Consider the following 500,742-nt stretch of genomic DNA (forward strand, 5'->3'; position numbering starts at 1 on the left):
GGGATCTCTTTTAAAAATAAACAATTTTTTTGCTTTTGGAAAATCCAATTAATGTGGGGGGGTTGAAAAGGGGGTGAATTTTTAAAATGAGTGTATCTATATCTCAAGACTTTTAAAGTTTATAGATGTAAAAATTGGTATTTAGAAACTTGTATATTTTTTGTTTTCGGAAAATCCTAATGGGAAGGGTGGAAAAGGGGGAAAAAGGGGTTGAATGCCTTTAATGAGGCTACTTATATTTCAGAACCTGAAGATATTACAGACCTGAAAATTGATATTTGGGATCAACTTTAAAATAAAGAAGCAGGAATTTTTTCGTTTTTGGAAAATCCAAATAATGGGGGTTGAAAAGGGGGGTGAACTTTTAAAATGAGTGTGTCTACATCTTAAAACTTTGAAAGTTTACACATGTAAAAATTGGTATTTAGAATCTCCTTTAAAAATAAAGGAAAACGTATTTTTTGTTTTCTGTAAATCCCCATAGGATGGGTGTAAAAGGGTTGAATCCCTTTATGAGGATACATATATCTCAGAAACTGAAGATATTACAGAACTGAAAATTTGTATATGGGATCTCCTTTAAAAATAAAGAAACACGTATTATTTGTTTTTGGAAAATCCAATTAATGGCGGTAAAACTGGAGTGACAAATTGGGGTGAATTTTTTGAAAGACTATATCTACAGAATATCTGATAAAGGTAAAATGTTACAGACGTAAAAAGTGGGTATTTGTAATTTCCTGTAAATGTAAAGAAACATAAGTGATTTGTTTTTGGAAGCTCTCCTTAAGGGGAAATAAAAAGGAGTGAAATTTTAAAATGAGAATTTCTGCAGTATATATAAAAAAACTTAACATGTTACAGAAGTGAAAATGGTATTTTTATCTCTATTAAAAACAAAGAAACGTGTATTTTTAGTTTTCGGTAATACCACTTGGGTGGAAGGGGGGTGTGTGTAAAAGTAACTGAAAATGGTGTCGATTTCTTTTAATTAGGCTACTGATATCTCAAAAATGAAGATGTTACAGACGTGAAATTTGATATTTGAAATCTGCTTTAAAAGTAAAGAAACACGTATTTTCGGAAAATCCAATGAAGGGGGGGGGGGGAAGAATTAAAAAATGTATTGACTTAATTGCATGAGAATACATACATCTAATAAAAACTAAAGTTGTTACAGACGGGAAAACTGGTATTTGGCTCTCCTTTAAAAACAAAGAAAAACGCGTTTTGAAGGGGAATCCATCTTGGGCGGCGGGAGTGAAAAGGAGTTGAATTCCTTTCATGAGGACACACAAATCAAAAACTGAAGAATTTAAGAGTCGTGATAATTGGTATTTAGAAGATCATTTACTATTAAAGAAACAAGTATTTTTTGCCGGAAAATTCACCTGTGGGGGGTGGGGGGTGAAAGGAAGTGACAAATGGTGAATTATTTCTATGGGGATAGTTATATCTCAAAACTGAAAGTAATAGACGTGAACATTGGTGTTTGGAATCTTCTTTAAACATAAAGAAACACGTTTTCTTTTAATTTTTCTTTGGGGGTGGGGGTGGGGGTAAATACACTTAACGGCGGTGGTGTGTAAAAGGAGGTGAGACCAATTGATTTTACTGTTCATAATGTACGTATAAGGAGCCTCCGTTCCTCACTAGGCAGCGCGCCGGTCTCTCACAGCTGGGTTCCGTGGTTCAAATCCCGATCACTCCATGTGATATTCGTGCTGGACAAATCAGAGGCGGGACAGGTTTTTCTCCGGATACTCCGGTTTTCCCTGTCATCATTCATTCCAGCAACACTGTCCAATATTTAATTTCATTTGTCATTCATCGCTCATTGCCCCAGAGGAGTGCTTCGGCAGCCGGCACAATTCCTATTGTCGCCGCTAGATGGGGCTTTATTCATTCCATTCCTGACCCTGTCAAATAATTGGAAACAGGCTGTAGATTTTCGATGTACTTATTCTGATCATAAACCGATCATTTTTAATCTTTCCTGGGTTCGATTTCAACAGCCATCTTTTCCTTCGGAGAACATTCTTAGATTACAGTAGACTCTCCTGGCATATAAATAAAAATGTAAACACATTTGAAATAAACGATAGGAATGAGATTGACCTCAAATTATTCACCTCTATAATAAGGTCAATAATGCACGGAAGTATGTTATTCGTATCGCCAGAAATCCCGCACACTTGCGTACGCGCGACAATGGTGCTGGTCACATTGTCGACAATGACAATGGTAGCAGATGTAATTTACCGCCAAGTAGTGGTCTGGCATCTTGCTGTGGGGTCCAGAACATCTAATAATAATAATAATAATAATAATAATAATAATAATAATAATAATAATAATAATAATAATAATAATAATAATAATAATAATAATAATAATAATGTTCTTGACCGTCGTCAAATTGTGCGGACCGCGCTGGAAACGGGTAATGACTACGAATACAGTCAAGCCGCGGGTTCTGTACCGCCAAGGCACCCAGGACGACACCACGCCGGATCTCCTTCAGGATTTGATCCATATTACAGTAAAAATGCTTATAGGAAAAGATGGCAAAGATTTAGGGACCGAACTGACAGCGTGGAATACCTGGACCTACCTCGGGAAGTGAGAAATTGATTGCTGGAAAGAAAGATTGAAAAATGTGAGGAACTTTGCCGTAATCTCTCAGAAAACGAGTCAGATCGCGAATTTTGGCGGATTCTCTCAGAAAACGAGTCAAATCGCGAATTTCGGAGGATTATATATAAAACGTTAAGCATTCAATTATAATTTTCAGTATAATACCGTAGCGAAGCACGGGTATCTTGCTAGTCTATCTATATAAATAAAGTTGTAGGGGGTCCGCTGTCTGTAATTTCTTTTGTTTTGCCAACTTTTCAGATATTTATCAGTTTTAGGTCAACTCAAGACCGAATCGGTGGTTTTTACTTTTCGTGTCTGTTTGTCTGTTTGTTTGTTTGTTTGTTTGTTTGTTTGTTTGTTTGTTTGTTTGTTTGTTTGTTTGTTTGTTTGTTTGTCTGTTCCACCATCACGTCGAAACGGCTGGATAGATCTCAACCAAACTTCATATTTAGAGTATACTCATCCCGGTGAAGGTTTAGACATGCATGTCATTTTAAAATCTTTGATAAGACGGGGGGTTTATAGGAAAACCAGAACGGTTTTCCTCCTTTTTCTCTTATACTATTGATTTTCTGTAAACTTCGTCGACCGTACGCGAAACGTCTCTTCATTATAAACAAGTTTCGTTAAGTTCATAATTTACCTTGCTCTTTACATGACGGAGAAATTTACTATTTTCTGCGGGTATCATGCTCTGCATTGAGTGACCGACAGACCGACAACGAACCTACAGGTTACCATGGCAACGTCTCTGGCTGCTTGCCAGCAGGGAAGTAACATATTGCCATTTTCCTCATCATGCTTTTAAATTCGTGGTTGTTCCTTGGGTAGAAGGCAAGAGAGGCGTCAATCGGCCTATCTGCGGGATATTGGCGGGTTATCGTTGGAGGTTATAACCGTCCTCGAATAGCTGAAGTAATAACACCATTAGTCATCTTCTTATCTGTTTACCTAAGAATCACTGCGCCTAAATTTCTCCTCTGTTACCGCTTTATTATATCACACCAGCATAATTTATTGAGGGGCATTTGATTTTCCAATACATTCACTTGGCATTTACATATTTGTCGTTATGCGGCTGTCCTCAGTTATAATCCATTTTCTATTAATTTCAACTTTCTTACCTGTATTATTTTCTTCCTTAATTACACCGTTTGTACGCGAGTGCTAGAATCTACTGGATATATTTCCACCAAACTTCATATTTAGAATCCACCTGTCTTTTTTTTTTTTTTTTTTTTTTCTATTTGCTTTACGTCGCACCGACACAGATATGTCATATGGCGACGATGGTATAGGAAAGGCCTAGGAAATGGAAGGAAGCGGCCGTGGCCTTAATTAAGGTACAACCTCGGTATTTGCCTGGTGTGAAAATGGGAAAACACGGAAAACCATCTTCAGGGTTGCCGACAGTGGGGCTCGAACCCACTATCTCCCGATTACTGGATACTGGCCACACTTAAGCGACTGCAGCAATCGAGAGGTAGGTTTTAGGGCAAATATTGTTTCTAAATCCCTGAACTGACTGGGGGTTTATACGAAATCGAAACGGTGATTTTGCACTCCCACAAAATATACACAACCAAACTTAATGGAAATCTACCTGCCTTAATGGAAATTAATTTCTAAACCTTTTTTTCTCATGTGCATCGTTTCGATACGAGGATTAATAAGGGAGATATCATTAACGGACCGTTTTTTCGGACTTAACTCAAGAGCGGGTGCGTGTAAAGCGTATTTCTTACAACTTGAAAACTACTGAAGATATTCGAACCAAACTTTATATTTAGCATCCACCTGTCCAAAGGTAGGCTTTAAAGATCAATAACTTTCCATGTTTCCGGAATGGACTGGTGGTTTATAGGGAACCGAAATGGTGATTTTACTCTTTCACAATATATACAGTACAAGACCAACATGACGGGAAATCGAGAAAAAGTGATGGAATTCGATTTCTAAAACTATTTTTCATGTGCATTTTTTCGTCAGAAGGATTAATAATGGAGATATCATGAATTGTCAGTTTTGCAGGTTAAGTCCAGCGGACATAGTCCAAAAGGTGTTGTACGTGGAGCAGATTCCTTATCTATCTATAAATAAAATCCTAACGACTGTGTGCCTCTACATTGACTATTTTGGCGAAAGTTTCGCACGGCTAACCGTTTAAGGGGTAATAATGACCATCTGCATATTTGTTTTGGTTTAGTTTCCTGAAAGTCCTAATTTTTACCCTCCTCGACCAAAATCCATATTGCGGTATAATCTGCCAGACGAAAAAGAAAATCGAAATTTGAAAAAATTATTCGTTTAGGCTGTAACGGACGGAAAACTTCAAAGATCTTTAAATTTTTCACTTTTTATCCCCGAAAATTATAAAAATATGGAGGCAATTTTAATGATGGTGCAGATCATCCCGAAGTCCTATCACATAACGGATTGTATAATCTCCGTTCAATTTGGTCTTATGACTTTTTGTCGTATCTGTATCCCTTTTACGTTTTATTTTTCTCTATCAATCGATGTTAAGTAAATTTGGACTTTTCACATGCATAATTCATACTTTCAATCACTTATACGAAATATACAATCATCAAACTCTTCACGAAAATTGGCCCACCCAGTAACCATATGTGAGCCAAATGCTATGTATGTAGCTATCACATAATTATCCGAAATGTATTGCAATGTGAGATTATCTTGCAAAAACTTTACCCTGTTCAACGTTTCTATCTCAATCTGACCCAAGAATAGATGAGATATCATAGGACCAGCCATATAGGCCACTAAATCCGGCGTCTTATGGTACAATCCTTTGTCGATATGACGTACGTTTAGCAGCAGTTAATCTTTAAATGAGGGTCTGCAATATTGTAAACACGCATATACTTTCGTATGTCGATCTATATATATTCACTGATGTCGATTTGTAGTGATCGAGAAAGGGTGTGTCTGCTATTGTAATCAGTTCTCCTCACACCGAATTTGACTGGCAGTATGAATGGGGTCCTTCTCCAACTCCTGTGTAACTGGCATTAGTAAGGAAGGCTTACCATTGTAATGAAGAGTTCACTTTTCGATTTGACTTGCAGAAGGCAAGGGAGCATGCAGTTTTGTTTAAAACTCCCCTGCCCGATTGCGTTTCGCTGTAGGCCAGGGTGCCCGCCATTATAAACAAATACACCCATCTAAAATGTGACTGGCATTAGGCATAGTGGCCTGCTATTTTGATGGAAACTCACCAACTTGGTGTGACTGGCAGTAAGCTGGCTGGCAGTAGGAAAAGGGGTCTGACATTATAATGATAGCTGCACAATTCAATGTCGACTGATAGTAGGGTAGTTGCCTGCCATTGTAATAGAAACTCCTCAACTGTTATCTGTCTGGAAGTCGATTGTGACCGCGCAGTAGGCAATGGGGCCTGCAATTATAATGTAAACTTCCCAACTCGATTGTGAATGGCAGTAGGCAAGTGAGCCTGCTGTTACCATCACAAATACGTAACAAACTCTTTACATTGGAAACAACGTACGGGGACCTCTCCATGCTCTTTCTCGGATAACGCTAAGAGACATGCAATTTTAAAACAATCTTATTTACTGCATGTACAGTATTTACTTCGACATTCGAATACAGTGCAGAATACCGTAGCGAAGCACGGGTACATTTGCTAGTATAGAATAATATCAATAGTGTATAATAATTAGTTAAATATTCGTTCGTTCGTAATCTGTTTACCCTCCAGGGTCGGTTTTTCCCACGGACTCAGCGAGGGATCCCACCTCTACCGCCTCAAGGGCAGTGTCCTGGAGATTCAGACTTTGGGTAGGGGGATACAACCGGGGAGAATGACCAGTAACTCGCCCAGGCGGCCTCACCTGCTATGCTGAACAGGGGCCTAGTGGAGGGATGGGAAGATGGGATGGGACAGGCAAGGAAGAGGGAAGGAAGCGGCCGTGGCCTTAAGTTAGGTACCATCCCGGCATTTGCCTGTAGGAGAAGTGGGAAACCACGGAAAACCACTTCCAGGATGGCTGAGGTGGGAATCGAACCCACCTCTACTCAGTTGACCTCCCGAGGCTGAGTGGACCCCGTTCCAGCCCTCGTACCACTTTTCAAATTTCGTGGCAGAGTCGGGGATCGAACCCGGACCTCCGGGGGTGGCAGCTAATCATGCTAACCACTACACCACAGAGGCGAACTAGTTAAATATTACTATATTTAATTTACTTAGCATCTAAGTACAATATTTTATCCTTATTGATATTCGTTTTGTTAATTTGTGAGATCTATTTTTTACAGTTTTAAGTACCACATTAAACATTTCCTTTTAAATAACCTCGGATTGCCTGTCTCTTCTGACCCATCATGACCGGGCGAGTTGGCTCTGCGCGTAGAGGCGCGCGGCTGTGAGCTTGCATCCGGGAGATAGTAGGTTCGAATCCCACTATCGGCAGCCCTGAAGATGGTTTTCCGTGGTTTCCCATTTTCACACCAGGCGAACGCTGGGGCTGTACCTTAATTAAGGCCGCGGCCGCTTCCTTCCAACTCCTAGGCCTTTCCTATCCCATCGTCGCCATAAGACCTATCTGTGTCGGTGCGACGTAAAGCCCCTAGCAAAAAAATGACCCATCATGGAAATTGAGCTGAATCCCCTGACGAATGGGGAAAAATTTTATTTCTTCCGTACGGTCGTGATGCTCCCACGCAGAATAATCAGCACATCGTATCCAAATATAAGACAAGGAAATAACAAGTGTACGTAAAAATCAAGAGTCTGATAAAGCAGTGAATTTATACGTATTTCTCAAGGAAGCAGTAAAAATTTTTAAAGGTATCTAACATACGTCAGTAAAATAAATGAAGACCAGGAAAAATTATCCTGATGGACTAACTTGCAAAAAGATTTTAAAATCCTGGACAGGCTAGTAAAAGAAATGACGAACGAAGAAATACTTGGAGCCTGCGCAGTTTCAATATCAATATAATCGAAGAGATTATGTCTTCCTCACTTTTAGTAGACTTGAAACTGAGTCTTTCGACTCTTTCTGAGTATTATCTGTTTTGTTCTAGCAGCAGACATATGCTTGGTAAATACGATGAGGTGTGCAAAAGCAAAACTTCGAAACTGAGCAAGTTGTCATAACTCAGGAGATATTTTTAATGCATGTCAAGGGATCCAAATTATTTGTAAAATTTGTAAAATGTGGAGTACGGTTAAAAGTAATTACAAAACCTCAATTCATACAAAAACCACTTCTTTCAATACCACTTACTTGCTCCAGGAAAACTATGGCGGAGATGGTTAGATTCAGTTTTTAATGGTAACTGAATTCCACTATCCTTCTATTAATAGACGTGACTATCAGCGTAATCAAAATGTGTGCGTGCGTGGGCTACATCACAGTCGTTCATCTTCCTTAAGACATTATTCACTCGCAGCCTGGCGCCACAATGACAATGTATTTCCTCTAACATGACATTTACTATTACTATCATTGAATTGCTAACTTGGTCGTTATGTCCAACAGGATAAATTGACCGATGTCCCGTATTAACTTATACATTATATCCCATACCTCAGGAGAAACTTTTGTCCTGTGTGAAGGTTTCATGGGACCTCAATGGTTATCATTCTAGCCCTTGATCCAAGGGATGCCGAGTTCGATTTTAATCTTCATTGGTTAATTCCGACGGCTCAGGGGCTGAGTATTGTTTGCGTCGACTAGTACATTATAAATCATCCTAGGTAGGGCACCATCCTTGCGCCTATAGGCGTCAACTCGAGAAGCCTGCACCAGGCCTCTCCGGCGGCTACACGACATTATTATATCTCTTCCTTCTCAGTTTTTCGTATACTTCCTGCTCTTAGTTTTTAATATAACATGAGATGTAATGAGTAGCAATATTTCTTTCTTAAGATTCGGAACTGACAAACTTTTCCATGCAAACAATCTGAGATGGATCAAGCCTTTATTGTGATGCTCAAGAAGGTATTCCTATTATGATTTGATGAGTGAGTTTGCCGTGCGGTTAGGTTCGCATAGTTGTGATTTGCATTTGCGAGATAGTGGGTTCGAACCCCACTGTCGGCAGCCCTGAAGGTGGTTTTCCGTGGTTTCCCGTTTTCACGCCAGGGAAATGCTGGGGGTGTGCCTTAATTAAGGATACGGTGGCTTCCTTCCCACTCTTAGCCCTTTCCTCTCCCAACACGCAAGAAGACCTATCTGTGTCGGTGCTACGAAAAATGATTTTAGTCCTATATCTGGCAAACTTCCGACATCTGTCACTTGGCAGAGACCAAAGCAAACTATAGCTTCCACCGAAGTCTCAGTCATTTATAGCTATGCCGGTATGGAAGCTGTTGAGGTTTGGATGGTGATTGGTGCTGACTAATGACATTTGGAGCACGACTTTTGCGTCTGGATGGTTATCGAAGGTGTTACTTACCGGGCCAGTAGAGCTTCAATAGCATTTTCTGGTCCAGTGAGGAAAGACATGGCAAACTACCTCACTCTTCATCTTGCCAAATAGTCTCATTTTAACCCTACCGTTAGATCTTGTGGTTTCCCTAAAATCATATAAACTTCCGTCCGACTTGTTGGCTGAACGGTCAGCGTACTGGCCTTCGGTTCAGAGGGTCCCGGGTTCGATTCCCGGCCGGGTCGAGGATTTTAACCTTAATTGGTTAATTCCAATGGTACGGGAGCTGGGTGTACGTGTTGTCTTCATCATCATTTCATCCTCATCACGACGCGCAGGTCACCTACGGGTGTCAAATAGAAAGACCTGCACCTGGCGAGCCGAACCCGTCCTGGGATATCCCGGCACTAAAAGCCATACGACATTTCATTTCATATCAACTTCCAATGTTGCTATTTGGGGATCCAACTAGCTTTAGGGCTGATGACCTAACAGAGACAGATATTTGTCATACAACTGTCACAAAGCGTTCTTATATAGAATAGCTCAGGGGTGCAGAAATCCCGGGCGGCAGGTCGCCGTGGCGACGGTGTTTTCGCTACTGGCGCCTAAGTTTCGGTTCCCGAAAATATATTCTTTCCGTTTTATCATACTTTCTTCTCCTACCCATCAATCTGCAACAAGAGCCCCGTGACATATGATGTGATGTCACTGACCAAGCTTTAAACCACTCCACAATCTCCTAGAAAATGAATAACTCAGAGACCAAGCAGAATATATAGTCTATATTTCTCCGCACAGGACAGCCCATGAACGAGAGAAAAAACTTTAGTGGATAGTCGACGTGGCCCTTATCTGTTACAGCCTTCAGTGGAAAAATTGAGAACTAATCACTTCATAGCCACATGCAGTCAAAAGTACAATGAACATGTGGTACTGTGTTACATTTTAGTGGTTCTACGCGTATCTTTTCTGCCGGGCTGAGTGGCTCAGACGGTTAAGGCGCTGGCCTTCTAACCCCAATTTGGCAGGTTCTATCCTGGCTCAGTCCGGTGGTATTTGAAGGTGCTCAAATACGACAGCCCCGTGTCGGTAGATTTACTGGCACGTAAAAGAACTCCTGCGGGACTAAATTCCGGCACCTCGGCGTCTCCGAAGACCTTAAAAAGTAGTTAGTGGGACGTAAAGCAAATAACATTATTATTACGTATCTTTTCTTCTTCTTCTTCTTCTTCTTCTTATTATTATTATTATTATTATTATTATTATTATTATTATTATTATTATTATTATTATTATTATTATTATTATTCAAGTTTTAATAAATTCGGGTGAGGTCAACGCTAAGTAGTGCCACTCGATTATTTATGGATGTCATAGATATCAGTCTGGTGGGATTCTTGCTGCCTCGTCAACTTTTGGGCTGACTCTTCAATTCAGAGAAATTTTCTGTACCTCTCACCTGGTGATTCAAGTAGTTATAGCACGGGTCATTGTGTATGTGAACCACTGACTACATCCAGGAGAAATATAGTAAAAGTCCCTTTTCTTCTTATACCGGTACGCTCTTTCCCACACATTGATGTGGTACGCGGGTGTGAACAATTTCTCATATGTGGAGCTAAATGCCCTTCCTGACGCCAATCCTATGTGGAGGAATGTTCTGACTATTGCATATTGTGCATTATGAACAGGTGTGCATTGAGATAACCACCCGGTTCGAAATAAGACACTGTTCACACTGTACACAGCACTTTGCAGTGTTCATTATTTCAGTCGCCATCAATGCTACTTCACTTGACACTAACTCAGTGACCATTTCTTTTTCTTAGATTGTTTGAGTGAGTTGGCTTTTTCTAGTGCTGCACAGAACTGGAGGAGCGCACTTACGGGAAGTAGAGGAATATTGCTACTTGGGTATTAAAATAACTAACGATGGCAGAAATAAGGAGAACATAAAATGCTGACTAGCAAAAGCAACGAAGGGCTTTATTTCTTCTTCTTAAGACAACGTCTCCATACGGAGGTGATCTTTGCACTGTACTGAGCCATTATTATGTCAATTTATAGGAATATCCTTGAGGATCTAGAATGCAGTGGTTTCCCGTTGCCTTCTGCATTCTAAAGCCGTTGACCAAAATTTGGTTCCTCCGCCTTTAGGGACAATTTCTTGCCCCCAGGACAATAGAGTGCCCTAATCTATACCTGCTCATCCACTCTCAGGGAGAGTGTTGGCACTTGGTACAGAGGATCTCCTTATACCGGAAGATATTCGATCCCTATGCAGTTTGCACTCCCTAAAGATTGCTGACTAAGTTAGGGCAGAATGTGTAGATAAAAAATGCATATTATGTGGCCTAAGCAACGCAGAACATCAAGAGTAGATTCCCCATCTGTCTCATGGTTTCCATGGTTATGGTTTTGAAACATGCAAAATGGCCGACACTTAGGGCAGTATGATCGACAAAAATAATAAATTGTCCTTCTAACTGGTGTTACCTGTGGATTGATTGTAAAACATCAAGATGTCGAACAATCACGGCACAAAAATATAGCTCGACCGATTTATTACTCAGCACGTCTAAACATGATCTTATTCAAGGTCTGCTGAAAAAAATTTCTCCCATCGAACATTAATGATGGAGGAATCAGAAAGATGTTTTTGAAGTCTTTCGGCTGGGCGTGGCATTGTATGGAAGTGAAAGATGAACAATAACTAGCGCATAAAAGAAGAAAATGGAAGCTTTTGAAATGTGGTGTTACAGAAGAATGCTGAAGGCGAGATGGATAGATCGGATCACGAATGAAGAGATACTGAATCGAATTGGTGAGACGAGAACGATTTGGCTAAAATGGACCAGAAGAGATGAATAAGTTAGCACAGGACAGGGTGGCATGGATGGGTGCATCAAACCAGTCTATGGACTGATGACCCAAACAGCAATAATAAAAGCAACAACACCACCGTACAGAAATAATGGCATTTTAACTGGGTAGTAACTGTGCGCATTAACATCTAAGTGGAGAGTGTTAGCTGCAGACTTCTTTTCGGGAGAAGATTTCATCGCCACTGTCGGCGGCTCCGAAGATGGTTTTCCGTTGCTGTTTTCACAGCTGGCAATTGTCGGAGGTGTACCATAATTAAGATCACTGTCACTCTCTTTTCAGTCATAGTCCTTTCCTGTCCCAGCTTCAACGTTAGTGTGACGTTAAGCCACTGGAAAAATAACTCAAACTTACACTAGCATAAGCACGGAAAACGTTCCTTAAGAGGAGAAGTATGCTCACTTCGAACAGAGATTTTCCTAGTAGTGAGATGTTTTGAAAACGTTCGTATGCAGCATGGCATCGTAGAAGTGGAAGATGGCCAACTGGTTCAATGGGAAAGGGGATACAAGTCTTTAAAATGTGGTGTTACAGAAGAATATTGAAAATGAAATGGGTAGATCAGATCACAAAATAAGAGGTACCGAATCATGTTTGTTAGAGAGCAACAATTTGCAAAAATTGGCCTGGAGAAAGACTTACAGGACACATTCTGATATAAAATGGACACTTTCTCGAAGGAAAAGAAGTGATAATGGTAGGTGGGCGGTCAACTTAGAATATGCTAAACAGATTAGGGTCGATAAAAATTTAGCACACGTCGCCATAAGACCTATCTGTGTCGGTGCGACGTAAAGCCACTAGCGAACAAACAAAAAATTAGCACAAGCAATGATCCAAATACCACCACCAACAACAACAACAACAACAACAACAACTACTACTACTACTACTACTACTACTACTACTACTACAGCAAAATCTAGCATCTAGCAGTTTTATTACTTCATTGCCATCTTGCTGCGTTTTATGCAACGTTGGCAGAATACTCAGGCCCAGTTATCATCTTGGCCGAGGGTTTAAGACCGGATGTCTTTTCTGTCACCACGTGCTAATTCTATTGAAAATCCCTCTCGAAATCACCTGGATTTGAATCCGTTGCACCTCGACTGGAAGCTGAGTAGCTGAATCACTGCGCCAACGCGCTCTCCTTTACTTTTCTCTCCCTAATTATGCTTAATAATGTTTAAGTTTTAATAATTCTATCTGTCATTAATTTTAGTTACAAAATGAAACTAATATGGATAAATGCACAATTCATTAAAAATGTACACTGTCTCATCAAAAGACTTCGATTCCGCTGTTTAATAGAAAGATAAAAACGACTGTAGATGTCACTTCGACTTCTCTTACAGGAATTAACCCAGAGAATTGATTTATTTTTTGCTCAAGCGTGTAGTATTTCTCATGCAGAGGACGGGACAGACTAATGACTGTTACATTGTTGAAACAACCGACTTTTTAGGTTTAAACATGAAATGCTGTCAGAAAACGGAATGTATGTCCCAAAATATTTAAGGAATATTTATTTTAATGTCCTTTTAGAAGGACCATATGATAATCTGGTTTCAGAGCGGCAAAGTGTTGAGTGTTGTGAATTGAAAAGAAACAGAGTGGATAGGCCAGGGAAGCTCATTGACTTCGAATGTCAACTACAGTAGTTATTTTATGGGCATCAATTATAAATATCTGGTGTTATAAATATCTGAGGGATATTTAACTCCTTTTCATGATGTCAAGGTCAACTATTGACACGAGAGTGTTGATTGGAAATAACTGAGAATGACCACAACAAAACCATTGTCGGACAGGTTGTATTTGATGACATGCAGTCAAGATTATCTTTCTCCAAAACATCGAACTAACACAATGCAGATTTTCCGTGCCATTGACGTCGGCCCAGAAATTTGTTTGATGTGAAATGGACTCCTATCTAAGCTGATTTACATTCAGTTCGACTTCGACCCGTCAGCGAACATAATGCGACAATAATTGTACTCGGTCAAACATTTCATAGCCGGCCGATAGCTTCACAAACAACACAGCACAACTAACAGAATACGTCCAAATCGATATCGCGTAACTAAAATGGAAAAATAAGTACGGAAATTATATATTTTCCTTTCCCTGTGAGTAGGGGCGTTAGAATATATCCAATGTATCCCCTGCCTGTGGTGTGAGGCGACTGAAAGGGGTCCACGGTCTCTGAACGTTGGAGCGTGGATTGGCGACCACGACCTTATTTTCATGCCCTTCGTGACACTTGTATTTCTTTTACCTTCATTTTTGAAAGTGTCTGATCTCTTTTAATGTACCCTCTGATTAGTGTTAATAGAGGATAGTTGTCCAGATGTACTTCTTAAAACAGCCGGCCTCAATGGCTCAGACGGTTAAGACGCTGGCCTTCTCACCCCAACTTGGCAGGTTCGATCCTGGCTCAGTCCGGTGGTATTTGAAGATGCTCAAATACGTCAGCCTCATGTTGGTAGATTTAATGGCACGTAAAAGAACTCCTGCGGAACTAAATTACGGCACCTCGGCATCTCCGGAAACCGTAAAAGTAGTTAGTGGGACGTAAATTACATGATTATTATTTCTTTAAAACAATGATTACCACCACCATGAGGTCTTTTCTCTTACAAAGTTGCGTTATTTCATTATAAGAGACCCATTTCTAGTATTTATGGACTATATTTACAGTTTCCTTCCGTCTGGTTTAAAATTAGACTTTTGTCTCCTTACGTGATAACTTCTGTTCATTAAGTGATAATATAGATTGTGTCCATAGGGTTTGCCGTTCCTAACTCGTTACTTTAAGAATGATCGTGTAATCGGAGGGGAGGGAGTGTCTTCTTGTTTAAATGGTTTAAATAATCCACTTCTAGTATTCTCACTGTGTTAACAAAAAATAATTAAATTGATTCATGACAAGTGCGGAGTAATTGAAGCAAAATAATTTTCTTACTAATAATACGAATTAAAACTGCCACACTGTATGACTGTTTGACTATGTTGGTGTTGTTTTAATTACCCTAAGGGCTATATTTGACAAGCTGAAAGGGCAATCATTAAAAGACTCAGCCGGATGTTTCACACCCTGAGCCGATGACCTTAGGTGTTAGGCCCTTTTAAACAACAAGCATCATCATCAAGCAACAACGAGCAAGTTTCATACCCTTCACAGGAACGCAAGAATTTTCGGTGGTTTGCCGGTATAGCCGGGCATTAGACTAATCAGTCATCCAGATCTCTAGAATGATGAACAATCGTCAGGATTGTGGGTCGAACGGACCTTCTCGCAAATGTGAGCCTAGCGCAGCATGACTCCCATCGCCTACCCAACTTGATTTATGCAATGACACGAGAGGCAGCGGACCCGGTCCTGAAAATTATGTAATACTCCTGAAGAGTCATCACACTGACCACGTCTGCAGGACATGTGGCTGAGCTGCAGTCGCCCATGGCCATCCATGGGCTGCATGTGCCTAGAGAACGATACCTTCCAGCAAGCTATAGTGCCAGAGGAGGTCGCACCGTAGTGTGTGTGGGGGGGAGGGGGATTTTTAATGGCATGAACTTGGTTCTCCTGTAAGGCCTGATACCGCAAGAAATGAAACTGTCAGCAAATAGTCATCTTGAGACAAAGCCGTTGGGGTCGAAATCTTTTGCTTCAGACTGCCTTTGACAGTCTGTGGCATGCATAGCTTTTATCTGGCATTGTGAGTCGACTGTGGTGTAGTGGTTAGCGTGATTAGCTGCCACCCCCGGAGGCCCGGGTTCGATTCCCGGCTCTGCCACGAAATTTGAAAAGTGGTACGAGGGCTGGAACGGGGTCCACTCAGCCTCGGGAGGTCAACTGAGTAGAGGTGGGTTCGATTCCCACCTCAGCCATCCTGGAAGTGGTTTTCCGTGGTTTTCCACTTCTCCTCCAGGCGAATGCCGGGATGGTACCTACCTTAAGGCCACGGCCGCTTCCTTCCCTCTTCCTTGCCTATCCCTTCCAATCTTCCCATCCCTCCACAAGGCCCCTGTTCAGCATAGCAGGTGAGGCCGCCTGGGCGAGGTACTGGTCATACTCCCCAGTTGTATCCCCGACCAAGAGTCTGAAGCTCCAGGACACTGCCCTTGAGGCGGTAGAGGTGGGATCCCTCGCTCAGTCCGAGGGAAAAACCGAACCTGGAGGGTAAACAGATGATGATGATGATGATTGTGAGTCGATATGGCGTGCGATAAAAAACTGGCAGTTATATTTTATTACTATCTCCTGTGCTTTGAGGAGAAAAGGATAGTTTGTTGAAAGTTTTGGGTGCATAAAACGGAACATTACAATGTTTTTGGATGAATTACAAGAGGACGATAAGAAATTCACTTCACTGATACAAAGTACTTTCGCCAAACAATTCAGATATGATGGTCATCATTAAATATTGTTTTTGAAATCCATATCTCGTGCCAAGTCTTCTATACAGATTATGTATTGCAACAATCGAAATGCCTTCGTCGCGCATGCGTTAAGCGGAATGTCCCGAGCTCCGATAGGGGAGGTAATTCCACGGTCTCTGACTGCTAGAGACGATCGTTTCGGCCAGGGTACGGCTGATCCATAACAAACCTTGTAAACATCCTCGAGTCAGTCTTTCACAAAAATGACTTGTCTGAAACTGTCCCGTCCTATCCGGTGAGTAGCTAGCCTAAGATGCACGTACACCTGAATATGAATAAGTACGAAGGCATTTTGATCAATCAGAGGATCTACGGTTCGGTCATATATTCTTCAAATGAATAGATTGATAGATTTTTTTTAAATATAGTTTGTTTTACGTCGCACCAACACAGATAGGTCTTATGGGGAAGACGGGATAGGAAAAGCCTAGGAGTGGGAAGGAAGCGGTCGTGACCTTAATTAAGCTATAGCCCCAGCATTTGCCTGGTATGAAAATGGGAAACCAGGGAAAGCCATCTTGGGGGCCGTCGGCAGTGGGGCTCGAACCCACTATCTCCCGGGTGCAAACTCACAATTGCGCACCCCTAACCGCACGGCCAACTCGCCCGGTGATTAATAGATTGATAAATACATTAACCCTGGAACCTCCCTCAGTCTTGTTTGTTTGCTCTGTGCAATGACTTCAAGCTACTCAGCTGCAGGCAGCTGTTGCGATAATATCGGAATATGCTCTATTGTACTAACTACATAAGTCGAGTTGTCCGCTGGACCTCACAACGCCGGTTATGTAAATTTGCGGTCTGGTGCGACTTTGTTTATTGTTGTACGAAAATAGTTTTGAAGTTATAACTATGGCTAAGCCCGGATCATTGGAGATGTGTATTGGCAGTACTTCTTTTGAAGATGTGTTAGCGATATTGGATGAATGTACCAGTGGCGTAGAGGATTCTGGCAGTGAGGATACTGCTTATATAAAAAGTGACCACATCTCAAATTCAGACTTGCAGATGATCTTCAAGTTAAACGATATTTTATCTTTCGATTGAGGTGAAAAGGGAAAGAACACATTGACACATTTCATATTTGTGTTGTGAGTATGAATATGTGAAATATGTTTCGGAAGTACCTAAAATGTAATATCTGCTGGTTTCCATATAACTTTGTTTACGAATGAATCGTTTAAAAATGTCCGGCTGTATGGTTAAATGGTTAGCGTGCTGGTCTTTGGTTACAGGGGTCCCGGGTTCGATTCCCGACAGGATCAGGAATTTTAACCATAATGGTTAATTCCGCTGGCACTGGGGCTGGGTGCATATGTCGTCTTCATCATCATTTCAACTTCATCACGACGCGCAGGTCGCTTACGGGAGTCAAATCAAAAGACCTGTATCTGGCGAGCCGAACTTGTCCTCGAACACTCCCGACACTAAACACCATACGCAATTTCATTTTTATTTTAAAATGTTTTTGTTGGGACCTGTACTGATATTGCGAATACACAATTAGAAATGTTTTATATTTCTTTAAGCAGTTTGTTCCAATATTTTTGATTGAAGTAGACATTAGCTATACGATATTTCTATTTTTCTTTTTGCTAGTTGCTTTAAGTCGCACCGACACAGATATGTCTTATGGCACGATGGGATAGGAAAGGCCTAGGAATTGGAAGGAAGCGGCCGTGGCCTTAATTAAGGTACAGCCATGGCATTTGCCTGGTGTGAAAATGGGAAACCACGGAAAACCATCTTCAGGGCTGCCGACAGTGGGGTTCGAACCCACTATCTCCCGATTACCGGATACTGGCCGCACTTAAGCGACTGCAGCTCTCGAGCTCGGTACATGATATTACAAAAAATCTATTAATAACTGTCTTTCAGAGTTATTTCTTAATGAGATTAGGACAAAGAATAAGAATTAATTATAAATAAACACAGCATTGTTGATAAAATGACATTTTTCAGAAATTGTAAACCTTATTCAGGCTTATACATGTACTGTTCCCCGAACCTCACAACACAGGTGTCACGACGCTTGCTGAGGGTTAAATGGAGTATTAGTGCTTTCCTTGACGTAACGGTATACGACAACACTGGACAAAGTTAGGATGTCCGCAAAGTTAGATCACCTTTGCATGAACTATCCGCAAGCTGTTTTAAAAAGTCACGACTTCATTTATCAATTCAGGTAGTCGGCTTTCTTGAAAATGCATGTCTAGTGACGAACGGGGGTGACAACTGACTGGTTGTAGCTGTAAAATGTTAGTTACTAAATTCTTGGTGTGAGTGAATGTTGCAGTTCTTTCCGTCGAGACCATTGGTGGAAGTTCTTGTTTTTTCGGAGACTTAAGTTTAGTTTACAGTGCACCGGGCGAGTTCGCCGTGCGGTTAGGGGCGTGCAGCTGTGAGCTTGCATCTGGGAGATAGTGGGTTCGAATCCCACTGTGGGCAGCCCTGAAGATGGTTTTCCGTGGTTTCCCATTTTCACACCAGGCAAATGCTGGGGCTGTACCTTAATTAAGGCCACGGCCGCTTCCTTTCGACTCCTAGACCTTTCCTGTCCCATCTTCGCCATAAGACCTATCTATGTCGGTGCGACATAAAACCAATTGTAAAAAGAAAAGTTTACAGTGCAGAAATATGCAGTAGCGGCGATTGGGAATTACAAGTGCGGGGAGAAAAAAAATATACAAAGACAACAAAACAGTACTCGGGTTTGTGGGATATAGCGTAGGGGAGGAGGGGGTATATATAGGCCTATCAAAACTAAAAAAAAAGGGCCACAAAATGGTACGGTTTTTTATGCTCTCTCAGCGAATTTCGACAGAGAGGTAAAGATTGACAGTTTGCGAACTTGGTTATGTAGACCAAAGGTACCCACGAAATGTCACTGTAATATTTGTCCCAAATGAAACATAATAATTGCTTTTACGCCAATAAAGTGAAAAATCCGCGGTAAATTAAGAAATACCGTCGTTACTAGAGAAATATCTAGATAAATGTGTATACGTACTTACGGGCTGTCGACAGGAGTCCTTTACGTTGTATTCCGCTGCTCGTGCCGTCTTTTGCTTTTTTCTTGAGGTCCAGAGCAAGCTAGCACCAACGAATCGGAGTGCTATGTCTGTGAACTGTCATTATCTTTGTCCATATGACTAGCGCGGGCAGTTCAAATGCAAAATAGCATGATCCCTGGACCAATAAATGTATTACTTGTTTGTTGAAAGGAAAATAGCATGAACCCTGGACTAATAAATATATCATTTAATGAATGAGTTAGGGCAAAAAACGAATGAGCAACATGAAGAAAACGACATCTAATTAATTCAAACAACTTCAGTGAGCAAAGACATCACACACGAAAGTGTTAGACAAACAAAACACATACGGAAGCCCAGCGACGTAGCAAAAAAAATAGTTGTAAGGTAGTAAAGTATGTACCCATATTATTCTCTGCAAGTAAAATATTTCGTACTATTTCTTAATTTACCGCAGATTTTACACTTTATTTGAGTAAAATTAATTATTATATTTCATTTAGGACAAATATTACACTGACATTTCGTGGATACCTTTCGTCTACATAACCTGCGAACTTAAATGCGATAATAATAGTTTTTTTGAGATTTTGATTCAATACTATACAAACTTTCAAAAAAGAAACAATATTACACATTCATTATAATTAAAAAGGAATACGGTGTGATTATACCATTAAAATTATTTAGTATTTGACTATACACTAAAAACCTAACAGGCACTAGCGAGACTGCCAGACTGGCGAATGCACGCGATAAGGTGGTGAATCATACCTCAGTTTGTTTAGTTAATAATTTTGTGTGGCTATTTCTAGCCGAGTGCAGCCCTTGCAAGGCAGACCCTCCGATGAGGGTGGACGGCATCTGCTATGTGTAGGTAACTGCATGTTTTTGTGGTGGAGGATAGTGTTATGTGTGGTGTGTGCTTTGCAGGGATGTTGGGGACAGCACAAACACCCAGCCCCCGGACCATTGGATTTAACCAATGAAGGTTAAAATCCCCGACCCGGCCGGAAATCGAACCCGGGACCCTCTGAACCGAAGGCCAGTACGGTGACCATTCAGCCAACGAGTCGGACATCATACCTCAGTGTCTATGACCTTAGCAAAAAAATATATCCCTGGTACCCATCCTCATAGCACAGGCAAAGTTTGCACTATTTGTTGTGGCGCTATACAAATCGGTTAGCCAGGACGAAGGACATTTTGTGCGTATTTCCGCTGGTAATGTTGGTAATGATTAAATAAAATAAAGAAAAGAATTATCTGATAAGACAACAGGGCTTGTACAAATGGCTTTCTTGAAATAATTCCTACAATTCCTAATTTCGGCTGGTTAAAATGGAATAAAAATGTAATATTTTCTCCTTAAAAGTTGTTGTTGATGATGATGATGATGATGATGATGATGCTTGGTATTTAAAGGGGCCTAACATCTACTGTCATCGGCCCTATCCAAAAAGCTACTGACCATATATTTATCCTCTCAGGTTTACAACGTGTTTTAATTTATAAATTTCTCCATTGTTCAACGCACATTCTACTTCAGGTACTTTGACTAAGAATTCAGTTTTTAATAATTTATTAGGAGCATGCTGTTCTCATGTGTTAAACTATTTGAAGGTGAAATTTATATAACTGTCCATTTAATTACTCGAAAAATACATGCAGTTTATAAAAGTATTGTATAATTTTGAACTCATCACTATCCATGTCAATTAACATCGAAGACTTATCATCGATGTTAAATCGTGATATTCACGAAATATAAATGCGTAGGCTAATTTATAATTTGGTTCATTTAAGCATCCATGAATCTTTTTTCAAGTCCCTAAAGGTCCGTGACCAGGACGTTTCGGACCTACTGCTACTGAGCGTCCTTTTAGAGGAATTAGAGGTGACTTCAATACAGAGGCCAACAACCCACATCACACAGTACGTTATAGCTACAGCTCTTCTGATTAGAAAGGTTTGTCATTCTTCCAGACACCCTCAGATACCCGCTAGAAAGTCTTTCAAACAGAGTCGAGAAGTCATAAAGACACCCCTTATCACTCTCCATCGCAGAGAAGTGTGTCAAGAGGACAGTCTGATCGTGCTATAGAGTTCTAAGATATGTACTTTAATGGCAACTCTCCTGGCGCCTCGAAACTGGGAGAGTCACACTGGTCTAGTAACATTAATAACAGAGCGACAAGGACAAGGAATCGTGTTCGGCGCACAGATAATTTTACAAATAACAGGTTAAAGGAATTACGTTATTTACCTAGGATGACGGATAATTATGCTCTTTCAAACTCTAGCAGTTTTGCTTCTTGTCTCATGTACTGAAAAGAGGTTTCAAAATCATTCTTAAGCCGAATTTTGTGGTGGTCATTCATGTTGAGTCGACCCATTGGTATAGGAGTAGCGAGCCAGCCTCGTACATGGAGGCCCCGAATTCGATTCCAAGCCAGATGAGGGAGTTTTACCTGAATCTAGAGCTGGTTTGAAGTTCATTCAATCTACGTGATAATTATTGAGGTGTTGTCCGACGGTGAGATAGCGATCCCAGACTGCAAATCCAAGAATAATCGACGAAACGATCCATCGGCCTTCGGGGTAAGTAACGGTTCTTCGGTAGGCCAAGGGTCATTAGGAATGATTGGCGGCGGGGGAGGGGGGGGGATTTTGTGTCTCGATGTTGAACTTATTGGATAAGATATTACTTAATTACATATCAAGCACCATTGCAGGTGTCAATAAATATAGAGTAATTTCGTCGTTTTAGGTTATTAAAAAAAGCGTGTTTCGTCCAATTTTATCTTCTTTATTTGACTACCTGACGCTCCCGTACCCATTGTATGTGATAGTTGCGCAAACTGCACGTGTCACCACACTTGTGTAAGAACAGCTGACCGCGAATGAAGGGTGTGAGAAAAGTGGGGGCTGTGTGGCTCGAGGTAACTCTTAGGGCCACTCTGGCTCTTGTCTTTGGCCTTTGAGCGGTCGTGGGTTGAAACTGTAATTTATTTCACGAATAGCAAGTGTAGCCTAGCCTTCACTACCGTTATGTAGAGAATAATCATTTTATTGCCTTCAAGCCCCACTAACTACTTTTACGATTTTCGAAGACGCCGAGGTGCTCAAATTTAGCCCCGCATGAGCTCTTTTACGTGCCAGTAGATCTACCGACACGAGGCTGACGTATTTGAGCACCTTCAAATACCACCGGACTGAGCCAGGATGGAACCTGCCAATTTACTGTCAGAAGGCCAGCACCTTAACCGGCCGAACCACTCAGCTCGGCAGATGTAGACAGAGAGGTGCATACTTTGTAAGGATTCTAATGTTCATGTAAATCTCATTGCAGATCCTTCGTGTGCGACAGAAGATATTCACCAAAAAAGTTTGCACTTTAAGTTGTTGCTGCTTACTGCCTGCTGTCGTTTCTTGATGGATACAGTACTTTTGTATCCATCTCTTGGCACAGGCTAGAGTAAAGTGTAGCTTCCACCGAAGTCCCAGTCTCATCCATGGTTGTGACAATATGGAAGCTGCTGGGGTATGGGTGGTGCTGAGTAATGACATTCAGAGCACGACTAGTGCATCTGAGTGTTATGAAGGGTGCTGCTCATAGGGTCAGTCGTGCTGCAATAGCACTTTCTGACCCAGTGAGGAAAACAATGGCAAACTACCTCACTCCTCATCTTGCCTAGTACGCCTCATTTTGGTGCTGCCATTGGTTTTTGTGGTTTCCTTATAACCGCATAACCTTTGGTGGTGCTATTTGAGGATCCAACCAGCCTCTGGGCTGTTGACCTAATAGACAGGCTGCATAAGTACTCGGGCTCTGCTTATTGCAGTTTCAAGTAGGTGTCCAAGTACTTCTGCTCATATAGTGAATAATGTCGCTCCATTCCTGAGAAGGCTGGTCAGAGAAAATACAACACACATCATCGCACTGAGTTCACAGTTTTGATGACTTCAGATGGCTTTATCCTTATTAGGTTACATTAACAACAGCGGCAAGGTAACCACTGTACACCTCAGCATTGTCAAGTAAAATCATCTCTGCAAGCTGTGGATAAGTCACGACTTGTGCTGACTGTAGGGCAGAGTCTATGTCCACTGCTGTACCAAGCAGGTGTGCCGAGCGATAAGAGGAACTATTGGCGCCGGCCGTGCGGCTACCTCTTGATGCGGGCCCATGTCACTCATTTGCATCAAATTATAATTAACCGGAAAGTGTCCTGCAGCGATCCAACATGAATTTAAAAAAATAGTCTTATTTTTATCACTTTCTGTAAAGAGCTTACACTATCGTGTTCATGAGTCTCTTGTCCTTCAGCGCAGATAAATCGCATGGTTCTTCTGTGCGATTGTTAAAGTAATTAGGGTTAAAACTGGGAAGAGAGTGACCGTAAATTCCATGTCTCAAAATTGGACTAGAAAAGCGATGGGTTAAACGACGGAAAGCTACTCCTCTTCAAGTTCATACGCCTGAAATCAGGAACATCAAATTATATTTTGAAGACTAGCTCGTAATTCTTCTCTCTCCGAACTTGCAAATGCCCACAAATGAGAAAGTGAACATCATCCACTGTTATCCTCTGAAAAAGGAAATGGTTCCCTTGGTGGAAGTTTTAAAACATGTTAATTCCATATTGTAGACAGTGAATTTATTCGGGTAGTTACAGATAAACTGACGCCAATCCCATGCTGCCATAATAGAGACTTCCTCTCCCTTTCAGTTAAGCCATAAATTGTATCAGCTTCTAAATGGATGTGGCCTTTCGTTAGTAACTTGTGATTATTTGTTTAATTTGACGCCAAGTGTGCAATGTAAAGAGAAATACTTAAACTCAAATGGCGAGTAAAAACGACAGTTATTTAAGTTGTTTGTTCGTTATTTCTCTACCGGTCAGAAGCGGTCCATTTAATACCAATGGTACGTGTCTCATAGCGTAACACCTTAATGATGAGCCAGTCTTCTTTCTCTTCAGTTTTTCTGAGAAAATGGATTGTTCCGTTGTACAGAATTAAAGTGTACCATCAAGAAGCCTTTTATGGAGGTTGCTACCTCGAACCGTGCACACAAGATTTATTTTTCTTTTTTTTTTTTTTGCTAGTTGCTTTACGTCGCACCGACACAGATAGGTCTTATGGCAACGATGGGACAATGAAGGGCTAGGAGTGGGAAGGAAGCGGCCGTGGCCTTAATTAAGGTACACCCCCAGCATTTGACTGGTGTGAAAATGGGAAACCACGGAAAACCATTTTCAGTGCTGCCGACAGTGCTACTATCTCCCGAATACTGGATACTGGCCGCACTTAAGCGACTGCAGCTATCGAGCTCGGTCACAAGATTTTTGCCTCTGGTTATTTACTAGTTAGTGATAAAATATAAAGGTATGCGATTTATTTAGGGGCTACCTGGCCAAGGCGGTAAAGGCGTGCTCGGTTCACCCGGCAAGACGTGGGTTCGATATTCCCCGTCAGGAAGTCAAAAAATTTAAGAAACGTAGTTTCCACTTCTGGACGCGCACATGGTCCTGAGGTTCACTCAGCCTAAACCAAAAAAGAAAAGGAGTACCAGGTTAATTTCTGGGGTCAAAGGCGGCCGGGCGTAGAACTAACCACTGTATCCCATCAAGTGCCCAGGTTACGCATAGTGGAAGCCTTTTCCTTCCACCTCTCCTTAATGGCTTGTACGCAGATGAATTCGCTAAATTTTTAATGTGATTTATTTATATACTTCTTTCCTAACTCAGGTTAGACACACACAAGTCAAAAATTGGATCCATTGTGTTTTTGTAAGTTTGTTTCTCTGGTCATTACAACATAACGCGAAAGTGACTCCCTCCACTTGAGGGAAGGATACGCTAGGCCATGAAAACGTGCTTAGAACACTGTTGTGTGGTAGTTTTAAGGAAGGCCTATAATATAGTTACCGAGCGAGTTGACCATGCTGTTAGGGGCGAGCGCTGTGAGCTTGCATTCGGGAGATAGAGGGTTCGAGACTCTTCCGTCGGCAGCCCTTAAGATGGTTTTCCGTGGTTTCCTGTTTTCATACCAGGCAAATGCTGGGGCTGTACCTGAATTAAGGACATGGACGCTTCTTTCCCACTCCTTGCCCTTTCCTATCCAATCGTCGTCAGAAAACCTATGTGTGTCGGTGCGTCGTAAAGCGACTTGAAATATGTATAATTGATTATATCTGATTATATTACAAAAAGACCCATGGTGGTACAGTCCTAATGGTGTTTTGTTCTATCAAGCGGCGAATGCTCAGATCGATGGCCTTCGGATTATGAGGTGACCGTTAATTCTTGGCTTTCTAGATAGTTTTTTTTTTCTATTTGTTTTACGTCGCACTGACACAGATAGGTCTTTTGGCGACGATGGATAGGAAAAGCCTAGGAAGTGGAAGGAAACGGCCGTGGCCTTAATTAAGGTACAGCCCCGGCATTTGCCTGGTGTGAAAATGGGAAACCACGGAAAACCATCTTCAGGGCTGCCGACAGTGGGGCTCGAACCCACTATCTCCCGATTACTGGATACTGGCTTTCTAGATCGAGACCGCTATCTCACGTCAGATACCTTCTCATGTATTCTCACGTAGGCTGAGTGCATCTCGTACTAGCCCCCAGATACTGGTAAAGTTCCCTGAGTAGTCCAGGAATCGAGCCTAGGCCTCGAGGTAAGAGGCAGACTCACTATTCCTAGACCGCGGTTGCGAAGAGTGAGTCATAACTACGGCAGAGGGAACAGTATTTTTTTTTTAACTTTTCGATGTTTTTTCGTACGAAGAACTATAACAATGACATTTCTTCTTAATTTGCCTGAAATTACAGGTGACTACAAAGATTCAGAATACTACAAAATATTTATGAATGAATAGTCATGAACAAAGGTAGAGTAAGTATAATAAAATATAAATACAAAAAATGTGATTCGCAGCCCAGTGAGTGCGTTTGAATGTAAAGGATAACAACACATGACACGTTATTCATTAGAAATGTACACACTAAAGACTCCGCCCACTCTTCAAGGAGGGTCTGCCTGAAAATGGATGCACCCAGACTGCAATAACCATACGAAGTTCCACATGGAAGTATGACTTACGCTTATAATAAAGCTGCACGTAATAGAGGAAGGAATTTCAAAGTGAAATCCCTGCGCCCTGTGATAAGTATGCATGAATAGAACGAACCTAAGTTACCCTAATGAAGACATCAGGCTCGTGGAATGACTTACTGGAATGCTGCTCCAGTCGTGATGTACTTCACCATTTATAGCGTATTAATTACGCTCCGAGAGTTACATTCCAATTATTGTGACTGAGTTAAATGCGACATGAAAACATAAGTAACTATAATAACAATTCTTCAGCGGATAACAGAGCAGTGACCTTAACATCCGGTGTAGTCTGGAGCAAACGAAACAATGTAATACCTCCGAGTACTGTCATCCTACCTGACTGTAGGACCTACCCTACTTCTGTAGGTATTTCTTATTCCTCTTATTCTTGCAAAAATTTTCCCCACACTCGGTGTGGTTCTGGGGTGCGAACTGCGTCGTACATATTCTTAGCTCTGTTTTACGGCCAGTTGCCCCTCCTGACGTCATCCCTATGTCGAGGGATGTGTTCACTATTGCGTGTTTCGTAGTGGTTGGCAGTGGGATGTGTTGTGTCTATACATAGAGAAGTGTATTGGGACAAACCTAAACACAAGGAATTAACCAGACGCGGTTGAAATTTCCCGGAATGGAACCCTCTGAAACGAAAGCCTGTAGTCTACTCTGACCATTCAGCCATACAGCCGTATAATATTTTCAGATATATATATATATTGTTTCAAAATCCAGAAAGGACATGGTTCGAACTTGACTTTGCATCACACTTAGTCTCATACCATTGTCTGGTGTCCATCTCCGAGTGTTGTCGAGGCTTTTATGTAGTCGCTCACAACCCTGCAACGTATTTACTCCTCTATACAGTATAACAACATCCTCATATAGCCTTATTTGTGATTGCAGTTAATTACCTACATGATATATATACTGTACATTAGAAAACATAAAGCTCCAATAATATAGCCCCCTCTTAATCAATACAGGATCCGCTAAAGCTTCACCTACTTTAATACTCTGAGTTCTGTTTTGTTGACTTTTTGCCATTCGTTCAAACATTCTTTTGTTAGTTCAATAACCCTCACTTTCACCAGTAATCTCTCACGATCTTCTTCTTCTTAATCTGTTTACCCTCCAGGGTTGGTTTTTTCCCTCGGTCCCAGCGACGGATCCCACCTCTACCGCCTCGAGGGCAGTGTCCTGGAGCGTGAGACATTGGGTCGGGGATACAACTGGGGAGAATGACCAGTATCTCGCTCAGGTGGCCTCATCTACTATGCTGAAGGGGCCTTGGTAGAGGATGGGAAGATAGGAATGCATAGACAAGGAAGAGGGAAGGAAGTGGCCGTGGCCGTAAGTTAAGTACCATCCCGGGATTTTTGTGGAGGAGAAGTGGGAAACCACGGAAAATCACTTCCAGGATGGCTGAAGTGGGAATCGAACCCACCTCTACTCCGTTGATCTCCCGAGACAGAGTGGATTCCGTTCCAGCCCTCGTACCACTTTTCAAATTTCGTGTAGAGCCGAGAATCGAACCCGAGTCTCCGGGAGTAGCAGCTAATCACACTAACCACTACACCACAGAGGCGGACCTCTCACGATCTACTCAATCAAAAGTCTTGGATAGGTCAATAGCGACAAAGTCCACTTGACCTACTGAATCTAAAATATCTGCTATAACTACTAGCTGAGCATCACAGGAATAATGTTTCCTAAACCGAACGGTGTGTAGTGTATGAGATGCAGGGATGTCCAGCTTGGGGACAGCACAAACACTCAGTCCCCGAACCACGAGAATTAACTATTTGAGATTTTAAAATATCGCCCCGACCATGAATCGTACCCAGGGCCCTCTAAACCGAAGACCCCTCGACGAATACTCTCGGCCGTTATTCTTGGCTTTCCAGATAGGAGTCGCTACCTCACCGTCAGATAACTCCACAATTTACCTCATGTAGGCTGAGTGGACCTCGAAACAGCTATCAAATCCAGGTAAAAATCCCTAAACTAGTCGGGAATCGAACCTGCGGCCTACAGACAAAAGGCAGGCTCGCTACACCTAGACCGTGGGTGTCGATATGTTATTTTAATTGCATGACGTGACGTAACGTAACGTAACGGTTGAAATGTATTGGAAGCTGTCCTCCACTATTTCCTGAATAAACAAAATGCTCGTCCTGATGAATTAGCATGCCATGTTTCGAATTCAATTTATGGCAACTTTGTCTCCATGTGACGTACTTACTTAATCCTTTTACTCTTCATGGTTGGTTTTCCCCCTGGACTCAGCGGGCGACACCACGTCTACCGCCTTCAGGGCGGTGTCCTGGAGTGTGACACTTTGGGTCGATAATACAACTGCTAAGGAGGACCAGTACCTCGCTCAGGCAGCCTCACCTGCTATGCTGAACAGGGGCCTTGGGTTGAATGCGAAGACTGGAAGGAATACGTAAGGAAGAGGGAAGGAAGCGGCCGTGGCAATAAGTTGTGTGCCTGGAGGAGAAGCGAGAAACTACAGAAAACCACTCCGAGGATGATTGAGGTGGGAATCGAAACTTCTCTACTCAGATGACATTCCGAGGTTGAGAGGACCTCTTTCTAGTCCTCGCACTATTTTTCAAATTTCTTGGCAGAGCCGGCAATCGAACCCGGGCCTCCGGGGGCGACAGGTAACCTCACTAACCACTACATGACAGAGGCGGACCTCCATGTGACGTATGAGGTATAAATCATTGCCATTTGTTGGATCCTGTGTACTTACCCGGAAGAACACCGAGTTATCTCCCCTCGAGGTGGAGACAATGCCATGCTGGTGGCGACAAGTCTGGGCGGCAGCTGAAGTAATTACTCGCCACCTGGCCTCCTTCCCCCACTCCGTGTGAACCCACCTTGCCTAAGCAGCGGATATCCGCTCTTTGCTTCATATTCAAATTTATTACCTGATGAACGGCGGTGATAAACCTAGGAGAAACCAGGTCGTAAGTTTACGTGATATACGGTGGAAACTAATGAGCAATTTTAGTTACTAAATACGGGAGTATCATCAACACATTGTTGTCCACAGTCCTTTTTTAATTAAATGCCACATCCAGCTCCCGAGCTTGGGAGGTCGTAATCTATTACCACGTCTCCGTCACACTCCGCACCCAAACACCACAGTAGTATCATTTAATTGAAATGTTAGATTATATTTGTCATACAAACATGTGCTATGTACAGGAGTGGTATAATAATAATAATAATAATAATAATAATAATAATAATAATAATAATAATAATAATAATAATAATAATAATAATAATAATAATAATAATAATCAGGAGGTTTCAGCCTGTTCCCCTATCGGGCGCGTCCCAGGTGGCGGATCGGGAGGCTCGCCGGACTTGTCCGGAGGGTTTGAGGGAAATAAAATACCTCTCGCGGACCAAAACAGGCACAGCTCGCCAACATCTTCAGCAACCTCTGAAGCTCACTACTTCAGTTGTAACCATGACACCGACATAGATCGATGTCCCCAATACTTTTAACTTGATAGCATGGTGGAATCAACCTACAATATAATTACCCCAGGCCCTAGTAGACATACTAGTTTTTCTCGGTCATCGGATTCTGGGGGACCGAGAACATCATGCGGGAATGTATCGGAGCTTCCCAAATCTCTTCGCCCAAAATGCAAAACGTTCTTTGGTACTCTAAACATCAACACATTTCGGAAAACTGGGAAGTTAAAACAATTAACAGACATGTTAGATAACTTAAACATCCAAATTTTAGCACTCCAGGAAACCAGATACACGGATGAAAATCATTTTGACTCAGGAAATTATAGAATTTACAAAGGTAAGCCAGCAATCTCCCTTCATAAGAGACCATTAAAATTTGGCACATGATTTGCTGTAAGAAGAAACATTGTAAACTCAGTACTTAACTTTTCTTCGCCTTCTGAAAGAATTTCAACACTATCCATTAAATCAGGAAACAAAGCTTATACATTACTTAATGCGCATGCACCCACCAATAACTACAATAAAAAGATCCACAAATGGTGGAAGACTTCTGGGAATTGCTAGAAGAAACTACAGCCACAATTCCAAATCATTACATAACAATTCTATTAGGAGATTTCAATGCCCAAATTGGTAGAGAAAAGAAGTTCAGGACCATTGTAGGACTATACCAGCGCACAATAGAACTAATAAAAATGGAGAAAGATTAATTGGTTTTTGCAAAAATTTTGATCTCAAATTAATGTCAACACATTTCCGGGCACTTACACACAAGAAAACAACCTGGAGATCCCAAAATTTTCACTTGTGAGAATTTCAACTAGATCATATGGCTATTTCTCAGAAAAATCAAAAAGAAATTATGAATGTTAAAGTTAGAAAAGGGATCATTGACTCTGACCACCATCTATCCTTAATCAAGGTCAAATTTCAATCAAACAGGTCCAAACCCAGAATAACAAAAAACCTGCGTGTCGATCCGGAATTTCTTAAACGGAACACTAGTACTTTCCTTGAAAGTATTCCTACTCACAATCTTTCGAACTGGTTAGAACTCAAAGACATACTTTTGAAGGCTGCTCGAAATGTTGGCACACCACCCAGGAAACGCAAACATAGGTGGTGGAATGAAACCTGCGACAAGGCCATGAACTTTAGAACTAAAGCCTGGCAGAATTGGAATTCTCATAAAACTGAACAAACCTGACAGGAATTCACCAAAATACAGAAACAAACATAAAAATTTATCAGGTCTGAAAAACGCAAATACGATCACTACAGATTGGCAGAAATTGAACAAGATTTCACAAAAAACAATACACGAAACTTCTACAAAACTTTCAGAGAAGAATTATCAAATTATCAGGCACCTGGTCTTTGCTTCAAACGCCCAGATGGGACATTGGAAACGAATAATCAAGAGAACTGCAAACTTCTAGCAGTTTACTTCCAGGATATTTTAAACTGTGAATCCCCTAAAGAACAATTCACCTTTGAAAAACCCTTATCTAATCAAGATTCAGAACCCCCCAACACTGGAAGAAATAAAAGAAATAATCCATGGACTAAAAAATAACAAAGCCCCGGGAGAAGATGGTATAATTGCCGAAATGCTGAAGATAGGAGGTGACAGCGTAGCTCGGAAAATCCACTCGATTCTTGAGAACATCTGGATCACTGAAGAAATCCCGAAATATTAGAAATGTGCGCTAATCCATCCACTACACAAGAAAGGAGATAAAACGAACATCAATAATTATAGAGGAATTAGCTTGATACCAGTTGCTTACAAATTTTTTTCTAAAGCTTTGCTCACTAGACTTGAGAAACAAACAGACCATCTAATTGGTGAATACCAGGCAGGTTTCCGAAAAGTAAGATCTTGTACAGAACAAATCCTTGATCTCAAAACTATCCTCCAAATGCGCAAAACCAGACAAACAGTCATTACTTTGTTAGATTTCAGAAAAACATATGACTCTATAGACCGTCAAACACTTTTCAATACTCTAGAAGAATTTCATGTGGATAAAAAAAAAGAGAACTAATCAAACAAACATTAACTGGCACTACTTCAAAAGTTAAATTCCTAGGCGAAATATCTGAGCCTTTTCCTGTTAACACCGGGGTCGGTCAAGGGGATGGTTTATCGCCGTTACTATTTAACTTGGTACTTGAGAAAGTAATCAGCACATGGGAAAAGGAAACTAAAGAAATAACCTTTGGAAGACTACATAAAGACAGAATTCACGTGCAATGTCTGGTCTTTGCTGATGACATAGCAATCCTTTCCAATAATAGGCATGAAGCAATTCATTCCATTGAAAAACTACATGAAATTGCCATCAAAGCGGGACTTCAAATTTCGTATGAGAAAACTCAATACATGGAAGGAGCCTCACGATACTTAGATGCACAACCTATGATAACTAAATTCGGCAAAATTATTCAAGTTAACCAATTTAAATATTTGGGAGAAATTATCCAGCCCTCTAGTTTAAACCGCGAAGCAAATAAAGAAAGAATTTCCAAATTACAGAAAGCATACAGGATCACTTGGAACAGGTATAATAAAAAATCAATATCTCGGAATGCAAAACTTAGACACTATAATACAGTGATCAAACCTGAAGCGTTATATGCCTCAGAAACCTTAATCATTGGTGGCGGATCTTTAACCAAGGACATTAAGAAACAAGAAAGGTAAACTTTACGAAAATTTTTTGGCCCAGTTTGTATAGGTGGAATACGGAGAAAAAATCATCCCAGGAGATATATTGTCATTCTGAAAAGATTTCTCACACTTATCGGAAAAGACGATTGAAATTTTATGGACATATTATCAGAATGAACATTAACAGGCTAACTAAAAGAATTCTCAACCTGGCCCTTTCATTAAAAACCAAGAAGAACAGCTGGCTTCGTGAAAGTGAAACAGATCTCCAGGAAATCAACATCTCAGAAGACATTGTACAGGACAGATGTAAATTCAGAACAAAAATCGACAATCACCACTTTGAAGACAACCCAACACCAGAGCTTCTATAACCTGGACAGAAGAACGAATGAAGAAGCTCAGCGAGAGGATGAATAGGTTTTGGGAGGAAAAGAAGGCCAACACATCAGCTAAGCAAGTTCAACCGTGCTCCTGAGTAGGGCATAACGGTGTAAACAACAACAACAACAACAACAACAACAATAATAATAATAATAATAATAATAATAATAATAATAATAATAATAATAATCAGAAGTTAGTAGGCCTACAGAAAAGAAATTTAGGAGAACAGTGGGACTTCATCCAACACATAAAAGGACAAACCAAAATGGTGAGAGATTAATTGAGTTTTGCCAAACATTTGATTTAAAAATAATATCAACACACGTTCTGGCACTACCCAGCAAGAAAAGAACTTGGATATCCCCCAATCACCAACAAGGTCAATTTCATATTGATCACCTAGTGGGCCCATGACCTAGATGTTAGGCCCCTTTAAACAACAATTGCCATCATCAACATCATGTAGCAGTCACCAGGCAGAATCAGAGGGAAGTAATGAACGTTAAAGTCAAAAAAGGAATTATAAATTCAGACCATCACTTGCCACTTGTAAAAATAATGTTTCAACCAAAATAAAGCCAAAATGAGAACTATTAGAACATCAAAATTGATACTGAAATCCTTAAATTAAATTTAGATATCTTTCTTGAAAATGTACCCTCACATATACCACCTAATTGGAATGACTTCAAATATTCAATGAACCAGACATCGCAACAGATTGGCACGCCACCAAGAAAAAGAAGAAAGCATAGATGGTGGAATGACACCTGTGACAAAGCAATTGATCAAAGACTCAGACATGGCAACGATGGAACTCTCACAAATCAGAAATCAATTGGCAGACATTTCTTAAAATTCAAGAACAAACGTCCAAAACCATTTGTGCCATTTCACAGTTCTATATATGCACTAGTCGGAACAAAAATGGAGTTCAAGTTACTAAAATGTCAATGTGAAAACAGCTAACGTCAATATGAACTAAAATGATGATCTTTTCATCAGGTAGTTACCAAAAGAACCGTACATAGAAGGCGGTGAAAAAAGAATGACAAATGAAGATTATTTAAACCAATTATTAGAAAGAAGATTTTTTTCTTAGGACATTCATTCTTTAATCTGAACTTCAGCAAGCAAGACATAGACGAGTACAAGTAAAGAAACCTGTTTATTGTAATCAAACATCTAATATTGACGGAGAGTATAATTCGCGGCACCACGCACGACATCAGCTGCAGAAATTAAATTGCTGCACGAAATTAAACGACGAGCGAAAAGAATGATCAAGATTGATACAACGATACGTCACGACTTGACTTAGAAGAACTATATTTGTCCGATACTGCTTATTACAGACAGCAGAGACTGACCAGCTGTCAAGTGCATTTATAATAAAGAGAACATAGAGAAATCACATTCGCTTTCCAAGCAAGATAGATAGTTATTACCTATCTCACCTTATTTGAAACTACTATATTGAGATTAATCGTCCCAAAGCAGAACTTACATATCATAAGCATTCCGAAACAGATATTAATTGTAAGATGACGACACTAAGTAACATATTTTATTATTCTGTTCCAAACGCACGAGATTCTACTATGATGCTGTAAAAGGACGAAGGTGATACTACTCGGACTATGGCAGCGCGATCCGATGTTGATACTCCAGGATGATTAGAGATCAGCTGGGAGGAGCTGAGATGTACCCATACAGCTAAAAGAGAACCACGGAACGAGGTCTACCTTTCCGATGACCAGATGCGAGATGGCAACAGGATTCAATAAGTAAAGTCCTCTATGAGTCGTTTTCGTAAGTAAAAATCTTTCTTTATTTGGCTATGTGATAATATGTTTTGTGACAGTGTGAGTGTGTGCGTACATATACAACGAAATGAGGTTATAGGATGTAGGTATTCATCTGCTATTAATGTCAAATCCACATGTAGGCATAGTCAACCAGTGATAACCGTTCGTAACATTATCAATGTGGTGTGAGAGAAGGTAACTCGTATTTTTATCATTATCAGTGAAGTGTATTAAGTGCGAGATAGATGTTAATACACATGTGCGATGATTTCATCAGGCTAGTGAGTTAAGAGATCGTATTTAGGAAATGTCTACTGTGAAATATGAAGTAGTACAGCTTAGAGTTATGATACATTTCTCTTTGACACTATGACGGTAGGAATAATGTTATAATATGAGAAGATTGTGGCACATATGCATCGTGTTTAATGAAATGATGTGCTTATAATGTATTGAGATGTTTATTACGTGAAGTATGGAATTATAATTGATGAATAAGAATGATGATATAGGCTGATGATGATTAGTGATAGTAATATTTGTTTTTCTTCGAGAGATTGGTCATAGTAGTCTTATGTGAGATGATGTTATTTCCAAGTTATGCATTCTGAGATATATATAAAAAACGTACTACTTTCAATTGCTAATTCTAATCCTAGGTACACTCAAGGTAGCTTAGGATACGATCTCAATACCATCAGTGCAATGTTATTTTGAGTATTAAGGGTCATCAAACAAGCCATGAGGCTAACGATGATAATAATTTGTCCTTCATTGAATTATTTATGACAATTTTAGAAAACTCTCACACATGATAACCTAATTTCTGATTTTGTTTAAGCAAGTTGACATATCATTGGAGATCTAGTTACTCATATAAGGATTTTTTTGTTGAAGATAGAGTCTTCTAACATGCCAGATTTTCTACCTGTGGTATGATTTGTTAGAAAATTATCAAAATACACTTGATAATGCTACTTTTAGCCAAATACGCACTTAAATTAATTCTTAACCTTTGATTAAGGTAATAATTTCTAGGATTTACCACATAAGCCATATGACTATATTATTTTCAGATCAATTACGACTTAGAGCGGACATGACTTTGCTTATGCTGAGGTCAAATACTAAGAAACAGGATGATGCAAATACCACTTAAGCATATATTAATGAAGTGAAGTTATTAGAAGATTGCAAATGATTTTCCATGTGATTTTCAGTTGTGTATGGACACAAAATATTAAGTACAGCACAGAATGACATTCATTTGCTAGTCATGTATGAGTTAAATATTAATTGATAGAATTTTTAAATTATTTTGAGGAGCAATTTGGCTCAAGAAGAAGAGATTCCAACTCTTAATGAAATATTTATTAGACATTTCAAACTGCGTTCTACATTCTTTTGAACAACTGTGATCTGGAATAATGTACATATTAATTAATGTAACTTTCTTTCCATTTTCATCTAGCTAGATGCATCTAATATTTTCAATGTTATTTAGTATATTTTGCTTAACCAATACTTTTAATTTTTCAACTGATTTTCTGGACATTATCTTACATTTAACTTTATTATTTTCAAAGGCCAAAGTGTTAATGGATTGATAATTATGGCCTAGGTTTTAGTTACCTGCTACTAGCTTTCCAAACTTAATTTTTTTTACTTCAATTTAGCAGTGACAGACCACTGCATACTGAATTAATGGATCAACGGAGATCGAATAACTTTAATTCCAAGCATCTTAGTTTGACAAACAAGAATTCTTAGAGTACTACGAGATTATTTACTCAATATGAGATATTTCAATGAGGTCGTAGGTGAACCTTTTTCCCAATATTTGAATTGAGCAGTCAATAAATGATGAATGGTAAAACTTCACAATTCTTTTAATGTCTACTTAGGATAAGAATTAGTTGTAAGACTATAATAACTTATTCTACCTGCGATATCTTTGGCGACATATATGCATTAGTTGTAAGACCATATTAACTTATTTTATCTGCAATTAATTTGGCGACACGTGTATATGGTATCTGACTGATAGCGTGTAGGAGACGTCCTTCGACGTAGGTTGAGATTTACCATAAGTTCACCGGTGTACTTTCTCAAGCGGAACTCATAGCCCACAAACGTTAATCAGCGAGAATTACTTATAGTAAGAGCTAGTCTGGATCTCATACGTCCTCACCTGGACGCAGGAACGGTGCACATTAGAAAAGAAAAGCGTAAATACGAACTTGTTGGACTGGTAGAAATTGATCAAGACTTCAAGAAAAATAATTCCAGAAACTAGTATGAGAAATTTAAAGAATAAATTCACAATTATAGTGCCACCAGCTTATGCTTCAAACGTCCAGATGGAACAATAGCAACAAATAACAAGGACAACTTCAAACTTCTTGCAAACTACTTTCAGAAGTTACTGAACTGTGAAAGTCCCAATGACCAACTTGCTTTTGAGAAACTCACACCAAATTCTGACTCAGCGCCCCTCCCCACTCCAACATTGAAAGAGGTTAAAGTAATAATTCGGAACTTAAAAGACAACAAAGCACCAGGCGAAGATGGAATAAACGCAGAAATGTTGAAATTAGGTGGCGTCAAATTGGCCGTGATCCTCCACGAAATATTACAGGACATCTGGCATAATGAGAAAATTCCCAAAGAATGGAAGTGTGCATTAATTCACCCACTTCATAAGAAAGAGGACAACTCAGTTATGGACAGCTACAGAGAAATTTATCTACTGTCTATCATCTATAAAATCCTCTCTAAAGCCCTGCTTAATTGGTTGAAAGAACAAACTGAGCACGTAATTGGTGAATATCAGGCAGGGTTTCGAAAAGGGAGATCGTGGGTAGAGCAAATTTTCAACATTAAAACCATTCTCCAAATTCAAAAACCAAACATTAATCACATTTATTGATTTCAAAAAGGCACGCGACTCCGTAGACCGACAGACAGTGTTTAACGTGCTAGAGGAATTCCAAATTGATAAGAAAACAAGATAATTGATCAAGAAAACATCGACTGGCACAACATCGAAAGTAACATTTTTAGGAGAAATTCTTAACCATTTGAAATCAAAACAGGAGTCAGACAAGGGGATGGATTATTTACCTTACTATTTAATTCAGTTCTCAAAAAAGTGATTAGGATATGGAAAAGTGAAACTAAAGGTATACATATTGGTAGATGAATCCAAAACAAAATACACCTTACTTGCCTAGTATTTGTTGATGACATTGTTATTCTAACAACAGGCAGGAAGCAATTCAGTCCGTAGAAAACCTCCATGAAACACAGTAGCAGCCAAAACAGGACTCCAAATTTCTTATAAAGGGACTAGATCAGGTGTCAACAACCAACCATTAATTATCAAATATGGAAATATAAATAAAATAGACAAATTTAAGTATCTAATTGAAATTACTGAACAAACAGGGTTAAATGAGCAAGCTAACAAAGAAAGAATTGTAAAACTTCAAACAGCATACAAAATTACTTGGTAGAGATACAATAAAAGAATTATATCAAAAACTGCAAAATTACGACATTATAACACAGTAGTGAAAATAGAACCACTTTATGCATCTGAAACTATTATAAATGGTGGCAAATCTGGAATAAAGATGATCGAAAAACAAGAAAGAAAAATCATCAGGAAAATCTTAGGACCAAAGTGCAAAAATGGAATTTGGGATGAAGAAGAAATCACATGAAATCTCAGATATAATCCGGAAACGACGATTACAATTTTATGGTTATTTATAAAGAATGGATAAAAACAGGCTCAAAAGAAAATTTTAACCTTATCAATGAAAAAATCACAATAATTGGCTAAAAGAAATCAGTGATGACCTAAATGAAATTGGCATTAAAGAAGAAACCATTCTTCTTCTTTATCTGTTTACCGTCCAGGGTCGGTTTTCCCTCGGACTCAGCGAGGGATCCCACCTCTACCGCCTCAAGGGCAGTGTCCTGGAGCTTCAGACTCTGGGTCGGGGATACAACTGGGGAGGATGACCAGTACCTCGCCCAGGCGGCCTCACCTGCTATGTTAAACAGGGGCCGTGGTGGGGGATGGGACGATTGGAAGGGATAGACAAGGAGGAGGAAAGGAAGCGGCCGTGACCGTAAGTTAGGTACCATCCCGGCATTTGCCTGGAGGAGAAGTGGGAAACCACGGAAAACCACTTCCAGGATGGCTGAGGTGGGAATCGAACCTACCTCTACTCAGTTGACCTCCCGAGGCTGAGTGGACCCCGTTCCAGCCCTCGTACCACTTTTCAAATTTCGTGGCAGAGCCGGGAGTCGAATACGGGCCTCCGGGGTTGACAGCTAATCACACTAACCACTACACCACAGAGGCGGACAATTACCAAATTCTTTGAAACCATTTAAGAAAAGACTGACTCCAGGACGACTGCCCTAAATGCAGATCAGTGGTAAATGAATGTAAGAAATGTCTTCTTTCAATGTAACTTTTGTGACCTAAGTTTCCATGTAGCCTACTGTCTACGTTAAAAACTAAACAGTATTAGGAGTGGGTTTTAGTGTTTATCACACAAGATATAAATATGTCCGGAAGGGAGGAAAATTTTTTACAGGTTTCAAAAATAGTTGCACAAATAGGCATATTATTAGTTTTAACTAGACTGAGCGAGTTGGCAGTGAGGTTACGGTTGCGCAGCTGTGAGCTTGCATTCAAGAGATGGTGGGTTCTTATCCCACCATCGGCAATCCTGAAGATATTTTTCCTTGGTTTCCTATTTTCGCACCAGGCAAATGCTGGAGCTGTATCTTAATTAAGGCCACGCCCACTATCTCCACAATCCTAGCCCTTTCCCATCCTTCCGTGGCCGAAATCGCCTTTGATATGTCAGTGCTACGTTAAATAAGTAGTAAAAAAAAACCAGACAGCTAACTGCTGGCAAAAGAATGTATACCAAACGTCATTTTTCAGTCACAAAATGTTCAATATTTTCATTACAGACAAATTTTAAAATTTTCCAGGCATTCTCTGATACATCTTGTCAAGAGGAATCAAGTGATACCACACTCGTATCTGTGTGACATCTACACGCCAAGTTACGCCGCGCGGTAATTGACTTTTGACCGCCAAAATCACACCTCAATTGCGCAGCCCTCTTGTGATGACGCGTTCACCCTTGTACTTTCAAATGCCCTTTCGATATATTTAATAGAGTTTTAACACTTCTTGAGTCAGATGAAAAGCGTCACATCGATTGTTTCGCCAAAGAAATACGTCCTCGATTTGAGTAACGTTTCACGTCAAAGGCACTATCGAAATTAGCTACACACACTGTGTATCCAATACAAAATGAAAATTTGATGAGGATTAGTCTAGCCAACACTGGTATACTTTCCTCGTAGTTTCCTGACTCTGTCCGTTTATGTGGTGTAGTGGTTAGTGTGATAAGCTGCCGCCCTCGGAGGCACGGTTTCGATTCCTCCTCTACCACGGAATTTGAACAGCGGTAAGAGGGCTGAAAAGGGGTCCACTCAGCATCGGTAGGCCAGCTGAGTAGAGGGGGGCTCTATTCTCACCCTGGAAATGGTTTTCTGTGGTTTCCCACTTCTCCAGGCAAATTCCTGTAGGGTACCTAACTTAAGGCTGCTTCCTTCACTCTTCCTTCTTTATCCCTTCCAATCTTCCGATCACCTCACAAGGCCCCTGTTCAGCATAGCATGTGAGGCATCCTGGGCGAGGTACTGGTCCTCCTCCCAGTTGTATTCCCCGATCCAAAGTCACACGCTCCAGGAAACTGCCCTTGAGTGGTAGAGATGGGATCCCTCGCTCTAAGTCCGAGGGAAAACCAATCCTGGACGGTAAACGTATTAAGAAAGAAAGAAAGAAAGAAAGAAAGAAAGAAAGAAAGAAAGAAAGAAAGAAAGAAAAGAAGGAAGTTACCTGACTCTTAGGAGCTACCTGGCTGAGGCGGTAAATGCCCGTTCAGTTCAGACGGAAAGACGTAGCTTCTATTCCTCGTCAGGAAGTCGAAAAATTTTAGGAACGAGATTTCCACTAAAAATGAGTGCCACGTTAATTTCTGGGGGCAAATGTGACCGGGCGTAGAGCTAACTATTCTACCCCAAGGGCGGAGGTTACGGTTACATTCCTCCCCTCGTAGGGACTCCATGGCCGGTTCGGAGATGTATTTACTTTCAGATACCTCATTCTTACCTGGAGGATGTAGACCGCAAGCCTAAGTGCCAAAGACTTACACTTTCCGGAATGTTATCTACAGTATAGTTACCATCCAGTTTACGAGTAAGGGGCCGCGGTGGTAAAGGCGTGCTTGGTTCACCCGGAAGGACATCGGTTCGATTCCCCGTCAGGAAGTCGAAAAGTTCAAGAAACGAGATTTCCACTTCCGGAGGTACACATATTCCTGAGGTTCACTTAGCCTACACCAAAATGAGTACAAGGTTAATTTCTTGGGGTAAAGGCGCCGGGCGTAGAGGTAACCACTCTACCCTATCAAGTGCCGAGGTTACGGATAGTGGAAGCCTTTGCCTTCCACCCCCCTCCTGGGCCTACATGGCCTGTACGGAGATTGCTTTGCAGTTTATCAGTAGAGCGTATAAATGCCGCTCAGTCAATTACAATATATCATTTACTGAACTCATGATCGTGAAAGACTCCTCGTATCTGTGGACAACCATCCCGAGTGCTCTAATAGAATATCATTGTAATAAGTGGAACTAAACACGAACGAACAGAGAAGCAGTTGAAGTACTGTCTGCTCTAATTATAGATGCACTTGATTTACGTTGTGATGATGTACAGCTATAAGAGTATCAAGAATAGACATGATTAATCTCTACAGTACATCATCTCGAACTAGTGTCCGTGTCACGGAGCAGAGGGCACTCAAGGTCACTCGTGCAGCCCAGTAATGATACCAAGTGTATAATGTACAACATCAGAATATCCTGTTGATTCTAGAGACTTTCGATACTCATCGCAAGTATACATATTATACAAGTGAAACAGTTTTGCTACCTAGGAAGCCAGATCACGAGTGATAATCGGAGCACATCAGAAGTCACGAAGAGGATAGCAGTGGCAAAGAGAGCATTGTAAGATTTTTATTTATTTTTTGCTATTTTGCTTTACGTCGCACCGACACAGATAGGTCTTATGGGACGATGGGATAGAGAAGGCCTAGGAATGGGAAGGAAGCGGCCATTGTCTTAATTAAGGTACAGCCCCAGCATTTGCCTGGTGTGAAAATGGGAAACCACGGAAAACCATCTTCTGGGCTGCCAACAGTGGGATTCGAACCCACTATCTCCCCGATGCAAACTCACAGCTGCGCGCTCCTAACCGCACGGCAGACTCGCCCGGTCATTCCAATATAAAAAATGCATCTGTTAGCCAACAAACATATTCAAACTCGGAAGGCCTTTGCAAAATCCTTTGTATGGAGCGTGCTTCTGTATGGTTGCGAAAGCTGGACATTAGGAACGCAAGAAAAGAAACTAGAGGCAGTTGAAATGTGGACCTGGAGTAGAATGCAGAGGATAAGTTGGACTGAGGTTCAATACGGAAGTCCTTAGAGAGGTAGGAGAAGAACGGAATCTGATAACTGAAATAAAATAAAATTTATTGGCCACATTCTTCGATATGAGGAGTTCTTTTGCAACATCACTGAAGGAAGATTTGCTGGAAAAAGAGGAAGAGGACGACCCAGAGTGTCTTGTTTCAAGAACCTGCTTCTGAGGATGAAGTGCAAGACCTACACTGAATAGAAAAGTCTGGTTCAAGATAGACAACTGTGGCTGCAGCGACAAGGCTTAGCCTTTAGAATATGATGATGACACGATTAAATTTTCATGATTCAGTTATCGCCTAGCCGACGTGGCAAGGGCTTGTTCGATTTACCCGCAAGTACATGGGTTCGATTTGCTGTCAGGAAGTTGAACAATTTACAAAAACAGGCAGGTGGCTCTAAGGTTCACGCAGCCTACACCAAAAATGAAAACCAGTTCATTTCCTGCGGGTAAACGTGGCCGGGCATAGAGCTAGCCACTCCAACACACTTGGAAATTTTACGTTCCACTCCACTTCATGACATGTACGGAGATGGCTTTGCTCTTTGACGTAAGACGTCATTCAAATGGGGGTCGGGATGATCTCTGCGAAATATTGATGTGCCGCTTTTCACGTAACGAAAAAGTAAATACTGGAATGCTTTTTATATTATTTTCAGATAGAAAGATGAAGGCATCAGATGTGACCGCGGTAATGTGAATGGCGTCATAACAAGATGGTCGCCCATTTAACGCATGTTTTGGCGGACGAAAGTCAGTTACCGCGCGGTGTACCGTCAGGTGTAGATGTCGCGTGGTGGGGCGCTGACCTTAGATGTTAAGCCCCTTTAAACAAGAAGCAACAACAAACAAGAAGTCGCGCAGATACGAATGAAGTGTAATTTGACTTGTCTTGAGAAGTTCTGTCAGAAAACATCAGATATATCTATTAAAATATGACAGCAAATTTAAAAAGGTTTCGTGACTGATTATTGACGAGTTTTCGCATATATTACAAAAATACAAATATATGAGTTATAAGAGGGTGAATGCCTATAGAAACCGTAGAGGGGAGGAAACTGGACTCAATAACGAACCGACTAAGATCAAAAGTACATCTTCAGAAACAATAAGAGAACTAGGAGTGCATCCAAAACATGAGCGTACACACTGGTCTCCTCCAAAAACAAACGAGAAGAAAAGACAGGTAAGCCCTGCAACTGGAGATCAGCGATTCGTGTGAGTGGTTGGTTCAGCTGTATGTTCAGTAGTACGTTTATCGTACTGTGTAGACGTTTTACTCCAGCAGCTATACCTATTTAGTCTATCACATCTATTTTTAAAAAATCTTGTCATCACCGCGGTCTCGGGTTTAGGAGTATAACCTCCAGGGTGCACTTGGCCTGGGGAATGCTGTTTCCTACCCTTGGCCATTGTAGGAATGTCTTCCTCAATTTTATGAAGTAGGAACTCCAAAAATGAACTTTCACGAAAAGGATTTTGGTGGCTTCTGGACCACTTGAGAGCTGCACTAGATGGATGGACTGTACAGTATCCAATTAGTAGAAAAAATATTTCATCCCTGATATGTGGAAGACACTTTTATCATTGCTGTGGATGAAGCAAAGGTGATAGAACCTCTGGATCAAGTAAAAGAATAAGAGTATCAGTTTGCATTTGCAGACCAATATGCAAAAGCAAAAAATACTGATAGTTGACAGGCTCGGAAAACTGAAGGTATCCATTGCCTTCGAACAGGTTGTACCTTGGAGCTGTTATAACAAGCAACAACAACTGTACAATGGCGATACGGGGGGAGAATAGACGTGGCCAAGAATATATAAATCAACTACCTTGTATTTGGAAGGATCGCTGTTTTTCACTAAAACTGAAGATGAAATTAGTCCTGACTCTAGTATTTTCTGCTTTCCCCTAAGTGGACCTTCATAGCTCCAGATTCGAGCGCGAGATCAACTAATTTGGGATTTTTTTTTTGTACAAGTTGTTTTACGTCGCACCGACACAGATAGGTCTTACGGCACGATGGGATAGGAAAGGGCTAGGAGTGGGAAGGAAGCGGCCGTGCCTTGTGTGAAAATGGGGAAACCACGGAAAACCAACTTCAGGGCTGCCGACAGTGGGGTTCGAACCCACTATCTCCCGAATACTAATTTGAGTTGCAGTGATGGAGAGGAATAAAATATTCGACAATAGTGTCGAATCTATTCTTTTCGTGGTCGCTGAGATGAATACTGACGTAAACTAAATTAGAAGAAACAAATCGTATGCTGAAAAGTAATACATTCTTTACTAACGACTACGTAAGTAATCAGTAATCAGTAATATATATTATCATTTTAAAAAGTAAGTAGATTAGATACAATAAATAGTAATACTAACGAGATACCTGAGTTTGCAGTTTATTTATTCCAGGCTGAATTTTGCTCGGCATCAACGTTAGGGTCCGCCTCTGTGGTGCAGTGGTTAGTGTGATTAGCTGCCAACCCCGCAGGGCCGAGTTCGATTCCCGGCTCTGGCACGGAATTTGAAAATTGGTACGAGAGCTGGAACGGGGTCCACTCAGCCTCGGGAGGTCAACAGAGTAGAGGGGGGTTCGATTCCCACCTCAGCCATCCTCGAAGTGGTTTTCCGTGGTTTCCCACTTCTCCCCCAGGCAAATGCCGGGATGGTACCTAACTTAACGCCACGGCCGCTTTATTCCCTCTTCCTGGTCTATCCCTTCCAAAATTTCCATCCTCCCCACAAGGCCCCTGTTCAGCATAGCAGGTGAGGCCACCTGGGCGAGGTACCGGTCATCCTCCTCAGTTGTATCCCCGACCCAGAGTCTGAAGCTCCAGGACACTGCCCTTGAGGCGGTAGAGGTGGGATCTCTCTCGCTGATTTCGAGTGAAAAACTGACCCTGGAGGGTAAACAGATGAAGGAGAAGAAGAAGATCAACGTTAGGTTGCCTCTACACGCAGTCTGTTGCAATATTCGTCTTTGATGAACACCGAACACGTCTTAAAAATCCTTGCTCATATATTGTTTAAAAGACCACCAAAAAATTGCATGCCCTCTCGGTGAGCTCGGGGTAGTTACATTGTGCTCGAAGTCAAACGTCAGAAAGAGGATATTTGGAAAATACGGTTTTAAGTGTAGTATCCCAGGAAAATGCAATTATCTATTACTTTTTCTTGATATTTTAACACTGCTGGCAAAGCGTCCCAATCAGAAAATGGATTCCTGACCCAGTCTTGAGAGTCATGTTTTCAGAAAAGAAAGTAGTGAGGGTCAAAAGGGTTGTTACAGCAGTTGGTTTCCCATTAGATATTAGAGGCCATGCACCAGTTTATTTTTTATTGTAGAAGGAGCTCTTTCCAGGATTACTTAAAGATTTTATTCGCCTTTAAAAATTTTACCTAGTGACCTCGTTGCATACCACCCGACAACACCTCTAGTACCACCAATGGTACGCGTACCATCGGTTTGAAAAATGTTAATCTCGAAAATTTCGAAGTGATGAAAGTAAAGAAAAGAGGCTGGTAAGAGAGTCACAAAGTTCCCACGTACACAATACAAGTTTCTTCGATTTATGTACATTGATTACTACATGTTTCGTCCAATAATATTGGACATCATCAGCTAACACTTGAATAAGATTTTTAAGACTAAAAACAAAAGTTATCGTAGATAAAAACGTTAAGCTGAAACTATGTTGAGGATAAAATTACAAGTTCATGTCAGTTGAAAGGTCTTCTGAACATCATATGATGTGGTGTTTACGTAAGTTCTTCTTGAAGTGAACACGATTTGTTGTTCACATTAAAATGCAGCCTTTGGTATTTGAAGATTAAATATTGTCTTGGCTTATGTTATGCCAAAGGATGCATTTTAATGTGAACAACAAATCTTGTTCTCTTCAAGAAGAACTTACGTCAATTCCGAATCATATGACCTTCAGAGACATTTTCAACTGACATGAACTTGTCATTTTAGCCTGAACATAGTTTTAGCTCAACGTTTTGCTCTATGATACCCTTCGTTTTTAGTCTTAAATCTTTTTTAACTGATGATGTCCAATATTCTAAGACGAAACACGTACCGGTAGCAATAAATGGTTTATATTATGTAATAGTAAAGAAAACAGTGTTGTGTTAGCAACAGGTTCCTCGTAGAGTATACATTAATTTTTTTTTAATAGAAAATCAGTGCTGGTTGTGGGCATGGGTTTTTAAAACGCAGGGTGTCTCCAAACATGTGGGAAGTAATCGGTGGATGGACAGTGCACCCGCAAACAACAAATATTTCCTATGAACATACACCCTACTGTTGCTCCTTTACGAGCTACGCCTGTCTGGCTGTAGTTACTGGCTGGAATGGGGAGATTGGTATTTGGGATTAAGTTTGGAGTCAGGCATTCCGTTACGGATATCGCGGTACTTAGCCAACGTGTGGAACAAGTTTGCAATGCCTGGAATGTTCGAACGTGTCCAACAGTCAGTGAAGCAGCGTGTTCAGGCGTGGATTCAGGCACACGGTGGACATTTTGAGCATTGCATGCTGGAACACCAATATGGCGACAGCTATTCAGTGTCGGATTTGACAAGTAAGGTTATAACTAATACATCCTGCACGAAGTTGGTAAGTCTGTGACTCGTAAACAATCCACCGTGGGGCGTTTATTTATAGGAATTTTTGTGTTGTTTTCGGCTAGTGGCGACGTTTATTAAATTCTCAGGGGCTTGCAAGACTGAACGCTGAAAGGCAAAACGGTGTATAATTATGAAATATGTTTCGGGCATACTGTCCACCGCCCCCCCCCCCTCCTCCCCCGGACTTTCCACATATTTGGGAAAATCCTCTATATGCATGTTACGGACATGCTGTAAATCGCACGGAAAATTAAACATTTACATTCAAACAAATGTGTCTTTGTTTCAATAAATAATAGGCTAAATAATGTTCACAACAGTCTGAGGTTGGGCTCACTGTAAAGAACTACTGTCCCTTCTGCATCGCGAATCACTACAGAACAAACTGAAGAGATTAATGAGCTTATGCAACTTTCAGTGGTGTTTGTTAACACAACAATCATCTCCCCGACAAAGAACAGACTGTGCCATCAGTGTGGGTGATTCAGCACTTTGAGCAGGGCTCCGCAACGGGGAAAGCAGGTGAAGCGAGCGAAATCATACGTCATTCTTCCCTGCTGACCCACAGCCCTGCCTATGAGAGAGCTCGCCTGCTATGAGGAGAAATTCTTCGCGCTGACTCACTCCTAATATAAATGGAGATATGGTTATTTTTGAGGGACGAACCCACTGATGCCTTTCAGCAGTACTATGGTATATACTGGACATCTCCCATGCATTAAAGACTATTTACTTAATAACTCACCACTAAGACCTTTAAACATCACTGGAGCACAGCGACCTTTCGAGTGCTTCAATCGCAAATTATTTGTAACCGAGTGTTTAGAATCAAGCCCAATTCAAAGAGGTGTTTTAAGCAGCTTGGGCAAACTCCGCAACCCAAAACCTTACCTGGGAAATATAAACGCAATGATTATGAACCCGCAAACGTAAACCCTTGTCACAAAATATGCAGAACATTTCAAGATTTTTCATTTCAAGTTCTCCACTTATATTGACCGGGATTTGAACTGCGACCGCCTTTGAAATAATCAAGTCATGTCCCTGTCGTTCAAATTGCACGCAAAAATGGAAGCCCCGAGGATAGGAACATGTTTGCTAGTTGCTTTACGTCGCACCGACACAGATAGGTCTTATGGCGACAATGTGACAGGGAAGGCCTAGGAATGGGAAGGAAGCGGCCGTGGCCTTAATTAAGGTACAACCCCAGCATTTGCGTGGTGTGAAAATGGGAAACCACGGAAAACCATATTCAGGTCTGCCGACAGTGGGGTTCGAACCAACTATCTCCTGAATGTGAGCTCACAGCTGCGCGCTCCTAATCGCACGGCTAACTCGCCCGGTAGGAACATGTTACAAAATGGTCAAGTAAAGATACAAGCTTCTACGTTTCAAGATATCAAACTTTATTCTATGCTGTTCCCTACTGAATGCTCACACGGGAACATTTACGTAGTATCTTGACTTGTAAAAGTTAATCAGAGCAATGATGTTCTGACAACATTTAACACAAACGGACCAGTTTTCCTTGCTTTGCGACAATCATCCCCATGAAAACACATAAAATTACTATTACTACTTGCTACTACTGCTACTTCGACCTATCTATGTCGGTGCGATATAAAGCTACTTGTAAAAACAAACCACCACCACTACTACTACCCTCTGCTCATTTTACTCTCCACAACAGAGTTCATTCTTTGCCTATGTAACGTGTTTCCTCCAATCACATCACATGACCTCATTATCGAAGCTGGTGCATACGCACATTCTCATCCATCGAGTTCACTTCTATCACCTTATTGGGGGTCATCGTAGCTTTACGTCCGTAGGTATAACCTTAAAGTGCCCTACACGTGTCCCCCGGGTGGTGCTAAGTAAGCAACATCGCTGCTGGACCATAAGAAATTTTCTTGCGGATATCTCAGAAAATAGAGGATACATCACAACAGTGATCATGAGTACAAACAGTTCTTCTCACAACCAAACAACAACAAAGGACCTAGGACATTCACTGACAATATTGATCCATTGTCCGATTGTTGTTCTATCTACTTTAAGTGTATATAGTTTTAAATGTATATTATATATATGTAGTTCTCTGTACCCTCTATACGCCATAGGAAATAAATAAACCTTATTACGAGTATCCTCCTGTTATTGTACCCACATGTTGATACCAGCAACCATTCTCACTAATTTCATGTCCGTTAAAATTGATGCTCTCACGGGCAGTACTTGTCGACATCGTATGGGCTTTTGGGCTTATGTCGTGTCAAGAAAACTAGGTGAAACTCATTATGTTTCGCAGAGAACATTGCTTCGCGTCTTCAGAAGATATTTTTACCGTTGGGGCTGTAATGGTACGCTCGTTCATCACCAGGCGGCTCGCTGTATGCTGGCACAGCGCTCCAAGCGGGACTGGACGACAACATTAAGCTCCAATCACGGCCGACTTGATGCGCAGTGGGGGATCCAGTCGGCCGTGCTCCAATTAAGATGTTCTATTCCGCCGTGTGTGCGTGAAAAGTCCCAACGGTAAAGCATTCTTAAATTCAGACCCTCATTATTGTAGAAGAGTCCTCGGGAACAGTCGAGATTGTCTTCTGAAGACGCTGAGCAAAGTTCTCTGAGAAACGTGAAGAGTTTCACCTTGTTTACTTGACACGGCATAAACTTATATCACGTCTTCATATCCGTAACTTACAATTTATGAATAAGAAATTCTGAGCCCATACAATACCCACTTCCATATAGCAAAGTGGTGTATCGCGCTGAAGCTCATTTCATTCTTATAGTATATCTTTAGTCGTAGAAGGTATAGTTCTTTCCGAAGGAATAAGACAGAAAATGAGTGCCTGGCAGTTTTATCGCCATTATTCACCGTGGTATTCTCGTCACTCCCGATCACGCCTCGACGCAAGAACCCAAACTTGTTACTGGCTTTATTTAAAGCAAGAAATACGTTTATACTTTTCTCTTCTTCACAAAAGCACTAGTATCCTGTCAATTGCTATTCTTAATTTGGGGACTATACCACATAGTAAAGTGTATTCTTTATCTTAAGGAAATATCGTGGAACAGAGAGGTGTAAGACGGTGCCGGGGTGAATGGGCGGACAAGGAAATGACCAGAGCATAAGTTAAAGCACTAAATTTTGAAATTTTGTTTTTTCCTTCTTTTTTATTTTAAAATTTGATTGAGAGAAGATTTTGAACAAATAACAGTTAAATAGAATAATAAATGAGCTTGTCAGCTCGGATAACAACAGCGGACTATAGGTCCAAAAATCAGGTACAATAAATGGAGAGAGTTATGAACAAGATAATATATAAGGTATGAGCATTATAGCTCTGAACGGCTACAGCAGGGCCTCTCAGGGTGCATGCGCGTGGTGCATGCACTGTACACGGTGCAAAAGACGACTTGGCTTGGTTGACCAGAGTGCGGACCCCCCACTCCTCGATTTGGAGCAATAGCGCTTACTCTCTCTTTCCTCACGCCTGTCTCGCTCGCTCCGCCTGTCTCCCTCTGCCCCACTTGCGCCGTAGCGCTCCAAATCCGGGCTGACTTGAGCCGGGTATAGGCGAGTTGAGCCGAGCTTAGCCGAGTAGCCCAGAGACGAGGCGTTGATCCGAGCCATGCCGAGCGGCAGCGATGCACAGTGCACGGAGCTCTTGCGCCTCTATCTGCACGCGTGAGATTTTGGGCGTTTGAGAGGCCCTGGGCTACACTATTATAAGAGCATGTTTGCTCGACTAATTTACATCCTAGGAGACTGAGCTTCAGAAGTTACTACAGTCCAGTCTCTCAGAAGCACAAGCTTCTCACAAAATTATGCCTGATAAAAGTCAAATACTATGTTTACAATCACTTCTGCTCAACAGTTCTTTACACACTCGTCTATCAATAATTACGTTTTAGACGGGGGCAATGAATGCCCATGCTAAATGGACTTAATATAAAAGTAAAAGGTTTCACACGATCGGCCATGAACAAAGGCTAGAAGGCGAAACACTTGCACTCCTTTTAGAAAAACTCTTAAAACCCTAAATGGGTTTATGGCCCGAAGTTGCAGAGGCTAAGCCTATACTACAAAGGGGTGACTAAACTAGAAATATTAAATGCCAAAATGAGTTCAGAATTGAGAAGTTTAGAACATTTTAGTCACCTCATACCAAGTTGAATGGCAATCAACAGAGGGTTATCACTCTTTATTCCCTTAATGTACATGTTTCCCAGCAGGGATTTGAACAGAGACCTCAGCATTGCCGAAAATCTACATTTAAATCCTTAAATTAGGACTTTATATAAAATTAAAAAGTTTGAAACCTTCCCCTCAAGCTATCTGCCTGTAGCTATCATTTCTGCCATTACCTTGAGTTGTTAGGCCTTCCGAACGCCGCCCTGAAGCCCCTGCCACCAAATATCACGTCGCACTCACTAGACCGGAGCGATGAAGATGGCCATACGGCCCTAAAGCGTCCAGCTTTTATAGTATTTTCGAGGGAAATTTTCCAGAACTATTTTCAGATATGCAGGATGCGTGTACACAACCACAAATTTAATTGGCTAGAGAAAATATACAAAATTCTTGATTGGTTAATAACTAAGGAAGAAGGTAGCGTAGGAGTGTTGACAATTTTGACACATGAACAAAACAATCTTCTCAAACTTAAGGTTTGCCACCTTCAAAAAATTGAAATTCCCTTAAGAATTAATTGTCCTTAATCCCGCCAAAGAGAGCACCTAGGCCGATGGTAGAGGCCTCTAACAGTTGAAAATCGACGTATCTTGCCGTACACTAGCTCCAGTTTCATGACACAGATGGCCTTATAAGAAGGCGCCCAGTTTAACAGAATGGAGAAGGAGAACTGCCGGTACACTTTAAATGCCCTTTTTCTATCTTGGAACCCTGCAATTAAAATTCTTGTTTAGAACAAATTAATATTGTACACCGTGTGACAGAAACTCTACATATTGAAGGACTACCAGTGAAAGAATAATAAGGAAACTCTTAGGCTCCTTCCGGACGGTTAGACATCGATTTTTAATTACAGCATCCGCCATTCAAATCTCGACAGAACCATGTGATTTTTTCTGGACGCAATAGAATCGGAGTAGGGTTTTATTTTATTTTTTCATTTTATTCCAATGAAGCTCCATAATTACATTCGTTTAGAATTGTATAACTCGCATCATAATTGGGTGCATTACCCTACCCTTCATAATCACTAAGATGAAGATTCATTTGACGACCATTTAAAGACTGAGCCCTTCCCTGTGATTCATTCACCTGGTGCAAGGGAGCCTCTAATGCAGGGCCTCTCAAACGCCCAAATTCTCACGCGTGCATATCGAGGCGCAAGAGCTCCGTACACTGTGCATCGGTCCCGCTCGGTTCAGCTCGGACCAACGCTTTGTCTCTAGGCTACTCGGCTAAGCTCGGCTATACTCGGCTCAAGTCAGCTCGGATTTAGAGCGCTACGGAGCAAGTGTGATAGAGGGAGACAAGGGGAGCGAGCGAGACAGGCGTGCGGAAAGAGAGAGACAGCGCTATTGCTCCAAATCGAGGAGTGCGGGGACTGCACTCTGGTCAACCAAGGGAAGTCGTCTTTTGCACCGAGCACAGTGCATGCACCAAGCGCATGCACCCTGAGAGGCCCTGCGTCTAATGAATGAAAAAATGGTCAGAATACTTGAATTCCCGTTTCGGAAAGACTAATCCAGGGTGGACGAAAGAATTGATTAGTATCACAAATACCTTACGTCCATCAAACATTGCTATTTGCTTTACGTCGCACCGATACAGATAAGTCTTATGGAGACGATGGGATAGGGAAGGCCTAGGAGTGGGAAGGAAGTAGCCGTGGCCTTAATTAAGGTACAGCCCCAGCATTTTCCCGGTGTGAAAATGGAAAACCACGGAAAACCATCTTTAGGGCTGTCGACTTGGGGATTCGAACCCACTCTCTCCCGAATGCAAGCTCACAGCTGCGCACCCCTAACTGCACGGCCAACTCGCCCGGAAACATTCTTTTGTAACACCACATTTAGAAACCTTCCCTTTCCTTCGGAGCTAGTTATTTCCCATGTTTCACGTCTATACATTGCCACGCTCCAGACGAAAACCATTCAAAATATCTTTCTAATTCCAATATCAGTGTTCGAAGCGACAAATTTGTTTTCCTTTCTTAAGAAAGGCCTTCCTTGCTTGTGCTAGCCAGCATCTTTATGTCATCCTTACTTCTGCCATCGTTAGCTATCCCCATGTTACAACATTCACCTACTTCCTTTAAGGCTTCATTTCCTAATCTAATTATTTCCTGCTTCACCTTACTTCGTTCGACTGCACTCCATTACCTTTGTCTTAGATATTGGCATATTTATGTTCATATTGTACTCCTCCAAGACTGTGTGTCCATGGCATTCAGCAATTTCTCCAGATCTTCAGACTCAGATAAAATATCAATATCATCGGCAAATCTCAGAGTTTTGATTCCCTCTCCTTGGATTTTGATTCCCTTTCCAAATTTCCCTTTGATTTTCTTTACCGCTTGTTCTCTATAAGTATTGAAAAGGAGAGGGACAAACTGCAGCCTTGCCTCGCTCTTTTCTGGATTACTACTTCTTACCTTCTATCCACGTAATATGCCCCAACTTGGCAGGTTCGATCCTGGCTCAGTCCGTTGGTATTTGAAGGTGCTCAAATACGTCAGCCTCGTATCGGTTGATTTACTGGCACGTAAAATAACTCTCCTGCAGGACGAAATTCCGGCACATCGGCGTCTCAGAAAACCATTTTTTGCTAGTTGCTTTACGTCGCACCGACACAGGTCTTATGGCAACGATGGGGCAGGAAAGGGCTAGGAGTGGGAAGGAAGCGGCCGTGGCCTTAATTAAGGTACAGCCCCAGCATTTGCCTGGTGTGAAAATGGGAAACCACAGAAAACCATTTTCAGGGCTGCCAACAGTGGGGTTCGAACCTACTATCTCCCGAATACTGGATACTGGCCGCACTTAAGCGACTGCAGCTATCGAGCTCGGTCAGAAAACCTTAACAGCAGTCAATTACATTGTTATTATTACTACTACCTAGACTAATATGCAGTGCTTGATGCTGCTGGTGTTATTCGTATTCAGGGTCCATAACATTAGGAATGCAATGGATTATGTTATGGTACACGAACTAAGGTACAATTCCAAAGTATCCCTGGAGCCTCTACTGGTGGGGGGGGGGGGGGGGGTAGTGGTGGTGGGTGTGGAGTGGCGACCACGGAGCCCCTGGCTGGCTGTTTTTACTTCCAGTTATTTGTTCTACCACCCATCCACTAACTGGGGTCATGTTTTTCTCTTTCCCAGTTCTACTTTCCTTTTTCAATAAATTCTTGTTGCCTTTCGATCGTGACAGCATTAGGTTAGCAAGACATAAGGAGCAATCTATGACCCTTCTCTTACCTTTGCCGATAATTTCATTTCATTTCATTTCTAGAAAGGTTAGACATCTTCTTGTGGTCATGATTGAAGTTAATAGGAAATTATCATTCCATTGCAGTAGTGATCTCTACCACCACCACGACCACCACTATTCCAGGAGTGAAACGGTTAAATCCGAAACTGTCAATTCTTCACGGTCATTCTGCCATCATCGTACATGCTAATGCTTTGCCTAGAAAGCCCAAAGTAACAAATCTTCTACCTTACGTTTCCCAGTATCTTGTAATAGCCATTACATATCGATTTGGCCCACTCTTAAGGCCGCAAGTCCTTCCTACTGTATGCCAATCCTATGTGGAGGGCTATGGCAGGGGGGCTGGTATGTTGTTAAAATGGTACATACTGCTTACCACCATTGGGGGTGTGCCTGGAAAGAGCTGCAAACCTCACACGCACTACTACCTCCATATAAGTTTTAATACTATTATTTTCATTAGAATGATATTCTAATTCTATTAGAATGATGATAGAATGATATTCTAATAAAAGGGTGAACTTTATATGTAGAGCTTAAATCTACCGCACTATTCTACCATATTAGAAGTTAGTTAATATAGGCAATTCGAAATAGGAGTGTTTGGCCGGAGGTTCAGACTGGTATCATTCTAATGAAGTTAATAATGTTATTGAAACTTCTATGGGGCTAGTAGTGCGGTGTGAGGTGTGCAGCTCTTTTCAGGCACACCCCCAATGGAGGAAGCTGCATGTACCATTTTAACCACATACCAGTCATCCAGCCATTCTTAAATTTCTGGCAGTACCGGGAATCAAACCCGCGTCCCCGAGGACGGCAGCTAATATCACTAACCGTTACACTACGGAGGCGGACTTTAAGTAGATGAAGGGCTGTTTATTAAGACTAACACGAACACCCGGTATCTGAGCCCAAGGAATTAACCATACATCGATAAAAAACCGACCCAGTCAGGAATCAAACCCCTGGCCTTCTGAATCGAATCCCGCTACGGAGATCATTCAGCCTGCGAGCCGGACTAAGACAAATTCGTAATTTTAAGTTACTGTTGATATCATGATCGAAGCCATAGGACTTCCAGTTTCACATGGAATGTCAAAACCAAGGGCGTACATTTTTATTTCAAAAATCCCACATGCATTGTATCCGGGTTCAAACCCGGGTCAACTTGATGGAAAGCCACTCGGTTATCACGGCCCTAAACCACACAGCAACAAATATATTTCCTAAAGCTAGTTACAACACTCCCTGGTGTGTGAGTGTGTATACGGACATCGGCTGGTTATCATCAAAAGCGCCGTGATTGACATCACAGACTAAATAAGTTTACCAGTTGACGAAACGACATGGTCTGTCAACAATGAACTTTATCAAAAAAAACTGTCAGATCTCACTATTAATAGATCTCTTATATTTAGTCGCTAATAGGCTACCAAGTCCATGGTTCAATGAATTCTTCAAAACAATACGATAATGTCTCTTAAAGTGATTTATCTTCACCATGATTTCAGTGTTTTTCTATGATAAATTCCCTTCACTTCTTTCATGGTGGCGATACTAATTTTATGGTTCCTCTGCCACATTGTTTCCGCGATCTAGTGGGATGCAATGTGGTCAAAAGACTTAATAGTATATAAGGATCTTCGATTAAATAACGCTGTCCAGAAGGTTGAATTACTTCCCTAAGACAAATTATATTGAATCCGTTTTCAATGCCAAATTCCGACTATTTTAAGCTATACTTTCGGATCCCGTGAGGGCCTTTATCAAATGTGGTGCATTCCAGTACTAACTACAGGACAGTTTAATCAACCACAGTTAACATCCGCTGACTACTGAAATTTAAATCCTCTATGACCTAATTCACGTGCCACAGAACATTTTAACAATTCGTTAACTGGTGTGTCGTCAGACTTCCATTCCGTTAACGATCAAGTAAGCAGTGCACAACATTACCAGTAGTTCAGTCTTCTGAACAGTGTCAAGCAGAATATTATTCACTGTCGTATTTCACCTATATTCTTGTTTGCGAGAAATGAAAGTAACCATTTGACATTGTATTTGGCAACTGAAGTAGACTCTCTAAAAACGAAAGAAACTTAAATTGGAAAACAAATCGAAGGTGACTGAAAAAAAGCGTGTTTGGGGCAGTAACTTGACATCACTGGAGAAATAAATTATTTTAAATGTTTTTGTGACCACGTTATCAGTTAACCAAATTAATTATGTCTGCGACAAATTAAAAGGCATACTAAGAAGAATTGCTCGATGTACAAGTTGAAGCGTTACAAGACCAGAGGTGGTATATTTGTTCTGTCGTCCACTTAGACAAATGCTAAGATAATTGCATTAATCGAAAAGCTTCTTAGGAATGAAGATGAGAATAGTTAGAGAATTTCTGCTAGATGCAGTATGTAATTAATTCAGCGTCGGATATCTTGTTCTCCAGCATTATCAACACAATCTAAAATACAGAAATTCAGCACGGAACACAAGGCGTAGATCAATGTTATTCAATAATAATAAGAACAAGACACGCTTGTGAAAAGTGATCCATATTGTAATGATGATTTTATTAAAATAACAAGCACTTGGACCAAAACAGTTTGCAAACAGTATCCAAAAACTGTGAAGTGTTGTTCGTTGTACATCTATCACTAGTAAACTTAAATATTACATGCAGCTATTAAATACAAACCGGTATTTAAAGATTTGAAAAATGATTTGTATGAACTCCGTAGCAAAATTTACCACATGTAAAATCAAAATTTTAATTTCTATCGATTCATTACAACTAAGCTCATGAAACATACTGTGAATATAGAACGAAAATAATACAAAATTTCAATACCGGTACTAACAGTTATTCTACAACACGTTTTTCTAAAATCTACAAATTATACTGTCGGTAGGTTTTGCCACGGAGCCTCTCAAATATTGCTTTGGACTTGCTTGTTTTTAAATGACTGCATGAAACATTTGTGTAGCCAGTTTTTTCATTAGACTTTTCACTTACTAGACATTTATACATAACAGAACTCTACTGAACTGGAAGCTACCGAACATGTCAGGCCACATTGCTGGGCCTTGCTGTTAGACAAATCACCAGTCGATGTTGTAGAATTCGACTTGAGCCTACACAAGTTGGAAGTTAGTGGTTTACTTATAGTCACTGTAACATATTGGCTACGCTTGTCTGGGTCGTATATTGAGAATAGGCGGGAGTTTGTTTGTAGACTTCAAGAAGAGATTCGCATAGCAAAACTGAAATGGTTTGGAAAAGACAACTACCAGCTCCATATGATGGCTACCATATGGTCATTTTAACACATCGTAAACTACTTAACGGAATGAGAATCTATCAATGATCTGTATTTAGGAATATCGCCCAAGGAGCATATTCCCTACCAATTGTTTACCTACCTTTATCTGAAACGTTTTCAAAGAACTTTGAAGGCAATTTCTGGACATTTCCCTTGTTAATGTATTCAATCCTCACTCCTCGTCCTATAAATGAATATTTGCTCCAATTTGTCCTCCTGAAGTTCAAATTTATCTGCATATTGTGATCTTATTCGTCTTCTAATATCATTCCACGCCATATCATTGACAGCTCGAAACATCCCACATAGTCGAGCATCTCGTCTCCTTCCTCCCAAGTCTTCCCAGCCCAAAGTTTGTAATATTTTCGTAACACTACACTACACCCAGAACAAATCGTTCTGCTTTCCATTGAATTGTTTCCAGGTCTCGTATCAAGTAGTCCTGATGTGAGCCCCATATACTGGAACCATACTCTAATTGGGGTCTTACTAGAGACTTATAAGCCCTCTTCTTTACATCCTTACTACGGCCCTTAAAAAACTCTCCTAATCATATGAAGAGATCTGCAACCTTTATTAACTACCTCGTTAATATGATTACCCCAATGAATATCATGATGTACTATCACCCATGAAGACGTCCAACAAAAAAATATCAGTTGGAAATAGTTTTTTTTATACACAATCGAAAATCTACTACTTTAGGGGCAACATGTGGAATCGCTCAAAAAAGAACGAGCTTATGGCTTTGTCATGTTCCTCACTGTTGAAGGTCCCCATTCAGTCGCAGTTAAACTGCGCAGTTAAATCCCAGAGAAAAACTGGGCAGTTTAACTGAACTGAACTGAACGGACCCAGCATTTGCACAGTTTTCACTTCATTGCGCTCAGTTATTTTGTCAGCTCGGAGACTGCTTTGGTGAAATCAGGTGTCCAAACATAGACGCCCGTGAAAAAGCGGTAGTTTATTGTTTACTACCGCATCAACGTTGGCATTAGCCGAAAAAAAGGAATGAAAACGTTGGGTATGGTGTGAAATGTGGTACTTGGGAAGGAATATATCGTGTGGCGGTACGCTGTTAAACGAACTACTCCTGGAAAATGAAGTAGGCGATTGTCAACTATTTGAGAATGACTGAAGGAACATTCAATGAGTTGTTAGCGGCAGTGTCACAGTACATTCAGAAACAGGATACGCGTCTAAGGTAGGCAATACCACCGAACTGGAGGCTCATTGCTGCGCTGAGATTCTTGCCAACCGGCAGAATGGACAAGGATATGAAGTTTTCTATGAGAATAAAAAAAACCCACGGCACTTAACGCCCCTGAAAGGGCCTTGGCCTACCCAGCGACCGCTGCTCAGCCCGAAGGCCTGCAGATTACGAGGGGACGTGTGGTCAGCACGACGCATCCTCTCGGACGTTATTCTGGGCTTTAGAGACCAGGGCCGCCATCTCACCGTCAGATAGTTCCTCAATTCTAATCACGTAGCCTGAGTGGACCTCGAACCAGCCCTCAGGTCGAGAGAAAAAATCTTTGAATTGGCCGGGAATCGAACCCGGGGCCTCCGGGTGAGAGGCAGGCACGCTGCCCCTACACCTCCGCAATTCTGGAATGGATCGTAGTGAACACAAGCGAAGCGATAATAAAGGCTCTGAAACAGTACGTTCAAGTAAGTAAACGTATGATTTATTAGTTGTTATTATTATTATTATTTTGAAAAAGCCAAAACGTTGGAAGCCTTATAGAACAAATAATAGTAATATTAATACCACGACCGGGCGAGTTGGCGGTGGGCGTAGAAGCGCGGGGCTGTGAGCTTGCATCCGGGAGATAGTAGGTTCGAATCCCACTGTCGGCAGCCCTGAAGATGGTTTTCCGTGGTTTCCCATTTTCACACCAGGCAAATGCTGGGGCTGTACCTTAATTAAGGCCACGGCCGCTTCCTTCCCACTCCTAGCCCTTCCCTATCCCATCGTCGCCATAAGACCTATCTGTGTCGGTGCGACGTAAAGTCAGTAGCAAATAATAATAATAATAATAATAATAATAATAATAATAATACCCCCATAAGCCTCAATGAACGCAAGGGTCGCGACTGACTGTGAACTGCGCAGTTAACTGTGGAAAAGTGGACCTATTCACGCAAATCCAAAGACTACGTACTGTGCTAACTGCACAGTTAATACCGTTTGTCGGTCGGACATGACGTCATACATTAAAATCACGCAGTTCAACTAATTATTATCAGAGTTAATTTTGATTATTATCAACATATAATTCACTTCCCATGTGCATATAAAACCTGTGGATATACACAACAAACATGTACTGTACCATGCGCTCATTCTCTCCCCCCCCCCCCCCCCTCTCTCTCTCTCTCTCCCACTCTCTCTCTCTCTCTTCCTTTTTTGATACGAAATCGCTCACTTTCTCTATACTTACTGGGTGCTTAGAAAGACGAGAACTCACTGCCCGAATATTTTAATTCTCTGCCCTTTACTTTTTGTCGTTGGGTGAAAGCCGGTAATTTAGCGTGGCGCCAGTTCGTTCCGCGCATGAGTGCACCACGCGGCCAGCAGATGTTAACGGGGTAAGGGGAACTTATTACTATGTCACAGCATGACTGTGTAGCGTCATTGAGTTTAATTATTATGATGTTTCTGGTCTACAGCACAGGTGCTCTTGGGATGAAAGCATTCCTGCCAGAATAATGACGTCTCTACAACATCATGATGACCTTTCATTTCAACTTCCTCAGCGTAGATCAATATTAGTCAATAATAATAAGACACGCGTGTGGAAAGTGATCAATAGGGCAATGTTGATTTTATTAAAATAACACGCACTTGGACTAAAACAGTTTGCAAACAGTATCCAAAAACTGTGAAGTGTTTTTCGTTGTTCATCTATCACTAGTAAACTTGAAATGTTATATGCAGATATTAAATACAAACCGGTATTGAAATAGTTGAAAAACGATTTGTATGAAGTCCATAGCAAAATCTGCTAAATGTAAAATCAAAATTTAAATGTCTATCGATTCATTACAACTAACTTCAGGAAACATACTGTGAATATAGAACGAAAATAATACAAAATTTCAATATTAATAGTTATTCTACAATCCGTTTTCCTCATTTTCCCTAAAACTATAAATAATACTGTTGGTAGGTTTTGTCACGGAGCCCCTTATACATTGCTTTGGACTAGCTTTTTTTTAAATTACTGCATGAAACATTTGTGTTGCCAGGTTTTCGTTAGACTTTTCGCTTACTAGACATTTATACAGAACAGAACTCTACTGAACTAGAAGCTACCGAACATGTCAGGCCACATTGCTGGGCCTTGCTGTTAGATAAACCATCAGTTGGTGTTGTAGAATTCAACTTGAGCCTACAAAAGTTGGAAGATTAGTGTTTTACTTAGAGTCACTCTAACATTTTGGCTATGCTTGTCTGGGCCATATATTGAGAATAGGTGGGAGTTCGTTGACTTCAAGAAGAGATTCGCATAGCAAAGCTGAAATGGTTTGGACACATGATGGCATCACATAGTGAGGTAACGCTATTTCGTCAATAAACACGCATTCAAAAGTGAATTCCTGTAAACAGATCATGAATGTGCGGGGCAACCGTAGCTCAGTCTGGAGAGTATCCGACATGAAATCAGAAGGCTGAATGTTGGTCCTCATTATTTGATCATTTCTATACTTAACACATCATCAGCATTTACAATATAGTATATACTCAACATGCCCTAATAATCTAAAAGTATATTTAATATTTCAAATACACATTCTATTGACATATTTAAGTAATGGATTTCACATATTTTGCAGCATCAAACAAGCAATCTTTCATTTTTCAATCTACCTAGTACAGAGTGTAAAAAGAAGAGTTTCCTACTGCTCGAAAACAAATTGGTCTGCTTCCAAAACACATAGTGAACCCTTGAACTTACCATTCCATCGTTGATCGGCCACGGCTGCTACAGCAGAACAATCTCGAACTCTTAAATCATGGGTCGTTGCGGGAATAAATTCGGTCACGATCTTAACCAAACGATGGGGTTCAGAAGAGAGCCTAACTACTTGAAATGAGGAGCAAATGTGCTTACTAACTTTTATTTAATCGAAATAGCACGATAACATCATTAAATTAATATGCATTCTTGAAATAAAAAAATTATGAATTATTGATTTTTGAATGTCTCAAACACAGTCACATTACATAGCGTTGATTTGTTTCTTACAATATTGAAGAGTTGCTTCGGAGAAGTTAATATATTAGTGGACAGCGAAACTGAAAAACTGAAAAAGGGAAGACCTGAAAACCGGGCACCTATTATTCCAAACGAGAACTGAGAGTTAATCCACACGATCCGTGGAAAATCTGACTTTCAACAAGTAGAACGCCTGATTTTCTCTCAATTAAGGTTATCCACCAGTCGAATACCCTTTACGGATACGGAACACCCGCCGAATGGACCCTTAATCGAACCAAACTGACTATCAGTTTCTTTGGATAGGTTGCGAAATATTATGGGAAAGCATGGTGTTCACTACGAGTTAACAGCCTCATTCACAATTGAAATAAAATCCCACCATGTATTTGTCATTCATGACACCCTTAAGTGATAAGGTAATCCCGATGCTAAATGTGCATCACCTAAACAGCTGTTCGGAAGGAACCAACAACAACATGATCCGTGAGGATCCTACGTTATGTCGTTCTAAAGGAACAAAACTGCGAAATGCAGACAACACTTATCCATCATGCATTTAGAAGAAATGCCAAACACTGAAGTTAATTAAAAAGTGGAAAGTCACTTGAAAAGTATTATTATCGAACCGATTTTCAGGTTAGAAATGGTTTTGTTACGCTAAATAAAATTACCAGTCCACGTTAAAAATTACTACAACTTTAAGGAATTCTTTCCCTTGAAAAACAATGCTACCAGTACAGATCTATCTATTTACTGTCTGTCCCAACACACTACTTATAAAGTGATTACTTAATTACTTTCAACTATGAATAAAATGAAAGTACGACAAGATTGAAAATAAAATATTGTCACTGGCTGACGAATCGAAATCGCATTCGCAACTCAAGTCTCACACTAATACACTGAGTGTCAATATGCACACTATCAAACGAAACGGACGTCAAACGATAAAACAATTAAGTCCGTAAAATAAATTAACATATCGAAGTTATTAAAGCTCAACACGCGCGGAGAATTACAGTAAAATATTTAATATATATCGGGCCGATATCCAACATTTGGGCAACCCTCACTCACTAGTGGTCCCGTTATCTCAAGGAGAGCTACACACAGACCCTCTTCATAAATCATATCATACTGTAGATGCTACCTTCGTCCAGGCCACTTCAACAAAAAAACAAAAGAAACATCTAATCTGAGACTTGAGTATGTATAGCTGCCATCCCAGACCTATCGTCGGGCTCACTTGAAATCTGTACATCCTAACACTAATCACTATGTACATGATACCTTCCAAATTCTATCGTCGGGCGTGAACTAGGACGTCTCATCATCAATGACTCCAAGGATAACATGTGACGTCCTAAATCTATCGTCGGGCGTCAAAGTGGGTCGTACTACGCCTCCCTTAACATATCAGGCGAACTAGCAATTTCAAACAACTCCGACATTTAATACTAAACCTGGTCAGACAAATAACGCACGACGGAACCACGTCTCTTACTATCAAACGAATGCAAGTCGAAAAATACAGTAAGTCTCTACCTCGTTACAATACGTGAACTCAAAAATAAATATACGTGACGAACAAATCTCCACCTCAAACACAATCTCAGCCTGTGCACTGAAGTTTTAGGGAAGCAATGATAATTCCCAACGCACGTTTACCATTGTGGATGCCTTCAAAATAATAATCATCACTACCGCATTCGAAACTCTCAAATCGCCTATCGTCAATTCCAACTATTTATATCAATGACCTATCCAGTGAACAAATTCAATACACCCCAACCGTGTGTCCAAAGTGCTCTTTTATCCTTGAGGTCGCATTATCTTAATATTCATACGGGCTTTAAGTAACATATCGCTGGACGTTTACTACCAAGATTTTAACCTTTTACTAGAGTCGTTTTCATTTGGGATCTTACTAGAAATCTACGGTGCTTCACACAGTAGTCGTCTCAAATTCGGATTGGTAGCGGAAAACAATACAGCCTGCCTCAACACAGCCTGTTTCCTAAATACTTCCTCTGCAAAAATATAGCCTGTCTCAAACTCATTCTCCTCGCTTTATTCCAGCGGTATCACTTAAAATCCAGGCTTCATTTCATCCATCTCTCTCAACTCCACATACATATAAATTCGTCGCTCTCAATCCCTTTTTCTTATATTTCCAAGACCCTTTTTCATAATTCAATCCCCTGGTGAAAACAACAATCACTGTAAAACACATCTCTCACTTTACTGTTATTACGACTTTCGGACCTAGAGAATCCAAGAACACACCGCGACTTTTCGTATCATTGATATACACGATGTCTCAAAATTTTACATCCCATGAATAAATGTAACTCTACCGAATTTTACTGAAATTATCTAAATATGCCTGCGATCCTTGTAAAAATATACTGGTTAAATGCACTTTTAACATGAAAAAATTTCTTTATCCCGCGGTAGACATTATTATTATTATTATTATTATTATTATTATTATTATTATTATTATCGACAAACATTTCCGAATTCAACTGATATTTGAAATTTAGATATTCGCCACGACTAATTTACACTTATAACTTTCCAAAAATCCACGCTTTGGACAATATCTCATCGAACATTAACACCAAATTTTAAACGTCGCATTTTACCGTTTCTTGACCTGAAATTTACACACTGAAATTTTCACACGCTGACCAAAAATTACAACGCCTACACTTTCATAGTTCGTCGGCAAACGTTCAGAACTTTTCCAATCACCTTCTCTTCTTAACCGAGTATGTGGACCTTAGCCACGGACATGTATTTAGTTATTTGTCGATTAATCTGGCGCGAATTTCCAATGACGACGGGCACAAGCTCCCGCGGCTTCAAGTTCCAGATCGACACTGAAAAATATACGGTGGGGGGTTTCTTTTATAATCTCAGGAGGGACGCTATCCCCACTATTAAGCTTGATTGTGTAATCTGCCAATTTTGCGTCCTATAGACCGATTTTGATGAGACTTGTCCCAGACCTCCGGACAGGCTTGCACTTATTTTAGATGTTAATCTTATAATTTTGCCACACTCACAACAGGGGAAATAAATTATTTCTGCCCGTGCGTTTCGCGCGTTTTCTTCATCCCCTGACCTTGGCACGTGTAGCTAGTTCACTGATCTGACGCTAACATGTACTTAGGCTTAACTGCATTTATGTTTTTCCCTGGGGGCTCTGTCTTCACGTAGGGTTTACGAATAATTTAACTTATTTATTTCTTTATTTACTGTATTGCCAAAATCCCTCGTTGTATAGAATTCCATTAATTTAAAGAATTGTCGGGCACTCGAGTTCCGCCGAGGTGTCACGGTATTTCACGAGCTTGCCGTGAGTGAGATCCTTCCCACGCGACATCGGGGCTCTTAGGAGTGCAACATGGCTGCCCTCAAACATAAAAGTAGTTTCTTGATACCAAATAAATATTGAGAAAAAAATATTTTTCTCACCGTAGAATTATGGGTTCAATAAAAAGCCACGGAAAAAGATATGAATGCTACCAAGCGACATAAAAATTAAATTCATAGCAGCCTGCTATCTATCGTTCCGTAATATCACCATATTTCACGCGATTCTACCCCGTAATGTTTAGTCTTAGTGGTTGAAATAAAAAAAAGGTTCTTAGTAGCTGCTGATGGCCTGAAAGAATTCGGTCAAGCTTCCCTCTCATCGAATTTTTGGCTTCTGAGATATCTTGGTAAGGAAGTGACTGACATCACACACACACACACACACACACACACACACACACACACACGCGCGCGCGCGCGCGCGCGCGCATATGCATATATAAAAGGTGATTCAAAATTTGTGCAGTAACTGAAGTGGATCGTAGAACGTTAGAGTGCAACTTTTGAATTGGAACGTATGATCTAGGACGAAAGTCTGCTTCAGATCAAGCCTGGCAATGTCAGGAGTGACATAATGGTAAATTTACTTTATTTTTTCCAAACTTTCTGAACTATACAGAATTGACAATGGACGAAATGCTTATGATGAAAGGTGCAACTAGGGGCATATCTAATACTTGTAAGACCACAACTGGAGTATTGAGCCGTATCCTGCCGGTCCATAATAATAATTAGAATATTATTTGACCCAATATGTAAAATTTATTCATAAAAGTTACAGTCTAACATGTTAAAAGCATCGTATCCCAAGATAGTTGATACCGGATGTTGAGCAAGACAGTGAGTCGCTGGACATTGCTTCATATTTCCGTATGACCGTGAGAAAGGATGGCGTAACCAAGCGCTGGCAAGGATCGACACGTGTAGTAGATGCTGACTAAGCAATATATTTCAGCCAATGGGAAATTAAGGACTTGGGAAACATGGAGGCTACACCGCGCCAAATCTTAATTCCAGAATGACCGACGTGCTCAGTTGCTAAAGTCAGTTTCTGTAGGTAATCGGTTTTCCACAGTTTCAGAAGTCAGATATATTTGGAATAGTAATATAAATATTGGTGGAAGCGATTTGCTAGTGTTTGAGCTGTGTTTTGTGAATATATCACAAATAATATTGTGTCATCATATACGACGAATTTTCTGATTGGTGGTTGGTTCAGACACCCGGGAACCCCAGTATTAATATGGCGTCACCGAAGCCTCCTCAGTAACCTTAGATCTGGAGAGCGTCACTCTGTGTTAAATGCTTGGATAGTGTGGAAGCACAAACTCTGAATTGGTGATCGTGATTCCAGTAACAGTATCTGGTTCTAAATGATATTTTAAATTGTGCAGTTGGAAGATTTTACTGTTCTTGAGTAAATGGAATAGTATATTTTGGCAGAGTTTACTTTCAATATATAAAGACGGTGCTTAGTGACCGATGTGTAGCAAGTGTAGTGGAGACGTGCTATTGTTTCACTACTTCGAAACGGGCGCGATTCGCGGGGAACTTCCGTAGCGAACCGTGTGCTGCTTTTAAAACTGTATTCTCACCCTTTAAGTGAAGTGTATTATAATTATATCAGTGTGTTTAGCTGATCTTGTAAAGAGAAAGGGTATTTCGGCTCGTAGCATTAAGCAGCGAAGATATTGACAACCATAGTCTTCTGTGTTCCAGTGGAGTATTTTCCAGCAAGATGATGGCGATGCATGCAGAAGAAAGAAGTGCATTCTCACATGTTAATGCTGTGATTAACATGGAGTAAATCTCTCAATCAGCGGGGATGTAAGCTGCTATCCTGGTATCTCGAGAGTCGTCGGATGGAATTCAGTTAAGATGCATGTGTTATTTATGGCATGATATGTAAATTATGTTAAGGTACTAGGGCAGTGTAGATAGAATTTTTAATTTTCATGTAAAGTAAGCCTCGTCAGGCTACGGGATTCGAGAATAATGCATGTTTATTTTATTTTAATTTTGCTTTATGATTAGATGATTGGGAAAATGAGGGATTGATAGGATTAGTTGTTGTTTATTTACGCATGTTACTTAGTATAGCATATTCCGAGTTTTCCTTATATTAATATGCTAGAAGGGCTAGATTGACAGGTTCATCTTTATACAACGTTCCGTACGTATTAGTTCATTTCATTTCGGTTATTCAGAGAGACAGGTATAGATTTCTGCATGATGCATGATTTTACGGAAGCTGACTGAAGGAGCTGCAGAACATCGTTGTTAAAATAGGATCTTTGAGTTAAGTTGGATTCTGTTTTACCTGATGGTTTGTAAAGGACACGAACTGAGTCTCATAATGTGGAAGACCAATGGGATTTATGAGAAATAATGAGATAAAAATTGCATGCCGAATTATAATGTATTGATGCAGGATGATTGTATGCCTGACAAGAGAAAGAATATTGTGCAGATGTGTGTGCCTGCTAAGTGTCTTCTGAGTGTATATTGTGATCAGAATGGACAGTATTAATTCCAGACTATTGAGTCTGATGATATACAATGGTAAAAGCATGCTAGGAAGGTATGAATATACGTGAGTTTCCGTGTAGCCGGCGAAAGGCGTTATCTCATGGCAAGCTGATTTCTGGCCTGTGTTTATCTGTAGGCGTGAAGGAGACGAGACTTCCCTGTAACAGCCGCGGGAGACGGAATCAAAACTTCAGCATAGTGTTGAGTTCAACATTTCTTTTCAGCTCGTAATCTACCCGGAAATACATCACGGATGACCGCGCTGTTGAGCGCTCAAATGCAGCAGAAGGAGGCAATGTTGCCCATTGCTTTCTTCGTGATATCAAGGGTTATTTATATGTCTTTTCCCCTACAGGATGATGTTTTATATTGTTATTTGTGATTGTATACTTGTCTCGTTGTTTTAAAAAGGGAACAGCCCGAGTGCTGAAGTATTGATGGTTTATCTAGTTCTGTCTAGATCTTTTGCAGTGAATCGGGTTTCACATTAGAATCTGTGTAGCATTTAAGATTTTACTCGATATCCGATGAATAGATGTGTTTAGTTTGATTATTTGAATTGTTGTAAATATAGTGTAGGATATCCCCTAGAATTTTGCATAACTTGCATAGCGTCCATTGCGTCTTAATTATTTTCCTTTTCGTCGTAACTTTTCTTTATTATGTAATTTCTATTTAACAGTTGTATTTCGGCGACTCTCGGATTTAACTTAAACTTGGAAACCGTATCGTTGTGATGCGATATTGTGTAACTCCATACGGAAATACCACATGTCAGTGTTTGCGTACACTTGTTGCCAGACAATATAAACAATGGACTATAAGATGCAGCTCAGTCTTGATGTATATAATGTTCTTTGTTGAACTTGATTTTTGATTTCAAATTTTGTCTTATCATTCAAGTAACGTTTTGATTTCCATTTATTTTCTACATTTTTGAGTTCATTTTGACATTCATTTTTTCTTGATTTAATTGTTTTCTCGTAATATGATCGGGGATATTTATCAATAAATCCATCTTACCCCCTATGATTGTTTCTCATTCGTGTTATACCTCCATTTCCTGTCATTGATTGAGATTTTAGAGTAGAACTTCGACTTTTTATCCTGACCCAACCGACAACCTACCCACACTCTGCCCAACCCTGAGTTAGTCGGATGTTCTTACAGGAATGGAGGCATCGTCCTAGAGGGTATTTACCCCTGGGTACGGTACAGTATGTTTCAGGGTATGGGAACCATGTGAAGATGTTTGATAAAAGAATTAGAGTGAGTATAGAGGAAAGTAGTTATGCATGTGATGGGGGGGACCACAGAACGACTAGCGGTGTTAGTATTATGCTAAGGAAACATTAACCAATGAAGGTTAAAAACCCCGACCCGGCCGGGAATCGAACCCGAGACCCTCTGAACCGAAGGCCAGTACGCTGACCATTCAGCCAACGAGTCGGACAGGAAACTCGGATGAGGAAGCTTAACAGAAAGGAGGTTGAGAGATAAGAGGGGGGTGTATGTAAGTGGCGTATACAGCTTTAGCCAATGGCACAATAACTAGGAGAAATATTCACGTGTAGGAAGTGGGAAAGAGAATGGAACAGTTTCCCAAAGATTTTCAACTCTTTCCCAAAACATGTGCATTCGTTTAATGTAGGATGATGTCATGCCAGGAGAAATGAATAAAGCAGAAGACAATATTATAAGTAGTACAGTATGTGTAAATATGTATTTTGCATGTATTATGATTTTGCCACCGGGAAAAATACCCCACGTGCAAAAGAAATGTTCTGATTCTGATAAAGTGATAGGTTTGTGTATACAGTGAAGTTAGCCACGGTGCACTGAATGTTGTTTACAAAAACTGTTCCAAATGTCACCCACCATTATAACCTGGTATAGTACATAGAGTCCGCCTCTGTGGTGTAGTGGTTAGTGTGATTAGCTGCCACCCCCGGAGGCCCGGATTTGATTCCCGGCTCTGCCACGAAATTTGAAAAGTGGTACGAGGGCTGGAACGGGGTCCACTCAGCCTCGGGAGGTCAACTGAGTAGAGGTGGGTTCGATTCCCACCTCAGTGATCCTGAAGGTGGTCTTCCGTGGTTTCCAACTTCTCCTCTAGGCATATGCCGGGATGGTACCTAACTTAAGGCCACAGCCGCTTCCTTCCCTCTTCCTTCTCTATCCCTTCCAATCTTCCCATTCCCCCGCAAGTCCCCTGTTCAGCATAGCAGGTGAGGCCGCCTGGGAGAGGTATTGGTCATCCTCCCCAGTTGTATCCCCCGACCCAGAGTCTGAAGCTCCAGGACACTGCCCTTGAGACGGTAGAGGTGGGATCCCTCGCTGAGTCCGAGGGAAAAACCAACCCTGGAGGGTAAGCAGATTAAGAAAGAAAGATATTACATAGATTTCTATCTAACGAGTGTTTTTACATTGTTGAAAATGACTCCCCGCCCAATTTAACTTGAAAATGTATAACATTTATTTATTACTCAAGTCCAACTGGATCAACTTTAGGCGCGATCACATGCATTCGAAGCTTGTTTTCGTGGAGCAGTGACCCCATGGACAGAAGAATTTGTTTACCGGGAAGTTACGTTTCCTGTGTCTCGGTCAGCTGTGTGGGCACCGGTCACCCCACTGTGAACTCTGGCGCCGCTCTTCCTGTGGCGCTGGTGATAATATTCACGTATGATATTTAACGTTCATTATTTACGCGTCGGTGAGCTTCACTGCAGTTTCCAGGCATTAAAAAAGTGAAGCCAGCAGGCGGATTACCTGTCAAGTAACTCAGGTTCTCTGTCTTTGTCTGGCCCCTGTCCGCCCACACAAACAGGTCCGCTTACACCAAAGACAATAATTCTCTCACTATACACAGAAATTCTCATTCTTCGCAAGTTATATTTAGATGGAATGAGAATTAATGTGAAAAAAATATAGAATGGAAATAACCACAAGTGGCTTGCTGGCAGCTTATGCAGCAGAAACTCAGATATGTTTCGGTAACGTTTGGAAAGGAAAGGGCTCGGCTTGGGAAGAAAGCGACCGTAGCTACAATCAATGTACAGTCCCGCATTTCTCTAGTGTGAAAATGAGAGAACTACAGGAAACCGTTTCAGGGCTGCTGATGGTGGGGTTCGAACTCACCACCTCCCAAATACAAGTTTTCAGTTTCATGGCAACGCCGCGTAGCCAACTCGCTCCATGAGAAAAAGAGAAAATAGGTCAGGAATAAATTGAATAAATGGGAAGCACCGTGGCAGTAGATTTGGAATGTAACTGAGAGGTGGTTAACTCGCACTGGTACGAGCAAGAAAGTTTTAACCAGGAAGAGGAGACCCCCACATCTGGAAAATAGTCTGAGAAATAGTGAAGAGTTTTGTTAAGAATGTGACGATGAATGGAATTTAGACCGGAACGCAAAACAAGGAGGACGAAACGAGACTGTAAGCATTTGAGATGTAACTGCGGAGAAGAATGGGAAGAATAAACCGGGTAGGAAGAATCAGTAATAACTTTATAATCGTATATTTAAACATCCTGTCCTGTCCGACTCGCTGACCAGAGCGTACTGGCCTTCGGTTCAGAGGGTCCCGGGTTCGATTCGCGGCCGGGTCGGGGATTTTAACCTTCAATGGTTAATTCCAATGGCTCGGAGGCTGGGTGTTTGTGCTGTCCCCAACATCCCTGCAACTCACACACCACACTTAACACTATCCTCCTCCACAATAAGACGCAGTTACCTACACATGGCAGATGCCGCCCACCCTCGTCGGAGGGTCTTCCTTACAAGGACTGCACCCGGCTAGAAATAGCCACACGAAATTATTATTACCTACATATGGCAGATGCCGCCCACCCTCATCCGAGGCTGCACTCGGCTAGAAATAGCCACACGAAATTATTATTAATTATTATTACATACTGACCTGAAAGCAACCGATAATAATTTCGTGTGGCTATTTATAGCCGAGTGCAGCCCTTGTAAGGCAGACCCTCCGATGAGGGTGGGCGGCTTCTGCCATGTGTAGGTAACTGCGTCTTATTGTAGTGGAGGATAGTGTTCTGTGTGGTGTGTGAGTTGCAGGGATGTTGGGGACAGCACAAACACCCAGCCTCCGAGCCATTGGAATTAACCAATGAAGGTTAAAATCCCCGACCCGGCCGGAAATCGAACCCGGTACCCTCTGAACCGAAGGCCAGTACGCTGACTATTCAGCCAACGAGTCGGACAGCAACCGATAACTACTGTACTTTTACGGTTTGTGAAGACGCCGGCGTGCCAGAAATTGTGTCCCACTGTTGTTTCGTTACGTGACAGTAAATCTATCGACACGAAGCGGCGTATTCGAGCATCTTCAAATGTCATCAGACTGAGATGAGACCGAATTCGCCAACTTGAGCAGAGAAAGCCGGCTCTCTATCGTCCGAGCCACTCAGCCTGGAATGAGAATGAGGAGAAGGACGGTTTGCAGAGCTGTCATATGAAGAGCCGCATTATGATTATATCGGCGTGACAACAGCAGAATAGCAAATGTTAAAAGTGACATTTTTCACTTTCGACAGGTTACACCGAGCTCGATAGCTGCAGTCGCTTAAGTGCGGCCAGTATCCAGTATTCGGGAGATAGTAGGTTCGAACCCCACTGTTGGCAGCCCTGAAAATGGTTTTCCGTGGTTTCCCATTTTCACATCAGGCAAATGCTGGGGCTGTACCTTAATTAAGGCCACGGCCGCTTCCTTCCAACTCCTAGCCCTTCCCTGTCCCATCGTCGCCATAAGACCTATCTGTGTCGGTGCGACGTAAAGCAACTAGAAAAAAATCGACAGGTTACAGTTGCCTCAGGTGTGATGCATGCAGTGGCAAAGTGTCGAACCCTTGGTCAGTCTAGAAATCCCTCGTTGGCAGTTGTTTAGTATTGAATATGCTACCTCTAGCAATGGTAAAGTGCATCATCAGAAGGCACTTTTGGACCATCTGGTGTTGAGGAAGGCTGTAGTAGTTGTTAGTAGAAAGGTACACAGTTTTATAGAACGTACACAGCCCGCCTAGTGCTTGATCCTTGAGGCGTCAAGTCTGTATTGTCCGACACCATGACTAGTTGGTTTGACTCCCGTTGGTAGAAAAAGATCACCATTACGATGTTGGTCTGCAGGTTAGGAGAGGTGGTGGTGTACAATTTTTAATCACTAGATTGCGTGCGAAAAGCAAACCTCTCCGCAGTGTTCATACGGAGTGAGGGCGTTGATGTTGGTTCGTCCGTCGGATATTGACGGTGAAGGCTTAGTGTGTTAATCGACAGGACTTGGCTTCAGCTTCTCCCTACATCAAACCCAGACTTAGATCAGCGTGTCCTCCTAGTCCGAAAGGACCGGGCAACCCTTTGAACCTCCTTCGTGCTAGGGGTTGGGGCTTGATTGTTCCCCATGAACGAGGAATTCCCAGTAAGCGCGAGCCGTAAGCTCGCGTTGATTACGTTCCTGCCTTTTATACACACCGCCCGTCGCTCCTACCGATTGAATGATTTAGTGAGGTCTTCGGACCGATGCGCGGGATCTGCTTCGTGCTGTGTGTGCAGCGACCGAACATTTTGTGCGATACGCACAAACCAAACACGACCTCAGAGCAGGCGAGACTACCCGTTGAATTTAAGCATATTATTAAGCGGAGGAAGTCCGCCTCTGTGGTGTAGTGGTTAGCGTGATTAGCTGCCACCCCCGGAGGTCCGGGTTCGATTCCCGGCTCTGCCACGAAATTTGAAAAGTGGTACGAGGGCTGGAACGGGGTCCACACAGCCTCGGGAGGTCAACTGAGTAGAGGTGGGTTCGATTCCCACCTCAGCCATCCTGGAAGTGGTTTTCCGTGGTTTCCCACTTCTCCTCCAGGCAAATGCCGGGATGGTACCTAACTTAAGGCCACGGCCACTTCCTTCCCTCTTCCTTGTCTATCCCTTCCACTTTTCCCCATCCCCCGCAAGGCCCCTGTTCAGCATAGCAGGTGAGGCCGCCTGGGCGAGGTACTGGTCATTCTCCCCAATTGTATCCCCCGACCAAGAGTCTGAAGCTCCAGGACACTGCCCTTGAGGCGGTAGAGGTGGGATCCCTCACTGAGTCCGAGGGAAAAACCGAACCTGGAGGGTAAACAGATGATGATGATGATGATGATTAAGCGGAGGAAAAGAAACTAACAAGGATTCCCTTAGAAGCGGCGAGCGAACAGGGAAGAGGCCAGCACCGAATCTCACACGTTTACCCTACCGAGAAATGTGGTGTTAGGGAGAGTCCACTTATCCAGGGAACCTGCGGCGAGTTCAAGTCCTTCCCGAATGGGGCCACGCTCCACAGAGGGTGCCAGGCCCGTAGAGTCCGCTGCACTAGGAGAGCCGAACATGTCCTCATTAACGTACATTGCACTTTGTTGTTGTCTTAATAAATTTCAGATATGATTTGTTTTTATTTTGATTTAAAGTTGTGTTATTTATAAATAAATGTGATCGATACTTTTGAAATTGATAAATAATTGAAGACGTCCCCGGAATAAGGATTTAACCAACAAATCAGTAATTTTCCAGGAGAGAGGAAAATTACTTTTGGGGTTTATTTCATGGTGTACCTAAGTGTACAAACGAGTTCATCTATTAAAACAGTATTTTATTGTTATAAATTAAGGTTTCGATTCCCACCTCAGCCATCCTCGAAGTGGTTTTCCGTGATGTCCCACTTCTTCTCCAGACAAATGCCGAGATGGTACCTAACTTGAGACCATGGTCGCTTCCTTCCCTCTTCCTTGCCTGTCCCTTCCACTCTTCCCATCCCCCAACAAGGCCCCTGTTCAGCATAGCAGGTGAGGCCGCCTGGGCGAGGTACTGGTCATTTTCCCCAGTTGTATCCCAAACCCAGAATCTGAAGCTCCAGGACGCTGCCCTTGAGGCGGCAGAGGTGGGATTCCTCGCTGAGTCCGAGGGAAAACCGATCCTGGAGGGTAAGTAGATAAAGAAGAAGAAAAAAAATGTAAAATAATCTGCAAGCATGCCTTACATCTGTATATAACAGTTGAGAAATCTTGTACATGCATTTCGAACAGAAATTATAGGCAATATTTTAGTGCAATAATAAAAATAACAACAATAATAATAAAAATGACGCCGGGCTGAGTGGCTCAGACGGTTGAGACGCTGGCCTCCTGGCCTCAACTTGCCAGGTTTGATCCTGGCTCAGTCCGGTGGTATTTGAAGATGCTCAAATACGTCAGCCTCGTGCCGGTAGATTTACTGGCACGTAAAAGGACTAAATTACGGCACCATGGTGTCTCGGAAAACCATAAAAGTAGTTAGTGGGACGTATCATTATAAAGGTAAGGTAAGGGTTATTCTGCCCGAAGGCAGGTCCGAACCTCCGCAGAGGTGAGCCAGAGTTTACGTGCGGTAGGGTGGCCAATTCCTTTCCGCTCCTCCATTCCCTTATTCCCCACCAACAGCGCGTGGCAACCCATCTAACTCCTAACCACGCCCAATGTTGCTTAACTTCGGAGATCTCACGGGATCCGGTGTTTCAACACGGCTACGGCCGTTGGCTATCATTATAAAAATGTCAAAAAAGCATTCCAAAATATATATGTGATTTGGTCTATGGCCTTTATTTAAATGATCTATTACACCTGATGATGAACCGACACAAGCACCGTCCACAATCTTTACATCACAGAGGACGAAGTCTTGCTGGCTGTAAACCAGCCTGGAGTTCATACATAAGACATAAGATGATACATCCGTTTCCCAATGAAATCTCACTTTTCACAAATTTGTTGGTTATATTCTTATTCCAGGGAGTTCTTCAATTTCAGCTATTTCAAAATTTCACAAAAATTTAAAAGTACAGGAATACAGATTTACATATTTTTAATGTATGTAGAAAGCACCATAAGGTAACTAACATATTCAGTGTTTTTATATACTCATCTTTTGCTTACGTTCGTTAAATAAATTTGTTACAAATTTTTGATTGTTTTCTTCTTTCGACTTAATTGCTTATTGGATTTGAGTTGTATTCACTATTGTGAATTACATAACACTAACTAAACAAAGTATTTTGCATACTCGATAATTTATTTCCAAGTATTGTGAAAATGACGTATGCTACTTCAAATGAAAAGTATCGAAAGTGCGTTTTGTAATTAACAATAAACATGTCGTAAAATGTCATTCTATTTATTTGTGACAGCAGCAATAAATATTTTATATCCTACAGTGTTTTAAAGTCAAAAGAAAGATTCTTGAACAAGTCACTGAGAGGTGGAGACATGAACGAGACTGGCGTGGTAAAAACTCTCTGGTGGAGTCGGTGGATTAAATGCACTGTTCAGAGTAGTAGTTCTTACATTTGTTACTTTATTGTCTTGTGCACTTTGTATCAAGTCAGCCAAATAACCTAACACCAATCTAATAGGAAGAAATCATCGTCCATATTGACCGCACCTTGGTGGTGACAAATGATTGGCCTAAGTGTTACGTTATTATTATTATTATTATTATTATTATTATTATTATTATTATTATTATTATTATTATTATTATTATTATTATTATTATTATTATTATTATTTAGAAGAGGCATATTAGAAGGGAATTTGGTTTACGTCGTATCGGCACAGATAGGTTTTATGGCGACAATAGGATAGGAAAGGGTTAGGAGAGGGGAGCAAGCGGCCATGGCCTTAATTAAGTTCCAACCTCAGAATTTGCCTGATGTGAAAATCAGAAACCATGGAACATAATCTTCAGGACTGCCGAAAATGAGTTCGAACACATTATCTCCCGAATGCAAGCTGATAGCTACGTGACCCAAACCGCATAAAGTACACTGAGATACGCACTAGGGGTGCTTATCTGTCATACCCAATACTACCTTGTGTTTGCGTGATTTTCCTTGTGCAAAAATGCAATCGATATGTCGCCTTTCACCAAGTAACCCTATAGCAATAATAGAACCCTCATTTTTACCTTAACAGAAGTGCGACTCATCTGTCGAGGTAACTTTCTTCCATTCCTTCTGGCAATCAGCATTATAACTTTGGAAAGAGTGACCATCACGCAAGCCAAATTTCAATTAACGCCAGTGAAATGCTGCAGAAGGCATTTGACAACGTGTTAAAATTCACCAATGCAGCATTACAGTAGCTGATAGAAATGTTCTGGAGATCTTGAATTGAATTGAGAATTGAAATATTGTTGTTCCTAAGGAGAATAAGTGTTAAAAAAAGTGCACGTGTATTTTGTTTGGCCGACTGTTCTCAGAACTCACTGATAACGTAGACACCCATAATTATAATTATTTACGACTGCTTGATGTACAAATGACACAGGTTTTCAAACACTGGAAAGTTATTGGAGTTGACAAACAAAGGTTGTCTAGAGCCCCAACCAAACTGTGACATTTTTACTAGTACACTTTAGAGCTAGTTTCGTTGTAAGTTGTACTTCCAACATGCAAAGTTTGTTTGCAGATGAAATGGATATTCTTGCTTCATGCAATGAGCTTGAGGCATCTGTATATCAGCTACATAAACTGAGTTAGTGTGACTAAGGGTCTGCACATAAGAATATATCAATAAGAATAGATATGAAGCTGCCGTGGCCGGTATATCTGGTACCATATTTATCTGAAATGGGAAACAACATATAAGATGCCTAAGAGTGGAATTTCAACCCACTTTTATACTGAATTCTGTTACTTAATGTTGAGTGCAGAGAGCGGAACTTAAAGCCCCTTTCCTATTGAATTCCATTACCTAATGTTGTTCTTACTGAATTGTATTACTTGATTTTGAGTGCTGACAGTAAAATGTTTTCACCTCATGTTGATCATAGAGACTGGAATTTCAACCCTCATATCCACTGAATTCTCTTAACTAATATTGAGCGCATGAAGTAAATTCTAACCCTCCTTTGTACTGAATAATGTTAATTGATGCTAAATTCGTCCCCTTTCAGTCCCTTTAAACTAGAACTGAACTCACAGCAAGAAGAGTACCGTATCGTAACAGTCAAACTTAAGATCAGAGTGGAGGAAACTTCTTTAATTTACCTGAGCAATATCGCGCTCTAAATAAAGAACCTTCCCTTATGACAAATCAAATACATGTATTTTATCAATACTACAATAATAATAATAATAATAATAATAATAATAATAATAATAATAATAATAATAATAATAATAATAATAATAATAATAATAATAATAATAATAATGGCGTGGGGATTTACCGGTTACCTCCATCGGGGGCGTCCCACTGGAATTGGGAAGCTCCCTGGCTTTGCTGCCAGCAGACTCAGAGGGTAGTAGGGAAATAAAATACCACCGTGAAAAAAAAACTGGTCCCTTGCCAGGGTTACGGCGAAGACTGGTAAATGACCAGAAGCCAGAAAACATCTTGAGGCAACCTATAGGGCTAACAACCCTAATTGTAAAAGGATGGGTACCCGTCAAAAGCAAAGTCAAGTCAAAAAGCATGATGGCACATTTCAAGAAACATACCCCAGGGGGTAAATCTTCGGATAAATCCCTCGTCGTGAACGCCACGGCGCACGAGTCTCGTTCGAATTCTGGGGGAGATTCGACATCATGCAAGAGACGAGTCGGAGCGTTTCGGTGTACCCCGAAGAGTCAAAAACTCAGGCCAAAATCTAAAACATTTCTAGCAACTTTCAACATAAATTCACTTACACAAACTGGCAAGCTGAAAACCCTCACCAAAGCTCTTCACGAAAATCAGATATCCATAATGGCACTACAGGAAACAAGGTACCCAGATGAAGAGATTTTTGAATCCGAAAGCTACTGATTTTTCAAGAGCAAAGCGCAAAGAGGAATCCTCAATGGAGCAGTGATGCTTGGAACCGCGTTTGCTGTTAGAACCAAGATCCTTAAATCGGTTGTAAATTTCGAAACTGTGAATGACAGATTGTCTATACTCACAATTAAATGCGCGAACAAAACCTACGCCCTAGTTAACGCACATGCTCCTACAAACGTTAAGAAAAAGTCTGATCCAGACGAAGTTGATAATTTCTGGGACCTACTGGATGAAAAATTAAACAAAATCCCCAAACACCATGTCAAGCTTCTTTTGGGTGACTTCAATGCCCAACTAGGTCGTGAACAGAAGTACAAGAAAGTTATAGGAAGTTACCCTGCTCACGAAAGAACCAATCCCAACGGCAAAAGACTGGTGTCCATTTGCGAAAATCACAACCTGCAGGTCATGTCGACCCACTTTCGTCATCTACCCAGAAAGCAAATGACTTGGCGTTCTCCCGTCCAAGCTCTCGGAGAGTTCCAAATTGATCATGTTGCAATCTCCAGGTGAAACAGCCCTGAGATTATGAATGTCAAGGTAAAGAAAGGCATCAATGTTGCCTCAGATCATTATATGTCTCTTATCAAATTCAAACCAATTCCCGCAAACACAAGGAAGACAACCAAACAGATCACACGCTTCGACAATGATAAACTTCGGCAAAGGGTCGAGGAGTTCCAGGAGAAGGCTAGACCAAATGACTGTGACTTTAACAACGCCAAAAGTCTCCTTGTTGAGGCCGCCAAAGACGTTGCAGAAATCAAGAAAAGCAAAAAGCATGCCTGGTGGAATGGTACCTGCGAATCTGTCCTCCAAGAAAGACTCAATGCGTGGAAACAGTACTACTCTACGAAATCAGAAAATGATTGGGAAACCTACAAAACCAAACGTGCCCAAGCAGCTAGGGTGTTCAGAACTGAGAAACGTAAATACGAAAAATCTCTCATTGAAAAGATAGAACAAAACTTTAGGAAGAATGAAAGCAGAGAGTACTACAGAGCCTTCAAACGCAAACTCACTGGCTATAAACCACCATCTCTATGCTTTGAGCGAAAGGACGGCAAACTGGCGACGTCAAATGAAGAAAATTGCAGCATTCTGGCAGATTACTTCAAAATTTACTTAATTGCTCCAAACCGCAAAAATAACAAAGCGCCGGGGGAAGACTCAGTAGTAGCAGAACTATGGAAATATGCCCCAGAGGAATCGCTTGATATCTTGCTAAAGCAAATAGAAGAAATTTGGAACAAGGGGACCCTACTCGAAGATTGGAAAATAGATTTGATCCATCCATTACACAAAAAAGGCAGCATGAAGAACATCAACAACTACAGAGGAATATCTTTGCTACCCGTGACTTACAAAATTCTATCACTTGCCATCCTGGAGCGTTTGGAAGCACAAGTCGAACATCAAATAGGTGAATACCAATTAGGGTTAAGAAAAGGTCGCTCAACAGCTGAACAGATCCAATATCTCAAAACGATCATCAGATATTGTACACTAAGGTCCAAGCAGTATGTGTCTGTCTTTGTGGACTTTAAGAAAGCGTACGACTCCACTGACCGGGAAGTCCTGCTAAACATCTTAAATGAATTTGGAGTTGATTTGAAACTGCTGGCATTAATTAGAGCCACCCTGACTGATACAAAATCCAAGGTGAAGTTCCACGGATGTCTTCTCGCATTCCTTTGACATCAAAACAGGAGTCCGACAAGGTGATGGGCTATCCCCGATACTCTTCAACTGTGTTCTTGAAAAGATCATCAGAACCTGGCGGGTGAGATTACAGGAAACCAACTACAGTCCATTGAGAATAGGAACCAAATCCAAGGGGATCGCAACAGACTGCTTAGTATTTGCTGATGATATTGCTGTTCTCTCAAACGACATAGAAACCGCTAGAGCTCAAGTTGAAATTTTAAAGGAAATTGCCGAACAAACTGGTTTGCAGATATCGTTTGAGAAAACAGAAGTAATGACTAACATCAAAGAGGCTCCACCAAAACTTCATACAAAATACGGGGACATCACCCGAGTAGACAAATTCAAATACCTGGGTGAGATCATCATGAAAAATGGACTGGACAAAGAAGCACTTCAGGAGCGAGTACGCAAACTGAAAGTAGCCTACCAAACATCCCGCACAATCTACAACAAAAAATGCCTTTCCCAAACACCAAGATACGTCACTATGAAACAGTTCTGAAGCCAGTAGTTCTATATGCAGCCGAAACCCTGTCTCTAAATGCCAACAAAGGACTCCTTGAAGAACTGGAGAAAAGAGAACGCAAAATTGTGAGAAGAATCTTGGGATCAAAGTACAGAAATGGAATCCATCAAAAGAGATCCAACAAGGAAGTCTACAGCAAAATAGAGAAAATTACCGACTCAATCAGAAAAAGACGGGCACGATTTTACGGCCATCTGAAAAGAATGGACGGAAGAAAGTTAACTAAAGAAATCTTTCACTTTGATTGATTCAAACCCCAAAACCACAATTCCCTGGTTTAGAAATACCAAAGAAAACCTGCAAATGCTACATATCTCAGCTGAAGACGCCCTTAACAGAGATCTCTTCCGCAAGAAAATATTGACGAACGGCCTAAACCGAGACGAGCAACCGAAGAGAAGACACGGTGCCCCTTGGACAGAGGAGCGTAAGCAGGCCCACTCACAAAGAATGAGGGAAATTTGGGCTCTAAAGAAGGCCAAGTTCAGTGTCAAATGCAACAAGACTTAACGTGGTCCTTGATGGCCCCAGCGAATTATATATACATATATAATAATGGCGTATGGCCTCCGGTGAGGCCTGGTGCAGGTCTGTTTTTAGAAGACGGCCTATTAGGCAACCTGCATGTCTGTGAAAATGAGGGCACTACCTAGGATGATTTCTAATGTTGAATACGCCACACACACCTCCAGCCCCCGATCTATTGGAATTAACCAATTAAGGTAATATCCCCGACCCGGCCGTGAATCGAACCCTGGGCCCTCTGAACCGAAGGCAAGTACGCTGACCATTCAGCCAACGAGTCGGACTATAATAATAATAACACAAGGAGACGAAATCATAACTCTGAGGTTTGTAGATGATATTTTTGTTCTATCTGAGTCTACAGAAGATCTGGGGAAACTGCTAAATGGTATGGACCAAGGAGGATGGTATGGGCAGTGGACACGGTCTTGGTGAAGTACAAGTTGAAAATAAATATGTCCAAAAAAAAGCAATGGAGTGCAGTCTAATGAAGTCTGGTGATGCAGGAAATATTAGATTAGGAAATGAAGTCTTAAAGGAAGTGGATAAATATTGTTACTTGGGCAGTAGAATAACTAATTATGGCAGAAATAAGGAGGACATAAAATGAAGACTAGCACAAGAAAGGAAGGCCTTCCTTAAGAAAAGGAATTCGTTCAGTTCGAACACTGATATAGGAATTTAAAAAAAATGTTTTTGAAGACTTTCATATGGAGCGTGGCATTGTATGGAAGTGAAACCTAGACGATAACGTATGCAGAAAGAAAGAGAATAGAAGCTCTTGAAATGTGGTGTTACAAAATAATGCTGAAGGAGAGATGGGTAGATCGAATGACGAATGAAGAGATACTGTATCGAATTTGTAAGAGGAGAAAGATTTGGCGAAATTTGACCACAAGAAGAGACAGAACGATAGGACACATCTTAAGACACCCATGTCTTGTTCAGTTAGTTTTTGAGAGAAGTGTAGAATCGCCGGGGAAAACTGCAGGTGTAGACCAAGTTATGAATGTGACAAGCAGATTAGTGTAGATGTAGTAGTTACGTAGAAATGAAAAGGTTAGCACAGCATAGGGTGTCATGGAGAGCTGCATTGAACTCGTCTATGGATTGATGACATAATCACATTATTATTATTATTATTATTATTATTATTATTATTATTATTATTATTATTATTATTATTATAACAAAAACAATACAACCCTCTTTGAGTGAGAGCTGTAGAGTAGGCCTACATCAACGGTATTCTCTGCATATTATAAGAGGCGAGATTAAAAGGTAAATCTCCCCAGTGATCCTCATCTTGAACACTGGGATTAACTACCTGACTCTGGTATGGTTTATGGTGTCAAGTTCCTCACTTTCAGTTTTCCTGACCGACCTATCTTGGTTAGTACTTATTCTCTTCAGATCCCGTTGGCATTGTGTTTGTGAGGCATGGAGAGTCTTTCACTTTTACGCCCTTAACGACCTTTGTCTTTCTTTTACCGATCTCTTCATTGTTCGAAGGATTGGACTTCTTCCTTTACCATTTCGAAGTAGAGTAAAGAGAGGATGGTTGCCGAGTTGTACTTCCCATTAAAACAATAATAACCACCACCACCATTAATAATAATAATAATAATAATAATTATTATTATATTAGCGCTCAGTGCTTAACGTTTTTTCAATTAATACTGATATTCACAGATTTACGAATTCGGCCAACAACACGTCTCTCAAAGGACATTTAACGACCAGTTTCCTGGATGAAGACAATAGCAGGCATTTGTCAATGAAGGATTCCTTAACATACTATGTTGACTACATCATCTCATTTTGTACAAGCCACTTTAAAAACAAACAGTAGTGTCTTTTCCTTGTAAGCATATTCCTTATTTTTCGCAGCATTAAAGATAAGTAGACTAACTCTTCCTTGTTAATCATCACCGTAGTTCCTTATTGCAAAAACCAACTGAAATGTTTTTAACACTTCAGATTAAACACTGTATACTGTGCCCGTCTAAATGGTGCCTCAGTTAATTTGGGAAAGATGGAAAATTTTTATTACGGAATATTGGTTTACGAGAGCGCGTGTATCAGCTGTTACCGTGCCGTGCCGATGGGAGCCAGCCGAAATTAGGTCAACAGCTGTTGAAGGCCGCCAGCGCACGCAGTTACGTCACCTGACACACCGGCAGACGAGAGGGGAGTAGTATTCTCGAAAAATCCACTCGCAGCGGTGAAGGATGAATCACGGCGCATGATGGCCAACAGCCAATGGAAATAGAGGAAGGTGCTAGAAAATCTTAGGATCTTTCTAGAACAAAGTTGAGGAAGAGTCTCTTGTGAAACACTGAACAGTAGAGAAGAGTACCTTACGAAACGACGAACAGAACAATTTTGAAGAATGTCGTACAGCCGTATTCTTACGGAGAAGATGAACAGTGCATTCTCTATGGAAAGGAAGAGTATTCGCAGACGACGTTAATACCTGTATAATTCTCGTATGGCACAACCATTGCTTTATTTGAGTGCCAGTGCAACTTGTCGTTAGCTCAATGCAGTATCCAGCGAGTTTATTACAGCCGCACATTTTCCCGTGTGGAACTTGCTGAACCGCAGACAGTTCGTGTGTTTATTGAAGCCGAGTCTTATAATAGAAACTCATGGAATGTTCCATTGGACATTATAAAGGAAAGGCGCGATCTTAAGGGAATATTCGAGAAGTAATCTGGCCTTTAAGCATCGTAGTAACCAGTAATATTATTTGTCAGCTTTAAGACATATCGTAACTAGGTGAATGTGTTTGGAAGTCGAAGCTGGTAGTAAACCTGGACCTGAAAATACATCGTTGCACCAGTTAAGTGTTGTGAATGATTTAGTGAGTTACAACTAGTGTGGATCCTATTGTTAATGCAGAATTTCAGTTTCAGCTATCTCCGTGAAACCTAGCAGCCAACATGCAACGAATACGAGGAAAAGCTTGGAATTTTCCGGAACTTTGCTGGAGTAATACGACGATGCTGGACGTAGCCATAGTCATGATGGATTAAACTCCAGTGTGCACGCCAACACGATGACCTTGTACACCTGTAAACCACCATAGCTGAAGAAGAGGACGCCGACGCCCATAGCAGCATCCCGACGCCACGAATTCTCATCGGAACTATAAGTACCGTTGTAAAATTTCTTCTCTTTTAGTAGATGCCTAGTAGATTGTATCTTGCTTAGAGGAATGTAGTTTCTTTAGTAATGTTGTACTTAATGGTGATGGTAGAGTATTCATTCCTTCGTTGATTTGTGATTTCAATATTGTTCTATCTTTGCATTTTCTTGGAATAATGGTTTCCTTTTTCCGAATTCGGTGATGAGTAATCCCTGTTGCCAGTGAGTTGACAAGGTCTTAGGTAATTACGATCTTCAAAAGAAATTATAAGGGATTAAGACCTAGTAATAATGAGAATAATAATAAAAATAAAATAAGGTTATAATAATCATGACGAAGAGGATGTGATTAAAAATAGGAGTAAACTATGATTAAATCGTAATCCTATAAAAGCTGTTAGGCAAGTATGATGACTGATACTAGATGGGAAGGTAATCGACGAGTAATAGGAACAGCTCATCGGGAGAACGTTCTAGGAGCCATTGTAGGAAATACAAGTAATGTTAATAATAATAATGAAGGTCGGAAAATTTTAACGAGTTGCTGAGAAAAATTGAGCGATCATTGTGATAGTAAATTTTGATGAATGGACGATATGGGACCACTAGGGTGCATATCAGTCATAAGGATTATAATGAATCACAGTGATTATATTGAGTGACGGTGGTGATAGTGATTTATGATGGTATGAAAAGATTTAGGGACTAATAATAGTTCTTGTTCTTCGCTCAACAACTGATATGAATAATGCGCGACTTAATCATTATTTGATTTTCTCGAGGCTCTCAAACGCATATTTCTAATGATGGTGATGATTATTCATCGAGATAAAAATTTTGTCATCCTATTTCAACTTACAACTACAGTCATGAGGAGTTCTCATTATGGTCAGGTAATGTTGTAAGGATCTTCAACTGAATTCAAGAGGAAGAGAAGGTTACAATAAATGAATAATAATAATAATAATAATAATAATAATAATAATAATAATAATAATAATAATAATAATAATAATAAAATATTGTAGTTCTATTGTGCGATAAATCTACTTATAAACAGTTGTTACAGTTATGTTATTTCGTGACATTTACCCACATCATTCCAGGAATGCTTATCTTTTGTGTATTTGAGGTGATTGATGATGCATTGATATTGTTGTTGTTGATTCCACATAGTGTTGCGTGATACTCTATCCATCCATAGAATACTAGTTAGTTAGGAAACGTTATCAAGAATTCTAAAGGAATACAGTCGAGCGAAGTCTACGAGAGAGGGGAAGTTCGCCAAAGGATTTTTCAAAATTTTCAAACATTGTAAGGAAGTTTCTCGAAGTGGTAAAGAGTTTTCCAAATTATAACGACGATCTCAAACATTGTAAGGAGTTTTCCGAAAGTGATTTGTACAGAACTTATTGAGAATAAGCTAAAGAATTTCATGGTGGTGATAAACGATTTAGAAAGGATTTTTCACAAGTGTGGTAAAGTAAATCTTTAACAAAAATTTTTAAATAAGTAAATGGAATTTCGATAGTGAATTTTCTCAAAGAGGTATTAAAGTAATTTACCTGAGAATTTTCTAAACCTGTGTTGCAATTGAAAATGATAGCATTGCTAATCACATGATTAATTCAATGTTGCAGAGTAAAATGTTGGAGGGAGTTTCATTGAAGAAGTAATGGAAACAAATGAAACCGAGAAGCGTGAAAGGACTCACAGTCGTTTTATTTGTTCACAAGCAATAATGAATTGAATTATTTGGTGAAATATTGTATTATGTTCTTTTTTTTGCATTTGTCCAGGCTGAGTTTTCATTATATTTTAATAAACATTGTGTTACTTTGTCCTGCTTTTCATTCAACATTATGTCTCCTATCCAGTCACCAATGGCCCTATAAAAATAAATGTTCTGTCGGTCGGTCCCGTAAAAGCAAGTTGGCCCTGCGAACAGTCCACCCTTTGGGACTCTCGCTCCGCCGACTGAGCGACCCCGGAAAAGGGGACATTACAGTATTATTTTTATGAAGTATATGTTACAATGTTCAAGTTTGTCTTCAGATGTAATTTAATTAATTGTATTAAGTTAGTATATAATTTAATATTTTAGTTTCTCCATAAATTTTTCTATAATAATTGAATGTTATTTTCAATGTAGACGCTACATGAATGGGCTCATCGGCGTCAGTGGCAAATTATGATCAATAGATTTTTTAAAAATTCTTATGTTCAATTTTTGTCATATACTGAATGATTCTCTGCCAGGACAGGGTTCGAAGTCCACTCAGCCTACGTGATTAGAATTGAGGAGCTATCTGACGGTGACATAGCGGCCCCGGTCTAGAAAACCAAGAATAACAGCCGAGAGGATTCGTCGTGCTGACCACACGACACCTCGTAATTTGCAGGCCTTCGGGCTGAGCAGCGGTCGCTTGGTAGGCCAAGGCCCTTCAAGGGCTGTAGTGCCATGAATGTCAAAGGTTTTCCATCACAAATGTTTCTTTTGCCGGCTGGTAAATCTACTTGCATAGATTTCTTGCACTTAGCTTCTTTTTCAGTCAAGAACACTGGGATTTGATCCGCAGTCTTGAATATTGAAGAACTAATCGAACTAATCTCTTCAAGTCATTTTAATATAACGCATCAACATATCCATCGAATTCAGCTTGCTGTTGAATTATATTTCGGATCCCGTAACGCCTTTGGTCATCAGCCACGTGTATTTATGAGTGTATAAAGCCGATATTTTCCTGGAGGGAGTGTTAGAGACTTTGGAGAACAACCATGTAGGATCACTGTTAGCAACAAGTCCTATCATACCAGCCTGCAGTGACCGAGAGACATTGAGAACCTGGCCAAAACCATAAAAACACAAACTAATCATAACGGATCACTAGGTTAATAATTCTAGGATTTAATGCCCTGAGGTGTCCGACTCCTAGGCTGAATGGTCAGCGTCCCGAGTTCGATTCCCGGCTGGGTCAAGGATTTTAATCGCGTGTGATTAAATCCTCTGGCTCGGGGACTGGTTATTTGTGTTTGTCCCAACACTCTTCTCTTCATATTCAAACAACGCACCACACTACTAACCACCACAGAAACACGCAATAGTTACTACATCCCTCCATGCAGGGTTGGCGTCAGGAAGGACATCCGGCCGTAACACAGGACCAAATCCATATGTGCGACACAGTTCGTACCCGCGATCCCACAAGTTGGGGGGGGGGGACTGTAGGAGAAGAAGAAGAAGAAGAAGACCCTGAGGTATTCCAGTCTACCGAGAAGTCGTAGTCGTTAGTCTGACAGAGACTTCGAGATAGGTTTCTCCAGTGTCGCAATCGTCCGTGTTCATCAAGTTGGCGATAGCGAAGTTGCAATTCTCTAGAACAAGTACATACGTTTTAAACATTGTTTTACATAACCAGAATTGTCTTGATTAAAACTTAATGTCATGTAAATGATTATACAAATAGGATGTGGTAAAAAAAAGTCAGTATCCAGTAATCGGGAGATAGTGGGTTCGAACCCCACTGTCGGCAGCCCTGAAGATGGTTTTCCGTAGTTTCCCATTTTCACACCAGGCAAATGCTGGGGCAGTACCTTAATTAAGGCCACGGCTGCTTCCTTCCCATTCCTAGGCCTTTCCTATCCCATCGTCGCCATAAGACCTATCCGTGTCGGTGCGACGTAAAGCAAATAGCAAAAAATAGAAAAAACGTCAATGTAATTTTTATCGCCATTGGAGTTTTAATTTGACTGCCACCTTCTTTCGCTCAGATTTCTCTCTGCAAGGTATTCCCATTTCTCTTCTATCGACCTATTTGGCTACGTTGTTCGCGTCAGCGGAGCTTTTAGCGTGCATTCTGGAAATGATGGGTTTGAACCCCACTGTGGCAGCCCTGAAGATGGTTTTCAGAAGTTCTCCATTTTCACACGAGAAAAATGCTAGTGCCGTACCATAATTAAGGCCAGGGTCTCTTCCTTCCTGTCCTAACCCAATGTCGCCGTAAGACCTGTCAATGTCGATGCAATTTTCATATTCCATACAGTGTTCCTTCTCTTTTGCAGATTGTATAACAAGACAGCAAGAAGAGAACTGCTACATATTTTCTGCGAGACAAAAGGAGACAGAAAAATCCAAATAAAAAATAACCCCCCTCCACGAAACCGAAGGATTTAATTGTAAGCATCAGAAAGAGGTTTAGACCAGGTTTTCAGGGTCCCTGCACCACTATGCAGCCTTAAGATGGAGAGTGAGTAAATGCGCACGGCTATGAAGGTGTGTCCAAAGAGGAAATATGTTGTATTTTCGTACATATTTTTTTCTTCGGCTCGCTTCACGTGACAGCTAAATGACTTCACTCTTTGACAATGGAACGAATTGTTAATCGATGTGAATTACGTCATCGGAATCCTGTTATATACGTGGTGTGGTGTCGGAGAAAAATAAATGTAGCCCTACCAGTCTAGCATGGTTATTCCGTCAGCACGGCCCACTCAAGAACAAATTGAGTCATACATCGTGCCTAAGAAACCCTCACCTCCAAAACAAATCTGCAGTTGAAAAAAGGAGCAATTCCTTTCTTACTTTTTAATAATACGTTTGAGCCCAGGTTCACTTCATAGGGTATAGGATACACTTCACAATTGTATTCTAACGCGTAAGCAACAAAACTATCTTACCGAAAACCAATTTGACGTGGCATACTCAAGACCCAACGTGCAAATGATTATGCATAGCAAGTTTCAGGCGCATAAATACGATACTAAATTAGACACTGTAAATGATAAATAAGCTCGAAAATATCACTATATAGATTACAATAGGATAAAAATCATAATATTATTCATAAAAGCAAGAAATGATGTGAGGAAATGAGTTAAACTCACTTTTTCTATATGAAGAGTTTAGCATCATAAATAGTGGTCGTGAATAATTTAGCATCACATGGATTATCATCATCATCATCTGTTTACCCTCCAGGGTCGGCTTTTCCCTCGGACACAGCGAGGGATCCCACCTCTACCGCCTCCAGGGCAGTATCCTGGAGCTTCAGACTCTTGGTCGGGGATACAACTGGGGAGAATGGCCAGTACCTCGCCCAGGCGGCCTCACCTGCTATGCTGAACAGGGGCCTTGTGGAGGGATGGGAAGATTGGAAGGGATAGGCAAGGAAGAGGGAAGGAAGCGGCCGTGGCTTTATGTTAGGTACCATCCCGGCATTCGCTTGGAGGAGAAGTGGGAAACCACGGATAACCACTTCCAGGATGGCTGAGGTGGGAATCGAACCCACCCGAGGCTGAGTGGACCCCGTTCCAGCCCTCATACCACTTTTCAAATTTCGTGGCAGAGCCGGGAATCGAACCCGGGCCTCCGGGGGTGGCAGCTAATCACGCTAACCACTACACCACAGAGGCGGAAACATGGATTATGATTAGTCAAAAGTTCCAAAGAATACTGTAGATAGTGAGCATGTCCAGGATATAGCTAGAAAGACAACTGTTGAATTTTTTTACAGTGCAAGTGCAGTTTAAGGAGCACCCGCAAATTCTACAGAACGACAATTCAAATCAAATTACACACAACAGTAGTCTAGGATATACTGAGGTTTAGTGTTACCGCGTGTCTGTGCGTGGTGTTGAGTACAAACGTGATCGTTTACATCGGATTGTATTTTTATGAGAAGGACTAGCTGTAACATCCGGTCTTGCCCGGATAAGTTTTAATGTTTACCTTTAAGATTTTTATTACCGGGTAGTTATGTGTGAAGTGTATTTTTATAGAATTCCTTCTGGAGATGTTGATTGATATTTTATGATCTATTATGTAGATTTAGTGTTATTTAGATGTGTTTAATTTCAAGTTCGTTCGTTCGTAATCTGTTTTCCCTCCAGGGTCGGTTTTTCCCTCGGACTCAGCGAGGGATCCCACCTCTACCGCCTCAAGGGCAGTGTCCTGGAGCTTCAGACTCTGGGTTGAGGGATACAACTGGGGAGGATGACCAGTACCTCGCCCAGGCGGCCGCACCTGCTATGCTGAACAGGGGCCTTGTGGGGGGATGGGAAGTTTGGAAGGGATAGACAAGGAAGAGGGAAGGAAGCGGCCGTGGCCCTAAGTTAGGTTCCATCCCGGCATTTGCCTGGAGGAGAAGTGGGAAACCACTTCCAGGATGGCTGAGGACGGAATCGACCCCCCCCCCCCCCCCTCTACTCAGTTGACCTCCCGAGGCTGAGTGGACCCCGTTCCAGCCCTCGTACCACTTTTCAAATTTCGTGGCAGAGCCGGGAATCGAACCCGGGCCTCTGGGGGTGGCAGTTAATCACACTAACCACTACACCACAGAGGCGGACGATTTCAAGTTTTAGATTAATTAATTTTCAAATAAAACTTTGTCCCTGTGGAAGCTTGAATTGACTGGGAAGTATTTGATTTTTTCAAATAATAATAATAATAATAATAATAATAATAATAAGAAGAAGAAGAAGAAGAAGAAATAAAAAAGCAAGAGAGGAAGATCATCAGGAAAATCCTAGGAGCAAGATATACCCAAGATGGTTACAGGCTACAATCAATCAAAACAACAGAAAAAGTTTCAAACATTGAAATTGACATTAAGAAAAGACGAATGAAATTCTTTGGACACCTCACAAGATTACCAGAAAATCGACTGTCAAAAAGAATATTAAATTATGTTAGCTCACTTAAGAATTCAACACCTTGGCTGGATGAACTTCGAAAGGACCTCAAAAACGCAAACATATGTGCAACAGACATTTTAGAAAGAGACACCTTCAGACACAAAGTCAACAAGTGGGAAGTTACATCAGAGCAACCAAAGCAAAAACAGTGCAGACCGAAATGGTCGGAAGAACGTAAACAAGCCTTCTCAGAGAGAATGAAAGCCTATTGGAAGAACAAGAAGAACCCAAAGAAAGCTTGATTGAGTTGTTTGCTTAACGTCTTCCATTATTGGGAGAATACGCTAATAATAATAATAATAATAATAATAATAATAATAATAATAATAATAATAATAATAATAATAATAATAATAATAATAATAGCTATAAGTAGGCCTCTTTACGCGCCGCGTTATTGATATGATGTACATGATTTCAACTGTCATTGAGACTGTCACCAATTAGCCTTGTAACCCCAAAAGCAATGACTTTAACATTAATCTTGGTCATTTTAGACTATAGACTTTTAAGCCCCTCTCAGCCTCCCGTCTCAATGGAGGCTGAACGTGGACTTAAACGGTATCCATAGCGTCACAATTCATCTCAGGGACACATAAACAATGCATTAGACATTGTATGTGTATGCTGGGTATTCAGCCCGAAGGCTGGTTTGATCCTCTGCAGCTCCGCCAACAGCTGTCATAAATAGCCTAGGCGTCACTGAAGAGGCGTACTAGGGAAATGAGGAGTGAGGTAGTTTCCCGTTGCTTTTCTCACTGAGCCAATGTCGTTTATTATCCATTATATTCACACGTCATCCCCTCCCATTCCTCACCCCGAGCGGTGGTTGGGATGTTTCATCTCCATAGTATTCTTTTTTCCAGATGGGAGGTCCTAAGTCATATGTGTACCTAGTTTCGCTGAGAGCTATTCGGGAACATACCCACATACATCCATATTCTTGGTTATTTCTACATTAATTCTCACCCCTTCTCAACTTCCATACTGATTGCGCCTGAAGTATGACTTAACCATCCAGAGTGCCACAGTTCAACTCAGTGACCTCGTAAACAATGTATTCGGCATTAATATAAGTTTTCTCGTTTATTTTTATATTTCACCACCTTCCCTAGGAGTGCTAGGGGTGTTGTCCTCCAACAGTATTTTTTTTCAGATCGAAAGTCATATGCGTATCAATTTTGTATGAGGGATATGCTGGAATGAACACACATACATCCGTAATTTCGGTCATTTCTGACATTTTATTTTCCACCCCTTCTTATCTCCATGCCAATGGGGGATGAACGTGGACTTCAACGATATCCGGAGTGTCATTATTCACCTCAACGACCCCGAAAACTATGGATTCGACACTATTTTCGATAAATTTTATATCTCAATCCCCCTCGCCCCCCATCCGTAAGGAATAAAAAATTCGGAGAGTTACTATTAATCTCAATGACCCCAAAAACTATGGATTCGACACTATTTTAGATTATTCTTATACCTCACCCCCCCCCACAAAGGGGCTGAACTTGAAATTATAAAAAATCTGGAGGGCCACTATTCATCTCAGTGACCCCCAAAACTATGGATTCGAGACAATTTTTGATTATTTTTATATCTGAATCCCCCGTCGCCCCCACACTAAAGGGGGCTGAAGTTTGACTTTAAGAATTCCGGAGTGTCACTATTCATCTTAGCGACCCCGAAAAGTATGGATTCGAAACTAATTTGATTATATTTATATCTCACGCCGCACGCCCCTTATTGTGCTTGGCGTGTCGTACCGCCACGCGGTTTGTCTCCTGATACTAAGCCAGAAGCCAGAAGTGTACCAAGTTTGGTGTAGGAGGATATGTGGTACAAACACGCCCGGAAGGACGTGGGTTCGAATCCCCGTCAGGAAGTCGTAAAATTTAAGAAACGAGATTTCTACTCCCGTAGGTGCATATGGCCCTGAGGTTCACTCAGCCTATACCAAAAATGAGTACCAGGTTAATTCCTGGGAGCAAAGGCGGCCGGGCGTAGAGCTAACCACTATACCCCATTACGTGCCACGGTTAACAATGGTGGAAGCCTTTACCTTCCACTCCTCCAAGGGGCCTTCATGGCCTGTACGGAGGTGTCTTTGTTTTTTTTATAGAGAGAGAGAGAGAGATTTTTTAGGTATAGACTCGCCTTTGCTCGTTGGGAATCCTGAGTTGCTCTTCGTCCGGCGTGGGTGATAACTCGTTTCATTCCACTGTTGATATTCTACATCTATTACACAGCTACATTCTGCAAACTGCGCAGACCTATCAAAGTTGTTCCTATGAGATAAAAGTACATCTTAATCACGGCACGTTGGACTGCTATTTCCAAATAACAGGTGGTCATGAACCTGTTAACAAGAAAGGTACTTTATAAAACATGGCTGCATGTTCCCATCTATATATATTGAATCCATGACCTTTGTGCCCTAAGATTTTTAAGTATGAAAAGTTACTATATTTCTGAAAATTTCTTGATATCGCGGGAGTGACACATGGCAAGGGGGTAGCTACTTTCCGTCCCACTCTCTGGGATACGTGACGTCATCCGCACGTGCCGTACGTGGAAGGATACCGAAGAAAGTTTGAGACTGCTAAGCCATTTTGGTGGGTTATTTCAGAAGAGCGCGTGTGTATGGCGTCTCCACGCGAAGTCGACAGAAAAGTAGTGCCTATCAAATGAGATCATTTAACCGGCTAAACTAATAAATATAAATTTTAAATGTTCAGGATCACTACTGCTAGTGAATTAACAAATACATGGTTACATCCAAAACTCTTTTAAATACGATTCCTTTAAGTTAGAATGATTACGCAAATTTCTTGGCGCCAAAGGAAAAATGCCTGGAGAGAGGGGGTAATAGCTATAAATATAGGAGGGGCGCCATGATGAAACCCCTGCATTGTGTTATTGAATCTTGAGCGAGAGAGTTAGACTGTTCTGTAAATCAAGCGATAAAGTAGACTAAGTCCGACGAACAGGTTTTGGCCGATGTGGCTGGGTTCTTGAATCCAAAATGGATTTGTTTGAGCAAAGGTAGTCTTATAAAAAGGAGGTCAGGATATCGCAGAAGAAGTATAAAGCTGCAAAATATTTTGTGTTGTAAAAGTAATTCGTGTGCGGGCAGTAACTACCATCAGTCGAGTGCGATCAACGGAGACACGTGTGAAGGGTATTTCTTTTTTTTTTTATGTGTTTCATTTCCAGGAAAATAAAAGGATGTTATGATGTACAGCCAGAAATGTAAAATGGCTAGATAAAGTGACGGAAGGTCACAGGTGAGCCTAAGGATGGAAGCCGGCGTCGATTTAAGGTAGGTGCCTTACCATCTTACCACCTACTATATCTTGTTTTGTGATGTCAAACTCATGTGCATTTGAAATGGGTTTTTATGACGCAGTTGTTCACCCCTATGTTTTTTGGTGAATGTCAAATATGATGAAAGTTCATTTGTTTTAATTTCTGCTTGGATAAATTTAAAAATATTGTGAGCGCCGCGTGACATGTAAAAGTTATTAATGAGGGCTTCGAAGTGATATCACATCCAGAATAGATCGTCAATTTCCGTGAATATATTGCCTATACTTTTGTGATGTTAAATGAGATAATTTTATCTGACGTAAAATTTTTCTGTTAGAATTTTGACGTAAATAATGTAAGAAATCCATGGTTACCCATTTTCAATCGAGTGGAAGCGCTCTGTCGGGTGAGAGTGTAGAGTGGTGAATTTTGTCACGGAGTGAAACGTTATTCTATGTCCATTTAAACTGTGTCTGACTGACAATAAAAAAATTAGTAGAATTTTTACAGTCATTTTGTGAAATCCAGTTTTGGGAAAATACGAGATAATTCTGCGAAGTGTTCATTATTAATGTATTTGTACGTGTTAGGCGTCGTGGATTCCAAGTATTTTTATTCCAGTCTTGTTTGTCAGTGAGAGCCGTCCAGTGGAGACGAGAGTTCAGAGTTGTCGTATGAGAAGAGATAGGATTTGTGAATCAGGTGATTGGAAGCCTATAAATGTTCCGGGATGTGTATAAGCCCAAGGAAGATTTTGTGTAATGTTTGGGATGGAAAGTAGAACTAGAGAATCCATGCCGGTATTAATTTGCGACGTGTACAATTAGTGTGGGCATTTTGAAGTATAATCTATGTGCATTTTGTTGATTAGAAATATCGTGTTTGTTTAATTATGTCGGCAAAGTTTAAAGGTTGCATTCTGAGAAGCCAGTCAGGTCGGACGAACAGATGTCTCATATCACTGCAAAGAGAGGGTTGGGGCTAAATGCCGTCAGCTGATAGGAGTTCGCCGCTCGAATAACGGAACGTGCAGAGTGCGTTACGCATTGAATTGAGATCACATTTCCTGGCAGTGGATATCAATAATTACGAAACATAGTTGAAATTTTCATCCGGGAATTACGTGTATGTTATTAGATACTATAAATTGAGATTGAATGTACATTTGAGACCACGAACATAGAATATAATGAGTAAGGTTAGCCAATTTCAGGGTTATCCACAATATAGAGCGATGGTAATGATGATTGTTTTGTTTGTGAGGGGCGCACAAAGCTTCACGGAAATTTTACGACAAGATATGACATCGTAAGCGGTTTACATAGTACGGCGATTTACTTATGGTTTTGCACTTAATTATCAGGGTTATTATCCATGTAGTAATAATGGTTAGTATTAAATTAAATTAAAGTGCGATATCACGACACAAGATAAATACTGGAAATAAGTGATGTAAATTTTTTCCACTTACCAACGATAGACATCCGACATGATTAAATTGAATTATGTCAAGACTTGTGTAGGGACATGTGAAAGAAACCATTCGTCCGCGGAGATAGAATTTGTTGTTCATTAAGATTTCATTAAATCATTTAAATTTATTTAATTATTAAATTAAGTGGAAACGTATTTAGAAATAACTTTAAATCAAGCGAATGACTTGAAGATGCATTCTGGAAATCTTAGTTTGTTTTCTGGGGAATATGTAAATGGTAGCGTAACGATTAAGGGGACATATCCGAAGGTAATGGATTTTACTGCCACAACGTATTGTGAGCATTATTGTTGTCGCATTATTTAACTTTGATTGATTGAGCAGTAAATGTGCTGGGGTTAGTAAAGTGGAAACTTTGGTCATCAATCGATGTAACTTAATTGTGTTTAGCTTTCAGCTTAGAAACTTGGATGGTCATGGGGTCATCAACTTCAGTGTCTTACGGTAGGGCCATATGCCACCGTAGCATCATTTTCCTTGCGGTCATCATCCACAATGACTTTAAAGTAACTTAGAAGTTTAGATGTCGGTCCATGACATAGTCGCAGGTCACATCGATTCAATTAAAGGTCCATGCCGTATACCCGTTGTGTGGCACACACCGATTGGACTGCCTTAATTATACCCAGAGTTCAGAGTTCGTGTTACGAGAACTGGACCATAAAGAATCACTATGATGGTACATGTAGTCTCACATGGAAGCCGAATCTAAGGATTTCCAGACTTTCCTTTCTTTAATTAACAATTGAGACAATGGTTTCTAGTAAGGATGCCCATCAGGCAGTTATGTCAAAGGCTCACACCAGTGTTCTGACCTTCTGTGTAAATGATTGTGGTGTCCAGTGGACACGATTGGATTCTAATCATACCGATGATAAAAATGATTAACACTTCAGAGATTACTTGAATAAATAGGAATATTTTAAAAAAGACCTTTCATTTGAGTAGATAGATTAGAATTACTGAACCCTACCTTTACCTCAGCAAGTGACGAAGAACCCGATACGACCCAAGAGACAGATCTCATGAACTTTTGCTGATAGGTAAGGAAGGTAGGTATCCTTCAGTATGGGCCAAAGGGTTCAACATATATAAAATAACATGTCCTGACTGACTGACTGACTGACTGACTGACTGACTGACTGACTGACTGACTGACTGACTGACTGACTGACTGACTGACTGACTGACTGACTGACTGATTCAATATCGCCGAGCCAAAACTATTGGACATAAAGAAATACAATTTTGGAATACAGTTATATTTATATTATATTCATATTACGGAATGGTTCATGGTGTTGGTTGCAGTAGTCACGTCCTAGTTCGTGAACCATGGGCAATGGTTGACTGGCCTAGTAAGTGGTCCTGAGAGTCGGGACACCAGTTGCTATGGAATGAGAGTGGGCATCTCGGACATACTCTGAGTCATGGCTCTCTTTGTGCTCAGACGGCTAGGACTATACAATCCACCGGTGGTCCCTAACCCGTTAGAGGAGAGATGCTCACTTGGACTATGTGCATGTAGGGTAGCATCCTGCCTTATAAATTTACCGATCTCAGAACATTTTAAGCAAGCCTCGGACCTATGGGAGTAACGGAGTCCGACTCCCATTTGTCAGGTGAGGGACACCTTGGAAACAACCTGGCGAACGAAATGGAATTCGATGCGGAGCTATCAATATTAATGGGGCTTATGGAAGAAAGAAAGGAGAGCTGGCTGAGTCAGCAAAGAGGATGCATCTGGATGTGCTAGGAGTAAGTGATATTCGGGTAAGGGGAGATAACGAGGAAGAGAGAGGAGATTATAAAGTGTACTTGACGGGTGTTAGAAAGGGAAGGGCAGAGTATGGGGTAGGGCTGTTTATCAGAAGTACCATTGCACGCAACATAGTTTCTGTTAGGCACGTAAATTAGCGAATGATGTGGGTAGATTTGGAAGTTGGAGGAATTAGGACTAGAATTGTCTCCGTGTATTCACCATGTGAGGGTGCAGATGAGGACGAAGTTGACAAGTTTTATGAAGCATTGAGTGACATCGTGGTCAGGGTCAACAGCAAGGATAGAATAGTGCTAATGGGCGATTTCAGTGCGAGAGTTGGAAACAGAACTGAAGGATACGAAAGGGTGATTGGTAAATGTGGAAAGATATGGAAGCTAATGGGAATGGGAAGCGTTGACTGGACTTCTGTGCTAGTATGGGTTCAGCAGTTACGAATACATTCTTCAAGCATAAGGCCATTCACCGCTACACTTGGGAGGCTAAGGGCAACATATCCTAAACTATATATGTATGTATACATATATATATATATATATATATATGTGTGTGTGTGTTTTTTTTCTATTTGCTTTACGTCGCACCGACACAGATAGGACTTATGGCGACGATGGGATAGGAAAGAGATATGTGTGGGAAGGAAGCGGCCGTGGCCTTAATTAAGGTACAGCCCCAGCATTTGCCTGGTGTGAAAATGGGAAACCACGGAAAACCATCTTCAGGGCTGCCGGCAGTGGGATTCGAACCCACTATCTCCCGCATACTGGATACTGGCCGCACTTAAGCGACTGCAGCTATCGAGCTCGGTAAACTATATCTTAACCGACTTCGAATTCAGGAAGTCTGTTAGGAATGTACGAGTTTTCCGAGGATTTCTCGATGATACGGACCACTATCTGATCTGTACTGAACTAAGTATCTCCAGGCCTAGGATAGAGAAAGTGAAATCTGTCTGCAAACGAATAAGAGTAGAAAATCTCCAGGACGAGGAAATTAGACAGAAGTACATGGATATGATTTGTAAGAAGTTCCGAACAGAATAAAGAGGTAAATGTATTGTAAAGAAATTGAGCCATAGGGATATAATACTCACAGTACCAGCTGACTTATTGATATTAGTGAGAGATAAAATTCTCGTATTATAAATAAATTATACAACTAATATCAAAGGAGGAATGTAGGGTTAAAATGCGACATAAAATGACGATAGGATTAAACGTCGCCTATAATTAGTTGAGAAGTAGAAATGGTAACTTATGAATATGACATAAAGGGAACTTAACTGAGAAACGTAAAATAAACTTTGGTAACGAAATAATTTCTAAAATTGGGTGTAAAAGATAGGAAGGTTAATGTAGGCTACTAAACTTTATAAAATAAAGCCTAAATCAATTAAATCATTACAAGTTTTTTTTTTTTTTGCTAGGGGCTTTACGTCGCACCGAATTACAAGTTTAAATCGAATCTTTGCGTATAAAATATTCAGTAGTATAGATTAGAATTAGGGCATAGAAATAAAAATAAAAATTCTTATAAGATGTAAACATAATAATGAGAAGGTAGATATATTGAACTCCACATGGTTTAATGAATTATTTTGCTAGTTACTTTACGTCGCACCGACACAGATAGGTCTTATGGCGACGATGGAACAGGAAAGGGCTAGGAGTGGGAAGGAAGCGGCCGTGGCCTTAATTAAGGTACAGCCCCAGCATTTGCCTGGTGTGAAAATGGGAAACCACGGAAAACCATTTTCAGGGCTGCCGATAGTGGGGTTCGAACCTACTATCTCCCGAATACTGGATACTGGCCGCACTTAAGCGACTGCAGCTATCGAGCTCGGTGGTTTAATGAATTACTGAGTGAACGGGATGTTCAATTTCTCAGGAAATAAAGTGTCAATTAAAACAAGTTGTATTGAGAAGTAACATTGTTAATTTAGAAATGGTAAGAATTTTCATTAATGTTGAAAATTTTGAGTAATTTACAATCATTATGATTCGCCTTCGGTTCCTGGACGAAGAGTATGCATATAATAATGATTATTTATATATAAATCCCAGGGAGTTCAAGAAGTTGAAAGTACTTGTAATTGTTTTCTCTTCACATTCAAGGATACAAATTTCAAATTTTAATTCATGAGAATGATGTCAAATTTTCTTTCCGTTCAATAAATGTCCACTTTGTTTATGGGTGAATTTCTTGTGCTAGCCGTCGCCTATCCTGCCACCTTTGCCCCCGCGAATTAAAATGTTATTAAATGTCCCAATACAGTAAATTTTCGGCATCTACGAGCGTTCCACCCTTGGAACTCTCGTGTAGCCAGCTGACCGACACCGGAAAAGGGGAGAATACAAAGTACCGGTAACAATAAAAGAGTTATAACATGTTAAATGTCTTCAATTTACACAGGTGGTTACCTCGTAATATATGAAGAAAATATAAAAGATGGCAGGCAGTTAATTCAGGAGAAACATGTGAAAAATGAGCATCCATTATTATAACTCTTATTACTTGAGCCTATTACCTTAAGCTCCCAGAGTTAACCGTGTGTACAAGAATAGCTCACACTAATATTTTCTTGAATGTTAATATGGACTTCAGTCTTCGATGCATCCATTGCTCGCTCGTTTGTGTTCAATGAACAGACAAATATCCTTTTCAATTTTCGATCACGACAGAAGAAGGTGAGTAGAAGAAAGATTACAAATATAGAGTAGTTGAGTCCCATATCATTCATGATCATGATGATGATTATTATTATGATCGCTGTTTTACGCTATTTGCTTTTCGTCGCACCGACACAGATAGGTCTTATGGCGTCGATGGGACAGGAAGGGGCTAGGAATCGGAAGGAAGCGGCCGTGGCCTTTATTAAGGTACAGCCCCAGCACTTGCCTAATGTGAAAATGGGAAACCACTAAAAACCATCTTCAGGGCTGCCGACGGTGGGATTCGAACGATTGCTGTTTTACGGATCAAACAACTTGTACACCGATCCCTGCCATTGTATTCATCCTTCAAAGGGTTTTCCTTAGCCTCCCCAATCGAACTTAAAATGCTGAAAGGACACATTTTACAATGTGGAAAATTATTCCTTCTCAGTCATATCCCCAATGAATTACAATAAAAAACAAGTACCAAAAGATACCGACTTCCATTTATGTGACGGAAGGTTTGAACCCTACAACCGGTAGGTCTGAGGATTACTTTTAATAGTTTCCCGTTTCTACATCACGAAAAATCCGTTTCCCCTGTGGCATTACATCACTGATGAGCCTTGGCCTAAGAAGCGACCACCACTCAGTCCAAAGGGCTGTAGATTACGAGGTGACACGTGGTCAATGTGACGTTATTTCGCTTTCTAAACTAGAACCGCTATCTCGCCGTTACATAGCTCCTCAATTGTTCTCACGTAGGCTGAATGGACGTCGAATCAGCCCTCAGATCCATGAACTGACCGGAATAGAATCCGGATCCTTCAGATAAGAGGTAACATCGATGCCCCTAGAACACGAAGCCAGCGCAAAACTTCATGCTGTACTTTAATTAGGGCCATTGTCGTAACTTTCTCAGTCCTATCTCAATTCTACCTTATCGTCGCCGAATTCCTAACAAAAGAATTATCCAACTGATTTAACAGGCAAATCAAGTATACAGAAACAATAACCGCCTAGCTCTAAACAGTCTTTAAACATCGCAGCAATCACACAAGTCGCAAGTTAACCCTTGAATAGGCACGCTTATTTAAACAGTTTGCGAGGTTGTGGACATTTCTTCGTTGCTACTTCTACAAGAATTGTGAGAAGGTATGGAATACACAGCCAAGATATATTTTTATAACCACCGTGCAGTCCAGCTCAATGGCTAAATAGTTAGCATGCTGGCCTTTGGTCTAATATTGGTCCCGTGTTCGATTTCCGGTGGGGGCGTTAGTTAATTCCTCTGATTCGGGGGCTGGGTGTTCGTGCCGTCTTCAACATTAGAATTCATCTTAGGTAGAGTCCCATTCTCAGAGACGCGTAGGTCGCCCATAGGGTGTCAGCTCTAGAGACCTGCTCCAGGCATCTCCGAAGGCCATTGTTGTTTTACTGCCCTGCACATTTGAGGTCGACAGCACTTCACGTGTTGTGAGCTGCCGGTGTGTGCGATAGGTCATTTACACACATCACTGGTTGCCATCGTAGGTAATAGGGGTGATTTATCCGAGTTACAAAGAGGGATGGTTACGTGTCCCAACTGTGAAAAAGTACACTATGTGAACCGTTCGCGTGTGCTCTTTTAGAGACTGTATGGCCTCATTGAACCACATTTGTCTCAGTTTCCAGATATATCCTTCACTGTCTTGATATGAGCGCTTTCTTTGTCCCTTTCACCGTGGTTGATATTCCTCAGGCTTGACGTCATCCTCGGCTGCCCTCCCCGGACCTTGATTTTATGTTTAACGATGTTTCTGTACCGTGCATCTTGTTCTGTACTCCCATTCAACCTTAAGTTTTCCTCCACTTCTTTATGCCATCTAGGTTTGCATTAGAACAAAACAAATTAGAACTCCTAAACATATTTCATGATCTTCTTTGTCAGCCTGTTGCTAATCATGTAGCGCACTTGGCCAAACAAAATTTCTTTTCCTTTCCTGGCAGCATCCATTATCTTCCCCACGTCATTGTTCTTCCTGACTTGTTTTTTTTTTTTGCAAGTTGCTTTACGTCGCACCGACACAGGCAGGTCTTATGGCGACGATGATCTTCCCGACTTGCATGCTCCTTCTACAAATAGCGAATATTTAAGATGAACTTAAATATTATATTTAAGTGGTCCGCCTATTCAATACATATATAATTGATTATATTTAGTACATGTTTCGTCCCCTAAGGGACATCGTCAGCTATAATAAACTACAATAATATACCAGAATACCAAAATTACATTATTAAATTGGAAATACGCATTAAAAATATTATTGTATGATAGGACGTTTAAAATAAAATATTGGCAAACTTTGTTAAAGTTGCAAGTCATATATTCTGATTCTGATAGCGTAAACATTTTGGTCAGCATCATATATTTATTTAAAAAAAATTTCTTTTGAGACTAGTTTTGTACTGTTTTCATTTTTTCTTCAAGTTCGTCTTACACTTTCGTTATTTCTGACTGCAGTCAATCTTTTTTATTTGCAATTTGCTTTACGTCACACCGACACAGATAGGTCTTATGGCGACGATGGGAGAGGAAAGGGCTAGGAGTGGGAAGGAAGCAGCCGTGGCCTTAATTAAGGTACAGCCCCAGCATTTGCCTGGTGTGAAAATGGGAAACAACGGAAAACCATCTTCAGGGCTGCCGACAGTGGGGTTCGAACCCACGATCTCCCGAATACTGGATACTGGCCGCACTTAAGCAACTGTAGCCTTCGAGCTCGGTCTGCAGTCAATCTCAACACTTAATGACACTACTCGATCTTTCTCTGTCCGTCTTTTATCTTTTTCATCCTTCTTCCACATTCTTCATCATATTCTGTTCTTCTTCTTCATAACCTTCTGCTTTTCTTCCATCTTCTACATCTCCTTCTGGCCTTCTTCCATCTTCTTTTTCATCACCAAGAGCGCATTTAACTGACCCTTAATTTATGCGTGGCTTCTGGTCTCCATTGCCATGCAGTGTTTTACCTCAAGAAAATATATTAAGATTGATATGTGTGTCTACCAAATATACGCAATGCTCGAGACTGCAGTTGAAACCTGCAGTATCCAATCCGCTGTTTCAGGCCGGTTACAATCATGCATCACACGTGGGATATATTCTTTTGACTAAAATTTTCTTACGAATAATACACTGACTGTTTTATTGAACTGCCAATTTAAGCGAGAATGACCTAATCAGTACACACATACACACAATTATACTCGAGTATGAATGATAACATTGCCCTCATAGCAGGTCTTCGAGTGGCAGTCTTTAACTGGGACGGTAATCCTTCTTAATCGCGATTGACAGATCTCAGCTTCTACTCTCTCTTCACCTCGCACGCACCACAGTCACTCACTTTACGCAGCAGTTCCATGAAATCGAGTTCGAACTCACGTTTCTTCGCTATGACAACGTACGACGGTAGTAAAAATCGTTCGACTGCAGTCGAGGCCGATAACTGGCACAATCAGTTCACGCGATTGCAGTTCGAACTTTCAGCTTATGACTCGTAACTGACTACTCAACACCCATAACAATAACACAGCACAGCAACAAAACAACCCCAACTACCAACTCATCGAGGCAAGCCAGCTTTTATAAACCTGGTGAGGAAATTCTAGTATTTCTGGGGTACTGCCAGAATTCGAGTGTTCTAGTCTCATCTTCCATAAAATTCACGGGGACGCCAGACGAAGGAGACAATAGAAGTCAGATATGTCCGCAGGCTGGCCGGTAGCTCTCAGCCTAACTCACTCACCCTTTCTAGGAAAGTAGTAGTAGCAGTACCGGGCGAGTTGGTCGTGCGGTTAGGAGCGCGCAGCTGTGAGCTTGCATCCGGGAGATCGTGGGTTCGAACTCCACTGTCAGCAGCCCTGAAGATGGTTTTCCGTGGTTTCCTATTTTCACACCAGGCAAATGCTGGGGCTGTACATTAAATAAGGCCACGGCCGCTTCCTTCCCACTCCTAGCCCTTCCCTATCCCATCGTCGCCATAAGACCTATCTGTGTCAGTGTGACGTAAAGCAACTAGCAAAAAAAAAAAAAAAAAGTAGTAGCAGCACCGAACAAGTGGCCTGCGGTTTGGGTCACGTAGCTACCAGCTTCCATTCGGGAGACAGTGCGTTCGAACCCGACTGTCGGCAGCCCTGAAGGTTTTCGAGGTTTTCAATTTTCACACTAGGCAAATGCCGCGGCTGTACATAATTAAGACCAAGGTTGCTTCCTTCCCACTGCTAACTCTTTCCTATCCCATCGTCACCATAAGACCTTTCTGTGTCGGTGCGACGTTAAGCAAATTGCAAAAAAGGAAGATAGTATTAGTATTTGCTAGTGGTTTAACGTCACTAATATATAGAAGGTTGTGTTTGACGAAAGAATGAAAAAGGGATAGGGTTGTGATTGCAGTTCAAGAATTTGGTTGGAATGAAAATAAGAAACCACCGAGCGAGTTGTCCGTGCGGTTAGGGGCGCCCAGCTGTGAGCTTGCATTTGGGAGATTGTGGGTTCGAACCCCACTGTCTGCAGTCCTGAAGATTGTATTCCGTGATTTCCCATTTTCACACCAGGCAAATGTTGGGGCTGTACCTTAATTAAGGCCACGGTCACTTCCCTCCAATTCCTAACCCTTTTCAGTCGTCGCCTTAAGATCTATGTGTGTAGGTGCGACGTAAAACCAATTGTAGAAAAAAAAAAGAAATATTTGAAAATCCACCTGCAAGATTTTCTACAGTGGGATTCGAATCCACTGACTCGCAAATATAAGCTATGCGACCTAAAACGCACTGCAATATTACTTTCTGGTTCAGTGAGGAAAGTAATGGCGAACTATCTTATTTATTTTGACGATTACTCCCCTTTATGACACCACCACCGGTTTTTGCGGCGTTCCTATAACTGCGTGATAATCAGTGGTGCTAATTAAGGATGCAACCAGTCTCCAGGCTGATAACTTTACAGACAATATTGTTAAGCGAGAATGTTGCCTAGTTGTACGTCCTCTTGTATGTCACCACCACCACCACCACCACAAGCTGCGCCCATCCCTCGACCAATGAGAGGTTAAGGATGGTTGATAATATTGTGGCTTTGGCCCTCAGAATACAATCACCACCACGAGAGAAAAGAACGGCTGTTGAGCTCTTCGAAATGTCAATCGCAGAAATCTGATTAAGCACAGAGAGGGAGGAATAACTGTTGAAGTGTGAGAGAAATCCCCTGAAACCAACAGAAAGTTATCGACCGGATCCCCTTGTTGTAGACCAGTTGACTAATGACCACTCAGCAGGTCATCTCACCCCAAGGGCAGGCAGCGACAGACCACATCAATTTTATACGGATTTTCGGTCCAAAGAACTCTCGTTTTCTCAAATGTAAAGTTAATGGAGTAAACTAACGCGCAGTGTGCCTGTCTCCCCCGCGACAGTGCAGGCAGTGAAGTGTCTGGGGTGGGACACTCCATTGTACATCAAAGGTCGCATGGAGCACGACTGGAACAAACGTGCTACCAAGACGTTCATATTTTTATAACATACAGCTAATTACTTAAGCCTCCGAATCCGAATATCGCTGGTTCAATGGTTCAAACCATGCAGAGGTGGTCCGATTTTTTAAGGGTGGATGTCGGCATGTGAAAGATCTTTGGTGACAAATTTGGTGCCTACCTGACGAAATTAAATATAATAATTCGGCCACATATTGCCCAAAAATCAGTCTTTCTCTCATCCAGTAGAGTAAAGTAGGATGCCAAAATTGACACAGAAGCAGTATAAACGGCGTTACATCAAAATAGCTGCACACCTTATCTGAGGATATACGATTATTATTATTATTATTATTATTATTATTATTATTATTATTATTATTATTATTATTATTATTATTAATATTAGCCGACTCCTTGGCTAAATGGTCAGCGTTTAGGCCTTCGGTTCAGAGGGTCCCGGATTCGATTCCTGGCCGGGTCGGGTATTTTAATCACGTCTTATTAGTTCTTCTGGCTCGGGAAAATGGTGTTTGTGTTTGTCCCAACACTATCACATTCATATTTAGAGAACACACGACACTACCAAACACCACAGAAACACGCAACAGTGATTACATCCATCCACATAGGGTTGGCTCCAGGAAGGGCCTCCAGCGTTAAAAAATAGGGCAAAATCCACATGTGCGTCACAGTTCGCACCCGCAACGCCGCAGGTGTGGGAAAAGCGGTATTATTATTATTATTATTATTATTATTATTATTATTATTATTATTATTATTATTATTATTATTATTATTATTATTATTATTATTATTATTATTATTTCCGGCTTCATGGCTACATAGTTAGCGCGGTGGCCTTTGGTCCAGAGGGTCCCGTGTTCGATTCCCGGCTGGGTCGGGGATTTTAACCCGCATTGGTTAATTTTGATGGCTCGGGGGCTGGGTGTGCGTGCCGTCTTCATCATTAGAATTCATGGTAGTTAAGGCCCCATCCACATAGACGAGCAGATTACCTATATGGCGTCAACACGAAAGACCTGCACTAGGCCTCTTCGGAGGTCATACACCATTATTATTATTATTATTATTATTATTATTATTATTATTATTATTATTATTATTATTTATGATTTGCCGGGATGAGTGGCTCAGACGGTTGAGGCGCCGGCCTTCTGACCCCAACTTGGCAGGTTCGATTCTGGCTCAGACCGGTGGTATTTGAAGGTGCTCAAATACGTCAACCTCGTGTGAGTAGATTTACAGGCACGTAAAAGAATCCTGCGGGACAAAATTCTGGCACCTCGGCGTCTCCAAAAACCGTACAAAGTAGTTAGTGGGACGTAATAACCATAACATTATTATTGTTATTATTACTTACTTAGATTAATTCCGTCTTGCGCTTTAATAAACAATGGTGCGTTTAATTACGGTTAATTTTATTTTATTGGACTTAACATTTACACAACAGTATGATTGTATGTGTTGAATCCTCAGTCCGAATGCTGGCTTTTAAAAGTTAGTAATTACTACAAAGTATTGAATGTTCTTGAATTAATACTATACACAAATATTAACACTTCGAGCCATTATTTAAGTCATTTGATCGTTGGATATGACTTTAATTGGCCGAGAAATAAACGTAGTTGAGTGTTTCACATTGAACTATTTAAACTCTGGTGCAGGGCCGGATTAACAGGGGGGCTAAAGGGGCTGCAGACCCGGGCCCCGCGTGCCAAGGGGCCCCAGCTCTTGGTCGAACCTAAAATTGTATAAAAAGGCCTGCTGCTCCACCTCCGTGCATGTATATGAATATTTAGGCTCACGAAATATCGAACACGCACTCTTCCTTCCTTCTTATCAGTTGTCCGCGTTAGTATTTCATCACTGCTAGAATCAATTACCGTCCGGAGACACGAATCCTCGCTACTTACGCACTGTAATTATTGTAAAAATTATATTTGACGAAAGTTTAAATCTGGCAGCTTGCGAGTACGGGCAGAGTGGGAAGGGGGGAAGAGGTCTAGGAAGTGAGCGGGAGGGGACAGGGGAAGCACGGTGGAATGCGCATGCTACACTATAATTGCGTCAGGAAGAGAACTTCCAGTTCACCTCTGATTATTGAACCATTCTTAAGTTACAACTGTAATGTTTTTGTAAAATGGATACAAAATATCCTAGTGGTGCCTAAAAACGTAAGTTCTGTTTTGTATGTCGATTTGATAGTGATGATGAGACAAATGTAAAATATGTTTTGGCATTATGAAATATTAACATGAAAAATAGAGAAAAATTATAGTCTATTTCAATACTTCCCTATTCATTAATTTAAGTGCAAGTAGTTCTACATTATAACGACTTCAGTATGCTAGTCTTACGTGATGTTACGAAGAAGGGGCCCCACATTTTTAAATAGCCCAGGGCCCCCAAACACCTTTATCCAGCACTGCTCTGGTGGCTCAATCTTGTTTGTATCTTTCTGACTATGTCTCGACAGGAGCAATGTAGTGACAATGATACAACATGCAAATAATTTCAAAACAATTGAAACACAAACGTGTACTCAGTTTTCACCAGTTTCTTTGTGGGGCATTCAAATTTTTAAACTTGGTATCCTTTTGAAAGGAAACTAGAGTTCAGGTGTTTACCACACCTATATTGAGAATAAGCCACCATTTCCTGAAATTTGAAGGAAGATTATTCAAAATCACTTTAGAATGGCTGTCTTACTATCTCCTGGATACTTTCTTCACTGGCTAGAACTCAGATGCATTGAACTACCTGGAATGACCCAATACCAATGGGATATAGTACCATATTGTCATATTTCACAGTAAAACCTGACTACTTTATGAATATTCTTTTATGCTGGAAATTTCTTGACAGAAAACCAAAATCCATAATTTAATATCTTACAGATATTTCTAACTGCTGTATTACGCAGTCTTCGTGGAGAAGGATGTCAGAGGACTGGACGCATAGTAGAGACGCCCACTGATGTTTATCTAGTCCGTCACTGCTTGTTGTCTGGAGACAGGTATCAAGAATCTCGTCTTGCCGTCTACTCTGAGATAGACAGTACATTTCAGTGTCTGGAGCTTCCAACCGTACATAAATTGTAACTCATGTTGTGCAGCGATCGGTGGCGATTAGGCCTTAATTACATCCTCCTGCTCTCATCAACTATCATTCACAGGTCTCATCCAACAAAGAGAGGAAACACACTTCTATCTCCCACACTGGCGGATCATAAATAGTCTGCTCGTATTACATCTCATTACCGTGTACATGCCCGCTTCCGATCGCATATCACCAGTCTTGTACCTCTCATCTTATAGATCACGCCTTCGAATCCTGCGCAGTTATACTCCCTGTGCAATAAGTGCATCCACCATGCTAATAGTAGCAGAAGTAAATACATTAAACTCATGGTTATTCGGGCTAATGAAGGGCGAGAACACTCCCGAAAATCGAGGAGAAAAAAAGTGCTGACGGATAATCCAGTTCAGAGAAGATTCATAGAACAACTTGGCTTTCTCTCTAGACATTATACATCTGATATTGTCTGTCGCACCCCGTCCCTTTTATTATTTTCCAGAACCACTGTAGAAGGGCAACATCTCATTCTTGATATGTACACCTTTAAACTTTCAGTGTTTGAAGGTTCACCACTTGCACAGCAATTGCTGTTGTTTGCTCACTGCTTGTGAAATTTGATGATAATCTTCGTGACAAATGTGTCTATACCTGGGTGTACTTTTAGTTAATTCGGACAAGAATTGGGAATGTAGCGGCCGGAAACAATTTCTAAGATATTTCCTAATGTGGAATTTTAACCCACATGTCAAGTTCACTTATCGAGGTGAATAGATTGTTCAAGACATCAAACCAGTCTCAAATTCCTGATATAGTCGGAAATCAAACCCGGCTTAGCCAGGCTGGAAGTGACTACATTAATCCCCGTACCATGAGGACAAACAATGTCGTCTTTTGTCGTTCAAGGATAATAAGATAATGATATTAAGAATACGGAAACGTATAATAAAAATATTTATCGTTATTCGCCCTTTGGATATGGCCGAATTCCCCTGGAATACCTCCGCCAGGTAGTGTGCGGAATATATACCCGTTCTATGTGGCTGTAACTGCGAAGGAGGGATTGGGCCTGAGGCAAGGTAGCCACGCCCTGTAAATTGAATAGGGATATTTTGGAGGTAAGGAGCAGGTGAGGATGGTCTAGAACGAAAGAGATAAGGATGACCGAGGATTGCGACTTCAACCCTCCTATACTTAATTGTCCTCGAGAGTATCCCGTCCCAGCCCTCAGTACCAGATGATAAACCTCTTGCAGAACTGGAAATCGAATATGGAGCCTTCGAGATACGGACACCAGATGACATAACGATGGGAGGCATTCATTAAGACTCAGAAATTGACAGCTAGGATAATTCGCAGGGAAAAGCGCGCATACGACAGGAACAAACCCATAGACATAGAACAAGATTTCATCAAAAACAATGTAGGAATTTCTACAAGACGTTCCGTGAGAGTCTATCCAGTTATCAGCCTCCAAGCATATGCATCCGTAGATCAAATGGCACACTAGAAACAAACACCAAAGAAAACTGCAAGATCCTAGCAAATTACTTCCAATACCTACTCAATTGTGACCCACCAAAGGAGAAATTGCACTTAAAAAAGCCCACGCCAAACCCAGATTCACATTTACTGACATTGGAAGAAATGGCAGAGATCATTCGATCTCTTAAAAATAACGAAGCACCGGGAGAAGATGGCATTTCCTCAGAGATGTTGAAATTTGGAGGAGAAGTGCTTACTAGAAGAATTCATGCAATCCTTACAGAAATCTGGAAAACAGAAGCGATCACGCAGGACTGGAAGTGCGCGTTGATTCATCATTTGCATAAAATAGGTGACAAAACAGATCCGAATAATTACAGGGGTCTATCCCTACTACCTGTTGATTATAAAGTCCTATCTAAAGTCCTCCTAAAACGACTATATACCGAGCTCGATAGCTGCAGTCGCTTAAGTGCGGCCAGTATCCAGTAATCGGGAGATCGTGGGTTCGAGCCCCACTGTCGGCAGCCCTGAAGATGGTTTTCCGTGGTTTCCCATTTTCACACCAGGCAAATGCCGGGGCTGTACCTTAATTAAGGCCACGGCCGCTTCCTTCCACTTCCTAGGCCTTTCCCATCCCATCGTCGCCATAAGACATATCTGTGTCGGTGCGACGTAAAGCAAATAGTAAAAAAAAAAAAAAAAAAAAAAAAAACGACTATAGAAACAAACAGATCATTTGATTGGGAAATTTCAAGCGGGTTTTAGGAAAGGACGTTCGTATGCTGAAAAAATATGGAATCTGAAGATGATTCTGAAGATATGCAGAAGCAACAACACGATAGTCTCCTTTGTGGACCTGACTCTGTGGACAGACAGACCCTGTTCGACACGGTAGAAAAACTTCGAGTGGATAAGAAGACCAGTGAACTAATACGTCAGACACTCACAAACACAACATCTAAGATGAAATTTTTGGGGGAAATTTCTGACCGTTCTTCTGTTTAACTTAGTTATGGATAAAGTTATCTGAGAGTGGGAAAAGGATAGGATTGGTGGGAACAAAATCAAAGTAAAATGTTTGGCTTTCGCAGATGACCTAGTTATCACTACTAAGAACAAGGAGGAAACTAGGTATGCTATCGAGGCATTACACAGAATAGCATCACAGACAGGCCTTCGGATATCATTCGAGGAAACCAAGTATATACAGAATCTTCAGCAAAAGTGCAAGAAAGATCAAATTGAAACGGCATATGGGACGATTTCACAGGTATGTTTGCTAAAATGCCTTGGAAAAATAATTCTTCCTTCGGGATTAGACAGAAATACAATACAGACAACACAGAAAGGCTTCAAAACTTCAGAGGTCATTTAGACTTACATGGGTTCACTACACTAAACGAGTAATGTCACGTAATGCTACACTGAAACTTTAGAAAACAGTTACTCTACCGGAAGCTCTATGTGCATCAGAAACCTTAACTTTAGGAGGTCACTCTAAAATTTCAGACATTGAAAAACAAGAACGAAAAATTTTCGGCCGCATACAAAAAATGGAATTTGGATCTAAAGGCAGACCTCTATAGTTACACAGATACTTTCATCAATGCGGAGGAGACGTTTGGAAGTTTTTTGACACAATTTTGGGATGGATAATAATAGACTAACAAAAAGGTTATTCAATGCAATAAATACCCAAAACAGGAGAATAAAATGGCTGGAAGAAACAAGAGTGAATGAAATGAACATCGGGGAAGACATCATGAAAAATCGCAAAGTCTTCAGGACGTCAGTAAATAAACACACATTTGTGGTCAAAACTAGCAGCAGGACTGGTACAAAGTGGTCAGAAGAACGGAAGAGGCAACACAGTGAGTTCAAGGAAGAATAGGAAGGCAAAAGTCATGAAGCTAATGAACAAGTTCCAACGCATAATAATAATAATAATAATAATAATAATAATAATAATAATAATAATAATAATAATAATAATAATAATAATAATAATAATAATAATAATAAGACAAAGAAACTCGCTGCTGCAGCCTTAATATTCTAAGACGCCTGCTGCTCAGTCAGATGGAATGCAGATATTGAAGCAGTACGTGGTCAGCGTAACGACATACAGTACTCAGTGGCATTGTTTGCCGAGTGCGCAGCGTCTAGCACCAGGCAGCCCTTATTTGGTCTTACCAGGCTGACCGAATATTGCTGCAACACCTTTTTCACTACCTTTCTACGTATAATGCCTTTCTTATTTGTGTGCATGCCTCACAAATGTCTTTGAACTGTGCTCCTCACGACATTTTGCAATATCTTAGTATAATCATATCGTGTGGCAACACTTGTAAGGCAGACTCTCTGACGAGGGTGGGTGGTATCTGTCGTATGTAGGAAGCTGAGTGTTATTGTAGTGGAGGATAGTGCCCGAGCCCTCTGAACAGAAAAGCACTACGCTGACCATTCAGCCAAGGAGCCGGACAATATCTGAGTGTATGTTGGTCGTACCTCCGGTTTATACTTCCTATGATATTCCCTTTCACATCCTGCTATTTTTTCTCGGTTCATTCCGACCACCCTGAAACGATTATGTCCGAACCATAACACTCGTACATGTCGAACATCTCCCGCTGTTAACGCCTAGCGCAGTGTAACTAAACGGTCACGATCAAATATCACTATTCTCCTTGCCATCACTGGCTTTCACCACGGTACACTTTTCAGAACTCCACTCAGCACTATTGGTGCTACAACTTCAACTGACGTGCTACCTACCTTTGAGTTTGACGTTCTATTTGTAAGCAGGCCTAACACATACAATTAACCGTACGCTGACACGCAAATTAAGGTTATCAGAGAGTTAGTTTTCTTTTGGAAACTAATTTCATAGATTGTGGTTATTAAATTATTCAACCTCTTTAGGCTTTTTCAATAGTGAAAACGAGCGTGAATAACTTAGGGGTTACCTTCCTGGTCTGCATATTAACATTTCAGATTGACATTACTTACAGAGGAGACAAGACATATTTTTGAGTAAAAAAACTTTCTCGGCTTATCTCAGTTACTTATGGCGTCCTTGGAACCACCCTGGCGGTGTTCTAAAGATTATACGTCTTTTCTGATATTACGTGATTTCTAAGGTGTAAATTCCAACGAGGGATCGACCGGGCTTTAACTCTCAGCGTCCAGGCAGAAAGCCAGCAGCTAAGGCACTACGTTAATTACGTCCCGACAGTCTGGTGAGTATATTATTATTCCCACATCAATCCCAGGTTAGACGCAGTGTTTACTGTGCGCAGTGTCTCTTCGTATGGATTAGATGAAGGTTTGTGTTTGTTTTCCTCTTTTAATGACATGTCTCAGTCTTATCCTCGGCTTTGACGATATGAAAGTGACCGAGGTATGATGTTTACTAGTAACATAATTCCCTATACAGTCAGTCACTCTTATGAATGGTGTGGAAGTGTTGTTCATGTATTTCAAGAGGCTCGTGAGACCGATATGTAACAGCACCTTCTGGCCCAATGAGGAAAGCAGTGGGAAACTGTTTCAGTCCTCATTTCTCTAATACGCCTATTCATCGGATTTCATAGGCTTTCTATGAGAGTTGACTGTAGATCTGTTGAGGACCCAGCCATCCTTTGGACTGACGGTCTCCTATTCGCCTTGTTAGTGGACTCTCTAGCCGTGGCATTAGTAGTGTCCTCAGTGAGTGCGATTCTCCTTGAAGGAGTTGAAAAATTCTTTTTCTGGAGGGGTGCATGCCTCTGGAGTACACCAGAAATGATCTTCAGATTACGTCTGGACCAAGACGGCCGTGTACAAAGCTAACCATCTTACTCCACAGCAGGTCTGAGGATGGTCTTAACCGCTAGTTCGAATCCGAGCGGAACCTGGATTATTCTATAACTGTTAGGTTCATTAGTCTGTCGGAACTAAGTTATGATTAAATAAAATGTATAAAATACATTTAAAATATTCAACATAACTACACTTGAAACAGAATTCAATTAAAAATAATAATAATAATTTCGTGTGGCTATTTCTAGCCGAGTGCAACCCTTGTAAGGCAGACCCTCCGATTAGGGTGGGCAGCATCTGCCATGTGTAGGTAACTGCGTGTTATTGTGGTGGAGAATAGTGTTATGTGTTGTGTGTGAGTTGCAGGGATGTTGGGGATAGCACGAACACCCAGCCCCCGGGCCACTGGAATTAACCAATCAAGATTAAAATCCCCGACCCGGCCGGGAATCGAACCCGGGACCCTTTGAACCGAAGGCCAGTAAGCTGACTATTCAGCCAACGAGTCGGACAATTAAAAATGAAGTGATATGTTTCGTCCTTGAAGGAACATTATCAGATTCTATCAAATCACACGCACTCCTTGGTGGACAAGTGAAGAGAGAAGAACTACATGAGGAATACTTCATTGTAAGTTATAACTTCTCAACAATTATTAGAAGAGTGGACACGGATTTCAACAAAAATGGCTTTACACTCAAAAAGATTGATCAATTCATTAAAAGAATTAAGATGTTTCATTCTATGTTTTTATTAAATTGTTTCTTTTCGGGTATAATCTGTTGTTAAATATTTCCTTTTTCAGGTATTTTCTAAGTTTTATTTCATCATAAATTAGTTTCGGCAGACTGGAGAACATGACAGTTATAGATTATCCAAGTCGAAGCTGAAAGGAAATGGCTATAAGAAAGAGATAAAAAATCCTGGATTTAAAACACCTGAAAAGGTTAAATTAAACGACCTAAACATCTTCCAAAGTTAGCTAAGTAAGCGACCCCAGAAGTATAATCGCTATTAAAAAAAAAAAAATCAGAACATGGTATTGTAAAGTTCCTCGCAGGTAGACTTTCATCACAAACAATGAACATAGGCTATAATGTTTGTGGTGGGTATCAACAGTGATAATATAACTGCATGGGAGGGGAATAATAATAATAATAATAATAATAATAATAATAATAACATTAAATTGCACCAAGTATTAAATGCAAGGGATGCACAAAATCACAATATGCACACCCCACTATCCGGGAGAGAGTGGGTTCGAACCCCACTGTCGACAACCTTGAAGATGATTTTCCGTGGTTTCCAATTTTCACACCAGGCAAAGGCTGGGGCTGTACCTTTATTAAGGCCACGGCTGCTTCCTTCCTACTCCTAGCCCTTTCCTATTCCATCATCGCCATAAAATCTCTCTCTACAGTATGTCGGTGAGACGTAAAACAAATTCTAAAAAAAACAAAAGGAAACAATAAGCTTCAGAATTATCAGTAAATTTAAAATGAAAAATGGACACTTGTAGCCGTTATTACTCTCTACTTTCCAGTTCCATGGCTGATTGGTCAGTGTCTCGGCCTCCGAACCTCTGGGAACCCCGTTCGATTCACGACATAGTTGTGGAATTTTAATCGTGAACGGTTAATTCATTTGGCTCTGGGACTGGGTATGTGTCCTGTCCCCAGTGTTTCCTACGATTCATACACCCCACACAACACTATCCACCACAATAACACGTTCCTGTATGCAGCAGACAACACCCACCCTCATAGGTGCGTCTGACTGTACACGAAATTATAGCCTATGTACTCGCTCCTGCCTTCTGAATGCGATCAGGCTGCGTGCGGTCACTTGGTATACAAAACGCGATTGAAAACCAATAAAGGTCTCTGGTATGCTCAATGGTGTGTTGCAGTCTTATGAATGGGCAAGTCAAACTGGTTGGTCGAGCGGGCGCCAGAATTGGATTACGACGTTTGAATAGCGAGTGAGGTGGAAAGGATGTTCATTATACGTGGCATGAATTTTGTAACAGTTAAGTAGAGCTCTGCTGGAGACGATTACAGCAGACTAGTTTCAGCTAAGAGCACTTTCTGATTGCTAACAAGTCCTGGTTCCTCTACATAAAGATAGAAGTGGAACTCTCTTATACTGAACATTCATGAATTTAAAGTCATGAATAAGTAAATTTGTTCAAAAATTGCTTGGTAGTCATTTTCTGGATTTTCCATGCAGGAACTGAGATTAGCGTACTTTGCAGTCGGTTACAGGAAGCCCTGACGCTGGAGTACACAACTGGATTCATACATAAACACTAGCAGAAAATCAGGAAAAGAAAATAAAGTACAGAGGAAGCCCGGTCAAACGCAGTGCGATTCGCCGCGGAACGGGGCATAAATCATGTCTCGTAAAGAATCAATGAAAATGAAAATCGAGAGCCTATTTCCAGTCGTTCGACCTTGTCAGGAATGGGATGAATGAAGCCCCCATCTAGCGGCGAGGATGGGAATTGTGCCGGCTGCCGAAGCCTGTCGCACTCCTCTGGGGCAATGATTAATGTCTGACAGATGAAATGAAATGATATTGGAGAGTGTTGCTGGAAGGAAATATGACAAGGAAAACCGGAGTACCCGGAGAAAAACCTGTCCCGCCTCAGCTTTGTCCAGCGCGAATCTCACATGGAGTGACCGGGATTTTAACCACGGAACCCAGCGGTAAGAGGCCGGTGCGCTGCCTTCTGAGCTACGGAGGCTAGAAAAGAATCAATAAAATTGTTATTTTTAAATGTACGAGGGCTGCAAATATATTAATGGCAATATTGCTGGAGCGCAATATTTAATGAACTGACAAGTACAATTGCATTACAATACGTCAGTTTAATCACACCCACTTTTCCCAAAAGTCGAGAAGCCATTGAAGACCGACTGCAGGACGTTCTTTGTTGATGACAGCGACGGAGCGCCCTACTGCGCGGAGTAGTCTACAGACGCCACATCAAGAAATCGGTGGCCTCGGAAGGGTTCCTTCAACTTCGGAAACTGGTCGAAGTCACAAAGACTGGTGAGTATTCTGTCTGGGAGTACGGGGAATGTTCCAAGACCTCCCAATGCCACCGTTGCAATAAGAGCTTCACGCTGTTTGCGACATGACGAAGTGCGTTTTCATGCAACACGATATGGCGATCGTCTGGCAATAAACATGACCTTTGCGCCGCATAGTCGGACGCAGATGTCGCTCCAAAAATCGCCAATAGTAGTCACTGTTGACGCTTTGTCCCCCAGGCACAGTATGCATAAGAATAATGCCATCATACTCGTATGCCACAATCAGCATCAGCTTCACCCGACTGGTCTTCTGTAGAAATTTCTGTGGACGTGCCAAACCTGGGTGACGCCATTCATTCGATTGACGCTTTAATTCAGGATCGTAGGCTCGAGCCCATGTCTCATCTATGGTGACAACACGCTGCAAAAGTGCGTCTCCTTTGTTGCGCTATCCGTCCAGGTGTATGCCAGCCAGTGGCATTTCTGTGCGTCGGTGAGTTGATGTGGAACCCAAGGGACATTTCGTCGATATGTGTCACACCGTTTGATGACTGATACCAACCTCTACGGATAATTCCTTGACAGTCCATCCATGGTCTACGGAAACGAGACCACTCACAATGCCAATCTAATCTTGAGGAATAGACGACCGACCTGTGAGGTGAAAATCTTGACCCATCGCGCGATCGACGCATAGAGCCTACGGTCATGTCATCCTTCACGTAATCCTTGATAACATTCTGATACATTTTTGTCACGGGTAACCTCAATTTTAATCCCAGAACGGTGATCACCTTTTGAAAACGTGCTTTAAAGCGGCCAATTCGACACTCTTCACTTCAACGGCACACAGCTACAATACTCCCAACTAGATGCCCGTCAAATGCACAGTATACATCAACAACAGCACCACCTAACCACTGCCATATCGTATTTGCGCATGCCCGATCTCCTGCGAGTGTTTAGACTGCGTTGCCACTATTTTATTCTCTAGGGTAATGAGCAGCTTCTTCACTATCGACTGCTGTGTATACTGAGTAATATACCTGAACCTCGGCAGTGAATTTGGAGAAAGATGACCTCCTTGATCTTTGTGAAGTCATTCTTTCTCTGTCCTGTGATATCTGAGAATCCCTTCGTTGGCCAGTTCCATTGTTACGCGATAAAATATTTTCGAAAACATTGTACTACGACCTGTGTTGGCTTTCCGTTTCGGCAGGATGGGTTATCATAGATTTTATACAGATAACGAAAAATCGATGGAAAGCTACTCATTATTGTATCGTAGCATGTTCAACAAACGCGCGCTTGTTCGCAATCTACTCGGAAGCTCTAAAGCTGGTCATTTGTATTTCCATATTTCAGAACAGAAATTGAGTGAAATAAATGAAAACAACGATATCCCCGAAAGTATAGATGAACATAACATTCTGCGAATTACATTTTTTCCAAACAGGATGGGCGTCAGAAAGGGCATTCGGCCGAAGAACTGCGCCAAGTTCACGAAAGCGACCCCCATTGCACCCTGGTGTATGAGAGGTGAGTCAAGATGAAAGATCTACTTTAAGACCCAAGTTTTGAGATCAACTTGAATTAGGCACCACAGAGTATCATAGTTTCTAAATAAACTAACCGAACGATTTGGCTGCGCAGAACGAGGAGTGTACCTGTAAGCTCGTATTCAGAAGATGGTGTAGCCTATTCGAATTCCGCAACCAGCAACCCTGAATGTCGTATTCCGTTGCCCATTTTTTCTATATTAATTACTTGAGGAGAAAAACAATTTATTTTTCATAACGATTATTAATTTAAAACGTTGTTTTTCAATTTGACATTTTGTTCACAGTAAACTGAAACATTAAACCAGTTATAGTGGGTGATGTGTTAAAGGTAGATATAGGCTGTCCTGAACTTCCCCAGAATTCATTATGCTAAACAATTCCTACCCTCATAGTATATCCTTGATGGTTTAGCCGGCGCAAGTTAAAAAGGCGCTCGGAAGGCAGGTTTTTCTTCGACTTGCTTCATTTAAATCGTACCTGTAACATAAAAACTCATATTGTGTGCCATGTATTAAAGATATTAGATATACTATGCTGTTGTGGACTTTCGCAGAATTGTTTATGCTGAACAATTCTTACCCCCAATAATACAGACGTCTCTTTAGCGATTTGATGATGATGATGATGGTGATGCTTGTTGTTTAAAGGGCCTAACATCGAAGTCATCGGCCCCTAATGGTACGAAATGAAATAACAAACAGTTCAAATTCATCCACTGACCAAAATAAAATAAAAAATGGCATAAATAATGAATGGATGGACATGAACCCGACAAAAAAACAAAAAAACAAACAAACAAACAAAAACAGTGGATCGGACTCAAAAAAGATCGTAAATAATAGTATTACTGACTAAGGGACCACTTATAAAGCACAATGATGCTTGATGTCTGAAGGGGCGCAAAATCCACATCTAAGGCCCCACAGAATGGTACATGTCGCGAGTAAAGTAGAACCATGGTATTTGTCATGTTGGGGTACTAATCAAAAGTAGCGAGGACTCACGGTGTTCCACACAAGATGGTACTACTCACAAGTACTCGTATTGCACTTCGTACAGGGAACGCAGACCTATGGCGTTTCTCACACAATGGCGCCACTCATAGCCAACGCAAACCGATAAGGTTCCTCATCTAGGTGTACTAACCACAGGGACGCGCTCTATCCCGTGGTGTTCCTCACATAGTGGGTACTAATCACAGGCAACGCAGACCCACGGTGCCGCTCATACAGCGGTACAACTCACAGGCTACGCCCAGACCCGCGGTGTTGCTCACATGGGTACGACGCACGGGTACTGGAAACCCCCAGGCCAGCCTCTTTACTGCTACTAATCACAAACCTATTTCGTACCTAATTTAGTGGTACTACTCGCAAGTACAGGCATGATGGTACGAATCAAAAGTAGTTTCATGGTTCTAATTCAATCATCCCTTGGTCGCCCCTTTTAGTCGCCTCTCACGGCAGGCAGGGGATACCGTGGGTGTATTATTCGTCTGCACCCCCACCCACAGGGGGTAAAGAGAGAGAAAAATAAGAAAGAAGGGATCCGTCACTTCGAATTTGAAGTAACGGACGAAGAAAGGCAAGTGCTACGAAGGGCGTGAAAATGAAAGACTCTCTAGGCCTCGAATGCTCTAATACCGTCGGGGTCGGAAAAGAACAAGAGTTGACCAAGGGAGGTCGGACAGGATAGACGAAAAATGGGGAGCCTGGCACAAGTAAGTGGAAGCAATGCCAAGACTCAGCTAAGGGCCCCGTGGTCGCCAATCCACACTCCCAAGTTGAGAGCCCTTGGGCCCCTGTTAGTCGCTTCTTACGACAGGCAGGGGATACCGCGGGTGTATTCTACATGTGCGTCCCCCACCCGCAGGGGGTCTTTAGCGATTTAGCCAGCATAAGCTGAACAGGCGCACGAACGGGCATTTTTCTTCCACTTGCTTCACTGAAATCGTTACTGTTCTTCCTTCCGGTCATAGATGAATATTCCTAAACATAAACCTTTCTCGGGAAATGCTTCACGCCAGATAAACGCAGGAACTGTACCTTAATTAATGCCACGGCCGCTTCCTTCCCATTCGTAGCACTAATCTTTCGGAAGGGAGGGTGCGATCTATGGTTCTGAGTAAGTTGGATGAAAAGTACTGTGATTTTAGAACACAAAGGAGCTATCAGGATGATATTTTGAGTACGCACCAGGTAACTGAAAAATGCTACGAGAAAAATTGACAGTTATGTGTGTGTTTCGTAGATCTAGAGAAGGAATATCACAGAGTACCGAGGAAAAATATTTTAGCCGTAGTGAGGATTATGGGAGTTTGGGTAGGTTATTACAGGCAATCAAAGGCATTTATGTTGACAATTGGGCCGCAGTGAGATTCAATGGTAGAATTAACTCTTGGTTCAAGGTACTTACAGAGGTTATACAAGGCTGTAATCGTTCACCTTTGTTGCTTATAGTTACATGGAACTTTTACTGAAAGTTACAAAGTGTCAGGGAGGGGCCCAGTTAGACGGAAATGTGGTAAGCAGTTTCGTCCATGCCAATGACTTGGCCTGAATGAAAGACTGTGCTGGAAGCCTGTGATCTAATATCTCGGAATTTGAAAGTAGGGGCTGTGATTATGATAATAAAATTAGCATTTCCAAGACTAAAGTGATGTCAGTAGGCATGAAACCTAAGAGGAATGAGCTTTAGGTTGAGAAGACAAAGCTGGAACAGGAAGATCATCTCAAGTATTTAGGATGTGTCTTCTCCTAGGATGGTAGTATAGTAAGCAAAATTGAATCAGGGTGCCGCAAAGCTAATGCAGTGAGGTCGCAGCTGTGAGCAACACGATTCTGTAAGAAGGAGAGCAGCTCCACCGGTCTGTCTTCAGACCAACAATGCTGTACGGGAGTAAACTCTGAGTGGACTCAGGATAGGCCTATCTAATTCATAAGTTAGAAGCAACAGACATGAAGGTAGAGAGAATGAATGCTGGTACAAAGAGGTGGGAAAATGGCAGGTGGATACTCGGAATTACGAGATACCTAAAGGGTAAATAAGGAATGAACTCGATTGAAAAAAACTGTAGGCATAAACCGATTCGGTGGTGACCGGGCGAGTTGGCGTGCGGTCGCGCAGCTGTGAATCTGCATCCGGGAGATAGTGGGTTCGAATCCCACTGTCGGCAGCCCTGTAGATGGTTTTCCGTGGTTTTCCATTTTCACACCAGGCAAATGCTGGGGCTTTACCTTAATTAAGGCCACGGCCGCTTCCTTCCAACTCCTAGGCCTTTCCTATACCATCGTCGCCATAAGACCTATCTGTGTCGGTGCGATGTAAAGCCACTAGCAAAGCAAAACCTCTATAATGAAGGTATATAATAATAATAATAATAATAATAATAATAATAATAATAATAATAATAATCGCATGACCTCAGCTACCACCTGCAGGAATTCTTATTCAACGCCATTTAGACTGCCTGAGTGCCCATTTCTACGTTGGTCGATTAATGTCAGAGCATTTAATTAATTTAGTAGGGTGAACAGTAAATGTCCTAGCAGTGTTCTTTTACTGTACATTCCGGCACTTTATACCATAGAGGTTCGTATGGACTCTATTTTATCCTTCCAAAATCTGACTACCTCTGATGGTTTTGAATCCGCGATCTTGGTGTTCTGAGGCCGGCATGCTACCACTGATTCACAGAGAGGCCTTCTGTCCAAAGAGATGGTGGTGCATTACGGGTGATACTGAGATGCGATCCAATGGCCGTTAAGGAAACTAGCGGTGTATATCTGCTTTGATTTTTTTGGGACACTGGAATGAAATAGGGGACACATGTGGTGTTACCATATTTACCTTACTCCCGGTCACACCATCACCTTACTTATTGAACAACCTTCGTAGTACTCAGAGCTAGACAGTCTTGTTGATTCAACTGTTGTCTTTTGAATGTTGTCGTCTGTACACACTATCAAGCACCGGGCGCGCAGTTCCCACAGTACAAGTGCTGCTGATGGCGTTCTCTCGTCCGTAGGAGGATGTCCTCGATAAGAAGGCGCTTCGCAACATTCATAGTCTCATTCCTGTCCACTAAACGTTATTGGCTTTCGTCTTCAACGAACAGTGTTATCGAGCCAGCGGGCAATTAGCTGAAGGTTGAAGACCACATCAGAGAAAGATGTATACGAAGTGGGGAGTGAATCATATCACGATATGTTTACTTATTTATTTGTTTTCAGTCCAATTCAGACATCCACTCTTGGATCGAGCATAATGATCTCATTTTGACTGTTGCCATTTCTTGACGGGTCAGTATTTTTGAATCTGTCTTTTGGCACAGACCAGAGCAAAATGTAGCTTCCACCGAAGTCTCAGACTAATTATGGAAGTAAGCTTCTGAGATATGGATGGTTCTGATTAATGACTAGACCTCGAGCTTTTAGGTGATAAAAATGTTATTTTATGTGCCTAAAATAGGCTCTTAAATATAACAAACCGAGCTCGACAGCTGCAGTCGCTTAAGTGCGGCCAGTATACAGTATTCGGGAGATAGTGGGTTGAAACCCCACTGTCGGCAGCTCTGAAGATGGTTTTCCGTGGTTTCCTATTTTAACACCAGGCAAATGCTGGGGCTGTACCTTAATTAAGGCCACGGACGCTTCCTTCCCACTCCTAGCGCTTTCCTGTCCCATCGTCGCCATAAGACCTATCTTGTCGGTACGACGTAGAGCAACATGCAAAAATAATAATAATAATAATAATAATAATAATAATAATAATAATAATAATAATAATAATAATAATAATAATAATAATAATAATAATAATAATCTGCAGAAACTCTATCTATAACTATGCATGGTCCAATGGAAAAGTTAGAGATAAAGGAAAGGAAAATTCTACGATATATTCTAGGCCCCAAATTTCATAATTACGAACTTTCACACATCCGCAATGAAACTCTGTATAGGAAATCAGAAAGGATTTCCGACACAATAAGGAAAAGGAGAATTGACTTCTATGGCCACATCCTAAGAATGGATCCGAAAAGGATAACTAAAAGAATCTTCGACTATTTCCGTAATAAGAAAACCAAGCCGAACTGGTTTAAGGAAACTGAGAAGGACCTACGAAAATTCCAAATTACAGAAGAGATGCTTGTAGATGGATCTGCAAAGAAAATAACCAAAGATAAAATGAGGTTTCAGGACAGGGTGAAGCCCAAGCGACTATACAGAATTTCTGAAGAAGAGAGGAAGGCAAGATCTGAAAGAATGAAAAAGTATTGAGAGGACAGGAAAACACGACTCACTAACCATTGATTGATCTATCGTACCCCAAAGAGGGTGAAACGGACAATAATAATAATAATAATAATAATAATAATAATAATAATAATAATAATAATAATAATAATAATAATAATAATAATAATAATTGTACCGGGCGGTACACCTCCACGCCGCTAATTCAAAATGTGCGCCAGTAGAAACTCCTCTGCTGGAGGAAGTCTGAACTTTATCGACGGTATTAATTTTCAAGTTTCTCAGAAGATGTCACTACATGGAAATTTTGGAGTTTTTGAACTGTGTCATTTTCGACGTATTTTGTTTTGCTTGTAGTAAGGAGTGTGAACTTTCTCTTCTAGAGGACACTACTGAAGATCAACAATAGTGCACCCTAGTGCGGAGTGAAAGAACTGTTTTTTTTTTTTGGAGAAAATTCAATTTCAAAAGTTTGTTCTTTGCTAAATTTCTTTCAGTCATTGTTTAAGTTGGCAATATTAACCCTTTCTTTCCCCTTGTTTTGTATCTAGCCAATCCCGAATTTCTTTAATTAATTTTCAACCAATAATATGTTTCTTCTTCGTATTGTGTAGGGGGTTTCTTGATGAACCAATAAAATCCTTTTGGGAGGGTGTTCTCATTCCCCTAACGCCTCGAACCTTCCGCGAGAGTATATAAACAGCTGATTTTTGGGTCTCTGGGCCACTTCTGTTCCATCTTTCAGTGCGTAAAGTACATAGCAGGGGGCGGGAAGCGCCTCTTCCTTCGGCGGCGGTCAACAACAAGGTAATGGCCAATTAATAACTTCTTTCTCTGCTAGCTCAGCAGTTTAACTCTCGGGGCGGGTCCGAAGTTTTTCCATTATGTAACCTTCCTTAAATGTAAAGGAACTTGTATCTATTCTATCTTTTAAACTACATATTGGGATAGAGAGTGCTTAACCCTCTCGAGCTCCCACTCATATTGTTTTGAGGTGAACTTATTTTCTCAACCTATTCTTCCTTAACATTATGTAAATTTGTCAATTTCTAAAGTCACCTCTTTAGTATGGGATTAGCCCTTGCATCAGTGGCCTAGAGCCAAATTAGGTTTTGAAACAAATACATTAGGAGTGCAAATCGCCTCCTCTCAAATTGTTGTTTTAGAGGTCATGTAATTAACCTTCTTCTCATTTAACAGACCTCAGTAGGTTGGGTATTTTACCCCTGTGTATATGTCCTGAGAGGACAGCTTGAAAGTGGAATTAGGTGTGGCCTTTGACAGGCCTGAATTTTGAGAGCAAGTTGCTCTTTTCCCGAAAATTTTGTTTTCTGCGCGCCTCAAGGAGGCCTTACTGTGTATTTTGGAGCAAGTGCTCCTAGGCATGAATGGGGTTCTCTACCCCTCTGTTGACACTTGTGTTTGGGGTAAAACTGAGCTGATTGCTCAAGGATTGTGATCGCGGGGCTCGAAGCCCAAATCCTGTAAATACTGTAATTGTACTTTTGTTGCCTTGCTACTCTGTACCTGCCATGTTTGTTATTTCTTGATTTTGAAAAGAAAATATAACCTTGTTAAATTTTAAATTCACTTTAATTTCGTAGCCTGAGACCTATTCACCACCCCGCACCTTCTTTCACCTCTAACTACCACGGAAAACTCCGTAACAATAATAATAATAATAATAATAATAATAATAATAATAATAATAATAATAATAATAATAATATAACAAAATAAGTTATAAATATATTTTAAGCATCTTCAATTTTACGTAGACCCTATTTCAATAACCATTTATCAATTAGCCCGCCTCTGTGGTGCAGTAGTTATCATGATTAGCTGCCACCCCCGGAGGCCCGGGTTGGATTCCCGGCTCTGTCACGAAATTTGAAAAGTGGCACGAGGACTGGAACAGGGTCCACTCAGCCTCGGGAGGTCAGCAGAAGGGGGTTCGATTCCCACTTCAGTCATCCTAGAAGTGGTATTCCGTGGTTTCCCATTTCTCCTCCAGGCAAATGCCGGTATGATACCTAACTTAACCACGGCCTCTTCCTTCCCTCTTCCTTGTATATCCATTCCGATCTTCTCATCCCTCCCACAAGACCCTTGTTTTGCATACCAGGTGAAGCCTCCCTGGTCGAGGTACTGATCCCCCTTCCCAGTTGTATCCCTGACGCCAAGTTTTACACCCCAGTACACTGCCCTTGAGGCGGTAGAGGTGGGATCCCTCGCTGGGTACGAGGAAAAAGACATTCCTGGAGGGTGAACGGATTACGAAAGAAGAAGGAAAGAATTTGTCAATTAAAATACTATTTGTATCGTGTTAAATTGAAATACTTTTTAAAAACGAATCTTAAAAGTGAAAAGGTGTAAATTACGCTCCCCAGAGGTCCTTTTGTGGGAGTCTGGAATGAAATCGGGAGCACAGGTGGTGTTACTTTACTTTTCCTGTCAAACCAACAACTTACTTGTTGATTCAACTGTTGTCCTGCGATATAAAATATACTGTATTTCATTCACCTTTTTTGCTACAAATCCCACAGAATATAATTTTACTATTCGATATGAAATGGGGAAACTCTGTAAACACTGGTATATTAAAGACGACATTGAAGGCGACACTTTCAGCGTAATGTATACACTTAACAAACGGACACACTGAAATGTTCTCACAGAATGAAATTAAGATTTTTGTTTCCAGCAGGTCAATGGACGCTCTCTCTCGCCTCGTGACACGCAGGCTAAGGGCGTGTTTACTAAGGGAGGTCCTTAAGGACTTCCGGGAATGTGATTGACACCTTTTCGCTTTTAAGATCGTTTTGTTTTTAAAAGTATTTCAAGAATATATCGTTCAAAATAGTGAAACCAATCCTGCAGATATTTTAGTTTCTCGGAATAAATTAAAGTTCTAATTGGTTTAGGGAATAGGAATTATAGGAATATAAACATATATGGGTTCTAACGTCAATTTAGGCATTTTAGGCACGATAGAACCACCTATTTAACCGTATAAATACATGAAACATGTAAATACAACCTCATTTTAAGTTAACTCTTGAGGAACAAAATAGATTTTTGCCTAAAATCCGAGGCCTAGAAATGACATTCGGAGCACGACGTGTGTAACTAACTCATGGAATCGGTCGTGCTGCACTTACCTCCCACACACTTTCCTCCGTGAGACCACATTAAAGACGTGGGTTATGAACCGCCAGCTGAGAGTGAGGAACGTTGAGGCTGGACATCGTGTCAGAGAAGTGCCGGAAATTCTCCAAATAATACACGAATCAATGTTGCAGGGATGTGAACTGCGCCGCCAAGCTGGCGGGAGACATTTCGAATATCTGTTCTAAGGTACCGCACGTTTGTCCCTTTTCATTGCCTGCAGCTAAAATGTAAGCAAAAAAGCAAGCAGTATGGCGTTTTTAAGTTCGAGCGCCTGTGGCAGCCGATCATAAATATTTGTGCGCGTTTAGCGCCGAAACTAATCACCGTAGACCTATGCTTTCTATGTTCACATTACATGTATTTGTACCATCTAACACTCATTTAATATACGAAACAAACATTTTCTGCATTCTCTATTCGAGTCTTGTATGGCACAGCATAATCGAAGAATTCTATTATTCTTCCCGCCAGGCTAGCATTGGTTCGATTCTGGCACGTACTTAAGGTTGGTTTGAAACTCTGGAACAGGATGCAATCAGTCTCTAACAAGAAGAAAAGTTGGTTAATATCCCACTTTCAGCCATCGTAAGAGTATCTAATAGATTATTTTTTTGTAATTCTAGCTCCTAACACTCACTCGGCACACACTGGTACAGTGCACTTGCAACGTTTGATGATGACGGAAGTGATTATTGTATTACGGAGGATTTTAAGAAAATCGCCCCTTATAACACCAATCATAGGAGGAAGGATAATTCACTTTTCGAAGAATGAAGGTATTTGGAAAAGAAAGGAAGACTCTTGGTAGACGTAATCACGATTGCTGAGCAGTAAGCCCTCGTGGGGCCGAAACAAAAAAAAAAAAAAAAGAAGATTGGCCAGTTCCTCGTAGCCCTCATAATGCGAGCCGGACAGATGGCAGGTGTTTTTCTGTACGTTCAAATAGTCTCATCTCCCCTGAAACTCCGCGGGTATATCGTTACACTTTGTCAACACCTCATTTCAATTACTCCACTCTCCTAAAATACTTAAAAATAGGGCAACTAGTCGCAATGACGTCTATATTGAACCCATACTTCTACGATGAAAAATAATTCCAGATATTTATTTCAGCTACAAACAACATTTTTGAGAGTAGCCATGTTTTTATTTCAAGAACCTCGCTATCTCGTGGGAACGAACTCACCGTGACAAGCGAGCCGCGAGCTCGTGAAATGCCGGGATACTTCGGTTGACCTCGAGTAATGAATAATTTATCAATTTCGAAAAATCCTTCATAACGAGAGATTTAGGCGACATAGTAAATCCAGGAATAAAGAATCTAAATTATTAATAAACCTTACGTGAAGATAGAATCCCCAGGGTAAATATAAATGCAGTTAAGCCTGGAGGAAAGTTGCCGTCCTACTCGCGGATTTGCGACACGTGCCGAGGTCATTTTCCTGAAGAAAGACCGCGAAATTACATGTCAGAAATAAATTCACACGCCCGTTGCAAGTATGGGAAAAATATAAAATTAACACCATAATGAATTAAAAGTCTGCCTGAATTTATGGAATAAATTTCAAGAAAATTGATCCAGTGGATGTGGAATTAGCAGATTGCACAGCCGAGCTTCGTGGAGAGGGTAGCGTCCTCCCAGAAGGTATAAAAGAAACCCCCTCCACCTACTTTTTTTCAGTGCTATCTGAAGGTCTGGACGGTGAAACCCACGTCGCTCGTCTGCAAGAAAGTGCAGGGTTTAGTTCTCAAAATAACTTGTCATATATATTCGTATCAATGGTTCAAGTAGGATATTAAATGGAAGGTGATAGAAATTTTCCTGAGCTTCCGCCGATGAAAACTGTGAAGGCTTAGATAATATGTTTAAAATACGTAGCTGAGTTTCTGTCCGTATTACAATTGTGTGTGTTTCATTTTTGTCAAAGGGAGTCTGGAGGCTAGCCGGTGAGGGCTGATTTTTTGTTATCTATTTGAAACACCTGGACAGCATTAGAGTTATGAAAGCAGAGTCCTAGAAAAACAGTGGCAGTCACAGGTTGAAAAGGGTGCTCGTCGCATGTTAAACGCGAAGAAAGTGCGGTATTTGCGGTGTTAATCGATACCAAGTGTAAAATCTGTGTAGTTGAAGTTATATATAAGAAGATGATATCTATTGTAGCCATGAACGGCTAAATAAGAGGGCAGCTGGCTAAATGTGGCCGGAATCTCCAGGAAAACTACGATTACAGGTCTGTGACTATATTTTCATTAATGCTGTAGTATAGAATTTGTTTGTCCCAATAAATTTTTCAATGCGTGTGTCAAATTAATATTTAATAATGATCAGGCGAATGTGTTACATTTCTGGTCGTCGTGTGAAACACTTCAGGGCAGTAAAATTCACGTCGAGAAACTATAAAATGCGAAGTTTAAGTAATGTGTTAACATTCTTTGAGATAGTGTTCAAACTGAGTAAAGTCAGGAAGGTGACAACGATAATGTAGTAGTGGTGAATGCCTTAATTTCGAATATCGTATGAGTTCAGAAATTTTTTGTCGAAATAATAATAATAATAATAATAATAATAATAATAATAATAATAATAATAATATTTACGGCAGGATAAAATTTTTCTATGTTAAAAGTGTATTTAACAGACAGGTTCAGTAAGATTTGCGTTCGTCTCGAAATCCATAGAAGTCTGATAAAGTTCTATTTATTCGTGGGAAGTTAATTTTTGTGACATCGTGTATGTCGGTGATATAGGAAATCGCGGTGTGTTATTGTATTTTTGAGGTCCGAAAGTGGTAGTAATAGTGAATGAAAAGGATTCTTATAAAGTTGTTCGTCACGGGAGCATTGAGGTGAAAAGTTGTGAAACAGGAAGAAATGGATTGTGTCGGAATGATATGTTGAGAAAATAGTTGTGTAGATGTTGAAGGCAGAGGAAGCCTGTATTTAACGAGTAATGCCGCCGTGATAGGCGATGAAGATGAATTTTTGAGACAGGCTATATTTTTGTTGATTGCGAAGAATTTTGAGACAGGCTATATGTTAAATGTAATATTTCTGAGGCAGACTCTAGTGAAATTCCGCTAACAATCCGGAACAGCTGACCGGGTGAAGGTTGGTTCGAAATGAGTACTTTGTGATGCACATTAAGATTTCAAGTCAAGATCTCCCAGTGAAAAACAATTCTGTAGAAGATTTTAGCTCTTGGCAGTTAAGTCCAAGTGACGATTTATGTAAAGTCAGCATAATGAATATTATAGTAGGTGACCTCAAGGGTAGAAGAGCATTTTGAATACACGGTTGGTGTTATTTGACTGTTATAACAAATTTCCACTCAGTAAATTTCATATAAGACAATAATTTATCATTAAATCGGAAACATTGTGGGACGAGATATTGGACGTTATTAAAGCGATAGTTTGGCCGTGTAGATTCATTGAATTTCGCTTCACTGGATAGTTAAGGATACGATTGTTTGGAATAGTGAGATGGTAGGCGAAGTTTGGGCCTCACTCTAGAAATACAGTGTGGATTTTTGCGGTGGTGATGATTACTGTTTTTTCGATATTCACGTAATGTTAGATGTGTGCTGAAATTCATTATTATTTTTACTAACTTCATTGCGCATGTCGAGATCGTGTTTGAGTCGTGGATAGCTTGCCGCGCGTTATTTATTTTCAGTTTCACGTGTTATTGATAAGATAGGGACTTAGTTGCATTTCCCGACTTGCGTTCAATCAGTGGAAAGATTTGTTTCATTGTGTGCTACAGTTTCGGTAAGGTTTCCGGCTAAAATATCAAAGAGTGTGTTTGAAGTTACGATTCCGCCTGACATTCTAGATCAAGCGTAGACAACCCAGTTTCCGCTCGACAATAGATTTAGGACGTCACACGTTATCATAGGAGTATACTGATGATAAGGCGTCCCAGTTTACGCTCAACGATAGGTTTAGGAAGGTGTGTGTGTACATAGAGGTTAGTGTTAGGGCGTAGACACTAGGTAGGCCCGACGATAGGTTTTTTTTTTTTTGCTAGGGGCTTTACGTCGCACCGAACGATAGGTTTAGGGTGTCGTCTGTATATACTCAAGTCTTAGATTCGGTGTTTTTGCGAAGTGGCTTGAGCGATGATAATGTCTGCAGTAGTGTATGCAATGCGAAGAGTGTTAGCTAAGTAATATTGGAGCCATGTTTCGACAGCCCTTACCAGCTGGAAGGTGTTTACCTAAGATTATGGAACCACTAGTGGCATGAACGTGAGGGTTGTCCAATATTGGGTACTGAGCTAACGGTGATTGAGTATTTACTGCGGTTTGCCATGCGCGTTTGAGTTCATTGAACTTCAGTATTTTATTTTAGTTACGGACTTAATTGTTTTGTCGTTCAGACGTCTGATTGCTTTGCTAGTGTGCAATGTGAGATCTGAGTTACGAATGCGGGTTCGATTCGTCAGCCGGGAATAAATTTTCTTTTAAATTTTTGTCGTTCTTTCATTTTTGTAATAGTTGATTGTGGTCGATCAATAACTTTGTAGTTAGTTTCTTGGGACAAACAATTAGATTGATCTGTAATGGTAGTCGTTGTTGTAAATGAAAGAATTCTCTAGATTGTTTTGGTATTTTGATTTTATTTTACCATGTGGACTTGTAATTTTATTAAACGTAACCGTTTATAACCTGAAAGTTGGTTTTATAAGAATATTTTCCAAGTGATTTACCACTTTTTATTTAACTTCAGTGTTTGGCATTTCTTCTAAATGCCTGATGAATAAGTGTTTCCTGCATTTCGCAGTTTTGTTCCTTCATAACGACGTAACGCAAAATCCTCTCGGATAGAGTTGTTGTTGGTTCCTTCTGAACAGCTGTTTGGGTGATGCACGTTTCAGCATCGGGATTATTCTATAATTTAAGGGTCTCACGAGATGACAATACATGGTGGAATTTTATTTTTAATTATGACTGCTGCTGTTAACTTGTAGTGAACACCATGCTTTTCGGTAGTATCTCACAACCTAACCAAAGCAACTGATAGTCAATTTGGTTCGATTAAGGGTCCATTCGGCGAGTGTTCCCATATCCGACAGGGTATTTGACTTAAATTAAAAGTAAATCTGGAATTCTACTTGTTGAAGGTCAGATTTTCCACGGATCGTGTGGATTAATTCTCAGTTATCGTTTGGATCAATAGGTGCCCGATTTTCAGGTTTTCTTTTCATTTTTCTAGTTTTCGCTGTCCTCTATTCTGTGATATTTCTACTTTTCTCCGAAGAAAGTTGTTCGATACTGTAACTAACAAAACTCACGCCATGCAATGTGACTGCGTTTGAAATATTAAATAATTAATTTTTTCTTGATCAATGATTTTATATAAATACATTTTTGCATTTAACTGATTCAATAAAAGTTAATAATAATAATAATGCTATTTGCTTTACGTCCCACTAACTACTTTTACGGTTTTCGGAGACGCCGAGGTGCCCGAATTTAGTCCCGCAGGAGTTCTTTTACGTGCCAGTAAATCTACCGACACGGGGCTGTCGTATTTGAGCATCTTCAAATACCACCGGACTGAGCCAGGATCGAACCTGCCAAGTTGGGGTTAGAAGGCCAGCGCCTTAACCGTCTGAGCCACTCAGCCCGGCAGCAATAAAAGTTAGTAAGCACATATTTGCTCCTCATTTCAAGTAGTTAGGCTCTCTTCTGAACCCCATCGTTTGGTTAAGATCGTGACCGAAATATTCCCGCTACGACCCCAAGATTTAATGGTTCGATATTGCTCTACTGCAGCAGCTGTGGCCGACCAACGATGGAATGATAAATTCAAGGGTTCAATATCACGTCTTATACTCCTGCAAGTTAACAAAAGGCCTGAGCAAGCAATAATCAAATCAAAAGTCAAGGGAAATAGGACCTAACGATCTATGGTCCCACCATTTATCCTCATGTGTGCCCCGTTGGGAGTCACAGACACGAGTTCACTTCATTCATTCTGCAGCCGAGGTCTATTATTATTATTATTATTATTATTATTATTATTATTATTATTATTATTATTATTATTATTATTATTATTATTATTATTATTATTATTATTATTATTATTATTATTATCATCTGGCTCCTTGGCTGAAAGGTCAGCGTACTGACCTCCGGTTCAAAGAGCTCCGGGGTCGATTTCCAGCGTGATTTGGGATTTTAACTTCTTATTAACCTGTTTACCCTCCAGGTTTGGTTTTTACCTCGGACTCAGCGAGGGATCCCACCTCTACCGCCTCAAGGGCAGTGTCCTGGGGGATAAAACTGGGGATAATGACGAGTACCTCGCCCAGGCGGCCTCACCTGCAATGCTGAACAGGGGCCTGTTAGGGGGATGGGAAGTTTGGAAGGAATAGACAAGGAAGAGGGAAAGAAGCGACCGTGGCCTTAAGTTAGGAAAACCACTTCCAGGATAGCTGAGGTGGGAATCGAATCCACCTCTGCTCATTTGACCTCCCGAGGCTGAGTGGACCCCGTTCCAGCTCTCGTACCATTATTAAATTTCGTGGCAGAGCCAGGAAACGAACGAGGGCCTCCGGAGGAGGCAGCTAATCACACTAGCCATACACGACAGAGGTGGAATGGGATTTTAATTCATCATCATCATCATCATCATCATCTGTTTACCCTCCAGGTTCGGTTTCTCCCTCGGACTTAGTGAGGGATCCCACCTCTACCGCCTCAAGGGCAGTGTCCTGGAGCTTCAGACTCTTGGTCGGGGGATACAACTGGGGAGTATGACCAGTAACTCGCCCAGGCGGCCTCACCTGCTATGCTGAACAGGGGCCTTGTGGAGGGATGGGAAGATTGGAAGGGGTAGGCAAGGAAGAGGGAAGGAAGCGGCCGTGGCCTTAAGTTAGGTACCATTCCGGCATTCGCCTGGAGGTGAAGTGGGAAACCACGGAAAACCACTTCGAGGATGGCTGAGGTGGGAATCGAACCCACCTCTACTCAGTTGACCTCCCGAGGCTGAGTGGACCCCGTTCCAGCCCTCGTACCACTTTTCAAATTTCGTGGCAGAGCCGGGAATCGAATCCGGGCCTCCGGGGGGGGGGGGGCAGCTAATCACGCTAACCACGACACCACAGAGGCGGACGGGATTTTAATTACGTTTGGTTAATTCACAGCTCACTGCTCTTCATATACACAGGACAAAATCGTACTACCAACCACTGCAGATGAATGCAATGGGGAATACATCCCCCCACACAGCCATGGCGTCAGAAAGGGCATCCTGACGTCAAGTGTGATGGAGTTCGCACCAACGATTCTTCAGAATGTGGAGAAAATGGTGTAAAATTATTATTATTATTATTATTATTATTATTATTATTATTATTAATATTAATATTAATATTATTATTATTATTATTATTATTATTATTATTATTATTATTATTATTATTATTATTATTATTATCGCAGCTTTTTGACATATTTATATATTATTTTAATAGAAAATTAACTTGTAGTTATACACGACTTTTACAAGTTCTGATAGAGACAAGATCTCCTGATTTACATGAAATCCGAACCACGGGGAGGTGACTTATACATTCACGTATCTGACATAACAGGAGCTTTGGTGAGAAGCCGGAGACGATGTGACCGGACTATTATGCACCCTTCAGCACTTCAATATTTGATCAGTTCTTTAAGAATGCCACTGATAGACTTCTCTTTATAGTCCTCCTCATACGACCGGCTGGGTCGTGTAGTTGATTAGATGTCTATCTCCCTGTTCAAAGCCGCAAGATCAAATTTTAGCGCAATTACGTTGCATTTATGGGTTCTTAAACGGAGAAGACAGTGTGAGTAGATTTAATTTCACATTTAACAACGCCTTTTCAGGGCTAAATTCTTGCATTTGAGCATTTCTTAAGATCTACAGGCCTACATGAACTTTACTATTATTATTATTATTATTATTATTATTATTATTATTATTATTATTATTATTATTATTATTATTATTTAGACACTTACTAATACTGGGATGTTTACCGCGAATTCCTGTGTAAAAATAAGACAACACTTTTACCAGTTTTCTTTTAGAAATATGCTGCATTTTCTTAAATGATGTGAATTTACTTTATAATAAGAAGCTTTAAAAAATATATATTTCGAATGAAGAAATTTCTCTCTTTTTTTCTTTTTTCTGTTTAGGCGATGCAGTTTACAAACATTATTATGAGTTGGCAATAGAAAAGGCGCACTGTGATCTAACAGCCAACTGATGTCGGCTTGCGGGCAAGCGATGCGCAGCGAAACGATGATGACAGGTTGAGCTGTAGAGCGACATAGCATTACTCTTGTCGCCCCATGTCATTGTCTGCCCGCACAATTGTTAGCAGTGCTATTAAATTTATGCTGACATAATTGAGTATAATTTGCTTTTCTGTTTGTTCACACACTCAGACATGTAATTTCAACTAATGATCAACGTATTCAAATGTCTGAACGTCTATGTTTTTCCGACGTGTACAGTTCGTAGAACATACGTAGTTCGTTACATTCGTGAAATATACCTTCTTGTTCTCCGCCTAGTTATTTTGTAACCCAGTATTAGTTGCTTACTTATTGAAGGGCTATAAACTAAGGGTCAACCAGTATTCGCTTGATTTTCTCATCCAACTATGCTTCTGTACTATTGTAAACAAAACAATCTTTTGAGTAATTTTTACCAAGTTTGTGCAATGCTGATAAAACATAGATGATGGAGGTGATATTGATTTGTTTCAATGTTGAGTTGTTCATTACTCATGGCTAAATCATTACTAATTCATTATGGTCAGTCTTTCGTGCATATTTGCTTATTTTTGTTCCGAATTTCACTTTCTTAGTGGAAGTTTCTTTTTATCTGCAGTAACATAACGAGAGGTCAAGAATTTATCTAGAGAAGATCTGGAGCTCGATTTGTATTTATTTTGGCTATATAGCGAATGCATATAACATTAAATAAGTAATGATAATAGGAATGTAAGAGCCTCCGTGGCTCAGACGGCAGCGCGTCGGCGTCTCACCGCAGGTTACCGTGGTTCAAATCCAGGTCACTCCATGTGAGATTTGTGCTGGACAAAGCGGAGGTGGGACAGGTTTTTCTCCGGGTACTCCGGTTTTACCTGTCATCTTTCATTCCAGCAACATTCTCTGTTCTCATTTCATAGCATTTATCAGTCATTACTAAATAATTTTGGGAGTGGCGATCCCATCGTACTAATAGCATATATCTGCTTCATTCATTACATCCCTGACCCGGTCAATGACAGGAAAACAGATTGTAGGTTTTCATTTTCATTCATTTTCAATAAAAATGTATAAATAGAAAAAACAATCGAATACTTGAGTATTCATAAGCTAAATCTTTCAGCACGAAACTTCTTACGAAGTTTTGCAATTAATATTTTCGACCTAGAAGGAATTGCCACTAATATTCTCAGGGACTCTTTCCAAATTGTCAATCACTATTTGCATAGCGCGAAAAATTTCCATTCGGGGATAACTGCCACTTCATGGCGACGAAAGGATAGGAAAGGCCTAGGAAGCGGCCGCGGCCTATATTATTATTTAATAGAAAGGTAACTTGTACTTATACGTGATTTTTAATTCATACTTAAATATCGTTTGAAAAACCTAATTATGAGGCTATACCTTCACGGCAACCCTTACTCAAAGGCATACATACTTTTTTTATTTTCTCCCTCCCCCTCTCTCTCTGTCTCTTCTTTTGCATATACGCACTTTGGGTTGCAATCTCCCAATTCTGCTGTCAACTTTATTTGTTTCTTCTTTTTTTTTTTCACAATTTGCTTTGGGTCGCACCGACACAGATAAGTCTTATGGCGACGAAAGGATAGGAAAGGCGTAGGAAGCAGCCGCGGCCTATATCTTTATTTTAATAGAAAGGTGACTTGTAGTTACACATGATTTTTAAACTTCAAGGCTGCCGACAGAGGGGTTCAAACGCAGTATCTCCAGAATGCAAGCTGATAACTACGTGACCCAAACCGCGCAGCAACTTGCATGGTGTCGAGGTGTCGGAAGTTGTCCTACAGTTATTTTACGTGCATTAAATCCACCGCCATGGGACTGACGCCTTTGAGTACCTTCAAATACCACCGCACTGCGCTAGGATCGAAGCTGCCAACTTGGGCTCAGAAAGCCAGCGCCTTAGCCGTCTGAGCCACTCAATCCAGCTGATAGATGTTGGTTGATTAGTTCTTGATTGCTATATGGGATCCCTGAGCTAAATAGCCATTTAACTATCACGTCTGAACGATTTGGTACATTCAGATTAAATTTCACATGGCATCAGAGAAGGACATGGGATAACACACAGGCTACTTACTACGACGCAGTCACTGAAGGGAGCCTATCAGCGGAAAATAAAACGAAGCAAGTCAGATAATAACTTACGCCTGAGGCCATTAATATAAATACACAGCCTAAACGATCAGTCCTATTAAAAATGAAGCCTATCAGGTGTAGCGATTAGCATTCGACTTCCTACAAAAGTAATCATATTCATTTTCTTCTTTGCTCTAACAGTTTACCAAGGAAATATGTTGTGATGTATTTTGGCACGTGTTTAACCCGTATAAACAAAAATAACGAGTAAATTATAAACCGAGCGGAGTGGCCGCGCGTGTTAATGCGCTACGGCTATAGAGCCAAGCTCTGCATTCGGAAGACGCTTGGCTTTGATCTCCACCGTTGGCTGTCCTGAGCATTGTTTTCTGTGGTTTCCTATATTCACATCCAGGTAAGTGCCGGGACAGTTCCCATTCCTAGGCCACAGACGATTCCTTCCCCCTCATTACCTAGTTTCATTCACCATCACTCATTTCATCTCAGTCCGGCTCCATGGCTGGCCTTTGGTTCAGAGCGTCCCGGATTCGATTCCCGGCCGGGTTGGAGATTTTAACCTTAAATGGTTCATTCTCTTGGCTCGGGGACTGGGTGTTTGTGCTGTCCCCAACATCCCTGCAACTCACACACCACACACAACACTATCCTCCACCACAATAACACGCAGTTACCTATACATGGCAGATGCCCCCGACCTCATCGGAGGGTTTGCCTTACAAGGCTAGAAGTAGCCACACGAAATTATAAATTATTTCATGTCAGCTGAAATTGGCGTCAGGAAGGGCATCAGGTCGTAGAAACATGCCATATAAATTTATCTAATTTTATTCCCGGCCTTGTATCAAGAAATGGAACCATGCGTTAGACAAACAACAATGGGTAAATTATAAAACCTTTGAGAAAAGGAGAATAGGTGCAGGATTTAGAAGTACATTTCCTGTAACCTTTTCCGATGCATTTTCTTCGTAACTCTAAACAGTTCACAACGAAATTGAACATGAAGACGGATATGTTGCATCTCTTTGTGGCGGTCTTCAAATGTTCTGCTTACCAATAATTCCTGAGGAAAAACGTTGCTAGGGAGGTGGGAATTCTTAAAGGACCTACCGTGTCCCATGATCCTAGGGCTGTGTATTGTTATAGGACACTCAATTCCACTCTACAGGATGATTCAAAACAACATTAACAATACTCAGGATGTTGTGTAGAAAAGCAAACTGATCATTTTTCAAGCGGGAACCCATGGGCGATGTGAGGGATCAAAGTTTGGCGATGCCTCGGATGTAGAGAACGGAGTGTGTTCAACAGTTTGTCGGGAAATCTCCACCAACCCAACAAGAGTATCACCGAGAAAGTGGCCGCGCGGCTGTGAGGATGTGAGCTTGCAATCGGGAGATAGTGGGTTAAGACGAACAAAAAGGAAAAGATAAAGGTGAGGCATGAAGGCATTTGCACAGGGAGCACTTCTTCCCTATCGTAGACAGGCTTACAGCTAATGTTAATATAGATATGCAAGCCCCTTATCTAGGGGTAGCGTGTCTGCCTCTTACTTGGAGGCCTTGAGTTCGATTCGCGGTCAGTCCGGGGATTAATATCTGGGTACAGGGCTCTACTTGATTGCCGAGCCTACATCGACAGGACAGATTTGGCTTACATTTTCAAATAACGCACAGTGCTTTACGTGCAGGCTCTGTAATCAAGTGGGAGGAGATAATTCGAGCCCCTTTTGTAATGTAGTGCACGAAATATGTTGTGGGACATATACACTTCAACCATTCCCCGTGATGAATTATGTCTACAACCAATGAAGGAAACCGTTAAAAATAATTGTATTCATTGTATGCCGGAACTATGGACGTTTGAGGAAGATATCGTATATAGTTTCGAGAAACGTGCAACACGTACATTATTATTATTATTATTATTATTATTATTATTATTATTATTATTATTATTTACAAGTTGTTTTACGTCTCACCGACATAGATAGGTCGTACGGCAACGATAGGATAGGAAAGGGCTAGGAGTGGGAAGGAAGCGGCCGTGGCCTTAATTAAGGTACAGCCCCCAGCATTTGCCTGGTGTGCAATTGGGAAACCACGGTAAATCAACTTCACGTATGTCGACAGCGGGGTTCGAACCCTCTATCTCCTGAATGCAAAGTCACAGCTTCTCGTCCCTAACCGCACGGCCAACTCGCTCGGTACGTTTATTAGAACCTATCAAGAGATAATTTAACGCAGCACCTAGTCAGAATAAAACCGGGCGAGTTGGCCGTGCGGTTAGGGGCGCGCAGCTGTGAGCTCGCATCCGAAAGATACTGGGTTCGAACCCCACTGTCGGCAGCCCTGAAGATGGTTTTCTATGGTTTCCCATTTTCACACCAGGCAAACGTGAGGCTGTACCTTAATTAAGGCCACGGCCACTTCCTTCCCATTACTAGGCCTTTTCTGTCTGTCCCATCGTCGCCATAAGACCTATCTGTTTCGGTGCGACGTAAAGCAAATAGCAAAAAAGGTCAGAATAAAGACCAGAAGTCGCTGCAATCTACTAGAGAAACAGACCTTGGTTTGACTACAAAATAACATGAGACAGGTGTTATTTAGATCCCGTAGGTAAGATGATGCTGAAGTCCAATAATAATACTGTTATGGAGTACACATCCTACAAAGAAGAAAGGTGGCTTCGGATTTCCATCGCCAACTAGGCCAGAACTGTAAATTATAAATGGTTTAATCTGTTATTGTTATTCAGCCATTTTTGTAAATCAGAAGTAATACCGATAATGTTGAATTAAGTGAATTTCAAATAACACATATTGAGCGAGTTTCGCGAAATGTAACTTTCGGAAAATGTATATCTGGGGAAACCTTGACTTCTGACAAAGTGGCCTCTCGGGAAATTCCATTCGGAAAGTTCACCTGCAACCTCCAAAAATATGTAATATGTGTATGTTTCTGTTATAACTGTGCACCGAACCAGTTGGCCACGCGATTAGGGTCGCGTAGCTATGAGCTTGCATTTGGGAGATGGTGGGTCTGAAACCCACTATCGGCGGCCCTAAAGATGGTTTTCCGTGGTTCCCTATTTTCACACCAGGCAAATGGTGGAGCTTTACCTTAATTAAGGCCACGATCGTTTCTTTCCAACTCCGAGACCATTCCTATCTCATCGTCGCTATAAGAACTATTTGTGTCGGTGTGTCGGTGCGACGTAAAGCAAAATTGTACATACATGCATACATACATACATACATACATACATACATACATACATACATACATACATACATACATACATACATACATACATACATACTGCATCCATAATCGAATGAGCCTAATGGCAGTGATAATTAAATTATTGAAATTCGCATATGTGAATACTGCAGAGGCAGGGAAAAGCTAGCAGTCTCACAAAGCGCCACCCAGGAGCCGCGATGGCTGGAAGTACATCCGTCAAATATGCTTTAAGTCACGAACAGGAAATAGCTAACTAAAAGCCTCCCTCAAATAAAGTTTTATGGCAGCGAAAAATGCAGACTTTCTAAGTGGTTTCTCACGGGAAATCGGCAATATGGAATGTGCCCAACCCTAGTGTGCGACAAGGAAAGAGAAAATACCTGTCACCCCTCGGCAGAAAATGGTTGCACGCGAGCTACAATGCGCGGCAAGATTCTAACCAATCACAATTTACAAAATTAAATTGTCATGTCCTAGCGGGAGCCTTTATCCAGTGTTTGGTGATTTGGTGTCGAAAGTAATAGTGAAATACTGTGTCCTAACCTGAAAATAATATTTAACGAATATTTCACGCAAATACGTGGTTAATTATTTCTCAAATATAAGTTTTCAACATTGTGTGGAAGAGTGGATGCGCCCAAGGAGCGGAGTGTCATGGCGGCAAGGCGCCGTGCTCCGAGTGTAAATAGGCCCTATGACGCTTTTCAATTTATAAATTAAGCCACGATCATTTCTGATAACGCAGTGCAACATACAAATTAAACCAAATTTTGGAATATTTAGAGTGCATTTCCGAACATTTTAACCTACGGACAAGTGGAAAAACGATCCAAGGTACCATATTACTACGCCGCATCCCCTCCAATCGAACTATTTTTGAAGTAGGGGTGTGAGAATTTACAAAAGCAGTAGCCGCAGTGTGGTGATATCTCAGTCCTACTTGAAATTTCAGTGCAGACAGGCGATTCTACAGAGAGTGCAGCGCTAAGAGACGACTTAACATTTGTGTGAGTAGAGTCTTAGGCAAGCAACAAACACTTAGGGAGAACTCTAAAATAATATCAGATCATAGGAAACAATCAGATAATTATCATAGCAGAAATGACAATGGTAGTTATTTTACAAACTTTTCACAAATGAACATTTAACGTAGTGAAACAGGCTGTCAACGGAGATGGACAATAGGAGTTTGCATAACATATAATTATACAACATTCCTTAGCTCACAGTTAGCTTGCACGTTAGTATTCTTGTGGAGAAGTATTGTTTTGGAGGACTGTATTTTCATAAACATTTCTTCATGTCTTACATGGAAACGTCACAATTAAACGTGCGCAGTCTATAAAGTGGTTATTTCATCTGAGACATTTGGGAGCAAACATTAGGTGAGCTAATTGCAGGGAGAGACTTTTGTTTACTAGTGGAGCTTAACAGTACAAGGAGTGGTGGACACTTTCATTTGTCAGAGTGAGGTCGATGGCTGCTAAATCCCTTGTGTAAACAGGCGGTAAAGGGGGAAGGTGGACAGAGACGACCAAGAGGAGTCCGCGCCAGGTAGATGTTTTTCCTGACAGTAAACGTCAACTCATCGAGAGCTATTGCGGTGTAATTTATGTTTTTCTTCATATGATTGTTGAAAGGCGTGTGTGGAAATAATCTTACGTGTGCTACGCAAGTATGAGAATGGATCCAATTCGTGTGTATAAAGTGTTGAATAGCCTCCGCAAGATGAAGAAATGGAGTAAAATTTTGTAGCGGGGACTGTGAAGCATCAAACCCGCCTTCCAGCACAAAGGTAAAGTGAGCATTTTGTAATCATGTAACAATATACTTGAGGGCTATGAACAATCAGTGGTCAAATTTAGGGTAACGATTTATGTAGGCTTAATAATAATAAAATTTCACGTACCGGATGGTGTAATTATATTGTAGATGTCATTTGCAGTTAGAGTTAGAAGTGAGACTAGGACAATCACATCTGACGATTCGGGATGTGAATGCCATGGTGTCATAATAATAATAATAAATGTAATAATCAGAAATAATCGTATTTTTCTTAACTGAGCTTCTCTCACATATTTCTGGACAAATTTTGATATGAGTTACTATTTAATAGACGTAAATCTAAAATCTCTGTAGATATTTTATGTCCAGTGCAATTTCAGACTTTAACATAATATGAATAAGATAATGTTAGTGTTTTGGTGATATTTGATTTTGTGGACGCTGCCGAGTTGTTTTTGATTTTAACTAGCTGTAATTATAGCGCATCCAATTTTATTATGTTTTACGATGATCATTTTCGTTGGATATCATAGCCTATATTTTACGATATGTGTTTTAATACGTTTTTTTTTTCTTTCTCTGTGTGTACGTGGATTCATATTTTCTATAGCTGTGGATTTGACAGGCAAATCTTGTTCTTACAGTCAATAACTAAGGATAGGGAAACCATTGCAGGTCAATTCTGATAATTCATGGCAAGTGAATGAATATAATCAAATAGATGAACAAAGAGATAGTAATACCCCTGATGATAGCAATTGAAAAATGGAAAATATGAAGTTTGAGGACCATGTTGTAGTATGGTGTCGTAAAATAATGAATGCGTAAGACACAGTGCATCATTAAAGATTGGCCCGTATTCAAATGAGTGAGGCTACATTGGCAAGTAAATGCCACTCTGAGAATAATGAGATGAATGTGAATTGAGAAGTAAATAATTTAACTAGCATAGTTAAGTCTTCGACGATATATGTGACATTGTAGAAGGCTTACATATTTATAAATTTTCCAGCGACGAACATATCACTCGGAAATATGCAAATCAAAGGCCAAGTTGAGACATGGAACAGACTGACCAAGCAATGTGTATAATTTGCAAGTTAATTGTAATCATGAATACGTGTGATATTCTTAGAATTCTTGAAAGTTGTGAGAGGTCATGCCCAGACATTTATGTCTGATGTCACAAGATTGCCGTCAAGTTCACCCTGTTTGTATTTTAAAATCTGGTTGATCACGATTTTTGCTGCATCTTTATTTGTGCGTATTTTATTTAAATTTTGATAGGCAGTGATCACGTCCATTGTTGGGATTTTTCTTTAACGCTTTCTTTTTCTTTTTGTGGATATTTTTGTCACCGTGTTTTAATATATTTTTTATAGTGACAGAAGGTACGTGAAAGATGGTTCATGATTTAAATGATGTAAATAAGATAGGAGTAGTTAGGTTATTTTAAATTTATTTTGTTTTCTTTTGGAGCATTATGGTTACTCCATTGTCATGTACATTTTTGTAAATAATCATGTGTTAGGTTAGCAAGACAACAGATCGTTCATATCCAGAATCAAAGTAAACATTTATGCTCTAGGACATCGTAAATCACAAAACCGTTGAACCCCACTATAAAAGTTTAATTAGATAAATGATTCGACCTTTGATAAAAAGCTATGTCATAAGTGCCGTAAAATAAGTAGACAAGATGGAATCTGCCTCCATCAATGGTGATGCCATATAATTTTAATCATTCTCTGTGCAAATACAGACAGCGGCAAGGTAAATAAAATTACTATTGTAAAAAGGGTCGAAATTCATTTAATAAGGTAAAACTAAGGCACTTGGCCTAACTTCTTGTATTTCATTTGTAAAGTGTCCAGGCTATCACAGCTAGTAATGTGTAAATTAATTAAATAAGTGAATGTTTGATTTGATAACTCTTCTTGGTTCAGCCAATGTTTATTTAAGTTTGTGGCTAAGAAATAATATGGTAATGAGATACCGTGTTCATGGATTTTCCTTTATTAACTATGGTTATTGGACACAATAATATTTTTACAGTTGGGTAATATTCAACTTAATTTGAACTTGGTGTCAACAAGCTTAGGACATCCACATTTTGAAATCAGTGTGATTAATTAAATTAATTATTTAATGTTATGCGAGTCCAGTTATTTGCGATTCGATTTAAATGCATTTCATGGTGTTTTATTCAAAGGCTGTATATTGTGGACCAGTGGTCTGTTGTGGTTGTGTCTCGGACATAAGAGGCACCAGTTCGATGGTGATGTGTGTTATTCAAATTTTATTGACCTTCAGTCGAATTCATTCAAGGCAGATGTTTTATTTTTGTTGAGGATATTTGAATTGTAATATTTTCCAGTAACCTTATTGAATTTAATTTAATTTCATTTCATTTATTCACATAATTTGCGCACTTTGTTAATAAACCATTTTAATTATTCAAATCTAATTCAGTCTCTTGGTACCGTCATTTTAGTAGTTAGTTGACCCCTCGTCTTTCATTTCCTCACCCCCGATCGTGTGTGGCCTGTCAACCCCGAGGAAAGCCGATGGGCGTGACTATCCCTGAGAAGATAAGAGTCTACAATGAGCGGTAGGTATCATGTGATGTCATTTTTTTTACAGGAGCAGCCGGCGCAACAATCCAACAAGAAGAATACCGCATCGCATGCCTTGAAAAGGGCACAATACATACATACATCATTATAGACCGTTATGCCTTTCAGCGTTCAGTCTGCAAGCCTTGGTGAACTTACTAAATATCGCCACAATCCTCTATTTGCAACTAGTGCTGTGGCCTCATTTAGTTCTATATCTCTTTATCTTTAAATCGTTAGAAACTGAGTCTAACCATCGTCGTCTTGGTCTCCCTCTGCTTATCTTATCCTCCATAACAGAGTCCATTATTCTCATAGGTAACCTATCCTGCTCCATTTGGCTGCCATGACCCCACCACCGAAACCGGTTTATGCGTACAGCTTCACGCATCGAGTTCATTCCTAACTTAGCCTTTATCTCCTCATTCCGACTACCCTTCTGCCATTTTCCCACCTGTTTGTACCAGTAATCATTCTCGCTGCTTCATGTCTGTTACTTCTAACTTATGAATAAGATAACCTGAGTCCACCCAGCTTTCACTCCCGTAAAGCAGAGACCGATGTAAGGATAGTTTCGTCCGGGAGCTGACTTCCTTCTTACAGAATACTCTTGATCGCAACTGCGAGCTCACTGCATTAGCTTTACTGCACCTTGATTCAATCTCACTTACCATTTTACCATCCTGGGAGAACACACATCCTAAATGCTTGAAACTCTCTACCTGTTCCAGCAGTAGGCAGGATGGCGCTAGCAAACTCCAAATCTTTAAGCAAAATGGTATAATAATAATAATAATAATAATAATAATAATAATAATAATAATAATAATAATAATAATAATAATAATAATAATAATTTCGTGTGGCTATTCCTAGCCGAGTGCAGCCCTTGTAAGGCAGACCCTCCGATGAGGGTGGGCGGCATCTGCCATATGTAGGTAACTGCGTGTTATTGTGGTGGAGGATAGTGTTATGTGTGGTGTGTGAGTTGCAGGGATGTTGGGGACAGCACAAACACCCTGCCCCCGGGCTACTGGAATTAACCAATGAAGGTTAAAATCCCCGACCCGGCCGGGAATCGAACCCGGGACCCTCTGAACCGAAGGCCAGTACGCTGACCATTCAGCCAACGAGTCGGACATAATAATAATAATAATAATAATAATAATAATAATAATAATAATAATAATAATAATAATAATAATAATAATAATAATAATAATAATAATAATAGTTCATTCTGAATAGTTATTTAAATACGCCGACGCAAGTGATACTCCTCCTAAGCTGACATCTAACATTCTGGAAGTGCCATATTTTAATCATTAGTTGCACTAATCATTAGATGACCTTCGATGTTACGCCCCTTAAAACAACAAGCAAGGTACACTTGTCTTAGAAACCATAAAAGCTAGAGCAATCAAAATAGACTTCTTTTCCTGTTTAACAGGTATAATCAAAACTTACAAAAATACTTTTGGCACAAATATAAGTAGGCAGGATGGCACTACCAAACTCCAAATCTTCCTTTCTTTGACAGTCCATTTCAATGGGGCGAAATACATATTTGCTATAGTTGACTTAATAGCAGGTACAGCTATTATTACTTTGCAGAAAAATATTATAACTCATAAACTAATGTCTACCGCGAAAATTGTACCTGAAGTTACCAAAGAAATTTGAATTTTAAAAATTGTGTTGTCCGCGTCTGTGGTGTAGTGGTTAGTGTGATTAGCTGCCACCCCCGGAGGCCCGGGTTCGATTCCCGCCTCTGCCACGAAATTTGAAAAGTGGTACGAGGGCTGGAACGGGGCTCACTCAGCCTCGGACGGTCAACTGAGTAGAGGTGGGTTCGATTCCCACCTCAGCCACTCTGGAAGTGGTTTTCCGTGGTTTCCCACTTCTCCTCCAGGAAAATGCTGGGATGGTACCTAACTTAAGACCACAGGCGCTTCCTTCCCCTTTTCTTGTCTATCCCTTCCAATCTTCCCATCCCCCAGCAAGGCCCCTGTTCAGCATAGCAGGTGTGGCCGCCTGGGCGAGGTACTGGTTATCCTCTCCAGTTGTATCCCCAACCCAATGTCTCACGCTCCAGGACACTGCCCTTGAGGCGGTAGTGGTGGGATTCCTGGCTGAGTCCGAGGAAAAAATCACCCCTGGAGGGTAGGAGGGTAAACAGATTAAGGAAGAAAGATAGGAAAAATGTGTTGCTATTTACATCCCTGTTCATGATGAACTAACGGAAGACAGATAAATTTATATTATGTTTGCATCTTTCCGTAGTATATGATAAAAGATGAGAAAATATATGAGAAAATATCAGAATTCTTGTTTGACTGTTTCTCAGATTGGAACCTATGAAATGGGTCATAACCTTTTCACTCCCACTCCCGAGTTAACACGGAAATCTGCGTGCCTTCCGCTGTCCCAACCACGCGTTAATTCGTATTTCAAATTTCGCTCTCTCCGCCAGTCCCGTGTTTAGTCGTATGGTCCATTTCCCTTGTTCTTGCCCTATTCTTTGACAGCTTTCTTCAGTCGCACAAGATGGCTGCGTCCACTAGTGAGCAAACCTTGACGCAAGTGACATTTTAGATGATTTAGGTATTGATGATGAGTCTGACTATATCGAGGATAGTGAGGATGATAACTTTCCGAACGAAATGGCCGTGCGGTTAGGGGCGCGCATCTTTGAGCTTTAATTCGGGAGGTAGTAGTGGGTTCGAACCCCACTGCCGGGAGCCCTGAAAGATTTTCTGTGGTTTTCTATTTTCACACCAGGTCCCAACCACTCGTAGGCCTTTTCCATTCCGTAGTCGTCATAAAACGTAAAGCGACTTGTAAAAAAAAAAAAAAAAAAAAGAAAGATAATATCTTAGTGAACGATTTCTTTATTTATCTGGAGGTGGGGAGGAGGAAGCAGAAAATCAGCCTGCTCATATGATGTACATCAGTGCATGGAAATTTATCCTACAGTCGTGAAATTCCGATGAAAATGTGAAGAGACAATGTTTTAGTTTCATGTTTGTCCCAAAACTTTGTAATTTGTTGTAAATGTGCAATAAATATTAGCCTATTTTAGCTAGCCTATATCCAAAATAACCTGAGATGGGACGTGCATCAGCAGAGATGATATCTGGGAATGAAAAGGTTAAAACGTACAGTTTATATTCCAGGAGCTCTTAAGCACAACAGCTGATGTAAAACAAATTAAAAAGAATAAAAACTCTATGAATTTACTCTACGCCAAGTTCTACTCCGATCAAAGGTGAACAGAGAGCAAGGGAGTAGTTTTCTTCCCTACATGTAACACAATGAATGAGAGTTTCAGACATGTAACGGAAATTGAGAACATGCTAATAATTACTGTGAAAGGCATCATTACAATCTAGAAGCGCCATTATAAATGTGTCTATCGTTGAGAGTAGTTCACTGGTGGTCTTGTTATTATCGCTCATCAATCACAGGAAATTCTGTTAAATACTGAACTGCACATGAAGAAGCCTGTGTTTTGCATAGATTATCCCCGTACGGAAAGTGAAGCCATGAAGTAAAACGTGCACGCATTACTCTACAAGGAAACGTGTTTATATACAAGACTGAATGGGTTTGATTAACCGGACAACGTGTCAGACTCTTCAGGTATCAACAGCATGTAATTTAATACCGAGGTCAACTTGAAACTGAATGAGATCACTAAATTAGAATGAAGATAATTCCAGCAATATTTTTGTATGGCCAATAGGTGACAAACTGCATTGGCTATCATTAACATACTGACATATCACGGTATGTGTAAATATACACCAATTTCAATTTGATATTATTTGTAAAATAGCTGCCGGTTGCTTGGGTGAATGGTCAGAGTACTGGAGGGCCCCCGGTTTGAATCCCAGCTGTCCGGGGATTTTAAGCGCGCTTGGTTAATTCCTCCAATAATAATGTTATTTGTTTTACGTCCCACTAACTACTTTTACGGTTTTCAGAGACGCCGAGATGCCGGAATTTAGTCCTGCAGGAGTTCTTCTAATTAGCAGTAAATCTTCCGACAGATTAAGAATATGATGATGATGATGATGACGCTAATAATAGTAATGATGAGGAATGAACCCATAACGATATGGGTGACGCAGGAAGATAAATTATATTGAAGGTATCCATAAATGATTATTTGCCTGGAGAAAAGCGACAGAAAAATGAAATAAAAATTACGTCTGGGAGAAGATACTCATTTTAAAAATTCACCCGTTTTTTTTATTCTTTTCACCCCCTTAAGTGGCTTTTGCAAGAAAGTGTGTTCATTTTTAAATGAGATTCCATATACCAATTTTAAAGTCTGTAATTCATTTTTGAGATATATGTATCCTAACGTAAATAATTCAACTCCTTCCTCACTTCTTTTAGCACCCTTCCCCCTTAAGTGGATTTTCTGAAAACGAATATTTGTGTTCTTTTATTTTTAAAGGGGATTCCAAATATCAATTTTCATGTCTGTAACATGTTAGGTTTTTTTTATTTATTGTAGATAATTTCGCTGCTGTAGAATCCTAGAGCTGACGTTGCCATGGTTACGGCAGTTCATTGCTTAAAACATGGTTTTCGGGCCCGTAGGGCTTACCGAGTTTTGTTCCTTGCGTCAAGAGGATTAAATTGAGCTTTGTCTCGTCTTTATACGACAAATTCGATATTTTGCCTATATTAGCCTATTATTTTTATATCCCCCCCCCACCGTGCCCCCCACCTCGAATTGTTTTGAAAATAGAATACAGCCAATGTTGCTGACTTGCAATGTAGCTTTCTATAGGTGAAGTAATTTTTAAAATCGGTTCAGTAGTTTTTGAGTCTATTCGTTACAGACAAACACATTTTTACTATTTATAATATTAGTATAGACAAACAACGGCATGATTTTCATGACTGGGAAAATGTGCGAAAATGTATTTTATGAAATATCCTAATACTACGATTTGTCAAGCATATTGTTTTTCTCACGGGAATGCCATCTTTTTATTTTTGTATAATTTACGTGTTGATAGGTATTAAAATAGCGGACACCTGCGGGTACCGATATTAGAGAACGGGACAGAGACCTATTGATTGATGCTTGCAAGATATATGTGCCCAGTGTTAATAAGCTGATCTGCGAATGCCAAAATGATATTCAGAAGTGATAAAGACTGATAATACATTTGACGGCATTTCCCATATAACTGATTTTTTTTTGTGTTTAATAATATGGCATTTTGTCGTGTGTATCGATTTTTCATGGAGACTCTATCAGTTTATTAAAATTATGTGTTGGATTGAGAACAAACCATTTTTCTTACTCAGATATAGTGGGTTCCTTTTGTATTATCGAGCACCTTACTTGCGAACAGACCATTGACCCGTATGCTCTTGAGCGTAGCCGTTTTGCCAGTGAAAGTAGGGAGGATGGGACTTCGATGCCCGGGACCGATTTCCGAAGTTCCTCATCCGGAAGATTTCCATCCAAATATTTATTTTTGAAATTAAATTTTATACTCTGCCGACCTCGGGACAGGTGTAATACATAAATACATACTTCATTATAAACTGTTATACCTTTTATCATTAAGTCTGCAACCTTTTTGTCAAAACTATGGGCCTGAACAATTCTCAATTTGCAACTACCACAGTGGCCTCATTGAGTTCTAAATCTTTTATCTTAAAACGGAGTCTAATCATCGTCACATTGGCTTCCTTCTACTTCTCTCACCCTCCATGGACAAGTCCAGTATGTTTCTGCGGTTACTCCATTGCTGAATTGTCTACATACTGACCTTTGGTTCAGAGAGCCCCCGGTTCGAATTTCGGGTATGGATTACCATACCCATTCTCCTTCATTCGCCTTATATGACACCACCTCCAAAATTGGTTTAAAGCACACATTTTTCCATCCAGTCATTCCTAACGTAGTCTTTATCTCCTCATTACCAGTACCCTCCTGCCATTTTTACCATGTTTGAACCAGGAATCATTCCTGCTAAATGCATGTCTGTTATGACAAACTTACGGATAAGATATCCCGAGCACATCCAGCTTTCAGTCACGCAGAGAAAAATATGTCTTAAGAAAGATGTATTTCTTACAGAATACTCTTGATCGCAACTGTGAGCCTTTTGATTCAGTTTCACCTAATATACTACCATCCTCAATCACTACTGATCTGCATTTAGGGCAGTCGCCCAGGTGGCAGATTCCCTATCTGTTGTTTTTCTAGCCTTTTCTTAAATGATCGCAAATAAATTGGAAAATTATTGAATATTTCCCTTGGTAAGTTATTCCAATCCCTAACTCCCCTTCCTATAAACGAATATTTGCCCAATTTGTCTTGAATTCCAAGGAAGACTACACGAGTTACACTTTATTATCCCCAACGTGACATTCAGTCCTCTTAGGTTTCTTTTATACTGTCATCACTCGAGTCTTCGAAATGCTCATTTTCATATTGTGTTAGACTGCCGGGCAGAGTGGCTCAGAAGGTTGAGGCGCTGGCCTTCTTACCCCAACTCAGCAGGTTCGATCCCGGCTCAGTTCGGTGGTATTTGAAGATGCTCAAATACGTCAGGCTCGTGTCAGTAGATTTACTGGCACGTAGAAGAATTCCTGCGGAACTAAATCCCGACACCACGGCGTCTCTGAAAACCGTAAAAGTAGTTAGTGCAACATAAAGCAAATAACATTAACATTATTGCAATAAATTGCGGACTTTCAATACAGTCTGCCAGTAAAACCAAGTAGTCGGCAAGGCCTAACTTGTTTATTACATTTCCACTGAACTGAATCCATCACTGATATTTTATACTCTGCAGTAAATGACACATGTGTACTATCAACAAAGAAGATGAAAGATTACAAACTTCTCTAAGTACAGAAAGTACCGTACATCGAACCAAGGACTCATTCTACCATCAGTTCTTACGGTGGCCCGATTTTCAACACAAATGTCTTTGGTTTTCTGTAATAACCTTTCTCTGATCCTGCAATCCCTCAATACAGCCAACATATGTTCTGTTGGTAATCTGTGTTCCTTTCAACAGTATGAAATTTAACATCGAGGTCAACCTGAAATTGAATGAGATCACTACATTGGAACGAATATTTTTATAAAAGCAAAAGGCATCGAACACGAGCTGTGTAGTTTGGGTCACGTAGCTATCAGCTTGCATTCCTGAAGTAATAGGTTCGAACCCAACTGTCGTCAGCCCTAAATATGGTCTTTCGTTGGTTCCCGTTTTCACACCAGGCAAATGCTGGGGATGTACCTTAATTAAGACCGGGGTCATTTCCTTCTCATTCCTAGCCCTTTCATATGCCATCGTCGCCTAAGACCTACCTCTGTCGATTCGACCTAAACATATTTGGATACAAAAAGAAGAAAGCGAAGTATGAAGGGCGCATAAACTTACCGGTATGTTGCAGTGTGTGTGTTTAAAAATAGCATGTTTTGACTTGTCTGAAATGCTAATAAGTTAGGACTTTTCTAAACAATCAGTCTGTTCCTCGCAAGCCCACCACGATATTCTTATCAAAGTCTTTTAACTGTGATAGCATCGTGATTCTGTCTCTGAGGCATGGTACATTGCTCATAGTGATGTTTTTTTGAATGATGTCATGGTCCGGGATCGAATGAGAGCTATTAAATTGCCTGTCTCATCAGGACAGTATGTAAAGCATGCCTCACAAACAACTGTTCAGTCAAATATTCGCTGTACATTCACTCCTATATTGACTTTTACAATCGCTTAAATCTGCAGTTTCAACTGAAAAACTTGTAAACAGACTTCGTCGGTGAAGTCCCTCGAATGAAATAACTTGCCAGTGATTTAACGTCGCACTAACACATCAAAGGATTTTGGGGACGCAAGGATGGGAAAGGGCTACGTTTGGCAAGGTAGCAGCCGTGGCGTTAATTAAGGCACAGTCCCTGCATTTGCCTGCTATAAAAATGGGAAAACACGGAAAAACATCTTCAAGTAAGATTCGATACAACGATATCCCGATTGCAAACTGACAGTTACGCGACCCTAACCACGCGTCCAACTCGTTCGGAAAATGAAATAAGATAGCGAATAGTACAAACATTTACAAAGCTCAAATTACAACCAAAATGTGAACTAATTCAATTTTAGTGACACAGAGGGGGTATGCTGTTGCGTAAATGTTTCTCTTCTCCGCGCAACTTAGGCCTAAGTGCTTATAAGAAGGAATCGTGTAATAGGAAAAGAACATGCAAAGAAGGTCTTTATTTGCTTTATAATTCTGAAAAGTTTATTAAAATAATAATAACAATCATATATAATTAATAATTAGAGATATGATTAATCAATTCAATTAGTTTGTTGATAGCCTACTCGTTGAAGATCTTATCTCTTTAAACACACTCACTCACAGATTCCCATCCATTTCTTCTTTCAGTCAATATTTCTTCCTGAAAAATCGTGCACTGTGGACAATGTACACGCGAAATATCTCGCAGGTACTGATTCTTCTCGAAATCTTAATGAACTATGTTCCTTTAACACCAGCTCGTGAAGAGTCCATTAACAAGGAAATTATAAAATCGTCAATTCGTGGCTGGTAATTATTAAATAACCCGCCTTTAAAGGCATAAGCGAGCACCGTAATACTTATGTGTACTCAGTAACAAAAGACAGGCAGATGGAACTATTTCTGTTTTCGGAAACCCACGTGGCCAGATCATCCATTTGGTGCATAACCTGTGTTATAAATTTTCCAGGAAAGTGTTAATACTTGTAGCTTAATTTGTTGCTACAAGTTGATTTGTGTTTTTAAGTCGCGGTGTATGTCTCTTCTCTGTTTGATTTCAAAATTTAGTTCCCTGACATTCTGTAAGGACAGCTCGAGGGTGTCTTTGTACGTCAATGATTAATTATTACCTCTTGGTTCTGAATGCAGGAAAGGATGCAAGAGTAAACTACTATTCCAAAGTTAAACTATGAATAATAATTTTAAAAGACCATGGCTCAAAAGCTCCGAAGGGCCATGGCCTACCAAGCTGCCACTACTCAGTCCGAAGGCCTGCACATCGAATCCTCTCGGCCGTTATGCTTGGCTTCCTAGACCGGGGCCGCTATCTAACCGTCAGATAGCTCAATTCTAATCACGTAGGCTGAGTAGACCTCGAACCAGCCCTCATATCCAGGTAAAAATACTTGATCTGGCTGGGAATCGGACCTGGAGCCTCCGGGTAAGAGGTGGGCATGCCACCCCTACACCGCCGAGCTGGCAAACTGGAAATAATAGCTACTGAAATTGTTGATGCTGTTTTAATGGATCGCGGCGTGTGGGCTTCAGGTCATTTCAAGGTAGCTTTCTTGTAGGCAGAGAATAATATTGATTGTAAACTCAATATCTTACGTTCTATAGCGACAATTCCGGAACATTTCAAACATACTTAGGATATCTTTATGTAAAGATGTCTCGCATTGCATCATCAAGATGCTAGCCTCTGGTAAAAAGGATAAATATGCTCACTGGAGAAATGGTAACCATTATTATGTTTATATAAATATAAATTATCGGGTCTTAAAAATCGCAATTTGGATCGGATATCACAGCGATCCTCTGGTGGATTAAGCCAATTCAAACGAGGGACATCAGCACTTGCTGCAGCTGGTGGTGTTACTGCTCGTCTTGTTGCGAGACCCCGAAGATGAAGACGGTCCCACCATTCCCTCCAAGGAGTCGAGGGTCACAGCGGTACCGACAAGGGCTGATGACATCTCATCCCGAGCGCGCTGGTAAGCACCTCGTAAACATGCCCGCTTCAGGTAGCGACTGCAAACATAACACGAGACAACAATGAAAATATAGCACACGTTCAATCTGCTCATGTAACAGAAATCATGCACACTTCCCCCTTCTTTTTATTATTCTTCTTGGCCTTTCCCTCAATTTATTGAGGTTAGCAATGATATGGATTTGGCCCAGTTTTACGACCGAATTCCTTTCCCTACGCCAACCCTATATGGACGAATGCATTCACTGTTGTGTGTTCCTGTGGTGGTTAGTAGTGTTGTGTGTAAATGTAGAGTAGTGTGTTAAGATGAACACAAACACTCAGTCCCCGAGTCAAAGCAATGAACCATACTTAGTTAAATTCTTCGACCGGACTGGGAATCGAACCTGGGAACCTCTGAACTGATGACCGGTATGCTAATTACTCAGCTAATGTGTTGAACAAAAGCCGTCGATACTATTTTTTATTTTACGTCCCACTAACTACTTTTATGGTTTTCGGAGACGCCGACATGCCAGAATTTAGTACCGCAGGAGTTATTTTACGTGTCAGTAAATCTACCGACACGAGGCTGACGTATTTGAACACCTTCAAATACAACCGGACTGAGTCAGAATCGAACCTGCCAAGTTGTGGTCAGAAGGCCACAACCACCTGAGCTACTCAGCCCGGCAGGACAAAACCATGCACACCATCTCTCGGAAATTAAATGAGTATCTCTTTGCTGTTCTTCTGGTGGTGTACAGTATTGTTCATACGACCAGATAACTACTTTATGCTTTGTTCTAAAGAATAGTAACCAATCTCAGGTTTTCAGTTTTCACATACATGAATAATCAGCTACTGACTAGATTACACTTGTACTTTGTACTTTCCACTATCTTCGACTACTTCTTCTCGACTATGTGAAGTGACTTTTCTGGCAAGCATTTTGCATTTCTCTCATCTGTTCTCTTCCGTCTCGTGCACCATTCCTGGCCTCTTGTTTGTGCCCCAAGTACTCTCGTATACAGTCGTTCCATCGTCTCCTCGACCTCGCTCTTCTTCATGAACTTCCACGTCTATCACCACCTTTCATACATTCTCACGACGTGGCCATACCATGCTAATATTCTTTTTTGAGTTATCTTCCACAAAATACTCCTCCCCGAGTGCGAACCGAGCACATACGAGAACAAGTATGTTATAGTAGAACGAGTCATGCACAAATCACTGTTTATTTCTACCTTATGTGCGAGTCCTCGACCTCTCCAGCTGAGTGATTAGCGTAGTCGCATTCGGTTCCAAGAGTATCTGGCTCCATTTCCATTCACTTATAGGTAATTCCTCTATTTCTATAGCTTAGGGATTAGTTGTACGTGTTTTCCTCAATGGTACATATCTTCATTCACACACAACCCACCACACTACCAACCACCATACAATTACGTAATATATGGATACGTCTCTCCCCATAGGGTTAGTTCAGGAATTGCATCCGGCTGTAAAGCTAGACCAAGCCCATATATGGGACACACATCGCGGTGGAATAAGAAAAAGAAATCGTATGAGTCTTCAGGCCAAATCCTTTTTGTATCCCCAGTAGACCCCGTATTAGCTCTCTGATAGGCTAGGCATCACTGAAGAAGGTCACAAGGGAAATGGGGAGAAGAATATTGTCACGTTGCTTTCCTCGCCAAGTCAAAATGCTGTTACACATCGGCCTGCCAAGGACACTGAAATGCAAGGACTAACAAACTCTACACATGGAACCTTTGCATCATTCACCACAGAGGATAGTTGTATAATGAATGGTGCTTCTAGCATCAACTTTACATCATTTACGTTCATGTTGAGAAAACTACGAACGAAACGGAGATTGATAGATGGATCAGTGAAAGTAACAATTTTGATGAAGCCTACGCCATAAGATTTGGCGGATTTACCGTGTATTTACTGAACTTGTGACTTGCATATGCCAATTATAAACATACCACCAGACTTTTTTACTCATGGTGCAACTTTCTTCTATTACTAAGAAGAGTCCATTTTTACAAACAACAACGAATTTCACAGCTGACTTACGGGATTCATGAACCGACAGTATGCTGACAAACATCACAGCACACTCAACAGTGTCACGATAATTTAACACTAGTACTAGAGGTACCACATAAAGTCATTAGCGACACCAACCAACCAACCAACCAACCAACCAACCAACCAACCAACCAACCAACCAACCAACCAACCAACCAACCAACCAACCAACCAACCAACCAACCAACCAACCAACCAACCAACCAACCAACCAACCAACCAACCAACCAACCAACCAACCAACCAACCAACCAACCAACCAACCAACCAACCAACCAACCAACCAACCAACCAACCAACCAACCAACCAACCAACCAACCAACCAACCAACCAACCAACCAGATGGCTTTGAGATCTTTTAATATTCGCGTAACAACTCCCCGTTTAGGTTGCTAGGCCGTGTTCGCTGACTATCATGCCAGGCATAATAATATTATATTACTGTTTATTTACGTCCCACTAACTACTTTTAGAATTTAGAAGACACCATGTTGCCAGAATTTTTTCCTTGAGGATTTTTTCTCAAGTAGCAGTAAATCTGCCGACACGAGGCTGGCGTATTTGAGCACCTTAAAATACCATCGAGATGAGCTGGGATCGAACTCACCAAGTTGGGCTCAGAAGACCAATGATCTACCGTCAGAGCCACCAGCTTGGCTCATATCAGACAGCCCTCCAACTGATATCAAGAGGCTGGGTACACACACTGTTCCTGATCACGGCCCCGTTGTCATAAACAGGTTAATATTAATCGTAGTAGGAACAGCCACGACTCCTCAGGAGATTGATATCAGAAAGAAAGCACTCACCTGAAAGTAATACTTAATTATTTTCCAACATAATTTTAAGTATGCCCCGGAAATAAATTATACTGTATTATGCTTATTTTCCGTGATTGTTTGAATTATTCTATGTTCATTTCCCATGCTTATTTTATTTATTTTTCTTGGCTGAAGATCTTGAGGGTATGGTTCAGTACAAGCTCGGAGGAAACTTTTACGATGTGTTGCCATGCTGATCGCCAACATCGGAAGCGGATAAGCATACCAAGTAGAAGAATAAGAAAAGAAAAATTTTACTAGAAAAATCATCTGGATGATGAGTAAGGAATGAACTTGATGAATGAAGCTATACGTGAGAATCAGGTTTGGTGTTGGCACGTCATGTGAAGTGAATGGGGGAGAGCCCAGGAGAATAATGAACTCGGCCATAGAGGATAAGAGAAGCAGAAGAAGATCAACACAACTATGGATAGACTCAGGTTTTAATGAATTAAAAATAAGAGGCTTCGTACTAAACTGGACCATAGAGTTAGTTGCAAACAGAGTATTGTGGAACCATTTAGTTAATTCACTACGCCTTGCAAACTGAACAATAATTTACCTAAGGAGATGTTCGATAAATTTCCAACTCCTTAGAAATCATTTAAGAAAAGAGTAGGTAAAAAGAAAAATAGGGAAACTGTCATCTGACCGACAGCCCTGCGGTATCTGATTTATTGATTGACTGAAAGGCATGAATGTCTATAATGACGATGCATGTAAGAATGATGACCGAGCTGGGTGGTCTTGAACACAACAGCGGCTGGTTCCCACTGTCGGCTGTCCTGAGAATGGTTTTCCGTGGTTTCACATTCTCTTGCACTAAGGTAAATGTCGGGACAGAGCCTTTTATAGGCCATGGCCACCACCCCTCTCACCATCTCCGCACCTCAAATCACCGCTTCAAATCTCCTTGGCGTGATTTTTATTTTATATTTTATTTTGTTTTACGTCGCACCGATACAGATAGGTCTTACGGTGACAATGCGATAGGAAAGGGCTAGGAGTGGGAAGGAAGCGACCGTGTCCTTAATTAACAGCCCCAGCCTTTGCCTATTGCGAAAATGGAGATCCACGGGAAACCATCTTCAGGGCTGCCGACAGTGGGGTTCGAACCCACTATCTCCCGAATGCAAGCACAAGCTGCGTGCCACTAACCTCACGGCCAACTCGCTAGGTTCTTCGGCCTGAGGGGGAGCGTACCCCTCTAGGAGGCACACCGTATCCCTTTAGGGTACGGAGAGAAAACATGTTAATAATAGTAGTAAGTATAATGTATTTATTCACGGGATCAAGTGAAAAGAAATTTAAGGTCGTTTTTCGACGTATTCAGAGTCCAATGACTACCGACGTTACTGTTTCACTATTTCTCCCACAGTATCCCCATCATATCCAAATCTTCTTCGTCTCAATGGGAGATCGGTAAAATGTATTATAACACCAACGCCATTCATGGTTATAACTTAATATTCATCTTATTGTAAGCGAGGGTTGTCATATCGACATAAATGTGTGACTAGAGGGTTGCATCTGCACTCTGTGTCCAGGCGCAATATTTATAACAAAATTCGACACGCTATTAATTGCGATCCAGAAGAAAATTGTCCGCCTCCATTGCTAAATCGTTAGCGTGCTGACCTTTAGTCACAGGGGTCCCGGGTTCGATTCCCGGCAGGGTCGGGAATTTTAACCTTAATTGGTTAATTGCGTTGGCACGGGGGCTGGGTGTATGTGTCGTCTTCGTCATCATTTCATCCTCATCACGACGCGCGGGTCGCCTATGGAAGTCCAGTCAAAAGACCTGCATCTGGCGAGCCGAACTTGTCCTCGGACACTGCCGGGCACGGAAAGCCATACGACCGAACTCGATAGCTGCAGTCGCATAAGTGCTGACAGTATTCAGTATTCGGGAGATAGTGGGTTCGAGACACACTGTCGGCAGTCCTGAAGATGGTTTTCCGTGGTTTCCCATTTTCACACCAGGGAAATGCTGGGGCTGTGCCTTAAATAAGGCCACGGCTGCTTCCTTTCCACTTCTGGTCCTTTTCTGTCCCATCGTCACCATGAGACCTAACTGTATCGGTGCGACGTAAATCAACTTGCAAAAAAAAAAAAAAAAAAAAAAAAAAAAAAAAAAAAAAAAAAAACAAGCCATACCCATTTCAGAAGAAAATTAAGAAATGGAATATTACACGTGAGTTCAGTTCAGCTCGTGAACACTGCATTATAACAGTTTCACGCTAGTCTCAGACAGTTCTCTCGAAAGACAGCGTGTAATAGACGGTAATTATGGCGGCGCAAGGGTGAAGACAAACATGGAGGGTCTGTTTAAAGACCAGACGTAATGAGATGACGTTAATTATTGCAATGCGTTTTTCAGGAAGTCTCGACTCTTACGATGAATGAAGAGCGGCACCCGAGCGCCGTGGGAGCGCAAGAAGCAGCCGAGCCAGTCTGGCAGCTGTTGTTGTGAAGAATGTAGTCGCGCCCGGCAAGACCGGCGCCAGTCACTCTCAAGTCCAAGAAAAGTGTTCTTAACACTACCTCAACTCATAAAAGAGGCCAAGGAACAGTGTGAATCACAATAAGGCAGAAGATATGGGTGGAAAGTACGCTAATGTCCTCTAAAATTGAGGTCGTGTCTATGAGCAAAAGAGGTCTGCGAAAATTTCGCATAAATAACCAGTATAAAAGCAACTTTTGAGCCATTAGTAACCAAGTGTTTTATCTCCCTTAACGTCAGTCGATTTCTATTCTTCCACGCCATTTCGCGATTACCTCGGCTCAGCACTTTTTATGGTATGTATTTAGCCCAGTTTAGCGGTCGGATGCCCTTCGAAACGCCGAAACTGTGTATTCACTCTTGCGTGTTTCTACTGTGGTTTGTAGTGTGATGTGCTCTATGTAAAGATGTTTATTAAGACGAACACAAACACCCAGACTCCGAGTTAGAGGAATTAACCAGAGGTGATTAAAATCCTCGGTCCGGCCGGGAATTGAATCAGAGCTTGTCTGATCCTAAGCACATTACACTTCAGTCAAGGAGCCAGACTACGTTCATAGACTATTTTCAGATAAATATGAAAGTTATACTCTCGACCTCCTAAGACCTATTAAACCTAATGTAAAATGGCAGCACAATAGTTTACCAGTCTTCTTCTTCTTCTTCTATTATTATTATTATTATTATTCTCCTTCTTCTCTTCTTCTTCTTCTTCTTCTTGTACCATATCCTCATTGGATGTCGGTTGTCATCACGGCGATCTGGTTCTTGTTCTCAGCAACTCGGAAAAGAGTGGGGGGGGGGTACTGAGCCCATACGATTCTCGTAGATTCGGTAGCCAAGATATTCTCCTTCTTCCCCTACTTCTCCTTCCTTCACTTTTACCTTGTAAGATAAGCTGAAGGAGTCTATATTTATCATCTCGATTGGAATGGCCAAAGTACTCAAATTTCTACTTTTTAAAGGTGTGTATGACCTCTAGCTCTTTGTTCAGGCGTTGGAGTAATTCAGTGTTATTTATTATGCCAACCCATAATATTCTGAGCAGACATCGGTAGCGAAGATTGATCTTAAAATCCGTGTTACAGAGACGTTTGCTCTTTCTCTTGAATGCAGTCTTTATCTGTTCAATCTGGGAGCTAATTTCAACAGTATTGTTCGAGATCTGATCAAGTACGCTGCCGAGATATTTAAAGTGTTGGAATTGCTCTAGTAATGTGCCAGCTGTTATCAAGTTGAATGACATGTTTGCTTATGACCATTACTTTGGTATTTTTATGTGTGTTTAAACGCAGAGCAGCACTGTTTTCAGCCACACACTATATCAGTAGGGCTCGGAATTCTAAGACCTAAAATCTCTGGAAATATGAATTCACGTTTGCCCGAAAAATAATATAAAATCTCGGAAATATGAAGCAAATGAAATGAAATATTGTTGAAAGGTTTCCTTAAAAGACCAGCAGCAAACAAATCACATTCCATATTATATCCCTTCTATTTTGACAACTTTCTTCTCACGAGATCCGTTACCTTCAAACTTCACTTAACCTCAAAGTATTTCTAAGGAAGAAGCTCACTAAAGGAATACAAACAGGATAAGTAGAAGCTGAATTAGGAGATCAGTTTGGCTTCAGGGAAAATGAAGGAATACGTGAAACAATATTGACTTTAGATCTGATCTTACAGAATCTAATTAAGATGGATAAACCCACGTACATGGCATCTGTAGATAGAAAAGGCTTTCGATAACGTTGACTACACCAAGCTATTTGAGAGTTTGCAGTTAATCGGGATTAAATACCGTGAAAGGAAAATATCTACAATCCGTACAATAATCAGTCTACAGTAATGAGAATCGAAAGCTATGAAAAGGAAGCAGCAATCCAGAAAGGAGAGAGGCAGGGCTGCATTTCGACCCCTCTCCCTTCCAGTGTTTCTATACAACATGCGGTAAAGAAAGTCAAATAAGAAATTGGAAAATGGATCACAACACAAAGAGAGGAAATCAAAACTCTGAGGTTTTCTGATGATAATGTTATTTTATCTGAGTGTGAAGAAGATCTGGAGAAATTGCTGAATGGTATGGATACAGTCTTGGAGAAGAAGTACAAGGTGATGATAAATAAATCATCATCATCATCTGTTTACCCTCCCGGTTCGGCTTTTCCCTCGGACTCAACGAGGGATCCCACCTCTACCGCCTCAAGGGCAGTGTCCTGGAGCTTCAGACTCTTGGTCGGGGGATACAACTGGGGAGTATGACCAGTACCTCGCCCAGGCGGCCTCACCTGCTATGGTGAACAGGGGCCTAGTAGGGGGATGGGAAGATTGAAAGGGATAGGCAAGGATGAGGGAAGGAAGCGGCCGTGGCCTTAAGTTAGGTACCATCCCGGCATTCGCCTGGAGGTGAAGTGGTAAACCACGGAAAACCACTTCGAGGATGGCTGAGGTGGGAATCGAACCCACCCCTACTCAGTTGACCTCCCGAGGCTGAGTGGACCCCGTTTCAGCCCTCGTACCACTTTTCAAATTTCGTGGCAGAGCCGGGAATCGAACCCGGACCTCCGGGGGTGGCAGCTAATCACGCTAACTACTACACCACAGAGGCGGCGTGATGATAAATAAATACAAAACAAAATTAATGAAATGCAGTCGAAGAAAGTTAGGTGACACAGGAAATATTACATCGGGAAATGAAGTTTTAAAGGAAATTTAAAAAATATTTGGTAGAAGAATAATTAATGATGACAGAAGTAACGAAAGTATAAAATGGTGACTAGCAGAAGCTAGAAGGGAAATTTTGTCACTTCAAAGACTAATATATAGATTAGAAAAAAGATTTTGAAGACATTTTGTCTGGAGCTTGGCATTGTATGGAAGAGAAACATGGACAATGTCTAGGTCAGAACGAAGGAGAATAAAAGCTTTTGAAATGTGGTGTTCCAGAAGAGCACTGAAAGTAAAATGGGTACGTAGAATCAAGAATGCGGTGACACTAAATTGGGTTTGTTGAGAGGAGAACGATTTCATAACATTTGACCAGTCATTTTACTAGTAATAATACCAGTTGGAGTCCGGTAACATGGTTGAATAGTCAACGTACTGATTTATGGTTCATAAGGCCCCAGGCTCGATTCCCAACCTGGCCGGAGATTTTAACTGCGTATGATTAATTCCTGTAACTTAGCAATGAGTGTTTGTGTTAACCTTTAGGAGGGCATCTGACCGTAAAACTAGGTCAAATGCCCAACAAGCGCCGACTCCAAGAAGTTGGTGAAGTGACCAGGAAGGAGAAGATGAAGAAGAAACTAAATATCGGTGAGATTACAAATAAGGAATCTCAGGAATGTTCAAAATCTTGGTTAACATAACAACCCTTAGATATAACTAAAATTCATAGGAGCCGTGCATGCATAACTAAAGGTCGCCCTGTTTTAAACACTAGTGGAATAAATCACCAGGGACTTACTGTGTTAGAATGAAAATAGGAATTACCTCTGCTGGTAAAGCAGGTAGAATCCGAAGGCCATGATTGCCAGCATGAGGAACAATCCGATGAGAAGTACAGATACTACCAGCGGTTGGTTCAGTGGGTAGGAGCGGCGCATCTCCACTGCATTCTGTGTTATCGCAGGTCGTTCTGTCCTGTTGGAGTTGGATGGGCTCCTTCCACTACCTGGAGACAAGAAGATGTTTGCTGCATCAACTAAACTATCATTGTTTTCATAGGGCAATGAATCTCAAACATTTTACCTTTGGGTTTCCTACTGAAAAGACAAAATACTGTCATTCCCCTTTACCCAGTCTATTTTCTTTATCAAAACAGTGGCATTGTCACTGACGTCTCACCAAGATGGCTGAGGTTCGAATCCCAGCCACTCCATATGAGATTTCTTTTATTTTTTCATTTTTTACAATTTGTTTTACGTCACACCGACACAGACAGGTCTTACGGTGACGATGAGATGGGAAAGGCCTGGGAATGGGAAGGAAGCTGCCGTGGTATGAAAATAGGAAACCACGGAAAATCATCTTCAGGGCTGCCGACAGTGGGGTTCGAACTCACTAGCTCCCGGATGCACGGTCAACCCACCCTGTGTGAGATTTTAAAAACGGAAAAGCCATGTCCCTATTGTTCCACGTAAAACTGAAGATCCCGTCGCCATTATCACGTTTTCAACATAAAAACACTCGTACTGGTTATCTTTTTATCAAAATAATTGCAGTTTCTAAATGGATTCCTTTTCTTTCTGATTTTGTTTACACAACCAAGATAGAAGTACACAATATTAGACCTACAGTAAAAATATAGTTTCAGAACATGTAGTTGATAAATATATTTTCAAATGGAACGCCACTCAAACAACATTTAAATATTTTTCCTCGGTAAAGAAAATCAAAAATTTAAATTTCAATTTTTAGTGTTACGGATGTGTGTGCGTTTGAAAACGAAGTTTATGAGAATTGCGGACTTAAGTACGGGACCTGGCATTTGTGAACCTCATTTTTCAACTAAAGGAAGAACAACTTGTCGCATTGAATGGAAACAATTTATAAATTAATTCCATTCTAAGTAGATGAGCACAATAGAAAGGGATAAAAAAGAACTACACATATAATATTATATCAACGGATCAGGTGGAAAACCTTTAAAATGGATTAAGAGCATTTGAGATGTGGTATTGGTGACGTTTGTTGCGAATATCTGGGACAGAAGGGAAAAATAATGAAGAAGCACTTCTTCTAATACAAGAGAGGTTCAGCCTCGTTGACATCACTGAGGAAAGGGTAACTTAACTTAATCGATCATCTGATAAGACACTTCAGTTGGTGCACCGCGCTACTGGAAGGATGTGTTGAAGGTGGAATATCCAGAGGAAAACCTAGAGCAGCATTTCTTGATATCATCAGACAAAGACGAACTCTTCATGAAATCAAACACTAGGCTCAAAGAAGATAGCCAGTATACTACTTCCATATTGCCCTGCGTGTTGAGGACACAATGATGATGAAGTTGATTATACAAGTAGATAAAGTAGAAGGTATTTTCTACTAAATACATTGTAAATAACTTCCAAAGAATTCTGAAGTACTCGTACCTCACATGTCATCATTCTTCATATCAGTATGATTACAAAATAGTTCTGTGAGGCATATTAGAGCTGCTGATGTCTGACAACATTACAGAAAGAAGAACGAAAAACGTTATCAAACGATTTTAAATAATCATCATATAGCCCTCAATGAACGTATTTCTTAAGATCGCTGTTAAGAAATACAGTACCTACCTTCGGTACTCGGTACTGGGAGTCGCAACCGAGCCATCTGTGGCGGACCGATGAACCTTCCTGTGTTACAGTAGTCACTGTAGTCGCAGCACTGGATATATGGCCAGTCAGCAATGGCTTTGGTGGGAGGGCGGTTCTCGCAGAGTAGTGGTGAGCTGCCCCTGTGTGCATAATATGATACTGTACAGTTTAACACTACAAAAGTGGTGTGAAATACGAGATCACTCAATGATTCTCTGTTTAAGAAAAAGTGCCATTTCAGATCAATGAAATGAAACCACTAAAATTATAATAATAGAAGCTCTAGGGTACAATATATTTTTTTTAAAGTTGACATACTGAATCAATGTTTCTCATATTCGCGACGTATTCAAATTGAAGCAGCGACGTCGGACAACTAGCTTGTTTGTCAACGAAGTTCTTTACTTTTCCTGGAATGAGTGAAATTCCCAGGGGAATTTGGGTCAGGGCCAGGAGAAATTAACCGAAGTTGCTACCTGCAAAACCAGCCAACAATACGAACGGGAACACATTACATTCAAAGAATAATGGTGTTTCTGTGGTGAATGGTGATGTCATTTCAACATATCACCACCTGACGATGGAGCCTACTGTAGCATCTGAAACGCATTGTGGAGTAAAACTGGTAACAGTTTTCATTATTCATAAACCGTGCGGTTAGGGGTGCACGGCTGTGAGCTTGCATCCGGGAGACAGTGGGTTCGAACCCCACTGTCGGTGCCCTGAAGATGGTTTTCCGTGGTTCTCATGTTCATACCAGGCAAATGCTGGGGCTGTACTGCACCCAGGCCGCTTCATTTTCACTCTTAACCCTTTCCTATCCCATCGTCGCCATAAGACCTAACTGTGCCGATGCGACGTAAATCAAATTGTAAAAGATAAAAAAAAATCATAAAACAATGTTCGCTTATATTTGTTGTCAATAATATGATGACGTATTTTGTTTAAGAGTCCTCTAAAGTGTTATTGCGATTTCAACCCCTTCAGAACACAGGTACACAAATGTACATCTCCAATTACTTGCTCAGTGACTGTTTGTGTTGTGACCATAGTAACACACTGCGAACCCTTGAGTTAGTAAAATGTACAGCAGAGCAATACCATTCCAAAGTGAAATGTTCAGTAATATTAAGATTGACAGACAGACACTCCGTATCATTTAAATATTTTTCCTCGGTAAAGAAAATCAAAAATTTAAATTTCAATTTTTAGTGTTACGGATGTGTGTGCGTTTGAAAACGAAGTTTATGAGAATTGCGGACTTAAGTACGGGACCTGGCATTTGTGACCTGGTTTTTGTGACATACGGCAAAAAATTGATGAATCACTGTTCATGAAACATACAAAAAGGTGATTATATCTGTATACTATATTAAAGGAGAAGAATGATTGCACACGACATGATAACAGAAGCTCATCCAATACGCATGACGACATCACAATATGATCGTCAAAAGTATGTTTTCGGCAGTCGAAAGTTATTTACCGCGCGGTGTAGCTTGGCGTGTAGATATCATGCAGAGGCAAGGGAGATTTAATTTGATGTTTGTCGACAGTATATATCAGAAAACACCATAAAAATTAAAATGTGACCGTACATTTAAAATTTGAATGTTTTAAGAATAAAAAATGACGAATATGTGTATACTTGACAAAACGATCCATATGACTAATAACCGGGTGAAAGCCTATAGAAAATATTGGGTGGATACTAGACTCAAAAAGGGATCGAAAAGGACCTAGTACATCTGCGAAATGAATTAGACGCTACGGGAGCGTCACAAACTTGAGTCTGCAGTACTGGCCCCTTACAAAAGCAAAAGACAAATCAAACGATATTGTAAAGCATAGAGCTCTTACTTTGCACATCAAGCATTCACCATTGTTCAATAAAATGTTGAACATTAATAAAAATTATGAAAATGAACATTTAAAAGAAAAAAAAACGATTTTATTTATTTATTTATTTATTTATTTATTTATTTATTTATTTATTTGTTTATTTATTTATTTATTTATTTATTTATTTATTTATTTATTTATTTATTTATTTATTTATTTGTGTAATCTGTTTTATCTTCCAGGGTTTTTTTTATCCCTCGGACTCAGTGAGGATCCCACCTCTACACCCGGAGATACAACTGGGGAGGAGGGACAGTTGTTTTACGTCCCTCTAAATACTTTTACGGTTTTCGTGACCCCGAGGTGTCGAAACTTTGTCCCCCAGGAATTTTTTTAACGTGCCAGCAAAGAGGTTGACGTACTGTATATTTGAGCACTTTCAAATACCACCGGACTGAGCCAGGATCGAACCTGCTCAGACTGGCAGCGCTCTACCGTCTGAGTTACTCAGCCCGGTATGTTAAGGAAGAAGGTGAAATAATGTTTGTTTCACTTTGCCTGGTGGGTCTGAAAAGATTAAAGTTCAGTCTTTTGGAATGTTATCAATCCGAAAGGCAGCAGTTTGAAAGATGTACAAAATAAAATATTCATGCGTGATATTAGTGAAAGTGAAACGCAACTATTCACAAAACATCAATGAAACTTCCAAATGGAAAGGTGTTACTACAAAACAATATCAACAGTAATAATAGTCTGGCTCCTTGGCTGAATAGTCGGCCTACTGGTCTTCTCTTTAGAGGGCCCGGGTTTGATTTTCTTCTACTTCGGTGATTGGGTGTTTGTGCGTGTTTTAAAACACTTGTCTTCATAAGCATTCACAACGCACCACACTTCAAATTATAAAAGAAGCAAAAGCGAAAAACATTCCTCCACAGAGGGTTGGGTTAATGAAGGGCATCCGTCTGTAAAATTGAGCGAAATCCATATCAAGAGTCAGCCGAAGACAAGAAGTACCGTAGAAGAAGAACAAGACTAGAGGATAACAGTAAAATCCCATTGGCTGTTTTTATTTTCCTGCTAATGAACTAACTGTGCTCTTATCTACAACTTCAGTATGTAGGACTGGAATTAGTCTCTCTAACTCCTATGAGGGGAGCTTCAACCGGATCAGTTAGGACAGCTTAAACTAAACTAGTAGTCTAGTTTCTAAATTCTCTATCTGGCAATGAATCAAACCGTTGCCTTTCAGTAAAACTCTAGAATGTATTTATCACTTCGGCTAATAAGCTATCATACTTAAAATATCAACTCTGCCTGTACATAAGACTATTTACAAAATACATTTACATTCAACGGAAGCTGTCATATTTGGTTACCGCAATATGTATGCCTGTAACGTGACCTCTACTGGTCTGCAACCTCATCGTCTTCACACAGTCTTCTTGTCTTCCAGTACCAAATTGAAAAAGAAATATTAAGAGTCTTCAATAACACAATAAGTTCAGCGAACAACAACAATTCAATCAACTAAAGAACATGATTTCTTTTGAGAGGGGAACATCATTATATCATTAACATTCAAATCGTATGACAAAAGGAAACTTTCACACGTCCTTCACGAACTCCACTAAGTCTATAGAAGTTTGTAAGAATGACTTATTAAGTGATTCCCCTTGAAAGTCCAGTGACACTCACGCTGTGCAGCCGAAGGAGACAGGGTTTGAGCCATCGCCCTTGTTGAGGTACTGGGTATAGCACTTGAACTCTGTCGAGCAGGTGTCACTTTTGTTCTCCAAGCAGTCCCGTGTGGAACACGCGCATCGTAGAGGTCTACCTGGAAGTAAAACGAAATACATGAGTCAGAAGAACATTGACTGATAAACGACTAAATAAAAGGAGCGTGATTGTAGAAATAATGTCCCCCTGTTAGTTGGTCCCATGTACTGTGTACTAGTATGTGCTTCTAACCAGTTTGAACGTAAAATACAATAAAGTCGTTAGATAACATTTCCTATAAATTTTATGCACCAGGGGTACACCTTTCCCGGTTATTTAAACCGTGCGCCTTCTCCACTATGACCATCTCTGACAGTTATTAAGAACTTGTAATACTTTCTAGAAATTTCTTCTCCGATGGTTAGATGGCTCTGGCATCAATTTTCTAGCGATCTCTGATGGGCTAAGTCCCAGTTAATCGCCAGAGAAATTTAATTTGTTATAGTTGGTAAACCTTTTTACTGGTTTTTTTATGAGCCGAAGTTGTCTGCACTTCACCTGGTTCCTCCTCTAATGTAATCTGCCTATCGCATGCCTGTAACTAAGTTCTCTAACCAATCAGAACTCATGTTAGTGAATGGAAATTTAGCCTTTCAGCTCTCTGGGTTCTAATATAGTCTAGAACTTTCCCCTGTGGGTCTACTTAAGGAGAGCAATTTTAGGTCTTCTTGTCTGAATTGCTCCGGTGATTGTGTACGCGACTTGACGGAGGTTAGACGGGCCGGGAGGCAGAGGGTGGCCGGCTTGAAGACGATGTAGCGCTAACAGGTAATGGCAGAATTAACCTAAATATGTGACTGTGCCGGCGTGTGTTTTGAGGGGAAGATTTCAGCGGTTATCCTTAAAATACAATATGTAATCTTTTATTTTTCGCTACAATGTAGAACCTACATTGAGTCTTCGGACTCAATTTATATTCCGTACTGGGAAAATATTTAATATATGGGAGCACGAGTGGTTACCCCCCGAACTCTCCCTTCTACTTTTGAGCTAGACTAAAGTTTTCAACCTCTAAATTTGGACATATGTCTGAGCCTTTAAAAGTTCCCATTTTAGCCACCCTTCTTAGCATGGGGTTAGCCTCTGTGTCATTGGGCCTTAAGCCCACTTAGGTTCTTGACTTTTCCCGAATGTACTTTAAGGAGTGCTCGTGTTTCGCTTCCTTCCCTTTTGTTGATGGCCTGTTTTGTTGTAACCTTTTTATTTTCCTTCTTAAGGCCTAGTAGGATGGGCAACATGCCCCTGTATATTCATTAGGGCTTCGCGGGTAACCGTGTATACATTTAGGTTCCGTTGGTGAACAGTACTTCACCAGTTTGTGAAATGTTGTAATTGATAAGCCCATCATGGGGCAACTTGTGTATGAACACTATGAAATGGGGTCACCCAATAGGTTACTGGTGAAATTGAAAATGTGGCATATGGCTTTATTGAGTATTACAGTATGTTATCGGAGTTCAGACTCTATAATACTGTACCTGTTTGGAGCAATTATGCTCTTTCATATGTAAGTTAACGACTGGGAGTTCTCCCAATTAAACTGGTACCTGATTAAGGACTTCTAAGTCTAATGTATTGTTGGCGCTGACGAGCTCTTTGTTAAATGTCACTACTCCCGAGTAATTGTTCAACTGTTTCTTGTTTCATTAAATTATTCTATTTGGATTTTAAGAGAGAGAAGAAATACAATCTCCAAGTTTTGTTAGGGTAGTTTTTATTCTAAGTGTTCCCCTGTCTAGCCATTCAATCCACGCGCTTCCTCGCATCTGAGTTCCACGACGAATCCCTGTAATACTTTACACGAAATCTTCCTTCAATCTGTACTTTATGAATATTAACCTAATAAGAACTGTAGTAGTAATAATTTCCTGTGGATTTGTTAGCATAGTGCAGCACTTGCAAGGCAGACCCCCCGGTGAAGTCTGGCATGTACCGTGTATGAGGAACTGCAATATTAATATGTTAATTATTAATATGTTACTTGTTTTCTTTTACCGAACAGGACGAAAGAATGCAATATGTCGGGCTGTTTGATTTTTGTCTGTTTTCCTCTTCCACACATCACTGGAAAATGGATGGATGGATTTTCATGAAACTTGATGCGTAAGTTTAGGGAAAGTTGAGGAGATTCATAGCCATATGTTGTTCGAAATTATCAAATTATCAACAGGAATGGGGCTTCAGAGGGACCCTAAAATATAAAACCCTATGTATCTCTCTTACGGTTGGTTCTAAACGATATTTATTCAGGATATTACTTAAAACGTTTTCGTTCTATGTCTTTTTCCGAGACAGTGAAATATAAGAGAAATATCAGTGGAGGTCGTGTGAAAGTTTAAGTTGAAGAGCCGATATTTTTCTGGGGAAAATTGCTATGGAGTTTATTCCAGCCAATATTTAAAGCATAGTACATCTACTACTACTAAAATTTTCATTTTAGGTCTCTTAGAGGGTAACGCCCTATCTTAGGCGAGGGAAATTTGTAATAGTGATTTGTGCTGCGGAGAAGGTGAAGTGGGTGGCAGCCGTGTCCTATACAAGGATCTGTTCCGGCATTCACCTTAGTGTAGGAGAATGAAAAACCACAGAAAACCATTCTAAGGAGAGCGGATGGTGAGGATCAGCCCCGCTGCCTCCCGAATGAAGAGCTGAAAGGCTACCCAAAGTCAGCCACTGTTAAGCCGGAGCGTACTCTACTCGGTCCTTGTACTTTTTAAGTATTAAATATTAATCTGATACTTGGTTCGTAAACCACAATTTATGATCCGTATGAAGGAGAAGGAAGACAGAGAGGAACACCAGATCACAAATATAGCAAAGCAAAGTCATCTCTGTACAGGCCATGTAGGCCCGTGGAGAGGGGAGGCAAAGGCTTCCATTATCCGTGACCTCCGCACTTGGTGGGGTAGAGTGGTTAACTCTACGCCCGGTCGCCTTTCCCCCCAGAAATTAACCTGGTACTCATTTTTTGTTCAGGCTGAGTTAACCCTAGGGCCGCGTGCACCTCCGGAAGTGGAAATCTCGTTTCTAATATTTTTCGGCTTCCTGATGGGGAATCGAACCCACGTCTTTCCAGACGAACCGAGCACGCTTTTACCGTCTCGGCCAGGCAGACCCTTCTCCGTTCATAATATCACTATATTATGTCCGTCTCGGTAACGTAACGTTTAGCGCTATTAGCTGCCGTACTCAGAGATCCGGGTTAGAACCCCGGTGTGGCCAGAGGTTGAAAAATGGAAGGAGTGCTGTTATGTGGTTGAAATGGTGCATGCACATCATTTACATTAGGTGCGTACCTAAAATAAACTTCACAACCTCGGTACAAAGACACTAGTTTACTATCGCTTTCTATCGCTATGTTATGTCTGATGCTGAATCACCGAATAATTGGTGAAGTACACATTAATGAAATAGTTTTGACACAGTAGATTTAATTTCGAGAAGCGTTTTGTGGTCATCATATGAAAATATTACCAGGCCTTGGAAAACATCACGAGCTAACTAGTACGACCATTATAACTATGCAAGTATCATATAAGGCCCACACTATTTTATCTGAATATGATTTAACCGCCTATGAAATTTATGAAGAGTGTATTGGGAACCAGTGGTAGGTTACTATCCCGTCAATGAAGGATACAACAGCCAGTAGAATATAAACAAGAAGTTAACACATAAAAGCTGAAACAAGGAACTTACGAAACACCTAATGGCATGTTCCGCTGATTTAAGTTGACATTGTTAGTTCCAGAAAATCAAAAGTGTGAATCTTCCAATAGATCCTTCTTTTTTTCCTTCAATCTGTTTTACATCACACCAACACATATGGGTCTTAAGATGACGATGGGAGAGGAAAGGGTTAGGAGTGAAAAGGAAGCGACCATAGCTTCAAATAAGGCACAACCCCAGCATTTGCCTGGTGGGAAAATGGGAAACCACAGAAAACCATCTTCAGGACTTTGTACAGTGGGGCTCGAACCCACTAGGTCCAGAATGCAAATAGATAGCTACGTGACACAAACCGCACAGCCACTTGTTCAATTGTCTCACTAGCCAGTGTGAATAATAGACAGATGGTCGGAACATTCAGTTTGCGTTTAATATTAATCAGTCACAAAAGTTTGAATTTTTGAATAGTAATTAATTGACTAATGCCGTGTGGCATTCGTAGAGGCTCATGGGCGAACATTCTGATGGTGAAATATTTTTCCACCAATGGGACTCGAACCGACTAACCACGGTATCAGACCCTTAATGAACACGGGACCTATCAATCACAGCACAAATCTCTGACTCTAGTGATCGTCAAAACAGTTTCAGGTTACCTGGAGCAGCTGCCGGCTGAAGACGTGGGAGAGTCCATTGCTTGGGGTTGAAGTCTTCATTGTTACAGTAGCTGCGATCGTTGCAGCACTGGACATGTGTGAGTCCAACCTTCGTATGTGAGGGCCCTCTGTTGTCACACAGCAGTTGAGCATCACTCCTGGAACATTAACAACTTTTGTTTGTTCGTGCACGAGTAACGAAGTTTCTGCTTCTATTTTAGTTCGACATTCAGTGGTGAGCAATAGTCATACACATTTAAATGTTAACTGAAATCATTTTAACGTGCAAGAGTTATATTTCTCTACATGAGCACGACAATTACAATCTAAGGGAATAAGTAAGAACTCGTAAGATTTCCTGTGATCCTTCACGGAATAAAACATTTTGTATAACCAGTAGCGGCTGCTCGCCATTTCACTCGGAAGGTTGAAAATCTGGTTAACAGAGAACAGTGTTGGAACTAAATACATTAGCAGATATTACGTCCTATATGTTTCCGTTGTATAGTATCGCAGGGATCTGCACCCAGGACTCCCAGGCCCATTTGGACCGCTCTCCACAAATATAAGATTTCTAAAATATTTCACAATGTTTATAATGGTTGGTTCTAATAAGGAAACAAACTAAGGTAATGGACAGATAAAATTATAATGCTTTCAATAAAGAACGAATATCTAAAGGACGAAAAGTGAAACCAATCTTTTCTTTACGAAAATCAAATGATCATAAATTTGTCTCCAGGTCATGGCCATCCATGAACGGCTGCTAATTTCAGATTGCAACCAGCCATAAGACATAGCCTGCACGGTTGCTAGGTAACATTGTCCGACCATTCATCCATACCTTACATCACTGCCTGCACGGTTGCTAGGTAACATTGTCCGACCATTCATCCATACCTTACATCACTGCCTGCACGGTTGCTAGGTAACATTGTCCGACCATTCATCCATACCTTACATCACTGCCTGCACGGTTGCTAGGTAACATTGTCCGACCATTCATCCATACCTTACATCACTGCCTGCACGGTGGCTAGGTAACATTGTCCGACCATTCATCCATACCTTACATCACAGCCTGCACGTTTGATACGGTTATACTTCCGTCACACATCTTGCCGCTTCACGTTACACAAATTCTTGGGTGACCCCCAGCCATAAAACATATTTATGTCAAAAAAGAACGAAATGAAATAACCTCATCATCCCATTCTGAACGGAGTAATAAGTTCTAGTCCGTCTGTGTGGTGTGGTGGCTAGTGTGATTAGCTGCCACCACCGGAGCCACCTGACTCTGCACGAAATTTGTAAAGTGGTACGTGGACTGGGACGGGGTCCACTCAGCCTCGGGAGGTCAACTGAATAGACGGGGTTCGATTCCCGTCTCAGCCAACCTCGAAGTGTTTTTCCATGGTTTCCCACTTCTCCAGACAAATGCCGGGATGGTACCTAACTTAAGGCCACGGCCCCTTCCATCCTTCCTTCCTTCCTTCCTTCTTCCTTGCCCATTCCTTCCAACCTTCCCAACACCCACAAAGCCCCTGTTCAGCACAGCAGGTGAGGCCGCTTGGGCGAGTTACTGGGCCTTCTCCTCAGTTGTATCCCCGACCAAATATCTCATGCTCCAGGACACTGGGCTCGAAGGGGTAGAGTTGGGATCCCTCGCTGAGTCCGGGGAGAATACCAACCCTAGAGGATAAACGGATTAAATAAATAAATAAATAAATAAATAAATAAATAAATAAATAAATAAATAAATAAATAAATAAATAAATAAATAAATAAATAATACGTTCTGTGAGATAGAGAAAGTCTATTTTATAGTTGACCCATCCGTTCTAAATGTTGTCGAAAGTTGTTGATGGCAAAAAGAACAAGTGTTACAGTTTAATAAGGGTGTGAGCGTTTACTCCTTTACTCTCACTGTTCATAGTCTATATCGAACATTTACTGGGAGGAATAACCCATACAGGCCCACTATCCATAATAATTTGCAATTACTTTGTACATAATGTTTATGCAAAGGGACAGACAGGTGTCAAATCTATTCATTTGGAAAGAGGTAGAAACGTGAAGAGGAACGCATAATAGGGATAATAATAAAATGGTGTATGGTTTCTTTTGTTTACAAGTTTCGCCTTCTATTGCTCCGTGTTCCCAAAATAACCTGCCATTGTGTTTTTCCTCTTACGTGTTCCTTTTGAAGTCCCTACTTCTCTCTGTATCACTTAATTTGATACTTGTTATCCAGCTTTCACCCAGTTCTAAACTTCTCTGTCAAAGCGACCGCTCAAGTGGTGTTCAAGCCCACCGTCTTAATGTAGCTGGGATGTAGAAACGAGCTTGACGGATGCTGAGAGGGAATGGGTGCAGAAGAACTGGGATTGTTGAGGAGAGAGGTCATCTATTCGTAGACAGTAGTGTACCAGTGTGTGGGAATTATATTTTCATATTTTTCCTTGACTCCCCGTCGTATTGCTCCCTCATCCCATACTGATCTCTCATTGTGTTTATCTTATTAGGCCTATGTGTACCTCTTCACGTTCCAGAATTTGCACTCTCATCTCAGTTCACATCATCCGAAATTGTTCTTTATTTTCTCCTGCTTTTGGTTACATAGTGCCACGTATCAAGATATCGTGGGGGTAAAAGAATAAATGAATACGAATTAATTACATGGAACAGAAGAGAGAATTTATATTATGTACAACCTATAGACGTCGCAAGTTAAGAAATAGGCAATGACACATGGCAGTGCCACTTCTACAATGTCAATACGAAATTTATTAATATATTTTCGCAGAACGGTACTTACTTTGCATCCTTTCAGAAAACCATATTTTTAGAATGGTATTTTTCAGCCTATGGAAATTATTTTAGGTGTGAATGGGACGAAATGTCTGAATATGATTCATTTAGATATATTTAATGTAATTTGTCGGGTACATTTCCGAGAAAAATAAATCCTTCTCCACGAACTAAAAGACACAGGACAAATCATAAAACTTTATCAAGTATATTTTTTTTCCTTTTTACATTTTGACTTACATCGCACCGACACAGATAGGTCTTATAAGACGATGGGAAAGAAAGGGATAGGAGTGAAAAGGAATCGGCCGTACCCTTAATTAAGGTACAGGCCCAGCATTTGCCTGGTGTGAACATTGGAAACGACGGAAAATCATCTTCGGGGCTTCCGACAGTGGGGTTCAAACTCAGTATCTCCCGAATGCAAGCTCACAGTCGTGCGACGTTAACCACATGGTCAACTCTCTCGGAATCAAGTGATATTCCCTGTCAGTCAGTATTATCCCTTGTAACTACTTTGCTTTTATGTTCTATAAGACGTTATTCATACTCTTCTGCGACTTGATTCCTGAAGTGGAACAGTCATCTCTGAAGCCGGGTAAATTGTTGGATTATTTTGTATGTTTTGAATTAAACTGTTTGCAAACCTTTTTCTTAAAGCCATGATTTTTCAGTATCTATCCAGTTAAAATCACTTGTAAGTTTTTCAGTCTTTCGATCACAGATATAAATGTATAGAAGGCTAACACATACCTGAAGAAAGTTGATAGAATGACAGAATGATATGTGTCGTTCTAGTGTGATACATCCTCACATTCTTTTAGCCCATCATTATATTCACAATTTTATATGCTTACACGAATATTTACATTGTGTAAACTTGTCACTGATTATGAATGGATGACATTATACATTTTTGAAGAAGTCATCTGAATGTTAGGGGCTGCCTGGCCGAGGCGGTAAAGGCGTGCTCGGTTCGCTCAGAATGACCTAGGTTTGAATCCCTGTCAGGAAGTCCAGGAAGTCGTAAAATTTAAGAAATTAGATTTCCACTTCCGGAGGTGCATATGGCCCGGAGGTTCACTCAGCCTACACCAGAAATGAGTATCACGTTAATTCCTGGGGGCAAAGGCGGTCGGGCATAGAGCTAACCACTCTACCCCATCGAGTGCCGAGGTTACGGATAGTGGAAGCCTTTACCTTCCACCCCTCCAAGGGCCTTCATGGCCTGTATGGAGATGACTTTGCTTTGCTTTTTTTTAATTTTTTTTGCATCTGAATGTTAAAATTCTGTGCCGACAACCTATACAAGCTACCAAAGCATTTTCTATCCCCTCTGCTTCTGAAGCGTTGTGTGCCCTCTTTAGCCCAGTCACAGAAGAACTTCGCCAGCGCCTAATGGATCATACATGCGAATCTGATTCGTGATAAGCTGTGACTTTTTATTGTCTACATGTTAATAGTGAAAATATCAACAAGCCACCTTAGGCTCAGAAATCCATCACTCCTACTGCCAAAGACATTCACAAGGAAACTGTTTAGATTGAACCAAACAAATTTAATTACAATTGTTTTGGTGTGAATTTAATCGTAGAGTTATAATTATTTGTTGAAACATATCTGGGAGGCTCGGATCTGTTAGCTGATTATGGCGTAGAATGATAGTACACATACACCGTAGAAATATACCTATAGTTCTATTTTAAAGTTACATAAAACGCGTTATACCAAAATACTTTGGCAACACCAAAAGAATGTTTTATTCCACAATCCTAGTTTACTCACACGTACGGTATATGTTAATGCCAACATATTAAAGTTTTAATACCTTCTGCATCATTTATATTGGAAGCTAAACTGCTATATAGCATGAAAACTTGGCTATCTGTTTATAAACGTTCATGATATTACTATCATTTGTTACTAGCACGAGCGAGAAAACTGCGTGAGTCCTAAGCTCATGAAAGAATTAACTCGTAGAAGTCCACCCTTGACTTCTAATAAATCACAAATTGCATTGAAAAAGTGGACTTCTACGAGTAGTTCAATACGGATCTCAATATGAAATTTCTAAGTTGCAATGCGTGAGTTCTGCTCAGAATCACTCATTTTGTCCTGTTGTGGATAGCCTATCTAACAGCCGTAACTACTACTAAAACGCTTTCATTCTGTACCCCAAAGAGGTACGGCGGGCTTCCTAGAGGGTTACGCCCTCTCCCAGGCCAGGGAAACTTGACGCGGCGATTTGAGTGGCTGGAAAGGTGAGGGGGTGGCGTCCGTGGCCTATAACAGTATCTGTTTTGGCATTCGCCTTAGTGCAGGAGAATGGAAAAGCACGGAAAACCAATCTCACGACAGCTGGCAGTGGGGACCTGCCCCTCCTTCTCCCGAATACAGAGCTGTCCGGCTGTTAACTCTAGCCGCTTTTAAGCTCAGTCGTAGCAGCCGCAGGGCTGCAGCAATGTTCTGATGTGTTAATTGGTCATGTAAAAAAATTTCATTGCAACTTCTGGCTTCAGTAAATTTTGTTCCATTTAAAACTGCAGTAACATTTACTACGTAAGTATGTAAATAATGTTTACGGCAGAATGGCTACTTGTGTTTTAAATGATCTTCCTACCAAGCTTCATTGCAAACGGTCTCGTCTTATCCAAAGAGTTATATTGTCAGGCCGTCCCATGAACTGCTTTTTGGATTGCATAGTGCCATCTATCGCAGTTTGGTGATAGTAGAAATATTATCCACCAGTTTACCAGCATGGTAAGAAGATTCTCGATTCTAGGAGAAAAATAAACATTATATTGCCTACGACACACACATATCTCAGATAAAAATTTGTCATTGGCACCATGTACAAAGTGTAGTTAAACAGTTGTAACAAACGTCCAGCATGATTCCTGGGATCAAAGCAAGGAAAATGTCCCCATTTAACACATGACCTACAATGCATTAGTACTGAGCTACAGGCTTTTCACATGATCACTACTATACTGTCACTTTTTGTCGTCCATTTTGTTCACCGATGGGGCCTTACTTGGAAGAAATGACATCAAAACTTATAAAACACACACAGACGCACACATAACGTGGGCAGTTGAAAATCCCCATGATACGTTTGTTACTCATCATCAGCGCTTTGGATGCAATGTGGCTGCAACACACTTCAGTTCGCACGCACGCCGGTTTCCGGACAAAAACCTTCCAACGACGGTGGATCGAGCCTCGAGGTCTACACATTAGCCTTCCCGGTCTCCTGACATTAATCCACTGGACTTTTGTCTGTGAGGACACATGCAAAGTGTGGAGTAACCTGGAACAGCGTATCAATACCACCTGTGCAGCTGTTGGATAAGACCCAGGCATCTTCGAGTGGCTTTGCCAGTCGAAGTTGAGGCTGCTTATGACGAACACTTTGAGCATCTCCTGTGATGTGATCAATGTACATCCAGAAACTCCATTGCATGTAACTCAGTAATAACGCGTTGCAGGACGTATGTTCATAGGGACATTTCTTATTGTTTTGATCCCAACCTCCGATCTTTGCTACAATATTTAGATACACCCTATAGATTGCCATAAGTGGTTAACAGTAACCCATAACATCTTTCAGTTCAACTTGTACATAAACATTATCTTTTCTAGGAATGGGATACAATTTGATAGTCAATGCATTAATCCACCTTCGGGAAAAGCAAGAAATTCATCCAAATAGAGTTTTTATCAGTTCTTACGTCTAACTTATCGTTTTTGTTATAAAATGCGTTCGATCGACGGAAAACTTCTCGCATTCTAGTAGTAAATCAGTGGATGCTTAAAAAAGAAGTAGATCTACAGACTAATGTACCTTTCTGACTACACTACGGATAGAAGAGAATGTTGTGCTGTATTGTGTTGTATACAAAGGTTCATTGACCTTATGAACGCGTCACCTCTTAGAGTGCGAAAATAGATTGAACTCGTACTAAACTCATCTATCTTCTTGGTGATCCAACGATTTGAGAATCCTTTCTACAAATAAGGGGTCAGGTATCAAAAACGGCGTCAGCGGAGTTTTACGAGGCCAATCATTCTCATTAGCATATGTTGTAAAAGTGCTCCCAAGCGTAGTGTCTCTCCCCTCGTCCCGTCGGAGCGGCGCGGCGCCAGGAGAACGTTTCCCGTGACTCACTGGGCCAACAGGTGATCCGTGCAGCGCCCCACCATCGCCCTATCGCCTTATCTCAGCACTGGGTGGGGGAGGGACCCCTCAATGACATTTTCCACACTTGTACCCGGTCATTAAAATTAGAACACAAGATAAGACGTGATTTGGTAAATTAACAGAAAACGCGCCTGCTAAACTGGCTATAAAACTTATAAACTTGTCAACTGAACATTTGTCTCGATATTCCCATAGAGAGAAGTCAATTATTTTTACTTCCCTCTCTCTTCTACGTCCTTTAAAGGTTCAAATTATGCCACCTATTTGCCCTCATTCTCATTCCTTCACTGGTCAACTGAAATCTCTCTTCTCATTTGATTTGTACTAATCCTAAACCATTTCAATAATTCTTCCTTGAATCCTTTGACGGTGTTCTTTTCTGCTTTAGGTGACGTGAAGGACGAATGTTTTCGCCAATGCGGCCGTACTTCGGAGCATATCAATAAATTTCACATATTACCCGAAGAATATGCTCGTGCAAAGAAACTTGCTCATAATAAATACAGCAACACCAAATTCCTTAGAGGAGAATTTTTGCTAGTGGTTTAACGTCGCACTAACACATCGAAGGTTTTCGGTGACGCAGAGATGGAAAAAGAGCTAGGATTGGGAAGGTAGGGCTGCACCTTAATTAAGGCAGCATTTGCCTGGTGTAAAAATGGGAAACCACCGAAGATCATCTCCAGGGTGGTGGAATTCGAACCCACCATTTCCCGAATGCAAACTTACAGTTATGCGACCCTCACCACATGGCTAACTCGCTCGGTATAGAATAATATCCAAGGCTACGTCAAAGGAAGGCGGAAATACTCAATCACTTCAATATATATATAATATGAACGTGTAACGCAATATTGTGAGAAAAGCGCAATACTAACACCTATGTATTATACTTCAAAGGAAAGGTTTCCATTTCAGGATTAGTAGAAAAATATTATTTATTTCATTAAATATTTTATTGGCGTAAAATAGTCATTTATTCGGATTTTATTGCATTTAACTGTATCCACCAGTAGATGGCTCAGTGAATGTTGTCTCCACTGGTCTTACTACGCCATCCGACAGAGGGCGCTGTAAAAGTTGTCTATGAAGATCTTTCTGTTAGTCAAATACATGGGTATATTACAAAAAGTACTTTATTATGAAACTTATATTGAATTATTCAGTGTAAGATTATTGAATGAAATCTGTAAAATGGTAAATGAACATACTAACACCTTCTAAATGCTTCGCTGCGGAATTCCACATTGTATACAGAATTCCAGGTTAAGTAGTGTACACGTTGTGAGTAAGATTATATTAAATTGCACAGCCCTTAACGTTACCTCAAAACGCGACGGGAAAGTCACCATATGTCTTTTCTCATATGAAGACTGGGTTAAAGAATGTTCATTGTAATGGCAGGCCCTCCTGCCTATCAGTCACAATCAAATTGGGGAGTTTTCATTATGATGGTAGGCCCACTTGCCTACTGCCAGTCAATCATGTTAGGTAGTTTTCATTATAATAGCAGACACTCACTCTCCACCTGACATTTTACATCCTCAGAAAGACTGTCTTTGTGGTTTTTCCAACTGAAATCAACATAGGTCACTACAATGAAGTCAGTAGGAACGTCGAGGTTAAAAGCAATGCCATCATATGAAATACTCGCTCAAATGAAAAAAAACGCACGTTTTCTCACTTTTAACGAACAGTACTACGCTGCCGACCATACAGTCCAAAGTTCCCGAGCTGGAATGAGGCTGCAGAAGCCGTGAACACTCCTCTGCCGTTATTCCTTTAAGTGTGCACACTGCTCATTCCAACCAGCGCCAATAGCTCGAATACTATGATGCACCAGTGTGTTACGTAGCAGTAGTATCAGAAAATGTATGAACAAGAGGAATAGCATGCTAAAGAAGGAAGTTATCTAACTCCCAGCAACTTCCCGCCAATATTCAGGCAGGCTGTTATACTGCGTACGCATCAGTAATCCCATCCATTGGAGAAGAGTGGCAACAGAAGAGACAAAGAATATCACAAAAACAATGCTCAATGTTGTGTTATTGTTGATCAGTGTTATGAGCTTTCGATATTTATTTATTTATTTATTTATTTATTTATTTATTTATTTATTTATTTATTTATTTTATTTTATTTATTTATTTATTTATTTATTTATTTATTTATTTATTTATTTATTTATTTATTTATTTATTTATTTATTTATTTATTTATTTATTTATTTATGCCTATGAGACAACATGAAGTCCATGAGCCATGTCGGAGCTTGTTCAAAAGTTAATACGGTGATGTTGGGGCCGATGACCTTCGATGTTAGGCCCGTTAAAACAACAAGCATCATCATCATCATCATCATCATGATCATCAATACGGTGATGAACAGAGGCATGTATACAGTCAGGAAGATAGGCATTTTGAATATCAGATTTAAAGAACGGTAAGAGAGTGTATCATAATTCCATTTTTTTTTTTGCTATTTTGTTTTACGTCGCACCGACACAGATATGTCTTATGGCGCCGATTGGAGAGGAAAGGCCTAGGAAGTGGAAGGAAGCGGCCGTGGCCTTAATTAAGGTACAGCCCCGGCATTTGCCTGGTGTGAAAACGGGAAACCACGGAAAACCATCTTCAGGGCTGCCGACAGTGGGGCTCGAACCCACTATCTCCCGATTTCATAATTCCAGAAAATATCCATATTTAAATGCAATACGATCATACTAAAAAGTCATAAAACGCCAAAAAATGACATTTCCTGACCCACGTTGATGTAACCCATTTTTATCATCTACACGTAAATAATTCACTCTAGAAAATTTTCCCTGTATCTTTCTATACAACACCACAAATCGACGACAAATAATCCTTCTACACCTAACATGTACGTCGGCGATCTTTGGTTCCTGTCTATATTCGAGAATGTAGTTATTTCTTCCAGTTACATTCAATGGCTTACGAACAAAAAAGAGTGAAGCTGCTGGTAAATGCTGATGAATAAAGTAAGGAATCTGGAAGTTTATAAATACAAGAGAAATATCAACTGCGCTATTCAGTTACTGAATGCCTTATTATATAAGTCTTGCTGAGATTCATTGCTGAAATAGGAATCATTCAGATACTAAAAATAGTGATTCAACATTACATTCAGGGCCGAATTTTACTGCAACGCCTCTGGACTCAAATAATTTTGCGCCCCCTTTCCTTCAACTTAATAAGAGAAAATTCCAATGACTGTTATTTTTTATAATGAACAAAGTAATACAGTAGAAGGCCAGCATGTTAAAATATCAAACATTAATACCATTGAATAATAATAATAATAATAATAATTCCAACTGAGAGAACAGCCGGCTGTCGACTATGAAGAATTCACTACCCCGTCTGTTAAACATTGCCACGTAATCACGATGAGAGTGGAAATTCTCATGTTCCATTAACCCTTGATTTCCATGCTTCTATTCATTGAAGCCAGTTGTTGCAAATTGGTATGTTCCTCCTCCAAGCGACACAAAAACAGATCGGTGAGTGCAGGAATAAAGCCGATAGTCATGTTTCATTATGTCTCTTTGTTTCAAACAGCAATCACTAATTGTCTGGTACGTGCGCATAGAATTACAGAAATTGTTCCGAATCTGTTTCACTCCCCTTTCAGCGTAGTAGTCTCGAGTAACATTGTTCATTAGCCAAAAATCGTTTGGTTTAAAAATACAATTTTCACTTTCAGTTCCAACAGCAGACCAATGGAAACCCAACTAAAAGTGGGCGTACAAAGTTTCCTGTGCCGGTATTTTCGTTTTTATTTTCGTCATTACATGAGAAGTTGTTTGAGTTATGGTTTGGATCCTGTAGAAAACAAGTCTAATTTTGGTGTTTGAGAGAACAATTCACTTTCCCTGATCTTCTTTTCCGCTAATCTGCGATAATTTGATCACTTGTCACTTCGTTTTCCACCATCCATGTTGTGTACGTAACACAATGAACGCTTAATAAAACTCTAAAAAATGAATACAATTGCTTTACAGACTTCTCCGGAACTCTTGGTGTTATAGGTTGTCTCTAGGTGGCGTTGATTCACCGCACGGTTGACTAAGTTGCAGCCACCGAGCTCGATAGCTGCAGTCGCTTAAGTGCGGGCAGTATCCAGTATTCGGAAGATAGTGGCCCCACTGTCGACAGCCCTGAAGATGGTTTTCCGTGGTTTCCCATTTTCACACCAGGCAAATGTTGGGGCAGCACCTTAATTAAGGCCACGGCCGCTTCCTTCCTTTTCCTAGGCCTTTCCTATCCCATCGTCGCCATAATACCTATCTGTGTCGGTGCGACGTAAAGCAACTAGCTAAGGTGCAGCCCAAAGTGATCTTCATACCCGTACGCAGAATATTGACTGGTATTTATATTTTTTTACCGACAGCTTTCACATACGCGGAACGAAAATTCCGTTGCTCATGTCGGGAGCTTCGCTTTTCAATACTGCGAAAGTGCGCGTAATCTAAAAATTCGTCTTCAAACTATTAGACCTCTTCATTTCTGCCGCCCCATAAAGTTGCTGCCCTGGTCCCGGGCCCATCAGACTCATGCCTAAATACGACTCTCATGACATTAGCACAGCTCTGAAACCGACTGAAAGGTAACACTGAAATCTCCCATGAAAGAGAACGGCCAAATCCTAGCAAATACCCTTCTTTTTTTAATCATATGGCCTCAGCTACCGTGTGCAGACATTTCAATTTGACGCCATCTGGCTGTCTGCTCGTCAATTTCGAGGTTCCGTTTTACTCTAGGCCCACTAGATGGCAGACCGAGTAAACCGAAATTCTCTTGGGCGTCTATGGCTGAGATTTAATTAATTTTGTCGGGTGAACACCAAATGTGTCACCAGAGGTCTTTTACATGCCGACATCGTACGACATGGAGTGTCGAATGGACTTTTTTTCGCCCTTCAAAAATCCGACAACCTCTGCCGGGTTTGAACCCGCTAACTTGGGATCGGGAGGCCGACACTCTACCACTGATCCACAGAGGCAGCTAATACCCCTATGAAAACGTATACTTACATTTTACTAGATCCAACTGCATATTCAGCTCTAATCATAATTTCCTATGACAATATTTTATCTGAGTGGTATCGACAGAGACTAGGAGAAGGATTATAAGAGAAAAATAAGTCGAAAACAAACGGAATGAAATGTTGTCGAAGTCGGATGAATAAGGAAATATTGAGTTAGGAAATAAATCCTTGAAGGAAGTAGATATATATATTGTTGCTTTGGTATTAGCACAACTGAAATGGCAAAAATAAGAACGACATATTGTAAAATACAAAATAACACAAAAGGCTTAAGAAAACAAATTTGTTGATTTGAAATGTCAATATTCAGATTAAAGAGACTTATGAAGACTTTTCTCTGAAGTGCCTGGAGTGTCTGAAGTCAGTTCAGAAAGATAGAAAATACCAGCCTTTGAAATGTAATAATAATAATAATGTTATTTGCTTTACGTCCCACTAACTACTTTTACGGTTTTCGGAGACGCCGAGGTGCCGGAATTTAGTCCCGCGGGAGTTCTTTTACGTGCCAGTAAATCTACCGACACGAGGCTGTCGTATTTGAGCACCTTCAAATACCACCGGACTGAGCCAGGATCGAACCTGCCAAGTTGGGGTTAGAAGGCCAGCGCCTTAACCGTCTGAGCCACTCAGCCCGGCCCTTTGAAATGTAGTGTTACACAAAAAATACTAAAGGTGAGATGAGCAGACTGAATCATGAATGAGGAAATACCAAACCAAACCCCATGGCACTACAGCCCTTGAAGGGCCTTGGCCTACCAAGCGACCGCTGCTCATCCCGAAGGCCTGCAGATTACGAGGTGTCGTGTGGTCAGCACGACGAATCCTCTTGGCCGTTATTCTTGGCTTTCTAGACCGGGGCCGCCATCTCACCGTCAGATAGCTCCTCAATTCTGATCACGTAGGCTGAGTGGACCTCGAACCAGCCCTCAGGTCCAGGTAAAAATCCCTTACCTAGCCGGGAATCGGTCCCGGGACCTCCGGGTAAGAGGCAGGCACGCTACCCCTACACCACGGGGCCGGATAAAAGGGAATTGAGCCAACGGCACGTGGTGTTCCCAAGCGCTCACCCATCCAAGTACTGGTGAATGAGGAAATACTGAATTGAATATGTGTAAAGATAACGATTTGGTGAATTTGGCAAGAAGAGAGAGAATGGTACTGCACATCTTTAACCCTCAAACACACGCGTATGGGGTGTAATCCACCCCAGGTCATTTTATTTCCTAGTGAAATGTACAAATAACTTGACTGTGCTCTCCCCGCTCTTGTACCTTTCTGGCTGGATCCCCGCAGAAAGAGTTATTCTTACATAATCTATCGTAAAATCTTCAAATAATACAGTAATTAATATTTTACAATACAATGATATGTGGGGTGGAAAGCACCCCCACGCGTGTGCCTGCGTCCTATGATCTGGCGCGTGTGCTAGAGGATTAAGACACCGAGGAGTTATTCACTTAATTTTTGAGGGAAGTATAGGAAGTAAGAATGGTAGGGGCAGACCAAGACTTGCACACGATAAACACATTAAATTAGATGGAAGATGCAGTGGTTATAAAGAAAGGAAAAGGTAGCATGGAGGGCTGCATGAAAGAAGTCTATGAACTGATAATCCATACAAACACAATTGACCGTTTGGGATTATTTTAGCATAATAAGAACATCATTCATTTAACAAATCATGTTTAATTTAACGCTTACGTACTCTATTTGGCTTAGAATAAGGAAATATACAAGCAAAATCCTTTCACGACTGCAAAAAGACTGATTTTGAGTCCCTTCCAATATCGTTCGCTGCAGCCCAGCTAACGTGCACATTGTTATAGGGGTGCTATTCCCCTGCAGGCGTACTGTATGGTACTAATGTTCAGTGAGCACATTTTGCACACGATTCTGAACACCAGCGAAATGTTATATCATCCATTCGCAAAACATGACACCTTGAAATCATGTAGCAACGTCCTTTTAGCATGTAACTATGATAATGTGTCGTGCCTCGTGATAGGGTGTAACAAAGAGGGGAATCAATGCATAAGACTAGATAAAAGTGCAGTAATTAATGTCTTAAACACCGAACCGGATGGCGTATGTACTCTGCTCTCATCGTACTACCAGGAAATTCACAGCAGTGTAGAGTAGCGGTTGTGGTTAGAAGTTCGCCTAGCAATTGACGGAATGTGCCAGCGGCGGTTGGCATCCTGCATCGTTCAAATATTTTTGCATCGGTATGATGTTTGAATACATAAACACATGCCCACATTTGCCACATTCAAACAGTAGAATGACGCTGCTATTCATCTTGTACTCTACGCATACTACGCTGGTTAGGGGCTGAATGTACTGTAATCTCTGCTGTTATTCGGCATGTTTTCCACGGAAGAATACGTTGACATGCTCCTCATTTATGGGGAAGCGGGACAAAACGCGTGCGAGGCACTACGTCTGTACCAGGAACAGTATCCCGACAGGCAACACCCGGCTGCTACGACATTCCACCGTGTTGAAAGACCCCTAAGGACAATAAGCGTGATTTCCAACCAGCCACTAGTTCGTGATAGGCCCGTTACATCGGGTGAAACAGAAGGGGCCACTCGTAATAATCCACACATCAGCACACGGTCGATTGCACGACAGGTGCACACCAGCCAGCCGTCCGTCTAACAAATACTGCAGGAACATACATTTCACCCATACCGTTTTGAACTACTTCAAGAGTTCCATGGGTGGAATTTTGAAGCTCGAATAGTGTTCTGTCGGTGGCTATTAGGCAGGCTGGACAATGATGCAGCATTCGTATCGCATACCTTGTTCTCGTACGAATCGCGCTTCCACAATATTGGGAACATCAATCGCCACAACATGCACTATTGGAGTACGGGCAGTCTTCACTGGGTGCGACATCAAGTAATTTGGAAGTGAGTGTTTCGTGTGAAATCTTGGAGGATCGCCTGATTGGACCTTATTTCTTTGAGAGCCATAGGACGGGCCCACGCTACCTGCACATTCTGCGTCAGGAACTCCCACTGCTGCTGGAGGATGTGCCCTTGCACGATCGTTGGACAATGTGGTTGTCACACGATGGAGCTCCTCCGCATTCGACTTTGCCCGTTCGTAACCATCTGAACGAGGAACGTCCAGGGAAATGGATAGGACGAGGAGGTCTTGTTTCTTGACCCGCCAGATCATCGGATTTAACGCCGTTAGACTTCTTCTTGTGGGGACATTTGAAGAACGTCTTCTACACTCAAGCGCCGGAAAACCCCGACCAGCTCTGGTAACTCATCACGGACGCCTACCGAGCAATTACACTTGGAATGCTTCAGCGCGGAAGGCGATCTATTGAACACAGGGCCCGAACGTGCATAAACCAAAACGGTCATCACATCGAGCATTTGCTGTGATAAAACTTTGTCAGAGCAGTTGTGTTCCTGTTTTTTCCGGTCTGTATGGGTCTAACCTGCTAACTATTCGGCCATTCTAAGGGCCACAAACGCATTCATTCCCACACATTTTGCATGAAAGCGGGTATTGAACTTACATTGCGTGCGGTACGTATTAAATAAATATTTCAATAATCTGTGTAATCTTCGCCCCGGACTCAAACCTCGCACCTGGCATACAAGCCCGCTCCGCCACACCTTTACCAACTACAATACGGTTCCGCTCGGCCCACTGGGCAACTTATAGCAAGTATTAGGTTTACTGCGGTCACAATATCAACTGAGTGTTTCGCCGGCATGTCAGGTTCATATGATCTAGAAGGCACACGCATGTCTTCCAGGGTTTAATACGAGTATAACATTACGGCGTCCTACCACGGTGAGGCGGTAAATACCAAAATATCCGGTTGTGATGTCTGAGCATACCGGCAGGGCAGACGTTTTCAGGACGGAATGAATATTGTGGGTTGAATAAAACTACATTGGAAGGGGCGACAGAATCACGCTGTATATAATTAATTGATTATATTTTCTGGCACGCTGAACGGCACTTCTGCAGGGTACTTCACTATACTTACATTTCGTTTCTCTTAAAACAGAAAATAACTTTAGCAACTTCGACTTTTTAATTTGATTTTGGTGAACTATGGACCACGCAAATAACTATTTATAATTTCACTTTTCTTTGCCGTCGGTATTCCTTCTTTTCCTACTTGCAGTTCTTTTTGTTTTTATCATTCATCCAGTGTTGTTTCTTCTTGGTTACTGTTTCTGGCTCTTCGAATTCCTCAAATATTTGTCCTTTTTCTCTGAATGTGGTCCTGTCGTGGATGACCTGCTCCATGATGTTCATTTTTACGGGTATTTCTTGGTGTTAATACACCATTTGTCATAGGAGTTTCCTTCTCTATTGGAATCGTTCAAACGGCTGAAAATACTTTTAGTGAGCTTGGCGACAATCACTCTCGAAATATCTCGGAAGAATTTAATCCTTCGTTTTCATATAGCGTCTGATAGCCTGCAACATGTTTTGTACAATTTTTTGTTGCGGCGTAATCGGTAAGTCATTTCACATTTTCTTGGTCCGAGGATTTATCTTAAGAGTGTTTTTCTTATAGGTTTCTTCGATGCCTTTTCTGGTTGTTAATCCTAGGTATTCTTGTTCTTCTTCTTCTTATTATTATTATTATTATTATTAGTAGTAGTAGTAGTAGTAGTGGTAGTAGTAGTAACAATTTAAAAATGTATTCAGTTGACTAATCTTTGATTTGATTGGTCCCCCTTCAGGGTGCAATGACCTCAGTATCACGCAGATTTTTATCTTCATTTTTGACGTTAATACATCATTTCTTTCGGTCCTGCACGAGGTAACATAATATTCACATCCGCTGATGACGTCATTACAATGAAGGGAGGAGAAACATAATTGGGCCAATTGTATCACCGCTTTCTTTTAGTATCGGCTATAACTTCGGACTGAGAGGATTGTCCAGGTGTCGTTTGATATGCAATGAAGAATTCTGTAAGTTACACTCTACAGTGACAACTGACAACAAATTAATGGTGCGCGTATAAAGTGAAATTTGACGAATATGGTCGCTCAAATAACCACGAAGAAATTGATGAAAGTACTTCACAATTGTAGAGGCTATCGAAACGAATCGATTGGTGTCCTTGAAAGCAATGCTCAACGTTGTTAGAGAGTAGGCTATATGACACGTTTTTAAAGCCAGGCGTAAGAGCAGAGAAAAAGCTCAATAGCTGCAATCGCTTAAGTGTGGCCAGTATCCAGTATTCGGGAGATAGTTGGTTCGAACCCCACTGTCGGCAGCCCTGAAGATGGTTTCCGTGGTTTCCCATTTTCACACCAGACAAATGCTGGGGCTGTACCTTAATTAAGGCCACGGACGGCTTCCTTCCTACTCCTAGACCTTTCCTGCCCAATCGTCGCCGTAAGATCTATCGGCGTCGGCGCGACGTAAAGCAACATGCAAAAGAAAAAAGAAAAGAAAAGAAAGAAAGAGCAGAGAAGACGGCGCATGAATGAGCTAACGCCGTGTTTCTGTTCCTGTTGTGCCTGATATCGACATTAGAAAGCGCTGTGAAGTACAACAGCACCCTTTCGATTCGATTCGTGAGCCTAAAGGTAACGCACAACGTTGTAGAAAGTACAGAGTATGTTGGAAAACTAAGTGTCAGAGTGAGTGCACTCTTACGCTCGGAGTCAGTGAGAGTACTTCTATATCTACAGCAGTGACTGTCACCGACTTTGTAACCGGTTTTAAGAGAGTGTCTGAATAAATGGAGCTCAAAATGAAAAGTATAACTATATTTCGCCAGAACAAATAAAGGCATCGATGCCTAAAATAAATGAAACCCAGAATAAAACGTAAGACTGAATAATTTCCAAGAGATCGGTGTACACACGATAACTATTTTGGACTGCTCACATTTCCCCATGACAGCAGAACACCAAGAGATAACTACAGTAACCCCTCATACAGCCGAGGTCACCTGCTTGTGACGTGGACAATCACCGACGCACAAAATATGCGAATTAAGAATATATCTGAACGTCAGAGGTAAATGCAAAACCGGAAATGTTGAGGTTTTTATCGCATGTGACTTGTTTTGTTCGTGTCTTCTTCTTCTTTTCCTTCTTCTACTTAATACGCTTACCCTCCAGGGTTGGTTTTTCCCTCGGACTCAGCAAGGGATTCCACCTCTACCGCCTCAAGGGCAGTGTCCTGGAGCTTCAGACTCTGGGCCGGTGGATACAACTGGGGAGGATGACCAGTACCTCGCCCAGGCGGCCTCACCTGCTATGCTGAACAGGGGCCTTGGTGGGGGATGGGGTGATTGGAAGGGTTAGACAAGGAAGAGGGAAGGCAGCGGCCGTGGCCTTAGGTACCATCCCGGCATTTGCCTGGAGGAGAAGTGGGAAACCACGGAAAACCACTTCCAGGATGGCTGAGGTGGGAATCGAACCCACCTCTACTCATTTGACCTCCCGAGGCTGAGTGAACCCCGTTCCAGGCCTCGTACCACTTTTCAAATTTCGTGCCAGAGCCGGGAATCGAACCTGGGCCTCCGGGGGTGGCAGCTAATCACACTAACCACTACACCACAGAGGCAGATCGTGTCTTCTTATGGGTATATTATTGTATGTGTATATTTCGCAAGAATGAAGGTAAACTATGTGAAACTACAGGACATGCAAGGAGAACCCAGCGGTAAACAATGGAAAGTGATCATACAACAGTTTAACTTTATGTCGTCCGTCGCACTCTTTATCGTATTGGACCTCACGATAGTTCACCATAGTCACAACTGTCGACTCGACTTGTCTTACAGGTAGAAAAATACCCGCCTCAGCTGCTTCTTTCTGCTCTTCTGTGAAGATAGTGAAATTTCACGTCCAGAAATATTCGTCCAGGACGTAAGGACTATTTTCAACCTTTAAGAAGCCTGTGTTCCGGTTAAGTATACCTCTCGGAACACAGAAAGATGGCTTGTGAATTACTAAGGAAGTGGGTTACGGCTCCGTGACTTTCAAGCGCCGAGGTTCCAATTTCAATTCTTAGATGTGTCGTGGAACTTTAATCACGAATGATTAATTTCCTTGCTCGTGGACTGGGTGTTTGTGCTGTCCTTACCATTTTTGAGACTCACCACGAGACACCATTACCTACAAACACACTAACACGCAGTTCCCTATACACGGGAGATGTTACCCGCCCTTGTATGAGGGTCTCACTTGCAAGGGATATCTACACCAGCCTGGTAATTATTATTATTATTATTATTATTATTATTATTATTATTATTATTATTATTATTATTATTATTATTATTATTATTGTACCGGGCGGTACACCTCCACGCCGCTAATTCAAACTTTGCGCCAGTTGAAACTCCTCTGCTGGAGGAAGTCTGAACTTTATCTACTGTATTAATTTTCAAGTTTCTCAGAAGATGTCACTACTTGGAAATTTTGAAGTTTCTGAACTGGGTCGTTTTCGATGTATTTTTGTTTTGCCTGTAGTAAGAAGTGTGAACATTCTCTTCCAGAGGACACTACTGAAGAACTACAATGGTGCACCCTAGTGCGAAGTGAAAGAACTGTTTTTTGGAGAAATTTTTATTTCAAAAGTTTGTTCCTTGTTAAATTTCTTTCTGTTATTGTTTAAGTTGGCTGTATAACCCTTTCTTTCCCCTTGTTTTGAATTTAGCCAATCCCGAATTTCTTTAATTAATTTATGACCAATCCGGTGTATCTTCTCCAAAGGGGATATGTTGCTTAACCCTAGCCAATAAAGTTTTTGTGGGAGGGTGTTCTCATTCCTGAAACGCCTCGAACTTTCCGCGAGAGTATATAAACTGCTGATTTTCGGGTCTCCGCGCCACTTCAGTAACATCTTTCAGTGTGTAAAGTACGTAGCAGGGGGCGGGAAGCACCTCTTTCTTCGGGCAGCAGTTCATCCACAAGGTAATGGCCTTTTAATAACTTCTTTTCTTGCTAGCTCAGCAGTTTAACTCTCGGGGCAGGTCCGAAGCCTTTTCCATGTAACTTTCCTTTAATAATGTAAAGACACTCGGTGTCAATTCTTTCTGTTTTAACTACATATTGGGATAGAGAGTGCTTAACCCTTTCGAGCTCCCACTCATATTGTATTGAGGTGAACTTATTTTCTCAACCGGTTCTTCCCTAACGTAATGTAAATTGTTTCCTTCTAAAAGTCACCTCTTTAGTATGGGATTAGCCCTTGCATAAACGGCCTAGTGCCAAGTAGGTTTTAAACAAAATGTATTAGGAGTGCAGATCGCCTCCTCTCAAATTGGTATTTTAGAGGCCATGTAATTAACCTTTTCTCACTAGGCCTCAGTAGGTTGGGTATTTTACCCCTGTGTTTATGTCCTTAGAGAACAGCTTGAAGGTGGAATTTGGTGTGGCCTTTGATAGGCTTGAACGTTGAGAGCGGTTTGCTCTTTTTGAAATTTGGTTCTGTGTGCCTCGAGGAGGCTTTACTGTGTAATTGGGAGCAAGTGCTCCTGGGCATGATTGGGGTCTTCTGCCCCTTTGTTGAATTCTGTATATCGTAAAGTTGGGCTAATTGCTCAAGAATTGTGTGTCTGGCTCTCGGAGCCCAAATCCTGTAACTCTGTAATTGTACATTCTCGAATAGTGGCTTTGCTACTCTGTACCTGCCATTCTTGTTATTTCTTGATTTTGCAAAGAAAATATAACCTTGTTAAATTTTAAATTAACTTTAATTTCGTAGCCTGAGACCTGTTCACCCCCGCACCTTCTTTCACCTCTGCTGTTCCACAGATACCTCGGAACAATTATTATTATTATTATTATTATTATTATTATTATTATTATTATTATTATTAAAGTATGAGAACGGAGGTGTGATAGTAGACTGAAAGTATGTTCCTTTGATGGTGGTGTGGTGGTGGTGATTATTGTTTTAAGAGGAAGTACACTGAGCAACCATCCTCTATTGTTCCTTTGATTCATATTTCACGTAAAGAATATAGGTCTATATGCGTGGTATAAAAACTCGAACTTGCTTGCTTTTTATTAAAGTAGTGGAAAACCATGTGAGGTTATTACTAAGTAAGATTAGCGGGTTTTGTATCCTCGTTAAACGAAAAACTGAGCTCTTATAGAACCCAAGCCGTCGGTTGGTTCTTTAATATTCCTAAAGTATTTCGGGATAACCTATGACATACAGTACAATCACTACCAGAAGTGATAACAATGTTGCGTTACTCACGTGACGCAGCCGAAAACAACTGATGGTTTGGAGCCATCTCGTTTGTCTGTGAGATGTGTGAAGCATTTGTAATCCGTGGAACAGGAGCGCACCTTCATGTCCTTACATTCTTGAGACGTACATGCACAACGGATCTGCTTCCCTGAAATGGAGAAAGAACACGAACTGAAACCTGTGAAGAAATTATTGCAAAATAATAATACAGAATTATCGCTTTAAAAATGAGACTCACTGTTGGAGAAAATCGCATTAACAGAGTGTTCGGAAATTCCCATTAGAAACCATTAGCTCTTAAAGGGTCGACTGCGTAGGTAGCATTTTGAATAGTATGTCCAGAAATGCACAGTCTCCGTGCTACATCATGTGTTCAAATTTCCCACTTCTGGTGGGTGAAGGAGTGATTGAGCCAGTATAGCAGAACATGACTTGTAGGCTCGATGTTTGCATTGAAGTTAGTAGGCGCCAAATCATAGTGTTATTTTAGTGGATCTAGATGCCAAACATTATTGAAGTGACAGATTATTATGTTTACGTAGTAAAAATTTCTTAGTGTGATAAAATGAATAAATGTCCCTTTACTCTTTACTTGACACGGAACATAAGTGAATGTTGCTTTGTTATAAATGTTACAAGTAATATAATTACCGTCACTCCTTCACCCCGCAGTAGCGGGAGATTTAAACACTATTAGAAATTGTAATTGGTCCGCCTCTGTAGTCTAGTGGTTAACGTGATCAACTGCTACCCCAGGAGGCCCGGGTTCGATTCCCGGCTTTGCCACGAAATTTGAAAAGTGGTACGAGGGCTGGAACGGGGCCCACTCAGCCTCGGGAGGTCAAATGAGTAGAGGTGGGTTCGATTCCCACCTCAGTCATCCTGGAAGTGTTTTTTCCGTTGTTTCCCACTTCTCCTCCAGGCAAATGCCGGGATGGTACCTAAGTAAAGGGCACGGCCGCTTCCTTCCCACTTCCTTGCCTATCCCTTCCAATCTTCCCATACCTCCACAAGGCCTCTGTTCACCACAGCAGGCGAAGCCGCCTGGGCGAGGTACTGGTCATCCTCTCCGGTTGAATCCCCTGACCCAGAGTCTGAAGCTCCAGAACACTGCCCTTGAGGCGATAGCGTTGGGATCCCTGGCTGAATCCGAGGGAAAAACCGACCCTGGAGGGTAAACAGATGAAGAAGCGGGAGAAGAAATTGTACGCTCCTCGAAATGGCTTCCTTTTCAATACGTCATCTACCCAGTCCACTCTGCAAGGCCTAGGAGTTTATAACGGGAATTTTATTATATCTTCTACATACAAATCATATATACTTCCAGTTTAGAAATAATAATAATAATAATAATAATAATAATAATAATAATAATAATAACAATAATAATAATAATAATAATAAAAATGGCGTGTGGCATCCGGAGAGGTCAGGTGCATGTCTTTCCATTTGACGCCGTATAGGTGACCTAAGCGTGTGTGAGGATGGGGCCCAGTCTAAGATGAAATTAATGCTGCAACCCTCGAGCCCTACGAATTAACTAATGAAACTTAAAATCCCCGACCCAACCGGGAATCTAACCCGGGACCTCATGAAACAAAGGCGAGTATGTTAACCATTTAGCCTAGATCCGTGCAGTTTATAAATGAGGAACATACTATATGGGTTTACCAAATGAAACAAAGACATTCGTACGAACTTCATTACTCGGAGAAAGTGAATACAGCGCAGTATCGGTGAGTGGGTACGAATATCAGGAATATCGTCTGATAGTGTTTGTGCACTGTTTGTGCGAGTGGAAACAAATTACTTAGGTACGGTTCTGCCATGAATGCGTCCATAATTTCCCAGCATCGGTTATTCAGTGAATGGTGCCAGATGGTGTATGGGAGTGAGTGTTACCACGCTTTACAGGTTTAGATGGTGTTGAGAACTTCATGATGGACGAGTAAGGACGTGCCAAATCCAAGTCAGGCACAGTAGACAGCCTGGTATAAAATGAAGAATAGACCAGTGATCAAGGTATGCTGGTTCGCAAGCAACGGTGAGTCCAAGAAGCCGCCAACCACGGATGTTATTCGCTTGGGGTATCCGTCATAAAGTGGACCACTGGGACACTACTTGGACCAATATATATCACTCATACACCACCTTTTACTTCCTGTATGTTCATGTAATCTAACAAATATTTAATTGCGTAAACCAATTTCATTTGGGAAACCATTATTCGCCATTGTAGGCCATCACTCTTTACGCGACAAGTATCACTTTTACATTTTTTTTTTTTTTTTTTTGCTATTTGTTTCAAGTCGCACCGACACAGATGAGTCTTATGGGGACGATGAGATAGGAAAGGCATAGGAAGTGGAAGGAAGCAGCCGTGGCCTTAATTAATGTACAGCCCCGGCATTTGCCTGGTCTGAAAATGGGAATCCACAGAAAACCATCTTCAGGGCTGCCGACAGTGGGGCTCTAATCCACTATCTCCCGATTACTGGATACCGGTCGCACTTAAGGGAATGCAGCTATCGAGCTCGGTATCAACACTCTTACTGAAAAGCTGCATGTGGCTTACGTCCGGAACAGGGACGCAAGTTTAATTAAGGCTCACTGTGGTGTGCCTGTTAATGTAATAAGAAGTCACACCACAGTGATAAGAACATGGTTCATTCGTACAATTATTATACCCGTTTTAGAGGAATCGTTGGCTGAACGGTCAGCGTACTGGCCTTCGGTTCAGAGGGTCCCGGGTTCGATTCCCGGCCGGGTCGGGGATTTTAACCTTAATTGGCTAATTCCAGTGGCACGGGGGCTGGGTGTATGCGCTGTCTTCATCATCATTTCATCCTCATCACGACGCGCAGCTCGCCTACAGACGTCAAATAGAAAGACCTGCACCTGGCGAGCCGAACCCGCCCTGGGATATCCCGGCACTAAAAGCCATACGACATTTAATTTTTTCATGGGTTTTCGAAAGGCTGGATAATCCAATCGAAAAGTGGCTGCATGTGTTGGGTGTTAAGAGTATAAGTGATGCTTTGCTGTTGGTAACAATGGCTAATTGAAGATCCCCCATTCTCGTAGACCAGGATCTGGTCGATCACGTAGGACAGACGTGTGTCACAATGGGCGCACTGTGGCAGACAGCACAGAGCCAATGGGACGTTCAAGATAACAATGCGAACCATAGTGTACTCGCAGCAAGACAACGGATACACATACAGCAGAACGGACTACCAGATACCTCACGACACCCTTCTTCATTTCTACAATGATGTCATTAGATGAATACCTAGGGAACTCAATGGCGTCTTTTAGGATTTCACTGTATGAACAGGTCCTGCACTCACCGGGAGTGGGATCGTCCACTCAAAAAACAAATACTGTATAACTTCTCGAATCATGACGTTGGAAACTATAAGTTACGATACTCAGCCATCTTCGGGGTTTCTCGGAACAACAGTGATCAGCACCAGCTGCGACAGAAAAATCGCTCAAACTCAGGGTAATATCTGCCTATATATTCTGACTGTGCCATTCAGTGTGTTCTTCCAGATGTTCACGATGTATCCCGGTTAGCACAATCACCCGACCTTATTCAAATTCAACAATATGTGATATCTGACGTGTTCGATCACGCCCCGAAGAAGACTTACAGAATGACGTGGAAAGAAAAAGTTAGAAAATGCATTTCATAGTTTATTTTAAAGTGGTCATTTATTTTTGCAGATCTATGGCCCTGCCATTTCTTACCTCACCCTCGGCTAACCGAAACAATTATTATTATTATTATTATTATTATTATTATTATTATTATTATTATTATTATTATTATCATTATTATTATTATGTGCGTATAGACCCAATGGATCACGCAAAGCTCTAACAATTCTGTTTTCTGAGTTGCCAAACAGCTCTCATCATTTTTCCGTGGATCCTTTTTCGTTCTTCTGTCCACTTTGCTCCAGTCTTATTTTTTCACTTCGTTCTCTGGTTGCACTTTCCATCCATTAATTTTTTTCCTATAGAGGTTTCTATCCGCGGTGTCAGATGAGTTCATCGGGGATTTTTCCAGATCGTTCTTCACTTCCAGTACCCATGAAATATTTTTTAGGTGTTCCATGTAGGTGAGAATCTTGTGTGTCAGTCTACTTGCCGACAGTCTGCGGACGTGTCCATAACATTTCAGACGTCTTTTGCGGATGTCTGCTGCAATGTTGGAAAGCTCTTCTGTCACTTTGCGTGACCTCAGTCTATAACCATCTTCTGTTTTTCGCGGGCCGAGAATTTTCCTCTGGATTCTTCTTTCTTCTTTTAAAATGTTTTCTAGGTCACCTTTCCCGTTTAGTGTAAGGGTCTCGCTGGCATATAAGACTTCAGGTTTGATTACTGTATTATAGTGTTTGATCTTTGCATGGCGGGTCAAGCACTTTTTATTGTATACAGTATGTTGTGAACCCTACCCTAGGCTTGCCGATTTGTGTAGGCAAATTTTCTGGGCAGCCTTCTCGCCTCCCGTTGGTTCAAGTATTTTTCCCAAGTACTTGAAGATTCTTATTCTTATTCTTTTTTTTTGCTAGTGGCTTTACGTCGCACCGACACAGATAGGTCTTATGGCGACGATGGGATAGGAAAGGCATAGGAGTTGGAAGGAAGCGGCCGTGGCCTTAATTAAGGTACAGCCCCAGCATTTGCCTGGTGTGAAAATGGGAAACCACGGAAAACCATTTTCAGGGCTGCCGATAGTGGGATTCGAACCTACTATCTCCCGGATGCAAGCTCACAGCCGCGCGCCTCTACGCGCACGGCCAACTCGCCCGGTATTCTTATTCTTATTCTTATTCTTATTCTTATTCTTATTCTTATTCTTATTCTTATTCTTATTCTTATTCTTATTCTTATTCTTATTCTTATTCTTATTCTTATTCTTATTCTTATTCTTATTCTTATTCTTATTCTTATTCTTAATATCTACTCCCTGACCTAAAGGAAGATGATTAAACTGAAGAGTATGAAGGTGCATAAAATATGCTTAATGTTCTTTAACGTACCAGTTAATGTAATTACACGAGTCTTTCACAAATTTACCAATTTTTGGGACTCTATCCACCGTGCTGGGTTTCGATCCTGCAACCTTGAGCATAGGAGGCGAAAATCCAATTAAAGTACATGTTGGAGTTTAACAGCCTTTAGGCCAGTTAAAAGCAGCTCCTCATTCCACTCATTTCTCTGATTTCCTTTTCAGTCCGTTGCATGAAGTGTCGTGCAAGTCGTTCAAGATCTATTGCATTTCACGCAGTTGAAAATATTCTATGATTTATACCTTTTACATTTCTTTATGGATGTAAGATTTTTAAAATGAAAAGTCCTCTAGGGTCGTGGCTGTAAAAATGCTAGCATAATTGCCTTTATTTTCCTTTCTGTTACTGTCTTCTCTAGACCATTATATTGGAATATGTGACTCTGTATGTTAAAAATCCTAACAAGATTTTGCACTCCTGAGTCGTCCAAGTACTGAAAATCAGATTAGTATTACCTTTGAAGATACCAACATATAGTAATTTGAAACCCTAGTGAAATCGAATATAACAGACTACACACGTAGGAATGTAACCATAATGCGAAAAATAGTTTTCGTACTTGCCATGAAGGTCTCTGGAGGAATGGAAGATAAAAGCCGTAACCTCAGCACTAAGTAGGATAGATTAACTAGCTCTATCCTAGTGCCCAGGAATGAGCCTGGTACTCATTTCTTTGGCAGTCTGAGTGAATCTCAGGCCTATGTCCCTCTCCAGAAATGGAAGTCTGAAATTTTCAACTTTATGACGGGGAAGCAACCCATGTCCTTCTAAATGCATGGGGCTCGTTTTTATCTTTCATCTAATCAGATTTCTAAAACGTCCAGTTGTCTAAATCCTTCCTATAGGAGTTGCTTTAGAGTTCCTTTACAGTTCCATCAAATACCACCGGATAGGGCCGGAATCGAACCCGCCAACTTGGACTCAGAAGGCCAGCGCTTCTACATTCTGAGCCAGTCAGCTCGCCAGATTAATTTGACGTTCCAATTTTTCTCGAAGTAATTCCGTAGGTATTTTTTAGTCTAGTAATTCACTGCCGTCAGGAGATGAAGTTCCCAACATCGCAACCTTTCACTTGGCTGATGGGGCAAATACACCAGCTAGTGTCGGGCGCTGGCGTCTGCTCTTTAGCGGCGGACGTAGCAGATAATAAGTCTGGCGTCAGACGTGAAGAAGAGTCAGAAGCTGAGGTTTCTAGTTCGAATCAGGTCGCAAAATGTGGATGACATCATTACGGTCCATTCATCAGAACCCATAGCATGTTAAGTGTTATTAGGGTAGCGCGCCGTATTGGCGTCTCCCCGATGCTAATATGTATGATGTGGGGGAGTAAGAGGGTGTTGTCAAGTGTTATTTTCGCCTCGTCTACCCTCTTCCTCCCCTTGCCAGTCATAAACAACCCTCGGCTGGCAGCAGATGAGACGCAGAGGACGTCTTGAAGAGTGGACGCCAGTCAGGCGGGCGCGCGATGCGATGACGGTAGGCGTCGCCTGCCCGCCGGGGTGTTTGTTGTTGACTAATACACAATACTTGGCCGATCAGTTGGCGTCGTCACGACAAGGGCTGCCTGCTTTTTGTCTGGCCAGAACGCCACGGACAAGTATAAATCTGAAACGCTCCATAGAACCAACAATAGCAGCCAAAATTTCAGCAAGACAATGCGTCTCTGATTTGGGTTACAATATGAACCTAGCAAGTGTCTTGACTGATTACCCCGCCAGCTACTCTGCACTCAGCCTTCTGTCGTGACGGTAAGAAACAAGCAGAGAAGAGCAAGCACCATTAGTCAACACCACACAACGGCAAGCGAAAGTTAACACAACACATTGTCTGCCGGTGTGTCATCTACCAAAGAAGAGAAGTCACCATCCAATAAAAGACACTACCATAATGTTCATCTCAGCGTCTTTCTGATGGGTTCGTCAACTCTTTGCTTGGGATTAATACAGTTTGTCTTAAATTCTTGTATATTTTCTGATAGTACAGTTGAATGTTGTATCTGATATTTTGCATATGAACTTGCTACAAGGTGTCCATTCTCTTGCAGAATTTGTAAGGTGGGTTACGATATTATTTCTTCAGCAATTCCCTTGAAAGTATGAGTCACACATACTGTAGCTCCTACTGCAGATCACTGGTACAGTGTCGGCATTCAAATCCAAAAATTGCGAGCTCGAAATGGCAGAGAGATTCGGACTTTTGAAGTGTAGAAAAAGTCCATCCACGGTATTGGCAGGTAAAAGACTTCTGGTGAAACGTTTGGATTTTACCCGACAAAATTAATAATAGATTTATAGAAGCTAATATCTATTAACCATGAAAACCAATTATAGTGATAATGAAAGGTTATTCATTACGTAAGTCCTTAAGAGTCCCCATCACCAATTACACCACTCACCATGATATCGTTTACATTTCTGTCCACATTGTTCACAGATGCACTCTAAGGCTGGCTCGTGGAAGGCTTTGTTTTTTCACAGTTGAAAGTGAAATCCGTACATTTAGAAACGAGTTATCATATGTCGAAGATCATAGTCGGGTGCTTAATTAATTCAGTATCCTTTCATTCGTGATTTGGTCTACACACCTCACCTTCACCACCTTTCTGTAAAACCACATTTCAGAAACTCTATTCCCTTTCTGTCTCTGCTAGTTTTTGTCCATGTTTCATTCCCTACAATGCCACACCCCAGACGAAAGTTTTCAAAAGATAAGCAAAATTAATTAAACTCAGTCATAGAACACCCAAGAAAGACATGTTCCTCTGTCACCTGTAAATAAAATGGAACGTCAAAATTGACATGTAGGCAACCCAAACTGCGTCAAATTCAAATGGATGCTGTAGCTCATATCATTCGATTATTATTATTATTATTATTATTATTATTATTATTATTATTATTATTATTATTATTATTATTATTATTATTATTATTATTATTATTAATACATATGTGTACTTTAAACCTCTAAATCTAGAGATCAGACATATTACCCTCCCTTTCAAGGCCTCTCAAATTCCGAGTATGAATTAACTATTTTACTAATCCGAATAAGATACAAACAGTTACTTTCTATTTCCTATCAAGAGCTCTCAGGAACCTTGCATCAGAGTTCAGTAGTAAGCGGGGAGATTCAGCCTATATTTGCATTCAGGCAAGTACTAGACTGATGCACATGAACAAGTTGGTAATCATATGTTCCCAATACTTTCCTTCCGGAAACGTTTTCACATGATCAGTAATCTACACACCATGATACAGCCGCCCTTTCCAATGTAGTTTTATGCAACTCACAATATTCATTCCGCCCTGAAAACATCTGCCCTGCCGGTATGCTCAGACAACACAACCGGATATCTTGGTATTCACCACCTCACCATGATAGGATGCTGTAATGTTATACTCGTGTTAAAAACTCGAAGACATGCGTGTGTGCCTTCTAGATTATTTGAACCTGATACGCCGGCGAAACACTAAATTGATATTGTGACGGCAGTAAACCTAATACTTGCTACAAGCTGCCCATTGCGCCGCACGGAACTGCAATGTAGTTGGTAAAGGCGTGGCAGATCGGGCTTGCATTTGAGGTGGGAGGTTCGAGTCCGGGGCGAAGGTTACAATTTTTTTAATTATTTGTTGAATACGTCCCGCACGCAATGTAAGTTCAATACCTACTTTCATGAAAAGTGTGTGTAAATGAATGCGTTTGTGGCCCTAATAATGGCCGATTAGTTAGGAGGCCGGACACATAGAGACCGGACATAATAGGAGCACAACTGCCTTGACAACGCAGCAAATGCTCGATGTGGTGACCGTTTTGGTTTATGCACATTCGAACCTGGTGTCCAATAAGATCGTGTTGCGCCCTGAATCATTCCAGGTGTAATTGCTCGGCAGGCGTCCGTGATGAGTTACCGGAGCTGGTCGGGGTTTTCCGGCACTTGAGTGTAAACGACGTTCTTCAAATGTCCCCCCAAGAAGAAGTCTAACGGCGTTAAATCCAGTGATCTGGCGAGCTAAGTAACAGGGCCTCCTCGTCCTATCCATTTCCCTGGCATTTCCCTGTTCAGATGGTTACGAACGGGCAAAGTCGAATGTGGTAGAGCTCCATCCTGTTGCAACCACGTCGTCAAATGATCGTGCAAGGGCACATCCTCCAGCAGCAGTGGGAATTCCTGACGCAGAGAGTGTAGGTAGCGTGGGCCCGTCCAATGGTCCTCAAACAAATAAGGTCCAGTCAGGCGACCCCCAAGATTCCACATGAATATTCGCTCCCCATCGCACTTGATGAGCCCCCTGTCGCACCCAGTGATGATTTCCCGGACTTCAATAGTGCATGTTGCTGCGATTGACGTTCCCATTATTGTGAAAGTGCGATTCGTCCGAGAACAAGATAAACGATACGAATGCTGCATCATTGTCCAGCCTGCCTAGTAGCCACCGACAGAACTCCATTCGAGCATCGAAATCCCGCCCGTGGAGCTCTTGGTGTAGCTTAAGATGGTATGGGTGAAAAGTATGTTCATGCAGTATTCGTTAGGTGAACGGCTGGCTGGTGTTCACCTGTCGTGCAATCGCCCTTGTACTGATGAGTGGAATATTACAAGCTGCAGTCAGAACGACCACTTCTGTTTCACCCGATGTAATGGGCCTATCGCGGACTAGTCGCTGGTTGGAAATCACGCCTGTTGTCATTAGGCGTCTTTCAACACGGCGGAATGTCGTAACAGCCGGGTGTCGCCTGTCGGGATACCGTTCCTGGTACAGGCGTAGTGTCCGGCACGCGTTTTGTCTCGCTTCCCCATAAACGAGGAGCATGTCAACGTATTCTTCTGTGGAAAACATGCCGAATGACAGCAGAGATTACAGTAGCCTACATTCAGCCCCTAACCAGCGGAATATTCGCAGGCCACAAGATGAATAACAGCGTCATTCTGCTGTTTGAATGTGGCGAACGTGGGTCTGTCTTTACATATTCAAACAACATACCGATGCAAATATATTTCAACGATTCAGGATTCGAACCGCCGCTGGCACATTCCGTCACTTGCTAGGCGAACGCTTAACCACATCCGCTACTCTACACTGCTGGGAATATCCTGGTAGTACGACGTGAGCAGAGTACATACGCCATCCGGTTCGGAGTTTAAGACACTAATTACTGCACTGTTATCTATTTTGTGCATTGACCCACCTCTTCGTTACAGTCGGTCACGAGGCACGACACATCATAGTTACATGGTAAACGGACGTTGCTACATGATTTCATGGTGTCATGTTTTGCGAATGGATGATATAACATTTCGCTAGGGTTCAGAATCGTGTGCAAAATGTGCTCACTGAACATTAGTGCCATAGCCTGCAGGGTAAAAGCATCCCTATAACCATGTGCAGGTGTCCGACTCGTTGACTGAACGGCCAGCGTACTGGCCTTCGGTTCAGAGGGTCCCGGGTTCGATTCCCGGCCGGGTCGGGGATTTTAACCTTAATTGGTTAATTTCAATGGCACGGGGTCTGGGTGTATGTGTTGTCTTCATCATCATTTCATCCTCATCACGACGCGCAGGTCGCCTACGGGTGTCAAATAGAAAGACCTGCACCTGGCGAGCCTAACCCGTCCTGGGATATCCCGGCACTAAAAGCCATACGACATTTCATTTCACCATGTGCAGGTTACTTGGGCTGCAGAGAACGATATTGGAAGGTTCTGCTATCACGCTGTATATAGGAGAGCTCCACTATCATTCGGATGTTTGGGAGGTATAAGTGTCCGTTGAAGGGTACGAATGTCCATTTCTAAGGGTCTGCGAAAGATGGTCTCTGTGTAGTGTTTAGAGGTCATGGCTGATCGTGCAGAGCGAGATTGGCAACTGGGGAAGCAGTTGTTGAATGAAGCCACTCGTTCAGTACACTGCTTCAACAAAGCTTCTCTCAGAGGTACGTTGTCAGAAATCTAGGGGTTGCCCATGATACGATTTGGCATGTGTGTAAACGCAGGAATCCGGAAGTGTTGATAGTCACCCTGGCACGGTCTGCCAAAGGAAAACAAACCCAGGCCAGAATAGACTATTTCCGTTTGCTTGCTCTCTGTAACCACCACATTACAGCACGAGCAATACAGGCGGACCGGCAGAAGGTTTATAGAGTATGAGTTAGTGACCAATCAGTCAGAAACATTCGAAGAAAAGTTTCGAGAGGCAAATTTAAGATCCCCACGACCCTTTCGAACACCTGCACTGGACAGATGACATCGTGGGAGGAGACTACAGTGCAGTAGAAATCACTTGCATTGACAGCTAAAACACTGGCGTCTTGCGCTGTTCTAGAATGGATCCCATTTCGCATTATGTCATTCATGTGTACGCTTGTAATTCTGAAGAAGGCGTGGGGAACTAATTCATCCAACAACAGTACAGTCCTCCGTTGTTTATGGAGCTGGACCTGTTATGGCGTTGGCAGGTATAAGTCTTGACACAATAACTGATCGCCTGATCATTCACAATTAATCCTTAACTACTCGACGGTACATTGACGAAATCTTTGGCCATATGGGCTTCCTCATGTGAAGTAACTTCGAGGAAACGCAGTATTCATGCATGATAATGCAGCATCAGGTGATATTGAGCATAACTGCACAAATAAAACAGAATCGAATAGAACAGGTATGTATAGTGACACTGATAGGTACTGGTGACGTAACCCGATAATCATTAGTGTTTCAGATTCTTTAAATTAGTATAGTTTAGTCTCTTTAGGCAAAGTTCTCACTGGTATCTTGGAATGGAGGGTGCGATCAGTGGTTGAGATGAAGTTGGATGATAACCAGTGTGGCTTCACAGCACAGAGGAGCTGTCAGGGTCAGATTTTCAATACACGCCAGGTAATTGAAACATACTACGAAATTAGTAGGCAGTTACGTTTATGTTTCGTAGATCTAGAGAAAGCATATGGCAGAGTATAATGAAAATCCACAGCCTGTTTGTAGTCATTCGACAGGGTAAGGGATAGAATGAATGAAGCCCCCATTTAGCGGCGAGAATAGTAAATGTGCCGGCTGCCGAACCCTGTCGCACTCCTCTGGGGCAATGATAAATGACTGATAGATGAAATGAAATGTTAACGGAAAGTGTTGCTGGAATGAAATATGACAGGGAAATCCGCAGTACCCGGAGAAAAACCTGTCCAGCCTCCGCTTTGTCCAGCACAAATCTCACATGGAGTGCAGAGACAAAATATGTCCGCCATACTGAGGGACTATGGGATTAAGGCTATATTATTAAAATCAATCACAGCCATGTAGGTTGACAATTGGGATGCAGAGAGAATTGATGGTAGAATGAGTTCTTGGTTCAATGTACTTACAGGGATTAGACAATCTTTCACCTTTGTTGTTCATAGATTACATGGATCATCTGCTGAAAGGTTATTAAGTGGCAGGGAGGGATTCAGTTAGGGGGAAATGTAGTAAGCAGTTTGGTCTATGCTGACGACTTGGTTTTTATGGCGGATTGTGCCGAAAGCCTGCAGTCTAATATCTTGGAAATTAAAATATCTACTATGAAAATGGTACGAAAATTAGCCTTTCTAACACTAAATTTATGTCAGTAGGTAAGAAATCCTAGAGAACTAAACATCAGATTGGGGATAAAATGTTTGAACAGGTAGATAATTCCAAATATATAGGATTTGTGTTCTCCCAGGGTGGTAGCATAGTAAATGAGATTGAATCAAGATGCAGTAAAGCTGATACAGTGAGCTCGCAGTTGCAGTCAACAATATTCTGTAAGAAGGAAGTCAGCTCCCAGACGAAACTATCTTTACATCGGTCTGTTTTCAGACCAACTTTGCTTTACAGGAGTGAACATTGGGTGGACTCAGGATATCTTATTCAACTATATATATAAAATAAGTGTTTTGTCTGTACATTGCTGAGAATTTGAAAAGAATAGTATTTCTGTATCAGTCATGTCCACAGTAACAAGGAAATGCACTTTCTACTTTTCCGTAATGTCTGTCTGTCTGTCTGTCTGTCTGTCTGTCTGTCTGTCTGTCTGTCTGTCTGTCTGTCTGTCTGTCTGTCTGTCTGTCTGTCTGTCTGTCTGTCTGTCTGTCTGTCTGTCTGTCTGTCTGTCTGTCTGTCTGTCTGTCTGTCTGTCTGTCTGTACACGCATCACGAGAAAACGTCCGAAGAGAATTTAAAATTCGAAATGTAGAGTCAGGGGATGAACCTATACAATCTAGGCTATAAATAATTTTATTCACGCTGAGTGAAGTGGTACTTTAGGGGAAGGCCTAACATTTGATTATCAAATATTTATATTATTTGCAGTCCTATCGATAAATATTGCATACCTAAAGTTATATAGTATTATGTTTTATACATTTTTACCGTACCGGCTGTGATAACACAGATATTCATAAATTTGTATTTTTGTTGCTAAGTCCATATCAACACCGAGCCACGAGAAAATGGGTTAACATAATTTAATAAAAATCGGTATATAGAGTCGGCGAACAAGAAACAACAGTCTAAGCTATAAACATTTTTATTCACCCTGGTTGAAATTGTAGTTTAGGGGAAGGCGCCTAAAATTTAATTTTGAAATACCTATGTTATTGGTCCTACAGAGAAGTACTACATAACAAATGTTATAGAGAAGACAATTTCCAATCATTTATGTTTTATTCAGTTTTACCGTACCGACTATGATATGACTGGTACTTCAGAGTCCGAAGAAAACTGAATGTGAAGGCCTACAATATCGAAAGCGCATAACATTGATCAACAATAACATTACATTCATCATTGTTTGTTGTGATGTTCTTTGTCTCTTATGTTGTTATTCAACTCCGATAAATGAGATTACGCAGCATACCTGACTGAATATTGGCGGGAAATAGCTGGGGAGTTAGGAAGCTTCCTTCTTTAGCATGTTATTCCTCTGGTTCACACATTTTCTAATACTGCTGGAACGTAACACACTGGTTCATCGTAGTATTCCAGCTATTCGATTCCTACTCTGATGCGCGGTTTTGATTGAGCAGTGTGCGCACTTAAGGCAGAAGCTCACTTAGTAGTAGTAGTAGTAGTAGTAGTAGTAGTAGTAGTAGTAGTAGTAGCAGCAGTAGTAGTAGTAGTAGTATGACCTGGTCTAGAATTTAGGCCTATTCCAAATTACAGCACCACAATTCACTAAATAATCCGAAATTCAACCCTAAAACGAGCCGTTCCTTAAGACTTCTTCCTCTTAACTTTTATTCAATTCTACATTCATTTTATTCCAAATTAGCATTGAAGAGGGGGTTTCTCCTCTGGCTTGGAGGAAAACTTCGCCTCCAAGTCAGGTGGATTTTTCCGCCGCCAGTGCAGTGAATTGATATTTTCCGACTCGTCGGGAACTCCTAGGAAATAGATTAGTAAAAGGACATAGTTTTAGCTCTGCGACTTCCTACTATTTAATCCCTCCTCCCGTAAAAAGACTAAGAGTGTTCGCGGATCACGGCTGTCTACGGCTTGGTCATTCTAGCTCTGGAATTTCAGAGTGTTAGATCATCAGCGTAGTACTGTTCGTTAAAAGTGAAAAAATGTGTGGTTTTTCATTTGAACGAGTATTTCATATGAAAGCATTGCTTTCAATCGCGCCATGCCTACTGACGTCATTGTAATAACCTATTTTCATTTTAGTTGGGAAAACCACTACGACAGTCTTCCTGAGGATGTAAAAAAGCAGGTGGAGATTGAGTGTCTGTCATTATAATGAAAACTCCCCAACCTGATTGTGACTGAAGGAGGCAAGTGGGCCTACCATTTCAATGGATATTTCCTAACTCTATATGAGAAAATACGTTTGGTGACTTCCCCGTCGCGTTTCTAGGGTAACGTTGTGAGCTATGTAATTTAATACATTCTTGCTCACAACGTGTACACTACCTAACCTAGAATTATGTATACAATGTAGAATTCCGTAGCGAAGCACGGGTACATCAGCTAGTAAGTTATAAGTAACAGACATGAAAGTAGCGAGAATGATTGTTGGTACAAATGGGTGGGAACAATGGAAGGAGGGTAGCAATGAGGTGCTGAAGGCTAAGTTTGGAATGAACTCGATCGATGAAACTGTTTTCAGTGGTGGGGTAATGTGAGGCGAATGGAGAATAGTTACCTAGGAGAATAGTGGATGCGGTTATAGAGGGGAAGAGAAGGAGAGGGAGACCAAGACCACGATGGTTAGACTCACATTCTACCGATTTAAAGATAAGAGTTATAGAACTAAACAAGGCCACAGAACTAGTTACAAATAGAGGATTGTGGCGGCGTTTAGTAAATTCACAAAGGCTTGCAGACTGGACGCTAAAAAGCAGAACGGTCTATAAAGGATGTATGTATGTATGTAGTCTGTTTGTACATGATTATACTTCTTTATTTTCTTGTTTAATTATCAGATAAGCATTCACTATAATTGTTATTATTTTGTATTATTACTATTATGCCTATATTCGTACATCTGTTCACTTTCTGAAAATAATCATGGTCAAATACTGGTACTGAATGAATATAGTTCTATATACAATTGATAAAATTGTAGCCTTTGTTGGAATATCGCGCAGTTTAAATTCTCTTTGGAACGTCCGTTGTGTTATAACTGATGTTTCTCCCTTCCAATATGTTTTCACAATAAAAACTCGCTCTCTCTTTGTGTACTGTATATTTCCGTTACGACTGCCAGATAAAGACTGTGAAGGAGTTATTAATTTGCTAACAGTGCTCGTTATTGTCACGACATTTAACAAAATTGTCAACAATGGGCAGCGGTACTGATTATCTAAGAGCCACTGAGATCATTGAAACAAATTTCAATTAAGGCCACGGTCGCTTTCTTCCAATTCCTAGGCCTTTCTTATCCCATCGTCGCCATAAGACCTATCTGTGTCGGTGCGACGTAAAGCCACTAGCAAAAAAAGAAATAATAATTCCAGTTTCTGCGGGCTTTCAAAGGGAAATTAGGACCTTTTAAAATAGCTCGGGTTTATATGGATCGCTCTGTATGTTTATAGTGTTTAGGAATTTATTCTTATAATAGTTTGTGCTATTATCATTAATATCACTGTTAATATTTCCGTAAATGAAATTATTCGGTCACCGTCCATTTTAATCAATCAATCAATCAATCAATCAATCAATCAATTACTACTGATCTACATTTAGGGCAGTCACCCAGGTGGCAGATTCCCAATCTGTTGTTTTCCTAGCCTGTTCTTAAATGATTGCAAAGGAATTTGGAAATTTATTGAACATCTCCCTTGGTAAGTTATTCCAGTCCCTAACTCCCCTTCCTATGAACTGATATTTGCCCCAATTTTTCCTCTTGAATTCCAGCTTTATCTTCATATTGTGATCTTTCCTACTTTTAAAGACACCACACAAGCTTATTCGTCTACTGATGTAATTCCACGCCATCTCTCCACTGACAGCTAGCAACATACCACTTAGGCCAGCAGCTCTTCTCCTTTCTCCCAGGTCTTCCCAACCCAAACATTGCAATATTTTTGTAACTCTACTCTTTTGTCGGAAATCACCCAGAACAAATCGAGCTGTTTTCTTAGGATTTTTTCCAGTTCTTGAATAATCCTGGTGAAGGTCCCATACACTGGAATCATACTCTAGTTGGGGTCTTACCAGAGACTTATATGCTCTCTCCTTTACATCCTTACAACAACCCGTACATACCTTCATAATCATGTGCAGAGATCTGAAGCCTTTATATGCAATAATATTTATGTGATTACCCCAAAGAAGATCTTCCTTATACTAACACCTAGGTACTTACAATGATCTCCAAAAGGAACTTTCACCCCATTAACGCAGTAATTAAAACTGAGTAGACTTTTCCTACTTGCTAAACTCACAACCTGACTTTAAACTCCGTTTATCATCATACCACTGCCTAATGTCCATCTCACAACATTATCGAGGTCATTTTGCAGTTGCTCAGAATCTTGTAACTGATTTAATACTCTGTACAGAATAACATCACTTGCAAAAAGCCCTGTCTCTGATTCCACTTCTTTACACACATCATTGATATATATATATAAGAAAACATAAAGGTCCAATAATAATGCCTTGAGGAATTCCCCTCTTAATTATTATAGAGTCAGATAAAGCTTCGTCTACTCTAATTCAGCCACCCATTCAGTCACTCTTTTTTCTAGCCCAATCGCACTCATCTTCGCCAGTAGTCTCCCATGATCTACTCTATCAAATGCCTTAGATAGGTCAATCGCGATACAGTCCATTTGACCTCCTGACTGCAGGATATCTGCTATATCTTGCTGGAATCCCACAAGTTGAGCTTCAGTGGAATAACATTTCCGAGACCCAAACTGCCTTCTATCAAACCAGTTATTAATTTCGCAAACATGTCTAATATAATCAGGAAGAATGTTTTCCCAAAGCTTAATGCAATGCATGTAAAACTGACTGGCCTGTAAGCTTTATGTCTATCACCCTTTCCTTCATTCAAAAGTGCTACTATAGCAACTCTCCATTCATTTAGTATAGCTCCTTCATGCAGACAATAAACAGATAAGTACTTCAGATATGGTACTATATCTCAACCCATTTGTCTTTAGTATATCCTCCGAACCCGCATAAATTCCAGCTGCTTTCCTAGTTTGCAACGTTTGTATCTTACTGTAAATATCATTGTTATCATAGGTAAATTTTAATACTTCTTTGGTATTAGTCACCTCCTCTATCTGGACATTATCCTTGTAACCAACAATCTTTACATACTGCTCACTGAATACTTCTGCCTTTTGAAGATCCTCGCATACACACTCTCCTTGTTCATTAATAATTCCTGGAATGTTCTTCTTGGAACCGATTTCTGGCTTAAAGTACCTATACAGACTCTTCGATTTTTCACTAAAATTTGTATAACCGCCAATTATGCTTGCCATCATGTTATCCTTAGCTGACATCTTTTCTAGATTCAATTTCCTAGTAAGTTCTTTCAATTTCTCCTTAGTTCTACAGCCATTTCAAACCCTATTTCTTTCCAACCTGCTCCTCCTTCTTAGTCTCTTTACTTCTCTGTTATAAGGTAGTGGATCTTTACCATTCCTTACAACTTTAAAGGTACAAACCTATTTTCACATTCCTCAGCAATACCTTTAAACCCTTCCCAGAGTCTGTTTACATTTTTTTTAAACTATTTTCCACCGGTCATAGTTTTTTAAACTCCCTCATGCCCGTTTTATCAGCCGTATGGTACTGCCTAATAGTCCTAATTTTAATACCTTCCTTTCTTTCACATTTCATTTTAACTACGACAAGAACACTTCGTGATCACTAATACCATCAATAACTTCGGTTTCTATATAGAGTTCATCTGGTTTTACCAGCACCACATCCAGAATATTCTTCCCCCTGGTTGGTTCTATCACTTTATGAATCAGCTGCCCTTCCCACATCAACTTATTTGCCATGTGTTGGCCAAGCTTCCTGTCGTTCGCATTACCTTCTCAATTGGCATTTGGTAAATTGAGATTAGCTGCTAATACGAAGGTCGGAACTTAAAAATGGCAACCATTTATTTACAACAGATACAAAAGTGTTATGTTAGCAACCTTTACTGTCCTTCAATGTAGTCACCAGCGTTGTGTATAACTCGTTGCCAGCGATGTGGAAGTCTTAGTATACCTTTAGCAGAGCCTTGTTCTGTTGATGGTGCGAATGGAGCGGTCTACTGCCTGTCGAATCTCTGCAACAGTTCTGAAGCGAATGCCACGAACTGGCTCGTCTGGTTTCGATCACTGTTCAGTAACGCGGCAAGAGCATGCGCTTCTTCTTCACTGACGTTCGTAGGACGACCTGCGCGATGAATGTCCGCCACAGTTTGCCGACCATCGTTGAAGGCTTTTACCCAACATGCCACTGATCTGTAAGGCAATGCAGATTCCCCGCAAGCCTTTTGAAGACCTTGATGAAACTGTCGTGCTGTATGACCTCTGGCACATTCAATCTTGATCCAACTCCGTTGTTCCTGTTAGGGAAACATAGTGACAACGTTACGTTAGACCGCTAGCTCACTCGCTTGTGCGCACGCAGGTGATGTGAGAAGGGCGAGTCCATTTGCTCTGAGGTAAGGTAGGCATGTAATAAAGTGTGTTATCAGCGATAATATTAGATTCCTTTGCATAGCGTCTCCACAGCAGTGTTTTCACTATTTAAGTTCCAACCCTCGTATCACGTTCCTTTCCATATCGCTTCCCACATAGCTGTTTATGTTATCAAATAATTCTGAATCAACGTCAACGGTACCTCTTCCCGGTCTGTATACTCCAAAGACCTCAAGTTGCCTATTATCTTTAGAGATGAGCCTTACTCCTAAAATTTAATGTTTGTCATCTTTAACTTTTTCGTAGGTTACAAATTCTTCCTTCGCCAGAATGAATACTCCCCCTCCTACCATTTCTATTCTATCTCTACGATACACACTCCAGTTTCGTGAGAATATTTCTGCATCTATTATATCATTTCTCAGCTAAGATTCAACTCCTATTACAATATCTGGTAAGTACAGTATATATCTATTAAATTAATTATATTCCTTTCTTTACAATGCTTCTACAGTTGAGCACTAACATTTTTGTGTCATCCCTAATTGACTTCCAGTTGGGGAAGTATCCCTCGTATGGACTAAATAAGTACATGCATGCATGCATAAATAAATAAATAAATAAATAAATAAATAAATAAATAAATAAATAAATAAATAAATAGATAGATAAAATGAATGAATAAATGCATATATAAATAAGTAATGAGTTCAAGATGCCAACATCGTTCGAAGATTCCTTCAAGAGCACCAGGTGCAACAATTGAAGTAGTCATCCAGAAGTCCCGACATGAATCCGATCGAATAATTGGACCAACTGGGGGAACGTATCCAAGGGAGAAATCCACCGCCTCGAACATCATGGGCCCTTGAAGATGCCCTTTGGAAGAGTGGCGGCGTCTGCCTCAACTGAACGAGCGGCGCCTTGTCAGGAGCATGGGAAGGCGTTGTGAAGCTGTTATCCATGTAAGGGGTGGCAGTACTCCTTATTAAGAAGCTGAACCACCTCGTAGCCGTTTTTATGGATGAAGAGAAGTCACTTTGTTTATGACACGTTGTGTAATAACGTCATGTAGTGAGTGTACAAAGAACGCTTTTCATTTCAAGGTTTGTTTTCATTGCGTGTCTGATTTAATTTCAATTTCTGTGTGTTTAATGCATTTATAAACATATAAAACACTGACCAAGTTTCTTTTTGAACAGTGTATAACCATAAAATTAAAAAATTAAATTTTAATAATAATAATAATAATAATAATAATAATAATAATAATAATAATAATAATAATAATAATAATAATATTTAAAATTAATATGTATAACCGGGGTGAAAGTTCGAAATGATCTTTCTTTGAGAGGCACTTAGGGCAAAAATTAGGCATATTTATCTACTGTAGCTGAATGTCCTCATCTACAAAACGCAGACAGTTTGCTTTGACATCATTTAGGCCGTCTACCATCTGAGAATAAAACAGAACGTCCAACATGCATCTCATCAATCCCATCAACAAAGGGTGCGACAGCAAGTAAATAATAAGCTAGGGCCTATAATAACGCAATGAAAGAAAAATTAAACTACAAATCTAAATATCAACGAAACCAACGCAGAGTTCAAGTTGAAAATAAAGATGGTATTTTTGAGTACAGTTACAAAAACGCTTGCTCGAAGTTCACAGTATCGAATTTTTTTAGTACCATGCGTATCATTCCATGTAACACATTTGCTCTTATCGCACTTTCTTACTTCAACTTATCAAAATAATAGAAAACGGAGTAAGATTGTCATATCTTTCTGAAGATAATACATAATAACAACTCAGTGGTGGAATACACCTCTACGGCCTTGGTCTGCCAAGACAACCGCTCCCAGCGAGATGGCCTGCAGATAATGGGGAAGCACGTCAACAACATGACGTCACAGCCGTATTGCTTGGCTTTCACGACCGGGTCTGCTGTTTCTCGTATCAGACAGCTCTTCGTTGATCTCGCTAGGATAAGTGAGCCCCATTCCAATCCATAGTACAGAATTCAAATCCCTGGACCGGTGGGGAATGAAACCGAGCGACTCCGGGTGAGAGGCAGGTACACAACCACTACACTACGGATGTTAATTTATTATAATGGATATTATGGATATCTGACTGAGAGTGGATATTAAAATTATTGTGGATTGGCTACGCAATGTAGTAGGGTTCGGTGTTTATCCTCTACGATCAGTGTGTTTAGAGAACTCGACTGAGTTAGTTGGAATTTAATGGTTCCTCAATGCGAAAACCCGTGTCAGTAGATTTACTGGCATGTCAAGGAGCCAAATGTTCAGGCGTGCTCCGAAATCTATAACAAACGAATGGGCTATAAGCATACAAGCATCGCTTTTAAAACATTTGTCCTATACGTAAGTTAGACAATTTTATATAACAATGATTTCCCCAATTAACTCGGCGTTATACATAGGCCTAACACCGTGAACAATTTTATAAGTTGTAAAAAACTTCTTGTAGTAACTTAATTCTTTCAAACTTTTGATAGCCGGCCTGAGTGGCTCAGACGGTTAAGGCGCTGGCCTTCTGACCCCAACTTGGCAGGTTCGATCCCGGCTCAGTCCTCGTGTCGGTAGATTTACTGGCACGTAAAAGAACTCCTGCGGGACTAAATTCCGGCACCTCGGCGTCTCCGAAAACCGTAAAAGAATAGTTAGTGGGATGTAAAACAAATAACATTATTATTATTATTATTATTATTATTATTATTATTATTATTATTATTATTATTATTATTATTATTATTATTATTATTAAACTTTTGATAATTTAGACATTAATATTTTCGAATGTTAGAAGTGTATCTTTATTACTGCTCACTATTATTATACCATATACAATAAATGATCTTCTTCTTCTTCTTCTTCTACTTCGGGAATGGTCGCTTAGGACCACACGAAATCAACATTTTCTAGCCTTCCTGTTGGCCCAGTATTCCTTCACGCGCAACGATTCGATCTGTTTTCGTTGCTCTGACCATGTATGTTGTGTAGTCTTCTCTTCTTCCTCAAAACCTTGTGTGTGAGTGATTTTCCTGATTTCATTCCGGTTAAGTAGATTTGGGGATCCTAATGCCTTCATATCGTTTTCTGTAAGCTTGTACCAATTCGGTCTGGTAGCCTTGTTCTTTATGAATGTTAGTATTTTGTGCGTTAGTCTGTTTGTTTTATGACATTTATTTTCATTTTTACAGGTTGTGTGCTGTGGGCAAAACAGAATAAGTGATAAACATTTCTTTGCTATAAGTGTCCAATTCTTCGTGATAGCCATTAAGTGATGTGGTGAGTTTTAGCAACTATCACTTCCTCTACGCATGGAGACATTGAATGAAATAATGTTATAATAGCGCCCAGTGATATAGCCTGTTTACCTGTATCCAAAGCTCATCAAGACTGATGGAAGTTCAAATCGCTGCTTCCATCCCTTGAACATGGCCTAGACATTTTAAATACATGAAAATTGAGCAATCGTACATGCCAGAGCTGTAGGAGAACGTTGCTTTCTTGAAAAATGAACGAGTTTGTGCTCCAGTTTGCAGTTCTGTGGAAATATGACTCCGAGGATGCCTTGAACACTTGAAAGAACGACGGACCCCGGTCTGATGTTGACGGAACTCGCACTGGAGGCGATCTGTTATCGTATGCGACGATATTCCATACCTTAACACCGCAAACTGTATCATTCCTGAAGCGAATACAGTCTCCTAGATGCACCTCTCGCTTTGTCTGCGGACTTAGAGCTCGCCATCATTTTCGCCTAAACAGAAGCAAGATACGACCAAAAAATCAATATTGAGGTATTCGTCAAGCAAATTACATCTGTCTTATGCTGGAGGCTCAATAATATTCTGCGGAGAGGTTGATATGGTTGTAGTCCAGATTGTAATAAATAGTGACGTTCCGTAACAGCTGAAATGCCGGGACAAAACCTCCCATGTGATAATATTTTTGGAGATATACTGACCCGCAGCACATACATTATGAAGAGCGAGAATGCCTTGACAATGTTCACACAATATTGCACCTTAGATGACAGAACCTTACCGGCCAAAGTTCTAAGCTAAAATATTTCACATAGGAGGTTTTGTCCCGGCAGCGACGATATTTAATAGTGTGGCACGGCTCCGTTAACACAGTTGATGGCGCAACCCGCTCGACTAAAGGCATTCTCCAAAGATGACGATCTTCTCTTGGGAAGATCTATTTCTGACTTCTCATGTGTTATGCCCTTCCTTTTACCAATCCCTATTCATTCTGTCTACGATGGAAAAGTTGCGTCGTACACAACGAGCAATGTCTTTGTTGCCATCTTTCATACCGATAATTAGACACCGGCCGAAATCACACTGGTTGTCTTACACGGATACATGCCATTCTCCCCGCCTGTTGGCCATCACCTGTCCTTCCCACTGAGCCACACGACCTTTATCGTAGAATGATGAATAATGACAAGTTCGTGAATTCGCTTATCTTATTAGCCGGGATTTGAACAATACATGGACAAATCACACTAAACTGCAAATCAGTTCTTCACCCTGTAAAAATAAATTTCATAGAACAACTTCTGTAAAGGATAATGATGCATATGAACCAGAGTAAGACGAAGGTCATGAAGTTCTGGAAAGGAGGGAAACTGTCATCAACGGATATATTTACCTGCTTAAACTAAACAATTGAAATAGCCAAATCTTTCAAATATTTAGAGGTGACTCTACAAGTCAGTGGATTCACTTTCACAAGGCACATTGAAGATAGAAAAGCGGCTGCGATAAAGGCCGCAATGGAGATTCGCCATCTCAAATCCCTTTCCCTAAGAACATCAATGTCATTATTCAAGTTACCCGATGACAACTTATAACCTGACACTAACTCCAGCTACGAAAAGGTTCCTTTACGAACGACTCCAAAAAACTGCAGAATTCTTTAATACTCCCGCCATGAACAATGATGAGCTACGTCACCTCTATAAGTTACGAGAGGAGCAATTCACGGCTTTCATCACCGTATTTGTAATAAGAAAGGTTTTCACCAGGTATCCAGTGACTGTCTTCATGAAATCTGCAGCTTGCATTGTTCGCCATACCACCTATTCGACTTCTCGCAAAAAACACTTCCTCTTTCTCATGATGCAAAGTATGAAACCTTGTATTGACAGTACATTTCTGTATTTTTAAAATCATATGTACACAATGTGTTTAATATTAAATATTTCATTGGACAATTGAGCATGTGTTAAAATAATAAAGTACTTCTTGACGACCGATAATCAGGCATTCAAATTACATAAGCACACTGAGATTTACTTCACCATAATGAAATGAACAGTGTAACTAACACATTAATGTCTTTCAGTTCATTAGATTATTATGTATTTTTTAAACCTAATAATTAAGCATCAGTTGTTGCTTTGATGCCTGTTTCGCTTATATCAATAGCGAATCGACTAGATTCTAGATTTATTTATTTATTTATTTATTTATTTATTTATTTATTTATTTATTTATTTATTTATTTATTTATTTATTTATTTATTTATTTATTTATTTATTATTGATGTTCTCGTGTTGGAAGTGTCTGTGATCTGTATGCTAGGTACAATTCGGACATTTCTTGGAAATGAAATAGGAACTAACTGAAATCTACCTCAAGGATGCCTGAAATAGGAATCTTAATCGATTTCTTTCGACTGTTTTGCCTGAGACAGTCTTTATTTTATACTAGTCCCTTAAATCGGGCTTGGATTTCAAGCAAAGTCGGGAATCCAATTCGTACACACCGAGTGGTAAATTACAGTGCTAGCTCCTAGACTACGACGGCAGATGTGCACTTCTATCCTGGCGCTGAAATCTATCATCAGCACTCTCATTGTCGTTAGTATTCACTACTTCATTGCTCGAAGTCTCACAGAGCTTGCACCAAGTTGTGAGCTGTTGTTTATTCAAATTGCTCATTAATTTACATTACTAACAAAAAATGTTTGTGCCTTAGCTTGCCGCTGAACAATAATATCCTCCAGCTTACTAAGACAGTTCAGAAATTCCATATAATTTCGTCGTAATAACCTCTCTCTCCTCCACTTTCATTTTTTTCACTATTGTTCCTCACATTCAATCCTATACTTTTTAAGAGATATATAACAATCCGCTCTGTGTGATATGGAAGTGAAATCTCGTCGGTCCTATAAGGAGGAAGCTTTCCTGAGCTTATGAGGAAGAGAAGCAGATTCCTAGTTTTCCTCATGGTTCAGTTAAAAACAAGGACTGAGATGGGAATGTCATATAAGTAGAATGACAGTCCAAAACAGTGATGAAAGGTAGAATGCGCAGAAGACCAGCAGATTTTCTGCAATCAAGGAAATCAGAGAAGAACCTAGAAAAGAAATCACAATCCAAGGAGAGGAAATCAAAACTTTGAGATTTGCCGATGATATTGTTATTGTATCTGAGTCTTCAGACGATCTGGAGAAATTCCTGAATGGTGTGGACACACAGTCATGGAGAAGAAGTATAAAATTAAAGTAAATACATCCAAAACAAAGGCCCGCTCTGTATACTTACATTCTTGGGATATGATGGATTCCAATCCCACCATCCTCCCCCTGGGTGGGGGCGATAGACTAACACCCACTGTAGCCTCTGACTGTCGTAAGAGGCTACTAAAAGGGTCCCCAAGGGATCTCAACTTAGAAACATGGGTTAATAATCACCACTACTACCATCAATCCCACCACTGACACCCCCTGAAAATCATTTTCTTGTGGTTTTCCAGTTTCACGCCAGGCAAATGTCAGGCTATATCTAAATTAAGGCCACGGTCACTTCCTTCCTTTTCGGAAGATAGTGGGTTCGAACTCCACTTTCGACAGTCCTGAAGATGGTTTTCCGTGGTTTCCCATTTTCACACCAGGCAAATGCTGGGGATGTACCTTAATTAAGGCCACGGCCGCTTCCTTCCCATTCCTAGCCCTTTCCTGTCCCATCGTCACCATAAGACCTATCTGTGTCGGTGCGACGTAAAGCAACTTGCAAAAACAAATTGCACTTCCTTCCTTGTTCTGGACGTTTCCAATTCCACCTTTCCAGAAACCCTGTCTTTTGGGGACGTCAAAGAACTAGAATAAGTAAAAATAATAGTCGGTCTTACAAAGAGATCGAGTTCTTACTTGAATTTCCTGATATTTACATTTGCATCTGTAACTGGACGATGCTGTAAAACAATCTTCTTCTTCTTTGCTGCTTTTCCCATACGCTGGTGGGCCATGGGTGTGAATTATTTAACATTTGTAGGGTTGCCACAGTTTTATGACCAGTTGCCCTTCTTGACGACAACTCTATGCGGAGGGATGTTAACACTAATGCATGTATCTGTGGCGTGTTATGTGAATGTGATAAGGTGCGTATTGTCCCCTAGCCTAGAGGAATTAACTAGGTGCAGCTAAAATCCGCTACCCAGCCGGAATCAAACTTGAGACTCTGAAGTGAAGGTCAAGATACTGATCATTCAGCAAAGGAGTGACTGCATACAATAATCATCAGTAATGTATTACATGAGACAGATTTCTAACAAGCGTCCCGCAATAGCTCATCGTCCGAAGACGCCAGATTGTCTACTTCCTGAAAACTCTAAGGGAATGGAATGAGAAAATCAACTCGTTCCAGACATTTGTTGTGCCACTTAATGTTCTGGTGGTGCCATCACTCAGGATCTGACGCGTTTAAATAACATGTCATAAATATTTCCATAATGTTGCCGCATAGATCATAAGAGAGTATTAGCTCTGGGGCCACAAAACTGCTACGCGCGAACCAAATAGCATGGCAAATGTTTGGATCAAAGGGGAAAAAAACATGTTTTTCTCTCCAACGGCGTCGCGGTGTCTTGCGTCAGGATGGCGACTGCGTTTTTATTCATCCTAATACAGATTAAGTTTAGAAACCTCTCTCCCTCTACTCTCTATTCTCCACCCCTGCGCTTCCCTAACCACGCCTTATGTATGTCATGCCTCTTTTCGAACCTCTAAGTACCGAACTTCTAATCGTTCTTATTTATTTATTTATTTATTTATTTATTTATTTATTTATTTATTTATTTATTTATTTATTTATTTATTTATTTATTTATTTATTTATTTTTGATAACTCTAAAACGAGTAGTTCCAGCATCAATATCCCCCTACTGGATTCTTATCCAAATTTCTCATTCTTCACCAAATTAGTTCCAAAGGATGCCTGGCCTATCGAACGAAAGTGGAACTCCGTAACTCCCATGGGTTCGAGGTATGCCAAACACGTGAAGGTTAAATATCTGTGAAGAAAGATGCTGGTCTTACGACTGCTATCAGTGAATATCTTTTCACACTCAAATGGTTTACAGAGCACATTGGGTAGGTTAGTCCTGCCTTCTCTGCATTGGGAGGATCATCACTTTAGAATATATATGGATGCCCAATTATGTATGACAAGTGACATACCGAATCTTCTTTTTTAACAGTTTGCTTTACCTCGCACCGACACAGATAGGTCTTATGGCGACGATGGGATAGGTAAAGCCTAGGAGTGGGAAAGAAGCGCTCGTGGCCTTAATTAACGTACAGCCCCAGCATTTGCCTGTTGTGAAAATTGAAAACCAGGAAAACCATCTTCAGAGCTGCCGACAGTGGAGTTCGAACTCACTATCTCCGGGATGCAAGCGAGCAGTGGGTTCGAACTCCACCATCAGCACGGCTTTCCGTGGTTTCCGAAGTACATACCAAGCAAATGCTAAGGTTGTATATTAATTAAGAACACGGCCCCTTCGTTCTCAGTCCTAGCTCTTTCTTATCTCAATCGTCGCCAAAAACTATCTGAGTTGGTGCGACGTTATAACACTAGCAAGAAAGAAATCAAACTCATACTTTCCACAAACGGCCTCTATATGTCAAGATACCTGCTGCCCAGCAGTTGGCGTGCAGATATTGTAGAGGTACATGGTCAACGCGACGACTTTACAAGCATATTATTTGGCTTCCTTGTCCGAGTTCCCCGCTTATCAAACTGAGACAGCTAGTCAGTTGGCCCACATGTCAGGATAAAGAAAAATCCCTGCATGAACCAAATATCTGACCCACGGCTTTCACGTAAAAGTTCGAGACGATATACCCTCCCATACTTCTTCTTCTTTAGTTTTTCCCACACCCTGGTGGAGTCGCAGGTGCGAAATGTGTGTCGTATGAGAACTCGGTCCTGTGTTAAAGCGGGATGTCCTTCCTGACGCTAACCCTATGTGGACGGATGTATTCACTACTGCGTGTTTCTGTGATAGATAGTGTTGTATGAATATGAAGAGGTGTCTATTGAGAAAAACAAGGCAAAACAAGCTGACCGTGCAGCCATTTCTCCGAGTAGGAAGAATTAGCACGACTCGGCTAAATCCCAACCTGGCCGGCAATCGAACCCTCTATACCGTAGGCTGCAGTGCTGACCATTCAGCTATGGATTCGTAGGTGTAAAACCAAATAACCATTATCTCACGAGCAAGATTCTTCAGAATTTTTGGCAGTTCATTGGAAGTGATCAAATTGAACATGGGTACACGAAGGCCTCATCCGCTGTAAGTAGATCAAAGTCAGTCTCCATTAACATAGACTGGTTTGTCTGCGATGTTAAATTGTTCGTTTGTTCATCCCGAAAACCTAAATGTCAGAACAAATTAAGTTTAGATCGACACGTGCTTCTGAATAAAACATGAACGACCGCGGCGTCATATTTCCTAATGGGTAGCTCCTCCTGGACAGTGATAGATTGCACTAGAAGTGAGGAGGATCGGGAAATTTAACGCTCGTTTTGTGAACATTTTGGCAAGAATATCATTAACCTCTCAGAATTACCAGAACAGTTTCTTCAGAAACAGAACCTTGTGAAGTCTTGGTCCTAGGTTCTGTCTGAAAACTACTCACTGCAGAAAAAGTTTCGTCCCCGCAGCCAAACACTTAACCCTCGCAATATGTATAACTTAAAATTATATAATCCATAGATCAGGTTATTTTTTAATCTAGCTGTGTTCTTATTGGTCTTGTCTAAATGTTGGAGTAACCATCAATGTTAATTTTTACTTTGACCTCCGTGTGACTCATTAACTGGCCCCGGGATGTAGGATTCATGGAAAGGTCCCGAAATGTTTACCTGGATCCCGATCTGAGGACTGGTTTGATGTCCACTCAGCCTATGTGAGAACAATTGAGGAGCTAGCTGTCGGTGATATAGAAGCACTGGTTTAGAAAGAGCGGCTGAGTGGATTCGTTGAGTTGACCACGAGTCATCTCGTAATCTACAGGAACTTCGCGTTGAACAGTGGTCGCTTGATAGGCCAAGCCCCATCAGGGCTCTTATATCACAAAGAGATGGGATGGCTTCTTTTTTATTGAATAGTGTAACTTTCTACCTGACTATTATTACAACTTTGATTATACACGGTTATACATATATGAACATATCAATACTTTGAATGCATGATCTAACACCGACGATATGGCTTTAAAATTCCAATTTAACTTTCTATTAATGGAGTCAAATAAAACAGCAGGTACGCCGTGAGGGTTTCAGGACTTCAAGTGAATTATTTAAGAACATAATCAATTTGTGTTGGTTTTATATTTACAGGTCAAATATAGAAAGTGATATTCAAAAATTGCAGACATGTATCAAAAGAAAAAAATATTATTTAATCAATTGATGGATAATTTGGTACGTGAATGAATAATTATTTTTACTTTTTAAAACATATCCTTCCAATTCGTTGAAACCGCATGCAGCAATCAATCAGTTCTAACAACTGTTGGTCCTCATTTAATTTCCGACCTTATCTCTAACTTGGCAAGAGTTTCCGACCCAGATCACTTACTAAGACTTCAGTTGTTGATGTAAGGCTGATCGCTAACTTCAAGCTTAAACATCGATTAGTGTTCGGAGAATAGACGTTTTCGGGTTGCACTACATGCAATATCTCCTCCATACGCGTCGTCTTGAGGCACAGAATATAAGAATTGAAATCCATATGTATGTTTTCTGCGTATAATGCATTGATAGTTGTTCGAAAAATTCAACTAATTTTTTAACTTCCTTTGAAGATAAATGCATCTTTGGGATGAGTATCAGCGTTTTAAAGTGAAATACGCCAACATTAATTTATTACTAGAAAGGTCTCAACAAGATAAGGATTCTGTGTAGAGGCATTCATTTAACACACTTATGTACGAATGGATACACTAAATAACTTACAGCATTAGATTAAAAGTTACCGGGCGAGTTGGCCGTGCGGTTAAGAATGCGCAGCTGTGAGCTTGCATCCGAAAGATAGTGGGTTCGAGTTCCACTGCCCTGAAGATGGTTTTCCGTGGTTTCCATTTTCACACCAGGAAAATGTTGGGGCTGTACCGTAATTAAGACCACGACCGCTTCCTTCCTACTCCTAAGCCTTTCCTATTCCATCGTCGCCTATCTGTCTCGGTGCGACGTAAAACAAATTGTAAAATAATAATAATAATAATTCAAAGTTAAGAACATAAAGTACTTAATGAAGTAGGAATATAGAAGAAAGTGTCCTGACACCAGGAAAGGTATTCGTTAAAATATTTCACAACTGAGATAAATTTTAACAAAGATTATGGCTATATATGTTCACCACAAAAGAAATTTTATGGAATTTTGAACATTTGGATATATTAGTTATTTATTTCATATCAGCAGGTAGGTTGTTATGTGCATTGATACCAGAGGATAATAGAGTCTTGAGATCGTATTTTAAGGGTAAATTGAATGGTAGGCCAAAGAGAGAACATCTAAGAGATTTAAATTTTCTTTAGTGCAAAACTCTCCATAATGTTACGTAATTTAAATAATAAATTGATTTTCTTAGGCTCAGACTGGATTTTAAACAGTCTGATTAAACTACCAGTTTAAGGTTTGTTGGGGGAGAGAAACTGTGTTTCTTCCAGTTACTTGAAGCTCTCAACTTAAATCGGTGAATGATATAACGTCAGACACTACTGCGTTCAGACAGCCCGTTAAACATTTCAAGACAGGTCATTTACGTATTCAGACATGGTGACTCCTTCTTTAATTGATATCCAAAACCGGAAACTGAGAGTGGCAAGATGGATGAGCGGTGTCGCTGGTTCGTTCCAAGACCTACTTAATATGCATGACTGAAGGATCAGTCTCTTCCTGGATCACATGCTGGCAGTGTATTCATTCTAATGTTCTGGAGTCGTCTATTTCCTTCAAATTAGTTCTGCTCTATCTGAGTGCGGAGGAGAATTGATCCGCGCCTCGTCCCCCGCTTTCTTCTTGTTTCAGGATAAAAAGACCTCAATGTAGTGAAGTTGCTTTAGGAAATAAGGGTATATTTGTCAATGACGGTATTTTAAAGAAAAACAAGCCAGTATTTCTTCGATATAAAAGTCAATACATTGGGTAAGAGAATTCATCCCCTGCCAGGGCGGAGTGGACTGGCTGGCAACAGTTGCCAACACAAACAAACACCCCCGCCATGGCTGCAGACTCGACGTCCACCCGCCGCAGGCGTCGCGCGGCAAGACGGCGTCTATATGGCAGCCGCCCTGGGGCGCCAGAATCTCCCCCGGCGGTGCTGCAGCGTCGCTAGCACTGCAGGTGGCGGCCGGTGCGGTGGTACGGCGCATCCTCCTGCTGTCCTCCACACCAATGAGGCGTCCCTCAACTCAGGTGATGAATTTGTAGACATAATGAAACCAGTTCCACCTACTGACCATGAAGGAACAACTGTTATCAGCACCACAGCTACCAGAAGTCAACCAAGAAATATCTAAATCTCGTTCCATAAGGGAGGGAAGCAATCCTTTAATGGAAGGTTAACCTACAAACAAAGAAAGGTAGAGCAAATCTATATCACAAATTGTATTGTTACGATCGAATATTAGGCCATATTATACCTAACATCCTCAATATTATACATATAGCAAAAGCAAAGGAAAGTCACCTCCGTACAGGCCATGAAGGCCCTTGGAGGAGTGGAAGGTAAAGGCTTCCACCATTGTTAATCTCGGCACGTGATGGGGTAGAGTGGTTAGCTTTACGCCCGGCCGGCTTTGCCCCCAGGAATTAACCTGGTACTCACTTTTGGCGTAAGCTGAGTGAACCTCAGGGCCATACGCACCTCCGGAAGTGGAAATCTCGTTTCTTAAACTTTACGACTTCCTGACGGGGATTCCAACTCACGTCCTTCCGAGCGAACCCAACACGCCTTTACCTCCTCGGCCACGCAGCCCCTATTATACATATACATCTTGCTTTATTATACGGCATGATCATTTATCGGAGCGTGAAAGTGTGTGCAGAAAAATAATTTTTATTGAACTAATTATTTCACAAGAGCCTCCGTGGCTCAGACGGCAGTGCGTCGGCCTCTCACCGCTGGATACCGTGGTTCAAATCCCGGTCACTCCATGCGAGATTTGTGCTGGACAAAGCGGAGGCGAGACAGATTTTTCTCCGGTAATCCGCTTTTCCCTGTCAGCCTTCATTCCAACAACACTCTCCATTATCGTTTCACAGCATTTATCAGTCATTAATATCACTGTGGTCCGCCTCTGTGGTGTAGTGGTTAGCGTGATTAGCTGCCACCCCCGGAGGCCCGGGTTCGATTCCCGGCTCTGCCACGAAATTTGAAAAGTGGCACGAGGGCTGGAACGGGGTCCACTCAGCCTCGGGAGGTCAACTGAGTAGAGGTGAGTTCGATTCCCACCTCAGCCATCCTCGAAGTGGTTTTCCGTGGTTTCCCACTTCTCCTCCAGGCGAATGCCGGGATGGTACCTAACTTAAGGCCACGGCCGCTTCCTTCTCTCTTCCTTGCCTATCCCTTCCAATCTTCCCATCCCTCCACAAGGCCCCTGTTCAGCATAGCAGGTGAGGCCGCCTGGGCGACGTACTGGTCATACTCCCCAGTTGTATCCCCCGACCCAGAGTCTGAAGCTCCAGGACACTGCCCTTGAGGCGGTAGAGGTGGGATCCCTCGCTAAGTCCGAGGGAAAAACCGAACCTGGAGGGTAAACAGATGATGATGATATCACTGTGGGAGTGGTGACCCCATTGTAATAATAGCCTATATCTGATTCATTCATTACATCCCTGACCCGGTCAAGGACTGGAAAACAGGTTGTAGGTTTTAATTTTCAATTATTTCACACAGTTCAGCATCAAAACTGATTTACCAGATGAGAACAGGCGAAAATTATGACGTTTTATTATTATTATTATTATTATTATTATTATTATTATTATTATTATTATTATTATTATTATTATTATTATTATTATTATTATTAATTCATAACCTTTTCATTTGGTTCATTAGCATACTTTCACGGATAAATAAATATTAAGCACAATGTACTTATTTATAACAATAAGCTATTTTGTAATTATCATTGAACTTTCATTTAGAGACTCTGACTGAGCAAGTTGGCTTCACGATTTTGGCCCTGTACTTATTAGCCTGCATTCGGGATATGATGGATTCGAATCTCACCATTGGCAGACCTGAAGATGATTTACCGTGTTTTTCCATTTTCACACCGAGCAGTACATTTATTAAAGCTATAGCGGCTTCCTTCCGAGTCCTATCCCATTCTTATTCCACCGTCGCCAAAATCTTGCCCCTGTGTCAGTAGAATTAACCAATTTTGGTTAAAATTTCCGACCCTGCCGGGAATCAAACCTGGAACTCCTGTGACCAAAGGCCAGCACGCTAACCATCTCGCTATGGAACCGGACGCTACCGTAATCAACCTTGTATACGGATTTCTATGTAAATTACTGTACACGAACTGAGTAATATATTAAATTGCATGTTTCTTAGCCCTATCCGAGAAACGAAACGGAGAGGACCCCATACGTTGTTTCCGATGCAAATAACGCATTGCGGAATTTTTTATGATAATGGCAGGCCACATTACCTACTGCCATTCACAACCGATTTACATTCAATTCTCTTCAGCCGTTTTCTCTTGATGCGCGTACATACATAAGGCAGACAGACAGACAGACAGACAGACAGACAAAAGTGACGGAAAAGTAAAAAATGCATTTCCCTGTTATTGTGAACACGTCCGATACAGAAATACCCTTTCCTTAAATTCTGAGCAATGTACAGACAGAACACTTATTTTATGCTAGCACATGTACCCGTGCTTCGCTACGGTAATGAAATGAAATGGCGTATGGCTCTTAGTGCCGGGAGTGTCCGAGGACAAGTTCGACTCGCCAAATGCAGGACTTTTGACTTGACACCCGTAGGCGACCTGCGCGTCGTGATGAGGATGGGCACGCTTATAAGTGCAGACCTTCATTTCGAGTTTTACTGCTTTTAAACGGTACGTCATATTACACGCTTCCGGGCCTCGAATGGATGACCCACGCATAAGAATGCCTCCACGTAACGGGGTAACCACCTACGGATGAGATTGGATTGAAGAGCGGGTCGAATTGCTTAACGAGCTTCGAACCGCTCCCCTTTCTACTTTCTGTGCTGGCCCGGCAGCATGAGCACTTGGGGAGTGGTACGTTCGAAAGAAAGAAAAAAAAGAAACAAATACTTAAGATGGAGCCTTATGCATATAATATAGGATCTCTGGGTTCAAATGCCTACTGGATACTGCTTAGCACTGCTACAAATGACAAGAATCATAAAATAGGGGTTACGAATACTAATTTATTCAAATATGACATATTAAAGAAATTGATACAACTCTATACAATGAACTCTCCGCATATGGGAGGACAAGAAAATAATGATCACTTTAAAATATGAATCGCCCATGGGCGTCGTCTGCATAACGGTGTAATTGAGGTTTTGCAATTGCTATCGTTCACCTTTCCTCATTAGTTCATACCGTTCATGACATTTTTATATTATTCTGTCGATCACACCGAGAGATGATCTGATGTCCTTACTCACATATTACTTCCTGTTCTTAGCACGAAAATAACCGGGGCCTACGCTACATAATTACCATATTAAAAGAAACATTTGCATAATACACAGACAAACACACATACCATTTAGCTAAACCCCGGACTTCCTCATCTATCACCAAGACCACACAACGTTGTACAAAGGTTCTGTTTGAACTCAAAAATGTATGCACATTAATTACTAAACATACACAGATATATATATACACTTCATGCATACAGGAGAGCCATTCCTAGAAAGAAACAGCATGGTTATCACTGTCTCCGGCCCAAGGCGCAAGCTTGGAGCAGCTCACTCCCGGGGGCCATCCTGATCCACAGCCGAACTGGCCGACTCCCGACCGAGAGGTACTGTGGATTCCTGAAAATCCCTAGACTAGCTACAGTCTCATATTACCGGATATTTGGGGGAGATCCCTACTCGTTTATTAATTACCTTCTACATCACCGTGAGATTATCATTGACGGCAGTGTTTTAGTTGAACCATTTACACAACAGTAATTTACGGGGGAAGCCCATAGCCTCAAACCTTAACTATAATAGCACAGCGGGACCAGCTCTGTCGTGAGGGGCGAGGAGCAAACACTCACAAAAAAAGGGGAAGGCCATTCGCTACTACATCCATCACTCATTCATTAGCCACGGCAGATTCTTGACCCCTCTCAATTACCATGGCCAGCCGGGGCACATATCCTTGGCCCATTTCATTTGTTTATATCATCTTACCGCTGAGTTCCCAAGAAATACACTTTTATTCTCTCCCTTCTCATTATTACCGCTGAGCGCCGACTGTGGGCACAATCACTTCTAACTCATCTCATCGTAAATTCCTCGGGCATTCGGCCCTCTCATTACGTCTTATACCGCGTATCTTCTTTCCTTGGGCATAGGGCTCTCATGACTCCTCAGTCAACCTTTCCCATACTCCTCGCTCCTCGCACAGGAAATATACATATATTTAAATCTTTTGACCAAAGATTAGAGACTCCTGCCTCTGTGTCTCACCCCGGCTATAGATTAAAAACAAAATACTCCAGACATTCTGGCCAATTAATCAAAAATCAAGGGAGACTCGCACATGGTCCCTCACAACTACCTAAATAACACAGCATATACCTCTCCCGGCCGGGATTTCTTCTCTCTTGCTGTACATGCACTGATTATATGTGTGAGCTAGGCATGCATTGTCTGACTGGCCCATGAGTTTCCCCGGCATATACGATAGCCACGTGGGACAGTAACTAACAACATTTTGACATGGTTTTCCCTGCTCGCCAGCATTATTGTTCCAGCCACCCCTAAGGGGAACTCAAAGATTCTCCTAACCTTGTTCCCATATTTGCTAGGACATTCTACATATTACTAAAAATATAACCCTCACGATAAGCTAATCATTAAGACAAAAATGGGTCGTCCGGGAATTCAGCTCCCTTGAATTTACTTCAACATTATAAAGATAAATAAAATTTCCATATTAGGACATGCATTATCTTACAACATTTTGATATTTACAAAAGAAAGCTAATCCTATCCCCGGTTACATTATCATGCTTAAGAAATTAGATTTGGACATCACTCATCTGTTTGGTGGCCGTTGTTTTTCCTTCCACGGGAGACCCATGGTGGAGTTTAGTGCTGCATGACCCCGGGGCTGGCGGCGGGCGTGCAGTCCTTCATCCCTGGTCCATACAAGTCCGACATCCTGGGAAACTCGTTCACAGCTGAAATCTTACAGTAATCCAAAATGGGCAACACTTCACCACTCGTCACACGGCCTCTATTTCCAGAGTTTACACCACGAATAAGCAGGTCTTTCAAATCACGGCGGGCGCGTTCACGGCAGGGATCGGGTGGCTCACGAGACTCGAGCACCCTGATTCAGAGTAACACTGTGGGTGATACCAATTTATTAATATCACTGACTCATTTAAGCCGGCACTGTCCCAGCCGACTTCCGCTACTCGTTTGTGAATTATGCTCGCGGATTGACTAGTTTGACACGCGGCACAGAGACAATTCACCTAGGCTCGTTTGGCCTCCCGTTTACACTTCACAAAGGCTTTGTACTTCACGGCCGCGACGGACACAATAACACTCTTAGTAAGCGGTCAATAGGTTCGGACTGTAAAACTGGAGCACCACGGGACACACTGTCCCTTCTCAACGACCCGCAAAGAACTGTCTTCTACGATGGCCAGCCCGGCCTATATTATTTTCCCCGCCGGAAGCCTGGGGGCGTAAACGTTCACTGTTCATTAAGGACAAGAGCTCCCTTCATACCAAGAATTGAAGATATTTAAATAGTGCATCTTGTAGCCCTCCTTTTCCTCTTCTTATTGACCCAGGTGCGCTTAACCAACGATCGGCAATTATCCCGTAATTCGACTCCCGCCTTTAATTATTTCATTAGCGTCCCTCGGGGGTGGAGTCATCTTTTGAGCGCGACTCTTAGCTTGGGTGACGCTGTTGTATTCACATGTGTTAGCAATATGTTAAATCTGGACAGCTGGTGACCTCATTTCTTCCCCTGAATAAATTATTACATATGTTTAGTCTGGGAAACGCAGAAAATTCAGCTCTATTCATTGGTGTGTCTCACATTATTTTCCTATGTCTGGATCAAAATATTATCCCATTTTTACGCGCCAAAATCCGACGTTGGCACCCGTAACACGTGCATAAAAAACCGGAAGTTCCTTATGTTAGTCTGGAACTCTGGAAAGCTAAGCCACACCTCGGGGCGTATCTGACTACTCCAGCATCGCGTCCTCTTCTAGCTCTCTCTGCAAGTTGAGAGGGTCTCTTCGCGGGGGCTTGGCTCCTGCTCTGTCTTCCCTTTGTTTTCCAGGCGCTCTTTCGCGGGTTCCATTCTGGCCGGACGCCGCTCGACCCCCATCGCCCATACTGCTACCAATGACGCGACCTTTAGGAGTGATTTCAATGAAGTAGAAAGGCACCTATAATTCCAATGAGCTGTACAGGACACTGTACGGTTTCAATATCCACATACGGATTCCGCCATCAGACGTTCCTTTTAGTATACTAGATGGTTGCTACTGTGATATTTTCTCGAATCTCCTATATTTATGGATTAGACTGAGTTACAAACATTGAATAGGTTGAAATTTGGGTACAGTTTTCACACATTACTTTATTTTTCGGATACTTATTTTGCAGCTGGAATCATAAAATTTGGCTAACATATGACCACCGGTCGTGTCAATGTGCGAACTGAATTCGATAATGTCATAGGACCAAAGCTGTATATCTCTCCAAATTGAATGGCGATTCTGCTATCTCTTTTGTGATAGGAATTACAGTCTGGCCACCAATTACCCCGAAACGAAAGTCAGCGTCCTCATTGAAATGGCCTCCATATTTCGATATGTTCCTAGGCCACAAAAGTTATATATTTGAACAGCTTGGAATTTGTCTTCAAAGGAAAGAGTGTCGAGGTTTCTGGTTTAGCAGTCGCATACATACGGAGTAATTAAGGAAGAAGGTATTACAGTTAAGAAAGTTAAAATTAATAGAAAATATGATTTTAAGTTAAGACAGACTGATAGGGCAAATATGTAAATACCAAGTGGATGTATTGGAAAATGAAATGCCCCTCACATTGTGATTATGTGAGGTACGGATAAAAGAAGGCGGTGACAGAGGAGAAATTTAGGCGCAGTTAAATAGATAAGATGATTTATGGTGTTATTACTTAAGCCTAAAGAGGCAAGGAAGAGGCAAGAAATTGAAGTGGAAAACAAAAGTAAGAGAAATACAGTACAAATTATAGCAAACGCCAGAAAACAACTTACGGTGTGTAATAATTAGCTGCACTCCGCGGTACTGTTCAAATATTAACAGCCCCCCTCAGTGCTATTCGAAGACGATTGTAACCTGCAACGGTAATCCGCAAATATCCTGCAGAATGGCAGCTTGACGTCTCTCATACTTACTACGCAAGGAACAACCACAAATTTACAGGAATGTTGACGAAAACGGCATTGCGTTACTTCGCTGCTAACAAGCAGCTTTGGACATTGCCATGGTAAGCGGTAGATTCTTTGTCGGTCGGTCGCCCCATTCAATGCAGAGCATGAAAACGGCAGAAATTAGTAATTTTCTCCGTTGTTTGAAGAATAAGCGAAATTATGTTCATAACTAAGGTTGATTAAATGAAGGGACTTTTCACATTCAGTCCACGGATTTCAACAGAAAAGCAATTATATAAGAGAAAAATGGAAGGAAACTGCTGTGGTTTTCCCATAAACTCCCTGCCTATTCAGTGATTTTTAAATAATATGCATATCTAAACCTTCTCCTGGGTGAGTGTACTGGTAATATGAAGTTTGGTCGAGATCCATCAAGCTGTTTCGTCGTGATTGTGGAACAGACGGACAAACAGATACGAAGGCTAAAAACCACCGATATGGTCTATGGTTGACGTAAATCGGATAAATATCTGAAAAATTTCCAAAACAAACAAAATTACAGACAGCGGACCCTGTACAATTTTATGTATACCGGGTGAGTCAGCCGCGCCTGACGTTTCTGCTTTTAGGCAACCCAACGAACGCCAGTGGGGTGATGGTCGGTTTTCCAATGCCGTATACCAAACAACAGTCGCCTTTAAATCACTTACTGCGTCATCACTGCACGACGTTTGCAAAAACATGTATGCGAAAGCTATTTACACAATGCATCAAACTGTCATACGGTTACGTAAAATGTACTTGCCAGTTATAAGCTTCCGATTGGTTATGAAATTATCGCTGAAAGCGATAGAAAACGTGTGTGAGTTTGTGAAGTGGGACGTAGTTTTACACCCAGTAAGCTTTCTGATAAACTGAAGGCAACAGTCACCGTTGTGTATTGGACTAACCACAGACGTGTAGACGCGTGTTGCGTTGGTATGTGGGTTCGAATCCCACGAGCGATAAATATTTTTATTGACATTTTAAAATGAGGATCAAATAAGAGGTTATTCGTGCCACATTCGACCGATAGCACGCATGTTGAATGTCTAGCCTAGCAGTCGTAGTCATTTCTTCGCTATGTATTCAGCAGATGAGTATGTTGACATGTTCCTCATCTACGGCGAAGAAAGACAGAACGCACAGGAAGCACAGCGCCTGTACCAGGAAAGATTTCCACACAGACATCATCATCATCATCATCTGTTTACCCTCCAGGTTCGGCTTTTCCCTCGGACTCAGCGATGGATCCCACCTCTACCGCCTCAAGTGCAGTGTCCTGGAGCTTCAAGACTCTTGGTCGGGGGATACAACTGGGGAGTATGACCAGTACCTCGCCCAGGCGGCCTCACCTGCTATGGTGAACAGGGGCCTTGTAGGGGGATGGGCAGATTGGAAGGGATAGACAAGGAAGAGAGAAGGAAGCGGCCGTAGCCTTAAGTTAGGTACCATCCCGGCATTCGCCTGGAGGTGAAGTGGGAAACCACGGAAAACCACTTCGAGGATGGCTGAGGTGGGAATCGAACCCACCTCTACTCAGTTGACCTCCCTAGGCTGAGTGGACCCCGTTCCAGCCCTCGTACCACTTTTCAAACTTCGTGGCAGAGCCGGGAATCGAACCCGAACCTCCGGGGGTGGCAGCTAATCACGCTAACCACTACACCACAGAGGCGGACCACACAGACAACAACCAAATGCAAATACGTTTAGTAGGGTGGATTGACGTTTGCGTATAACTTCGTCACTTTCCCGAACAGGTCCTGTTAGAGAAGCACTAGTTATGTCCGGTGAAGTTGCTGAGATGGTTTTGGACACTTTCCGGGAGAATTGGAGAATTCTCACACGAGTACCCTGGCAGTAGCACAACAGGCCAACATCAGCCAGTCGTCTATTGTAAGGATATTGTATTCCAGTTTGTTTCGTCCGTATCACTCGCAACTGCATCAAGAACTCCACGGACGAGATTTCGAAACTCGTGCTGATTTCTGTGCGTGGATACTGACGCAAGTGGCAAATGATCCAGCGTTTGTATCTCACATTTTATTTTCAGACGAAGCACAGTTTCATAATAATGGCTCTGTGAATTGTTATAATTTGCATTACTAGAGTGTTGAAAATCCCTCCTGGGTAAGGCAGGCAGCATTTCAGGCACGATCGGGAGTAAATGTCTGGTGTGGTATACTGGGTGATCACCTAATGGTACCATATTTCTTTGAGGATCGTTTGACAGGAGCCTGGTACCTACAGTTTCTTCAAGACCAACTACCATTGCTGCTAGAGGATGTGTCCCTGGGTGAGCGTGTAACTATGTGGTATCAACACGACGGATCTCCACCCCCAACACATGTCGGCAGATGTTCACAACTACTTGAATGTTACACATCCCGGCCGATGGATAGGAAGGGGAGGACCTGTCACCTGACCTGCTAGATCGCCCGATTTGACGCCACTGGACTTCTTTCTATGGGGCTATTTGAGGATGTAATGTATGCTCAGCAGCCGAAAAATCCTGAAAGCCTTCAAAACCTCGTTACGGAAGCTGGGAATCCGTATCACCTACATTGCTACAAAGAGCCCGAATTGCAGTTCAACGGCGTGCTGAAACGTGTATTACTGCAGAAGGTCATCTATTCGAACATTTGCTGCGCTAACAGGCTGTTGCTCGGTCAAGCGGATTCAAACCCACAACCATTCTATCTTAGTCTAGCCCTACTTACAAAATATCCACATAAGCATCCCTAATGCTCTAGAAAAGAATCAAAATAAATAAATAAATAAATAAATAAAATAAATAAATAAATAAATAAATAGATTACTTAATTAAATAACTCATGACGTGAGGGCATTCGGATACATTGGCTCTGTGGATGATTCCGAAGTACAAAATGCGAATAAAATTTACAGGCTCAAGTGGGATTCGAACCCACTTACCAAACGCAGCTGCACTGACAGAACCACACTAAGTATATGACACCTCGGCGACTCCAGCGAGTAGGTTTCCAGAATGCCTACTAGATGGACTACTACTTTCGCTTCACAAATGCACACACGTTTTCTATCAGTATGCCATCGCTTTTAGGGTTCATTTCATGCCCTCCTGAAAATTTAGAGTTGGCACGTACTTTTGACATAACTGAATGACAGTTTGATGCATTGTGTAAATGCCTGTCGCATACGGTACATGTTTTTGCAAAGGTAATGGTGCAGTGAGTGATTAAAGGCAATTGTTGCTTGGTATACGGCAAAGGAGAATAGACCATAACGACACCAGAAACGTTCGGTGGGATGCCTAACATCATACAACGTCAGGCGCAGCTGACTCACCCGGTATAGATAAGCATGGGCACGTTTATAAGTGCAGACCTTCATTTCCAGATTTACTCCTTTTAAACGGTACGTCGTAACAAGAAACGGATTCCGCCATCAGATGCCTCTTTCAGTGTTCTGCAAGACTGGCCCTATGACATATCCTCGTATCTCCCAAATTTATGGGTTGGATTGTGTTAGAAACATTGAATATAACCGGTACTTTATTTTTCAGATACTGCTTGCTTTTCCTCAAAGGAAAGAGTGTCCAGGTTTCTGGGTTAGCACTCGCATGCATACGCAGTAAATAAGGAAGGAAGTAATATATTTAAGAAAGTTGAAATTAAACCCCCCATGGCACTAAAGCCCTTGAAGGGCCTTAGCCTACCAAGCGACCGCTGCTCAGCCCTAAGGCCTGCAGATTACGAGGTGTCGTGTGGTTAGCACGACGAATCCCCTCGGCCGCTTGGCTTTTTAGATCGGCGCCGCTATCTCACCGCCAGATAGCCCCTCACTTCTAATCACGTAGGCTGAGTGGACCTCGAACCAGCCCTCAGGTCCAGGTAAAAATCCCTGACCTGGCCGGGAATCGAACCCTGGGCCTCCGGGAAAGAGGCAAGCACGCTACCCCTACACCACGGGGCCAGCAAGAAAGTTGAAATTAATAGAAAATGGGATTATAACTGAGAACTGTCCCATAGGACAAATAATATGTAAATACCAAATGGATGTACTGGAAAATGAAATGTCCTTTACTAAATTGTGTGATATGGGTCACTAATATAAGAAGGTGGTAACAGAGGAGGAATATGCGCGCAGGAATCCTTAGGTAAGCAGAAAGGAAGATGACTTATGGTGTTACTGATGATGATGTTATCCGTTCAGTGGAATCCGACCATCGGCGTTTCTATGAATTAGCGCTCTCCAAGTTGTCCAGTTACACACAGCCTCTTTTAGCTGTACGGTGTTATTATTTAAGCCTAAAGAGGCAAGGCAAAGGCAAAAATTATAGCGGAAAACAGAACTAGAAGAGAAATACAGTACAAATTATATCAAATGCCAGAAAACACCCTACGATGTGAAATAATTGGCTACACTCCGCGGTACTTACAGCCCCCTTCTTGCTACTTGAGGAAAATTAATTGTAGCCTCCAACGGTTTTCGCAAATATCCCGCAGAATGGCAGCTGGACATTTCTCTCACCTTCTACGCAAGCACCAACTCCGAGTTTACAGGAATGTTGATGAAAATGGCATTACGTTTCTTCCCTGCTGGAAAGCAGGCAGCGACGTTGCCATGGTAACCGGTAGGTTCGTTGTCAGTCTGTCGGTCACTCAATGCAGAACATGAAACCCGCAGAAAATAGCAATTTTCTCCGCCATTTTAAGAGTAAGGTAAATCATGTACATAACAAAAGTTGTTTAAAATGAAAGGACGTTTCACATATAGTCCAGGCATTTTACAAAAATCAATAGTGTAAAAGATAACGGAAGTAAACTCTTGTGGTTTTCCTATAACTCCCAGTCTGTTCAGTGATTCTTGAGTCATATGCATAGCTAAACCTTACGCTGGATGAGTATACTCTAAACATGAAATTTGGTAGAGATCTATCTAGCCTTTTCGCCGTGATGGTGGAACAGATGGACAAACAGACATGAAAGCTAAAAAGAAAACACTTAACAAGGTCTTGAGTTGACCTAAATCGGATAAATATCTGGAAAATAGGCGAATCAAACGAAATTACAGACAGCGTGCCCCCTACAAGTTTATTGTATAGATTATTATTATTATTATTATTATTATTATTATTATTATTATTATTTCGCTAGCTCACAGATTTCTCATCTCATACATTATCATAATAGCAGGATAAATAATTATCAAGTAAAGTCACACTTAAAATACCAATGATAATAACAGGCTATTTTCTAAAAAATTGTCCTCGAACTTCCATAAAGTGTTTCTGGAAGCGCTGAGAATTGCAGTTTTCTGGATGAAGTCGGATACATCGCCTAACAAAAGTTTTAAACGACACTGTATTTTGTGATATTTTTTATGAAAGGTTACATTTTTGGGATGTAGATACGAGATATAAACACTTTCTCACGTCCTCGGTTATTGCTCTCATGGCGAAGCACTACGAAATGCAAGGCATCATAAAATGCGATCTGATTTTGTTCAAACGTTAAGTATTTCGTGTTTTACAGGCTTCGAAGAGGGTCATGGTCTCTCTGTTACAGGCGGCACCCGTCAAATTGACATGACAGACTTCAAAGACCATCGAAAGGGCTTTATAATAGATCCGACGATCAGATTCAAAACATCCGAAACAGAACCCAATGAGGTTCATGAGAAAAAGAAAGCAACTTATGAACCAACCACCCTATTATACCAACAAGAGTACTAGTTGGATGATGAAGTTATCGACTTAATGGTTGGTGCTAGAGGAAACATTATTCTCTTTTTCATCAAATTATGCAAATTTTGTAACCTCAATCGGGCATTAATAAGGTCAGTTGCCTTGAAATATGCAATCCAAATCTTGACGAACCTTACCTCCCAAACTTTTTAAAGAAACCGTCTGTTATGTAATCAACTCCTCACGATCTTTTCTTTAACGCACCAGTTTCATTTACATAGTCGCATTGTTTGTTATTGGGGCCGAAGAAGAAGAATTGAAGATTTTTGAATTTATCTTCGGAAAACTAAGAAGGCAATGGCCGGAAACTTGTGGACCATCAGCCTGTAAAACAAAGAAATACCGACGTAGGAGATTCTCGTTGAACATTTTATTAGAATTTAAAAAATCTACGAAATGGATGAAGGATTCGAGACTGCAAGAAAACATTTCTGAACAAGCTAGATCTTTGAGAGTGGAGTATTCAGAACTGGGTCACACTCTGGGATTAGAGGTAAGGAATTTTCAACAAGAAAATATGTTATTAAGTTTTCGGAACACTGACGAAACTTGAAACTCATTGTTTCAGATATATATCAACAAATCCTTACCTTGAAGAAATTTGGCAAACCAAGGTAGCCCTTTATCACGAGTACCTTGCTCATTTCCAGTCATTGAAGGAAGAACAAACCTCTTGGTATTACACATTTTACAAATTTTTGTTCAATATTTGATGAAGAAAATCTTGGCCTAATTTCTCCAAGGAGGGACCAGTGTGTTACATACATAAAATGGGAAACCTAAGCTTAGAAGAATTTCAAGATCATCGGGCATGGACGAAAGCACTGAGATAGGGAAAGAGTAAATACTGGCAAAGTCATGGCTGTGTTCACAATGGACTAGAAAGCTCTGTTGCTATGGCCTTCATTGAAAGCATCAGCTTTTATATTATGCAAGACGAAGCTTAAAATATATGACTTAACAGTTTAAAACCTCAAAGCAGAAGATAACTTTTGCGATCTATGAGATGAAAATGAAGGAAGCGTGACAGCTGACGGATTTTGTTGTATCATCTGTAACTTTACCATAACTGAAGTCGATTACACAGCCATCAAAAAATGACCATCTACAATGATGACTGTACGTATCCAAACAGAAATGCCTATTGTTGACAGCCCAAAAACTGGACTGAACACCACTCAGAAATTTCTAAAAAATGGGCACACCCACGTGGAGTGTGATTCCATGAGTGGATCCTTAGACAGGAAAGTAAGAAAGATAAATTAACACACTATCCGGATATGGTGAAGCATTTCGGATTGCGCGGACGGTTCCACACAAAGTCCAGACTCTACAACATGACTATTTCAAGAAATATAGTAATGTCATGTGTCTGCCACCCCTTCGTCCAGGACACAAAGCCGGGGATCCTTTGGTAACTGACATCCGGCGTAATAACTACGAAACCTGTCGGGAGCAGGAAGTTAAATTGGAACTCTCAGGCGAGCTTTCAAGGAGAGTGAATGAGAAAAACTCGTGGATAAAGTGGACTAACTTTTTCAGAGTAGGCTGAAGATTCCAGCAACTAAATTTGAACGACTTCAAGATTCTACCAAGGTATATCCAGAGTTTCTATGACATCGCATGTATGATACGGAGGAGGCAGTTTTAAATGTGTGGAGCCAGTATAAAGAGCGGACGACACTGTGTTCTCATCAATTACATGTAGACACCATTATCTATATTGCTTTGACATTTGTGTAAGGATAGTAATTTAATTCATTTTAAATTATTCTTAGTTGTATTAAAACTCTACAAAAATTACGAATTACTTTTATTTTATTACAGTACGTAGAATTAAAAACAATAAACTTGATTATAGAATGCAAAATTTATACATTTTTAAAAAATGATGAAATACCCCGCCCACTATACGTCACCTGGATTATAGATCCCACTTATAAACAGTCGTGTTAGCTGTACTTGAATAGATTTTAAGAATTAATTTTCAGGAAATTAACAGTAGAATGCATTATCACTTCATTTCTTGAAATAAAATTATAAACTCGCATGTCATAAATAATTATCTATGAAGACGTCGTAAGTCTACTTAGAAGTGTATCAAAAATAAAATGGCTTCAAGAAACACACACACACACATATTTACGTAGGAATGATGTTGTTAACATCACTCAAGTTCATGGAGAGCAGAACAATCGATGGTTAAAAAAATGTTTAGTCCTTCCCGTAAAGTTTTAAAACCTGATTTACGAGGTTTTCATTCTAAGCCATCGATATAAAACCCATTTCACGTTATATTAAAATAATGAAAGTCTTCAACACGTAGAGGCCGAAAGAAAATATAAAACCCTATTAAACAATTTGTTAAAAGAATAATAAAACAACTTACACGCACAAGCAATTTCCAGTCAATTATTATTGTCCGTCCATCTTCTAGGACATTTGGAATTTTATTTACACCTTCCTCTTTATCCAGTCTCTTTAACGCACCAGTTTCATTTCCCTAGTCACATCGTTTGTTATTGGGGCGATGACCTAAATGTTAGGTCCATTTAAACAATAAGCATCATCATCACATTTCTTCTTCTCCTCAATCGATATTTTTACTGGTAAAATAGCATAGCACTCAACTTTTAAAACGTCCCGCCCAATGAATCACTCAGAAATGGCAAGTCCAACAGAAATAAATTCGCGCAGATATTGCATGCCATTAAGACGATTATCCACGGTTGCCTATTTTCAACCAGGCAGTATCTTTATTAAGGCTATAGCCGCTTCCTTTCCAGTCCTAGCCCATTCCAATACCATCGTTGCCAAAAACCTATCTGAGTTGGTGCGATTTTAAAACACTGCCAAAGGAAAAGAAACTTTGGCGTAATTGTGCAGATATTTACAGATTTCTGGATGTCTTCAACCAGTTGAAATACCTCATCTTACGCCATGGCAACTATTTTTTTCCTGCTACCATACAATGGTCGTATGTCCTGGAAAGCAAGAGCACGGCCGACTGGATCCCTCGCTGCGCTCCTTGCTAGAGCGACACATCAAGTCGGCCGTGGCATGAGACAGCACGAGATGGCGGGGCGTTGGATAGATGTCACGCATACGGCGATGGGACTGCAGTAGTGAGCGAGTCTCCGTGCAAAAGTGGGAAGTGGTATGGGAAGTATTGGAAATACTTCACAGTTCATTTTTCGGTGGAATGTCCTCCCTGTAAAACGACCGGGAAAAAAATAGAAAGGAATGCAATGAATGATAACAGGACTGGTCCCACCTTTAAACGCTTGACTTTCACTACCTAAATCTTCAGAGATCCACAAAATGTATGTGAAGATGCAGAGTGGGTCTCGGCCAGTAAGTGACCATGGCTGGTCCGTGGTCCAACAGCTCTGCATTCTGACTGGCCAATCGAGCAGAAGAGGAGTGGCCACGGCTCTACCGTGGCTCTACGCCTGTGCATTCGGGAGACGGGACAGAGCTGGACCTCAAGGCTGGCCCAAACTGTCGGCTGTCCTGAGAATGGTGTTCCGTGGTTTTCCATTTTTCTACAGTAAGGTGAATGCCGGGACAGTTCCTAGTATAGGATACGGCCGCTAACCCCTTCGCCTTCTCCGAGCATCTCCTTCACAGTAAAAAATCTCCCATCCTGAGAGACGGCGTCACCGTCTAAGAGGCCAGCCTCCCACTTCAAGGGAGGAATAAAAACATTTTAGTAGTGGCAGTATGTATGTATGCGCAGTAATTGTAGAGGATAAACCGTACTCATTCGGTTCATAACATTCACCATACACAACGAGTGATTTTCTACCATTCGGTACCAAGAAATTAATTGTTCAAGAACTAATATTCCAAATGTTTGACCGTACTGATGAAGTTTTTCAGTAATTAAGTATGCAGTTGGCTCTAAACTTCAACGGGTGCATAATGCTTAACGTTCCAGTATGTTGCACTCCATTCCCATCCACCAGCTACCTTATGTGATAGATGTAAGTACTATGCTGTCTTCCTTCTTCATAAAATACTACAAACCGGTAAACAAGACCTTCTCAGAGAAGATTTCAACTACCTCTCCCCTTTAAGTAGAGCATCCTCAAGGTCATCAGCACGATCCTTGCTATCCATCCTTCCTTATCACAGTAGTATGTACAACAAATCACTTGTAACGGGGAGCATACGACCCTGGAATTCTATCCTGCTAAAATTAGAGACGTAAATAATCAAAAGCTATTCAAACGAAAATGCTGGAAGTTGTACGAAAACTGACCTTAAATAAGCTGCAACACCTACTCATATTTATAGGTGGTATGTAAGTATCAGGTTCAATAATAAAACAGTATAAAATTATATAGAATTAGCTTTCTAGTAATAATATAGTTTAATAATTTCAGTTTTGTTTTTCACGTTAATTTAAATGTCAATCAAATTGAATTTTCATATCATGTTAATTTAAACATACTAAATTTTAGATACTTATATTTCACAGTATGTTCTTATTATGACGGTGTGTAATTATACGGTTTGGCAAAATAGCAGGATTCATAGCCGAAGCAAACCTGAAGCACATAGTCGCGAGGGAAGGCGCTTTACTGAGTGCTACGTAAATCACAGTAAAGGGAATAGGTGGAGTGTCATGACTATATTAGCATACAATAGGATAATTATGTGGACCAAGTTGTGAAAATGAGATAATTGGAAGTATTTTCACACGGCAAATGGTGGGTCACTACTTGAATCACTCCAGCGAAAGTTAGGGTGATCAGTGATAGGATTTAAGGAGCTTAACATCCAATAATTATTGGTTATGTGTTAGTCCTTCAAGACTAGCGTAATGTAATAAAGCTGTGAGCAAAGTTTCTGGAACTACAGTATCTATATTAATCTAGGGAAGTCTAAGTGCAGGGATATACCATAAACGGTACGTATATAGATTAAGGAGGCACTACCGGGATCCTACAAACTTAAAACTTCGTACCAGAGTACTTTTTACCCCCCTACGGTTCCTATCAACAATTCCCAAATCTCCCCAGGGCCACCGAGGTGGGGGTGGGGCTCGATATTGTAGCTGAGAAGAAAAACAGCGTATGTACCCAAGCCTAAGTAATTCAGCACTCATCTTGAAGCAACAATATGACACTTTACAATATATGTTATTCTGTACGCATATACAACAATTAAACCGCCTAGCTTCGCGTCGAGAATTAAACTGATGCAGTTCGCGGAAATTTCCAACTGCTTTTCACCAGGTGTTCCACAAATGTGCATGACCATGAGACAAAACTTATCTCTGCCAAACTACCACAGTCCTTCCTTACCGATTGTCAAAATAACCTTGTTCTCAATCATTCAAAAAGTTATCTATGAATCTGCTGTCTCCCTATGCAGAAGTTCAGGAATCCTACATTTATTTATTTGTGATTTTTTCCCGACCAGGATAGATGTCATAAATACAATGTTGCAATGTCTAGGTTGTCTTCGCTCACCATTACCACTTGGTAAAATACTCATCACGCAAGCCAACTGGTTTTAACTGGCTTCAAGTCTACTTCGCCCACTTTAAGTCTTCTTCCTAATGTCGCCTGATGAAGGTTCACCCTCTTGGACAATTGAATGACGACTGACTCCCTTGGTTGAGGAGGGGGTATTTATGCCTTCTCTAGGGACGTTCTGCTTGGCGTTATCTACTGTTGTGCAATCATTTAATTTGATGACATCTGGACCGTTTTCTTTGAGAATCTCCCAAATATTCCACATATTTTCCAGTCACGATAGTGTTGTTCGCTGATTTTTCCTGTTTCCTTAACGGGCATAATTAATTAATTTCGTGCACGAGGGTTCTCGCGCATTTTGTCAGTATGTCCGCGATACGTGTTTCCCTCTCGGTCAAGACAGACCTCTCCAAGCCTAACTAAATACATTTCATCAAATACTTCCCAAATTCTTAATTACTTATTCCATTGTTAATGAGAGTGCCGACATATCTCACAATGAGGGTTATTAGCCAGAATCTCATTATTAATTACCCGAGGTCATCCGAAATGTTTCAATCTCGTTCGATGTTTGGTGGGTCGCCTCCCGGTGTGAGTTGTCATGTCACGGAGCGCGAGATGAGCTTGCAATAAAATTATGGATGCACTCCATCTTGTGCTTTAAATTTCAGCGAGGTAGGATTATGGGCTCAATACAATATCAGCGACAAAACAGAATGTAGAGCACGAACTCGAGCCAAAACATCGATGATAAATAAAAATTAAAGGTTTCCAACCAAACATAGCAAGCAAACCCGCCACGCATGGACAATCGGGCCGATGCCACCTTTTGCTCTTAGCCCAAAAGAGCAGACATAAGCAGACATGTAAAGGAAGGGAGGTAACGGAAAATAAGACTGCAATAAGATATAAAAGAAATAACACACAAACGAGAGACCTCCTTATAAACAGGCTAACATGACTATGGCAAACCGAGAATGATAGGATCAAACATTTCGTCGAGAAGAAGGAGTCATAGTTCCGACTCCGAACTCTGAGAGTCGTACAGGAGAATGTTTTGAAACGTTTATAATACCTTCAGAAATAGACGAAGGTCAGATCATAAAACACCGTCTCCATCTAATTTTTCTTTCTCTCCGTCAGACTGTCAAAGATCACACAACATGCAGATAAGATAGAAAGAAATGCCTTGGCGATCCTGATACATTGAGCTGCTATATGTCTAAATAGAGGCAAATTACACATCGGACACGGCATACATGATGCCTAGCCGCCAGGACACACTGACATAAGATACCGAACGAAATGAGGTATCTGAGGAATATGAAAACAAGACAAATAGGTTACGAGGTGTGGTTCAACAGTGAGAACGAATTCCACCGTCGACAGCCCTGAAGATGGTTTTTCATGGTTTACAACATTCATATCTCGTAAATATTCGCGCAATAGCTTTAATTAAGGGACACGAGGAATGAAGTTTTGAAAACTCGGTTAAAAATCCTAATTTGCTTTATTTCTTAGGAGGACCACGTGCTCCAAGATCAAATAAAATGCTCCTGAGAAAAAGGTTTGATGGGGACACTAACAAATCAGGAGCATTTTAATACTTCGGATGAGGCAGTAGATAAAAGTACAGTTCTCTCAAAATGTTCCACATGCGTAAAATTTTGTCTAAACGCAATGACATTTTCCATGAAGATTCAAACTTAAATCAAAAATAAAATTCGTGAGAAATGATTCCGGTATTATTGTTCTGTGGCAAGGAAAATGTTCCTGGTAATGTTGCACAATGCTGTGTTAAAATCACTATAAATGTCCTGAATGTGGTCTGGGGTACGTATTGTAAAAGATACCTTTCGGAATTTAATTTCTTGCGCATGTTAGAGGTTTTGATTACAGGGTATTATTAATAATCAGATTAATAGGAACAAACTACGAGGGCTGATCAAGAAATACTGACACTAATTTCCTTTCTCAAATGTTTATTATTCTGCTTCATGTTCCCAAGGCCTTTTTTACAGTAGTCCCCTTCTACTTCAATGCACTTCTTATAGTGTTTATGGCAGTCCTTAAACACATGATGCAGGCTATTCTTTGTCAGGTCCTTGAGAATCGCCTCACATTTCTTGAGCACTGCTTCGAAGGTCTAAAATCGAATACCCAAGAGCTAGTGACAGGAATTTAAAAAATCACAGGGAACGACATCGGAACTATAACGCAAATGTGCTATACAGGTTATGTTGAATTTAGACAAAAATTGCATGACTTGATTCGCGACATAAGGTATCCGTTGACACGATGAACTCTCCAACCATCGCTATGGACCTGTGGTCGTTTCCTTGAAATTGACCTTCTCAGCGTCGCCCATAGTGACGTGTAGTATGGCTCTAACGGCACGGATCCTTTTGTGGTTCGGGAAATGCAAGCAAGGCCTACAACACAGAGCATTACTACCAAGCGACCGATACTACAGCGCTGCCAAATACAAACACAATATATAAAACTCCGCTCTTGTTAAATATTCAAGGTACAGACATGTAACTATCAATTGACCAATTGGGATAATAATAATTGTGTGGCCTTTTCTACAGTATGCAGACATTTTAATTTGAGCCATGTAGCTGTCTGCTCGTCAGTTTCGACGTTCCGTTTTACTCTAGGCCTGCTAAATCTCCCTTCGGCGTCTATGGCTGAGTCTTAATGAATTTTGTCAGGAAACGCCAAATATGTCACCAGAGATCCTTTACGTGCCGGCATCGCACGACATAAAGTGTCGAATGGACTTTTGTCCACCATCCAAAAATCCGTATTTTGGGATCCGGAGGCCGACACTCTACCACTAATCAACATAGGCAGCACCTTTTAGAATGACTTGATTCACAACGTAAGGTCTTGCTTTGTCATAATAAAATGTGTTAAACAATATATTGTTCAAAAGTTCAGTTAGCAGTAAACATATCAAAAATAAGGAAGTTTCAAAGTTCACTCCCATCTCCCTTAAGGTCGAGGTCACTTCCATCCCAGTCCTAGCTCTCCCCTATATCGGCGTCACTGAAAACCTGTCTGAAGACTTGGGAGAAAGGAGACGAGCTACTTGACTAAGTGGTATGTTCCGAGCTGTCAGTGGAGAGATGGCGTGGAATGACATTAGTAGACGAAATTGAGCTGTGTTTTTAAAAGTAAGAGCATAACATGAAGAAAAAGTGGGAATTCGAGAGGACAAATTGGTGCAAATATCCGTTAAAAGGAAAGGGAGTTAGGAGTTGGAATAATTCACCAATTTGCAGTTATTTAACAAAAGACTGCGTACACAACAGATAGGGATTTCACCACACGGGCGACAGCCCTAAATGCAAATCAGTGGTGATTGATTGGAGTTGATGCTACATGAAATGGCTAGCTAAAAGGAAAGGGTAGGCTAGGCTATAATGAAAAAAGTCTACCCTATGCCAAAATTTACTTGGAATGCACAATGAGAAAACTGACTTGCAATTATTATTATTATTATTATTATTATTATTATTATTATTATTATTATTATTATTATTATTATTATTATTATTATTATTATTATTATTATTATTATTATTATTATTATTATTATTATACACAAATTGAGACCAGAGCAAGATTTGTACAAAGCATCAGAAAAAAGTGTCATATTTTCAGAAAAAGAAGATTACGGTAATATTGTTTGTTCTCCTGTACACAAAGGACAAAGACAGATCAACAAAACAAATTGTTGAACATCATGCAAATGTAAAAGGACCCAGCATTTTTCAAAGAAGCCGAAGAAGATTTGGAACTACTCAACATTAAAAAGAGAATAAAGTGCAAATAGAAAATAATTTAGAAAAGCAATATTCGACGGTAAATTTTCAGAGGTCTGACTCTATGGTGTAGGTCTACTGGTTAGTGTGATTAGCTGCCATCCATGGGGGCCCCGGGTCGTTTTCCGGCCCTGTCACGAAATTTGAAAAGTGGTACGAGGGCTGAAACGGGGTCCACTCAGTCTCGGGAGGTCAATTGAGTAGAGGAGGTTTCGGTTCCCTCCTCAGCCATCCTCGAAGTGGTTTTCCATGGTTTTCCACTTCTCCTCCTAACTTAAGGCTACGGCCGCTTCCTTCCCCCTTTCTTGTCTATGCCTTCCAAACTACCCACCCTCCCACAAGGCCCCTGTTCAGCATGGCAGCTGAGGCTGCCTTGGGAGGAACTGACCCTGCTTCCCATTTATATCCCCCGACCCAAAGTCTCACGTTCCGGGACACTGCCCTTGAGGCGGTAGAGGTGGGAGGGCTGAGTCCGAGGGAGAACCAACCCTGGAGGGTAAACGGATTAAGAAAGAAAGAAATTTTCAGAGAAAGCCAAGACGAAATCAGGCAGTAAATGGACGGAAGAAAGAAAACAACGAAACCGAGAAAGGATTAAGATGTTTTAAAAAGATAAAAAGAAGGAAACTGTTTCATGAGGTCCTAAGATGGCGTAATTCTTATTTATTTATTTAAATTAATTATCTAATAATATAATATCTAATAATTATTAGATACAGACTATGGAGGGCCATTTTACACTAATAATAATAATTTTAAATACGTATAAAAGATAACAAAGGTATAAACAACGATTAAGTAACAACAATAAATTAACAATTTTAACAGTAACAATATAACAACAATGACAACAGTAACTAGCAAGTGTCGGTTACTGAAATTAGGAAGAAGAAAGGTCGAGGGTTGGAGGGACGGAAGAAAGTGAAAACCTGGGGAGGACTTAGAGGAATCTTCTAATTTTTTGTTTGAAGGATGCGAAAGGTGTGAATATGTCAATATCGGGTAGTGAGTTACCAAGAGTAGGGAGACAGTGGAAGATAGAGCGTTGTTGTAAAGTTAGGCGCGGATGGGACACATGATGAGTGCGCCGGTTGCGTGTAGGGCGGGGAGGAACGTGTATAGGGAAGTACGCCGGAAGAGTATTACATTTGGTGTAGCCATTGATTATTTTGTGAAGGTAACATAGATCAGAGAACTGTAAACGGCTTCTCAGGTCAAGTATACCCAGATAGTTCATAATGTCAGATTTAGTTTTGTTCTTAAAAACAGGATTGCGAGTCTTAACAATGCAAGTGAAAAAGTTAAAAATACTGTTTAGTTGAGATATGTTTGTGATAGCAGATGAGGACCAAATAGGGGAACAAAAGTCAATAATGGGGAGAACATACGAGACAAAGTATAATTTTAAGGCGTTAATATCATTAATTTCAGTAAACATGTAAAGAATGCTTAGAGTACGCATAGCACGGGATTTTATAGAGTGAATGTTAGCAGAGAAGGTTAGTTTACAGTCTATTATAACACCTAGGTCTCTTACCCGAGAAGCCGATTCCAACTTCTTAACATTGGGAGAAAGATTCCATTTTTTAAACCAGTCACAATAATAATAATAATAATAATAATAATAATAATAATAATAATAGTAATAATAATAATAATAATAATAATACGACTCTTTGGCTGAATGGCCTTCAGTTCAGAGGGCCTGGGCTCCATTCCCGACCGAGACAAGGATTTTAACTTCGTACGGTTAGTTCTGACTCGGGGCTGGATGTTTTTGTTCATCTTAATACAGTTCTCTTCATCTACATACAGCTCATCAAACTACCAACCATCCCAGGAACATGCAATAGTGAATACAATCGGCACAAAATTCCACCCCTAATAAATAGGCACAAAGGTCAGGAATAACAATAATAATAATAATAATAATAATAATAATAATAATAATAATAATAATAATAATAATAGTCCGCCTCTGTAGTGTAGTGGTTAGCGTGATTAGCTGCCACCCCCGGAGGTCCGGGTTCGATTCCCGGCTCTGCCACGAAATTTGAAAAGTGGTACGAGGGCTGGAACGGGGTCCACTCAGCCTCGGGAGGTCAACTGAGTAGAGGTGGGTTCGATTCCCACCTCAGTCATCCTGGAAGTGGTTTTCCGTGGTTTCCCACTTCTCCTCCAGGCAAATGCCGGGATGGTACCTAACTTAAGGCCACGGCCGCTTCCTTCCCTCTTCCTTGTCGATCCCTTCCAGACTTCCCATCCCTCCACCAGGCCCCTGTTCAGCATAGCAGGTGAGGCCACCTGGACGAGGTACTGGTCATTCTCCCCAGTTGTATCCCCGACCAAGAGTCTGAAACTCCAGGACACTGCACTTGAGGCGGTAGAGGTGGTATCCCTCGCTGAGTCCGAGGGAAAAACCGAACCTGGATGGTAAACAGATGATGATGGTGATAATAATGATAATAAATACTTAACGCCAGTTCAATTGTTATACATTTCAAAAGATGACGGGGTGAAGGAAGTTGTTCCCATACAAGTCCTTTAATGTGACAGAAGCCGGCTACGTGAAGATGTCACATTCAATGTCACATTCAAATACCTTCAAATGCCAACGACCTCTGAGAGAACTGAACCCGCTATCTTAAGAACAGGAGAGCTACGACTACAGTAGTGAATTGCATCTCTAAAGTCAGTGCAAGGATTTGAATTTCTGAATGCACTAGCTTTCCAGTTTTATCGCTCAGTGTAACGAGATGAAGATGGTTGTGAACTAATGCATTCGCTGTTAACTCGTAGTAATTGGATTTAGCGGTACCCGACAGTAACGGCCAGCAGCTGACAGGAGTGTAATAGCCTGTCCGGAACGCCAGGTGGCGCCAGGGAGCAGCTGTCACTTGCAGTCCTCCGCCTCATCGGCTTAAAGCTGAGGTCACTTTCAGGAACAGGTTTCAAATAAATATTGTCAGTAAATGTAGGTGGAATAACTTGCCATAGTGGCCAATTATTACTAAATTTAGGTGCTCCATCGATTAAAAGGAATGTTCATGTTGGCGCTCCGTCGCGGGCTCAAAGATGACGTGACGTAGGCAAACACTTGTTCTCCTCTGCAGGGGTATGATAGACGAGTGGCATTGTTACTGGCTCCTCACCAAGGTAATGTGGTCCGAATATCGGTCGATTTATGAAGGATTTATGAAAAAAACATTTTTATGTCGTTCGGATTACACGTAAAACTGGGGTCCCGTCACTAAGATCACGATGTCAACAGTCATGTTAAGATATAACCCTCCTTCCCTGCAAACAATTCCTTGGATGAGAATGATGGCGTTTCCACTTCTGTGTTTAACCTACTGCATACCGCTCTAAAACCTCATTCGAAGCAAGTCTTTGATACACAGGTATTATTTTACATAGTACCTTTGGAGATAGTATAGTGTCACGTTTTGGTGAATCTATGAATACAAAACTAAAGATATTTTGAGAATAGTGACAATGTAAGGCAACGCCCACTTGCATAGGGTCATTTTAATGGCCGCTAAGGGCTTTAAATGGCTGATATTTAAATAAAACAAAGCGCAAAAGGAAAGTAAAGGTATGAACATTGTATACACGTAAAAAACCAAAAATGGTGTTTTTGCATCATTTTCACCAAATTTTACCGATACATTGCCATTTAACCGAGCTCTATAGCTGCAGTCGCTTAAATGCGCCCAGTATCCAGTATTCGGGAGATAGTAGGTTCGAACCGCACTGTCCGCAGCCCTGAAAATTGTTTTCCGTGGTTTCCCATTTTCACACCAGGCAAATGCTGGGGCTGTACCTTAATTAAGGCCACGGCCGCTTCCTTCCCACTCCTAGCCCTTCCCTGTCCCATCGTCGCCATAAGACCTATCTGTATCGGTGCGACGTAAAGCAACTAGCATTGCCATTTAAGAAATGCTATAATCGCAAGAAAACCGATCTTTATATTCCTGTTTGATTTATACTGCGCTGGATGCGAACAGCCAGTTTTATATTTATACAGTCAAAGAAAACTAACACGTTATAATTGTTGTTTTACAATTTACAATGGTACAGGTTTTAAGCGTACAAGCTACGATTTAGAATTTCCTTGGATGAGAATGACAGTATTATTATTTCTTAAAAGGTAAAATTTACCGAGCTCGGTAGCTGCAGTCGCTTAAGTGCGACCAGTATCCAGTGTTCGGGAGATAGTGGCTTCGAACCCCACTGTCGCCAGCGCTGAAGATGGTTTTCCGTGGTTTCCCATTTTCACACCACGCAAATGCTGGGGCTGTACTTTACTTAAGGCCACGGTCGCTTCCTTCCCAACCCTAGCCCTTTCCTGTCCCATCGTCGCCATAAGACCTAGTCTATATGTGTCGGTGAGACGTAAAGCAACTTGTAAAAAAAAAAAAAAAAAAGTAAAATTCATGTTATTCATTCAGCAAAAAGTAATATATTTACATAATTCAACAAGTTTACTGCTTGATTTTGCACAGTGTTGTTGCGTTGTTTGAATTTCCATGTTCAATGAATTTGAAAATAGTATTTAAAACTTATCAGGCGTCCGATGATAATAGCTAGCATCTAAATGGCGAGGAAGTTTCATATCGAGTGGGGCTTAGATATTTACTATCCATTTTTTTTTTTTTTTTTTTTTTTTGCTTTACGTCGCACCGGCTCAGATAGGTTTTATGGCGACGATGGGACAGGATAGGGCTAGGAGTGGGAAGGAATCGGCCGTGGCCTTAAGTAAGGTACAGCCCCAGCATTTGCCTGGTGTGAAAATGGGAAACCACGGAAGACCATTTTCAGGGCTGCCGATAGTGGGGTTCGAACCTACTATCTCCCGAATACTGGATACTGGCCGCAATTAAGCGACTGCAGCTATCGAGCTCGGTACTATCCAATATTAAAGTACAGCAACAATGTAAATGTATCTAACAAATAGATGCATAGTATGTCTTCAAATAAATAACATAACTGATGTTATTAACAATACCTTTGTATTTCATCATCATCTCTCTCTCTCTCTCTCTCTCTCTCTCTCTCTCTCTCTGTGTGTGTGTGTGTGTGTGTGTGTGTGTGTGTGTGTGTGTGTGTGTGTGTGTGTGTGCATGAAAGAGAGAGGGGGGAGATAGAGAGACAGAGAGAGAAAGTCACTGTCCAGATAATCACTTCTCAATCACCTAATACAGTTCCTGACTGGTTAAAAGTAGGGCCCGAATTTTTATGTACTATCAAAGTGAGAGATACGTACATAACAATGTAATAAATATCAATGGAATGAGTAATATTCAGTCCGCCTCTATGATGTAGTGGTTAATGTGATAAGCTGCCACCCTCGGAGGCCCGGGTTCGATTCCAGGCTCTGCCACGAAATTTTAAAAGTGGTACGACGGCTGGAACCGGGTCCACTCAGCCTCGGGAGGTCAGCTGAGTAGACCTGGGCTCGATTCCCACCTCAGCTATCCTGGAAGTGGTTTTCCGTGGTTTTCCACTTCTCCTCCAGGCAAATGACGGGGTGGTACCTAACTTAAGGCGACGGCCGCTTCCTTCCCTCTTCCTTGCCTATCCCTTCCAAACTCCCCCCTCACCCCCTTTTAAGGCCCGTGTTCAGCATAGCGGGTGAGGCCGCCTGGGCGAGGCACTGGTCATCCTCCCCACTTATATCCCCCGACCCGGAGTCTGAAGCTCCAGAACACTATCCTTGAGGCGGTAGAGGTGGGATCCCTCGCTGAGTCCGAGGAAAAAACCAACCCTGGAGGGCAAACAGATTAAGAAGAAGATATGTATTATTCATAAAACATGTAATGGTATACATTCAATTTATAAAAATGTTCATGTAAGTTTTTCCTTTTACAATGACTTATAGTTAAGATATGAGACAATAAAGTTGTTTTAGACTAAATACCTCCATGTTTTACGACGAATTTATCGTTGTTGCTTTAGATAACTGACATAGTGTACTGTTTTCTACTTGTGACAGTAAGTATAGTACGCGCACTTTTTAGTGATAGATTTTTGTACTCGGTTGAGTAAGAAGGGAGCACTGTCGGTTCCGGTAGTACCGCCAACTGAATGGAAATGAAACCTGAATTGAATCGATAATATGATCGATCGATATGAATTTTCTAAACCTTTGTTATCTTACGCCAACAACTGTGTCACACACACAATATATAATACTATATAACATTCCCCGATGCGAAACGTGTTCCTAGCATGAATTCTATAGTTTGGCTGTGCTGTGTAAACAACAACAGTACGAGTACTTAAAGTGTACGCCAGATGTCGCACAGCGATGATAAGCGATTCTTAGTTAGTGTTTCAAAGGTTGCCAATACGAATCTCGAAGGTAACCGAAGTCGACCGATTCAGCACTAGGGTTTACATCTATCGCTAAAAAAGTGCGCAGATAATATAGTTACTTATTCAATAAAATAACGAAAATCAGTGTCTACTCTGTGGAGAAGAAATGAAAGAAGAGCATCTATTAAGAGTTTGTAGGGTAACCGAAGCAGGGAGAGTAAAATATCTGGGAAGTAAATATAAAATAAAAATAGAAAGAGAGATAGAATTCTATACAATTGCTAAGCTATTAAAGAGTGGATTACACAGGGAAGAATACCAAAAACTTTTGTATATTTAAAAGTATGTGCAAAAAGCAAATTTTAAAACAGCAAAAACAAATACAAACTAGAATAATGAAGGATAAAGGTAAGATGGATAAGAGGTCTGTGTGTGCTAGAATAATGAATATAATTACTAGTAGCTTAAATATAATATCAAATGTAGTAATATATAAAAAGGTTTATTGTCGTGTCGTTATCTTACTTTATCTGCTTTCCGTCCAGGGTTGGTTTTTCCCTCGGACTCAGCGAGGGATCCCACCCCTACCACCACAAGTGCAGTGTTCTGGAGCGTGAGACCTTGGGTCGGGGGATACAACTCGGGTGGATATCTCCCTCTGTGGATCAGTGGTAGAGTGTCGGACTCCGAATCCCACGATAGCGCGTTCAAACCCGGCAGCGGTAGTCGGATTTTTGAAGGGCTGAAAAATTACATTCAACACACCATGCAGTAGGATGTCGGCATATAAAAGATTTCTGGTGACACATTTCGTGTTTACACGACAAAATTAATTAAATCTCACCCATAGACGGCCAAGAGAGTTTCGGTTTACTCAGTCTGCCATCTAGTAGGCCTAGAGTAAAACGGAACGTCGAAATTGACGAGCAGATGGCCAGATGGCGTCAAATTGAAATGTCTGCACATGGTAGCTGAGGCATACGATTATTATTATTATTATTATTATTATTATTATTATTGTACTAGAGCGTATGACTAGTACATTGCCCAGGCGGCCTCACCTGCTATGCTGAACAGGGGCTTTGCGGGGTGATGGAACGACTGGAAGCAATAGACAAAGAAGACGTAAGGAAGCGGCCGTGGCCGTAAGTTAGGTACCATCCCGGCATTTGCCTGGAGGAGGAGTGCGAAACCACGGAAAACGACTTGTAGGATGGCTGAGGTGGGAATCGAACCCACCTCTACTCAGTTGACCTCCCGAGGCTGAATGGACCCCGTCCCAGCCCTCGTACCATTCTTCAAATTTCGTGGCAGAGCCGGGAATCGAACCCGAGCGTTCGGGGGTGACAGCAAATCACACTAATCACTACACCACAGAGGCGGACGTGTCATTAACTTCCATTTATAATTCAGCCGATAAGTAAGGCATGTTGTGAATGGTAGGATACACCAAAAGTGTTGTGACATAAAATTAAGCATTCATTATGCTAAGAAAAGGGAAGATTCATGTTGTCCGAGACAATAAAGCATTACAAAATAAATTATATTTAGTGTAGCAATAGTCCAATAATTATAAGAGGAAAATGTAATGCATGTATCACACTTCAACGAACTGCAATAAAAGAGTGCTCTGTCCCAAGTATCAGGCGATCCGGAACTAGGGGATGGGAGTACTCTATTCTACTCTATTCTATTCTACTTACTCAATAATAAAAATTAGGGCCTAATCGAAATACTTTGGATACATGAAAATAATATTATGCACTGTAAATCGCGGAGTGTAGACCCTATGCCAACCCTTGACCCGTTTCTCAACGGGGACGGGTATGAAGTGAGATGAGTCAACGTAGCCAGTTTTAACGACCGAATGCCCTTCCTGACGTCAACTTCATCAGAGGAGTTAATGAGATGAAATGAAAAACGTGATATATGATAGTGTAAGGGAACAGCGTAAAACCCCATACCGACACATAGCCTACTCCTGTAGAATAGCAGCAAGGGGTATGCTCAATACTTAACGTCTCTATCCGACGAACAAATCACCATAAACTGCGTCATATGCCCTCACTCCGTAGAACACTGCGGAGAGGTTTGGAATTGAATCCAGGATTTTGACACGCAATGTAGTGATTAAGTAATTGTATATCACAGCCTCTCCTGCCAGCCAACATTCTGATAGTGAAACATTTTTCGACCAACCGAACTCGAAACGGCTAACCACTGTGTCAGTCCATACACTTCACGTCTTAACGATCATAGTCACCAGGCGGGCTTCACTGTAAATCGCGGAGTCTACACAATTTATGTTTGTAGTTAATTTTCCTATGCCCTCGTGTCCTGAAAATGAAAAAAAGAACGGTACTAAATAAATCTAATAGTGTCTATTATACAGCGCGGTTCAGCAACCCCTTCCAGTGTAGTTTTATGCAACCTACAATGTTCATTCCGCCCTGAAAACATCTGTCCTGCCGGTATGCTCAGACAACACAACCGGATATCTTGGTATTTACTGCCTCACCATGATAGGACGCCGTAATGTTATACTCGTGTTAAAAACTGGAAGACATGCGTCTGTCTTCTAGATCATATCAACCTGACACGCCGGCGAAACACTAAATTGATATTGTGACCTCTTTAAACCTAATACTTGCTCTAAGCTGCCAAGTGTGCCGTACGGGACCTTGGTGTAGCTCGTAAAGGCGTGGCGGTGAGGGCTTCTATGTCAGGTGGAAGGTTCGAGTCCGGGGCGAAGATTACAATTCTTCAAAATATTTGTTTAATACGTACCGCACGCATATCCGCTTTCATGCAAATTGTGTGTGAATGAATGTGTTTGCGTCCCTAAGAAGGGCCGGACACATACAGACCGGAAATAATAGGAACACAACTGCTCTGACAATGTTTTATCGCTGCAAATGCTCGATGTGATGGCCGTTTTGGTTTATGCACTTTCGGGCCCGGTGTCCAATAGATCGTCTTGCGCGCTGAAGCATTCCAGGTGTAATTACTAGCAAGGCGTCTGTGATGAGTTACCGGAGTTGGTCAGGGTTTTCCGGCGCTTGAGTGTAAATGACGTTCCTCAAATATTCCCACAAGAAGAAGTCTAACGGCGTTAAATCCAGTGATCTGGTGGGCCAAGAAACAAGGCCTCCTCGTCCTATCCATTTACCTGGCAGTTCTCTGTTCAGGTGGTTACAAACGGGCAAAGTCGATTGTGGTGGAGCTCCATCCTGTTACAACCACTTCGTCAAAAGATCATGCAAGGGCACATCCTCCAGCAGCAGTGGGAGTTCCTGACGCAGAAAGTGCAGGTAGCGTGGGCCCATCCATGGCTCTCAAAGAAATAAAATCCAATCAGACGAACCCCAAGATTCCACTCCTCAAATTACTTGATGGGCCGCCTGTCGCACCCAGTGAAGATTGACCGTACTCCAATAGTGCATGTTGTGGCGATTGAAGTTCCCATTGTTGCGGAAGCACGATTCTTCCGAGAACAAGATATGTGATACGAATGCTGCACCACTGTCCAACCTGCCTAACAGCCACTGACAGAACTCCACTCGAGCTTCGAAATCCCGCCCATGGGTGAAATGTATGTTCGTGCAGAATTCGTTAGACGGACGGCTGGCTGGTGTTCACCTGCCATGCAATCGGCATTGTAATAATAATAATAATAATAATAATAATAATAATAATAATAATAATAATAATAATAATAATAATAATAATAATAATAATAATAATAATAATAATAATAATAATAATAATTCGTATGGCTATTTCTAGCCGGGTGCAGCCCTTGTAAGGCATAACACCCGCTGAGGGTGGGCGGCATCTGCCTTGTGTAGGTAACTGCGTGTTATTGTGGTGGAGGATAGTGTTATGTGTGGTTTGTGAGTTACAGGGATGTTGAGGACAGCACAAACACCCAGCCCCCGAGCCAATGGTATTAACCAATGAAGGTTAAAATCCCCGAGCCTGAACCGAAGACCAGTACGCTAACCATTCAGCCAAAGAGTCGTACAACCTTGTAATGATGTGTGGATTATTACGAGCTGCCTCCAGAACGACCTCTTTTGTTTCACCCGATGTAACGGGCCTATCGCAGACTGGTGGTGTCTTTCTTCTTTTTTAGAATTGCCTTCACGTCGCACCAAAACAGATAGGTCTTATGACAACAATGGAAGAGGAAAGGCTTAGGAATGGGAAGGAAGCGGCCGTGGACTTAATTAAGGTACAGCCCCAGCATTTGTCTGGTGTGAAAATGAGAAACCACGCGAAACCATCTCAGGGCTGCCGACAGTGTGGCTCGAACCCACTATCTCCCGGATGCAAGCTCACAGCTGCGCGCCACTAACCGCACACCCACCCGCCCGGTGGTGGCTGGTTGGAAATCACGCCCGTTGTCCTTAGGCGTCTTTGAACACGGCGGAATGTCGTAGCAGCCGGGTGTCGCCTGTCGGGATACCGTTCCTGGTACAGGCGTAGTGCCTCGCAGCGTTTTGTCTTTCTTCCCCATAAATGAGGAGCTCGTCAACGTATTCCTCTGTGGAAAATATGCCGCATGACAGAAGAGATTACAGTACATTCAGCCCCTAACCAGCGGAGTATGCGCAGGACACAAGATGAATAGCAGCGTCATTCTACTGTTTGAATGTGGCAAGCGTGAGCCTCTGTTTATGTATTCAGACATCATACCGATGAAAAATATCCGAACGACGCAGGATTCGAACCACCGCTGACGCTGCTTAACCACATCCGCTACACTACAGAGTTGGAAATATGCTGGTAGTACGACGGGAGCAGAGTACATACGACATCCGGTTCAGTGTTTAAGACATTAATTACTGCACTGTTACCTAGTTTTATGCATTGATTCCCCTCTTCGTTACACCCGGTCACGTGGCACGATACATTAACATAGTTACATGGTAAAAGGACGTTGATACATGGTTTCAAGGTGTCATATTTTGCGAACGGATGATATAACATTTCGCTATGATTCAGAATCGTGTGCAAAATGTGCTCACGAAACATTAGTACCATACAGTACGCCTGCAGGGGAATAACACCCCTATAACCATAGGCACGTTAGTTGGCCCGCAGCAAACGATATTGGAAGGGACTGCTGAATCACACTGTATTAAAATGTTACATTCATAGCATAATAGAAGTGTAGAAGTGGTTTTTCATGGGTTCTGCCACAGCCGGTATCCGGTGTCCCGTGGACGAGGCCTGATCCGGTGGGTGACGCCACAACCTGGTGCGGGCTGCTAGCTAACCTTATTTGACTAAGAGCGCGCTCTTAACCTCACGTGACCTTACGCTGGCTACGTGCCCAGCCTTAACCTTACAGACCTCGGGTTTGACCCTATACTTACGGGTGTTAACCTTACAGACACAAGTTCGATGCTAAAAATTTCAAGCTTACCCTAACAGCCAACGTGATTATGGCTAAGAGGGCAACCATAACCTAAAAGGCATGACGTGTCTAGACTTAACCTCGTAGATCCCGGGTTCGAACCCAGGCGTAAGGGCGTTAACCTTAAAGATCCAAGTTCGATGCCGAGGCTAACCGCATAACAGTGTAGGGTTAAACTTACATGATGTTAATGGCTAAGAGTGTAGGCTGACCAGGCGTTAACCTAACCGGTTGCCCTTCCCTACACCCTGGCAAAAAGTTTAGGCTTAACCTTATGCTGACCAGGCGTTAACCTAACCGGTTGCTCTTCCCTACACCCTGGCTTAAAGTGCAGGCATAATCTTCCGCTGACTACTCTTTAACCTAACCTAACCTCACCTCCCCGGACTTGGAGCCGAACTTGGAACAACATGGCGTCTATAAGGCTTAATACGTATGATTTATTGACGTCAGAAAAGTTGGATGGCGCAGCCACGCGGTAGAATGTTGAAGCTGCAACATAGTGACTGGTGAGATTTATTTACATGGCGAAGCATTGACGTCGTGATGGAAACAGAAAGAAAATTCTCAAATTTGAGGAGGTACTGCTCTGTATACGGTTGCAAATCGTATTAAACGGATGCGAAATCTCTTCACTACTTTCCTGTACAAAAAGTTCAGAGAGAAAGATGGGCTTCCGCGCTGTTAATTGGAAAACTGTTACGCGATACATGACAGTGTGCAGTCTGCAATCTCGTGAAGACGACTTCTTTCCACAGCGTAGGTACCGGTACTGTTCATTGTACTCATTGATAGTTATTGTCTCTAATTTGTATTCACAAAGATTTAGCTACATCAAAAATACTAATAAACTTGTAGCCTAATACTCCTGTGCCGCACATAGAATGTAATCCGCTCTTTGTAAACTTCTTCATATGTGTAACAGCAGACAGTAAATTAACTATCTACATGTGAGTAATATCTTTAACTGGTAGTAATTAAGCGCTGCATTAAAAATGCCTATAAAATACTTCTAACAATGAAAGAAAATGTATAGTATTTTTCCATCATAAATTAACTTTTCTTGCTATTTGTTTTACGTCACACCGACACAGATAGGTCTTATGGCGACGATGGGAAAGGAAAGGTCTAGGAATGGGAAGGAAGCGGCCGTGGCCTTAATTAAGGTACAGCCCCAGCATTCGCCTGGTGTGAAAATGGGAAACCACGGAAAACCACCTTCAGGGCTGCCGACAGTGGGGTTCGAACCCACTATCTCCCGGATGCGAGCTCACAGCTTCACGATCCTAACCGCACGGCCAACTCGCCCGGTCATCTTAAATTAGAAGCCATAACCTAATTATTTGGTAGAATTGGACAAACCAAGTATTCTTCAACCCCAAACAGCTGTGACTGTAGAGGTTATAGTACTCTTAAATTATAATTTTCCAACTTTGGTCTGCATATTCTGTAGGTAGTTATAATTTTTATACTTATTATTGTCGGTTCTAAGTTCTAAATTTTGTGCTGATGGTAAAAATGGACGAACATTAAGTTTATGTGGGCTGTTCCAACACAAGCCTGTATAAAGCCTAGGATTTATTTGCTTTACAACATTTACTTAGTAGAATTATTATTTTCTTTCTTCCCCAAGATTACAGTTTACAAAACAGGTAACTCCCCCGTCACCTGGCTAAGGCTTTGGCATGGACCAAATCAAGAAGAAATTACTCCATAACCTCTAATAGTGGAAAATTACAGTAGCTTAACTGTTAAGGTGAATCAGCGTGTCAACGGTAACATTTCTCTGACAAACCCGCTTTACATATACAGTTGCACTTCACATTTTCACCCCCTTGTTCAAGACAACATTAACTTTGTGCGGTTTTGAATCGATGTGGGATGATTGTAAACACAACGCTACAACACCAGTTTCATCTTCGGTTTCAAACTTTTTACCTACACATATCAAGTAATTACGCTTGAATATTTCTTCCCCTTCCACCAATGGACGCGTGAAATCTCCGACAACTCTCAACAGTTGCGTATACGACACCAAAGACATTTTGAATACTTAATAAATCCTACAGATGCATACCCGATCACTGTCATGTTTACTTTCCGTCACTATCTCGCCGCCATATTGGAAACAGCTGACCGTAAGCTCCTCCCCCGTTTCGGACGTCAATATATAGGGGCGTAATGTCGAAATGTGACTTCGGGGGCTCAGGCTCAGAGCTGAACTAGGAACAAGATGGCTGCATAGGGGACTAGGGAGATGGTGTAAGGTTTAATACATGGATTTTACTCATAGGGAGCGTAACATTTGGGAGACATCTTTGGAGCTCGAAGCCGAACCTAACTTCCTAGGCTAACCGCAAAAGGGTGTAAGTTTAACTGAACACAATTTACGTTCGATACCCGGACTAACCTCATAAAAGTGCAGGCTTAACTTTAAGCTGACCAGGCGTAAACCTAACTGGTTGCCCTTCGCTACTCCAGATCGAATATAACTGCACACCCTAGCTAATAGTGCAGACTTAACCTCACGCTGACCAGGTATTAACCTAACCGGGAGCCCTTCACTACACTAGCTTAGCGACTACACGTTGAACTAATAGGATTAAGGGAGATGGAATAAGACTTAACACATATGCTTTATTCCTTGGGGGTCTTAATGTTGAAAGGCACCCTCAGAGGCTTGGAGCTGAACTCGGAACAAGATGGCTCAACACTGATCTAGGGAGCTGGTGTTATTCTTATTCCTCCACTTCCTCTTCCTCCTTCTCCTACTGAGTGCAAGCTTAACCTGACAAGCACGGATTCGACTCCAAGCTTAACCTTACAGAACATGGATTCTACCCTAGGCTTAACCTTACAGCTCACGCTGGGCTGAGCATATAACATAATGAGACCACACATTTTTTGACATGCAGTGATGGATATGAATGTTTAGACTTTTGCGCTATCAGGTTCTCTCCCTTGTAAATTCAAATCCTTATATATGGCATAAGTAGGCATTCCACAATAACACGCAGTTACCTTCAAATGGTAGATGCCGCCCACCCTCATCGGAGGGTCTGCCTTACAAGGGCTACGCTCGGCTAGAAATACCCACACGAAATTATAGTAGGCATTTTTTACTTCGTTGACGAGATACTGTGACAGAGAGTTGCTCGCTTCGTAGTTCATCATGACAAGGACATTGATAGTTGACGTTAAAGGCTTTAAAGTGAACGGAAACAAATTTGTGTTCAAAGATGTAGCTGTGTTGGATTGCACTGTTGTGGGCACCAAAAGTCGTGAGTTTAGTGTTTAGCCCACCTTACCCTTACTGGTTGCAAACGTTTCATATCAGTGTCTAGTCTTGTATTTCAATTTACACTGTAAACTGTTCGAACGTTCAGCATTCTCATTGAAGATGGTTTCATACATATCATGAACTCCTGATACATTTGATCTCGATATCGACGGTGCAGAATTTCACTTAAATATTTACTTTGAACTTGGTATCGGCGACGTCTAAAATCTATTAATTGATTTTATGTTACTGATGTTTATTTTAGCGAACTAACTCACCTGGCTGAGCACGGATGGCTAACTGTATAAACTGGGCATGCGTGAGTCGTACTACTCTGTGTCAGTCAGCTCATACGTTTCTGTGTGGTTAAAATTTATTAAGTAAAAAATGTTATGATAGCACATTTAAATCCTACTCGAATTCCTATGTTGAATGATACCAACACGGTAATATTTCAAATCATTTGGTAATTGTTGGAATATCGTACATTATGTAAATTTTGTCCTAATTTGTCGTACGTATACCGCACCGGCACTATTATTTCGCACGTAAGATTCTCTATTTTATAAATAGGTCTACATTATGAGGTAGAAATAATAATAAGAAGAAGAATAAAAATAGTAATTTCGTGTGGGCATTCCTAGCCTGATGCAGCCCTTGTAAGGCAGACCTTCCAACGAGGATGGATAGCACCCGCAGTGTATGGAAACTACATGTTTTTATAATGGATGATAGTCTTATGTTAGGTTTGAGAGGTTTTTGGTTTTTTTGGTACTACAATTCGCACCGACACAGATAGTTCCTATAACGACGATGAGATAGGAAAGGGCTTGTAGTGGGAGGAACTGGCCTTAATTAAGGTACAGCCTCAGCATATGCTTGATGTGGAAATGGGAAACCACAGAAAACCACCTTCAGGACAGCCGATAGTGAGATTCGAATCCACTACCTCCCGAATGTAAGCTGACAGCTACTCCACGCAGCCACTCGCTCGGTGTATGAGAGAGTTGGGAGCAGTACAAAAACCCAGTCCCCGAGCTAGGGGAAGTAACCATTTAAGATTAAAGTCACCTACCCGACCGGGAATCAAACCCGGTCCGTCCGAACCGTAGGCGACTATACTGACCAATTAGCCAATGAGCCGGACAGAATTTACACTAAGAAGTCGATATGAAACCAATTAAGAAATTCTGACATTTTAGACCCTCTCATAACTTTGAAGTACTGTACAACCATTGTAGCGCCAACATCTCAGATTCAGATAGAGCTTTCTGACGATTCTTCAAATGAGAGGTCGGAACTGATATTTAGACGAAGAAATCGCCGATTTTTTAAAACAAAGTCTTACTACAAATTTTTGACTCCATTCTTGCCATGTTACAAGCCTTCGTGGCTCAGGCGGCAGCGCATCACCATCTCACCGCTGGGTTCCGTAGTTCAAATCCCGGTCACTCCATGTGAGATTTTTGCTGGACAAAGCAGAGGCGGGATAGGTTTTTCTCGGGGTACTCCGGTTTACCCTGTCACCTTTCACTCCAGCAACACTCCCTAATATAATTTCGTTACATCTGTCAGTCATTAATCATTGCCCCAGAGGAGTGCGACAGTTCTCGGCAGCCGACACAATTCCTATCCTCCATCCCTGACCCTGTCAATGACTGGAAAACAGGCTGTAGGTTTTCATTCTTGCCATGTTATTCTTTTGGGATTCGGTCCTCATTGTTATACGAATGTAAAGTGTAAAATTCTTTATATTTCTAAATTTTATCCACTTTCGTATGTGTTTCGATAATCGAGATATTAATCACAAACCAAAGCTTATACCTCAAAATCATCCCGCGTACTTTAGCGCACATAGTGTCATATTTTGTTTCGTGTTCCACATTTCCCATCAAATGGTACCTCAACCTTTCGGATCGAATCTTCAGTTATGGAGCTGTAAGTCCTAATGTGAGGACTTGATTTCGTTACAATAAGATTCGAATGTATATGACCTGATTTTATTACAATCTAATTTTAACCCATGAAGGTGTATCTGCCCGTCTTAAAATGAACCAATATCTCGTACACCTTCGTGTAATCGCTGGAGTATATTGTTGTCTTACGGGGTGTCTATTAGGATAAGGATAGTCTATGCATAGAGACGTAATGATTCTGCATATTTGCCATTTCCGGGTTGAATAATTCAACTCGCAGCACAGTATGAACCGCTTGTTGCCAAGTTGATGACGTCATCACAAGAACAAAGGGGAATAATCCCTTCCAACGAAGAACACAACACTGTTCGGCTTATCTAGTAAATATATCCTGGTGCTAACGATCTAGATATCTTTCCGCAGACAATAGGAATAAAGGATCCTAGAGCAGCGTCTTTCTCGGTTATGTTTGTTTCCTCACTTTACCAAAAAAACAGATTTGAAAGACTGAAGGTCCGCCCCTGTGGTGTAGTGGTTAGTGTGATTAGCTGCCACCCCCCGGAGGCCCGGGTTCGATTCCCGGCCCTGCCACGAAATTTGAAAAGTGGTACGAGGGCTGGAATGGGGTCCACTCAGCCTAGGGAAGTCAACTCAGTAGTTGTGGATTCGATTCCCAGTTCAGCCATCCTGGAAGTGGTTTTCCGTGGTTTTCCACTTCTCCTCCAGGCAAATTCCGGGATGGTACCTAACTTAAGACCACGGCTGCTTCCTTCACTCTTCCTTCTCTACCCAATCCCCCTCAAGGCCCCTGTTCAGCATAACAGATCAGGCCACGTGCCCGAGATACTGGTCATTCTCTCCAGTTGTATCCCCAACTCAAAGTCTCACACTCCAGGACACTGCCCTTGAGGCGGTAGAGGTGGGGTCCCTCACTGAGTCGCAGGGAAAAACCAACTCTGGAGGGTAAACAGATAAAGAAGATGTAGAAGAAGAAACTGCAGTGGGGTACACTCTCATCTTGAAGTATGGAATGAAAGAAAAGCGGGTTAGAACATCAGTCCTGGTCGTTCTGGTTTCCCATTGTTTCCCCGCTAAATTCGGTATCATACTTAAGGCCACATTCGGTATTTTTCCCATGTTAGCCCCATAAATTACAACTATTACAATTGTACATGGAAGAGCAGATGCCACAATCACACGAGTTGTCGGATAAGTTAGGTAAGTACTCAGGGCTGTTGAACCGGATGCCTGCAGCCACTTGCAGTAACCAACAGCAGTGGGGAAATAATCTTTAACCAGCTTATGCATAGCCGCACAGGAGATGAGGACAGTCTTTGATGACTTTAGGTTCACTTGCTGTCCCAAACACTGTGTCTCGTGCAATACACTGCATGCACACCGGGATTGAGAATACTACCCGCCCGACACAGAATGAAAGCAAGAGGTGGCGTTGTAGTAAACGAGAACGTAGAGGTGGATTGTGAACGCAATGTCTACCGTCAATGTTCACAACCAAGGAACACCGACAGAAAGAACGAATATAAATATGTTCAGCATTAATCCTATATTAGTGTGATTAGCTGCCACCCCTAGAGGCCCGGGTGCGATTCCCGGCCCTGCCACGAAATTTGAAAAGTGGTACGAGGGCTGGAAAGGGGTCCACTCAGCCTCGGGAGGTAAACTGAGTAGAGGGGGGGGGGTTCGATTCCCACCTCAGCCATCCTGGAAGTGGTTTTCCGTGGTTTCTCACTTCTCCTCCAGGCAAATGCCGGGATGGTACCTAACTTAAGGCCATGGCCGCTTACTCTCTCTTCCTTATCTATCCTTCCCAAACTTCCCATCCCCCCCCCACAAGGCCCCTGTTTAGCATAGCAGGTGAGGCCGCCTGGGTGAGGTACTGGTCATCCTCCCCAGTTGTATCCCCGACCCTGAGTCTGAAGCTCCAGGACACTGCCCTTGAGGCGGTAGAGGTGGGATCCCTCGCTGAGTCCGAGGGAAAAACCAACCCTGAAGGGAAAACAGATTACGAACGAACGATTAATTCTATATTTGTTTCATCGGTGTGTTAGTGGAATATTAAACCACTAGAAAACAAATAGTGCTACGGCTTGGGGGGTATTTCCTTTATAAGATGACATGTCTTTATCTTTCAGGTTTCAGATGTGTATAAATTAATTTGTTACCTTATCGTATGATCGAACACAGCAATCTCCATCAAATTTAAACATGGTGTTCTAATTTTCGTTAACATCAGTTTCTATTCATTTACGTTTCCATTCATTCATAATTTGAAAGTTGATCTGCAATTAAATACTCGTCTTAGTTTTCAGAACTATGAAGCTGAAACATAAACGTGTTGTGGGTTAAATGGTTGTAAATATTAATTGGTCGTCGAGGAATTTCTTATCAAACTGAAAATTATGTGGCGTGATAGATGAATTGCTTCATCCCTAACTTTCAACAAAGGTGGTCTTTGGTTCGAATCCAATCTGATCGAATTTATACTGTATGTACGAAATAGAAAGGCACCTTCTAGGAATTCGGATTTACGTAAGATTGCAGATCCCGTAGCTTTTTACTCAAGAATTATGAAAATCCACAGCCTGTTTCCAGTCATTCGACAGGGTCAGGAATGGAATGAATGAAGCCCAATCTAGCGGCGAGGATAGGAATTGTGCCGGCTGCCGAAGCCTGTCACACTCCTCTGGGGCGATGATTAATAAATGACAGATGAAATGGAATGATATTGAGGAGTGTTGCTAGAATGAAATATGACAGGAGAAACCGGAGTACCCGGAGAAAAACCTGTCGCGCCTCCGCTTTGTCCAGCAAACATCACACATGGAGTGACCGGGATTTGAACCACGGAACGCAGCAATGAGAGGCCGGCGCGCTGCCGCCTGAGCCATGGAGTCACACACTCAAGTTTTATGGTTACGTAAAACTTCGCTCTCGGCAACGTGGTTGCAGAGTCACGCCGTCACAAGCTCCTCACCAATTCGATCGGGCTTCTATTTCCGGGCCAATGCTTGTGGAATATTTGTTAATTTTTGAAAACATCTATCCCTATGGTTCGTATTTCATGTGAAACTAGATGTCTTACGGCTAATGATCATAAGCTTAATAGTCACGTAAAACTGCAAGTTTAATTTATTTATTCTTTGGACTAAAAGCGTTCAGAAATCTAAAGAAGCATGCAATTTTCCTCCCCAGGTATTACAAATTTCTTGTTTATTTTCAAAAAGTGTTTGCACGCCCTCTTTATAGCAGAAACTAACACAAGATCACAATATCGCATAGGTTATGAACCACTTCAAGTGATTCCGACGAGGACCACATGAAGTGCATACACTATTGGTGGACGGACTCCGTGGCACCGTAAGATGCATTAAAAGGCAGTGCCAATGTGATGCTTCAGTGGTCCTAGTTAACGAACTTGGTCATGTTGAGGATCCGTTCCGGTACGAGTACATGTGCGAGGGTGGCAGCAGTGACGTCACCATTATGGCGCCTGTAGTATTGCCGCCAACCGCCCGCGGCGCCACCAGCACACACGTGTCTACTCTAAGCAGCTGCCTCCTGCCCGCGCGCCTGGCAATATGAGTCATGACGTCACACGTCTAGACAATTGTCGACGCATCAGTTAGATGGTTAAGTGGGGGTGCAGGGATGTGGAACAAAAGACAGACGCACTCTCATTCGGTTAGCAAACACACTCCTGTATCTCCCAACCATATAGTTCTTTGCCATTGTTAGCATATTCATGAGTCACACGCTAGCGACTTCACACAAAGGTGTGAGGTGATAACATAATGATTACAGGGGCAACCAACAAGGTACAAAAAAGGTTGATAAAGTACAATTACGCGTAAAACGCGTCCTAATCCCCTATTCTTAATCTAACCTTTTCTCCACAGTATCGTGACGTCGCGGGTGAGAATTCTTAGTCATCATCATCATCATCATCATCATCATCATCTGTTTACCCTCCAAATTCGGCTTTTCCCTCGGACTCAGCGAGGGATCCCACCTCTACCGCCTCAAGGGCAGCGTCCTGGAGCGTCAGACTCTGGGTCGGGGGATACAACTGGGGAGAATGGCCAGTACCTCGCCCAGGCGGCCTCACCTGTTATGCTGAACAGGGGCCTTGTGGAGGGATGGGAAGATTGGAAGGGATAGACAAGGAAGAGGGAAGGAAGCGGCCGTGGCCTTAAGTTAGGTACCATCCCGGCATTTGCCTGGAGGAGAAGTGGGGAAACCACGGAAAACCACTTCGAGGATGGCTGAGGTTGGAATCGAACCCACCTCTACTCAGTTGACCTCCCGAGGCTGAGTAGACCCCGTTCCAGCCCTCGTACCACTTTTCAAATTTTCGTGGTAGAGCCGGGAATCGAACCCAGACCACCGGGGGTGGCAGCTAATCACGCTAACCACTACACCACGGAGGCGGCATTTTTAGTCTATTATTATTATTATTATTATTATTATTATTATTATTATTATTATTATTATTATTATTATTGTGTGCGTGTTGGGTATTCAGCCCAAAGGCTGGTTTCATCCTCCACAGCTCCGCCAACGGCTGTCATAGATAGCCTAGGCGTCACTGAAGAGGCATACTAGGAAAATGAGGAGTGAGGTAGTTTCCCGTTGCTTTCCTCACCGAGTCAGATGTTATTACATAGCAGTCTGCCAAGCCCACTAATATGCATGCACCAACTGAGTCTATGAATGATATTTTCACACCATTCATAACAGTGACTGACTGGATAAGGAATGGTATTAGTAACATCGATCATACCTCGGTCACTTTCATATGGTCAAAGCCAGGAATGAGACTGCGACAGGTCAATGAATGTAACAAATTTATTCTACCCCATTCCAGAAGTCACTGAGCACTGTAAACACTACATCTCATCAGCAAAGCCATATTATTATTATTATTATTATTATTATTATTATTATTATTATTATTATTATTATTATTATTATTATTATTATTATTATTATGATTATTATTATTATTATTATTATTATTATTATTATTATTTAAATAATTTATCATTATATTGTACCACGAAAATAACCAATAACAGAAAATACATAGTTTATTACATACATTGAAATCTATACCTGCCCGTCATTTCGAATATTGCTGCATTCATAACTGATAATACAACTTGTTCTAAGTCTCATTTCAGAATGTATATGATGTTATCTAAACCTGTTCTGTCATTATAATATACCGAAAACAAAGATATATCAATCAACAAAAACAAAGATACATGCCATTCATACGAAGCAAGAAAAATTATTGAAAGTGCTTGAGGGTGTTATAAATTTGGTTCTTACTTATTTGAAGTATTTCGAAGAAAACGAGATGTTAAAATCCCTGATCCAGCCTGAAAACGAATCCAACACCCTCGGAACAAAAGGCCTCGCTTCTGACAGTTCAGCCGAGGATTCAAACGCCTAAAGTTTATTTATTTATTTATTTATTTATTTATTTATTTATTTGTACTGACTGTTTTCGTTGTAACTTCATTTAAATTGCTACGGATTTTAAGTGGGGTTAGAGTGTCAAATTTTGTCCCATATAAGTTCTCGTGCCGGAAGCCAACGGCATGGAATTGCATGATTTAAATATCCTTACATGCAATGGCAAACTACCTCACTCCTCATCTTGGCTAGTACGCCTAATTTTAGCGCTAACTTTAATAGGTGCGGTTTCCCCGTAATCGCACAACCTTTGGTGGTGCTGTTTGAGGATCCAACTAGCCTCTGGGCTGACGACCTAGCAGACAGACATGCCACCGACCTCACTCGAGATCGAATCCACTTAAGAAAGGAAAGACGATCATTAACGATTACGTCACTGAGGTCCAACTATTTATTTATTTAGTCGAGTTGAATGACTCAGACGTTAGAGCGCTGGCTTTCCTAGCCCAAGTTGGCAGGTTCGATCATGACGCAGTCTGGTGGTAGGCCTTCAAATACGTTAGCCTTGCACGTTACTTGCACGTAAAGTAATGCCTTCATCTTCTTCTACCTGTCCTTTACCAACTTTCAGGACCAACACTATTTCTAGATTTGGCCGCACTTTACGGCCGATGCTCTTCTTACCATCAACCCTATGTGAAGGATGCGTTCAGTATTACATGTATACGTAGTGGTTGTTGGTGGTATGATATGTCAGGTATTTTAGGTTCCGAAGACAGATGAATTAATGCTAAAATCCATAAAAAGAAATGAAATGGCGTATGGCTTTTAGTGCCAGGAGTGTCCGAGGACAAGTTCGGCCCGCCAGATGCAAGTCCTTTGATTTGACTCCCGTAGGAGACCTGCGCGTCGTCATGAGGATGAAATGATGATGAAGACGACACATACACCCAGCCTCCGTGTCAGCGAAATTAACCAATTGTGGTTAAAGTTCCCGACCCTGCCGCTAATCGAACCCGGAACCCCTGTGACCAAAGGCCAGCACGCTAACCATTTTTGCCACGGAGCCGGACGCTAAAATCCATAACCCGGCAGAGAATTGAACGCTGAACCCTTTGGTCCCTTGCTACCCTGACCTTTCAGCCAAGAACATGGGACAAAATTTCAGCACCTGGGAGTCACCGAACAGCAATAGCTAATTTCTTTGAATGTCTTTGACTGTACATTGTGTTAACAACATAAGTCACGTCCTTACCGTTCATAAACCTGTGAATCCCTTAGTTTCTATAATAAAACTGAGTGTACCATAGTTTATGGTCACAAGATTATCAGTCGCATAGAATAAAACATCAATCTTGTTTCATCTATTTATGGAGATGATTCAGAACTCAATAGAAAACTTGCAACAAATTAGAATTTTCCTCATTTTAAAAACTACTGGATTCCCTCAGATTTACAGAGGCCCACGTTGTATAAAAACCACATCTGAATTCCCGACGCTTCACATCCCACACAACGTGTGGTCTTTCACTTTTCGTAACCTCGGCTCTAAGTGGTATCGAGTGATTGCTCTATTCCTGGCGACTTTTCTGTCCAGGAATTAACCTGGTACTCATTTTCGGCGAAGCCTGAGTGAACCTCCGCGTCATGAAGTGGAATTCTCGTTTCTAAATTTTTCGATTTTTTTTTTTTTTTTTTTTTTTGCTTTACGTCGCACTGACATACATAGGTCTTATGGCGACGATGGGACTTGAAAGGCCTAGGAATGGGAAGGAAGTGGCCGTGGCCTTAATTAAGGTACAGCCCCAGCATGTGCCTGGTGTGAAAATGGTAAACCACGGAAAAACATCTTCAGGGCTGCCGACAGTGGGGTTCGAACCCACTATCTCCCGGATGCGAGTTTACAGCGGCGCGCTCCTAACCGCACGGCCAACTCGCCCGGTTTTCGATTCCTTGAAGAGGTATAAAAGCCTTGCTCTTCTGTGCGAACCGATCATGGCTTTACCTCCAGAGCCAAGCAGCCTCTTTCTATCATACAAACGCTGAAATAATACATTATTTCAAGTAAAGGAACATATTTTCTAGTTCCAACCCGGAGCATTTTACAATTGCACTCATTGGAAGACAATACCACACGTTGTAGTCCACAAAACATTAGTCCACTATTTTAATGTCTAGTTGCCTTGGCCACTTCATTGCAATCCATGATGATGTACCGGTACTGATTCTCTTCCGTCATAATTTGATTAATGCAACTTTGTGTTTCCATGGAAGGGAATTTGAACATTGCCTACTTTTTCTTAATATAATGGTCCTACTTATCATTTTCACTCAAACACCAAGAACATGTGAAAGAAATATTGGCGTTGCGAAGAGAGGCAGACCTGTAATTCAAGGTGTACACGAGAGTTCAGTGGAGCAGATGAAATCCTACTGAAATATGTTAATCAGACACACTCTAGTCGAAGAGATAGTGAAGGAAGAATTACTAAGTAACAGGAAGAGAAGAGCGGAGGAAAATCCGAATGATTTCCACCTGACACAGCTTAAAAGGTAGCTAAAAATGGGGAAATATTGCACAACCTTCCTTCATGTCACAGTTTATTGCACATCATTAATAGGAGCCAGAACAAAACAGGACTGAAGCTTATGAAAAATTGTATCTAAATATTGCATAAATTTCTTGCAAAAATAACCTATCTTTATTTCCTTGGTCTATAATCTACATGCAATGCCGAAAAAATTATCATTAGAGTAGTGGGCCGTAACTAAGTGGGTATGAGTATAATGGATATGAAAACGTTAATGAGCATGATGACGATAGACAGAAAACGTGTGGACATGATGGCCATGGACAGAGTACTTGAGGACATATGGACGAAACTGTGATGTAGACAAAACAGTAAATGTAGGCCTACATTATAATAGTAGTGGACATAACATACGCCAACCGATTCTTCATTGTTTCAGACTATTAGACTGGCTCTCTCTGTGCGTCAACGGTAGAGTTTCGACCTCTGGATTTCAAGATTGCAGGTCCGAACCCCGGCATAGGTAGTGAGATTTTTGAAGGGCGGAAAAATATCCCCTCGACACTCCATGTGGCGTGATGTCGACATGCCAAAGATCTCTGGTGGTACATTTGGTGTTTACCCGCAGCCATAGGTCGCCCAAACGAGGTCTAGTCTACCCTGCCATCTGATACAGTAAAACTGAAAATTGACATAGAGGCAGCTGAGGCCATATTATTATAAGTTTAATGTTTTTGTTTTTGGATTCGTTATGTCCAACTAAAATGGCATATGATTTTAGTACCCGGAGTGCCTGTGGACATGTTCGGCTCGCCAGGTGCAGGTCTTTTGATTTGACTCCCGTGGGCGACTTACGCGTCGTGATGGGGATAAAATGATGATAAAAACGACACATACACTCAGCCCCCGTGCCAGCGAAATTAACCAATGATGGTTAAAATTCCCGGCCCTGCCGGGAATCGAACCCGGGACCCCTGTGACCAAAGGGCAGCACGCTAACCATTTAGGCATGGAGACGGACTATGTCCAACTAAGGAGCGCGTTTGAACTTATTTGGTACAATGTTTATTCTTTCCTTCGCAATATCTCCTCATTGGGTCACTAAGTTCCATTCTGCGTTCTTCTGTCCATTATGTATGTTTTAAGACTTCCTGAAAATTTATGTTTTCTTAAAATGTACGTTACCGGCCGTTTTGTCCGTGCGGTTAGGGGCCCGAAGCTGTGAGCTTTCATCCGAGAGACAGTGGGTTCGAACACCATTGTCGGCAGCCCTGAAGATGGTTTTCCGTGGTTTCCTATTTTCACACCAGCAAATGCTGGGGCTGTACCTTAATTAACGCCACGGCCGCTTCCTTCCCACTCCTAGCCCTTTCCTATCCCATCGTCGCCATAAGACCTATCTGTGTCGGTGCGATGTAAAGCAACTAGCAAAAAATAAAAGTTATGCTTTCCTCTAAATTGTGTTCTACCTTAAACGGTTTCTTCGGTAATACCACTTCCTTGTAGATCTTATTCGCACAGATCAATTGTTGCTGGTTTTCAGGCATAGTAGTAGAGTTAGAAGTTTCTTTGTCAGCCTGTTGTTTTCCATTCTGTGTAGATGTACGTAGAAATCTAATAGCCTTTATCTAATTATACCTGTGGTTTGATAAATTTCCTGTGGTTTCTTTTTCATCCAAATTCAATTTCCTCATTTTGGTCCTAGAAGTGTTCTTTTCTCATTTTTTGATGATATTTATTTGTGATGGTTCATGGTGTGGGTTACTGTAGTCACGTCCTAGTTCGTGAACCATTGGCAACGGCTAAGTGGCCTAGTAAGTGGTCCTGAGAGTCGGGATACCACTTGCTATGGAATGGGAGTGGGCATCTCGGACTTATTCTGAGTCATGCCCCTCCTTGTGCTCAGACGGCTAGGACTATACAATTCACCGGTGGTCCATAACCCGTTGGAGGAGGGATCCTCACTTGGACTATGTGCAAGTAGGGTAGCATCCTGCTCCATGAATTTACCGAGCTCAGAATATTTTAAGCAAGCCTCGGACCTATGGCAGTAACGCAGTCCCACTCCCATTTGACAGGCGAGGGACTCCTTAGAAACAACTTGGCAAGAAAATGTATTTCGATGGTGAGCTATCAATATTAATGGGGCTTATGGAAGAAAGAAAGTAGAACTGGCTGAGTCAGGTAAGAGGATGAATCTGGATGTGCTAGGAGTAAGTGATATTCTGGTAAGGGGAGATAACGAGGAATAGAGAGGAGGTTATAAAAAGTACTTGACGGGTGTTAGAAAGGGAAGGGCAGAGTCTGGGGTAGGGCTCTTTATCAGGAATACCATTGCACGCAACATAGTTTCTGTTAGGCACGTAAATGAGCGAATGATGTGGGTAGATTGGCAGTTTGAGGAATTAGGACGAGAATTGTCGCAGTGTATTCAACGTGTGAGGGTGCAGATGAGGATGAAGTTGACAAGTTTTATGAAGCATTGGGTGACATCGTGGTCAGGGTCAACAGCAAGGATAGAATAGTGCTAATGGGCGATTTCAATGCGAGAGTTGGAAATAGAACTGAAGGATAGGAAAGGTTGATTGATAATTTGTGGGGAAGGTATGGAAGCTAATGGGAATAGGACGCGTTTGCTGGACTTCTGTGCTAGTATGGGTTTAGCAGTTACGAATACATTCTTCAAGCATAAGGCTATTCACCGCTACACATGGGAGGCTAGGAGTACCAGATCCATAAAAGACTATATCAACTGACTACAAATTCAGCAAATCTGTTAGGAATGTACGAGTTTTCCGGGGATTTTTCGATGATACAGATCTGTAGTGAACTAAGTATTTCTAGGCCTAGGGTAGAGAAAATGAAATCTGTCTGCAAACGAATAAAGGTAGACAATCTCCAGGACGAGGAAATTAGGCAGACGTACATGGTTATGATTAGTGAGAAGTTCCGAACAGTAGACTGTAAGCAGTTTCAGGATATAGAAAGAGAATGGGTGGCATACAGGGATGCTGTGGTAGAAACAGCAAGATAATGCCCAGGAGCAACTGTGTGTAAAGATGGGAAAAGGCGAACATCTTGGAGGAATGATGAAGTGAGAGCAGCTTGTAAACGTAAAAAGAAGGCTTATCAGAAATGGCTCCAAACAAGGACCGAGACATAGATGAAAGAAACAGAGCGAAACAAATAGTTGTTGAATCCAAAAATAAGTCAGTCGTGGAAAATTTTGGTAATAGCCTGGAAAGGCTAGGTCAAGCAGTAGAGAAATCTTTCTGGATAGTAATAACGAAGGGAGGCAAAAAGGAAATGAACAGTGTTTTGAGTAATTCAGGTGAACTCATAATAGATGGAGAGGTGGTGGGAATATTTTGAACATCTTATCCATGTAAAAGGAAATCATACTGGTGGTGTTACAAACAGCCAAGCTCATGGGGAGGAGGAATATGATTTTGGTGAAATTACGCTCGAGGAAGTGGAAAGGGTGGTAAATAAACTCAATTGTCATAAAGCAGCAGGAATAGATGAAATTATACCCGAAACGGTGAAGTATAGTGGAAAGGCACGTATGAAATGGCTTCATAGAGTAGTAAGATTAGCATGGAATGTTGGTAAGGTACCTTTAGATGGGACAAAAGCAGTAAATGCACCTATCTATAAGCAAGGGAACAGGAAGGATTGCAACAACTATCGAGGTATTTCATTGATTAGTATACCAGGCAAAGTATTCACTGGCATCTTGGAAGGGAGGGTGCGATCAGTCGTTGAGAGGAAGTTGGATGAAAACCAATGTGGTTTCAGACCACAGAGAGGCTGTCAGAATCAGATTTTCAGTATGCGCCAGGTAATTGAAAAATGCTACGAGAGGAATAGGCAGTTGTGTTTATGTTTCGTTGATCTAGAGAAAGCATATGACAGGGTACCGAGGGAAAAGATGTTCGCCATACTGAGGGACTATAGAATTAAAGGTAGATTATTGAAATCAATGAATAGGCATTTATATTGACAATTAGGCTTCAGTGAGAAATGATGGTAGAATGAGTTCTTGGTTCAGGGTACTTACAGGAGTTAGACAAGGCTGTAATATTTCACCTTTGCTGTTCGTAGTTTACATGGATCATCTGCTGAAAGGTATAAAATGGCAGGGAGGGATTCAGTTAGGTGGAAATGTAGTAAGCAGTCTGGCCTATGCTGACGATTTGGTCTTAATGGCAGATTGTGCCGAAAGCCTGCAGTCTAATATCTTGGAACAACCGAGCTCGATAGCTGCAGTCGCTTAAGTGCGGCCAGTATCCAGTAATCGGGAGATAGTGGGTTCGAGTCCCACTGTCGGCAGCCTTGAAGATGGTTTTCCGTGGTTTCCCATTTTCACTCCAGCTGTACCATAACTAAGGCCATGGCCGCTTCCTTCCAACTCCTAGGCTTTTCCTATCCCATCGTCGCCATAAGACCTATCTGTGTCAGTGCGACGTAAAGCAAATAGCAAAAAAATATATATATCTTGGAACTTGAAAATAGGTGCAATGAGTATGGTATGAAAATTAGCCTCTCGAAGACTAAATTGATGTCAGTAGGTAAGAAATTCAACAGAATTGAATGTCAGATTGGTGATACAAAGCTAGAACAGGTCGATAAGTTCAAGTATTTAGGTTGTGTGTTCTCCCAGGAAGGTAAGATAGTAAGTGAGATTGAATCAAGGTGTAGTAAAGCTAATGCAGGGAGCTCGCAGTTGCGATCAACAGTATTCTGTAAGAAGAAAGTCAGCTTCCAGACGAAACTATCTTTACATCGGTCTGTTTTCAGACCAATTTTGCTTTACGGGAGCGAAATCAGCGTGGACTCAGGATAGCTTATTCATAAGTTAGAAGTAAGAGACATGAAAGTAGCGAGAATGATTGCTGGTACAACCAGGTGGAAACAATGGCAGGAGTGTACTCGGAATGAGGAGATAAAGGCTAATTTAGGAATGAACTCGATGGATGAAGCTGTACGCATAAACCGGCTTCGGTGGTGGGGTCAGGTGTGGCGAATGGAGGAGAACAGATTTCCTAGGAGAATAATGGACTCTGTTATGGAGGGTAAGAGAAGTAGAGGTAGACCAAGACGACGATGGTTAGACTCAGTTTCTAACGATTTAAAGATACGAGGTATAGAACTAAATGAGGCCACAGCACTGGTTTTAAATAGAGGATTGTGGCGACGTTTAGTGATTTCACAGAGGCTTGCAGACTGAACGCTGAAAGGCATAGCAGTATATAATGATAATGTATGTGTGTATGTATTTATTTGTGACCTGCCTCCAGTTATCAGGCTTTCGGATGCCAAGTGCTTCTGTTTGATTTCTGTGTCATAATATTGCATTTTTATCTAGATTTTTGTTGTGTTTGTTCCAGATGATTTTGTAATCTGTTTTTAGTTTAGCAGCTCTTTCTTTCTTTACTTCCTGACTGATCCCTGCTGGTTGAATAATTTCGCATAGATACTTGAATTTATCTTCTTGAGGATTTTTCCGAAGTTGGTGGTTAATAGTTCATTGTCGAACCTTGATTTAGTTCTTTCCATATTGTGCGTCTTTACAAATTAAATTTGGAGTCAGGAGTTTGCCGCTATTTCATGAAGTTTTTATACGGACTGGATTGCAAGGAAATCTGCAAAAGCTAAGCAGAATTTTGATTTTAAGAAGTCTGGTAATATCCCTCATTTTAGTCTCCTTTTTTCCATTCACGAATCACGTTTTCCAAAACTAGATTGAATAGTAGTTGAATTAATCCATCTCCTTCGGTTCTAATTCCGAAATTTCTCACAGAAATTTAACTTTGATATTGTGCTGGTTAGGTTTTTTTCAATTCCTTTTTTTTGGTCGATTTGGAATTCCTGTACTGCAGTTAACACTGTCCTTCCATCTATGGAGTCTTACGTCTCTTTGGAGTCAACAAAGGTGATTACTGTTCGTTTGGTTTAGCAATTTAGGACCAATAAAGGCCACGTTAAATACATGTTACACATTCCTGGAAGTCTTGTTTTTGTTGTGTTTTTTAAACCAAAAATCGCTGTATTCTTTCCTTGGTAGCCTGTGATCTCTCCATCGTCCAACCACTGTTCTGCTTTTGTTCTTCATGGAAGCCCTTGAAGTTGTTGATTTGTAACCGGTAATGTGTTCTATATGAGATGTCGTCCTAGTCCAGACTTGTTGAAGTCCTTTCTCACATCCTGGAACCACTTGTCAGAAACTTGAGGTTCACTATCAAGAATCTGAATGATTTCTTTTGTTAATCGCTTTCCATCCATTCTGAAGAGATGTCCGTAGAATTTCGGTCTTCTTTTCCTGATAGTCTCCATCAATCGTTCATTTTCCTCATAGGCTACATTTCTTCGTGTTCCCTTGACCTATACTGTACATTAACTTTTTGGACCCATTATCTTGCGAATATTTTTTCTCAACCTCCTCAGTGTCTGTTAGACCAGCCTTTCCAGTCATTCGGAGGCACTCACGATCATATAGACATTCCGTTCTAATCACAGTGTTGTAATGTCTGATCATCGTCTGTAATGAGATTCGTTTCTTCTTATAAAGGTTGTGAGTTCTAAGGAAAGCAGTGATCATCTTTTCTCGCCTGCTGTTGTTGACTTCCATTTCACATATTTTCATTTGGACAGTCTCACCAACGTATCTGAAGCTCTCAACTCTTTTAGTCCTACCATACCTTGTCTTTAGATGATTGGGTGCAGTTTTAATGTTTGTCATGAACTTTGATTTTTCAAAGAAAGTCTCGAGCCCTGGTTTTCCTGCTTATTACTTGAGTAGCTTTATTTCTATTGCTTTGTCTATGTTTCTGGACAAGATCGTTAGGCCATCAGCAAAAGCCAGACAATTGATCTTGATAATGTTCTTCGATCCTCCAATGAGTACTTGGCTTAATAAACCTTTCTTAGAAAGTTGCTCTACTTATTCACGGATAACGATCTCCAACACACAGTTTAAGAGAACTGGTGATAACTCATCACCCTGTCCGTCACAAGTTTTAATTTCAAACAACTTAGAACATTCTCCCTTGAATTTTACTTTTGAGAGAGACGTTTCTCTGATGATGTCTCTTGTTTCCAAATACACTCAAGGTGTTAAAATTCGGAATCAATGGTTTGGATTTCTTCCACGATTTGGTTTCGTTTTGCTTCGGAGGGTTTTTGTTGTTTGTTTAGGCACTTCTTTTTAAGTTCTGAATTTATCTTCCTGTTTCTCAGCACAACATAGTCTGTAGGCTGTTCATGTTGTTGTTTTGCGAATTATGATGATGATGATTATTATTATCATTGTTATTATTATTATTATACACCGTTATACTCTTCTGTGGAGAGCGATAGGACTTATTTAGTTGTAGTTGATTTTTTCTTCCCCCAAAATCTCTTCATCTGGACTCTGAACATTTTCCTCCGTTCTTCAGTCCATGCTTTATTGGCCCTGGTATTCATTTTCTCAGAAAAATGATGGTTTTTGACTGCTTTTTTAACTAGAGTCGATTAAGTAGCTCAGTAGTTGATGTTGCCGGTCCCAAGCCCGGAGAAAGGAGGAGGGTTAGCTTAAAGCCGCAAAATAACAGCCATGAAACATCTTGAGGCAACCTCTAAGGCTAACCCCGATACCTTCAAATTATTATTATTATTATTATTATTATTATTATTATTATTATTATTATTATTATTATTATTATTGAAAATGAAAATCTACAACCTGTTTTCCAGTCATTGACCGGGTCAGGGATGGAATGAATGAATCATATATAGGCTATTAGTACGATGGGGTCGCCACTCCCAAAGTGATTTAGTAATGAGTGATAGATGCTATGAAATGAGAATGGAGAGTGTTGCTGGAATGAAAGACGACAGGGAAAACCGGAGTACCGGGAGGAAAACCTGTCCCGCCTCCGCTTTGTCCAGCACAAATCTCACATGGAGTGACCGGGATTTGAACCACGGTATCCAGCGGTGAGAGGCCGACGCGCTGCCGTCTGAGCCACAGAAGCTCTATTATTATTATTATTATTATTATTATTATTATTATTATTATTATTATTATTATTATTATTATTATTATCATTTTACTTATTCGCTAATCGGCCAACTAGGGACCACAATATGTTTCATGACACATTCTGGCGTTTATTCAATGTTCGTAAGATCCAGCAGGCTTTCATTAAATCGCTGTACCGAGCACGACGTTCATCCGACCACTTTGCACCAGTTGTCCATTTATCATCTCGGAAAGTCCCAAAAATTCCGATTCTTCTTCTGATAAGGTCTCGTTTGGGCCCGCGTCTTCTGATCGTAGGTCCATTTCTTTGAGGTCTTTCTTGATGTTAATGTACCAGGGAATTGATTTTTTTGGTCTTGAGTCAAAATTGTTAATAGCGTTTTGTCCATCGAGAGTCGTGTTTGCGCATCTTCTCTATCTTAGAGTAGATTTCTTGTCTGGATTTTCTCAAGTAGATCCCGTTTATGCAGTTCGGACCTAGTATGTTGTGGAGAATCCTTCTCTGTTTTTGGTCGAACTTAGCTAGCGCACATTTCTGAGAGAGAATGAGGCATTCTGACGTATAGAGAAATGCCGACTTGACGACATTGTAATGATGAATTTTGGCATTTATAGATTACCACCTTTTGTTTTATATGTTCGAAGCATTATTATTATTATTATTATTATTATTATTATTATTATATATTATTCCTTCGTTATGCCCATTCATAGAGCGCGTTTGAACTTGATAGTTGGTTTGATGGTTTGTGCCTTCTTATCCTCCCAAAATCTCTTCATGAATGCACTGTGTTGCATCTTGCGTTCTGTCGACCACTTCCTACCAGTTGTCTTTTTTGCTTTCTCCCTAAATTTATGATTAGCTACTTTGGTTCTAAAAGCTCCACGATTTTCCATGATGTCGTCTGTAATATTTATTTCTTGGAGGTCCGCCTTAGTTTCTTCTAGCCATTTTATTTTGACCTTCTTTGAGTTGATTACTTTGAATAATCTTTTAGTTAGTCTGTCGCTGTTCATTCTGTAGATATGGCCATAGAAATTAAGGCGCCTTTTCCGTACAGCATCAGTAAACCTGTCGGTGAAGGAGTAGAGGTCCGCTGTTTTCCTCTTAATCCACATTCCATTTTCTCTCGTAGGACCATAAATTTTCCTGAGAATTTTCCGCTCCTGCTTTTCAATTTCTGTAATTTTAGAGTGACCACCTAAGCATATGGTTTCTGAGGCATATAAAGCTTCGGGCAATACAACTGTCTTGTAGTGTCGTAATTTTGCATTACGCGATATGACTCTTTTGTTGTAGTAATTCCACGTCAGTCTGTATGCCTTATGTAGTTTGGTGTTTCTTTCTACATTGGCACTACTGTCTAATCCTGATGGTAGTATAATTTCTCCAAGGTATTTGAAGGAGGGCACCTGTGAAATTGTGCCGTTTTCCATCTCTAGCGGAGTTCTTTTGCTATTTTGACGTAGATTTTCCATGTACTTGGTTTTCTCGTAGGATATCTGGAGGCCTGCCTTTGATGCTATATTGTGTAGTCTCTGTATGGCATACCTTGTTTCATCCTTGGTCTTAGTAATGATTGCGAGATCATCAGCAAATGCTAAACATTTCACATTGACCTTGCTTCCCAAATTTCCGATGTTCACACCCTTGATATCCTTTTCCCACTCTCTAATAACTTTGTCTAGAACTAAGTTAAACAGAATAGGGGAGATGCTGTCACCTTGACGAACGCCCGTACATATTTCAAAAGGCTCAGAGATTTCTCCAAGGAATTTCACTTTAGAGGTCGTACTTGTGAGGGTCTGCTGGATAAGTGCTCTGGTCTTCTTGTCCACTCCGAGTTCTTCTAGGGTATCAAATACTGTCTGTCTGTCCACAGAGTCATACGCCTTCTTAAAATCCACAAAGGTGACGATCGTGCTGGCACTTCGGCGAATCCTTAATATCGTCTTCAAGTTCCATATTTGTTCTGCACATGATCGACCTTTCCTAAAACCCGCTTGGTACTCGCCAATCAGATGATCTGTCTGTTTTTCTAACCGGTTCAAGAGAGCTTTGGAAAGGATTTTGTATGCGATTGGCAGTAGAGATATGCCTCTATAGTTGCTTGGATCTGCCTTGTCACCTTTCTTGTGCAATGGGTGTATTAATGCACACTTCCAATCCTGTGGAATCATTTCCGTTTCCCATATTTCTACTAGGATTGCATGAATTTTGCTTACAAGATCATCTCCAAGTTTACATATCTCCGCAGTGATGCCGTCCTCTCCAGGAGCTTTATTATTTTTAAGCGATCGTATAATCTCTGCTGTTTCCTGTATTGTCGGTGGCTGTGAATCGGGGTTGGGCATGGGCTTTTCAAAGTTCAGTCTTTCCTTTGGAGGATCACAATTGAGGAGGTCTCGGAAGTAGTCAGCTAGAATAGTGCAGTTCTCTTTGGTGTTCGTTTCTAATGTTCCATTTGCTCGACGGAAACATAAAGATGGTGGTTGATAACTAGATAAATTCTCACGGAAGGTCTTGTAGAAATTCCTGGAGTTGTTTCTAAGGAAATCTTGTTCGATTTCCATGAGTCTATTTTTGTCATAGGCTCGTTTCTCCCTGCGGATTATTTTTGAGGAGATTTTCTGAACTTTTAGGAAGGTCTCCCATCTCTTAGTTGTTTGATGTCCATTCCACTGATTCCATGCTTTCATCCGTTCATCAATGGCTTTATCACAGGTCGTGTTCCACCACCTATGTTTGCGTTTCCTTGGAGGCTGCCCTAATTTCATGGCTGATGTCTGAAGTGTTTTACGAAGGCCTGGCCAGTCCTTGGGGTCCTGCTCTCGTATGTCTTGTAGAAAGGTCGTGGCGTTCTGTCGAAGACATTCTGGATCAACTCTTAGAGATCTTTTGTGTTTAGGTCTGCATCTGTTGGGTTGGAATCTCACTTTGATTTGTGTTAGGTAGTGGTCCGAGTCGACAAATCCCTTCCGTACTCTAACATTTTGGATCTCACGCATATTCTTTCTGGAGATTGCGACGTGATCGATCTGGAATTCGCCCAATAACGGGTTTGGTGATTTCCACGTTTTCTTCTTATGTGGGGGTCTCGCAAAATGCGTAGACATTAGTTTTAAGACAAATGTTTTACAGAAGTCTATAAGACGTTCTCCATTCTTGTTCGTTCTCCAATGTGCCGAGTGATGACCAACAATCCATTTGTGTTTCCTCTCTCTGCCAACCTGTGCATTAAAATCACCTACTAAGATTTTCACGTGGTGCTTTGGAATCTTGCTAGTGGTTTCTTCTAAGAGTTCCCAGAAGGCTTCCACTTTCTCTGGGTTTTTCTTATTGTCAGTGTTTGTGGGAGCGTGGGCATTGACCAAGGAGTAAGCTTTATTGCCAGATTTCACAGTAAGTACTGAGATTCTTTCAGATGGGGATGTAAAGTCAAGTACAGAACTGATGATAGTTTTTCGTACCGCAAAAGCTGTTCCAAGTTGTGTTAAGTTCCCATGGATTCTTATGGCAGGTTTACCCTTAAATATCCTGTACTCTTCAGAGTCAAAATGGTTTTCATCCTGGTAGCGCGTTTCCTGGAGTGCTATGATTTGAATATTGAACTTATCCAGGGTGTCCGTTAGCTGTTTAAGCTTGCCTGTTTTCAGTAGGGTGTTGACATTAATTGTACCTAAGAAGGTCTTTTTTTTGGGACGAAGAGATTTTGAGAAGCTCCGACTCTTCTCTGCATGATGCTCCCGATCCCCCAGAATCCGATGATCGGGAGAAACCGGACTAGGTGTGTCCAGAGCCTGGGGTAGTTGCTGTGATAACGTGTTATCCATCATGCCAATGTTGCAAGTTGAAGATACATGCAGGGGGTGATCATACTGGTATGATCACAAGGTTACAACTCGATGGTTAAGACCGAGAGGTGCCTCTTGGTGTCTTCCGGCTAAATTATCATTTACGATTACTTAGGAGTCCGTGGTTAGAACTTCGGTTGTAAGCCGAAGAGCCAGTTCTTCCGCTCTCTCAGCCGTTGGGAAATATCCTCTTCCGCCGTCGAGACCGTTGACTGCAGTCCTTTTTGCCTCAGTTGATCCGCGGGTGCTTATTTGGCTTGGCCTTATTCACACCTGTCCTGCATATCTACAGGAGCATCCCCTATCAGCCATATGGGACGCGCCGTGTCGGGGTTGAGGCCCCCCACCCCAGTGTCTTCCGAGGAGTTATGTCTAGCGCTTACTCAATTCGGTGCCAGACCCCCACGAAAGCTGGCTGGGCACGGTATTATTATTATTATTATTATTATTATTATTATTATTATTATTATTATTATTATTATTATTATTATTATTTATGCTAGGTTCATATGTAGGTGGCTGAACGTGAGATCCGTGTAGAGTGAAGAAGAGATGGTACTGATTCCTCCTTTATGCCAGTATTGTTGCTGTATTTTTGAATTGTTGAGGAACGGTAACATCTGTTACCTCCTGTCCTTGGAGGTCAGAGTTCAACTCCATCCACGTCAGAGATGTAATCCGTTCCGTGGATATAATCGACATATTGTGAAAATAGCCCACGTAATAACAGCTTTTAGCGACTCTTGGGCAATACTATGGCTATAAAGTTGCTGTTCATGGAGTTTGTACTAGATACTTTCACGTCAATCGAAGAGGCTCTGAACGGAAATCCTCACTTCACCTAGCCATACACTCAGAATGAAACGACGGATTGTGCTCAGTGTAGTATAAACAGACAGAACAAAGAAACACAAAGATAAACTCACTTCTCCTCCAGAATCTTCTTAATGAAACCAGGCCTACGTCGAGGTGTTTAACACATGCTGTATAGAGAATACAAGTAAGTAAGAGATGCATCCCTACACATTTGCATTTCCAGTATTTGCGTAAGTTAAAGGCCTGCTAAGCCACGGGATTTGGCAGTTTTAAAGATACAGACGCATGGATTTTTAAGGTCATTAAAGTGGGTAAAATTTCACTTGGTTCACATTTTATCTATCAAGGGGATTTTGGCCAAGGGGTGACAGTATTTTTTTTTTTTTACATTCGTTCCATATGTTTCTTCTTGAGTCATGGATCGGAATTTGCAAAACAAGCATCTTATCATTATAAAATGTACGGCATTTCTGATAAAGTAAATGTTATCCTGCCGCCCAAAAAACACATTTAACTTACCTTTGATTTTTTTTTTTTACAGTTTGCTTTACGTCACACCAACACAGATAAGTCTTATGGTGACGATGGTACAGAAAAGGGCAAGCAGTGAGAAGGAAGCGGCCGTGGCCTTAATTAAGGCAAGCTCCAGCATTTGACTGGTGTGAAAATGGGAAACTACGGTAAACCATCTTCAAGGCTACCGAGAGTGGGGTTTCGAACCCACTACCTCCCGAATGCAAGCTCACAGCTGACAGCTTTATTGTCTGTGGTGTCGATGTACCGGTTAACAGTCCACCGGGGTGGCCCCGACTCCTGGACGAAACAGTAATTTTTGGGTAAGGGGAGAAGAGGGAGATATTAACGTGGTGCGTTTGAAATCCTGGAATGTTCAAACATACGAGTGTATGGCAACTTGTTGCCTGAGTGGCGACAGGGCTAGTTTTTAAAGCAGTCAGTGCCACAGACAAGTCGACATAAAGCAAATAAGTTTTTAAAAGTCGCCCCCTCCCCCATAACTAATCGAGTCTTCGACCACGCTAAATTCTCATAAATAGTCATTCAAGTCAACAAAGAACTCTACTCTCCCAGCCGCACCTCTAACAGTCATTCAGAGCATTCAAGTTCAATCCCTGTCACCAGCAAACCCCTTCAGCTCTACTCCAAGTCAAATTACCACTACCATCATTTAATCAGTCCATTATGAATACCCCCATACCTATATCAAGAATAACACCACCTTCCCAGTGCCTCTCAAGCGTAAAATCCTTGTATTACCCTTTGCAATCCAAGGGCCGGTGCCCATGACCCGCTTCACCGTACTGGAAGCCCTGTCAGGCATTATTCACACCCACGTCGCTGTTGTTCAGGAGTCCCACAATAACATGCAGAAGGTAACCCCAACCAGAATCCACTACGTCCCCTCCATTCTCAAGAAAGTAACGCACTTCAAGGAAATCCCCAAGAAAATTATAATACCACCAGTAAACCCTGCATCCCAACGCAGTGAAGTGCTCACTTCCCGAACCAAAGCAGCGACCATCACCACTAGTGCCCGGATAACCCCCACCCCCCGACTACCGCCGAAACCATCACAACTCAGACCGCACCCTGCCACATCCAAGAAACATCTACACAATTAACCCCCTCACTATTCACTAAACTCAATCACCAAGACAAACAAATCACACCACGCAAGAACAGAATCAAAAACAACTCAAGACACCCATCTCACCACTGAACAGCAACGGAAACATCTGTAAAGTCTCCTGATTCCAAATCAATACCTCTCATAAACCCACCTAAACCTCAGCACCTCACAACCTCACCACAAAACCAACGAACACAGACCACCCGGCCCAAGCCATCCCACACTCTCAAGAGCCCCACCCTTGTCACTATGTGCTTTAACTGCCTCAAATTGAATCACTCTGCTGCCGAATGTGCAGACGCCACCCTCATCACAATCCACTGCTTGTAAAGTACCTTGGGACCAGGCGATGTGTGCGACGCTTCGTTTTCTGACTGCCCTTACATCAAGAAGACAGTCAAAGCCCATTACCCAAGCAAGAAACGCACAAAACCCCTCAACTCACAACACCCCCTCCCCCTCCCTCGTGAGCCTCCGAACCAGTCCCCATTCAAACCTCTCCACGCACAACCTCAATTAACTACTTCAACACATCCCGATCACACCAAACTTCTCCGGTTACTGCGCCTAAATTTGCTAATGAAGGCACTAGAATTAAGGGACTGAAACTCACCACAAAGTATCAATTAACACCAGTATCAGAGGCAATATTGTAATATTGTCGCAAATATTGAAATTAATGAACCATTCTAATAAAGCAATAATCCTCCCGTTGTCATGGAGCAAAGGATCTTATAAAGTCAGCCGTCCCACCATTCATTAACCCAGGTGTGCCCCCGAAGGGATCTGCACATTGACTGTGATTTTGGTGTATTTCCTGTGACCGAAGATATGTATTAATGGAGGATTTGACAAGACGCATCTGAAATCTCTAGCCTGACCAGGAATCAAGCTATGCTGACCATTCAGCCAAGAATCAATTTGTCAGGACTAATGTGACACGGAAACTGAGATTTACACCAAGATTCAGTGGTGAAAGATCCTTGTGTTCCTTGCCTCTGAACCACAGAAGAATCTAACATTGAGAGTATTATAACCTCACACTTTCCTCGTCCGAGAGAGAAATGGTTTAGGGCAACCAGAACTCTCAAGCTTCCTAGATCAGGCCAATTCAAGTCGTCACTTCATTTACCACAATGGCAATCCTGCATCTGTTCAAGAGTTAACCTTTGGGTTAATTTTCTGCATAGTCGTCTCTGCCTTTTACGGATATGATACATCCGTGATGTAGATGGCCTGGAATTGTTGCATGTTGTTGCACCCTTAGCGGTGCGCTTTGAACTCAGTCATATAGCTAGTTATGTGCCTATGCATGTTGAGCTCTTTCTTATGCACTCCATTACGTCGAGCGACAAGCTGAAACGAAGTGTTTTGTTTATACCCTGTACTCTTTTGAAGTTTCACGTTTCCAAATGCTATTCACGTCACCAAGTCACAGTTCTAAAGCAGTACAATTCTATAATCTATAAACATTCAGTGTGTGTTTCTTTCGTTGAGATGTAAAACGAAATACGGAAGGTTATGTTCATAAACTAAACAAAGCGCATGGTATTGCATAAGTTCCACGCAGATACTGCACACTTTTCTCAGAAACAAGTGAACCTATAGATATTGTGTTTATTGTAGGTAGGCATTCGGTTTGTGTCTACATTCCACTTCTGGCCTTTCACATGATCCCGAGGTTTATTGAGGCTACACCATATATAAGTACCAGGTTAATTCCTGGAGGCAAAGGCGGCCGGATGAAGACGTAACCACTCTACCCCACCAAGTGCTGAGGTTACGGATAGTGGAAGTCTTTACCTTCCACTGATTCAAGGGTTTCATGGCCTGTAAAGTGATGGCTTTGCATTTTTGCTTTTGCTTTGTATCTATATGGGAGGTGAATTATATGTTGATAATAATAATACATAAGCCTGATAAAATATTAAATGTGAGGGACATACAATGCAATGCGATTATTATTTTTCCTTGTTGTTTGGGAGACTATAATTAGGCCATAGACGCAAAATATAAACGAAAAAATCGCCGTAACTGAATAAATACAAGTCGAAGCCTGAACCACGGTTCACATTAAAATGGCATGTGAAACAACAAACTGGCGTAGTCTGTATAAACCGAGTGAGTTGGCCATGCGGTTCGCGTTACTCAGCTGTAAGCTTGCATTCGGAAGATAGTGGGTTCGAAACCCTACACCCTGAATATGGTTTTACGTGGTTTACCATTTTCACAACAGGCAAATGCTGGGCTTGAACTTTAATTAAGGGCTTCCTTCCTACTCCTAACCCATTGCCGTCATAAGACCTATCTGTGTTGTTGCGACGTACGGCACATTTTACAATTAGCATGCAAATATTTTCTGTTAGATACGCAAATGGGCGAATTATGCAGGAAGATTTAGCACTTGGAGGAATCAGGACGAACATTTTCTCAGTGTACGCACCATATAAGAGTGCAGATGAGGATGAAGTTGACAAGTTTTGTGAAGTACTGAGTGACGTTGCAGTCACAGTCAGCAACATGGATAGGATAGTACTAACAGGTGATTTCAGTGTGAAAACTGGTAAGAGATCTCATGATATGAGAATGTGATGGGTAAATGCGGGGATGACATAGGAGTTAATTGTAATGGAAGCGTTTACAGGACTTTAGTGCTATTATGGGATTCGCAATTACAAATTCATTCTTCAAGGATAACGCCGTCCATCGCTACACATGTCCGGCTCGAGCCTCCGTGGCTCAGGCGGCAGCGCGCCGGCCTCTCAGCGTTGGGTTCCGTGGTTCAAATCCCAGTCACTCCATGCGACATTTGTGCTGGACAAAGCGGAGGCGGAACAGGTTTTCTCCGGGTACCCCGGATTTTCCTGTCATATTTCATTCCAGCAACACTCCAATATCATTTCATTTCATCTGTCATTCATTTATCATTGCCCTAGAGGAGTGCGACAGGCTTCGGCAGCCGGCACAATTCCTATCCTCGCCGCTACATGGGGGCCTCATTCATTCCATTTATGACTGGAAACAGGCTGTGAATTTTCATTTTTCAGTACCTTTAGTCCAAAGGGACCCGGATTCCATTCCCTGCCGGATGGGAGATTTTTACCTTCACTGGTTAATTCCGATGCCTCATGGGCTGGGTGTATGTGTGTGTGTGTGTGTCGTGTTCAGCATTATAATTCATCACAGGTGCCCCATCATCACAGACATGCATGTCGCCTATACGGCGTCAACTCGAAAGACCTGTACCAGACCTCTCTGGAGGCCACAAGCAATTATCATTAGGGAAGGTAGGAAATAGATTATATCATAACCTACTTTGAAATCGGAAAATATCCTTGGAGTTTGTGAGTATAATTTAAATGTTGTGGTTTTACAGACCGCTAGCTGATCTGCATTGAACTATCATTAGAGCGAGGATAGAACAAGTGAAATCTGTCTGAGACGGATCAGGGTGGAGAATCTTCAGGACGTGGAAATAGGTCAGAATAGCATGAATATGATTCCAGAAAACTTCCAAAGAGTAGGCAGTCAGCAGTTTCAGGATATAAGGAGAGATTGGATTGCATAGGGAAAGCTATAGCCTAGTAGAAACAGCAATGGATTGCCTAGGAAAAACTATGTGTAAATATGTGGAAATGCGAACATTTTGGTGCAATTATGAAGTCAGAACAGCTTATAAAGGTAAAAAGAAGGCGTATCAGAGTTGGCTCCACCCAAGCACTGATACATATAAGGAATCGTACGTAGACGAGTACATGGCACGAAGAGAGCGACACTCTTTCTTAACCGGCACAGATAGGTCTTATGGTAATGATGGGGTAGGAAAGGAATAGGAGCGGGAAGGAAGCGACCTTGGCCTTAATTAAAGTACACCCCAGCATTTTCCTGGTGTGAAAATGGAAAACCAAGTAAAATCGTCTTCAAAGCTACCGACAATGGGTTCGAACCCACTATCTCCCGAATGTAAGCTGGCAGCTACGTGACCCAAACCACACATCCACTCGTTCGGTCAGGAGTGAAACAAACCATTGAAAAGTAGACTACCACAACAAATCGTTGGAAGATACCTTTCTGGATAGTAATAAAAATATCATTAAAAGGAGGGGAAAAGGAAATTAATAGAGCTTTGGGCCAATCCGGTGAACTTTAGTAGATGCTAGTGTATCACTGGGCAGATGGAAGCAATATTTTGAAAATCATTTCAGTGTAATAGGAAATCTTCTAGCAGAAATCATGAACAACCGAGTTCATAGGAAGGTTTACAATAATGTTAATAAAATCACTCTCCAATAAGTTGAAATGATGGTAAATAAACTACAGCGTCATAAACCAGCAGCAATACAAGCAATTAAACCTGAAATGCTGAATTATAATGGGAAGGCACAGATGAAATGGCTTCATAGAGAAATAGCATTAGCATGGATTAATAATGAGATGTCTTCTGACTAGACGAAAGCAGTACACTTAACTATAAGCAAGGGAACAGGAAGGATTAAAACAATATTCGGGGCATTTTACTGATCAGCATATAGGCCTATAGTTTATACTTGATTGATTGATTGATTGATTGATTGATTGATTGATTGATTGATTGATTGATTGATTGATTGATTGATTGATTGATTGATTGATTGATTGATTGATTGATTGATTGATTGATTGATTGATTGATTGATTGATATTTTACATTTGCTACATTGCTCAATAGTAGTACAATAATCATATGGTCTCTACTACCATGTGTAGGCCTAAACATTTTAATCTGACGCCATTTAGGCAAGTAAATAAGGAAAGAAGAAGGAAAATTAAGTAAATGCATATGTAGGTAAAAGTGAGTAAGTAAGTACTTAGTAGGTAAATAAATAAGAAAATAAGTATATAAGTAAATAATATTCTTACAATATTGAATGCCGTGTATTTTTCTATGGTTCAGAAACCCTCACTTCGGCTAGTTTCGAACACTCTGTCTAGGGACAAGAAGGTTGGTTCACTTATTCGCCAAAGAATTGTTATAAGTGCTAGAGTTTTACATTTGAATTATCTACATCTCAAACCAAATAATTACAATGAATTCTGTACTTTCTAAAATCATTTCGTAGGTAATGAACAGAAAATTTTCCATTTTAAACACTTCGGTAAATGTGCTAGTTATAGTCGATTGTTATAATGGACACAAAATATCACCCTAAAATAAATGTATTTTTTGCAAAGTTTGAAGGGTCAAACGGTTGTTGGCCATCTGATTAAAATTCAGTAATATAGGGGTAACATCTCTACCTCTTATCCGGTGAGCCCAAGTATAATCCTGGTGTGAGGCTTCTACTACTGATAATAATATGTCGTCTGATGTTCATTTAAGGGATGCCCCGTTTCGGGAATTCTATCTTGAAGCAAGAGGGCTTCTTTAACGTTCTATTTTAATATACGGACACGGATCTCTTATATTTAAGCACGCTAAAGTGGCAATCGACTGTGCATGGATCCATTCTGGTAACCTTGGACACAGCTGCGCCACTCAGCCGACGTTGAGCTCTGAAGTGCAGGTCTGAATAAGCGACGTTGACGACGAAAGGTGCTACAAGAATACCTTCAAGATGTAGCAGATGGTGTAAGACACTACAGTCAGAAGCTCTCTCTGTCCGGGTCCCAGGTTTGGTTACAAACTTGAGGCTGGTTGAGGGTCTATAATGGGAAACACGCTTCGTCTTGTAGGGATTCGTGTTCTACTTGTAAAATTAGTAGTAAGATGTTACTCATACTTAATTACGGTATTACAACGACCATCTCGTACACCCATATTTCACCCTCTGTACACCATTTATAGTGGAATCCAAAAATTTAGAGCATGGATGGACATTGGCTGGTTCATTGTTCTTGACCTTCGCACAAACTACAAGAAATGGCACTGTGCGAAGTTAGTATTTATTCGTCTGTAACCCTCTCGTATCATAAAATTGAATAACATTTAGCGACGGGCAGTGGTGCATTTCCAGTTGGAAAACAACTACAAGGAAATAATCAATATAGAATAAAACTACGGTGCAATCAATCCTTCATACAAATCAGTTCGAACTCTGAAAGGGACAGGTATAAGACGGGCAAATAAATACATCACATTCCCCACTTGCAAAATTTCTAAACTACAACTGAAAACAATTAATTTAGTATATTCCCTTATTCAGCCTACTGCCATTTCTTACTGGATGCAGTACTTTTGCATGTCTGTTGGCACAGTCGAGAGCAAAATATAGCTTCCACCGAAGTCCGAGTCTCATGTATGACTGTAATAATATGGGAGATGCTGGGGCATGGGTGGTGCTGAGTAATGACATTCGGAGCACGAACAGTGCATTCGTTTGTTACGAAAGGTGTTGCTCATACGGCCAGTCGTGCTGCAATAGCATTTCATGGCGCAGTGAGGAAAGCAATGGGAAACTACCTCACTCCTCGTCTTGCCTAGTATGCCTCATTTTGGCGCTACCATTGGTTTTTGTGCTTTTCCTATCACCGCATATACTTTGGTGGTGCTTTTTGAGGATCCAACAAACCTCTGGGCTGATGACCCGACAGACATCCCCTTATTAGCAAACGTCAACACAGCACAACAAGAGGAATAGTATTTCCAGTAGCAACTGACTGAAGCTGTTTTATAACAGTAGTGTGGAGACAGCACGGTGCACACTTTCTTTTCTTTTGCTAGTTGCTTTACGTCGCACCGACACAGATAGGTCTTATGGCAACGATGAGATAGGAAAGGCCTAGGAGTTGGAAGGAAGCGACCGTTCTCTTAATTAAGGTGCAGACCCAGCATTTCCCTGGTGTGAAAATGGGAAATCACGGAAAACCATCTTCAGGGCTGCCGACAGTGGGATTCGAACCCACTATCTCCCAGATGGAAGCTCACAGCCGCGCGCCTCTATCCGCACGGCCAACTCGCCCGGTGCGGTGCACTCTAAGGCCAGGAAAGCTGTACTGTCTTCGTCAATAAATATCCTTAATTGGAATATCACAACAGACTAATTCCAGCATGCTCTATCGATCGCGCACTTAAAATTACTTCAATATTTTGCTTGTAGTGAGAACGTAAACGGCATTTTCTGTTGACACTGGATGTCGCATGACGTACATGATGAGCTTGAGCTGACTCTACCTACACATTACAGAAACAAAATTGAAAATATTTTCCTAAACATCACAGACAAGGCACCTGACGACTGACTTTTAGGTGAGACACCCGCTTTATGTATTACTAGCTGTATGCCCGTTCTTATTTTTTGCAAGTTGCTTTACGTCGCACCGACACAGATAGGTATGGCGATGATGGGACAGGAAAGGGCTAGGATGGGAAGGAAGCGGCCGGGGCCTTAATTAAGGTACAGTCCCAGCATTTGCCCGGGGTGAAAATGGGGAAACCACAGAAAACTATCTGCAGGGCTGCCGACAGTGGGGTTCGAACCCACTATCTCCCGAATACTGGATATTGGCCGCACTTGAGCGACTGCAGCTATCGAGCTCGGTGTATCCTTTCTTCGTGCGGAATAATGCGTTATATTTTATTTCTTAATCTCAACATATCGGAATAAAATATCGATAACGTAGCGTACAAGGAACATCTATGTCAGCTCTCTAGCTTCGTGGGAATTATGAGAATTAATGACATTGTAATAATTGTAGTTGCTCGAACTTGACCTCTTTTTTCAAAAAACATCTTCCTAATCGGTTTATAAGGAACACCTGTGCCAAATGTCAGTTCTCTACCATCGTGAAAAGTATGAAAATTACTGATATTTTACTTAGTGTAGTTACCTTGATTTCAATCCTTTAATCACAAAACATCAGAATGAAGCAACTTCAATTTTCCTAATTATCTTATGAAAAAGTCTGTGCTTATTTTCAGTTCTCCATTTTCATGGGAATTTAGTGACATTGTGTTTTTTCCTTTACCAGAAAACAACAGAATAAAATATCTTTACTTTCCCTAATTATCTTATAAAGAACACGTATATCAAACTATATCCCTCTGTCTTTGTGGGAAGTGTGCAGTTTAGTTATATTGTGTTTAGGGTAGTTAGTTACCCCACTTTCAGCCCGTTTAGCCCAAAACATCAGAACCCTCGAGATGGATAATCACTGGAATAGCCTCCTCAGTCACTTCTTCGTCGCCCCCTTGTTCACTGGGTTCTCTCATGACTTCAACGACTAGGGCTTCGATTAGTGATTGATTGATTGATTGATTGATTGATTGATTGATTGATTGATTGATTGATTGATTGATTGATTGATTGATTGATTGATTGATTGATTGATTGATTGATTGATTGATTGATTGATTGATTGATTGATTGATTGATTGATTGATTGATTGATTGAGGAGTAAGGTACAGATGCGCGCACTTCTGTTTGCAAGAACAGTTAGCCTGCCACAGATTTATTTTTAGTGACAACTGTGGCTAGGTGTGGATGATTACTCTAATGGACCCGGGGTCTCATTTAATGAAGGGAGGAACAAACAGCATATAGACTGCTCACATATCAGCCTAAGGGTACCTGTCAATCTGCAGAGAGATCTGCACCAGGCGAGCCGACACACCCACCACTAAAAGCCATACAAAGCAAAGCAAAGTCAACTCCGTACAGACCATGAAGGCCCTTGGAGGGGTGGAAGGTAAAGGCTTCCACTGTCCGTAACCTCGGCTCTTGGGTGGGGTAGAGTGGTTAGCTTTACGCCGGGCCGCCTTTGCCCCCACTAATTAACCTGGTACTCATTTTTGGTGTAGGCTGAGTGAACGTCAGGGCCATGTGCACCTCCGAAAGTGGAAATCTTATTTCTTAAATTTTTCGACTTCCTGACGGGGGAATTGAACCCACGTCCTTCCGGGTGAACCGAGCACGTCTTTTTCTCCTCGGTCAGGCAGCCCCATACACTAAATAAAAATCTGTAAAAATGTGGCGCGGCTTGGGTTCTTTATGTATGTACATTGTAAACGTAAAATGTACTTGCAATAAACGTATAAACGGGGTTTAAACTGTGCTACATAAAAGTTTAATTTCCATACGGCCGGCTCGAATAACACGGAATCTCAAACTAACAGGGCTCGAATTACCGAGCTGTACCATATACTGAAAACTTAAAATAATGGATTCTATGCAATAAAGATATGGAAGTCGCACACAAACTAAAATACAGGGAAAAGCATGAAAACTCAGAGAATATAACTGGGAAAGAGATAAGTAAAACTGAAAATGAAGTTGATCTTTCTTTACACTCTTGTTAAGTTATTAAACAGAGAACGGAAGAAATCCAGGAGAACAGAATAACTGTGTATTATTATTATTATTATTATTATTATTATTATTATTATTATTATTATTATTATTATTATTATTATTATTATTATTATTATTACCGTATCGTTATTATTTCTGAAATTTTCCCGGTTATCTAGGATCAGCCATTTGTATGGACTTGGCACAGTTTTGCGGGTGGATGCCCTCGTGTTGTTTGTAAATAAAGATGTGTGTAAAGAATAACATTAGCACTCATCGCGCGAGCTAGAGGAATTAACCAGACAAAGCGTCCGGCTCCATGGCGAAATTGTTAGCGTGCTGGCCTTTGGTCACAGGGATCGCGGGTTCGATTCCCGGCAGAGTCGAGAATTTTAACCATCATTAGTTAATTTCCCTGGCACGGGGGCTGGGTATATGTGTTGTCTTCATCATCATTTCATCCTCATCACGACGCGCAGGTCGCCTATGGATGTCAAATCAAAAGACCTGCACCTGGCGAGCCGACCCGTCCTGGGATCTCCCGGCTCTAAAAGCCATACGCCATTTCATTTTTTACCAGACAAAGTTAAAATTCCCGACCCGGCTGGGAATCGAACCCGGAAACCTCTGAAAAGATGACCACTACGCTGACCATTCAGACAATGAGCCGGACTGTTGTTATTATTATAGGGCCTAAGGCTCGGTAATATTACAAAATGGGATATTCAAACACCAGAGGAGAACTTATCGGCTCTTAAATACAGGGAGCTTGGTAGCTCAGAGATCACTTACAAGGAAGAGCTCAACAGCGCACAGTAATTTACTCTACATGAATACAGAGGCTCACATTCCATACATACATACATACATACAGAAAATTTGTATTCTTATACGTCGTTACACAACGGTTTGGCCTAACCTGCACAATTTGAAAATGTATGTTAAATACCAATCAAGAAATAAGCCGTAGCTTTTGATACAATTTAAAAACGGGTCTCGAACCCAGAAGTTCCATTTACAAAATTTTACAATGGTGTTGAACCCAGAAAACCATTTAGCAAAGCTTACAATGATGTCCACAAATGGGCCAGGAGATTACAATATTATTTGAAAATCAACAACTACACTGGTTATTCACATACTAAAATAAAAGTAGGATCCACAGATCCATCGTTAACAGGGGCAGAAGGCCAGCGCTACACGGCCACAATGTGAAGAAAGAATAGGTTACACAAAAGGCCGAAAATCAAAATGAATGGTGGAAAAACCCAAACACTCCAGATAAAATATTCACATTACATAATTGAGTATAAGGCCCGATGAAGCAGAGGCTAATCCATACTACTCAGTGATGAAGTAAAACAAGAAAATTTAAGTTCCAAAAGAAAAATTTAGGTTGAGAGGAAGCATAACGAGGGTACATCACTCGTGCGTCCTTATATTTTACAAGTTCCCATTAGGGAAAAATTTATAAGTCCAAGGACGGGGAAGGGAGGCCTACATTGAATCTAAGTTCAAAAGAAAAAACTACATCAAACTTTAAACAAACTTGAAAACTGAAAATTACATTATAAAAAGAGCCCGTAGAAATCTTCTCGTAAGTACACACGCAAATAATTCACATACCGTTCGTGGGTACTGTACTTACTTCATAACTGCTCTCTTACGCCGAACGCTTTCCCATCTCCATGGTTTTCCCTATCCGAGAAACTCTCCTTTCTGTAGCAATACAAAATCTTCACTGCCCCAATACCAGACATTGAGAAAAAAAACACCCTTTAATTACCTACACAGCAGATTTTTCCAGAAGGAATAAGAAAGAGGAGATATGGTTGGACAATAGGTTTCTAGGAGAGAAGGAAAATAATTGAAATAACACATTAAGAGCAGGGTTGGCAAGAGACCTAGCGTTTACAGTGCACTATGTCTCCTGGTATAGGCTAGAGCAATTTTGTTACTTTCATTGATCTGTCTTTGTCTTATCCTTGGCTTTGCAATATGAAAGTAACTGAGGTATAGGGTCGGTTGGTGCATGCATTTCAGTGGGATTGGAAGACTGATATGTAATAGCAGCTTCTGGCTCGGTGAGGAAAGCAACGGGAAACTACCTCACTCCTCACTTCCCTAGTATGCCTCTTCAATGATGCCTAGGCCATCTATGGCAGGTGATAGCGGAGCTTTTGAGAATCCAACCAGCCTTAGGGCTGAAGACTGAACAACAAATATTAGTTAAAGTCTTTGAAAACAAGGCATCGCCACTAACATGACTCCAGAGACATTTAGTTCATACACTTTAAACTTCTTCCATCTGAGAGTGAGTTTTGAAGTAGATTACAATACTGTAAGTCTGGTGGACGATTTGAAAAGCCGGAGAGGCCTAACTCATGGTTCAAATATTATAACAATGATTGAAGTTGGAATATTTTTAGAACTTTGTGTTATACGCCTACATTAACAGTATGTATTAGTCATGCTTTAATGTTACTGGTCCCACTAACTAATTTCCTTTTTACGGTTTACGGAGACGCTGAGGTGCCGGAATTTAGTCCCGCAGGAGTTCTTTTACGTGCTAGGAAATCTACCGACCGGACTGAGCCAGGATCGAACGTACCAAGTTGGGAGTCAGAAGGCCAGCGTCTCAACCGTCTGAGCTACTCAGCCCGGCTTACAATAAATGAACACTCTCCTCCATTGCTGGTCGTCCGGGACTGGAAAAGAAGAAAATGCTAAAATGCTACCCATTCATTCATACACTGATTTGCGGGCTGTCCCGTAAAACGCAAGAGGAATTGTCACATTGACCATACACCTTCTCTAAAACTACCTGCTCAAGGGTTTCTCAATTCCCTGGCGTATACAGAAACGAAGGTTATCTAACCACAAAAAAATACTTATCAGAATAAAAATAGCCGGGCACTGTGTCAGATACTGCACTACCTCGCTTTAAGTCCTGTATTTAGATTTAGCCCCCTCTCTAGGCGGGATGGCTTGAGGCAGGTCCCAACGCATGTGTCGCTCTCTTGTCGGTATCGCGGAGACAAGGCAAAAGCATTAGGGACAGAACATGCATTCCTCCAGATCCAGCCTCTCAGCTTCCATTAGGCCGACCAGACACTTATTATCCCAGTGATAAGACTCCTCTTAAAAACAACTGCGCCACTTTAAGTGGTTCTGATAACAGAGTCGAGGGCGACCAGGTCTTTCATGGGAATTTTAAGAGTCCGCTTGAAGAGATTCGGCCTTCAAGTCATTGATAAATTCTTGTTCCCTTTTCGACTCGACATACATTCAGAGGTTTGAATAAACCGCATCAGTATTCACAGAACTTCTACCTAAAATAGTGGAAAAGACACTCCCCTTAATTGTATTAAATAACACGAGACAGGGCTGTCCAAATTTGTAAGTCATTCGCCTGTTACTTCTCACATCTTTCAGCATTGTTCAATAAAATTGTGATAATTGCTAAAAACTGTGCAAATGAAATTTTAAATAAAAAATTAACCGATGTAAAAATTTCACCTTACCATTATATTTTTTACAATATACGACAGACTCTTCATGTACAACCAACGGCGGTAGCCGTGTTGAAACACCGGATCCCGTGAGATCTCCGAAGTTAAGCAACATTGGGCGTGGTCAAGATTGGGATGGGTTGCTACGCGCTGTTGGGGGAGAGGGGGGGGGGGGAGTAAGCGAATGGAGGAGCGGAAAGGAACTGGACATCCTACCGCACGTTAACTCCAGCTCAGGCACACTTCTGCGGAGGTTCGGACCTGTCTTCGTGCAGAATACACCCTTACCTTACCTTTCTCGTACATAACTCCAGCACATAACTTATACAGCCCCTATTAATTTAAATTGTTAGTGGATCAATCTTGATATGAATGTCAATTTATTGTCACGTTTTAAATAGGTGAATTCATGTACACGGACACAAAAACGTGCATGCTATGCGTCGTCATAATGGCAACCCATATATTGGAAAGCAATGAAATAAATAAATAAATAAATAAATAAATAAATAAATAAATAAATAAATAAATAAATAAATAAATAAATACAGCGTGCAACGTTCTTTTACTCTTAGTAATATGCAGGGGCGTACCCAGGGAGGGGCTTTACTAGGGAGTTAGAACACCCCCCCCCATGGAATTTTTACAAATATATAAACAGAAACTAACAATAAGCAATAAAATAAATAAACATTCAGAGACATAATTATTGTAGAAACAACAGATCTGTGATTCACTTATATCAGTATCCTTATAAATAACAAGTCTTGCATACGCGCACCACACGCGCACCACACGCACCTTCATTGTGTTCTATCACCATTTTTTAACTATACCCCCCCCCCCACATCGGACAATCCTGGCTACGCTACTGGTAATGTGCGTTAATTATTTGTAACACTAACATAGACACGAAGATGGCAATATTATTCTGGAGGATAAAATATTAATAAAGGGATTAAAGCAAATTTTAATTTTTAAACCCCTCTTCAAACTTCTTTTTTTACACGTTGCTTTACGTCGCATAGACACAGATAGGTCTTATGGCGACGATGGGATAGGAAAGGGCTAGGAGTGGGAAGGAACTGGCCGTGGCCTTAATTAAGGTACAGCCCCAGCATTTGACTGATGTGAAAATGGGAAACCATAGGAAACATCTTCAGGACTTCCGAACTCACTATCTCCTGATGCATCCTCAAAGCTGCGCGCCGCTAACCGCACGGCGAACTCGCTCGGTCTTCAAACTAATAGAAATCATATTATCATGATTCATCTGACAATTAATAGACATTTTACCCTTGTAAATGCTAATCACTGCAAACAGACGTGTTCTATTTGCAAGCTTAGAAAGAAATAACTGTATGTTATCGATATAACTTGAAAACTAAAGTTGTTCAAATCTTGCTGCATTTTTGTCTATAAAATAGCATTCTTGCGAGTTCGCATCATCATCATCATCATCATCATTAACATTCCCCACTGATTTGCATTTAAGACTGTCACCCATGTGGCAGATTTTCTTAATATTTTCTTAAATGATTTCCCTTGATAAATTATTCCAATGCTCTTCCGATAAACGCATGCTTGTTCAATTCACTCTACTGAATTCCATTATTATCTTTATATTATTATATTTATAACTTCTAAAAGCTCCATTCAAGCTTATTCGCCCACTTAAGTCATTTCACGCCATCTCTCCACTGACCACTGACAGCTCCAAACACACCACTTAATACAAAGCAGATCGCCCTATTTCCTTACTTCAAAGTCTTCCCAGCGCAAAGTTCTCAATATTCCTTTGTCTAAAATCATCCAGAATGAATCGTGCTGCTTTCCTTTGGATCTTTTTTAATTTTCGAATCAAGTAATCCAGATGAGGGTCACATACACTGGAACCATACTGTAACTGGCGTCTGGCTTACACGCCCTCTCCCTTATCTATATACACTGACTGACAGAGCAAATGCAACACCAAGAAGGAGTGGTCAGAACTTTATGCCAATTGCAGGGTAGACTGACGTCACTGAGGTATGCTCATGATGTGAAATGCGCCGCTGTGCTGCGCACGTAGCGAACGATAAATGGGACACGGCGTTGGCGAATGGCCCACTTCGTACCGTGATTTCTCAGCCGACAGTCATTGTAGAACGTGTTGTCGTGTGCCACAGGACACGTGTATAGCTAAGAATGCCAAGCCGTCGTCAACGGAGGCATTTCCAGCAGACAGACGACTTTACGAGGGGTATGGTGATCGGGCTGAGAAGGGCAGGTTGGTCGCTTCGTCAAATCGCAGCCGATACCCAAAGTGATGTGTCCACGGTGCAGCGCCTGTGGCGAAGATGGTTGGCGCAGGGACATGTGGCACGTGCGAGGGGTCCAGGCGCAGCCCGAGTGACGTCAGCACGCGAGGATCGGCGTATCCGCCGCCAAGCAGTGGCAGCCCCGCACGCCACGTCAACCGCCATTCTTCAGCATGTGCAAGACACCCTAGCTGTTCCAATATCGACCAGAACAATTTCCCGTCGATTGGTTGAAGGAGGCCTGCACTCCCGGCGTCCGCTCAGAAGACTACCATTGACTCCACAGCATAGACGTGCACGCCTGGCATGGTGCCGGGCCAGAGCGATTTGGATGAGAGAATGGCGGAACGTTGTGTTCTCCGATGAGTCACGCTTCTGTTCTGTCAGTGATAGTCACCGCAGACGAGTGTGGCGTCGGCGTGGAGATAGGTCAAATCCGGCAGTAACTGTGGAGCGCCCTACCGCTAGACAACGGGGCATCATGGTTTGGGGCGCTATTGCGTATGATTCCACGTCACCTCTAGTGCGTATTCAAGGCACGTTAAATGCCCACCGCTACGTGCAGCATGTGCTGCGGCCGGTGGCACTCCCGTACCTTCAGGGGCTGCCCAATGGGATCTCATTGGACGCCGTTTGCAAACTCTGCCCCAGCCTCGTACGGACGACCAACTGTGGCAAATGGTTGACAGAGAATGGAGAACCATCCCTCAGGACACCATCCGCACTCTTATTGACTCTGTACTTCGACGTGTTTCTGCGTGCATCGCCGCTCGCGGTGGTCCTACATCCTACTGAGTCGATGCCGTGCGCATTGTGTAACCTGCATATCGGTTTGAAATAAACATCAATTATTCGTCCGTGCCGTCTCTGTTTTTTCTCCAACTTTCATCCCTTTCGAACCACTCCTTCTTGGTGTTGCATTTGCTCTGTCAGTCAGTGTAAATAAAATTGTAGGGGGTCCGCTGTCTGTAATTACCTTTGTTTTGCCAATTTTTCAGATATTTATCCGTTTTAGGTCAACTCAAGACCGAATCGGTGGTTTTTACGTTTCGTGTCTGTTTGTCTGTTTGTCTGTTTGTCTGTTTGTCTGTTCCACCATCACGTCGAAACGGCTGGATAGATCTCAACCAAACTTCATATTTAGAGTATAATCATCCCGGGGAAGGTTTTGATATGCATATCATTTTAAAATCTTTGAATACACAGGGGGTTTATAGGAAAACCAGAATGGTTTTTCCACCATCACGTCGAAACGGCTGGATAGATCTCCACCAAACTTCGTATTTAGAGTATACTCATCCCGGGGAAGGTTTCATATGCATATCATTTTAAAATATTTCAATACACGGGGGGTTTATAGGAAAACCAGAATGGTTTCTCCACCATCACGTCGAAACGGCTGGATAGACCTCAACCAAACTTCATATTTAGTGTATACTCACCCCGAGGAAGGTTTTGGTATGCATATCATTTTAAAATCTTTGAATAGACAGGGGGTTTATAGGAAAACCAGAATGGTTTTTCCACCATCACGTCGAAACGGCTAGATAGATCTCAGCCAAGCTTCATATTTAGAGTATACTCATCCCTGGAAAGGTTCCGATATGCATATAATTTTAAAATCTTTGAATAGACGGGGTGTTTATAGGAAACAAGAATGGTTTTCCTCCATTTTCTCTTATACTATTGAATTTCTGTAAACTTCGTGTACCGTACGTGAAACGTCTCTTCATTATAAACAACTTTTGTTATGTTCATAATTTACCTTACTCTTCACATGACGGAGAAATTTACAATTTTCTGCTGGTATCATGCTCTGCATTTAGTGACCGACAGACCGACAACGAACCTACAGGTTACCATGGCAACGTCTCTGCATGCCAGTAGGGAAGTAACGTATTGCCATTTTCCTCATCATGCTTTTCAATTCGTGGTTGTTCCTTGGGTAGAAGGCAAGAGAGGCGTCAATCGGCCCATCTGCGGGATATTGGCGGAATATCGTTGGAGGTTATAAAAGCCCTCGAATAGATTAAGTAATAACACCATTAGTCATCTTCTTATTTGTTTACCTAAGAATCACTGGACCTAAATTTCTCCTCTGTTACCGCTTTATTATATCCATAACTCACACTAGCATAATTTATTGAAGGGCATTTGATTTTCCAATACATTCACTTGGCATTTACATATTTGTCGTTATCCGGCTGTCCTCAGTTATAATCCATTTTCTATTAGTTTCAACTTTCTTAACTATGTACGTGAGTGCTAGAAAGTACTGGATGCATTTCCACCAAGATTCGTATTTAGAATACACCTGTCCTTGATAGGTTTTAGGGCAAATATTGTATCTAAATCCCTGAACTGACTGGGGGTTTATACGAAACCGAAATAGTGATTTTGTACTTCCACAAAATATACACAACCAAACTTGATGGAAGTCTACCTACCCTGGTAGAAATTAATTTCTAAACCTTTTTTCTCATGTGCATCATTTCGATACGAGGATTAATAACGGAGATATCATTAACGGACCGTTTTTCTGTACAAGTCCCATCGGACTTAACTCACGAGCGGGTGCGTGTAAAGCGTATTCCTTACAACTTGCAAACAACTGAAGACAATCGAACCAAAATTTATATTTAGCATCCACCTGTCCAAACGTTGGTTTTAAACGTAAATAACATTTCATGTTCCGGAATGGACTGGCGGTTTATAGGGAACCGAAATGGTGATTTTACTCTTCCACAATATATACAGAACAAGACCAACCTGACTGGAAATCGACCAAACGTGATGGAATTCCACCTCTAAACCTTTTTTCATGTGCATTTTTTCGTCAGGAGGATTAATAAGGGAGATATCATGAATGGTCACTTTTGCAGGTTAAGTCCACCGGACATAGCCCAAAAGGTGTTTTACATGGAGCAGATTCCTTATCTATATAAATCAAATCGTAACGACTGTGTGCCTCTACACTGACTGTTTTGGCGAAATTTTCGTACAGCTTTCCGTTTAAGGGGTAATAATGACCATCTGCATAATCTTTTGGGTTAGTTTCCTGAAAGTCCTAATTTTTACCCTCCTCGCCCAAAATCCAGATTGCGGCATAATCTGCCAGAAGAAAAAGAAGATAATTGAAATTTGACAAAATTATACATTTTAGCCTGTAATGAACGGAAAACTACCAAGATCATTCATTTTTTCACTTTTTATCCCCGAAGAATATCGAAATATGCAGGCAGTTTTAATGATGGTGCACACCTTCGGAACAGACATAACGGATTGCACAATCTCCGTTCAATTTGGAATGATCTACAACCTTGGTCTTATGACTTTTTGCCGTATCTGTATCCCTTTTACGTTTGATTTTTCTCTATTAATCGATGTTAAGTCAATTTGGAATTTTCACATGCATAATTCATACTTTCAATTACTTATACGAAATACAGAATCATCAAACTCTTCACGAAAATTGGCCCACCCAGTAGCCATATATGAGCCAAATGCTATGTACGTAGCTGTCACATAATTATCCGAAAAGTAATGTAATGTGAGATAATCTTACAAAACCTTTACCCTGTTCCACGTTTCTAACTCAATCTGACCCAAGAATAGACAACATATCATAGGACCAGCCATTTAGGCCACTAAATCCGGCGTGTCTTATGGTATAATCCTTTGTCGATATGACGTACGTTTAGTAGCAGTTAATCTGTAAATGAAGGTCTTCAATATTGTAAACACGCATATACTTTCGTATGTCGATCTATATATATTCACTGACGTCAATTTGTAGCGATCGAGAAAGGGTGGGTCTGCTATTGTAATCAGTACTCCCCACACCGACTTTGAATGGCAGTAGGAAAGGGTTCCTTTTCCTACTCCTGTGTAACTGTCATTAGTAAGGAAGGCCTAAAACTGTAATGAATAGTTCACTTCTCGATTTGACTTGCAGCAGGCAAGTGAGCATGCAGTTTTGTGTAAAACTCCCCTACCCAATTGTGTTTGGCAGTAGGCAAGTGTGCCCGCCATTATAAAGGAATGTCCTCATCTAAAATGTGACTGGCATTAGGCATAGTGGCCGCTATTTTGATGGAAACTCACCAACTTGGTGTAATCTGTAATCTGTCTGGAAGTAGGAAAGGGGGGCTGCCATTTTAACGAAAACTCCCCAAATCGATTCTGTCCGCGTAGTAGGCAATGGGGCCTGCAATTATAATGTAAACTTCCCAACTCGATTGTGAATGGCAGTAGGCAATTGAGCCTGCCGTTATATCACAAATCCGTAACAAACACTTTACATTGGAAACAACGTACGGGGACTTCCCCATGCTCTTTCTCGGAGAATGCTAAGAGACATGCAATTTTAAAACAATCTTATTTACTGCATGTACACTATTTACTTCGATATTCGAATACAATGTAGAATACCGTAGCGAAGCACGGGTACATTCGCTAGTATCTTCTATGTAAATAAAATTGTAGGGGGTCCGCTGTTTGTTTGTCTGTTTGTCTGTTTGTTTGTCTGTTCCACCATCACGTCGAAACGGCTAGATAGATCTCAACCAAACTTCATATTTAGAGTATACTCATCCTGGGGAAGGTTTCGATATGCATATAATTTTAAAATATTTGAATACACGGGGGGTTTATAGGAAAACCAGAATGGTTTTTCCACCATCACGTCGAAACGGATGGAGATATCTCAACCAAACTTAATATTTAGAGTATACTTATCCCGGGGAAGGTTTCGACATGCATATCATTTTGAAATATTTGCATACACGGGGGATTTATAGGAAAACCAGAATGGTTTTTCCACCATCACTTCGAAACGGCTGGATAGATCTCAACCAAACTTCATATTTAGAGTATGCTCATACTGGGGAAGGTTTCAATATGCATATTATTTTAAAATCTTTGAATAGACGGGGGTTTATAGGAAAACCAGAATGGTTTTCCTCTATTTTCTCTTATACTATTGATTTTCTGTAAACTTCGTTTACCGTACGTGAAACGTCTCTTCATTATAAACAACTTTCGTTATGTTCATAATTTACCTTACTCTTCACATGACGGAGAAATTTACAGTTTTCCGCTGGTATCATGCTCTGCATTGAGTGACCGACAGACCGACAACGAACCTACAGGTTACCATGGGAACGTCTCTGACTGCATGCCAGCAGGGAAGTAACGTATTGACATTTTCCTCATTATGCTTTTACATTCGTGGTTGTTCCTTGGGTAGAAGGCAAGAGAGGCGTCAATCGGCCTATCCGAGGGATATTGGCGGAATATCGTTGGATGTTATAACCGCTCTCGAATAGATTAAGTAACAACACCATCAGTCATCTTATTATTTGTTTACCTAGGAATCAGTGGACCTAAATTTCTCCTCTGTTACCGCTTTATTATATCCATAACTCACACTAGCATAATTTATTGAGGGGGATTTGATTTTCCAATACATTCACTTGGCATTTACATATTTGTCGTTATCCGGCTGTCCTCAGTTATAATCCATTTTCTATTACTTTCAACTTTCTTAACTGTATTATTTTCTTCCTTAATTACGCCGTATGTACGCGAGTGCTACAAACTACTGGATGTATTTCCACCAAGACTCATATTTAGAATATACACCTGTCCTTGATAGATTTTAGGGCAAATATTGTTTCTAAATCCCTGAACTGACTGGAGGTTTATACGAAACCGAAACAGTGATTTTGTACTTCCACAAAATATACACAACCAAAGTTAATTTAAATCTACCTGCCTTGGTAGAAATTAATTTCTAAACCTTTTTCCTCATGTGCATCATTTCGATACGAGGATTAATAACGGAGATATCATTAACGGACCGTTCTTCTGTACAAGTCCCATCGGACTTGACTCACGAGCGGGTGCGTGTAAAGCGTATTCCTTACAACTTGAAAACTACTGAAGACATTCAAACCAAAATTTATATTTAGCATCCACCTGTCCAAAGGTAGGTTTTAAACGTAAATAAGATTTCATGTTCCGGGATGGACTGGCGGTCTATAGGGAACTGAAATGGTGATTTTACTCTTCCACAATATATACAGAACAAGACCAACCTGACTGGAAATCGACCAAACGTGATGGAATTCCACCTCTAAACCTTTTTTCATGTGCATTTTTTCGTCAGGAGGATTAATAAGGGAGATATCATGAATGGTCACTTTTGCAGGTTAAGTCCAGCGCACATAGCCCAAAAGGTGTTTTACATGGAGCAGATTCCTTATCAATATAAATCAAATCGTAACGACTGTGTACCTCTACACTGACTATTTTGGCTAAATTTTCGTACAGATTTCCGTTTAAGGGGTAATAATGACCATCTCCATAATTTTTGGTTTAGTTTCCTGAAAGTCCTAATTTTTACCCGCCTCGCCCAAAATCCAGATTGCGGCATAATTTGCCAGAAGAAAAAGAAGATAATTGAAATTTGACAAAATTATACGTTTTAGCCTGTAACGAACGGAAAACATCCAAGATCATTAAATTTTTCACTTTTTATCCCCGAAGAATATCGAAATATGCAGGCAATTTTTATGATGGTGCAGACCTTCGGAAATTCCTATCACATAACAGATTGCACAATCTCCGTTCAATTTGGAATGATCTACAACCTTGGTCTTATGACTTTTTGCCGTATCTGTACACATTTTACGTTTGATTTTTCTCTATTAATCGATGTTAAGTCAATTTGGAATTTTCACAGCATAATTTATACTTTCGATTACTCATATGAAATACAGAATCATCAAACTCTTCACGAAAATTGGCCCACCCAGTAGCCATATGTGAGCCAAATGCTATGTATGTAGCTGTCACATTATTATCCGAAAAGTAATGTAATGTGAGATAATCTTACAAAAACGTTACCCTGTTCCACGTTTCTAACTCAATCTGACCCAAGAATAGATGACATATCATAGGACCAGCCATTTAGGCCACTAAATCCGGCGTGTCTTTTGGTATAATCCTTTGTCGATATGACGTACGTTTAGTAGCAGTTAATCTGTAAATGAAGGTCTTCAATATTGTAAACACGCATATACTTTCGTATGTCGATCTATATATATTCACTGACGTCGATTTGTATCGATCGAGAAAGGGTGGGTCTGCTATTGTAATCAGTACTCCCCACACGCACTTTGACTGGCAGTATGAAAGGGTTCCTTCTCCAACTCCTGTGTAACTGTCATTAGTAAGGAAGGCCTAAAACTGTAATGAATAGTTCCCTTCTCGATTTGACTTGCAGAAGGCAAGTGAGCATGCAGTTTTGTTTATAACTCCCCTACCCGATTGTGTTTGGCAGTAGGCAAGGGTGCCCGCCATTATAAAGAAATGTCCTCATCTAAAATGTGACTGGCATTAGGCATAGTGGCCCGCTATTTTGATGGAAACTCACCAACTTGGTGTGACTGGCAGTAAGGTAGCTGGAAGTAGGAAAATGGACCTGGCATTATAATGATAACTGCACAACTCAACTTCGAGTGATAGTAGGGTAATTGCCTGCCATTATAATAAAAACTCCTCAACTGTAATCTGTCTGGAAGTAGGAAAGGGGGCTGCCATTTTAACGATACTCCCCAAATCGATTCTGTCCGCGTAGTAGGCAATGGGGCCTGCAATTATAATGTAAACTTCCCAACTCGATTGTGAATGGCAGTAGGCAGTGAGCCTGCCGTTATATCACAAATACATAACAAACTTTTTACATTGGAAACAACGTACGGGGACCTCCCCATGCTCTTTCTCGGATAACGCTAAGAGACATGCAATTTTAAAACAATCTTATTTACTGCATGTACACTATTTACGTCGATATTCGAATACAATGTAGAATACCGTAGCGAAGCACGGGTACATTCGCTAGTTCTTACTACAATCCTTCTGATGCCCAGCAGGACTTAACTAATACATAAACTAGATGTTTTTGACCGAGCTCGATAGCTGCAGTCGCTTAAGTGCGGCCAGTATCCAGTATTCGGGAGATAGTAGGTTCGAACCCCACTGTCGGCAGCCCTGAAAATGGTTTTCCGTGGTTTCCCATTTTCACACCAGGCAAATGCTGGGGCTGTACCTTAATTAAGGCCACGGCCGCTTCCTTCCCACTCCTGGCCCTTTCCTGTCCCATCATCGCTGTAAGACCTATCTGTGTCGGTGCGACGTAAAACAACTAGAAAAAAAAGATGTTTTTGAAATATTGTATTACTGCACACTTCGTGACATTGGTTGTGTATTATGCCATTTTAATAACCACGGCCTTCTGTTCCCAGGGTAGTACATTCGATCTCGGATCAGTACGTACTTTTCGTGCCATATGCTATACTACAGTGAGAATGTTTAAACACGTTCCTTCCATTATATTTACAGGTCTCCTTAATTTACTACCTTGTAGATTTTCTTCGTGTTTGAGACAGTTATATCGATCAATTCCGCAAGGAGCTGACCGTGCGGTTAGCGTCGCGTAGCTGTGAGCTTGCATTCGGCAGATGGTGGGTTCAAATCCCACTGTCGGCAACCGTGAAGACGGTTTTCCATAGTTTCCCATTTTCACAGCAGGCACATGTTGGGGCTGCACCTTCCCAATCTCAGCCCTTTTCCATCCTTGCATAGCGGAAAACCTTCAATGTGTTAATGCGACGTTAAACCACTAGCAAAAACAAAACAAAATACAAAAATCCGAAAGGGAAATGTAAAACTTATGTGATAATTAGAGCCCGAACATGTATACACAATTAAATATCAAAATATCGTCGAAAAGCATTAAAAAACATCCGTGACTGCTAGAATTATTTTCGTGAAACGTCTATCGTGTATTGTTTGTTTCTTACAGGAGGTCACAGCGTGCTGACCTTTGGTCACAGGGGTCCCGGCCGGGTCGGAGAATTTAACCTTAAAATGGTTAATTCCCTTGGCTCGGGGACTGGGTGTTTGTGCTGTCCCCAACATCCCTGCAACTCATACACCACACATAACACTATCCTCCACCACAATAACACGCAGTTACCTACATATGTCAGATGCCGCCCACGCTTATAGAAGAGTCTGCCTTACAAGGGCTGCATTCGGCTAGAAATATCCACACGAAATTAAATTTAACAGGAGGTCAGCACTGCAGGCTCAAGTTCGCGACGCTCCTGTATTCATCCCTTTCATTCTGCATATATAGCCTACATTTGGTCTTATATGATTCCTTACTGAGTCTAGTTTCCTCCTGGATATGTTTTTATAGGAATTTATCCGCTTATTATTAATATATTTGAACTGTGAAGTATGCCAACATTATTCAATTTTTGGTCACTAAACTTAAATATTTAAATTTCTGATGGTTCTTTTCAAAATGGATCAAACTGTACCTCACTCGTCTCTGCTTGATATCTACACGCCAAGCCACACTGCGCAGTAACTGCCTTTCGACCACCAAAAATATACGGTACCTTTACTGGGCGGCCAATGTGTGATGACGGTCATGCGCATTACATGAGCTACTACGGTCACGTCTTGTTCAATAGTTCTTTTATAATAACTTACATAAACCAGTCCCGTATCTGTAATATTCTTTGAGCTATAACCATTTTTTACGTTACATTAAAAGCGTCACATCGACTTTTTCGCCGAAGACTCCAACCTCAGTCTGAATGACATTTCGGGCGAAAAATATGCACCATAATATGCATAAACAAATTTTAAAAAATAAACTATTTGTTCTGTAGGAATCTTACCTTATTCATGGAAATTGTTCTACATAGAACTTAGGGCCTGTGCTACGACAGCCAGATGCGGCAGTTTGTACATTTATCTGGAAGTTCGATTGAAAACACGTACTACGAGTATCGTTTATGTGCAAATTCATTAATGAATTACTAGTAATTAACCGATGAGGAAAACGGGAAAATAATAATAATAATAATAATAATAATAATAATAATAATAATAATAATTACGATTAAAATATGCATGTTTGCATTAAAATTCTCTCCGAAATATACTGTACATGTGTATGCTCTATCAAACATCGGTATAACTATATGTGACGGTGTGACACCCTGCGTCGCACGGAATTATGCATTCGTTGGAACACCCCTGGCTGTTTCATGACAGCACCACAGGCATTGAACACTCGTTCTCGTAGTTCATCCACATCGTTAATGGGGACCACATATACCATGTCCCCAAAGCCAAAAGAGTTAAGGTCAGGCGAACGGGAGGGCGGAGGTATTGCCCTTCCCCAACCAATCGAAGACCCGTGTTATGTGTAGCCTAACCCTACGACGAAAATGGACCGGTGCTCTATCATAATAACAACACCCTAGTAGGTTTACGACCAATGTTTAGGTAGGAACGTATTTCTATCTTTTGTTGTATACGACCGTCCGTAAATTATTGAAACATCGTGTCACCATTGATAGTAGTGGTAGTGAATCATAACTCCGAAGATATTGGTTCCGCGAACAATGATTATAAGACCTTTCTTCCTTCGTTTGTTGCGTGCTGTTTCCTCTGTAAATACTGGAACCATTTACAAGGTCATTCTGTATCTAAAGAACATGTACTTCAAAATTAAGTCTGGGTTCTAGTGATAATAAAAAGGCTCTGGCTCTTCTTTCTGCACCTTTAAGGTTCGACCTCCCATCCTCAACTCTTTCAACTTCAGCTGTGGTCGGTGAGAATGTTTAAATATGACATATCCGTGTCATTGTTTTCCTGCACGTTAAATAACGCCTGTGGATAAAATTCCGATATACTGGAGTCGCTTAAAATGTATAGCAATGGAAGGAACATATACATTATTATTAGTTTATTTTTTGCTAATGTGGAAGCCGTTTTTTTTATAAACATGTTTGGGCAAAATGAACTTTCAAATGTTCAGTCTGTCGAGCACAAAATACAAATTTATGAAATCCTTGGAACATACCTGGAGAAGAAAACATTTTATTAATAACAAGAGAATGATCTGTTTCGTTCTGTAAGATTTTATCAAATCACTTTTATATCATGCGTCTATATATACAAAATAGTTTTTGACGCGTAACTTGTCACTGATTATGAATGGATGATATTATAAAAAAGTGCAAAAGAACATTTTATGTTAATATTCTCTTTTCAACCTGTAGTATGTGCTAAAAGCTTTTCTGAACTTATCTTAGTCCATTCCGGATACTGTGTTTCCGCTCCTACCATCTGCTATGTTTACGCATAATAAGCAGTTTTGTACATACATGGTAATTATACGCATAATATGATAGAACCTGAGGATGTTCTTAACGAAGTATATCATTCTTTTCTAGGTAGTTTCTAATGTTTTCATAAATGTATATTTTGTGCTAGGTTCGTTGAACGGGTTTCTGCAGATACGTCCCAGTTCGTGATCCACTGGCAACGCCTGAGTGCCCTAATAAGTGGTCCTGAGATCCTGGATATCAGCTGCTATGGAATAGGAATGGGCATCTCGGACATATTCCGAGTCATACCCCTCTTTGTGTAAGGTGGCTAGATCTGTGCATACCACCGGTGGTCCCCGAATGGTTAGAGGAGAGATTCGCATTGAGACTGTGTAAGTAAGTTAGCATCCTGCTTCTTAGAAAATTTACCGAGCACTCTCAGAATGTTTTAAGCAAGTCTCAGACCAATGGGGTCACGGAGTCCCACTATTATATTTGACAGGCCAGGGTCTCCTTGGCAAGAATTTCGCGAACGAAACGGAATTCGATGGAAAGCTATCAACATTACAGAGGCCTGCGGAAGAACTAACTGAGTCAGCAAAGAAGATGAGTTTGGATGGTGTTAGGAGCTAATGATGTTCGGGTAAGGGGATGTAACGAGAAAGAGATTAAGTGTCAAAAGAGGAAGGATATTGGAGAGTGGGGTTGTTCATGCGAAAAACGATAGCACGCAACATAGATTCTGTTACGCACGTGGATAGGTTCAGTGATTAGAGGAATTAAGATTACAATCGACTCAGTGTAGTCACCATGTGAGCGAGCAGGTGAACATGACGTTTTATGAAGCACTGAGAGATATCGTAGCAGGGACAATAAGAATGATAGGATAGTGCTAATGGGTAATTTCAATACGAGAACTGAAAATAAAACTGGAGGATATGAGAAGGTGATGGATAAATGTGGGCAGGATATGGAAGCTAAAGGTTACGAATTCATTCTTCACACACAAGACTATTCACCACTATACATGTGAGGGTAGGGGAACCAGAGATAATAGATCATGTGATAACAAACTTCGAATTCAGAAAATCTGCTAAAAATGCGTGGGTGTTCCGGGGAATTTTCATTGATACAGACCACTGTCTGATCTGTAGTGAAGTAAGTACGGCATCACTAGGCCTAAGACAGAGAAAGCGAAAAAGAGTAGAGAATCTCCCGAACGAGGATATTGGAACGAAGTACATGGATACAATTAGTGAACAGTCCCAAAAGTAGACAGTCAGCAGGTTTAGGATATAAAAGATAATGCATGGCATACAGGAATTCTGTGGTAGAAGCAGCAAGGTAATGCCTAGGAATAATCGTGTGTAAAGATGGGGAAAACGAACATCTTGGTGGAATGATGAAGTCAGGGCAGCTTGTGAGAATGGCTCCAAGCATGAACTGATGCTGATAGGAAATTGTACGTAGATATAGAAATGCAGCACAATGAATCCTTATAGAATCCAATAAAAAGTCATGAGCATCTTTTGATAATAACCTGGAAAGGCTTGGTTAATTTGTAGGGAAACCTATCTGGACAGTGTCGTACAGAATTTAAGAAAGGAAGAAAACATGGAAATGACTGGTCTACTGGGTAAATCAAGATAACTCACTGTAGATCCTACGGAATCACTGGACAAATGCAAGTAATATTTTGAAAATCCTATCAAAGTAAAAACATCTTTCTGTTGAAGTCAAAAAAAAAAGATCATGCAGCGGAGAAGGACGATAGCGGTGACGTTATGCTCAAGGAGAGGAAAGGATGATAAACATTGCCATAAAGCAGCAGGAATCGATTAAATTAGATTTGAAGTATTCAAGTAAAGTGGAAAGGCAGGGATTAAAGTGCTTCATACAGTAATAAGAGCAGTGCAGAATGTGCGTAAGGTAGCCTACCTCCTCTTCGAATGAAATCGGTAATTGCACCTATTTCTAAGCAAGAGATGCCTTTGATGACAATACGTCGTATTTACAATGCACTATACCTTCTAGTATGGGCTAGATCAAATGTGTTACTTTCATTATCTCTGTCTCTGGCTTTGACAATATGAAAGTGTCTAAGCTATGAGCTGTGCTAGTAACTTCATTTCTTATCCAGCCAATCCTTGTTATAAATGGTATGAGAAAGTCTCTCATAGGATCGGTGCTGTTGGTGGTGTAATAGTCACTTCTCACTCGGTGAGGAAAGCAACGAGAAACTAGCCCGCTCCTCATTTCTCTAATAGCCTTCTTCCCTGACGCTTATGCCGTCTATGACAGGTGATGGTAAAGCTGTTTGGGATCAAACCAGCCTTCGGGTTGACTACCCAACACACATAAGCAAGGGAAGAGAAATGACTGTAACAACAATCGAGGTATATCATCGATAACAGGCAAGGTGTCCACTGGCATTTTGGAAGGAAGGGTACCATCAACATTTGAGAGTAAGTAGGATGAAAACCAGCGTTGATGCAGACCACAGAAGGGTTGTCAGGACATCATTTTCGGTACACACCTAGTTATTAACAACTATTACGAGAGGAACAGACAATTTGACATTTATCTTTCGTAGGATTAGAGAAGGTTCGCATCTGTAGTGTAGTGGTTAGTGTGATTAGCTGCCACCCCCGGAGGCCCGGGTTCGATTCCCGGCTCTGCCACAAAATTTGAAAAGTGGTACGAGGACTGGAACGGGGTCCACTCAGCCACAGCAGGTCAACTGAGTAGAGATGGGTTCGATTCCTACCTCAGCCTTTCTGGAAGTGGTTTTCCGTGGTTTCCCACTTCTCTTCCAAGCAAATGCCGGGATGGTACCTAACTTAAGGCCACGCCGCCTCCTTCCCTCTTCCTTGTCTATCCCTTCCAATCTTCCCATTCCCCAGCAAGGCCCCTGTTCAGCATAGCAGGTGGTCATCCTCCCCAGTTGTACCCTATCCCCCGACCGAGAGTCTGAAGCTCCAGGACACTGCCCTTGAGGCGGTAGAGGTGTGATCCCCCGCTGAGTCCGAGGGTAAACAGATAAAGAAGAAGAATGGAGAAGGCATATGACATGTTAGTCGTACTAAATGATTATATAATTAGGAGTGGGATATTGAGAATCGGATCGCAGTGAGAACTGGCGGTAAAATGAGTTCTTTGTTCAAGGTAGTGACGTGAGTTGGACAGAGCTATCATATTTCATCTTTGCTGTTCGTAGTTTACATGCGACATTATTTTCTTAAAGGTGTAAAATGGTAGGAAGGAATTCAGTTAGGTGGAAATGTAGTCAGTAGTTTGACTTTAGCCCACAACTTGGTCTTGGTGGCAGACTGTGCTCAAAGCCAGCAGTAAAATATCTTGGAGCATGCACAGCAGTGCAGTGAGTATGATACGAAAATTAGCATTTCCTAGACGAAAGTGGTGTTAGTAGGAAACAAAACCGACAAGGATTAAATGTCACATCGAGAATACAAAAGTGAAACAGGTCAACTATGTGGAATGCATAATCTCACAGGATTGCTGCGAACCTAATGCAGTGAGTTCGAAGTTGTAATCAACATTAATCTGTAACAAAGAAGTCAGCTTCCGGACGAAACTACAGTATTACACCAGCCTGTTTTCAGACCGACTTCGATGTACGGAATGACAACTGGATGACTCGGAACATCTTATTCATAAGTTACAAGTAACAGACATGAATGTAGCCAGGATGATTGCTTGTACAAACAGATGGGAACACTGGTGGGAGGGTACTCGAAATAAGGAGATAAAGGATAAGTTAGGAATGAACTCGATAGATGAACCTGTACGCGTGGAGTTTTGTGAGACGAGTGGAGGACGATAGCTTACTTAGGAGAATATTGGACTCGATCACGTAGAGTAAGAGAAGTAGAGGGGGTCCAAGGCGACGCAATCGATGTCTTTCATACAGCTAGTTCCATTTAATACTGCAGCGATAAACTGCTATTCTTAGGTACGTAAATAGTATTTTACGGTAGAAAGACTGTGTACATTAAGTCCCCCCCCCCCCTCATACATTCTAACACAATTCCAATCCAAATAGGAAATTCCTTTAATACTTTCACAAAATCGATAAAACCACGTCACCTATTGTATATGCCCATGTGAAGATGAAACTCAGACAGCAAATTATTTTCTAAACCGACGCAAACAGCTACTCGGAAATAGACCCACGTACTTTCGGCAGCTAAGTGTTAATCTGTGCAAAGTGATTCGCGATCCCAGAACAGTTACGTATATGCATAAAATATAACAGATTCCAACTCAACAACTGTAATAATGTCTTTCATGCACATTGTATATTTCATCTCAAAGGTTGTTTGGATCCCCAGTTGTTATAAAAAGTCTAGATATCACTGAAGAGGAGTACTAGGAAATGAGAAATTAAGTAGTTTCTCGTTGCTTTCCTCACCAAGCCAGAAGGTGTCATTTCATGTCAATCTACTAAATGATTGAAACAAGCCATACATTCACAGTACCGAACTTGATAGCTACAGTCGCTTAATTGCGACCAGTATCGAGTATTCGGGAGATAGTGGTTTCAAACCCCACTGTCGGCAGCTCTGAAGATGGTTTTTCGTGGTTTCCAATTTTCATTCATTAACTAAGGCCACGGCCGATTCTTTCCCATTCTTAGCCCTTTCCTATCCCATCGTCGCCATAAGACCTATCTGTGTCGGTGCGGCGTAAAGCAATTTGCAAAAAAAAAAAAAAAAAAATCACAGCGTTCATTACAGGGACTACGTGGATTTGGAGTGGTGTTATTAGCATAGCTCATATCTCGATCACTATCATACTGCGAAGCTAAAGATCGGAATGAGACAGGTTAATGAAAATAACAAGCAACTTGTCCATACCAGAAGATATAGTCCTTCTCGGGGATTGGAAGGGATAGGCAAGGTGTGTCCTTAGCCTTAAGTTAGGTATCATCTCGGCATTCGCCTGGAAGAGAAGTGGGAAACCACGGAAAACCACTTCCAGGATGGCTGAGGTGGGAATCGAACCCACCTCTACTCATTTGACCTCCCGACGCTGAGTGGACCCCGTTCCAGCCCTCATACTACTTTTCAAATTTTCGTGGCAGAGCCCGGAATTGAACCCGGGCGTCCGGGGGTGTCAGATAATCACACTAAGCACCATACCACAGAGGCGGACTATTTATTTATTTATTTATTTATTTATTTATTTATTTATTTATTTATTTATTTATTTATTTATTTATTTATTTATTTATTTATTTATTTATTTATTTATTTATTTATTTATTTCATGCAGGGTTGGGTTTTCCTCCACGCACTCAGCGAGGGATCCCATCTCTTCTGTCTCAAGTTTAGTGTCCTGGAGGGTGAGATATTTGTTCGGGGATACAACGGGGGAGAGTGACCAGTACCTCCTCCAGGCGGGCTCACCTGCTATGCTGAATAGGCGCCTTGTGGGGGATGGGAAGATTGGAACTGATAGGGAAGGAAGTGGGAAGGAAGCGGGGGAAGGATGCGGCCGTGATCTTATCTTAGGTTCCATCCCGTTATTTGCCTGGAAAAGAAGTGGGAAACTGAGGAAAACCACTTTGAGGATGGCTGAAGTGGGAATCGAACCCCACTACTCAGCTGACCTCTCGAGGCTGAATGGACTCCGTTCCAGTCCTCGTACCACTTTTCGAATTTCGTGGCAGAGCCGGGAATCGAACCTGGGCCTCCGGGGGTGGCAGCTAATCACACCAACCACTACACCATAAAGTTATGTTACTATTAGCTCCATACGTTAATTTTATCAAGAGGCAAGAGTCAAAATTTGTTTACATTTTTATTTCATAACCTATAAGACGCTAAGCTACAAATGTATGAACGCTACAAAATGTTAAATGCTTTTAATAAAAGAATGCATGGTGCTGTATGTTCCTCTTATTTAACGTTTTATGAAATTGTTAATTATCGGCCGCTTATCTCCTAATTCATCAAACACCGCCAGTCTTCCTTAAAATTAATAATAAATATTGTTATTCGCTTTACGTCCCACTAACTACTTTTCAGTTTTTGGAGACGCAGAGGTGCCGGAATTTAGTTCCGCAGGAGTTCTTTTACGAGCCAGTAGATCTACCGACACGGGACTCGCGTATTTGAGCACCTTAAAACACCACCGAACAAAGCCAGGTTGGAACCTGCCAAACTGAGGTCAGAAGGCCACCGCCTCAACCGTCTGAGGCACTCAACCCGGCTCCTTACAATTATTTTCCGTGGTTTCATACCTTTAAGTCAAGTGGTTACCGGGACAGTAACATGTGACAGTAAGGCTCGGTCGCTTATCTCCCAATTCTTTTCATCACGTAGTACGCTGTAGAAAGATTCGGGGCTATTCTCCCGGTTGACTCTGGATAAACTGACGGAGGATAAACTGACGAACAAGTTCCCTCTGCAGAGGAACCAGCATCTCCTATAACGTACACAAAATCACGCAACCCGCAGTACAATACAAAGAGAACAAGACGACGGCGGGCCGGCTGCTGAGAGAAGCTGAGCATGAAGTTTGTGGCGCTATCTGTTAGGAAGTTACTAAACTTTTTGTGCTTCACCTACTTTGTTGGTAGATGGCGGTAACGTTTAGAATCGGACACGGTAAAGGCAGTGACAAACAGGCGGGAAGTTCTACGCTCATCGTTATTCATGAATTAATTTCTTCTTCATCTTCTTCTTCTTCTACGGTTGTCCAGCATCGTCGCCGGATTAAATAAATAAATAAATAAATAAATAAATAAATAAATGGTTGTGTCCGCCTCTGTGGTGTAGTTGTTAATGTGATTAGCTGCCACCCCCGGAGGCCCGGGTTCGATTCCCGGCTCTGCCACGAAATTTGAAAAGTGGTACGAGGGCTGGAACGGGGTCCAGTCAGCCTCGTGAGGTCAACTGAGTAGAGGAGGGTTCGATTCCCACCTCAGCCATCCTGGAAGGGGTTTTCCGTGGTTTCCTACTTCTCCTCCAGGCAAATGCCGGGATGGTACCTAAGTTAAGGCCACGGCCGCTTCCTTCCCTCTTCCTTATCTTCCAATCTTCTCATCCCCCCCCCCGCAAGGCCCCTGTTCAGTATAGCAGATAAGGCCGCCTGGGTGAGGTACTAGTCATCCTCCCCAGTTGTATCCCCCGATCCGATGTCTGAAGCTGCAGGACACTGCCCTTGAGGCGGTAGAGGTAGGATCCCCCGCTGAGTCCGAGAGAAAAACCAACCCTGGAGGGTAAAGGGATTAAGAATAAGAAATAAATTGTTAACAGGACAGTACCGCAACACGTGACGGTAAGGCTCAGCCGCTTATCTCCCAATTCTTTACATCATTTTCATCCCATGTACACTAGTACGCTGTAGAAAGATTCGGGACTATTCTCCCAGTTGGTTCTAGATAAAGTGATGGAGGATAACCTACTAAAATGCATTTAAATACAGAAGCAGTCCAAGTGACTATTACAGTATTTCTGATCATTAACCAATAACAATTAGCCCCTTACTCAGTACTATCATTTCTGATAAGAGGGACGACATGAAACAGACTTCAGTTCGTTTCTAAGTCTGTTTTATAAACAGAATGCAGTGTATAATTTAAACATAATGTTCAGACGTAAGACCTGCAATAACATTCAGTGTTAAATATGGAGTCCGTCAATGTGGTGCATTGGTTAGCGTGATTAGCTTCACACCCGGAGGCCCGGGTTCGATTCCGGCTCTGCAACGAAATTTGATAAGTGGTACGAGGGTTGGAACGGGGTCCGCTCAGCCTCGGGAGGTCAGCTGAGTAGAGGTGGGTTCGATTCCCACCTCAGCCATCCTAGAAGTGGTTTTCTGTGGTTTCTCACTTCTCCTCCAGGCAAATGCCCGGATGGTACCTAAGACCAGGGCCGCTTCCTTCCCTCTTCCTTGTCTATCCCTTCCAATCTTCACCCCCCCCCCCCCGGAAGGCCCCTGTTTAGCATAGCAGGTGCGGCCACCTGGACGAGATACTGGTCTCCCTCCCCAGTTTTATCCCCGACCCGGTGTCTGACGCTCCAGGACACTGCCCTTGAGGCGGCAGAGGTGGGATCCCTCACTGTGTCCGAGGGAGAAACCAACCCTGGAGGGTAAATAGATTAAGAAGAAGAAGATTAAATATGGAATTATACGTTTCGTTCCGACAAGTCCCTCAAATCCTCAAATTCCTCTCTCCAGATCCAAGAATTCCTATAGTATATATACAGATATATGAACGGATTGTAAATTTGATACTGTATTGGAAAAGAAAAGCGCATTGAAAAGTGCGATATACTTTTCCAGCACAATTGTTTGGTATACCACTTGTCCAGATACTTGACGAATGGTCAGCGTCGAGGCCTTCGGTAGAAAGCTCCAGGTTCGATTCCCAGCCGCATCGAAAATTTTAGCTGAGCCTGTTCAATTTCTGAGACTCGGTGACTGGGTGCTTTTGTTTGTCCCAATACACAGATCCGCCTCTGTGGTGTAGTGGTTAGTGTGATTAGCTGCCAGCCCTGGAGGACCGGGTTCGATTCGTAGCTCTGCCACAACATTTCCAAAGTGGTACGAGAGCTGGAACGGGGTCCACTCAGTCTTGGGAGTTCAACTGAGTAGAAGGGGGTTCGATTCCCATCGCATCCATCTTGGAAGTGGTTTTCCTTGGTTTCCCACTTCTCCTCCAGGAAAATTCCGGTATGGTACCTAAGTTAAGGCCCTGACCGCTTTCTTCCCTCGTCCTTTTCTATCCCTTCCGATCCTCCCATCCCCCTACAAGTACCCTGTTCAGCACAGCAGGTGAGGCAGCCTGGGCGAGGTAGTGGTCCTCCTTCCCAGTTTTATCTCCCGACCCAATGTCTCACGCTCCAGGACACTGCCCTTGAGGTGGTAGAGGCGCGATCCCTCGCTGAGTCCGAGGGAAAAACCAACCCTGGAACATAAACGGATTAAGAACGAAAGACACAGTCTTGCATCCACATACGGCACACCACACTACCAACCATCAGGAGACCACATACGGCACACCACACTACCAACCATCAGCAGACCACATACGGCACACCACACTACCAACCATCAGGAGACCACATACGGCACACCACACTACCAACCATCAGCAGACCACATACGGCACACCACACTACCAACCATCAGCAGACCACACCACATACGGCACACCACACTACCAACCATCAGCAGACCACATACGGCACACCACACTACCAACCATCAGCAGACCACATACGGCACACCACACTACCAACCATCAGCAGATCACATACGGCACACCACACTACCAACCATCAGCAGACCACATACGGCACACCACACTACCAACCATCAGCAGACCACATACGGCACACCACACTACCAACCATCAGCAGACCACATACGGCACACCACACTACCAACCATCAGCAGATCACATACGGCACACCACACTACCAACCATCAGCAGACCACATACGGCACACCACACTACCAACCATCAGCAGACCACATACGGCACACCACACTACCAACCATCAGCAGATCACATACGGCACACCACACTACCAACCATCAGCAGACCAGGTCTGCATGTGCGTGATAATTCGCACCCATGACCCTACCACGGTGTGGAAAAAGCGTCAGGGGAAAAAATGTATATATATGCAACTTATTTTTATTTTTTAACGTAGACTTAGTTCCTCAACAATGGGTACATGGAAAGAAAAATTTTGAGACGCATTTAGTGTTCGGGTAGAACGCGTATAGAGAACGGTGAGAGTATTTTAGGATTATGTTTAATGTCTCAATTGGCAAATAAAAGAGGAAGTTACCTGTTGAAAGAAAATAATTGAAAATCTGAAGCGTAGCTTGTATGAAATAGCACTTCAAAGTAAGGCAAAATTTGTGCTAAATATGTAATGTCACACGCATACCAGATGGCGCTGTGTTGAGTCGCGCGCTCAGCTGTCGTTGTCAGTGGTCAGTTGTATAGAATAACAAATTTAATAATGGAAAAGAGATTTGATTAGAATTCAGGAAAAACGTGCATACCCACATTCCAAGTGTTCTACGTTCTATTGATTAAAATGTATTATCTACTTAATATTTGTCTTTTATTTCTAACAAGTAAGTATATGAAAGCCTGAAAACCCTGCGGCCATTACAATAATGGCAGCCTACGAATTTTTTTTATAAGTTTTTTTACATCACACCAACACAGATAGGTCTTATGGCGATGAGTGGGTAGGAAAGGGCTAAGAGTGGGAAAGAAGTGGCCGTGGTCTTAATTAAGATACAGCCCCAGCATTTTCCTAGTGTGAAAATGGGAAACCAGGGAAAACTATCTTCAGGGCTGCCGACAATGGGGTACGATCTGTTTCATGTCGTCCCTCTTATCAGATATGATAGTACTGAGTAAGGGACTTGGTTCAGTAGTATTTTAAAGAATCTGAAGATATCCTCCCTATTGGACGGAAGAGACCATTCTCTCTTTAATTACATTTTTCAAAAGTCTTTGCTTGGGAACGTCTTTAGTTACCAGTCCCCAATAGCTATCTGTGAGAAATTCTTTCAATCATCTGTATTGTGTAATATCCAATCAATTTTTAAACTTGTATACTTGTAGGCCTATGTCGGTTTTTGTCTGCTTCCTTGTATGATTTCTGCACCGACACCCATAGGTCTTATGGCGACGATGCGATAGGAAAGGCCTAGGAAGTGGAAGGAAGCGGCCGTGGCCTTAATTAAGGTACAGCCGCGGCGTTTGCCTGGTGTGAAAATGGGAAACCACGGAAAACCATCTTCAGGGCTGCCGACAGTGGGGCTCGAACCCACTATCTCCCGATTACTGGATACTGGCCGCACTTAAGCGACTGCAGCTATCGAGCTCGGTGTATGATTTCTCTAACTACCCAAATTGCTCTGGTTGGTATTCGCTCAATATAATTATATGACAACATTTCAGAAGTGTGTTCTTCTAACAAAAACATTGTAACATCTTTGACATCACCACGATTAAGTTAATATTATCTTTGATGTCATTCTTCGGTATTCTTTATCATCCTAATAGCTCTATTTACATAGCATGTCACGTCTTCATGTGACTTATGTTCAACATTACTGAAAATCACGTGGATTATACCGGGCTTTTTCTAAACAACTGTATTCTGTTTTGTATAACATTTTATCCCTTAGGCAATATTTAAATCGCACATTTCATTTTTTTTTATTGGCGACATTAATTTAGGAACGATAATAATTTCAACCGCTAAAATAAAAAATAAGTCTTTCTTCTCTTTATTTCTGAATCCATTTACCCTCCAGAGTTGGTTTCTTCCTCGGATCGGCAAGGGATCCTATCTCTACCGCCTCAAAGGCAGTGTCATGGAGCGTGAGATGTTTTTCTTCACTTTGCTTTACGTCCCACCGACACAGATAGGTCTTATCGCGACAATGGGATAGGAAAGACCTAGGAGTGGGAAGGAAGTGGTCGTGGCCATAATTAAGGTACAACCTTAGCATGTGCCTGGTGTGCAAATGGGAAGTCACGGAAAACCATCTTCAGGGCTGTCGACAGTGGGGTTCGAAAGCACAATCTCTCGGATGCAAGCTCGCAGCGGCGCGCCCCTAACCGCATGGCCAAGTCGCCCGGTGCGTGAGACTTTGGGTCGGGTGATACAACTAGGGAGGAGAACCAGTATCTCGCCCAGGATGCCTCGCCTGCTATACTGAGCAGGGCCTTGGGGGAGGATGGGAAAATCGTAAAGGATAGACAAGGAAGAGGGATGGAAGCAGCCGTGACGGTACCATCCCGGCATTTGGCTGGAGGAGAAGTGGGAAACCACGGAAAACCACTTCGAGCATGGCTGAGGTGGGAATCGAACATTCTCTACTCAGTTCATCTCCTGAGGCTGAGTGGACCCCATTCCAGCCCTCGTGCTACTTTTCAAATTTTGTGGTAGAGCAGGGAATCGAACCCGCGCCACCCAGGGTGCTAGCTAATCACAGTAACGACTACACCGCAGAGGCGGACAATAACTCTTTCGATGAGATGATAGTCTTCATTACTGATCATTTAAAGGCTAGATTGCTAATAAACGTATCAATCATAACAATCACATGGGAACGATCGCCGATTAATAATAATTTCGAATGGTATCACAACTAGGTGCAGTTCTTGTAACGTAGACCCTGCGTCTGTCGTGTATGAGGAACTGCGTTTTACTTTGCTGGGGTATCTGTGTTTGTTTGTTTGTTTGTTTGTTTGTTTGTTTGTTTGTTTGTTTGTTTGTTTGTTTGTTTGTTTGTTTGTTTTGCGGGGATATTGGAAACAACACAAACATCCAGATCCCGATCGCAGGGAATTAAGTGTTCGTGATCAAAATTACACGACTCATCCGACAATCGAAACTGGAGCCCCGAGGCCCGAAGTCCAAAATTCAGAACACTCGGCCAAGAAGCTAGACTATTGCCAACTGAGACAGAGGCCTACCAAGTCGCAGTTGGTGGAAGAGACAGCACCATTTCTTTTGCGTCACCCCAACATAGAGAGCTCTCATGGCAATAATGAGATAGGAAAAGGCTAGGGCTCGGAAGGGAGCAACCGTGGCCTTCATTTAGGTACAGTCCCAGCATTTGGATTTGGCAGGCGTAAAAATTGTAAAACTACAATACGTAAAACCATCTTCAGAGCTGCTGACAGTGAAAATCGAACCCACCATCTCCCGAATGAAATGTGAAAGCTACGTGAAGCAAACCTTGTAGCCAAGTCGCTCAGTAAGAAATACTATCACATTATGAAATGAATTTGGATGTAATAAGAATGAAATTCGTAGATGAAAGACTTTCGGGTGCTGCCAAAGTATTCCTAACTGACATCAAGGAAATTATTAAATCGGGTTACAGTTGCTCTTTTCCAGAAATGAGGCATAACTCATTCATGCAAACAATATTCAAATAAGAAATATGGCACTATATCCCAACATATGGTCTCTAGTATATTCCCAGAAATCTTATCAATTCCAGCTGCTTTCTTAGCTTTCAGCTTCTGTTATCTCTTTGTAAATATCTTTAACAATAACTAGAGGACCCGCGTCCTGCTCCGCAGTATTCGTTATAAATAGCCCTTTCAGACCTGAAAGAAAACTGGAGGTGTGAATTTTTGTTTCTACGTCAAGAACTGACTAAAATGCTCCTCAATACACATATTAATAGTTTATTTTACAAAATAAAAACTAACATCCGAAAAACAGGACCCACACAATTGTGCGTATCAAAATTCAAAACCTCGTTGTATCACGTACGATGGTGTAGCTTCAAAATTTACGTTCACTAACCAATGTACACACTTCATTGAATATATTCCGGTATTCAGTAAAGCTTCTAGATTAATATAAACGCAGTAAATAAATACTTACTTTCGGCACTACTGCTTCCTGCCATCTCGACGATCAACTGTGCTTTTTAAACTCTTCTTCCTTCGCCCTGGCGGTCAAGCGCATACTAAAATCAATTGAAATACACGCCACGTGTCCTGCACAATCACTGCAGTCCGGTGTAGCGCCGAAAAAACATCAAATACGGTCAGGGATAACTAAAATACGAACCCGCACAATTGTGCGTACTCGGTCTGAAAGGGATAGGTCAGATAACTCACCCCAATGTACCTGTCGTAGTCATATTGACTTGCCTGCCCTTTTCAATGGTTAGTGAATATTTGACACGAAGCGCGCAGTTCGTAGTCAGAATTCATCCATTCTGACGTCATCATGGCGTCCGTCTGGTAAAAATCTATTGATATATTCACTTTTTAATCCTGCAGTTCTTAATGTAAAGCTTGGTATTGTGTCGTAGAAGACAATAGTATTTTTAATCGCAGTTCTTCTATACAGAACGGCTGTCTGGTGAGCTCGTAAGTTAGTCTGGAAGGAGCGTTTTATCCAAGAAGAGAACCAAGATACATGTCCTTCGCTCTTTCTAGTGTAGCTAGGTTATCCTTCGATAGGTGTTCTCAGATAATCTCTAAGACTTCTGTCATTATGGGGTCTGTTTGTACGTAGACGTTTTTCTCTTAGCAGCATCTAACTTATTACAAACGCTCTACCATCTGTTGAATACTGTATATCTGGAAGGTGATTAAGGTTAGAGAATCAAAGAGTATCTAGTAAGGAATAGTATTCTTCCGTGATCAGAGGAAGTGTATACCTTTGGCTTAACAGGTAGTAATCAAACATGGCTGCATGTAATGACATTACTAAGGATGAAAGTCACATAATCAGAATATTAATGAAAGTGTTAGTTTGTTAAGCAAAAACTCAGAACAACCCAAAGAGCTATGGAACGGTTTATGCTAGGCTTCACGAAGAAAGACAGGATGAGAGCAGATTATATCAGGTCAGTCACAAAGGTCAGTGACATTTTAGAAAGGGTGTTTACCCTAAAATGGCAGTGGGCAGGCCATATTGCTCGGAGAACTGATGGTAGGTGGACAAAGCTTGTGCTTGAGTGGAGTCCGAAAGATCATCTGAGACCTAAGGGAAGCCCGCCGGACAGATAGGATAAAGACATCCGGAAGATTACTGGGATCAATTGGCAGAACATCGCTCAAGACTGTCCCAGATGGAGAGACCTCATGAAAACCTACCTTGCTTCGGACTTAAAGAGGCCACATCGTAAAAACGATTGAATATGGCTGATAGTAATAGTCGCTTAGCAACCTGTTAAGTATAGAATGTATTGCGGGCTAGCGGAAGCCTTCGCCTGCAATTATTGGAGTGATCATTTAATTATTTTGTTTTATGATTACTCAAAGTTGGCTCATGATTTATGTTTCACGTAATTCCGGAGATAATAAAACTAAAATGAAGCAAATCGGTCGGACGGACTTACTTTCTAGTAAACTATTTTAATATAGAGATAGATAATGGCAATACTGAACTTACCAAAGTGTGTAACTGGCGCAATGAATCAACACTCTATGAGGTTTTTATTTTTAAATATGAACTGCCAAATGCGTACAACTTTAAACGAACGTTCCACAATGAAATGTGAACTCGGACTTACGGGCGAGTACCGTTCGACAATATACAATATTCCACATCTGCACTGCGTGTTTCCCAACAAGTAAGTTTATATGGCGTCGGCCTAATGTTATTACAAGGTCAGCATTATTATTCTACCTTCTTAATAAGCGACACAGCTTTGATGCTCCTTTTTCTCTTGCAGTAGACGAGGAGGGGGTACTTGCTTCAAAACCCATCGCGCCAGTGAGAGCACTGCCGCGTCCTCAGAATTCTGAATGACAGCGACTTGTGTCCCACATTGAGTGATGGACTGTACGTGCCGTAGCTCCAAGCACATGGATAATATTATTGAAGAAAGGGAGGGCGAACTGTACCTTATTCAATAGATTTTGTTACTGCGACAGTGAGAAATTGGGAGAGAGAAAACGACTACGGATTTTTTAGAAGGTTCTCAAATATAAATACGTCAGTTTTAATTTTATATAGGCCTAATATTAAAAAGTAGTTAAACGTTCAAATTGGGTACCACTCCCTCTCACTTACGTACGCTTCTGGTTGTGGTTAAGTGTAAGAGAATACCAAGAGCCCTAACTTTGCCACTTACAAAGGCAAATAAAAAAAAAAAATATTAATTAATTAATATTCCGCCTCTGTTGTGTAGTGGTTGGTGCGATTAGCTGCCACCCCCGGAGAACCGGGTTCAATTCCAAGCTCTGCCACGAAATTTGAAAGTGGTACGAGAGCTGGAATGGGGTCCACTCTGCATAGGTAGGTCAACTGAGCAGAAAGGGGTTCGATTCCCTCCTCAGCCATCCTCGAAGTGGTTTTCTGAGGTTTCGCACTTCTCCTCCGCGCAAATGCTGTGTTGGTACCTAACTTAAGGACACGGCAGATTCTTTCCCTTGTCCTTTGGATTTTATCCAGTTCTTGAATCAGGTAATTCTGGTGAGGGTCCCTACACTGGAATCATACTCTAGTTGGGGTATTACTAGAGACATACATGTCCTCTCTTTTACATCCATGCTACAACCCCTAAATACCCTCAAAACCTTGTGCAGAGATCTGTACACTCTATTTACCATCATATTTATGTGATTACCCCAATGAAGATCTTTCCTTACGATATATTAACACCTAGGTACTTACAATGATCCCCAAAAGGAACTTTCTCCCCATCAGCGCAGTAATTAAAACTGAGAGGACTTTTCCTATTTCCAGAATATTCTTCCTCTAGTTCGTTCCATCACTTTCTGAATCAGCTGCCCTACCTATATTAACTTACTAGCAATTACCCGTGGCTTCGCTTGCGTGGATTTCGTAATTTGATCAAAGTAATCATTCCCCGGCATTGTACTAAAACATCTGAAAATTCCTAAAGTATAAAAACTCACCCAAAAAGTGAGTTTCATTTACCCAAGAAATTCTTTGTAAATCATGTTTTTGGTATTACCTTTTGGGCCTTAGACGTCCATGTGGGAAACATTATTCGCTCAAGTCGAAAAAATAAATACATGTTTCTTTATTTTTAAAGGAGATTCCAAATACATATTCCCACATCTGTAACATCTTCAGTTTTTGAGATATACATAAGTATCTCCATAAAAAGAATTCAACCCCCTGACCAGTCCATTCCCCACCCCCACCCCCATCTACAGTAAGTGTATTTTTCGAAAACAAAAATACATGTTCCTTTTTCTAAAGGAGATTTCACGTCTGTAACATCTTCAGTTTTTAAGATATAAGTGTCCTCATAAAAAATAATTGAACTATTTTTCACTAATTTTCACCCCCGTTAAATACCTCCGAAACCAAAACGGTACACGTTCCTGTATTTTTAAAGGACTTTCCAAATACCAAGTTTCTTGTCTCTAACATGTTAAGATTTGACATATAATGTAGATATACCGGCACTCATTTTAAAAATTCACCCGCTTTTCCAATTTTTTCCAGTCCCTTAACTGGATTCTCCTAAAACAAAACAGCGTTTCATTACTTTTAAGGAGATTCCAAATACCAGTTTTCATGTCTGTACGTCTGAAACACCTTCACTCTTTTAGATAAATGTATACTCATAAAAATAATTCAGCTTCTCCTTTTTACTTCTTTCCACCTCTCTCCCGCATTAAGTGGACTTTGCGAAAACAAAAAATACGTGTTTCTTTATTTTAAAACGAAATTCAAAATACCAACTTTCACGTCTGTAAAGGCTTCAGTTCTTAAGATAAAGTATCCTCATAAACATATTTCAAGTCGTTATTTACTTATTTTCAACCCCACACCCATTACGTCGATTTTCCTAAAAAATGCATGTTTCTTTATTTTTAAAGGAGATTCCAAATACCAATTTTCACGTCTGTAACATCTTCACTTTTGAATAATAATAATAATAATAATAATAATAATAATAATAATAATAATAATAATAATAATAATAATAATAATAATAATAATAATTGCTTTACGTCCCACTAACTACTTTTTCGATCTTCGGAGACGCCGAGGTGCCGGAATTTATCCCCGCAGGAGTTCTTTTACGTGCCAGTAAATCTACCGACACGAGGCTGACGTATTTGAGCACCTTCAAATACCACCGGACTGAGCCAGGATCGAACCTGCCAAGTTGGGGTCAGAAGGCCAGTGCCTCAACCGTCTGAGCCACTCAGCCCGGCAATGGAGATATAAGTAACCTCATAAAAGAATTTCAACTCCTTTTTTCATCCCCACCCTTCCTACCCTTTAATTTGCTTCCCCACCTCCCGAAAAGTGCGTGTTTGTTTATTTTTAAAGGAGATTCCAAATACCAATTTTCACGTCTGTAACATTTTTAGAACTAATTTTCCACTTCATTCACCCACCCCCAAATGGATTTTCCGAAGACAAAAGAACACCTTACTTTGAAAGAATATTCCAAATGCAAATGTTCATGCCTCTGACATCTTCAACTTTTGAGTTATAAGTATCCTCATAAAAAGAATTCAAATCCTTTATCACCCCAACCCTTTAAGTTGAATACACCCCCTCCCCCAATAAATGCGTGTCTCTCTTTGAAAAGGAGATTTCAAATGCCAATTTTCACGTTTTTAACATCTTTAGATAGGCCTATATATATATATATATATATATATATATATATATAGGCCTATATATTCATACAAAAAATTCAACTAATTTTTAATTGTTTTACGCCGCCCCCGTTAAGGGGTTATTCCGAAAACCAAAGAACACGTATTTTCTCATTTTTAAAGGAGATTCCAAAAACCAATTTTCATGTCTGCAACATGTTAAGTTTCTGAGATATACTGTAGATATGCTAAGTTTAAAAATTCACCCTTTTTCAGTTCCCCTTAACTAGATTTTCCGAAAAAATACTTCTGTTTCTTTAATTTTATAGTAAATTCCAAATACCAGTTTTCAAATCTGTAATATGTTACGTGTCTGAGATAATTTGCAGATATAGTCTTTTTAAGAATTCACCCCGTTTGTCACTCCGGTTCACCCCCTATTCATCGGATTATCCAATAACACAAAAATACGTGTTTATTTTCAAAGGAGATTCCAAATTTCAATTTTCATGTCTGTAACATCTTCAGTTTTTGAGATATAAGTCTCCCCATAAAATGTGTTCAACCCCTTTTCCCCCCTTCCTTCACCCCCTTAGTGGTATTTTAAAAAAACAAAAATACGTATTTCTTTATTTTTAAACGAGATTGCAAATACCAAGTTTTTGAGATACAGATATCCTCATTTTAAAAATTCATCCCCCTTTTCACCCCCTTAGCGATGGAATATTCAAAAATCCTCCCTTAGCGAGCACCTACATGTTAACATGTATTCCCAAAATTTCATTTCTTTATGTCCAGTAGTTATGGCTCGGCGATGATGAGTCAGTCAGTCAGTCAGTCAGTCAGTCAGTCAGTCAGTCAGTCAGGACACGTTATTTTATATATATAGATTTGCCATTTCTTGGTCACGCTTCCTGTCGTTCGCATGACCTTCTCAACTGATATTTGATAAAATTAGATTATCCACTATAATCACGTTCCTTTCCATATCTTATCCCACATAGCTGACTATCTTATCAAATCATTCTGAATCAGTGTCAGTACCATTTCCCGTCTGTGAACTCGAAACACATCAAGTTGCCTATTATCTTTAGAAATGAGCCTTACACCTAGAATGCCATGTTTGTCATCTTTTACTTTTTTGTAGTTTACAATTTCTTCTTTCACCATAATGAATACTCCCCTTCTACCATTCCTATCCTATCTCTACGAAACACATTTCAGTTCCGTGAGAATATTTCTGCATCCATTACTCAGCCAAGATTCAACTCCTGTTGCAATATCTGGTATATATCTGTTAAATTACTTAATTCTGTTCCTCTCTTTACAGCACTTGTACACTTCAAGACTAGCAGTTTTATGTCATCCGTATTTGACCTCCAGATCCCTGTACCCTAATCACCGCTCCCTAGACCACCCTGTTTTCCTGAATGTACCTCCCTATAACCCTTCTAAACAAATTTAAGTGAAGGCCATCTTAGTGAAGGTCGCTATCTCCTACCCAACCATTAGGATCTAGAAATCTCACTCCCAGTTTCTCACATACCCACTGCATAGTCTCATTTAAATCCCCAATCACCTTCCAGTCAGTATCCCTCTTACGCAGTATTCCATTGATAATCTCCGCTTCCTTAAACTTCATCCGTGCTGCATTTACCAGATCCCATACATCTCCAATTATGTTGGCACTTATACCTGCTTGCCTTACGTTGTTGGTACCAACGTGAAACACTACCACCTTCTCCTTTCCTTCCTCTTTCTCTTCTAATTTCCTCAACATCTGCCTCAACCTAATTCCTGGATAAATTCTACCCTGGTTCCCTTTCCTCCACACTCTTCTTTCCTTACATGTCTAACAATCGAATCTCCCATGACCAGACCCTCAACTCTACCCACCTCATTTGATCCCCTCCCCTCCTGGTCAGTCCTATCTTTCTTGACAGCTGCAGAAGCTACTTCCTCCTCTGTTTTCCCTCTCCTGTGACCCTGTTCCACCTGTCTTTTCCTATCTTTTACTCCACATTTCCCTTCCCTGTCTTTTCCCTTCTTCCTACTTCCACAATTCTTAGCAACAGTTCCCTGTTCCTCATCTTCCCTGTGGTGTTCTACTTGCAGTGACTCGTAACGATTCCTCACAGACACCTGACCTGAATTCTGATTCTGAATAGATCCCTTAGTCTGCAGTCTCCTTCCCCTTAAAATATCAGACCACTGTCTTCTAAAATCTCCCCCCCCCCTTTCCTTCGAATCCCTATTTTAGACCTACTGTATCCCGTACAATGTTTGAGGGAGGCCTACCTTCCTTCCTGCCTTTTGAGAGAATCCTAATTAACTCCCTCAAACTCTCCAGCTCCTCCCTCATACTTCTTAATGCCTGGCCACACCCACAGTTCCTACACTTGCACTACTTAGCCATTCTTTACGGAATGATGAAAAGAAAAGGAAAAATAAAATAACTTATTCTGTGCAAAATAAAAATTAAAGGAAAGATATATTGTCTAGGATAGTACACAAAGATCAGACAATGAGGTAATGAATATACTGCCACACTACAATACTACTGAGTTGTACTAAATTTTTATCCTACAACACCTTAACTGGATGAAAACAGCCGTTAATTACTGAATACCGAAAGGAATACGCAAGAATTTTTCAATTCTAAACTGCAATTAAGCCTACCCCAATTACTATAAGAGAATTCTAATAATAATGCTATTTGCTTTACGTTCCACCAACTACTTTTACGGTTTTCGGAGACACCGTAGTGCCGGAATTTTGACCCGCAGGAGTTCTTTTACGTACCAGTAAATCTACCGACACGAGGCTGGAGTATTTGAGCACCTTCAAATACCACAAGACTGAGCCAGGATCGAACCTGCCAAACTGGGGCCAGAAGGCCAGCGCCTCAACCGTCTGAGCCACTCAGCCCGGCATAACAGAATTCTAGTGAGAGTTACTACAGATACTTCTACTGTACTACACAAATACTGTATTTCACAGTAATAGTTAAGTACGCTAATTTCTAATAAAATAGTAATGTACTATAACACACTACAATAATTTTAAACTACGTTCAGACGCATCCTAATTACAATAGGTTATTAATTATTACTTAGCACAAACATAAATGGAAATTACAATAAAGTTTGAAATTGGCAAGAACTACTCAAAGCTTACCAAAGCTTAAAGATTAACAAATGCGTAGACAGATTATTATTATTAGTACTATTTCATCCTACTTTGCTCTAATAGAAATGAAAACTGCCGTTTGGTTAAATGTTGAAGAAGCGAGAGGGTTACCGTACACAAAGATACATACGAATATATCAGGCAAGATGCTATCTAATATACAGTTCTTAACTAAAATGTTGTTATGTTATTTTTACAGCTGGTGGATTACTACTTTTTTCCCTACTACGCGGGACGGTGAATAAAAGTGCTCCTTAAATGATAAAAAGAGGTTGACTACAATAATTCTCTAAGAAACTTTTGTCTAGTGTACGCCGGGGACTTGAATTGCAATTATTGGGATGTAGGAATTTGATTATCATTTTTTACTCGATGAATAATCGAAGGTGGAAAGTACGAAGTATGCCGGGGACTTGGAACTACAAATGATCGGAATAGAGTAATCAGCTGATTCTTGTATTTGTTTACTCAGCTACCCTCTACTCTTTGATCTCATCGGAATGCAGCAAACAATTGTCAACAATCGTCAACAATCCAAGGACTGTTGAGTAATTCTCCAGCGAAATACCGTCTATTCTCTTTAACTTCTTTTTTAAATCGAAGTTTTCAGGCGTATCGTGTTATTCAATTGAATAAATTTTTACCTTCGCGATAGTTTGACACGAAATACCGTGTCTATTATCTGATCGAATGTAAAAGCTGCGTAAGTTAGAACTCCTTATGATATTCTGCCTTTGGAGTATTATACGAACGAACCTACAGATATTTAAATGTTAATAAAAATGTTAATATTATTACCTAAATTATTTCCCAAACCTAAATTTGAAACAAAGTATACCTAGCTAGCCTACTTAACCTACAAAACGCAATCTACTGAACACCAACTGAACTAGTTGATATAAAATTCAAATAACTGTCACTACTCCCAATTTCTACCAGTATATAATTAGCACTAAATGGATCACACACACACACACACACACACACACACACACACACACAAAATTAAACTATTTCATTAGGTATTAACTACTTTATCACTTTTTATTCTTTCTTCCGACTGCCCAAATCTCTGTTCCGTCCAGCGCAATGCTCCTTGGTAAGTCTGTTCCTCAAATTTTTGTTTAGTGGCCCACAAATTAATTTTGATTTTCTCTTGAAACTTTATTTTGTCATGGCAATTATTTTCTTGATTTCTGTTGTACAGTGCATATCTTCCCTGATCATACTTCCCAAATATTTAAAGTTGTTGACTTGCTCTATTTCTTCACCCCCTATACTAATACGAAATTGTCTAACTCTGCCTCTAATTATCATAATTTTTTGCCTTCTTCTTATCATTTCTCATTCCATATTTTTCTAGTTTCGTGTTGAGTTTATCAAACATTTGTATCATTTCTCGTGCGCTTTCTGCCATCTCAACCATATAACCGTATACAATCTACTCTCTGACCCCCAACACAAACTCCACCTATTCTACTAAAACGTTCATTGATTATATCCTCGAGACACAGTAGATATTGAACAGTATCGGTAATAAACAGCAGCCTTGTTTTGTATCTCTTCCCAATTCAGTTTCTTCACTCATCTCATCTCCTATTCTTATTCTTGCTCTCTGGTCCAAGTATAAGTTCCTTATAAGCCTACTATCCTTCCAATCAACTCAATGTCTCTTCAGGATTGCCATCAATTTGTCACATCTGACACAGTCAAAAGCCTTCTCAAGATCAATGAATACAGCGTAAACCTTCCTGTTTTTCTCTATGTATCTCTCTCTCCTGTCAATCACAGCAGCCCAATGGCATCTCTTGTTCCAACTTCTTGTGCGAAACCAAATTGTTCTTCACCTAGAAAGTTATTCAAATTTCCATAAATCCTTCTGTCGAGCGTTCAAATGTTTTCAAATTGGTGTGTTCAAAAACGGCTCAGATAATAATAATTTCGTGTGGCTATTTCTAGCCGAGTGCAGCCCTTGTAAAGCAGACCCTGGGCGGCATCTGCCATGTGTAGGTAACTGCGTGTTATTGTGGTGGAGGATAGTGTTGTGTGTGGTGTGTGAATTGCAGGGATGTTGGGGACAGCACAAACACCTAGCCCCCGAGCCATTGAAATTAACCAATGAAGGTTGAAATCTCCGACCCGGCCAGGAACCGAACCCGAGACCCTCTGAACCGAAGGCCAGTACGCTGACCATTCAGCCAACGAGTCGGACATCTGAAGATAATAATAGTAATCGTATGGCCTCAGCTATTGTGTGTAGGCATTTTAATTTGACGCCATTTAGGTTGTCTGTATGACAATTACGAAGTTCCGTTTTATTCTACCAGATGGCAGAGTAAACAGATCTCTGCTGGGCAATCTATGGCTGGGTTTTTAATTAATTTTGTCCGTTAAATAACAAATGTATCTTTTACATACCAACATCGTACAACTGACATTCTTTTTCCGCCCTTTAAAAATCCGACTACCTCTGCCGGGTTTGAACCCACAGTTTTGGGATCCAGAGGCCGACACTATACCACTGATCCATGCAGAAAAATGCTCAAATACTCAGCCTCGTGTCTGTAGAATTACCGGCATGTTAAAGAACTCCTCCAGGACAACATTTTTGCACCTCGGCGTTTCCCAAGCTCATAAAAGTAATTTTGAGGGGAATTCACTCTATAGACCGAGTGCTGACCCGACGCTCTAGCGGTTGCGAGCCTGTCTGTTATCATAAGGCCCTGGGTTCGATTCCTGGCCAGATCATGAATTGTTACCTTTATCTGGGGATTCGCCCGAAATACACTTAGCAGACGTGAGAACATTTGAGGAGCTATCTAATAGTGTGATAGTGGCTCCGGTCTAGAAAGCCAAGAATAACGGCCGAGAGGGTTCGTCACGCGGACCACGAATAACGTTGGGCCGATGACCTTATATGTTAGGTCCCTTTAAACAACAAGCATCATCGTCGTCGTCGTCGAATCACGTCGTAATATACAGGCCTTCGGACTGAGCAGCGAACGCTTGGTAGGCGAAGGGTCTTCAGAGTTTTAGCGCCTTTATTTAAATAGACTGAGTTGTAATCAAAATCACAATAAACATTTAATATCGTTTTAGCACAAAGAACAAGAGCCAATTCTGACCAGGTCAAGCCCTTTTCTTGCTGCCTCTAAGCAAATGAAATTCATTAGTAGTATCGAATGAAACAGAGTTTTGCAGACAGAAGGAAAACATTTTGCCCACATCGAACACAAGAAAAATAATTATCCATTAAGAAACATCCGTTTTCTTTTTTGTGTGCAGCAAGCAAATGAGACAAGATTTATTTATCTCCGGGTCTACTAGAGACCACACGCAGACAAGACACTTGTCGGTGTTCCTCAGTCGCAACATGTCTCATTCCAGGTCCACGAACGGGCTCGTATCAAAATAGACCAGGATTATTATTATTATTATTATTATTATTATTATTATTATTATTATTATTATTATTATTATTATATATAATTCGCTGGGGCCATCAAGGACCACGTTAAGTCTTGTTGCATTTGACACTGAACTTGGCCTTCTTTAAAGCCCAAATTTCCCTCATTCTTTGTGAGTGGGTCTGCTTACGCTCCTCTGTCCAAGGGGCGCCGTGTCTTCTCTTCGGCTGCTCGTCTCGGTTTAGCCCGTTCGTCAATATTTTCTGGCGGAAGAGATCTCTGTTAAGGGCGTCTTCAGCTGAGATATGTAGCATTTGCAGGTCTTCTTTGGTATTTCTAAACCAGGGAATTGTGGTTTTGGGGTTTGAATCAAAAAATTGAAATATTTCTTTAGTTAACTTTCTTCCGTCCATTCTTTTCAGATGACCGTAAAATCGTGCCCGTCTTTTTCTGATTGTGTCGGTAATTTTCTCTATTTTGCTGTAGACTTCCTTGTTGGATCTCTTTTGATGGATTCCATTTCTGTACTTTGATCCCAAGATTCCTCTCACAACTTTGCGTTCTCTTTTCTCCAGTTCTTCAAGGAGTCCTTTGTTGGCATTTAGAGACAGGGTTTCGGCTGCATATAGAACTACTGTTTCATTATTATTATTATTATTATTATTATTATTATTATTATTATTATTATTATTATTATTATTATTATTATATAATGTAGTGAGAGAATACCAACTGACAAATTGTATTGGAAAGAAAAACCAATAGGTAGAATTCCGCAATAGTCTTTTAATTTAGTTTTCGTGGCATAACTACATTATTTTCAATATGAGGGTTGATAGCATCAGATCTAATAAGTTGATCCACTGCAGACGTTGCTAACAGATAATCGGACAGATCATTGGATATCCCCTTTTCTTGTATCCGGACACAATGCGATGATATGATTCACCACCACAGTCGAACTGAGGAGATACAATTTTTCTCCTCTTGTAAATGGATTCAATAAGCCGTAAAGAAAATGAAAGTCATTAGGCAGCTAGAGGGAAAGGCTCACAATCCCAAGGCCATCAGTCCTCGAGAAGAATAGGCACTCCATGTCCTAATTATTGCCAAATTATCAATTTCCAAAATACTCCCGCGACTTCTTTTCGTACTCAACAATTATTTGTGTTGCTCTATTTATTTCGTCATTAATATCGAGGTAACATGGAGGACGTATGCTATTGTCTAGTGTGTGGGAAAGATGTTTGTGATAAAACGGAGGGAACAAGGTGTGAAAGTAAATGCTAGGGGCTTTACGTCGCACCGACACAGATAGGTCTTATGGCGACGATGGGATAGGAAAGGGCTAGGAGTTGGAAGGAAGCGGCCGTGGCCTTAATTAAGGTACAGCCCCAGCATTTGCCTGGTCTGAAAATGGGAAACCACGGAAAACCATCTTCAGGGCTGCCGATAGTGGGATTCGAACCTACTATCTCCCGGATGCAAGCTCACAGCCGCGCGCCTCTACGCGCACGGCCAACTCGCTCGGTGAAGGTAAATGCAAGGCGTGGTTTCATCCAGACTGCATCAAGGTTTTTAAAGGTAAATACATTTCAAGAGGCAAAGGTAAGGGAAATAATAAATGGATTTATAATCGGCAAGATCGTGAGGTTAAGGCTCGTAACAGTGAGCCGCGTGATGACAAATCAACTGTGATTACTGAACTGAGAACTGAATTTGGAAGGAAGTTGGATGAAATGATAGCAGAAAACCGAAGTTTGAAGTCCCAAATGATCGAGGTATTAAAGAAAAATTGGTAAATTCACGAGTAAATGCAGTTATTTTAGTGCCAAATTCTATTCGATGAAACGGGTAATGCTAGACTTGGTGAGCAAATAACGAGAAGAAAAAAATCGAAGTGAGGGAAGAAATTAAAGAACTAAAACAATATTCGAGGCGAAATAATTTAGAAGTCACGGCATTCCAGAAGTGGAAAACGAAGATATATGTATGACGTCATCACATTTTTGGGCAAAGCAATGGGCGTAAGCATAGTGAAGTGTTACACAGATGTCGCGCAAAGGCTTCTGACTCGCAATTACGAGATGCAGCGCTCAATAGTGGTTAAGTTCGCCAACAGATGGAAGAAAGATGATATTTTTCAAAGAAAGAAAACTTTCAAAGACCTGGCATCCAAAGATCTACATACAGAAGCTGCAAGTTAAAAAAAAATATTTTCTCTGTTTTTTTCTTTTTAGACTTTTACTGATATTTTCTTTTCTCATCTTCTTTTTTTTCCCTTTAACTTTAATTTTAAGGACGACACACATACCCAGTCCCCGAGCCAGTAGAAATAAACAACTAAAGTTATAATCCCTGACACGGCCGGGAATCGAACCCGGGGCCCCTTGAACCAAAGGCCAGCACGCTAACCATTTAGCCATGGAGCCGGGCAAAGTCACAAAATTTGTATCAATGACCATTTAACGCCAAGGAATAAGCAGCTTCTAAAGAAGGGCAAAGAACTCTGACCTAAGTACAATTTCGTCTGGGTAAGAGAATGTAAAATATTTGTTCTTGAGTCAGAGAATACGGAAATCGTTACACTTAGGAATGATGCCGACATCCTTAGGCTCAAAACTAAAGAATTAAAGTTTGTATTTGTAGAGAAGGATATTTATTATGGCAATAGATAATTGTGACAGTCCATCTTTCGATGTTGAAGAATTAGCTTACGACAATCCGAAGCAATATCAGTAGCAATCACAACTCTTAAAGGTAGATTTAATGCTCTCTGTCAACTTGCGAAGTATAAGAAATAAGGTGTTTATGGTCTTCAGAATATAGGACAAGAGGCGAAGTGACCGAGCCTTCAAGGCTGGCCAGTTATGTCTGTCACAATGCTCGCAAAATATCCACCATAAGATGTTTCTCGCACTTTCGCACTGCAATTAAATATTAACGTGCTAATGCGTTGTACTATGAACGTTGTATGTATCATGATCCGATAGGTGAAGTAATCCTCTAAATGTTTATATTCAAATGAGATCGGAATAGGGATTTCAGGGCGCACCTCGATGTCAATCTACCAATCTAACCTGGTTCGATACACGCTTGGTATCGACGTCCTTGGATCGACACTACGAGACCTGTAAAGGGTCACAGTTTCAGAAGACGTTAATGTGTATGAATTATATTTTGTGTTGATGTATTTACAGGTGATTGTTTCATTCTTCATGTGTTTATATTCATGTATTACATCAGTATATGGTGATTTATGGTGATTTACAGGAAACCCACGTTGTCTGTGTCCACTCTGTAATATAGTAGAATAAGATAATTTCCCCCGGAGAAATGCGTATGTGCGATATTGTGATGTGTAATTAATATGATGAAGTGGATTTTATTAGCGACAGGCGGCGGCATGATTTTGATGGCTTGTTAAATGTGTGGAAATGTATTTTATGAAATATCTTAATACTACGAACTCTGTCAAAGAATCTTGTCTTTCTCACGGGAATGTCATCTTTTATTCTTGTATAATTTATGTGTTGTTAAGTATTAATATAGTGGATACCTGCGGGTACCGACATTAGACAAAGGGACAGATGCCTATTGATTGATAAGTGCAGCATATATGTATCCAGTGTTAATAAGCTGATTTGGAAATGCCAAAATGATATTCAGAAGTGATAAAGACTGACAAGACATTTGACGGCATTTCCCATACAGTATAATTGATTTTTTTTGTGTTAAATAATATGACATTTTTCATGTGACACTATCAGTTATTAAAATTATGTTTTGAATTGGGAACAAACCTCTTCTTTTTACTCAATAATATAGTGTATTCCTCTTTTATTATAGAGCACCCTGCTTTCAACATAATTAGATTAAGTGCCCTCTTTACTTGCGAACAGACCATTAACCCTTATGCTCTTGACCGTAGCAGGTGTGCCAGTGAAAGTAGGGATGATGGGACTTCGATGCCCGGGATTGATTTCCGAAGTTCCTCATCCAGAAGATTTCCATCGAAAGATTTATTTGTGAAATAATATGTTATATTCAGCACTCTGCCGAGCCCGGGACAGGTGCAATACATACATTTCAGCGTTGGTGCTCGTTTGTCTATTTGTCTGAGTTGTTATAACAAAAAATGCTGGGTATATTTCAATCAAACTTCATATTTAGAATCAGCCTGTTTTAAGGTAGGTTTCGGGGTCAATATTATCTTTAAATCCCACAATGAACTGGGGGTTTATAGGAATATCTTCTTATTTTTTTTCGACCGCTTTTCCAATATCTGTGGGGTCGCGGGTGCGAACTGTGTCGCACTTGTGGATTTGGCCCTGTTTGCGGCCTGATGCCCTTACTGATGCCAACCCTATATGGAGGGATGTAATCACTATTGCGTGTTTCTGTGGTGGTTGATAGTGTAGTGTGCTATCTGAATATGAAGTGTAAAGTATTGGGACAAATACGAACACCCAGTCGCCGGGCCAGAGGCGATTAAAATCCCCAACCCAGCCAAGAATGGAACCCGAAACCCTCTGAATCGAAGGCCTCAACGCTGACCATTCAGCCAATGAGTCGGACGTTTATAGGAATATCGAAACAGTGATTTTACTCTCCCATATATATAAATAAAATCGTAATGACCGTGTATCTTTACATTGATTATTTTGACGATATTTTATTTTAGTTATCCGTTTCAGGTTGAATAATGACCATCTATATACATTTTAGCTTTCGTGTGTGCTTTTGTTTGATTTCTTATAACTGAAAGGCTACTGGATATATTTCAACCAAACTTCATATTTAGAATCCACCTCTCCCCGGGTATATTTTAGGGCCAATATTATTTCTAAATTGCTGTACAGACGGGAAGATCGAAACAGTTATTTTACTCTTCCATAAAATGTACATGACCAATCTTAATGGAAATCTACCAGCCTTAATCGAAATCAATTACTACAACTTACGTAAACCTTTCCAATAGGATAATTAATAAAGGAGATATCATTAACGGACTCTTTCACAGTCTAAGTTTCAGCTTACTTTGCCCAAAATCGGGTGCGAGTACAGCAGATTTCTTATAACTGAAAAAACTACTGGAATTATTTTAACCAAACTTCATATTTGGTATTCACCTATCCAAAGGTATATTTTAGGGTCCATGCCATTTCAAAATTTCCGAACTTACTGGTGGTTTATACGAAGACCGAAACTGATTCTACTCTCCCACAAAATAGCCTATGTATGACAAACCATAATGAAAATTTACCAACTTTAACGGAAATTTATTTCGAAAAGTTTTTCTCATGTACACTTTTTCGATAGCAGGATTAATTAGGGAGCTATCATTAACATAATGTTGTACAGTGTAAGTTTCGGGGAACATAGCACAAAAATCGTTGCACCTAGAGCAGGTGCAAATGAAATAACCGTTTCAGGTGAAATAATTACCAAAATATCCTCATAATTATTTGTCCCATACTGATTATCTAAAACAGATGTTCTCAAACTATTACCGGTATGCGATTGTATCCCTCACGCATGGCTAAAAGTCCAGTATACCCCCACAAAAAAAACCTCTCTACATGACAGGTTTAAAAAATATGAGTTCCTAGATAATTACCTCGTATTAAGGCATTTAAACCGTTATTTTAAATACACACAGTAAATAAGACAAGACTGTGAAATTAATTAAATTTTTATAACACTTCACAATAAATTTAAGAGTCTTGTGTGTGTATCAAGTATAATACAATGTTAATAAATTAACACTGGATACTCTTTTTGTATGAAAGATTAACAAAACTAGAGTTGCCACCTGTCCCGTATTCTACGGGACATCCCGTATTTGACGTGAAAATTTTGCGTCCAGTTGTCCCGTAAAAACGAGCGTGGTTTTTTTGTCATTAAATATTTTAAAATCTGTATTTGATTTGAGCGTCATTAAAGCTGAAAATAACTCCATTATTTTTTTCTTTTTCACCCTCAGAAGAAGGAAGTCTCGTGATTTCTCTGCTGGTAAAGCTGAGCATGCTGCGTTATTTACCTCATCTTCCGCCGCGTACTTCCGTAGGCTTTCCATTCCAATTTCTAGCGTGTTCATGTTGTTCGAGACTAAATCTACGTAAATTGTGAAGTTATCAAAGCTCATCGAAGACATCAGTGTTAGGATGTCAGATGCATTGTACTGTATGTGCTGTTAAAAGGGTGCAAGTTAGTTCCTTTTACGAATTTCAATAATTATCTTATTCTGTTAATGAAACTAATTATAATCTAGCTGAAATTGGTACCTAACGTCTGATGTTCTAGTGATTATGAAATGTCCTTTATTTTTGTAAAAAAAACCTATATTTTTAACTAAATGCCCCTTATTTGTTATACCAGAAAGTGGCAACTCTACACAAGACGCTAGGTTTTAGCCTCTGTACCAAATTAATAAATAAGAATGAAACATTTTCGATCATAAGTCTCTAATTCAGTTTTACGAACCATCAACACTTTAATGGAATGGGTGTGCCTTCATGGCATGACACATTTTCTGATTTGCCTTAGTCCAGGTGAAACTTTCAAGCGAAACGTCGCTCCATATATACGTACCTACTTTTCTTATTTATTCACATATTTCAATTGTTCTTCATTTTTCCCAGAAGGCTGCAGGCGTACCCTACCAAAAGTCGCAGGCGTACCCCTAGGGTTACCACAGTATGAGAACCATTGGTGTCAGCCCTTCTGTCTGCTTATCTATCTGTTCGTGTTCCTAAAATTGGAAAACTCCTGGACGTATTTCAACCAAACTGCGTATTTGGAATCTACTCATTCAGGATTGTGTTATCAGATGCACTTGACGTCGAGGTACCGCCCACACAACGAACCACATGATGATGATGATGATGATGATGGTGGTGGTGGTGGTGGTGATGATGGTGATGGTGTTGGTGGTGATAATAATAAGGCTTCATTTAAAAATACTCTAACTTCAGTTTGCCGGGCAGAAACGCGAATTCTGTATTTCAATTTTTAGGTTGCCTTAGTCGTCAATAAGGTATTATACTGTGCAGTGGCCGTATCCAAATGCTGATTTATAGTTAGGAGATATTCTAGTAGTCCGCCTCTGTGGTGTAGTGGTTAGTGTGATTAGCTGCCGCCCCCGGAGGCTCGGGTTCGATTCCCGGCTCTGCCAAGAAAAATCAGAAGTGGTGCGAGAGCTGGAACGGGGTCCACTCAGCCTCGGGAGGTCAACTGAGTAGAGGTGGGTTCAATTCCGACACCAGCCATCCTGGAAGTGGTTTTCCGTGGTTTCCTACTTCTCCTCCAGGCAAATGCCGGGATGGTACCTAACTTAAGGCCACGGCCGCTTCCTTCCCTATTCCTTGCCCATCCCATCCAATCTTCCCATCCCCCACAAGGCCCTGTTCGGCATAGCAGGTGTGGCCGCCTGGGCGAGGTACTGGTCTGGTCATCCTCTCGAGTTGTATCCCCCGACCCAGAGTCTGAATCATCTCCAGGACACTGCCCTTGAGGCGGTAGAGGTGGGATCCCTCGCTGTGTCCGTGGGAAAACCGACCCTGGAGGGTAAACAGATAACTAACGAACGAACGAACGTGGTCACTAAAAAGAGATCAAAGTAGCATTTAATTCATACTAAATCAAAAGGCACATTTTATATCAGTATTTATTTCATTACCGTAGCTCAGACATGAGAAATCACATTAAAAGTGCGATCGGATTGAAACAAAAACGCGGTACCCAATGTAGCATTTGAGTGCCATCTATCAGTCATTAAACTACGAACATCTACAATAACGCTACCTAGCAGTAGAGTATACAAGTGTTCACTGTACAACTCCGTCACTAGATGGCAGAAGAGTATCCCCACAGCCTCTCACCCAACGAGCACAGGGTGACTAGGAGTTTTCAAAAGCCAGAAAGATTACCTTTTACTCCCTTGTTTCATGCTTAACTTGGTCTTTGTTTATTGTTATATTTCGGAAAGAAGATCATTTGATCTGCATAAATTGTATTCATGTGCAACGATCACTGTTTTTACAGTTTACAAATTACCCTTCCGTCACTAGGAAGTTGTCAGTAATTTCTAATGACGATCTAGATCATCACCCCTCAGTAATTTCTGGCAAGGATTGGGGTATTTTAAGAATTTGGAGAGAGAAAAAAACAGTTCCTCAAAGAGTAAACTAAAAATGCATTCACCTTATTTCGTCACCAGATACATCCACAGCACTATTTTTCACTCAGAAACTCCAGCTTGGTACCACAACTACTCGGTACCGGTTAACTATTTGTCTACCGCCCCAAGCTCACGATGTCTGACACAATCCAGATATAGTACAGGAGGGTAAGAACTAAGAAGAAGTGGAAGAGATGGTCCTCCATGTCGGCTATATCAGATTCCAGCTTAAACAATTTGGGGATGAAGGGAAAAGAGTGAAATAGAGGAATGCCCGAATCATTCGTAAAGAGGAGCGAGTAGGATACCGATCACACAACTCTTATATTTATCTTTCAAAAGAAAGGAGTAAGCGATATTTTCAATTATAAACCTGCCTCGGTCGATCAGTATCCGTCTCAAGACCTCAAATTCGCGCGTTCGTATCGGGCTGAAAAACGTCAAATTTGAAAAATCTTGACATTCCACCTCACTGTTGTTAATACATTGGCGCAAGGAATTGTCCGATAGAATTTTGTTTTCATCACCGTCCAGAGTAAGTTTTTTCCCTGTAACTAGGTGAGGGATCCCACCCCTACCGCCTCAAGAGCAGTGTCCTGGAGTGTGAGATTTTCGGTCGGGGATACAACTGGAGAGGAAGACCAGTATCTCGCACACATGCTGAACAGGGGCCTTGAGGAGGATGGGAAGATTGGAAGGGATAGAGAAGGAAGAGTGAAGGAAGCAACTGTGGCCTTAAGTTAGATACCATACCGTTATTTGCCTGGAGGAGGAGTGGGAAACTATGGAAAACTACTTCGAAGATGGCTGAGGTGGAAATCGAACTCCCCTCCACTCAGTTGACTTCCCGAGGCTGAGTGGACCTCGTTCCAGTCCTCGTACCACGTTTCAAATTTCGTGGCAGAACGAGGAATCGAACCCGGGCCTCCGGGGGTGGCAGCTGATCACACTAACCATTACACAACAGAGGTTAATGAGGTTAATACGTCAATACAAATAATAATCAACCCTAGCGACCTAGCTAAAGTGAGCTATAAAATGTCACCTTATAACGTACTCATCGACAGTTGAACGTGGGGTACTGTACTCATCGACAGTTGAACGTGGGGTACTGTTGTGAAATGCCAACATTTAACCGTCAGGGTAACAGAATGATATTATACTAGCAGAGCTGTCTTTATGTCGAGCTTACAGTTTGTCAGTACTGAATTATGATTCCCGGCGTTTTTGTCACAGCCAAAACGTACGTAATGTCACGAAGTCCAAATTGTCCCTGAACTCTATGTCATACTAGAACGTAACACAGACTTCTTGATGAATCTCACATGAACGCAATAAAAATATGATTTTCCTGGTTATTATATGCTGATTATTGATGAATCTATGGTATTCAGTAACATGTTCGGGCATGTGAAATTTATAAGTATAATTAAATGCAGAAATGGACCATCAAACTAGATTTATTAAAACTGACAGGAGAGGGAAGAAACTGATTTATAAAGGTGATATGTATTTGAAACACAGACCAATGAAAAAGGGAATAATATTGAGGTGTGTATTTGGGGAAACCTCCGGTGCCATGATTTTTACTGAAAGTGATGTAGGCCCTAAATGGAACACAAGTGTTGTCTGAAGAAAAACATACACATGCCCCTGACTGGGGCTCTTGTAATGCGTCCGGAGTTTAAAGAACAAATTAAAAATTTAGGTAAGAGATCTAGGGAACTACCTTCTGCCATAGTACAAAACGCATTGGCTTCTTCGTCAAGTGAAACTAACATGAAAATTCCAAAAAAGGAAACGTGCGGAGGACTGTTGGAACCATAAGAACCAAAAAATTACCTCCCGAACCAACACCAATAGAAGGTTTAGAAGATATACCTCAAATTCATAAAGTTATTGTAGAGATTTGGAATCGCTCAAATCATTTGTAATAACCCTGTACAGATGGAGAACGATGGCTACTTCACCTGGACACACGGGTAGGGCTAGTTGTATTCAGCTTGGACCGTAACTTACGAGTAATCAAGGCAGAGAGATATTGGATATGTGACGGTACGTTCAGAGTTCCTCATTACAGCACAACTACAGTGTGTAGTATCCATTGCAGATTTCACGATGTCTTCTTCCCTGTAGTATTTGCACTCACAAAGAGACGCAATAAAGTAACGTGCGATGAAATTTTTCGTGTCCTGATTTATAAAAGTGATATGTATTTGAAACACAGATCAATGAAAAAGGGAATGATATTGAGGTGTGTATTTGGGGCAACCTCTGGTGCCATGATTTTTACTGACCGAGCTGGATAGCTGCAGTCGCTTAAGTGCGGCCAGTATGCAGTATTCGGGAGATAGTAGGTTCGAACTCCACTGTCGGCAGCCCTGAAAATGATTTTCCGTGGTTTCCCATTTTCACATCAGGTAAATGCTGGGGCTGTACCTCAATTAAGGCCACGGCCACTTCCTCCCTTCCTTTCGTGTTCTGATTTATAAAGGTGATATGTATTTGAAACACAGACCAATGAAAAATGGAATGATATTGAGGTGTGTATTTGGGGAAACCTCTGGTGCCATGATTTTTACTGACCGAGCTCGATAGCTGCAGTCGCTTAAGTGCAGCCAGTATCCAGTATTCGGGGGATAGTAGGTTCGAACTCCACTGTCGGCAGCCCTGAAAATGATTTTCCGTGGTTTCCCATTTTCACATCAGGCAAATGCTGGGGCTGTACCTCAATTAAGGCCACGGCCACTTCCTTCCTTCCTTTCGTGTTCTGAAAAATAAAATGAAGACCTCCAACCAGATTATGTCTCTACTGATTACGAAGTTGCGTCAGCTGTTAGAGAAGCATATATCGCTGGTGTTTCTTACATTTTGCACAAAGCCTCTGGAGAAGGATACAAAAGGAAGGATTAGTCGAACAGTATCAGGATGAGGAAAATTCTGAATAACGTGCGCAGTTCCAGTCACTGTTAGCCTTGCCCTTCGTTCCTGTCAACAAGGTACCTGAAGCATTTGAAATCCTGTGAGCTGAAGTTGATTTGTGATTACCAAGAAGTAAATTATGTTTTAGGAAGGCGGCATGGCAGAGGACGAAGAGCACCTCTGTTCCCTACCGCAACATGGAATTGCTACGAGAGAGTACTATCCAATTTACCACCAACAACTAATACGCACAACCCCATAAATAAAATTATCGGTCAGGATCGTCCATCAATTTATAAACTCTTGCATCACTTACAGATTGAGAATGCAGAGATATCTCGGGACATTGAAAGACTGGAAACCAGCCAGTCGCCCAAGAAGAAGAAGAAAGTTTACGTAGATTTATTTCGATCGACGAGTTGAGAGAGTTGTTGGAAGGTACCAGGAATTCGAGGCCGAAGGCAGACTTCTACAATATCTGAGAACCCTTGGACGTAATTTTGCTGGTGTTTTTTTAATTTCTAAAATAATATTTTGTATATGTAATCAATCTTATTTTAAGCCTCACTGAAAATGTTCATGTGACGAAAATAACAATGGCATTCTAGCAGAGTGACTTTGCATGGTTGTGACATTAAAGCTTCTGTGACGAAATGTCCATGTGACTTAAAGGGTGTGACGAAAAGTCCGGATACGCTGAATTATTCATTGTTTTACTTTCAGATTCATTCTAATACATATCAAGAAGCCGATACGGGTCACGATCACGAGACCAATCAGTCACTCCTGGGTGAGGAAATATAAGTAATCACTGGCACAGAAACAAATGATACGCAGTACTTCGTCATCTGTCACTCTGCGAACTTGGCCAGTGTTATTTAGAACGGTGAAAGTTGATGGTAGAATTAATTTTAGGTTCAAGGTAGTATGATTCAAAATAATTGAAACATTTTGTACGTAATAACAGAGAATATTTACCAGAACGTATGAAGTGATACGGCTAAATTGAATTAGGTGCAAATCTTGTAAGCTTTTGGTTGTATGTGTAAACTTCACAGAATATAATAATTATAATTCCGTGTGGTTATTGCCTATCTGGTGCAGCCCCTGTAAGCCAGGCCCTACCAATGACGGTGTGGAGCATCTGCTGTGCATGGAATACTGCATGTTACTAAAGGAAGGGTAAACAAATAATATGAGCAGGTGGGAAAAATGGCAGGACGTATTCACATTTGGAAATAAATGCATTTATGAAGTTGTGCCGGCGTTCATGTTTGTAACACGGATGCATGGATTTGAGTTGAGACTAAGTGCATACGCGTTTCTGACTTCTTCTGGAAGATCAAATCGTCCTCCACGAAAAGAAGATGCTATAGACCGCAATGAACCACTGCCCGAAGGCACACAATTTGTGTTATATGTAGGATGAAGCAGTAATTCCATATAATTCCTGGATTTTCTGATTATTCGTTGTGCTACAAGATTGTGTACTGTAGTACGTTTTTCTATTGTTTGAATCTGGGTAAATCTCAACTGCATAGACATTTGTACTTCCAAAACTTCATCAAAGATGAAATGAATTTGACTGAGGTTCTTTTTCCAGCGGTATACCCTATGTTTGCTCACTTGTAATAATGCGTTTCCAGAATCGGTAATCTAAGAGATTTTGAGAAGTTGTTCGCCGATATCATTCCACCGCTTTTTCCCATTTTAGGTCCAGGCAGATGCGGAGATGATACCTTTCTCAAGGCCAAGGCCGATTCCTTCCCATTCCCGGCCCGAACAACTGTACCCAAAAACCTCGCTGAACCCGAACTGCGGTTGGTTCGTATGGATTTGCTGATCAACTAGTGTATTATGTGTTGTGTATTCAGTTTGTAGAGCTGCAAACACGTAGGCTAGCCGATGTGCTGGAGGTTCCACCTTCTTCGGTTAGTGATCTCGCACTGTAACCTTTTCGTCAAAATCTAATTTTGGCATTTTATATTTATGGTTATATTTTGGAGATTTTATGCAGAATATCTAATAGTCGGTGGGTAAGTGTATTTCACTTCGCTTGAAGTATATTTCAAAATAGTAGTAATTACACATATACAGAGTGTTTCAAAAATGGGGGGCATAATTTCAGGTATGTATTTGTTATATGTAGACAATCAAAATAGTTCATTACAACATGTGTCCGGAAATGGTTCATTTCCGAGTTATGACGTTCACAACACTGAACTTCACCGGAACGTTTTTCTTCCGCAGGTCATTGTCATTACAGATGAAGTTCAAAATGTCCACCTCCTGCTTGAATACAGACCACACATCGATGTCTCATTGACTTGGATCGAATGTTTCCTGATCGATGGATAGGTACAGGTGGCCCGATTGCTTGGTCTTTACGCTCACCTGATCTGAACCCTCTCGTTTTCCACTTGTGGGGCCATTTAAAATCATCGTTGTATTCGTCTCCGGTTCCTGATGTAGAAACTCTTCGGAATCGAATTGTGGCATCGTGTGAGAACATACGCAATACTCCTGGAGTTTGGGCTTGTGTTCGCAGATCAATGAGACAACGATGTGAGGTCTGTATTCAAGCAGGAGGTGGACATTTTGAACTTCTTCTGTAATGACAATGACCTGCGGAAGAAATACGTTCCGGTGAAGTTCAGTGTTGTGAACACCATAACTCGGAAATGAAGCATTTCCGGACACATGTTGTAATGCACTATTTTGATTGTCTACATGTAACAAATACATACCTGAAATTATGCCCCCTATTTTTGAAACACCCTGTATAAATATAATTGTACAGGGTCTCTCTTATAAACTCAGACCGAACGCATGGTGTTTGTACTCTGCGCTACGGCAGCTGCCTCAGCCGAACTTACGTCACGCGCGGCCGCCCTGCTTTAAGCGTGTATGCAATTTTATATGAAATCTTACCTTACAGAAGATACTGGAAATGTCGTCCTTCTTGGGTTATACAGCCATTGTATCTGGTAACCACATACTGCCTGACGCGAGTGAGTTCTGCCACTGTAATGTTTCTCATTTCATTCGTAATATTTTCTTTTAATTCCTCCAGTGTGTGAGGATTTGTTCGATACACTTCTTCCTTCAGTTTACCCCACAAGTAAAAAATCACACACTGTTAGATCTGGAGAACGAGAGGGAAATAGACCAGCACTAATCACTCTGTCTGCAAGCACTTCTGAGATTGTAAGAAGGGATTCTTCTGCTGTATGGGCAGGGGCTGAATCTTTTTGAAACCACCCACGCGATCTTTCTTCTTCCGTTAACTGATGGAAGAACGGCATCAAATTGTCATCTTGGTACCTCCCTGTATTTACTGTCGTCTCGAAAAACATAGACTCAATTATTCGTCTTGACCATGTTAATGGATTTTTTTAGTTTACCTGACTGTTCCTCTGCTTATTCTACCATTACAGGATAACGACAGGATAAAGCTTCGACAATCTTCATATTTAGAGCTCACTCATTTAGGAGCAGGCTCGCCCAGGCGGCAAATTCCATACAGTTGTTTGCGTAGTCTTTTCTTAAATGATTTCAAAGAAGTTGGAAATTTAGTGGACATTTCCCATGGTAAATTATTCCAATCCCTAATTCATCTTCCTATAATCGACAATTTTCCCTTATTTGTCTTCTCGAATTCCAACGTTTTCTTTAAGTCATAATCTTTCGTACTTTTAAAAGGTTCATTCAGGATTATTTGTCCATTAATGTCATTCCACGCCATCTCTCCAGCGACAGCTACCACTTAGTCGAGCAGTCAAAAGAATGAGTGCATGGTATTGTATGTTTAATATTAATTCCGTAAGGCTTAATTTATTTAGCAAAATACAATTCGTCCTCCACGTAGGCATAAACCCTACGGATACCCACATGAAACATTATACCAATAGGTTCAATTGCTTTTATGAGAAAAGTATGCCTGCGAGAAACTTATACAATCCCATGAGCTAATTCTTTCTCTTAAACATGGATATGTTTTTGGGCTGGGTGTCTAACTGGATCCTCATTTAGCATAGACACCGTGGTGACCAGGCAACCAATGCTCTATAATAAATCTTCATCTTCTTCCTCACGTTACCTTGCGCCAGAACTCTGCCTTCTATAGTATGTACTGTATAATAGGTATAAATGGCGCTGTGCTTTAAACGAGTTGGGGCTGTACCTTAATTAAAGTCACGGCCGATTACTTCCCATTCCTACACCTTTCATATCCCATCATCGCTGTAAGACCTGCCCGTGTCGGTACGACGAAAAAGTAATAAAAATAAAAAATTAAGTGTTAAGCGAGTTTCCACTACCTTTTGCTGGCGTTTCGTCTAGGTCACAGCAAAGCCCCTCACTCACACGGTAACGTCATAGAAGGCAGCAGAAGGTTTTTCACAATACGTACGCCTGTCTTCCGGAAAAAAAATGGCGTATGGCTTTTAGTGCCGGGAGTGTCCGAGGACAAGTTCGGCTCACCAGATGCAGGTCTTTTGATTTGACACCCGTACGCGACCTGCGTGTCGTGATGAGGATGAAATGATGATGAAGACACATACACCCAGTCCCCAGGCCAGCGAAATTAACCAATTATGGTTAAAATTCCAGACCCTGCCGGGAATCGAACCCGGGACCCCTGTGACCAACGGCCAGCACGCTAACCATTTAGCCATGGAGCCGGTTGTCTTCCGAATATTTATAGCCATAAAATTGTGTGCTAAATGAGCGATCTCTTTGTTGGACGTAGGTCTCGATAAGTGTGGCTATCTTGTGATGCGGCATGGGGATATTGTGTCCTTGATCAGCTACCTAGACGTTGCAATTTTTTTTTCTGGTGGCTTTACGTCGCACCCACACAGATAGGTCATATGGCGACGGTGGGATAGGAAAGGCCTAGGAATTGCATGGAAGCTGTCGTGGCCTTAATTAAGGTACAGCCCTAGCATTTGCCTGGTGTAAAAATGGGAAACCAGGGAAAACCATCTTCAGGGCTGCCGACAGTGGGATTCGAACCCACTATCTCCCGGATGCAACCTCACAGCCGCGCGCCCCTAACCGCACGGCACTTAGACGTTGGACGTAGATGATGATGTCATACATTTCTTTCGATTTATCGAAATTGTTTATCTCCCCTGTCGGTGGAGTGAAATGATGCATTATTTGAACGCCCCTGCATTTCATAACAGGCTATTAAGAGGGAAATAACCAAAGAATCTGTATTCACTCTTTCGTCTTCTAAGTTCCCCCAAAAACATATCCATGATTCCATGCTTATCCACGTATAGGAGCAATTTATATATATAATATATCCTTTTCATTAGAGACAATAGATATGATTTCAGAATCAAAGAACTGGAGTTAAAAGGAAGACCGGAACAATCATTCAATTTGATAAAAAAAATTAAAATTGGCTTTACGTCACACTGACACATATAGGTCTTATGGTGACGATGGGGTAGGAAAGGGCTAGGAGTGGGAAGGAAGCTGCCGTGGCCTCAATTAAGCTACTCCAACATTTTCCTGATGTGAAAATGAGAAGGAAACCCACCTTCAGGGCTGCCAACACTGGGGTTCGAACTCACTATCTCATGAGTACAAGTTAACAACTACGTGGCCCAAACCGCGCAGCCGCTCGCCCGGTTCAAATGTTGTTGTTGTTGTTGTTGTTGTTGTTGTTGTTTGATTGATTGACTGATCAGTCATCAGCTTGTTTGATGCAGCTCTCCACCACCCTATCCTGTGCTAACCTTTTCATTTCTGCGTAACTACTGCATCCTCTATCTGCTCTAATCTGCTTGTCATATTCAAACCTTGGTCTACCCCTACTGTTCTTACCACCTACACTTCCTTCAAAAACCAACTGAACAAGTCCTGGGTGCCTTAAGATGTGTCCTATCATTCTATCTCTTCTTCTCGTCAAATTTAGCCAATTCGATCTCCTCTCGCCAATTCGATTCAGTATATCTTCATTTGTGATTCGATCTATCCATCTCACCTTCAGCATTCTTCTGTAACACCACATTTCAAAAGCTTCTATTCTCTTTCTGAGCTAGTTATCGTCCATGTTTCACTTCCATACAATGCCACGCTCCACACGAAAGTCTTCAAAAACATGTTTCTAATTCCTATATCATTGTTTGAAGTGAGCAAATTTATTTTCTTAAGAAAGCTCTTCCTTGCTTGTGCTAATCTGCATTTTATGTCCTCTTTACTTCTGCCATCGTTAGTTATTTTACTACCCAAGTAACAATATTCATCTATTTCCTTTAAGACTTCATTTCCTAATTTAATATTTCCTGCATCACCTGCCTTCGTTCGACTGCATTCCATTACTTTTGTTTTGGACTTATTTATTTTCATCTTGTACTCCTTACCCAGGACTTCGTCCATACCATTCAGCAGCTTCTCGAGATCTTCTGTATTCTCAGATAAAATAACAATATCATCGGCAAATCTCAAGGTTTTGATTTCCTCTCCTTGGATTGTGATTCCCTTTCCAAATTTCTAATTGATTTCCTTTACTGCCTGTAGTACGTAAACACTGAAAAGAAGGGCGACAAACTGCAGCCTTGCCTCACTCCTTTCTGGATTGCTGCTTCTTTTTCAAAGCCCTCGATTCTTATCACTGCAGACTGATTTTTATACAGATTGTAGATAATTCTTCGTTCTCGGTATCTGATCCCAATCACCTTCAGAATCTTAAATAGGTAGGTCCAATCAACATTATCGAACGCCTTTTCTAGATCTACGAATGCCATGTACGTGGGCTTGTCCTTCTTGATTCGATCCTCTAATATCCGACTTAAAGCCAGGATTACTTCACGTGTGTCCACATTTCTTCTGAAGCCAAATTGGTCTTCTCCCAACTCAGCTTCAACTTGTTTTTCCATTCTTCTGTAAACAATACGTGTTAAAATTTTGCAGTTTTGCAGGCATGAGATACTAAACTAATGGTGTGATAGTTTTCACACCTGTTAGCACCGGCTTTCTTGGGAATAGGTATAACAACATTCTGCCGAAAATCGGATGGGACTTCTCCTGTCTCATACATCTTACACAATAAATGGAATAACTTCGCCTTGCTGGTTTCTCCTAAGACAGTCAGTAATTCAGAAGGAATGTCATCAATTCCAGGTGCCTTGTTCCTATTTAGGTCGCTCACAGCTCTGTCAAACTCTGACCTCAAAATTGGGTCTCCCATTTCATCAGTATCAACAGCCTCTTCTTGTTCCAGAACCAAATTATCTATATCTTCACCTCGATACAACTGTTGGATATGTCCTGCCATCTTTCTCCTTTGTTTTCCTTCCCTAGAAGTGGCTTTCCATCTGTGCTCTTAATATTCATACACCTAGATTTCCTTTCTCCGAAGGTTTCCTTGATTTTCCTGTATGCAGCATCTACCTTTCCTAGGGCCATACAACCTTCGACATCCTTGCACTTCTCCTTCAGCCAGTCTTCCTTAGCTACCTTGCACTTTCTGTCCACTTCATTCTTTAATCGCGTGTATGATTTTCTGCCCTCTTCATTTCTAGCATTCTAGTATTTTCATCGTTCATCAATCAGGTCTAGTATCTCCTGAGTTATCTACAGATTCTTAGTTGATCTTTTCTTCCTGCCTAACATTTCTTCAGCAGCACTGCTGACTTCATTTTTCGTGACTATCCACTCTTCCTCTATTGTGTTTCCTTCAGCCTTTTCATTTAGTCCTTGTGCAATATGTTCCTTGAAACAATCCCTCAAACTCTTTTCTTTCAACTTGTCTAGATCCCATTTTTTTTGCATTCTTTCCTTTCTTCAATTTCTTCAGCTTTAGATGGCATTTCATGACCAACAAGTTGTGGTCAGAGTCCACGTCTGCTCCTCGGAAAGTTTCGTAATCCAACACCTGGTTTCTGAATCTCTGCCTAATCATAATGAAGTCTATTTGATACCTTCCAGTGTCTCCAGGTCTCGTCCACGTATAAAGCCGTCGTTTGTGGTGTTTGAACCAAGTATTGGCAAGGACTAAATTATGATCAATGCAGAATTCAATCAGCCGACTTCCTCATTCGTTCCTTTGTCCCAGTCCGAATTCTCCTACTGTATTACCTTCTCTTCCTTGGCCTACCACTGCATTCCAGTCTCCCGTCAAAATTAGATTCTCGTCACCTTTTACATATTGTATTAAATCTTCTCTCTCTTCATATGTTCTTTCGATTTCCTCATCATCCGCTTAGCTAATATGCATATAGACCTGCACTATTGTGGTGGGCATTGGTTTGGTGTCTATCGTGACGACAATAATTATTTCACTATGCTGGTCATAGTAGCTTACCCGCTGTCCTATTTTCTTATTCATTATTAAACCAACTCCTGCATTTCCTCTGTTTGATTTTGTGTTGATAATTCGGTAGTCGCCTGACCAGAAATCCTGTTCTTCTTGCCAACGTACTTCACTTATACCAACTACATCTAACTTTAGTCTATCCATCTCCCTTTTCAGGTTCTTTAATCTACCACAACGATTCAAACTTCTAATATTCCACGCTCCGACTCGCAGAATGTCAGTATCCATCTTCCTGGTGATCGCTCCCTCTCGTGTAGTCTCCACCCGGGGATCCGAATGGGGGACTAGTTTACCTCCGGAATATTTTACCCGGGAGGAAGCCATCATCAGTACATCATTCATACAGAGAGAGCTGCATGTCCTCGGGAGTTAGTTACGGCTGTAGTTTCCCGTTGCTTTCAGCCGTGTAGCAGTATCAACACAGTTAAGCCATGTTGAGTATTATTACAAGGCCATATCCGTCAATCATCTAGACTGCTGCCCTTGCAACAACCGAAAGGCTGCTACCCCCCTTTCGATGAACCATTCGTTAGTCTGGTCTCTCAACGGATACCCATCCGATATGGTTGCACCTGCGGCTCGGCTATCTGCTTCATTGGGACACGCAAGCCTCCCCACCGCGGCAAGGTCACATGGTTCGCAGGGGAGGCGGTTCAAATATACTAATTATTTTCTGTGGACCTTTAATAAAATGTCCGATCATTTAAAAATAATATTCATCCAGTATGTTGTTTTATATTACTCTTGAAATAGTAGAGAAAATTAATGTTTTTTGGGGTTTAAGTTCTGCTGCAACTGAATGGTTACTTCGCAGCTTGGTATCATCCCCATGTGACAAAATGTCTATGATTATCTAAAGACTCCCGCGTTCTGCGAAGTAAGTGTAATATTCTACTAGTAATTTTACTGATTACTTTTGAAAAAGTAGTTAGTAATCGTAATTGAGTACATTTTTTCTCAGGTAACTGTGATTGAGCCCATTTACTTTTATTCTGTATTTTTCCCAACACTGAGTAAGACCTACCATCGGAACTGGATTCCCGAACCGTCAGTCAGGACCTGATACCTACAGTATCAACTTTAACTGTGACTATTTTGTGTTTATTACTGAATTTATCTTTAATTCTTGCAGTTTTGTTTTGTTACGGTCACACATACTACAGGAGCCAACCCACACTCACCTGTTGCACATCAGCCCGGAACCGCTTATTAAATCCCTGAGGCTCTCTGTGGGCGGAACCTAGCAGATTTATGAGGAGCACTTAACTCACCACCAGATAACGGGTAATCAAGGCAGGTTCATTCCTCGCGGCAAAGTGCAGAACAGTGAATAAGTGGGACTTGATCTCTTGGCCTAACTCAGGTGATTCCTATAGAAGAGTAACAACTACTCTCCATCTCATTCAGCAGTCGACAAGGTTCTTCAAATGGTGACGGATGCTTGAGGAGTACGGTCTATTCTGACCTTCCTCTTTACGTCCTTATTCACTGGCAATTTTAATACTTTACCTGCAATTATTATTATTATTATTATTTTTACAATTTGCTTTACGTCGCACCGACACAGGTAGGTCTTATGGCGACGATGGGATAGAAAAAGCCTAGGAGTGGGAAGGAAGCGGCAGTGGCCTTAATTAAGGCCCAGCTCCAGCATTTGCCTGGTGTGAAAATGAAAAACCACGGAAAATCATCTCCAGGGCTGCCGGCGGTGGGGTTCGAACTGGATGCAAGCAACAGCTGCGTGCCCCCTACAATTTGTTATTTGAAGGGGAGTACAGAAAGGACTAACTGTTGTACCTGCTGTTGACGGGATAGTCACTTAGCATGTGGATGATTACATGTTCGTTCAGCCTTCATGTGGTTCCCCCAGATTCTGAGACATATTAGTGGACACGCCTCTACCTGTCAGCGGCTTGTTGTGACGTACTCGCTCCCTTGCTCTTTGTAACCCTTTGCAGTTTCATATTCTTTTTCGTTACTGCTAATCTTTATTTATCTTACCTTCCGTACAAAAGAAAGCCACGTAACGGGTTAATATTTAAAAAACTACTGACAAAGCCTTCAAAACATTCTCAGAACGAACGATCCCCTTAGCAACTCTCTTTACAGTCTATAGCAGGGCCTATCAGGGTGCAGGTGCATGCACTGTGCACGGTGCAAAAGACTACTTCGCTTGGTCGACCAGAGTGCAGACCCCCACTCCTCGATTTGGAGCAATAGCGCTGTCCCTCTCTTTCCCCATGCCTGTCTCGCTCGCTCCCCCTGCCTTCCTCTTCCTCACTTGCTCCGCAGCGCTCCAAATGCGAGCCGAGTTGAGCCGAGCTTAGCCGAGTAGCCCAGAGACGAAGCGTTGGTCCGAGCCGAGCCGAGTGGGACCGTTGCACTGTGCATAGGAATTCTGCACCGCAGTTTGCACGCGTGAGATTTTGGCCCTGGTCTATAGAGTTAGTTACCAGCTATTGGACTTTAAAACTTTCACACGACTGCCAACTGATATTTTCCGTATTGCTGGCTTGATCGAAAAAAGGTATAGAACGAAAAATCGCCATAAGCTATTTTCGTGTAAAACTAACCGTAAAAGAGAAGCATCGAGTTTTATACTGTAGGCCCCCTTCTGAAGCACCCACTCCTGCTGATTTTTTAAAAATAACTTGTAGCTAAGATTAAAGCCTCCGTGGCTCAGTGGGCAGCGCGCCGGCCTCTCATCGCTCGGTTCCGTGGTTCAAATCCCGGTCACTCCATGTGAGATTTGTGCTGGACATAGCAGAGGTGGGACAGGTTTTTCTCTGGGTACTCCGGTTTTTCCCGTCTTTTTTCATTCCAGAAACACTCTCCAGTATCACTTCATTTCATCTGTCAGTCATTAAATCAGTGCCCCAGAGGAGTGCGACAGGGTTCGGCAGCCGGCACAGTTCCTATCCTCGCCGCTAGATGGAGCTTCATTCATTCCATTCCTGACCCGGTCAAATGACTGAAAACAGGCTGTGGATTTTCATTTTCATAGCTAAGATCATCGTCAATCTTATTCTCAACCGAATTCCAAGTTTGATTTAAATCCACACTTCTGCTTTTCCCGTGATGCTGTAATAGGCATAGACAAATATTAAACGGAATTCGAAATAGGTCATGAAAATCACGTCACCTTCTCGTCAAAGTACAATATTAACGGAGTGGAACGTCGCGTTTAATAGCAAAATTATCATATGATGTGCTCGATTAAATGAAAGCCGGCACAATTGATCCATTTTCACGAACAGCACTACGCTGGAGTTCTAACAGTGCTGGAATGACCCTTCCACAGACAGCGGTGAACACTACTCTGACGTTTTTCATTAAGTGCGCACCCTGGCCATTCCTATCAGCGCCTCATAGCAGGAATCAATTAGCTGGAGTACTATGATGAACCAGCGTGTCACGTACAAATACTTATCAGAACATGTATGAATCAAAGGAATGGCATGCTAAAAAGGATAGTTATCTAACTCCCCAGATAATTCCCGCCAATATTCAAACAGGCTCTTATATTGGGCATACAGCAGTAATGCCATCTATCGGAGATGAGTGGGACCAGAGGAGGCAAAGCAGCGTATAACAAACAATAGTCAATGTGATGTTACTGATAAATTGTATAGACTTCCAATACTGTAGATCTTAATGTTTAATTTTCTTCCAACTCTGTGATATTAGAATATCCAATGTAAAGGGAGTCCTTCCTCCTCCTGATGTTCTTTCGCGATTTTTCTTGCTTTGATAGTCATCTTCACATTTTCCTAGCCGATGTAGGCTGATGACCACGCGGTTTTGACCTTGAAACAATCACGACAAAAATCGCTACCATGGCCTGTTAACACGACTGAAAAATATTTCCATGCTAGTGATGTTCGGCGTTGATATGGAATAAGCAACACAAGTATAAATTATGAATATATCTGTTATCATAGCCGGTACGATAAAACCGTACAAGGCATAAATAATCGAAAATTGTATTATCTACAACTTTTGTTATGTAGTATGTATCGGTATGACCACTAATAACATTGATGTTTCAGAATTAAATTTTAGGCTTTCTCGAAAACTACGATTTCACCCAGACCAGTGGTATTCAAAGTGTGCTACACGTACCACTAGGGTACGCAGTGTCGTCTCAAGGGGTAGGCAGATTTATCATAGCTTCTAACTGTTTTCAGTGAATAGTTCAGAAAAGAGTTGAGCCTGCTCATTTACAACAAAATCTTGTTTGGATTTAGTGTTTCAGTCTACCTCTACACAGAGTCCCCTTTCCGAACTATTCATTCCAAAATATACTGTAGGCTATGTCAATTTGTATCTCCCATTGACTTCTGCTGCCTTGCTATTCTTTATTTTTTAATTTCAAAATCCACTTACAATTCTTTCAGCAGCATTGTAGCAGCATAGTAGAATAGTAATTGTTGCATTAATAATAACCACACTGTACATATCGTTCCCAGGCAATGAATATCTCGTAATTCCATTCACGAGAAAACCACGTTTCTTCATCTTTCTTGTAAAAGCTTGCCGCGTTGACTGAGAGGGTAACAAAAGACTCCAATGGTTGAAAGACTGGGTTACCATTAAGCAATGAAAACTGCCAGGAACAGTTCCCCGGCCATTGCTGACCGCTCCGTTTTGGACTTCTTCTGTAAACTTCTGAAGGAGTTAGGAGTTTTCCCTTGCCCAACGAAGATATGTAGGCCCCATATTATTCGGGAACAGGGTGGTGTAGCGGCTTAGCTCCTTGCCTTCATCCCAGCGATCTTGGTTTGATTCCTGGTGTTGCTGGAGTGGTATTTTCAGTTGAAGAGCGTGCGACCTTAAATCCCCGGCCACAACTCTTTCATGCCTCAGTACGTGCAACGGCCCTGACCAAGTGGGTTAAGCAACGGCAAATGATGATGATGATGATGATGATGATGATGATTATTATTATTATTATTATTATTATTATTATTATTATTATTATTATAGTTAATATTATTTGGCATCCTGGAACAATTATTTGTTATTTCTGGTATAATCACAGTATACTCGTACTTCAGGGGTTTCAATACCATTGGCCTAGAGCAGGGATGGCGAACCTTTTCCAACTAGTGTGCCATTTTAACTTTGGTTTATTATTCTCATCTGTTGACTGTGCCACTTGTTGTTTTCCATTTCCATTAAGGGATGTCTACAACCTACACCCCCCCCCCCTCGCAACTTCCTTTCAATTTCCAGATTATGTTTCATAATACGTTATTTATTTATTTATTTATTTATTTATTTATTTATTTATTTATTTATTTATTTATTTATTTATTTATTTATTTATTTATTTATTGAGTTATTTATTTACTATACATATTTGCATAACGGGTACAATATATCTTGTAAATACATTTGATTGCATGTTCCGTGGGGCCGCGGCGGTTCCCTACCCATCGTAAGCCTATCTCATCGTCGCCACAAGTCCTATCTGTGTCGGTGCGACGTAAAACAAATTGTAAAAAAAATTATTAGATATAAAACTCTAAAGTACTAATATTGCGAATGGACTTCACTTCCTGCATTAGCTTCATTATCTTCCCATGTTGCAGTTTGTACGCTCAACAATTAAACTAATTTCTCCCTCATCACATTTCCATAAGAGAATCTAAAAATTAAAAAAAAAGCTATCCTTGTTTGTAAGGGCACATTCATGCTTTCTTCAAAACATTCTGCATATATGTGGGAGTTATCCAAATTAGCTTTCAACTGCTCCGAAACTTCTTCACTCATTTTTATTATTCTATCCTTGACAGCAGTTCAGCTGGCTGGGATTCCTTTAATCATGTTAATTAGTAGTTGTTTGTTAGGCAAGTTTTCAAATGATGTGTCGGGCGTCAATAAGAAACTTTCATTCAACAACTCACCATCAGAAATCTGTTTCCCATGCATGCTGTACTATGCAGTGAGACAGATAGAAACAGCCGCACTGATGTTATTCCTTGGCCGGAAAGATGATACAAAAGAACTAGTTTGTTTTGTGTAATGTTCGATATTTTGTGAAATGAACTCTCTTCTTTCTTCATTTGAAATGGAACAAACATTTGAATGAGCAGTCTCAAAATTGCGCTTTACATTAAATGTGGGGGATACAACTGTTTTCGAACACAGGCAACACATCTTTTTAACAGTCCGAATTCCCTTGGCCAGAGTTCTTGAAAAATACGGTCACCACCTTTGTTAAGTTTCTGTTTTTTTCGGCACCAAAAACATATTTGCGATGTCCGTATACCAAACCACCAGAAAACGACACTATCTCACTTGACTTTCGCACCTATCAGTGTAGCAGTGTTGCCATATTGCACGTCCGAATGGAACTAGAATTTAGATTTTCGATATTTATTTCTTACACGTGAAACACTGTAAGATATGCACTGCCTGTAGTACGAGACATATAATATAAAATATTATCATGTTCATGTGGCGTGCCACCGAAATCGTGTCCGCGTGTCACCTAGTGACGCGTGGCATAGGTTCGCCATCCCTGGCCTAGAGTGCAGTGCTTTATTCTAGGACTTTATATGTCCATTGTTATTAAATTTTGTTCGACAATTTTCTCGTGGGTTGGCGCTGTTTTGGACTAAGCAACATGAGTCTAAATTCATGAATATCTCTGTTATCATAGCCGATAAGGTGAAACTATATTAGCCATAAATGATCGAAAATTTGATATGGAGTGTTTATCGATAGGACCACTAATAACATAGATATTTCAAAACAACATTCCGTGGTGGTTTTACTGCGATGTGTTGTATTCATTTGAAGATGTGTATTAAGACGAAGAAAAACACCCAGCTCCAAGCTAGAGGAATTAACTGACTCGACCGTGAACCGAATTTGGGGCCCTCTGAACTTCGCTGAACCGAGCTCGATAGCTGCAGTCGCTTAAGTGCGGCCAGTATCCAGTATTCGGGAGATAGTAGGTTCGAACTCCACTGTCGGCAGCCCTGAAAATGGTTTTCCGTGGTTTCCAATTTTCACACCAGGCAAATGCTGGGGCTGTACCTTAATTAAGGCCACGGCCACTTCCTTCCCACTCCTAGCCCTTTCCTGTCCCGCCGTCGCCATAAGACCTATCTGTGTCGGTGCGACATAAAGCAACTAGCAAAAAAAAAAAAATTCGCTGACCATGTAGCCCTTTCACTTTCTCCTATGATTAAAAGGAGGAAAAGTAATGACTACCACCATCACATTTTAGCAGCTTCACGTCGCAATAACACATACATTATTTTGGCGATGGTGGGATGGGAAAGAGCTAGGACTGGGAAGGCAGTGACCGTGTTCCGTGTTCCCTGTTCCGATATTTACAAGTGTATAGCACCGCGTAACCTACTCATTCGGCAGATCAACAGTTCGTACAGTAGAATCATCGTAAATGCGTATTTTATTTCTATTTCATTTAAACAAAACAAAGTTCGTATATAAAAACATTACGTTGCAACGGTCGTAACTTACATCAGTGATTAAGAGTTAATAAGGACGATGAAAATTTATATTAAATATATAAAGAAATATCTTAGCATTACGGATGACATTTCCAATAGAGCTATATACATAATATAAGTAAATCTAGGGGCAGAGATATTACTTTTGCGGTAGTTTGTATGCCGCACTCGTAGATGTTTAAGCAGTAGTCCTCAACGGGCAAGCCCTGTTTCAATGCGGTGTCGGGTTCATGCATGTATCATGTATTTCGAACCTTTCATGTAAGAAGGAGTCTCATGTCGTACGCCCTGTTCCTCTGTGTTTAATTTAGAGTGTAGAAAATGAGTCCTAACATGGAAATAAAGCGTTTCCGTACATATGTACATGTACACATTTTCTTCTTCTACGTGTGAGGTATGCATCCTGATAATTTGACCTACCTCGTTGTCACACTCTGTATATACTGTAGAAGCTTTAGAATTTTATGTTCGAATGTTTGGCTTTGTCACAGAGAGAAAATCACCCACTCTTTCCAGTTCATAGCATTAGCAATATCGAAGACGCCCATATAAAACAATATCGCCCCAGAATCAACAGGGAGGCGGTTGAGATATGCAAAACCCAAATTATTTCAACCGTGATACAGGCTACAACCTCAGTGAATCATGGCTACCTATTATCATAACCATCAGAGAATGATGCTTTACTGTTGCCATTCGTTGTCCCTAGCCCCGTGGTGTAGGGATAGCGTGCTTGCCTCTTATCCGGAGGCCCCGGGTTCGATTCCCGGTCAGGTCAGGGATTTTTACCTGGACTGAGGGCTGGTTCGAGGTCCATTCAGCCTACGTGATTAGAATTGAGGAGATATCTGACGGTGAGATAGCGGCCCCAGTCTAGAAAGCCAAGAATAACGGCCGAGAGGATTCGTCGTGCTGACCACACGACACCTCGTAATCTGCAGGCCTTCGGGCTGAGCAGCAGTCGCTTGGTAGGCCAAGGCCCTTCAAGGTCTGTAGTGTCATGGTGTTTGGTTTGGTTTTGGTATTCGTTGTCCCTAACATGGGGTTAAAATGGCGTCCCTATTACATCTTAGGACACTATTTTAAGTTCCTTCCTGCTTTCTCTTAGCAACCATTGATGGGTCGTGTTTCCATTTTCTGTTTCCTCCTGATGAAGAAAGGCAACGTACCTTTCAAAACGCGCGTTGAGTGTGTTTATATAGTTTACTATACGGCATAATACCAACAATATTTCACCACGAATCTTTCAGAAAGGAAGTTTCCTAAATTTCGATTATCTATTATTAGCAAATTGCTAGCACTGACAGCCTGAAAGTACAGATGTTATGGTGACCTACTTTCCGCATACCTCGTCTCGTTAAACTTAGCTCTTTCGTTAGGAAGTTACAACAAACAAACAAACAAACAAAAAGTCATACAGACACACAGTCACATAGAAAGACAGACAGACGGAACGGCAGGAATCTCACAATCCTACTTCCCATTTCTTAGAATGCAGAGTACAATTCGTAAGAAAGTGTTTTTATACCATTGCGATGACCGAGAAAGATGGTTGCCGTTAATAAAAAGGGAACATAAAATGATAGTGAGGATCAAACACACTTCCTTCGATAGTCTACAGTATAAGATGCATCCCGTTAGGGACATTAAACGGTAAAATTGAATATACAGACATGTATATTTCACATCTAAAACGGCTAGCGATGGGAGAAAGGAATTGAGATAAATTTATTTTTTCAAAATATTATTTTTAAAACATGTTCCACAAAAATTAATTTAAAACTTATGGTCATTTTCGCGGGGGAAAATATTTTACGCGGACAAAGCAAAGAAGACAGAAGAATGTATAGTCGCTCAAAAAAAAAAGAATGAATGAATGAATGAATGAATGAATGAATGAATGAATGAATGAATGAATGAATGAATGCATCAGACTCAATTGTTATCAAAATTTCGTTCATCTCCCATGTAGATACAAAGGGATACCCAGAAGAAACATTATATCAATAGGTTCAATTGTTTCTGAGAAAAGTATACCTGCGAGGACCTTAATATCACGCAGTCATTCTCTCTTTGATTGACTGTATTTGAACTTTCTTCTTCTCCTGAAAGGTGAGAACAAATTACTTACTTTCTTCCTCCACCGACTGATTCAATTGAGATGCAAAATAAACTCATGTAGAGGGGTCAGGAGAAGGAATACTCCATGAAACCATGATTTTATACTCTTCTATCAGCTATGGCTATAAAATCGTGCATTTATTGTCTCAACACTGAATAAATTGGAACACAGGATACTCATTATAAATGTACAGAACCAAGGAATACAAGATCCACTTGCGCTGCCCACGAGAGCATTTGAAGACTGTTAACGGGGAGGTCATTGAGCAGAAGGTGCCTTAGCGGGAAGATCAGGTTCTCCAAGCAGTGCTGACATCAACGATGGGAAAGTGGAAGAATTTATGCGAGACCTCACGTATCGTGAGAGTTGTCGTAGGAGCTATCTGTCGTTTATATTATCACAGTGGAACCGGTCAAGGCGTGAGGAGTGCCACACTTCCTCATTATACAGTCCTCGTAACACACAACACCGACAGAGTTCTCTATTCAGCGAGACAAGAATGAGGGAAGCATATCCAAAGGCGGAAGTTTTGCTCATTGGCACTCTTCGGGTCAGAGAGCCCCTGGTTCCACTTCTAGCCGGGTGGGGTATTTTAGTTGTGTATGGTTAGTTCCTCTGGCTCGAGGACTGGGGATTTTATTCGTTCTAATACACATCTCTTCAGGAACATTCAAAACATCACACCATCAACCATCACAGAAACACGTAATAGTGAATGCATCCCTCAACATAAGGTTGGCATCAGGAAGGACGTCAGGTGGTAAATCTAGATCAAATCCACATCAAGTTCTGACACCAAAAATTTGGGAAAAAGAAACCGGGCGGGGACAGGAGAGAGACTCAACCACTGGGTTTTCGTGACATTGTCGCCCGGCGCAAGTGTCGCTTAGGGTGAAGTGAAAGACGTGTTAGATACAATTTTTTTACAAGTGGCCGATGATAATATGGAGTCTTGGTTCTAGGCGGCTCCACATCGTTTCCATAAATAAATCAGCCCTCATTGATAACAGCTTTATTTACACAGACATCCCATACAGCTTTACACTTTTGGATATAAAAGACATTGATTATACCGAGACACAAAGAGACGTGATGCTCATGCTTATACTCATTCGACGCCGCCGAATGACGTTATTTCAAGAAGCTACACCCTGATGCAATGTTGCATCGTGCACAAGGGTGCGTTCTGTATGTTGGGCGAGTTCATTCATCCCGATGCCGCCACATAACCCCCCCCCCCCCACCCTCCCTCCACGGAGAAGAAAAGTTCACAAATCGAATAGACGAGCAAAGCGAACTCTTCGTCCTGATCGTGTTGTGTACTTTCTGGGTGGTGATGACGCATCAGGTAAGTCAGGTGTAAAAGAAGTGCTAGGTTGACTGGATGAAATGAGGGTAGAAGGTGTGTCAGGTGTGTTGGTGCGGGTAGGAACAGCAAGGTTTGTTTCTATATATGCATGTTTCACACGGTCTTTACTCATTACTACTTCCTTGTTTCCTATCATTAGTGTCAAAGTCTTCTCATTATAGCTAACTATATGGGGGCTGCAAAGTAGGCTTCACATGCTCAGCTCTCAGGAAAACATGGGAGGCAGTTTCCAAGTCTTTGAAGACGAATACTTTCTTTTGACTCATGCGAGAGGCAGGAACAGGTCTGGGTTCAGCCATTACCTTCTTTAGATGATTTTCAAAATCAGAAGGGTTGACTGGAGTAGAATAACTGGGCGAAGAATAACCATTTTTCCAGGGAGGCGTAAAGGCTCCGCAAAAATTAGTTCGGCGTGGGAAGCTTTCAGATCTAGGGGTAAGGCTTTAATCCACGTTGCACTGTGACACATCAGCGAAGCTTTTAACTCTCTATGAATACGCTCCACCATATCGTTAGCGGAAGGGTGGTAACTGGTTGTACGGATTTTTGTTTACCAAATTGTGTCATAAGTTTACGAAACAGTGTAGACTCGAATTGTCTTCCTCGGTCAGTAGTTATACAAGTAGGGAGACCAAATCGGGAGATCTAGCCACTTATTAGGGTATCGGCTGTTTCTTCGGCAGTGATGCTGCGCATGGATCATGCTTCTGGCCAGCGAGTAAATCTGTCAACAGCAGTAAAGAGATAATGATAGCCTTCCCAGACAGGCAGTGGGCCAACAATATCCAAGTGAATGTGACTTAAACGGCCTGTGGGTGCTCCGAAATTCCCAAAAGGGGATATATTATGCTTCGTCACTTTATTGCGTTAACACAACAAACAAGCACGAGTCCAGGCACGAGTGGTTTTTTTCTGAATAGATGGCCAAACAAATCTATCAGAGACTAGACTAGAAGTGGCTCGAACGCCTGGGTGGCTTAAGTTATGGAGCTTGTCAAAGAACTTACGTCGAAAACATATCAGATGTAAGGCTTTTCAGGCGTTTGCTCTATTAACCAGCGTTTCGTCTTAGGTCTGACACTAGACTCGTCAGAGTGGGATGTGTCATACCCTACCTACTGACGCTGGGTGTATGCAGGGAGCTTATCAGAAACCTATTTATGAGCGAATTTTCCATTCGGAATTGCTAGGCGAGCAATAATTCCATTGTGGAGATTTATCTCCCGTATGCAGTTATCAGACTGTGCCCCATAAATAGGCTTCTGATAAGCTCCCTGCCTACACCAACACTACGTCACGCCCCACTATTTTTGCGGCTGGGTGGCCCTCTTCTCGTCGCTGTCTCAGCCGGCCCAAGAACAACCGAATTGGCAGACGCCTCGTTGGCTGTCACCTTCCCCGCAATGCATACGTGTCTCATCAAGGGCGTGGACACCTCCTACTCTCCAACTGCCATTCGCGATGAAATCCGCAGTCATGGAACCTACGTAGATGCGATTCTCCGTCTCCAAGATGGCTTCACCGGTCAACCTTCTCCGGATGTGGTGGCCTTTTTCCGATGTCCAGGACCACCAGCTGGCATCATTGCAAACGGTGTCTCTCTCGGCGGTGTCAAATATGAGGCGGTTCCTACTCCGGATCATCTCTTGCAACAAATGGCCTCTTTCCCTGATTTTCCTCTTGTCCCTCATTTCCACCCGGCACGCACACACCTTCCTACCTCCTGCACGACCGCTTCTACCGTTACTACTCCTACCACTACGGTACATACCTCCTCGACCTCCCTCACTCTTACTTCCACGGCCAGTCACTCCTCCCCTCTCATGTCAACAACCTCCACCACCTTCATCACCACCGCTCCCTGTCCCCAGACATCTTCTCCTACCTTCACAGCTGCCGCCGACACACCTCACTCGACCCGTGAAGAGTAGACAGCTGCCGCCTCACTGGCCCAACGCCCTCTTCTCTCGCCGAGTTGTGTCGTCAGAGGTGTTGACCCTGCCATTCCTGAAGATGATATTCTGCGAGTTTAACGTATCTACAACGATCGCGGTCCAACGTTTATGGTGCGTCTCCACCTTCCCTGCGATGCGGATGTCCATCACCTGGTCTCCTCCGGCGTTCGCGTTCGTCGTCGCTACCACCGTGTGGAACACTCTCACTCTCCACCTCGCTTGGCCCGCACCCCTTCTACTGAGTCTCCGCGTCGTCTACAACTTGCTCCGCCACCCACCCCCTTCTGCAAGCTGCCTATCCATCCGTTCCCACACAATCGTTTCCTCTTTCGCCGCTCCCGATATTAGATCTTTTACGTCTTCTCTCCACCTCTATCACTAACATTTCTACCACCCTCTATTACCTGTTGTCCCAACACTATCATTATTCTCCTTTCACTGCCTTTCCTCCGAACCCGTATCCTCCCACTGCTCACTTATGTAAAAAAATTCCACATCTAATGTACTTTGTTCTCTAATGTACTTTTTTTTTATATTGCGCGCCCGAGATACACCCACTCCTCCCTCAATAAACATGGACCCAGTTGTGGTCTGCCCCGGCGTGTGCGGTGTGGGTCCGCCCTGTGGGCCCCTTTTCGATTCACGGCCCCCTGCGCCACAGCTACAATTTGCTCCTTAACGTATGTACTACACATACTCTCTCCATTGTGTCTCTTTTGCTACATTTCCTCTACTCTCATGGCCTAAGAGCTGCTTAGTTCAGCTGATGGCCCGCCTCCCCTTCAGGGAGGAATGAAATGACCTTCTGATGATGATGGTGATGATGATGATGATGATGATGATGATGATGATGATGCTCCCTGCATACACCCAGCGTCAGTAGGTAGGGTCTGACACATCCCACTCTGACGAGTCTAGTGTCAGACCTAAGACGAAACGCTGGTTAATAGACCAAACGCCTGAAAATCCTTACATCTGATATGTTTTGACATGCTCTATTGGTGAAAAATATCTAATTCCCTCCATGGAAATTTGGAATTTTCCATTCGGAATTGCTAGGCGGGCAATAATTCCATTGTGGAGATTTATCTCCCGTATGCAGTTATCAGACTGTGCCTCATAAATAGGCTTCTGATAAGCTCCCTGCATACACCCAGCGTCAGTAGGTAGGGTCTGACACATCCCACTCTGACGAGTCTAGTGTCAGACCTATGACGAAACGCTGGTTAATAGAGCAAACGCCTGAAAAGCCTTACATCTGATATGTTTTTGACATGCTCTATTGGTGAAAGAAAATATCTAATTCCCTCCATGGGAATTTGGAATTTTCCTCACGTCGAAAAGGAAGTGTCAGGAACGGACAGGGTTTTCCAGTTGATGTATAGCATATAATGGTAGTCGTTGTGCCCGGGAGGGTTACTTTTTCTAATGTCAGCGACGTACCACCGCGCAATAAGGCTTTCAGTTCGTCATCGTCCGCTTGGGATCGAGCCAGTGCAGTGTAGTCATCTTCTAGTGAGAACGGCTTCAACACGAGACATTGTATCGGCGACAACGTTATTTGTTCCCTGTATATGCTGAATATCAGTTGTGAACTGAGATATGAAGAACAGCTGATGAAGTTGGGCTGGAGGTAGTTTTCCTCTGCGTTGAGAAAATGCATAAAGCAGAGGCTTGTGGTCCGTATATATGGTGCAGTGTTGTGGTTCCAGTATATAACGGAAATCCTGGACAGCCTCGTACACAGTAACAGTTCCCTGTAATAGGCCGGCCATGTTATCTGACGCGCTGAAAGCTTCCTGCTGAAAAATGCTAGGGGCTGCCAGTGGTGTCCAACTTTTTGTTGGAAACATGCTCCAACTGAGTATTTGATGCATCAGTAAGGAGACCTAGAGGCGCATCTGGCAATGGATGAGCAAGTTGAGTGGTTTGCTCTAGGCTTTCTTTGCATTCATGAAAAGCACGTTGCAATTATGGAGTCCAGGAGACAGGTTTAGAACCCTTAAGCTTAGAATTGGCTAGGACGTTAACCAACGGCGCCTGCAATTCAGCCGCATGTGGTAGGGAACGTCTATAGAAGTTTACCATATCCAAGAACGGGCGGAGGCCCTGGACAGTCTTCGGTAGAGGGTATTCCAGGAGAGACTGGATTCTCTCTGGTGGAGATTTGTACCGTCCTTTGAGAGCCTATAGCCCAAGAAGGTTACCTCACTTGCACCTAATACGCACTTGGATTTATGACTACACCGTAATCAGCTAATCTCTGGAAAAGTACGCGGAGATGGTGCATATGCTCTTCAGCATCCCGTTAAAACACCAGAATATCGTCAATATACGGGAAACAGAAGTTTAAATCCCTAGTGACCTCATCCATGAAACGCTGGAAAGTTTGTCCAGCATTTCGTAACCCAAATGACATATAGGGAAATTCAAACAGCCTGAAAGGTGTCGTTATGGCTGTTTTGCAAATGTCACTGGGGTAAATCGGGATCTATTGGTAGACCTTGATAAGGTCAAACGTACTAAAAGTGGTTGACCCAGCAATTCTATGGCAAAAATCTCCTATGTATCGTACCGGGTAGCGGTCAGGTATTGTCTTTGCGTTCAATGCCCGGTAATCGACACATGGACGCCATGAGCTGTCCCGCTTAGGTGCAAGGTGCAAGGGTGAGGACCAGGGGCTATTACAAGGTCTCGCTGTACCGCACCTTACCATGTCCTCGAAATCTTTCTTCGCTCGCTGCAATTTTTGAGGTCCTAGACGACGAGGTTGACAAGAGACCGGTGGGTCTTTGGTTGTCCTAATGTGATGTACAGTAATGTGTTTAATATCACGTTGGATCCCAAGTGGGCGAGTAATGGAGTGAAAGTTAGCGAGCAGCATGCTAAAAGGTGAGTCGGTGGATACTGCAGCAGTCTTTACGCTGGCCTGTTCGATAGAGGCTATAGATGCCTACGTGTAGGCCGGTGGTGCCGTCAAGGAGGCATCTGTTGCGGCAGTCAGGGAGTAAGTTATAGTAAGCCAGAAAATCAGAACCAGTGATGGCTGTGCTAACATCAGCAATGACGAATTGCCAGCGAAAGTCACGACGTAAACCAAGGTTGAGTTTCATGGGAAGGCTACCATACGTCCTGATTGTACTACCGCTTACAGAGCTCAGCTCATACCCAAAAAGTTTGCAAGTGCTTCCCAGAAGCTTACGCGGGAAACAGCAACGGTCAGATCCGGTGTCAATCAGAAATTTTGCTTTGGTAATCTGATCAAAAATAAACAGACGGCGGCCCGATGTAAAACAGACAGTTGCCGTCTTCACTGGCTGTTCGTTCCATTTTCCGCCTGCCAGGAACAGGGACTAGTACATTTTACAGTTTTATCTTGGAACTGTTTGTGGTACCAACAAAGCCTGCCCTGTGGCGTAAGGGAACGGTCGCGGCTTTTAAATCTCCTCTTACTGTGACTCCTGCCTTGGGGCTGGTTACGCGCCAAGGAATCGACTTTACGTGTCAATTCCTCCATCTGGGCAGCTAAAGTGTTCGGCGCAGCTGTAGCATATACGGCTAAGTGGCTATATGACGGTGTGAGAGTAGGTGAAAGTTCAAAGATCTTTTCTGCGCGCTCTGCTATATCAGCTAGAGGCAATAACTGGGCCACTAATCTGCAAGTGCTGTGCTAGTCGACGCATGAAAAGTTGTTTAATATACTTTCGTCATGAAGTTAGCTACCGGCTAATGTCTTTAAGTGACGTAAAAATGGTGATGGTTTCCTATCACCGAGTTCTTTGTCACCAAGAAGTTGGCGAACTCGTTGCTCTTCGGATACAGAAAGACAGCGGACTAGTTCAGATTTTAGTTTTTCGTAACGTCCTGTGGCATGGGCGGTTAATGACAATGTCTTCTACCTCGGCTATGACCTTGGTGTCAAGCTGTGAAATTACATTATCAAATTTAGTCTGGTCGGCCGTAATGGCTGCGAGCCTGAATTGAGTCTCAACTTGGGCGAACCAAACAGTTGGTCTGTCATACTGTGGTAACTTTGCAGAGATTTTGGCGACTTGGCCAACGTTACTAGATGTAGCAACGGTACCAGCAGACTCAGGCTCCTGGAGCCGGGCTAGTAATGCTTCGTTCTGCTCTTGTAAAGGCTTCGTCAAAGCAATAAGTTGTTGGGGTTGGTTCCGTAAGTTGTTATTTTGTTCCTCTAAAGCTTTTAATCGATCCTCCGCCATAATCAAGATGGGTACACAACACAGGGGCAAAGAGAAAAAGAATTCAGAAAATAACGGACAAGATGACAAAGAAGTAGTCGGAGGTACGACATGTAGTTGTGTTTGTAAGTGAATGAAGATGTGTGAGGATGAGCAACACAAGCACAAATTTACAAATAGCTTGAGACAATCTTATAGGTTAGTTGGAAACTATATATTATGCAGGTAGGCCTAGCATATGATAAAACATTCACACACATAAACTATGATAAGTTAACAAAATAGTCTTGCAGAGATTATACATTGATTTTAGTTATATATGAAAATATTAAGCATAAATCATGGGTTCCAATGTCCATTTTAAGTCTTGAGGAATGTCCATATAATGCAATTATATGTTATGCCTGTAATGTAACAACTTATAAACTACTAAAAGACACGGTTACGATTTATATATATAAAAGGTACAACAATTCAAGCAGTTGTAATACATGAGGAGAAGGCTATTCTGAAGTAATTTTACTTCTTTGAATAGCAAAAAAGGTAGGCCTATATTGTGGAGTAGTCTATATTTTAGGCCTTAATTAGCAAAAAGATAAAGAAAAGAAAATTGCACAAAAGATTGCTGGATTACGTACATCAATTTAACACCAAGATTGTAATTGTGGTTAGAAAACTAGGTACTGTCCATTGTATAGATTTCTTTGTAATGTTCGAACATAATTTTGCAGTATTCCAGAACAAGTACAACGTAGGTTATATACATACAAGTTGTTAGATGAAATGTTGCGTTCTCGAAAAGTATCAGATGCGGCGTGCAGTTATGCGGACTGAAGCGAGGAGTATCACCGACGACCGTTAGGATTCTGGCGACTGTTTTTTGTCGTTTATCGAATTGGTTTTATACTCGGAACACGTGGTAGTTCCAATGAAATAAACAGTGTGGTAACATACCGAACATACCGTGATCTGTGGTGAAGCACGTGGTCCAAGATAGGCGAGCGTGATCTCTATACACGGGGTCACCATTTATGAAGTCTTGGTTGTAGGCGGCTTCACATCGTTTCCATAAATAAATCAGCCCTCATGGATAACAGGTTTATTTACACAGACAGCACATAGAGTTTTACACTTTTGCATATAAAATACACGAAGAGACGTAATACTCATGCTTATACGCACTCGACGCCGCCGAATGACGCTAGTTCAAAAAGCTACACCCTGATGCAATGTTGCATCGTGCACAAGAGTGCGTTCTGTATGTGGAGCGAGTTCATTTTTTCCCGATGCCGCCACAAAAAGTACAGAAAGAGAGAGATGATTGGCATCGTAGTGGACAACTGTCACTACAATCAATCAATCAATCAATCAATCAATCAATCAATCAATCAATCAATCAATAAATGCATACATACATAAATAAAAATTTAATAAATAAATACAAACCGATTAAGTGATTTTATTTTCTTGGGTTTTACGTCATTTATTGCGAAATAACTTATCTGGCTGATTGTCTAGCGACATGGATGACTTTAATTATATATTCAATGATACACATTTACATTCATGAGCCGATACTGAAACAGTTCAGTGCCCTTTACAGCTCACTAGCAGTATCTGCATCTTTCCTTCCCATTAAAATCATTTCAGAAGTACCGGGCGAGTTGGCCGTGCAGTTAGGGGCGCGCAGTGTAAGCTTGCATCCGTGAGATAGTAGGTTCGAGACCCACTGTCGGCAGCACTGAAGTTGGTTTTCCGTGGTTTCCCAATTTCACACCAGGCTGTACCTTAAATTAAAGCCACGGCCGCTTCTTTCCCACTCCTAATCCTTTCTGAACCCATCGTCGCCATAAGACCTATCTGTGTCGGTGTGCCGTAAAAAACTGTAAGAAAAAATAATTTCGGAAGTCGCGTTATTTGCAGCATGTTGGGTAAAAGGAACATCCCGGGGCTCGATCGGCGTGTGCCCAGAACCGGACCCACGAAAGATAGCCCGGCAGAGAATGGAAAGTTGGGGTTGAAAGTAGCCCCCGCGAGAAAAGCGCTCTCTACTGCGAGACAAAGGAAGAAATAGGACGCGACCGCAACGAACAGTCTCAATACGCCCAGAGGTGTGGCCTGTTTACAGGGCTCCACACTAACAGAAGGAACTTCCTGCTTTCCTGCATGTCTCTCGAGTGCCAACGTCGAATTTTGGCGCGCAAAATTATGTGGTAGTCTAATCCAGTATAGGAAAAATACGTAAGGCACATCAGTGAATAGAGCTGAATTTTCTGTGTATCCCAGACTGAAAATACGGAATACGTCATTCACGGGGCGAATTAAGGTCACCAGATGTCCAACTGCAATGTATTGCTGACTCGTGTGAATATACCCAGTCCCCCAAGCCTAGAATTGCGCCCACCGGGCGAGCTGGCCGTGCGCGTAGAGGCGCGCGGCTGTGAGCTTGCATCCGGGAGATAGTAGGTTCGAATCCCACTATCGGCAGCCCTGAAGATGGTTTTCCGTGGTTTCCCATTTTCACACCAGGCAAATGCTGGGGCTGTACCTTAATTAAGGCCACGGCCGCTTCCTTCCAACTCCTAGGCCTTTCCTATCCCATCGTCGCCATAAGACCTATCTGTGTCGGTGCGACGTAAAGCCCCTAGCAAAAAAAAAAGAATTGCGCCCAAAGTTAACTCCTCCCACGAAGGGACGCGACTGCTCTAATTAAAGGCGGGAGCTTGATTACCCAAAAACTGCCGATCGAATTGCGATCACATCTGGCTCGAGGGAAAAAGGGACTAGAGGTCTATAATACGCAGCCTTTACATGTCTTGAACTCCAGTTATTAACGGAGCCGATTTCCTTAATTCAGCGTGAAGGAGCTTCCCAGCCCAAGGGCCAGCGAGTTGACAATAAAAGGTGGGCTCTGCCCCACGCTGGCCAGTCGCTTGACAACTAACAAAAGACGAAGTTATTTTCCGTCGCGATCGTAAACTTCTTAACCCGGGAGTGTATCTTGTGAACTGTGTATTAGGAATTTGAACAATAGCCAATCGCGCTTAGGCATAGGTCTCATTTGCTATGAATAATTAAGTAGGCTGCTAGAGAAATTTGAATAAATAAATCGCGGGAGTTGTTTATGAACAATGCCCGGCATAAAATTACGACCCGATATCTGTCAATTATTGGTATCAAATTCAAAGCAGTAACGTCGACAGGGACAATTCCGCTATTCGGAGTAGGGTTTCTCAAGTCTTATGAATCACCCCACTCATTACTGTTAGTGCGTGCCGCTCTTGACTAGAATGACCTGCCTCCATAAGGGAAAGTCCTGTGTTAAATTCTGTGCATGTGTCGTTGTAGACAGAAAGGAACGTGTGACGAGTGCTGAAGCTGATACCAATTGGATTACTTCAAGATTTGTAGCAGTTGGACGAGCTTATCCGCATGATGTTCGAAGACTGATACTCTCGTCTGCAGCGCCGAGAGGATGAACGAGTAGAACTCTACTATAGGTTTCCCGTGGAAGGAAAATCGACCACCAAACACATGAGTTGATGGCATTCTATTTCTTAGCACGATAAAAGGCAACCGGGGTGACATAATGTAGGATTTTCTTTTGTTTAATACATAAAAGCTGTAAATAATGCATGTCCTAACACTGAATTTGATTTTTCTTTTGTCATGTTAACGTAAAATTGAGGGATCTAAATTTTCCGGACGAAGCCACACTTTTCTTTCTGATAAATATTTCGTGAGGAGTTGTTCGTTGTTAGTAGGTAGTAATATCTTAGTGAGTATGAGAAACAGGGCTAGAATAACATTGTGAGGTCTCCAGTAGCGGGATGGAAACAATGGTGGGTGATGAGTGAGGGATACCATGTCCAAGAAGTTCCTACAATGTTCAATATGGTTGTCGTGAGAGGACAGACAGCCGGGGGCTCACGGGTCCTTAAGACAATGCATGCTTAGCTAACACTTACATTAGTATTAAGGCATGAACATCAAGAGTGAACAGTTCTGGCTAAGACAGATACAAAATTGTGTTATTTAGGTAGATAGTGTTAGGGACAATGTACAAATTTCCCTTGATTTTTTATTTTACTAGATTCTGTCTGGAGTGTTCTTTTTTGTGCGAAACGAGTGCGAAATGCTGTGGTACCGGGGGCTTGGGAGAGTGGTAAGAATGTTTACGACGAGCGAAGGTAAATATGAAGGGTTGAGAAAGGAATAATGCACAAGGAACTGGGATACGCGATATGAGAAGTAATGAGAAGGCCGAACACCCAAAAGAGTCTACGATGAAATATGAAATGTGCAATTAGAATGTTATAATGCCCCAAGGTAATCGACGTGAAGAATAAGAGAATAGAGAATAAATGAATAATATTCCTTGGGAACTCTGCGGTGACATGAAATAAATGAATTGGTGCGATAATGAGTGTATAATTGAAGGAGAACTAGTCGCTGTAATTATGAAGGTTTATGTCCCATTGCAGCCAGTGAATAAGAAGTACCATCCGACTGACCTACTCGAGCACAATAGGAAAGAAACATTTTCTTTCGTTCTTTCTTCCTTATGTGCAGAGCGGCGTGCCATGCTACTGTCGTTGAAGGATTTCGGTTTAAGAACACTCGTGTTAAATTACCGTATAGTATAATGATGATTTAGATGGTAGTTAAGATATATCTATCACCCACGTGCAGGACTACAAGGGGACGGATTGTTAGGGATTTTCAGATGTGTATCTCTCAGTCAGAAGGAGCCCTGTTCGAACCCAGATGACGGCCAGGATGAGCCGGCAGGCGCAAGCTTGCCTCAAGCTTTTGCCGGGGGAAGAAGAAAGTGATATCTATGTTTTCTTACAGGAATGGCCCCTTTTGTAAATAAATTTTACGTATGATTTTGTTCAGTGTATTATTTAATTTCTTTGAATTCAGACATAACCTATGTTCATAGTTGTTTGTCTTGGTGTCAGGGTTTAAGCTGGAAATCCGAAGAATTTTGCTCATTGTAGTGTGTACTTTTTATGTAAATATTTTTCTCATGTGTTAATTATGTAGCGTAGGGACCGGTTAATTACGTGCTAAGAATATTGTGTAGCGGACATCTTCTCAAATTATATGACGGGGATCAACTGAAAGAAAGGATAAAAAGATAGATGATGTTTAATTGCCAGATTTCGATTATACTTCATTGCCGAATGAAGTCTGTGATGAGTTGAGATCATAGAACGCCCTTCAGGCAAGTCAGTTTATTTCGGGAACTATTTTTTCTTCTTATGTGGAGATTTTTATTGTGATAGTGCTTTTTTCCTTATGTCGCAATTCAGGAATGAATTGATATTCGTGATCCCAGTACATGATTCTTGTCATTTCTAGCAGTGCGAAGCAGTATCCAGTAAATAGTTGATCCCCAAATCCTAGTTTTTCATTAGATAAGACTCTAACTGAAGTATTTTTCTCTTCGAATATCACCCCCCCCCCCCCAAAGTACTCGAGTATGCCGAGGTTGGCCCAGAAATTAGGAGGAGGGTGATTCGAAGCCCGTGTTGGCGATTCGGGCTGCTCTTCGATATAGTCTCATTCGTGGGTGCTCGTCAGGTTATAAAGACGCATTATTATGCTTGGGTCTCCTAGTCTAGCCCAGTAAGGGTACAATACGAAGCAAACTAAGAAATATTCACAATTCGCTCCCATATAACCTTATCCCTAAGGATCGTAGGGTAACCGTTATAGTACCATCAACTTTTTTAACGTGCCAGTAAATTTATCGACACTAGGCTGGCGTGAGTACCTTCAAACACCGGAGTCGAACCCACCAACTTGAGCTCAGGAAGCCAGCATTCTACCGCCTGAGCTACTCACACCGGCTGTAGATTTGTTTGTTTCTTGTTGCATTAGTTAACCTGTTTATTTACGCACAAACTGACACCAGAATTGCTTCGATTAGATGAGTCATTGGCTCACTGCAGCGATTCAAATAATATTGAACCATTCAAAATCAGAATTTCGCGTCGCAGCTCCCTCCGCGACCAGCTGACGTCAGCGCGATACAATTTCTGTGAAGCGTGTAGTCCAAGGACAGAGCTATGCGAGTACACATTTACATTAAACGAGATGCTTATTTTTGAAGAGTAATTACCATGGATCCGAAAACAAAAACGCTCACTTTTTCGATTATGAGTTGCTGACTTCTGAGACGCTGTCACGTAAAAAGCCACGAAGAAGAAAATAGCAGACGATGAAATAACTACGAAGGCCAACAAAATGAAAAATCGTCATACCTTTTCGAATCCTTCTAGCGTCCACTAGATCCGTAGTGATTATTTAAATCGCGGTAAGGGGTTTCTAGCCAGCTAACCTGTCCCGGGAACAAGTGTACCACAGAAAATACATTTCTGGGACACCAGCTGTGGCAGCCTTGTCTATATTGGAACATCCCTTGAGGAACATACAGTCTATGACTAGCCTTGACTTGCCAAGACAACGACTTCCCAGCCGGATGACCTGCAGATATTGGAGTGGCACGTGGTCAGCGCAACCACACCCTCAGCCGTATTGTTTGGCTTTCACGATCAGGACCCTGCCACTCGTATCAAACAACCCTTCAGCTGATCTCACCAGATTGCGTGAATCGTCAGTGCAGAATTATTATTACTATCATCATCGTGTGGCTCTTTTCAGCCTGGTGCAGCTCTTGTAAGGCAGACCCTCCGACGAAGCTTGGCGGCATCTACCGTATATGGGAAATTGCGTATTATTGTAGTGGGGGATAGTGTTGTGTGTGATGTATGTGTTGCAGAGATGTTAGGGACATACAAATACCCAGTCCCCGAGCAAGGGGAATTTACCATTTACGATTAAAATCTCTATCCCGGTCGGGAATCAAAGCCGGAGTCCTGTGAACCGAAAGTGACTATGTTGACCATTCAGCCAAGGAGCCGGATAGTGCAGAATTAAGATCCTTGAACTGGCCGGGGATCAAAGAGCGGCCTCCGAACAAGAGGAAGGCATGCTATTCCTACACCTCAAATCTGGAAAACATGAAAATGAAAATCAACAGCCTGTGTCATTCGACCGGGTCAGGAATAGAATGAATGAAGCCCCATCCAGCGGCGAGGATAGGAACTGTGCCGGCTGCTGATACCTGTAACACTCCTCTGCGGCAATGATTAACGACTAACAGATTAAATTATATTAGAAGGTGTTGGTGGAATGAAGGATGACAGGGAAAACCGGAGAACTCGGAAACAACCCGTCCCGCCTCTGCTTTGTCCAGCACAAATCTCACGTGGAGTGACAGAGATTTGAATCACGGAACCCAGCGGTGGAAAGCCGGCGCGCTGCAGCCTGATCCATGGAGTCTCCGATTTGAATATAACTAATTTAAAATTAATTTAAGGGGATAACAGGGAGAGATACTGTGAGCTGGAAATGTAGTAAGCAATTTGGTATATCCGATGACTTTGTTTTGTAGAGAAAGCTTGCCCTAATTTTTTTTCTTTTTTAGCTATTTCGGAAGGTTTTTGGCGAAGCAGATTCGGGAAGGGGCTGGAATTGGGCAGTTAACGGCCGTGGCCTTAATTAAGGTACAACCATGAAATTTGCCTGGTGTGCAAATCGGAAACTACGCAAAACCATTTGCAGGACTGTGGGCGGTGGTATTCAAGCCCACCATCTCCAAAATGCAAGGTCACAGCTACGCGACCATAAACGCACGGCCAACTAGCTTGGTAAATCCATGTTTTGGAGCGTGGAAAGAAGTGCAGCGAGTGTGATATGATGGCAAGCATTTCCAAGACTAAGGTGGTGTCAGTAGCGAAGTACAGCGAGTGTGATATGAAGGCAAGCATTTCCAAGACTAAAGTGGTGTCAGTAGCGAAGTACAGCGAAGCATTTCCAAGACTAAAGTGGTGTCAGTAGCGAAGTACAGCGAGTGTGATATGACCGCAAGCATTTCTAAGACTAAAGTGGTGTCAGTAGCGAAGTACAGCGTTTGTGATATGACCGCAAGCATTTCCAAGACTAAAGTGGTGTCAGTAGCAAAGTACAGCGAGTGTGATATGACCGCAAGCATTTCCAAGACTAAAGTGGTGTCAGTAGCGAAGTACAGCGAGTGTGATATGACCGCAAGCATTTTCAAGACTAAAGTGGTGTCAGTAGTGAAGTACAGGGAGTGTGATATGACCGCAAGCATTTCCAAGACTAAAGTGATGTCAGTAGCGAAGTAAACTTAGAGGACTGAAACTCAGGTCAAGAGTACAAAACCGGAACAATTGGATCATTTCAAGTACTAAGGATGTGTACCCCTTTTCGTAAATGCTCTCCCCTCACTTGGTGGCTATCCGTTCAGCCATGAACGCAATTCAGTTTTGGAAGCATCCAGTCATGAATTCATAATTCATGAAACTCTCCACAGTTGCTGGCTATCAGCGACTGGGAGAGGGAACTTGGAATCCAGTCCATTCATTAATGCACTCAGTAATTTATCCATTCATTCATCAGTTAATTAGGCAGTCAGTATTTCATTCATAATGAAATGTTCTTTTCAGTCCATCAATTCAGTCACTCACTCACTCAGTCAATCAATCGCTCATTCATCAATGAATGCTCTCTCTCTCTCTCTCTCTCTCTCTCTCTCTCGCTCTCTCTCTCTCTCTCTCTCTCTCTCTCCATTTAGCGACTGCCCATGACCGAGTGGGAAGTGCATTATTCATTCATTTATGCACGACCACAATTCAACCATGAAATGATCCATTCATCCCCTCGTTCAGTTCAGTCACCGGGCGAGTTGGCCGTGCGCGTAGAGGCGCGCGGCTGTGAGCTTGCATCCGGGAGATAGTAGGTTCAAATCCCACTATCGGCAGCCCTGAAGATGGTTTTCCGTGGTTTCCCATTTTCACACCAGGCAAATGCTGGGGCTGTACCTTAATTAAGGCCACGGCCGCTTCCTTCCAACTCCTAGGCCTTTCCTATCCCATCGTCGCCATAAGACCTATCTGTGTCGGTGCGACGTAAAGCCCCTAGCAAAAAAAAAAAATCAGTTCAGTCGTACTGTATGTTGTAATGTAGGATAACTCTATAAGACTTGTGACAAAGTAAGCACTGAATAAACTAAGGAAGGGGAAAAATGACACATATTTTCCTGGATTATATAACAATGTTAAGTCCAGAACAAAATAAATTATGTTTAGTGAAGTAACTGTCAAATAATTGTAAGAAGAGAATATAATGAGTGTATTGAATGTACTGGATTGCAGTAAACGAATGCTCTAGAGTTTGTTTGTTCAACCCTCGTCCCGTTTCTCTACAGGGTCGGGTATGAGGTGAGATGAATCCGTCATGGCGGATTTTTAAGACCGTATGCCCTTCCTGACGTCAACCTCATCAGAGGAGTTAAACAGTTGAAATGGATGACGTGATGTATGACAGTAGGAAGGGGAAGGGTGAAAGCCGGTGCCGGCACATAGCCTACTCCTGTCGAATAGCACCAAGGGGTTTGCTCAAGGCTTAACTTCGCCATCCGACGGACGAATCACCATCAACAGCGTCATATGCCCTCACTCCATATGAGCACTGCGGAGAGGTTTGGAATTTAATCCAGGCTTTTGACACGCAATCTAGTGATTATAAATCGTATACCACCACCTCCCCTACACTGCCGCCTAACATTCTGATGGTGGAAATGTTTTTGACCAACGGGACTCGAACCGGCTAACCTCGGTGTCAGGCCGTTTAGACATCAACGCCTTAACGATCATGGCCACCAAGTGGGTTACTTAGAACTCTACAGTAAAAGAAAAAAAATCAACTGAATCAACAAGGTGCAAGTGCGCAGTTTTAGTGTATTCTTCCTCTTTTTTTTTTTTTTTTTTTTTTGGCTATTTGACTGTAATACAAGTATTATTATATACGCAGAATTCTCATATGCTCTTAATCTAAAAGAGTGGTTATTTAAAGCCAAATACGGATACACTATAAGTTATTTAGCATATTTGTTGATGTGTTTTTAACATTCTTAAAAGCATCCTCCCCATAGAGGTTTTTAATGATGCCATCGATGCTTTCATGGCCCGTACTTATAGACATGATACTGTATAGGCTTTTGGGCTTATGCCGTGTCGAGAAAATAAGGTGAAATTCTTTACGTTTCGCAGAGAACTGTGCTCTGCGTCATCAGAAGAAAACGTCACAGTTCTCTGCGAAACGTAAAGAATTTCACCTTATTTTGTTGACACGACATAAGCCCAAAAGCCTATACAGTATCATGTTTTAACAGTTTTTTAGTATACATCTTCACTATGGTCTGTAATGCGTTTCAGCGTTCAGTCTGCAAGCATCCTGAAAGTCGTTCATCAAGCTGAGTGTTAACTTGGAGACACAGGTTTAATCAACCTGTTGCTCTATAATGACCTCGTGGTTGCCCCTGAAAACAGCGCATTCTTTCCAAGATGTCAATGGCCTGTGACACTGGAGACTGGAGAACTGCCAACACCTAAAGTGCAATTCCCCGAGAATGAGTACATTGCTTTAATTAGCACCATGATTCATATTCTTTTTTCTTGATCAGAAAGCAGTTTCTGAGAAGTTGACTTTGAGTTGGATATAACTACTGTCAGGACTATCAGCTACAAACCGAGAAGAGTTATCTGGGAATCTTCAGTTACAAAATCACCTTGCGACGTAGCCGATCGTACTAAGATAAGGGACCAGAGATAAGCGGTCCATTCATAGTTCACGGTGGCAATACACATTTAACTTTCCAAAGACCATCACCTTGTAATACTGACAGGTTGCCGAGAGGTTCGCTGTTGACACCCTTCCACTCATTTTCCAGATTCCTCATTACCAGTTTTCACGACCAATTCGTATATTTTTCCGAACCAAACGGTATTAGGTTTTTCCAAATCTTTAATTATTTTCATTTTCTCATCGTTTCAGTACCAAATACTCTCTAATTTTTGGGAAAGAGAGTTGTAAGCACTCCTCCCTTTAGTCCTGGAGCTAACTTCCACAATGTGCATGGCCTTTCAAATGATCATTAATTAATCGATAAATTCTGAGGTTTTCCTCACTCACTGGATGCAAATGCCCGTGAGTCTTAAAGTCTCAAACAACGAACTCTAGCGAAGATAAGTCACGTTTCAAAATGAGGTTGCTTCGCAGAAAATACACTGGTGATACTGATGAAGCGATTCTAACTGTATTACTTTAATTTCAACTCTATTGATTCTCACAGGATTTTTACTTATTCCCAAGTGTTACTTAGTTTCCTAATATCTCAATTCACGACTGACGCAATTTTGAGAGAGTAGAAACCTTCAAGTATCTGGGCTCCATGCTATCAAGCAAAAGTGCAGTGGAAAAGGATATACTGCAAAGGATAACGAAAGCTACTCGTATCTGTTTTAGTTAAAACACCTACTTTCTTCGCGCTTGGAATCTCAGAGAGGTAACTCTTTCAAACTTTTCTCAACCGTTTGGAAAATAACTAAGGTCCAAGAACGAAGTAGAAATATCGACTGACGGCGATGTTGCAATAGGTGCAACCAGCAGCTACAATGGAGGATGTGAGGGGCAGAATACCATAGGCTAATGGATGTGTTCAATACGTGTGATTGTGACCGTTTAACTTCCTGACTTTTGACTGTAAATAAACGTTTGTCTTCATTCATGGGTTTTTACATTCTTTATAGAGTAATCGATGATGATGATGATAATGATGATGATGATGATGATGATGATGATAATGAACATCTAAAACCTAATTTGTAAATAATAGAGCACTTCACCAACCGAAGGATCACGAACACTTTACAAAATTCAAGCAGGAACGCTATTGATCAAATTGTGGAAATTATCACTAATGGAATACTTTGATTTTCCGAGCGATTTAGCGGCGTGGTTAGGGTCGCGTAGCTGTTAGCTTGCATTCGGGAGATGGTGGTGATTTTCCGTTCTTTCCCATTTTCACACTGCGCAAATGTTGGGGCTGTACTTTAATTAATGGCACGGCCGCTGCATTCCTAATTCTAGTCTTTTTCCATCCTTGCGTTACCAAAAACCTTCGATGAGTCAGTGCAGTGCAGGGTTAAACCACCATGTTTTTCCTTCTTTAGAATAGTTTTTAAACACTTTAGTGGATAGGGATATGATGGAGAATCCGTAATGAATAGTGTAAAATATTATGACATGTAGCCTAGAATTAAAAATAATAAAGGAAATACCTGTTATATACAGTTTGCAGCTGACAACTTAAATCTGGTTGTTAAGGATGCTGGTAAAAGTGAAAAGAAGATGGACAGCTAATTCAAGAGACCTATAAACCTCCTATGTCAGAGTATTAGACAGTGGGGCCTCCTTTCCACAAGAAAGGATGACTTTGAAGCAAGGCTATGTGGCTCTGACGGTAGAACAATAGCCTTCTGAGCCTTTTTAGGTAGGCTCGATCCCATACCTGTCCAGTGGTATGTGAAGGTGCTCAAATACGCCATCCTCGAATCGGTAGATTTATCGGCACGTTCACATTCATGCAGGGGAAAATTGTGGCACCTCGGCGTCTCCGAAAACCGTAAAAGTAGTTAGTGGGACGTAAAATCGATTATTATTATTATTATTATTATTATTATTATTATTATTATTATTATTATTATTATTATTATTATGGCCGAGTTCGATAGCTGCAGTCGCTTAAATGCGGCCAGTATCCTGTATTCGGAAGATAATGGGTTCGAACACCACTGTCGGCAGCCCTGAAGATGGTTTTTCGTGGTTTCCCATTTTTACACCAGGCAAATGCTGGGGCTGTACCTTAATTAAGGCCATAGCCACTTACTTCCCACTCCTAGCCCTTTCCTGTCCCATCGTCGCCATCAGACCTATCTGTGTCGGTGCGACGTAAAACAACTTGTACAAAAATATTGTTATTATTATTATTATTATTACTTGTACAGATAACATCTATATCACATACACCGAGCAGGAAAATGGCAATCATAGATTACAATAGGTGAAATTCTTCGACTTAAAGCGTTCGTGAGAGCTTTTTCAACAAGCAATGATGCAATGGACAGAAAGGAAGAAACCGCTTGATAGAGGCAATAGATGATTTTGAATCTTCATATCCTAGTGAGATAATGTCCACAGCACAGGTTAAACCCAACGTTGTATCTTATTTTCTGCAGGGTAAGCCCCAGGGTCACCATATTCGTCTATTGAGGGATGATTTCTTGCATAGAATTCGATAAGGTAACATATATTTAAAATATATTTCACAGACTTACTTCATTGTGAGATATAGGATGAAACACGTTACTAGTCGTGACCTTCTAAATACAAGTTTCGCAATAAGAACAAGTTTGAAAGTAAGGTCTAGTTCACTAAGATCATGGATCATGCTTTCCTTCAAAGAACAGCTTTGCCGAACTAGTTCATTCGTTCTGTGTTATCGTCGAGATACAAGTTTCAATCGAAGAGAAAGCGCGTAGGCTATAAGATATCTGATTATACTAATCACTTCCCTGCAACTAATGACATTTCCCTAACATGTAAAGTTTCTTCAAGACTTTTATCAACAAAGGAATGTCCCACTGTACCTAGTGGTGATAATGATTGTTGTCTTAAGAGGAAGTGCCTACTGTACTGAGATACAGCAACATCTTGTAATGTTACTTCGCTCTTGGTGTGGGGATGATAGCCACAGGCCCTCCAGGAATTGAGACCACTAGAAAGGGATCTTCCATTTCAAAAACCCCACTTCGTTTACCTGGGACTCCACTCGCAGTCCCTTGGCGAGAGGGTAATAATGATATCATTCAGTTACCACGCCCTCTCCATTGAAACACAATCTCTCATGGCAAATATAGAATTTCCCCACATGACCACACATTATTTACACATCACCTAGCCTTCATCGGTACAGAATAGCAACATTCAAAATGATGGCTGTATACTAGACACTGTTTTGCCTGTTCACTCACGATTGACACGAATATTGATACTCTTCATTAGTTTTCTGCTACACTTAGCAACCCTATAACCACAAATTATACTTGATTCATTTGTTTTATTAATTGTATGCATATTCAGTGTTGGCCCGGAGGCTGGTTTGGACTTCAACAGCTCCTCCATCAGCCGTCATAGTGGTTTAGGCTTCACTGAAGAGGCGTACTAGAGAAATGAAGAGTGAGGTAGTTTCCCGTTGCTTTCCTCGCTGAGGCAGAAGTTGCTATTACATATCAGTCTGCTAAGCCCACAACTGCCCTGCAACTGAGTTAACTTCAGTCCGTAACTTTAACATCAGGTTTATGTCACATATTCGCGACAGTGACATTTTTCTGAACACCTTTTCAGCGACGTGACAATTTCACATGAGCACATCAGTCAATCAATACTGATCTGCATTTAGGCCAGTCGCTCAGGTGGCAGATTCCCTATCTGTTGTTTTCCTAGCCTTTTTCTAAATGATTTCAAAGAAATTAGAAATTTATTGAACGTCTCCCTTGGTAAGTTATCCCAATCCCTAACTCCCCTTCCTATAAATAGATATTTGCCCCAGTTTGTCCTCTTGAATTCCAACTTTATCTTCATATTGTGATCTTTCCTACTTTTATAAACGCCACTCAAACTTATTCGTCTACTAATGTCATTCCACGCCATCTCTCCGCTGACAGCTCGGAACATATCACTTAGTCGAGCAGCTCTTCTTCTTTCTCTCAATTCTTCCCAACCCAAACTTTGCAACATTTTTGTAACGCTACTCTTTTGTCGGAAATCACCCAGAACAAATCGAGCTGCTTTTCTTTGGATTTTTTCCAATTCTTGAATCAGGTAATCCTGGTGAGGGTCCCATACACTGGAACCATACTCTAGTTGGGGTCTTACCAGAGACTTATATGCCCTCTCCTTTACATCCTTACTACAACCCCTAAACACCCTCATAACCATGTGCAGAGATCTGTACCCTTTATTTACAATCCCATTAATGTGATTACATGAGCTGGATAAAAATACTATATTGTATAACCTTCTAGGCAATAATTTCATTCTTCTCTACGGAATGCTAAGTAAACATAACTTTCAGACAGTCGTGGAATTTAATTTTCTTCCCCACCTCACGAATGACATTTCCTCCTATGTTCCACAACAACATTTTCAGAGTACTTGGTGAGTGACTCGTAATTTGTACCACAGTAATGACGATCAGTAGAGGTACTGTCATCAGAAGGAACCGTAGTACATAGAACACAGGTAAGAGGAGCATTTAATAAATGTAATATATTTCCTTAAAAAAAAAAAATACAGGGTGTATCAGAACTATACCGACAAAAAGAAGGCTGCTCTTCGTGTTAAGTTAAGAACGATGATGCAGTCGGATTGGCAAGAAAATGAGGTGACTTTGTTACCTGCCGGGCGCACGATTCAAATTGACGAACTCGCCAGAGCACAACTCGCTGTGTGCCAGAGGAGCGGAGGGCAAGCGAGGGGAATTGGGAGACAGAGATAATGCTTGGTGCGAATGTACAAGTTTCGCATAGTTACTTCCCAGCCCCAGCCGGCAATGTACAGGTTGTTCTGCACAAATTGACTACTATGCAAACCCTATAGAAAGAGGAGGTGAACTTGTACCAAGAATACAGGCAGCTTTCTAGGTCGTACGCGACACACCACACATCCTGAACAGAGTCCAAATGTCACTACTACACGGTTATGAATTGTGCATCGAAGTGGGGGGTGGGTGGGGAATTGAACATCTATTGTAATCAAAACATTGGGCGTACTGTTTCCTTCGTTCAGCATTTCATTCCATTTCCAATGCTGTGAGTGAAGGAATATACAATTGTGGGACGGCAGCGTTGCATCTTCAAGCATGATAAATAATAAAGAACATTACTGCGACCAACAGACGAGAGGAGAAACAATTTAGTTCATTCCTTGACTGACAATTACGGTGTGTGCAGTTACGGCTGTTTAATAAACGAACTGTGGATATTGTCTGTAAGAGACGAGGACAATCCTGTGCGAGTCGAAAGAGGAAACTTGTACATACGCGCGGAGCACTATCTCTGTCTCCGTCATAAACCCTACCCTTCTCTTCCCTGAAGTACGGCAGCGGCTTGTACTTTAGCATAGCAAATACGGCGAGTTCGTCGATTTGAACCGCGCGCCCTGAAGTAGCGAAGTAACCTTATTTTCTCGGAAGAAAAAAAAAACAATTTTCTCCGCCAATCCGATTGCACCATCTTTCCTAACATAACACGAAGAGCATCCCTGTTTCTTTTTGTCTGTATAGTTCAGATGCATCCTGTATAAGGTAACTAGAGCCCGGATTTCCATGCAAATGCATGTTTTTAAATAAGCTGGTTACAATTCTCAAACTTTGGCTTTATGGCTTAACGATTCCAAATAACCGTTCTTTGTCCGTGCATTTTTGCATGTTTTGGCCTTTTTAGGACAAAATTCATGCATAATGCATATTTTGAAGATTTTGGATTTAATAGCGAATATTTGGACGTTTAATATTGCATAATATGACTTTTCTTGTGACTTTGGCGCATATATAATGCTAACTTGCAGGATAGTGCCTTGTAGGAATGTTGGTTTGCAGAATTTGGGGCCTTTTTTCCACGTTATACGGAATGTCTATTACTGAGAAACTGAGAGAATGTATTCCTGGCATCCTACATGACAACCAAAATTAGTACATAATCCAATTAACCAAACACTTTCTTATCTGCTGCTTGAGTAAACATTGACGTAAGCCGGAAGGCCTCGCGTCGATCTGTGTAATTCTTGGGACTAAATTGTCTCAGTTATACATTGTTATAAATCGAACCATAAATTGTGCATTACTCATTGACGGCTCATTCTTTCGTCTGTGTTAGACGAACAAAATAAAACTTGTATCGCATTTCTGTGACGCCGCGTTACTGAGCTAGCAGGTGGTTTTGCACTGAACCCTCTTCCGTTGTTATCCTGGATTTTCCTACCGGGAACTCTCACTTGTCACTTTGTCATCGCAGCAGGCAATCAATGCCAGTTATTGAGGAGATTCAAATGTGTCTGCCATCATCGCACGGAGAAGTATAGCTGCGGCAGCTAGATATAACTTGAAAAAAGTGATCCGTTCAAATCCTAATTTTGATTCGTCAAGATTATATAAGACGTATTGTAGTGAAAATGCAAAAGACGTACAATTTGACCTCACTTTGTCCCAAATGTCTTCAATTAACTATGCAATGTCACTTCTTGTGACGTAGAACTTCTGTGCTTAAAGATGTGCTGACAGATAAACGGACGAGCTTAAATCAAGGCAATTTAGATAAATTAGTTGTACAAATGTTTCAAAAGGAAGTGAATTTTGATTGTGCATATTTCCAGTTTATCGTGCATGTTTTGCTATATGATAGTGCATGAATGCATGCATATTTTGAGATTTGATAGTGCATGGAAATCCGGGCTCTAATGGTAAGAGAATCATACCTGAAAAAATAAACAACTCAATTAAAATAGAATGACATGTATCGTTCTTGTAGGAACATCATCAGATTCTATCAAATCACACTTTAAAATACTTAGAAAAGCATAAATATTTATGTCTAAATTCTGTTTAAATCCTTACCAACTTGAAATTTGAAACATATCTTAATGATGTCCTCACTTCTCTCCACTCTAGCATACATTTATTCATTCAAATTTAGTTTCAGCAGACTGAAGAACCCAACAATAATAAATCATGTAATAAACATCAACTTTCGAGATACTGTGAAAGTAGATGAACCATGGATAAGAATCTATATTATGGATGCGGAAAAGTTATCAGGGAACTGGTGTGATTATCGTAGGCTGCGAACGCTACGACGAGAAGTATTCGTACTGGTGAAAGAGGAATGTGTAAGCTACGAAAAAGTCAAGGATGAGAAACATGAAATTCCAAGTCTCTAAAGATAAAACTAACGTGATGCTTTTGGAGTGTACAGTTATGGCGCTGACACTGACACGAAATTATTTTTTAAGATGATCAGCTATGTGCGGAACGACGCAGAAAGGAACGTAATTGTAGCGGATGATCTCAATTTACCAAATATTAACAAGGAAGGTAACGAAAAATGACAGAAAGCATATCCAACAAATTGTGACTAAGTTAATATGGGAACGGTACCGTAACTGGTTCAGAAAGTAATCGAGCCAACTAGAGTGAAAAATATTCTAGATGTAGTGCCGTTAAAACCAGATGAGCTCTGTAGAGAAACTGGCGTAATAGATTGTGTAATTGATAAAGAAAGTGTTTTTGTCGTAGTTAAAAATAAATGTGATAAAAAGGAATGTTGTAAAACTAGGACTATTAGAAAATACCGTATCTTTGATAAAAGAGGCATAGGAGAAATTTAAAAAAGTAATTATGAGCAGTGGAAAATGGTAAATAAACATTTAAACAGCATTGGGATGGGTTTAATGCAATTGTTAAGAAGGATATGTACCCTTAAAAGCGGCAAAGAATGGTAAGGACTCATTATATTATAATAGAGAAATACGGAGATTAAGAAGAAGGTGCAGGTTAGAAAGGAATAGACTTAGGAATGGATGTGAAAGTGAGAACGGATTGAAGAAACTCACTAGGAAAAATGTCAGCTAATAATAATATGATGGCAAACATAGTTGGAAGTCATATACATATTTGGGGAGGGGGGGACGGAAGGGTCCGTACAGGTCCTTTATGGCAGAAACAGGTTCCAGGAAGGACATTCTAGGGACCATTAATGAATAAAGAGAGTGTGTATGTTCATATCTACAGAAAGCAGAAGTATTCAGTCGGCTGTATGTAAAGATAATTGGATTATAAGGAAAATCGTGTCGTCTCAAAACTCACGAGTCGCAAAACTCACGAATTCCAGGAAGAGGATTAGTAAGAACAAATTTCTATACCAGGGCCAGTCTCAAAACTCACGAGCAGGGCCCGTTCTTCCTTGAATGGATGAATGTCCACCCTGTTAGTGATGGGATAACGGAATACTTTTAATAATCGAATAACTTCCAACCGATTATTTAAATAATCGAATGAGTTTCATATATCATTCAGTTATATCGAACAGAATAATCGGATGTGTTATGAGTACTTTTTTTTCGGTTTTAGTGTGTCGGGTAGACAATCTATTGAAATAAGCGAATAGATAAACTCTTACGAAAATTAGAAATACGCCTTTTTTTAAAATAAATCTCCAAGTGTTGAAACTAAATGAGTGAATTAACTGTCTTGATCTTTATTATCTCTAAATAACATTCTTTATTCAAGTAAATGTCGCCTTCTGGCTGCATAATGGAACTAAGCCCCAGTGCTACCAACTGACAGTTTCTTTTAACTAGCTGCGGGCAATATACCTACTTTAATTTTATGTCATCCGGCTGCATGCATAAATTGATAGCATGCTGGCATTTGGTCCGAGGGGTCCAGGAGGTCCCGGGTTCGATTTTCGGTCGGGTCGGAGATTTTAACTTTCATTAGTCAATTCCTATGGCTCGGGGACTGGGTATTCGTGCCGCCTTCAGCATTAGACTTCATCTTACGTCGGGTCTCATCCTCACAGGCGTGCAGGTCGCCTGTATGGCGTCAACTCTAAAGACCTGCACCAGACCTCCCCGAAGGCCACACGCCATTATTATAAATGTATGTGAAAGGCAAAAAATGCATTAAATTAGCTTTAAGACAACAGCAAAATACTTTAATAATAATCATTATTTATTTATTATCGTTCCGGCCATCTATGGACCACGTTTTACAGTCTTTACGTTATTTTTTCACCAGTCCTTACTTCACATTCTGCCAGTACTTCTGCATCCTTGCACTGACTTCTTTCTTCTGTTCTTCTGTGTAGGTTCTCTTCTTCTTCTTCTTCTTCTTCTTCTTCTTCACAAGTTCTTCCCCAGTCTCCTGGAAACCCTTGAACTCCTTCACTTTTTGTCTAAATTTGTTTCTGTCCAGTACGTCCTCTTTTTCTACTCCTATCCTGGCCAGGTCGGTCCTTACTTCCCGAAACCATTTTGGTTCCGTCTTCCTTAGGCTGAAGAAGCTGAAAATCTTTTTTGTCAGTCGGTTGGTGTCCATTCTCTGTAGATGTCCATAAAATTGAAGCCTTCGCTTTTTCATCAATACGACGACTTCCTCTGTCTTCTGATATAGTTCTGTGTTGGGTCTAAGTCTCGTCTCGCCGGGCTGAGTGGCTCAGACGGTTAAGGCGCTGGCCTTCTGACCCCAACTTGGCAGGTTCGATCCTGGCTCAGTCCGGTGGTATTTGAAGGTGCTCAAATACGACAGCCTCGTGTCGGTAGATTTACTGGCACGTAAAAAGAACTCCTGCGGGACTAAATTCCGGCACCTCGGCGTCTCCGAAGACCGTAAAAGTAGTTAGTGGGACGTAAAGGAAATAGCATTATTATTATTAAGTCTCCTCTCCCCACCTTTCATTTTCGGGCCCAAGATCTTCCGGAGCATTTTCCTCTCTTTCTTTCTGATGTTCTCTAGATCTCCCTTTCCAATCATGCCCAATGTTTCTGCTGCGTATAAGCATTCAGGTCTGATGACTGTGTCCAGATGTCTTAATTTGGCTCGATATGACAAAGCTTTCTTGTTGTAGGTGTCTCTAGTGAGCTGATACGCTGTTTCCATTTTTCTCGCTCATTCTATCAGAGCTAGCTTCTCTGATCCATTCTCTTGAACTATTTCTCTAAGATACTTGAAGCTCTTTACTCTTTCGACTTTCCCCTCTTTCATCTTTAACATTTGGGGAGCCTCTTTGATGTTGGTCATAAATTCAGTCTTACTGTATGATATTTGCAGTCCAGTCATTTCTGCTATGCCATGGAGTTGTTCCACTCTTTTCTTTGCTATTTCTATGTCACTGGCAAAGACTGCGATATCATCAGCATATGCCAGGCAGTCTATCCGTATAGCACCTGCCCCTCTTCCAATACGGAACGCTTCTTTGTCTGGGATTCCTTCTTTCCATTTCCTTATCACCTTTTCCAAGACACAGTTAAAGAGAATAATAATAATAATACACCTCGGTCTCTTTCATTCACCAGCCATTATTCTTCCCCTGTGGGTTGGGGTGGCAGAATCACGTCCACAGTATCCCCTGCCTGTAGTACGGGAAGCGTCAGTCACCGGGCACCTCTTCCCTCCTGGGGTCATCGCAAGCACCTACTGTCTGGAGTCGTGAATTTTGAGACTCATTAGAATGTTTACTTTAGCTACCAGTTTGCAGTCGTGAGTTTTGATACTGTTTGTAACTATTTTTAGCCCGTGAGTTTTGAAACTCGTGAGTTTTGAAACGTAACCAAGGAAAATATCCAAGTAGAGGAGGTTACAAGTGCTTGCGAAATACTGAAATATACGCGTGATAACAAAGTTATTTACAAAAAATACAAAAGTTGAAAGCTAGAAAAGCACCTGGGATTGATAAGATTTTTGTGGATATACTAAAGGCAGTGGGTTAAGATATAGAGCCGTATCTGAAAAATTAACTTGGTTATATTTTGCATAAAGGAGCTATACCAAATGAAAAGAGAGTTGCTACAGTGGCCCCATTGTAAAAGGGAAAGGGTTATGAACATAAAGCGGACGATTAAAAGTCAGTCAGTTTGACATGTGTTGCATCTAAGCTCTGGGCGAGCACATACATTATTATATTAGACGCTTTTGCGAAATTACTAACCGGTTTGATAGCAGGTAGTTCGGGTTTCGGAAAGATTGTTCCAGTGAGGCTCAACTTATAGGATTCCAGCAAGATATAGCAGGTATTTTAGATTCTGGTCAAATGGACTGTATCATTATTGACATATCCAAAGCCTTTAATAGGGTAGATCATGGGAGCCTGCTGACGAAAATTCTGGCTATTTGACTAGACAAAATAGTGGTCGAATGCGTGGTTAAATTTCTAGAAAATAGAACTCAGAAAATTAGAGTAGATAAGTATTATCTGATCCAGGTACAATACAGAAAGGGTTCCGCAGGGCAGTAATTTTGGACCTTTTAGTTTTCATACGTATGTAAATGATACCAGCTGATGTACCCGTGCTTCGCTAGGAATTCTACATTTTATACAGAATTCTATGTTAGGTAGTGTACACGTTGTAAGTTTGTATTCAATTGCATAGCTCTTAACTTCACCCCAGAAACGCGACGGGGAAGTCACAATACGTCTTTTCTCATATGAAGACTGGGTTAGAGAATTTTAATTGTAATGGTAGGCCCGCTTGCCTTACCATCAGTCACAATCAGGTTGGGGAGTTTTCATTATAATCGCAGACACTCACTCTCCACCTGCCTTTTTATATCCTCAGAAAGACTGTCATAGTGGTCACAGTGGTTTTCCAAACTGAAATGCATAGGTCATTACAATGACCTTAGTAGGGATGGCGCGATTAAAAGCAATGCTTTCATATTAAATACTCGATCCAATGAAAAACCACACATCTTCTCACTTTTAACGAACAGTACTACGCTTCGATCTAACAGTCCAAAGTTTTAGAGGTGGAATGACCAGGCCGCAGACATCCGTGATCCGTGAACATTCTTCGTCCTGTTTCTGCGGTGCGGGGGGTCGAATAGTGGAAAGTCCCAGGGAGAATATTTGCCCTTTTAATAATTTGTTTCCTAGGAGTACCCGATGAGTCGGAAAATCTCAATTCACTACACTGGCGGCGGGAAAAACTATCTGACTTGGAGGCAAATTTTCCCTCCAAGTCAGAGGAGAAACCCTCTCTTGACTGCTAATTTGGAATAAAATGAATGTAGAATTTAATAAAAGTGAAGAGGAAGAAGCTTTTCTTAACCCTTTCAGACCTGAGAGAAAACTGGAGGTGTGAATTTTTGTTTGTACGTCAAGAACTGACTAAAATGCTCCTCAATACACATATTAATAGTTTATTTTACAAAATAAAAACTAACATCCGAAAAACAGGACCCACACAATTGTGCGTATCAAAATTCAAAACCTCGTTGTATCACGTACGATGGTGTAGCTTCAAAATTTACGTTCACTAACCAATGTACACACTTCATTGAATATATTCCGGTATTCAGTAAAGCTTCTAGATTAATATAAACGCAGTAAATAAATACTTACTTTCGGCACTACTGCTTCCTGCCATCTCGCCGATCAACTGTGCTTTTTAAACTCTTCTTCCTTCGCCCTGGCGGTCAAGCGCATACTAAAATCAATTGAAATACACGCCACGTGTCCTGCACAATCACTGCAGTCCGGTCTAGCCCCGAAAAAACATCAAATACGGTCAGGGATAACTAAAATACGAACCCGCACAATTGTGCGTACTCGGTCTGAAAGGGTTAAGAAACAGCTCTTTTCAGAGCTGGATTTCGAGTTATTTAGTGAACTGTGGTGCTATAATTTGGAATAGGCCTAAATTGTAATTCTAGACCAGGTCATACTACTACTACTACTACTACTACTACTACTACTACTACTAAGTGAGCCTCTGTCTTAATAGTGCACGCTGCTCATTCAAAACAGCGCGTCAGAGTAGGGATGGAATAGTTGGAATACTATGAAGAACCAGTGTGTTACGTACCAGTAGTATCAGAAAATTTATGAACCTGAGGAATGGCATGCTAAAGAAGAAAGTTTTCTAACTACCCAACCATTTCCCGCCAATATTCAGTCAAGCTGTTATACTTGGTAAGTAGCAGTAATCCCATCTATCGGAGTTGAGTGCCAGCAAAAGATACAAAGAACATCACAACAAACAACGGTCAATGAAATGTTATTGTTGATCAATGTTATGCGCTTTCGATATTGTAGGCCTTCACATTGAGTTTTCTTCTGACTTTGAAATACCACTCTTATCATAGTCGAAACGGTAAAACTGAATGAAACATAAATGATCGGAAATTTCATTCTCTGTAATTTTTGTTAGGTAGTACTTTTCGATCGGACCAATAACATAGGTAAAAATTAAATTTTAGGCGCCTTCCCCATAACTACAATTTCATCCCGGGTGAATGAAATTGTTTATAGCTTAGACTATAGTTTCTTATTCACCGACTATATATACCGATTTTCATTAAATTCTGTTTACCCATTTTCTTGTGGCTCGGCGTTGATATGGACTTAGCATCAAAAATGCAAATTCATGAATATCTGTGTTATCATAACCTGTACGGTAAAAATGTATAAGATATAAATGATCGTAAATGTAATTCTATATAACTTTAGTTATGTAGTAGCCTCTTTATCTGTAGGACCACTAATAATACAAATATCTGAGAATGAAATTTTAGAACTTCCCCTAAACTACCATTTCACTCAGCGTGAATAAAATGATTTATAGCCTATATTGTTGTAGTGGATGAACCTCCGACTTCACATACCGATTTTCATTAAATTCTCTTCGGCCGTTTTCTCATGATGCGTGCACAGACAGACAGACAGACAGATAGATAGACAGACATTACGAAAAGTAAAAAGTGTATTTCCTTGTTACTGCGGGCATGACCGATACAGAAATTCTTTTCAAATTCTGGGCAATATACATACAAAACTCTTATATATATAGAAGAAGAATAGTAAAGAAATGGAATCATAAATAAAGCTTTTTTTAAAATGGTGTTATACTGTATCTAGTACTAAATAAGTTCAAGGATTGTAAGCGACTGCAAAAAGACCTCGACAATGCTGCGAGATGGACAGAAGACAATGGTATGATCGCAAACGGGATGGAAAATCAGTCAAGTTTCACCAAGTGGGAAAGTCTTCTCAGTGTCAATTACACTGTTGATGGGGGCGATACTGCCTCACGGAAATCACTGTAAGTAATTAAGTGTTAATATAAGAAAAGATCATCATTAATGAGGTTGTAAGTAAAGGTTACAGATCTATTTATATGGTTATGAGAGTATTTAGGGCTTGTAGTAAGGAGAAAAGGTGAAGGCGTATAAGTCTCTGGCAAGACTCCAGTTACAGTATGGTTCCAGTGCATGAAACCTTACCAGGATTACTTGATACGAGACCTGGAAAAGATCCAAGGAGCAGCAGTACGATTTCTTCTGGATGATTTCCGACAAAGGGGTAGTGATATGAAAATGTTGCAAACTTTGGGGCTGGGAAGACTTGGTAGTAAAGAGATGAGCTGCTCGACTAAGCGGAATATTCCCAGCTATCAGTGGATAAATGGCGTGGGGTGACATTAGTAGGAGAATAATCTTGAGTGGAGCTTTTAAAAGTAGTAAATATCAATATATGAAGGTAAAGTTGGAATTCAATAGGATAAATTTAGTCAAATATTCATTTTTTTAATTTCGTGTGGCTATTTCCAGCCGAGTGCAGCCCTTGTAAGGCAGACTCTCCTATGAGGGTGGGCGGCATCTGCCATGTGTAGGTAACTGCGTGTTATTGTGGTGGAGGATAGTGTTATGTGTGGTGTGTGATATGCAGGGATGTTGGGCACAGCACAAACACCCAGTCTCTGGGCCATTGGAATTAACCAATGAAGGTTAAAATCCCTGACCCGGCCGGATCGAACCCGGGACCCTCTGAACCGAAGGCCAGTACGCTGACCATTCAGCCAACGAATCGGATAAATGTTCATTTATAGGAAGGGGAATTAGAGTATGGAATAATTTATCGAGGGAAATGTTCTATTAACGTACAAGTTCTTCGAAATCAATTTAGGGAAGACTAGGTAAACAACTGACAGGGATGATGATGATGATGATGATGATGATGATGATGATGATGATGATGATGATGATGATGATGATGATGATGACCCGTTCGCGAAGAAGGAAATTAAACTCTCGAAAGGCCTCCTTAAAAAAAACTCCTGCGGTACAAAATCCTGACACCCAGACTTCGTTCAAAATGAACCCCGTGGTACAGAGAAAGCATGCCCAGAAGGGAAGAGTTGGAAGGACAGAGTTCAATTTCCAGCAGGAAGTCAAAAAACATAGAAACCAAGTTCACTTCCGGGAAAGCACATGGTCTAAAGGCAATGTACTCCACTTAGTGCTGAGGTTACGAATATAGTGAAAGCCATTACTTTCCACTCTTCCAGGTGCCTTCATTCCTTCTACAGAGGTAGTTTTTGCAATTATTATTATTAGTTCCGTTTCAACGACCTATGGGTTGCGATTACACAACTTCCATCATTTTCTCAAGTTCTCGATAGCTTTCCCCTTTCGCCAGTACTCCGGGAAAGTGACAATCCTGTTGGCGAGCCTTTCTGGTTCTATCCTTTTAATATGTCCATAGAAAGCCAATCTCCTTTTCTTCATTGTGATAGTGATATTTTGAAATCCTTGGAATAGTTATTGGATTGGTCTTAAGCGGAAAGTAAATGCATCTGGTGGTTTCCTGCGTCCAAAACTCTTTCTATTCTTTTCCAAGTCTGAGAATCCCTTACTGGCTGTCGTCTCAACTGCATAAGGTCTAAGCATTCGAGGTTGACTACAGTACTGTAATGTCTGAATTTGGCCTGATAGGAGAGTGATTTCGATTTTTAAGTGTTCTGATATAATCGTAATGCCGTCTTCATCTTTCTCTCCCTTCCTTCAGTTGCTGCCTTTCATTGATGTTTTGAGTCGGAATGTTATCTAGGTACTTGAATTATTATTATTATTATTATTATTATTATTATTATTATTATTATTATTATTATTATTATTATTATTTTGCTAATGGCTTTGCGTCGCACCGACACAGACAGGTCTTATGGCGACGACGGGATAGGAAAGGGCTAGGAGTTGGAAGAAAGCGGCCGTGGCCTTAATTAAGGTACAGCCCCAGCATCTGACTAGTTGAATTTCTTAGCTCTTTTGATGTCAACATACTTCGTCCTCATTGTATAGGCTGCTTCGATGGTATTTATGTTCATAATATTCCGTCTTTTCAAAAGGGATTTGCAATCTTGTTTTCTTTCGCTGTTTCCTCCAGGATTTCAATCTGCTTAGTTGCATTTTTGTAAAAATATACATCAGCAAATTATTATTATTATTATTATTATTATTATTATTATTATTATTATTATTATTATTATTATTATTATTAATTGTGACAGAGCGAGTTGGCCGTGTGGTTAGGGGAGCGTAGTTATGAGCTTGTGTTGGGCAGATAGTGGGTTCGAACCCCACTATCGGTAGCCTTGAAGATGGTTTTCCGTGGTTTCCCATCTTCACACCAAGAAAATGCTGTACGTTAATGAAGGCCATGGCTGATTCCTTCCTACCCCTAGCACTATCCTATTCCATCGTCACCATAAACCTATCTATGTCGGTGCGACGTAAAGCAACTTAAAAAAATATATATTCTATTAATTGTAACCTTAGGTCAATTTTATTCTAGATGTAAGCACATGCAAGTCCTTTTTTTTCTTTTTTTTTTCTTTTTTTTTTTTTTGCTATTTGTTTTACGTCGCACCGACACAGATAGGTCTTATGGCGACGATGGGACAGGGAAGGCCTAGGAAAAGGAAAGAAGCGGCCGTGGCCTTAATTAAGGTACAGCCCCAGCATTTGTCTGGTGTGAAAATGGGAAACCACGGAAAACCATCTTCAGGCCTGCCGAAAGTGGGGTTCGAACCCACTATCTCCCGGATGCGAGCTCACAGCTGCACGCTCCTAACCTCACGCCAACTCGCCCGGTGCACATACAAGTAAGCTGGTATCTCCTTGTCGCATTATTCAACATAGGCTTACAAATTACTTCATTACAGTTGCCAATTACTCTTTCCCTCTGTGTCGGAAGTTAGAAAGCAATGAATCACTATCAAACGTGCTCAAGCCTCCCCCATATGATCTGCAGATATCTCGTGTCAGATCTCAGTAGGGAGTCCATCGGGCTGCTTTCAAGGAGCTTCTGGCCTGCCGCCAGACCATTGCATATATCAATCACAATATTAAAACGTCGCGTGACCTTTTAATAAACTGCATTAAGAAATGAGGACCACTTTCCCGCCGAATGGGTCTGTTGACTCACTCTAATGTAGCCATACATACTACTAATATGTAGTGGCCCACACAGGAACGGTGTGGAGCGACCGGCTATAACTTAGCGCTGGCAAAGTAAATACCATCTGTTGCCCACGTGAAAACAATGTTGTGTCACCCACTAGATTACATGGTTCTGGAACACACTTGGCATGCTTACGTTTTTAAGACGCTCTCTTAACATGAAGAGGGTGTCGACGGAAGTAATGATTTCTCAATATTACAGACCACGTAAAGTGTGAGTTCTAATTTTATACTCGTTATAAATTACTATTTTTATTAAAGAAGAATCTTGTAATGATCTTATAGTACCTTCAAATTGAATTCAGTTATTTACACTTGGGTGCAACAAGGCTAGGCAGTCTTTTAAAGTAGCCAGGTTGCACTGAATGGAAGGACTGAAAATTACATAGTTGCTTTTAGTATTTCGAAGTAAATATTTAATAACTAATCAGAAAAGATCTCCTTATAAAATCAACTCGTAACTTACAACTCTCAATTAAAGTTGCAATGTTTGTTATTATATTATACTTATGACTGGCAATGAAAATACATGATACTGTATAGGCTTTTCGGCTTATGCCGTGTCAAGAAAATAAGGTGAAATTCTTTACGCTTCGAAGAGAACTGTGCTCTGCGTCATCAGAAGAAAATCTCGACTGTCCACGAAAAAGGCTTCTTTAACAATGACTTTTAAAAAGTCATTTATTTTTAAAAGGTCTTAAAAGTCTTAAAGTCTTCAAAGTGTTAAAAAAGTGGACAGATGACAGAAACAGACTAAAAGTAGAATATGTTAAATTAATATTATTGCTGCAATATAATTTTAAAGAAATATCTTGGCAGGACTTTCATGATTACATTAAAAAAAATTATGAGTTGCTAAAAGGTGTGTCAAGTTCGGAAAAGTATGACTGGTATCAGTATCAGGGCACTTCTGTGACGTATATATCCTTAAGCTAAGTTAAATAAATGCTGTTTTTAGTTTTTACTTATCCGAAACTTGGAACTTGTCGATGTTGGTGTCCTGAATTTCATCCTGAACCATATGGCAACCCTACTCAAGCGTGAAGTTCAGCTACTGTACGTACACTAAATAATCACTTTATTACGAAACACCTTGGCCGTGACAGTTAGTGATCAAAGACCGGGTGGTGACCTCTCCTCTGCACGTCAGACGATAACATTCGGCAGTGAAGGGTAAACTTAACCGCGAGCAGGTACTGTATTTGGGGCCCGGAAGTGCAGTACAATGCATTGTACTAATTTGTTCATGTCTATAGTGTTTTCCTATCCTATACTTTTGAAGGTTAAAATGCATGTTTTTAGGACCTGAAAATCCACTGCCATTAATCACTTTTAAATCGATATTATGCAAATTCATGTCGAGAAATGAAATGAGCAGTGCTTAATCGACAAATTGTTTTGAATGTCAGTATTGATGTCCATGTTCAATAGTGAACGAGAATTGTGTTTTAATATGCCTTACATAAAGGAAAAGGAAGCACAAAATGTTAACCACCAAATAAGTATCTGCCTTCGGGGCTTTCGAGTTCGATTTTCGGTACTGCCAATGATAGAAGGGCTGATACTTGGTTTAAATTGTACATGTAACTCACCTCCCATGGGAGTGTGCCTGAAAAGAATTGCACCACCTCGGGACAAGGACATGAGTTTACCAAATATATGTCGTCTTTAACAATAACGGGGAATGGAGAAGGCTGGCAAATCAACTTGGAGACAAGAAAGCAACAGTGTACCGACGGGTGAAAAATACAAAACCAAGTTGAAAGTCAACGTCATGGAAGGAGGAGGGTGAGAATTATGGAGAAACATCAGCCCTTCATGGTTCAGTATAATAGGAGAATACTCACGACTCTCACTTAACAGATCCCCCTGTGGGTGGGGGCGGTAGAATAACACCCACGGCAAAACCTGCCTGTCGTAAGAGGTGAATAAAAGGGGACACAGAGGCTCTTAAATTGGGAGCATGGTTTGATGACTAAAGGGCCCCTAGCTGAGTGCTGGCTTTACTTCCACTTACTTGTGCCAGCCTCCTCACTTTCACCTCTCCTATCCGACCACCCTTGATCAACTTTCGTTCTTTTCCGACGCCGGCGGTATTAGAGCAGGGAGCCTTTCATTTTCATCCCTTCGTGGTCCTTGTCTTTCTTTGTCCGATACTTTCATTTTCGAATGTCGGACTAATTCCATCCTTTCTCTCTGATTAGTCTTAATAGAGGATGACTGCCTAGTTGTACTTCCTCTTAAAACAATAAGATTGATTCCTGATGCCTTAAAAATGGATATGATTATGTAAACAGTAGGCCTAAATCCCGTTTTTCTAAATCTTTTCTGTTTCAATAAAGCCAAGTGCTTAAGATTTCCTCACGTTTCTCAGTTGTGTTTAGTCTCAATTTGATTGTGTTTTCTCTATTTGATTGAGTTTTCTCTCAATTTGATTGTTTTTGGTCACAATTTGAAGTTGAAAGGATACTTTATTTTGGCAATACCTCTCACGCGGTATGTGTTCTTCGTCAAAACTTACGAACACAGATCCGTCTGACTTTTTTTCGTTTAAAACTGAGAAAGAACTTGCGGCCTCTTCTTTCCAATTACCTGTCTAAATGACACATACCCTATCACTATGGATTGTCCGACTCCATGACTAAATGGTTAGTGTGCTAGCCTTTGGTCACAGGAGTCCCGGATTTGATTCCCGGCAGGGTCGGGAATTTTAACCAACATTGGTTAATTCCTTTGGCACGGGGGCTGGGTGTATGTGTCGTCTTGATCATAATTTCATCCTCATCACGACGCCCAGGTCACCTACGGTTGTCAAATCGAGATACGAGCCGAACAAGTCCTCGGACATTTGCGGCACTAAAAGCCATAGGCCATTTCATTTCATTAGGGGGTGGATACTCGGGCTTTAATTTGGTATATTTCAATCTTACTGTGGGCATGATAACCGACTGGGCACGGTTCGAATCTCGGCCTATGCATGTGGATTTTGAAGTTAAAAGTCACGATCCTGTGATTTGGATTTCTCGTAAAATTAATTGTCCAGTGATTATTTATTTATTCATGAAAAGACTATGAGAACGATATTCGACTGTCACGTCTAATACTTGCTTGGTTTTCAAAAGTCTCTTCCAAAAAGGGGCGCCTCTAACCCCACTTTACTTCATATTGAAAATATTGCGTACTCTTACGGGGACAGTAGTACTTTATAACTCCTTCAATTGACGAAAATGCTCTGACAGAACACTAGTGGGTTTAAGGAGCTCTAAAAATTCGCTCAAGAAAAGATGTAACATAACCTGTAATTGCCTTTAAAAGAATAGAAGAGAATACTCCCATTTATTGTAATCCAAAATGTGTTTTGACACATTACTATTATTGTACTATTCATCTAGTACTATATTAAACGTTACAATTTAATTTATTAACTACTTCAATGTCCGTCTCTGTGGTGTAGTGGTTAGTGTGATTAGCTGCCACCCCTGGAGGCCCAGATTCGATTTCCGGCTCTACCACGAAATTTGAAAAGTGGTACGAGGGATGGAACGGGGTCCACTCTGACTCGGGAGGTCAACTGAGTAGAGGTGGGTTCGATTCCCACCTCAGCCATCCTGGAAGTGGTTTTCCGTGGTTTCCCACTTCTCCTCCAGGCAAATGCCGGGATGGTACCTAACTTAAGGCCACGGCCGCTTCCTTCCCTCTTCCTTGCCTGTCCCTTCCAATCATCCTATCCCCCCCCCCCCCCCCCGTAAGGCCCTTGTTCAGCATAGCAGGTGAGACCGCCTGGGCGAGGTACTGGTCACCCTCCCCAGCTGTGTCCCCCGACCCAGAATCTGAAGCTCCAGGACACTGCCCTTGAGGCGGTAGAGGCGGGATCCCTCGCTGAGTCCGAGGGAAAAGCCGACGCTGGAGGGTAAACAGATAAAGAAAATTATTGCAATCCAATTTCTAAATTGTAGTGTTTTCCTTTAAAGTGTATTTATGTATTATGTCTTAGACGTTAACAGAGTTACATAGTCTAGGACAAACATGTATCTTTCCCTCCCTAAGCTGTATTAGTGTTTACGTTTGTATTATCAGCCTTTATAGAGTTATCCTACAATCTATATATATATAAAATAAGAGTTTTGTCTGTACATTGCTCAGAATTTGAAAAGAATGGTATTTCTGTATCGGTCATGTCCATAGTAACAAGAAAATGTACTTTTTACTTTTCCGTAATGTCTGTCTGTCTGTCTGTCTGTCTGTCTGTCTGTCTGTCTGTCTGTCTGTCTGTCTGTCTGTCTGTCTGTCTGTCTGTCTGTCTGTCTGTCTGTCTGTCTGTCTGTCTGTCTGTCTGTCTGTCTGTACACGCATCACGAGAAAACGGCTGAAGAGAATTTAATGAAAATCGGTATGTAAAGTCGGGGGATGAGCCGCTACAATCTAGGCTATAAATTATTTTACTCACGCTGAGTGAAATGGTAGTTTAGGGGAAGGCCTTAAATTTAATTATCCGATATTTATATTATTAGCGGTCCTATCGATAAATACTATATAACTAAAGTTATATAGAATTCAATTTCCAGTCATTCATGTCTTACACATTTTTACCGTACCGGCTCTGATAACACATATATTAATGAATTTGCATTTTTGTTGCTAAGTCCATATCAACGCCGAGCCACGAGAAAATGGGTTAACAGAATTTAATGAAAACCGCTATATAGAGTCAGGGATAAGAAACTACAGTCTAGGCTGTAAATAATTTTATTTTCCCCGAGATGAAATGGTAGTTTAGGGGAAGGCTCCTAAAATTTTATTTTAAATACCGGTACCTATGTTGTTGGTGTTATCGAGAAGTACTACATTACAAAAGTTATGGACAATACAATTCCCGATCATTTATGTTTCATTCAGTTTTACTGTACCGACTATGATAAGAGTGGTATTTCAGAAGGCCTACAATATCCAAAGCGCTTAACACTGATCAACAATTACTTTACATTGACCATTGTTTGTTGTGATGTTCTTCGTTTCTTATGGTGCCGCTCAACTCCGATAGATGGGATTACTACTGCGTACCGAGTATAACAGCCTGACTGAACACTGGCGGGAAATAGCTGGCGAGTTGGGAAACTTTCTTCTTTAGCATGCCATTCCTCTGGTTCATACATTTTCTGATACTGCAGGTACGTAACACACTGGTTCATCATAGCATTCACCAGTATCCAGTAATCGGGAGATATTGGGTTCGAGCCCCACTGTCGGCAGCCCTGAAAATGGTTTTCCGTGGTTTCCCATTTTCACACCAGGGAAATGCCGGGACTGTGCCTTAATTAAGGCCACGGCCGCATCCTTCCACTTCCTTGGCCTTTCCTAACCCATCGTTGCCATAAGGCATATCTGTGTCGGTGCGACGTAAAGCAAATAGCAAAAAAAAAAAAAAAAATAGCATCATAGCATTCGAGCTATTCAATCCCTACTCTGAGGCACTGATTGGAATGAGTAATGTGCATATTTAACGGAATAATGACAGAAGAGTGTTCACGGCACTCTGCGACCTGGTTATTCCAGCTCTGGAACTTTGGACTGTTAGATCGGCACCGTAGTACTGTTCGTTGAAAGTGAGAAAGTGTGCGGTTTTTCATTTGATCGAGTGTTTTATATGATAACATTGCTTTCAATCGCTACATTCCTACTGACGTTTTTGTAATGACCTATGTTGAATTCATTTAGGAAAACCACCAAGTCAGTCTTTCTGAGAATCCCGTAGCGAAGCACGGGTACATCAGCTAGTTACAAAATAATTTTGAATTAATTGAATTAATGAAAGAATGAATGAGTGAATGAATAAACACTCTTCTCACCTAGTCACGGATAGCCACCAACTGGGGAGAGAGCATTCATGATTGAGAGGATGAATCCAAGAACTGTATAAAAAAGCTCCCTCTCCCAGTGATGGATAACCACCAGCAAGTGCCTATAAAGCAGCTCCCTCTAAATCACACAAATAGTAAGTATACATGCCTGCCTCTTACCTGGAGGCCCCGGGTTCGATTCCCGGTCAGATCAGGGACTTTTACCTGGATCTGAAGGCTGTTTCGAGGTCCACCCGGCCTACGTGATTAGAATTGAGGAGCTAACTGACGGTATGATAGCGGCCCCGGTCTAGAAAACGGCCGACAGGATTTGTCATGCTGACCACAAGATACCTCGTAATCTGCAGGCCTTCGGGCTGAGCAGCGGTCGATTGGTAGGCCAAGGCCTTCAGGGCTGTAGTGCCATGGGGTTAGGTTAGTAAGTATATAGGACTGATAACCACGATGTTTATGGCCATAAATTTGACAGTGAAAAGTAACAGGTGTTAATCGTTTTGGATTAGGTAGAATGATGTTCCCCAAGTCAGTGAACGAGGACACACATTTGTTTCTCTCACCTTCCACATCCCAACGAGTATGTAAATAGGGTCTTGTGACGTCATCCTCGTTATGAATTCTTTTCGTCTTAACGTTGTATCCTTTATCGCTACCAAGAGACCGAGTTCAAGGCCCCTTTAGGAGTTCCCAATTGATGTGTTAAACAGGGAAGAGATAGTGATCAACTTTACAGGAGAATGAACATAGGAACACAGAAGGTGGTTGTTCATTCCAGACATAACACGATGAGATCATAAGGCCTGTTCACATACGATTGATTTTTGTTTAATGTTCTGTTGTTACCGATGTTGTTGTTGTTGTTGTTTTTGTTGTTGTTTTGGTCTTAACGATTATGGAGGTCGGCAGGTCAGCAAGAGAGGAAGGAACAATGAAACAAAAAAGGAACGAAGGAAGGAAGCAAGGAAAAGGACAGAATGAACTTCTGGAGAAAGTAAGGGAGGAAAGGAAAAGAAGGAATCAAAAAGGATGAATGAAGGAAGGATGGAAGGAAGGAAGGAAGGACATTGAAAGGAAAGAAGGAAGGAAAGAAGAAGGGAGTATCGTCAGAAAGAGAAATAGAAGAAAATAAGGAAGGAGAAAATAAAGGACGAGAGAAAAGGGAAGCTTGGAAGAAATTAAGGGAAGAAGAAAGGAAAATAAGAAATTCCGATTCCTGGGAGAATGTGGTGTCATCTAAATAATAATGTAATGCGCGAAAATGAAAGACGACCAAGACTTAAAAAATGTTATATCATCGAATTTTAAAAAATTACAATTTGCTTTACGTCGCACCGATACAGATAGGTCTTATGGCGACGATGGGATAGGAAAGGGCTAGGAGTACGAAGGAAGCGGCCGTGGCCTTAATTAACGTACAGCCTGGTGTGGAAATGGAGAGACCACGGAAACCCATTTTCTGGACTGTCGACAGTGGGGTGCGAACCCACTATCTCCCGAATGCAAACAGACAGCTACGTGGTCCAAACCCTGCAGCCATTCGCTCGGTCATCGGAAATTGGGAAGATCAACATTTTATTAACAAAGATGAAAGAAATTAGTGAATGTTAGCGCGGTCCATTGCCACACTCAGCTTTTTAACAAGATAATGGTCTTAATCTTTCCTCTTCACCATATAACCGAATGGTGTATCTCTTATCTGGTTAAAAATTACCCCTTCTCATCAATCCCTAAGTTGGTTGTACTCGTCTTGAAAAGCTTCACGAACATCGGATTACGGTGCCTGAAAACCGACAACCGAGCTCGATAGCTGCAGTCGCTTAAGTGCGGCCAGTATCCAGTATTCGGGAGATAGTAGGTTAGAACCCCACTGTCGGCAGCCCTGAAAATGATTTTCCGTGGTTTCCCATTTTCACACCAGGCAAATGCTGGGGCTGTACCTTGATTTTGGGCAACGGCCGCTTCCTTCCTACTCCTAGCCTTTTCCCGTCCCATCGTCGCCACAAGACCTATCTGTGTCGGTGCGACGTAAAGCAACTAGCAAAAAAAAACGAAAAAACCGATAACAACCTTCAAATACGTACCGCGTGATTCATGTAAACATAACAATATATAGAAAATCAAAAGAAAGCCATACTCAAACAGCCCATGAAGATAATTACTTGACGTTATTAGAAGGCTCGCCCATTTTTCCTTTTTTCTTTAGAGTTTCACTTTATCGAACAGCGAGCATCGCGGGGACTGTGATGCCTGGAATAAGAAAATGCTCTTTTCTGCTGTGAGACCCTCACTCTCTCCAGTTGAAGGCTTCTTTCTAAACATCTGATTTTTTCCAACGGGACTGGAAATTACAACCTTCTCAATGAACCCTACAGACGATTATCGTGACGACTACGTAGATTTCGCAAACATAGGCCTACATACATACAATGCATTTATACATACATACAAGTACTTACTTCAACTTGCACTCGGGTTCGAACCGCACAGTCGGCAGCCCTGAAGATGGTTTTCCGTGGTTTCCCATTTTACACTAGGCAAGTGCCTGGGCTGTACCTTACTCCAGGCCAAGATCGCTTCCTTCTCACTCCTAGCCCTTTCCTATCCCATCATCGCCATAAGATCTATTTGTGTCGAAACGACGCAAAGCAAAATTATGAAAAAGACATACATTATAGATGACATCAAGATATTCAGTCTGCAAGGCTCTGTGAATGAACTAAACGCCACTATAACTCTCTATCCGCCACTAGCACTGCTTGTCTCCATTTATGCTTTCTTATCATAAAATCGTTATACAACAATGTCTTTCGACTCTTCCTATGCTTATCTTGCCATCCAGTCCAAGTCTAGTAAAGCAAATACGGGTCCCCATACCGAGGTCGTGGAGCTCTTATCAGGAACACCCCCAATGGAGGTGAGTTGCATGTACCACTACAACCATATACCAGCCCTCCTGCCATTCTTAAATCTCGGACAGTACCAGAAATCGAACCCGGGTCGCCGAGGACGGAAGCTAACCTTTACGCTGCGGAATCGGGGAGGTTTAATTATCTCCGCCTAAGTGACTTGTTTTTTTGCTATGGGCTTTACGTCGCACCGACACAGATAGGTCTTATGGCGACAATGGGATAGGAAAGGGCTAGGAGTTGGAAGGAAGCGACCGTGGCCTTAATTAATGTACAGCCCCAGCATTTGCCTGGTGTGAAAATGGGAAACCACGGAAAACCATTTTCAGGGCTGCCGATAGTGGGATTCGAACCTACTATCTCCCGGTAGCAAGCTCACAGCCGCGCGCCTCTAGGCGCATGGCCATCTCGTCCGCTGTCTAACTAGATCCTACACTCATCCAATGTTATTTCTTAAGTCCTGTTCCATATATTACAGTTAACTGCTAATTCGTACCCATAATTATAGCTAAGAACATTCTATACCAAAGTATGAACATTACGTGCGCATTACGAGGAAATTTATAAATTACGAGCCAAAAATATGGTGGGTCTCTACCTTAGGTAAGGCCACGTCCTTCCCGATCCTAGCCCTTTCCTATCCCACCGTCGCCATAAGACCTATCTAAGTCGGTGCGACGTAAAGCAAATTCTAAAAATAAAAGAAATAAAAACTAGTTACCACCAATTAATGCGCTTGTAATCCGACAGACAAGCTGCACAGTACTTCGGACGACAGAGTTATGCGGGATGGCCCACCAGTAGGCGCTCAGTCACTCAAGCCCCATGACCCCTCATCTAATAATTTCTGCTGTCTATTTTCATTCATGTAGAACACCATTGCACTTCGCTGATAGCACGATTAGACTTTTAATCTGACCGCTACACCCAAATTCCCGTTGTTACTATATCAAATTTGTGACGGATTAACTGGTGGCTGTTCAGAAATCCTACCGTATTTGGAAGCGCTCAAATACGCTAGCCTGTTATCAGTTCATTTTATGGAATGAAGAATGGACTGCTAAGGCCCTTGACGAATGGAGATCGATCTTTGACCCTACGGAGCCCCCATCTGGATTTCATCTCCCCGGGGTGCATGCATTCCACTAAACAGAGTGCGCACTGGGCATGGAAGAAGTGGCTCTGCGATGCATTCTTGGGCTTTGGTGAAGAATTCCAAACAATATGACACATCACCTTCAGATGCCCACATAGAGCCTTCCGCGGAACTATCGACGAGCTTCTGACAGATTCAACAACGGCTATTCAGTGGTGCAACAACTGGACATCCTAGTTTAGTTTTCATTCTTCATTTGTTAATTTATGTACTAGCTTCTATTCTACGTCATTTCTGTGATTTTTTATTTTTGTATTTTTTCTTTCTATTTTTTAGCATTGCACATATCTCTCTCAATTTCTACTTTATGTTTTACCTTGACTATTTATATTTATTCTGTTTTGCAAATTATTTGTTGTTTTTCATAATGTTACTCGATTTGTGCGCGGCTTAACTTGTACCGTAAGCTAAATAAATAATGGAAAGTAAAATCAACAACATTACTGTTTATTTGTACTGTGAGGTTTGTGTGGAATAACTATAACATTGGTAACTCTCGTCTTTTGTAGTGTTGCCATTTTAATAATCAACAATTCATTTATACAATCAGTTAATGTGTAAAGTGCTCTTTTTATGTGCGAATGTCTGAATTATGGCAGGAAAGTAAGGTAGTGTTCCACAATCACGAGCGTAATAATTGAGTTTCCTCACGAGGTTCTTAAATAATTTTATACTACCATCAATTAATGTACAACGTTCAAAATGAGAATAATTAAAAGTGCGATGGTATTCTGAGGAGTTCTCAAGTCATCTTTCTATTGTTGGCAGGTGACAAGGCGATGTTTATTAAGCATTTATGTTTATTAAAACGAGATACACTTCCAAGCATGATGTGTTAAATGAGATACAATTTCTAAACAACAAGAATTTTACAAAATGAGCCGAACTTGAGCTGAACTAATATTATTGATGAAATGACAAGAAAGTTTTTAGAAATTCTCAGGATATACATTGGATGACATTATTGTTTGGTAAATAATGCATTACTTTGATATTTTACTTCCGTTTTACTGCATGCATGAGTTTTCCGATTCTACGTTCCAATGGACTGGCGTGATTTGTATGTTGCTGTTGTCTGGAGTCAGTTATATGGACATATGTTCCTTCTTCTGGCTAATGGCGTCGACGTCAATGCAATGCTCACACGTCTCAGCCAGTATGTTGGTATGACCATTCAGTCTCCCGGAGATCCAAAGTGCAGTCTTGTTCAAACTGCGCTGAATGCACATACCTACACCACGACATGGTGAGATGCCTACAACGTTCAACACAAATTCTGAGAGCAATACCCAAAACTAAAAGATTCTGGAGATGCGCAATTACTTATACCATTCGGACTATACTCGATTCCCAAATTTTTATGGCACTCTTCTACCATTTTTCAATTACTGATTATCTTTTAATACATCATCTATTGCTACTTTGTTTCTTAATGATTACTATTTCTCTGTAAAATTGCGCGTTGTTTTTATCACTGTTCAATTTTCATCTGTTTTAGAAGGGTTATTAGAGAAAATACTTATGCCTGGTACTTTCCGCGCTGTGCGTAAACGCACCTATAATCGAGAACGGCCAGCATGATTCATAATCTTAATAAAATGAACTAGTCCCCAGATTCTGGTAAAGACCCGCGATCTGACCGGGAATCGAACCCGGGTCCGCCGGGTAAGAGGCAAGCACATTTCCACTAAACCGCAGGGCCGGCAAAAATGTTACTAAATCTCTTGATATTTTTAAACCAACTTCCATTGGTTATCAGTACCCGTAGCTAAAATGTTTCTCGTGAACTTCTATTAATCCATTAACATACAATAATGTGCCTTGAAGTTGTGATAATTTTGAGTTAAATTTTAGCTTTCTTCAACTAATTGAAACAGCCTACTGGCAATGTAAAACCTCTGACCTCATCCCGAGGTGGTAGAGCTCTTTTCAGGTACACCCCCAATGGGTAGGAAATAGGGATCTGCGCACGGATGGCCTTCATTTAAACCGCAGTGGTACGTATAAGTTAGGAAATTTGTTTGGAAGGGTAATGGGGAGGTACATTCAGGGAAACGGGATGGCATAGGGAGCGGTGATGAGGGAACAGGGAACTGGAAATCAAGTAGGGATGACATAAAATTGTTAGTGTTGAACTGTAGAAGTATTGTAAAGAAAGGAATAGAATTAAGTAATTTAATAGATATATATTTACCAGATATTGTAATAGGAGTTGAATCATGGCTGAGAAATGATATAATGGATGCAGAAATTTTCTCACGGCACTGGAGTGTGTATCGTAGAGATAGGATAGGAAAGGTGGGAGGGGGAGTTTTCATTCTGGTGAAAGAAGAATTTGTAAGCTACGAAAAAGTTAAAGATGAGACACATGAAATTCTAGGTGTAAGGCTCATTTCTAAAGATAATAGGCAACTTGATATATTTGGAGTGTAAAGATCAGGAAAGGGTAGCACTGATGCGGATTCGGAATTATTTGATAGGATAGTCAGCTATGTGGGAAACGACATGGAAAGAAATGTGATTGTAGCGGGAGATCTGAATTTGCCAGATGTCAAGTGGGAAGGAAATGCGAACGACAGGAAGCATGAACAACAAATGGCAAATAAGTTAATATGGGAAGGACGGCTGATTCAGAAAGTGATGGAACCAACCAGAGGGAAAAATATTTTGGATGTGGTGCTGATAAAACCAGATGAGCTCTATAGGGAAACTGAAGTAATAGATGGTATTAGTGATCATGAAGCTGTTTTTGTGGTAGTTAAAAATAAATGTGATAGAAAGGAAGGTCTTAAAAGTAGGACTGTTAGGCAGTACCATATGGCTGACAAAGCAGGTATGAGGCAGTTTCTAAAAAGTAACTATGATCGGTGGAAAACGGTAAATAAAAATGTAAACAGACTCTGGGGTGGGTTTAAAGAAATTGTTGAGGAATGCGAAAACAGGTTTGTACCTTTAAGGGTGGTAAGGAATGGTAAAGACCCACCTTATTATAATAGAGAAATAAAGAGACTAAGAAGGAGGTGCAGACTGGAAAGAAATAGAGTTAGAAATGGCCGTGGAAGTAAGGAGAAATTGAAGGAACTTAATAGAAAATTGAATCTAGCAAAGAAGGCAGCTAAGGATAACATGATGGCAAGCATAATTGGCAGTCATACAAATTTTAGTGAAAAATGGAAGGGTATGTATAGGTATTTTAAGGCAGAAACAGGTTCCAAGAAGGACATTCCAGGAATAATTAATGAACAAGGGGAGTGTGTATGTGAGGATCTCCAAAAGGCAGAAGTATTCAATCAGCAGTATGTAAAGATTGTTGGTTACAAGGATAATGTTGAGATAGAGGAAGAGACTAAGGCCAAAGAAGTAATAACATTTACATATGATAACAATGACATTTACAATAAGATACAAAAGTTGAAAACTAGAAAAGCGGCTGGAATTGATCAGATTTCTGGGGATATACTAAAGACAATGGGTTGGGATATAGTACCATATCTGAAGTACTTATTTGATTATTGTTTGGCCGAAGGAGCTATACCAGATGAATGGAGAGTTGCTATAGTAGCCCCTGTGTATAAAGGAAAGGGTGATAGACATAAAGCTGAAAATTACAGGCCAGTAAGTTTGACATGCATTGTATGTAGGCTTTGGGAAGGCATTCTTTCTGATTATATTAGACATGTTTGTGAAATTAATAACTGGTTCGATAGAAGGCAATTCGGTTTTAGGAAAGGTTATTCCACTGAAGCTCAACTTGTAGGATTCCAGCAAGATATAGCAGATATCTTGGATTCTGGAGGTCAAATGGACTGTATCGCGATTGACATGTCTAAAGCATTTGATAGGGTGGATCATGGGAGACTACTGGCAAAAATGAGTGCAATTGGACTAGACAAAAGAGTGACTGAATGGCTTGCTATATTTCTAGAAAATAGATCTCAGAGAGTTAGAGTAGGTGAAGCTTTGTCTGACCCTGTAATAGTTGAGAGGGGAGTGCCTCAGGGCAGTGTTATCGGACCTTTATGTTTTCTTATATATATAAATGATATGAGTAAAGGAGTGGAATCAGAGGTAAGGCTTTTTGCGGATGATGTTATTCTCTATAGAGTGATAAATAAGTTACAAGATTGTGAGCAACTGCAACGTGACCTCGAAAATATTGTGAGATGGACAGCAGGCAATGGTATGTTGATAAACGGGGCTAAAAGTCAGGTTGTGAGTTTCACAAATAGGAAAAGTCCTCTCAGTTTTAATTACTGCGTTGATGGGGTGAAAGTTCCTTTTGGGGATCATTGTAAGTATCTAGGTGTTAATATAAGGAAAGATCTTCACTGGGGTAATCACATAAATGGGATTGTAAATAAAGGGTACCGATCTCTGCACATGGTTATGAGGGTGTTTAGGGGTTGTAGTAAGGATGTAAAGGAGAGTGGATATAAGTCTCTGGTAAGACCCCAACTAGAGTATGGTTCCAGTGTATGGGACCCTCACCAGGATTACCTGATTCAAGAACTGGAAAAAATCCAAAGAAAAGCAGCTCGATTTGTTCTGGGTGATTTCCGGCAAAAGAGTAGCGTTACAAAAATGTTGCAATGTTTGGGTTGGGAAGAATTGAGAGAAAGAAGAAGAGCTGCTCGACTAAGTGGTATGTTCCGAGCTGTCAGCGGAGAGATGGCGTGGAATGACATTAGTAGACGAATAGGTTTGAATGGCGTCTATAAAAGTAGGAAAGATCACAATATGAAGATAAAGTTGGAATTCAAGAGGACAAACTGGGGCAAATATTCATTTATAGGAAGGGGAGTTAGGGATTTGAATAACTTACCAAGGGAGATGTTCAATAAATTTCCAATTTCTTTGAAATCATTTCGGAAAAGGCTAGGAAAGCAACAGATAGGGAATCTGCCACCTGGGCGACTGCCCTAAATGCAGATCAGTATTGATTGATTGATTGATTGATTGATTGATTGATTGATTGATTGATTGATTGATTGATTGATTGATTGATTGATTGATTGATTGATTGATTGATTGATTGATTGATTGATTGATTGATTGATTGATTGATTGATTGATTGATTGATTGATTGATTGATTGATTGATTGAGATGACCTGCATGTACCATTTGAACAACAGACCAGCCCTCCTGTCATTCTTAAATGGGCCCCCGAGGACGGCAGCTAATAACACTAACCGTTACGCTACGGAGATAGGTCTTATGGTGACTATGGGTCTATGGGACAGAAACTGGGAAGGAAGGTACAATATCAGCATTTGCCTGGTGTGAAATAAGAAATCACGATGTTTCCTACACATCTTGCCCACTACCTGATTACCCAACTTTAGAAGAAACGTATACTCAATAGTTATAATAATAATAATAATAATAATAATAATAATAATAATAATAATAATAATAATAATAATAATAATAATACAATCTATAACCAAAGAAGTGCTACCTATAACCGTATTATTTATTTAGGAAATATATCAGTACACACAGATCTCCAATTTCAGTACACGACGACGGTGTGAAAAAGAGACAATCTCCGCCTCTGCGGTGTAGTGGTTAATGTGATTCGCTGCCACCCCCGGAGGCCCGGGTTCGATTCCCGGCTCTGCCACGAAATTTTAAAAGTGGTACGAGGGCTGAAAAGGGATCCACTCAGCCTCTGGAGGTCAACTGAGTAGAGGTGGGTACAATTCCCACCTCAGCCATCCTGGAAGTGGTTTTCCGTGGTTTCCCACTTCTCCTCCAGGCAAATGCCAGGATGGTATCTAACTTAAGGCCACGGCCGCTCCCTTCCTTCTTCCTTGTCTATCCCTTCCAATCTTCCCATCCCGTTGCAAAGCCCCTGCTCAGCATAGCAGGTGAGGTCGCCTCGGCGAGGTACTGGTCATCCTTCCTTGTTGTACCCCCCGACCCAGAGTCTGAAGCTTCAGGACACTGCCTTTGAGGCGGTAGAGGTCAGATCCCTCGCTGAGTCCGAGGGAAAAACCGACCCTGGAGGGTAAACAGATAAAGAAGAAGAAGAAAAGAGACAGTAATTTGCTTGTGAGTATGGCTCGATGGATGCACTCAGGCAAACGTAATAAATATAAACAATAATACGCGAAAAATGGCGATTACTCATCAATCTCGTAACAGAGCCAGGAATCGAATACAAACCACTGCATGGGAATCTGTTATTCTTACCACTATACCATGGCAGCGGACTCAAAATATGGAACGATTATCATAGTACAGTATACATCATCATCATCATCATCATCATCATCATCATCTGTTTACCCTCCAGGTTCGGTCTTTCCCTCGGACTCAGCGAGGGATCCCACCTCTACCGCCTCAAGGGCAGTGTCCTGGAGCTTCAGACTCTTGGTCGGGGGATACAACTGGGGAGTATGACCAGTACCTCGCCCAGGCGGCCTCATCTGCTATGGTGAACAGGGGCCTTGTAGGGGGATGGGAAGATTGGAAGGGATAGGCAAGGATGAGGGAAGGAAGCGGCCGTGGCCTTAAGTTAGGTACCATCCCAGCATTCGCCTGGAGGTGAAGTGGGAAACCACGGAAAACCACTTCCAGGATGGCTGAGGTGGGAATCGAACCCACCTCTACTCAGTTGACCTCCCGAGGCTGAGTGGACCCCGTTCGAGCCCTCGTACCACTTTTCAAATTTCGTGGCAGAGCCGGGAATCGAACCCGGGCCTCCGGGTGTGGCAGCTAATCACGCTAACCACTACACCATAGAGGCACAGTATACATTCTGATGTGAAAAAAGTGGGCCCTACACCGTCGCGGGATACACGCTACGATAGAAAACAACCTGATGTGTTAAAATTGTTTTTTTCTTTCCAGTACAGTAACCTAGAGGCTGCCTGACCGAGGCGGTCCACCCGGTAGGACGTGGGTTCGATTCCACGTCAGGAAGCTCAAAAATTTAAGAAACGAGATTTCCACTTCCGCAGGTGCACATGGCCCAGATGTTCGCTCACCCTACACTAAAAATGAGTACCAGGTTAATTCCTGGGGGCAAAGGTGGCCTGGCGTAGAGCTAACCACTCCACCCCATCAAGTGCCGAGGTTACGGATACTGACCTTTACCTTTCACCCCTCCAAGGGCCTTCATAGCCTGTACGGAGATGACTTTGAATTTGAGTAATGTAATCTCATTTTATTTTCTACTTATTCAAAGCAAAAGCAAAGCTATCTCCGTAAAGGCCATGAATGCTCATAGAGAATTGGAAGATATAGCCTTCCACTATCTGTGAAGTCGGTACTCCAGTGGGATAGAGTGACTTGTTGTATGCCTGACCACCTTTTCCACCAGTGCTCACTCGTTGTGTTGTCTGAGTGAAATAGAAATAGAATAGGCTACCCTTTCCTCCTGAAACAAACCGTTCTTCTTCGTAAACTGACCATTACTTAAGCTAGATAGCTCGTTATTTATCGACGTTTTCCTTATTAGTGCTCTTATAATTTAAAGAAGATTGGACACTATTATTAATAAGTTGAACAATTAAGAAAGACCAGTTATGAATTCTTCAACAGCGTTTTTATTCTTATTCTGTCTACTACGAAGTGGTATGCGTAATGGTTTCCGAACAAGATTCTCTTCACTTGTTTATCCGGACCTCGGTAGAGATTTTATATTTTCTCTAGTTGGTTGGTGAATGAAGAACATTTGAGGTAACAGGTTTCCTAGAGTAGAGAGTCTATTAACCCGTCAAACAGACTCTGACTTGGCTCGCGCTCAAACCTCAGCGAACCGCTATACAGTAGTGTGAACAGGAAGACCGGTCAGCGGGCATGCAGCTGGCTCTCACTACGTATTGGCAAACGAAATAAAGATAGTAGGCTAATTAATGCACGTTATCTCTAAAAAAAACTGGCCTATAATGCAAATTAGGGAACTTCTCTTAGACAAACAAAAGCGCCGTAAAGTCTACTCCTGGTCTAATATAATTTTTTGAACTACTCCTGGTCTACTAGAAAATATTTTTTTTTTTTGCTAGGGGCTTTACGTCGCACCGACACAGATAGGTCTTATGGCGACGATGGGATAGGAAAGGCCTAGGAGTTGGAAGGAAGCGGCCGTGGCCTTAATTAAGGTACAGCCCCAGCATTTGCCTGGTGTGAAAATGGGAAACCACGGAAAACCATCTTCAGGGCTGCCGATAGTGGGATTCGAACCTACTATCTCCCGGATGCAAGCTCACAGCCGCGCGCCTCTACGCGCACGGCCAACTCGCCCGGTAGAAAATAATTTACATGATACTGAAGAATAATTAATACTTCTTTAACTACGTTTCACTAGATGCTCCACCCTCGTCGACCAGGCCTTGCGAATCCAAGCGATTGTGTCCTTGAGTTTTAAAACTCACTAACAAGGGAAGATCACACGTTATGGGATCACCGATTTTTCCCAGACTTACGAGGGGGTTGATGTACCTCAGAAATGAACGGATAGATGCCCAAGGTTTTTTTAACGAGAAAAATGGGCCTTTAAATTTATCATCCTGCATATCTGTTGGCAATTGAAGAAGGTTGTTTCCAAAGTGGAAAACTTCATAGATCACGAACTTTTATTTTCGTATAGAAAAATTCAGATATGCTTATGATTCATTCATTACCTCTATGCACATCCTAACACCATGTTTTAAAAATCCCTGAACAATGTAAATGGTGGTAATTATCTTATGACCGAGCTCGATAGCTGCAGTCGCTTAAGTGCGGCCAGTGTCCAGTATTCGGGAGATAGTAGGTTCGAACCCCACTGTCGGCAGCCCTGAAAATGGTTTTCCGTGGTTTCCCATTTTCACACCAGGCAAATGCTGGGGCTGTACCTTAATTAAGGCCACGGTCGCTTCCGTCCCACTCCTAGCCCTTCCCTGTCCCATCGTCGCCATAAGACCTATATGTGTCGGTGCGACGTAAAACAACTAGCGAAAAAAAAATTATCTCATGTAAGTTGTAGTTATGTCATTTTGGAAATAAACCATAAATTGACGTATAATTTGAGTGACATGTATGGACATTTAAATCGTTTAAACACAACAATGTATACCTACATTTCAAATTTTGTTCATAAGGAAAGTACGCCAGTTATTACAGTACTTACGTGTGCAAAATACATTTTTAAATAATGTTCAAAACATGGAGTAAATTATCCCGTCTACAATCATCGGCATCAATGTCACTACCAGTATGAATATTGACAGCTAGAGCAAACACATATTGATAAAACGGCATAGCAGGATAGTTCTCCGTTATGCCGAGTTTATTTGTAAGATGTCTTTTATTTTCTCTTGTTTCATTGAGAGGGTTAACTGTTCTTGTCTGGGCTTCAGAGAAGACCGTTTTTAGCCCTCTTCAATAATGTGTGAAAACATCCTAACAGCCCTGAAAATGTGGATTTATGAACTCTTGGTTTGCATTTAACTGAATAGATTTCAACTCTGAGCTATTAAAATCCGGTTTTGATTTGTATACGTTCCCTAAATTGAGGTGTTCCACTTGTAGAGATATCAGTCCCTGCCAAGAACATGTGCAGTGCCAACTTCTCCAAAAATGTTGTTATACTCTGAGTCAGCGGATTGGTCAAAACGGTTATGGAAATACGTTGGAGTTCCACCACTTTGGAAATCAACATAGTTTTCAAATCTCTATTAATATGGGTTATAAGATGTATCGAGACTTAAACATTCGCTATAAGATGAGAAAACCTATAAACTATTTTATGAGAGCAAAACATGAAGAATTAATTTTGGATTTACGTCACTTTGGAAGTAATCTATGGCAAAATTAAAGAAGATCTGGAAAGATAGAGCAATATCTATGAATACCAAGAAATATTAGTCCATTCGCTTGTGTTCGCGATCTTCCTGTATGGATGCGAAACTTGGACCATGAAAGCTAAAGACAGGAACCAAATCAACGCTTTCGAAATGTGGTGTTGGAAAAGGATGTTGCGAATACCGTGGACAGCCAGGTGAACAAATGATTCTGTCATCCGGGAAATTGGAATACAAGAAAGTCTATGCCAAGTTATATACCAGAGAATCCTGTAATTCTTTGGTCACATTATGAGAAAGGAGGATGACAACCTGGAAAAATTAATTGTCCAAGGAAGAGTTTCTGGCACAAGGACAAGAGAACGGGTCGCAGAAAGGTGGGTTGATCAAGTCAGAGAGATCATGGACTTACCACGGAGAGTTACTGTCCGGAAAATGCAAGTACGTAGAGAATGCTATCAACTTATAAAACCGGGCGAGTTGGCCGTGCGCGTAGAGGAGCGCGGCTTTGAGCTTGCATCCGGGAGATAGTAGGTTTGAATCCCACTATCGGCAGCCCTGAAAATGGTTTTCCGTCGTTTCCCATTTTCACACCAGGCAAATGCTGGGGCTGTACCTTAATTAAGGCCACGGCCGCTTCCTTCCAACTCCTAGGCCTTTCCTATCCCATCGTCGCCATAAGACCTATCTGTGCCGGTGCGACGTAAAGCCCCTAGCAACTTATAAAAGGAACAATAAAGTCCTTGGGTCACAATAATCAGTCATGAGTGGAACGACTGGAGAGAGAGAGGAAGTGATCTCTTCAGTTTCCATGCAAGTATAAGTAGCAGGGCTGTTTAAGTGCTCATCATGTCTAACTTCCATTTGGGCATCTCGAGTTTGAAGCTCGGCAGTGCCTTTAATTTTTACTTTTACTTTCCTTTTTTTTTACAATTGGCTGTACGGCGCACCGATACCGATAGGTCTTATGGCGACGATGGGACAGGAAAGGCTTAGGAGTGGGAAGGAAGCGGCCGTGGCCTTAATTAATGTACAGCCCCAGCATTTTCCTGTTGTGAAAATGGGAAACCACGGAAAACCATCTTCAGGGCTGCCGACAGTGGGGCTCGAACCCACTAACTCCCGAATGCAAGCTCACAGCCGCGCGCCCCAAACCACACGGCTAACTCGCCCGGTTAACGGTATTTCGAGACGCAACGACGATATATTCGTATGCTCCAGAATAAGAAGACGTTGCCACCGTAGGTAATATTCGGTGATAGTTGAAATATTGAACCACCTCTAGTGCGCTCAATAGCGGATCTTGAACTTGTATTACGAGAGTGCACCCCACCCTAGTAGTCCCTTACATTAAATTCATGACAGCGAATCCAGGCTAACTGAACGGGAAGTTAACCCGTGCTAACCATTAGATTGAATCTTAACTCACTTTTCTCATTTAATTTCACGCTCCGCATGACTCAGATGGTAGAGCGCGAAAGTGGTGGGTTCGATACGTTGGTACTTGAAAGTGCTCAAATACGCCAGCCTCAAGTCGATAGATTTACCAGAACGTGAAATAAATCTTGTAGAACAAAACTGCTCGACACTTCGATATTTTTATTTAACACCATTTACAGTAGACAGCTTACTTGCGACCCCAAAATTAAAAACAAAGTGTAAAGTAATATTTTCATTGGGCATTTTTACAGTGCAAGAGCAGGGGAGCTGCCTAGCCGAAGTGGGTTTTGTCGATTTCGGTTCACCTACAAGCTCGAGGGGTTGATGCGCCGTAAAGAAGTGAAAAAAAAGGTGGAAATGAAATTTCCTCTTTTGGAGAGACGCTTGGTCGTTGTGATTTTCTCAGCCTACACCTAGGGTGAATGGTGGTCGGGCATAAGGCTAACCACCCATCCAGGGGCTTGGAGATGGTGGCCTCGGTCTAGAAAACCTAGAATAACGGCCGAGAGGTTTCGTCGTGCCGACCACACGACACCTCGTGATCTGCAGGCCTTCAGGCTGAGCAGCGGACTTGGTAGGCCATAGCCCTTCAGAGCTGTTGCGCCATGTGGTTTGATTTAGTAATATTTTTGTGCTATAAAGTGAGAAGTGGACTACGCTCGATACAAGCGATAAACAGAACCGTGTGAAGCCTATCTCAAATCAGTTTTTGAGTCTTGGTCGTCTGAAAACAATTGGAAATGAAGCTGTTACTTCGAAATGAATTTGACTGAATTTATTCAATGTCGTGTTAGGCCTATACTTTATTAGAAGTCCTTACAATACCTAACCATGAAGACTGGTATTGGTTTTTTTTAAACATTGTTCATCACACCAAATTTTGAAATACTATTAACCGAGCTCGATAGCTGCAGTCGCTTAATTGCGGCCAGTATCCAGTATTCGGGAGATAGTAGGTTCGAACCCCACTGTCGGCAGCCCTGAATATGGTTTTCCGTGGTTTTCCATTTTCACACCAGGCAAATGCTGGGGCTGTACCTTAATTAACGCCACGGCCGCTTCCTTCCCACTCCTAGCCCTTCCCTGTCCCATCGTCGCCGTAAGACCTATCTGTGTCGGTGTGACGTAAAAGCAACTAGCAAAGAAAAGAAGATATACCATTAAAAATCAGTAAAAGTATCGGATATTTGACAGGATGCTATAATGAACATTCAGAGATGGTAAATGTGGGAAATGAGAATACCGATTAGGCAAAATGAGTCTATATGCATCTATCACCACCGCGTACTGATGTTCATGTTATTCACACTTGTATATACACAGAGTATATACATTTGTTTACAGTTTTCAGTTACTCTTATTGAAATGTCCGGATCCTTGGCTGAATGGTCAGCGTACTGGTTTTCGGTTCAGAGGGCCCATGGTTCAATTCGCGGTCGGACCGACGATTTTAACCGCGTATGGTTAATTCCGTTGGCCGGTGTTCGGTGGTTGTGTTCGTTTTATACGCTTTCCTTCATCTACATCACTCTACTAACCACCACAGAATTACGCAATAGACAACGCATCCCTCCACATAGCGGTGGGTCAGGAAGGGCATCCGATCGTAAAACTGGGCCGGCCCAAAAAATTCACCTAAAGGCCAGAGAGAAGAAGAAGAAGAAGAAGAAGAAGATGTTACTTTTATTTTCATGTAATAATTTACATTTGGTAACCTTTTTAAAATTGTTAACATACAGTATTTCTCTAATCTGAGTTAACAGTACTCATTTTTATATATATCAACACTTGCTCAGATTGACAGCCACCAAACTCAATACAAACCGTATGAGATTCTACGGTACCCTTTCAAAGATTCCTAGTGTATTTTGAGTCACATCGCAGGCAGCTATAATCCTAGTAACTAATTTCGTGCCCAAGTCCACTAGAATCTCAAAAACAAGGGACTCAAGTTATCCTTATTGGAAGTAATCGCATAGATTGAGTCCACCCTGCGGACAGTGGGGTCATCAAAGAAGACGGATGGCCTATTTCTAAATACGATACGTCATAACTGTGATAGCCCAGATCGATTTTAGTGAGATATAGTGTTTCCACTATACCTTTGGTTTGAAAATATAGAAGCAACAGATTTTTGGCACAAAATAACGCCTGCCATTCTAAATAAATTCCTTTATTTCACGATACTAAAATAAGGTCATCGACAAAGAAGAAGAGTTAATTTGATATCAGAATTAACTACCTGACTTAATTAGTACCTGAAAATATGATTTCTAAACAACCCAATTTTACGTAATCTTAAAGCCTTCACGAGGAAATCACAAAAGTACAGTACATACAAGTCGGTCAAGTATCTATGGAGTATTTGTATCCCGTTATTCGTTGGAATACACATGGTTTGGGTTTATTATTCTGTGGAAATTTGTTTTGAAACAAAGGGGCAGCCTATTTGAGGTGGTAAAGGCGTGCTCGGTTCATCCAGAAGGACGTGGAGTCGATTCCCTATGATAAAGTCGAAAAATACATTATGATATTTCCACCTCTGGGTGTGCACATAGCTCTGAGGTTCACTCATCCTACACTCATCATCAAGTTGATTCCGGGGGCCAGAGGTGGTCAGACGACAAATGGTTAACCACTCTATACCACTTTATCCTAATTTACCTTCCACTCCTCCAAAGGCCTTCATGACATGTATAGGCCTACAGGTTTGCTTTTATTTGCTTTCGAGTTGAAAAATCTAACCTCCATCTCTGGCAGTGAAATGTGCTCTAACTCTTCAGCGGACGGAAGCTCGCGGAAGGGGAACAGAATTCCGACGTTCAACGATATGAAGCCAGAGCAAGTTCTTCCTTTTGTTAAGAGGATCTGGAATGCCCTTTCTCACACTTGTGAAAATTGCCAGATTTATGCCCCATACATCTTTTAAATATCCTCAGCTATACTTCTGAAATATTTACGTTCGTTTTCCGCACCTACCTTAAGTTCACTAAAAACCAGAACCTTTCTGATTTGAATGTGGTCGTCTGAGAATGGAAACCTGGTACCTGCAATTTTTTCGAAATATTGTTTTATTTTCTCATTGTGGCTGTACAAATACAGTGGATCATTCTATAGAGACCAAGTAACAAAATATCCAATAGAATTAAAATGAATCAGCACCGCCATCTCGTATCTTGTATATTATGACACCTGTATGCAGGTAGTTCGTAAATATAAAATAAAAATATAAGAAGAACAAAATTAATCTCTTGTACTAATTAACATGATTAAAATTTAAGTCATAATTTGGAATAATTTTGTTTTCCATTTCCAACCACGGGACAGAGTTTTCACTCTCCTATAAAATCAGGTGATTCTTAAGCGATGGTATGATAAAAACCAAACCCCATGGCACTACAGCCCTTGAAGGGCCTTGGCCTACCTAGCGACCGCTGCTCAGCCCGAAGGCCTGCAGATTACGAGGTGTCGTGTGGTCAGCACGACGAATCCTCTCGGCCGTTATTCTTGGCTTTCTAGACCGGGGATGGTATGATACATGATTTAGTATTAATCAAAGCAGTTTGTGAGAGAGACAAATATTACGTAGGACTGTTAACAGTGACTGATTCGGACAGTGAGAAAAGCTACGAGTTGGTCCCTTGTAGCTGTGTAAAAGCCTTAATGAAAATTGGAACTTCTTACGTTCTGTGGTTTCAGGTATATATGTATATTATATTAATAATACCAAACGTCAAAAATTGCCATCCAAATAATGCATTATGTACAGTATGGTCATACAATGAAGCAATAAATTATAAACCAAACACTTCACGCCATGCATCCATATTGTTATGACAATACTATCAACGTAGAGAGTGAAGCTGTTTTTTACACATTAATGGAAAACGTACGATTCTCTGTTACTTGTTTTGAAAATGCGGAAGTTTAAAGTATGTATCGAATAGAGTAATTTTAATTATACACTGACTGACAGAGCAAATGCAACACCAAGAAGGAGTAGTCAGAACTTTATGCCAATTGCAGGGTAGACTGACGTCACTGAGGTATGCTCATGATGTGAAATGCGCCGCTGTGCTGGGCACGTAGCGAACGATAAATGGGACACGGCGTTGGCGAATGGCCCACTTCGTACCGTGATTTCTCAGCCGACAGTCATTGTAGAACGTGTTGTCGTGTGCCACAGGACACGTGTATAGCTAAGAATGCCAGGCCGCCGTCAACGGAGGCATTTCCAGCAGACAGACGACTTTACGAGGGGTATGGTGATCGGGCTGAGAAGGGCAGGTTGGTCGCTTCGTCAAATCGCAGCCGATACCCATAGGGATGTGTCCACGGTGCAGCGCCTGTGGCGAAGATGGTTGGTGCAGGGACATGTGGCACGTGCGAGGGGTCCAGGCGCAGCCCGAATGACGTCAGCACGCGAGGATCGGCGCATCCGCCGCCAAGCGGTGGCAGTCCCGCACGCCACGTCAACCGCCATTCTTCAGCATGTGCAAGACACCCTGGCTGTTCCAATATCGACCAGAACAATTTCCCGTCGATTGGTTGAAGGAGGCCTGCACTCCCGGCGTCCGCTCAGAAGACTACCATTGACTCCACAGCATAGACGTGCACGCCTGGCATGGTGCCGGGCTAGAGCGACTTGGATGAGGGAATGGCGGAACGTCGTGTTCTCCGATGAGTCACGCTTCTGTTCTGTCAGTGATAGTCACCGCAGACGAGTGTGGCGTCGGCGTGGAGAAAGGTCAAATCCGGCAGTAACTGTGGAGCGCCCTACCGCTAGACAACGCGGCATCATGGTTTGGGGCGCTATTGCGTATGATTCCACGTCACCTCTAGTGCGTATTCAAGGCACGTTAAATGAATGCCCACCGCTACGTGCAGCATGTGCTGCGGCCGGTGGCACTCCCGTACCTTCAGGGGCTGCCCAATGCTCTGTTTCAGCAGGATAATGCCCGCCCACACACTGCTCGCATCTCCCAACAGGCTCTACGAGGTTTACAGATGCTTCCGTGGCCAGCGTACTCTCCGGATCTCTCACCAATCGAACACGTGTGGGATCTCATTGGACGCCGTTTGCAAACTCTGCCCCAGCCTCGTACGGACGACCAACTGTGGCAAATGGTTGACAGAGAATGGAGAACCATCCCTCAGGACACCATCCGCACTCTTATTGACTCTGTACCTCGACGTGTTTCTGCGTGCATCGCCGCTCGCGGTGGTCCTACATCCTACTGAGTCGATGCCGTGCGCATTGTGTAACCTGCATATCGGTTTGAAATAAACATCAATTATTCGTCCGTGCCGTCTCTGTTTTTCCCCAACTTTCATCCCTTTCGAACAACTCCTTCTTGGTGTTGCATTTGCTCTGTCAGTCAGTGTAAATCAAAAGATTATTTCTGGAATGAGTTTTATAAAGAAACATAGGAAATTTAATCAGTAAACTGTACATATCTTTATGAGATGAAAATGGCAAATATCCGAATCGCCTATTTTTAGTGTTCCAACTCCTTCTTAAAGGGTTTCCTGAGCAGGTTCTTTTAGTGTCAGGTGCACATTTTAAAAGCTTTTTAAATTTGTTACCTGGCATTGATCACAGAAAAATGTAGCTTCCACCGAAGTCTCAGTTCCATTCATGGAATCTGCTAAGTTATGGGTCGTGATGACCAATGATATTCGGAGTACGACTAGTGCATGTGGATGGTGTGAAAGTTGCTAATCATTTGATTAGTCGTGCTGCAAAGAGGCTCAGTGAAGAAAGCAATACCAATCGACCCCATTCGTCACTAAGCCTTCTACGCCTCATTATAGCGTCATAATCTGTTTTTACGGTTCCCTATAATTGCGCGTTTCTATTTTGAGTATGCAACCATCCTTTGGGCTGAAGACACCAATTGGAATCACTAACCTTCAATTTTTGTGTGAGTTTGTTAAATAACTTTATCATATTCTCCAATGATTCCATTTAGAATCACTGTTCCATTTTCCCTATTTTTCCTAAAATTGTGTGGATTATTACACATAAACTTTATCCATACCAATGAAGGGAATTTTCTTTTCCATATGTCAAATAAATTTCGGTAACACAAAGACACTTCAAAATATTATACGTTGACAAGTGATTGACAGATTCGTGTCCATTACATATGTTGTTCATTTACCAGTGAATTCGAATCAAATATCCATATTTTCTAAATTTTCTCCTGTTTGCCAATTGAATTTCCCTAAAAATTCAAAATAACTCCCCATTTACTGATTCTTCTCTTTCACTCCGTCATTATTTCTCCTATTCTAAGAACGATATATTTATATAATCTAGTCCTTAACCACATATTTCAAGAGTAAATTTATTGACACACATTCTCAGTCAGTTACTACATATTTCATAATCAATTAACACATATTTTATGATCAACTCTTTATCGCATTTTTCTGGACGATATACATGTTCTATTGCAACATATTTCTTTACCAGTATCCCGAAACCTTTTTTTTATTCTTAGCCTACCATATAATTCAATGGTCAGCCATGAAGTACATCATGGTCAATTAAAAAATGATTATCGAGCTCGATAGCTACAGTCGCTTAAGTGAGGCCAATATCCAGTATTCGGGAAATAGTAGGTTCGAACCCCGCTGTCGGTAGCCCTGAATATGGTTTTCCGTGGTTTCCCATTTTTACACCAGGCAAATGCTGGGGCTGTACCTTAATTAAGGCCACGGCCGCTTCCTTCCCAGTCCTAGCCCTTTCCTGTCCCATCGTCGCCATAAGACATATCTGTGTCGGTGCGACGTAAAGCCAATAGCAAAAAAAGAAGTGATTAGTGAACAACTTATTACTACACAGTTATTCTTTATCCTCCGTAATATATACAATTACTACTGTACTTTATGATCAGTTATATTTTGCAACCATTTATCATAGATTACATGTTTTATCATCAATACACCAAGGTTACGTCATCACTTACCACATATTAATATTTTTTAATCGTTAATTGTCTCAGAAATGTGTTCTTCTTAGGAGCTAAGTCCGCTAATTATTTCCGGAGGATCGATGGTAGTGGTAAATAAACCAGTCTTATATTGTTCAACCCTGAGCGACAGCTAATTTCAGATCATCCTCTTCGTGAGGGTTTCCCCTTCATTTCGTTATTATTGTAGATACTGAGTTTATAATTCGCGACACCAAACCTAATCAAAATTGTAATTAATTACAGCTACTAACAATATCACATTATTTTAAATTATATGGCCGAGGCGGTAAAGGCGTGCTCTGTTCGCCCGGAAGGACGTGGGTTCGAATCCCCGTCAGGAAGTCGTAAAATTTAAGAAACGATATTTCCACTTCCGGAGGTGCATATGGCCTCGAGGTTCACTCAGCCTACACCAAAAATGAGTACCAGGTTAATTCCTGGGGGCAAAGGCGGCCGGGCGTAGAGCTAACCACTCTACCCCCATCACGTGCCGAGGTTAACAATAGTGGAAACCTTTACCTTCCATTCCTCCAAGGGCCTTCATGGCCTGTACGAAGGTGACTTTGCTTTGCTTTGCTTTGCTTGAACTCGATAATACCGACGGAATCATCAGCGTCAATGCTAATTCGAGGTTATAAATTGTAGGGTCCTCCTCTGTGGTGTAGTGATTAGTGTTTTTGGCTGCCAACCCCTGGAGAGCCGGGTTCAATTCCCAGCTCTGCCACGAAATTTGAAAAGTGGTACGAGGGCTGGAACGAAGTCCACTCAGCCTCCGGGGGTCAACTGAGTAGAGGGGTTTCGATTCCCACCTCATCCATCCTAAAAGTGCTTTTCCGTGGTTTCCCACGTCTCCTCCAGGTAAATGCCGAACTTAAGGCCACAGCCGCTTTCTTCCCTCTTCCTTGTCAATCCTTTCCACTCCTCCCCCCCCCCCCACAAAAGCCCTGTTCAGCATAGTAGATGTGGCCTCCTGAGCGAGGTACTGGTCCTCCTTCCCAGTTGTATCCTCTCGGCCCAAAGTCGCACGATTCAGGACACTGCCCTTGAGGCGTTTAAGGTGGTATCCCTCGCTGAGTCCGAGGGAAAAAACTAACCCTGGACGAAAAACAGATATAGAAAGAAAGGAAGAAAGAAAGGAAGAAAGAAAGAAAGAAACTGTAGGGAATGCACGAAATGATTACAGCTGCAAACATCACTTACATTAGAACAGGAAGAGTACATTAAACCTATGAACAGCTAATGTAGTAGACTGTGAACTTACCGGGCCTCGTACTAGCCGAGACGGTAAAAAAGTGCACCGTTAAAAATTGCACACCTATTCTATGAAGAGACAGTTTCAAATTCTATTCTCATCTTTGCACGAAGATTACATATAGTCGTCTTAACTAGCAAGTTTGGCTCGTTTTTCATTGTTGGTATATAGGTAACAAGCAGAGAAATATATTATTGATCTTAAATACTAGCAGTGTTAGATGGGTTGCATATTCATGAATTTTAAGGAACTGGCGGACCTCTCTGTATAAAATAACCTACGAAAACTTCTTTCCCCTCCATTCTTTAACTTTTTAAAAAACAAAACTATAATTTCTGTGTAGGAAATGCTTAATTTATTTTGTGTTGTGATAAATTAAAAATTAATTGTGTGGTAATTCAATTAATTCTAAAACTCATAAATTAAATTAATGTCATTGATTACTGCTTAAATAATTCACATAATCTGAAATGAAAGGCAGAAAATAAAATAGATTAAATAATAAATAATGAGAAGGAAGAGAATAACTTGTATAATATATATTACTCTAACTTCTTTATATCTCCACTTAACGTAAGATTACGGAGTGCGACATCTAATATAAACACGTCTTTAATTTATGTCTCATGTTAACTTCATGTATAACAAATGCTTTAATGTTATTTGAATTGATTCCCCGTCCAATTACTATCAAAATTTATGACATGATGAAAATCTCAAGTTATTGTATAAATCAGAAATACGACGAGATAATCATTCTTTCTTAACTCTAATGAAAGTGAGAGGTCCGACTTTTCGAAGAATGCAAGTACTAACCAATAAGTGACAGGACTACGAATAACGTTAAAACGTAGGTGTCGCAGGTCTAATACCATCCAACAAAGGGAAGTTCGATAAGATACGTGAAAATGACGATAATGGCACAACTGAAGATAATTACGAACACAACTGTGGGCTGTGAATTTCTTCTTTTTGGTAGTTGTTTAATGTCGCACTAACATATCGAATGTTTCCGGCGACGCAAGGAAAAGGGCTAAGAATGGGAAGGCAGTGGATGTAGCCGTAATTAAGATACAGTCCCAGCACGTAATCTGATGTGAAAATGGGAAACCACGGAAAACCGTCTTCAGGGCTGCCGAAATGGGATTCGAACCCACTATCCCCCAGATGCAAGCTCACAGCCGCGTGCCCCTAACCGCATGACCAACTCGCCCGGTTTCAATTGAATTAAAGCGTAGTTAACAATAAAATAAAAACTAATAGAAAATACACTTTTATACACGATAAAACAGGCCACTATCCCTCATAAAACGGGTGATGAGGTCTGTTGACTGCTCGTGATCTCGTTGGATGAGGGAGATGGTACTCGGAAGATCGCACATCGACCAGGTCCACGCACTCCGTAAGGATGTGTACTAAGGTACCCTTAAAACAAACAAAAAATGTTCGTTCACGTGTAACCACTCTTGAATACCAAGTAACTGTATCGAGACTCGATTCTATAACGCAACTACTTGCGCAACCCAATCATTGACTGAAAACCAAATGTAAGGGAACTCTGGGAGGGCTATATTTAACGAATATTTCACTGTAAAAATACGAGTATCAAACAGAGAAAATGGGTTGAGACATTGTAAATAAACTGAACTATTTCTCAGAAGGGAAAAACTTCCGAACCTGTCTTTCCGACCCTCGACTATTTATACACGTATTTTATCACGTTTCTCTGTGATGAATGTATCCTTTTGTTTTACAAATCCATAATCATATCAAGAAAATACGAATGTGGAAATGTATCAGGAGGAAGAGAAAAGTGAAGTTCTGGTGCTTTTAATTGTAAGGTTCGTAATCCTTCGCCACAACCCACACTACACCTACATCGCCCTTTCGAAAACAGGAGAAGAAACCTTTCAGTAGATGGAGAGGCAATATAATTGTTCCATTTAACATTATAAATTCACTCAATATTTATGTATCAAGTACGAAAAGCAAATTTAGCGAACGAAACCAGTGTTACTGGACGGAGCGCAGCTCATTAAAAGCTCCCTGAATCATATGAACAATTTAAAGTTGTTTTAAAAGTAAAAGAAAACGTCGTATTGAGTCAATTGTTCTCATACGCGTTGCTCATTTAAAATGAAGCACGTTTTCTTGCAATGATATGTGTGCAACCAAACTGCTTTGCATTCATTGCAAACATGTAAGGAACAAGCGGTGGAGTTTCATCTTCATGAAATAGTTTCAACTTTTCTATAGAACTGTCATTTTTCATTTCTATGAACGAAGTAAATTTTTGATGAATACAAGTAATTTATATTCAAGATAATAAAACAACGTTTAGTTATATATCGCACATGGGCTGCAATAGTGGTACAACTCAAAACATCAAGTTCTGAGATAAATGTGTGCAAAGTTCCCTTTAGTATTGAAATCATGAAATCACACGATTAATCTATGGAATAAGGACAATGACCTAGATGCTAGGCTCCATTAAATAGCAAGCATCATGATCATTATTATATAAAGAACAAGCGGCTCAATAGGAGTTAATAAAAATGTTACTTAATAATTGCTCCTTCATTTCCCTTGCCGAAGCCATGACCTAGACGTTTTGAGATGCGACACTATTACTGCAATGTTTATTTATATATTATGTTGGACTATCTTATGCGTTCCCGGCTTACAATAATGAAACAAATTTGCGAACAATGCTTGGGTCTGCAATCCGATTTCGTATTTTTTTAAAGTTGTGTTACTATTGCAGACCGTGAGCGATATGCTGATACATATAATGACGTATTTTGTTTAAGAGTCCACAAAAGTATTGTTATTATTGTTTTTATAAAAAACTTCGTTTTAGTTGATAGTTTCTATAAAGACGTATGAAACGTATCAAATGTTGGTAAGCATTGTAGCATTAGGCACTTCAGTATAAAATAAAACACTGATAAATGATTTTATTACGGAGGATATGAATAAACATATTATTACACGATATTCTTATTGACACGTTCATTAAGAAATGCATTCGTAAGTTTAAGCAAAGTGAAATGATTTCGACTTGTTTTTGTTCATGTTGATCGCCTTCCATTGGACGAAAAGACTGCTCCAGCCACCATAAAGCAAGAATGAGAGCGGCCTACCTTGATTGTTGTTAACGAGAAGAGCAGCGAGCACAAGCAAGGCCAGCTGAAGATACGTCACTGATGCACAGCCCGTTGAAATGGAAGCTGCCATGCTGACAGCGGAGCCTCGCCAAAGCCGCCAACTAGCCAACCGGTCCGGTGCCGAACAACATGACGTGTGAAGCTGGGATGACCGTGTTGTGAGCAACAGTCACCTTGTTTGTATAATTGAAACATATTTAGCATGACAACTTCGCCTAGAAACATCAAGATGGAGACGCACAAAAGACATAGAAAGGAACACTTCGATTAATATATTTTCCAGCGATTGGCCCAATGCCATTTAGCACAGGCAGCATGTGGAGAGTCCTGAAAGAAAGCCGTCTTTTATACCATCCGCTTTAAGTTTTGACTTTATGTTACAGACGGATTACATTTTAAATTTCAATTACATTTTATGCGATTGAATACTGAATAATGATTAGTAACATAATAGGTGTTTTCATTTTAGAATCATGAATTATTGACTGAAGTGGAATGAGAATGGTATGTCACAATCCCCCATTCAATAATTAAGCTTCTAGAACATTATTTTCCTCCCTAAAGTCGTAAGTAGGTTACAGTTCACGTATTAGTGTGTATGGAAATACGGTCTACTTATTGTTGATACATAAACCAGCCTGCTATTCAAATCCATAATCTGCAATATTCTACTAACAAGTTACTTATCATTGAGCAGGTAATATTTAGACATTAAAATTCCTGTATTAGTTTGCCTGAATATGCCTTTAAAAGATTAAATTAGGCGCTATCAAACTTTGTATAAACTTATTTTGACTAATTCTTCCATCGACGTTTCTCGCAGTCTGGTGGGATCACTGGCGTGAAATGGGATGTGTATGACGACTTTGCTGTTTTGTTCCTTTTTTTTACAAGTTTCTTTACATCGCTCCAACACAGATAGGTCTTATGGCGAATATGGGATAGGAAAGGGCTAGGAGTGGGAAGGAAGCGGCCGTGGTCTGATGAGAAAATCGGAAACCACGGAAAACCATCTTCAGGGCTGCCGGCAGTGGGGTTCGAACCCACTATCTCCCGAATGCAAGCTCACAGCTGCGTGCCCCTAACCGCATGGCCAAGTCCCTCGGCTCTTTGCTCTGTTTTACGGGGATGCCCTTCCTGACGTGGATCCTACGTAGAGGAATTATTCAGTGTTTCTGTGATGGTTGGTTGTATGGTGTGTGTGTGTGTGTGTGTGTGTGTGTGTGTGTGTGTGTGTGTGTGTGTGTGAAGTGCACAAACACAAACTCTAAATCCCCGAGTCAGAGGAATGAACCAGACACTTGTAAGATCCCGATCCGGCTAGGAGTCGAACTTGGGGCCATCTGCAATGAAGGCATCAACGTTGACCATTCAGCTAAGGATCTGGACTTTGTATTAAACATAACCATTTAAAATTTAAATTACCTCATGAACAGTATTAAATAGGTATGTTACTGTATCTGCAGTAGGCCTCCGTAGCGTAACGGTTAGCGTTATTGGCTGCCGTCCTCGGAGGCCCACATTCGATTCTGGGTACTGTCAGAGATTTAATAATGGCAGGATGGCTGGTATGTGGTAAGTAAGTAAACTCGTGTCCTGAGATGGTGCAGCTCTTTTCAGGCACACCCCCGATAGAGGTGACCTGCATATACCATTTTAACCACATACCAGCCATTTCGGGAATCGAATCCGGACCACCGAGGACGGCAACTAATACTGCAAACCGTTACGCTAAGGAGGCGGACTGGTTAGGCACACCTCCATGAGGATGTGTCTGAAAAGAGCTGCACCACCGTGGGACGAGAACACGACTTTAAGTGACAATTTGTTATTTATCCCAAATATGTGAAGACAGAATGGAACTGTTCTAAAGCAACTTACTCTCCACCTACATAACAGTTGAGTAATGTGTATTTTTCAACGTTTTCTGGCGTAAAATACCTCGTTTCACTGAAGATATTTCTAATAATAATGTTATAGGCTTTACGTCCCACTAACTACTTTTACGGTTTTCGAAGACGCCGAGGTGCCGGAACTTAGTCCCGCAGGAGTTATTTTACGTGCCAGTAAATCTACCGACACGACCTGACGTATTTGAGCACCTTCAAATACCGCCGAACTGAGCCAGGAACGAACATGCCAAGTTGGGTTTAGAAGGCCAGCGCCTCAACCATCTCAGCCACTCGACCCGGAAGGATATTTCTAAATCGAAAGAATATCCTCTGTTCCTCTCAACATCACAGGATGTGATCGGGCTATACTCTCCACCGACCAAGTTATATAGAACCAAAAAGAAACAAAAAAGAATAAAAAGTAACGCTTTTGGCGTTTAAATAGGCATTTATAGACACTAACCAGCGAATCTCTACCGGGTTACTTTGACTTATAATTGTTTTTTACCTTTACATGCTTATCCGTTACATTTTATAAAATATCCTTAGCTTACTTATAAGCTCTCACTCTGGGCCCAGGAATTCAGTGACGATCAGTAGGACCGTTAGTGGCCAAAGAGGCCCGCATCGGGGTGCCCATTCAACCACTCTTTCTCGTCAACAGTCTCCCATGATCTACCCTTTCAGAAACCTTGGCTATGTCAATAGCGATACAGTCCATTTGACCTCCTGAAACTAAAATATCTGCTGTATCTTGCTGGAACCCAGCAAGTTGAGACTCGCTGGAATAGCATTCCAATTGCCTTCTATCAGATCAGTCAGTAATTTCGCAAACGTATCTGATATAATCAGAAAGAATGCTTTGCCAGAGCTTAAATGCAACACCTGTAATACGTGAGTGATATCACTGCTAGAGCCTGGAGATTCTTGCAGTAGAAATGGCGTATGGCTTATAGTGCCGGGAGTGTCCGAGGACATGTTCGGCTCGCCTGGTGCAGGTCTTTTGATTTGACACCCGCAGGCGACCTGCGCGTCGTTATTAGGACGAAATGCTGATGAAGACGACACAGACACCAAGCCCCTGTGCCAGCGAAATTAACCAATGATGGTTAAAATTCCCGACCGTGCCGGGAATCGAACCCAGGACCCCTGTGACCAAAGGCCAGCACGCTAACCATGTAGCCATGGAGTTGGACATTCTTGTAGTAATACTGTAGGTTAGAATGCAAACTAGTATCAAGTAGCATATTGCCCGCATTCCGGTTGTGTAGCGGGAGTTGCAGAGTGGCAGTAGTAGGGGTTATAGCAGATCGTGTCCTAAATAAATATGTAATTCTCGTAGCCAAACGTTGTCAGAACATGGTTACTTGATACTCGTTTGTCTTCGAACCTATTACTGAATCTGTCGACAAGGCTATTCAGGTATTGAACGCTGGAAAGGTAGAGCGTAGATTTATTATTTAAAATGTTATATGCTTTATGTCCCACTAACTACTTTCCGGTATTAAGAGACTCCGAGGTGCCGGAATTTAGTCCCGCAGGAGTTCATTTTACGTGCCAGTAAATCTATTGACACGAGGCTGACGTATTTGAGCACCTTTAAATACCACCGGACTGAGCCAGGATCGAACCTGCCAAGTTCGAGAAATTTATTATTATGTAGACTAAATGTATGTAAATGTGTACTAGTTTTTATAAGAATTGTGTGTATGTTTGTATGAATGGTTGTCTTTAATATACCCTACAGGGCATAAATAACGATGCATAATCGAACTTACCTGCTTACCTCTTACTAAATAAATCTACCAGCCTAGCTGCAGTCGGCAGCCGGTCGATTACTGGGTCCTTGCGACGAGAGTATGGAGGTTAGGAAAATTACTCTATTTCTACAAATTACGAAATGAGGAACTCAGTTATGATTCATATTTTACTGGACAAAGCATGTTTGACTAATCAAATAAACAAGAAATTTGTTATCACTCTTTCCTATGTACAATATAAAGGCGCATATTCATAATTTATAAAATTACATTCAGTGATGACTCGGTGCTGATGAGTAAATCTGTGAACCAAACTTGTATTCCTCTTTAAGGAATACCATCGGACCTATAAAAGTAAAAAAACATGATGCCAAGATCAGAACTGTCTCGCAGAAATAAAGCCATTGCAAGGGATCCCCTCACATATTTGGGAGTACACACACAAATAGTAAGTTCGTCTGCTACAACTACGACTAAAATAGATCTACCACTGCAACCGTATCTGTCCCTACCATACATAGAGGTATGCATACGGATGCGAACTCATGTCTATTAAGTAATCATTGTATTTACAAGATAGCATAACACTATTAATTCCTTATAGTCACGATGTCCTATATATAATTCATGACAATATTAACATGTAACCGGAAAGATCAAAGAAACATCACTGTCAAATACTTCTCTATCTGAAGGGGAATGCCTTACCACACAAATAAACATACTGTACACACGGATGCCAATAATAGACATCAAATTAATCATCTGGAATAAAAAAACACAAGAGAAACAGACCAAAAATAACAATTCGCATGCAAGCATACGAGACGAAAACTCCCCTTTAAAGGCTGTGGGTCGTGTCTTTGACCTACGGAGTGGAATGAGGATCTCTCCCTGACTAGCAGCAAAAAGAAACAGTAAACAAACATGCCTCCTAGACCTAGTTCCTCTCAGCTGATGCGAACTTGACGGAACCGGGACTCTCATTCTTCCACTCTTACAAGCGGGCATATCAGCTCCCTCGGTCATTCCTACCACAAGGGATCATTTGTTTTCACAAATACAAAAGGCTCAAACGCCTGGCCGCATCTAGGGTCTATCTCATTAAATCAGGGTACTCTGACGTACCAATTCATTATGAACGCTAGGGCGCATCTTTCATACAGCGCAACATCTCTTCCTTGAGTCCCAGGTTCAAGTCAAGTGCATAGTGAAAAACTCTGTCGGAAATTCAGATAATCTTACTGTTACGGCGTTGCTACAGTTCATATGCCGCCTCACCCAATCACTGGAAACCATGCAATAATAACATGCAGATCCCGACATAAATTTAACTAACATTTTATTCCTACCCAGACTCCGTATTGAATTATCAGAACTTTCCTTTGACGACAATTCCGTTGCGCAGATCCCTCTATCCTGCCCAATACAGAGAAACGATAAACTACTCTGAGTAACCCTCATTTACAAGATACATTTGTACAGATACTAAGGAATATACTAATCTAATGTACGCAAAACAAGCTCGCATAATACTACGCACTCTTCTTCCTATCACGTAACCTAATTTCTATCGTTGTTGCTGCATATATATATATATGCGTTACACATTAATGTTATAAAATCATCTTAATGAATGGCCTGATAGGCTATAATCACGTCATCTACCAATATTTAGAAATTTAACTACTGTATTTCTGCGCAACAATCCCCGATCTTAACATATACTTAAGTACGATTCACTTATCTATCATCTTGGAGACCTCTTCCTCTCCTTCCGGGTTGAACCGCGCCAGCTTAACCCATCATGGTAGTAGTATGGTCCTGGGTCGATCCTCTAGGTCCAGTCTCCATGTGTAGCTCGTTCATGATGTCTTCTTCGGTATGGATGCCTCGTTGTTCGTCTTCTTGGGGTTATGGGCGGAAGTTCGTAACACCTGTCTCTTGCACACGGCACCGGTCTTCACTAGAATGAAATATCTACTTTATTCATAGCACACCATCTCCCGATATATTTTATTCCCTTTTGAAATGGGAATCAGTACTGGCTATCTGCTACCTCAAAAACTGAAAACCAACACTGAGTCGTTCGAGGCAATTTACTATTTCTTGCTCCACTGATCTAGTCTCCTAAGTCTAGCACGAATAATACCGATTGCTTTAGTTTATTATGAGTACTTATTTTGCACTTCGCAAACACCCTTACTGCTTCATAATGAAGTCTATAAATACGACATTCATACCGTCAATTAATTAGGCACTCGCGATCTCACTGCAAAGCGCCTAAATATTATCATACACTTGAATTACTACCGGGAAGTTTATAAATCTCCAATCCACTGAATCAAAGTTATCGCAACTGCACTTATTATTCATAATCTTTGTCCTAAACAAAGGTTTCTGGCGTAAATACAAGCAGACGCGCGACACGCACGGACAGCGATCTTATCGTCGAATGAATCCCCTCCTTCCGCATCTTTCAGCTCTTATAGGAGGCAGAAACCCACGCGACGCCCTGGGAAGCCCCTGGAAAAAACTTAAGATTGGTATGCAGCCACTAAACAGTTTCCCACGGTGGTCGGCTTACCGCGTAGTTATTAATCTAATTATTTGTTAAAAGCATCACACGTATAGTTGGCTTCGTAAAATTCTGGAGATAATTTCCATCCTTTTATTATCTTGGGAAAACCTTCAGGTAGAGGAGATATCGCTCAATTCCCGTGATGTGACGAACCTGACTACTCCCGCTAAAAATTATTGTTAGGGTGGCATGGTTCTTCCCCCCAAAAATTATTATCTCTCTTTCTCCCTTCCACATATTATGTCTCACTCATGCATCGCCTAGGGAATCACCTTCTGAGTTCCCGCGTTCTATATGGCATCATGCCCATCCAGTTGGCGTCATGTTGCGCAATATTATTTCGGCGTTAAATATCATTTGTTAATAACTGAACAGAATGGTACAGTACATACGTATACCCGTTAGTCTGGCTTCCTCATACTAGTTCTGGGATAACGTGAGATGAAATTATATGCCATGTTTTATGTCTGGATGCCCTTCCTGACGTCAACCTCAGTTGAGGAGTTAATGAAGATGAAGTTGATGATGGTGAATGAAATTGGCTAAGAAGTGGGAGAAATCGGCTGTGACATCTGAATAGGAGCTGTCTCGGCATTTTCCACGAAGTGAAAATATAAAACCACAGAAAACCATTCTCGCGACAGCTGCGACGATGGAGTTCGAATCCACTTGTCTCCCAAATACTGAACTTGCCTCCATAGTCATAACGCGTCAGAACGTGCGGCCGCTTCACTGGGTTTTGTATGAATTGAAATTGTATGATATTATTTTACACTCGGGTAAACAAACCACATAAGTTTTTGCAATGAAGACTGCGTACAAGTGCTGTGCTTATCTCCAACGAGATATGCTCCATTAACGCGAGTTTTCTTCGCTACATACCTCTGGAGAAACAGCTCTCGACATCCGACGTTAAAATACCGGAAAGAGAAAACCAATGAACAGGTTACATCATAGCCTATTCATTACATCGTAGAATTTGCCATGGTCACATCGGATTCACATTAGGTCACCAGTATTTGGTTCGTGAAAGGTTAATCTTGTAACCGTTATTACAAAACATAATAATATAATGTTAACTTCTTTGTTTCTTTTTTTTTTTTTTTTTTTTTTTTTGCATCTGGGACGGTAAATATATAAATAACCTAATAATTGACGGTAATTGGTTGGGAATATACACGCTTCCTTGGCTGAAACTATAATAAAGCCTTAATCAAGATTTATAAAAAATATTTACCCTACATTGTCATAGCTTTCACGCTATATTGTACCAGACAGGGACATGAACCAAGGACTAGTGATCAAGTGGACGCGCATTTCTTTGTCTGAGAGCGAGCACGCGGGAACTCGAAGCTTGGAACGAAAAGAGGGAAAAGTTACCCCACCACAAGTTTTTGGTGAGTGGGAGAGGTACATTTCTTAGCATCGTAATCTTGGAACCATTTTTAAAACAGCTTAGCCAACTTCGTTTTCTAAATTAATGGAATTAACGATTTTAATAATACTGCACTGTACAATGATTCAAAAGATTTGTTCGTGGTTTGTGAATTTATTTTGAGTGTGTGACGTCCTTTATGGTGATAATCTTCTGTTAAAAGAAGAAATATGTGATTACATAACAGTGAAAAGTTATGGAGGCCATGTATTAAATGTCTTGACGTCCCACTTGATAGGGGGTACCTCGTGAGCGAGCCGAAATTTGAAGACAGTCATTTATTCATTACAGGAGATTCTGCGAGTATATTTCGTCCGGGTGAGTCTTAACCGCATTATAAGATCACTGGTCACCTGATTATCGCACTATTGCGCCTCAAATATACCGATAATAGGTAGTATAGGAAATTTGAGGGGGGAATACTTCTCAGCTAATATACGGTTTGGGAAGCGTCATTCCGGGGCAGTCTGTTTTATCTCGTGAGAGACAGATGTATGTCGGTATCGGTTCCCTTTGTGTGCGAACTTTTAAAGCAAAAATAGTCGAAACGACTTAATTCAAGTGGTGTACGAGTAGAACTAAAAGGGATATATTTAAGTACGCGGTGAAATTATTTTGACGAATTTTAAACAATAAGTTGAACCTATAGTACGAATATTATTATTATTATTATTATTATTATTATTATTATTATTATTATTATTATTATTATTTCATTCCGGGACATTGAATCAATGATCGGGTCGATCAGTGCGTCATGACGCAGACTAACGGAACGGGTATTAACTGTGTATGTATCTGTGCCATATATACTGAAGATTTCCAGTGCCTAGGACTATGGAGTTTGGCAGTAGCAGTCACAGCCAGCAAATGGAATATACAGCTATCAATATGGACATGAGTCAATACTAAAACTATGACGGACGCTCCGTAACTAGCCAAGGTGTCGTCGAGGGGCAATAAGACTGAGTAATACCATTCTATAACGCATGACGTGAGGGGTACGGAGAATTCGTTTTATAATGCTGTAGCTAGTAATTGATAGGGATTTTTAGTTGTTAAATATAAATTTGTAAAGGCATGGCACAGAGTTTCCTATAGTAACAAGTCTGAGTGACTTAATTTGTAGATATGGGAAATTTTGTTTGTTGGAAGGTTTTCCTTTTTATTTTATTTGAGGGATACAGCTAGTATCCCTTGAAGTTAATTTCTGTGTAGTTTATTTGGATATAATGGTGTGTATCATTAGTTCTTGGGATTGGTACTGTGAGAGGACTGGTATTCAACCGGCTGACCTATCATGAATGCCAAGTAATATTAGTGTAGTTTGTCATGTGAGAAAGAATCAATGTTGCAGTAAAATTAAATGACGTATGGCGTTTAGTGCCGAGAGTGTCCGACGACAAGTTCGGCTCGCCAGATGCAGGTCTTCAGATTTGACTCTCGTAGGCGACCTGCGCGTCGTGATGAGGATGAAATGATGATGAAAACGACGCATACACCCAGACCCCGTGCCAGCGAAATTAACCAATTGTGGTTAAAATTCCCGACCATGCCGTGAATCGAATCCAGGACCCCTCTGATCAAAGGCCAGCACGCTAACCATTTTGCCATGGAGCCGGACAATGTTGCAGGGAGTCACCCAGAGAGACAAAGGTGGTGGTGGTGATTATTGTTATAAGAGGAAGTACAACTTGGCAACCATCCTCTATGTAACACTAATCAGAGAGAGAAAATGGAAGGGGTCCGACACTTCGAAAAATGAAGGTGTCGGCCAAAGGAAGACAAGGGCCACAAAGGGCGTGAAAATGAAAGACTCCATAGGCCTCCATAGTAATACGGTCGGGGTCGGAAAAGAACAAGAGTTGACCAAGAGAGGTCGGATAGGATAGATAAAAGTAAGGAGCCTGGCACAAGTAAGTGGAAGCAATGCTAGGACTCAGCTAAAGGCCCCGTGGTCGCCAACCCACGCTCCAAATTTCAGAGCTCCTGGGGCCCCTTTAGTCGCCTCTTACGACAGGCAGGGGATACCGTGGGTGTTATTCTACCGCCCCCACCCACAGGGGGACCAGAGAGGCAAAGCGGCGACCTCCAATGAAATACATATCTAGCTCCCAGTTTTTAAATGTGAACGAATATAATGTGTGTTTTCGATAACAGTAGGGCCCTAATTACATTTTGAGTTGTGCTTGTTTTTAATTAACGTGTGAGTTTCTATCGTCATGAAGCAAGTGTAATATGAGGAATTAGTGACCATGTAAGTCAGGTAGGTCCACCATGTAGAAATTAGGCCCATTTTAAAATAATAATAATAATAATAATAATAGCAGCCGGTGTTTTGTTATTTAGATTTCTGTATCTGCTGAGTTACTATCAGGCCAGCTGTGTGAAAGAGTGTGTGGAGAAAAGGATATAATCTGCTGAAAAATGGGTCAGGGGGATGATGTTAGAATGGATTTGAAGTCAAGACTCACGGTGTAAATTATCGAAGTCAGATTGTGGGTGGACACATGTGAAGGCCTTTGAATTGAGAAATAAGAAATGAATTATGAATCACCTCGCTGAAATGAGAGTGTTAGTATATGAAGCGGATTGATGGTTGAAAGTGATATTTAAAGGGACGAATTGGTCCTGCATTGACAGCGTAAAGTTACGTCCTGTTGACCACACCTACGGCCGAGAGGGTGAGTGAACGGAGGCTTGCCTCTAAGAGTGCGCTTTATGCATACTTTGTCTTGTGTGTGTTTGCGACCCCACACAGTGAAATCGTGATCCGCATTGTGACATGTAAAAGGTTTCTAGTATTGTTCCTGCTTGGAGTGCTAATTAATTCGTTTCCTCAACCGACTTTTTCTTAATTGTTTTCATGCATCTAAAAATGTTAGTAGGGATTCCAGGTCCTCTGGAAACGTCGAAGATCCTGGTTTTGAGTCTGTGTGTGCAACTGACCGACACAAAAATGTTGGGACTAGTGGTTAGCGTTCATCTGTGTTGTGTATATAATTTCCTTTACTGCCTTGAGTTTTGTGTGTTTATTGTGCTGTGATGTCATTCAGGGTCGGCATTGGTGTCAACCAATGGTGCGACCGGTTGTGTGTATTTGGGTGGGGTTCGATTTGGATCCAAGGCATTTGACCTTTGTGTTTGTTTATGTTACATTACTTAAGGTTATTCCAGTGGGAAATTTGTTAATATTAGATTAGGTGTCACATTTGTTGATATTTGAGCGTCATGGTTTTCTTTGCCCAGTAAAACTGGGAGTAGCTTCAGTGATCAATACTTAATATTCCGTATACGTGAAGTCATGAAATAAATTATTCTTGAATGGTTATACTCAGTCTTATTCCCATAGCTTGAACAATGCTCAACGTATCCAAAGTTTAATTTTGTGAAATTCGATTATGTATTCGCCATGTATATATGCGTCATTTTTATCATCATCAGAAGTATAATAAACCCTTTGATTTTAAAATTTAAAATATTGTTCTCATTCGCGTAGTTGTATGACACCCGTATTCGCTTACCCTTTATGCCGCTAAGTTATTTACATATTTTTGATGCCCACTTGATTTTAACCCAGATAAAGACCCTGTAGATTTGTCACCGGAGACTTCATTGGTAGGGGTGGGTGCAATATGGCCATACCATTAAGAGATTTTATAGAATATTAACACCGCACGAAGAGATAATTCTGTAGAAATGAGAAGCCGTTCTGACCAGACTGTCAGAGCATGGTGGGACTAGGAGATGCATGAGGGTACGTACACACGGCAACTGGACTCAGGATACCTTCTACTGTTCGCCAGGAGAAAGGATCGACTGATCCTCCAACTAGTACAAGCAGATCCAATTGTTACGGTGTCCACCATCCAGGCATATGCAGTGCCATCGTTAGAAGACCCTATGTCTGTCCGAATCATTTCCTACCGATCTTGATAGCTGCAGTCGCATAAGTGCGGCCAGTATCCAGTATTCGGGAGATAGTAGGTTCGAACCCCACTGTCGGCAGCCCTGAAGATGGTTTTTCGTGGTTTCCCATTTTAACACCAGGCAAATGCTGGGGCTGTACCTCAATCAAGGCCACGGCCGCTTCCTTCCCACTCCTAGCCCTTCCATATCCCATCGTCGCCATAAGACCTATCTGTGTCGGTGCGACGTAAAGCAACTAGCGAACCATTTCCAGGCGCTTGGCTGAAAGAAATTTAGTCTCACGGCTCCCATTACATTTACAGTGGAGTTAAATCTGGACTGCTTCGGACAAGAACCAGGTTGTCTTTAGTGACAAATTCAGGTTTCACTTGTTCACTAACAATGCCTTCGTATCTGGAGGCCTCAATTCTTCCTTTGCTCTATCGTAAAATACTGCCCTACTCCCTACCTCCCACCACACCTGCTGGTGAGCTGGTCAGAGGTTCCATCGTATACGACAGTCGGTCACTCTTGGTAGTGACATGGGGCAAATATATAGCACAGCAACATGTGCAGAACATCGTGTGGTCACCCGTGTTGTCCTTCATTGCAGGGTTTCCAAGAGGCATTTTCCAACAGGATAATGCTAAGCCACATAGTGTAAAGGCATGACAGGAATGACTATGAAACAAAGCCATGGACAGCACTTCGTCGTGATCAGAAGGTTGCGGTGATGTGAAGAGACGAATATTGCCATTGATCCTCAGACGGGCTGTCATGGTTCATAAACTTCAGGGAACGACTTTAGAGAGACCAGTTATCGATCTAGAGATGTTCATAAAATATTAATGTGACCAATTCAGGAGTATCTCCTTTCAATTAACATAAAAATAATCACGCAAATCGATCGCGGAATCTCAGAGTAATCGGTGTGCATACGTTAAATATTTTCAACGCTATTTTCTTTTTAAGTCGGTTAATAAAACATTTTGGTGTACGAAAACTCTACACGGGCCACCGGGCGAGTTGGCCGTGCGCGTAGAGGCACGCGGCTGTGAGCTTGCACCCGGGAGATAGTAGGTTCGAATCCCACTATCGGCAGCCCTGAAAATGGTTTTCCGTGGTTTCCCATTTTCACACCAGGCAAATGCTGGGGCTGTACCTTAATTAAGGCCACGGCCGCTTCCTTCCAACTCCTAGGCCTTTCCTATCCCATCGTCGCCATAAGACCTATCTGTGTCGGTGCGACGTAAAGCCCCTAGCAAAAAAAAAAAAAAAAAAATCTACACGGGCCAAAGTACTATCACCACGTTCGGCAGACTACAGATTCAATATGTCAGCTATCGCTTTCATATCAATAAACTTATGTCATTATTACGTTTACGTAACCATGGTACCTGCTTGGAGAAATCTATTACGCGATTTTTCGATCTATGGGAGAGGCAAGTATTAAATACTACTTCTGATTTAATAAAATGTACTGAATCGATCGTCATGATGTTGTAATGGGACCAGTTCGAGAGTAACCCCTTTCAATAAGAAAAATCGATCGTGGAATCTCAGAGCAATCGGTGTATATATATTCCATATTTTCAAAGCTATTTTCTTTTTAAGTCGGTTAATAAAACATTTTGGTGTACGAAAACTCTACACAAGCCGAAGTACTATCACCACGTTCGGCAGACTACAGACTCAATATGTCAGCTATCGCTTTCATATCAATAAACTTATGCCATTGTTACGAGCCCGTGAACATGGTACCTCTTTGGAATAATCTATCACGCGAATAAGAAAAATAATTACGCGAATCGATCGCGGAATCTTAGAGTAATCGATGTACATACATTGAAATATACATACGCCCCAAATTGAGAATCTCCTCCCTTTTGTTGAAGTCGGTTAAGAAAAGTACTCCATAATGGTCGTCAAACTTCTGTGAGGAGACGCACCAAGGCAAGAAGAAGATGGTGGTGGTGGGAGTGGGAGTGGCTATTGTTTTATTGTTTCAAGACGAAGTACAACTGGGCAACAATCCTCTATTAACACTAATCAGAGGGAAGGGTTCCGACACTTCGAAAAATGAAGGTATCGGACAAAGAAACACAAGGGCCACGAAGGGTGTGAAAACGAAATACACTCTAGGATTCAAAAACAAAATTTGACCAAGCGAGGTAAGATAAAACTGAAGAGCCTGGCACAAGTAAATTGAAACAGTGCCAGGACTCAGCTAAGGGCACCGTGGTCCCCAAACCACGCTCCCAAGTTAAGAGCATCTGGGGCTCTATTAGTCGCCTCTTACGAGCGGAAATAAGAGGAATAGATAGTAGAATAAGCTAGGTAATCCAGCAACCTACAGTTCATAATGTACAACCATTTCACACGTGTTTCTTTTCCAGCAGAGGAACAAGACATCGCTTTGTTGAAATGTGGCATAAGAGCTAGTCTGCTATAACAGAAGTTATACAGGTCTCAGAACATAACTGGCATACGGAAACACGTTCATGATATATATATACTAGTGGCATGCATTTTTCGAACTTGAGATGGGTAACCAAGATTGAGCACAATGTGCCTTGCTGCATATGCAACCGTTATCACGCATGAGTAGAGCGTGAAAGCTAAAGTGCCCAAGTTTGCTACATTTCGTTCAGCAGGACACGTTCAAAGCGAAGCTTGCTGACTAGAGAGGATGATGTGAGGAAGTCCTTGTGTACAAAGAGCAAAGCCCGGGAATTCGGAGGTATAAAAGGGCGATGGAATGGTTGAGTTAACCTTTAGTTTTGAGCTGAAGTTCACCATGTCACGTGAATCTACGGACAGCGTTATGGCTAAAATTCAAAGCAGTGAATATAAACTAATCAAGAGAGATGGGCTCAGTTCTGATATTCAGAAGAAGTTCCTGCTTGTGGTCACTGCAGGTAGTCAGCAGACAGGGTATGTTTCCTGTGAAACATGCAATTCACTGTTAACCTATAAATCCGGCACAACTCATTTAAAGAAACAGGTTTGCAAATTTAATGCAGGCTTTTCTCGCCAAACATTGCCCGACATTACAAAGCAAACCATAACTAGCGCGTGTGTTTTTATGTGTGCCAAAGATTTCCGACCGTTTAACATAATTCCCTGAGAAGGCTTTAAAGAATTAGGGTAAGAACAGATTAATATCGGTGCTAATTTTGGAAAAGTATACTGTTGATGTGTTACCGTACCCTTCCACCATCAGTAGAAACGTCCAAGCAAAGGCAGATTAAATACAAAGCGAAATAATGCCGCTGATTATTTCTGCCATGCAAGACAAATGTTGCTCGGCTACTGTTGATATGTGGACTGACCAGTACAATCAGACCCATTATCTGACGCTGACTACGCAGCGTATAGACAGAGAGTGGAAGATGACCAGTAATGTGATTTTGTTTTACTACAAAATTTCCAAATACAAAGAAAACAAGTGCAAGTATAATTTAGGAAGTATCGAGTTCGATAGCTGCAGTCGCTTAAGTGAGGCCAGTATCCAGTATTCGGGAGATAGTGGGTTCGAACCCCACTGTCGGCAGCCCTGAAGATGGTTTTCCGTGGTTTCCCATTTTCACACCAGGCAAATGCTGGGGCTGTACCTTAATTAAGGCCACGTCCACTTCCTTCCCAGTCCTAGCCCTTTCCTGTTCCATCGTCGCCATAAGACCTATCTGTGTCGGTGCGACGTAAAGCCAATAGCCAAAAAAAAAAAAAAAAAAAATTTAGGAAGTTCACGAAAGAATGTCCGAGTTAAACATTCCTCAGTATGATTATAAAGACATGTTTCTCGTAAAAGATCAGGGTTCACAGACGACTGCCTTGTGCTGCTCACTGCATAAATACAACACTTGCGCACGTATTCGATGAGACGAGATTTCTTGTGGAAGATGCTCCAGTATCTGCAAACACAATAAACGCCGCAAAGACAGTAGTGAGGTAGCTAAAAAAAGCAGTCTTGCTGTCCAGCTTCAAACAACGGTACAGCAAGAAGTAATGACGAGGTGGAATAGTCTCTACACGATGTTACAGTCTGTTTTTAAGCAGTATGATCAAATTGTTGCATTGTTGCGAAATCATAATGCCTTGCAAAAGTTACATGGCTTCAGTCATGAGGCTTCAGAAGAGATGGTAGCTTTCCTTAAATCATTCAAAGAAGCAACAGATATCTGGAACATGACACAGCACAAACAATTCACTTAGTACTCTTGTGGTTCCATATACTGCAGCACTGCTCAGTCAGTGAATCAGACTGTGAGGTATTTGTTAATGATTCACTTCTTCAGTTTATGTCACTTAAGTAATATGCATATATTCATTACATTAATATTATGTTGAACCTCGATTTTACTTTCAGGAAATCAGTAAAATAAAAAAATCAGGGCTCACAAGCTATTAAATGAAAAGTTACAGGTCTCAACTGTAGACAAAATATCTATGTTTCTATGGCCTCCACTTCGCCAAATACAAATGTTAGAAGATGATGAAAGGAAGGGCGTAGTGGACTAAATCAGACGGATCTGTGTAACATCTAATATATTTGGTTCGTAATATAATTTGCTCTGTGTAGTTACTTAAGTGATTATATTATAACGTCCATCAAACATCTTGTTAAGTTACTTTATTTCTAATTTTATCTTCTTTTTCTCTGTAGATCCTTCACGTCGCACTGTGCATGCATCGACCACCCTACAAGAGCCTCCGAAGGCAAGGAACACATTCAATGAGTGGATAAGCGACAGCTCATCTGCTAGTTTCGAAGTAGGGATGTACTGCGATATGAATTCTGGTGAAGATGATGACGATCTACTGCGATGATGGAAGGAGCATGAAATCAGTCTGCCTACTCTGTCAATAATTGCCAGACCAGTACATTATGCATCCCAGCAACCAGTGCAAGGAACTTTAGTAAAGCTGGAATGCTTTTAACGAGTTGTATGAGTCAATGACAAGTTAATGACGTGTTATTAATTCATAACAATCGGAACAATAAATAATTAGTTTGCAATTAATTCCCAGTTCGGAGCTAGAGTTTATGCACTAGCCATAGAAAACCTTAAACCAAGAAAAAAAAATTAAATTACTTTTGAGGTTTATATTTAACTTTATGTGTTATCATGACTTATTAACTTGAACAGTTGATATAAAATGTCTTTGTTATGGTTAGTAGTGAAATATATGGCTTATGCATCGATAATGTGTATTTAGTTTCCGTATAAAAACGGTAAAGTACGCTAGCCAGGAGGAATACACATGGCAGCTCGTGAAATTAATTAACCATTTCTCCGACAAGAGTGATATTTACTACATTATTTCCAGTCTATCTTACATACGAGGTCGCCCGAGCTCAGTATATTGAGAACCACAGTCTAAAAATATGAATTTAACTACTGGCAGTTACGTGCCCAGTCATGAGTCCACCATTGAGGCAAAAGCGGGTGTTTCGGTAGATAAAGGTGCGTGAGACAAACAGCAGAGTACGTCTAAACAAGAACGGAGGGAGGCGAGCACTTCTACCTGTGACTCAGATAGCACAGGATGGAGCGAGTATGAAAGGGCAAGACTGAACCAACCATAGCTCACCTCGCCTTTGAGAAGCGAAATTCGGTCATAGCCATACCCGACAATATGAACCGAGCATAGAGCGTGTTTTGCACGAAACTAATAGATACGTATTAGAGATTATTTCCTGTCATACCTACACAGAATACCAGACCATAATGCTTTGCACTGGCGTGGCATACCTTGTGCGAATTCAGTCGCGATGGTACCGCTGTTTCTGTGCTATATATCAGAATAGTGAACCTTTAAACTTCCGTGAAAGACTTCCCTACACATCGACATTATCAATGGCAAAAATTATTCCACCAACTCTGACAACGTTGCTAAACAGAGACAAGTATTTACCTTCAGAATTTTTGACAAGTTATCTATTGAACCATATCGTTTCATGGTGATAGAGCTATTATTTAAGGTATCAGGGACACTGTACCTGGAGTCGAAACTGGACAGTCGCGAAAAGAAGCTTGGAGCTCGAAGGAGGGCAAAGCGAGCTAGACTGGGCGTGGCAAAATGTGTGACAGAACGAAGAAGACAGGGAGAAGGATAGAAGAACTCGAATGCTGTCTGGGGATTCACACATACCACACTTATAAGAAGAAACGCGGCATGAAGCAGGCCTAACAAGGTATGAAAACATGACGATACTCATGTAAAAAAAATTCGGCAAAGTTAAAATAACAGGAAATTTTGAAGTATTTACTATGTGCTTCGAGCGGATCCAATGTACTAAGTGTAATTGCCTTTCTTCGTATGTTTTGAGCGGGATGAGCGTGGGAACCAAGCTTTAGTTTGCACATAGGGAAGTGTTTGTATCTTAGTGCTTCCCAGTGTGTAGTGTCTCTGCCGAGAACATATAAAGAAGCATTCAGAGAACATGGGTTGCACTGGAAGACAGACGGTGAGATAGGGTGCGTCGTGAGCTTGTAGCAATCACACAAAGCCAGTGTTAGAATATATAGTGTTGGTCAGTTTTTATCATCCGTAGCCTGGAGCAATGGCAATTACACGGAGCTAGGCAGTAATAATTTAATAAAGTTTGATCAAGAAATCAGTGCGCAGATTCGTGCTACAATTTTAACAAATAATTTCTACTTTTGATTAGGAGCTCTACGAGACGAACAATTAAGCCCGGATAGGAGACATGTACTATAGTGTCTTCAGTCCTAACCCACGATATGCTGAACTAGGAGTGACGGGAATGCGCACACAGGAATATTAATTGTGTGCGTAAAATTGCAGTTATTGGCGGTACGGGAATCTACAAGAGCTGATTAAGCACGAGACCTTCCCACAACCCAGCGCTCGAGCAGACGGCAGCACGATGGACCATACTGCACCGAATCCTGTCATAAATTCGGCTAAGCTCAGGGTAAAAGAGCGTGGTACGTTCGGAAATGGGCTACAAAAATCTATAACTAAAAAACTTATACTAAAACTATATGGACAGGAAATACGGATACATATCTACTGAATGAGAACTCAGGTATACGGGTAAGATGGATTTATTTACTCCAAAAACATTAATTAAGCTCAAAATTAATCAAAATTAAAATGTAAAATCAAAATAAACTTGAACCAAAATCGGTCATAAAAATGATCCGCACATGAACATAATTACCTATTAACAAAGTTATACAGGATGAACCGAAATTCGCGCACTCGGGCGTCGCAGCGCGACTCCTCACATGCCAGCAATAAAAAATGTATGTCACAAAAGTTCGTTCTGCGAGTATATCCGGCAGAAAAAAAGAAGTTGAAGAGTGGCAATCTGGCAACACTGTAACCACATGTAGGGCAACTACCTCTGTCAGCACATATTAGTCGTGCTGTTTAGTTGGTGCAGTGGAGAGAGCTTTGGGTTAGCATGCAGGGGGTCGAGAGGTCGATCCTGGGTTGAGGCGTATTTTTTTATTTCGTAAATGCAGTCCAGGTGGTATGGTATCTGGCATCTTATTTTTGCTATTTTGTTTTACGTCGCACCGACACAGATATGTCTTATGGCGACGATGGGAGAGGAAAGGCCTAGGAAGTGGAAGGAAGCGGCCGTGGCTTTAATTAACCACGGAAAACCATCTTCAGGGCTGCCGACAGTGGGGCTCGAACCCACTCTCTCCCGATTACTGGATACTAGCCGCACTTCAGCGACTGCAGCTATCGAGCTCGTTGTCTGGCATCTTAATCGTCAACAGCGAATAAATTCCAAGACGTGGAAAGGGCGTCTTTCAAAGCTGACCAATGAAAGCGATTGTTCGTCCATTTCTAGGATCGTATTGTATAAGTGCAAATGGTTTCTAGAGGACCTGCTGCAATCGCTGTTGACGATTAAGGTGGCAAATACCATACCACCTGGACTACATTTACGAAATAAGAAACATACGCCTCAACCCAAGATCGACCCCTCGACCTTCTGCACGCTAACCCAAAACTCTATTCACTGCACCAACTGTACAGAACGACTTATATGTACTGACAGAGGTAGTTACCCTACATGTCGTTACAGTGTTGCAAGATTTCCACTCTTCAACGTTCTTTTTCTGCCGTATATACTCGCAGGACGAACTTTTGTAAGAGACATTTTTTATTGCTGGCATGAGAGGAGTTGCGCTGCGACGCCCGAGTGCGCGAATTTCGGTTCATCCTGTATAAAGAACATACGCGTAACGACCCGAAATAATGATTACAAAAACATTACATAAGAGTTGGATATCGTTACATAGTTTTGGATGGTGTGACTGCGCCGTTAAATCCACAAGTCAGTTGCCCGTGGGCTCGGTCTAAAACCGTCCATTAGATGCGCATGTGAAAATCAATATACTAGTATTTGGTTTGACTAATCATATATACATTCCGAAATTCGGATACAAAGAAATATAACACTTGTTCAGGGCTGTCCCCAATTTCCCTTCCAAAATAACACTGATTCTAATAACGGGTCCGCACCCATTATCAAATGAATTAGGACAGAACATACTTCCCTTAAGTTAGCCTGCGGGCTAGCATATCCCATTACACAACGCTGGACAACGATATTAGTAAACAGCAAATCACACAACAAAATAACAACCACAAAGATACAAACACAAAAATCTCCTGTAAATAAAAGACACACATGCATACATTTCGACATAGTCAGGCTCTGACGATTCCTGTCTCGACCAGAGACAAGGTCGCTCTTTCTTTCCACATGGCCTGGACGATCAGTTAGATAACAACAAACATTTAACCGGTCAGGGAGTGAAGTTCGTAGAACTAACGGCCTTGCAAGTAAATACTTTCACTAGAAAGGGGCGCACAACACACAGCCCCCTCCCCCCACCACATTCTCTTTGCTTGCCCTCCAGCACAACGGTTACTAACCGGACCTCGCCAATCCAGACCAACGGTCTTTTCACTGGCAGCTTTGTAAAACTCGCTGTGACATCGTCCGATCCGTACCATGTTGTATATCTAGCCTCTGTGACCCGTTTTAGCCGCGCCATATTGGATCTGCAACCTATGTTTCGCGAAGGCTTAGCGGAAGCGTAATAGGGTTCACTATACCCTACACATAGCACTGGTGAAAGTTACACAAGATTTTTTTAAAAATTGCATTTCAGTTGTAAATCTCTACTTCCAGAGGAAGTAAGACAGTTAAGAATGCCGATTTTGAATTTTCATCCACTCTGTGACAAGAGACCACCGACGCTCTAACTCCTCGTTCAGTAATGAAATGATTATATTTTAGCAATAAAAATATTGAAAGTTCGTGACAAATGCAGCATTGCAAGAAAACAATTTGCCACGATACACAAATTATTAGGCCTATAAATGCTACAATAATAATGGCGTATTGGCTTCGGAGAGGCCTGCTGCGGGTCTTTTTCTCGTAGACGGCTTATTAGGCGACCTGCATGTCTGTGAAAATGAGAGCCCTACATAGGATGATTTCTAATGCTGAATACGTCAGACACACCCAGCCCCCAAGCCATTGGAATTAACCAATTAAGGTTAAAAACCCCGACCCAGCCGGGAATCGAACCCGGGACCCTCTGTACCAAAGGTCAGCACGCTAACCATTTAGCCATGCAGCCAGACAATGTTACAATGAAATGCGATCATAGTTCTCAGTCAGTGAAAAGAAAAGCGACAAACGAACCTACCTCCTACCAGCAAGCTTGGCGGAAGACTACGCTTCCATCCGTAGTGAAATTGGGATCCCCCGTGATCCACTGCTTCGGCCAGTAGGACTTCGACGATTTTCTTTGAACATTGTAGCAGACACACTTCTCCTTCTTCTTCACAATAAATCACAACGCGTTCTGAAGATAAAGCGTACGCGTGCAACAGTTCGCATCCAGAGGGAGGTATAGTGATTATGGGTTATGCAACAGAGTTCGACGTTGATTGGTTCTCACTTATGTCTTAGGAGGTTGGAGCGGCTGAAGGCTTCGATATCAAATTGTTCCTTCTTTCTCCTGATGAGAATTCCCCAACCAATATTCCTGATGACTTCCGAGAATTCCCATTTTTGTTTGTGGGGTAAACAGATATTGAGAAATGAGAAGATAATTCTGTCGAGCACACTAGCTACAATATAATGCACTAGAATATAATAGGCTTCTTTAAATACAGTCAAAAAGCATCAAATAGCCAATTATACTTGAAATAGCCACAAACCCCTGAAATTGGCATTTATAGGCACAATAAAACCAACAAAATATAGCTAAAAAAGACCCTAAAATGGATTTATATCCCAAAAACTACGTTTATGAACACGAATAAAATAGGCAAATAGGCAAATTCCCATCCCTAGTGACGAGATTTCTCTGAGACAACCACAATAACCATTACAGTCATCCAAAATCTTTATTCAGTTCGTTTTTGGAGACGAAAACATTTCTTATGCATCCAGCCCTAAAATTTCATCTAGTTGAGGAAATTTTCTAGACGATCTGGTCTAGTACGGCTGTCCATTTGTAAGATTTGGAGAAAACTCGCAGAATCGTTCTAAATTTATATTTTTAAAACCTTCCACTTGCTTGTTGGGTTGCTCAGCGCTCGATAATCAAGATCAATTGATCGGCGCAACAATGAACAAAGTGCGCATTTTCGTACACGGCCTTCTTTCTTGCCAGTACGCCTGTGTGGTGCCCGCTTATCATATTCGAACCACCATAGCTCTGAGCTATTACTTTTCCAGGGTACTTATTTACGTCCAGTTAATCTAGTTCGGCGAATAAAGCTTGACTAATTTCGTATATACGTTATTTTCACATCAGATCCTCAGTGATGGTATCATTTAAATGTAAGCATCATTGTATATCCAAATGGCAAAAACAGCTGATAAGGGCAACCTTAAAATCTCAATTTGCTCTTCTCTTTGCTGACAAAGTTGTCAAGAAAGAGGTGTGTGAAAAAGTACCGTGGCCGCTCCTCCCCCCCCCCCTCCCCACCTAAGAGTCCGCCGGCCACCACTGCGTGACAGGTACACAACAGATAGTTCAGAACTATTATCAAGTCATTATAACAATCTACACAGTTCTTCTGTTCGAAAAAGCTATCTGTTCCTTTCGTAACCGTATCACTCTAACATCTTTCACGTTATCCATATTACCCTACACAAAGGTGTGTTTTAACACGTAAAGCCATCTCTCAACACGGAAACAGGCGCAAACCGGCTTGTTCATCAATATACTAGACGAGGATGATGGAAGCAAAAGTGGTATCCTCTAAATATGTATGTAACTCTACATGATAATGTAGTTTATCTTCAATCCCGTCGGTCTTGATTTACTACCTGTGTGACTCAATGAATTACAAAAACCGTCACAGACAAACATAAAGACGCTTGTTTCGAGTTACACAGATGTGATGCTACAGCGCACCTGGTCATAGCTTTCAGAATCAAAATTGTACATTTTGTCATGGATAATGCGTATGGTTGCAACCACTAAGTTCAGTTCTCCCGACTCTTGATCTAGTCCACGGTTGGCCAGGTTAGTACATATCGAGAACCATATTCAATATAGACAATCAGTCAGGGGCCAGATCATGCTTTAATATTGTTTTATTCATGTTGCTGTTGTTGTTTGAGTCATCAGTCCATAGACTGGTTTGATGCAGCTCTCCATGCCACCCTATCCTGTGCTAACCTTTTCATCTCTACGTAACTACTGCATCCTACATCTGCTCTAATCTGCTTGTCATATTCAAACCTTGGTCTACCCCTACTGTTCTTACCACCTACACTTCCTTCAAAAACCAACTGCACAAGTCCTGGGTGTCTTAAGATGTGTCCTATCATTCTATCTCTTCTTCTTGTCAAATTTAGCCAAATCGATCTCCTCTCACCAATTCGATTCAGTATCTTTTCATTCGTGATTCGAACTACCCTTCTCACCTTCAGCATTCTTCTGTAACACCACATTTCAAAAGCTTCTATTCTCTTTCTTTCTGAGCTAGTTATCGTCCATGTTTCACTTCCATACAATGCCACGCTCCACACGAAAGTCTTCAAAAACATCTTTCTAATTCCTATATTTACCCACCATTGGCAGTAATTTTTGTTAATACCCTTTTCCCCCGACTGTTATACTGTAAATAATTTTAAAACTTTATAATATCGTATGAGTGCATCAATTATTCTTCAGAGCACCACTGCTGATCTCTGCTATAATTACCCAGTAATTTTAAGCATTGGTGCCGACTTCTTATTCTTTAAACTTATATTGTTTAACCATCACCATCGTACAAGAGTTTCTCGTACTTAATTTTCCCATTGTAATGTGTATTAATTTTTGCATGTTAAATGCTAATCAGGTACCTGATTTTTGCCTTGAGGAGGTAAATTTGACTGATGATGACCTCAATGAAGGGCGAAATATGTCTCAGGCGGAATTAAGAATAAATTCCTAAATGTAAAATTTATATCTATTGAATAGGTGACAAAATAAACCATTTAGCATCCTACATTCAGTATCTTCAATACGGACAACATTGATTTTTATCACTTGCAACGTAATCTTGGCATGCTGGTTTCTCCTAAGGCAGTCAGTACTTCAGAGAGAATGTCATCAATTCCAGGTGCCTTGTTCCTATTTAGGTCTCTCACAGCTCTGTCAAACTCTGACCTCAAAATTGGGTCTCCCATTTCAACAGCCTCTTCTTGTTCCAGAACTAAATCTACATCTTTACCTTGATACAACTGTTGGATATGTTCTTGCCACCTTTCTGCTTTGTCGTCTTTCCCTAGAACTGGCTTTCCATCTGAGCTATTAATATTCATACACCTAGATTTCCTTTCTCCAAAGGTTTCCTTGATTTTCCTGTATGCAGCATCTACCTTTCCCAGGACCATACAACCTTCGACATCCTTGCACTTCTCCTTCAGCCATTCTTCCATAGCTACCTTGCACTTTCTATCCACTTCATTCTTTAATCGCCTGTATTCTTTTCTGCCCTCTTCATTTCTAGCATTCTTGTATTTTCGTCGTTCATCAATCAGGTCTAGTATCTCCTGAGTTATCCATTGATTCTTAGTTGATCTTTTCTCCCTTCCTAACATCTCTTCAGCAGCCCTACTGACTTCATTTTTCATGACTCTCCACTCTTCCTCTACTGTGTTTCCTTCAGCCTTTTCATTATACCCTTGTGCCACATGTTCCTTGAAACAATCCCTCGCACTCTTTTCTTTCAACTTGTCTAGATCCCAACTTTTTGCATTCTTTCCTTTCTTCAATTTCTTCAACTTCAGATGCATTTCATGACCAACAAGTTGTGGTCAGAGTCCACGCCTGCTCCTCGGAAAGTTTTGCAATCCAACACCTGGTTTCTGAATCTCTGCCTAATCATAATGAAGTCTATTTGATATCTTCCAGTGTCTCCAGGTCTCGTCCACGAATACAGCCGTCGTTTGTGGTGTTTGAACCAAGTATTGGCAAGGACTAAATTATGATCAGTGCAGAATTCAACCAGCCGAGTTCCTCTTTCGTTCCTATGTCCCAGTCCGAATTCTCCTACTGTATTACCTTCTCCTCCTTGGCCTACCACTGCATTCCAGTCTCCGATCACAATTAGATTCTCGTCACCTTTTACATATTGTATTAAATCTTCTATCTCTTCATATATTCTTTTGATTTCCTCGTCATCCGCTGAACTAGTAGGCATATAGACCTGCACTATTGTGGTGGGCATTGGTTTGGTGTCTATCTTGATGACAATAATTCTTTCACTATGCTGGTCGTAGTAGCTTATCCGCTGCCCTATTTTCTTATTCATTATTAAACCAACTCCTGCATTTCCCTTGTTTGATTTCGTGTTGATAATTCGGTAGTCACCTGACCAAAAATCCTGTTCTTCCTGCCAACGTACTTCACTTATACCAACTACATCTAACTTTAGCCTATCCATCTCCCTTTTCAGATTCTCTAACCTACCACAACGATTCAAACTTCTAACATTCCACGCTCCGACTTGCAGAATGTCAGTATCCGTCTTCCTGATGATCGCCCCCTCTCGTGTAGTCCCCACCCGGACACCCGAATGGGGGACTAGTTTACCTCCAGAATATTTTACCTGGGAGGAAGCCATCATCAGTACATCATTCATACAGAGAGAGCTGCATGTCCTCGGGAGTTAGTTACGGCTGTAGTTTCCCGTTGCTTTCAGCCGTGTAGCAGTATCAACACAGCTAAGCCATGTTGAGTATTATTACAAGGCCATATCAGTCAATCATCCAGACTGCCGCCCTTGCAACTTCCGAAAGGCTGCTACCCCCCTTTCGATGAACCATTCGTTAGTCTGGTCTCTCAACAGATACCCATCCGATATGGTTGCACCTGCGGCTCGGCTATCTGCGTCATTGGGACACGCAAGCCTCCCCACCGCGGCAAGGTCACATGGTTCACAGAGGAGGGTTTTATGCAGATGAAAGGAAAAATATAAGTTATATAGATATATAATTTAATAAAAAAGTTTGTCATTACTCATCATAAAACAGAAATCCAACTCCATGATTAAACAGTTAGCATGCTGGCCTTTGGTCCAAGGGGTCCAGGGTTCGATTCCCTGCCGGGTCGGTGATTTTAACGTTAAATGTTTAATTATTCTGGCTCGGGAACTGGGTGTTTGTGATGTCTTCAACATTAGAAATCATCTTAGGGACCTCTGCGGAGGTCATACGCTTACATATATATATATACATATATATATATATATATATACACAAAATAGAAATAAGAAGAATATCGAGTGACAGGCTTCGCGACTTGAGTCACGTAGCTTTGTAGCTTGCATCTGAGAGATAGCGAGTTCGAACCCCATCATCGGCAGCTCTGAATATTGTTTTCAATGGTTTCTTTGTCTTTTCTTTTTTCTTGCTTTACGTCGCGCTGACGGATACGAAAGGGCTAGAAGTGGGAAGGAAGCGACCATGGCCTTATTTAAGTTACAGCTCCAGCATTTGTCGGTGCTTTCTCAATTTCACACCAGGAATATGCTGTGGTCGTACCTTAATAATTAAGATCACAGTTGCTTCCTTCCCAGTCGTAGTTCTTTCCTACTACACCATCGGCACGTGACCAAGCCTGTGTCTGCACGACGTAATACAAATACCGGTATTAAAAAGGTAAGAAATATAATAAATTATATTCTTTCTGCAGGAATGAGCAAAAAATGCATAGTGGTAAAGTCCTTAAATAGTTACTGGCATCCTTCTACAGAGACTTTAATGAGAACATTGTGGTTTCTGAATATGGGAAAACGGTTAATTACACTTGTAATTGACCGAACTCGATAGCTGCAGTCGCGTAAGTGTGGTCAGTATCCAGTATTCGGGAGATAGTAGGTTCGAACCCCACTGTCGGCAGCCCTGAAGATGGTTTTCCGTGGTTTCCCATTTTCACACCAGGCAAATGCTGGGGCTGTACCTTAATTAAGGCCACGGCCGCTTCTTTCCCACTCCTAGCCCTGCCCTGTCCCATCGTCGCCATAAAACCTATTTGTATCGGCGCGACGTAAAGCAATTAGCAAAAAAAAAAAACACTTGTAATTGAGAAGGTGACACTCGAAGAAAACCTTGATTGATCGATCGATTGATTGATTGATCGATTGATTGACATAAACGCGATATACTACCCCCTCTCATGATGTTCCAGGAACCAACAAACCGAATGAAATTTGACGTATAGATTACTCATTGGAATTAAGAAACCTTTCTGAGAACTTCAGTCCCTGATGGATGAAAATGAAGGAGTAAACTATGAAAGTTTCGGAATGATAGCTAGCGGGCTGCTGTGATAATTACACTTTCAGCGCTTCGTAGCGTTGGTAGATCGCAAGTTGTTATAATATGATACTGTAGTTATTTTTAGCCCCTTGACAGCGTTTAAAACTTAAAAAAGGAAGCTAAATCATGACCATCACCTCACGGCGTATCTCAGAATATTCTAACAATCAAGGAAGATTTTCATTGTTTCTTATATGCAAAGGAGAAACCAAATTTCATAAACAAACATAAGTGTGCGAAGAAGGGGCAATCTTGATTGTTAAAAATAAAGGTCAGAAAAGTAATTCAGTACACCTTAGCGAATCACTCCATTAGTTTTGACGAGATACTTCGACATATAAATTTACAAAAATGAAATCGAAGCTGGAATTGATATTTACACATCTCGTGCGAGTATTAATAGAAAATAAGGTAATATCTCCCAGCGCCGGGGCGTAAGTCATGACAACTATATTTATGATAAGAAACATATGGCTGGCGGTGTTGCAATGGATTTGTATATACCATACATTACTTCTTTATAATTCGGAAAATATAAGAGATATCCGAACGGCCAGCATGCGGTTCGAAAGAGGAAAGTTGAAAGAGTCAAATACATGCCCATATTGGAATTGATGACGTCACTATACAAAGGAAGATGGCCGCCAGGTATATGGATATAAAATCAGTTTTCGCTGTAAAATGAGTGTAGATCGATGTAAAATCGGGCGAAGTCTCTTAGGTTCATTTTAAAGCGTTTAGGTAGTTAAAACGGATAAAATTACGGAACAAACTGGGTTCATAAAGGTTAAAAAATGAAAAGTTATTGAAGTATAGAAAAATGTTGGCACTTCAGGGAAAACGTCTAAATTTCTTCTAAATAATAAAGTGAATATCTACAGAAAGAGCATCGAATTCTAAATATAAGAATCCCAGAATGCCATCCTTGGCATATTCCAGAAAATTTCTGGAGCGACAGAAACTCAAGATTCAGCGTCTACAATAAGTGTTCAAGCAATGGAAACAATGGTAGTTGACGGCGATGGTGGTGTCACCTATAACGCTGAAGACACGACAGTTTGAAGACTGGCCGTGCGACTCGAACATGCCGCTTCTTGCCACAGACAGCGTTTTATTCGTAGCCACATAATATACTTTCATCTGCAATCTGATGAGTGAATGTCCGCTGGTTCAAAAGACATGACTGTAAACGTTTATCATATTATTTGTTCCTTTCCGTGCTCCTGTCTTTCTACACATTACCTGCCTTCTGAAGTTTACAGCATGTCACTTGTTGCATCCAACACTGCAACAATTTTATTCCTCATTTTTCCATCACTTTTATTTGTATACATGATCTTAATAATATAATTCAAAATACTAGTCAAATTAGCACCTCTTATGTATGTACTCATCAAGGACTCAATAAAGCATTTAGTCAAGAGGCCAATCAACCCAACCTCCAACTCCTAGCACAACATTAACCATATCCATCACATGAAAACTTCTTGTCGCCGTCGTCTTACTACTGAAGGATAGGCGACCATATTCTTATTATAATAATAATAATAATAATAATAATAATAATATTTATAATTCTATTTGCTTTACGCTCCACTAACTACTTTTACGGTTTTCGGAGACGCCGAGGTACAGGAATCTTTTCCCGCAAGAGTTCTTTAACGTGTCAGTAAATCTACCGACACGAATCTGATGCATATGAACACGTTCAAATACCACCGGACTGAGCCAGGATCGAACCTGCCAAATTGGGGTCAGAAGGCCAGCGCCTCAACTGTCTGAGCTACTCAGCCCGGCGACCATATTCCTAAAAAAGGGAACTGTCCATACTATCACATCAAAATCGACAATGAAATTTGGTAGAGAGGATGAGGGTTCCATAAGAAAGCAATGTATAAAAATTCAGCTGCCATTTCGATCTGCAAGGTCCTGAAATCGATACGGAAATGTCTGATAGAATTGCACGCGTAAGCGTATAGCTCGTCGTGGACAGCCCTGGTGACCAGCTGAAGCGACCGGGTTACCTTGAGCTTTCTGCGCTAGCGAGTTGATACATGTTTTTTTTTTTTTTTTTGCTAGTGGCTTTACGTCGCACCGACTCAGATAGGTCTTATGGCGACGGTGGGACAGGGAAGGGCTAGGAGTGGGAAGGAAGCGGCCGTGGCCTTAATTAAGGTACAGCCCCAGCATTTGCCTGGTGTGAAAATGGGAAACCACGGAAAACCATCTTCAGGGCTGCCGACAGTGGGGTTCGAACCTACTATCTCCCGAATACTGGATATTGACCACACTTACGCGACTGCAGCTATCGAGCTCGGTCAATTACAAGTGTAATTAATCGTTTTCCCATATTCAGAAACCACAATGTTCTCATTAAAGTCTCTGTAGAAGGATCCCAGTAACTATTTAAGGACTTTACCACTATGCATTTTTTTGCTCATTCCTGCAGAAAGAATATAATTTAATATATTTCTTACCTTTTTAATACCGGTATTTGTATTACGTCGTGCAGACACAGGCTTGGTCACGTGCCGATGGTGTAGTAGGAAAGAACTACGACTGGGAAGGAAGCAACTGTGATCTTAATTATTAAGGTACGACCACAGCATATTCCTGGTGTGAAATTGAGAAAGCACCGACAAATGCTGGAGCTGTAACTTAAATAAGGCCAGTCATGATTCCGTCTAATGTTCTAGAGTATGCTTTACGTTATTTCCATGAAAAAGGTTTCTCCTCTTCCCTTGAAATAACTTAGGAAGAAAGGGAGATGGATCGACATGTGATCGAACTCATTAGAAATCAACCCATGGGTGCCAGTAATGTCTCGGTGTCGTGTCTGGAGAGAAATGGTGACAGTGAAAGTGATAGTGGAAGCTGCGACATCTCATTTGTATTATATGAAATAGAAGGCAGCACACCATTGCCAGGAACAAGATGTGTTACGGATCCGTTTTTGAGCCCCGAGTCTGATTCCCGTCAATCCAGTGAAGAGACGCCGCAGTCGCCTAGCAAATCTACTAGTTCAAGTTATGCTACCAATCTACCGAAGAAAGCGAAACAAACTCTAGATATTGCGTACATGAGAAAAGCTGTAAAGTTATGGTTAAAGAAGGGGGTTAGGAAGCGACCTTCATTAACCACTGTTCGCAAAAGTTATCGAAAGGCGACGTCACTACGACAACTGTACAGGTGGAAGAACCAGTTAGAATCTACATCACTAAGCCCCATTGAACACAGGAAATTGATGCATATAAAATTATTTACTCGCTTTACAGAAGCAAGAAGACTGAAGCGGAATGTATGCGATGAAGACCTGCGACTGTGGGCCTTGGAAATTTCAAGAGAGATTTCATAATGTTATTTGCTTTACGTCCCACTAACTACTCTTTTACGGTTTTCGGAGACGCCGAGGTGCCGGAATTTAGTTCCGCAGGAGTTCTTTTACGTGCCAGTAAATCTACCGACATGAGGCTGACGTATTTGAGCACTTTCAAATACCACCGGACTGAGCCAGGATCGAACCTACCAAGTTGGGGTCAGAAGGCCAGCGCCTCAACCGTCTGAGCCACTCAGCCCGGAAAGAGAGATTTCAATGGGGCGAACTAATTTCAGCTTATATGCTAGTTGGTTGAGTCTTTTTAAGAAGAAGTACAGAATAAAAAGTAGAAAAATACCAAATTTGTATCCCGCACGTATCTGCAAGAAGAAGACGAAAAAATAAAGTCGCAAAGAAATTTGTGGAAGCAGCTACAGAGCGATTTTTAGACTGCACCCCTTCTTCAATACACAATACTGATCAGAGTGGTTTCGTGCGCGAAATGAAAGCGAAAAGGACTCTACCGTTTGTTGGTGAGAAACATAGAGATACGGTAGCTCAATCAGTTAGTGCACTCACCCATTCGTACACAATTATGCCTACAATTAGCATGGCCGGTACTCTTTTCCCGAAATTATTCGTTGTACTACAGGAGGCAACTGGAAATTTCGGTCCGAAAGTTTATAAATAAATGTTTCATGCCAGAAATATTAACAGTCACAAAATCAGACAAAATGGAGAAAAAGGAATTAAAGTACTGGTTTAAAGAATCCTTCCCATTTGGGGAAGAGAAGTGTTTGCTACTGCTAGGCTCCTGGACTACTTATGGTGATAAGAGCTGTCTTGAAGACATTCCTCCAGGCAACAGTATAGACATTCTTCAGATTCCTCCCGGCACTACAGAGAAAATACAGCCCTTGGGCAAGTTTTTCTTCCGGCAGTGGGAAGCTTTGTATCGCCGCTTAACAGACATTGTGCCGACTTCTGAAGACTTTCAGAGAAACAGCATACTGAAAATTCAGTCCTTCATTCATTTTAAATTTTCTTCCCCACGGTTCAAGGACATGATTCAATATTCGTGGTTTGAAACCAATTATACAACGGAGAGACCTCCCGAGTTCGAAGTGCCTGCGAAATATTGCCTTCAAATAAGTAGAGAAAACTGTGAAGAACAATGTGGCCTCAAAGTGCATATTCGTTGTGCATGATGGCAAAAATATTTGTGTTTTTATCATGCGATTAACACACCTCATTTATGTTTAACATTCGTTCCGTAAATGACCATGGCGCGTAGCAGCCTGTCAGTTCGTTCTCTCTCTCTCTCTCTCTCTCTCTCTCTCTCTCTCCAGCACAACTGCAACTCCACTCCGCTGTGCGCCGCGCAAGCCAGCAAGAAGCAAGGGTTGTCCAGTAAGCTGCGTCGTCACACCGGAGTTTGTATCAAGATTTCGAAACCTTCCAGTTCGAAATGACAGCTAAATGATTGTACATCACTATTTTATGGGTATCCTCATGGTCTCTGCGAAATTTCTTTGTCGATTTCGATATGACAGTATGGACAGTTCCCTTGTAAGACTCGAAGCTGGAACCAATTAGCTAACGTTTAAGTGCTGCAAGGCCTTCCCCTTTCTACGCTGCACAGTCCAAGTAACTCTCACAATCAGTAATCGTTGTGCACTATTGAATATTATTGAAGCTAGCGACAGAATTAAACTAAATAATTAGTTTGAGACATGCATTTTATCACACATCTAGTAAAGCCTAATAAATAAAATAAGGAAACATAACTAACAACTAATAACAATATAAATTATATGAGTAAAGAACTGGAATTACAGTTAAGGGTTTTTGCGTTGTTATACTATACAGAGTAATAAATAAGTTTTATGAGGAGCGAAAAGACCTCAAGAAAATCAGATGCACAGCTGACAATGGTATGATGGTAAAGGGGGTGAAAAGTTAGGTTGTAAGTTTCACTATAAATCCTCTAAGTTTTAATGTGTAGATGAGTGAAAGTACCTCGTGGGCATCACTGTAAGTACCTAGGTGTTATTTTAAGAAAAGATCTTCACTGGGGTTATCACATGAATGGGATTGTAAATAAAAGTTACAGATCTCTTCATATGGTTATTAAGATATTGAGGCACTTCAGTAAGGATGTAAAGGAGAGAGCGCGTAATTCACTGGTAAGACTCCAATAGAGTACGGTACCAGTGTATGGGACCTTCACCAGAACTACTTGTTTAGAGAACTGGAAGAGACCCAAAGTATTCTTGGTGATTGTTCTGGGTGATTTCCAACAAAATAGTAGTGTTACGAAAATGTTGCAAACTTTAGACTGGGAAGGTGTGGGAATAAGGACAAGAGCCGCTTGACTAAGTGATATGTTCCGAGCTGTCGGTGGAGAGGTTACTTGGAATGACGTTAGTAGGCGAATAAGCTTGGGTGAAGTCTTTTAAAGAAGGAAATATAAATTTGGAATTCAAGAGGATACGTTGAAGCGAATATTTATTTTTAAAAATAATAATTAGGAATTGGAATAATTCATTAAGGGGGATACTTGATAAATTTCGAACTTATTTGAAATAATTTAAGAAAATATTAGGTAAAAAATTGATAGGGAATCTGCCACTTGGGCAGCAGACCTTAAATACAGATTATAGGTGATTGATGAACAGTTAAACACAGTGTTAAGAACATGGACATACAGTAATATACTGTTCACAGAGACTAAGCAAGCTACTACGATTCACTTTATACAGATTTGTACAACCATTATAACATAAACAATATTTGCAATTTTTTTGCAATGAAATTGCAAATTACATGTAGCCTTTGTGGTTTGCAATAATTCAATTCTCAATTTTCCCATATTTTTGTGAAGATCCATCTTTACTAGAAGTGATCTACATCGTTTTAAAAATTGAAATAACTGTATTTTGAATTCATTGCAACCATGAGAATTACTTTCAGAGTAGCCAAACTACTTTAATTTGAGTTTTCTGATATACCCATACATTATTCATTAGAAAAAAACACATGTTCGGCTGACGCATTTGTTCCAAAAAGCAAGAAAACAAATATTCTACGACAGTAGAAATATTATAATACGGTATTTGCTAGGATTAGATTAATCAATTGATTTGACTTGGGAAAATCGCAACTTCCACGTGCCACAGCCGTACCTGACGTGGGCAAAAGGACATGACTCTGAAAATCGGGACGTCTGGTTACCTCAGCGAAAAGTTTTGGATGAAATTTGACATGGTAGTATGTTTTTATTTTTTCATGTTATTTTTTTAATTATGCTCTGGGGATGTACGGCCCCTACCTTCCCAATCCTAGCCCTTACCCATCCTCCCGTAGCCGAAAACCTTCGATGTGTTAGTGTGATGTTAAACCTCCAACTGTTCCACAGTTGATATCTAAAAATGTGTGTTCTAACTTAGTTTGCAACTCCTTAAAGGAAAAGTAGGAAGAGTTTCTAAGCTCAGAGACCGTTGAATCTGAAGATATTTGAAAACAAAGATGAACTTTGCGTTCACTTCACATCTGATAATTTCGGCATAAGAACCATGGACAGTAATAATATTCAATCAATTGTAGTATTTTAAATGCAAATCTCATTTATCTGCAAGAAAACAATATTTTTAAATTACCGTTAATTTGTAGGCTTTTTAAAAATAGTAATATTATTTCTTGAATGGTAATGAACTCTTAAGCATGTGAAATTTCTCTCAAGTAGCATTTGTAGTAAATGAGAATTAAAAAACTGAGTCCGGTCCCTTGGCTGAATGGTGAGCATAGTGAACTTCGGTTCAGAAGGCCCAGGGTTCGATTCCTAGATGGGTCGGGGATTTTAACCGCATTTGGTCAATTCTTTCGGCTCAGCGGCTGGGTGTTTGTTATCGTATTAATAGATATATTCATCTACATGTAAAACATCACGCTCCTAACCATCACTGAAACACGCTATAGTAAATACATTCCTCCATATAGGGTTGGCGTGAGAAAGGGAATCTGACCGTAAAACTTGGCGTAATCTACATTATTGTCGACCCCAGGTAATTGGGAGAAGGCCAAAAAGAGGGGCCTATAAAAATTTAATTTGACAAATTTTAAGCAACCAAAGGATATGCCTTCCCCTTAAGTTAGAAAAATAGAAGACTTTCAGTCCCTCGCAACATTAATGGAAGGTGAAGAGTTCCTGCTCACCGAAGAGGTTAACGGCTAAAGAATGGAAGTGACAAAGTAAATGGGAAAATACATTATTTCCAAGACCTCGCATATTTTATATATATTTTACTTTTTTTTTTTTTTTTTTTTTTGCTTTACGTCGCACTGACACAGATAGGTCTTATGGCGACGATGGGATAGGTAAGGCCTAGGAGTTGGAAGAAAGCGGCCGTGGCCTTAATTATGGTACAGCCCCGGCATTTGCCTGATGTGAAAATGGGAAACCACGGAAAACCATCTTCAAGGCTGCCGACAGTGGGACTCGAACCCACTATCTCCCGATTACTGGATACTGGTCGCACTTAAGTGACTGCAGCTATCGAGCTCGGTACCTCGCATATCTAACGAGAATTCGCGAATGGTGGTGGGATCAGAAACATGGCAGGAGTCTGCCACAATTACAGTAAGAGGAAGCAATCCGGTGTTTGCCACATATTATCATATGATGTGAGCCTCTCGTGGTCTAGTCCTGCACACCCGAGAGTATCTCTGGCAAGCGTTAGCACCCTGTGTTATAAATCCACCGCAGGCAGTCTGCAGGGGATATGAACGAAGATGATGTTGGAGCAAACAGGTTCGGCGTTAACCAGCATACGATGTCGATGCCCTACCACATCACATTTCTCCTGTTCGATAACATCCTTGACTTGATTAAGTCTCTATTTACTAACAGGGAATGCTTTCTATCTTGCAGAACAAGTTCATACAAAGAATCTTTCACCTTCTTCTGAAAATCTCGCTTGATTAATATGACATTTTACTTCGTATATCAAGCATTTAGGAACTTGATAGCCGAGTGGCATTGCCACTGGCTTTTCAACAACGTGCAATAGGTCTCAATCCTGGTCTATACATTTGGAATTTTTAAAATGCAAAGTCACATTCTTGTGGTTCGGAGTCTAAATAAAACTGGTGGTTCCCAGGCTACTATCACGATATTAACAAGCACACAAGACTACAGGTTTGATTTATTATTTTATATCAAGCTATTAACTAATATTAATTGATAACAACCGGTTAAGGATGAGTTTGAGCAGTCTCTAAACAGTATAAGGAAAATAAGAAGTTACTATATAAATACTTTATTTTGGTAGAGGTTTAACTTCGCACTAACACATTATTATTATTATTATTATTATTATTATTATTATTATTATTATTATTATTATTATTATTATTATTATTATTTAGTTAGTTAGTTAGTTACCACAAATTATACAGATTTTATGGTTGGTCTAGTGAAAAATGGCAAGCCTCACTTACATTAACTGCTTCACAGACCCAAGGATGGGAAAGGACTAATCGGGAATGCAGCGATCGTGGCCTTAATTAAGATACAGCCCCAGCATTTACCTAGTGTGAAAATGGGAAATCAAGGAAAAACATATCCAGGGCTACCGACAGTGGTATTGGAAGCCACCATCTCCTGAATGCAAAGGTCAAAACTACGCGACCCTAACCGCGCGGCCAACTCACTCGTACAAATGCATTTCATACGTTGTTTGGTCGTTCAAAGGGGCTGTCTAGTGGAGACGGTAAAGGCGCGTACGGTTCGCCCGGAAGGACGTGGATTCGATTCTGCATCAGGAAGTCGGAACAGAAATTTGATTTCCACTTCTAGAGCGGCCCATGTCCCTGGGGTTTGCTCAGCCCATTTAAAAATGAGTACCAGTTTAATACCTATGGAGAAAGGTGGCAGGGCATAAAGCTAAATATTCTATCTTACTGCCGAATTTACAAATTGTGGAAGTCTTCGCCTATGCTTCAAATGTCTTCGTGGCCTGTACGGAAAAGGCTTTGTCATGTTTTTCTTTTCTTTTTTTCCCAAGGTTTAATTTGTAAACCTCAATAAACCTTCCATAGCTGGCGAAAAGCAAAGGAAGGTCAGCTCTGTACAGGCCACGAAGGCGTCTAGTGAAGATAAAGGTGAGTGCTCCAACAATTCATAATTTCGGCACCGGGCCAATGACCTTCGATGTTAGCCCCCTTAAAACAACAAGCACAAGCACAATTTCGGAACCAAGTGGGATAGGGTGGTTAGCTATACCTCGCCACTATTGCCTCGGTGAATTAATCTGGTATTTATACTGACGTAGACTGAGTGAATTCCCTCCGACTCGTTGACTGAATAGTCAGCGTTCAGAGGGTCCCGGGTTCGATTCCAGGCTGGGTCTGGGTGTTTGTGTTTGTCCCAACACTTTCCTCTTCATATTCAGACAAGACACTACACTACCAACCACCACAGAAACACGCAATAGTGATTACATCCCTCCATATAGGGCTGGCGTCAGGAAGGGCATCCAGCCGTAAAACAGGGACAAATCCACATGTGCGACACAGTTCACACCCGCGACCTCACATATGTGGGAAAAGCGGTAGATAAAGAAGAATAAGAATAAGAATAAGAAGACTGAGCAAACAACAGAGCCACGTGGCATTTCTAGGAGAAATCGTATTTATAAATTTTCAGACTTCGAATTGACGTCCTTCCAGGAAAACCGAGTACACATTTACTGATTCAGATGGGCAGTTTTCTAACGACTTTAGAAATATCTTACAATCTTCGTGACCTGTACTTTATCCTCTTGAGAACGTTAAATGAGCCATGATGTCCTTTGACACCTCGAAGCCTCTTATGACTGAATAGTGAAACAGCGTCCAGAGAATGGTTTGGCTGTTGGGAAAATCACTTGAGCGATATATTGTTTCGGTGCATACAACAGGGGACCGTTAGTAAATATTCTCCCACAAAAGGTTCCCATAAGGCCTCTTTCAGACGGCGCGGATTTGATACGCTTCCGCGCTTAGCCGCGAGTCCGCCTAAACTAAAAATTGATTGTTGAAACAGAATCTTTCAGATGACGCGGAGGCGGAGTGTAACTGCGCGCAGGAGGAATGAATCGCGGTCCCGCGCCCGCAGTTAGTTGTTATTGGGCATTAGTTTATATGCATGGCATTACACACAGCCGATAGACCGCGCCCGCGTTATCAGTAGGCCCGCTCTCACCCTTCGGAAGCGTTACTATTTGATGTATTTATTTCTCTATTTCCATTTAAAGTTAGATTAGTGTGCTTTTTTCTTCCCGAGTGATTTACAGCGGTTGTTATGGAACCCGAAATAGACATTGCGAACTTGATAACCTTAGTGTCGGAAAGACCAGTGATGGGAAACCATCTTCAGGGCTGCCGACAGTGAGATTCGAACCCACTATCTCCCGAATACTGGATACTGGCCACACTTAAGCGACTGCAGCTATTGTTACGTAAATGTACATTTGCTTGATATATAATATATTTTGAGGAAAATGATAAAACCTCAATAACCAAATACTGATTTTCAGAAAGTCCAGGCAATGTGTTAGTGATATATATATCAGGCCAAGCAGAGTGCAGCGAGGCGAATTGTAAGAAAAATTACGCCAGCCAAGTCATACCGAAGGGGCGTACAACTCCCCCAACTTAAGCGATTAAGCAACACCAAGCAATTAGAACAAGTATCCAAGGCGTCAGCAGAGCAACGCAGAGATAGTTTACTGGGCCTTTTTCCCAAGAGGTATTGCGTGGTAGTTGCATATAAAACAAAAAAATAGGTGGGCGGGGGGGATACAAAAATAATGACAACCCAAATAAATAAGTTTTAAATAACAGGTTGTATTGTAAGAGCATCAAAAGTTAACATCTTTACAAACGAAAAAATAATCTTTGGTATATTCATATGAAAGTAAAGATGGCAGTGATAAACAATTAAGGTACAAATCATAACACTGAAGTTCAGAAAGGCAAAGGTTGGGAGAGATTGAATGAAAATCCTAAAATACAGCGTGGAAATACCTAGAAATTTTATAACAACGAGAATGTAACAATCACAAGAAGTAGAAAGGTATGTCCGCAAAAACCACAAGGTGGATATGTAGAAAAAAGATAATCATAAAACAACAACCTATCCCCCTAATAAACACTATTCCACTTAAGAGAAATAACACGCAGACCTTTGCACAGGCAATGAGAAAAGGCAAATCCAACTCACAGACCACTATTACAATTAGGAAGAATATATAAATTCATATTAATAGTAACAGGAGAAAAGGGTGGGGGGAACAGATAAAGAGGAAAATGCCAAAGAGGAGGAAAAGGTAATAGAGAATAAAAAGGGGGAGGATGAGGAAACAGGTAGAGATCAGGCTGCAATATCCATTTTCATATCGATCAGGCTGCAATATCCACTTTCATATCGATGACTTTTCACGCTCACTAACAACACGCAGACTGAGTTCCATATCACTTATAAAGTTTCGCCGATCCACGACTCCTTTTCCTTCACTATTTGATAGAAAACGACTAGATTTTGAAGTTTGTCCAGCAAATAAAGGAAAGGGTGATAGACATAAAGCTGAAAATTACAGGCCAGTCAGTTTGACATGCTTTGGGAAAGCATTCTTTCTGATTATATTAGACATGTTTGCGAAATTAATAACTGGTTTGACAGAAGGCAGTTTGGGTTTAGGAAAAGTTATTCGACTGAACCTCAGCTTGTAGGATTTCAGCAAGATATAGCAGATATCCTGGATTCAGGAGGCCAAATGGACTGTATTGCGATAGACCTATCTAAGGCATTTGATAGGGTAGATCATGGAAGACTACTGGCAAAAATGAGTGCAATTGGACTAGGAAAAAGAGTGACTGAATGGGTTGCTATATTTCTAGAAAATAGAACTCAGAGAATTAGAGTAAGCGAAGCTTTATCTGACCCTGTAATAATTAAGAGGGGAATTCCTCAAGGCAGTATTATTGGACCTTTATGTTTTCTTATATATATATCAATGATATGTGTAAAGAAGTGGAATCAGAGAGAAGGCTGTTTGCAGATGATGTTATTCTGTACAGAGTAATAAATAAGTTACAAGATTGTGAGCGGCTGCAGGGTGACCTCGATAGTGTTGTGAGATGGACGGTGGACAATGGTATGATGATAAACGGGGTTAAAAGTCAGGTTGTGAGTTTCACAAATAGGAAAAGTCCTCTCACTTTTAATTACTGCGTTGATGGGGTGAAAGCTCCTTTTGGGGATCATTGTAAGTACCTAGGTGTTAATATAAGAAAAGACCTTCATTGGGGTAATCACATAAATATGATTGATAATAAAGGGTACAGATCTCTGCACATGGTTATGAGGGTATTTAGCTTGCTGATGCTTGTTGTTTTAAGGGGCCTAACATCGAAGGTCATCGGCCCAAAGGGTATTTAGGCGTTGTAGTAAGGATGCAAAGGAGAGGGCATATAAGTCTCTGGTAATACCACAGCCAGAGTATGGTTCCAGTGTATGGGACCCTCACCAGGATTACCTGATTCAAGAACTGGAACAAATCCAAAGAAAAGCAGCTCGATTTGTTCTGGGTGATTTCCGACAAAAGAGTAGCGTTACAAAAATGTTGCAAATTTTGGTCTGGGGAGATTTGGGAGAAAGGAGACGAGCTGCTCGATTAAATGGTATGTTCCGAGCTGTCAGAGGAGAGATGGCGTGGGAGGACATCAGTAGATGAATAAGTTTGAGTGGTGCCTTTAAAAGTAGGAAAGATCACAATATGAAGATAAAGTTGGAATTCAAGAGGACAAATTGGGGAAAATATTCGTTTATAGGAAGGGGAGTTAGGGATTGGAATAACTTACCAAGGGAAATGTTCAATAATTTTCCAATTTCTTTGCGCTCATTTAAGAAAAGGCTAGGAGAACAACAGATAGGGAATCTGCCACCTTGGCGACTGCCCTAAATGGAGATCAGGATTGATTGATTGATTGATTGATTGATTGATTGATTGATTGATTGATTGAAATTTCGTAGTGCCCAGAGTGGGCCAAAGTTGAAAATCAATAACAATAGTAAGGCCAGAGAGGCGAGAAAGTGAAGAAAATTAAAAGCATAATAACAAGTCTGCTCACCCGGCTCGAAGAAAATATTGAAGTCAAGTAGAATAGACAGGATAAAATCAGCACGGACCAGCCGTGCAAGGAAGTTCCTACTCCCACTGCTTTTACAAAACACAATCCACACCTGATCGCCGATCGAAAGGGAGCGGCGAGTTATATAGGCGAGCGAAGCACATGCTGGAAAGTACTAGAACCAGATGACGTAATGATGTGGCGGTGAGGAAGGCGTGAGAGCAAGCAGTAGTGGACGGGGCGAGCAAGCAGACGGAACAATGGCGGAGCAGTACGATGTTTACAGCAGCGGGACGACGAAATATGCAGAAGGTAATAGCAATGTAGAAATAGGGAGCACGTAATACTATCGAGCTCGGTACTCTGCATCTTGACCGAGGTGTTTTTTTTATTTCGAACAAATATGCTGCACTTTCCTTTTGTGGGATTTCTGCGAAATTCTTCAGGCCCATGACTCCTGGTACCTAGCCATAAAAGTGCGCTAAAAAAACATTGTATCCATCAAGTTATGAGCTGAAGGGCGTAGATCCTTCCCACCCACCATAAATCGAAGTTGAGGGTCAAATGAAATGGCAGATTCTGTTATCTGCCTCCTGGGTTGACTGGGTAAATCTGACTCCTACCACGTTTCTTCCCGCTTTCACGTGCAACAGTGTTGTTCTCTGTGAACAGAAGACCAAACCACCTCCTGCCCCGCCGGTTGACAGAGGCGTCATAGATTATTATCACAAAGGCTCGGATAATTATGTGCTTACCTATTTTTATTTAACTAAATTTGTTTTATTTATTTACATATTTGTTCCGTTTTTATACATATTCTGCCGTATTTATTCATAAGTATATATTTCCTATCCTCCTCAATCCCGAGTGGAAATGAAATGTTAACAATTTTGTTTTTTGCATTCTTAATTCAGTTAGGTATCAAATAACACGAAAAAATAAGTAATTTTCTTTCATCATAGATTTTTATTACATAACAAAAGTGTCCAGCAGAATGAACACTGGGCCTCAATTTTTGTAAACACAGAGAAAAAAGTGAACGTAAATTACGATTCTAACTATCGAGCATCAATTGTTTATACACCTTATGCATCTGTTGTTAACAATATAACATTCCGTTGTGAAAATGGATGAAATACTGCCTCTCACTCGAAATACACAAAAATACATTCAAATGAACACATATGAATTTCGTTTTAGATTTACAGCCCTTGTTTCGACATCTCTTCCATTTGTTTTTGTCATTAATTGCACAGATAGGAAGATGGTTGTTTCCTGGTTTTCTGACGTCTTTGTTGGGAATTGGAGCTGGGCAGTTTTTCCTTCTTTTTGGTTCAGGGCTCTCATCGTCCTAATCAGAAGAATAAATTGCCTGTCTTCTAGCAGTGGCAGCAAAGCTTAGTGCTTCTCCAATGTAGATCCTGAACTCAGGAGTTCCATAATTGCTTTATGTCTGAGACCAAGAGCTCTCTGGATTTTCCTGTATTCAATCCATGAATTAACAATGGCTAAATCAATGAAATAGAAGAAAACTTGAACAGGCTATTTCTTTGTTCTCATGGAAATGCGGTAAAATAATACCTTTCGCTCACATAAGTCTACCCCTCCCATTGATGAGTTGTAGGTGAGAACAAGCCTCGCCTGCTCATCATCAATGTAGCACTTGCCTTTCTTGTCCCACCATCCGACAAAGTGTGTAGGAAATGCGAGGCTAGGAGAACTGACCTGTTATCAATATATTTCACGATGCATATATTTCCATCTTCTCTTACAAATTCATCGCAGGACCCTCTTCATCAAGACTTTGTCACTGGAAAGTTTTGATTTCACTGAACTGTCAATGTGGCTTGTGATTATCGTACCTGTGACAAAAATGCGTCTTTCAAGAAGATAGTCGAGCAGTGGGATTGAGGTGAAGTATCTGTCGCAGTAAACTACATGCTCAGTTGGAATTCTATCTGCCACCAGTTTCACTACAACTGACCCTCCAATACCCAAATTAGGGGAAGGCTAGCCGTTAGGCCATGTTTTGGCTCCTTGATAGTTGAAAAACATCTAGTACCAGGCCATCTGGGATCCAAGAACCAAATTCTTAATACCAACTGGATTTAGTTTTTTTACTGTCTCAGTGACGTAGTTCCAGTAAATGGAATCATCTGCTCATATACTGACAGACTGCGTTAAACTGGAAGTGTCAAACACTTCCTACGAACAGTTTCAGGTATCGGCTGTACCTTCCACAATTTTCCTGCTTTTCTTCATCTCAAACGCCTAAATTGTCCACAAAATGCAGATAATTCCTCAATTTGAACATTCTGTCTCTGAAAATGACAGTCACTGCAGGTAAGATTAAACCCCGATGATAGTACAACCGAAATCTTAGAAATTTCCTGTATCCTGTAATAATATGTGCCCCCACAAGTTGTTTAATTTGCTTCGTATTGCTCTGAAGTGGTCTTCGATTATCCTGCAAGGCTCTGATATTAGTTTGTTCAACTACAATCTCCCACATTTCATCAGAAAATTACTGCTCGAAGTACCTTAATGGTGTCCATAATTCCCTCCCTCCCTCAGACCATCTTTCTCATAGTGATGGGCAGTCTGAGACGAGGTCTCGAGATTTCTGGAGATTTCTCGAGATTAGCGCAGGCACTATTTCTCGCGAGAAACTTCGAGAGATCTCGAGAGCGTTGTCCCCCGCATTGTGTGGCGAGCAGCGTGTCGTAGGCCTGCAGGTTGACGGAGCTGAATACTGTTTGTGCCAAGTATGCGAAAAGCCAACCACGGACCTTCTCCATTCCGTAAATACGCGACAATAAGCGACTAGGCGTTCATTTCTTTCATTTATGCAGAGGTCTATTTTGACGCAGTATAACATAATTATAAAGGATACGCATTCTGGCATTGTATGCAGCGGTAAGTACACGAATGAGTCGGGTAAGTAAAGAAACTGACGGCTGCTGTAGGTACACCTACTTGGATATTCGAGGCGTGATTTTTTCGAACTCGAGACGGAGTCAGATGCCCCTTGTTGCATATGCACCCGCCATTACGCTTGAGTGGAACGTGTAATCTAAAAAGTCTGAGTTCGCTCCAATTCTTTCGACAGGTAGGTGTACTGTATATCGTTATTAGACCTCACATTCAATATCATATGACCACTGCTTGTATTTCCGATATTTTGGTGACGAAGGATATAAGTCCTTACAATGTTATAGAGTATTCGCGTCATAATTTGGTACTTCGGTAAATGACGGTGCAATGTGTAATTGTGTCTAATTGCATGCGACAACTTTAAGTCGAGCCCCGAAACGCAACATAAGTCGTAGATATCGGTTATTTTGAAGACATGCCACATAACAGAGCCCGCTATGTTGTTTGTTCAAAAGAAGTAAAATACGGCGCCAGAAATACTTCTGGGATGATCCAGCACTTAAAAGCACATCATGTCAATGAAGGGGATCACACATCCGGCCGGGTCTGCATCACAAGAAGCTACCCTGTCGACAATTGCGAGGTATCCAGTAGGTGTACGTTCTGTCCGCAGTTAACAAAGTATAAAGGTTATTCAGCTAAAATGTCCATACGAAATAACTCGTGAACCGTTTAAGATTCTTTTTTCACTTTCGTTAATGGTATTAAGGAGCTCATAGTTCAACATGCAGTGCTTTCCTAGGATTTTGAAAAAAGTTATCTGCACACACGTTTCCATGTGAGAACTGCCCATGATATTATACTATCAAGCTTACGCTCGTAGTTACTGGAACGTCGCTCAGCTCGCAGCATCGGCCTCGAGAGCGTTGCCCATCACCACTGTCGAAAGATCCGGCCCCATGGCTAAAGGGTTAGCGTGCTGGCCTTTGGCCACAGGGTTCCCGGATTCGATTCCCGGCAGGGTCGGGGATTTTAACCATCATAGGTTAATTCTGAAGGCACGGGGGCTGGGTGTATGTGTCATCTTCATTTCATCCTCATCACGACGCGCAGGTCGCTTACGGGAGTCAAATCAAAAGACCTGCACCTGGCGAGTAGAACATGTCCTCGGACACTCCCGGCACTAAAAGCCAGACGCCATTTCATTTCACTGTCGAAGGAATTGGAGCAAACTCGGGCATTGTAGATTACACGATCCACTCATGTGTAATGGTGGTTGCATATGCACATTTTTCCCGTCTCAAGTTCGAATTACTTTTTTTTTTTTTTATCGGGGGGGCCCCCGAAGCCCGCTCCCCCCGCGTGACCAACGACTCAATCTACATGGCCTCCGACATGCTATTATTTCTAAGAAGAAGAAAGAGATAGCAGGGAAGAGTGGGAAGTGATACAAGGAGTATCTGCCTGTTTCCATGTCAGACACGCTACCAGGCGAGATTGTATTAGGTATATGGTGTTGAAGTATGGTATTGAAGGGTCAGGGAAAAACCACATAGGCAGAAAGAAGAAAGAGCCTACATGTAAAACCTGACATCTTGTGATAGCACATGCAAGGATGTGGGCTGGAAAAAGACCAGAGGTTGTGTTAGTTAGGAACAGGTAACATGCACAAAACATAAACCAATTCCTTGCCGTTCCATCACCTGGGGATCAGTCCGTCTGGGCACTACTGTGACTAGCACGGTCCTTGCCGGCTGCGGAGCCATGCGTCGAGTACCACTAGGGCCTGTCGCACGACTCCACCTCCTTGGGGTACCTCGTACCCAGTCTCCGATCCCGGAGAATGAGGCCAAGCCCGCCAAGGCGGGGGCCTCCTGGAAAGGGGTGGGTCATGGCGCCGGGCCTCCCTCCTCTCTGCCCGCGCCATGGCCCGGTAGACAGGGCAACTGCGATGGGAGGCCGGGTGGCCCCCCGAGCAGTTGGCGCACACCGGCGCGTCTCTAAGTGTTGCGCAGGCCGTGTAGTAGTGATCACCACCACAGCGGTTGCACTTCACCTCGAGCCCACAGCTGACCTGACGGTGGCCCCACCTCAGACAGCGGAAACACTGCAAGAGCTGCTGAGGGGGACGTTTCACTCTCACCTGACTGCCGCTACCCGCTGAGGTCCTCTCCTGATTTGCTCCTCGGTTGACTGCTGTCCTGGGAGCAGTCCTGGGTTGTGGCTTGGCGGTCCTCTCCTGGTGAGCCAGCGTCGCCTTCTGTTTCCTGGTGCGGCGTCGTCTTCTTCTTCTTCTTCCTCCCGGGGGTTGCTTCTCGGCGGGGGAAGAGGCCTCGTCCTGGTGGCCCTCTTCCCGGCCTGGTGACCCCGGGGTAATTGGTAGCTCCGCTGCGTCGCCATCTTCTTCTTTCCCCTGGCTGGCGGCGGCGTCGGCGTCGGTTGGTCCCAAGGGTTGCTTCTCGGCGGGGGAAGAGGCCTCGCCCTGGTGGCCCTCCTCCCGGCCTGGTGACCCCGGGGTAGCTGCCGGCTCCTCTGCGTCGCCATCTTCTTCTTTCTCCTGGCTGGCGGCGGCGGTGGCGTCGGTCGGTGCTAACACTCGACTGCGTTCCCTGTCCTGGGGGGCGCACATCGAGGTCTGCAACTCGACAGACGTGCAGGCAGGCTGGACCTGGGCAGCAGTATCAGTACGCCAGGGGGCGTCCTTCTCCACCGCTGTGCTGCTCTCCACCAACACGGGCGCGTTCCTGGTTTGCGCCCGGGTAACAGGCCCTTCCTGGTAGGCCTGCGTCTGCGACCACTTCGCCCTGGTTGTCGCCTTGTTGGTCTGCGTGTACTTCGTGGAGTACAGCTTTCCAACTGGAGTCGCGCCGTCGCGGCGCTCGGGAGCGCCGCCGTCGTCCTCGGTCGTTGGCTCCGTCTGCGAGGCTGCCTCCTGGTGGCCCGAGACGTCCAGGTGCTCCCTGAGTCCTGGTAGCCGGGCAACCTGGAACTGCTGGGACGCGCGCTCCTCGTAGACCCTGAAGCTGGCTGCGTCGTTAGGGCGGATGATGATCGCCCAGGAAGCAACCATAATGCCGATGATCGGCAGGAGTGGCTCTCCGATGAACTCCGCAGTCGCATTCAGGTGGTCGAAGACGCGCAGCGTCCCCTGGTAGTCGCTTTCCCCCGGCCGGTTGAACACCACCAGTCCCGGGCGTTCATAGCTGGGGACATCCGCCGTGTCGAGCGCGTCCAGCAGCTTCTCGACGGCTCCCTGGTAGTCGTAGTCGACCAGTCTCACTGGTAGGGTCGGCTTCTCCATCCTGGTCCTCCTGAAAATAAAGCTCCTGAAAGAGAAATAGCGAGCACTGAAAAGTGCTCAGCTCTGACAAATGCTCTTTCGAAGATGTACTAACAAGTACAGCTGCCTGACTAGTACTGGGAAAGTACAGAGCGCCTGGCGAGGAGAGAGAGAGCGAGCGAGAGGAACACGTCCTTCCGCTACGGCTGTCGAACTCGTCCTCAGTTCGAATTACAGTATGCACACAGTGTGTGTATTCAGGCCCACATTTCGTTATAAATGGCTCCTATCTTATCACAGGTGAATCGAGGCCGTATTATTGGCATGTGGGAGGCTCACATGGTCCCTCAAGCAGTAGCTCAAGCAATACCATGTAGTCTTTCAGTTTGGAGATGGGTAGAAATATGGCAAGAACGAGGTGAAGGATTGGTAGATCATAGGACACATAACAAGGCTCCTAGAAGAACTACTACCGAGCTCGATAGCTGCAGTCGCTTAAGTGCGGCCAGTATCCAGTATTCGGGAGATAGTAGGTTCGAACCCCACTGTCGGCAGCCCTGAAGATAGTTTTCCGTGGTTTCCCATTTTCGCACCAGGCAAATGCTGGGGCTGTACCTTAATTAAGGCCATAGCCGCTTCCTTCCCACTCCTAGCCCTTTCCTGTCCCGTCGTCACCATAAGATTTATCTGTGTCGGTGCGACGTAAAGCCAATAGCAAAAAAGAAAGAAGAACTACTTCCGAACAGGATGCTGGAATCGTTCAAACTATGGACAATTCTCCGTTTGCAACTATCGATAATGCGATTGCCGCATTGAAATTGCCAGTAAGCCGGACTACCGTGACACGCCGACTCCATGCGGCAGGTATTTACAATCGCCGAGCTGCGAAAAAGGGGCGACTTCTTCCTATCCACAGAGAACTTCGCGTAGGCTTTGCACTACAAGAAAGTGTTACTCCACGACAGGAATAGGAAATTACAATTTGGTTGGAATGAAAGGTATTTTGCTCCGATCCGGGTAAACAGCTGAAGTGCTGGCGTCCAGTTGGAAAGCGTTATGTAAAGCCCTTTATCCAGGTAACTAATCAGTCGGGTCGCGTCACATGTGGCGTATTGGGGTGGATAAGTGGTGTTGGTCCAGGAGAGTGGATAGAGGTCACTATGACTGCTTGTGAATATGTGGACATTTTAGTAGGTGCCGTTCTTTCTAGTGTTCGAGCTATTTACCCCGTAGAAGAAGTTCCCGTTATCAGGGTTGTGCAGGATAACAGCCCTGTTCACACTAGTGCTGGCTACTGAATGCGTGATTCGAAGCAGTGTATCGATTCATTCTATTGTCCGAGTGAATCGATTCACAGGAACGGTGAGCTCACGGCACATGATTCAGCTTACTCCCAGCGGGCAGTGCTGAATGGCGCACTCACTGGACGTTGACGGGGAGCCGAGCTTCCGCTGCAGCGAGACAGTGAATCATGGCACATCGAAAGAATCGTGAACGAGCGCGGCTCCTTATCGGCTCACTGGACACTGGCGGGTGGCGGAGAGCCGAGCTTCCGCTACAGCAAGACATACAGTGAGCCATGGCACACCGAAAGAATCGTGAACGAGCACGGCTCACTGAGACACAAGATACACACGGCTCCTTATCGGCACACTGGACAGTGGACACTGGCGGAGAGCCGGTCTTCCTCTGAAGCAATACATACAGAGGCATGGTACACTGAAAGAATCGTACGCTAAATGGACTCCCGAGCTCAGCTCATTTGAAAATAATACCCACTTGCATTCACTGTCCTCTTCTTACAGGGAGGTTTAAATAATAGATGGATTTATTTTCAGTGTTGAAAAGGTAGACAAAACATAATTCTAAAGTAGCTAGTAAGTAGGTTATTAGGCTATTAGGTTATACTATTTATTAGTTTAATGAACATTAGTATTATAACTTAGTTGACATTTGACAATTAAACTCGACTCTAGCCTGCCCTATGACAATGAGTCATGCTCATGACCACTCAAAAGTACCTGTTTTATATTGGGAAGAACGGTTCAGTATTGTCTCAGTTCGTATGTCACATCGTTGCACAAGACTTCAATAATATGTGGACAGTAAGTGAGCCGACTGACGCAATAACTTAACCAAAAGAATGTTGAATCAGAAAACCAGTGGGCTACTGTACATCTCGGGTAGCCTATACAAAATATGACGATTTAAAAGAACCCTCTGCTGATAGAAAAATACAGTACATATTTTCAAAAATGACTTAGCGAGTTGGACGTGCGGTTAGTATCGCGTAGCTATGCGCTTGCATTCGGGGGATGGTACTTCTCATAACCCCTCGCCTTGCGCACCCTCCTTACGTCTCACGGCTCCGCGCCTTCAGTCCTGAAATTTAACCTATTCGCTGGTTCCTGAGAGCAACCGAGCGTTGATGTCAAAAATACCGCTACGCGCGCTGATATACAGAGCAAATTTAAGGAATAGGCTCTGATAAACCATTTTACCTAGACTTGTCTATTTCTAGGGGGTTCACTGAACCACTGAACATATAGAACGCGCCGCCACTGCTCTCAACATCACAGGAAGTGATTGGACAAAACTTCAATGAAGCCACTTCATCTGGTTTTGTTCAACTGCTTCATCTACCTCCCCTCGTAGCACCCTGACTACTTTTACCATCGCTTTCTATGATGGCTTCTGCTGCAGGACTCTAATGGAACGTTTTGCTGACAGCGGCTACCTTCCAAGAGGTTCGGTCAAAACTTCTCCTGACTTCTTCCACAACCCTAAATGACACCACCAGGCGAAAGCCACTCTTCTCCAACTCGGTGACTGCTCCCGGCAGCTTGTTGAAGTTTGAAGGTGCTCCATTTTATTCCTCCCACCATTAAGGTGCACAGGTCTATAGAAAATTGTTCTTGGTTGCTGTTTACAGTGGACAGGTAGAAAAGCTGCGATGACACCGCTTTCTGTATTCGAGTCAAATGCATCGCAGTATTTCTATGTTGATCTACATAGTATCTTTTCACATTTGATCTTAAAAATAATAAAATTGAATTAAATTACAATGTTCCTAAATCTTAAATTTCTACAGGTGGGCTAATTGGCAATAATGCTTAGTATAATCATACATTTGTTTCATAAAAAAGAAAAAGGCTATTAGAGGTGATGTTTCTAGAAGTACAAGACTTTAAAGTAGGAACAAGAGAATTCATAATTTACATGGAAATATGTCCTCAAAAATGTTCAGTTATAATCTGGCAGTTTCCTGTCGAGTTCGCCGGGTGAAAAAATAACAAAATGACGTGAAACGATACCTGAGTAGCGTAGAGGAGAGATCTTACCTATATTCTTGCCAGGGACTCATCAAGCTGCCCCTAGCAGTATTCTTACTTATATAAGAGAATTAAAACGGAGGCACTAAAAATCTCAGATTTGTGAACATTTTATATGTTGCTATTCGCCGGCTTTGGTCAGCCGGGTCAGCTGCCATGAAGACTATTTTCTGTTTCCTGCAATAGATCCTGCATCATGTGAGCCCACAAGGCTGCCACCCTCGTTGAAAATTAGAAAGCCGCGTGATTTGAAGCTGTCGTGGCATGCGCCCATAACCTTACTTTTTGTCACAGTTTAGCAAGACTCTAGATGGGAGTTTACCCACCCCAGACTCTTTTTGCTTGCCCCTCCCCGCCAGCTCAACGGTTACTAACCGGACCTCACCTATCCAGACCAACGGTCTTCTCACTGGCCTGATCTTGTAAAGATAGACTTTGCAGCCTTGTAAAACACGCTGTGACATAGTTGAAGCCGTGCCATCCTGTATGTCTAGCCTCAGTGATATCGTCCTAGCGGCACCACATTCCATCTCCATCCTATGTTTCGCGAAGGCTTAGCGGAAGCGTAATAGAGTTCACTAGAGCCTACACATAGCGCTGGTAAAAGTTACTCACGATTTAAAAAAGTCAGTTGTAGTCCGTGTGTGTGTTGTAGTAGTTAGCGTGAATAGCCGCCACCCACGGAGTCCCGGGTTCGATTCCAGGCTCTGCCACGAAATTCCGAAAGTGGCACGTGGACTGGAACGGGGTCCATTCGGTTTTGCGAGGTCAACTGAGTAGAGGTGGGTTCGATTCCCACCTCATCCATCCTTGAAGTGGTTTTCCGTGGTTTCCCACTTCTCCTCCAGAGAAATGCCGGGATGTTATCTACGATAACTTAAGAACGCGGCCAATTCCTTCCCTCTTCTTTGCCTGCCCCTTCCAATCTTCCCATGCCTTCACAACGCCCCTGTTTAGCACAGAAAATTTGGGCGAGGTACTAGTCCTCCTCCCCAGCTGTATCCTCCAACCAAAGTCTCACGCTCCAGGACACTGCTGTTGAGACAGTAGAGCTGGGATCCTTCGCTGAGGCCGAGGGAAAAACCTACCCTAGAGGGTAAATAGATTAAGAAAGAAAGAAAATATTTCAGTTGTGAATCTCTATTTTCACAGGAAATGAATCAGAGTTCAAAATACCGATTTTTTATTTCCATCCACTCTGTGACAAGAGACCACCGGGCGTTCTAACTCCTCGTTCAGTAATTAAATGATTATTTAAATTTTAGCAATATAAATTATTGAAAGTTTACGACTAATACAGCATTGCAACAAAATAACTTTCCACAATACGTAATTTAATAGGCCTATAAATGCTACATTGCAATGCGATCGTAGTTCAGTCACAAAAAGGATAAAGGGAACAAACGAACTTTCCTCCTTACAGCAAGCTTGGCAGAAGACTGCCCTTTCATCCGTAGTGAAACTGGGATCACCTGTGATCCACCGCTTCAGCCAGTAGGACTTCGACGATTTTTCTTTGCAATTAAGTTTAAAAATTGCGTCACGCCGACACAGATAGGTGTTATGGTGGCAATGGGATGGGAAAGGGCTAGGAGTGGGAAGAAAGCGACCGTGGAATTAATTAAAGTACAGCCCCAGCATTTTCCTGTTGTGAAAATGGAAAACGACGGAAAACCCTCGTCAGGGCTGCCGACAGTGGGGCTCGAACCCACTATCTCCCGGATGCAAGCTCACAGCTGCGCGCCCCTAAGCCCACAGCCAACTCGCCTGGTGATTTTTCTTTGGGCATTGCCACAAACACACTACTTCTTCACAATAAATCACAACACGTTCTGAAGATAAAGCGTACGCGTACAACAGTTCACATCGAGAAGGAGGTATAAGGGGTATGGGTTGTGCAACGTAGTTTGACGTTGTCAAATTGTTCCTTGTTTCTCCTGACGGAAATTTCCCAAGAACTATTTCTGGTAACTTCCGAGAATTTCCATTTTTGTTCGTGGTGTAAACAGATCTTGAGAAATGAGAAGGTAATTCTGTCGAGCACATCAGTTACTGGAAGAAAATCGGCTTCTTTAAAATAGATTAAAAAGGCATCAAATAGGCAAATATACTCAAAATAGGCACAAACCCCTGAAATAGGCATTTATAGGCACAATAAAACCAACGAAATCTAGCTTAAAGGACCCCAAAACGGATTTATATCTCAAAAGCCTACGTTTCTGAACACAGGAATAAAATAGGCAAATTCCCGTCTCTAGTAATCACGTAGGCCGAACGGACCTTGAATCAACCCTCAGATCCAGGTAAAAGTCCCTGATTTGGCCGGAAATCGAACTCGGCGCCTCCGGGTATAAGGCAGGCACGCTAACCCTACACCGCGGGGGTCGACCACATCATTTACCAATGTACAATAATATTTTTATGTGATAAAACGGTGCAAATGGAAATGTTAGAGATAAATACAACTAAGTGAAAATGTCGGCATTTTAATAAAAATAATTTCGTATGTCTGTTGCAGCCCTTTTAAGGCAGACCCTCCATCGAAGGGGGTGCATCTCCCGTGTATAAAAACTGTGTGTTTTTATGGTGGAGAATAATATTGTGTGCGGTAAGTGAGTTGTAGTGATGTTTGGGACAGCATAAACATCCAGTCCTCGAGCCAAGGGAATCAGCCATTACGATTAAAATACCTTACCTGACCGGGAACGCCGTTGCACTGATCATTCTGCCAAGGAATCGGACATCAATTCTGAATACATTACACAAGAGATATTTCACGAATGTAACTCCTGCGGATGTACTGTACCTTGTACAGCTTACCGCACCTTTTTAAATAGAAACAGGGCTTTTCTTTTCAGCCGGAACGGTTCAGAACACGTTCCGGTAAACTTTTAGGACTTAAATGGACCCAACACACATATTCATTCATTCCAAGTTACGAAAGCCTCAATTTTGAATTTTCATTTATAGTCGCTGATAACGTAAAGGGAAATCTTAAAGCTTTACACAATCATTTCCTGTAGTTTTTTTTTTCATTTCAGTCCCAATATTATGTGTTATACAGAGGTAGATGAAAGCATTTGTGAAGTTAGCAATTTGAGATTTGTCACTGATTTCTAGGAGGCCATTTTCTGATTGGAATTCACCCAAAACCTGGGTTTTCTTTATGACTTAATGTGTTGTTTGGAAAGAAAGTTCCACAATATCGATTTTATGCAAGATAGGGTACTGTTCTATACGGTTTCACAAAATATCACCTGTCTCCAGGCCATTTGTCCAGAACTTACACCTCCCTGGTTTTGGAAGTTCGGTCTGGTTTGAAATCTAGTGGATTACTTTGTCAGGACTCAACTTGAGTAGGCCTACTGTCTGAGATGGTTAATACTATAAGCAACAAATACATCTTGAAATCAGCTTCCCGCGAAACAGACAGCAGCTACAGTAACCAAACGCAGACGATGTCGGCATGGGGTTCCGGCAGTAAACAGTGATCGTATTAAGCCAGACAACACCAGTGTGATGAGGCCATTTTGGAAACTATTTTGAAAATTAGAGCATTTTAATTTTCTAACCAATGTTTAATGTTTTATTTCCATTTCCCACACACAATAGTATTTTGCCAAAAGCAAACGAACGAGAGCTTCAACGGCCTTGCATATTACAATGTTCTTGTATTTTAAAATGAGGTCGAGCTCCTATAAACTTAGGAAAAAAAGGGACTACACAGAATTATACACTTGTCTGTCGCGTATTGTATACACTTGTTCGCGGCAGCCATATTCAGCGATGCAATAATTTCCACAGTCAGGCATGTAGCATGTAACACTGGAGAAAAGAGTTGCCCGAAGTTCAAAAAAGACAGTAACCTAGAGTTGATTGAGGCGAGAGCATCCATTCGGGATGGCTGCAATTTAGACTCAAAATCGATCCTGATTTGGTCTTGACAACTTTTCTTTCCCCACTATCACTACCGATCGCATGTCACTTGTGATTTGCCCGGCTCCATGGCTAAATGATTAGCGTGCTGGCCTTTGGTCACAGAGGTCGCGGGTTCGATTCCCGGCAGGGTCGGGAATTTTAACCATAATTGGTTAATTACTCTGGCACGAGGACTGCGTGTGTCTCGTCTTCATCACCTACACGAAGCGCAGGTCACCTACGGCCGTCAAATCAAAAGACCTGCCCCAGGCCTCTCCGGAGGTCACACGGCATTAAAATTAATTTGTGATTTATCTTACGAAGTTTGTCAGATTGACTTACCATATGCTGAACGGTTGTTTTTGCAATAATGCGCTGTGTTTCGGGACATTCGATAGAATTTGGAATAGCGAACTTTGAACAGGCATTCGTTACGCAATATAACAGCAAGATTTTTTCAACGCATGACAAGAACGTGATTTAACTTGCCTATATATATTGTATACTGCCCGCAAAGAAAAAAAATCAAACTTTTGGTTGGCTGTAATACTCTGTGTGCCTTTATATTGCAGACCTAGATTATACAGAACCAAATCATGTTCATTTATTTGTAGGAGAAACTAAAAATCAACAAAATATACACACACGTTTACGCTTGATTGTGCCGAACAGACACGGTGATCCAAAACCGGAAATCACTGCACTTGAATGCAACTAAAACAAACTGAATCTTACACTTAACACTTTTCAGTACTCTGTGTTCCCTCCTCTGGCTCGTACCACAGCAGCACACCGGCGTAGTATGCTTCTGATAGGCCTCCGGATTGTATCCTGGGGGATGGCTCCCCAGCTTCCAATAATGCTGCTGTCAGCTCCTCGAGTGTGCGATTCTGGATACGCCTACAAAGTTGATCCCAAAGATGCTCGATACAATTGAGGTCGGGGCTACATGCGGGCCAGTCCATTACTTGAATTCCAGCAGCTGCAAGGAAGTCCCTGGTGTCCCTAGCAGAATGTGCAGTGGCTCCATCATGCACTAATGTGAAATGCTGCCCAATATTGTCTGCGATCGGTAGTACATAGTTCTCCAAAACCTCCACAATGTAGCGCACAGCTGTCAATCGCCCCTGAATGAGTATGAGGTCACTTTTATGGTTCAAAGAAATTTCTCCCCAAACCATCACTGATCTGCCACTGTAAGTGATTGTTTCCTAAACGCTGCAAGGCAAATTTCGTTCTCCTTGATGTCGCCAGACTCGAATACTATCATCTCACCCAGAAAGCTGGGATCTGAATTCATCGGCAAAGAATACTGGAATACAGTGTTGGAGCTACCAGTTGACATGCTGTTGTACTAACTGCAGACGGCATCTTTGGTGATGAGGAGTCAATCGGGCCACTTTAAACGGTCTCCGGAAATTCAGCTGACCTTCCTTCAGTCTATTGCAGACTGTCTGTGTACTGACGACAGTCCCATGTGCGTTAATTGGCTAACCTCGTAAGTTCCTGGCTTCACTGCGGCGATTTCGGAGAGCCTGAACGAAGAAATCGGTCCTTAGCTGGCGTTGTTTTCCGTTTTCTCCCCGAATCAGGTCACCGTTTGACATTGTGTAGCTCTTGATATCGCTGCCATAACCTGCAGATGACTGGTTGAGACACTCCGAGCCGCTCTGCCACGTAACGCTGCGTGCATCCTTCCTCAAACAGGGTCACTACACGCATGACTTTTTCTGATGGTAAATGTCTTCCCTTGTCTTGTGCTCTATCTTGCGGGTGCTGCTTACCAATACGGCAGCTCTCACAGACCATGCCGTACGACACGAACCACTCCTGTTTGGGGTGCGGTCACAAAGATATCTGCTACGACTGGAGGGCTATGTACTTACACCGCATTAATGTCACCAAGGGATAAGCCAAACAACCCTGCAGAGCACCATGGATGTGAAACAGAATGTGTGTACGCTAGTTCATACCAAAGTTGTGATTTTTTTTTTTTTTTTTTTTTTTTTTGCGAACAATGTATTAAACGTAGAATATTTGCCCGCCTGGTGGCCATGATTGTTCGGGCGTCAAGTCTTATAAAGGGTCTAACACCATGGTCAGTCGGTTTCAGTCCCGTTGATCGAACAAAATGTCGTCGTCGGAATATTGGCTGGCAGGGTAGGAGAGGTGGTGGTATACAATTTTTAATCACTAGACTGCGTGCCAAAAGACTGGACTAAATTCCAAACCTCTCCGCGGTGTTCATTTGCGGTGAGGGCATATGAGGCTGTTGTTGGTTATACGTCCATCTGATAGGGTCTTAAGCCTTGAGCAGACCCCTTGGTGTTATTCGACAGGAGTAGGTTATGTGCCGACACGGGGTTTCACCCTCTCCCTACCTCTTATCATCATCATCCCACACATCCAGACGCGCAGGTCACTCATAGGAGTCAAATAGAAAGACTTGTACAAGTGCACCGAACATATCCGAGTCCTAATCAGTGGCGCAAGTCCTTCAACCATGATGTTCTTGGGCGACGCGGTATGAGCTATCCGTTTACCTTTCCTTGAAACCCGGTGCCGGTACATAGCCCAATCCTCTCGAATAGCACCAAGGGATCTGCTCAAGGCTTTAACGTCACCATCCGACGGACGAAACACAATCAACAGCGTCATATTCTTTCATTCCATATGAACATTGCGGAGAGGTTTGGAATTGAATCCAAACATTTGGCACATAATCTACGGTACACGAATCAAATTAGTAAAACCTAAAATTATTTTGTGGAGTGGAAATCTACAAATATCTGGGTTTTTTTTTCTTTTTTGGCTCCAACTCTCCTTGGTTGAAACTTAAAGATGTACAGTCAATCGGCGTCTTATTTCACACCAGAACAAGTAAACTATACCCTCACCCCAACTTCAATAAAACCGTGATGGGCTACGTGCCATCTATAGACATGATATAGGCCTTTGCCGTGTGAAGAAAACAAGGTGAAATTCTTTACGTTTCGCAGAGAACTAATGGGAGAAGTCTTTCTCGTGAACAGTCGAGATTTTCTTCTGAAGACGCTGAGCTAAGTTATCCGCGAATCGTAAAGAATTTCACCTTATTTTTTTGACACGGCAAAATTCCTAAAGCCTATACTCTATCATGTCTACTAGAACGAGTCGTGAAAGCATTAGTGTTAACATCCATGTCGTCTGTTAATATTGTGTATCCAATGTCGAACGGAGCAGTATGTGCTAATGTAAAAACTTCCAGTCCCTTGTAGAATCATCCATAAAACATGTCTCGGACATCCATAATGTACTAGCCTGTGACCTTTTCACCTTCCTCTTTTGCAAATAGCTCGCACACCGAAAGTGTTATGTGACGTCGAACTGTAAGAGGCAGCTTACAAAGATTTGAATAAAAAAAAAGCAAAAATATATTGTTGTCAAAGGTGTGGTACATAATAAAATACAGTACTGATCAGCTTAATGTCTCCACGAATATGGAACAATTCAAGAACTTTGTTAAGGACAGAATATTTACTTTTCGTGGTAATGGTGATATGCAACGCGTCTGAATAATAATAATAATAATAACATGGCAAGAAAAGGTATACGACATTGGGATTCGAATCTGGAGCCTCCCGGTTTTCTAGATTGAAACAATGCCCTTTCAATAGACCAATCACCAACTGAGAATGCTTTCCTTCGATTCAGACGGTTAAAGTTGTTCTGCGAGTACTTAACGAACATTCTAGAAATGATGACTATCGTACCCTGCCCACGGTTGTTTTCCCTGTCAGCCTAAGTAGAAACCCAGAAATGTGTATTTAAGAATAGCTTTCCTTAAAGGACCTCACAGCGGGCTATGCACTGACGAATCAGAAATATTTGGTAACTTGTGCTTATCTTACATTTTTTTCTTTTTGAACCGCCGCGAAACAAAGTTGCAACTATTTTCTTCTTCTTCTTCTTCTTCTTCTTCTTCCTCCTCTTTTCCCACACCTGTGGGGTCTCGGGTGAGAACTGCGTCGCACATATGGATTTGGCCCTGTTTTACGGCCGGATGCCCTTCCCGACGCCAACCCTATATGGAGGGATTTAATCACTATTGCGTGTTTCTGTGGTGGTTGGTAGTGTAGTGTGTTGTATGAATATGAAGAGGAGTGTGTTGGAACGGGTACAAAAACCCAGTCCTCGAGCCAGAAGGATTAATCAGAAGCGATTGAAATCCCCGACCCGGGTCCCTCTGAACCAAAGGCCAGTACGCTGACCATTCTGCCAACGAGTCGGACAAAGTTGAAAGGCGTTTTTTTAAACGATATCCGTAGATATTTAGGATATGAACTGTAAAGCCCCTCCTACTTACGCAACTTTCACTACATAATCGCAGATCAGACAAGAGGATACTTCATATTTGTTTCAATTCTAACGTCAATCAATCAATCAATCAATCAATACTGATCTGCAATTTGGGCTGTCGCCCAGGTGGCATATTCCCTACCAGTTGTATTCTTGAATTATTTCAATGATTGTAACACTATTCTTTTGTCTAAAATCACCCAGAACAAATCCTGCTTTTTGTTTTTTTATTTGGATATTTTCCAGTTCTCGAATCAAGTATTCCTGGTGACGCTCATACTGGAACCATACTCTAATTGTGCTCTTACCAGTGGTTCATACGTCCCCCTCTTTTACATCCTACTGCTTTTCCCACACCTGTGACGTCGCGGGTGCAAACTGCGTCGCAAATGTGGATTTGGCCCTGTTTATGGCCGGATACACTTCATGACGCCAACCCCATATGGTGGGGGGATGTGTAATCACTATTGCATGTTTCTGTTGTGATTGGTAGTATGGTGTGTTGTCTGAATATGAAGAGGGGAGAGTGTTGGTACAGGCACAAACCCAGTCCCTGCGCCAGATGAATGAAGTGTTTAAAATCGCCGAACAGGCCGGGAATTGAACCCAGGACCCTCTGAACCGAACTGAAGTATGGAGTATGCTGACCATTCAGCCAAGGGGTCAGACCTCTCTTTTACATGCTTACAACCCATAAATACTCTCATATTCATATGAAGTGTTCTGTAACCTTTAATTGCTTTTCTTTTCTTTGCATATATTATTTAGTACTCCATACAACCATTGCATTCTAGGTTCTCCAAGTGCTTTGATAATGTCCAAACTGAGTTTATCCAGTCCAGCAACTTGTAGTTTTTCATTTTACTTACTGCTGTTTCCACTTCCAGCCAGGTCAAACTTCTGTCATTATTGTTTCTAGGGTTTGGAGAGTCATCATCCTATCGGTCATCCTTTGTAATACTGTTGAGTAAGTACTGATGTACCTACTGAACTTCTGTAGTATTTCAGTTTCATTTCCTATTACCTCTCTCCATTTGGGAGCTCTATTGTGTTGATATTATAATAATTTCTTTTTTGTTTTTAACAGTGCTATACACGAGCTTCTTGTGTTTGTCTTGTCCTATTCTGTTTGCAAGATCATCTTTACAATTCCATTTTTCAACATCAATTTTTCTTTTGACCTATATAATCTTTTTCCTCTGTAAACTGAAAATTTACCCCCAATTTTAATTGCATACCTGCCAACTTTCCAAGTGACCTATCAATAAAATACCCATACGACAAAATATGCAGGAATTCAAATGCACCAAAATGCGGTAAAACACGACAAAATTCATGTATTTTCTTCACTTCAGATAATCACGAGTTCAACAGCATTAATATAAAACAAAGATGACATTATAAAGGACACAATATTTCACCTCAGTTACACAAACACAAATAGCTTTAAAATGCATCAATGAAAACTACTTAGAAAACGTAATTCGTTAATGCACACAACTAATTAAAACTTTGAAGTAAAGAGTATGTTGCTGCACATAATATGCACACAAGTTACTTACATTATTTACACCATCACATGCACATCTCCGTTATGATTTAACAGCTAAAGTTGTGGCTTGCTTTGCTTGCTTCAGGAAGTCAATAGAATATGTGTTTGCATAACATGTTTCAGAACTTGTAGTCTTCAAAATGGAAATGGCTTCCCGAGTTCCAGTGGACATCGATGACCTGAACCGTGTCCAGTTCTTCTTAATCAGGCTAAAAATTCCTTCCTACTCTGCATTACTATGTGATATGATAAGAACAGACAACATGAATCTAAGAGATCCTGTTATTTAAAATGTCCATCCACTCCACGGATATTCAACAACTGTGCCCATTTCAAATCATTCGTAGCTTGATTATTTACAACACTACATAAGTTTTCTATCTGAAGAGCCGCAAACTGGCTTTGAAGTTCATTCACAGCATCATCTCGTTTCATTTTGTCTTTTACACAAAATAACAGGAAACTTCTCCAAAAAGAAATTAACAGAAGAAAACTGTGCTTCTTCAATGGCATAAGTTTAGCAACCTGTGGATGTTTTAGCACATTGTTCTTAAAAGGGAACTTGTTAATCATGTATTCACAGGCTGCACAGAAATAGTTTCTAACTGACATGAAAAACAGATATTTGTCTTTATCATGTAGCTCCTTAACCAAGTTTGAGGTTTGAATGCCAATTACCAATTCTTCATCATCCTTCTGCTTCTAGATTGGGTGATACTGGACATCAAGCAATGCCAACTGTTTAACAACACTTGGTTTCACAAATTTGGTGAGCATCTGTTTCAATACATCCATCATTAATTTAACTACAGTAGAGTCTCAATTATCCGACCTAAACGGGACCTGGGAGTATGTCGGATCATCAAAAATGTCAGATAATACAGAATAACTTTGAAGATGAACTGAAACAAACAGGAAGGCTATACTCTAGTACTAAAACAATGACATGTTTTACGGTACTCTATTTATTGAATTATCAATTCAATTGTCCAGTACATGCAGTATTGAACAGACATTCCAAATGTCTTACGAAAAGAAACTTGTCAACAAAGGAACACAGGAAACACCTAGGAATGGGAAGGAAGCTGCCAACAGTGGGATTTTAACCCACTATCTCCCGGATGCAAGCTCACAGCTCTACGCACGGCCAACTTGCCCGGTGAACTACTTTTTATACAGGACGGAAAGGTTATTAACAAACTAATCAATGCAAAGAACAAGCGAATGGTTATCCAACAGTCAGTCTCTTTCAACACAAACAAATCGATATCGATCGACTGGGATACAGACTACATCTCATATTCCCAGTCGAAGACTGTAACGATCGGATGAATATAAATCAGAGCTATGTATTGAATATTTGCTGGTCACACAGCATGTATTGGCAGCTTACGGAAGCTTGTTCTGGCACAAATTAAAAAAAGATCTTGATATGTAAAATCGTAAAATGTTGTAGTTCATCCGTAAAACTGTAAACACACTGTCTTTCCATAAATTTTATGGACAAACCAAAAACGTTGGCAGGTATGCAATTGGGTTTCCTCTCACTCTAGCTTGGTACAGTGCTCTTCTTACACAGCAGCTTTCACATCATCATTCGACCATGTTGTTTCTTCGGATAATTTTGCACATCTCAGGGTCTTCCTTCAGCAACATCTTCTGAGTGTTCTCTTGAAACATTTCCTTCACCCTTGGTTTAGAAAGACACCAAATTTTTATTTTTGATGTTGTATAATGGATTTTAGGAGGTCGTCTTCTTGTAATATATGCAAATGACAGCTTCATTCTCATTTTTGGTCTATGATTATGTAGTCAATCACAGTTCTATATGTTTCAACCCAACTGTATCTTGCAATCTTGAGCTGCTTGAGCCAAGTGTTACTCACAACCATATTGTTTCACATACACAGATGTAGAAAAATGTTATCCTTTGTGGTCCTATTGCCCATTCCACATGGACCCATGGAGGATTCATAGCTCTGTCTGATCTGATCTGAGTGTTAAAATCCTCCATTACTATAGAAATTTTAACTTCATACGTTTCTTCATGTTGATCTTTTTCTTCACCTGAAGATCCTACTTGCAGAACAAAGTTCAAGATTACTTGACATTTGTCTTCATTCCAATTTACAGCCACTTTAATTGCTCTATCACAGACAGATTCATTATGGTTAAGAACATCTATACCATTTCATGGCTCCAAGTTTTTTCGTAAGGACAGAAATGTTCCTAATGCAGCTCTCTAAAGTGAGTGATTACTAGTCATACTTTGTATAAGTGATCAATGTTGTGAGGTTCTTCTCACTCCTGGAAAACTGGAGAAATTTCAATATATTCAGAAACTGTCTCAAGATAACAACTTAAGAAATGGTGAATGGAGAATTGGGCTCTCAACAAATATTCTGAAATGCTTGGTTTTGATAAATATAGATACAGTAAGAATATAAGTTTACACATTGAATCCTTCTACACACTCTCTGGAACACAACCATCAGTTACATCCAAGAAAAATATCTACACCTATGAGTGTCCTAGCACAAAATTTGAACCATTCTCACATTAAAAGATAGCTGAAAGAAACTTAACATGCTGTCATAGTCTACAAAGTCTTTTCATCCAGAATTAGCTGCATCAAACTTGTGTTTCTGTGGGGTGAGAGTTTTCTTCTTTGAAGTAAATTCTCTCCTTTAAGGTGGTTCAGGTGCCTCTTCACCTTTTTCACTATCCATTATTAGAGGAGAGTTAGATGCAAGGATTTTTAGGCGTTTGCTCTATAAAACTAGAGTTCTGTCTTAGGCCTAACACTAGAATCATCAGAAGCTCATAAGTAGAGGCACAATCTGATAACTGCATATGGAAATAAATCTCCACAATGGAATTATTGCCCATCTAGCAATTCGTTTCAGAAACTTAAGACTTTCTATCAGAGAAGAGGTCGAAGTCAGCTGGATGCATTTTAGTTGACGAGGCTGTAGCTGGAGTACAACCAGCGGCTGAAGGTGAAAATGAAGTAATTTCATCAAAAGAATCAAATGAAAAAAATTTTTCATCTTTATTTTCTCTGAAGTCACTATCCAGCTTGAGAGCAAATTTTTTGGAATATCACAATTTTTGATGCTACCTAAAGAGACAGTGAAAAGCAACTAAGGATCAAATGATGAGCACAATGGACATTTGAATCCTCGCTTTTAATCCGATTGGTCCTGGTAGTACAGTAGAACCTTGATTCTCCGGACTAATGGGACCATAAGGTGATCCGAACTAACAAAAATCTGGATTACAGAAAAATAATGGGGGAAAACACCGATAATAATAATAATAATAATATTAATAATAATAATAATAATAATAATAATAATAATAATGTTGACCGCCTCTGTGGTGCAGTGGTTAATGTGATTAGTTGCCACCCCAGGAGGCCCGGGTTCGATTCCTGGCTCTGCCACAAAAAATTAAAGTGGTATGAGGGCTGGAACGGGGTCCACTCAGCTT

At 41.3% G+C, this 500,742-nt stretch overlaps 1 protein-coding gene across 2 annotated transcripts; it reads right to left on the reverse strand.

Moving 5' to 3' along the window:
* Nucleotides 1-154,009: 154,009 nt before the first annotated feature.
* Nucleotides 154,010-437,175, reverse strand: LOC136878020 (uncharacterized). 2 transcript variants are annotated; one of them, XM_067152051.2, is made up of 7 exons: nucleotides 437,029-437,175; nucleotides 195,479-195,620; nucleotides 174,173-174,330; nucleotides 169,767-169,905; nucleotides 166,205-166,369; nucleotides 164,416-164,592; nucleotides 154,010-155,554 (listed from the first exon to the last, which is right to left on the reverse strand). In XM_067152051.2, exons 1-7 carry the CDS (start codon nucleotides 437,120-437,122, stop codon nucleotides 155,374-155,376), a joined length of 1,056 nt encoding a protein of 351 aa, XP_067008152.2. In that variant the 5' UTR covers nucleotides 437,123-437,175; the 3' UTR covers nucleotides 154,010-155,373. The 2 variants fall into 2 exon arrangements, with proteins under 2 accessions (XP_067008152.2, XP_067008153.1); XM_067152052.2 differs by lacking the exon at nucleotides 164,416-164,592 and having other exon boundaries at nucleotides 155,412-155,554; nucleotides 166,209-166,369.
* Between the last annotated feature and the right edge of the window lie 63,567 nt (nucleotides 437,176-500,742).

This window comes from Anabrus simplex, chromosome 1, assembly GCF_040414725.1.
Source record: "Anabrus simplex isolate iqAnaSimp1 chromosome 1, ASM4041472v1, whole genome shotgun sequence".
Classification (NCBI taxonomy): Eukaryota; Metazoa; Arthropoda; class Insecta; order Orthoptera; family Tettigoniidae; genus Anabrus; species Anabrus simplex.

What these genes read in the sequence shown, in the direction of transcription:
- LOC136878020 (XM_067152051.2), bottom strand. Translation starts at nt 437,122, where the DNA reads ATGGCAGCTTCCATTTCAACGGGCTGTGCATCAGTGACGTATCTTCAG. An exon ending in TCAGCCGGCAGCTGCTCCAG is followed by an intron (nt 169,906 to 174,172) that starts GTAACCTGAAAC and finishes TTTTACTTCCAG; the next exon opens with GTAGACCTCTACGATGCGCG. An exon ending in GTACCGAGTACCGAAGGTAG is followed by an intron (nt 164,593 to 166,204) that starts GTACTGTATTTC and finishes GTCTCCAGGTAG; the next exon opens with TGGAAGGAGCCCATCCAACT.